General features: G+C 39.9%; 64 protein-coding genes, 2 long non-coding RNA genes, 1 other non-coding gene and 6 pseudogenes across 96 annotated transcripts; 33 read left to right on the top strand and 40 right to left on the bottom strand.

The window, feature by feature from the left end:
* Positions 1 to 50868: 50868 nt before the first annotated feature.
* On the top strand, positions 50869 to 52769 carry LOC116197177. Its single transcript, XR_004154999.1, has 3 exons — positions 50869 to 51311; positions 51421 to 51475; positions 52476 to 52769. It is a non-coding gene; the product is annotated as an uncharacterized LOC116197177 (long non-coding RNA).
* Positions 52770 to 73936: 21167 nt separating this feature from the next.
* On the top strand, positions 73937 to 78603 carry LOC116193471. 2 transcript variants are annotated; one of them, XM_031522180.1, is made up of 5 exons: positions 73937 to 74075; positions 76632 to 77117; positions 77270 to 77493; positions 78092 to 78133; positions 78254 to 78603. In XM_031522180.1, the coding sequence occupies exons 1-5, from the start codon at positions 74020 to 74022 to the stop codon at positions 78379 to 78381; spliced, it is 936 nt and encodes a 311-aa protein (XP_031378040.1). In that variant the 5' UTR covers positions 73937 to 74019; the 3' UTR covers positions 78382 to 78603. The 2 variants fall into 2 exon arrangements, with proteins under 2 accessions (XP_031378040.1, XP_031378039.1); XM_031522179.1 differs by lacking the exon at positions 73937 to 74075 and having other exon boundaries at positions 74375 to 77117.
* Positions 78604 to 78700: 97 nt separating this feature from the next.
* Positions 78701 to 81607, bottom strand: LOC116193472 (annotated as a pseudogene).
* Positions 81608 to 119512: 37905 nt separating this feature from the next.
* On the bottom strand, positions 119513 to 122224 carry LOC116196353 (annotated as a pseudogene).
* Positions 119568 to 125035, bottom strand: LOC116196354. Its single transcript, XM_031526028.1, has 6 exons — positions 124740 to 125035; positions 124133 to 124211; positions 123769 to 123879; positions 123428 to 123484; positions 123232 to 123285; positions 119568 to 122849 (listed from the first exon to the last, which is right to left on the bottom strand). Exons 2-6 carry the CDS (start codon positions 124205 to 124207, stop codon positions 122820 to 122822), a joined length of 327 nt encoding a protein of 108 aa, XP_031381888.1. The 5' UTR covers positions 124208 to 124211; positions 124740 to 125035; the 3' UTR covers positions 119568 to 122819.
* Positions 119759 to 120439, top strand: LOC116193937 (putative clathrin assembly protein At1g03050). Its single transcript, XM_031522677.1, has one exon. It carries the CDS (start codon positions 119759 to 119761, stop codon positions 120437 to 120439), a length of 681 nt encoding a protein of 226 aa, XP_031378537.1.
* A 40170-nt stretch (positions 125036 to 165205) lies between the features above and the next one.
* Positions 165206 to 167893, top strand: LOC116196352 (putative clathrin assembly protein At1g03050). Its single transcript, XM_031526026.1, has 3 exons — positions 165206 to 165856; positions 166248 to 166802; positions 167126 to 167893. Exons 1-3 carry the CDS (start codon positions 165223 to 165225, stop codon positions 167686 to 167688), a joined length of 1752 nt encoding a protein of 583 aa, XP_031381886.1. The 5' UTR covers positions 165206 to 165222; the 3' UTR covers positions 167689 to 167893.
* Positions 167894 to 174591: 6698 nt separating this feature from the next.
* Positions 174592 to 176308, bottom strand: LOC116194533 (NAC domain-containing protein 104). Its single transcript, XM_031523352.1, has 3 exons — positions 175784 to 176308; positions 175059 to 175345; positions 174592 to 174933 (listed from the first exon to the last, which is right to left on the bottom strand). Exons 1-3 carry the CDS (start codon positions 175944 to 175946, stop codon positions 174796 to 174798), a joined length of 588 nt encoding a protein of 195 aa, XP_031379212.1. The 5' UTR covers positions 175947 to 176308; the 3' UTR covers positions 174592 to 174795.
* Positions 176309 to 180942: 4634 nt separating this feature from the next.
* LOC116197173 (dynamin-like protein ARC5) lies at positions 180943 to 186728 on the bottom strand. Of its 2 annotated transcripts, XM_031527231.1 has the most exons (18): positions 186324 to 186728; positions 186062 to 186226; positions 185853 to 185975; positions 185443 to 185664; positions 184888 to 185021; positions 184693 to 184785; positions 184474 to 184537; positions 184220 to 184268; positions 183928 to 184010; positions 183535 to 183692; positions 183374 to 183434; positions 183190 to 183252; positions 182691 to 182791; positions 182518 to 182575; positions 182029 to 182358; positions 181522 to 181686; positions 181351 to 181380; positions 180943 to 181191 (listed from the first exon to the last, which is right to left on the bottom strand). In XM_031527231.1, the coding sequence occupies exons 1-18, from the start codon at positions 186663 to 186665 to the stop codon at positions 181174 to 181176; spliced, it is 2259 nt and encodes a 752-aa protein (XP_031383091.1). In that variant the 5' UTR covers positions 186666 to 186728; the 3' UTR covers positions 180943 to 181173. The 2 variants fall into 2 exon arrangements, with proteins under 2 accessions (XP_031383091.1, XP_031383090.1); XM_031527230.1 differs by having other exon boundaries at positions 180943 to 181380; positions 186324 to 186727.
* A 3158-nt stretch (positions 186729 to 189886) lies between these two features.
* LOC116193755 (15-cis-phytoene desaturase, chloroplastic/chromoplastic) lies at positions 189887 to 192110 on the bottom strand. The gene is made up of 2 exons (XM_031522503.1): positions 191970 to 192110; positions 189887 to 191872 (listed from the first exon to the last, which is right to left on the bottom strand). Exon 2 carries the CDS (start codon positions 191409 to 191411, stop codon positions 189972 to 189974), a length of 1440 nt encoding a protein of 479 aa, XP_031378363.1. The 5' UTR covers positions 191412 to 191872; positions 191970 to 192110; the 3' UTR covers positions 189887 to 189971.
* Positions 192111 to 192283: 173 nt separating this feature from the next.
* On the bottom strand, positions 192284 to 195365 carry LOC116193756. Its single transcript, XM_031522504.1, has 5 exons — positions 195098 to 195365; positions 194925 to 194981; positions 193731 to 194127; positions 192882 to 192947; positions 192284 to 192565 (listed from the first exon to the last, which is right to left on the bottom strand). The coding sequence occupies exons 3-5, from the start codon at positions 194118 to 194120 to the stop codon at positions 192314 to 192316; spliced, it is 708 nt and encodes a 235-aa protein (XP_031378364.1). The 5' UTR covers positions 194121 to 194127; positions 194925 to 194981; positions 195098 to 195365; the 3' UTR covers positions 192284 to 192313.
* Positions 195366 to 196216: 851 nt separating this feature from the next.
* LOC116195692 lies at positions 196217 to 200155 on the bottom strand (annotated as a pseudogene).
* A 15152-nt stretch (positions 200156 to 215307) lies between these two features.
* LOC116194965 (BRASSINOSTEROID INSENSITIVE 1-associated receptor kinase 1) lies at positions 215308 to 220423 on the top strand. Of its 2 annotated transcripts, none has more exons than XM_031523902.1 (11): positions 215308 to 215852; positions 216248 to 216380; positions 216510 to 216581; positions 216701 to 216844; positions 216982 to 217053; positions 217164 to 217235; positions 217323 to 217402; positions 217528 to 217653; positions 218183 to 218524; positions 218952 to 219346; positions 219594 to 220423. In XM_031523902.1, exons 1-11 carry the CDS (start codon positions 215765 to 215767, stop codon positions 219915 to 219917), a joined length of 1848 nt encoding a protein of 615 aa, XP_031379762.1. In that variant the 5' UTR covers positions 215308 to 215764; the 3' UTR covers positions 219918 to 220423. The 2 variants fall into 2 exon arrangements, with proteins under 2 accessions (XP_031379762.1, XP_031379761.1); XM_031523901.1 differs by having other exon boundaries at positions 215309 to 215852; positions 217525 to 217653.
* Positions 220424 to 220549: 126 nt separating this feature from the next.
* On the bottom strand, positions 220550 to 225255 carry LOC116194966 (protein RAE1-like). Its single transcript, XM_031523903.1, has 11 exons — positions 224883 to 225255; positions 224594 to 224680; positions 224212 to 224289; positions 223648 to 223841; positions 223303 to 223444; positions 222675 to 222755; positions 222207 to 222335; positions 222012 to 222089; positions 221549 to 221620; positions 221059 to 221139; positions 220550 to 220951 (listed from the first exon to the last, which is right to left on the bottom strand). The coding sequence occupies exons 1-11, from the start codon at positions 224940 to 224942 to the stop codon at positions 220901 to 220903; spliced, it is 1053 nt and encodes a 350-aa protein (XP_031379763.1). The 5' UTR covers positions 224943 to 225255; the 3' UTR covers positions 220550 to 220900.
* Positions 225256 to 226383: 1128 nt separating this feature from the next.
* Positions 226384 to 230177, bottom strand: LOC116193936 (annotated as a pseudogene).
* Positions 230178 to 230398: 221 nt separating this feature from the next.
* Positions 230399 to 235014, bottom strand: LOC116194964 (sulfate transporter 1.3-like). Its single transcript, XM_031523899.1, has 13 exons — positions 234732 to 235014; positions 233435 to 233813; positions 233125 to 233332; positions 232698 to 232872; positions 232546 to 232611; positions 232335 to 232448; positions 232110 to 232226; positions 231890 to 232016; positions 231484 to 231770; positions 231195 to 231385; positions 231013 to 231098; positions 230855 to 230931; positions 230399 to 230762 (listed from the first exon to the last, which is right to left on the bottom strand). The coding sequence occupies exons 2-13, from the start codon at positions 233784 to 233786 to the stop codon at positions 230622 to 230624; spliced, it is 1941 nt and encodes a 646-aa protein (XP_031379759.1). The 5' UTR covers positions 233787 to 233813; positions 234732 to 235014; the 3' UTR covers positions 230399 to 230621.
* Positions 235015 to 236073: 1059 nt separating this feature from the next.
* Positions 236074 to 241028, bottom strand: LOC116194963 (heavy metal-associated isoprenylated plant protein 30-like). 3 transcript variants are annotated; one of them, XM_031523897.1, is made up of 6 exons: positions 240378 to 241028; positions 239801 to 239879; positions 239018 to 239080; positions 237532 to 237877; positions 237208 to 237283; positions 236074 to 236616 (listed from the first exon to the last, which is right to left on the bottom strand). In XM_031523897.1, the coding sequence occupies exons 4-6, from the start codon at positions 237853 to 237855 to the stop codon at positions 236495 to 236497; spliced, it is 522 nt and encodes a 173-aa protein (XP_031379757.1). In that variant the 5' UTR covers positions 237856 to 237877; positions 239018 to 239080; positions 239801 to 239879; positions 240378 to 241028; the 3' UTR covers positions 236074 to 236494. The 3 variants fall into 3 exon arrangements, with proteins under 3 accessions (XP_031379757.1, XP_031379758.1, XP_031379756.1); XM_031523898.1 differs by lacking the exon at positions 239018 to 239080; XM_031523896.1 differs by having other exon boundaries at positions 237532 to 239879; positions 240378 to 240537; positions 240651 to 241027.
* A 2129-nt stretch (positions 241029 to 243157) lies between these two features.
* LOC116194961 (sulfate transporter 1.2-like) lies at positions 243158 to 247092 on the top strand. The gene is made up of 12 exons (XM_031523894.1): positions 243158 to 243634; positions 243761 to 243968; positions 244107 to 244281; positions 244385 to 244450; positions 244552 to 244665; positions 244756 to 244872; positions 244977 to 245103; positions 245232 to 245518; positions 245601 to 245791; positions 245872 to 245957; positions 246113 to 246189; positions 246276 to 247092. The coding sequence occupies exons 1-12, from the start codon at positions 243292 to 243294 to the stop codon at positions 246414 to 246416; spliced, it is 1932 nt and encodes a 643-aa protein (XP_031379754.1). The 5' UTR covers positions 243158 to 243291; the 3' UTR covers positions 246417 to 247092.
* Positions 247093 to 247300: 208 nt separating this feature from the next.
* LOC116194962 (non-specific lipid-transfer protein-like protein At5g64080) lies at positions 247301 to 249522 on the bottom strand. The gene is made up of 3 exons (XM_031523895.1): positions 249030 to 249522; positions 248288 to 248314; positions 247301 to 247637 (listed from the first exon to the last, which is right to left on the bottom strand). The coding sequence occupies exons 1-3, from the start codon at positions 249379 to 249381 to the stop codon at positions 247474 to 247476; spliced, it is 543 nt and encodes a 180-aa protein (XP_031379755.1). The 5' UTR covers positions 249382 to 249522; the 3' UTR covers positions 247301 to 247473.
* Positions 249523 to 251900: 2378 nt separating this feature from the next.
* Positions 251901 to 257950, bottom strand: LOC116194960 (probable protein phosphatase 2C 71). Its single transcript, XM_031523893.1, has 9 exons — positions 257499 to 257950; positions 256097 to 257289; positions 255271 to 255395; positions 253957 to 254023; positions 253558 to 253645; positions 253019 to 253176; positions 252612 to 252755; positions 252395 to 252523; positions 251901 to 252277 (listed from the first exon to the last, which is right to left on the bottom strand). The coding sequence occupies exons 1-9, from the start codon at positions 257725 to 257727 to the stop codon at positions 252101 to 252103; spliced, it is 2310 nt and encodes a 769-aa protein (XP_031379753.1). The 5' UTR covers positions 257728 to 257950; the 3' UTR covers positions 251901 to 252100.
* A 2748-nt stretch (positions 257951 to 260698) lies between these two features.
* Positions 260699 to 261792, top strand: LOC116193935 (coumaroyl-CoA:anthocyanidin 3-O-glucoside-6''-O-coumaroyltransferase 2-like). Its single transcript, XM_031522676.1, has 4 exons — positions 260699 to 260731; positions 260850 to 261086; positions 261281 to 261531; positions 261564 to 261792. The coding sequence occupies exons 1-4, from the start codon at positions 260699 to 260701 to the stop codon at positions 261790 to 261792; spliced, it is 750 nt and encodes a 249-aa protein (XP_031378536.1).
* Positions 261793 to 261802: 10 nt separating this feature from the next.
* On the bottom strand, positions 261803 to 264489 carry LOC116193497 (3-hydroxyacyl-[acyl-carrier-protein] dehydratase FabZ-like). The gene is made up of 4 exons (XM_031522219.1): positions 264046 to 264489; positions 263875 to 263935; positions 263198 to 263342; positions 261803 to 262301 (listed from the first exon to the last, which is right to left on the bottom strand). The coding sequence occupies exons 1-4, from the start codon at positions 264248 to 264250 to the stop codon at positions 262050 to 262052; spliced, it is 663 nt and encodes a 220-aa protein (XP_031378079.1). The 5' UTR covers positions 264251 to 264489; the 3' UTR covers positions 261803 to 262049.
* Positions 264490 to 266252: 1763 nt separating this feature from the next.
* Positions 266253 to 267840, bottom strand: LOC116197312. Its single transcript, XM_031527408.1, has one exon. It carries the CDS (start codon positions 267737 to 267739, stop codon positions 266477 to 266479), a length of 1263 nt encoding a protein of 420 aa, XP_031383268.1. The 5' UTR covers positions 267740 to 267840; the 3' UTR covers positions 266253 to 266476.
* A 1845-nt stretch (positions 267841 to 269685) lies between these two features.
* LOC116197206 (uncharacterized CRM domain-containing protein At3g25440, chloroplastic) lies at positions 269686 to 272912 on the top strand. The gene is made up of 5 exons (XM_031527258.1): positions 269686 to 269923; positions 270304 to 270769; positions 271245 to 271646; positions 271882 to 272036; positions 272539 to 272912. The coding sequence occupies exons 1-4, from the start codon at positions 269853 to 269855 to the stop codon at positions 272032 to 272034; spliced, it is 1092 nt and encodes a 363-aa protein (XP_031383118.1). The 5' UTR covers positions 269686 to 269852; the 3' UTR covers positions 272035 to 272036; positions 272539 to 272912.
* A 155-nt stretch (positions 272913 to 273067) lies between these two features.
* Positions 273068 to 275483, top strand: LOC116197207 (annexin D2-like). Its single transcript, XM_031527260.1, has 5 exons — positions 273068 to 273395; positions 273473 to 273587; positions 273874 to 274025; positions 274117 to 274335; positions 274777 to 275483. Exons 2-5 carry the CDS (start codon positions 273515 to 273517, stop codon positions 275299 to 275301), a joined length of 969 nt encoding a protein of 322 aa, XP_031383120.1. The 5' UTR covers positions 273068 to 273395; positions 273473 to 273514; the 3' UTR covers positions 275302 to 275483.
* Positions 275484 to 276458: 975 nt separating this feature from the next.
* On the top strand, positions 276459 to 278905 carry LOC116194235. The gene is made up of 4 exons (XM_031522996.1): positions 276459 to 276697; positions 277603 to 277729; positions 278144 to 278312; positions 278409 to 278905. The coding sequence occupies exons 1-4, from the start codon at positions 276500 to 276502 to the stop codon at positions 278626 to 278628; spliced, it is 714 nt and encodes a 237-aa protein (XP_031378856.1). The 5' UTR covers positions 276459 to 276499; the 3' UTR covers positions 278629 to 278905.
* A 328-nt stretch (positions 278906 to 279233) lies between these two features.
* On the top strand, positions 279234 to 281429 carry LOC116194236. 2 transcript variants are annotated; one of them, XM_031522998.1, is made up of 3 exons: positions 279234 to 279466; positions 280690 to 280846; positions 281070 to 281429. In XM_031522998.1, the coding sequence occupies exons 1-3, from the start codon at positions 279239 to 279241 to the stop codon at positions 281192 to 281194; spliced, it is 510 nt and encodes a 169-aa protein (XP_031378858.1). In that variant the 5' UTR covers positions 279234 to 279238; the 3' UTR covers positions 281195 to 281429. The 2 variants fall into 2 exon arrangements, with proteins under 2 accessions (XP_031378858.1, XP_031378859.1); XM_031522999.1 differs by having other exon boundaries at positions 279238 to 279486.
* Positions 281430 to 281801: 372 nt separating this feature from the next.
* Positions 281802 to 286417, top strand: LOC116194234 (CD2 antigen cytoplasmic tail-binding protein 2). 3 transcript variants are annotated; one of them, XM_031522994.1, is made up of 10 exons: positions 281802 to 282128; positions 282593 to 282815; positions 283230 to 283355; positions 283445 to 283597; positions 284033 to 284162; positions 284261 to 284302; positions 285244 to 285507; positions 285606 to 285648; positions 285731 to 285808; positions 286037 to 286417. In XM_031522994.1, the coding sequence occupies exons 1-10, from the start codon at positions 282040 to 282042 to the stop codon at positions 286107 to 286109; spliced, it is 1221 nt and encodes a 406-aa protein (XP_031378854.1). In that variant the 5' UTR covers positions 281802 to 282039; the 3' UTR covers positions 286110 to 286417. The 3 variants fall into 3 exon arrangements, with proteins under 3 accessions (XP_031378854.1, XP_031378853.1, XP_031378855.1); XM_031522993.1 differs by having other exon boundaries at positions 281803 to 282128; positions 285244 to 285513; XM_031522995.1 differs by having other exon boundaries at positions 281990 to 282128; positions 282491 to 282815; positions 285244 to 285513.
* Positions 286418 to 286496: 79 nt separating this feature from the next.
* On the bottom strand, positions 286497 to 289604 carry LOC116194233 (MDIS1-interacting receptor like kinase 2-like). The gene is made up of 2 exons (XM_031522991.1): positions 287117 to 289604; positions 286497 to 287043 (listed from the first exon to the last, which is right to left on the bottom strand). Exons 1-2 carry the CDS (start codon positions 289575 to 289577, stop codon positions 286628 to 286630), a joined length of 2877 nt encoding a protein of 958 aa, XP_031378851.1. The 5' UTR covers positions 289578 to 289604; the 3' UTR covers positions 286497 to 286627.
* A 4476-nt stretch (positions 289605 to 294080) lies between these two features.
* Positions 294081 to 300401, top strand: LOC116194246 (potassium transporter 7). Its single transcript, XM_031523007.1, has 10 exons — positions 294081 to 294844; positions 295249 to 295477; positions 295642 to 295890; positions 296019 to 296069; positions 296562 to 296822; positions 297406 to 297458; positions 297611 to 297725; positions 297915 to 298169; positions 298735 to 299257; positions 299370 to 300401. Exons 1-10 carry the CDS (start codon positions 294587 to 294589, stop codon positions 299911 to 299913), a joined length of 2538 nt encoding a protein of 845 aa, XP_031378867.1. The 5' UTR covers positions 294081 to 294586; the 3' UTR covers positions 299914 to 300401.
* A 9-nt stretch (positions 300402 to 300410) lies between these two features.
* LOC116194247 (ubiquinol oxidase, mitochondrial) lies at positions 300411 to 302296 on the bottom strand. The gene is made up of 4 exons (XM_031523008.1): positions 301799 to 302296; positions 301398 to 301526; positions 300805 to 301293; positions 300411 to 300715 (listed from the first exon to the last, which is right to left on the bottom strand). The coding sequence occupies exons 1-4, from the start codon at positions 302168 to 302170 to the stop codon at positions 300656 to 300658; spliced, it is 1050 nt and encodes a 349-aa protein (XP_031378868.1). The 5' UTR covers positions 302171 to 302296; the 3' UTR covers positions 300411 to 300655.
* Positions 302297 to 306460: 4164 nt separating this feature from the next.
* Positions 306461 to 315406, top strand: LOC116195378 (calmodulin-binding transcription activator 2-like). The gene is made up of 13 exons (XM_031524526.1): positions 306461 to 306695; positions 307862 to 307981; positions 308655 to 308770; positions 308968 to 309056; positions 309521 to 309560; positions 310319 to 310493; positions 310576 to 310698; positions 310821 to 311131; positions 311273 to 311806; positions 312178 to 312866; positions 313309 to 313885; positions 314300 to 314623; positions 315001 to 315406. The coding sequence occupies exons 1-13, from the start codon at positions 306656 to 306658 to the stop codon at positions 315112 to 315114; spliced, it is 3252 nt and encodes a 1083-aa protein (XP_031380386.1). The 5' UTR covers positions 306461 to 306655; the 3' UTR covers positions 315115 to 315406.
* Positions 315407 to 316747: 1341 nt separating this feature from the next.
* Positions 316748 to 321932, top strand: LOC116198199 (outer envelope protein 64, mitochondrial). 2 transcript variants are annotated; one of them, XM_031528553.1, is made up of 13 exons: positions 316748 to 317153; positions 317361 to 317513; positions 317619 to 317743; positions 318029 to 318154; positions 318322 to 318504; positions 318622 to 318766; positions 319125 to 319293; positions 319727 to 319861; positions 319950 to 320150; positions 320531 to 320658; positions 320747 to 320798; positions 321180 to 321263; positions 321376 to 321516. In XM_031528553.1, the coding sequence occupies exons 1-12, from the start codon at positions 316897 to 316899 to the stop codon at positions 321261 to 321263; spliced, it is 1758 nt and encodes a 585-aa protein (XP_031384413.1). In that variant the 5' UTR covers positions 316748 to 316896; the 3' UTR covers positions 321376 to 321516. The 2 variants fall into 2 exon arrangements, with proteins under 2 accessions (XP_031384413.1, XP_031384412.1); XM_031528552.1 differs by having other exon boundaries at positions 316751 to 317153; positions 321180 to 321249; positions 321376 to 321932.
* Positions 321933 to 322373: 441 nt separating this feature from the next.
* On the top strand, positions 322374 to 325156 carry LOC116193934. Its single transcript, XM_031522675.1, has 2 exons — positions 322374 to 323186; positions 324956 to 325156. Exons 1-2 carry the CDS (start codon positions 322374 to 322376, stop codon positions 325154 to 325156), a joined length of 1014 nt encoding a protein of 337 aa, XP_031378535.1.
* A 3488-nt stretch (positions 325157 to 328644) lies between these two features.
* LOC116198200 lies at positions 328645 to 332212 on the top strand. The gene is made up of 2 exons (XM_031528554.1): positions 328645 to 329589; positions 331515 to 332212. The coding sequence occupies exons 1-2, from the start codon at positions 328746 to 328748 to the stop codon at positions 331871 to 331873; spliced, it is 1203 nt and encodes a 400-aa protein (XP_031384414.1). The 5' UTR covers positions 328645 to 328745; the 3' UTR covers positions 331874 to 332212.
* Positions 332213 to 332969: 757 nt separating this feature from the next.
* Positions 332970 to 337768, top strand: LOC116198085. 5 transcript variants are annotated; one of them, XR_004155149.1, is made up of 5 exons: positions 332970 to 333961; positions 334458 to 334596; positions 334691 to 335803; positions 336487 to 336949; positions 337514 to 337768. XR_004155149.1 is itself a non-coding variant. In XM_031528412.1 (4 exons), exons 1-4 carry the CDS (start codon positions 333090 to 333092, stop codon positions 336895 to 336897), a joined length of 2481 nt encoding a protein of 826 aa, XP_031384272.1. In that variant the 5' UTR covers positions 332970 to 333089; the 3' UTR covers positions 336898 to 337276. The 5 variants fall into 5 exon arrangements, 4 of the variants coding, with proteins under 4 accessions (XP_031384272.1, XP_031384271.1, XP_031384270.1 ...); XM_031528412.1 differs by lacking the exon at positions 337514 to 337768 and having other exon boundaries at positions 334509 to 334596; positions 334694 to 335803; positions 336487 to 337276; XM_031528411.1 differs by lacking the exon at positions 337514 to 337768 and having other exon boundaries at positions 334509 to 334596; positions 336487 to 337276.
* Positions 337769 to 338080: 312 nt separating this feature from the next.
* LOC116198087 (metacaspase-1-like) lies at positions 338081 to 341306 on the top strand. 3 transcript variants are annotated; one of them, XM_031528417.1, is made up of 6 exons: positions 338081 to 339005; positions 339087 to 339280; positions 339783 to 340116; positions 340243 to 340354; positions 340630 to 340830; positions 340917 to 341306. In XM_031528417.1, exons 1-6 carry the CDS (start codon positions 338800 to 338802, stop codon positions 340974 to 340976), a joined length of 1107 nt encoding a protein of 368 aa, XP_031384277.1. In that variant the 5' UTR covers positions 338081 to 338799; the 3' UTR covers positions 340977 to 341306. The 3 variants fall into 3 exon arrangements, with proteins under 3 accessions (XP_031384277.1, XP_031384276.1, XP_031384275.1); XM_031528416.1 differs by having other exon boundaries at positions 339084 to 339280; XM_031528415.1 differs by having other exon boundaries at positions 338083 to 339280.
* A 373-nt stretch (positions 341307 to 341679) lies between these two features.
* LOC116198089 (metacaspase-1-like) lies at positions 341680 to 347354 on the top strand. 3 transcript variants are annotated; one of them, XM_031528418.1, is made up of 6 exons: positions 341680 to 341937; positions 344583 to 345344; positions 345842 to 346175; positions 346302 to 346413; positions 346744 to 346877; positions 346964 to 347354. In XM_031528418.1, exons 2-5 carry the CDS (start codon positions 345284 to 345286, stop codon positions 346744 to 346746), a joined length of 510 nt encoding a protein of 169 aa, XP_031384278.1. In that variant the 5' UTR covers positions 341680 to 341937; positions 344583 to 345283; the 3' UTR covers positions 346747 to 346877; positions 346964 to 347354. The 3 variants fall into 3 exon arrangements, with proteins under 3 accessions (XP_031384278.1, XP_031384280.1, XP_031384279.1); XM_031528420.1 differs by lacking the exon at positions 341680 to 341937 and adding an exon at positions 343900 to 344514; XM_031528419.1 differs by lacking the exon at positions 341680 to 341937 and having other exon boundaries at positions 343900 to 345344.
* A 262-nt stretch (positions 347355 to 347616) lies between these two features.
* Positions 347617 to 350519, top strand: LOC116198086 (metacaspase-3-like). 2 transcript variants are annotated; one of them, XM_031528414.1, is made up of 9 exons: positions 347617 to 347756; positions 347909 to 348064; positions 348165 to 348533; positions 348680 to 348823; positions 348925 to 349255; positions 349372 to 349492; positions 349703 to 349876; positions 350157 to 350249; positions 350324 to 350519. In XM_031528414.1, exons 2-8 carry the CDS (start codon positions 348061 to 348063, stop codon positions 350214 to 350216), a joined length of 1203 nt encoding a protein of 400 aa, XP_031384274.1. In that variant the 5' UTR covers positions 347617 to 347756; positions 347909 to 348060; the 3' UTR covers positions 350217 to 350249; positions 350324 to 350519. The 2 variants fall into 2 exon arrangements, with proteins under 2 accessions (XP_031384274.1, XP_031384273.1); XM_031528413.1 differs by having other exon boundaries at positions 347619 to 347756; positions 350157 to 350502.
* A 217-nt stretch (positions 350520 to 350736) lies between these two features.
* Positions 350737 to 350826, bottom strand: TRNAY-GUA. Its single transcript is given in 2 exon segments — positions 350737 to 350772; positions 350790 to 350826. It is a non-coding gene; the product is annotated as a tRNA-Tyr (tRNA).
* Positions 350827 to 351724: 898 nt separating this feature from the next.
* LOC116197331 (7-deoxyloganetin glucosyltransferase-like) lies at positions 351725 to 353341 on the top strand. The gene is made up of 2 exons (XM_031527441.1): positions 351725 to 352293; positions 352385 to 353341. The coding sequence occupies exons 1-2, from the start codon at positions 351783 to 351785 to the stop codon at positions 353320 to 353322; spliced, it is 1449 nt and encodes a 482-aa protein (XP_031383301.1). The 5' UTR covers positions 351725 to 351782; the 3' UTR covers positions 353323 to 353341.
* A 740-nt stretch (positions 353342 to 354081) lies between these two features.
* LOC116197158 (septin and tuftelin-interacting protein 1 homolog 1) lies at positions 354082 to 357127 on the top strand. Its single transcript, XM_031527208.1, has 2 exons — positions 354082 to 354224; positions 354345 to 357127. Exon 2 carries the CDS (start codon positions 354421 to 354423, stop codon positions 356959 to 356961), a length of 2541 nt encoding a protein of 846 aa, XP_031383068.1. The 5' UTR covers positions 354082 to 354224; positions 354345 to 354420; the 3' UTR covers positions 356962 to 357127.
* A 197-nt stretch (positions 357128 to 357324) lies between these two features.
* LOC116197159 (putative pentatricopeptide repeat-containing protein At3g49142) lies at positions 357325 to 359808 on the top strand. Its single transcript, XM_031527209.1, has one exon. The coding sequence runs from the start codon at positions 357433 to 357435 to the stop codon at positions 359473 to 359475; it is 2043 nt and encodes a 680-aa protein (XP_031383069.1). The 5' UTR covers positions 357325 to 357432; the 3' UTR covers positions 359476 to 359808.
* Positions 359809 to 360058: 250 nt separating this feature from the next.
* LOC116197160 (7-deoxyloganetin glucosyltransferase-like) lies at positions 360059 to 362041 on the bottom strand. Of its 3 annotated transcripts, XM_031527212.1 has the most exons (3): positions 361423 to 362039; positions 361191 to 361333; positions 360059 to 361070 (listed from the first exon to the last, which is right to left on the bottom strand). In XM_031527212.1, the coding sequence occupies exons 1-3, from the start codon at positions 361946 to 361948 to the stop codon at positions 360396 to 360398; spliced, it is 1344 nt and encodes a 447-aa protein (XP_031383072.1). In that variant the 5' UTR covers positions 361949 to 362039; the 3' UTR covers positions 360059 to 360395. The 3 variants fall into 3 exon arrangements, with proteins under 3 accessions (XP_031383072.1, XP_031383071.1, XP_031383070.1); XM_031527211.1 differs by having other exon boundaries at positions 360059 to 361291; positions 361423 to 362041; XM_031527210.1 differs by having other exon boundaries at positions 360059 to 361333.
* A 2778-nt stretch (positions 362042 to 364819) lies between these two features.
* Positions 364820 to 368111, bottom strand: LOC116197161 (polyadenylate-binding protein 2-like). Its single transcript, XM_031527213.1, has 6 exons — positions 367947 to 368111; positions 367631 to 367733; positions 366880 to 366947; positions 365589 to 365780; positions 365348 to 365463; positions 364820 to 365225 (listed from the first exon to the last, which is right to left on the bottom strand). The coding sequence occupies exons 1-6, from the start codon at positions 367992 to 367994 to the stop codon at positions 365177 to 365179; spliced, it is 576 nt and encodes a 191-aa protein (XP_031383073.1). The 5' UTR covers positions 367995 to 368111; the 3' UTR covers positions 364820 to 365176.
* Positions 368112 to 370624: 2513 nt separating this feature from the next.
* On the bottom strand, positions 370625 to 373276 carry LOC116193933 (annotated as a pseudogene).
* Positions 373277 to 373985: 709 nt separating this feature from the next.
* On the bottom strand, positions 373986 to 376635 carry LOC116194568. The gene is made up of 2 exons (XM_031523418.1): positions 375968 to 376635; positions 373986 to 374352 (listed from the first exon to the last, which is right to left on the bottom strand). Exons 1-2 carry the CDS (start codon positions 376064 to 376066, stop codon positions 374125 to 374127), a joined length of 327 nt encoding a protein of 108 aa, XP_031379278.1. The 5' UTR covers positions 376067 to 376635; the 3' UTR covers positions 373986 to 374124.
* Positions 375046 to 376696, top strand: LOC116194569. The gene is made up of 2 exons (XR_004154459.1): positions 375046 to 375151; positions 375354 to 376696. It is a non-coding gene; the product is annotated as an uncharacterized LOC116194569 (long non-coding RNA).
* Positions 376697 to 380328: 3632 nt separating this feature from the next.
* On the bottom strand, positions 380329 to 384259 carry LOC116194567 (ABC transporter G family member 11-like). The gene is made up of 9 exons (XM_031523417.1): positions 383788 to 384259; positions 383416 to 383495; positions 383084 to 383276; positions 382683 to 382972; positions 382291 to 382377; positions 382087 to 382206; positions 381623 to 381832; positions 381327 to 381413; positions 380329 to 381196 (listed from the first exon to the last, which is right to left on the bottom strand). Exons 1-9 carry the CDS (start codon positions 384080 to 384082, stop codon positions 380492 to 380494), a joined length of 2067 nt encoding a protein of 688 aa, XP_031379277.1. The 5' UTR covers positions 384083 to 384259; the 3' UTR covers positions 380329 to 380491.
* Positions 384260 to 401183: 16924 nt separating this feature from the next.
* Positions 401184 to 404900, bottom strand: LOC116195523. 6 transcript variants are annotated; one of them, XR_004154679.1, is made up of 5 exons: positions 404584 to 404857; positions 404170 to 404218; positions 403374 to 403437; positions 402204 to 402480; positions 401184 to 402034 (listed from the first exon to the last, which is right to left on the bottom strand). XR_004154679.1 is itself a non-coding variant. In XM_031524768.1 (5 exons), the coding sequence occupies exons 1-5, from the start codon at positions 404887 to 404889 to the stop codon at positions 402027 to 402029; spliced, it is 519 nt and encodes a 172-aa protein (XP_031380628.1). In that variant the 5' UTR covers positions 404890 to 404900; the 3' UTR covers positions 401184 to 402026. The 6 variants fall into 6 exon arrangements, 4 of the variants coding, with proteins under 4 accessions (XP_031380628.1, XP_031380629.1, XP_031380627.1 ...); XM_031524768.1 differs by lacking the exon at positions 404170 to 404218 and having other exon boundaries at positions 402204 to 402275; positions 402412 to 402480; positions 404584 to 404900; XR_004154678.1 differs by lacking the exon at positions 401184 to 402034 and having other exon boundaries at positions 402054 to 402275; positions 402412 to 402480; positions 404584 to 404846.
* A 272-nt stretch (positions 404901 to 405172) lies between these two features.
* On the top strand, positions 405173 to 409516 carry LOC116195522 (ABC transporter G family member 11-like). The gene is made up of 9 exons (XM_031524766.1): positions 405173 to 405560; positions 405904 to 405983; positions 406171 to 406363; positions 406742 to 407031; positions 407451 to 407537; positions 407620 to 407739; positions 408150 to 408359; positions 408443 to 408529; positions 408684 to 409516. Exons 1-9 carry the CDS (start codon positions 405239 to 405241, stop codon positions 409344 to 409346), a joined length of 2052 nt encoding a protein of 683 aa, XP_031380626.1. The 5' UTR covers positions 405173 to 405238; the 3' UTR covers positions 409347 to 409516.
* A 682-nt stretch (positions 409517 to 410198) lies between these two features.
* LOC116195222 (ABC transporter G family member 11-like) lies at positions 410199 to 413673 on the bottom strand. Its single transcript, XM_031524221.1, has 9 exons — positions 413305 to 413673; positions 412648 to 412727; positions 412100 to 412564; positions 411884 to 411970; positions 411655 to 411783; positions 411304 to 411495; positions 411128 to 411214; positions 410749 to 411021; positions 410199 to 410631 (listed from the first exon to the last, which is right to left on the bottom strand). Exons 1-9 carry the CDS (start codon positions 413621 to 413623, stop codon positions 410254 to 410256), a joined length of 2010 nt encoding a protein of 669 aa, XP_031380081.1. The 5' UTR covers positions 413624 to 413673; the 3' UTR covers positions 410199 to 410253.
* A 5332-nt stretch (positions 413674 to 419005) lies between these two features.
* Positions 419006 to 435590, bottom strand: LOC116193932 (ABC transporter G family member 11-like). Its single transcript, XM_031522673.1, has 6 exons — positions 435342 to 435590; positions 420878 to 420939; positions 420310 to 420433; positions 420071 to 420157; positions 419919 to 419923; positions 419006 to 419420 (listed from the first exon to the last, which is right to left on the bottom strand). The coding sequence occupies exons 1-6, from the start codon at positions 435588 to 435590 to the stop codon at positions 419006 to 419008; spliced, it is 942 nt and encodes a 313-aa protein (XP_031378533.1).
* A 5312-nt stretch (positions 435591 to 440902) lies between these two features.
* LOC116196994 (ABC transporter G family member 11-like) lies at positions 440903 to 445667 on the top strand. Its single transcript, XM_031526975.1, has 9 exons — positions 440903 to 441341; positions 441694 to 441773; positions 441961 to 442153; positions 442913 to 443202; positions 443621 to 443707; positions 443791 to 443910; positions 444321 to 444530; positions 444614 to 444700; positions 444855 to 445667. Exons 1-9 carry the CDS (start codon positions 440939 to 440941, stop codon positions 445515 to 445517), a joined length of 2133 nt encoding a protein of 710 aa, XP_031382835.1. The 5' UTR covers positions 440903 to 440938; the 3' UTR covers positions 445518 to 445667.
* Positions 445668 to 449410: 3743 nt separating this feature from the next.
* LOC116196995 (ABC transporter G family member 11-like) lies at positions 449411 to 452986 on the bottom strand. The gene is made up of 9 exons (XM_031526976.1): positions 452618 to 452986; positions 451961 to 452040; positions 451392 to 451856; positions 451157 to 451262; positions 450947 to 451059; positions 450596 to 450787; positions 450420 to 450506; positions 450041 to 450313; positions 449411 to 449923 (listed from the first exon to the last, which is right to left on the bottom strand). The coding sequence occupies exons 1-9, from the start codon at positions 452934 to 452936 to the stop codon at positions 449546 to 449548; spliced, it is 2013 nt and encodes a 670-aa protein (XP_031382836.1). The 5' UTR covers positions 452937 to 452986; the 3' UTR covers positions 449411 to 449545.
* A 7140-nt stretch (positions 452987 to 460126) lies between these two features.
* LOC116193947 (ABC transporter G family member 11-like) lies at positions 460127 to 464100 on the bottom strand. Of its 2 annotated transcripts, XM_031522684.1 has the most exons (9): positions 463713 to 464100; positions 463534 to 463613; positions 462928 to 463416; positions 462743 to 462829; positions 462533 to 462658; positions 462032 to 462232; positions 461792 to 461878; positions 460772 to 461487; positions 460127 to 460487 (listed from the first exon to the last, which is right to left on the bottom strand). In XM_031522684.1, the coding sequence occupies exons 1-8, from the start codon at positions 464032 to 464034 to the stop codon at positions 460816 to 460818; spliced, it is 2064 nt and encodes a 687-aa protein (XP_031378544.1). In that variant the 5' UTR covers positions 464035 to 464100; the 3' UTR covers positions 460127 to 460487; positions 460772 to 460815. The 2 variants fall into 2 exon arrangements, with proteins under 2 accessions (XP_031378544.1, XP_031378543.1); XM_031522683.1 differs by lacking the exon at positions 460127 to 460487 and having other exon boundaries at positions 460601 to 461487; positions 463713 to 464098.
* A 4179-nt stretch (positions 464101 to 468279) lies between these two features.
* On the bottom strand, positions 468280 to 472345 carry LOC116194860 (ABC transporter G family member 11-like). Of its 2 annotated transcripts, XM_031523765.1 has the most exons (10): positions 471989 to 472345; positions 470960 to 471039; positions 470401 to 470865; positions 470082 to 470168; positions 469848 to 469976; positions 469506 to 469697; positions 469342 to 469428; positions 468967 to 469239; positions 468792 to 468856; positions 468280 to 468704 (listed from the first exon to the last, which is right to left on the bottom strand). In XM_031523765.1, exons 1-10 carry the CDS (start codon positions 472254 to 472256, stop codon positions 468380 to 468382), a joined length of 1971 nt encoding a protein of 656 aa, XP_031379625.1. In that variant the 5' UTR covers positions 472257 to 472345; the 3' UTR covers positions 468280 to 468379. The 2 variants fall into 2 exon arrangements, with proteins under 2 accessions (XP_031379625.1, XP_031379624.1); XM_031523764.1 differs by having other exon boundaries at positions 468280 to 468856.
* Positions 472346 to 476021: 3676 nt separating this feature from the next.
* LOC116196989 (beta-ureidopropionase) lies at positions 476022 to 479315 on the top strand. Its single transcript, XM_031526969.1, has 6 exons — positions 476022 to 476289; positions 477206 to 477313; positions 477719 to 477907; positions 478006 to 478233; positions 478343 to 478567; positions 478767 to 479315. The coding sequence occupies exons 1-6, from the start codon at positions 476152 to 476154 to the stop codon at positions 479127 to 479129; spliced, it is 1251 nt and encodes a 416-aa protein (XP_031382829.1). The 5' UTR covers positions 476022 to 476151; the 3' UTR covers positions 479130 to 479315.
* Positions 479316 to 479821: 506 nt separating this feature from the next.
* LOC116193931 (phytosulfokine receptor 1-like) lies at positions 479822 to 481015 on the bottom strand. Its single transcript, XM_031522672.1, has 2 exons — positions 480859 to 481015; positions 479822 to 480684 (listed from the first exon to the last, which is right to left on the bottom strand). Exons 1-2 carry the CDS (start codon positions 481013 to 481015, stop codon positions 479822 to 479824), a joined length of 1020 nt encoding a protein of 339 aa, XP_031378532.1.
* Positions 481016 to 484431: 3416 nt separating this feature from the next.
* LOC116195816 (splicing factor 3B subunit 1) lies at positions 484432 to 488772 on the bottom strand. Its single transcript, XM_031525184.1, has 2 exons — positions 488620 to 488772; positions 484432 to 488507 (listed from the first exon to the last, which is right to left on the bottom strand). The coding sequence occupies exon 2, from the start codon at positions 488476 to 488478 to the stop codon at positions 484669 to 484671; it is 3810 nt and encodes a 1269-aa protein (XP_031381044.1). The 5' UTR covers positions 488479 to 488507; positions 488620 to 488772; the 3' UTR covers positions 484432 to 484668.
* Positions 488773 to 488958: 186 nt separating this feature from the next.
* On the top strand, positions 488959 to 494801 carry LOC116195818 (probable DNA helicase MCM9). Of its 3 annotated transcripts, none has more exons than XM_031525185.1 (20): positions 488959 to 489143; positions 489212 to 489314; positions 489439 to 489538; positions 489649 to 489787; positions 490403 to 490469; positions 490602 to 490776; positions 491136 to 491235; positions 491400 to 491497; positions 491603 to 491668; positions 491814 to 491906; positions 492028 to 492144; positions 492347 to 492419; positions 492750 to 492816; positions 493074 to 493155; positions 493406 to 493527; positions 493609 to 493676; positions 493769 to 493878; positions 493971 to 494018; positions 494127 to 494279; positions 494523 to 494801. In XM_031525185.1, the coding sequence occupies exons 1-20, from the start codon at positions 488998 to 489000 to the stop codon at positions 494558 to 494560; spliced, it is 1965 nt and encodes a 654-aa protein (XP_031381045.1). In that variant the 5' UTR covers positions 488959 to 488997; the 3' UTR covers positions 494561 to 494801. The 3 variants fall into 3 exon arrangements, with proteins under 3 accessions (XP_031381045.1, XP_031381046.1, XP_031381048.1); XM_031525186.1 differs by having other exon boundaries at positions 494488 to 494801; XM_031525188.1 differs by having other exon boundaries at positions 494443 to 494801.
* A 206-nt stretch (positions 494802 to 495007) lies between these two features.
* On the bottom strand, positions 495008 to 501827 carry LOC116195817 (annotated as a pseudogene).
* Positions 501828 to 504022: 2195 nt separating this feature from the next.
* LOC116193551 lies at positions 504023 to 507616 on the bottom strand. Its single transcript, XM_031522296.1, has 12 exons — positions 507509 to 507616; positions 507273 to 507418; positions 507106 to 507154; positions 506867 to 507013; positions 506668 to 506783; positions 506483 to 506552; positions 506206 to 506366; positions 505992 to 506087; positions 505617 to 505716; positions 505438 to 505524; positions 505189 to 505271; positions 504023 to 505092 (listed from the first exon to the last, which is right to left on the bottom strand). The coding sequence occupies exons 1-12, from the start codon at positions 507555 to 507557 to the stop codon at positions 504943 to 504945; spliced, it is 1254 nt and encodes a 417-aa protein (XP_031378156.1). The 5' UTR covers positions 507558 to 507616; the 3' UTR covers positions 504023 to 504942.
* A 1376-nt stretch (positions 507617 to 508992) lies between these two features.
* On the bottom strand, positions 508993 to 510540 carry LOC116194757. Its single transcript, XM_031523646.1, has 5 exons — positions 510173 to 510540; positions 509960 to 510043; positions 509782 to 509867; positions 509462 to 509667; positions 508993 to 509324 (listed from the first exon to the last, which is right to left on the bottom strand). The coding sequence occupies exons 1-5, from the start codon at positions 510430 to 510432 to the stop codon at positions 509229 to 509231; spliced, it is 732 nt and encodes a 243-aa protein (XP_031379506.1). The 5' UTR covers positions 510433 to 510540; the 3' UTR covers positions 508993 to 509228.
* A 4923-nt stretch (positions 510541 to 515463) lies between these two features.
* On the top strand, positions 515464 to 518069 carry LOC116195243. The gene is made up of 3 exons (XM_031524254.1): positions 515464 to 516191; positions 516277 to 516981; positions 517106 to 518069. Exons 1-3 carry the CDS (start codon positions 515547 to 515549, stop codon positions 517505 to 517507), a joined length of 1752 nt encoding a protein of 583 aa, XP_031380114.1. The 5' UTR covers positions 515464 to 515546; the 3' UTR covers positions 517508 to 518069.
* Positions 517881 to 519829, bottom strand: LOC116195244 (peptidyl-prolyl cis-trans isomerase FKBP12). Its single transcript, XM_031524255.1, has 5 exons — positions 519608 to 519829; positions 518979 to 519012; positions 518800 to 518861; positions 518509 to 518561; positions 517881 to 518215 (listed from the first exon to the last, which is right to left on the bottom strand). Exons 1-5 carry the CDS (start codon positions 519693 to 519695, stop codon positions 518114 to 518116), a joined length of 339 nt encoding a protein of 112 aa, XP_031380115.1. The 5' UTR covers positions 519696 to 519829; the 3' UTR covers positions 517881 to 518113.
* Positions 519830 to 520730: 901 nt separating this feature from the next.
* Positions 520731 to 521915, top strand: LOC116193930. Its single transcript, XM_031522671.1, has one exon. It carries the CDS (start codon positions 520731 to 520733, stop codon positions 521913 to 521915), a length of 1185 nt encoding a protein of 394 aa, XP_031378531.1.
* A 967-nt stretch (positions 521916 to 522882) lies between these two features.
* Positions 522883 to 523365, bottom strand: LOC116193929 (vegetative cell wall protein gp1-like). Its single transcript, XM_031522670.1, has one exon. The coding sequence runs from the start codon at positions 523363 to 523365 to the stop codon at positions 522883 to 522885; it is 483 nt and encodes a 160-aa protein (XP_031378530.1).
* A 10743-nt stretch (positions 523366 to 534108) lies between these two features.
* On the bottom strand, positions 534109 to 538246 carry LOC116193928 (TMV resistance protein N-like). The gene is made up of 5 exons (XM_031522669.1): positions 537158 to 538246; positions 536771 to 537064; positions 535523 to 536682; positions 534828 to 535362; positions 534109 to 534315 (listed from the first exon to the last, which is right to left on the bottom strand). The coding sequence occupies exons 1-5, from the start codon at positions 538106 to 538108 to the stop codon at positions 534109 to 534111; spliced, it is 3147 nt and encodes a 1048-aa protein (XP_031378529.1). The 5' UTR covers positions 538109 to 538246.
* Positions 538247 to 538516: 270 nt separating this feature from the next.
* On the bottom strand, positions 538517 to 539247 carry LOC116193927 (TMV resistance protein N-like). The gene is made up of 2 exons (XM_031522668.1): positions 539140 to 539247; positions 538517 to 539047 (listed from the first exon to the last, which is right to left on the bottom strand). The coding sequence occupies exons 1-2, from the start codon at positions 539245 to 539247 to the stop codon at positions 538517 to 538519; spliced, it is 639 nt and encodes a 212-aa protein (XP_031378528.1).
* A 1959-nt stretch (positions 539248 to 541206) lies between these two features.
* Positions 541207 to 542057, bottom strand: LOC116198010 (RING-H2 finger protein ATL22-like). Its single transcript, XM_031528311.1, has one exon. The coding sequence runs from the start codon at positions 542011 to 542013 to the stop codon at positions 541276 to 541278; it is 738 nt and encodes a 245-aa protein (XP_031384171.1). The 5' UTR covers positions 542014 to 542057; the 3' UTR covers positions 541207 to 541275.
* Positions 542058 to 545692: 3635 nt separating this feature from the next.
* On the top strand, positions 545693 to 546205 carry LOC116193926 (vegetative cell wall protein gp1-like). Its single transcript, XM_031522666.1, has one exon. It carries the CDS (start codon positions 545693 to 545695, stop codon positions 546203 to 546205), a length of 513 nt encoding a protein of 170 aa, XP_031378526.1.
* An 11394-nt stretch (positions 546206 to 557599) lies between these two features.
* LOC116193925 (protein PELPK1-like) lies at positions 557600 to 558112 on the top strand. The gene has a single exon (XM_031522665.1). The coding sequence runs from the start codon at positions 557600 to 557602 to the stop codon at positions 558110 to 558112; it is 513 nt and encodes a 170-aa protein (XP_031378525.1).
* Positions 558113 to 562270: the final 4158 nt, after the last annotated feature.

The following is a 562270-nucleotide window of genomic DNA, read 5'->3' as shown; positions in this document are numbered from 1 at the left end:
CATCAGAAAGAAAGAAAAAAGACATCCCCATTCAATTTCAATTCAATTCAAGTGTCAAAGAAAAACAAAGATCCTAAACTATATAACAAGTAACTCCTACCCCAATAAAAAGGGAGAGAAACTTCACATGAACTCGTCGTAACATACCAAAAGTTCGGACATATTATCATTTATTACTGTCAAACTCTTTATGATCAGTTCCTTGCCACAAAAATTGATCCTCTCATGAGTGCTCCAGTTCCTCTAGAGCTTCCCCGGTCAACGAGTCTACCTATGCTGGAGTTCATTGTCTACAATTAAACAAGGAACCGTAAAACAGTTGGCAACATGAACAAGGACAGAGAACTTACCCTGGATAAGATGTCACGATCATGTAATTTTGATGCAGACAATCACAACTACAAGCAGGCGCCAAAAATACATCTTCTAGAATCAGTCGTAGTAATAAATGAAACAACTGAAGTAAGAAAAAAGAATGGAGTGAGTAGAGCTAGACTTACAATAATAGATGCATAATTCAATGTTTACGTGGGAAACAGTACATCCTTCCTTTATTTGAGTCGAAACTGGAAAGTGTATTAGGAAGGGCTAACAGCATATTGAAAACGAAGGAGAAGAGAGAATAAAATATGTATATGTATATACATATTTATACATATATATAAATATGTAGATACATAAATATGTATATACATAAATAATTTTAGTTTTACACTGGAGCAACGCCCACTACAATACCACACACACTTTAGCCTTAGATATCCCTTGTCCTTGGCTGGCCGCAGCTCGCAAGGCTTTTGCTTTGTTGCCGAGTTGGTTCCCCCCGCTATTGCCGGTGCTTCCCAGTGAGAACTACACTCGGAGGATGTGGATGGTGATAGTATGTGGCCACCGCCACCTTCCTCCCAATCGGCATTGTCGGCGAGATCTTGGAGAAGTCTCCAGTGATCCAGTCTCTAGTTCGGCTCATCGCTGCTGGGCGGTTGTTGATCGCCATCAGTTTCGCCTCTAGTTGGATTTACGACCGTCGCGCAATCTATTGAACTAAGCTGTTATGGATCAAACTATCTTTGGACCAGATTGTAAAAAAGAAGGAATACTGGGGGAAAGTGTGAGAAATAGATAACTAGTTGGAGTACTTTTAATTGTTCAGACTTAGCTAGTTACGCAATTTTTTTTCCCTTCGTCATGGATATATACTAAAAATTCTGATTTTTTGATATTGATTTGCGATAAAGTACATGAAAATATCATTTTTTTTTTAAATTTGGTTTAACCGCTAAAGCATAAATTTTATTGATCTTCTTATCCAAACGGAGAGAAGCTGTGGTGGAGGGGAGCAACTCAAAAAAGCTCCGAGAGGCTAGTTACTGGGCCATAAGGGGTGCCTTGACAATGGCTTCCATAATAGTTGGTCTCGGGGCCACAGTTGCTAATTGGAAGCCGATGGCGACCACTAGCTTCTCTGGATTCATTGGAGCACTTTTGGGTTCTACCGTGGGAGAGCTTCTGACGAGGTGGTATGACAAAAAACCACAGAAGCTCTCCTAAAGCTTGCTAGGGTGGGCCAAGAAGCCACGGAAGAAACGGTGGAATCAGGGCAAGTTCCTCCGGTACCAGTAGCTGCAGATATCACCCGCCCTTGGTTGGTTTCAGCTCTCAAGGGCGTTTGCTTTGCTGCCAGGTCGGTCCCCCCGCTGTTGCCGACACTTTTCAGCGAGAACTACGCCCTGAGGATGTGGATGGCCACCACCATCTTCTTCCTGATCGGCATAGTTGGCGGGATCTTTGAGAAGGCTTCAGTGGTTCAGTCTCCAGTTCGGGTTGTTGTTGCTGGGTGGTTGTCGATCGCCATTAGTTTCGGCTGCAACAGGATTTACGACCGTCTCGTAATCAAATGAGCTATGTTGTTATAGATCAAACTATTTGGGGACCAAATTGTAAATAAAGAAAGAATATTGGGGGAAAGAGTGAGAAATAGATAACTAGTGGGATAACAGCAGAATATCATGCCAGGTGAACATTCAGCCGATCGTGCCATACTCGCCAATGAATGAAAGCAACATCAGAAAGAAAGAAAAAAGACATCCCCATTCAATTTCAATTCAATTCATGTGTCAAAGAAAAACAAAGATCCTAAACTATATAACAAGTAACTCCTACCGCAATAAAATGGGAGAGAAACTTCACATGAACTCGTCGTAACATACCAAAAGTTCGGACATATTATCATTTATTACTGTCAAACTCTTTATGATCAGTTCCTTGCCACAAAAATTGATCCTCTCATGAGTGCTCCAGTTCCTCTAGAGCTTCCCCGGTCAACGAGTCTACCTATGCTGGAGTTCATTGTCTACAATTAAGCAAGGAACCGTAAAACAGTTGGCAACATGAACAAGGACAGAGAACTTACCCTCTATAAGATGTCACGATCACGTAATTTTGATGCAGACAATGACAACTACAAGCAGGCGCCAAAAATACATGTTCTAGAATCAGTCGTAGTAATAAATGAAACAACTGAAGTAAGAAAAAAGAATGGAGTGAGTAGAGCTAGACTTACAATAATAGATGCATAATTCAATGTTTACGTGGGAAACAGTACATCCTTCCTTTATTTGAGTCGAAACTCGAAAGTGTATTAGGAAGGGCAAACAGCATATTGAAAACGAAGGAAAAGAGAGAATAAAATATGTATATGTATATACATATTTATACATATATATAAATATGTAGATACATAAATATGTATATACATAAACAATTTGAGTTTTACACTGGAGCAACGCCCACTACAATACCACACACACTTTAGCCTTAGATATCCCTTGTCCTTGGCTGGCCGCAGCTCGCAAGGCTTTTGCTTAGTTGTCGAGTTGGTTCCCCCCGCTATTGCCGGTGCTTCCCAGCGAGAACTACACTCGGAGGATGTGGATGGTGATAGTATGTGGCCACCGCCACCTTCCTCCCAATCGGCATTGTCGGCGAGATCTTGGAGAAGTCTCCAGTTATCCAGTCTCTAGTTCGGCTCATCGCTGCTGGGCGGTTGTTGATCGCCATCAGTTTCGCCTCTAGTTGGATTTACGACCGTCGCGTAATCTATTGAACTAAGCTGTTATGGATCAAACTATCTTGGGACCAGAATGTAATAAAGAAGGAATACTGGGGGAAAGTGTGAGAAATAGATAACTAGTTGGAGTACTTTTAATTGTTCAGACTTAGCAAGTTACGCAATTTTTTTTCCCTTCGTCATGGATATATACTAAAAATTCTGATTTTTTTATATTGATTTGCGATAAAGTACATGAAAATAGAATTTTTTTATAAATTTAGTTTAACCGCTAAAGCATAAATTTTATTGATCTTCTTATCCAAACAGAGAGAAGCTGTGGTGGAGGGGAGCTACTCAAAAAAGCTTCGAGAGGCTAGTTACTGGGCCATAAGGGGCGCCATGACAATGGCTTCCATAATAGTTGGTCTCGGGGCCACAGTTGCTAATTGGAAACCGATGGCGACCACTGGCTTCTCCGGATTCATTGGAGCAGTTTTGGGCTCTGCCGTGGGAGAGCTTCTAAGGAGGTGGTATGAAAAAAAACCACAGAAGCTCTCCTAAAGCTTGCTAGGGCAGGGCAAGAAGCCACGGAAGAAACGGTGGAATCAGGGCAAGTTCCTCCGGTACCAGTAGCTGCAGATATCACCCGCCTTTGGTTGGTTGCAGCTCTCAAGGGCGTTTAGTTTGCTGCCAGGTCGGTCCCCCCGCTGTTGCAGACACTTTTCAGCGAGAACTACGCCCTGAGGATGTGGATGGCCACCACCATCTTCTTCCTGATCGGCATAATTGGCGGGATCTTGGAGAAGGCTTCAATGGTCCAGTCTCCAGTTCGGGTTGTTGTTGCTAGGTGGTTGTCGATCGCCATTAGTTTCGGCTGCAACAGGATTTACGACCGTCTCGCAATCAAATGAGCTATGTTGTTATAGATCAAACTATTTGGGGGCCAAATTGTAAATAAAGAAAGAATATTGGGGGAAAGAGTGAGAAATAGATAACTAGTGGGATAATAGCAGAATATCATGCCAGGTGAACATTAAGCCGATCGTGCCATACTCGCCAATGAATGAAAGCAACATCAGAAAGAAAGAAAAAAGACATCCCCATTCAATTTCAATTCAATTCATGTGTCAAAGAAAAACAAAGATCCTAAACTATATAACAAGTAACTCCTACCCCAATAAAAAGGGAGAGAAACTTCACATGAACTCGTCGTAACATACCAAAAGTTCGGATATATTATCATTTATTACTGTCAAACTCTTTATGATCAGTTCCTTGCCACAAAAATTGATCCTCTCATGAGTGCTCCAGTTCCTCTAGAGCTTCTCCGGTCAACGAGTCTACCTATGCTGGAGTTCATTGTCTGCAATTAAACAAGGAACCGTAAAACAGTTGGCAACATGAACAAGGACAGAGAACTTACCCTCGATAAGATGTCACGATCACGTAATTTTGATGCAGACAATGACAACTACATGCAGGCACCAAAAATACATCTTCTAGAATCAGTCATAGTAATGAAAGAAACAATTGAAGTAAGAAAAAAGAATGGTGTGAGTAGCGCTAGACTTACAATAATAGATGCATAATTCAATGTTTACGTGGGAAACAGTACATCCTTCCTTTATTTGAGTCGAAACTCGAAAGTGTATTAGGAAGGGCTAACAGTATATTGAAAACGAAGGAGAAGAGAGAATAAAATATGTATATGTATATACATATTTATACATATATATAAATATGTATATACATAAATATGTATGTACATAAACAATTTTAGTTTTACACTGGAGCAACGCCCACTACAATACCACACACACTTTAGCCTTAGGTATCCCTTGTCCTTGGCTGGCCGCGGCTCGCAAGGCTTTTGCTTTGTTGCCGAGTTGGTTCCCCTCGCTATTGCCGGTGCTTCCCAGCGAGAACTACACTCGGAGGATGTGGATTATGATAGTATGTGGCCACCGCCACCTTCCTCCCAACCGGCATTGTCGGCGAGATCTTGGAGAAGTCTCTAGTGATCCAGTCTCTAGTTCGGCTCGTCGCTGCTGGGCGGTTGTTGATCGCCATCAGTTTCGCCTCTAGTTGGATTTACGACCGTCGTGCAATCTATTGAACTAAGCTATTATGGATCAAACTATCTTTGGACCAGATTGTAAAAAAGAAGGAATACTGGGGGAAAGTGTGAGAAATAGATAACTAGTTGGAGTACTTTTAATTGTTCAGACTTAGCTAGTTACGCAATTTTTTTTCCCTTCGTCATGGATATATACTAAAAATTCTGATTTTTTGATATTGATTTGCGATAAAGTACATGAAAATATCATTTTTTTTTTAAATTTGGTTTAACCGCTAAAGCATAAATTTTATTGATCTTCTTATCCAAACGGAGAGAAGCTGTGGTGGAGGGGAGCAACTCAAAAAAGCTCCGAGAGGCTAGTTACTGGGCCATAAGGGGTGCCTTGACAATGGCTTCCATAATAGTTGGTCTCGGGGCCACAGTTGCTAATTGGAAGCCGATGGCGACCACTAGCTTCTCTGGATTCATTGGAGCACTTTTGGGTTCTACCGTGGGAGAGCTTCTGACGAGGTGGTATGACAAAAAACCACAGAAGCTCTCCTAAAGCTTGCTAGGGTGGGCCAAGAAGCCACGGAAGAAACGGTGGAATCAGGGCAAGTTCCTCCGGTACCAGTAGCTGCAGATATCACCCGCCCTTGGTTGGTTTCAGCTCTCAAGGGCGTTTGCTTTGCTGCCAGGTCGGTCCCCCCGCTGTTGCCGACACTTTTCAGCGAGAACTACGCCCTGAGGATGTGGATGGCCACCACCATCTTCTTCCTGATCGGCATAGTTGGCGGGATCTTTGAGAAGGCTTCAGTGGTTCAGTCTCCAGTTCGGGTTGTTGTTGCTGGGTGGTTGTCGATCGCCATTAGTTTCGGCTGCAACAGGATTTACGACCGTCTCGTAATCAAATGAGCTATGTTGTTATAGATCAAACTATTTGGGGACCAAATTGTAAATAAAGAAAGAATATTGGGGGAAAGAGTGAGAAATAGATAACTAGTGGGATAACAGCAGAATATCATGCCAGGTGAACATTCAGCCGATCGTGCCATACTCGCCAATGAATGAAAGCAACATCAGAAAGAAAGAAAAAAGACATCCCCATTCAATTTCAATTCAATTCATGTGTCAAAGAAAAACAAAGATCCTAAACTATATAACAAGTAACTCCTACCGCAATAAAATGGGAGAGAAACTTCACATGAACTCGTCGTAACATACCAAAAGTTCGGACATATTATCATTTATTACTGTCAAACTCTTTATGATCAGTTCCTTGCCACAAAAATTGATCCTCTCATGAGTGCTCCAGTTCCTCTAGAGCTTCCCCGGTCAACGAGTCTACCTATGCTGGAGTTCATTGTCTAAAATTAAACAAGGAACCGTAAAACAATACATGAAAATAGAATTTTTTTATAAATTTGGTTTAACCGCTAAAGCATAAATTTTATTGATCTTCTTATCCAAACAGAGAGAAGCTGTGGTGGAGGTGAGCTACTCAAAAAAGCTCCGAGAGGCTAGTTACTGGGCCTTAAGGGGCGCCATGACAATGGCTTCCATAATAGTTGGTCTCGGGGCCACAGTTGCTAATTGGAAGCCGATGGCGACCACTAGCTTCTCCGGATTCATTGGAGCAGTTTTGGGCTCTGCCGTGGGAGAGCTTCTGATGAGGTGCTATGGAAAAAAACCACAGAAGCTCTCCTAAAGCTTGCTAGGGCAGGCCAAGAAGCCACGGAAGAAACGGTGGAATCAGGGCAAGTTCCTCCGGTACCAGTAGCTGCAGATATCACCCGCCCTTGGTTGGTTGCCGCTCTCAAGGGCGTTTGCTTTGCTGCCAAGTCGGTCCCCCCGCTGTTGCCGACACTTTTCAGCGAGAACTACGCCCTGAGGATGTGGATGGCCACCACCATCTTCTTCCTGATCGGCATAGTTGGCGGGATCTTGGAGAAGGCTTCAGTGGTCCAGTCTCCAGTTCGGGTTGTTGTTGCTGGGTGGTTGTCGATCGCCATTAGTTTCGGCTGCAACAGGATTTAGGACCGTCTCGTAATCAAATGAGCTATGTTGTTATAGATCAAACTATTTGGGGGCCAAATTGTAAATATTGAAAGAATATTGGGGGAAAGAGGGGGAAATAGATAACTAGTGGGATAACAGCAGAATATCATGGCAGGTGAACATTCAGCCGATCGTGCCATACTCGCCAATGAATGAAAGCAACATCAGAAAGAAAGAAAAAAGACATCCCCATTCAATTTCAATTCAATTCAAGTGTCAAAGAAAAACAAAGATCCTAAACTATATAACAAGTAACTCCTACCCCAATAAAAAGGGAGAGAAACTTCACATGAACTCGTCGTAACATACCAAAAGTTCGGACATATTATCATTTATTACTGTCAAACTCTTTATGATCAGTTCCTAGCCACAAAAATTGATCCTCTCATGAGTGCTCCAGTTCCTCTAGAGCTTCCCCGGTCAACGAGTCTACCTATGCTGGAGTTCATTGTCTACAATTAAACAAGGAACCGTAAAACAGTTGGCAACATGAACAAGGACAGAGAACTTACCCTGGATAAGATGTCACGATCACGTAATTTTGATGCAGACAATGACAACTACAAGCAGGCGCCAAAAATACATCTTCTAGAATCAGTCGTAGTAATAAATGAAACAACTGAAGTAAGAAAAAAGAATGGAGTGAGTAGAGCTAGACTTACAATAATAGATGCATAATTCAATGTTTACGTGGGAAACAGTACATCCTTCCTTTATTTGAGTCGAAACTCGAAAGTGTATTAGGAAGGGCTAACAGCATATTGAAAACGAAGGAGAAGGAGAATAAAATATGTATATGTATATACATATTTATATATATGTATATACATATACATAAATATGTATATACATAAACAATTTTAGTTTTACACTGGAGCAACGGCCACTGCAATACCACACACACTTTAGCCTTAGATATCCCTTGTCCTTGGTTGGCCGCGGCTCGCAAGGCTTTTGCTTTGTTGCCGAGTTGGTTCCCCCCGCTATTGCCGGTGCTTCCCAGCGAGAACTACACTCGGAGGATGTGGATTGTGATAGTATGTGGCCACCGCCACCTTCCTCCCAATCGGCATTGTCGTCGAGATCTTGGAGAAGTCTCCAGTGATCCAGTCTCTAGTTCGGCTCGTCGCTGCTGGGCGGTTGTTGATCGCCATCAGTTTCGCCTCTAGTTGGATTTACGACCGTCGTGCAATCTATTGAACTAAGCTGTTATGGATCAAACTATCTTGGGACCATATTGTAATAAAGAAGGAATACTGGAGGAAAGTGTGAGAAATAGATAACTAGTTGGAGTACTTTTAATTGTTTAGACTTAGTTAGTTACGCAAGTGGTGGTGATTGTGCGATGGTATCATCAGCCCACACATAAAAGGGCTTCTGATGTAAGAGGCAGATATCCATAAATGAGAAAACTCTGAAAATTAATTATTGTCCTTGGTCTCTTTCTCTCGCTCTCTATTTGAGATTTCTCCTCCTATTTCCCTACCTCTTTGGATATGCCTACCCCCTTTTCAGTTTATTTCATAACAAGTTGCAGCACAAAAGGTTGATCTAATGATTAGATGAGGTCGAGACGGATCTTGAGGGAGTAGCAATAAGAATTACACTTAGAATTTCCAGTGGAATAGACTACTTGATCAATCATGCTTTCATTCTTCACCGTTAGTTTCAACTCAGCCACGCAGTATTGTTCTCCATTAGCCTCAAGTCAGCCACGCAGTATATTGATATTAGTCAAGTGTCAATCCAGTTTATCCATCATGTGTGTTGCAGGGAGTTCATGGAACCGAGGGGATAAGTCGGGCTAAATCTAAATATAACTCGATAGCCAAAAGAAAAGAAAAAAAAAGCAACAACATGTCGAACCACACGAGATTGGCCTCATTAGGCTACATCAAGTCCTCCTGAGGCCTTATGTGGATGGCCCCCTGATTGCTTCTTTTCTAATGCTCAACCTTATCACTGATGAAAGAGTAGCTTGGTGATTGCCTGATCAACAACTAGATCATTCTAGCAATTTAGATGAACTCGGGAGACATATTCTAAATTTAGGCGCGGGATAGACTAGCCTAAGATTAATTCGATTTGGAAAACATAATTAATTTGTGAGAGGATTATGAATAATCAATTGTCTTAGGTAGCCAATTAGGGTTCAATTATAAATGGTCCTCATAAAAAAAATAGTGAAGTCACAATTCCATATATATATATATATATATGTTGAAAATTGAAATTCTTTGACGTTCATTAATAAAAATATAAATCAATTGTTTGAATTAAAAGTGAGCGTGTCATAATTTATGTACTCTGTTTTTTTTTCTTTTTGTCCATGCTATAGATGCACAGGTTCACATTCATATGGTAAGCACGATCGGATGGAAAGTACTAATGATAAATGTACCCATGCTTATAATAAAATAATAAAAGAAAAAGACAAATGTACACGATACATAGCTATAGGCTACATATTGCTATATGTAATATAAGCATGAATTGTGCGTTGCACTTGGTAAACTGTCCTCCGTGTAGGCAGAGTTTCCCCACAAATCAAGGATACTAAAATCCCATTGTGACAATGGTAAGTTGAAATCCAGAACAAGAATGATTCTCATGCTAAGACTGAAAACATCTTAAGTTTCTCACCTATATGTAATCCCGTACTTTATTAGGTAATTGAGAAGGACCAAAACAAAGAGAATGATTGGAAATGGATTAATCACGTAAAAAGACACGATCTTTGTACTTTTTTCTCAATATAGCACGACATTTAAAAAATAGTACGGAATGATACGGTCTTTTACACTTTTTTTCTAAATATAGCACGACCTTTGAAGAATAGGAAAGAAATGCACGACATTTGTAATTTTCCTAACACTATGTTTGGATAAGTTTGAGTAAGGGGTTAGGAGGGTTTCAAAGCGGGAGGGATTTAGAGGGTTATGGAGATTTAGGAGGGGAAGGATTTGTAATACGTAAATTTAATTAGCCTTAATAAGTCACAAAATTGAACGATAATTCAAATAGCTATTCGGACAAATAGAATACTATCAAATTAACTTAATTTCATTAGTATAGGAACTTGGAAATTCAAACCGAAACAAAGGCGAAACCGAAAGATACGAGAGAGAGCCGAGTCCTGTGTTAGACACAAACCCCTTGAAACAGAATTGTCCCCTCCTGGGTGCTTGAGGTTACGTGGACAATCGTTTCCCAGGATAAAACGGCAACAAGCGAAGCAGCAGCACAAACAGCAACGCTTCAGCGAACTCGAAGAGAAGCGTGAACACTTTTGAGGTCGAATTTTCTTCTTGTTTTTCAATCGGCTATAGGAAGCAATGGAAGGCAGGAGACTTTTTCTCTTGTTCTCTTTCCTTTTTGCCGTGTGCCCCTTTTATAGACTATGGGTTCCATCCGTTATATGACTCTTCCTATTCTCCATTTATGGGGAATAATTCACATATATTCAATATACATGTTAATGACATTTGATTATTCATGAATGCAATCCATTCATTTCTTGTAACCGCCAAGAAAATCAAGAGTCATTAGCTCGTGAGCAATTTCCTCATTCACCCATTAGCCATAATTTCCAACAATCCCCCACATGAATGGAAATTGTTTTGTTTCGACTCGTAAATAGTGTTCACCAGTTGAACCTGTATAGGATAGGTAGGTGTCACCACCCTTGAACCTTCCCTTGTGAAAATGCATGTACTTTACTAGCAGTCCAATAGACACGATGTCCTTGAATTGTTCTGCTGTTTTGTGTAAAGATATTACACACCTCACACAAGATTCAACTGACTTCCTTCGGTTCTCATAGTTGTGTCCTTTTTTTTTGCCATGGAACACCGTTCTGGTTCTGCGAGAGTTTCTGAAGAATTAAGTCCATAAAAATTCTCCTCTAAAGCGGCCTCACTTTTCTCTCACATAGGTGATTTCACATATCATTAAAGCAATTTAGATTGCTAGCCTTATCCGTTTATCACTGTTTCATCAAGGAATGGTCCAGGGATTTTCTCCCCTACAGTGATTTGATTCGGTTCTATAACTTGGTTGTCCCATTGAACCTAGATCTTGGGATCTCCAGTCAGCTAGGTTGGGTGTCCGCTATAAAACCTTTCCTCTAATGGACTTTAGACCCATTCCCTTTGACAACTTCTCAAACTGCTCTTTACTTAACCCTTTGGTTAGCGGATCCGATATATTATCCTTTGACCGCACGTAGTCAATAGATATAATTCCAGTTGAGATCAGTTGTCTAATGGTGTTGTGTCTACGACGTATATGTCTAGACTTACCATTATACATATTACTTTGTGCCCTTCCAATTGCTGTTTGACTGTCACAGTGGATACAAATTGGTGGCACAGGTTTTTCCCATTGAGGAATGCCCTCTAGAAAATGGCGTAGCCATTCAGCTTCTTCTCCACATTTATCCAGAGCAATAAACTCAGATTCCATTGTGGACCTAGCGATAATAGTTTGTTTCGAGGACTTCCATGAAACTGCTGCACCTGCTAGTGTGAACACATATCCACTAGTGGATTTTGAATCCGTTATATCAGATATCCAATTCGCATCACTGTATCCCTCTAGGACAGCTGGATATCTAGTATAGTGCAGCCCGTAATCTCGAGTGTATCTAAGGTATTTGAGTACCCTGACAATTGCCTTCCAATGGTCTCCACTCGGATTACTCGTATATCTACTGAGTCTACTAACCGAGTATGCAATATCAGGCCTAGTACAACTCATCAGATACATCAGACTTCCAATGACCCGCGAGTATTCTAACTGAGAAATACTCTCTTTTCTATTCTTTGATAGATGAAGATTATTGTCTATTGGAGTCTTTGAAATTCCAGAATCATTTTTGGTAAATTTTTCCAGAATTTTATCTATGTAGTGTGACTGACTCAAAATTAGTCCATCTGATGTTCTCATGATTTTAATTCCTAAAATCACATCAGCGAGTCCCATATCTTTCATATCAAATCTTGAATTCAACATATTCTTCATAGATTTGATCATTCTGTCATCATTACCAACAATGAGTATGTCATCCGCGTAGAGACATAAAATGACGTAACCATTTTCTGTTTCTTTAATGTATACACATTTATCACACTCATTGATTTTAAATCCTTTGGAAATCATTGCATTATCGAATTTTTCGTGCCACTGTTTTGGCGCTTGTTTTAACCCATACAATGATTTGACCAATTTACAGACTTTCCTTTCTTTTCCTGGAGCCACGAACCCCTCGGGTTGTTCCATATAGATTTCTTCATCTAAATCTCCATTTAGGAAAGCTGTTTTCACATCCATTTGATGAACTTCCAAATTACGCAATGCCGCAACTGCAAGTATCATCCTAATGGAATTTATTCTTGTCACAGGAGAATAAGTATCAAAATAGTCCAAGCCTTCCTTTTGCTTGTATCCCTTAATTACAAGCCTGGCCTTGTACTTATCAATGGATCCATCTGCTTTCATTTTCCTTTTAAAGATCCATTTGGATCCTAAGGGTTTACAACTAGTGGGGAGATCCACTAATTCCCAAGTGTGATTTCGCAGAATCGAATCAATTTCACTTTTGATTGCCTCCTTCCAAAGAGGTCCCTCAGAGGAATTTACTGCTTCAGCATAGCTTTGTGGTTCATTTTCTAACAAATATGTCAGAAAATCATTCCCGAATGATTTTTCAATTCTAGCTCTTTTGCTGCGTCTAGGTTCAATCTCTTCATCCGAACCCTGCCTTTCATGATCTACGTCATGAAGTCCATCATTCATAGTGCACGAGGTTCGTTTTGATGAACTCGATACCTCATTCAATTTACATGGAAATACATCTTCAAAGAACGATGCATTCCTTGATTCCATTATCGTGTTCTTGTGTATATCGGGAATCTTAGATTCATGCACAAGAAATCGATAAGCACTACTGTTATGTGCATAACCAATAAAGATGCAGTCCACCGTCTTAGGACCGATCTTTACTTTCTTTGGTGCCGGAACGACTACTTTTGCCAAACACCCACACACTCGCAAGTGGTCGTAGGATGATCTCCTACCTCTGAATAATTCATAAGGTGTCTTTTCCCTTTTCTTTCGAGGCACCTTATTTAATAGGTAATTGCTTGACAATATTGCTTCACCCCACATATTTTGAGGTAATCCTGAACTTAATATCATCGCATTCATCATGTCTTTCAATGTGCGATTTTTGCGTTCAGCAACACCATTCGATTGAGGTGAATAGGGTGCAGTCACTTCGTGTATAATTCCGTATTGTGCACAGAATTCCCCGAAAGGCGTTACATATTCGCCTCCTCTGTCACTCCTCAATCTCTTGATTTTCTTGTTGAGTTGATTCTCAACTTCATTTTTTATAGAGAACAAATTTCTCTATGGCCTCATCTTTGCTTTTCAACAAATATACGTAACAGTATTTTGTACTATCATCGATAAAGGTAATAAAATAATTATTACCACCTCTTGTTGTTGCGAACTTTAAATCGCATACATCACTATGAATTAGATCTAGTGGCTCGGTGTTCCTTTCAATCGTTTGAAAGGGTGATCTTGTCAATTTTGCCTCAACACAAATTTCACATTTGTGCCGTGAATCAATTTGGAATGTAGGTATGTGATTCAAGTTAATTAATCTACGCAAAGTATTATAATTAACATGACCTAGTCTTCCATGCCACAAATCAGGAGACTCAATCAAATACGCAGAAGAACCAGAATTCTTATTGATTATGGTCATTACATTGAGCTTAAAAAGCCCGTCACATACATATCCCTTTCCTACGTACATTCCAGACTTGGACAGAATAACTTTGTCCGACTCAAAAACCATCCTGAACCCATGTTTGTTCAGCAATGACCCGGAGACTAAATTCTTCCGAATCTCAGGTACGTACAATACATTGTTCAGAGTCAACTCCTTTCCTGAAGTCATCTTTAAGACTACCTTTCCTTGACCTTCAACAGCAGAATGGGCAGAGTTTCCCATATAGATCCTTTCCCCAGTGACCGGTTCGAGCATAGAGAACAGGTCTCTATTTGAGCACACATGTCTGGTGGCACCGGTATCAAGCCACCATTCCTTTGGGTTGGACCCAATGAGGTTCACCTCTGAAACCACAGCAGATAGGTTGATGTCTGCCACATCTCGAGCCATTTCATTGACCACGTTTGCTTCATGATCCTTTTTCCTTTTTGGGAGCCTGCAGTCAGCAGATCTGTGACCTTTCTTGTCACAGTTGAAGCATTTCCCCTGAAACTTGGGCTTGAAGACTCCTCCATTCGTACCCAGCTTCTTCTTGCCTTTTTTGTTCTTAGAGCTTTGCCCTTGCTCCATGACATTTACCTTAGCAGCAGGGAGGATGAGATCCTTTCCGGAGTTTTTATTGTCTTCTTCAATTCGAAGCTTGACAACAAGATCTTCCATTGTCATCTCCTTTCGCTTATGCTTCAGATAATTCTTGAAATCCTTCCAACCAGAAGGCAGTTTCTCAATGACAACAGCCACTTGGAAGGATTCACTTAGAGCCATTCCCTCAGCCTGAATCTCATGTAAGAGCACTTGCAATTCCTGCACTTGACTCATTACGGTCCTTGAATCCACCATTTTAAAATCGAGGAATCGTCCGACGAGAAATTTCTTCGCACCGGCATCCTCTGATTTATATTTACGGTCCAAGGATTCCCATAGTTCCTTTGCCGTCTTAAACCCCTGATAGACACTATACAGGGAATCATGAAGACTATTCATGATATAATTCCGACAGAGATAGTCGGAGTGCTTCCAAGCGTCAACCGCACTGAGAGCCTGCACATCTGACTCCCCCACAGATAGGGTTGGAGCATTTTCAGTCAAAAATCTTGCAAGGTTCAGAGTTGTGAGGTAGAATAGCATCTTTTGCTGCCACCTCTTGAAGTTCAACCCATTGAACTTCTCGGGCTTCTCGACATGGTTCACAGGGACCATCGAGGGAGCAGCCACGTTTTGGCTAACCAAATGGTTAGGCAAGATAGGAGCAGGGCCGGAGCCAGTAGTCTGGCTTCCGTTGGTCGTATCTCCATCGTTCCCCGACGCCATTCGAATCGTTCAAATAACAAAATCTGTTTCAAGATTGTAATACGTAAATTTAATTAGCCTTAATAAGTCACAAAATTGAACGATAATTCAAATAGCTATTCGGACAAATAGAATACTATCAAATTAACTTAATTTCATTAGTATAGGAACTTGGAAATTCAAACCGAAACAAAGGCGAAACCGAAAGATACGAGAGAGAGCCGAGTCCTGTGTTAGACACAAACCCCTTGAAACAGAATTGTCCCCTCCTGGGTGCTTGAGGTTACGTGGACAATCGTTTCCCAGGATAAAACGGCAACAAGCGAAGCAGCAGCACAAACAGCAACGCTTCAGCGAACTCGAAGAGAAGCGTGAACACTTTTGAGGTCGAATTTTCTTCTTGTTTTTCAATCGGCTATAGGAAGCAATGGAAGGCAGGAGACTTTTTCTCTTGTTCTCTTTCCTTTTTGCCGTGTGCCCCTTTTATAGACTATGGGTTCCATCCGTTATATGACTCTTCCTATTCTCCATTTATGGGGAATAATTCACATATATTCAATATACATGTTAATGACATTTGATTATTCATGAATGCAATCCATTCATTTCTTGTAACCGCCAAGAAAATCAAGAGTCATTAGCTCGTGAGCAATTTCCTCATTCACCCATTAGCCATAATTTCCAACAGGATTTGGAGGTTTTTTAAAAGGGTTTAAAAAATCTTGTTTGGTTAAAGGGTTTGGAGGGTTTTGGAGTTTTTCTATAATTTTATATGTAGACTATTGTGCCCTCATGATCAATCAAAGACAAAAGAAAGAAAAACTACAGTTATATGCAACCAAGCTATGTACCGGATTTTTTTTTGGCTGAGTATGCTACGTACCAGACAAATATTATAATTGGATCATTGTATAATTGGACCCTTCTAATTAATAACTAAATTTTATAGGCATATACTTATGAAGAAAATGAACTTTTTCACCAGTAAAAAATAAAAAATAAAACAAAACGGTTGGAAATAAAAACACTCATAATAATAATAATAATAATAACAATAACCATAATAACCAATTAATAATGTATGCGCACACAATTTAAAATAAAGAACTGAATCATGGAAGCAAATACACAGGTCAGAGTAGCCCGTACATATGCGAATACTTATTAAAAATAGAAGTTTTCAATCCTTCAATATTATTAAGGATAGTATCCATGGATAATAGGCATCTTGTAACATATATAGTAATCATAGATATTAGTCATAAAGGAATAATTAGTTTCCTTTTCATGCAAAGGCTCTCGGTTTATTTATTGATTCGATCATCATCAATGAAATTAAGTTGGATTGTTCCAAATTTCTCATGGTATCAGAGCGCCTACGCTCCGGGACCGATTGAAATTTTTCAATTGCAAAATATCGGACGTCAGTGATGAAGAGAAGAGCTCAAGACAGGGCAGTAACTCATCCAAAGACAAGAAGGCAGGGGATGGCTCACTGAGGATCACAGACGTCCCGCCGGTTTACCGACTAGCTTTATCAAACAGTACAGGAGCTCAGGTAATTGCATGCACCCTCAACGGTGATAATTACCTGACATGGTCACGGGCCATGATTATCGCGCTTCGGGCAAGAAACAAGCTTGCCTTTATCGATGGCTCTCTTGAGAAACCGGGAGATGAAGAACCCCTCAAAGAACAAAGGGAAAGATGCAACTCCACAGTTTTGGCGTGGCTCTTTAACACCATGGAGGGAAGCCTTCAGTCCACGGTGGCCTATGCAGTGGACACCAAGAACTTATGGGACGACCTGAAGGAAAGGTTTTCGAAAGGGAATCAGTCTAGGGTTTTCCAAATCAAGACCGAAATTTGTCTTCTCAGACAAGAGGGATTGAGTGTACGGGAATATTTCGGCAAATTGAAGCTCCTATGGGATGAGCTAGGTTTTTACCTTGAGCATCCAGGCTGTAGTTGCGGGGCGAGTGCCACCATCGCAGCACAGAGAGAAGCGAAAAAAGTGCTATCAGTTCTTCATGGGACTGACCTTGGATTTTAACACGATCCGATCCACAATTCTCAGCATAGAGCCGCTGCCGAATTTGAACAAGGTGTACAAAATGCTGGTGAACGAGGAACGGCAGAAGTTGGTGACGAGATCTCGAGAAGTCATGCCTGAATCGGCCGTCTTCCTCACCAAAGAAGACGCAGAGCTCGGGCGGACTGGAGGAAGCAGATGGCAGAGCTCCGCGGAAGGGAAGCGTACCTACAGCTACTATGGGAAGATGGGCCACACGAAAAATACGTGTTGGGCCCTAATCGGATACCCATCTTGGCATTCTAAGTCCAAGGTGAGTGCAGAGAGAAGGCCTGGACCGATACTAGGCAAGCAGGGCAGTGGGCTGCGAGGAAAGGCCCAGACTCAGCGAGGCCCAGACCGGGCAAATGTAGCCCAGGCGGTACAGACATCAAGTTCACGGGCTGAACGACTAGAGGCCCTGCCCGATGAACAGTTCCAGCGTCTATTATCCATGTTGTCACAAAACACCATCGACCCAAACCGACTCGTTGGTAATGAGTTTAATTTTGTTTATTTGCAAAATGAATGGATTTTGGACATAGGAACATCGAGGCACATGACGGGATGCCTCGAAAATTTTTCAAGAACGGTTCCAATCAAGGGCGGAGCACCGGTGTATATTCCTAACGGGGGCATGGTACAGGCCACCCGAACGGAAAATGCAAACATTGCAGGCGTGATGGAAATTAGGGACGTACTTTATGTGCCGACTTTCAATTGCAATTTAATTTCCATTGCGCAATTATCGAAAGAGATGAACTATTACGTGACATTTTATGGCAATCTATGCGTTATACAAGACCGCACCTCGAGGAGGATGATTGAATGGTATTAATTGAGATTTCGGTGAAAGAAGTAATAAGGAGTGTGATGTATGCCTTAGAGGGAAACAAACACGCTCACAATTTCAATTGAGCATGAATAAAGCTGAGTGCCCATTTCAGTTAATACACTGTGATTTGTGGGGGCCATATAGAGTTAAGGCCAGTTGTGGAGCCAATTATTTCTTAACCATTGTGGATGATTTTAGTCAAGGTGTATGGGTATATCTGTTGCGAGAAAAATCTGAAGCTCGACGATTTATCATTGATTTCTATAATTTGGTCAAGAATCAATTTAATTGCACGATTAAGGTTCTAAGAAGTGATAATGGGATGGAGTTTTTGTTGAGGGAGATACAAGACTTTTTCTCTGCACATGGCATCGTGCATCAGGCGTCTTGTACAGATACACCTCAGCAAAATGGTAGAGTAGAAAGGAAGTATCGGCACATTCTCAACGTTGCGAGGGCACTCATGTTCCAAGGCTCATTACCGACACGGTTCTGGGGGGAGTGTGTCTCGATAGCTGTCCACTTGATTAATATCACTCCGATGCCATTGCTCGACAACAAAAATCCACATGAGGTATTTTTTGGTAAATCACCTAATTACTCGAATTTACGGGTTTTTGGGTCATTATGTTATGCACATAAGCGAACCAAGGATAAGTTTGAACCTAGGTCTCGCAAATGTGTTTATAGCGAGGGATGTTCGGTTTTGCGAGACAATTTTTCCTTTTGCCACGGAAAATGAGGAATCGAGGCAACAAGGAAAAGGGAGCCCATTATTTCTAGGTGAAGCTGGGCCCACGAGTCCACAGAGGCAGACTGAAGAATCCGGGCCCAACTCCGCAGATGGGTCAGCAGGGAGGCAATCCAACTGGGAGGAACAGCCCTACCCAACTCGGCAACTAAAGCCAAGCCCAAAGGTAAAGGAGAGGCCCATAGATGGAGATGGGTACAGTTTAGCTCAACAGGCTATGGAAAAAGATCATGCGATGGGCCGAGAAGCAAAGGAGAGTAAGGGGCCCACGCAGTTTTTTGAACCGGGCCGAACAAGGGATAATGCGGACCGAACTCTGGAGGAAAGAGAGAATATTTCTGGGCCGAATGAAGACAGCAGCCGAAATCTGGAAGGAAGGGGGAGTGATTCTGAACTGAGCCGAATTGAATTTCAAGGGGGGCGAATTTTTTTGGAAAAAGGGATTGTTAATTTGGAGACAATTGAAGAAGATAAAAGTAATGAGATGGTTTTGCGGCGATCTGAACGGGTTTCTAATCGTCTCAAACACTTCAATGACTACATTGTTCATACTACTCGCCATAAGACCCCCTTCCCTGACTCACCCACTTCCTCGGACTCCTCAGATATGTCTTATCCCATTGAGAGGTTTATTGATTATTCCAATATTTCTAATCATCACAAGGCATATCTAGCTGCAATTGACTCTGATACAGAGCAAACATCTTATCGAGAAGCTATCCGAGATCAGAGATGGAGGAAAGCAATGGCAGAAGAAATTCATGCCGTAGAGGTATATAAGACCTGGACGATTGAACAACTTCCCACTGGTAAACACCCTATTGGTTGCAAATGGGTGTTTAAGGTAAAGCGCCGAGCGGATGGAAGTGTAGAGCGCTATAAGGCTCGGCTGGTTGCGAAGGGCTTCACCCAAGTCGAGGGGATTGATTTTCATGAAACTTTTGCATCGGTGGTGTCAGCACCCAATTTCGGTCCATCGGCTCCGGGGGGGGGCAAAATTGTCATTTTCCAATTTATCACTTTTTTAAAAAAAAAATTTAAATTAATTCATTAATTAATTAATAATATTATTAAAAAAAAAGTCATCGGGTAGGCCGGGCAGCGTTGACCGGCTGCCCGTGACCCGCCGACCCTTTTTAAAAAAAAAAAAAAAGATTCGGGCAGGGGCCGGGCAGGCCGGGCAGCGCTCGCCGACTGCCCGCGATCCCCAGGCCCGGAACCGCCCCCAAATCGGCCGAAATCTTAACGGAAAAGGGGAAGAAATTGCAATTAAATAAACAGAAATGGAATTCGGATGGGGAGGAACAAGACCCATTGAGAGAAATCGGAAAATTTTCTCCCCTTTTAAGGAATTTGGAGATCGGAGAACTCGGAAAACTCTCGCCGGAAAATCCCAAAATTCTCCCCGATTCCGACTGTTTAAACGCCGGTGAGGCCCCGATCGACCACGGCAAATCCCAAGCGGTGCTAAGAGCCATCTCCCGCGTCCATTCCGGCCCTCATCGCGGCGTCCAGGGGCTAGAACCGCCGCCCGCAACTCCGTGGCCGTCGCTGACCGCTCGATCCCGACCGCCCTTGGCTAACGGGCCTCGGCCCAGTTCGTTCTTTTGCAGGCCCAGCCCGGAAGCTTGGCCCATTCAGGCCCAACGCCCAGTCCAGCCCAGTATCTCCTCCGGGTGGTTTCTCCTTCGGGCGGGAGCTCCGATCCGACCCGACCCGATTGTCCGGCGATTTTTTTTATTTACAGAGAAGCCCCTCAACTTTCCGGATTAGATAAATCCTCGACTTAGTGGCATGATTAGGACTCATTTCCTGAATATTATTGCTTGCTTGATGGATATAATGTGAATTGAGTGTTCTTGGGTCGCGTGGGTGATCGGATTTGTCCCGAACTCAATTTTATGAACTTTCCATTTTGTTACATTTCTGTCCGGAGGACTCATTTTATTTTTTTCAGATATGCCCCGAACCCTAAAATTTATTTTCAACCAAGTCCCGGTCATTTTACTATTTTCCAATCAGTCCTTGGATTTTTCAGAATTTCTCAAGCGTCCCAAAGGACTTTCCAAGTTGTTTCAGTTTAGTCCCTGGGCCATTTTTCACCCTTTTCAAATCTGCCCCGAATTTCAAAATTTCTTTTCAATCAAGTCCCAGTCATTTTACTATTTCCCAATCAGTCCTGGAATTCCCAGAATTTTTCAAGCATCCCAAAGAACTTTCCAAGTTGTTTCAGTTTAGTCCTGGGGCCATTTTTTTATTTTCAGATCAGTCTCGATTTTCAAATCCATTTCAAATAAGTCCTAGGACATTTTCAGTAATTTTTTGCAAAGTCCCCATTTTTTTAGAATTTTCAAATCAGTCCCCAATCTTTTAGAATTTTCAGATCAGTCCCTAATTTTTTTTAGAATTTTCAAATTAGTCCCTGCTCTTTTAAAATATTTCAATTCAGTCCCTGGATATTTTCTAAAATATACGACCCTTTGCTACTTGGATCACCCACCGACAATGTATGTGCCCATTTAAATATTTTATTTTTGTAATTATATGTGACCATGTCGAAAATTAGAGTTTATCGGGCAATCAATTAATGGCTATCTCGACGGCTCGAAATCCGTAGACTAAAGCATTCGGCAAATTTCTAATTAACCCAAAAATTCTACATACGGGATAATCGAGACGTTAAATTTGGTTAAATTAAATCACTTGACACTTTTAAACGAATTGCACAAACCGATTTAATAACCTGTAATCGCATCGACAGTTCAAGAACTGTTAATCAGGCCCTTTTCAAAATTCACAATTTCAAAAGCACCGAGATACGTATAACGTAATCTTGATTTTCATGCATACACATATTTACCGATTCAAGGGCATGATTACCGGTTCTTGTCTTGCCATCACTCTAGTGTAGGTTCGTGTTTAGAACGGGTTAAAACATGGGAAAACGGATTAATTTCAAATTCGGCTTAAATCAAACATGGGCAATAGTCAAATAGAGGGTTATGTCTTTTGGGTTTTAGGTGAAAATACTCTTAATCTGTAAAAATCATATTGTCACGATATAAAATAATCTAAAAATAACCCACACATTCGAGACTTGACTACAAACATCATGTCTGTCGAGTCCGTTAAAATAATGCCGAATGCCACATACCCTATTCATCATCCCTTTTGTTTGTTTAGGGTAGGATTTGTATGCCAAGATATCTCGGCTAATAATCAGGTAATTCACGTAAATTCGGCGATAACAAAAAAAACCCCATTGTTTGTTTATTTGAGCCTGCTTGTTACATTTTTGAACCTATTTGTTATGCGGATCAAGCCCGATTCCTTAGGACTCGATTCACACTGGGTCCAACGCCTAGAACCGTCGATCACGGGGTCTAGGGCCCCCATACACTGAGTGCGCATTTAATTTAATTTTCGGTCTTTTCCAAAAATATACAGTGAGCAGGAGTGAAATCATGACCGAATGCGAACCGACCGGGATTTAGTCATTGTAGCTTATCTTTTATTTATTTGAGAGAACAAAGTGAGATTTTATATTATACATACATTCATGTAAAATCCCGGTCGGAGAGTGGACGATCAGAGTGCTTCTTCGAATTTACGGTGTCAAAACGCATAAGATGAGCGGAACTTAATTAAGCAGTAATTAAATTAAAATGGCAAGCCTAGACAAGTTAGAGTACCGAAAGGGCGTATGGGATATAGGCCCACACGTAATAGAACCCCCGAATTCGGAATTTTCGGTTCCGTACAGACCATTGCCTTAGCATTTTAGGTGTACCCCGTACCCCTAAACCTGGGTAACTCGTCGACCCTCGACTTTCGAGTCATAAAATGGCAAGTGGCGACTCCTTCTCACGTGTGTCCGTCGCACGTCCCCGGGAAGGTGGACACTCCCAAGCCGCGTTGTATTTAGGCGCGCGCATGCGTGCCCCAACGAGACGAAATTCAGGTGCGCACAGGTGGCCAAGTTGGTAACCGTGCGATGCCTTTTGACGGTTGCAGTGGCGAGAGGATGGATCATTCATCAGATGGACGTGAACAACGCCTTTTTGTACGGAGACTTAGAAGAGGAAGTATACATGGAATTACCTTCGGGTTTCTCTGCTTCAAAGAGTGTGTCAGCACCCCATTTTGGCTCACCGATTTAAATTACATCATCAGCAATGATCCAAGCCATGACTTGAGCAGAATACAGAAAAACGACTTAACAGAGCAGAAAATCACTATTCATCCTCAAGTCAGCAAAATCGAGCAAATGACACATGCATTTGACAGAAGGACTCCAGGGGTCACCAAAGGGTAATAGAGTGACTAGAGAGCTCAGCAATATCCAAAACCGGCATTTTCAGTATATCACATGGACAGTTCTATTTTCCGATAGTTCACTCGATCATCGGAAGATAGCCAATATTGGACTCCAAAAATCCACTCCAATGCCAAACAGATGAAAAGTGTCCCCAAAGGCATTTTGCAAATCATCTGCTTTATACAGAACAACTTCCTGTATACAGACAACTTTTCAGTGGAAGTCCAAAAATGTCGGTTTCTTGGAGAAAAGTTAATTCCAAATATCAGATGCGGCCACGCCCCACAATCATACAGAGCACGTGCAGAGCTTCAGATTGTCTTTTGGAAGCCATACAAACACCCTAATGACTTCCGAGCGACAAAACGGGCATACCCTTCTTCGGAAGAGCGTAACCGGAGACTAGTCTGATGGAATTACGGTAAACGAAGTTCACACTACATTGCCCTGAAAACTCCAGCGGACATTCGCAATTGGGCAAAACAGACAGCAAAACCCTTCACGGTTTCCCGAGTAACCTCCGAGGAGCACAAAAGGCCATTTTCAGTGAAGATCCATATCCGGAGGTCCTCTTTGGGGAAACTTGACGCCGGATGCTTACCTTACACAATGCTAGCCTTCTCAAGGCTCAATGTGGAATTGTCGGAATGAATCACACAACTCATCTAGACCCCTCGAGCAGTGCTTTAAGGGTCTCAGATGCACTTTTCATATCCTTAGAGGCCCAATCTCAGCAAACAGAGATTACAATAATCTCCGGAGTGCCCAAACAACTCAGAAATCATCCTGAGAAATCCAGTTTCGGCCTCCTAGGACGTCTCCGGCCCCACGTTAGCATTACCGGCTTAAGGGATAATTGTTCACGTTGTCTGACAATTTATGTCAAAATGACCGACGTGGGATGCAGACACAAGATATGCTGTCAAAAGCGAACAACTTCGCTCTGATCATCTGCAATGAGCAAAACCGGCTTCCGAGCCTCATATGCTTCCGGGGCATTTCTCCATGAAAAATGCCAATCTCAGGCTCATTAAACCCGTTTTCTCGCGCATATCGACAATTCAACGTTCAATTCGAACCACGAACTTCGAATACGCGACCAATCGAGACCCGAGCTTCCTCCCGGATTCTTCTCTTAGGCCGTGGGACCCACGGATCAGGCCTAGCCCCCCCATCCTTGCCCTAGGTGTCCTCTTCTTTGTCTTCTTCATCTCCATGAAGATAAGAAGACAACTTGCACACTTATCCCCTAAAATATCTAAGTGTTTCATTCTTGCACTCCAACTCCCCATCAATGCTTATTAATGTTTTATCTCTTCTCCATCAATGCCACTTGCAAGAATATCTTCTTCCTTCATTAAACAAATTCGGATCTCCTAATCCATGCCCCTTAATTGCACTTTTCTTCACTTAATTGCACTTAAGCATAGCCTATATATACTTTCTAAGTCATTAACTTAAGGAGACCTTCAAGCACTCTCTCTCTAGCATTTCTCACTCAAACAAATGCTCTCAACCTCCCAAGAACTTCAGCAAAATCGCAGCAAGCAAGAACCACCCAAAAACCAAGCAAAACACTCAAGACTTAAGTCGGAATCCATCCCGACTTAAATCCAAACTTCACCAAACTTCATATCGCATAGGTTTTCGAGCCCCTCTATCCATTTCTGAACTTAGATTTTAAGTTTGAAGCCTCTAAGCCATAGAACCAGCCTTGAACAAAATCTGGACAGATTTGGTCCTTCTCGGGTAAAAAATGTCAAACCGGGTTTCAAGCCTTTCCAAGTCGGTTTGAGCTACCAAAACCAATCAAACACCTCCCCACACAACCCTAGGGTGTCAAGGAGTCAAGAAATCCAAGAAAAACCCGTCGGTTTAACCCCAGGAAGAAGAAACAGCCCGACTGCCCAGTCGGGTCGAAATTTCTGACTGTTTGTGCGGTTTTCTTGCAGATCGGGTCGATCCGAGACTCTTTTCAGAAAACGACCACCACAGCCACCTCCGAGGGTCAGTTAGGAGTCAGGAGCCGCTGACCTTGCCTCAAAATTCCATCGGGAGCCTCTGTGGCGACGTCCGACCCGACTTGTGCCAGTCGGGTCTGTCCACCCTTCCATTCGGGTCTGTTTGGTGCCATTCGGGTCTGTTCAACGGAAAACAGCCCAAACCCGACCCATCAATGGTCCAACCCGACTCTTGAAGGTACCATCCCGCATCTCGGGACTAGGTATGACCATTCCCGACTTAGAGGAGCTAGGACTTTTACATTATTGTTGTGTTTATGGAGTTTTGAGGGGTTTCAAGCATGATTTTAATTCCGAACTTTAATATTATGCAATTTCCTTATTACACCATGCATGTTTATCATCGTTTAACTTGCTAGTATGTCGGGAAATATTTAAATCGAAGTCGAGGAAACTATCCCGACCCGGAAAAGCCGAGATCATTCGGGTTAACCTCTCCATGAGGTAACCTAGAGCTTTCTTGACCTTTTTGGGTCAAGACCGGATTCCTTTGCCCCGATTTAAATTGTTTCCTTAGTTTTATTGTTTTTCTCACATCCATGAAGTCGGTATTGTTTTATCGATTCCTTAAATAATATGTTTGTGCATGTTTGCATGTTTGAATGTGTTATTTAAATCATGATAATACCGACTTTCGTTTAATCGTGTTATTTAACATGTTTGATGTTTGAGCATGCGAGAAACGATTCAAAACAAGACGGGAAAAACTCGTGAAACCAAATACAAGCCATGAGACCTCTCGGCTTTCTCCAAGGAGAATAGGCCGAGAGTCTCATGGAGTTATTCGGGTTCCATGAGACTTCCTCTTCCCGTTTTAAATCCGTTCTCGGATTTCGTGTAATTTGCAAGTTCAATTACATCGAGAATTTCACATGAAATGTCTTTCCAAACCAAAATATGCATGGATTCGCAATTCGGAGACCCTTTCGGGCCTATTAGGACCAAAGGGCGTTTCAGCCATCGTTGGCCGAATCTTCCTCGGTCTTTCTTGACCCGTCTTGGTCGCCGAGTCACGAATCGTTTTTACAATTAATGCATTCGGCACAACCCTTAAGCATTAATTCCACAAACGGGTTAATCGGGACGCTTACATGATTAAACCCACTTCACACTGATAAGGTTTACACGAATTGGCCATTAACTGATAACTCGCGTCGATGAGTTGTCAAATGACGTTGGTGCACTTTTCAAACTTATCAATTTCAAAACCCGAAACGCGCGGTCCGATGTAGCATGGACGTCTGAAAAGGGCTTCTGTGTCTCAACTTGAGTTTTTACCTGATTCCAGGTAGCTCAGGTCAGGATACAGAAGATCTTTCTAGATCACTTCCGGGCAGATCGACCGGTTCTTTGGCTTTTTCGGGGTTCTTGCACAACCTTGGACGATCCAGGGATTTGGTTGACACCGGCTACAGGTCGAGGTGGCCCGGACTGCGATGTTTCCCCTTTTCTGAAAACAATTTTCAAATAAAGGGCAAAATCGTCTTTTCACAATTCAGCGACACCCTTAGGGTTAGCATGACAGAAACACTACAGTACGGGATAAGAATGGGCTACCTGTTCAGGTGCAGGTTCATCTGCATAGCCTTTTCTTATCTAACTGATGAGTTTCTGTTATCCTAACATAGACTCGGGTAACTAGAACGGTTATCTCTGTCAGAAAACATGCGAAATGCTGATTAACCTTTCACTCGACCTAACCAAACACTAGATAATGGTTAGGAGGAATTCTAGATTCCAAATCTAGAGTCAAAACACGAGTTTGGCTAATTCAGTGAAAATTCAATGTCACAATACAGAACAACTGTAAAAGCAATCCACACAAATGAGATTTGACTATCTTTGTCAAGTTCTCAAAACAAAGCCGAATGCTAAAACATTGGCACGTGCTTGTTTGTCTAGGGTAGGATTTGCATGCCAAAATACCCCAGATTAACAACTTGTTAAAACACGTACACTCGATAATAACAAACACCTTGTTTGTTATTTACCTGCTGCGTGTTATCTTTCCGCACCTGTTTGCCATGCGGGTCGAGCCTGATCCCTAAGCCGAATAATATTAGGGTTCAACGCCCTAATCATCGAGCACAGGGTTCAACACCCTAATCAACACTCACAGGGTCCAACGCCCTATTCAGTGAGAGCGTCCATTGAATTTCAGTTCTTCGGTCTTTTCCCTAAACTCACGGTGAGTTAGAGTGGAATAATAACCGAACGCGAAACGACTGGAATTCGACCCTTTTGTAATTTGTATTTATTGTTTTTGAGAGCATTGTAAGGATTTTATTTTGTACATTTATTCTGTAAGAATTCCAGTCAGTGAGCGAACGGTCCGAGAGTCGAATTAATCGAATCGGTCTAATGCTTGCCCAGACACAAGTAAATCCAAGATCTCGCGGTTTTGGTTCACGCAGGGATTCAACCTCCATGGTTCGACGAACTGTAACGCAAGATTGTGAACCAACTCACCGACATACGGGTTTACTTCTCTCTCGGCTTCTCCACCGACATCGTTTAATTCATCGAAGTTACGGTGTCAAAACGTGTGAGTCGAGTGCACCCTAATTCATGCGATAAATAAAACAAAAATGCAAGCCTAGCAAACCAGAGTACCGAAAGGGCGTGCGGGATATAGGCCCGCACGTAACATGAACACCCGAACACGGACTTTCCGGTTCCGCACAGACCAATGCCTTAACAACAAACTAGGTGTTCCATACCCCTAGACCCCGGGTAACTTATCCGCCCTCGACCTTCGGGTCGTAAAATGATAAGTGGCGACTCCTTCTCTCACGCGTGTCCGTCACGCGTCCCCACGGGAAGGTGGACACCCCCAAGCCGCGCGATCCAAAAGCGCGCAATGCGGGCCCCGACGAGAGTCCACATTCGGGTCCGTACAGAGTGGAGATGTATGCAGACTTCGCAAATCTCTGTATGGATTTCGTCAGGCATCAAGGAATTGGTTCTCAAAATTCGCTGATGCTCTTCGGCAGTATGGGTTCACTCAATCAAGTGCAAATCATTCCCTTTTTACCCTCCATCAAGATAACATTTTTCTTGGAGTATTGGTGTATGTTGACGATCTGATCATAGTAGGCAATAGCTCTAGCCACTGTGATTCATTTAAGGGATATCTGGATAAATGTTTCCGTATTAAGGACTTGGGACCTCTGAAGTACTTCCTTGGTATTGAAGTTACTAGAATGAATTATGGTCTTTTCCTCAGTCAGCGTAAATATGTAATCAATATCTTAACCGAATGTGGAATGTTGGCATCACGACCATCATCTTTCCCCATGGAGCAGCGTCATCGACTTTCCACGAGTTCTAGTGATTTACTATCGGATCCTGGCAAGTACAAAGGCTAATTGGGAGACTTATCTATCTGACCATTACAAGGCCAGAAATTAGCTATTCTCTACACATCTTGGCTCAGTTTATGCAGGAGCCTCGCCATGATCATTGAGATGCTTCTATGCGGGTTCTTCATTACTTGAAGCAATCTCTCGGTCAAGGGATCTTTCTATGGCCTACATGTCTCGAACTTGAAGTTTTCTGTGATTCGGTCTGGGCGAGTTGCCCCTTGACTCGTCGTTCTATCACGTGATATTTTATTACGCTAGGAGGGTGCCCGGTTTCATGGAAGACGAAGAAACAAACGACAGTCTCTCGTTCATTTGCAGAAGCAGAGTATCGAGCAATGGCAGCAGCTGTCAGCGAGATCGTCTGGTTACGAAGTCTTCTATCTTCTATTGGGGTACAGATGGCGACACCGACTCACCTATTTTGTGATAATCAAGCTACACTACACATTGTAGCCAATCCTGTTTTTCATGAACGGACAAAGCACATTGAGATCGACTGTCACTTTGTTCGTGAGCACATCAAGAAGGAACTGGTGACTACCGACCATCTGCCCACGCGACTTCAATTGGCAGATATCTTCACCAGGGCGTTGGGTCGAGATCGCTTCCGTTTTATTCTTTCCAAGTTGGGCATTCGTAATCCACATGCTCCAACTTGAGGGGGAGTATTAAGGATAGTATCCATTTATAATAGACATCTTGTAACATATATAGTAATCATAGATATTAGTCATATAGGAATAATTAGTTTCCTTTTCATGTAAAGGCTCTCGGCTTATTTATTGATTCGATCATCATCAATGAAATTAAGTTGGATTGTTCCAAACTTCTCAAATATGACTAGAAATAAGGAGATCGAGCATATTTAGTGACCGGAAGGCCAAGGACTGAACACCATTTCCATGACCACTTTCCTTTGCTTCTCCAATGGACAACAAAGTACTGCCCTCAACATCTTAGGATGCTTGAGAAGGTAAATATAAGCTTGACTAATACATTCAGCTCCAATTCCTATCTTCTCCAAAAGAAAGTAAACTTCATCCACCTTAACATGCAGACGTTTAGCATCCTTTAGAACCTCATTCCCCTCTCGTATAGCCACATTCCCATCTCTTATTGCCTCAGCAACATTGTCTATTACTTCTCCAATGACTATGCACTACAAGAAGTTTTGTATGTTGTGACAAATTCTCTTATTACAAAAGAAATTTAGTCATAAGAGAAGTATATTGTGATAAAAAGGTAATGACGTCTTATAATGCATATACTTTATATGTATGTAGGTACATATATATCTATATGTATATACATATTTTTGATATTGGGTAAGTGCCACAAACCAAGTGTTTACACAATAACTAACCTTATGTATATACATATTTTCATATATTGGGACACAAGGACTGTTACAATTAACCTTATATAATGTGACAATTATATTTTATCATGAAAATATGTTTGTCACCATAAATTATAAGATATCGTGACCAAACGTTATCTTGTCACGATATACTTATTCGGACGAGCTTATTTTGACAAAACTCGTAAGAAGTTATTCGATATTTTCGTGTTATGAAATCTTATTTGTTATTGTGATGACTTCCTTATCCTCTTTGGTTTTACTATTTGCACCGTGTGGAGTACGAGAGTGCATTTCTTGTTCTGAAAAATCCGCATTCGCATCCACCATATTCTCAAGAGGGTCAATTGTCACTTCCTTTTCAGCTACCAAGCGATCGATTCCCTTGATAGTATCCTCGAACACTTCTTCGGTCATGGAGGATTGACACTTTTTCATCTCTTTTGTTATTTTGGCATGCTCTTCAGTTTCACCATCTTATTATAGTTTGGGATAGGCTTGGTCATCCATTTTTTAGCGTGAGGGCGTGCCTACCACAATAAGAAGAAAAAGATTAAGAATAACAGATTATATATGCTTTTTTAAAAAAAATTATTGACAAAGTAGAAACAACCTACCTCTATTAATTTCTCCCAAACTTCAGGCTTTGCAGTCCACATATTGGTGTTGGGATCCCAAGCAAATCCACTTAATCCATTCTTCAAAAATTCATAGCACTTGGCAAAATTTGCTTTTAGGATCTTCGAGCGATTCTTTATATTTTCTTTTGCTAAATTCTTGTTGACCTTAGAATTTAGCTCTTTCATTATATTATAATATGCGAATGTCGTGAAAGTTCCATTCACTCTATTTCCTATATAATGTTGATGCAAAAATGCATCAATCAACATGTCATCCATTACAGGAGTCCAAGACTCTTGACCTTCTTTCTTTGGATTGTCCCCGGCGTTCTTCCTTTTTGACATGGTTGACCTAAACACATTCACAAGGTAACAAATTGAATGCACTTTCTATATCATAATGAAAACATGCAACTGCAGCAACATTTTTAATATCATAAAGATTATAAGCTGCACAAGGTGACACAGATCACAATAATAAATGAAATCATATAAGCAAGTGAACCCATTCTTACAAAATCATATGCTAAAGAGTTTCGTGCCTAAATATATGAAATAAATGAAATAACATGTCAGTAATATTTCTTCATATTCAATCACAACACATAATCATTCCACATGTTGGCAATGGCAGCTATGGCATCTCTTATAAGCTCTCCTTCGATTTCATCTTCACGATCATTCCTTGTACCACGACACTCATTTTGATGCTGACTTTGATTTTCAAGTTCCGCGTCCAACTCAGGAATAAGTTCATCTGGATCCACGCCCATTAGATAGTTATGCAAAATACAACAAGCTAGCACTATGATTTTTTTGTGCTTGAACTCTATAAGTTGGTTCCGTTGTACTTGCAATGATCGCAAACCTTTTCTTTGAAACTCCAAATGCCCGTTCAACTGCATTGCGCAAAGATGCATGTCGTAGATTGAAAAACTCTCTAGCTGTCTGTGGTGGACCTCTTGAATATTCTTTCAAGTGAAAATGCAACCCTCTATAAGGTGCGATTAACCCGATGAAAATGGCGACTTGCAGTTTCACTGGACCTCCGAAACCAAAATTGGAGCTCGCGGTTCCTAACATTGTGCGTTAATATATAAAGTGTTCTCAGAACTTCCTCTTCTACCGTTGCTCTTCGTGTTGGTTTTAAGCCACCATCCCTTTCCAACATGTAGCATAAGTCTAGAAATGTTTTAGACCCCATTCATATTATTTTGCGGCCTTCATTACTTTCAATAACTTTAGCCATGATCTCCTCACGTATCCTTTCCCTTTCAAAACTCATATTACTATCAATAAGTCACCTCCTTGAGCGCATTCTGGTAAAAAACCAATTCCTAACTAAACATATAATTTGCACCACCGCTCTTATACACGATTCTCTCCATGCCATTACTCTTCTTTTAAATTTAACGACCTCAATTTCTAGTTTTTGAGCATCCATCTATCATTGAATACAAGCAAGCAATTCAAGAGGGCATCGAACAATAATGAAGTATGACTAAGCAAGAAGTGCAAAAATCAAGTACTAAATTGAACTCAATGAGGATCAATCCACTACTACGAAAATTACATGAACAAACGAGAGAAAATCAGCCACAAATGATCAAACCTTATCACATACTGAGGTTTTGAATAAAATAAAATCCAATCAAGACAATTCTCAACCAGACAATTATCTTATACAGTAATTTCTAGCATTCTCATTGCAAAACAATCGAAAAGGTTGGATTGCAATCAAAAGGGATGCATACCTCTTCAATTTGAGTGCACTGCAATCAAAATGTAATTTTGATTTGATTTTTTTTTCTCCCATTGTCAAGTTCTATGGGGCATGTAAAGTGGTTCGCTCGACTATAGTATTGATTATGTGTCACGTTGAGATTCCAGGGGAGGGACAGCGCAAAGGAAAAAAAACAATTAAATAAATTAGTAAAAAGCAAAAACTGAACAAATCTAATGATCAGTTCAATTCGACATAAAAGCAAATGCAAAATGCAGTGCACAAAGTTTAGAGACTAATGATAACTAACTAACTAATTAAGCCGATGACGCTAGCTAATGTGAATCCAAAGCTACAACTGATTTTCGGAAGAATGGCCAACAATTTCGAACTACTAGAAGAAAAATGGAAAAGAAACACCTTTAATTAATTGACCTTTCTTTTCAAGGGAGGTCTATAAGTTTGGATGTGTTGATCACCGGGCGAGGGCTTGCATCACAACATTGTATCCTCTTTGATTGGTTAAATATATTGACTTCGATATCCAATAGTTAGGTACTTATCGGAGTTCCAGTGCTTAAAAAAATCATTTTACGGATCAAAGTTAACAAAGAAGCAGAATTTGAGGGTTTTGAGACGAAAATGGGCCATATGGGCCTACGGAAGAAGAATTGCAGGCCGGCCCAGAAATAATGTATATGGGCCTTCAAGATCAGTTTTGGTTTAGCTTTCCCATGCTCAATTAATTCTCCCGGGAAAATAATAAAAAAATTATGAAGCGCAATAATAATTATTCAGAGATGGAGAAGATCAAATTTGTAGATTGTGGCGGGACGTCGAGCTCGATTAGCTTCGTGTACAAAGTTGCATAGTGAATGTTCATATATGTTGTTGGCCAGTTTGTAGAGATTGAATATTGAAATAATCAGCAGATTTCGCATGACAATAAAAAAGGTATTCAATAATGTATTCACTAAATATCATTGAGGAGGCCTCCAAAATTATTTAATTATGAAATAATATTCCGTCTAATAGAAATATTATTATATTATCTTAAAATCTATTGTAATTACCATGTAAAAACAGTTCATCTCTAAAGTAACACACATGCATTACGTCCTTGTCACTTGTGTGAATGGAGAAAAAATGCCACAATGATATTTGGGTCCGAAGTCACAAATTGCGAAGGAGTCACTCTTAAAATTCAAATGAAAAATAATAAAGGAAAAAAGGAAAAAGGAAAAAAAAAGAGGAGAAATTCAGTCTAATGGAGACAAATTTGGACTCCATTTTGTCTTAATTCCCAAATTGCAGCAGCTATATATATCTATTTGTGTGGCTTCTTCAGGTTTGACATTTGTCATGTGATCCTCTTTGGAATAAACTAATGCAGAACATACTAATTTTTAATTTGCCTAAAATGACACAAAAATATTTGAAAATAAATAAATAAAAATTACTAAAGCAACAGTTAACTATCCAGAGAACTTTAACTTTGTTATCATGTGAGAGACCCTCGATACATATATGACACATCTAATAATGGCAAATTTACTGTTTTTGTGCAATTTGGAATATCTTATATTATTATTTAAGTGGGAGTTCAATTTTGTAATTATCTCTTAATTAATATGATAATTAAAAAATCAAAAAATCATTTATTATTAGTTTAAATATTATACAATTAAAAATAAAAGAGATAAATAGAAGGACTCTAGTAAAGGACCCTAGAATCTATTTAACTTGTTCTTCTCTCTCTTTCAATTCGCAAGTAACTCATTCTCTCCTTATTTTCTCTCTCTACTCTCAAACTCTTAATCCAACGTCCCAAAATGTTACTTTTTTTTCCTAAAATTTTATCTTCAATTCTTACTTTTATTTTCTTATCATTATTTTTTCTTTCACGGTTGTCGCACGGTATGCTCAGGTAGATTCTAGTATAATTAAGAAGCTTACAATACATGAGTATGGCATATATAATTAGTCCTACAATGTTTTAATGTGTTCCCGTCATGAATGTGTACCCAGCTTGTTCTACCGTCATGAGCGGGTACACAACTTGTTCAATTAATTGCAATATTATGTTTTCCAATGGACTTCTTACATCTAGATCTTGTATTTTACTAGAGTAAACTAACAAATTAGTCCTAGGGAGATGAATTGCACATCAATTTCATCCTCAAGCCATTTTTTACATCACTCTCGACCCTGACCGCCTAAATGGAGCCTTCTATCTGTCAACGTCAAAAAATAAACAGAAAATGCATATGTGACATATTTTCCGATTATAAAGAAGGTCAAAAGCCTTATATGATGAAAGAAAAATCTTAATTATTAATAATTAATAAATGGATATGTGTAATGTTACTAGGTATTGAAATTTGCAAAATCTATATCAACAGGCGAAGACGTGCGTTACTACGCTACACCTTCTTTATGTGGCATATTTTATTATTTACTGCCTTTTTTATTCTTCCTTTCTCTCTTCAATGTTTTTATATTATTTCCTTCTTTTCTTTTTAATTCTCTCTTTATCTCCCTTCCTTTTATTTTATTATGTTCTTTTTAAAAATTCGTTCCAGCATCATCCCATTTCGAGCCCCTTGCCCTCTCACCACGCATCTATGGGAGGTCATTGGTCATCCTGGGAGCTCTGGTGATCTCTCTAGAATTAAATAGCGCCACTTCCCTCTCCTCGGCTCCCCTCTGTCCCGACTTTCTTTCATTACCTCTCTACGCCACCATCGAAGACTTTGTTGCCACTTGTGATCTCCCGAGCCCACCTCTCCACTTCCAACAGAAGTATACTCAGAAAAGACTGAAATTTGATGATGATGAACTCAGATATTCAAAATCAGCAAAAGAAAATATATGAAAAAGATGAAGTTTCTTCTTTTATACATTTAAAAGGAAGGAAGAAAAAAAAATGCAAGTGATTCCACCTTGCCTCCTCTTGCTGAATACCACCTTGCCTCCTCTTGTACTTTTCTTCTAGAGGCCGGACTATAAAGGGAGTTGTCTCTTAATCACTCCAATACATACGAGCCTAATTAGCCATCTCGAGGTTTCCATACTTGTACGGATGAAACCTCTCATATGTATTTGCCTGGAAGAACATAAGCAAAACTGATTGGTCTCGCGCATATTTGGCATTGGTTTTTCTTCTTATAGTCATTGGCATCACGATTGCTCAATAGCCAAATGATGAACGAAGCTGAGTGAAGAATGAAATGAAATTCGAACATCGAGTGACCATTACGAATGAACTGACAATCCCTAATGCATTGAGTTCTAGAAAACTTCTCAATTTGCTTAGTTAGAACTCGAATTAGATTCTATGTTTTATCTGTTTGATTATGCCAACAGTTCAGATGTCTACAAGAAGTTGGAATTGGTATGCAAGCATTGGGATGGCCTCAAAGGCAGATACAGAAGCAAGGGGCCATATGCGCCTTGCCCAAAGCTTTGATGCCTTCCACAATAACAAATCTATCATATAGAGATGGAAAATTCCATCTCAGTATGATGCAAATCCAGCTTAATATTTAAAATCAGAATGCAATTGAGACGAAATAGTGTACATCTCAAAAACCTTTGCTCCAATAGATAAAGATGTAAATTCCGTCATGAAATTTGGAATGGATAATCTTGTCGCAAGTTCTATCTTACTTTTTTGGACGGAATATTCCATCTCTCACTCTGCACGGCACTTTCCATCTAATACTGGGATGGAATAGGGGACGGAATTTTCCGTCTCAATACAGAGAGGGATGGATACTTTCGTCCCCCTTCCATCCATGTTAAAAAATAATAAATAAGAAAAAAATTGTGTTACAAACTCCGTATCTAATCCTGCCCTCAACAATCCATACAACGGATTTGTTGTATGTTCACATGGTAATGTCACTGATACTCGAATCATAACCATACATCTGATGGTATCCATTTTGCTGCAATGGTGATATTAATGAATAATTCCAAGCTATTCCATAGTTATAGATCAATAAACTTGAGCCGTGTACTAGCATGGGATTCATGGGTCCAAAGGAACCACTTCTTTGATTTTCACGGTAAGTTCTGTAGGTTTCTCGGTTGAACGATCGACCATAATTGCGATATATCTAGAACGATATGAAAGGAACTGACTATAGTTTTTTCTATTATTGCCAATCGGCCAGGTTAGTCTGCTCAAGCTGAAGCATAGTCGCGAATCTGAACAAGCTGGAGCAAAATAGGTTCAACTCTTTGTACGGACCCGAATGTGCTCTCGTCGGGGCCCGCATGCGCGCTACCTGAAATCGTGCGGCTTGACGGATTGTTCCACCTTCCCGGAGGGGACGCGTGACGGACACGCATGAGAAAGAGTCGCCACTTACTATTTTATGACCTGAAGGTCGAGGGCTGGTAAGTTACCTCGGGTCTAGGGGTAATGGTACACCTAGTTTGCTAAGGCATTGGTCTATTCGGAACCTGAAAGTCCGAATTCGGGGGTTCACATTATGTGCGGGTTTATATCATGCACGCCCTTTTGGTACTCTGGTTTGTCATGCTTGCATTTTTTATTTTATTTACCGTATGAATTAAGGTGCACTCAATTCGCACATTTTGACACCGTAAATTCGATGAGTTAAACGATGTCGATTGAGAAGCCGAGAGAAAAGTAAGCATGTCGAGGAATAGGTTCATTATCTTTCGTTACAGTTCATTGAACCATAACGGTTGACCCCCTGCGTGAACCGAAACAACGAGCTTTTGGGGTTTACTTTCCTATGAGCAAACGTTGAATCGATTCGATTAATTCGACTCTCGAACCGTTCGCTCACTGAATGGGATTCTTACAATTATGAATGTACAAATAAATCCTTACGATGTGCTCTCATAATTAATATAATAAATTACAAATTACAAATGATTGAATTCCATTCGGTTCGCTTTCGGTTAATATTCCGCTCGACTCACCGTGAGTTTAGGAAATAACCAAAACATGCAATTCGATGGGCTCTTAGTGAATAGGGCGTTGAACCCTGTGAGTGATGATTAGGGCGTTGGACCCTGTGATTGGTGATTAAGGCGTTGAACCCTAATATTATTCGGTCTAGGGATCAAGCTCGACCCGCAAGACAAACAAGTGCAGAAGATAACACGTAACATGTTAATAACAGACAAGGTGTTTGTTATTGCAAAGTGTACGTGTTTTAACAAATTGTTGATCCGGGGTATTTTGGCATGCAAATCCTACCCTAGACAAACAAACACTTGCCAATGTTTTAATATTCGGCTTGGGTTTGAAAACCTAACATATCGGGTGTCCGTAGTCAAGTTTCGTGTGTATGGATTACTTTTACAGTGATTCGGTGTTGTGACACTAAAGTTATACTGAATTCATCCAAACTTGTGTTTTGACTCTATATTTGGAACCTAGAGTTCCACCTAACCATTTTCTAGCATTTGGTTAGGTCGAGTGAAATGATTAGTCAGGTGATCGTATTTTGATACAGAATACTCGACTAGCGCCCTAAACTATACCAGGATAACAGAAACTCATCAGTGAGAATAAGAAGGGCTATGCAGATGAACCTGCGCCTGAACAGGTAGCCCGTTCCTATTCCGATACCGTCGTGTTTCTGTCAAACTAGCCTTAGGATGTCGCCAAATCAGAAAATGATGTTCTTGCCATTGACTTGAAAATGTATTTTCAGAAAAGGGAAACAACGCAATACGGACCACCTCGGCCTGTAACCGGTGTTGACCAATTCTTTGGATCTTTCAGGGTTATGCAAGAACCTCGTAAAAGCCAAAGATTTGGTTGATCTATCCGGAAGTAGTCTAAAAGGAACTTATGTATTCTGACATGAATTACCTGAAGTCAGGTGAAACTCAAGCCAAAACACACAAATTTTTCCTAGATGTCCATGTTACTTCGTATTGCATGTCTCGGGTTTAGAAGTATGCGCATTTTGAAAATGACATTAACACCGTTTTGTAATTCGTCGACGCGAGTTACAGATTAATATCCAATTCGTGCCAAGTTGTTAAAGTTAAATGAATTAATCGTGTGAGCGTCCCGATTAACCCATTCATGGAATTAATGCTTAAGGTTACCGCCGAATGCATTAATTATGAAAACGATTCGTGATTCGGAAACCAAAACGATTCCATAAGGATCAAGGATAATTCGGTCAAATGACCGACAATAACCTCATAACCTAATGGACCTGAATGAGTCATCGATACACGAATCCATGCATGTTTGCTTGAAAAATAAAGTTTTAAACGATGTTTTGACGTGGGATTTGTAAAGATATTGAAAATGCTATTTCACACAATCCGAGAAACGAACCAACTCGAGATAAGGAAACCACTTTTGACTCGAGAAAGGCCAAGAGGCTCTCGGCCTCACCCTCTCAAGGACGGCCGAAAGCTCTCATAGCTCAACTCAAGTCTCTTGTGGTTTCCTTGCCTCGGTTTTGATTGTTTTTCATATGCTTATGCATCAAACACAATGAATAACACGTTTTTTGACAAAAGCCGGTATTCCCATGATTTGAATAACGCATTCAAACATGCAAACAGGCATAAACATGTTAATTAAGGAATCGATAAAACAATACTGGCTCCATGGATGCGGGAAAACATAAAGATTCGGGAATCAACTCAAATCGGGGCAAGGAAACCGGTTATAACCCGAAAAACCAACAAATGGGTCACAATTACCTTTCCTCAAAGGAAACCCGTGAGCTTCTTTGGTCGTTTGGGTTTAAATCGGTCTCCTCGACTTCGATTTAAACGTTTCCCGACATGTTAGCACATTAAACGATGATAAACACGCATGATATAACATTAAAATTGCATAAAATTAAAACTTGAGAGTAAAACATGCATAAAACCACTTATAACCCCCATAAACACAACAATAATTTAAAAGTCCTAGCTCCTCTAAGTCGGGAATGATCATACCTAGTCCCGAGATGTGGGATGGGATTGTAAAAATTCGGGTTGGACCTTTGTTGGGTCGAGTTTGGGCTGTTTTTCGTTGAACAGACCCGAAATTGACAAAAAGACCCGGCTGGAACACTGAATAGACCCGACTGGCACAAGTTGGGTCGGACGTCACCACGGAAGCTCCCGATGGAATTTTGAGGCAAGGTCAGCGGCTCCTGACTCCTAACTGACCCCCGGAGGTGACTGTGGTGGTCTTTTGGTCCCAGAGTTATCGGGTCGACCCATACATCCCTGCAAAGTTAAGGAAAACAGAGCACGTTTGGAATTTCGGACCCGTCTGGTACGAGTCTGGTCGAACATCGCCACTGATGGCAGTAAGGAGAGAAGAGAGGACCAAGCCCCCAAAACAACGAGCGAACGACCCGAAGAACCTTAGGAATCCACCTAAGTTATTCGAAATCAGAGAATAACAACTCAAAGAATGAGTTACTCTAGAATATAAATTGATTACTTCAAAAATGACTTGCCCATATCCTTACACAATCATCCTATTTATAGAACAAGGACACAAGGACTTTTTACCTTTCCAAGACACCCCATTAACTCTAATTCTATCTTCTCAGATTTTTCTGGACACAATTCACGAAAATAACAATAACTTTTCCTAGACAATTCCAAATTACGAACAGTTTGATTCATTGGAAACTAGACTTCTAGGGCTTTCCAATGACATCTTATTTGGCCCTATTTAGTGCAGAAACAACTCAAAAAAGTAAGCACGAAATGACTCCTTGGTTTCAGTCCAACAGCCTTTAATTATATTCTAGAACCATCATATGGTCTTCTCGTTTTCTCCATCATTCTCCCCTGGTTGGAAGAGACTTGTCCCCAAGTCGGACCCTTCGTCTTCTCCAGCATAGGGCAATAGGTCAGAGACATTGAAAGTCGCAGAAACTCCATAGTCTCTCGGTAGGTCAACCTTATATGTGTTTTCACCCACTCTCTTCAAAATGCGAAAAGGTCCATCAACTCTAGGCTTGAGCTTACCAAAGCGACCTTGGGGAAACCGCTCTTTGCAAAGATGAATCCATACCAAGTCTCCTTCCTTGAAAGTTGCCGGCTTCCTGAACTTGTCGGCTTGCTCCTTGTACTTCTCATTTTGCCGGATGAACTTCTTGCAACCTCTTCATGCATACTTCGAATTTGCTTCACTCTTTCTTCGGCATCACTACTGAAAGAGTGATTAATTGGAAGAGGGACCAAATCCAACGGACCAATAAGATTAGATTCATAAACAACCTAGAATGGCCTCTTACCGGTAGACTTGCTTTGAGACTGGTTATAAGCAAACTCCGCTTGAGGCAGCACCATGTCCCATTGACAAATATTTCCTTTCACCAAGGACCTTAGCAAGCTTCTCAAACTTCGATTAACCACCTCCGTTTGGCCATTGGTTTGAGGATGATGGGAGGAACTAAATTGAAGAGTAGTTCCAAGCTTTCTCCAAAGCGTACGCCAAAAGTGACTCATAAACTTCGTATCACGATCGGAATTGATGGTCCTCGGAATGCCATGAAGCTTGACAATCTCTCTGAAGTAAAGATCCGCAACATGAGACGCATCCAAGGTCTTAAGGCACGAAACAAAGTGTGCCATCTTAGAGAATCGATCCACCACCACCATGACCGAGTCTTTGCTCCTTTGTGTCCTTGGTAATCCCACCACGAAATCGATGCTCACATCTTCCCAAGGTGCATTGGGGATCGAAAGTGGAGTGTAAAGGCCCGTATTTTGAGAATGAGCCTTAGCAATGTGACATGTTTTGCAGCGCTCCACATGTCTCGATACGTCTCGAATCATATTCGGCCAATAGAATTGCGCATCAATAAGAGCAAGCATTTTATCTCGCCCAAAGTGACCTCCAAGTCCTCCCTCATGAGCTTCTTTGATGATGGCCTCCTTCAAAGAACATTGAGGAATGCACAACTTATTGGACTTGAAAAGATAGCCATCATGTACGAGAAAGTCCTTTCAAGGGCCTTTGGAACATTCACGCCATGTCTTGGAGAAATCAACATCCTCCTCATAAAGCTCCTTGATGATCTCGAGCCCCAACACTCTTACTTGCATAGATGAAAGCAATCTACACCTCCGACTCAAAGCATCAGCGACTTGGTTTTGAGTGCCGCTCTTATGCTTGATCACGAACGTGTAGGCTTGTAGGAACTCCACCCACTTGGCATGGCGATTGTTGAGCTTATGCTGGCCATTAATGTACTTCAACGCCTCATGGTCCGAGAAGAGCACAAATTCCTTTGAAATAAGATAATGCCTCCAATTGGCCAAAGCTCGAACAATGGCACAAAATTCCTTGTCGTACTTCGAATAATTCCTCCTCGGTCCATTCAACTTCTCACTAAAGAAAGCAAGTGGTTTGCCTTCTTGAGAAAGAAAGGCTCCAATTCCCACATTCGAAGCATTGCAACATACCTCGAAGACTTTCTCAAAGTTAGACAAGTCAAGAAGTGGTGCCTCGGTCATCTTCTTCTTTATTAGCTCGAAACTCTTTTGAGCCGCCTCGTCCCACTTGAATACACCTCCTTTCAAGCACTCCGTGATAGGAGCGACAAGAGTGATAAACCCCGCAATGAACCTCCCATAGAAAGAAGCTAGCCCATGGAAACTCCGGACCTCTTGGAGAGATCTTGGAGTCGGCCAATTTACGTTCGCCTCCACTTTACTTGGATCCATGCGAATGCCTTCTTGAGAGACAATATAACCTAAGAAATTGACACTATTTGTGAGGAAGTGACACTTCTTAAGGTTGGCATATAGGCGTTGCTCTCGAAGCACGTTAAAGAGCTCTTGAAGATGCTCCAAGTGCTCCTCCACGCTGGTACTATAGATCAAAATATCGTCAAAGTAGATGACCAAGAACTTGCCGATGAAAGCTTTCAACACATGGTTCATGAGGCGCATGAAAGTACTCGGGGCATTAGAGAGGCCAAATGGCATAACTAGCCACTCGTAGAGACCATCTCTCGTCTTGAATGTCGTCTTCCACTCGTCTCCGAGACGCATTCGAATTTGATGATATCCGCTCCTAAGGTCGATTTTGGAAAAGACCGAAGCTCCATGAAGTTGATCAAGCAAATCATCAAGTTGCAGTATTGGAAAGCGATACTTGATGGTGATCTTATTCATAGCCCGACTATCAATGCACATCCTCCAAGATCCATCCTTCTTTGGCACGAGAAGAGCGGGAACCGTACAAGGGCTCAAACTTTCTCGAATCAACCCCTTATGCAAAAGTTCGTCGACTTGGCGTTGAAGCTCCTCATGTCCCTTTGGACTCATTCGATACGCCACTTTACTTGGGATAGCAGCCCCGGGCACCAAATCAATATGATGTTGGATATCCCGCATGGGAGGAAGTCCCGACGGAATCTCATCGGGCACCACATCCCGAAATTCTTCGAGCAAAGACTTCACTACGGGTGGAATATCCCCTCGTTCTTCATTCTCTTCCAAGAGCACGAGTGCATAAGCCTTCGAAGAACGATCCATGACTTGGAGAAATTGAGATTTGGAGAGATAAGAGCTCCCTTCTCCCATGACGGCCTTAGACTTGTCCTCCATTCTACAAGGTGCTAGAATAATCTTGACACCTTCCTTGACAAAGGAGTAGGTGTTCTTAAAGCCATCATAAATCACCCTTCGATCATATAACCAAGGCTGTCCAAGAAGTAAATGACACGCATCCATGGGAACCACATCGCACATAATCTCATCCTTATAATGCGTGCCAATAGAGAATTGCACCAAGCAACGTTTATTGACATGAACGTCGTTACCTTTCTTGAGCCAAGAGAGCTTGTACGGATCCGGATGAGGCTCCACCTTGAGGTGCAACTTTTCCACCATGGTAGTGGAAATGACATTCTCACAACTCCCACTATCGATAATGACCGTGCACACTTTGCCATGAGAAGTGCATCGGGTGTGGAAGATGTTATGCTGCAACCATTTATCATCCTCAACATGTGCGGACTTCAAGATGCGTTGAACGACGAGAGCCTTCCCTTGATCACCATAAGTGACCTCTTCTTGCTCAACCTCATTCTCCTCGTCGTCGTAAGTGTCGTACACCGGCTCATCATTAGCTTCCTCCACTAAGGAAATAATCTTCCGATTCGGGTACTCAGAAGTGATGTGACCCAATCCTCGACACTTAAAGCATTGTTTTGATATCGTGCTTGAAGTGTTGCGAGAAGTGCCACCTTGTGCGGGTGTAGCCTTGGAAGAAGAAGCCTTACCAGTCGATGATGACTTCGGAGTCGGAGCACTCCCTCGGTTAGAGACCCCGTCTCTTCTCAAGGTCTTATGAGTACTCTTCTCCTTAGATTGCTTCTCCACACGAACGGTCAGCTTGCAAACATCCTCGAAAGTCCAATAAGGTTGCAATTGGACCACGTTATGAATCTCGGATCGAAGACCGCCAAGGTATCGAGCAATGGTTTGTTCCTGGGGCTCCACGAGATCGCACTTCATCGTGAGATGCTCAAACTCCGCGGTGTATTCCTTTACGGTCAACTTCATCTTGCTTGTAGCTTGCGGGAAGAAACTTCTTCTTGAGCTCTCGTTTCATCTTTTCCCACGTCACAATCCTCCGTTTTCCTTCACGTTCTCGACGCCTCTTCAAGTTCTCCCACCAAACTGAAGCATGTTTTTTCAATTTGATGGCGACTAACTTCACCTTCTTTTCTTTGGAAATGTTCTTGAAGTCGAAAACTCGTTCAACGGTAGTCAACCAATCAATGAAATCTTCTGGGTGCATTTGACCTTCAAAGTCGGGAATGTCGACTTTGACACCATAATCCTCAAAACGATTCCTCCGGCCAAGTCGAGGAGAAGCTCTTTCGGTAGACGAATCAGAATCTTCATCATGGAAAGGGTTAACCTCCCCAACCTCGCCAACATCCAAACCATGACGTGTCTTGTCACGGTTTCTAGCTTGGAGATGCTCAAGTTGCTGTTGGAGTTGTTGCACTTGCCTCCTCAGCTCATCCATCTCGACATCACAAAGGTCACGCTCCGTGGGAGCCACGTTGACGTTAGGTACTCTACGTTGACGGTTCATCATGGAAAGAACCGTGGCTCTGATACCAATCTGATGGCGGTAAGAAGAGAAGAGAGGACCAAGCCCCTAAAACAACGAGCGAACGACCCGAAGAATCTTAGGAATTCACCTAAGTTATTCGAAGTCAGAGAATAACAACTCAAAGAATGAGTTACTCTAGAATATAAATTGATTACTTCAAAGATGACTTGCCTATATCCTTACACGATCATCCTATTTATAGAACAAGGACACAAGGACTTTTTAGCTTTTCAAGACACCCCATTAACTCTAATTCTATCTTCTCGGATTTTTTTGGACACAATTCACGAAAATAAGAATAACTTTTCCTAGACAATTCCAAATTACTAACAGTTTGATTCATTGGAAACTACACTTCTAGGGCTTTCCAATGACATCTTATTGGCCCCATTTAGTGCAGAAATGACTCAGAAAACTAAGCACGAAATGACTTTTCGATTTCAGTCCAACAGCCTTTAATTATATTCTAGAACCATCATATGGTCTTCTCGTTTTCCCCATCAGCCACGGTGTCTCCCGATAGAATTTTGAGGCAAGTCAACGGCTCCTGACTCCTAACTGACCCCCGGAGGTGACTGTGATGGTCGTTTTGTGAAAGGAGTCTCGGATCGACCCAATCTGAAAGAAAACCGCAAGAGCAGTCAGAAAAATCGACCCGACTGGGCAGTCGGGCTGTTTCTTCGTGCTAGGTTAAAATCGACGGGTTTTTCTTGGATTTCTTGACTCCTTGACACCCTGGGTTGTGTGGGGAGGTGTTTGATTGGTTTTGGCTACTCAAACCGATCCGAAAGGCCTTGAAACTCGGGTTGCCATTTTTGAACCAAGAAGACCGTTTTTTGGGTTCCGTTCTGTGGTGGCTGTTCCGATGGGTTGGAGGCTTCAAACTTAAAATCTAATCCCAGAAATGGATAGAGGGGGTCGAAAACATGTGGGATATGAAGTTTGGTGAAGTTTGGATTTAAGCCGGGATGGTAAATACCATTATTCCGACTTAAGTCTTTGGTGTTTTGCTTGGTTTTTGCTTGCTGGAAATGGCTGAAGCTTGTTGCGGTTTGCTATGGAGTTTGAGAGCTTTTGAAGAGTGATAAATGCTAGAGAGATGGCATGAAGTGAGTGTGATTAAGTTAATGACTTAGAAAGTATATATAGGCTATGCTTAAGTGCAATTAGTGAAAGAAAAGTGCAATTAAGGGGCATAGATTAGGAGATCCGAATTTATGAAGGAAATATCAAGCCCAATCCTCATCCATTGCATTAATGGAGAAGAGATGGAAGCATTGATGAAGATGGAGTGTGATCTTGGTTGATTGAAAGATATTTGAAGAGAAAGACAAATGCAAGATATTTGAAGAGGAAGACAAATGCAAGTTGCCTTACCCCTTTGGAGAATTCGGCCATGAAGGGAAAGAGGAGACTAGGGTTGATCCGGGGGTCCCTAGGGTCATGAGGGAAGTTTGGGACAAAGTTCGGGTCTCACTTAGTCGTGCTTTCGAAGCTCGTAGTTCAAATTGAACGTTGAATTGGCGATATGCGCGCTAAAACGGTTCCAATGAGCCCAAGATTGTCAATTTTCGTGGAAGAATGCCTCGGGTGCATACGAGGCTCGGAAGCCGGTTTTGCCCGTTCTGGGCGACCAAAGCGAAGTTAACCGCTTTCGACAGCATATCTTGTATCTGCATCTCACGTTGGTCATTTTGACATGAATTGTCAGACAACGTGAACAACTGACCCTTAAGCCGGTAATGCAAATGTGAAGCCGGAGACGTCCTAGGAGTCCGAAGTTGGATTTCTCATATTATTTTCTGAGTTTCTTGGGCGCTCCGGAAATCACTGTAATCTCCGTTTGTCGAGATTTGATCTATAAGTACTTGAAAAGTGCATCTTAGACCTTTCATTCTAGTAACTTCAATACCAATGAAGTACTTCAGAGGTCCCAAGTCCTTAACACGGAAATATTTATCCAGATATCCCTTAAATGAATGACAGTGGCTAGAGTTATTGCCTACTATGATCAGATCATCAACATAGACCAATACTCCAAGAAAAATGTTATCTTGATGGACGATAAAAAGGGAATCATCTGCACCTGATTGAGTGAAGCCATACTGTCGAAGAGCATCAGCGAATTTTGAGAACCAATTCCTTAATGCCTGACGAAGTCCATATAGAGATTTGCGAAGTCTGCATACATCTTCACTCTTCGAAGCATAGAAAACCGGAGGTAATTCCATGTATACTTCCTATTCTAAGTCTCCGTACAAAAAGGTGTTGTTCACTTCCATCTGATGAATGATCCATCCTCTCGCAACTGCAACCATCAAAAGGCATTGCACGATTACCAACTTGGCCACCGGTGCAAAAGTTTCATGAAAATCAATCCCCTCGACCTGGGTGAAGCCCTGCGCAACCAGCTGAGCCTTATAGCACTCCACACTTCCATCCGCTCGGCGTTTTACCTTAAACACCCATTTGCAACCAATAGGGCGTTTACCAGTGGGAAGTTGTTCAATCGTCCAGGTTTTATTTACCTCGAGGGCATGAATTTCATCTGCCATTGCCTTCCTCCATCTCTGATCTCAGATAGCTTCTCGATAAGATGTAGGCTCTGTATCATAGTCAATTACAACTAGATATGCCTTGTGATGATTAAAAATATTGGAATAATCAATAAACCTCTCAATGGGATAAGACATACCTGAGGAGTCCGAGGAAGTGGGTGAGTCAGGGAAGGGGTTCTTATAGCAAGCAATATGAACAATGTAGTCCTTGAAGTGTTTAGAACGACTAGAAACCCATTCAGATCGCTGCAAAACCATCTCATTACTTTTATCTTCTTCAATTGTCTCCAAATTAAAATTCCCTTTTTCCAAAAAAATTTGGCCCCCCTGAAATTCAATTCAGCCCGGTTCAGAATCACTCCCCTTTACTTCTAGATTTCGGCCCCTGTCTTCATTCGGCCCAGAAATATTCTCTCTTTCCTCCAGAGTTTGGCCCGGTTCAGAAAATTGCGTGGGCCCCTTACTCTCCTTTGCTTATCGGCCTACCGCATGATCTTTTCCCGAGCCTGTTGGGCTGAACTGGACCCATCTCCATCTCTGGGCCTCTCTTTTGCCTTCGGGCTTGGCTTTAGTTGCCGAGTTGGGTCGGGCTGTTCCTCCCAGTTGGATTGCCTCTTTGCTGACCCATCTCCGGAGTTGGGCTCGGATTCTTCAGTCTGCCTCCGTGGACTCATGGGCCCAGCACCACCCAGAAATAATGGGCTCCCTTTTCCTTGTTGCCTTGATTCCTCATTTTCCGTGGCAAAAGGAAAAATTGTCTCGCAAAATCAAACATCGCTCAATACCAACATTTGCCTATTCTTCAGATCATAAAGTCTCCATCCCTTCTTCCCGTGAGGATATCCGATAAAAACACAATTGCGAGACCTAGGTTCAAACTTATCCTCGGTTCGTGTATGTGCATAACATAATGACCCAAAAGCCCGTAAATTCGAGTAATTAGGTGATTTACCAAAAAGTACCTAATGTGGACTTTTGTTGTCGAGCAATGGCGTCGCAGTGATATTAATCAAGTGGACAGCTGTCAAGACACAATCCCCCAAAACCGTGTCGGTAATGAGCCTCGGAATATGAGTGCCCTTGCAACGTTGAGAATGTGCCGATGCTTCCAATTCTCCTCTACCATTCTGCTGAGGTCTATCTGTACAAGACGTCTGATGCACGATGCCATGTGCAGAGAAAAAGTCTTGTATCTCCCTTGACAAGAACTCCATCCCATTATCACTTCTTAGAACCTTAATCGTGCAATTAAATTGATTCTTGATCAAATTATAAAAATCAATGATAAATCGCCGAGCTTCAGATTTTTCTCGCAGCAGATATACCCACACACCTCGACTAAAATCATCCACAATGGTTAAGAAATAATTGGCTCCATAATTGGCCTTAACTCTATATGGCCCCCACAAATCACAGTGTATTAACTAAAATGGGCACTCAGCTTTATTCATGCTCAATTGAAATTGTGATCGTGTCTGTTTCGCTCTAAGGCATACATCAAACTCCTTATTACTTCTTTCACCAAAATCTAAATTAATACCATTCAATTTCATCAGATGAGATGGATGACCGAGCCTATGATGCCATAGATCCGCAAATTCCTCTACGACTGCCTGGCATGTCTGCGGTGCAGTAGCCACTCGCCTTAGATAATAGACCCCCCTTGAAGCTCACCCACTCCAATTGTCCTCCTTGAGGTGTGGTCTTGTATAACGCATAGACTGCCGTAAATGTCACGTAACAGTTCGCCTCTTTCAATAATTGGGCAATGGAAATTAAATTGCAATTGAAAGTCGGCACATAAAGTACGTTTGTAATTTCCATCACGCCTGCAATTTTTGCATTTCCCGTTCGGGTGGCCTGTACTATGCCTCCGTTAGGAATATACACCGATGCTCCGCCCTTGATTGGAACCGTTCTCGAAAAATTTTCGAGGCATCCCGTCATGTGCCTCAATGCTCCTGTGTCCAAAATCCATTCATTTTGCAAATAAACAAAATTAAACTCATTACCAACGAGTCGGTTTGGGTCGATGGTGTTTTGTGACAACATGGATAATAGACGCTGGAACTGTTCATCGGGTAGGGCCTCTAATCGTTCAACTCGTGAGCTTGATGTCTGTATCGCCTGGGCTACATTTGCTCGGTATAGGCCTCGCTGAGTTTGGGCCTTTCCTCGCAGCCCACTGCCCTGCTTGCCCAGTATCGGTCCGGGCCTTCTCTCTGCACTTACCTTGGACTTAGAATGCCAAGATGGGCATCCGATTAGGGCCCAACACGTATTTTTTGTGTGGCCCATCTTCCTACAGTAGAAGCAGGTACCCTTCCCTTTCGTAGAAGTCTGCCATCTGCTTCCTCCAGTCCACCGGAGCTCTACGTCTTCTTTGGCGAGGAAGACAGCCGATTTGGGCATGACTTCTCGAGACCTCGTCACCATCTTCTGCCGTTCCTCGTTCACCACCATTTTATACACCTTGTTCAAATTTGGCAGCGGCTCTATGCTGAGAATTGTGGATCGGATCGTGTTAAAATCCGAGGTCAGTCCCATGAGGAACTGATAGCACTTTTCCGCTTCTCTCTGTGCTGCAATGGTGGCGCTCGCCCCACAACTACAGCCCGGATGCTCAAGGTAAAAGCCTAGCTCATCCCATAGGAGCTTCAATTTGCCGAAATATTCCCGTACACTCAATCCCTCTTGTCTGAGAAGACAAATTTCGGTCTTGATTTGGAAAATCCTAGACTGATTCCTTTCCGAAAACCTTTCCTTCAGGTCATCCCATAAGTTCTTGGCGTCCACCGTGTACGCCATCGTGGACTGAAGGCTTCTCTCCATGGTGTTAAAGAGCCATGCCAAAACTGTGGAGTTGCATCTTTCCCACCGTTCTTTGAGGGGTTTATCATCTCCCGGTTTCTCAAGAGATCCATCGATAAAGGCAAGCTTGTTTCTTGCCCGAAGCGCGATAATCATGGCCCATGACCATGTCAGGTAATTATCACCATTGAGGGTGCATGCAATTACCTGAGCTCCTGTACTGTCTGATGAAGCCAGTCGGTAAACCGGCGGGACGTCTGTGATCCTCACTGAGCCATCCCCTGCCTTCTTGTCTTTGGATGAGTTATTGCCCTGTCTTGAGCTCTTCTCTTCATCACTAACGCCCGACATTTTGCAATTGAAATTTTTCAATCGGTCCCGGAGCGTAGGCGCTCTGATACCATGAGAAGTTTGGAACAATCCAACTTAATTTTATTGATGATGATCGAATCAATAAATAAGCCGAGAGCCTTTACATGAAAAGGAAACTAATTATTCCAATATGACTAATATCTATGATTACTATATATGTTACAAGATGCCTATTATCCATGGATACTATCCTTAATAATATTGAAGGATTGAAAACTTCTATTTTTAATAAGTATTCGCATATGTACGAGCTACTCTGACCTGTGTATTTGCTTTCATGATTCAGTTCTTTATTTTAAATTGTGTGCGCATACATTATTAATTGGTTATTATGGTTATTGTTATTGTTATTATTATTAGTATTATTATTATTATTATTATTATTATTATTATTATTATTATTATTATGAGTGTTTTTATTTCCAACCGTTTTGTTTTATTTTTTATTTTTTACTGGTGAAAAAGTTCATTTTCTTCATAAGTATATGCTTATAAAATTTAGTTATAAATTAAAAGGGTCCAATTATACAATGATCCAATTATAATATTTGTCTAGTTAGGGGTGTGCACGGATACCAAGTATACCCAGAATCGGTTGGAACCTACATGGTAGGGTAGGGTCCGGGTAGCTCGTATTGAAAATAGAGTAGGATCCGGGTAGCTCGTATTGAAAATAGGGTAGGGTCCAGGTATCAAAATAAGGAACCAGTGAAATTCGGTTCCGGTTCCGGTTCCAACCTATAGGGTACCCAGAACTGGAACCGGAACCGGTATCCGGAACCGGATGGTAATTACTAAAACAAAAAAGAAAAGAAGGTAAAGTTATTCTCAGTCTCAGTCGGGAAGACAGGAAGGAAGGAATGCTGCTCAGCTTTCGTCTCCGCTGTAACCTAAATCGGCTTTCGTCTTCAAATCTCCACTCCAACTCATCTCCGTCGTCAGTCGCCTCAAGTCTTCGACTCTCCACTCCAGCTACTTTCTGTCGCTCGCCAGCCTCGCCTCTTGTCTCCGAGTGTGCTCATAATCCCATTTCCCGATGAGCTTCTGTTCTGCCTCCTCTCCGTCGCTCTCGTTTTCGACTCTCGACTTCGGCCTCTCTCCGTCGCTCTCGTCTCCGACTCTCCTTCAAGCTCTCTTTCCCGGTGAGATTCTCCTCTGGACTCCTCTGCTCACCCAATTTGTATAAATCGCCTCTCAGCCGCTGTTAGTCTGTTCTATTAAAACCCTAAATCGGCTCTGTACTCCCTGCAGCTCCTCTCCGTCGCTTGCCTCTCGTCTCCGACTCTCCTTGAAGCCCTCTTTCCCGGTGAGATTCTGCCTCCTCTCTTGTCTCCGACTCTCTCTGGAATATTTGAGGAATATGAGGAATATCTCCAACCATTAATGGATAGTATAATTTGGTTACCGATATATATGAGGAATATCTTTCTTTGGCATTCCTTCATGTAAAAGAAAAGCTATTAATCAAATGTCTTTCTTTGGCATTTCTCTGGATTGCACCCACACAATGTTTCGTCCCTGAGATTAAGAAGAAAAGCTAACTTTTCTTCTCTTTATTACGATACGTGAATATATATTTACTTGTCTTTGCTTTTGTCTGGGTTAATTCTGGTTAAGATCAGCTTCATGTGACTGTTCTCATGAGTCATGAGTTACGAGACAAACGCTTCACAATGGACTGGATATTTCCTGGTGTGATCAGTATCTCGTTTTTAATATCTATACACAATTAGAAAATGCTTTTATCCGATAAGATAAAAGCTCATGTTTCTCCTATTTATTACCAACACAGTATATATATCCTTCTGTTTGGGTTAATTTTGGTCCTGACGTGTTCCTGTTCTCACAAATTAAGAGGCTAAACACTAAAATAAATTGGATGGTAGACAAGGGTGAATCAATATCTCGTTTTTAATATCTACATCCTTTTCGGATGTTCTTCTGGGGCAATTGGCTTCTGGGGTGTGGTCCAGTCGTCTTCCAGTGGCTTATCTGGTGGTCTATTTTCATGGATGATCAAATCATGTTTGTCACTTTATATCAGGGAATCTAATAAAATTATTTAGCTCCATTTCAAAACTTGATCAGGTCGGTTCTACTTCTTAACAAACTTTAGGTTAATTCTTTGTTCGCCTTTATGTATTTGCTCTATTTTTTGGGCTCCTGCTTCGAAGAAGTAGTCTCCATCCTCGTGTTCTAGATCAATCTAAGGTTCTGTTGTGAGGAAACAAAACTTTTTGTTGAGCAGAGTCATATCTACATTGTGATAGACATTCTGAATGTGGCAATTTCCTCCATTGGTGCAGCAACGAGGGATATTGATGAATTCGACAATCCAGTAGACAAAGTTGGTCAGGGACTTCACAATTCCCTTCCCCTGCCTATCATATTAGATCCTCTAAGTTATCTTTTTTTAGTCCTGTATTTTTTCTTAAGATTAAAGTGTGATTTGTCTGCTTTTGGATAGATAAACTTTTTAGTTCATGGACCGTATTAGTCCATGATGGACGTATTGTGAGGAAATATTACATTTTGTTGTGTGAGATCGTATTATGGATATTTAGTTTTGTGGATGGATTAATGAGACATATTACTTTTTATTGTTGTGGATTAATCTAAATCTTTGTCGATATTATATTTGCCGTGATTACTGATTATGGGTGAGATATTTTCAGTTTTATTTAGCGAGAGAAAAAAATTTACAGGTTCCAACAGGGTAACCGGAACATGTGGTATAATATAGGTTCCGGGTAGGTTTCAGTTCCAGGATTCAACAGGGTAGGGTTCAATTTCAAAATCTTGGAATCGGTCCCTTACTGGATAGGGTCCGGATATCATGAAAAAAATAGGGTACCCGAAATCGATTATCCCTATGTCTGGTACGTAGCTTACTCAGCCAAAAAAAAAAGGTCCGGTATGTAGCTTGGTTGCATATAACAGTTGTTTTTCTTTCTTTTGTCTTTGATTGATCATGAGGGCACAATAGTCTACATAAAAAATTATAGAAAAACTCCAAAACCCTCCAAACCCTTTAACCAAACAAGATTTTTTAAACCCTTTTAAAAAACCTCCAAATCCTTCCCCTCCTAAATCTCCGTAACCCTCTAAATCCCTCCCACTCTGAAACCCTCCTAACCCTTTACTCAAACCTATCCAAACATAGTGATAGGAAAATTGCAAATGTCGTGCATTTCTTTCCTATTCTTTAAAGGTCATGTTATATTTAGAAAAAAAAAGTGTAAAAGACCGTGTCGTTCCGTACTATTTTTTAAATGTCGTGCTATATTGAGAAAAAAGTACAAAGATCATGTCTTTTTACGTGATTAATCCATTTCCAATCATTCTCTTTGTTTTGGTCCTTCTCAATTACCTAATAAAGTACAGGATAACATGTAGGTGAGAACCTTAAGATGTTTTCAGTCTTAGCATGAGAATCATTCTTGTTCTAGATTTCAACTTACCATTGTCACAATGGGATTTTAATATCCTTGATTTGTGGGGACACTCTGCCTACACGGAGGACAGTTTACCAAGTGCAACACACAATTCATGCTTATATTACATATAGCAATATATAGCCTATAGCTATGTATCGTGTACATTTGTCTTTTTCTTTTATTATTTTATTATAAGCATGTGTACATTTATCATTAGTACTTTACATCCGATCGTGCTTACCATATGAATGCGAACCTGTGCATCTATAGCATGGACAAAAAGAAAAAAAAAACAAAGTACATAAATTATGACACGCTCACTTTTAATTCAAACAATTGATTTATATTTTTATTAATGAACATCAAAGAATTTCAATTTTCAACATATATATATATATATATATGGAATTGTGACTTCACTATCTTTTTTTTATGTATAGTGACTTTACAAAATAGCCAAAGAAATTAGGGAAGCAAGCGCACGTACACAATATCAAGAATCTCAAGAATTACTAGGATCGCCATATACAAAAAGGAACAAGCTATGCTAGCATTGGTACTTGCATCCATGGAAAATAATACACATCCAGCGGTCAATCCAAATTTTCATTCATTCTAATAAATAAATGACCTTAATTAAAGATGGATTTAAATGAAACAAATCAAAAAGTTAAGGGACTGGAAATAGTTTTTGAGGAGAACTATTGTGAGAATTAATTTGGAAAAGATGACTATTCCGGTCCTAAGCCATGATGTGTATACTATATGTATGTGCATATATATATATATATATATATGAATATATTTAGATGGCCGATTAATTATGCAAGCTAGTTACTTCTCATGGAATCAGATATTGACGAATTCTCACAAGACTACTTAGAGCAAGCTTAACTGAGGCATATAATTACATACATCAAAAATTGATTATGACAAAAAGCTAAATTGTGTGCAGCCTTGTAGTGGGCATTGCGGCAGTATGTAACTAAAATTGTTCATGAAGATACATATTTATGTATATGTATATACATGTATGTACTCACATATTTGCATATTTGTTATTGTTACGGTGTACATGTTATTGCATATTTGTTATTGTATATACATATATGTATCTCGCACGACTTCCGATAGCTACGAGAACGTATCCCCATGTATCAAATCGACTATACTATTCCTAAGCAACCGACTAGTGGGGACCATTTATAATTGAATCCTAATTGGCTACCTAAGGTAATTGATTATTCCTAATCCTCTCACAAATTAATCATGTTTTCCAAATCGAATTAATCTTAGGTTAGTCTATCCCGTGCCTAAATTTAGAATATGTCTCTCGAGTTCATCTAAATTGCTAGAATGATCTAGTTGTTGATCAGACAATCACCAAGCTACCCTTTCATCAGTGATAAGGTTGAGCATTAGAAAAGAAGCAATCAGGGGACCATCCACATTAGGCCTCAGTAGGACTTGATGTAGCCTAATGAGGCCAATCTTGTGTGGTTCGACATGTTGTCGCTTTTTTTCTTTTCTTTTGGTTATCAAGTTATATCTAGATTTAGCCAGACTTATTCCCTCGGATCCATCCCTGCAACGCACAGGATGGGTAAACCAGACTGACACTTGACTAATATCAATATAATGCGTGGCTGACTTGAGGATAATGGAGAACAATACTGCGTGGCTGAGTTGAAACTAACGGTGAAGAATGAAAGCATGATTGATCAAGTAGTCTATTCCACTGGAAATTCTAAGTGTAATTCTTACTGCTACTCCCTCAAGATCCGTCTCGACCTCGTCTAATCATTAGATCAACCTTTTGTGCTGCAACTAGTTATGAACTAAACTGAAAAGGGGGTAGGCATATCCAGAGAGGTAGGGAAATAGGAGGAGAAATCTCAAATAGAGGGCGAGAGAAAGAGACCAAGGACAATAATTAATTTTCAGAGTTTTCTCATATATGGATATCTGCCTCTTATATCATAAGCCCTTTTATGTGTGGGCTGATGATACCATCGCACAATCACCTCCACTTGCGTAACTAACTAAGTCTGAACAATTAAAAGTACTCCAACTAGTTATCTATTTCTCACACTTTCCCCCAGTATTCCTTCTTTATTACAATCAGGTCCCAAGATAGTTTGATCCATAACAGCTTAGTTTTGTAGATTGCACGACGGTCATAAATCCAACTCGAGGCGAAATTGATGGCGATTAATAACCGCCCAGTAGCGACGAGCCGAACTAGAGACTGGATCACTGGAGCCTTCTTCAAGACCTTGCCGACAATGCCCATTGGGAGGAAGGTGGCGGTGGCCACATACTATCACCATCCACATCCTCCGAGTGTAGTTCTCGCTAGGAAGCACCGGCAATAGTGGGGGGAACCAACTCGGCAACAAAGCACAAGCCCTTGCGAGGCTCGGCCAGCCAAGGACAAGGGATATCAGAGGCTAAAGTGTGTGCGGCATTGCAGTGGGCGTTGCTTCAGTGTAAAACTAAAATTGTTTATGTATATACATATTATGTGTATATATATATACATATACATATTTTTTCTCTCTTCTCCTTCGTTTTCAATTTCAGTTGAGCAGCTTGATTTTTTATTGAACGTCAAAGGCTGATAAGAAATTAAATTAAAAGCTGCTTGGCTTTTTCCCTTTTTCTTCTTCCTCTCATAAAACCATATAAATCCCTCTGTTGGATTAATGATGGAGAACAATTCCCGTCTATGAAAACGAGTTCACGTGCTTTCGTGTATGCACATTTTCAACTTTCTCTATGTAGGTCTGCTATAATTTGCAGTATGCAACTTTTCATGCAAAACCGTATGCTGTAATTATCAAAAACCACGCGTGGACGTAAATACTAAATATGGCAACCAGCAAAGACAGGCAGTTTTGTGGCGGGCCCCGGTGATGCTAACGCCTGCCAGTTCGGTTCGGTTAAGCTAACTATTATTGGTTAGCCATTAAATAAATGGCTGCCGTGCATGATAATGACTTTCGCGTATTATCACGAAACTCAATACAAGTTGTATCTTCCATTTCCCTTGTATATATCTCTATTTGAGAAGTGTCATCCTATAAATCATATAATTCAATTAACATTTTTGAAAATATAATTCCTACCTTATATATATATATATATATATATATATCACACATTTACCTTTGGTATACTAAGGAAAGACTGTCAAATTTCTTATGAGGCAAGGAAACTAATGCCGAGAATAATTTGACTTTTTTTTTAGGTAGATTAAAGGTAGGAATCTCTAATCTAGCAGGAACTTTAAAAATTTTCTAAAAAAACACAAAGTTTCAAAATCTTCCCTAATCTAACATGCCGTCTCCTTCCGTCCATTCTCTGTAGAGTCCGAATACAAAAAACTCAAATAGAAACAGTTGAGTTTTGTCTTTTGCTTAATATGTGTTAGCCCTTCCTAATACACTTTCGAGTTTTGACTCAAATAAAGGAAGGATGTACTGTTTCCCACGTAAACATTGAATTTTGCATCTATTATTATAAGTCTAGCTCTACTCACTCCATTCTTTTTGCTTACTTCAGTTGTTTCATTTATTACTACGACTGATACTAGTAGATGTATTTTTGGCGCCTGCTTGCAGTTGTCATTGTCTGCATCAAAATTTCGTGATCGTGACATCTTATCCAGGGTAAGTTCTCTGTCCTTGTTCATGTCGCCAATTGTTTTACTGTTCCTTGTTTAATTGTAGACAATGAAGATAGTTTGGTCTGTTATCAACCACTCATCAAACAACTTTGGTTTGTATATTTAATTAATTATAAGTATGTAGTGTTCACTGTTCAGATTCGCAACTATGCTTCAGCTTGGGCAGGCTAACCTGACCGATTGGCAATAGGAAAAACTATAGTCGGTTCCTTTCATGTTGTTCTAGATATATCGCAATTATGGTCGATTGTTCAACCGAGAGAGCACCTACACAACTTACCATGAAAATCAAAGAAGTGGTTCCTTTGGACCCATGAATCCCATGCGGAGAGGGAGAGCTTATAGTGGATGGAGCTGACCCGAACGCGGATGAGGCGGACGCGGAAGCAGAAGTGGAAGCGGGTGCACCAAACGGAGATGGTCTAGAAGCAGCAGACAATGACGTCCCTTGAAGGGAAGTGGTGGTGCTAGCGGCAGAGGATGCCATCCCAAACAAGGGCGAGCAGGAAGCCGAAGCTGTACCGAACGAAGCAGAAACACTTAGGTTTTGTCTTTTGCTGAATATGCTATTAGCCCTTCCTAATACACTTTCGAGTTTCGACTCAAATAAAGGAAGGATGTACTGTTTCCCACGTAAACATTGAATTCTGCATCTATTATTATAAGTCTAGCTCGACTCACTCCATTCTTTTTGCTTACTTCAGTTGTTTCATTTATTACTACTACTGATACTAGTAGATGTATTTTTGGCGCCTGCTTGCAGTTGTCATTGTCTGTATCAAAATTCCGTGATCGTGACATCTTATCCAGGGTAAGTTCTTTGTCCTTGTTCATGTTGTCAACTGTTTTACTGTTCCTTGTTTAATTGTAGATAATGAAGAGTGTCAGCACCCCATTTTGGTTTATCAAAGAAACAAGGTTCATTGACAGCATACAATGCCATGACTCGAGTGTGGATGCAGTTGAAAGGCCCAACAGAGCAAGAAAATTACTATTCACCTCAAGTCAACAAAATCGAGCAGATGACATATGCCCACGACAGAAGAACGGCCTTGGTCATCAGAAGCCAACAGAGTGACCAGAGAGCCCAACAATATCCAAAACTGGCATTTCCAGAGTTCACACGAATAGTGCTATTTTTCGATAGTTCGCTCGACTGTCAGAAAATAGTCAATATTGGACTCCAAAAATCCGCATCATTGCCAAACAGATGAAAAGTGTTTATAAGCGCATTTCGCAAATCATCTGCTCTATACAGAATAATTTTCTGTATACATACAACTTTTCAGTGGAAGTTCAAAAATGTCGGTTTCTCAGAGAAAAGTTAATTCCAAATGTCAGATTTGGCCATGTCTCACAAGCATACAGAGCATGAGCATTGCTTCAGATTGTCCCCTGGAAGTCACGCAGACACTTCAAATGACTTCCGAATGGCAAAACGGGCATACCCTTCTTCGGAAAAGCATAACCGAAGACTAGTCTCACAGAACTACGGCGAGCGAAGTTGACACTGTATTGCCCCAAAAACTCCAGCGGACAGACGCAATTGGGCAAAATACACAGCAAAATCCTTTTCAGTTTCCCGAGTAACCTCCGAGGAGTAGAAAAAACCGTTTTCGATGAAAATCTATATCCGGAGGTCTTTTTTACGGAAACTTGACGTCAGATGCCTGCGCTACATAGTGGTACACACTCCAAGGCTTAATGTGAAATCGTCGGACTGAACTGCACAACGCGTCTAGGCCTCCTGAGCATTGCTGGAATGTTGGCATCGCGACCATCATCTTTCCCCATGGAGCAGCGTCATCGACTTTCCACGAGTTCTAGTGATTTACTATCGGATCCTAGCAAGTACAGACGGCTGATTGGGAGACTTATCTATCTGACCATTACAAGGCCAGAAATCATCTATTCTCTACACATCTTGGCTCAGTTTATGAATGAGCCTCACCAGGATCATTGGGATGCTGCTATGCGAGTTCTTCATTACTTGAAGCAATCTCTCGGTCAAGGGATCTTTCTACGGGCTACATGTCTCGAACTTGAAGTTTTATGTGATTCGAACTGGGCGAGTTGTCCCTTGACTCGTCGTTCTATCAAGGGATATTTTATTACGCTAGGAGGGTGCTCGGTTTCATGGAAGACGAAGAAACAAACAGCAGTCTCTCGTTCATTTGCAGAAGCAGAGTATCGAGCAATGATGGCAGTTGTTAGCAAGATCGTCTAGTTACAAAGTCTTCTATCTTCTATTGGGATATAGGTGGCGACACCGACTCACCTATTTTGTGATAATCAAGCTGCACTACACATTGCAGCCAATTCTGTTTTTCAAGAACGAAGAAAGCACATTGAGATCAACTGTCACTTTGTTCGTGAGCACATCAAGAAGGGACTTGTGACTACCGACCATCTGCCCACGCGACTTCAATTGGCAGATATCTTCACCAAGGCATTGGGTTGAGATCGCTTTCGTTTTATTATTTCCAAGTTGGGCATTCGTAATCCACATGCTCCAACTTGAGGGGGAGTATTAAGGATAGTATCCATGTATAATAGGCATCTTGTAACATATATAGTAATCATAGATATTAGTCACATAGGAATAATTAGTTTCCTTTTCATGTAAAGGCTCTTCGCTTATTTATTGATTCGATCATCATCAATGAAATTAAGTTGGATTGTTCCAAACTTCTCAAATATGACTAGAAATAAGGAGATCAAGCATATTTAGTGACCGGGAGGCCAAGGATTGAACACCATTTCCATGACCACTTTCCTTTGCTTCTCCAATGGACAACAAAGTACTACCCTCAACATCTCCGGATGCTTGAGAAGGTAAATATAAGCTTGAGTAATACATTCAGCTCCAATTCCTATCTTCTCCAAAAGAAAGTAAACTTCATCCTCCTTAACAGACAGACGTTTAGCATCCTTTAGAAACCTCATTCCCCTCTCGTATAGCCACATTCCCACTCTTATTGCCTCAGCAACATTGTCTATTGCTTCTCCAATGACTATGCACTACAAGAAGTTTTGTATGTTGTGACAAATTCTCTTATTACAAAAGAAATTTAGTCATAAGAGAAGTATATTGTGATAAAAAGGTAATGAAATCTCATAATGCATATACTTTATATGTATATAGATACATATATATCTATATGTATATACATATTTTTGATATTAGGTAAGTGCCACAAACCAAGTGTTCACACAATAACTAACATTATATATATACATATTTTCATATATTGTGACACAAGGACTGTTACAATTAACCTTATATAATGTGACAATTATATTTTATCATGAAAATATGTTTGTCACCCTAAATTATAAGATATTATGACCAAACGTTATTTTGTCACGATATACTTATTAGGACGAGCTTATTTTGACAAAACTAGTAAGAAGTTATTCGATATTTTCGTGTTATGAAATCTTATTTGTTATTGTGATGACTTCCTTATCCTCTTTGGTTTTCTTAGCTTTCTTTGTCTTTGAACTATTTGCACCGTGTGGAGTACGAGAGTGCATTTCTTGTTCTTGTTCAAGAGGGTCAATTGTCACTTCCTTTTCAGCAACCAAGCTATCGATTCCCTTGATAGTATCCTCGAACACTTCTTCAGTCATGGAGGATTGGCACTTTTTCATCTCTTTTGTTGTTTTGGCATGCTCTTCAGTCTCACCATCTTATTATAGTTTGGGATAGGCTTGGTCATCCATTCTTTAGCGTGATGGCGTGCCTACCACAATAAGAAGAAAAAGATTAAGAACAGATTATATATGCATTTTTATTTTTATTTTATTGATAAAATAGAAACAATCTACCTCTATTAATTTCTCCCAAACTTCAGGCTTTGCAGTCCACATATTGGTGTTGGGATCCCAAGTATATCCGCTTAATCCATTCTTAACAAGGTCATAGCACTTGGCAAAATTTGCTTTTAGGATCTCCCAGCGAATTTTTATATTTTCTTTTGCTAAATTCTTGTTAACCTTAGAATTTAGCTCTTTCATTATATCATCATATGCGAATGTCGTGAAAGTTCCATTCACTCTATTTCCTATATAATGTTGATGCAAAAATGCGTCAATCAACATGTCATCCATTACAGGAGTCCAAGACTCTCGACCTTCTTTCTTTGGATTGTCCCCGGCGTTCTTCCTTTTTGACATGGTTGACCTAAACACATTCACAAGGTAACAAATTAAATGCACTTTCTATATCAAACTGAAAACATGCAACTGCAACAACATTTTTAATATCATAAAGATTATAAGCTGCACAAGGTCACACAGATCACAATAATAAATAAAATCATAAAAGCAAGTGAACCCATTCTTACAAAATCATATGCTAAAGAGTTTCGTGCCTAAATATATGAAATAAATGAAATAACATGTCAGTAATATTTCTTCATATTCAATCACAACACATAATCATTCCACATGTTGGCAATGGCAGCAATGGCAGCAATGGCAGCTATGGCATCTCTTATAAGCTCTCCTTCGATTTCATCTTCACGATCATTCCTTGTACCACGACACTCATTTTGATGCTGACTTTGATTTTCAAGTTCCGCGTCCAACTCAGGAATAAGTTCATCTGGATCCACGCCCATTAGATAGTTATGCAAAATACAAAAAGCTAGCACTATGATTTTTTGTGCTTGAACTCTATAAGTTGGTTCCGTTGTACTTGCAATGATCGCAAACCTTTTCTTTGAAACTCTAAATGCCCGTTCAACTGCATTGCGCAAAGATGCATGTCGTAGATTGAACAACTCTCTAGCTGTCTGTGGTGGATATCCAATAGTTAGGTATTTATCGGAGTTCCAGTGCTTAAAAAAATCATTTTACGGATCAAAGTTAACAAAGAAGCAGAATTTGAGAGTTTTGAGACGAAAATGGGCCGTATGGGCCTACGGAAGAAGAATTGCAGGCTGGCCCAGAAATAATGTATATGGGCCTTCAAGATAGTTTTGGTTTAGCTTTCCCTTGCTCAATTAATTCTCCGGGAAAATAATAAAAAAAATTATGAAGCGCAATAATAATTATTCAGCGATGGAGAAGATCAAATTTGTAGATTGTGGCAGGACGTAGAGCTCGATTAGCTTCGTGTGCAAAGTTGCATAGTGAATGTTCATATATGTTGTTGGCCAGTTTGTAGAGATTGGATATTGAAGTAATCAACACATTTCGCATGACAATAAAAAGGTATTCAATAAGGTATTCACTAAATATCATTGAGGAGGCGTCCAAAATTATTTAATTATAAAATAATATGCCGTCTAATAGAAATATTATTATATTATCTTAAAATCTATTGTAATTACCATGTAAAAACCGTTCATCTCTAAAGTAACACACATGTATTATGTCCTTGTCACTTGTGTGAATGGAGAAAAAATGCCGCAATGATATTTGGGTCCGAAGTCACAAATTGCGAAGGAGTCACTCTTAAAATTCAAATAAAAAATAATAAAGGAAAAAAGGAAAAAAAAAAGAGAGGAGAAATTCAGTCTAATGGAGACAAATTTGGACTCCATTTTGTCTTAATTCCCAAATTGCAGCATCTATATATATCTATTTATGTGGCTTCTTCAGGTTTGACATTCGTCATGTGATCCTCTTTGGAATAAACTAATGCAGAACATACTAATTTTTAATTTGCCTAAAATGACACAAAAATATTTGAAAATAAATAAATAAAAATTACTAAAGTAACAGTTAACTATCCAGAGAACTTCAACTCTATTACCATGTGAGAGACCCTCGATGCATATATGACACATCTGATAATGGCAAATTTACTGTTTTTGTGCAATTTGGAATATCTTATACTATTATTTAAGTGGGAGTTCAATTTTGTAATTATCTCTTAATTAATATGATAATTAAAAAATCAAAAAATCATTTATTATTAGTTTAAATATTATACAATTAAAAATAAAAGAGATAAATTGAAGGACTCTAGTAAAGGACCCTAGAATCTATTTAACTTGTTCTTCTCTCTCTTTCAATTCGCAAGTAACTCATTCTCTCCTTATTTTCTCTCTCTACTCTCAAACTCTTAATCCAACGTCCCAAAATTTTACTTTTTTTTTCCTAAAATTTTATCTCCAATTCTTACTTTTATTTTCTTATCATTATTTTTTCTTTCACAGTTGCCGCACGGTATGCTCAGGTAGATTCTAGTATAATTAAGAAGCTTACAATACGTGAGTATGGCATATATAATTAGTCCTACAATGTTTTAATGTGTTACCGTCATGAATGTGTACCTTGCTTGTTCTACCGTCATGTGCGGCTACACAGCTTGTTCAATTAATTGCAATATTATGTTTTCCAATGGACTTCTTACATCTAGATCTTGTATTTTACTAGAGTAAACTAACAAATTAGTCCTAGGGAGATGAATTGCACATCAATTTCATCCTCAAGCCATTTTTTACATCACTCTCGACCTTGACCGCCTAAATGGAGCCTTCTATCTGTCGACGGTCAAAAAATAAACAGAAAATGCATATGTGACATATTTTCCGATTATAAAGAAGGTCAAAAGTCTAATATGATGAAAGAAAAATCCTAATTATTAATAATTAATAAAGGGATACGTGTAATGTTACTAGGTATTGAATCTGCAAAATCTATATCAACAGGCGATGATGTGCGCTACTACGCTACACCTTCTTTATGTGGCATATTTTATTATTTCCTGCCTTTCTTATTCTTCCTTTCTCTCTTCAATTTTTTTTATATTATTTCCTTCTTTTCTTTTTAGTTCTCTCTTTCTCTCCCTTCCTTTTATTTTATTATGTTCTTTTTAAAAATTCGTTACAGCATCATCCCATTTCGAGCCCCTTGCCCTCTCACCACGCATATGTGGGAGGTCATTGGTCATCCTGGGAGCTCCGGTGAGCTCTCTAGAATTAAATAGCGCTACTTCCCTCTCCTTGGCCCCCCTCTCCCCCGACTTTCTTTCATTACCTCTCTACGCCACCATCAAAGACTTGGTTGCCACCTGTGATCTCCCGAGCCCACCTCTCCACTTCCAACAGAAGTATACTAAAAAAAGACTGAAGTTTGATGATGATGAACTCAGATATTCAAAATCAGCAAAAGAAAATACATGAAAAATATGAAGTTTCTTCTTTTATATATATAAAAGGAAGGGGGGAAAAAAAAAAGCAAGTGATTCGACCTTGCGTCCTCTTGAACTTTTCTTCTAGAGGCCGGACTATAAAGGGAGTTGTCTCTCAATCACTCCAATACATAGGGACCTAATTAGCCATCGCGAGGTTTCCATACTTGTACGGATGAAACCTCTCATATGTGTTTGCCTAGAAGAACATAAGCAAAACTGATTAGTCTCGCGCATATTTGGCATAGCTTTTTCTGCTTATAGTCATTGGCATCACGATTGGTCAATAGCCAAATGATGAACGAAGCTGAGGGAAGAATGGAATGAAATTTGAACATCGAGTGATCATATGTAAGAACTGAAGATCCCTAATGCATTGAGTTCTAGAAAACTTCTCAATTTGCTTAGTTAGAACTCGAATTAGATTCTATTTTTTATCTGTTTGATTATGCCAACAGTTCAGATGTCTACAAGAAGTTGGAATTGGTATGCAAGCATTGGGATGGCCTCGAAGGCAGATACAGAAGCAAGGGGTCATATGCGCCTTGCCCGAAGCTTTTGATGCCTTCCACTGTAACAAATATATCATATAGAGATGGAAAATTCCATCTCAATATGATGCAAAACCAGCTTAATATTTAAAATCAGAATGCAGTTGAGACGAAATAGTGTAGATCTCAAAAACCTTCGTTCCAATAGATAAAGACGGAAATTCCGTCATGAAATTTGGAATGGATAATCCTGTCGCAAGTTCTCTCCTACTTTTTTGGATGGAACATTTCATCTCTCACTCTGCACAGCACTTTCCATCTAATACTGGGATGGAATAAGGGACAGAATTTTCCGTCTCAATATATCGAGGGACGGATACTTTCGTCTCCTTCCAACCATGTTATAAAATAATAAATAAGAAAAAAATTGTGTTACAAACTCAGTATCTAATCCTGCACTCAACAATCCATACAACAGATTTTTGTAGTGTTCACATGGTAATGTCACTGATACTCGAATCATAACAATACATCTGATGGTATCCATTTTGCTGCAATGGTGATATTAATGAATAATTCCAAGCTATTCCATAGTTATAGATCAATAAACTCGAGCCCTGTAGAGCCCTGTACTAGCATGGGATTCATGGGTCCAAAGGAACCACCTCTTTGATTTTCACGGTAAGTTGTGTAGGTGATCTCTTGGTTGAACAATCGACCATAATTGCGATATATCTAGAACGACATGAAAGGAACCGGCTATAGTTTTTTCTATTTCCAATCGGCGAGGTTAGCCTGCCCAAGCTGAAGCATAGTTGCGAATCTGAACAGTGAACACTACATACTTATAATTAATTAAATATACAAACCAAAGTTGTTTGATGAGCGGTTGATAACAGACCAAACTATCTTTCCAGACTAATCATGTGTCTTGGCGGGGCACTCCTTAAGACCAGTTTGGATGATTTTGATTTTTCCTTTAATCAATCACCTACCAAATATACACATGTACTGAAATCTAGTAAGCCATGCTGAAGTAGCCACGACTTACATTCCCCAGAAATGTAAAATTGGTACACAAGAAAGTATTATTGTAAAGAGTCTCAACTCTTTGCCGTAGACCCTCTCCTTAAGGTTACTTTATAGATGTATTAAGCTTTCCAGTCCGTCTCGTTTATTTTCAAATATCAATGTCAAATATTAAAAATCTCACAAATACTAACCAAACTAGTTGATCGACATGATTTAATTTTGAATATTTAATTATCTAATATGATAAAATATCAATCTCCAATACACAACTTATACCTTCGGGGACCTCGAGTCAGATTGCTTCCTGATGTCTACGCAATTCATGCCATGCATAAATGAGTCGGGGAAAACTAGGAGAACCTTGTTATCCAATAAAACTTGTCTGCTATATATATATATATATATATATATATATATATTATACACGTTCACATAAATATATACTCATATATATAATATAAAGTCAACAAACTTAGGGTCATTCTTAGATGTTACTTTCAACTTTGGTATTCATCAATAGTCTGGTTCCTTTTCTAGCTAATTTTCTTGATATTTCTGTTATCAAGTGTGAACCCCAAAGCAAGAAACTGAAAAGTAATTGAAGGTTATTCATCAGAGAAAGAAAAGTAATTGAAGGGTTTGGTATTTCTTGCCATTGGACCGTCAAAGTTAAATGACAATCGGACTTTTCAGGGGTCGCTTAGGCAAATGATAGTTTGACTTCAATTGCATTTATTAAAAACTTTCTGCACTGAAAAGATGCAGTTCCCACACGAGTTATATACTAGATATATATATATATATATTCGTCACGAGGGAGAACCACCAACCGATTGCAGGGTTGGTACGGTGACTTTGCGGTGATAGCACATTTAGTCCAATAAAATCATAACCGCATTATAGTATGAAAACCACTATATACATATTCGACACTATATCTACATATGATGATATTTTAAAGTAATAACTATATCCGCGCCACGGATAATCCGCAAGTTAATTGCACTGCACTGACTTGTGATTGGCTTTAAACTATAATATATAAATAAGTATCAACAAAAAAAAATCTACATCTGATATCCCAAAAGAGAAGTTTATATAAGGGAATAAAAGGATGATAAAGGGGCACTCGAGACCGAAAAGTGAAAATTAAATTTTACTTTTCGGTTTCTAGTAGAAAACGAGCACCGGCATCTATACTAAACCTCATTTCTTAAAAAAATTATTTTTCAACTCTCTTCAATATAAAAACATCATAAGAGACTGATTTTATGAAAATTGAAATCTCGTACTTGATTCGCAAAATTCATACTGCATTGAAATCAATAAATACATAAATAAATACATTAAATATCCAACTGAAAATAATTAAATTGCATAGAAGTTCAAATGTAAATGCTTCATTTCTAATTTTCTTAACTTTAAAGTAATTATATGCGAGAGGCCACTATCGGGTCATTCAAGAAGCCTACTAGGAGAAACACTTACTATTCAAGTTAGAGAAAAATGCAATGTAAATAGCACAAAAATGTAGTAAGTAGAGTGTAGAGGAATTTGTGAACCAAACTAGTAAAGGAGCTCAAAGCGATACATTGACGACAAAATTCTAATTGGATTATCTAATTTCTAGTTAGGATAAATTACACTGTTGGTCAAAAAAGTTTTACAAATATTTCAATATGGTACCATTTTTTTTTATTAGTAGATGGTACAAAATGTTTCAAAGTTGTTTTTAGTATAGTACAAACCGTCATCTCGCCATTAACGCCGTCAAGCCGATGCTGATAGTATAAAACCGATTTTTGTGGGATGTTACATGATGGTGCAAAATGTTTTGAAATTGTAACTTAATAGTACAAAATGTTTTACGTAAGTTACATGATGGTGTAAAATTTACAGTCTTGTAAATGACGACTTGACGGCGTCAATGGCGATATGACATTTTGTACTATACTAAAACAACTTTGAAACATTTTGTACCATCAAGTAGCAAAAAAACTTTTTGTACCATATTGAAATATTTGTAAAACTTTTTAGACCACCAGTGCAATTTACCCTTCTAGTTATATATGTTAGTTACGACCCTATATTTTAATTCTTTTTCTTGTCACAAGTGAAGCTGATAAACCTAGTACAGAATACAAAGAAAAGTAACGGACACAGAAAATTCTAGTGATGAAATAGTTCAATTTAGACTCTATTGGTTATAAGCCAAAATTTATACCAGTACACGCATATAATCTTAGAAAAAAAAAACTCAAGTATATAAGTTGATTTTTTATTATTTTTTCTTTTTAGAGATACGAAGTATATAAGATGATTGACTTTGCCGTCATACCAAATTAAAGTTTTGGATTAAACATGGCTCGACCCTTTGATCCAGTAGAGATCTTAAAGAGCGATGCCCAGTAAATCGTATCTTCATCGTCCTCAGCTGCCTTCGCTTCAGAATGACAAGCTGTGTTATGATTCAAGCCTAACGAAGTATAGGCCATTAATATTGAAGCTCGGTGATCATCATAGCAACGTCCTAAGGTATCTTATAATGGATCGATACATTAATTGATTAATTGTACAACGAAGGAAACCACTTAAGGAGCCCAAGCCCAAAGTTTTCTCAAGCCTTCACAGTCCCATTATTCAACATCTCTCACAGTATATCAGCAAGCCACTGTTCATTGCAGTCCGCACGCAGCCAAGACGCCAATGATTGATTCGTGTCCCATTTAGTTTGCTGCAATCGGAATATGGTTACGTTATTATTGTGCATGTAGTTCTAATTATTTTGTTTGTTTTTCAACCTTAATTGTAATCACATGATTATTGGGCCAATCAGCACGCCACCTATGTATTCTTTAGTACTGCCACCCTATCCGCCTTTGCAGTTGCTGTCGGAGTCCGCTTTTGGCAAAAGTAGCCATTTTTCTCGGCTGCTCTCGAGCTGGCGAAGTTAGATCTAGCCTCATCATGGTCAAGTCTGGTCTTGCTAGCCGGATCTGGATCAAGGGCTCATAGAGGATCGCAAGCCTTACAACTAGCTTGCGATGTCAAGATCAAAATTTGGCGAGAAGAAGATACCTCGTTTCATTCATCTAAAAGGTATATATACAACCAAGTTCGATAAATAAAAGGAAAGCAAATATCTATGGCTTAACTTGGATATCCTAAGAATGGCATACAAGGATATATACATAAGTTACAATGGAAGGTAAATCTTTCCATAATACTCCCCCCTCAAGTTGGAGAATGAGGATTTCGAATTCCCAACTTGCTGAGGAGAAAATAAAACTGATCACGCCCAAGTGTCTTAGTAAAGATGCATACCAGTTGAAAGCACGAAGACACGTGGGATGTTGCTACAACTCCAGAGCGCAAATGATGCCTAATGAAATGGCAATCTATTTCAATGTGCTTGATGCGGTCATGGAAAACTGGATTAGAGGCGATATGAAGAGCTGCTTGGTTGTCACAGAATAGATGCATTGGACCTGCACGATAGACATCAAGAGAGTTGAGGAGAGGTCGGAGCCATAAGAGTTCACTAACAATCGTGGTCATGGCCCGGTATTCAGCTTCAGCGGAGGACTTCGAGACTGTCGTTTGCTTTTTGGTCTTCCAAGAGATAGGACTGCCTTCTAAAGTGATGAAATATCCAGTCAAAGACCATCGAGTCATTGGGCAACTAGCCCAATCTGCATCACAGTAAGCTGTTAAAGATAGAGAAGTTGGCCGAAGAAAAATTCCTTGGCCAGGAGATTGCTTGAGATATCGAAGCACCCGTATAGCGGTATCCCAGTGGCCCTAACGAGGATCTTGGAGGAACTGTGAAAGGACATGAATAGGGTAGCGAAGCTCTGGTCTAGTGATGGTGAGATACAGGAGACGACCAATGAGGTGACGGTACTAACTCGGATCAGAGATATGATCACCACTATCATTGGATAACTGATGTTGTTGCTCCATAGGGAAATAAGCAGGACGAGAACCTAGCATACTAGACTCTGTGAGAATGTCGAGAGTATACTTACGTTGATTGAGAAAGAGACCAGAACTGCTGCGAATGAATTCTATTCCCAAGAAATAGGATAAAGGACCAAGATCCTTAATGTGGAAGCATTTGTGGAGATAATTCTTAAAATGAGTGCAGGAGAGAGAGTCGGTAGCCACAAGAATCATATCGTCCACATAAACGAGAACGGCAAGGAAAACGCCATCATGAGAAAAAGTGAACAGAGAATGATCAACCTCTACCTGTTGAAAACCATATTGAATAAGAGCTGTGGCAAATTTTGAATACTAGTTACGAGAAGCTTGACGAAGACCATATAGAGACTTCCGTAATCGGCAGACTTAGTTAGGATGAGCGGAACGAAAACCAGGAGGAAGAGACATGTAAACCTCATCATCCAAGTCCCCATGGAGAAAAGCATTGTTGACATCCAGCTGATGCAGCTCCCATTGCTTAGCAACAACAATAGTTAACAAACAACGTACCGTAACTAGTTTTGCCACAGGAGCAAAAGTCTCATGAAAATTGACTCCTTCAATCTGTGTGAAACCCTTGGCTACGAGTCGAGCCGTGTAACGTTCCACAGTGCCATCCGCCCATTTTTTAATCTTAAAAACCCATTTACATCCTATGGGTTTCTTCCCAGAAGGTAGTGATTGAATAATCCACGTACCGTTATCCTCAAGAGCTTGAATTTCATCTGCTATGGCAAGGCGCCACCGGTGATCCTTGGCAGCATGGGAATAAGTCATTGGCTCTGTTTCTAAATTAATTGCGGTAAGGAACGACAATTGTGTGGCATCTATATCAGAATAATTGAGATAATGCTCTAGGGGATGAGACGTACCTAAAGAGTGCGATGGAGTGGGTGGGAGGATGGGGAGTGGGGGGAAGCCCAATCAACGAGCAGTGTGAGAGACATAGGCATGAAGCCAACTTGGTTTCCGAATATTGCGCGGAGCCTTAGAAAGCGCTATACTATATGTTGGAGGTTTGGGCAGAGCAGTTGGGTCGGCTGGAGAAGGAGAGACCGGATCAGGTGCAGTGGAGATGGGTGAAGCGGGTGGACTGTGTGAAGTGGGCAGACTGGGCTGAGTCGAATCAGTTTTGGACCAGATGAGACCCATTTTTTGGTGCAGGACTCAGCCGAATTTGGCTCAGCGGAATTGGGCCCAACTGAAATAGGCTCTGTTGGACTGGGCGAAGGATGGGCCGATCTGGGCTCCGCTGGACAGGACGGTGGATGGGCTGAGTTGGCATATGTTGAACCGGACGATAGAAAGGGCTGAACTGGCCTCTGTTGGATTGAATGTCTCCCCCTGAAAACCTAGGCTTGAATTATCTAAAAATCTGACAGCCGTGTGAACTGAGCTAGATGGAGACATATTGTTGAATGGAAACTCGGTTTCACAGAAGCGTACATCTCAAGAAACAGAAGTCTCACGATTCTCCAAGTCATATACTTTCCAACCCTTCTTTCCAAATGTATATCTAATGAAAATGCACCGTCGTGATCGTGGTCCAAATTTATCCTTGAGATGAGGATTAAGATGTGCATAACAGAGACATTCGAAAACACGAATATGTCGATAATATGGTTTCTTACGAAAAAGAAGTTCAAACGGTGTCTTGCCTGACAAAATGTTTGAAGGTGTGAGATTAATGAGATGTGGCACCGCGGAAACACATTCTCCCTAAAAATCTATAGGAAGTGAAGCTTGAAACATCAGAGCCCAAGCTACATTGAGAATGCGACGGTGCTTGCACTCAACCCTTCCATTTTGTTGAGGGGTGTCATTGCACGAAGTTCGATGGAAGATGCCGTTATCAGAGAAATATTCTTGAACAACTCGGCTCATGAATTCTGACCCATTATCGCTTCTCACTGTTTTCACCGTCCGATCAAACTGATTCCTGACCAGCTTGCAAAAATTGATCAGGAAACCTTGTGCCTCCGATTTGTCCCGTAAAAGATAAACTCATACAGCACGACTATAATCATCTACAATTGTTAAGAAGTATCAGGCACCAGAAATAGATGAGACCTTATAAGGTCCCCATATGTCACAATGAACCAGTTGAAACGGGAAAGAAGCTTTGTTTGAACTAATTGGAAAACTAGAACGTGTTTGTTTCGCTCGGCAACACACGTCACATAGTTTATTGTCTGAACCATAAATAGAAATAGCATCATTCTCAAACTTAATGCTTGTGCCAAAGATCTTCACTATCTGCTCTCATTGCCCGTAGTCTCTGAATGGATGAAGATACTCGTCGTAGAAGCCAGACCACCCCGTGAAACTCACCCACTCCAATCGTTCTCCCCGATGTGCAGTCTCGAATCAAATAAAGACCAGAGATGTAGTGTATACTACAATTAAGTTCCCGAACTAATTGAGCCACAAATAGTAAATTACAAGTAAAATCTAGCACATAAAGGACATTCTGAAGAATCAAATTGGCTCCAAATGAAACTTTGCCCATAAAGGTAGCTTTCGTTGTCCCATTCGGGATATGAGTAGTGGGACCATCATTAATAGGAATGACATCAAAAAGACTAGCCAAGCTACCAGTCATTTGTCGTAAAGCTCCCGAATCAATAATTCAATTAAATTCTGAAGAAACGGGCACAAAATTCTCACCACTTAATCGATTTATCTCACTATCATCGCGAGAAACCATGGAAACAAGCTGCTGTAACTGAGCCTCGGATAAATGGGCCAGGTTATTTAAATCCGCGGGCTGCTCTATATGGGCCTGGGCTGCAGTGTAATTCCCTGGGCCAGGATTAAAAAACTGGTGAGAAGATTGATTGGGCTTCCATTGCCCACGATTGAATTGGGCTGATCTCGTCTGGGATGGGCCGACTGTGTATGGGCCTCCAGATTGAGATTGACTGAAGCTTCCCCCACGCTGCTGCGGAGGGAACGATGACAGCGAACTCCTTCCTCCTCCCTGCCGAAACTGCCCCGATGAGCTGCCCTTCGAGTTCCTCTGGTTCGTCTGCTCAGAGTTTGGGTATACATGTAGCTGATAGCAGGTGGCCCGATAATGGCCGTTTCGCCCACAGAAGTCGCAGAAAGGACGGCCCCGAGGCTTGAAATCGCCTCTGTTGAAGCCGAAATTAGGGTTAGCGCTGCCCCCAGTTTCAGTACTGATTTTGGCCGCAAAACCGATCGCCTCCGTGTTAGAATTTCTGCCCTGGGTGATAAGGCGCTGAGCTTCATCATGTGCGGCCATGGAGTGGGCTCTATTTGCATTCGGTAAGGGGTCCATGCTTAGAATCTGTGAACGAATTGTCGAGAACTCGCCCGATGAGGAACTGATGTGTTTTCTCTCTTTCTTTGTGAGCAGCGAGTTGAATTCCGGCATTACAAGTACAAGCCGGCAAATCAAGGTATAAGTCTAATTCGTCCCAAAGAGACTTTAATTTCGAAAATTACTCAGAGACTGTCCTCTTTTCTTGTCTGAGTAGGTAATTATCTGTCTTCAATTGATGAATCCTTATTTCATTGCCCTGAGAAAAACGGATCGTCCCAGAGCACTTTTGCGTTCCTTGCCCCTGCAACTGAGTTTCGCAAATCTTCATCATCCAAGTGATTAAAAATCCACGAGACTAACATTGAATTACATGTCACCCACTGCTCATGATAGGCTTCTCCTTCTGCCGGTTGTGCTATTTTGCCTTCGATGAAACTGAGCTTGTTCTTAGCCTGAAGTGTCGTTTGAATTGCTTGAGACCAAGTATTGTAATTCCTGCCATTGAGTTTGCAGGAAATAAGTTGAGTACCAGGGCCATCAGAAGGAGTGAAGACATAGACGAGCGGTACGCCTCCACCCGAAGTATTCTGGTCTGCAGCTTTCAACATGATGATAACTCAGAGAGAACGTGGAAAAATGAGAGGAAAAAAAAAGAAGAGAAATTTATGGGATAGATCAGAAACGTGAAGGATGACTCCCAGCAAGAGTCTCTTGCAGATGAAGCTCGACTATACTAGCCGACAAAGAGATGAGTCGGCTGGCCTCAAGACCACTGCTCTGATACCATGTCAAGATCGGAATTTGGCGAGAAGAAGATACCTCGTTTCATTCATCTAAAAGGGTATGTATACAACCAAGTTCGATAAATAAAAGGAAAGCAAATATCTATGGCTAAACTTGGATATCCTAAGAATGGCATACAGGGATATATACATAAGTTACAATGGAAGGTACATCTTTCCATAATATGCGGTCATGAGCCCTACAACTAGCTCACGGCCCCGAGTGCTCAGGACCGTGAGCCCTAATTCCCCAGCAAGCTCTCTCTCTCTCTATATATATATTTTGTGTGTGTGTGTGTGTATAATTATGACAAAAATGCTAAATCATCTTGATTGGTGTGCATAAAAATCCTCCTAATTTAAAATCCTATCTACATCTATTGAATAGTCCTTGAATATTGTATAGTTGCAACTCATGTTATTATGAGTGGAATTTTGAATTAAGGAAGGATTTTTTTTTTTGAGTAATAGGAGGACTTTTAGATTAATTTATTAAGAGGATATAACAACACTCTTATTTTCAATATTAGTATAGGACCGACATTTTGGTATTTAGAATAGTTGTGGTTTTAATGCATCCATAGTTTATTCCGATCAAATTGAAAAAGTTTCATCAATATTTTAATTCGATTTCCTATCAATCCTCATTAATTACTGTCTGTTGGATATACCTTCCAGTACTAATTGCTTTCCAATAATCCAGATGTAATGTCGGTACATGTTACATTGAAGATCTGGTAGAAAATATCTTCATATTTTATTTTTCGAAATTAATCTGCATGAAGAGGTAATTTGTCATTTATTTCAAGCTAGTTATAGCTGCGATATATGGAAAATAATGATTTGCTAGCAAGCAAACTCTGACTGAACATTCGAGTTTTTCACATAGAGATTCCAAACTAGATTACCCGAAAAGATAAAGAACCAAGAAAAGCCATTCAAACTGCAAAGTTCTCTTCTTATATACTCAACACTCTTAAGGAAGAGCACAAAATACAACCAGAATAAAGCAGATAAAAGCTAGAACAAACATTATTGCAGAAGGAAAAAGCAAAAAGGACACTACTCAGAGATTCTTTATTTCTCATTAATGTCAGTACATTTTACATTGAAGATCTGGTAGAAAATATCTTCATATTTTATTTTTCGAAATTAATCTGCATGAAGAGGTAATTTGTCATTTATTTCAAGCAAGTTATAGCTGCGATATATGGAAAATAACGATTTGCTAGCAAGCAAACTCTGACTGAACAATCGAGTTTTTCACATAGAGATTCCAAACTAGATTACCCGAAAAGATAAAGAACCAAGAAAAGCCATTCAAACTACAAATTTCTCTTCTTATATACTCAACACTCGAAAGGAAGAGCACAAAATATAACCAGAATAAAGCAGATAAAAGCTAGAAGAAACATTATTGCACAAGGAAAAAGCGAAAAGGACACTACTTAGAGATTCTTTATTTCTCATTAAGACTTATTCCACATTATTTTTTCCCCTCGATTACTGACAAAGGTACATGGTGTTATAAAGAGATATATTGGAATGCAAATATAAAAGAGTACGGGAAGTATTAGTGGGAATAAACCTAAATCTTCTGTTGATAGGTCGAGAGCGATGTTAATGCACCAAACCACCTTTCTCTTCAATAGTCTTTTTCTGTTTCCCACTTCTTTTCAATTTTCAGACATACATTGATAATTTTTCTTTTTCTTTTTCTTTTTCTTTTTTTTGGGGTTAGAACAGGGGTCCATTAGCCTAGAAGGAGATACTAGATAGTGAGATATGGAAATAAAGGGTATGGATGGCATACTAGTGAAAATTGGATGTTAGGCTAAGGAAATTGGTTAGTTTAAATGATTTGATACTTATTCTTCTTAAGTAAAATCTTAAGTTTGAATCTTACGAATAGAAAAAAATCCTTAATCGGCAAAGTTTTATTCCTTAATGGGCCAACCAAACTCGGAAATTGAATATGAGACGAAATGGAATATGCTGCAATCAAAGGCACTATACAATCAAAATAAATTACTACAATTCCTAGTACATTACTTAAATTTGTAGTAAATTACTACTAGAATAAGTAAGTTCCACTCATAAAAAAGAAAGAGAAAGTAAGTTGCATAAATTTCGAAGCAAATTACACAAATTTCGAATTGAACTATTCAAATTTTGAAATAAAATGCCCAAATTTTGAAGAACTTTACTTAGTTCTTTAGTAAAATACTTATAATTTTCACTTATACTTTTAGTAATTTACTTGATGATATAACAAAATCAAATTTATTGATTGCGCTATAAAATTCCCCGCGTGAGACCTTTTGATTTTAAGTAAAGGAAGATGCCACTACACCAACCCTTTTTTAATAATATTCACTTTTAATCACCACATTTGCTTTTGTTTGGGATCGGAGTATACAAATTTAATGTTCCATAAGAAAAATCGTGAGCCTAACTTAAACCACATCCCTGATGGATTCTTTCCTCACCTACACATCATCAACATCAAGAACTACACCTCCTTCAACTGCATCATATTCTTCACTCATTTCAGTGATAATCCTCTCTTGCTATCTCTTTGTCGTCCCGATTGTATCTCAGAAAACGCATTGCAGAACTGCCTGTGGCGATATACCCATCAACTATCCCTTTGGGATCGATGACGGTTGTGGAAGCCCGTACTACCGCCGCCTCCTCATATGCTCAGAGACGGGCACTCTCGAGCTGCGCACCCCATCAGGGCGGTATCCGGTCCATAACATAAGCTATGCGGACCCGCACCTCCTTGTGACCGACCCATACATGTGGAACTGCCAGGACATGGACCATTTCCGGCCCACCCGAGCCTTCAGCCTTGACACGAGCACACACCTCTCCCTCTCCCCTCAGAATGACTACTTATTTTTCAATTGTAGTGAGAAGGATGTGATCATAGAGCCGAAGCCCATATTCTGCGAGCGCTTCCCTGATCGGTGCGACTCCTCATGTGACAGCTCGAGTTATCTATGCAGGCACCTGCCTGAATGTTCATCAGCATTACGGGAGAGCTCCTGCTGCTCTTATTATCCGAAAGCAACAGAATCCTTAAGGATGATGCTCAGGTAATGTTGTCATCTACAGTTGAGTTCTTCGTAACACAGAGAGTCGAGATATATGTTTTTATGTTACGGACATTGCAGTAACATATAATATCCTGGATGACTACTTATAAAATAAGAATTTGTGTAATTTTCTGCGCATATAAATTTCCAAGGCACTGCACAAGTTACACGAGTGTGTACTGGAGGAATGTCGGGACGAGCGAGTATGATCAGGTGGCTGAGTATGGCATTCGGGTCGATTTTGATATTCCGGTGACTACGCATTGCCTTCAGTGTCAGGATACTCTAAAGGGAGGTGGAACCTGCGGTTTTGATCCCCAAACTGAGAATTTCCTCTGCCTCTGTGGTGAGAAGAATGTCACTTCTTATTGCAAAGGTATGTTTTGTTGATTCTGATTAAAATGTAAGCATTTATGTAGCTGACTTATGGGACCGCATTGCCCGATTTTGGTTCCTTCCCAAGTACTTGTATATGCAAAACAGATTTGATAACATTCTTAAGTCCGACCCTTGGTTTCCCAATCAAAAAACGGTTAATAAGAGTAGTTCCATCTCGAGTCAAAGATTTTTAATCCTTTACTGATAGCTCTCAATGTCGGTTGAAATGAGATGAAGCTACGATTGCACAATGTTTGAGACCATTTAGAACAGGTGCAGTTGTTCTTTGTCTAAAAATTTGACATTGCATCGAAGTCTTTATTTTGGCCAGACACTGTGTCAAAGTTGGGTTTCAGTCCCTACTATCCATGCACAGCCTCTGTCCGATCAGTTCCATGCATCGAGTGCTTGTCAGTTACCCAACAAACATTCCTCAAGCAAGGTTGATCTCTTGATACGATTTAGACGGTGCCGCAACTGTAAAACTTTCACGACAACACGTTTCACATAACTAACACATCCCAAGTTGTTAACTTGTGTAACTGTGTCAAGAGGCAAATGCTTTCTTCCTAATCGGTTCAGACAATTCTCTGCAGATTACGGAACTTCCGGGCACAGCAGTGCTGGAGTCATTGCAGGTAAACAAAGGAATTAATTTGTATCAGAATGAGGTTTTCAATATGATATGTGGATCTTCATCATCTGCAATTTGATCTGTTTTGGTTGGTTAATTGTTTGTTTGGGTGGGCGCACTGCAGGGACAGTGACCGGGGTGACAGCAGCAGCAGCGATAGGAGTTGGGGCTGGGATTTGGTTCTTCAAGAAAGTGAGGGCTAAAGCACCTGTCACCTGTGGGGTCCAAACCAATGAGAATCGCCTCTTTTAAAAGGAGAAAAAAAAAGTTCGAACAACTCATTTATTTTAACCAAAAAAAAAAAAAAAAAAAGATGCCTTGTAGTAAGTGCATCATTTCTTTGATATGCTTTTCTTGGCTGTAGGGTTGGCCTTTTCTCTGCTTTAATTTGAAGCTGATTTTGATAATTTGTTTGGTTATCCATAATTATTTTATATATAATACAAGATAGAGAACCTCACAATTTTACTTTTACAGTGGCCTGTCAATTTTTCTCTTTGCCGCCAATGATGGGAGGCGTTTGTAGAGAGAACAGGACTATATAAAATAGTAAAATTCATTAGACATCGCATCCCATCCAATCCCATCCCGATCAATAATGCTATCATATCCTGATTCATGTACACCTAGAGTAGAATTTACTTCCAAAATAAATGTAAAGTAGAATTCATTTGGTGCGGCCTAACGTTACAGTAGAGTTCTATTTTCGAGACAAATGTAAATGGAAAGCAGCTCTCTTATTGAACAAATTACACCCGGTACAGGTATGGGCTCGAGCAACCGAAACCAAAAGGAGGGAGTATCAAGGCTTGCCTTCCTCTTAACGTTGGATAGGTTTATGCCGATTCATTCAACGACAAAACCGAGTTTAAAAGATGTCAGTGATGGGCTCTAGCAAGAACCTCTCCATTTGCTTAGCCCTAGTCTTGATGGACATGTCGAAAACCTTCTGTGAGAATTCCACCACAAGCCCACCAAGGATGCTGGGATCAATCTGTTAAGAGATAGAGACTACTAGATTCACCAGCATTCACAACAAGCGGAAACTGAATCCTTTGACATTGAAACTGATACAAAGCGAGTGCCAGGCAGCGTACCTTCTGCTGGATCTTTACTTTCTTCCCTTTCCCAATTATATCTTGGAGTGTCTTCTTCAGCTCTTTCTCCTCTTCAGGTGGCAGGTGCTATAAAGAGACGAACAATCAGAAAAGAACATAAGAAAGGCTTCATTCAAAGGCTTTCTGCACTGAGGATCACCTCAAAGAAAGATGAATTTGTTTCTTTGACCACAAATAGAAAGATGTATTAATAAGTAGAGGTGGAACTTAATTGCATTTGTCGACATGTCATGCTTCTGAAACTTTTTCTGTGCATTTTGTGGCGCCATATCAATGAAACTCTCTTATTTATTATTAAAAAGGTAAAAGAGAATTAAGAAATCAATACGTGACAGGCCCCAAAAAATGCTATACAATAACAATGAAGGTCAATTCATAATCTGCAAACGTCTTACGCAGATGCATCATATCATGATCTATTTGTCATTTTTCATTAGAAACATTTGAATCAAACATAAATATTAAACATCCTGTTCTAATCTGAAATTAGGAGCATCCCAAGCAAGGAGGAAAAACTCACAATGACACTAGTCATAGTGACATTGACTTCTCCTTTATGTGCCATGGTCAACTAGATGAACCTCTTTGTGATGCTCTCTATGTTTCTGAGCCTCCCATTCTCAGCCAATACAACTAGAAAAATGAATAAAGATCAGGGACTAAGCACAAACAGTACTTGATTTAAGCTGAAAAATAAATCAGGGGAGTTGAAATAGTCAGCCTGATAACTAACAGACTAGCTAGAATCAAAGATGCAACACGTAACATCTGGACAATAGTGATAGACAAGCCAAAAAAGACATATCAAAAGAGAAGCAGCATATCATACCCAAGAAATTCCTAGTGATGTCTGAAAGTTTAGCTTCATCACAAATGGCATTGATGGCCTTCAATCTGACTTCTTTGGGCACCGACAAGTCTTTCATAAACTGTCCAAAGGTAGTACTTCTTTTGGAAGCCTCGACAAGGTCAAGAAGCTCTGACTCAACCTTGTCGAAAGCATTGGCTTTGACTGCTGAAAGTTACAATGCAGAAGCATAATTTCCAGTGCCACCAAATAGAGCTAGAGGTACCTGTAAATGTAATACTCAACAGATTACAAAAATGGAGAATCTCAAATTTTCAATCACTTATTTCTGTCCTTCACACAAGAAGATTACCATTTGATGGTTTTCAGGATAGAGAGTGTGTCTAGTAGCACAGAGCACATTACAACATTGTTTCATCAGAAAACTATGTGCGATAATGTATTAGCATTAGCACCTAAACAATGTACGCTTCCTCACTCCATGGAAGTTTCAACTGAGTCAGGCATTGTTCAATCAAGTATAGCCTTTATCTTGAAGTCAGCCATTGTTCAATCAAGTATGGCCTTTATCTTGAACATCGAAGACACCCCTTTCTTTTCCATTATGTTCTCACTTAACCATTCCGACATAATAAGTTTGATACCCTTCTTCAGGATAAATCCTTAGGAGACCAAATGCATAATTTTGCTAGCAGATACAAATCGAGACACTCAATTTCAGCTTTAACAATTTGGAGGATGCCGAATCATATTACCTTTACATTTTCAGCCTTTGAGGTTGATGATGAAGTAGCATAATTTCTTGAACACTGCAAAATTCAAACAACAAGATAGCATGTCAACTTACCAAAAAAGGCGGAAAATCACATGGCTACACGACAAGTATTTCGGCATAAAGGTGCAAACATTTGATTAAGCTAGTCGACTAAGCTCATCAATTGTATCTAGTTCTAAACCCTTTGCAATGCCCCATTGCATCAGAAGTCAAGCTCTGAGAATTGAGAAATGAAACCGATTAAGAGTCAATCTTATGATCATGGCACCAGTGCAGTAGTTACCTCAGATGCGGAGAAGGCAGGGCAGAGCAGCGACTGCTGGACTATTGTGGACCTTTGAGCGGACAGAGGATCGGCTGTGGCGATAAACCGTTTGAGGAGGGGAAGTCTCGATCTGATGCGCCCTGCCATTGCCTAGTCTCTCAGCGGTGGAGCAGGAGGTTAGAACAGCAGCCGGTCGCGTTGGGCTTGGAGCAGAAGCTGGTCGCGGTGGCGCCGGAAGGAGCAGCACGTCGCGCCGGTAAAGGAAGGGCTGGCCAGAGAGTGACGACGGCGAGAAGTGAGAGATGACAGGAAAAGAGTCGGGTGGAGGGGAGGAAGAGTTGAACCGGTTCCAATTCCGATCTTGGTATCCCGTACCATTAAATCCGAACCGGAATCCGGACCGGATCTGAACCAAATTAAACCGATTCATCGATATCCTACCCGGACTAGGGATGACACTTGGTAGAGTCTGGTACCGCAATATTCTTATACCCATTTCCGTTAATTAAAGTTAATCTCAAAATTTTCCGAACTCATTAAGATTTTAAAGAAAAATTCTAAAACCCGTCAAAACTAATTTAATGAGTGCCCACTGAAAAATGTTTTTCACTTGTTAATATGTTTGACTAAATAAAGTCCCTATAAACTTATCATTTTATCTGTAAAAATACAATAAATAATCCAAGATAACAAAAATATACAAATATTAAGATATAAATGCCATGCGAGTAACTGTTCTAGAAAAATAAACAATACTTACATAAGTTAATAGTATGAACGTGAAAAATTACAACACTTAAAATTCATGACATGTTCGAGAAAATTAGACCATAACACTTCGAAGTGAGTAACGTTAAAGAAGCTTATTTTGTAAATGTCGGTAATATGAAGCGCAATGAACTAACTTCACATTTAGCAGGTTCGGGGGTTTTGAGATAAAATGTTAAATCCATCCTAAACCTTACGGGGTTTTGATATCAAATTTCAAACCCTTTCTGTGACCGAGTAAATTTCGTTAATCATCTATCAGGATATGAGATGGGTGGAATACCCGTTTACAAAATCCTGCCATCCCTAACCTAGATCTATCCGATTTTTGATATGATTACTACTCGAAACCTACCGTAACGGTAGGTTTCAATTGATTCTAGATCTATCAATTAATGGTGCATTAAACGTAAATAAATCAAAACGAAGACGGCCAAGGCACTGCACATTTTCCGTATATGTGATTTTTAATCTCATGTGACGAAGTAATAATTTAAAAAGATGTTAATGAAAATGAGTTTTGAAATTGAGAACACTACTTAGCTGAACAGTTCAGCTGGTTTGATCATCTCTATTGAACGGCATTTTGAACCTATTTTCTCTTGCCGTGGCCGAAAATTTACTTAGAATTGGGCTCCTCTCTCCTCTGGCTATTGGTCTCTCTCTTCTCCCCCTTAGCAAAATATTGGTCGCTGAATTGCACCCTTAAAAGGAAATTCCTAAATTTATAGAACTGCATGAATCGATCTGTAATTTATCCGGACCCATGAAGGGAGGTGGCCTGTTTAGCAGCCTAAAGCCGAACAACAGCTCTCATTGAGAGCCTACTAGCGTTTAACGAGCACCGATTGGAGCTAGTCTCCACCCAATCAGCAATCCCGTCTTCTTTGGTCAAACCTCAGAGAGACTCCAAAACAACTTCCTCTTCAGATTCGGCCGGTAGGGTGTGGGTGGATTTGAAATTTAATCATTACTTAATTACCATTATATATATATATATATATACACACACGCACGCGCAATATAATAAGATATTGTGTATATTATATATATATATGAATAGTCTGAAATGACAAACCAAACTCTCTCCTCTCATTCCTTCAATAAAGAGGAGAGAGAGAGAAAAAGAGTTGAGTTTTATAGAAATTTGTACTAGGATGTCACCCGCGTAATGCCGTGGATAGAAAAAAAATAATTTTAATTTTCAATAATTTAATTGGAAAATCACTACCACATGATATATTTTAAGGCTGCTACAGACGTACACGCTTGTTGGTTTTGCTAATTATTAATGACCAAAGTCAGCAATTGGATGCATTTATAAAGGTCAAATTATTGTTGTTATAATCGAAATCCACTTTCTGACATAGCTTCATCTCCTTGTCTTTCTGTTTCTGACAAAAATAGATATATTTAGTAAAGTCTTATCATATCGGCATGTTCATTTAATCAGTTTGGATGCATAATAATAAAGTCAAATCGAGATATATACAAGGGAAATGGAAGATACCACTTGTATTGAGTTTCGTGATAATAAGCGAAGGTCATTATCATGCACGACAGCCATATATTTAATGGCTGACCAACAATAGTTAGCTTAACCGAACCGAATTGGCAGGCGGTAGCATTACCGGGGCCCGCCACAAAACTGCCTCTGTCTTTGCTGGTTGCCATATTTAGTATTTACGTCCATTTGTGGTTTTTGATAATTACAGCATACGGTTTTGCATGAAAAGTTGCATACTGCAAATTATAGCAGACCTACATAGGGGAAGTTGAAAATGTGCATACACGGAAGCATGTGAACCCGTTTTCGTAGACGGGAATTGTTATCCATCATTAATCCACCAGAGGGATTTATATGGTTTTATGAGATGAAGAAGAAAAAGGGAAAAAGCCAAGCAGCTTTTAATTTAATTTCTTATCAGCCTTTTACGTTCAATAAAAAATCAAGCTGCTGAGCTGAAATTGAAAACGAAGGAGAAGAGAGAATAAAATATGTATATGTATATACATATACATAAATATGTATCTTCATAAATAATTTTAATTTTATACTGGAGCAACACCCACTGTAATACCGCACACACTTTAGCCTCATATATTCCTTGTCCTTGGCTGGCCGCGGCTCGCAAGGGCTTTTGCTTTGTTGCTGAGTTGGTTCCCCCCGCTATTGTCAGTGCTTCCCAGCGAGAACTACACTCGGAGGATGTGGATGGTGATAGTATGTGGCCACCGCCACCTTCCTCCCAATCGGCATTCTCGGCGAGGTCTTGGAGAAGGCTCCAATGATCCAATCTCTAGTTCGGCTCGTCGCTACTGGGCGGTTGTTGATATTCATCAGTTTCACCTCTAGTTGGATTTACGATCGTCGTGCAATCTACTGCACTTAAGTTGTTATGGATCAAACTATCTTGGGACCAGATTGTAATAAAGAAGGAATACTGGGGGAAAGTGTGAGAAATAGATAACTAGTTGGAGTACTTTTAATTGTTCAGACTTAGTTAGTTACGCAAGTGGAGGTGATTGTGCGATGGTATCATCAGCCCACACATAAAAGGGCTTCTGATGTAAGAGGCAGATATCCATATATGAGAAAACTCTGAAAATTAATTATTGTCCTTGGTCTCTTTCTCTCGCCCTCTATTTGAGATTTCTCCTCCTATTTCCCTACCTCTCTGGATATGCCTACCCTCTTTTCAGTTTAGTTCATAACAATTTGCAGCACAAAAGGTTGATCTAATGATTAAACGAGGTCGAGACGGATCTCAAGGGAGTAGCAGTAAGAATTACACTCAGAATTTCCAGCGGAATAGACTACTTGATCAATCATGCTTTCATTCTTCACCATTAGTTTCAACTCAGCCACGCAGTATTGTTCTCCATTAGCCTCAAGTCAGCCATGCAATATATTGATATTAGTCAAGTGTCAGTCCAGTTTACCCATCATGTGCATTACAAGGAGTTCATGGAACTGAGGGGATAAGTCGAGCTAAATCTAGATATAACTCGATAGCCAAAAGAAAAGAAAAAAAGCGACAACATGTCGAACCACACAAGATTGGCCTCATTAGGCTACATCAAGTCCTACTGAGGCCTTATGTGGATGGCCCCCTGATTGCTTCTTTTCTAATGCTCAACCTTATCACTAATGAAAGAGTAGCTTGGTGATTGCCTGATCAACAACTAGATCATTCTAGCAATTTAGATGAACTCGGGAGTCACATTCTAAATTTAGGCACGGGATAGACTAGCCTAAGATTAATTCGATTTGGAAAACATGATTAATTTGTGAGAGGATTAGGAATAATCAGTTGCCTTAGGTAGCCAATTAGGGTTCAATTATAAATGGTCCTCACTAGTCGGTTGCTTAGGAATAGTATAGTCGATTTGATACATGGGGATACGTTCTCGTAACTATCAGAAGACGTGCAAGATACATATATATATATACAATAACAAATATGCAATAACATGTACACCGTAACAATAACAAATATGCAAATATGTGAGTACATACATGTATATACATATACATAAATATGTATCTTCATGAACAATTTTAGTTACATACTGCTGCAATGCCCACTACTAGGCTGCACACAATTTAGCTTATTGTCATAATCAATTTTTGATGTATGTAATTGTATGCCTCAGTTAAGCTTGCTCTAAGTAGTCTTGTAAGAATTCGTCAATATATGATTCCATGACAAGTAACTACCCTGCATCAATTAATCGGCCATCTAAATGTATTCATATATATATATATGTATATGTATGCACATACATATAGTATACAAATCATGGCATAGGACCGGAATAGTCATCTTTTCCAAATTAATTCTCACAATAGTTCTCCTCAAAAACTATTTCCAGTCCCTTAACTTTTTGATTTGTTTCATTTAAATCCATCTTTAATTAAGGTCCTTTATTTATTAGAATGAATGAAAATTTGGATTGACCGCTATAGCATAAACTTTATTAGATCGATTATTTAATTCTTAATTTGATGTGTATTATTTTCCATGGATGCAAGTACCAATGCTAGCATGGCTTGTTCCTTTTTGTAAACATGGCGATCCTAGTAATTCTTGAGATTCTTGAGATTTGTGTACGTGCGCTTGCTTCCCTAATTTCTTTGGCTATTTTGTAAAGTCACTATTCATAAAAAAAATAGTGAAGTCACAATTATATATATATATGTTGAAAATTGAAATTCTTTGACGTTCATTAATAAAAATATAAATCAATTGTTCGAAATAAAAGTGAGCGTACTCTGTTTTTTTTCTTTTTGTCCATGCTATAGATGCACAGGTTCACATTCATATGGTAAGCACGATCGGATGTGAAGTACTAATGATAAATGTACACATGCTTATAATAAAATAATAAAAGAAAAAGACAAATGTACACGATACATAGCTATAGGCTATATATTGCTATATGTAATATAAGCATGAATTGTGCGTTGCACTTGGTAAACTTCCTCCGTGTAGGCAGAGTTTCCCCACAAATCAAGGATACTAAAATCCCATTGTGACAATGGTAAGTTGAAATCCAGAACAAGAATGATTCTGATGGTAAGACTGAAAACATCTTAAGTTTCTCACCTATATGTAATCCCGTACTTTATTAGGTAATTGAGAAGGACCAAAACAAAGAGAATGATTAGAAATGGATTAATCATGTAAAAAGACACGATCTTTGTACTTTTTTCTTAATATAGCACGACATTTAAAAAATAGTACGGAATAACACGGTCTTTTTACAACTTTTTTCTAGATATAGTATGATCTTTGAAGAATAGGAAAGAAATGCACGACATTTACAATTTTCCTAACACTATGTTTGAATAAGTTTGAGGAAGGGGTTAGGAAGGTTTCGAAGCGGGAGGGATTTAGAGGATTACGGAGATTTAGGAGGGGAAGGATTTGGAGGTTTTTTAAAAGGGTTTAAAAAATCTTGTTTGGTAAAAGGGTTTGGAGGGTTTTGGAGTTTTTCTATAATTTTATATGTAGACTATTGTGCCCTCATGATCAATCAAAGACAAAAGAAAGAAATACTAATGTTATATGCAACCAAGCTACGTACCGGATTTATTTATTTTTGGCTGAGTAAGCTACGTACCAGACAAATATTATAATTGGATCATTGTATAATTGGACCATTCTAATTAATAACTAAATTTTATAAGCATATACTTATGAAGAAAATGAACTTTTTCACCAGTAAAAAATAAAAAATAAAACAAAACGGTTGGAAATAAAAACACTCATAATAATAATAATAATAATAATAATAATAACAATAACCATAATAACCAATTAATAATGTACGCGCACACAATTTAAAATAAAGAACTGAATCATGAAAGTACACTGGTCAGAGTAGCCCGTACATATGCGAATACTTATTAAAAATAGAAGTTTTCAATCCTTCAATATTATTATGGATAGTATCCATAGATAATAGGCATCTTGTAACATATATAGTAATCATAGATATTAGTCATATAGGAATAATTAATTTCCTTTTCATGTAAAGGCTCTCGGCTTATTTATTGATTCGATCATCATCAATGAAATTAAGTTGGATTGTTCCAAACTTCTCATGGTATCAGAGCGCCTACGCTCCGAGACCGATTGAATATTTTCAATTGCAAAATGTCGGACGTCAGTGATGAAGAGAAGAGCTCAAGACAGGGCAGTAACTCATCCAAAGACAAAAAGGCAGGGGATGGCTCAGTGAGGATCACAGACGTCCCGCTGGTTTACCGACTAGCTTCATCAAACAGTACAGGAGCTCAGGTAATTGCATGCACCCTCAACGGTGATAATTACCTGACATGGTCACGGGCCATGGTTATCGTGCTTCGGGTAAGAAACAAGCTTGCCTTTATCGATGGCTCTCTCAAGAAATCGGGAGATGAAGAACCCTCAGAGAATGGTGGGAAAGATGCAACTCCACAGTTTTGGCGTGGCTCTTTAACACCATAGTCCACGGTGGCCTACGCAGTGGACGCCAAGAACTTATGGGACGACTTGAAGGAAAAGTTTTCGGAAGGGAATCAGTCTAGGGTTTTCCAAATCAAGATCGAAATTTGTCTTCTCAGACAAGAGGGATTGAGTGTACGGGAATATTTCGGCAAATTGAAGCTCCTATGGGATGAGCTAGGTTTTTACCTGGAGCATCCGGGCTGTAGTCGCGAGGCAAGCGCCACCATTACAGCACAAAGAGAAGCGGAAAAGTGCTATCAGTTCCTCATGGGACTGACCTCGGATTTTAACACGATCCGATTCACAATTCTCAACATAGAGTCGCTGCCGAATTTGAACAAGGTGTATAAAATGGTGGCGAACGAGGAACGGTAGAAGATGGTGATGAGGTTTCTAGAAGTCATGCCTGAATCGGCCATCTGTCTCGCCAAAGAAGATGCAGAGCTCGGGTGGACTGGAGGAAGCAGATGGCAGAGCTCTGCGGAAGGGAAGGGTACCTGCAGCTACTGTGGGAAGATGGGCCAAACGAAAAATACGTGTTGTGCCCTAATCGGATACCCATCTTAGCATTCTAAGTCCAAGGTGAGTGCAGAGAGAAGGCCCAGACTGATACTAGGCAAGCAGGGCAGTGGGCCACGAGGAAAGGCCCAGATTCAGCGAGGCCTAGACCGGGCAAATGTAGCCTAAGCGGTACATACATCAAGTTCACGGACTGAATGACTAGAGGCCCTGCCCGATCAACAGTTCCAACATCTATTATCCATGTTGTCACAAAACACCATCAACCCAAACCAACTCATTGGTAATGAGTTTAATTTTGTTTATTTGCAAAATGAATGGATTTTGGACACAGGTGCATCGAGGCACATGACGGGATGCCTCGAAAATTTTTCGAGAACGATTCCAATCAAAGGCGGAGCACCGGTGTATATTCCTAACGAGGGCATGGTACAGGCCACCCGAACGGGAAATGCAAAAATTGCAGGCGTGATGGAAATTACAGACGTACTTTATGTGTCGACTTTCAATTGCAATTTAATTTCCATTGCACAATTATCGAAAGAGATGAACTGTTACGTGACATTTACGGCAATCTATGCGTTATACAGGACCGCACCTCGAGGAGGACGATTGGAATGGGTGAGCTTCAAGGGGGGTCTATTATCTAAGGCGAGTGGCTACAGCACAGCAGACATGCCAGGCAGTCATAGAGGAATTTGTGGATCTATGGCATCATAGGCTTGGTCATCCATCTCGTCTGATGAAATTGAATGGTATTAATTTAGATTTCGGTGAAAGAAGTAATAAGGAGTGTGATGTATGACTTAGAGCGAAACATATATGCTCACAATTTCAATTGAGCATGAATAAAGCTGAGTGCTCATTTCAGTTAACACACTGTGATTTATGGAGGCCATATAGAGTTAAGGCCAGTTATGGAGCCCATTATTTCTTAACTATTGTGGATGATTTTAGTCGAGGTGTGCGGGTATATCTGCTGAAAGAAAAATCTGAAACTCGGCGATTTATCATTGATTTCTATAATTTTATCAAGAATCAATTAAATTGCATGATTAAGGTTCTAAGAAGTGATAATGGGATGGAGTTCTTGTCGAAGGAGATACAAGACTTTTTCTATGCACATGGCATCGTGCATCAGACGTCTTGTACAGATACACCTCAGCAAAATGGTAGAGTAGAAAGGAAGCATCGGCACATTCTCAACGTTGCAGGGGCACTCATATTCCAAGGCTCATTACCGACACGGTTCTGGGGGGAGTTTGTCTCGACAGCTGTTCACTTGATTAATATCACTCCGACGCTATTGCTCGATAACAAAAGTCCACATGAGGTACTTTTTGGTAAATCATCTAATTACTCGAATTTACGAGTTTTTGGGTCGTTATGTTATGCACATACGCGAACCAAGGATAAGTTTGAACCTAGGTCTCGCAAATGTGTTTTTATCGGATATCCTCACGGGAAGAAGGGATGGAGACTTTATGATCTGAATAATAGGCAAATGTTGGTATCGAGGGATGTTCAGTTTTGCCAGACAATTTTTCCTTTTGCCACGGAAAATGAGGAATCGAGACAACAAGGAAAATGGAGCCCATTATTTCTGGTTGGAGCTTAGCCCATGAGTCCACGGAGGCAGACTGAAGAATCCGGGCCCAACTCCTGAGATGGGTCAGCAAGGAGGCAATCCAACTTGGAGGAATAGCCCAACCCAACTCGGCAACTAAAGCCAAGCCCGAAGGCAAAGGAGAGGCCCAGAGATGGAGATGGGTCCAGTTCAGCTCAACAGGCTCTAGAAAAATATCATGCGGTAGGCCGATAAGCAAAGGAGAGTAAGGGGCCCACGTAGTTTTCTTAACCGGGCCGAACAAGGGATAATGCGGGCCGAACTCTAGAGGAAAGAGAGAATATTTCTGGGTCGAATGAAGACAGGGGTCGAAATCTAGAAGTAAAGGGGAGTGATTCTGAACTGGGCCGCATTTTTTTGGAAAAAATGAATGTTAATTTGGAGACAATTGAAGAAGATAAAAGTAATGAGATGGTTTTGCGGCGATCTGAATGGGTTTCTAATCGTTCCAAACACTTCAAGGACTACATTGTTCATACTGCTCGCGATAAGACCCCTTTCCTCGGACTCCTCAAGTATGTCTTATCCCATTGAGAGGTATATTGATTATTCCAATATTTCTAATCATCACAAGGCATATCTAGTTGCAATTGACTCTGATACAGAGCCTACATCTTATCGAGAAGCTATCTGAGATCAGAGACGGAGGAAGGCAATTGCAGAAGAAATTCATGCCCTCGAGGTAAATAAGACCTGAACAATTGAACAACTTCCTACTGGTAAACGCCCTATTGGTTGCAAATGGGTGTTTAGGTAAAGCGCCGAGCGGATGGAAGTGTGGAGTGCTATAAGGCTTGGCTGGTTGCGAAGGGCTTCACCCAGGTCGAGGGGATTGATTTTCATGAAACTTTTGCACCGGTGGCCAGGTTGGTAACCGTGCAATGCCTTTTGACGGTTGCAATGGCAAGAGGATGGATCATTCATCAAATGGACGTGAACAACGCTTTTTCGTATGAAGACTTAGAAGAGGAAGTATGCATGGAATTACCTCCGGGTTTCTCTGCTTCAAAGAGTGGAGATGTATGAAGACTTAGCAAATCTCTATATGGACTTCGTCAGGCATCGAGGAATTGGTTCTTAAAATTCGCTGATGCTTTTCGATAGTATGGGTTCACTCAATCAGGTGCAAATCATTTCTTTTTTACCCTCCATCAAGATAACATTTTTCTTGGAGTATTGGTCTATGTTGATGATCTGATCATAGTAGGCAATAACTCTAACCATTGTAATTCATTTAAGGAATATCTGGATAAATGTTTCCGTATTAAGGACTTGGGACCTCTAAAGTACTTCCTTGGTATTTAAGTTACTAGAATAAATTCTGGTCTTTTCCTCAGTCAACGGAAATATGTAATCGATATCTTAACTGAAGGTGGAATGTTGGCATCGCGACCATCATCTTTCCCCATGGAGCAGCGTCATCGACTTTCCACGAGTTCTAGTGATTTACTATCGAATCCTGGCATATACAGATGGCTGATTGGGAGACTTATCTATCTGACCATTACAAGGCCAGAAATTAGCTATTCTTTACCATCTTGGCTCAATTTATGAAGGAGTCTCGCCAGGATCATTGGGATGCTGCTATGCAGGTTCTTCGTTACTTGAAGCAATCTCTCGGTCAAGGGATCTTTCTACAGCCTACATGTCTCGAACTTGAAGTTTTCTGTGATTCGGACTGGGCGAGTTGCCCCTTGACTCGTCGTTCTATCACATGATATTTTATTACGCTAGGGGGGTGCCCGGTTTCATGGAAGACGAAGAAACAAACGACAATCTCTCGTTCATCTGCAGAAGCAGAGTATCGAGCAATGTCGGCAGCTGCCAGTGAGATCGTCTGATTACGAAGTCTTCTATCTTCTATTGGGGTACAGATGGCGACACCGACTCACCTATTTTGTGATAATCAAGTTGCACTACACATTGCAGTCAATCCTATTTTTAATGAACGGACAAAGCACATTGAGATCGATTGTCACTTTATTCGGGAGCACATCAAGAAGGGACTTGTGACTACCGACCATCTACTCACGTGACTTCAATTGGCAGATATCTTCACCAAGGCGTTGGGTCGAGATCGCTTCCGTTTTATTCTTTCCAAGTTGGGCATTCATAATCCATATGCTCCAACTTGAGGGGGAGTATTAAGGATAGTATCCAAGTATAATAGGCATCTTGTAATATATATAGTAATCATAGATATTAGTCATATAGGAATAATTAGTTTCCTTTTCATGTAAAAGCTCTCAGCTTATTTATTGATTTGATCACCATCAATGAAATTAAGTTGGATTGTTCCAAACTTCTCAAATATGACTAGAAATAAGGAGATCGAGCATATTTAGTGACCGGAAGGCCAAGGACTGAACACCATTTCCATGACCACTTTCCTTTGCTTCTCCAGTGGACAACAAAGTACTGCCCTCAACATCTCAGGATGCTTGAGAAGGTAAATATAAGCTTGAGTAATACATTCAGCTCCAATTCCTATCTTCTCCAAAAGAAAGTAAACCTCATCCTCCTTAACAGGCAGACGTTTAGCATCCTTTAGAACCTCATTCCTCTCTCGTATAGCCACATTCTCATCTCTTATTACCTCAGCAACATTGCCTATTGCTTCTCCAATGACTATGCACTACAAGAAGTTTTGTATGTTGTGACAAATTATCTTATTACAAAAGAAATTTAGTCATAAGAGAAGTATATTGTGATAAAAAGGTAATGAAGTCTCATAATGCATATACTTTATATGTATATAAATTTTTGATATTGGGTAAGTGCCACAAACCAAGTGTTCACACAATAACTAACATTATGTATATACATATTTTCATATATTGTGACACAAGGACTATTACAATTAACCTTATATAATGTGACAATTATATTTTATCATGAAAATATGTTTGTCACCATAAATTATAAGATATCGTGACCAAACATTATCTTGTCACAATATACTTATTAAGACGAGCTTATTTTGACAAAACTCGTAATAAGTTATTCGATATTTTCGTGTTATGAAATCTTATTTGTTATTGTGATGACTTCCTTATCCTCTTTGGTTTTCTTAGCTTTCTTTGTCTTTGAACTATTTGCACCCTGTAGAGTACGAGAGTGCATCTCTTGTTCTAAAAAATCCGCATTCGCATCCACCATATTCTTAAGAGGGTCAATTGTCACTTCCTTTTCAGCAACCAAGCTATCAATTCCCTCGATAGTATCCTCGAACACTTCTTCGGTCATGGAAGATTGGCACTTTTTCATCTCTTTTGTTGTTTCGGCATGCTCTTTAGTTTCACCATCTTATTATAGTTTGGGATAGGCTTGGTCATCCATTCTTTAGCACGAGGGCGTGCCTACCACAATAAGAAGAAAAAGGTTAAGAATAACAGATTATATATGCTTTTTAAAAAAAACTTATTGACAAAATAGAAACAATCTACCTCTATTAATTTCTCCCAAACTTCAGGCTTTGTAGTCCATATAATGGTGTTGGGATCCCAAGCAAATCCACTTAATCCATTCTTAAAAAAATTCATAGCACTTGGCAAAATTTGCTTTTAGGATCTTCGAGCGATTCTTTACATTTTCTTTTGCTAAATTCTTGTTAACCTTAGAATTTATCTCTTTCATTATATTATCATATGCGAATGTCGTGAAAGTTCCATTCACTCTATTTCCTATATAATGTTAATGCAAAAATGCGTCAATCAACATGTCATCCATTACAGGAGTCCAAGACTCTCGACCTTCTTTCTTTGGATTGTCCCCGGCGCTCTTCCTTTTTGACATGGTTGACCTAAACACATTCATAAGGTAACAAATTAAATGCACTTTCTATATCATACTGAAAACATGCAACTGCAACAACATTTTTAATATCAAAAGATTATAAGCTGCACAAGGTGACACAGATCACAATAATAAATGAAATCATAAGAGCAAGTGAACCCATTCTTACAAAATCATATGCTAAAGAGTTTCGTGCCTAAATAAATGAAATAACATGTCAGTAATATTTCTTCATATTCAATCACAACACATAATCATTCCACACGTTGGCAGCTATGGCATCTCTTATAAGCTCTCCTTCAATTTCATCTTCACGATCATTCCTTGTACCACGACACTCATTTTGGTGCTGACTTTGATTTTCAAGTTCCGCGTCCAACTCAGGAATAAGTTCATCTGGATCCACGCCCATTAGATAGTTATGCAAAATACAAAAGGCTAGCACTATGATTTTTTGTGCTTGAACTCTATAAGTTGGTTCGGTTGTACTTGCAATGATCGCAAACCTTTTCTTTGAAACTCTAAATGCCCGTTCAACTGCGTTGCGCAAAGATGCATGTCGTAGAATGAACAACTCTTTAGCTGTCTGTGGTGGACCTCTTGAATATTCTTTCAAGTGAAAACGCACCCCTCTATAAGGTGCGATTAACCCAGAAGATAGTTGGAATATCCAGCATCGACAAGATAAAATTTACCTATCCAAAAATATCATCACATGTTACTATTAAGTATTTAATGAGATTTAAGATTAATGATAGTCAATATTATTTTATTACCTTCAGGAATATTAAGGCTGTCTTCCCTAGTTACTGCATCTTTCAGTATCCTCGAGTCTGATGCAGTTCCTTCCCAACCGGGAAGGACATAAGTAAACTTCAAGTCAAAATCGCATGCAGCGAAGACATTAAGGGTAGGCCAATCTTCCATGATATTTAGGTGCATCTTCAATAGATATTTTTACACGTACATGTGTTCCATCAATAGCTCCCACAATCCTGAGATAAGAGTTATATGTTAATATTTATATAGTTCAGTTTTAATTATATAATTAATAATATGGTGTATAGCTAGATTTACCTTAAAATATGGGTAGAATCAATTATTGTTGAGAAGTTGTGGTGATACTTGTGAACCATCCGGTTGTTTGAGAAGCTTGTCTTCGAGTTCAATTATTGATTTCAATACCCGATGAAAATGGCGACTTGCATTGGAGCTCGCGGTTCCTAACATTGTGCGTTAATATATAAAGTGTTCTCAGAACTTCCTCTTCTACCGTTGCTCTTCGTGTTGGTTTTAAGCCACCATCCCTTTCCAACATGTAGCATAAGTCTAGAAATGTTTTAGACCCCATTCATATTATTTTGCGGCCTTCATTACTTTCAATAACTTTAGCCATGATCTCCTCACGTATCCTTTCTCTTTCAAAACTCATAGTGCTATCAATAAGTCGCCTCCTTGAGCGCATTCTGGTAAAAAACCAATTCGTAACTAAACATATAATTTGCACCACCGCTCTTATACACGATTCTCTCCATGCCATTACCCTTCTTTTAAATGCAACGACCTCAATTTCTAGTTTTTGAGCATCCATCTATCATTGAATACAAGCAAGCAATTCAAGAGAGCATCAAACAAGAATGAAGTATGACTAAGCAAGAAGTGCAAAAATCGAGTACTAAATTGAACTCAATGATGATCAATCCACTACTACGAAAATTACATGAACAAACGAGAGAAGATCAGCCACAAATGATCAAACCTTATCACATACTGAGTTTTTGAATAAAATAAAATCCAATCAAGACAATTCTCAACCAGACAATTATCTTATACAGTAATTTATAGCATTCTCATCGCAAAACAATCGAAAAGGTTGGATTGCAATCAAAAGGGATGCATACCTCTTCAATTTGAGTGCACTGCAATCAAAATGTAATTTTGATTTGATTTTTTTTTCTCCCATTGTCCAGATCTATGGGGCATGTAAAGTGGTTCGCTCGACTATAGTATTGATTATGTGTCACGTCGAGATTCCAGGGGAGGGACAACGCTAAGGAAAAACAACAATTAAATAAATCAGTAAAAAGTAAAAACTGAACAAATCTAATGATCAGTTCAATTCGACATAAAAGAAAATGCAAAATGCAGTGCACAAAGTTTAGAGACTAATAATAACTAACTAACTAATTAAGCCGATGACGCTAGCTAATGTGAATCCAAAGCTACAACTGATTTTCAGAAGAATGGCCAACAATTTCGATGGAAAAGAAACACCTTTAATTAATTGACCTTTCTTTTCAAGGGAGGTCTATAAGTTTGGATGTGTTGGTTACCAAGCGAGGGTTTGCGCCACAACATTGTATCCTCTTTGATTGGTTAAATATATTGACTTCGATATCCAATAGTTAGGTACTTATCGGAGTTCCAGTGCTTAAAAAAATCATTTTACGGATCAAAGTTAACAAAGAAGCGGAATTTGAGGGTTTTGAGACGAAAATGGGCCATATGGGCCTACGGAAGAAGAATTGCAGGCCGGCCCAGAAATAATGTATATGGGCCTTCAAGATCAGTTTTGGTTTAGCTTTCCCTTGCTCAATTAATTCTCCCGGGAAAATAATAAAAAAATTATGAAGTGCAATAATAATTATTCAGAGATGGAGAAGATCAAATTTGTAGATTGTGGCAGGACGTAGAGCTCGATTAGCTTCGTGTACAAAGTGGCATAGTGAATGTCCATATATGTTGTTGGCCAGTTTGTAGAGATTGGATATTGAAGTAATCAGCAGATTTCGCATGACAATAAAAAGGTATTCAATAAGGTATTCACTAAATATCATTGAGGAGGTGTCCAAAATTATTTAATTATGAAATAATATGCCGTCTAATAGAAATATTACTATATTATCTTAAAATTTATTGTAATTACCTTGTAAAAACAGTTCATCTCTAAAGTGACACACATGCATTACGTCCTTGTCACTTGTGTGAATGGAGAAAAAATGCCGCAATGATATTTGGGTCCGAAATCACAAATTGCGAAGGAGTCACTCTTAAAATTCAAATAAAAAATAAGAAAGGAAAAAAGAAAAAAAAAAGAGGAGAAATTCAGTCTAATGGAGACAAATTTGTACTTCATTTTGTCTTAATTCCCAAATTGCAGCAGCTATATATATATTTATGTGGCTTCTTCAGGTTTGACATTTGTCATGTGATCCTCTTTGGAATAAGCTGATACAGAACATACTAATTTTTAATTTGCCTGAAATGACACAAAAGTATTTGAAAATAAATAAATAAAAATTACTAAAACAACAATGAACTATCCAAAAAACTTCAACTCTATTATAATGTGAAAGACTCTCAATACATATATGACACATCTGATAATGGCAAATTTACTGTTTTTGTGCAATGTGGAATACCTTATACTATTATTTAATGGGGAGTTCAATTTTATAATTATCTCTTAATTAGTATGATAATTAAAAAATCAAAATATCATTTATTATTAGTTTAAATATTATACAATTAAAAATAAAAGAGATAAATTGAAGGACTCTAGTAAAGGACCCTAGAATCTATTTAATTTGTTCTTCTCTCTCTCTTTCAATTCGCAAATAAGTCATTCTCTCCTTATTTTCTCTCTCTACTCTCAAACTCTTAATCCAATGTCCTACCATATTACTTTTTTTCCCCTAAAATTTTATCTCCAATTCTTACTTTTATTTTCTTATCATTATTTTTTCTTTTACGGTTGCCACGCGGTACGCTTGGGTAGATTCTAGTATAATTAAGAAGCTTACAATATGTGAGTATGGCATATATAATTTGTCCTGCAATAGTTTTAATGTGGTACCGTCATGAACGTGTACACAACTTGTTCTACCGTCATGAACGGGTACACAGCTTGTTCAATTAATTGCAATATTATATTGTCCAATGGACTTCTTACATCTAGATCTTGTATTTTATTAGAGTAAATTAACAAATTAGTCATAGAGAGATGAATTGTATATCTGTTTCATCCTCAAGTCATTTTTTACATCACTCTCGCCCCTGATCGCCTAAATGGAGCCTTCTGTCTATCGACTATCAAAAAATAAACAGAAAATGCATATGTGACATATTTTCCGATTACAAAAGAGGTCAAAAGCATAATATAATAAAAGAAAAATTCTAATACTAAATAACTAATAAAGGGACACGAGTAATCTTACTAGGTATTAAATCTGCGACATCTAGATCAACAGGCGAGAACGTACACTACTACTCTGCACCTTCTTTATGCGACATGTTTTATTATTTCCTGCCTTTTTTATTCTTCCTTTCTCTCTTCAATTTTTTTTATATTATTTCATTCTTTTCTTTTTAATTCTCTCTTTCTCTTCCTTCCTTTTATTTTATTCTGTTCTTTTTAAAAATTCGTTCCAGCATCATCCAATTTTCGAGGCCGTTGCCCTCTCACTACGCATCTATGGGAGGTCATTGGTGATCTTGGGAGCTCCGGTGAGCTCTCTAGAATTAAATAGCGCCACTTCCCTCTCCTCGGCCTCCCTCTCCCTCGACTTTCTTTCATTACTTCTCTACGCCACCATCGAAGACTTCGCTGCTACCTGTGACCTCCTGAGCCCACCTCTTCACTTCCAACAGAAGTATACTTAGAAAAGACTGAAGTCTGGTGATGATGAAATCAGATATTCAAAATCAGCAAAAGAAAATATGAAGAAGATGAGGTTTCTTCTTTTATAAATATAAAAGGAAGGAAAAAAAAAGCAAGTGAAAATTCATCAAGTATGTATTTGTATGCCTCAATTAAGCTTGCTCTAAGTAGTCTTGTGAAAATTCATCAATATCTGATTCCATGAGACCTACTTGCTTGCATCAATTAATCGGTCACCAAAATATGTTCACATACATATATATATATATATATGTATGCACACACAGATAGTATGCACATCACGACTTTCGACCAAAATAGTCTTCTTTTCAAAATTAATTCCCACAATAGTTGACGCAGCGGAACCTAAATTGCGATCGGTTGATTCGCGCACAAGTATCAAACAACAACCTTCTATCACCTATTGATTCTACGAATACCAAGAATAGGCATCAAACTCAAAAACAAATCCGAGATTGGAAGAAAGAGCACGGTAGCTCCACAACTTTATTGATAAATCCGAAATTCAAAATCCCCTCAACCCTAGGGTTGTACAAAGCTTAAATAGGTCTTAAAAAAGCTTAAATTGCACATAAAACATAAACTTTTCCTAAAATTGTAAAAACGTCATAAATAACATAAATTGCTTATTTGATGCCCTAAACGATGAAATTTGCTTTAAATATAAAAAAATAACGGCAAAGCGTGAGTTTTGCTCCGGAAGCCATTTCCTTCGAAATAGAGTCGTTATAACCTATTTTTCTCCATGTGCCGACTTGCCGCCTCTTCTACCGCATCATTCTTCCTTGGATAGAGAGAATTCGCCCTCGAATTGTTCTCGTCCGAGCTGTCACCCGTGTAAGGAATCATGTGCTTCACATTAAACACATCAGCAGTACGAATGTGGTTAGGAATCTTAAGCCGATATGCATTCGAATTGATCTTCTCTATAACCTCTACCGGCCCAATCTTCCTTGCTGAAAGCTTGTTGTACTCCCCAGCTGGATATCGATCCTTAGTAAGAATTACCCACACATAATCACCCACTTCAAATTCCACCAAACGACGCTTCTTATCCGCAACTTGCTTATACTTGGCATTAGCTGCTGTCAAATGTTCAAACACTGCTTGATGAATCTCTCGCAAGCTATCCACAAAATCTGCTGCCTTACCATGAACTTTAGATCTGTTAGGTAAAGGAATTAAACCTAGAGGACCCTCGGGAACAGCAGCATACACAACCTGGAAACGGCTAAAACCCGTGCTACGATTGATTGCATGATTATGGGCAAACTCAGCTTGGCACAACTTGAAAGGGCTAAAACCAAACTTCGCAGCAAGTTACCTAACGACCGATTCACGACCTCAGTTTGCCCATCGATTTGGGGATGATAAGCACTGCTGAATTGCAGCTGTGTATCCACCATCTTCCATAAACTACGTCAAAAGTGGCTAAGGAACCGGGTGTCTCGATCAGAAACAATGGACTTTGGTAATCCATGAAGACGATACACTTCACGAAAGTACAGCTGAGCCACTCGAATAGCATATGTCGTCTTCTTACAAGGAATAAAATGCACCATCTTAGAGAATCGATCAACAACAACATAGATGGAATCATTACCACGCTGTGTTCGCGGTAGACCCAGCACAAAATCCATGCTGACATCCTCCCAAGGTCGCGATGGAACCGGTAATGGCATATATAACTCGGCATTGGTAGCTGTCCCTTTGGACACGTTGTAGACCCGACACCTCTACACGTACTTTTCCACCTACTTGCGAATGGTTGGCCAAAAATACGAGCCTTGCACTAGCTGTAACGTCCGATCTCGCCCAACATGCCCTTCTCCATGCAACTCCTTAATAATTTGCAAACGGAGGCTGCAATCTGGAATACACAACTGGTTGCCCTTGAACAGAAACCCATCATGCAGCAAAAATTCTGACTTCTCCCCGGCACGAACTTTCCCCAAAACATTAGAGAAATATGGATCAATCTCAAGCAAATCACAAAGACAGTCAAAGCCAGGTACCTCAATACGCAGATTAACCAATAGATTGTTCCTGCAGCTCAACGCATCAGCCACCCGATTCGTCACCCCTGACTTGTGTTTCACCACGAAGGTAAAACGCTGCAAATAAGCAATCCACAAGGCATGTCGTGGGGACACCTTATCTTGGCGGTGAAGGTGTTTTAATGCCTCATGATCAGTATAAAGCACGAACTCCCGATGAAACAAATAATGCTGCCAATGTTTGACTGCTTGTACTACCGCATAGAACTCCACATCATAGGTGATGTACTTTAACTTAGCCCCAGACACCTTTTCACTGAAATATGCAATAGGCCTGTTGTTCTGTCTCAAAACTGCACCAATGCCCACTTTAGAAGCATCACAATGTAACTCAAAGGGCTGAACAAAATCAGGCAGGACTAATATTGAGGCAGTCGTAAGACACATCTTGATAAGCTGAAATGCCTTCTCCGCTTCTTCTATCCACGCAAACTTTCCACCCTTTATGCAATCTGTTAAAGGCACCATAATTGTACTAAAGTAAAGGATGAAACGTCTATAAAAGGACACAAGTCCATGGAAGCTGCGAACTTCAGTAAGTGTCCTCGGCTGCGGCCATTGTCTCACCACTTCGATCTTGGACTCATCTACTTTCAGTCCTTCCTCGGAGACCACATACCCAAGGAATAAAGGTGGTGTTTGGTTTCATAGTAGGATTTTAGAATTGTGATTTTGATTTTGATTTTGATTTTGAGTGGTATAAATGGGGCCCACCCTTTGACTTTGTAAGAGTTATGTTGTTTTGTTGTGGGAAAAAGTAATATAAATGAGACCCACTCTTTGACTTTGTATGAGTTATTTTGTTTTGTAGTGGGTAGAATTAAGTTAGAATTGTGATTCTAAAATACAACTCTCAAAACCAAACAGAGCCAAAACCTTCGATGCCATGAATACACACTTCTTCACGGCAGCATAAAATTTCTCCCTGCGAAGCACACACAAAACTGCCCGCAAGTGCTGGAGATGCTCTGTTTGGTTAGCACTATAAATTAGAATATCATCGAAATAAACAACAACGCACTTGTCAATGAATGGTCGCAAGGCCTGATTCATCACACGCATAAAGGTGCTCGGTGCATTAAACAGCCCAAAAGGCATCACCATCCACTCATACAATCCCTCGCGTGTTTTGAAAGCTGTTTTTCACTCGTCGCCGGGCCTTATGCGAATCTGATAGTATCCACTCTTCAAATCCAGCTTCGTAAACACTGTTGCACCGCTGACTTGAGCAAGCAAATCATCCAATCGAAGAATTAGAAATTTGTATCGCACCGTAATTCTATTAATGGCTCGACTATCCACACACATGCGCCATGAGCCATCCTTCTTGGGTGTAAGCAAGGCTGGAACTGCACAGGGACTCAAGCTTTCACGGATATATCCCCTAGCCGGCAACTCCTCAACCTGCCTCCGTAACTCCTCATGTTCCCCAGGACTCAACCTGTAGTGAGGTCTATTTGGCAGTGTCGCTCCTGGCTCCAAGTCAATTTGGTGCTAAATATCCCGCAAGGGTGGCAAACCATCGAGAAGCTCATCAGGAAAGACATCCACATACTCAGCCACTACAGGTGCAGCTGCAATTGGAATTGACGCCTCACCGGCCACTTCTTTTCCGATTAGCACATAAATTAACTGCGATTCGTCCACCTCTTCTTCAAACCTCGCCAATGACAAAAGCTTCGTTTCTCCACCCATAGAGGTTGGTTTCTTCGTCTCTCTACTGGGCACTAACACAATCTTCACATTTTCAAACATAAAACTGTATGAGTTAGTCCGCCCCTCATGAATCACACGACGGTCATATTGCCACGGCCTACCCAACAGTAAATGACATGCATCCATTGCCACCACATCACACCACACAGCATCTTTGTATTTCAGGCCAATGGAAAAAGAAACCAATGCACGTTCTGACACATTAACCCCGCCTCCCTTTTTCAACCAAGTCAGATTATAAGGCTTATGATGTTTCTCTGTCTTGAGGCCCAATTTCTTCACTATCTTCGCAGAGACAATAATCTCACAACTGCCAGCGTCGGTAACAAAACGACACACCTTACCAAGAACAGTGCATGTGGACTGAAAAATATTATGCCTCAGCCAATTATTGTCTGCAACCTTAAGCGTCAAGCATGAACGCCTAACAACCAGTGCCGTTCCTGTGTCTTCAGTCACGACTTCTTCTTCGACGACCTCCTCACTATCAAACTCAGGATATTCGACTTCCTCTACATCCTCATTTTCGCCCTCCTCCGTGTCAATGAAGAATGTCTTTTTGCCAGTGGTCTTCCGGCACTCAGATTGCCTGTGGCCAACCTCGCCACATCCGAAGCACTTCACCCCAGTACCTGTTAGTCTATTTGGCTGGTTTGTGTTGGTAGTATTTCTGTTGGCTCCTCCTCCAGGGCGGTTCACCCCGCTACTACCACCATCACTACTACCAGGACGACTCGCACCACTACTGCTTCCTATATTGGAGGAATTCCTAAAATTACTGTTGTGTCGGGACTGTTTTTTAATTTGTACAGCCTTTTGATGTACTGCCGAGACACTAGGTGGATCAAACATATTGACAGTGTTTTGAATCTGCACTCGCAATCCTCCGATATACCTCACCACTAATTGATCTTCAGTTTCGTGTACCTCATTCCGAACTATAAGTTGGAAAAAATCGGTGGTATATTCATCCACCATTTGAGTTCCTTGCCGTAAATTCTGCAATTGTTGATACATCAATCTCTGAAAATTATATGGCAGAAAACTGGCTCGCAATTGTTTCTTCATCTTCTCCCACGTCACAACTTTTGGCTTCCCCAATCTGCTTCTGGTCAATTTGGGCTACTGCCACCAAGTTGTGGCTCTGTCTCGCAACGTGATTGCCACCAAAGGTACACGTTTGTCTTCGGGAACTCCTTTAAATTCCAAAATCTCCTCAACTGTAGCCAGCCAATCAAGAAACTCCTCAGGTTTAAGGCTGCCATGAAATTCTGGAATTTTAGTCCGCATCCCCGACTCCCAATGCCTCCTGTCTTCCTCGAATGGTCGCCTCATGTCATGCTCGACAGCGCCCCTTTGCTGTCTTCGTGGAATATCAGCAAAATAGTTCTCTCCTTCCGACTCCTCTTCGGTTTCCTCTCGATCAGGGTCAGAATTCGGATTAGGGTTTCTCCGATTCTGGTTCTCCATAAGTGCAGCCATCTGCTGTGTGAATTGCTTCATCATACGTTCCATCCTCTGATTCACGACTTGCTCCATCCGTTCCATCCTCTGTTCTAGTTGTCGCAGGTTGTCACGTTCAAGAACATCGTCCACACAATCCCTTCTCCTGGGCGGCATGGCTATTCCAGATCAAACCTTGCGATCTGTTGATTCGCGCACGAATACCAGACAACAACCTTCTATCGCCTGTTGATTCTACGAATACTAGGAATATGCATCAAACTCGAAAACAAATTTGAAATTTGAAGAAAGAGCACAGTAGCTCCACAACTATATTGATAAATTCGAAATTCGAAAACCCCTCAACCCTAGGGCTATACAAAGCTTAAATAGGTCTTAAAAATGCTTAAATTGCACAAAAAACATAAACATTTCTTAAAGTTGTAAAAACGTCCTAAATAACATAAATTGCCTGTTTGAGACCCTAAACGATGAAATTTGCCTTAAATATCGAAAAATCACGACAAAGCGTGAGTTTTGCTCCGAAGGCCATTTCCTTCGAAATAGGGTCATCAAAACCTATTTTTCTCTAGGTACTGACTTGCCGCATCTTCTACCGCATCAATAAAGTTATGGAGCTACCGTGCTCTTTCTTCCAATCTCGGATTTCTTTTCGAGTTTGATGCCTATTCCTGGTATTCGTAAAATCAACAGGTGATAGAAGGTTGTTGTCTGGTATTCATGCGCGAATAGATCGCAATTTAGGTTCCGCTGCGTCAGTTGGTACTTTTCCCCAAAAACTATTTCTAGTCCCTTAACTTTTTGATTTGTTTCATTTAAATCCATCTTGAATTAAGCTCCTCTATTTATTAGAATGAATGAATTAAATTTGGATGGACCGCTAATGCAATAAAATTTATTCGTTTTCTTACCCAAACGGAGAGAAGCTGTAGTGGAGGGGAGCTTCTCGAAGAAGCTTCAAGAGGCCGTTTACTAGGCCAACATCGGTGTTGTGGCAATGGTTTCGATAATAATGGGTCTCGGGGCCACAGTTACTAATGGGAAGGAGATGTCGACTGCCAGCTTCTCCGGGTTCATCGGAGGGTCTTTGGCCTCTGCCATAGGAGAGCTGCTAACGATGTGGTCTGACAAGCTCTACCAAAGCTTACTCGGGTAGGCCAAGAAGCTATGACGGAAATTAGAGATACAATAACTTATACATGGAATCTCATCAGGTAATTGGAGATACAATAAAATAACATGTACACCGTAACAATAACAAATAGGCAAATATGTGAGATACATATATGTATATACATATACATAAATATGTATCTTCATAAACAATTTTAGTTATACCCTGGAGCAACGCCCACTGCAATGCCGCACACACTTTAACCTCAAATTTCCCTTGTCCTTGGTTAGCCGAGGCTCGCAAGGGCTTTTGCTTTGTTGCCAGGTCGGTTCCCGCCGCTGTTGCTGGTGCTTCCTAGTGAGAACTACACTCGAAAGATGTGGATGGTGGTAGTATGTGGCCACAGCCACCTTTCTCCCGATCGGCATTATCGGCAAGGTCTTTGGAGAAGGCTCTAGTAGTCCAGTCTCTAGTTCGAGTCGTTGATGCTGAGTGGTTATCGACCGCCATTAGTTTCGCCTCTATCTGGATTTACGACCGTCGTGCAATCTACTGAGCTAAGTTGTTACGGATCAAACTATCTAGGGACCATATTATAATAAAGAAGGAATATTGGGGGAAAGTGTGAGAATTAGATAACTAGTTGGAGTACTTTTAATTGTTCTCACTTAGTTAGTTACACAAGTTGATGTGATTGTGCTATAGTATCATCAACCCACTCATAAAAGGGCTTCTGATGAAGAGGCAGATATCCATATATGAGAAAACTCTGAAAATTAACTGTTCTCCTTCGTCTCTCTCTCTATTTGAGATTTCTTCTCCTTCTTCCCTACCTCTTTACCCCCTTTTCAGTTCAGGTCATAACATGTTACGGCACAAAAGGTGGATCTAATGACCAGACAAGGTCGAGATGGATCCTGAGGGAGTAGTAGTAAGAATTACACTAAGAATTTCCAGTGGAATAGACTACCTGATCAATCATGCCTCCATTCTTCACCATTAGCCTCAACTCAGCCACGCAATATTGTTCACCATTAGCCTCAACTCAGCCATGCAGTATATTGATATTAGACAAGTGTCAGTCCAGTTTACCCATCCTATGCATTGCAGGGAGTTCATGCAACCGAGGGGACAAGTCTGGCTAAATCTAGATACAACACATAGCCAAAAGAAAAGAAAAAAATCGAAACATATTGAACCACACAAGATTGGCCTCATTAGGCTACATCAAGTCTCGCTGAGGCCTTATGTGGATGGCCCTTGGATTGCTTCTTTTCCAATGCCCAACATTATCATCGATAAAATGGTTGCTTGGTTATTGCCTGATCAATAATTAGATCATTCTAGCAATTTAGATGAACTCGAGACACATATTCTAAATTTAGGCGATGGATAGAATAGCCTAAGATTAATTCGAGTTGGAAAACATGATTAATTTGTAAGAGGATTAGGAATAAACAATTGTCCTAGGAAGCCAATTAGGGTTCAATCATAATGGGTCATCACTAGTCGAATGCTTAGGAATAGTATAGTCGATTTGATACATAGGGATACGTTCTCGTAGTTATCGGAAGACGTGCGAGATACATATATGTATATACAATAACAAATATGCAATAACATGTATGCTGTAACAATAACAAATATGCAAATATGTGTGTACATATATGTATATACATATACATAAATATGTATCTTCATGAACAATTTTGGTTACATACTAGCGCAACGTTCATTGCAAGGCCGCCCACACTTTAGGTCATTGTCATATTCAAATTTAGATGTATGTAATTGTATGCCTCAGTTAAGCTTGTTCTAAGTAGTCTTGTGAGAATTCATCATTATCTGATTCCATGAGAAGTAACTAGCTTGCATCAATTAATCGGTCATCACAGCTTTAGACCGGAATAGTCTTCTTTTCAAAATTAATTCCCACAATGGTTTTCTCCAAAAACTGTTTCTAGTCTCTTAACTTTTTGATTTGTTTCATTTAAATCCATCTTGAATTAAGCTCCTCTATTTATTAGAATGAATGAATTAAATTTGGATTGACCACTAATGCAATAAACTTTTTTCATTTTCTTATCCAAATAGAGAGAAGTTGTAGTGGAGGGGAGCTTCTAGAAGAAGCTTCAAGAGGCCGTTTACTGGTTCAATAGTGGCGTCATGGCAATGGTTTCAATAATGGGTCTCGGTGCCACAGTTACTGACTGGAAGGCGATGTCGATCGCTAACTTCTCCGAGTTCATCGGAGGGGCTTTGGCCTCTACCAAAGAAGAGCTGCTAACGAAGTGGTTTGACAGAAAGACCAAGGAGGCTCTACTAAAGCTCTTGTTGCTGCTTCCAATAGTAGGGCAACTTCAAGTGTAAGAACACCTTCTGCTGCACCAAAAATGCCATCTGAAATCACTGGGAAGACAATTGAGGAGATCATCAAGGAGTGGAACGCGGAACTACAAGAGCGAATAGGGAAATTTTGGAAGCAAGCCAGTGTAATAGCTAAATGGGATAAGAGGATTTTGCAAAATCGTGATTTTCTTCTTAGGCTTGAGATTGAAGTGGCAAAAGTGGTTGAGACGCAAGCTAGTTTGGAAAGACAGCTGGAGCTAATTGAAAGTCATCATCAAGAGGTTAACAAGGCTTTGTAGAGCATTGAAGAAAAAGCTATAAGGACGAACGTGTAATACTCCTTGATGACGAAGCTGCATCTACAAGAGACGGAATGTATGAGCAGGCTAAGTTTATAGAAAGGGAACTGGAGCAAATGACCGAATAGATCAAATCAATCATTCATAACCTAAACTCCAATCAGGGTAGAGAGCTTGCGGCGGTTGATGGGATGACACCAGTGGATGTTGTTGTCCAGATATTGAATAATCAGCTGAGCTCCTTAATGTGGATTGATGATAAGGTTGAGGAGTTCTCCTCCCGTATTCAGAAGCTCGTTGGGCAAGGCTCTGCTGTTGAACATGGTTGTCCTGAGTTAAGATACTCTGTCCCGTTCCTTGCATCATTTTACTCTTCAACACAGCTCGACAACTCCAGCTCCAGTTCAGCAGCAGTTTCGGCGTTTCGCAGTAGCTCTGATTCCACACTCCACAGTAGCTCCAGTGCTACAGAAGGAGGACGAGAAGACGGGACTCCACTCTCAAGGGAGGATTATAATCAGAGAAGCTTAATCCAAACTTCAACTAGCCCAACAGCCAAAGTAGAAAAATTACAAATGAGTAGAGAGCTCGAGCTCGAGACCAGTCTCATAGTAGCAGAGCAGAAGAATGTTGAGCTTGAAGAGCAAATTAGTTCCCTTGAAGGGTTAATGGAAGCGAACATGAAGCTTACTGAGGAACTAGCATCTTATGAGTCGAAGTTCAATGATTTACAAGCAAATATTTTTACTGCTAAGCAGGTGAGGCAAAGGCCCTTATTTTATTTAATATCCAATCATAGAATATTTTTTTCTCTTCGTCATGGATATATACTAAAGTTCTGATAATTTATATTGATTTGCGATAAAGTACGTGAAAATTGCATATTTCTTAAACTTGGATTGACCGCTAATGCATAAATTTTATTCGTTTTCTTACCAAATAGAGAGAAGCTGTGGTGGAGGGGAGCTTCTCAAAGAAGCTACGAGAGGCTAGTTACTGTGCCTTAAGCGGCGCCATGACAATGTCTTCGATCATAATTGGTCTCAAGGCCACAGTTGCTGAATGGAACGCGATGGCGGAAGCCAGCTTCTCCGAGTTCATCGGAGCGGTCTTGGCCTTTGCCATAGGAGAGCTGCTAATGGCATGGTCTGAAAAAAAGACCACGGAAGCTCTCTTAAAGCTTGCTAAGGCAAGCCGAGAAGCTACGGAGGAAATGGTGGAATCATGGTGAGTTCCTCTGATACCGGTAGCTGCATATATCCCTCGCCCTTGGTTGTTTGTGGCTCTCAAGGGCGTTTGCTTCGCTGCTGGGTCGGTTCCCCCGCTATTATCGATGGTTCCCAATGAGAACTATACCCTAAGGATGTGGATGGTGGTGGTTGTGGCCACCACCATCTTCCTCCTGATAGGCGTAGTTGGCAGGGTCTTAAAGAAGGCTTCAGTGGTTTAGTCTCCAGTTCGGGTCGTCGTTGCTAGGTGTTTGTCGATCGGCATCAGTTTTGCCTCCAGCTGGATTTACGATTGTATTGAAATGAAATAAGCTAAGCTGTTATGGATCAAACTATCTGGGGACCAGATTGTAATAAAGAAAGAATATTGAGGGGAAAGAGTGAGAAATAGATAACTAAATGGGAGTACTTTTAATTGTCCTGACTTAGTTAGTTGCAGGAATGGAGGTGATTGTGCGATGGTATCATCAGCCCATGCATAAAAGGGCTTTTGATGTAAGAGGCAGATATCCATATATGAGAAAACTCTAAAAATTAATTGTTCTACTTCATCTCTCTCTCTCTCTCTCTTTCTCTCTATTTGAGATTTCTTCTCCTTCTTTCCTACCTCTCTGGATCAATTTACCCGTTTCTCAGTTCAGTTCATAAGAAGTTGCGGCACAAAAGGTTGATCTAATGATTAGACGAGGTCGAGACGGATCCTGAGGGAGTAGTAGTAAGAATTACACTCCGAATTTTCATTGGAATAGACTACCTTATCAATCATGCCTTCATTCTTCACCATTAGCTTCAACTCAACCACACAGTATTGTTCAACATTAGCCTCAATTTAGCTATGCGGTATACTGATATTAGACAAGTGTCAGTCCAGTTTACCCATCTTGTGCGTTGCAGGGAGTTCATGGAACCGAGGTGACAAGTCAAGCTAAATCTGGATATAACTCGATAGCCAAAAGAAAAGAAAAAAAGCGACAACATGTCGAACCACACAAGATTGGCCTCATTAGGTTACATCAAGTCTCCTAAGGCCTTATGTGGATGGCCCTTGGATTGCTTCTTTTCCAATTCCCAACCTTATCACCGATAAAATAGTAGCTTGGTGATTGCCTGATCAACAATTAGATCATTCTGGCAATTTAGATGAACTCGGGAGACATATTCTAAATTTAGGCACGGGATAGAATAGCCTAAGTCTAATTCGAGTTGAAAAACGTGAATAATTTGTGAGAGGATTCGGTATAATCAATTGCCTTAGGTAGCCAATTAGGGTTCAATCATAATGGGTCCTCACTAGTCGGTTGCTTTGGAATAGGATAGTCGATTTGATACATGGGGATACATTCTTGTAGCTATCGGAAGATGTACAAGAAGATACAAAATTCTAGGTTAATAGTAGAATCAATCAGTTAATATATTAGCTGAGAAATTTGAAACTACAATTGTATAAGTAATTCTCGTAGGAGCTGCATGTAGTGATCATATCATGTTCAACCCTCCATTTTTCTAGCTTAATTGGAGATTAGCCCATTATATATTTATGCTCCTGCATTTTTAGGGATATAAACATTTTTTATTTTGAAATTGAATGAATGATTGGTGGAGGCTTGGAAAGAACGGGGCAATGAAATTCTATTCAGAACATGACTTGAAATTGCTAGGGGCAGGCGATGTTTAGCTCAGCACGGCATGGACAACCATTCACAACTGCATTTGCTAATCCTTTTGACATGATCTCTTTTACACTAAATTCTAAAACCATTATATGCCACACTACTTTTTAAGGACACATACAATCAACACTAGTAATAACAGAGATGTCAATATCAAACATGTAATTTCTAACATTTTTATCTCGTATTCATACTTCAAAATTTTCTTTCTTCAACTTGCCAATAACCACTTTATCTGCTGCATTTAGGGGCCCTCTTCATTAGCATCCATCACAGGAGTAGGCACATCACCCAGCTCATCCAACCATTGAAAGTATCCATAAGATATGCGTTTATTCTAACAAAAGAAAAAAAACACAATGAAAGCAATTATTAGCAAACCCATTCAAACCAAAAAAAATTCTACCCAAAAAGCGAGAAAATCCCCCTCTCTTTCCTCAAATTCTTAAAATTTCAGAATCACATCGAAGAAATTTTCTGCCATAGTTTGTTGCAGGCCTCGAAGTGAAAATTGCAGCGTTCCTCCCGCAACTGCAATGAATCATGAACTATCTCTCTCTATCCGTTCATGCTAGTTCCTTGCCTCTGATGTCCGTATGTCCTTGAATCAGCCTTCATTGGTCTCGACTAGGTTTAGATGAAAGGAGTAGAGGTGTAGAAAGGAGGAGTGTAGTAGAGAATGGGGGTAGCAGAGAATGAGATAATGAGGGAACGAGAGGTTGAAGGATAGTAAGACAAAGGGATGGATCTGGGGTTGGGGATGATTTAACCATTTAACGTCGTCAACCTCTCATTTAATGTAAGGACCTACTTAATGTAACAAATAGACTTAACTGATGTAGCAAAAAAGGATCGAACAGATTTGTCATAAACTTTAGAGATTTCACTGATGTAGCAAATGACTTAACTGATGCAACAAAGGACCAATATGATGTAACAAAGGATAAACTTGATGTAGCAAAAGGACCTACGTAATGTAAAAAGGACCTAACTAATGCGAATTTCATAATTAAACAATCCAAGTAATGAAAAAATAACTCAGGAACCCAAGTAATATGAACAAATAACTAAGGGATCGAATTGTTAGTTTACTCAACAAATATATTGTTAGTTGACAAGTTCCAAAGTCCAGTCCATAGTCATACGTGACTATATATATGTATATTATATATATATGGTTCCATCATCATCATTGTTATTGTTGTTGTTATTATTATTATTACAGGGTGAAAGAGGAGCAAGGTCATTATAATAATGAGAGGGAGATGAAGAGGCAGGCCAGCTATGCTTCTTTTTTTCCCCTCGAAAATCAATGAATGTCCATCGATTATAAAAACGGGTACAAGGGAAAAATCTTCAAGAGAGCAAATTACAGAGATAGAAATATGGCAAATCCACCTAGACCACTACGAAGGGAATAACATGTGACAAGAGCACATCGAATAAGTCTAGGCACAATTACAAATTTGCAAAGATCCTTCTTGTTACTGTATTTCATTCTCAACCTCTTGAGATTAAACTCTATAAGGATCCTAGTAAAAATTGAAAAGCAGAGTATAGCACAATCCCTGTAAAGACTATTTTTACTGTAGAAACAAAGAAGCAGAGTCAAAAAGAGTATTGAACTAGTACCCGGCATAGAAATCCTTCACAGATCTTACCTCTAGACTAATACAATCAACCAATTCCTAAACGGCCTAATCCCTAAATATTCAAATCAAATCTACTAGATTTTTATGATCGGTTCAAACCAGTAATAGCCTAACTAACTAGTGGCTGGCCATGCAATAAGGAAAATGGCAAATCCAACAGCTTTTTAGGTTCAATGAAAAATCAAGCTGCTGAACTGAAATTGAAAACAACTCGACCTGATATGTTGTCGGAACTCGCATACCCAAAAACTTCTCCCCCTCCCTTCCCCTAGGGCCCTCCTATCCGACCCTGCATATATTCATCTCCTATCTCTCTTTTAAATACAAAATATCAATCCAAATTTTTTTTTCCATTTACGAAAGAGTCTCAAAAATCTAGTATAAAAAAAGGCCAAGAAATAAAAAAAAAATGTACATATTATTCATAAAATTTGAAGTCGAAGTGGGAATCTATTTATTCTGGACAAGAGTTTGTGACCCTCCAATTCTATTTCTCTTAATTGTTCAATATATTTGATTTGTTTTTGGCAGCGGGGTAGATCTCTCTCGTCCTCTTCTTCTCTGTTTGTCTATGTCTGCTTTTTTTTTTCCCTTTCTTTTTTTCTTGTTCTTGGCTGAAAAGTGATATTAATGAAACAGAAATCAAGTCGCGGGCGATACCTTTTTTTTTCAGCATTCATCTCTGTTTGTTTCAATTTCAGAGTGGCGTGCAGGGGAGCAACGTGAGGACAACGAAGGAGAAGAGAGAGTAACTGTACTAATCGCGGATGCCTCAGCTAAACTTACTCTAAATATCCGATTCCATGACCGAGCGAGCTCGCATCAATCGTCTAGTGACTATGCTTTCGGCTAAACATATGTACTATCATTCACGAGTTAGGTTCTGACCAATCACGGCATGAAAGTCATCCTCATTATATTCTTCGATAATAACTATGCAACGGCATTCTTGGTGCAAGAATTACTATATATATATATATATATATATTTTTTTTTTGTATATATTTGGCTGACTGCAAAATAGCTATGGGTATATTTAGTCCAGTACGAGCACGTAGTCAACTTCGAACAATAGTGGGTCGATTAATTAATCTGTTTATAAATGAAACATCGATCATTGAATTCTTAATTTGATGTGCATTATTTTCCATGGATGCAAGTACCAGTGCTAACATAGCTCGTTCCTGTTTGTAAACATGGCGATCCTAGTAATTCTTTAGATTCTGGAGATTTATGTACGTACGCTTGCTTTCCTAATTTTTTTGGCTATTTTGTAAAGTCACTATTCATAAAAAAATAGTGAAGTCACAATTCCATACATATATATATATATATGTGTTGAAAATTAAAATTCTTTGACGTTCATTAATAAAAATATAAATGAATTGTTTGAATTAAAAGTGAGCGTGTCATAATTTATGTACTCTTTTTTTTTCTTTTTTCTTTTTGTCCATGCTATATATGCACAGGTTCACATTCGTATGCTAAGCACGATCGGATGTAAAGTACTAATGATAAATGGACACATGCTTATAATAAAATAATGAAAGAAAAAGTCAAATGTACATGATACATAGCTATAGGCTATATATAGGTATATGTAATATAAGAATGAATTGTGCGTTGCACTTGGTAAACTGTCCTCCGTGTAAGCAGAGTTTTCCCGCAAATCAAGGATACTAAAATCCACTTTTTCCCATTGTGGCAATGGTAAGTTGAAACCCAGAACAAGAATTATTCTCATGCTATGACTGAAAACATCTTAAGTTTCTCACCTATATGTAATCCCATACTTTATTAGGTCCTTGAGAAGGACCAAAACAAAGAGAATGATTGGAAATGGATTAATCACGTAAAAAGACACGATCTTTGTACTTTTTTTTCAATATAGCACGATATTTAAAAAATAGTACGGAATGATACGATCTTTTACACTTTTTTTCTAAATATAGTACGACCTTTGAAGAATAGGAAAGAAATGCACGACATTTGTAATTTTCTTACCACTATGTTTGGATAAGTTTAAGTAAGGGGTTAGGAGGGTTTCGGAGCGGGAGGGATTTAGAAGGTTACGGAGATTTAGGAGGGGAAGGATTTGGAGGTTTTTTAAAAGGGTTTAAAAAATCTTGTTTGGTTAAAGGGTTTGGAGGGTTTTGGAGTTTTTCTATAATTTTATATGTAGACTATTGTGCCCTCATGATCAATCAAAGACAAAAGAAAGAAAAACTACTGTTATATGCAACCAAGCTACGTGCCGCATTTTTTTTTTTTGCTGAATAAGCTACGTACCAGACAAATGTTATAATGAGATCATTGTATAATTGGACCCTTCTAATTAATAACTAAATTTTATAGGCATATACTTATGAAGAAAATGAACTTTTTCACCAGTAAAAAATTAAAATAAAACAAAACGATTGGAAATAAAAATACTCCTAATAATAATGATAATAATAATAATAATAATAATAATAATAACCAATTAATAATGTATGCGCACACAATTTAAAATAAAGAATTGAATCATGAAAGCAAATACACAGGTCAGAGTAGCCCGTACATATGCGAATACTTATTAAAAATAGAAGTTTTTAATCCTTCAATATGAATAGAAAGAAGGAGATCAAGCATATTTAGTGACCGGAAGGCCAAGGACCGAACACCATTTCCATGACCACTTTCTTTTGCTTCTCCAATGGACAACCAAGTACTGCCCAACATCTCAGGATGCTTGAGAAGGTAAATATAAGCTTCAGTAATACATTCAGCTCCAATTCCTATCTTCTCCAAAAGAGAGTAAACTTCATCCTCCTTAACAAGCAGCTCCAATTTCTATCTTCTCCAAAAGAGAGTAAACTTCATCCTCCTTGACAGGCAGACGTTTGTAAGCATCCTTTAGAACCTCATTCCCCTCTCGTATAGCCACATTCCCATCTCTTATTGCCTGAATAACACTATCTATTGCTTCTCCAATGACTATGTACTACAAGAAGTTTTGCATGTTGTGACAAGTTCTCTTATTACAAAAGAAATTTTGTCATAAGAGAAGTATACTCTGATAAAAAGGTAATGAAGTCTCATAATGCATATACTTTATATGTATGTAGATATATATATATATATATATATATCTATATGTATATACATATCTTTGATATTGCGTAAGTGCCACAAACCAAGTATTCATGCAATAACTAACATTATGTATAAGTATATTTTCATATATTGTGACACAAAGACTGTTACAATTAACTTTATATAATGTGACAATTATATTTTATCATGAAAATATGTTTGTCACCATAAGTTATAAGATATCGTGACCAAACGCTATTTTGTCACAATATACTTATTAGGACGAGTTTATTTTGACAAAACTCGTAAGATGTTATTCGATATTTTCGTGTTATGAAATCTTATTTGTCATTGTGATGATTTCCTTATCCTCTTTGGTTTTCTTAGCTTTCTTTGTCTTTGAACTATTTTCACCTTGTGGAGTACAAGAGTGCATCTCTTATTCTGAAAAATCTACATTCGCATCCACCATATTCTCAAGGGGGTCAATTGTCACTTCCGTTTCAGCAACCAAGCGATCAATTCCCTCAATAGTATCCTCGAACACTTCTTCAGTCATGGAGGATTGGCACTTTTTCATCTCTTTTGTTGTTTCGGCATCCTCTTCAGTTTCACCATCTTATTATAGTTTGGGATAGGCTTGGTCATCCATTCTTTAGCGTGAGGGCGTGCCTACCACAATAAGAAGAAAAAGATTAAGAACAACAGATTATATATGCATTTTTTTATTTTATTGATAAAATAGAAACAATCTACCTCTATTAATTTCTCCCAAACTTCAGGCTTTGCAGTCCACATATTGGTGTTGGGATCCCAAGCAAATCCACTTAATCCATTCTTAAAAAAAGTCATAGCACTTGGCAAAAATTGCTTTTAGGATCTCCCAACGATTTTTTATATTTTCTTTTGCTAAATTCTTGTTAACCTTAGAATTTACTTCATTCATTATATTATCATATGCGAATGTCGTGAAAGTTCCATTCACTCTGTTTCCTATATAATGTTGATGCAAAAATGCATCAATCAACATGTCATCCATTACAGGAGTCCAAGACTCTCGACCTTCTTTCTTAGGATTGCCCCCGGCGTTCTTCCATTTTGACATGGTTGACCTAAACACATTCACAAGGTAACAAATTAAATGCACTTTCTCTATCATACTGAAAACATGCAACTGCAACAACATTTTTAATATCATAAAGATTATAAGCTGCACAAGGTCACACAGATCACAATAATAAATGAAATCATAAAAGCAAGTGAACCCATTCTTACAAAATCATATGCTAAAGAGTTTCGTGCCTAAATATATGAAATAACATGTCAGTAATATTTCTTCATATTCAATCACAACACATAATCATTCCACATGTTGGCAGCTATGGCATCACTTATAAGCTCTCCTTCAATTTCATCTTCACGATCATTCCTTGTACCACGACACTCATTTTGATGCTGACTTTGATTTTCAAGTTCCGCGTCCAACTCGTGAATAAGTTCATCTGGATCCACGCCCATTAGATAGTTATGCAAAATACAAAAAGCTAACACTATGATTTTTTGTGCCTGAACTCTATAAGTTGGTTCCGTTGTACTTGCAATGATCGCAAACCTTTTCTTTGAAACTCTAAATGCCCGTTCAACTGCATTGCGCAAAGATGCATGTCGTAGATTGAACAACTCTCTAGCTGTCTGTGTTGGACCTCTTGAATATTCTTTCAAGTGAAAACGCACCCCTCTATAAGGTGCGATTAACCCAGAAGATAGTTGGAATCCAGCATCGACAAGATAAAATTTACCTACCCAAAAATATCATCACACGTTACTATTAATTATTTAATGAGATTTAAGATTAATGATGGTCAATATTATTTTATTACCTTCAGGAATATTAAGGCTATCTTCCCTAGTTAATGCATCTTTCAGCATCCTCAAGTCTGATGCAATTCCTTCCCAACCTGGAAGGACATAAGGAAACGTCAAGTCGAAAACGCATCTTCCATGATATTTAGGTGCATCTTCAATAGATAATTTTACACGTACATGTGTTCCATCAATAGCTCCTACACAATCCTAATATAAGAGTTATATGTTAATATTTATATAGTTCAGTTTTAATTATGTAATTAATAATATGGTGTATAGCTAGGTTTACCTTAAAATATGGGTAGAATCAATTATTGTTGAGAATTTGTGGTGATACTTGGGGACCATCCGGTTGTTTGAGAAGCTTTTCTTCTAGTTCAATTATTGATTTCAATACCCTGTGAAAATGGCGACTTGCAGGTTCACTGGACCTCCGAAACCAAAATTAGAGCTCGCGGTACCAAACATTGTGCGTTAATATATGAAGTGTTTTCAGAACTTGTTCTTCTACCGTTGCTCTTCGTGTTGGTTTTAAGCCACCATCCCTTTCCAACATGTAGCATAAGTCTAGAAATGTTTTAGACCGAATTCGTATTATTTTGCAGCCTTCATTACTTTCAATAACTTTAGCGATGATCTCCTCGCGTATCGTTTCCCTTTCGAAACTCATATTACTATCAATCAGTCGCCTCCTTGAGCGCATTCTGATAAAAAACCACTTCGTAACTAAACATATAATTTGCACCACCGCTCTTATACACGATTCTCTCCATGCCATTACTCTTCTTTTAAATGCAATGACCTCGATTTCTAGTTTTTGAGCATCCATCCATCATTGAATACAAGCAAGCAATTCAAGAGGCAATCAAACAAGAATGAAGTATGACTAAACAAGAAGTACGAAAATCAAGCACGCAATTGAACTCAATGACGATCAATCCACCACTACGAAAATTACATGAACAAACGAGAGAAAATCAGCCACAGATGATCAAACCTTACGACAGACTGAGGTTTTGAATAAGATAAAATCCAATCGAGACAATTCTCAACCAGACAATTATCTTATACAGTAATTTCTAGCATTGTCATCGCAAAACAATCGAAAAGGTTGGATTGCTATCAAAAGGGATGCATACCTCTTCAATTTGAGTGTACTGCAATCAATTTGAGAGAGAAGAAGACAAAGTGTTGCGTGGAGGAGAATATGTAGGTGACGGTGCTTAATCTTTAATTTATTTTTCAATTTCATCCTAATTCATAATCTTTTTAATATTGTTTCAAGGTGACATAGTTAGTCCACGTTTGGTCATATTATTTAAATCATCATTGAATTTGTTGACATGAAATTTTTTTGTTGATGAAAAAAGTTTGGAACTAAGAAAATACATAATAAAAAAAAGAAAAATAATGCTTGTAACTGCTCTGTTCGAGATCATCCGTGATCATTAAGGTTTTCGGTTACCTATGTTGGAGTACTTGCCGTAGTTTGTCGTGGCATCAACATCCATCGAGCTTCACGGTGGGCAACAAAGAAGGAAGAGAGCTTGATGGGAGCCTTCACTGGTAGCATCTAATGAAAATCCGGTCATTGTTCTCTTTCTTCTTAGTGTGGGATGTCACTGCGTCCAATGGGTTGTGCATGATCTGGCTTGAAGCGTTCGCTCAAGCAAACTACTATGGTTAGTGTTTGAGGTGGCCTGAAGGATTTCTTTCGAGATTTAGTGATCTAGGGGTTCCGTTGCGATTACTCTCTAGCATATGTTTCCCTGGTATCGAGATTCCAGGAGCTTCAAAGCTGCCGGCTTTTTTGCACATAATATTTTGCGCAGCTCAAAAAGGGATTTCTGTGTTTTTTTTTTCTCGGATTCTAGTATCTATTTTCTTCCTTCAACTATTATTGTAGCCAATATTCTTCATTGCCTTTGCTCATCAAGTATTTTACTAAGTTGCTATTTAGAGATTGAAAATTCTGCCAATCTATTTTATTGTATGTGCTTCAACAAAGGGTGGAGGAGACCTTAGAAAGAGAGCTTGATGCTGCTTGCCAATCTGTTCTATAAAGGGTGCCTCAACAAAGGGTGGAGACATTACAAAGGGTGGAGAAATGGTCGCGGTGCTCGTGCGAGGAGGTTCAAGAAAGATTTGCCGTTGAGGGAGAAAGCGGATGCATATTGAACAACTGTTGCTTTTTCATTCTTAGTTTCGGTGTTTCATTTTGGAGTTAAAAGGACGAGGATATGATGGATTCTAGATATGATATTACCAAATTACAAATGGTAAAATAGGAAAAACTCGAAACTGAAGGGGACTAACTCGAAGGAGGGAAAAACTACAGGGGCAGATTGACAAACAGTTAACCCTTTAGTCCCTCCTCTCTTCAAATTCTGTTCCGTCTTGTAGAACTGAATTAACACCAATCAAATTCCCACCGCTTTCTCAGGCTAAACTTGAGGCCATTCTACGGCTCGCTCGAAATCAGGACCCTGACTGACACCCTGTCCGGTCGAGAACTAAGGAAGGATGCCCCAAAAAAAATCTAGAACGAAAGAAAAAATAATAATAATACGAAAACGATCGATTTTAGACAAGATAGAAGAAACAGAGGAGAAACTAAATTTCATTGACCGTTAATGGCCGGTTCTTTTCCCTTTCCCCTAAATCACGTCAACGCCACCTTCTTAGTCTGACCAGCTCTCCTTATTACGTTTTAATTTCTTCTCCTTCCTCCTCTTCTGCTAAACATCGTCACGTTCGGTAAGAAAAGCTAAAACAAAACGAAAGAAATGGCTCCGAGCAAATTGCGAAAAGCCATCGGGGCTGTCAAGGACCAGACCAGCATCAGCCTTGCAAAAGTCGGGAACAGCAGTTCCCTCTCGGACCTTGACGTGGCCATCGTCAAGGCGACTCGTCACGAGGAGTTCCCAGCGGACGAGAGGCACATCCGTGAGATCCTGAGCTTGACGTGCTACTCCCGTGCCCACATAAGCGCCTGCGTCAACACTCTCTCTAGGCGCCTCAGTAAGACCAAGAATTGGGTGGTGGCGCTCAAGTCCCTCGTGTTGATCCATCGGTTGCTGGCCGATGGCGACCCTGCGTATGAGGAGGAAATCTTTTTCTCGACGAGGCGAGGGACCCGCCTCCTCAACATGTCTGATTTCCGAGACACTTCGAGGTCCGACGCCTGGGACTACTCAGCATTCGTCCGCACATTCGCCCTGTATCTCGATGAGAGGCTGGACTACAGGATGCAGGGAAGGAGAGGGAAGAGGAGTACGTTCGGACTCGATGACGAAGAAGAAGAGGCTCACCAACCCTCCCACAAGGCCACGCCAGTCCGTGAAATGAAAGTCGAGCAAATGTTCTCCAAGATGCATCATCTGCAACAGATCCTAGACCGTTTCCTCGCATGCAAGCCAACAGGTTGGTGTAGCATCTTACACCCATTATCATCAATAGGAAGCTAGAGACTCACCGGAAGAACGCTCTTCGAGTACCATTATCATCGCTCCTTAATTTGAATAACGTCATGATGACAAGAACATGCAAAACAAAAGAATGCAGCACGTCAGCTACATTAAAAAAATGTCAAATTTTGGCAATCCTCTTTCGGGTTTAGCATTACAGCATCCTCAGCACCTGCGACAGCTGCCTCCAGAGCCCCAGCCACAAAATCCACATCTTTCTCATTCGCTTCTTCCCCTGCCTCTAGCTTCTCAACGGTTACCACCACCACGAGTGCATCAACACCAGCAGCTGGTACCTCTGCTTTAGTCGCGTCTTTTGCATCATTGGTAGCGAGTTCATCATCAGAAGCTTTGGCTGCTACTACTGGCTCATTTACCGCTTTTGGTGTGGTTTCCTCTACTGCTTCTTCAGGGACCACCAGCTCTGTTCCAAGCTTCTCTTTGTCAACTGAGGTTACAACTCCGGCTTCGTCACATACCCCCTCGACCACTCCTGCCCCTGCATTTGGTATTACCTCTACTACTGCTGAAACAACCACCGTTACCTCTACCAGTACAGCTGCTAGAGTGCTCGAGCTCAAGACCGTTCTCGTAGCAGCAGAGCACAAGAATGCTGAGCTTGAAGAGCGGATCAGTTCCCTTGAGAGGCAATTGCAGAACAGAGTGAGGCATAGGCCCTTATTTTCCGTAAAAATAGATCTCTCTCAATCTTCCTGAAAACCCTTTTTACTGAATCTCATATCGAGGTTGCTCCGATTAGACAAGAGAGACTAGGTCTCGTTATAATCCCCATTGGCTCTTCTTCGAGATTCCAAGTCTAGAACATTACCCAGAGCCAAAGAATCCGCCACAGGGTAGTACACGAGCATGCATATGTACACAGCCACACAACTCTTAAAAGAATATGCTCTGGCTTGGACAGCACAGACACACTGAGCAAGAGAACCCTTAAGGGTAGGAAACTCAACGCTGAGACTATCAGTGTCTTTACCCTTTTCCACAAACCCTTATTAAGAACCAATTTCAGAGTCTGCCTCCCCAACCAAAACAAATAAGCGGTGAGGACAACAGCAAAAAGACCAAGGAAGATGGTACTCAGCAAAGGACAGGTGCAGAGACTGATATGGTCAGACCTATTCATAGCACTGGTGAAATAGTGCGGCAAGTCTTGCCCAGAACTCTTTACTTAGCTCAGCTGTGGTCCAACTAGAATAATAAAGAGCTGAAGAGCAAACACTGGGAAGCAGAATCGTATTATATAACATGCTGTTCTGGCATTCCACTTTCGGCTCAAAATTCCCAAGTCCAACTTCTCTAAAAGTGCCCGAAGGAGGAAGACCAGAGTAAGGATAAGCATGGTTCCGTAAACCCCAGATATGAGACAATGTAGCCCTTGCAGACGGCCTCCTGCCATTTGAAATTGAGAGCATCCAAAACTTTCCCCTCACGTCTTGACAAGCTTAACCTAATAATCTCACCCCAACCCCACCAGATGGCAAACAAGATAAATGTGATCCGTATGATCCAAGTACCACTAAAATAGTTAAGCTGGATGTACCCCCGACTATGAATACGGAGCGCGGAAGTAAAATGAGTAAAGAATGCAGAGTAGCCGACCGGTATCAATAGAGCAACCAGGCAGCTGGTGACCACACCACTGAAAACGTTAGTAGCAACTCTTGTCAGGGGAATTACCCGAATCACAGATTCCACACATGCTCTCTGCCAGCATCGATACAGAAAAATCTTCAGGCAGCAACTATTCTTCCCTATCCTATGGAAGAATTACTAGAGCAGTATCCAAGTAATCATAATCCAAGTCACATCTAATATGTCAGAACATGAACTCTTTCAGGGCCCACCAAAATCTAAGTCACAATCCTGTGGATATCATCTTATAATCTGTTCCAGCTCTGAACCCGATGGTTGCACAGCTGCAAGCAATGTTAAAAGCTGCGTCTTCTTTAGCACAAATACCAATATTTACAGCAGAGACACCACCAATGCATCACAAAACTTCTTCTGATACTTCTGGAACTGAAAGTTTTGAGGGCGGTAAGCATCATGATCAGTGCTCGGCTCGGCTAAATGCTCATTTGAATACATAAATATGCAAAAACTCTGATGGCAACTATTCTTCCCTATCCTATGGAAGAATTACTAGAGCAGTCTCCAAGTAATCATAATCCAAGTCACATCTAATATGTCAGAACATGAACTCTTTCAGGGCCCACCAAAATCTAAGTCACAATCCTGTGGATATCATCTTATAATCTGTTCCAGCTCTGAACCCGATGGTTGCACAGCTGCAAGCAATGTTAAAAGCTGCGTCTTCTTTAGCACAAATACCAATATTTACAGCAGAGACACCACCAATGCATCACCAAAACTTTTTCTGATACTTCTGGAACTGAAAGTTTTGAAGGCGGTAAGCATCATGATCAGTGCTCGGCTCGGCTAAATGCTCTTTGAATACATAAATATGCAAAAACTCTGATGGCAGAAAATATCCAACAGGTGGAATTGCTATAAGATAGAACTTAAATTCTCGTTTCATCCAAATAACTGAATGCTTAAGATTATCTTCATATTTCATACAATTTGCTCCCCTATTTGTAAAGGTACAAGACATGACATGAGTTGTTTTAGCCTAGAGCACCTCAATTCATGTGTTACTATAATTCATATATAGTTATGTCTAGCCGTCTTGATTCTCCATATTGCAATAGGTTTTGTGCTTAGTTATGTGTGCTCTACATAATATACTGGTGAAAGGAAAAGAATTAACCCACCCAATCCAACCAAGAGGAACAGCATGAGAGGAAGCCAGGGTTGATGAAAACCCCCTGCATATCGAAAATGTAAAATGCAAGAAAATGTCAAGTAAAATTGTAGAAACTGGGATTTTTCTCTATTTCCTATTCCTATTTCCTTTTCCAGTATTCAACCCTTTTCCATGATAATAGTTGAAACGATTGAAAATATTACCTTCCCCTTGGCAGCTTCCGCTCGGACATAATGCCATAGCCGGAAACCAATTGGAGCCTACCAAAGACAAGTAATATATGGTTAACCACTATTACAGAGTAATGTAGCTTCAGAAGAAAAGTTGAAAAAAAAAATGTGAAGGCACTGATATCGAAGTGCTTTCTAATATCAATTACCATAAAAATAGAGGGCACTCAGCATTCTAGATCATCCCTTGATAGACGAAATTATTATAAGGAGTCCTTCATGAACTCATTTATCAATACCAAATACACCTGCACTAAAATCTTCCCAAGGCAGTTTTTCTACTCCAAGAAATTCATCCGGCTCTCAGCACTTACCAAATGCATTTTTTCTTGAAACGTCAGATTGAACTCCAAGGAGGGACTGCATTCGCTGTTTATCTTTCTTTGCCGAGTTAGTGTAGCTGGCTTCCTGGAGTCAACCTTAATCTAGAGATGAAAATACAAATTTTTATAAGAGGGTCATCCTATCTTATATATTATCATGCCAACATATTCAAAACACAGAAGAGGCATAACTTTAGTCAAGTGCACAGTTAACAACCGATCAGTCAAAGCTATGATGAAGATACAACACAAAGCTAGACGAAAAGCACATAGGCACTGCATAAATGTACAAAACAAACAGAAAGAGGATACACATCCTAAAATCAAAAAAGAAATCAAGGTTAGCAACGCCTACCTCGTCATCGTGGGTATTATCAAGTTTTCTTTCCCCATGATTGGCACCGTTCCCAAATATCTTCTCCTCAAACATCTTCCTGAAATTAAAAAGTTGAAAGGCACATAAAAAAAATATATCCATTTGAAAATTAAGCGCTTTAACTTTTTTCAGATGTCAATCTTCGCCTATTTCTCATAACGACTAGATGTTAAATTTAAACTTTAGACGACCACTTCAATCCTAAATGCAATTACACAAAGCTCGAAACTTTCTTTTCAAGATTAGAAATTAAAGGTCGTCAAAGGCTAGCAGTATTCGACTTGGAAAAATTACATCTAAACTTGGGAAAACTTCACTTTTAAGTCACCACACGAGCTCTGTCCGAGCCAGTTGCAAGTCGCTTGACGATAATAATTAGACAATAAGTGTGAACTCAAAATATCCCCGCAACCACCCAGCAGCCGCTGATAAAGACAACCTTAAATAAGTTGCAGAACACCGGGGAATCAATATCAAACATTTAAGAAAAACCAAAGCAAACCGCGAAATGGATCGATTTCCAGCAGGTGCTGCATGGGAGAGAGATTTCCACAGTAACCGACAGTAGGAAGCATGGCGAACTTACGTAGACGTGAACCGACGCAGGGAATCTACGGTCGGACCAGCCGGATTGAACAGAAACAGGGAAGCAGCGAAAATGCGAAGCGGCTCAGCTGACGGAATCTCTCCCGCCAGAAGCAGCGGACACCGGAGGACTGGATTCCGCGGAGAGGGGGATGAGGGAATGGAGAAGCCGACGAGCTGAGACTGGAAAGAGAGCGATGTCGTCTTCTCTTCTCTGCTCTTCTCCTCTTCTCCGGTCGATTGAGGTATTTGGGTGGTTTGATAATTGGGTGATTTAAGATGGAATGTTAAATTGGGTTTGACAAATATTAATTCCGGCCGTTAAATCACACTAACTTTTAATTCTAGCCTTTATTATTTACATATTTTATCCCTATTATTTTAGCTCTTTTATAATTTTTACATAAAATATTATTCCACTGGTAATTTGATGAACATGAATTCTTTTCTTTAAGTACCAAGTTGCTTTGAAATTTTTTTAACTCCACTTCACTCAACTCAACTCCACTTATATTCAATTCAACAATACAATTATTACTTAATCAATACAATTCATTATTTTTTACACTTTTTCTCATAATTTAACAGTACAATCATTACTTAATTATTAGTTTATCTCAACTATTTATTATATTTTCATATTTTTTTATAATTCAACAATACAATCATTACAAACTAATTAAGTCAAAACTCAACTCAATTCAACTTTAAATCCAAACACATTCCTAATGATGCGTCCTTCCAGAACCACTGCAAATCGAGGGATTATGACCTCGGGTTGAATCTCATCGAGCCAGGCCGAAGGTATCCGCTCTCAATCGCCCCTTACTTCTTTGACACGACGTTATTCTTTTGCAAGGTGTCATGGGTTGGCGGGCATGTCATGTTTGACTTCTACGAGGCCATGGGAGATGATGGCTATAGATGCACGGACGACTGCATGGGAGTGGGGAGAAAGGATGCTAATCGTGGGATTCAGGGAAGATAGTCCAGACCCTGATATTGTTTCTCCTTGGAAGAACGAAGTAATGTCGACGAGCGGGAATATTATAATAAAGTTGTGGTTTGTTTGGATTTAATGTTTTTAGGTGTTGAAATTTTGTTATATTTATTCTTTATTTTAACTGGAACATTTACGGTACGCTCACATTCTTTATATTAAATAACTCAAAATGAATCGGTCATTAAAATTTTCATGGATATATGAGAATGTTACCCTAAGCACGTCTCTATTCCTTTTTATAGTATTACCAGGTAAGACAGACACATGCGTTTCACGTGAGAATATTCTCAAAAGGTTTTAGATCTAACCTCCATCAACTTCACGAATCTCTAAGTGCATTAGTGTATGTGCTGATTGTAAACCTTTTGTCTTCTTTTTAATTAGTTAAATTTGCCGTTACAAGAGGTCGGAGAAGTACAAATTGTTCTTTGAATCCGCGTCTTTCTAGGAAAGATTCTTTTTCGACTTTTAGACTTGATTCTTGTTTTCTTCATGAACTGATGGAGATAAAAAAAAATTTCTGGCCTTCTTGGAAAGATTTTGGCATTCAAATCTCAAGGATTTAATAGAGAGACATAGTGGAGAGTTTTTGTGGTGGTTGATTTCAGTAGGTGGTGCTTTGTCGGTGACCACCACCCCCTCATGTGGGCGTCGTTGACCCCATATGAGGGTGTGGTGACTACCAACAAGAACCAACCACTCTATCTTCACCTTTGATTTTCTTTAAAAAAAAAAAGAAAAGAAAAACCTAGCCCTTTCTCCAACCGGGTGGTTGTCGAGGATAGGGGCTTGGTCAGTGAGCCCTATCCCCAGGATGGGGTTGCCGACAGCTAGAAACCTCATCCCAGGGGTAGGCAAGGTCTCAGCCAAAAACCACCTAGCTCGAGAGGGGGGTTAGTTTTTTTTTTTCCCTTTTTTCCTTTTTTTTCTTTTTTTTCCTATAATTTTTAAATTTCTCAAATAAGAAATCACCACATGGACAATTTGCTGCCAACTAGGATGGATTTAATGGTGCTAAGTTCATATCATGGCTGGTTATGGAATGGACTAAAACTGTCACATTTTTAAATGATTTAGGACTGATTTTTGCAAGTAAAACTTATGAGACTCAAGTTCAAAAATAACAAACTTTTAAAATGGTACGTTGAATTTAAATAAAATTAAAATTTTGTATATCCCATTTGTGATATTTCGTACTATGCTCTTTTACAAAGTTTCGTGTAATTTATAAAAATATTTTGAAAGATTTTTGAATAGTTTTTAAATCACCACCACAAATGATATTATTTAATATTATATATTTGCAATTTAATAATATTTCTTAAAATTTCTAGATATAATATTGTAGTGAGGCGTAAAATTTATTATTATTTTTTTCCATATATTCGAATCAATTTATATCATCTTCCATTATTATGTCTCGTGAAATGAGCAAATTCTCCTTTACTTATGTATTAATTAGCTAGACATTATGCCCGCGAGTTGCACGAAAATATTATTAGTAAAAGAAAATAATAGAATATATGGTTTAACAAAAAAGTAATAATCTATAAGTTATTTCTGTTTTAAAAATTTTTGAATCTCTTATTCAATTTCTATGCTCAAGTTATTTATTAGAGATACGTTTTTCTTTAGTTTCTTTCAGTATATGAATATCACTAGTTCCTTTAAGATTGTAAAATCTAACCCTTAATTATATTTTGTGAGTGAAGCAAAGTAAAGTGGAAGACATATATTTGAATCAAAATTATCGTAGTCAATTGTCAGGGTCTGGACGGTTTTGCCTGAATCCCAGGATGCCATCCTTTGTCACTTGCCACCTGCAGTAGTTCTTGCACCTGCTCATGTTATCCCTTTTGGTCCTGTAGATGTCAAACACCTTATGTCCACCAGCCCATGACATTCCTCAAAAGAACAACGTCGTTCCCATAAGTAAAGCGCGAATCTCAACTGGTACTTCTGGTTCGGCCCCATCACATGCAATCCAACGTCATCATCTCCCGATTTGCAGTGGACATTGAAGCTCGCACCATTAGGCAAGTCGAAAAACACAACGACCGTGACTTCACGAGGTTTAAACCACCAATTGAGGTGTGCTTCCGCTGCTACAGCCATTGCTTCCTGTGAAACCACCAGACATAGGATATGTATTAAAATAACAGGATTCATATTCGTCAAACTCAATGCTGGCTCGATTCTGTACTCTCTGGCCCCTCTGTGTTAATTGATTCTCCATCCAAGACAAATAGGAGTTGCTTATATAGCACGTCCCGAAACTTTGCCCAGCATGCACTTCCGTATTTAGATTTAATCATTATAGTCCCAATAAAAATTGTACTTAACATATCAGAATTTACATCCTTTTTTGACTTGGAATAAGGATTTACGTCTGCATGTCAAAAAAATAAGATGTCTGGATTTACCTAAATATGACTATATGTGAAATGAAAGTATATAAATTTGTTACAATCTAATCATTGTTATTAAACCAGACCGGATCAGAAGTGGCACCATTACTAGTCCGGTTTTGCATCTGGACCGAATGTGCATTATTGGACCACTAACCCATAAAACCGGTTGATTTTTAAGGTCATTGAACTGGCTGGTTTATGAGTTTTACGGTTTGCTAGAGATTTTAAAAAATTATTTGTTGGTGGATGAATTTGATCTCTAACCCTCTCACTCCCCAAAATCTTATAACGCATCTCACTAACCAAATGGGCTTCCTAGCTTTTTTCTCTTACATAGTACGACATTTATTGCTGTTATCTGGTAAATATTATGAGTTTATTGCAATTTATCTATTTTTCATAATAATATAAACATATAATTTAAATTAATTAAACGTGTGGTCCGACTCATCAAATTTCCGATTGAACCCGTAAATCCATCAACCCATACCCTAGCCAACTCGATGTTCGGTCCAGTTTTAATAACGCTACATCTAATGGATGGAAACATAAACATCACTGTGACTACTTGGGCAACTAATGATTCTCTTTTCGGTGAAAGGCAGCTAATGATTTGGATTTGGATTAATGCAACTTACTTTGTAAAGCCTATTGAAACTTTTCCCAGCATACACTAATATATTTAGATTTAATTATTATAGTCCCGATAAAAATTGTACCTAATATATAAATAAGGATTTACATATTTTTTCTTCTTTTTTTGGGCTTGGAATCAGGATTTACATCTACCGAACAAAAAGACAATTATGGATATACAACTTGGAGAATTTTTGGCTTGAATGTCCACGGTGTTATCTTGAAAGTGCAGCGCTTTTTATCTTGAAATTCTCAATTTGTTGGCTGAGGATCAGATCGTGCTTTCATTAAGCAACTCCTTGGTTTCTAAAATTTTTATTTGCCTGTGGAAAACTGTGTGCGTCGAGTAAATTTGTTATATAACGTATGTGATGTAATTTATGCCCAATTGTATCGTATCATGTCGATACAGGAGTCTGAGTATGACATTACGAGATCGCGGGCCTGTCCAAGTGTCCATTTAGGTCCACTCCACTGAGGTGGCTGCATCATGGGCCCAGCTAGGGCAACATCTCAGGCCCGCCCAGATAATGATCTTGAAATGATCGAAATATATGTCTATATATATATATATATATAAAATAAAAAGGAATAATATAAAGAATTGATCGAAATAAAGAAGAGCAAAAATTGATCATGAAAAGTACGTATGAGATAAAATGAGCAAATTGCCTTTTTTAAAATTAGGGAAAACATCCAAATTTCACGTCAGTTCCTTCAATCCATTTGTCAATCCATCAAACAAGCACGATATATTAATCATGAGTATAGATGTGAAACTGATAATGTCGATCATGAGAGATCAATGTACACATGAGTTGAGCAAATTGGCGATTCTCCAGGTTACCCGTACCATGCCCTATGAATTCCTACCACACCTATATAGTCTTGGTCCCTTCTGAATTAGTCTCACTTCCGATGGCTACGCAATGCGTAAGTGTATACCAGGGATACATGGAGGACTAATTAAATGAGTAAGAGTAAGCCCCTTGTTCTTGAGAGTTATCTTTTCATTCAGCCGATGTCCTGCATAGTAGGAAAAACGACTTATGCATAGCGTAGCCATGTACTTCGGCTTTTATTGTTTCAACTTCCCGATGATTACCACATCTTACTTGTTAGTGTTAGAAGGGCGAATTGGACGAATTTGTAACCCGATGGAGTATGGACTGGGGCACGTAGGTTTTTTTTTTTTAACTTTTGTCTAGTTAATGAAAATGGCAAATATACTGTAGTAGAAAGATCAGTTCTTACGGGAAATCACGTTTCAAGGAAGTAAAAAGTAACGAATGAATTGGAGTTTCTCTGCGAAACCTTTGAACGATTCCAAATGCAGAGCCGCTTGAAATTTTTTTTTAGTGATCATCTTAGTCATTCTAAGACTAACAATACACAAACACGAGCAATAGTTCCTTAAAAAGGTAGAGATGCATTATCACGAGATCTAATTATGATTTTTATTAAGAGTTGGAAAAGTTGAAAATTTGAAGAGAGACAACGACCACCTAACTTAGAATGTGACCCGTGAAAGGTACTTGACTGAGAAGAACCTTCTCAGATATGCAGCACAAGATAGAGTTGAAATAAATTAATGCAAGCAAACACCATGAACAACCAAATTGAATGCATACACATACCCACTTTTTTCCTACTCGAGATATTTATTATCAGGAAAAAATATATTTTTAGTCTTATAACTTTGACATTTAATTAATTTTAACCTTATAAGATTTAAAATTATCAAATCAGTTTTATACTTTTTGCTCCGTAAGACAATTTTAGTGTTATAAATTTTTAAAAATATATTTTTAGTCTTATAAGTTAATTTTCAATTAAAATATGATTCCATAAGTTTTGAAAAAGAAAGACGTTTTTGGTCTTATAAGTCTCGAAATGGGCAAATATTGCCTTACGAAGCAAACATATAAGACTAATTCGGCACTTTTAAAACTTAGAGAATTAAAATTGACTGAAAACTAAGGAATTTAGAGAACTAAAATTTTCTTTTTCCCTTTATTATTACTAATGCTCTCCGTTGAGTCATCATCTCAGTTAGAACGACCCTTATTTCAATTTGAGATATTTACCTTATGAATATTTGATAAGCAATACCTTAGGTTCCTCGACAAGTAATTATGTAATAAAGACTGGATGTGAGTTAGACCCGAATGTTATAGCCGTCTTCATCAAAATATATGAGAGACCTTATACGCATTTTCCGACGATTTGTTGTTACTCGTAGAGGAGGACCAATTTTTCCTCACATTTGACTGCGAATTTGGAATTTCGGACTATTGATTTGCACTAAGCCCTCTCCACATTTCTCGTCATAGATCTGTCAACTCTTCTACATCATCTCACCGCTTCAATATCAAAGGGGAAAAAGAACAAAACACATCATGTTCCTTAAACTTTGGTCCTCCCATATTTCCATTCTCATCAATATTCTATTCCTTCCCACTTCTCATGCCTTCTCAACTCAAGACCAAACAAAGGAAGTTGAAGCTCTCCTGAAATGGAAAAACAGCCTCAGCCTCGATACCGGACCGTCGAGCTACGGAGCCCTTTTTTCGTGGACCCTCTCCCCAGATAACGGCACCAGCCCATGTTCTTGGGAAGGGATCTGATACGACTTCTCGGGACGGGTCGCACGTGTTAACCTTACCAATATTGGCCTTCGAGGTACGCTGAACGAATTCGACTTCTCTTCACGACAACGAACTCGCTGGCGAAATCCCTCCTAGGATTTTCCAACTCGACTTCTCTTCCCTGCCCGCCCTGTCCTCTCTCTATCTTCATAACAACGAACTCTCCGACGAAATCCCTCCTAGGATTTTCACCAGCCTCCCCAACCTCACCGTCAGCTTGGGTTTCAATCAGTTCAGTGGATACACTCCTCCAGAAGTGGGGAATTCGAGGACACTCAATGTGTTGAGCCTATCCAACACTCTCCTTGTTCGTTCCATTCCTTCTAGTGTTGGAAATTTAACCAACCTCTCTCCTTTACCTAGCCAATAATCAATTTGAGGGTCCATTCCGCCGGAAATCGGAAGCTTAAATAAATCCATTGTCGAGCTTCGGTTGAACTTGAACAACCTCAACTTGACGGGCCTAAAGGTCCTGTCCCCCTCCGGTGACCAACTTTCCGGTCCATTGCCTCGAGAGATTAACCTGACAAATTTGACCAGGGGCGGATCTATGTGAGTGGGGTCATTTGACCCCACTTAATTTTGAAAATTTTCCTAATTGTTTTCTATTAGTTGCATATATTTTCAGTTTAGTCCTACTGTTGTCCAAAAAAGATCAAAGAATTGTGGTGCAAAATATGAAATGAACCCGCTTACATCTCTCCCTCTCTTAGACATGTAAAAAGAAATTAAATTCCGGGATCAATTGTAGAATAATATCCCACGAGTCTTTCTCTTCAAGAGAAAACCGCATTTTTTTTCTTCTCCAGATCTTTTTTTTTTATGGTAGGACTCCAAATCAATTTTTTTCCATACTAAGAGAATTGATAGTTAGCTCGTGCATTTTGCGGATAAGTATCATTCCAAACATATATTAATTTGAATTGATATTTATTATTGTTGTGATGTCCATCTAAAATGAACATACAATTATTACCTCAAAGAGGGCAATTGTAGGATTTTTTTAATATATTATGATTTATAGTTATTTTTAAGTTTATAGTTATAATATAATTCTATATTTTTCTATGCTACAATTTTAAGTCTATACTTTCTTTCGATGATATAATTATCAAATACGTCTATTATTAATTATTTGGCATAAATATTATGTCCCTTTTAAGATATGGCATTATTTGCGAGAGATATTACATTAGACATAGTTTTTTCCATCTATTTGTGTTGTAATTGTCGTGCTTATGAAATATAATAGAATATAATCATTTTCTTGGACTTGTTTTGTACTGAAGTAGTCTGTGATAATTAATGTCGTGTTGTACAAGTTATTTTGATGTCGTGTGCATTTATAGTTTGTTACTGGAAAATCAAAATCTTGAGCCTTTCTTTAGGTTCCGAAAAACCCGAACAATTAATTGCTGAATTTTTCTCACTTCTAATTGTTTTCGGGTGTTTTTTCAAGGTTTGAAAAAGGAAAAAAAATCAATCTTGGGAAAAGTTGGCACAAAAAATCTTTTTAAAAAGCATGGCATCTTAACTATTTCCACAGTGCTAAAATCACAGAATGACCTACATAAGTAAGAAACCTACTGTGTTAAAAGAAATGATTTTAGAATCACGGAAAATTGGCTTGTTGTAAAGACTTTCGAGGCTTCTATCAGAAATGTGGTTGTTCTTTCTAAAATTATGTTGTGTTTGATTTTAGAGTTGAGTTTAATTTTAATTGGGTTGTAATGATTATATTGTTGAATTATGCAAAAAAATGTAAAAAATTAATGAATAGTTGAGAGAAAGTAATGATTAGTTACTCTAACTAATCATTACTTTCTCTCAACTATTCATTAATTTTTCATATTTTTTCTCATAATTCAACAACATAATCATTACAGTCCAATTAAAATAAAAATATAACTTTACTTAATTTTAAAATCAAACACACATGAGAGTTTTAAGACAAAAATAGGCCTTATGGGCCTACGGAAGAAGAATTGCAGCCGGCCCAAAAATAATTTATATGGGCCTTCAAGATCAGTTTTGGTTTAGCTTCCCTTGCTCAATTAATTATCCCAATATATATATATATATATATATATATATATATATATGAAACGCAATAATAATGGAGAAGATCAAATTTGTAGATTGTGGCAGGACATAGAGCTCGATTAGCTTGGTGTACAGAGTTGCATTGTGAATGTTCATATATGTTGTTGGCCAGTATATAGAGATTGGATATTTTAGTAATCAGCAGATTTAGCAAAATAAGAAAATGTATTCAATAAAATATTCACCAAATATCATTGAGAAGGTGTCCAAAATTATTTAATTATGTAATAATATGCCGTCTAATAGAAATATTACTATATTATCTTAAAATTTCTTGTAATTGCCTTGTAAAAATAGTTTATCTCTAAATTAATACAAATGCATTACGTTCTTGTCACTTGTGTGGATGGAGAAAAAATGCCGCAGTGATATTTGGGTCCAAACTCACAAATTGCGAAAAAATCACTCTTAAAATTCAAATAAAAAATTAAGAAAGGAAAAGAGAAAGAGAGAGAGGAGAAATTCAGTCTAATCGAGACAAATTTGGACTCCATTTTGTCTTAATTCCCAAATTGCAGCAGCTATACATATACTTATGCGGCTTCTTCAGGTTTGACATTTGTCATGTGATCCTCTTTGGAATAAGCTGATACAGACGATACTAATTTTTAATTTGCCTAAAATGACACAAAAAAATCTGAAAATAAATAAATACAAATTACTAAAATAACAGTGGACTATTCATGGAACTTCAACTCTATTATAATGTGAGAGACCCTGGATACATATATGACACATCTGATAATGGCAAATTTGCTATTTTTGCACAATTTGTAATATCTTATACTATTATTTAAGCGAGAGTTCACTTCTTAATTAATATGATAGTTAAAAAGTCAAAATATCATTTTATTATTAGTTTAAATATTATACAATTAAAAATAAAATAAATAAATTGAAGGACTGTAGTGTCTATTTAATGTTATTCTTCTCTCTTTCAATTCACAAGCAAGTCATTCTCTCCTTATTTTCTCTCCATACTATCAAACTCTTAATCCAAAGTCCTATCATACTACTTTTTTCTTTTCTAAAATTTTATCTCCAATTCTTACTTTTATTTTCTCATCATTATTTTTTTTCATGGTTGCCGCACGGTACGCGTGGGTAGATTCTAGTATGATTAAGAAACTTACAATATGTAGGTATGGCATGTATAATTAGTCCTACAATAGTTTTAATTGTGTTACCTTCATGAATGTTTACACAGCTTGTTCAATTAATGGCATTGTTAAGTTGTCCAATGGACTTCTTACATCTAGATGTTGTATTTTATTAGAGTAAATTAACGAATTGGTTCTCGAGAGATGAATTGTACATCAATTCAAGCCATTTTTACATCACTATCGCCCCTAACAGGCTAAATGGGGCCTTCTGTCTGTCCACCGTTAAAAGATAAACAGAAATACCTATGTGACATATTTTCAAATTATAAAAGAGGTCAAAAGCCTAATATAATGAAAGAAAAAATTATAATCCTAAATAACTAAAAAAAGGATATGGGTAATAGGGGTGATCGGTTCCGAGTACCCTGTATTTTTCACGATACTCGAACCCTATCTTGTAAGGAACATATTCCAAGATTTTGGAATCGGACTCTACCATGTTGAATCCTGGAACCGAAACCTACCCGGAACCTGTATTATACCATGGAACTTGTAAATTTTTTCTCTAGATAAATAAAATCGAAAGTTTCACATACATAATCAGTAATCACGCCAAATATAATATCAACAAAAATTTAGATTAATCTATAACAATAAAAAAAATAATGTCTCATCAATCCATCAACAAAATTAAACATCCATAATACGATTTCATATAATAAAATGCCTATGTTCCGATTTATTAGAAGAGACAGTAAGTTTACTTTTTTCTCTTGTTTTTAATAAATAATCAGTTCCGGGTACCCTGTAAGCAAGAACCAGAACCAAAATCGATTTTCACCGGTTCCTAATTTTAATACTCGGAACCTATCATATTTTCAATACGATCTACTTAGACCCTATCCTAACGGGTAGGTTCCGACTGGTTCCGATTATACCCGATACTCGTGCACACCCGTAATGAATAATCTATTAGGTATTGCACCTGCGATATCTAGATTAATAGGCGATGGCGTGCATTATTACGCAACACTTTCTTTTGATAGACATGACATATTTTATTATTTCCTGTCTTTTTTATTCTTCCTTTCTCTCTTCAATTTCTCTATATTATTTCCTTCTTTTCTTTTTAATTCTCTCTCTTTCCCTTCCTTTTATTTTATTTTGTTCTTTTTAAAAATTCATTCCGACATCATCCCATTTCGAGGCAATTGTCCTCCCACCACGCATCCATGGGAGGCCATCGGTGATCCTGGGAGCTCCAGTGAGCTCTCCAGAATTAAATAGCTCTCCCCCCTAGAATTCGAACATCAAGCGGTCATACGTAAGAACTGAAGATCCCTAATGCATTGAGTTCCAGAAAACTTCTCAATTTGTCTAGTTAGAACTCGAATTATATTCTATATTTTATCTGTTTGATTATGCCAACAGTTCAGATGCCTAGAAGAAGTTGGAATTGGTATGCAAGCATTGGAATGGCCTCGAAGGCAGGTACAGAAGCAAGGGGCCATATGCGCCTTGCCGAAAGCTTTGATGCCTTCCACTGTAACAAATCTGTCGTATAGAGAGGGAAAATTCCATCTCAATAAGATGCAAATCCAGCTCAACATTTAAAATCAGAACGCAATTGAGACGGAATAGTGTACATCTCAAAAACCTTCGTTCCAATATGTTCCAATATATAAAGATGGAAATTCCGTCGTGAAATTTGAAATGAATAATTCTATCGCAAGTTTTATCCTACTGTTTTTGGACGGAATATCCCCTCTCTCGTTGACTTTCCTTCCAATACTAGGATGGAATAAGGGACGAAATTTTCCGTCTCAACATATAGAGGGACGGATATTTTCATCCCCTTCCATACATGTTAAAAAATAAAAAATAATAAAAATTGTGTTACAAACTCCGTATCTAATCCTGCCCTCAAGAATCCATACAACAGATTTGTTGTAGTGTACACATGGTAATGTCACTGATACTCGAATCATAACCATACATCTGATGGTATCCATTTTGCTGCAATGGTGATATTAATGAATAATTCCTAGCTATTCCATAGTTATAAGATCAAGACACTCGAGCCCTGCCCTAGCGTGGGATTCATGGGTCCAAAGGAACCACTATTTTCACGGTAAGCTGTGTATGTGATTTCTTGGCTGAACAATCGACCATAGTTGCGATATATCTAGAACGATATGAAAGGAACCTGACTATAGTTTTTTCTATTGCCAGGCCGGGCCAGGTTAGTCTGCCCAAGCTGAAACACAGTTGCGAATCTGAACAGTGAACACTACATATTTATAATTAATTAAATATACAAACCAAAGTTGTTTGATGAGTGGTTGATAACAGATCAAAATATCTTTCCTTACAAAATTATTTAATCAGTCGGAAGACTGATCATGTGTCTTGGCGGGGCACTCCTTATGACCAGTTTGGATGATTTTGATTTTTCCTTTAATCAATCACCTACCAAATATACACATGCACTGAAATCTAGTTAGCCATGCTGAAGTAGCCATGACTTACATTCCCCAGAAATGTGAAATTGGTACACAAGAAAGTATTATTGTAAAGAGTCTCAACTTCTTTGCCATAGACCCTCTCCTTAAGATTTTACAATCTTAAATAGCTTCCTCTCCTTGTCTTTCTGTTTCTGACAAAATAGATATATCTGCTAAAACCGTATCATATCGGCATGTTCATATAATTAGTTTGGATGCATAATAATAAAGTCAAATTATTCTCAGCATAAGTCTCCCTGCCTCTTAAGAAATTTGACAGTCTTTCCTTAGTATACCAAAGGTAAATGTGTTATATATAGATAAAGGTAGGAATTATATTTTCAAAAATGTTAATTGAATTATATGATTTATAGGATGACACTAGTCAAATCGAGATGTATACAAGGGAAATGGAAGATACAGCTTGTATTGAGTTTTGTGATAATACGCAAACGTCATTATCATGCACGGCAGTCACGGAGGACAACATTTACAATTACTTTGTTTCATTAATTTCTTATTTCTAGTAATAACCAACAATAGTTAACTTAATTTCTAGGAGTAGCTTCCTAATGAGCTGAGCGGACCATTTAGTTAATTATATAATATATAAATAAAGTGGTGAGAGAAAATGTAAAGGAGGAAAAGTTAAGTTGACAGGTTTTATATAAATCAATAAAAAGCAAAAATTGAACAAAATCTAATGATCAGTTTAATTTGACATAAAAGCAAATGAAAAATGCAAGGCATAAGGTTCAGAGATTAATGATAACTAACTAACTAATTAAGCCGATGACGCTCGCTAATGTGAATCCAAAGTTAGAAATGATTTTTGGAAGAATGGCCGACAATATCAAACTACTAGAAGAAAAATGGAAAAGGAACACCTTTAAAAATTGACCTTTTTTTTCAAGGGAGGTCTATAAGTTTGGACGTGTTGGTCACCAGGCGACTTGTGCCATTGGATTGTATCCTCTTTAATTGATTAAATATATTGACTTTGATATCCAATAGTTAAGTACTTATCGGAGTTCCAGTGCTTAAAAAAAATCATTTTACGGATCAAAGTTAACATAGACACTAATTTGAGGGTTTTGAGACAAAAATGGGCCGTAGGAAGAAGAATTGCAGGCCGGCCCAGAAATAATGTATATGGGCCTTCAAGATCAGTTTTGGTTTAGCTTTCCCTTGCTCAATTAATTCTCCCGGGAAAATTTGGCACGCTAGGACAGGATAGTCATCTGCCATCATGATTCCTAGCAATTCCAGCGACACAAGCTCGGGTACAGCTCCAGGGGCTGTCAGTTTGGATTGGAATTACATCTGCATCAGGTGGCTTCGGAAGGACTGTTGATGCTTGATTAGGGTAGGGCAAGCAATGTGGGAATTAATGTGCTTTCTTAATTCTGTGTTCGCCAACAACCAGTTTTTCCGGAAGGAAAATAAATATATATTTATGATATGAAGAAAGCTGTTCTCTTTCACTCTTTCAGTCGTTCGTCTTCTTCGATCGTGTAACATTGAGAGTTAAATCCCACATGAAAAACTGTAATTTTGATTTGATTTTTTTTTCTCCCATTGTCAAGACCAACACATCCAAACTTATAGACCTCCCTTGAAAAGAAAGGTCAATTAATTAAAGGTGTTTCTTTTCCATTTTTCTTCTAGTAGTTCGAAATTGTTGGCCATTCTTCCGAAAATCAGTTGTAGCTTTGGATTCATATTAGCTAGCGTCATCGGCTTAATTAGTAGTTAGTTATCATTAGTCTCTAAACTTTGTGCACTGCATTTTGCATTTGCTTTTATGTCGAATTGAACTGATCATTAGATTTGTTCAGTTTTTGCTTTTTACTGATTTATTTAATTTTTTTTTCCTTTGCGTTGTCCCTCCCTTGGAATCTCGACGTGACACATAATCAATACTATAGTCGAGCAAACCACTTTACATGCCCCATAGAACTTGACAATGGGTGAAAAAAAAAATCAAATCAAAATTACATTTTGATTGCAGTGCACTCAAATTGAAGAGGTATGCATCCCTTTTGATTGCAATCCAATCTTGTCGATTGTTTTGCGATGAGAATGCTAGAAGTTACTGTATAAGATAATTGTCTGGTCGAGAATTGTCTTGATTGGATTTTATTTTATTCAAAAACTCAGTATGTGATAAGGTTTGATCATTTGTGGCTGATTTTCTCTCGTTTGTTCATGTAATTTTCGTAGTAGTGGATTGATCCTCATTGAGTTCAATTTAGTACTTGATTTTTGCACTTCTTGCTTAGTCATACTTCATTCTTGTTTGCTGCCCTCTTGAATTGTTTGCTTGTATTCAATGATAGATGGATGCTCAAAAACTAGAAATTGAGGTCGTTGCATTTAAAAGAAGAGCAATGGCATGGAGAGAATCGTGTATAAGAGCGGTTGTGCAAATTATATGTTTAGTTACGAATTGGTTTTTTACCAGAATGCGCTCAAGGAGGTGACTTATTGATAGTAATATGAGTTTTGAAAGGGAAAGGATACGTGAGGAGATCATGGCTAAAGTTATTGAAAGTATTGAAGGCCGCAAAATAATATGAATGGGGTCTAAAACATTTCTAGACTTATGCTACATGTTGGAAAGGGATGGTGGCTTAAAACCAACACGAAGAGCAACGGTAGAAGAGGAAGTTCTGAGAATACTTTATATATTAACGCACAATGTTAGGAACCGCGAGCTCCAATTTGGGTTTCGGAGGTCCAGTGAAACTGCAAGTCACCATTTTCATCGGGTTAATCGTACCTTATAGAGGGTTGAATTTTCACCTGAAAGAATATTCAGGAGGTCCACCACAGACAGATAGAGAGTTTTTCAATCTACGACATGCATCTTTGCGCAATGCAGTTGAACGGGCATTTGGAGTTTCAAAGAAAAGGTTTGCGATCATTGCAAGTACAACGGAACCAACTTATAGAGTTCAAGCACAAAAAAATCATAGTGCTAGCTTGTTGTATTTTGCATACCTATCTAATGGGCGCGGATCCAGATGAACTTATTCCTGAGTTGGACGCGGAACTAGAAAATCAAAGTCAGCATCAAAATGAGTGTCGTGGTACAAGGAATGATCGTGAAGATGAAATTGAAGGAGAGCTTATAAGAGATGCCATAGCTGCCAACATGTGGAATGATTATGTGTTGTGATTGAATATGAAGAAATATTACTGACATGTTATTTCATTTATTTCATATATTTAGGCACGAAACTCTTTAGCATATGATTTTATAAGAATGGGTTGACTTGCTTTTATGATTTCATTTATTATTGTGATCTGTGTGACCTTGTGCAGCTTATAATCTTTATGATATTAAAAATGTTGTTGCAGTTGCATGTTTTCAGTATGATATAGAAAGTGCATTCAATTTGTTAGTGAATGTGTTTAGGTCAACCATGTCAAAAAGGAAGAACGCCGGGGACAATCCAAAGAAAGAAGGTCGAGAGTCTTGGACTCCTGTAATGGATGAAATGTTGATTGATGCATTTTTGCATCAACATTATATAGGAAATAGAGTGAATGGAACTTTCACAACATTCGCGTATGATAATTTAATGAAAGAGCTAAATTCTAAGGTTAACAAGAATTTAGCAAAAGAAAATATAAAGAATCACTTGAAGATCCTAAAAGCAAATTTTGCCAAGTGCTATGAATTTTTGAAGAATGGATTAAGTGGATTTGCTTGGGATCCCAACACCAATATGTGGACTGCAAAGCCTGAAGTTTGGGAGAAATTAACAGAGGTAGGTTGTTTCTATTTTGTCAATAATTTTTTTTTAAAAAAGTGTATATAATCTGTTATTCTTAATCTTTTTCTTCTTATTGTGGTAGGCATGCCCTCACGCTAAAAGATGGATGACCAAGCCTATCCCAAACTATAATAAGATGGTGAAACTGAAGAGCATGTCAAAACAACAAAAGAGATGAAAAAGTGCCAATCCTCCATGACCGAAGAAGTGTTCGAGGATACTATCAAGGGAATCGATCGCTTGGTTGCTGAAAAGGAAGTGACAATTGACCCTCTTGAGAATATGGTGGATGCAAATGCGGATTTTTCAGAACAAGAAATGCACTCTCGTACTCCACACGGTGCAAATAGTTCAAAGACAAAGAAAGCTAAGAAAACCAAAGAGGATAAGGAAGTCATCACAATAACAAATAAGATTTCATAACACGAAAATATCAAATAACTTCTTACGAGTTTTGTCAAAATAAGCTCGTCCTAATAAGTATATTGTGACAAAATAATGTTTGGTTACGATATCTTATAATTTATGGTGACAAACATATTTTCATGATAAAATATAATTGTCACATTATATAAGGTTAATTGTAACAATCTTTGTGTTACGATATATGAAAATATGTATATACATAAGGTTAGTTATTGTGTGAACACTTGGTTTGTGGCACTTACCCAATATCAAAAATATGTATATACATATAGATATATATATATATATATATATATATGTACATACATACATATAAAGTATATCAAAAATATGTATATACATATAGATATATATGTACCTACATACATATAAAGTATATGCATTATGAGACTTCATTACCTTTTTATCACAATATACTTCTCTTATGACTAAATTTCTTTTGTAATAATAGAATTTGTCACAGCATACAAAACTTCTTGTAGTGCATAGTCATTGGAGAAGCAATAGATAATGTTTCTGAGGCAATAAGAGATGGGAATGTGGCTATACGAGAGGGGAATGAGGTTCTAAAGGATGCTAAACGTCTACCTGTTAAGGTGGATGGAGTTTACTTTCTTTTGGAGAAGATAGGAATTGGAGTTGAATGTATTAGTCAAGCTTATATTTACCTTCTCAAGCATCCTGAGATGTTGAGGGGAGTACTTTTTTGTCCATTGGAGAAGTAAAGGAAAGTGGTCATGGAAATGGTGTTCAGTCCTTGGCCTTCCAATCACTAAATATGTTCGATCTCCTTATTTCTAGTCATATTTGAGAAGTTTGGAACAATCCAACTTAATTTTATTGATGATGATCAAATCAATAAATAAGCCGAGAGCCTTTACATGAAAAGGAAACTAATTATTTCTATATGACTAATATTTATGATTACCATATATGTTACAAGATGCCTATTATACATGGATAATATCCTTAATACTCCCCCTCAAGTTGGACCATGTGAATTACGAATGCCCAACTTGGAAAGAATAAAACGGAAGCGATCTCGACCCAACGCCCTGATGAAGATATCTGCCAATTGAAGTCGCGTAGGCAGATGGTCGGTAGTCACCATCTGTACCCCAATAGAAGATAGAAGACTTCGTAACCAGACGATCTCGCTGACAGCTGTTACCATTGCTCAATACTCTACTTCTGCAAATGAACGAGAGACCGTCGTTTGTTTCTTCGTCTTCCATGAAACCAGGCACCCTCCTAGCGTAATAAAATATCCCGTGATAGAACGACGAGTCAAGGGGCAACTCGCCCAGACCGAATCACATAAAACTTCAAGTTTGAGACATGTAGGCCGTAGAAAGATCCCTTGACCGGGAGATTGCTTCAAGTAACAAAGAACCCGCATAGCAGCATCCCAATGATCATGGCGAGACTCCTGCATAAACTGAGCCAAGATGTGTAGAGAATAGCTAATTTCTGGCCTTATAATGGTCAGATAGATAAGTCTCCCAATCAGCCGTTTGTACTTGACAGGATCCGATAGTAAATCACTAGAACTCGTGGAAAGTCGATGATGCTGCTCCATGGGGAAAGATGATGGCCGCGATGCCAACATTCCACATTCGGTTAAGATATCGATTACATATTTCCGTTGACTGAGGAAAAGACCATAATTCATTCTAGTAACTTCAATACCAAGGAAGTACTTCAGAGGTCCCAAGTCCTTAATACGGAAACATTTATCCAGATATCCCTTAAATGAATCACAGTGGCTAGAGCTATTGCCTACTATGATCAGATCATCAACGTAGACCAATACTCCAAGAAAAATGTTATCTTGATGGAGGGTAAAAAGGGAATGATTTGCACTTGATTGAGTGAACCCATACTACCGAAGAGCATCAGCGAATTTTGAGAACCAATTCCCCGATGCCTGACGAAGTCCATACAGAGATTTGCGAAGTCTGCATACATCTCCACTCTTCAAAATAGAGAAACCCGAAGGTAATTCCATGTATACTTCTTCTTCTAAGTCTCCATACAAAAAGGCGTTGTTCACGTCCATCTGATGAATGATCCATCTTCTCGCCACTGCAACCGTCAAAAGACATCGCACGATTACCAACTTGGCCACCGGTGCAAAAGTTTCATGAAAATCAAACCCCTCGACCAGGGTGAAGCCTTTCGCAACCAGCCGAGCCTTATAGTGCTCCATACTTCCATCCGCTCGGCTCTTTACCTTAAACACTCATTTACAACCAATAGGGTGTTTACCAATGGGAAGTTGTTCAATCGTCTAGGTCTTATTTACCTCTACCGCATGAATTTCTTTTGCCATTGCTTTCCTCCATCTTTGATCTCGGATAGCTTCTCGATAAGATGTAGGCTCTGTATCAGAGTCAATTGCAGCTAGATATGCCTTGTGATGATTAGAAATATTAGAATAATCAATAAACCTCACAATGGGATAAGACATACCTGAGGAGTCCGAGGAAGTGGGTGAGTTAGGGAAGGGTGTCTTATGGCGAGCAGTATGAATAATGTAGTCCTTGAAGTGTTTGAGACGACTAGAAACCCGTTTAGATCGCCGCAAAACCATCTCATTACTTTTATCTTCTTCAATTGTCTCCAAATTAACATTCCCTTTTTCCAAAAAAATTCGACCCCCTTGAAATTCAATTCGGCCCGGTTCAGAATCACTCCCCCTTACTTCCAGATTTCGACCCCTATCTTCATTCGACCCAGAAATATTCTCTCTTTCCTCCAGAGTTCGGTCCGCATTATCCCTTGTTCGGCCCGATTCAGAAAACTGCGTGGGCCCTTTACTCTCCTTTGCTTCTCGGCCCATCACATGATCTTTTTCCATAGTCTGTTGAGCTGAACTAGACCCATCTTCATCTATGGGCCTCTTCTTTGCCTTTGGGCTTGGCTTTAGTTGCCAAGTTGGGTCGGGCTATTCCTCCCAGTTGGATTGCCTCCCCGCTGACCCATCTCCAGAGTTGGGCCCGGATTCTTCAGTCTGCCTCCGTGGACTCATGGGCCCAACTCCACCCATAAATAATGGGCTCCCTTTTCCTGGTTGCCTCGATTCTTCATTTTCGTGGCAAAAGGAAAAATTGTCTTGCAAAATCGAACATCCCTTGCTATAAACACATTTGCGAGACCTAGGTTCAAACTTATCCTTGGTTCGCGTATGTGCATAACATAACGACCCAAAAACCAGTAAATTCGAGTAATTATGTGATTTACCAAAAAATAACTCATGTGAACTTTTGTTGTCGAGCAATGGCGTCGAAGTGATATTAATCAAGTGGACAACTATTGAGACACACTCCCCCCAAAACTGTGTCGGTAATGAGCCTTGGAACATGAGTGCCCTCGCGACGTTGAGAATGTGCCGATGCTTCCTTTCTACTCTACCATTTTGCTGAGGTGTATCTATACAAGACGTCTGATGCACGATGCCATGTGCAAAGAAAAAGTCTTGTATCTCCCTCGACAAGAACTCCATCCCATTATCACTTCTTGGAACCTTAATCGTGCAATTAAATTGATTCTTGATCAAATTATAGAAATCAATGATAAATCGCCGAGCTTCAAATTTTTCTCGTAATAGATATACCTACACACCTCGACTAAAATCATCCTCAATGGTTAAGAAATAATTGGCTCCACAACTGGCCTTAACTCTATATGGCCCACACAAATCACAGTGTATTAACTGAAATGGGCACTCAGCTTTATTCATGCTCAATTGAAATTGTGAGCGTGTTTGTTTCGCTCTAAGGCATACATCACACTCCTTATTACTTCTTTCACCGAAATCTAAATTAATACCATTCAATTTCATCATACGAGATGGATGACCGAGCCTCAGATGCCATAGATCTGCAAATTCCTCCAAGACTGCCTGGCATGTCTGCGGTGCAGTAGCCACTCGCCTTAGATAATAGACCCCCCTTAAAGCTCACCTACTCCAATCGTCCTCCTCGAGGCGCGGTCCTATATAAAGCATAGATTGCCGTAAAATGTCACATAATAGTTCATCTCTTTCGATAATTGCGTAATGGAATTTAAATTGCAATTGAAAATCGGCACATAAAGTACGTCCGTAATTTCCATCACGCCTGCAATTTTTGCATTTTTCGTTCAGGTGGCCTGTACCAGGCCCCCCGTTAGGAATATACACCGGTGCTCCGCCCTTGATTGGAACCGTTCTCGAAAAATTTTCGAGGCATCCCGTCATGTGCCTCGATGTTCCTGTGTCCAAAATCCATTCATTTTGCAAATAAACAAAATTAAACTCATTACCAACGAGTCGGTTTGGGTCGATGGTGTTTTGTGACAACATGGATAATAGACACTGGAACTGCTCATCGAGCAGGGCCTCTAGTCGTTCAGCCCGTGAACTTGATGTCTATACCGCCTGGGCTACATTTGCCCGGTCTGGGCCTCGCTGAGTCGGGGCCTTTCCTCGCAGCCCACTGCCCTGCTTGTCCAGTATCGGTTCGAGCCTTCTCTCTACACGTATTTTTCATGTGGCCCATCTTCCCACAGTAGCTGTAGGTACCCTTCCCTTCCGCAGAGCTCTGCCATCTGCTTCCTCCAGTCTGCCCGAGCTCTGCATCTTCTTTGGCGAGGACCTCTTCACCATCTTCTGCCATTCCTCGTTCGTCGGCATTCTGTACACCTTGTTCAAATTTGGCAGCGGCTCTATGCTAAGAATTGTGGATCAGATCGTGTTAAAATCCGAGGTCAGTCCCATGAAGAACTGATAGCACTTTTTTCGCTTCTCTCTATGCTGCGATGGTGGCGCTCGCCCCGCAACTACAACCCAGATGCTCCAAGTAAAAATCTAGCTCATCCCATAGGAGCTTCAATTTGCCGAATATTCCCGTACACTCAATCCCTCTTGTCTGAGAAGACAAATTTCGGTCTTGATTTGGAAAACCCTAGACTGATTCCCTTCTGAAAACCTTTCCTTTAGGTCGTCCCATAAGTTCTTGGTGTCCACTGCGTAGTCCACCGTGGACTGAAGGCTTCCCTCCATGGTGTTAAAGAGCCACGCCAAAACTGTGGAGTTGCATCTTTCCCTTCGTTCTCTGAGGGGTTCATCTCCCGGTTTCTCGAGAGAGCCATCGATAAAGGCAGGCTTGTTTCTTGCCCAAAGCACGATAATCATGGCCCGTGACATTGTCAGGTAATTATCACCGTTGAGGGTGCATGTAATTACCTGAGCTCTTGTATTGTCTGATGAAGCTAGTCAGTAAACCGGCGGGACGTCTGTGATCCTCATTGAGCCATCCCCTGCCTTCTTGTCTTTGGATGAGTTATTGCCTTGTCTTGAGCTCTTCTCTTCATCACTAACGTCTGAAATTTTGCAATTGTAAATTTTCAATTGGTCCTGAAGCGTAGGCGCTCTAATACCATGAGAAGTTTGGAACAATCCAACTTAATTTCATTGATGATGATCGAATCAATAAATACGCTGAGAGCCTTTACATGAAAAAGGAAACTAATTATTCCTATATGACTAATATCTATGATTACTATATATGTTACAAGATGCCTATTATCCATGGATACTATCCTTAATAATATTGAAGGATTGAAAACTTCTATTTTTAATAAGTATTTGCATATGTACGGGCTACTCTGACCTGTGTATTTGCTTTCATGATTCAGTTCTTTATTTTAAATTGTGTGCGCATACATTATTAATTGGTTATTATGGTTATTGTTGTTGTTATTATTATTATTATGAGTGTTTTTATTTCCATCCGTTTTGTTTTATTTTTTATTTTTTACTAGTGAAAAAGTTCATTTTCTTCATAAGTATATGCCTATAAAATATAGGTATTAATTAGAAGGGTCCAATTATACAGTGATCCAATTATAATATTTGTCTGGTACGTAGCTTACTCAGCCAAAAAAAAATCTGGTACGTAGCTTGGTTGCATATAACAATAGTTTTTCTTTCTTTTGTCTTTGATTGATCATGAGGGCACAATAGTCTACATATAAAATTATAGAAAAACTCCAAAACCCTTCACACCCTTTAACCAAACAAGATTTTTCAAACCCTTTTAAAAAACCTCCAAATCCTTCCCCTCCTAAATCTCCGTAACCCTCTAAATCCCTCCCGCTCCGAAACCCTCCTAAACCCTTACTCAAACTTATCCAAACATAGTGTTAGGAAAATTACAATGTCGTGCATTTCTTTCCTATTCTTCAAAGGTCATGCTATATTGAGAAAAAAAAGTGTAAAAGACCATGTCATTCCGTACTATTTTTTAATTATCATGTTATATTGAGAAAAAAGTACAAAGATCGTGTCTTTTTACGTGATTAATCCATTTCGAATCATTCTCTTTGTTTTGGTCCTTCCCAATTACCTAATAAAGTATGAGATTACATATAGGTGAGAAACTTAAGATATTTTCAGTCTTAGCATGAGAATCATTCTTGTTCTAGATTTCAACTTACCATTGTCACAATGGGATTTTAGTATCCTTGATTTGTAGGGAAACTCTGCCTACACGCAGGACAGTTTACCAAGTGCAACGCACAATTCATGCTTATATTACATATAGCAATATGTAGCCTATAGCTAGGTATCATGTACATTTGTCTTTTTCTTTTATTATTTTATTATAAGCATGTGTACATTTATCATTAGTACTTTACATCCAATTGTGCTTACCATATGAATGTGAACCTGTGCATCTGTAGCATGGACAAAAAGAAAAAAAAACAGAGTACATAAATTATGACACGCTCACTTTTAATTCAAACAATTGATTTATATTTTTATTAATGAACGTCAAAGAATTTCAATTTTCAACATATCTATATATATATATATATATATATACGGAATTGTGAATTCAATATTTTTTTTTATGAATATTGACTTTACAGAATGGCCAAAGAAATTAGGAAAGCAAGCGCACATACACAAATCTCAAGAATCTCAAGAATTACTAGGATCGCCATGTTTACAAAAAGGAACGAGCTATGCTAGCATTGGTACTTGCATCCATGGAAAATACTACACATCAAATTAAGAATTCAATGATCAATCTAATAAAGTTTACACATTAGCGGTCAATCCAAATTTTCATTCATTCTAATAAATAAAGGACCTTAATTAAAGATGGATTTAAATGAAACAAATCAAAAAGTTAAGGGACTGAAAATAGTTTTTGAGGAGAACTATTGTGAGAATTAATTTGGAAAAGATGACTATTCCGGTCCTAAGCCATGATGTGTATACTATATGTATGTGCATACATACATATACATATACATATACATATATATATATGAATATATTTAGATGACCGATTAATTGATGCAAGTTAGTTACTTCTCATGGAATTAGATACTGACGAATTCTCACAAGGCTACTTAGAGCGAGGTTAACTGAGGCATACAATTACATACATCAAAAATTGATTATGACAATAAGCTAAATTTTGTGCAGCCTTGTAGTGGGCATTGCGGCAGTATGTAACTAAAATTGTTCATGAAGATACATATTTATGTATATGTATATACATGTATGTACTCACATATTTGCATATTTGTTATTGTTACGGTGTACATGTTATTGCCTATTTGTTATTGTATATACATATATGTATCTCGCACGTCTTCAGATAGATACGAGAACGTATCCCCGATTCCCCATGTATCAAATCGACTATACTATTTCTAAGCAACCGACTAGTGAGGACCATTTATAATTGAACCCTAATTGGCTACCTAAGGCAATTGATTATTTATAATCCTCTCACAAATTAATCATGTTTTCCAAATCGAATTAATCTTAAGCTAGTCTATCCCGCGCCGAAATTTAGAATATGTCCCCCGAGTTCATCTAAATTGCTAGAATGATTTAGTTGTTGATCAGGCAATCACCAAGCTACTCTTTCATCAGTGATAAGGTTGAGCATTAGAAAAGAAGTAATCAAGGGGCCATCCACATAAGGCCTCAGTAGGACTTGATGTAGCCTAATGAGGCCAATCTTGTGTGGTTCGACATGTTGTCGCTTTTTTTCTTTTCTTTTGGCTATCGAGTTATATCTAGATTTAGCCCGACTTATCCCCTCAGTTCCATGAACTCCCTGCAACGCACGTGATGGGTAAACTGGACTGACACTTGACTAATATCAATATACTGCGTGGCTGACTTGAGGCTAATGGAGAACAATACTGCGTGACTGAGTTGAAACTAACGGTGAAGAATGAAAGCATGACTGATCAAGTAGTCTATTCCACTGGAAATTCTGAGTGTAATTCTTACTCCTACTCCCTCAAGATCCGTCTCAACCTCGTCTAATCATTAGATCAACATTTTGTGCTGCAACTTGTTATGAAATAAACTGAAAAAGGGGGTAGGCATATCCAGAGAGGTAGGGAAATAGGAGGAGAAATCTCAAATTGGAGGCGAGAGAAAGAGACCAAGGAAAATAATTAATTTTCAGAGTTTTCTCATTTATGAATATCTGTCTCTTACATCAGAAGCCATTTTATGTGTGGGCTGATGATACCATCGCACGATCACCTCCACTTGCGTAACTAACTAAGTCTGAACAATTAAAAGTACTCCAACTAGTTACCTATTTCTCACACTTTCCCCCAGTATTCCTTCTTTATTACAATATGATCCCAAGATAGTTTGATCCATAACAGCTTAGTTTAATAGATTGCACGACGGTCGTAAATCCAACTAGAGGCGAAACTAATGGCGATCAACAACCGCCCAGCAGCGACGAGTCGAACTAGAGACTGGATCACTGGAGCCTTCTCCAAGACCTCGTCGGCAATGCCGATTGGGAGGAAGGTGGCGGTGGCCACATACTATCACCATCCACATCCTCCAAGTGTAGTTCTCGCTGGGAAGCACCGGCAATAGCGGGGGGAACCAACTCGGCAACAAAGCAAAAGCCCTTGCGAGCCGCAGCCAGCCAAAGACAAGGGATATCTAAGGCTAAAGTGTGTGTAGTATTGCAATGGGCGTTGCTCCAGTGTAAAACTAAAATTGTGTATGTATATACATATTTATGTATATGTATATACATATACATATTTTATTCTCTCTTCTCCTTCGTTTTCAATATGCTGTTAGCCCTTCCTAATACACTTTCGAGTTTCGACTCAAATAAAGGAAGGATGTACTGTTTCCCACGTAAACATTGAATTCTGCATCTATTATTGTAAGTCAAGCTCTACTCACTCCATTCTTTTTGCTTACTTCAGTTGTTTCATTTATTACTACGACTGATAGTAGAAGATGTATTTTTGGCGCATGCTTGCAGTTGTCATTGTCTGCATTAAAATTACGTGATCGTGACATCTTATCCAGGGTAAGTTCTCTGTCCTTGTTCATGTTGCCAACTGTTTTACAGTTCCTTGTTTAATTGTAGACAATGAAGACTAGCATAGGTAGACTCGTTGACTGGGGAAGCTCTGGAGGAACTGGAGCACTCATGAGAGGATCAATTTTGGTGGGAAGGAACTGATCATAAAGAGTTTGACAGTAATAAATGATAATATCTCCGAACTTTTGGTATGTTACGATGAGTTCATGTGAAGTTTCTTTCCTTTTTTTTTGGGGTAGGAGTTACTTGTTATATAGTTTAGGATCTTTGTTTTTTTTTAACACATGAATGAATTGAAATTGAATGATGATGTCTTTTTTTCTTTCTTTCTGATGTTGCTTTCATTCATTGGCGAGTATGGCACGATCGGCTGAATGTTCACCTGGCATGATATTCTGCTGTTATCCCACTAGTTATCTATTTCTCACTCTTTCCCCCTAATATTCTTTCTTTATTTACAATTTGGTCCCCAAATAGTTTGATCTATAACAACATAGCTCATTTGATTACAAGACGGTGGTAAATCCTGTTGCAGTCGAAACTAATGGCGATCGACAACCACTCAGCAACAACAACCCGAACTGGAGACTAGACCACTGAAGCCTTCTCTGAGATCCCGCCAACTATGCCGATCAGGAAGAAGATGGTGGTGGCCATCCACATTCTCAGGGCGTAGTTCTCGCTAAAAGTGCCGGCAACAGTGGGGGGACCAACCCGGCAGTAAAGCAAACGCCCTTGAGAGCTGCAACCAACCAAGGGCGGGGGATATCTACAGCTACTGGTACTGGTACTGGAGGAACTTGCCCTGATTCCATCGTTTCTTCCGTGGCTTCTTGGCCTGCCCTAGCAAGCTTTAGGAGAGCTTCTGTGGTCTTTTTGTCAAACCACCTCGTCAGAAACTCTCCCACGGCAGAGCCCAAAACCGCTCCAATGAATCCGGAGAAGCTAGCGGTCGCCATCGGCTTCCAATTAGCAACTGTGGCCCCGAGACCAACTATTATGAAAGCCATTGTCATGGCGCCGCTTATGGCCCAGTAACTAGCCTCTCGGAGCTTTTTTGAGTAGCTCCCCTCCACCACAGCTTCTCTCTGTTTGGATAAGAAGAGCAATAAAATTTATGCTTTAGCGGTTAAACCAAATAAAAAAATGCTATTTTCACGTACTTTATCGCAAATCAATATAAAAAATCAGAATTTTTAGTATATATCCATAACGAAGGGAAAAAAAATTGGAAAAAAAAATCATTTTTAGTCCTCAACTTTTCGCTGCCTTTTCATTTCTGCCCTAAACCTTTATTTTGATTCAATATCATCCTGAACCTTACTCGATTTGTTCACTTTAGTCCTACCGTTAAGTTTTCCATCCAAAATGCAGATGTGATTTCCTTCCCAATGAGTGGATGCCACGTGTCGAATGATTAACCTTAATAAATCGACTCATCAAATCTGTTGATTCGGCATCTTGTCACAACAAAATCGATTTGCTCACAAACCAAATAGATTTTAACTGAAAAAAAAAAGGAAAAGAAGAAAGTCCTTTCGGACTTCTGTTCTTCTATCAATTCAATAGACGATGATATGACAGAGTTTGTTTCAAATTTCAATGAACGAAGGGATTAAACAAATCTATTGAAGCTCAAATCCAAAGAAACTGAAGCATAGCTTTCAAACCGATATGAGATTCGATAATAAGGGTTTTCAGGAAGATTGAGAGAGATCGATTTCTACAGAAAATAAGGGCCTCTGCCGCACCCTGGTTCTGCAATTGCCTCTCAAGGGAACTGATCCGCTCTTCAAGCTCATCATTCTTGTGCTCTGCCGCTAAGAGAAGGGTCTCGAGCAGAGCACTCTAGCGGCTGTACTGGTAGAGGTAACAATGGTTGTTGTAGCAGTAGTAGAGGTAATACCAAATGAAGGGGCAGGAGTGGTCGAACGGGCATGTGACGAAGCCGGAGTTGTAACCTCAGTTGCAGAAAAAAAGCGACAACATGTCGAACCACACAAGATTGGCCTCATTAGGCTACATCAAGTCCTACTGAGGCCTTATGTGGATGGCCCCTTGATTGCTTCTTTTCTAATGCTCAACCTTATCACTGATGAAAGAGTAGCTTGGTGATTGCCTGATCAACAACTAAATCATTCTAGCAATTTAGATGAACTCGGGGGACATATTCTAAATTTCGGCGCGGGATAGACTAGCTTAAGATTAATTCGATTTGGAAAACATGATTAATTTGTGAGAGGATTATAAATAATCAATTGCCTTAGGTAGCCAATTAGGGTTCAATTATAAATGGTCCTCACTAGTCGGTTGCTTAGAAATAGTATAGTCGATTTGATACATGGGGAATCGGGGATACGTTCTCGTATCTATCTGAAGACGTGCGAGATACATATATGTATATACAATAACAAATAGGCAATAACATGTACACCGTAACAATAACAAATATGCAAATATGTGAGTACATACATGTATATACATATACATAAATATGTATCTTCATGAACAATTTTAGTTACATACTGCCGCAATGCCCACTACAAGGCTGCACAAAATTTAGCTTATTGTCATAATCAATTTTTGATGTATGTAATTGTATGCCTCAGTTAACCTCGCTCTAAGTAGCCTTGTGAGAATTCGTCAGTATCTAATTCCATGAGAAGTAACTAACTTGCATCAATTAATCGGTCATCTAAATATATTCATATATATATATGTATATGTATATGTATATGTATGTATGCACATACATATAGTATACACATCATGGCTTAGGACCGGAATAGTCATCTTTTCCAAATTAATTCTCACAATAGTTCTCCTCAAAAACTATTTCCAGTCCCTTAACTTTTTGATTTGTTTCATTTAAATCCATCTTTAATTAAGGTCCTTTATTTATTAGAATGAATGAAAATTTGGACTGACCGCTAATGTGTAAACTTTATTAGATCGATCATTGAATTCTTAATTTGATGTGTATTATTTTCCATGGATGCAAGTACCAATGCTAGCATAGCTCGTTCCTTTTTGTAAACATAGCGATCCTAGTAATTCTTGAGATTCTTAAGATTTGTGTATGTGCGCTTGCTTTCCTAATTTCTTTGGCCATTTTGTAAAGTCACTATTCATAAAAAAAATATTGAATTCACAATTCCGTATATATATATATATAGATATGTTGAAAATTGAAATTCTTTGACGTTCATTAATAAAAATATAAATCAATTGTTTGAATTAAAAGTGAGCGTGTCATAATTTATGTACTCTGTTTTTTTTTCTTTTTGTCCATGCTATAGATGCACAGGTTCACATTCATATGGTAAGCACAATTGGATGTAAAGTACTAATGATAAATGTACACATGCTTATAATAAAATAATAAAAGAAAAAGACAAATGTACACGATACCTAGCTATAGGCTACATATTGCTATATGTAATATAAGCATGAATTGTGCGTTGCACTTGGTAAACTGTCCTCCGTGTAGGCAGAGTTTCCCTACAAATCAAGGATACTAAAATCCCATTGTGACAATGGCAAGTTGAAATCTAGAACAAGAATGATTCTCATGCTAAGACTGAAAACATCTTAAGTTTCTCACCTATATGTAATCTTGTACTTTATTAGGTAATTGGGAAGGACCAAAACAAAGAGAATGATTGGAAATGGATTAATCACGTAAAAAGACACGATCTTTGTACTTTTTTCTCAATATAGCATGACAATTAAAAAATAGTACGGAATGACATGGTCTTTTACACTTTTTTTTCTAAATATAGCATGACCTTTGAAGAATAGGAAAGAAATGCACGACATTGTAATTTTCCTAACACTATGTTTGGATAAGTTTGAGTAAGGGGTTAGGAGGGTTTCGGAGCGGGAGGGATTTAGAGGGTTACGGAGATTTAGGAGGGGAAGGATTTGGAGGTTTTTTAAAAGGGTTTAAAAAATCTTGTTTGGTTAAAGGCTGTGGAGGGTTTTGGAGTTTTTCTATAATTTTATATGTAGACTATTGTGCCCTCATGATCAATCAAAGACAAAAGAAAGAAAAACTATTGTTATATGCAACCAAGCTACGTGCTAGATTTTTTTTTGGCTGAGTAAGCTACGTACCAGACAAATATTATAATTGGATCATTGTATAATTGGACCCTTCTAATTAATACCTATATTTTATAGGCATATACTTATGAAGAAAATGAACATTTTCACTAGTAAAAAATAAAAAATAAAACAAAACGGATGGAAATAAAAACACTCATAATAATAATAATAACAACAACAATAACCATAATAACCAATTAATAATGTATGCACACACAATTTAAAAATACAGAACTGAATCATGAAAGCAAATACACAGGTCAGAGTAGCCCGTACATATGCAAATACTTATTAAAAATAGAAGTTTTTAATCCTTCAATATTATTAAGGATAGTATCCATGGATAATAGGCATCTTGTAACATATATAGTAATCATAGATATTAGTCATATAGGAATAATTAGTTTCCTTTTTCATGTAAAGGCTCTCAGCGTATTTATTGATTCGATCATCATCAATGAAATTAAGTTGGATTGTTCCAAACTTCTCATGGTATTAGAGCGCCTACGCTTCAGGACCAATTGAAAATTTACAATTGCAAAATGTCGGACGTTAGTGATGAAGAGAAGAGCTCAAGACAAGGCAATAACTCATCCAAAGACAAGAAGGCAGGGGATGGCTCAATGAGGATCACAGACGTCCCGCCGGTTTACCGACTAGCTTCATCAGACAATACAAGAGCTCAGGTAATTGCATGCACCCTCAACGGTGATAATTACCTGACAATGTCACAGGCCATGATTATCGTGCTTTGGGCAAGAAACAAGCTTGCCTTTATCGATGGCTCTCTCGAGAAACTGGGAGATGAAGAACCCCTCAGAGAACGAAGGGAAAGATGCAACTGCACAGTTTTGGCGTGGCTCTTTAACACCATGGAGGAAAGCCTTCAGTCCACGGTGGACTATGCAGTGGACACCAAGAACTTATGGGACGACCTGAAGGAAAGGTTTTCAGAAGGGAATCAGTCTAGGGTTTTCCAAATCAAGACCGAAATTTGTCTTCTCAGACAAGAGGGATTGAGTGTACGGGAATATTTCGGCAAATTGAAGCTCCTATGGGATGAGCTAGATTTTTACCTGGAGCATCTGGGTTGTAATTGCGGGGCGAGCGCCACCATCGCAGCATAGAGAGAAGCGAAAAAAGTGCTATCAGTTCTTCATGGGATTGACCTCGGATTTTAACACGATCTGATCCACAATTCTTAGCATAGAGCCGCTGCCGAATTTGAACAAGGTGTACAGAATGCCGATGAACGAGGAATGGCAGAAGATGGTGACGAGGTCTCGAGAAGTCATGCCCGAATCGGCCATCTTCCTCGCCAAAGAAGATGCAGAGCTCGGGCAGACTGGAGGAAGCAGATGGCAGAGCTCTGCGGAAGGGAAGGGTACCTACAGCTACTATGGGAAGATGGGCCACATGAAAAATACGTGTTGGGCCCTAATCGGATACCCATCTTGGCATTCTAAGTCCAAGGTGAGTGTAGAGAGAAGGCTCGAACCGATACTGGACAAGCAGGGTAGTGGGCTGCGAGGAAAGGCCCAGACCGAGCAAATGTAGCCCAGGCGGTATAGACATCAAGTTCACGGGCTGAACGACTAGAGGCCCTGCTCGATGAGCAGTTCCAGTGTCTATTATCCATGTTGTCACAAAACACCATTGACCCAAACCGACTCATTGGTAATGAGTTTAATTTTGTTTATTTGCAAAATGAATGGATTTTGGACACAGGAACATCGAGGCACATGACGGGATGCCTCGAAAATTTTTCGAGAACGGTTCCAATCAAGGGCGGAGCACCGGTGTATATTCCTAACGGGGGGCCTGGTACAGGCCACCTGAACGAAAAATGCAAAAATTGCAGGCGTGATGGAAATTACGGACGTACTTTATGTGCCGACTTTCAATTGCAATTTAAATTCCATTACGCAATTATCGAAAGAGATGAACTGTTATGTGACATTTTACGGCAATCTATGCTTTATATAGGACCGCGCCTCGAGGAGGACAATTGGAGTAGGTGAGCTTCAAGGGGGGTCTATTATCTAAGGCGAGTGGCTATTGCACCGCAGACATGCCTGGCAGTCTTGGAGGAATTTGCAGATCTATGGCATCTGAGGCTCGGTCATCCATCTCGTATGATGAAATTGAATGGTATTAAGGAGTGTGATGTAAGCCTTGGAGCGAAACAAACACGCTCACAATTTCAATTGAGCATGAATAAAGCTGAGTGCCCATTTCAGTTAATACACTGTGATTTGTGGGGGCCATATAGAGTTAAGGCCAGTTGTGGAGCCAATTATTTCTTAACCATTGTGGATGATTTTAGTCGAGGTGTGTAGGTATATCTATTACGAGAAAAATTTGAAGCTCGGCGATTTATCATTGATTTCTATAATTTGATCAAGAATCAATTTAATTGCACGATTAAGGTTCCAAGAAGTGATAATGGGATGGAGTTCTTGTCGAGGGAGATACAAGACTTTTTCTCTGCACATGGCATCGTGCATCAGACGTCTTGTACAGATACACCTCAGCAAAATGGTAGAGTAGAAAGGAAGTATCGGCACATTCTCAACGTCGCGAGGGCACTCATGTTCCAAGGCTCATTACCGACACAGTTTTGGGGGGAGTGTGTCTCAATAGCTGTCCACTTGATTAATATCACTCCAACCCCATTGCTCGACAACAAAAGTCCACATGAGGTAGTTTTTGGTAAATCACCTAATTTACTGGTTTTTGGATCGTTATGTTATGCACATACGCGAACCAAGGATAAGTTTGAACCTAGGTCTCGCAAATGTGTTTATAGCGAGGGATGTTCGGTTTTGCGAGACAATTTTTCCTTTTGCCACGAAAAATGAAGAATCGAGGCAACAAGGAAAAGGGAGCCCATTATTTATGGGTGGAGTTGGGCCCATGAGTCCACGGAGGCAGACTGAAGAATCCGGGCCCAACTCCGGAGATGGGTCAGCGGGGAGGCAATCCAACTGGGAGGAATAGCCCGACCCAACTTGGCAACTAAAGCCAAGCCCAAAGGCAAAGAAGAGGCCCATAGATGGAGATGGGTCTAGTTCAGCTCAACAGACTATGGAAAAAGATCATGTGATGGGCCGAGAAGCAAAGGAGAGTAAGGGGCCCACGCAGTTTTCTGAATCGGGCCGAACAAGGGATAATGCGGACCGAACTCTGGAGGAAAGAGAGAATATTTCTGGGTCGAATGAAGATAGGGGTCGAAATCTGGAAGTAAGGAGGAGTGATTCTGAACCGGGCCGAATTGAATTTCAAGGGGGTCGAATTTTTTTGGAAAAAGGGAATGTTAATTTGGAGACAATTGAAGAAGATAAAAGTAATGAGATGGTTTTGCGGCGATCTGAACGGGTTTCTAGTCGTCTCAAACACTTCAAGGACTACATTATTCATACTGCTCGCCATAAGACACCCTTCCCTAACTCACCCACTTCCTCGGACTCCTCAAGTATGTCTTATCCCATTGAGAGGTTTATTGATTATTCTAATATTTCTAATCATCACAAGGCATATCTAGCTGCAATTGACTCTGATACAGAGCCTACATCTTATCGAGAAGCTATCCGAGATCAAAGATGGAGGAAAGCAATGGCAAAAGAAATTCATGCCGTAGAGGTAAATAAGACCTAGACGATTGAACAACTTCCCATTGGTAAACACCCTATTGGTTGCAAATGAGTGTTTAAGGTAAAGAGCTGAGCGGATGAAAGTATGGAGCACTATAAGGCTCGGCTGGTTGCGAAAGGCTTCACGCTGGTCGAGGGGTTTGATTTTCATGAAACTTTTGCACCGGTGGCCAAGTTGGTAACCGTGCGATGCCTTTTGACGGTTGCAGTGGCGAGAAGATGGATCATTCATCAGATAGACGTGAACAACGCCTTTTTGTACGAAGACTTAGAAGAGGAAGTATACATGGAATTACCTTCGGGTTTCTCTATTTTGAAGAGTGGAGATGTATGCAGACTTCACAAATCTCTGTATGGACTTCGTCAGGCATCGGGGAATTGGTTCTCAAAATTCGCTGATGCTCTTCGGTAGTATGGGTTCACTCAATCAAGTGCAAATCATTCCCTTCTTACCCTCCATCAAGATAACATTTTTCTTGGAATATTGGTCTATGTTGATGATCTAATCATAGTAGGCAATAGCTCTAGCCACTGTGATTCATTTAAGGGATATCTGGATAAATGTTTCCGTATTAAGGACTTGGGACCTCTGAAGTACTTCCTTGGTATTGAAGTTACTAGAATGAATTATGGTCTTTTCCTCAGTCAACGGAAATATGTAATCGATATCTTAACCGAATGTGGAATGTTGGCATCGCGACCATCATCTTTCCCCATGGAGCAGCATCATCGACTTTCCACGAGTTCTAGTGATTTACTATCGGATCCTGGCAAGTACAGACGGCTGATTGGGAGACTTATCTATCTGACCATTATAAGGCCAGAAATTAGCTATTCTCTACACATCTTGGCTCAGTTTATGCAGGAGTCTCGCCATGATCATTGGGATGCTGCTATGCGGGTTCTTTGTTACTTGAAGCAATCTCCCGATCAAGGGATCTTTCTACGGCCTACATGTCTCGAACTTGAAGTTTTATGTGATTCGGTCTGGGCGAGTTGCCCCTTGACTCGTCTTTCTATCACGGGATATTTTATTACGCTAGGAGGGTGCCTGGTTTCATGGAAGACGAAGAAACAAACAACGGTCTCTCGTTCATTTGCAAAAGCAGAGTATTGAGCAATGGTAGCAGCTGTCAGCGAGATCGTCTGGTTACGAAGTCTTCTATCTTCTATTGGGGTACAGATGGCAACACCGACTCACCTATTTTGTGATAATCAAGCTGCACTACACATTGCAGCCAATCTTGTTTTTCATGAACGGACAAAGCACATTGAGATCGACTGTCACTTTGTTCGTGAGCACATCAAGAAGGAACTGGTGACTACAGACCATCTGCCTACGCGACTTCAATTGGCAGATATCTTCATCAGGGCGTTGGGTCGAGATCGCTTCCGTTTTATTCTTTCCAAGTTGGACATTCGTAATTCACATGGTCCAACTTGAGGGGGAGTATTAAGGATATTATCCATGTATAATAGGCATCTTGTAACATATATGGTAATCATAAATATTAGTCATATAGAAATAATTAGTTTCCTTTTCATGTAAAGGCTCTCGGCTTATTTATTGATTCGATCATCATCAATAAAATTAAGTTGGATTGTTCCAAACTTCTCAAATATGGCTAGAAATAAGGAGATCGAACATATTTAGTGACCGGAAGGCCAAGGACTGAACACCTTTTCCATGACCACTTTCCTTTGCTTCTCCAATGGACAAAAAAGTACTCCCCTCAACATCTCAGGATGCTTGAGAAGGTAAATATAAGCTTGACTAATACATTCAGCTCCAATTCCTATCTTCTCCAAAAGAAAGTAAACTCCATCCACCTTAACAGGCAGACGTTTAGCATCCTTTAGAACCTCATTCCCCTCTCGTATAGCCACATTCCCATCTCTTATTGCCTCAGCAACATTGTCTATTGCTTCTCCAATGACTATGCACTACAAGAAGTTTTGTATGCTGTGACAAATTCTATTATTACAAAAGAAATTTAGTCATAAGAGAAGTATACTGTGATAAAAAGGTAATGAAGTCTCATAATGCATATACTTTATATGTATGTAGGTACATATATATCTATATGTATATACATATTTTTGATATACTTTATATGTATGTATGTACATATATATATATATATATATCTATATCTATATACATATTTTTGATATTGGGTAAGTGCCACAAACCAAGTGTTCACACAATAACTAACCTTATGTATATACATATTTTCATATATCGTAACACAAGGATTGTTACAATTAACCTTATATAATGTGACAATTATATTTTATCATGAAAATATGTTTGTCACCATAAATTATAAGATATCGTGACCAAACATTATTTTGTCACAATATACTTATTAGGACGAGCTTATTTTGACAAAACTCGTAAGAAGTTATTTGATATTTTCGTGTTATGAAATCTTATTTGTTATTGTGATGACTTCCTTATCCTCTTTGGTTTTCTTAGCTTTCTTTGTCTTTGAACTATTTGCACCGTGTGGAGTACGAGAGTGCATTTCTTGTTCTGAAAAATCCGCATTTGCATCCACCATATTCTCAAGAGGGTCAATTGTCACTTCCTTTTCAGCAACCAAGCGATCGATTCCCTTGATAGTATCCTCGAACACTTTTTTGGTCATGGAGGATTGGCACTTTTTCATCTCTTTTGTTGTTTTGACATGCTCTTCAGTTTCACCATCTTATTATAGTTTGGGATAGGCTTGGTCATCCATTTTTTAGCGTGAGGGCGTGCCTACCACAATAAGAAGAAAAAGATTAAGAATAACAGATTATATACGCTTTTTTTAAAAAAAATTATTGACAAAATAGAAACAACCTACCTCTGTTAATTTCTCCCAAATTTCAGGCTTTGCAGTCCACATATTGGTGTTGGGATCCCAAGCAAATCCACTTGATCCATTCTTAACAAAAGTCATAGCACTTGGCAAAATTTACTTTTAGGATCTCCCATCGATTTTTTATATTTTCTTTTGCTAAATTATTGTTAACCTTAGAATTTACCTCTTTCTTTATATTATCATATGCGAATGTCGTCAAAGTTCCATTCACTCTATTTCCTATGTAGTGTTGATGCAAAAATGCATCAATCAACATGTCATCCATTATAGGAGTCCAAGACTCTCGACCTTCTTTCTTTGGATTGCCCCCGGCGTTCTTCCATTTTGACATGGTTGACCTAAACACATTCACAAGGTAACAAATTAAATGCACTTTCTATATCATACTGAAAACATGCAACTGCAACAACATTTTTAATATCATAAAGATTATAAGCTGCACAAGGTCACACAAATCACAATAATAAATGAAATCATAAAAGCAAGTCAACCCATTCTTACAAAATCATATGCTAAAGAGTTTCGTGTCTAAATATATGAAATAACATGTTAGTAATATTTCTTCATATTCAATCACAACACATAATCATTCCACATGTTGGCAGCTATGGCATCACTTATAAGCTCTCCTTCAATTTCATCTTCATGATCATTCCTTGTACCACGACACTCATTTTGATGCTGACTTTGATTTTCAAGTTCCGCGTCCAACTCATGAATAAGTTCATCTGGATCCACGCCCATTAGATAGTTATGCAAAATACAAAAAGCTAACACTATGATTTTTTGTGCCTGTGTACTTGCAATGATCGCAAACCTTTTCTTTGAAACTCTAAATGCCCGTTCAACTGCATTGCGCAAAGATGCATGCCGTAGATTGAACAACTCTCTAGCTGTCTGTGTTGGACCTCTTGAATATTCTTTCAAGTGAAAACGCACCCCTCTATAAGGTGCGATTAACCCAGAAGATAGTTGGAATCCAGCATTGACAAGATAAAATTTACCTACCCAAAAATATCATCACACGTTACTATTAATTATTTAATGAGATTTAAGATTAATGATGGTCAATATTATTTTATTACCTTCAGGAATATTAAGGCTATCTTCCCTAGTTAATGCATCTTTCAGCATCCTCAAGTCTGATGCAATTCCTTCCCAACCTGGAAGGACATAAGGAAACGTCAAGTCAAAAACGCATCTTCCATGATATTTAGGTGCATCTTCAATAGATAATTTTACAAGGACATGTGTTCAATCAATAGCTCCTACACAATCCTGATATAAGAGTTATATGTTAATATTTATATAGTTCAGTTTTAATTATGTAATTAATAATATGGTGTATAGCTAGGTTTACCTTAAAATATGGGTAGAATCAATTATTGTTGAGAATTTGTGGTGATACTTGTGGACCATCCGGTTGTTTGAGAAGCTTTTCTTCTAGTTCAATTATTGATTTCAATACCCTGTGAAAATGGCGACTTGCAGGTTCACTGGACCTCCGAAACCAAAATTAGAGCTCGCGGTACCTAACATTGTGCGTTAATATATGAAGTGTTTTCAGAACTTGTTCTTCTACCGTTGCTCTTCGTGTTGGTTTTAAGCCACCATCCCTTTCCAACATGTAGCATAAGTCTAGAAATGTTTTAGACCGAATTCGTATTATTTTGCAGCCTTCATTACTTTCAATAACTTTAGCGATGATCTCCTCGCGTATCGTTTCCCTTTCGAAACTCATATTACTATCAATCAGTCGCCTCCTTGAGCGCATTCTGATAAAAAACCACTTCGTAACTAAACATATAATTTGCACCACCGCTCTTATACACGATTCTCTCCATGCCATTACTCTTCTTTTAAATGCAATGACCTCGATTTCTAGTTTTTGAGCATCCATCCATCATTGAATACAAGCAAGCAATTCAAGAGGCAATCAAACAAGAATGAAGTATGACTAAACAAGAAGTACGAAAATCAAGCACGCAATTGAACTCAATGACGATCAATCCACCACTACGAAAATTACATGAACAAACGAGAGAAAATCAGCCACAGATGATCAAACCTTACGACAGACTGAGGTTTTGAATAAGATAAAATCCAATCGAGACAATTCTCAACCAGACAATTATCTTATACAGTAATTTCTAGCATTGTCATCGCAAAACAATCGAAAAGGTTGGATTGCTATCAAAAGGGATGCATACCTCTTCAATTTGAGTGTACTGCAATCAATTTGAGAGAGAAGAAGACAAAGTGTTGCGTGGAGGAGAATATGTAGGTGACGGTGCTTAATCTTTAATTTATTTTTCAATTTCATCCTAATTCATAATCTTTTTAATATTGTTTCAAGGTGACATAGTTAGTCCACGTTTGGTCATATTATTTAAATCATCATTGAATTTGTTGACATGAAATTTTTTTGTTGATGAAAAAAGTTTGGAACTAAGAAAATACATAATAAAAAAAAGAAAAATAATGCTTGTAACTGTTCTGTTCGAGATCATCCGTGATCATTAAGGTTTTCGGTTACCTATGTTGGAGTACTTGCCGTAGTTTGTCGTGGCATCAACATCCATCGAGCTTCACGGTGGGCAACAAAGAAGGAAGAGAGCTTGATGGGAGCCTTCACTGGTAGCATCTAATGAAAATCCGGTCATTGTTCTCTTTCTTCTTAGTGTGGGATGTCACTGCGTCCAATGGGTTGTGCATGATCTGGCTTGAAGCGTTCGCTCAAGCAAACTACTATGGTTAGTGTTTGAGGTGGCCTGAAGGATTTCTTTCGAGATTTAGTGATCTAGGGGTTCCGTTGCGATTACTCTCTAGCATATGTTTCCCTGGTATCGAGATTCCAGGAGCTTCAAAGCTGCCGGCTTTTTTGCACATAATATTTTGCGCAGCTCAAAAAGGGATTTCTGTGTTTTTTTTTTTCTCGGATTCTAGTATCTATTTTCTTCCTTCAACTATTATTGTAGCCAATATTCTTCATTGCCTTTGCTCATCAAGTATTTTACTAAGTTGCTATTTAGAGATTGAAAATTCTGCCAATCTATTTTATTGTATGTGCTTCAACAAAGGGTGGAGGAGACCTTAGAAAGAGAGCTTGATGCTGCTTGCCAATCTGTTCTATAAAGGGTGCCTCAACAAAGGGTGGAGACATTACAAAGGGTGGAGAAATGGTCGCGGTGCTCGTGCGAGGAGGTTCAAGAAAGATTTGCCGTTGAGGGAGAAAGCGGATGCATATTGAACAACTGTTGCTTTTTCATTCTTAGTTTCGGTTTTTCATTTTGGAGTTAAAAGGACGAGGATATGATGGATTCTAGATATGATATTACCAAATTACAAATGGTAAAATAGGAAAAACTCGAAACTGAAGGGGACTAACTCGAAGGAGGGAAAAACTACAGGGGCAGATTGACAAACAGTTAACCCTTTAGTCCCTCCTCTCTTCAAATTCTGTTCCGTCTTGTAGAACTAAATTAACACCAATCAAATTCCCACCGCTTTCTCAGGCTAAACTTGAGGCCATTCTACGGCTCGCTCGAAATCAGGACCCTGACTGACACCCTGTCCGGTCGAGAACTAAGGAAGGATGCCCCAAAAAAAATCTAGAACGAAAGAAAAAATAATAATAATACGAAAACGATCGATTTTAGACAAGATAGAAGAAACAGAGGAGAAACTAAATTTCATTGACCGTTAATGGCCGGTTCTTTTCCCTTTCCCCTAAATCACGTCAACGCCACCTTCTTAGTCTGACCAGCTCTCCTTATTACGTTTTAATTTCTTCTCCTTCCTCCTCTTCTGCTAAACATCGTCACGTTCGGTAAGAAAAGCTAAAACAAAACGAAAGAAATGGCTCCGAGCAAATTGCGAAAAGCCATCGGGGCTGTCAAGGACCAGACCAGCATCAGCCTAGCAAAAGTCGGGAACAGCAGTTCCCTCTCGGACCTTGACGTGGCCATCGTCAAGGCGACTCGTCACGAGGAGTTCCCAGCGGACGAGAGGCACATCCGTGAGATCCTGAGCTTGACGTGCTACTCCCGTGCCCACATAAGCGCCTGCGTCAACACTCTCTCTAGGCGCCTCAGTAAGACCAAGAATTGGGTGGTGGCGCTCAAGTCCCTCGTGTTGATCCACCGGTTGCTGGCCGATGGCGACCCTGCGTATGAGGAGGAAATCTTTTTCTCGACAAGGCGAGGGACCCGCCTCCTCAACATGTCTGATTTCCGAGACACTTCGAGGTCCAACGCCTGGGACTACTCAGCATTCGTCCGCACGTTCGCCCTGTATCTCGATGAAAGGCTGGACTACAGGATGCAGGGAAGGAGAGGGAAGAGGAGTACGTTCGGACTCGATGAAGAAGAAGAAGAGGCTCACCAACCCCACAAGGCCACGCCAGTCCGTGAAATGAAAGTCGAGCAAATGTTCTCCAAGATGCATCATCTGCAACAGATCCTAGACCGTTTCCTCGCATGCAAGCCAACAGGTTGGTGTAGCATCTTACACCCATTATCATCAATAGGAAGCTAGAGACTCACCGGAAGAACGCTCTTCGAGTACCATTATCATCACTCCTTAATTTGAATAACGTCATGATGACAAGAAGAACATGCGAAACAAAAGAATGCAGCACGTCAGCTACATTAAAAAAATGTCAAATTTTGGCATATATTCCTCTAAATCCAGATTGCATGAAGAACCTTTCACGCATTATATTCACTGTAGAATAAACATCAAGCAATCGTGGCCGTAAATCTGGTAGCATAATTACACCCAGAGTTCAATTGAGAAAATAACAATGTAGGTTCGAAAATTATGAATTGCTCAATTGGTAGTTACTGACAGGCTTTTTACACTCCCTTCTCGGATCGGATCAGGTGGAGCTAAGAACAACAGGATTGTCTTTTTGGCTCTTTATTCAGTGGTGAAAGAAAGTTTCCAGATCTACCACGAGATAGTCGAACTCATGGCTATCTTTGTTGATAGATTCATGGAAATGGATATTCCTGAAAGCGTGAAGGTCTATGAGATGTTTACTCGGATAGGCAAGCAATTTGATGAGCTAGATTCATTCTACGCCTGGTCCAAGGACTTCGGCATCGCCCGGCCTTCTGATTACCCAGAAGTTGAAAAGATCACGCAAAAGAGGCTAGACATCATGGACGAATTGATCCGTGATAAGACAGCACTTGCAGAAGGCAAGAAAGAAAAGAAAAAAGGCAACCAAACGGCAGAGAAGGTAAACACTTCAGATCAACTGAATAATGAACCGGAAGCAGAGCAAGAGGAAGACCCGAACGCTACTAAAGCGCTGCCGGCCCCTGTGGATGCTAATACCAATGAGGCTCCAGAGGAAAAGCCTGACAAGGAAGAAGAACCAAAGGAAGAGGACAAGGAGACTGTCCAACAAGAAGCGGATCTACTAAACTTAGGTAAGAAAGGAAATTGTTTAGAGGCTAATGGGAAGCTTGTGCTTTTATTTTTGAGCGAAGAAAGTTTTTCAAACTATTCATAAATTTAAACAATTTCGTAACGCCGAATTTTACTTAATTTAACAAACATAAAATTTTCCTCTGGTATACGTCATGATAGCCGCATTTTGCTTAGCTAAACCTCAATTACCATTCCTGTGAAAGTATAGCACAAGTATAAGTCATTTATAAAATAGAAACAGTAGCTAGAATAAAGACGAACCTACGTACTCGAGCTTGAAAGAGTGATGTGGTATGTTTCTGAAATGTTTCTCCTTCTTTAGGTGATGATGCCGTTACAAGCGAAGAGCATGCAGACAAGTTGGCCCTGGCTTTATTTGATGGTGATGGTGCACCCACAGCAAGCTCGGGACCAAGTCCGCTGGCCTGGGAAGCATTTCCTAGTGGTTCAGCAGATTGGGAAAACGCACTCGTACAATCAGCCAGCAACTTACAAAATCAGAATGCAGCGCTAGGCGGTGGATTCGATATGACCCTGCTCGATGGGATGTACCAACAAGGGGCTATAGCACAAGCGGGTGCGAATTATGGAGGTAGCGGAAGCGCCAGCAGCGTTGCACTGGGGTCCGCAGGAAGGCCTGCCATGCTCGCTTTGCCTGCACCACCAGCACAGAATGGTGGCACCACAACCCCTGGGGGAGATCCATTTGCAGCCTCTCTAGCAGTGGCGCCACCGGCTTACGTGCAAATGTCTGAGATGGAGAAAAAGCAAAAGCTTTTGATGGATGAGCAGTTAATGTGGCAGCAATATGCTGGGCTGGGGAGGCAAGGGCAGATTGGAGCGGGACATCCATACAACGCGGGAGTTTATACGAGACAGTACTAAATCCATAGCTTCTCGCAGGTAGGGAAGATCTTTTAATCCGTATCAATTCCACGTGGCTGGATCATAAAAATTCTGTAATTAGGGAAGCCTATGGCTGAGTTCACGGGCAAATTGGATTAGTTTCATTTCACGTGAGCAAATTGTGGTCATGTTAATGTACTGATTACCGATACTTTGTTAGCAAACTAATTGAAACATAATTGTGACCGACAGAAATTCACCATATCTTAGATGCATAGTTCGGGCCATATCTCATTGTTTCATGAACAAGTAAGAAACTGCAGAACATGACTAGACACAAACATTAACTTAGCAGGGATCATCAGACGGGAAACCCAGACCAATGTGTATGAATGAGGTTTCAGGCTTTCAGCACATTTATAACAGAACAACTGCAATATGATCGCCTTCGATTGCGTTTCCTTGATCGACTCTTGGCTGTCCCAAAACCCAAGAGTTCCGGCAAGTCAGAGCAGCTACACTGCATCGAAGAGCACAATCCAGGGAAAATAATCATGAAATTGCAATAGGAGGAGAAGAAGAAGAGAGAACGGGAGTGATCATTGTATGCCGTCTGATCAGTTCTTGGCGGGTGATCTGAGATTTAAAATACGAGCCTGAATTGGGTAAAGTATCTAGGGACAACGTTGTACCACATCAGTAGTGACAGGTGGTGACATAAAACCAATAGCAATCTAACACGTGTCCCGACATGCTTCGTCAGCAGCTTTCGCGGGCAATTAACGGCAACTCCCATCCACTTTAACGTCGTCAGTTGAGACGAAGAATTTGCCAACTCCCGCCTTGACAACAGAGAAAGCTGCAGCTGGAGAGAGAAAGCGTCGTCTCTCTCTCTCTCTCTCTCTCGCTCCATTGTTTCTTCTTCTTCTTTTTTCAGCCATTGCAGACGGTAGAGATGGAAAATCCTTGGTGCATGTAACCAGTCTGACTTGTCAGAGCTCAACTCCAGTGGAGTCCATGGGGAGCTCAGGCGAGGACTCTAACGAGGGAAACTATCTTCGCCTCGCCAGTCTGAGGAAGAAGCTCTCTCTACACTATCGGGTGATCTCAACAATGTCGACTACGAGAAGTGCAAGGCTTGAGGGTCCCTTTATTTGGAATCGATCTCTTCTATCGTAAAAGAATAATGTATTTTTGTGTTCTGATATGTGAGAGGATGTTTTGGATTCAGGGGTGATTCGGCTCTCTGATTAGCCGAAATTGGCCCACCGTGGAGTCGGTCGGCGATGGTTGTGATCCCCAGGAGGCTGTTGCCCGTCTGGTGAGCACGTATGTGCTCAGTACTCTGCGAGGCCACCGGTAAAGTGCCCCCGATGAGAATGAGCGAGGGAGGATTTGCAACCCAGTGGACCCAGTCGAAGAACAGCCTAATCGAATCGAACCAATTCTGATGGTTCGGTGCAAGCTCCCATTAGATTGAGATGGAAAACCCATTTTTAAGACTGTTAATTTTAGTGATTTAACAGCATGCTAATACCACTAGTCACGGATCAGGTTGAGGTGGAAGACAAATTTTGAAGACCCATTTTGAAGTCTATTGGTTGGACTACCAATTTTAGTTCCATGGCTGTATATAGCATTTTATTCACAAGAAGCTCCCAATTAGAGGGTTATATGTAATTCTACTCATCCCTAGCAGGTTTATCACCTGTGTTATTAGGCATATTCATATTCAAATTTTTGCTTGATTGAGATTAGATTACTAAACTTTGTAAGAAGACTTTCCCAAGAAAAAAAACCTTGCTGCAATAAAGAACAATTGTACGATATGATACGTTCTTGCCCTATTATCTTTATTCATTATTGAGGTTTTCGATTTTCTAGCTTTGCTTTGCTTTGTAGTTTAAAGTATTCTTATACTTTCAATCGTGTTAGTTCCCGCTCAACTATGTAGTGAAAATCCATAGCCGGCGTCGTTCATGTTCATTAGTGTAGGTGATTCGATACATGATCAATCCCACGTGACGTTTCTGGGACCGGCTTAAAAGTCATTCAAGGTAATTCAAATTCTTATCGGGTGAACTAATGTCGAGTTAGTTATTTCGATCATGTTTCATGACAAGGATCATATACATAATGCAATCATTCAAAGAGCTCCGCAGATCTATATTTATGAATCTGCAATTATAAATCTGCTCGAGATTGGTAGAGTTACATACAACCTGCTGCGAATTGCGAATCACATGCGAAGCCATGAAACTAGAATTAATTGATCGTCCAATAAGCTTAGTTCTTCAAAATTTGTCTTCCATCTCAACAGAAATTGGTCTGTCAATCTAATGGGAGGCATGCACTAAGTCACTGGAGTTGCGGATTCTTCAAAGTCCACATGCTGCAAAAGTCAAGCTGAGGTTGCTATTTCACTTTGTCACTTAAAACAAAGACGAAGCATGTCGGACACGTGTTAAATTGTGATGGTTAGTGTCACCACCTGTCACTGCTGATGTGGTACAACGGTTTCACTAGATACTTTCTCCCTGAAGAGAATTGGGCCGATCGCGTAATTGTATTAGGCTTTTGAAATATTTGGGCTTCGTATTAATCACATAACGAATTTAGCTTTTTCGTTTTATTTTCCTGTTACAAAGGGAAACACATAAGTTTAGTATAATTAAATAGACTTTCTGAGACACATTCACTGAAAAAAAAAAAGATCATCCTCCTAATACCAAATCAACAAGCTTCCCGATACATGCGGTATTATACTACACTCTTTTTTTTTCCTTTATTATTATTATTATCTATTTTATCAAAAATTACGAGCGACGCAGTGAGGCCACTTCCTTCGATTTGAAGGCAAGGATTCAACTCACCAATGGCTCGTAAGGTAGCTAAAAATAGCACCGGTTGCAACACCGAGTCGGATCACACCAGAGCTTCGGCCGCTTGCCGGTCTCGCTGCCGCGAGTAGATGATTTTAAAGGGTTTTACCAATGAAAAGTCCTTTTGCTTACTTTTTTTTTTAAAAAAAAAATTGGGGCAACCATAGTGCTTAAATTGAAACCGTGAGTTTCCAAACTAATGATTAGCTTCCATCTCAATTGTCAACTCAAATGTGGTGTGCGGAATATTCAATTTTGACACAAAGATTGAGCCGAAATCATTTTGCACTAATATGGAAGCCGTGGACTGCACACAATCTTCTCTATCATAAGCTTTTTCAAAATGAAAGGGGGCACCATGTTCTCACCTTACGAATAATAACAGAAAGCGATGCATCTTATGCATCTTTAATTAGCTTTTGCTGTCAAGCATGCCAAGTTCCGGTAATACGTCATCCCCTGCATATCGTGCCATGTTCTCGGGAGCATTGAAATTTTCTTTTTTCTGATGAGCAAAAGGAGTCAAGGGAGGGAAAATTGCGTACCAACCCCCACATGATGTAATCATAGTAGCCTGAACCCTGCTGCAAAGTGTTCAATTTGAGCCATAATTACATAAGGATCCAAAGGTTTGTGCTCGTTATTGCGACCCCAATGAGACTTGGTAGAAGCAACTACAATCAAAGTAGTAGTGCTGCAATCGGACTGCGCAATAAATAGAGGGACTTTCTCCCTAATTGCTCTCAAGTCTCCAAGTAGCTAGTAGGAGTATAAGAAAAAACCCAAAAAAACCGAAAACCCGAACATACCCGACCTTTTAACTTTGGGTTTCTCTCCACCTATATGATTTTAGGGTAGTTTTTAGAGCCAAACAAGATCGAACCGAAAATAAGAGGCCCTGACCAAAATACACCAGTACCGATCCACCCGAAATTTAATATATTACTTATACATACATTTTACTCTATTTTTAAGGCTTTATTCTGTATCTCATACTTAGTTATGTTTTCTGAAAAAAAATTTGGGCGTAAAAGTTTCTTTTTTCATATTCGGGACCTGAGAAAATCATCTGAAAAAATCGAACCGTGAGTGGTCGGTTTTTATTCTCAAAAGATTTTCAAGTGGTTTTTATGCCTAGAAAAACCGGTCCAAGAAATTGGAATCAAAATTTTTTAAAAATCCGAACATACCCATGCATCCAGTTTCACTCCTAATAGCTAGACTTGAACCTGAAATCTTGAATATCATGGCATTATCAATTGAGCTACCAACTCATGGCTTAAGGAACAGTAATTTTTACATCGGTCTTTTTATTCGTAGACAAATATAGATAAGAAACAAAAAGAAAAAAAAAATGCACGATGAGAAGAAACAAAAAAGAAGTATTTCTTTTGCAATCGATAGTGGTCCACCCATTGGAGTGGGGAAGATAGTAGGGGCTCGTGCGAGTGGTGCACTTGGTGGGGCGAGTGATTGCATCACACATGACTCTATGCTGCCCTAAGCAACCACCTTTGCTGTATATAAGCATTTGGTGACCCCAAAAACTTTTATAATTAAATAAATAAATCCAAATATAATAAAGTACAAAAGGTATAAAGGGCATTTGCATGTTGTTGCTCTCAATGTGCCTATTGTACACATAGATGCGATTGAGCTGACATTGCTCCATCGGGTCCACTTTTTTGAATTACATCATCACGTCTGAGCATATATCATCTCCCGCAAAATTTATGCGGATCCTATCAGTACCGTACGTTAAACCTCATCTAAATTGAAATCGGGGATCTTATCTCATCTGCTAAACAAAACAGGCTTTCAATGATAAGAATTACACGTACCGTATACTTTGTAGTTCCGACTAATATCAAGAGAGGTGGTATCTGGATTCAATGACAAGCACGGGCTTGGGACATACTTTCTTTGGAAGTCAATCGCTGGAGGTTTCCTTCTTACGGTTATTGACCAACATTTCAATCTCATAACCATTGCGATTAGTAATTGTTAGACATCAAGTTTTGGACTTGACACTTGATGGACCATGAGATCCTCTAAAACCCACTAAGGGACAAAGCTCCGTTGGACTCAGCAGAACTCGGCAAGGGCCCAGCAAAGCATGCTATTTGCCTGGGTCAATGTGGAGCCCAAGTATCTTTCCAAATTAAAGAAGATACGATATACGTGCGATATATCGAGAATCCTATTGGATAAGGTATCGAATATCTTCATAATCATATATAAATATCTAGGTACATCCATTGTCTATGGGGGGAGTATTATTGCTCTCGTGAGTACCCCGATTGACTTGAACATCGGAGAGGAAAATCAAGTCACCACCCCGATCTCCCTTTTGCAGGTTATTCGAGAGCACAATGATCGCATGTGGATTCCGCCCGAATCACAAGTCCGTAACATTGGTGCCCTCTATGGAAATCGTGCGAAAAGTTTAAGTTTTTACCGGTTCTTGTTCGTGTTTGGACACTTCAAGGCTAGAACGATACTTGTGACCAGAAGTCAAGCAAATTCGAGAGTGAACCCTGGAGATAGCAGGGCCGATCGGCATTCGAATCACCCTTCAAATGATGTGCAACTCCCCAGGATTGCTCCAGGCACAGCCGGTAGGGTCCCACCTCCTCAAGCCCATGATCAGGATGAGCAGGTAATCAACAGCCTTCCCAAGGCTCTTAGGGCATAAGTCCACGCCATAATCAAGCGTCGGGAGAATGCTTTCTCCAAGATGATCATGCATGAGATGACAGGATCGGAGGAAGACGTAACCAATCGTCTTGTAAGTTCGGTCCACTCGGAGTCTCCTGAGAAATAGAAGAAGGTGTTGAAGGAGAATAGTGCTTCCCAGCCTGCGGAGCTGCTTCCGACCATAGTGACACCTCTGACCCTGCTGACACCAAAGGAGGTCAACAAGATGATCGAGGAACGCTTCACGGAGATGGAGAGGAGGATGATGGGGATCCCTATGTTTAACTCCAATATCGCCATCCCTCTATCCGTGAAGATCCAGAATATTCAATTGCCTCAATGACAGCCCTCACAAACTCATCCCGAGAGATCTAATTGACCTCGAAGACCTTCCTACCTTCGGCCCTAGACGAGAAGGTCCTTACAGTATCGGTGTTGGTGGGAGCATCACCAATAGTCTTGGAAGGGTTGTTTCTGGCCATTTGAGCAAGTGATGGAGGGAGGTTTAAGGAAGAAAGTGATGGTCTCTGAAGAAGTAGTGAGAGAAAGAAAATTAAAATAGCTTCAACTTTTGATTGCAAGTGAGGATGGAAGGCTAAAGGCAGTGGTATTTATAGGCCTCGAAAGCCGGAGGGTTCGCTTGGCTAAGGCGATGTAAGGGTAGCAATTTTATCGTTACTGCTACAAGCTGCGAAGCCAAAACGCCGTGTGATCCAACGGTTGAGGGTTTCTGTCCCAGCTTTGATCTAACGGCTAGGGTGCATCTATGTTCATGAATGTGGAGCGATCCTCGACCGGACAATGAGATGAACTCGATCTGATAGTTGGGGTATGGTGGCATTGTGTTTGTTATGGGTTATCGTGAACCAAATAGCGACGAGTGGCGGTCTTATCCTAGAGCATGCGACGAGCACGTGCCCAAGTAGGGAGGCAATGTTGGGGACAGAGTTTTGGGCCCGACACTTGATGGGCCATTGAGGACCTCTAAAACCCATTAAGGGACAAAGCTCCACTGACCTCAGCGAAGCCCAACGAAGCACGAGACTTGCCAGGGTCAGTGTGGAGCCCGAGTATCTTCCCTGATTTAAGAAGATACAATATTCGTGCGATATATCGAGAATCCTATTAAATAAGGTAACGAATATTTTCATGATCATGTATAAATATCAACGTACGCCCACTGTCTAGGGGGGACGTATTACTGCTCTCGTGAGTACCTTGGTTGACTTGAATGACGGAGAGGAAAATCAGACCACCACCTCAATCTTTCTCTTTTGCAGGTTGTTCGCAAGTGGGAGGATCGCGCATGAATTCAACCCGAATCACAATTCCGTAACAATAATGAACATGAAAACTGGCCGACTATGAATAAAGATTTTGCATTAATTAGGAATTCTAGCTTGTTTTATGAGATTGTTGCTACAAGAATTCACCAATCAACATACCATAATTCTAATTTGAGTACATTTGCAAATGAATGTAGAGACTATAGAGAGAGAAGGAAGGGGGGAGAGAGAGAGAGACCTTGGCTAGCCTCGCTATCAGCTTTTCTTTCCTACTTATCTCCTTAATTTGTTATCTCGTCAAGGTCGTCCAACGATAAGAAAACTTCGTCTAGGCACGAGAGATCTGTCCCATCGCCGTCGCCAGCATCGCCATCGCCATCACGTTCGTGGACCCGGCACAAAACCCATTTGCTATAATCCTATGAAAAACATTCAAAAGCGTCAATTACAACAGTAACATAATTAGTGAAAATTTTAAAACATGAGAATTAAGCTATTATGCAACTGTATAATTATCAAAAAGGGGTTTGGCATAGATACAGACCGTCCTCGTATTCCCTTTTCTTTTAGATGATGAACGACCACCACTGCTGGTGCTCGGGCCACCACCGCTGAAGAGGCGGTACTCATGCATGATCCAGTTGGTCTTCATACCTCCCGGAGCCTCCCCAACGTAGAAAACAAAGTACTTCTTCATTCCAACTCTCTCGTTTGCGCTAGTGACAATTGGCTCGTCGACTCCTAATGGCTTCCAATACCCGTTATCGGTTACCCGGTCTTGTGTCCTCCGGCTAAAGTAGTACCACTTGTTGCCCTCAGCCAAAGCTTTTCCTGAGAGTATCAATAAAGTTCCATGTAGACAAACTCGTGAGACTTAAGTTTTCTCTTAATCTTTATTCATGCACGAATACATATACATGTATAGTTAATGTAATTATTCATCAAAAAATATATAGAGTTAATTTCAACATTCTAGGAATTAATGTGACACATTCGTGCAAGCTCGAATATGAATCGGGAAGTCCGAATAGAGTGATTCATAACGCGTCGTAATTCCAAACATGCATGTATATTGAAATTTCAAGTTTGAAACTTATCCATTCGAGAAATGATAACACCGAGCATATATATAGAGCTAAACAGACGCCTCAACAAATAACAAGATGCAATACTTTCAAAGCAGTCCATGCAAAAGATTGCAAGCTTACAACACATGCAGGCGCCTTCGCAACAAATCGAGGGAAAGCTCAAAAGTGATTGTAGATGTACCTTCGAGTTCCCATGGATCATATGGATACAAATCGAGATCCGGGATGACATCGGGATGGCAGGGCAAGAGGGCGGCCTTGCGATGGAGGAAGTGGACAACAAGCTCTTCATCAGTTGGGTAGAACCGGAAACCGGGAGGCAAGTTCACATTGTTATCTCCCATACTTATAAAACTCTATTGGAAGAACTCTAACTGGGGTATTCCAACAAGGCAACCACACATCTGTATAATGTCCAAATAGAATGTGTATATATCAAGACGTACTGAATTGAAATGATCGAGGGAGGTGGGATCGATGGAGGGTATATGGAAGAATAGATATAGTGATCTAGAAGTAACGTTATATGGTAATTTATAGTGTGGGAGAGGGAGAAGGAAGAGACGTGAGGTGGAAGGTGGTGGGAGTTGATCACATCATACGATTGATTGGGGGAAAGGAAGGAAGGATTGTTTGTTGAGGAGTTCTTATTTTTTTGAGTGCTTTGATTGTGTAAGGGGTGGTGTGTGCATGTGAGAGAGAAAGAGGTGGGGAGAGAGAGAGAGAGAGTTGGGTGCAGCTTCCATGGCGGCGGCTAAACGAAATCGTTTTGATGCTTCCGATTAACGGGATCTATTAGCATTGGAGGGAGATTCAAAGGTTTCCTTTTTATCCCATTTATTTCCTTTTTTTTATATATGTGCTCTTTACCTTGTGATATCTCGATATGATATATGAATTAATGTATTTTTTTCTTCGCGATCTAAACTAATCATTTACAGTTGTACGACTGTTCGGACTGTACATATTTCACACATTAAATTATGTACATATTGCAGATCTGAGTGAATTACTTATAGTTGGAATTCAACCTCATATGCTAGAAAAATGAACAACTCCTTATTTCCATGGTAATCAAGCAAACCTATATGCATGCTTACTTCACACATACATATGGCATATGTCCTCATCCTTTGTTCATTATGATATATGATATAATTGATCCATGAAAATGCTCCTTCTTTTTTTTTTTCCCTTTTAGTAAGTGTTCCAAGAATTAGTACTTTCACAAGTTGCTGCCAAACCTCATGTAAATGCTGAGAGAGATATATACACCAAGTTAACCAAATCATTCATGAAACTCTCAGTACCAGAATTTACTAATGAATTTATTATTGAATATTAATCATATGTAGCGCTTTCTTTTTTGTTTTATACCAATGCAAAATCTCTCGAAGTTACTTCTAAAAAAAATAGTAGTATGCACGTATATTTGTAGTTTGGATGGGCTGGGAAGGAGAAAGATCTGATTAATGAGCTGATGATGTCAATTAGCATTATAACTAGTAACCTTATTCATGAGTAATAATCAAAAGGGGAGGGGGGGTAAAACAAATTGGATGAATAGCATACTTCATGCTTATATCATCCACATGCTATGCATCCACGTGGCAAGAAACATGGAAATGGGTTTGGTCGTGGACCATATTTCAACTTGGGGGTGACGTGGGGCCCCTACATCCTTGGAGTGTGCCTAAAACACTTAATAGCATAGCAAAAAAAAATTATCATGATGATGATTTGTGTTTTCTCCCTCTCTATATTATTATATGGCCGCACATCCTCACAAAATTTGATGATCTACTACTCTTCCTTCCTTCCTTCCTTCCCTATATGCATCTTATAATGTCAACCCCCCCTGTCACTGCAATCAATGGTTTTTGACTGTTGAAAGCTATTCATATAGGTAGCTAGTTCTCTTTCTTTCTTTCTTTATTTTTAACACACATTTTTATCGCTAAAATAAGGTTTAAAAATAGACATTGCACCAATATAATTAGGTCTAATTGAAATGCCGCAACCGGTCGCTATAAGAATTACGATCCAAGATCCTCTAGGCTTTATTGCTCATTACATGCGGAAGATATGATCGAGCTCAACAGTTACAAATAATAATATGATCACCGGCATTCATTGATGAGTTTTTACCTGTTAGATAGCTATTTAGCGAATTGAAGATAAATTTTACGTTCTTTGACAACTACTCGTGTATATTCCTTAGGAGGTTATTTCACCAGTATTGAAACGAGAAGTAATTCTAAGTTTCATCTGAAATGTTCGGTTCGGTTGTATGTATCTCAAATAAATAATATGAACATCTAGAAAGATTTTTGTTAGTATTGAAACATAGAAAATAAGTTGTTCATGTCATGGAGATTTATATATGTGTGGTTTTTTTTATTTTTAAGAAAAAAAAGACACATTATTATGATGAATAGTGTTAGTTTAAGTTAATGGATCGAGAGGAGTTCATGCAATGAAAGAATATAGAGACGAGTCGTGTAGGATTGAGCAAGTTGTATATGCGCAATCTGCTCCCGAAGATAATAATTAGGTTTACTAATGACATGATTAATTAGTGTTTATCCATTATAATTATCCACTTGCATCCACATATCAACTTGAACAAATTGTTCTATTTGCATTGAATAATAGATTCGAGAGCAGCTTAACTAAATTGACCGGCCCCATTCCCATGGAATCGAGATCTTTTCTTGAAAAGGAAATCTCTCCCAATGTATCTGTCGATTCCAATTTTGGCGGCGGATAAACTGAACCAATCACAGCACAAGGAAAAGGAAAAGGAAAAGTTAATTGTATCTGATTTAAAATCCATATTCATATCAAAGAGGGTATAGCGCAGTAGTACACGCATTCACATGTTGACATAGATGTCACAGGTTCGATACTTAGTGGGACTACTCATGCAACTTTATTAGTTATTTAGGATTTATCTTTCATTATACTAGGCATTTGGCCTCCCTTATAATCGAAAAAAAATTCATATTCCGGCCAAATGGCCTCAGAACGCTCGGTTTTGAGTGAAATTTTCTCAATTTTTTGAGTTTTTAAAATTTTAAATTAGTTATAAAATAATCAAAAATCTTCAGAAGTTAGTTTTGTTTATAATATTCAATTTAAAAAAAAACTGAAAATATGTTAAAATATTTTGGATACTACAGTGATTTCTAATTGAAGGTTATAAATCTTTATTAAAAAAAATTGAATATTACGGTGATCTCCTATTGAAACCAATAAACATTAAAATAAGTGTATATATATATATATACACGAATAACTATATAATTTTTCTGATTGTAAATTACGATTTATATGAATATCAATATATTTTTATTTACTTTAATGTTTAAAATAAGCACATATATATAATCCAGTTGACCAAATGAACAAAAAAAAAACACGTTTTATCTAGTGTAACGCACAAGTTTCACGTAACATGTGAAGATTAGATGGGCTTAAGCAATTTAATATTAATAATTTTTGTTTCCCTTTTTTAGTCTTTATAGAGAAATTATGATTTTAGGATATTCAAGTTGACGTGGGCTTGAAGTGGCTTATAGAAGTGGGATGAGATATTTGTCAGTCACTGCCCAAAGTGATGTGATGAGTTGAGATGATCCAATTGAGGATTTAAATTGGAATTTGATGATCACGAAGACGACGGAGTGTCCGATCCGATCGATCCCAGGCTTCTCTTACGAACCAATCGCAGCCACTAATTCCACATTTTCGTAAAGGATAAGATTTCCGGTTTTTACCATTAAAAGTCATATGGATGATCCATTTGTCATTCGTGTTTTTCCGTATTTTTCCTTTTTCTGGAAAAACGCACTCTGACAAACATAGTTGGGGTAAGGGAATTATGATAAAGCTTCTCGACGTTGACACTAATCCGCGACACATTCACAACACGAATAGATTCCAATTGCAGTAGAAGCGGTACGAGACATTACTCATCACACGACAAGTTTCTATGTATATACATAAATGTTTGTCCCTCAAAGTCGATATTTGACATAGATCAGAAAATCATAACTTAAAAAGATCATTTTCATCATTGTGAGGTAAAAAAACTGAACATTTCTCATCATATAAGTGCCAAGAGATGAGACAAACAACGTGAAATTGCACTTCCAACTTATCCATGGCAAATGTTTATAAGCTGACATATACATATATATATATATATATATGTATGTATGTATTTGTGTAATAGGGTTGAAGTGGGGAAAGGGTCATTGGATTGGATGGACCCAATGGTGGTGGGATGGGGATGCTTTCTGAAGCCATTTGACTGCACAAAAACTCACCTTTGTCTCCCCACTGTTGCCCTAACTTTTTACCTAACGACATGTGGAAATAACAACAAATAGGAAAAAGGAGGAAGAAGAAGTGTGGAGTGGATGAATCTATATCTCTATAGCCTAGGGAAAGCAACAGCATCCAAAGTCCAATAATAGAAATCGAGCAAGCCCGACAAAGTGAAAAACTAGAGAGAGAGAGAGAGAGAGAGAGAGAGAGAGAGAGATCATCGAAATGACGGGGAAAGCATGCTTTGCGACACTCCAATCCCGGTGTTTGGTTCACTCTCTGTGGACCAAATTTAAGCAGAGCAGTGTTCGCCGAAGCATGTGACCTTTCGGATTTCATGAGGGCATAAGAGTGACGAGTTCAAATCAAATGAGACAAAAGCCTTCATCGATTTTCTAGAGCAAGAGCAAATCACATGGATCTTATCTATTGTAATCGAAGCTACACCTTTCAGTTTCCAAAGCATAATGGTTCTTTAAGCAAACTTTCTTCTCTTCGGGGCAGGAAGCTCGATGTTATTTGTTTGAAACTTCCGTGGACTCACTATATATACTGTATATAGCGTGGGAGGAACGCAAGGATTTATTAAATGCAAAGCTTATCTCCAGCGGCTATAACTCGGAAGATTTTTGCAGATGTGAAGGCGAAACTCTATGTTTACCCCTGATTCTCTCACAAAATTATAAATGCTATCATAGTCAGTCACATGTTTAACCCTCCTGATATTGCCCATAGCTAATTAGTTTTTGGTAGTTTTGTTAACGTTGTGTTGGGTAAATGGCCTCTTGATGTATATACATTTTGATCAATGAAAGTCTCTACCATTTATCCAAAAAAAACAAACTTTCACTTCTCAAAGCATAACGATGCATTGTGCCAACCCTAATTATCATTCTCTCCAGTTCTAATATGACTATACGCACTAATGATTCATTGCTATCCTTGACAATAAGGATAAGATCAAAACCTGATAGGATTAAGGGGATCGGGATTTTCTTCGGTCGAGGATCCCTGTAAACGATGTCATTAGCAGGCATCACTATAGATACTGTCATTCATAAAAGCGTAATACCTAGTAGTGAAGCATGATGCTTCGGTTTCAATCTTTCTACATCGAGACTCCCAACATGCAACGGCTGCCAAACAAAAAGACAAAAACAGACGAGCAACAGGACAAGCAACAAAAAATGAAGCCAAAAACAGGGGCCCTGATCGTGCTCCACGAGTGATTTCATTATCTCAGGATGATGTATCAACCTACAAAGGACAATGGAAAGGTACACATGATATACAGTACATAGACTTATCTGGTCAGAGTACATAGGCTTATCTGGTCCATAAGATAGCGTTCTTTCCATGTGGTGTGGCTTAGGCAGAGCTCGGAATCATTGGTTTCAGACAAAGCTGATTGTGTACCTGTCTGAATTTCTCTTTCAGCCTCTTAATCTGCATATTGAAGAGCAAGTGAGATAAACAGAAAAAATACATTATGCTTCACGTAAAGTTCGATTTACTTCTTCTCCTTTCCCCTTTCACTTTCCCTTTGGTTTCTCTCCCTCAGAGATGAAAATGAAAGAAATGATTTACCCGCTTCAGCTCGACTTCTGTATCACGTTTTTTCTGCCCCAATGAATGCCGCAGGTTAGTGATATCGAAGACAGTGTCCAAGTCATCTTCAAATGCAGACTCTAGGTCTTCTCGAAGTAGCGTTGGAAGCTTGTCTATTACAGGCATTAGCAGAAAGCAGTTGAACTGCAAACACAGAGCCGCAACTACTATAAAACTTGAAAGGCAACAAAGAGCAAAACTATACTGTTATATAACGAATTTCTTGACAAGGGAGTTTTATTTGCTGTGACATGTACAGGGATTTTGAAAATAGCCTATGTGCATGCAAAGGATAAAACTTAAAAGAAAAGAAAAAAAAAATTGCCTTTTTAGCCCGAAGAAATTGTATAAATTTTTTTGAGGAAACTCATATCAGCTCATTTCCCTACTCCTTAGGGTCAATGCAAAGATTAAATATAAGCTAAATACTGAATTGAGTAACTATTATTAGTCCGGGAAATCCAATTTAGTAGTGTAGATACAAACCTTCAACTCCGCAGAAGTCAAGAAATACTCCCTTATGCCATGAAATATCTGTTGCACCAGGGCATACACGATTCTTTCTGAAGAAGGGGCAAGCCTCCGATTCCAAAGGGTATTATCTAGAAGGTCAGCAAGCCTTGTTTCTGTCGTATGAATAAAGGTATTCGAGTCATTGCTTGAAGCCAAATGGCTAAGTTTGACATCTCCCCTGGGCTTCACTTCTGGCTTCTCATTAGGAACTGACCCTACTGTTGTGGACTCCAGAGGACCACTCCCAGGAGATTGTTCTGTTCCACCAAACGAGTCCAAGAATTGCCTCAGCCCAGCCCGATTCTGAAATGAGATTTCAAGATTCCGTAGTTACAGCCGGGTAGTCAATTCAGTAAAATCACAGTTCATTTGTCGTATTTTACCAAAGCTAAGCACACAGAGAAGCAACTTGCATAATACTTTAGCATAAAATCAACTAGATTTATCAGATTTATAATTTACCTTATTGTGGAGAGACCAGGTCACGTAACGGGTAGTACTGACTAGGTCTTCCATACATCTGACAGAAAAAATCACAGGTAGAAAAATAATTATTTAAATGAGCAAAAGAAAAAATCTGAGAAGCATGGACAATGAACAGCTTCAAGTGAACTGAGAGAGTGAAAAATTTTTACTTTTCTCGACAAGCTCTTTCAGTAGATTCTGCAAAATTGTTGTAAGCCGAAGCAACACGCCTGAGGAATACCTCGTGACCACTTAAGTATTCACCATCTTTCTGTCCAAGCCAAGGCCAAGAGACCCAAAAGCAAATTTAAAATAAGGTAAGACAAATTAATAGCTTGTTTCGTTTTAGAATAAAAATTTTACCCTAGTCAACTCAACTCTATTCTTCCACAAATTCAACATTACAATCATTACTGTTTTGTCTTTTTCTTTCTTTTAACAATAATATCTCACTCATATTTTTTTAACCATTTTTATAATCAATTTTTAATAATAAATTTTCTATCTACTTTACATTTATATATACATATATATATATATATATATATATGCTCACACATCCATATACTTTTCAACATTTGTAATAATTATTTTTTTTGTCTTTTCTTATTCCCCGAGGGAGTATAGATCAAAGGAACCTTTGCTTTGAATAGCCATTCAAGTGTATACCTGCAGCAGATAGACTGAGATTGGAAGGAGCCTCTTCAGAATGTATAACAGCCTGGAACCTAACTGCACAAGCAAAAGAGAAGTGAACTGTCTGATTAAGATTAAAAACTGAAGTCGGTTGAACTATATCTCCTTTCAGTTTCTGCAGATCAGCATACAAACAATCCAGAACTCAACCAATTACCTGGTGAAGAAATGGTTCAAATGTATCACGAGCCTTTGCAACAGCAATTACACAAGCAGTTCTGATTCAGCAGACGAACAAATCTATTTTGAGTCACAGAGGAAACCATAGAGTACAAATCTGTCATAAGAGATGGATCATGCTAGAGAAACACTCGCTACCTTGAGTAATTGGTACCATCATGAATGTCTTCAACTCCGCAAGCATTGACAATTTCTTCTCGACTAATTGGTGGGCATTTCATCCCTCCAACGACAAAACGAAATTCAGCCATTGCCCGATGATACTGTGCTCCCCCATAGAGACGCATCCCAGCATTCTGAGCACAGGCAGAAGCACTTCTACTGTTTCAATTATGCTTTCTATATATCTTTATGTCTACATCGTTTATCTTCTTTTTTATCTTAATAAATGCAATTGTTTGAGATAGATTTAAGAATAAGTCAGCGATAACTTAGCGGAACTGATTTCCATTAGAATCATTACTAAAAAAGTTAGTCAAAGTTTAAATTTGTTCAGATTGGAAGACATAATAAGAACCTTTCGAAGCTTACAGGGATTAACTTTTGGGGAAACTGCAGACCATCAATACCAACAAATGCTCCACCATTAGTTCTCTCCTCTTGTAGAGTTTCACCTGCAACGATAACCAAAAGACCATAACAAGTTAACACAATTTGTGCAGCTGAAAAATATACATGTTCATAGTGAGTGAATGAAGCGATTGGATGTAGTACTCTTTCCACATGACCCAACAGATTGACAAAGATACTGATAGAAAACGACACGATCAATTACAATATATCCACATGCAATCATTTTTCAAGGCACAAGTATGGAACTAACCAAATTTATCTGGAGGAGCAACAACTGTTCCTTTAAGCAGAAGCGATAACTGAAAAATGGAAAAGGATAAAGTAAGAGAAAGAGAGTACACACAGGGTACTGCAGGCATGAACAATCAGTAGTTGAAACACTGAAAGAAGCAGTTCTAGAGCTTGACAATGTTTTCTTTTCTCTCTTGCTGAAGAACTCTTTCTAATAGATTGAAATTAAATTAGAACATCGGCTTCAGCAATTGGCCGAGTTCATACAAGCACCTTGGTCAAGAACAGATCATCAAAGGTTCTTCCTTTCTCTTTCAACTTCGCCTCATCCAGAGTACTGCAACATAGTAAAACACATTACAAAAACTGAAATCGATATGAAGTACATAAAAATGACCATAAGATATATTGCCGCTATGTCTGCTCAATTTATGCCTCTTTCACAGAGAGTTGAACGAACCATGGTTTCAAAAAGTGGAACTAAATACTTGCCTGAGTTCCTGATTGATTTCATTCAACTTTCTTGTCGCAGAACGATGCTCCTTTTCAAGTAGTGGAATTATCAACGGAACATTGTCCATGTACCTACCAAGTGCCAAGCATATATATCCTAAATTAGTTCCATGCACAACGTCTTGTCAAGCAAACAAAGGTTGCTAGTGCTTTTAGGTTTTGGTTTAGGTTTACCTCTTCTGAAGCAACTCTTCCAAAAATAATCTTAACTTGCTCACCCCTATACGACTTCTTTCTTGTTTGGTGAGTTTACGCCCCAATTTCTCCTCCAGAGAGGCTATATCTTCCATCTCTCTCAATGATATAGCCTAAAATTAATAATTGAAGTATCAGCTAGTGGACATAAATACATTTTTTTAACAAGCAGGCCTTGCTGACGTCTATATCTGTCATGCAAAACTCATTTATTATTACTAAAATGCCTATTTCAATAAGGGTATTCAATCCGGCTGCTACTGCTACCAAAATATACAGAGACTTGCCAGTTTAGTCAAACCAAAAGCAATTATTTCTTGGTTTGGTGCTGAAAACATTTAGAGGCTCATGGATTTCCTTCACTGAAGCAAGTTAATGGTGTATATATGGCTGCACAACTACATCGCATCAACTTTTCTATTCTGCCCTACTTAGGCGATCAACCTTTTCTATTCTTCTCAGTCATCGTCTCTTTTGCTTGGAACATAAACAATGAAAAGGAAAGACCAACAGGAGTTAGTAAGCAAGATAAACCTTTTTAAACTCATCGTTGGACTGGTAGACTGATTCATGTCCAGGACCAACTCTCCCTGAAGGAACAGAGGTGAAGAAGGGAGAGTCACCCAATATGAAGCCGTCAAGAGTACAGGCCGGTGGCGAGAGAAAAACTTCAACATCTGATGACCTTGCAAACTGGGGTATTTTTGTATCTAGCTTAGTTGAAACAACAACAGTCCTTGAAAGCTCGGGATCAATCTGCACATCAGCAGACTCAATTAAAGATTGATATGTATTCATGAACATAAGTATCTGTCTGTTAGCGCATTTTCAGCAAATTGGGGAACCGGCAAAAATCCCTAGAACAAAATATAAGTATAAATCAAATGGTAAAGCCAAAGGTAAGCAAATCACATGCGATACAATGAGGGTTAACATTGACATACTTGCATTACCACCCTTCTCGTGGTAGCATTGCTCCAGTCACTGCAGTCTTCGAGGCACAGAATGATGAACTCTTTGTGCTGCATTTTAGCCCGAACCAGAGATTCAACAGCACGAGCTTGGCTCTACCAAAATGAGACATCACATATCAACCAGACATGCTGTACAATGGCAGTGATGAAATGAGGTCTTGCAAGCAAGTGGTCTTCACCTGCAAGGCTCGATTTTTTCGACCAGGAGCCGGAGCAATGAGCCCCGGAGTGTCGATTATCGTCAAGTTGGGGCAGTACTTGTACTCCACTTTGACGATGATTTCCTTAGCTGAGAACTGACAAGGCTCACGCTCCAACCTCATATTCTCAGCTTCAATGTACGCCTACAGAAGAGAAGCATGGCTTATAGTGATCACATTTACAGCAATCAGGAGAGATCAGATCAGGGGATAGATAAGGGAAACTGATCGGGGAAGTGACCTGAATTTCCTGAAGGGACATGAGACGCGCAAGGGAGGAGGGGTCGGACTCGGAGAGGAGGGAGCAGAGGGGGAGCTCGCAATTGGGGTCGTACTTCATGTGGAGGGTGATGGGCCGGCGGGTCTTGGTCCCGCCCCCGACGTGGTTGAACTGGAAGCCCATGAGGGCCTCCACGAGGGCGCTCTTGCCGTCGGTCTGGTGGCCCACCACCAGCACCGCCGGCGCGTCGAACGGCGTCTCGAACTCCTGAGCCAGCCCGTGCAGCTCGTTGTACGCCTCGTACAGCCGCCACTGCTCCGCCCTGCCGTAGTCTTCGTCCTCCATTGCAGCACCAGCTGCCATCAGTGAACTGTGCACAAGCGTGAGACTGCGAGAGGCTTTTCCCTCCCTTTCCCCTATTATCTATCGACTATCGTTATTTTTCTTTTTTTCTTTTTTTTTTTAAATTTTTGTCCCGGTTCCTTTTTTTGACGTGGGCCGTGTGAATTGAACCGGTTGAAAATGGATCCCACGCGTAATCTAATGGCCATCGTGGGCTCCTATGCGGATAATATATGGTGACGGACTATATGGGCAGGAGTTGATATACATCATGTGCGCGCATGTCACCGTTTCCGGAGTGCGAAAATCTGAATCATCGGCTTTGCTTATCGCAAACATAGATGATTCTCGTCATTTGGGCCTGTTGATTTCTGAGCGAAAGCGTTCCAATACTATTTTAGCAACCAATTCACGTCGAGTTATTCGATGCAAGGACGTGAGCGTATCGTAATTATTATGAGAAGAAAAATAAATAAAATAATATAATTTCGATACATAAGAGCTTTGAATTTTCAATGCTTATTCCAACAAATAATTTTTTTTCGTAAGGGACAAGTAATTTTACATAATTAGCCCATGTTGGAGAAGTTTATTAGCCCTGTTGGATTGAACAAAACCAACGTTGACTGGAATACGGAACTCTACTGGGTCTTCTCTCTCCGTGGAAAGAAACTTGACGTTATTTGTCTCAAACTTCTCTGTACTCACTACATCTATTGCATTTGTAAGGAGAAGAACGCCAGGATCCACCGAAAGCAAGTCTCGTCTTCAACAGTTATCATACGAAGGATCCTCTCGGATGTGCAAACAAAGTTATCCGTTCTTCCCCAATTCTCATGCAAAATCGTACACTCTACCATTGTGAGGCGTATGTTTCACCATTTTGATACTACGCTTAGCTGATTTGAGGGTAACTTTTGGGTATTTTCAGTTTTACTGCTCTGTACAGGGGTAAATGGTATTGATCTCTGATATAAATTCCTTTTGTTATCAATGAAGTTTCACCATTTACCCAAAAAATAATTTTACATAATCAATTAAAAAGAATTTTCACATATTTATACTTAAAATTTCAGCAATTAAAAATAATTACTGATATTTTAAGTTTAAACAAAGACAACCTTATTATAACATTCCGGTTCCTCGACATTACTTATTCCAAGGAATAACAATGTCAGCGTTCGGACCGTCTTCCCTGAATCCAATGACGGCATCCTTTGTTACGTGCCACCTGCAATAGTGCTTGCACCTGTCCATGTTGTCCCTTCTGTCCCTGTAAATGTCAAATACGAAGTGCCCGCCAGACCATGACACCCCGCAAAAGAACAACGTCCTCCCCCATATGTTAGGCGTGAATGAGAGCTCGTACTTTTGGCCTGGCCCGATCACGTGCACCCCAAGGTCATTATTCTTCGATTTACAGTGGATCTGGAAGGTTGCACCATTAGGCAAATAGTTAAAAATATCGACCTTAGCCTTACGCCTTGTGAAGGAAAAACCCGTCGCTTCCGGCCAAACCACCAGACACCCTACAAGTACTAAAAGGAAAGAATTCATATTCATCAAACTCATGCTTGCCAGATTCCGTCTCTTTGGCCACCCTCTCTCTTTTTTGCAGTGTTATCAGAACCGGACCGGATGATGAACCGGAAGGGGTACGGGGTCATGGGTTTATGGGTCCAACCGGGGGTTCGATGGGTCGGACCGCTCGTTTATTTAAAATAAAATAAATATTCATATTATTAAAAAAATTATGATAATTAAGATAAAAGTATGATGATTTTAAAGAAATATAACAATAGTATAAGAAAGTATCTATATTTAATATTTCTTACTTCAAAATAAATATTTTATTTTAATAAGTACTTAAAAGTAGAGTTAAAAGAACAAAAAAGTGGTGGTGGCTTGGTTGGTAGTATGCTAATATGAAAAGCAAGAGGTCATGAGTTCAAATCCTTACACAACCAACCAATTTTTACATTAAATAGGAAACCCATAAAAACCCATAGAACCGGCCGGTTTAATGAAATTTTGCTTAAAACCGGCCGGTTCAATGGGTCCGGCGGTTCAAAGCTGCCATTTCGGTTTTTAGGCGAACCGGACCGGACTTGGTGCCGGTTCCCGGTCCGACCGGTCGAACCGGCCGGTCCGGTCCGGTTCTGATAACAATGCTTTTTTGTTCTTTTTTCTTTTTTTAATACAAATCGGAGCCAAAGCTCAAGAATCTGGCCACTCCCTCTTTGATTGATTCTCCAAAGAAAATAGGAGTTTGCTTAAATGGTACCTCTCGAAACTACATATTTAGATTTTTCCAAATAACTATTGTACTTGATCTATAAATCCGGATTTACCATATTTAGATCTTACATTTTTCTAATGGATTGGAACATACATATACAAGTCATTACGACTACTTCGGCAGCTAATGGTTTGGATTTGGATGAAGATACCAACTTATTCGTTAAACCCTCTTGAAACTTTGCCAGCATGCATTACTTATTTAGATTTTACCAGCTTTTTTCTATTTTTAGTGAATAGTATGAGTTTCATTCATAACCACTATAAACATCTACCATCAAACATAACAAAAGAATGAAAATTAAGATTCGATCTAAAACTTTTAAGTTGTCCTAGATCATGTGGTTTGACGGTTACGATCACGAGGGATTCAAGTACATTTCCATTCCATGAAATAATTAGAGAGGAGCTTAATAATGTCGGGGAAAAAAACGATAGTCCTAATTTCCTAAGGGGCAGTGTTTTAGTTGTTCCAATCCTTTTTCGACACCAACTTTGTTTAGGGCTGAAACGTAAGGCCAAAAGTACAGCAGCTGCTTCTGCGACTAAGGATTGGGCAGTACTTACACTCCACTTTGATGATGATTTCCTTGGCTGAGATCTGACAGGGCTCACGCTCTTCTGATCTCAGATTCTCAGCTTCAATGTATGCCTACAGAGGCGTGGCCTGCAGCGATTGCATTTACAGCAATGATGAGAGATCAGGGGATGGGGAAACCAACTGGGAAGCCACTTGAATTTCCTCGAGGGACATGAGTCGAGCGGAGGAGGGGCTCGATATATCTATTGCATGCTGTATGTAAACTGTTCCCGGAGTGACTATATCTGAATCACCAATCTTGTTTATTGCAAGCATAGATGAATCTCGTCATTCAGCCTGCTGGTTTCTGGGTCCGATTCATCTCGAGTTGTATGATAGAATGGACACGAGCGTACCGCAAACGTCGTTAAAGAAGGCCAAGCATTTCATTTCTGGGAATTATTGTACATATTATATGGAGAAGGATTAGTCAGAAGGACAAAGTAACATCAAATCCGGGAAATGGCTTTGTCTTTGAGCAAAGCCTCGACAGCCATCCTTCCCGAAACCAAAGCCCCGTCGAAAGTAGCAGAAGTCATATAATCACCGCAAACATAGACACCCGGCCTGTCCCTCGGGTTCTTCATCAGGTCGGTGGGCGGACACTGATTTGGCTGAGCGAACCCAATCCGGTAAGTCCTGAGGTGCTTCCAAGACCTCACAATCTTCTCCCCGAACCATCCTGATAGCTCCCGTAAAACCTGACCCGTGAGATCGTTGTCGGAGAGATCCTCAAACAGCCCGATCAGTGACACTGATATGAGCGCCTTATTGGGCGGGCCATAGGATGAGGCTACATTGGTTGCACAGAACATGTTGTTGACAATCCCCTTGCCTGATCCGTTTAGGAGTAGGACTGGGTCTTGAATCGGGATCTGGCCCCGGTCCGCCGAGAAGTACAGGCAGACTGTGCTTCGAACCGGCTTTCTCGGGGCTGCCTCGGGTTTATCCTTTCCTGCCAAGAGCTTAAAAGATTCAGGTTCCTCAACTGCAACTATCACCCCAAACTTGCTTCTCAGTAATTCTCCATTTTCTAATCTCACTCCTGGCAAACCCGATTCTTCGGACTCAATCGACACTACTCTCTTGTTGAATACAATCGAATTGGGAGAAAGTTTCTGTGCCAGTTGCTCAGGAATTGCGCTAATTCCTCTAGCAGGAAGAGTATTATCACCTAGTGCAAGACACTTGAAGATGAAATTGAATAATCTCGAGGTTGTCCCGAGTTCCCGGTCGAAGAAAATCCCTCCAAAGAATGGCCTAAAGAACCGATCCACTATTGCATCCGAAAACCCGAGTTTCATCAACATATCAATGGTGGGCTCCTCACTCGCACTCAAAATTTCCTCATCAGACTTGCCAAGGACCTGAAGCCGGGTCAAGCCAATCCGCAGCTTATCAGGAATAGACCCGATCTGGTTAGTTAGGGAACCAAGAGAGTCCCAGAAGTGGCGAACAGGGTCAGCCACAGTGTGGAACTGGCCATCATAGTAAACGAGCGCACCAGAGTAGAATTTTTGCAGGTCTAGGGAGCTGTAGTCCAGGAGTTTTCGAGCTTCAGGGTAGGCAGTGATGAATATCTGGAAGCCTCGGTCGAGGAGGAACCCATCAATAAGGTCGGTCTTAACCCGCCCGCCAACAGAGTCGGATGCTTCGAGCAGCAGAAATGGGATCCTCTCGGAGGTTAGGCGGGTCGCCGCTGCTAACCCAGCCAGGCCCGCCCCAATGACAATGACTCCAGGATTCGGGTCTGATGAGGATTGTGGGGCTGTCACGGTAACCTGCGGGGCTGTTTGGGCTCTGATTTGGAATGCGAAATGGCGGGTGGATGACTGATGGGGAGAAAAGCAAGAAGGGTTCAAAAAGTGAGGGGAGCGTATGAATGTCATCGAAACGAAGCTTCGAAGTGCTACACTGACTAAAAGGAAACTCAGTGAGCACTGGATATCGGACTAAATTGCCAGAGGAACCAAATGGAATGCACAGATCATCGGCTCCGGCTTCGCAAGCAGTGGGAGCTCAATCAGAGCCATAAATTCATGTTAGAAGAACAGAGCAGAGCCCATAGGAGAAGGATCCAAATCCAATCGAGAAGGTGACTCCACATGGAAAGTGAATGTTTGGAAGATACAAAGAAGGAAATTCCGGGTTTCTACGAAAATGAATTGATATTCCGATACCAAAAAGAAAACAAATTTGAGGATAAATCCTAGAAAATTTCTCTCATTGCCTGATTGCTGTAAGAGGCTCTGTCCCTTCGCAGGTTGATAATAGGCTTATCCATATATGCTGGAAGGATAACGCCTCATCATGTGCCACGTCAGCTATGGACTCTACTGACTTCTCTTTCCTGCAGATAAATCCAGCGACTATAAACCATGAAGAATGCTGCATCTGCAAGTTTGGCGCATAGAAACAGACTTGAATCATCTGAAAGACTAACGTACCTTTGTATTCGAAGGGGAAAACAAATCTGTCTAGCAAAAAGAAGATTCTGTCTTTTCCGGCGTCATAAAATTCTCGAGCACATAAAACTGTAGAATAAACCTCCCGTCCACCAAAAAAAAAAAAAAAAACAAGAAGAAGAAGAAGGTCGCTACCTACATGGCTCGTGTTATTATACATGGAAGAGGAGAACCCGGGTTTTAAATTGTCATATCCTACATACGTAAGGAGCAGTAACAGAGGCTGGAATGTCAATGCTCAAACAGAGAGGGATGGGGAAGAGGTTCAAAGGAAAACTCGGAAGAATTGCAGCGGACCAATGAGGTCTATTCGAGCCAAGAGGCTTCTATTGGCGGGTTATCTCAGTGAAGACAGGTAACCTCCTAATGGATCTTGGCTCATGCATGAAGCGGTGAATGTACGGATGGATGTCTTCCTGGGATCGGGAAGGTGAGTCAACCACTATTCCATCATCCAGAGGTGACCAATCCCGGGTGGGAACTTTTATGTTAGGTGACTTGTGAGTTTGTGCTGGTCTTGAAGGTGGAGCTGCCACAGTTTTTGGTGCTTCTAGCTCAGCAGCTGCGCGTAAGACTGCCTGGGAAATAAAAGCCAGTAAACACTGATGTTGAGACGATAATATCATACATTTAGTTCTTGATTCAGCCGGAAAGTAGTCTTCCAAATATGCAGAATTTCAGTGGGGTCAAACTTGCCCCTTTACTTCACTAAAATTACAGAGAATGCAAGTGTATGATTCGGCAGATTTGTCGGAAGACATGAATGCTCACTATCATATTATACGTACATCTGCTTAATAGCATCTTAATGCAATTATATAGTTATAGAGAAATCTTTCCGAAATGGTACTGTACAATGACAAGCATGGACTAATATGTTGACTGCTTAACTACCTCAGGAGAGTTATTCTTGACAGATAGACGAGAGGGATGCTGCTGCTCTTCTTTTCCACGAATCAACTGCAGCATAGATTTCAGTTTAGTTTTAAAAAACCACGATATATGGCACCGGCTCTATATAAATTGATCCAGAATCTATATATATCAGTCCTCTCAGCTTTGACAGATATAAAAAATTCCAATGCTAAGGCACGGCTTAAAGGAGACATCCGTTTGAAGTTCACTCTCTCACAATGTATGGAGAAGAAAATTGCTTTCCTGAGTTTACCGCATGCAGGACAATGCCCTGCCCCTCGTGCTTAAGACCTAAACAGCCCTTTAGCTGGTAAATCTAGCCCTTTAGAAGGCAAGAGAAAAGCCAATGGATCCCTCAGCTCATTTTCCTCTATAGCTATGATAAGCAACTCCACCATAAGCAGTCCGAACAACCAAACAGCTTCTCTCGCTCTTCTAAGAAAACTCTCATCTCTCTTAGATCTTATGTATAGAAAGAACAATCCACATAAAACTATTACTTTTCTCTGTATGAAAGCTGCCAGTTTAGCAACAGATGGTTAGAACCTTCACAGAGAATAGGCCCTATTAACCTTCAGATTGAGGATCTGCTCCAACAATATTCATTTATATGGTTGAGGCATCTTTCAAAGTAGAAAATAATGAAGATTATCTTGTAAGAATTCAAAAATTTTGGTGAACTCAATGCAAAAGGAGATGAATTCATAGAAGCAAATTTTACAACCATAAAACACTGAATGATGAGGAATTTTATCCTCACAGCAAAGAATGATATCACTGTTTGGTGAGAAAAATGCCAGAAATCATGAGAATGAGATAGACACTCACGCGAGGTTTAGTAACTGGGAAGCTGCATATATTGTCTTCCACAGCTCGATACACTGGTCTTCTACTGTGACTGTTGCCCGAAGATGATCCTCCGCTGCTTGATTCTACTGGAATACCATCCATTACCAAAGTGTCCTCCTCCATGTTAAGCTTCAGTGGTGTCATGGGACCAATATTATCCAACACCGAGGAAGGTGACTTGGATTGCAGCAACTTCATCAGGTTGCCGTACCTTGATGAATATGGATCACAAGTCGGAGTCTTTGCAAAAGATTTATGGCGGCCTCTCTCAGTTGACGGATGACTATACACCGCTGTACTCATGGGCATATTTCCCGGTAAAGCGATCACCTTTCCGAATCTGGGGCTGTTGCCGTAAAGGTTGTCCATCCTGCTCCTGTGTTTGCACAAATGAAGAGAAAGTTCCAAATTATTACGCGTGATCAACTTCCGAAATTTTTTTTGCATAAATTAAAGCTGAAATTAGAGAGAGAGACTACATTCAGAATTCTTAAATCTAAGGAACGGGAAATGCAAATCCTTGGAAGAAGGTGATCGATATCCCACTTAGAAAGTGATACACATGCAAGCAAGGCCACGTTTATGGCCATTTCAAGATTATTCACGTAGATTCTCGCAAAAGGCCAAATATATGAACAACCTTAGAGATGATCTCTTCTGCCAGCTGCCAGTATGAATCAGAGATGCATGAGTCAATCCAATTACATCTTTTCCCATTCTTTGATATCAAACAAAAAGGTAATGGGATAAAAGAAAGATCTTTAGCTCTGTTTTGGGAAGCAATATACAAAACCTGCGTTCTTTGCTTTTCCTGTTTGATAATAAGAGAGATGAGAGAGACATAATTTCCATTAACTTCATGCTGCTTCATCGTCCATGGTATCAATACTCGCGACGTTAACAAATTAATTGCCAGCAGTTAATGTGCATAACATACAGAGAGTCAATGCCATTTAATAATCACAATTAATCCATTCAAGAGAAAGACAATCAATGAAACCGATACAATCAATCAGGATATATGTATCGTACAAAGAATACAGCTTTAAGATTCAACATTGAAGCACCAGACGCCGAAATTGCTGGAATTTACTGCACAGCCATGCACGGACTCGATCACTCTCAAGCAACTCCACTCAAATTAGCTTTGACCAAACTCGCGTCACCGTTTACCTAAATCCTCGGGGAGAACAAGTTGAATTCCGAAGTTCCCGCCGGATTTTGAGCACTCTGCCATTGCAAGCGAGGGAACGAGCAAAATCGAAGAGTTCGATCAGAACTGGCCCTAGAAAGCATGGCATTGACCATAAAAGAGAAATCTGTGGAGATTTTCCGGGCGATCATACCTGGAATGAGACGAGAACGTGCTGATCACTGCTATGGCGGACGTACGATATGCAGCAGGAATCACGAAGCTAACTCAGAGAGAGATAGAGATAGGACTTTCGAAATTTGGCGCGAGAAAGAAAATGTAGCAGAGAGAGAGAGAGAGAGAGAGAGAGAGAGACGAGTGAAGTGAAGTCGGTGAGTAGAGAGGAACCTCCGGTCTCCATCGCTCCCCTGCTTCTCGCCTTTTTATATTTTGCGTCCGCAAGCGGAAGGAGGGAAGGAGACGACGAGGGGAGATATGAAAATTTATTTTCTTTTTCGATTTTTTTCCCTTTTCTTTAAATTTTTTTCTCTTTTGTATAATTTTTTTAATCTCATTAAAAAGAAGGAAAATCTATTTTGATTTGATTGTGAGCCTATATTGTAGTCGAGATCAAATCAATACCTCATTTACAAGATACTAAAATCAGAGTGTATAATGATATCGTCAAGTATCAAATAGAAAATGTAAAAAGAGCGTCGAGATGAGAAAGAAATATGTCGGTATTTCAAGATATCCTTACTCTATTTACAAGGATGGGCGGCGAGGCGGTTGTCGAACTTATGTAAAAGAAAAGTTACAGAGGTTTGGATTAGCTTTCGAATAAGGTGCTCAAACAACATACGAGAACTGACGTTTTCGAGCACCCTCCGCAGGTTTTGTATTTGTTGCTTCTTAATGATGTAGCAGGATTTGTGTTGCCATCTATGTATTTCACAATCATTTATTTATTATTAGTTTATTCCTTCTTAAATATAAGATTTTATGCTGATGTTCGATAGGTTAGAATGAAATGGAATAAAATAGATTACATAGAGTGAAATATAATGATATTAAAATGGTGATTTCTATTTCAGCTTCATAATATGAAGAAGTCTAATTTAAAGAATTAACATTATTTACTCATATGCCATCCTCTATATATTGTTAGATATATAAATTAAAAGAAAAAAAATGATATTCACACAAAAAAAAGAGCAAATATATGATAATTGTATAAAATATGAAATGGAGGAATGAGCCTTACATAACTATTTTGAAGGAATATAAATGAATGAAAAAAGAAAATACAAAAGTTTCATCAAATAAGGAGATGTGGTAGAATGATGAAATATTCATTCGATTTCATTCCATTGCGTTCATGCCTACCAGAGGTATCCTTACAGAATGCTTGAAGCAGAAAAAATGTGTCCATTCTGGTCGCGCACTCTCTAAACATGACGAAATGAACTATTTACAAGGAAAGCCTGAGGAAATCACATGGTACCATCCCAAGAATGCAGCCACCTGCTCTTATTCGGCGGGTCCCGGCTTCGCTCGGGTGCTTAAATATTCACCAGATATAACCAATCACATACAAGAACACAGCAGCACAACAACAAACCATACGCGAGTCTCCTGCTAACTCGTACAGACCACTACACAGTGAACACAGAAAACATGGAACAGATGAACATTTGTATACAATCTGAGGTGAGGAACACAACGCAGAGTGAATGTAAGCCTTCTGGCAGCTCGGGCCTTCTACGTTCCGCCAATCGCGTTCTCAAGATTTCCTCCAAGGAGAGACATGAGGCCTCCACCATGGACCCTCCCCTCAGGGATCATGGAGTCGAAGCCCTTGATCAAGGAGGGGCTTCGTTCCCCTGACTTCTCAGTACCGTGGAAAGCAGAGAAGGATGAAGAGGACTTCATCGAGAGAGGGACCAAGACCTGTGGAGGAATGAGATGCTGCCTCTCGAGAGGCCTCTTGAGCGACTCAATGCAGTCGGAAGCAATGCTGACTCCTGAGGATGACCGGTTGTTGTCAAAACTCGTGGAAGAAGCAGAGACAAGTCCATGAAAGAGACCAGGCCCGATGAGCCCTGATCGGTTGGTCTCCCGCCCTGGGCCATGCTGCAGTGCGCAGCACAGAGGCCACTCTTTCCCCTGGCAAATTTCTCACACTTGCCCTCAGGCCAAATGCACCTCTTTCCGCCACCATGTGCCTTGCAGAAGTCAGTGCTTCCCTGTGCGCTTTTCCCGCATCCCACATACTTGCACCGCTTCCCTCCCCCATGCCTGACACAGCAGTCAGTTCGGCCCCGCGCACTCTTTGTGCAACCTGGCACAGCACAACGCTTCCCTCCACCGTGGGCACACAGAAGTTTGTCCCTCCATGGACACTCTTAGGACATATACCCCCACCATCAAAGAGGCACCGCTTCCCTCCACCATGCCCCTTGCATAGTGGCGTACTCCCTTCTGCTCCCTTGGTGCATCCTGCAAATATACACCTCTTCCCACCGCCATGGGACTTGCAATACATTGTGCTCCCCTGAGCACCTTTCTTGCAGTCTGGGAACTGGCAACGGCGGCCCCCGCCGTGAGATATGCAGAGGCCTGCTTGTCCTTCGGCACTCCGGGTGCAGCCCTCCATCTTACACCGTTTCCCCCCACCGTGCCTTATACAGAGGCCTGACTTTCCCCGGGCAGCCTTCTTGCATCCGCCTGGGTGCCCACATCGCCTTCCCCCACCATGCGCAATGCAATAATCCGTCTTTCCCTCAGCACTTTTCGTGCACCCTAGATGCTGGCATCTCCTTCCCCCACCATGTGCTTTGCAATAGGCCGTTCGACTCTCTGCGCCCTTGTTGCAACCGGGCTTCTGGCACCTCTGCCCGCCCCCATGGCCAATGCACAAGCCTGATGCGCCCCTCGCTCCCTTTGAGCATCCTATAAACTTGCATTTCTTTGAGCTGCCCGTCCTATGGTCTGAAGATGTGATGGTGGTCGTTTGCTCGGAGACAGCACCCATCGAAATCTCTGTCGAGGCAGACAGGTCACAGCTCATTTGCGATTGTAAAGGACAGTGTGGTCTTGTCCCAAACTCCAGTAGTTCCTGTGTGTGCAGCAACTTGCCGCCATCGATTCTCGGCGCTAAGAGAAGAGATGGCATGTACCCACCTGATTTCTTTGCCGAGGTGGAACCCTCATCAATGACAGGGATCAACAACCTATCACCATCTTTGTGGTTGTTTGGAGATGTGTTGCAGTTATTCTCTGCAGTGACAGAACCCTCCAGCAGGCCGGCAGCTTCCCTTGTCACTCCAGAGAGCCCAAGCTTCAGTATCGAATCACCCTCAGAAGCTAAATTCTGTGATGACAATGCACCCAATCCTTTTACCTTATTACTAACACTGAAACCATCATAAAACGCGCTCGCTGTGGGACCTAATCCAAGAACCAACCCACACCCATCGTCGGATAAGTCCGAGAACTTAGCCCGAGGACAGTCGGGATTATTGCCAAGTCTTGATGTGTTGACGCCTCCATAACCAAGGCAGTTCAAACGCAGAGTTGTGTCCCCAAAGTAGTCCATTTGTACCATCTCGTGGCAAAACAGCGCACTCTTCTTGTTAAGATCCATCTTTTATTTGCTATACAAGTATGGCAGAGCACAGGAAATAAAAAATGTCCAAGAGGCAGAGAAGTCGCTATTACCCTGTGCTAGTGGTTCTATACACCAAAGCAAGAGGGCGAACAAATAGCATCATTCCGGCAACCACCACTTACAAAGCCCGAAGTGTCTGACCTATCCATCTTAGTAATTTGCACTGCACTAGATCCTGAAGTTCAGCAAACTTATATTCCAGGGATATCTTATCACGTTTCTAGGATAGAAGCCTTTTATTAGGACAGTTTGGATGGGCGAAAAATCTTCACAACTTCTTGTGCTCCCTACTGATTTTTTGTCCAGCTTCATCAAATCTGAAAAACAAAATACGAACAATGAATATTCAGTTTTTAAACTATACAAAACAGAAGGTAATGAGGAACATCAATTTCAAAACTATAGATCTTATCTGCCTAATCAAACAGCCAATAAAGGTAGAATTTAAACACATATGGTAAGATCTTCAAAAGTGTGGTGCAGATGTTTACAAACCTTATTGAACTCACATAGTAAAAATCATATGAAGCATTTAAAAACCTGAAATATTGGATAATTTCAGCTCCTGAGGCTTTATGGTAATAGGCCAAATACGAGAGGCCGGAACATTCAGCTGGGTTCAACTCTGGTTTACTTTCAGTTTCATCAGTAATCTCTAAAACATATAACAACTCAGACATAATTTTTCAAAAATAATTGTCTCTTCCGATGCCCCCGATAAAAATGTAATGACAAAGAGAAGATTTGTCCGGCACAAGCGCAAGGATCCAGGCAGGAGCTCAAAAAAGGACCAGAAATTTCATTGACCAGCCAGAAAGGATTCACCTTTTTGACCTCCCTTCAGAAACTACGATAAACAAGGGCCAAATCATATTACCATTCCCGTGTTTACAAGTTCATGTAGTTTTTTGCTATACCACAGAATGACAATCTGAATAAGAATCTAATATCGGATCTGTAGTTTTTGATAGAATTTTTCTTGGACAAAGTAGGATGCAAGCTGACAAGCAAAAACCAGACCAAGAAAGATACAGCATCAGAACCCACACCTATCTTCGCATATAAGATTCAATGCACAAATCGGCCAAAAACGTCCAAGAAAACAAGAAACAAACCAAACCCACCTCAGGAACAGCAATTCATGAATGTCCCTCCACAAAATTTAAACCCAAACAAACAAGTTAAAAGAGTTGAAAATTCAACAAGGGCGCGAGATATTATCAAACGAATTACGGAACCCGAATCCGTCGACACACGAATTCAGCTCAAAAACCTTGATTGACATTTGACACGGACCCTGCCCTGTTTTCACAGGGCATGAATCTCGGATACGGAAGGGATAGAGGAGGGAGATTGGTGATGTCATAGCTGGGTGAAGCGAAGTAAGCGGTGTACTTGTCCATGTGAGGACAGTCCAGGGAGAGAAGGGTGAAGGGAGAATCACCTTGAATACGGACTCAGGAGATCTGAGGAGCAATACATCCCGCCGAGGAAGAACATCCACCAAACACATGACAGAGAAAATGGAGAACGGAGACGGAACCAAGTGGAAGGAAAATGCTTACATGGAGAGAGAGAGAGAGAGTAATTAGGGAAATAATAATTTATAATAATAAAAAAGAATAAATAAATGGGAAACTGTTTAATTTGGGGAGCTCTGATTTCTGAGATGGCCAAAAATGTCTCATTGAATTGAGTATTTTGATCGTGAATGCCAGAAATGCCCCCGCAGTATTCTTCTCCAATATCAATGCCTCTGCCTGGCTTCCCCACCTGGGCATCATCGCCTACTTTTCGCGGAAAGCGACGGCCCTACGAAATGTCCGAAATGCCCACGTAAGCGTCGGCTTGCGGGAGCGGCTCGACGGTAGCTGAGGTGATACTGCCCGAGTCTAGACTGCGGAACGACCAGATGGATCCCATGTTTGTTTAACTTATTGAGGTCATAACAAGAATGATAATTGACTAATAAGTATGCCTTCTCATATGTGGAAATTTTGATTCCGGTGACTTGATATCCATTAGTCTTATGCTCGGCACTCAAGTGAGTTTAGCGTTTAGGATTATTTAGCAACACTAGTCAAAAGGCATCATGGAAAAAGAAGATGGCCCCCCGAATAAGTCAGTGCTCCACTCGCCTTATCAGTCGATCCATCAAGATTCAGTTCTTTTTTGATGTTATCTTATTACTAGGGTATTGAGTTCAGTCCTACTCAGAAAGGACATAGTAATTAGCTGGAACATCATAACTAAGGTGAACGAGTTCAGAATGATGTCAGAAGGAGTCCATTTTAAGCACTACTTTCAATCGTATGTGCAGATCCCTCGGCTTTTCATAGCGTAAGAAGATGAAATCAAGCAAATCTAAAGAGAATGTTACTCTACATCGAGAACTCGGAAGATTTAACATTATTTTGTAGTAAATGGCACTGGAAATAAATATCAAAAACACGAGACCACTGTGTAATTCGGGCCCACCGGAGGCAGCGGACTTGACATCAGCTACCTTCCTTGTGCCAGGCACAGCCCCGCGCAGTCCGTTTTCTGTGGAAGGGGACGGGATGTGCCAAAAGTCAGAAATGCCCCCGGCGGAGTCAGCCCAACGCGGGGGCATCTCCGTCCTTTCGCCGTGGATAATAATAAAAGCGTTCATTTCCGTGGCGAAAGGGGACGCTGGGCCTGTGGGGGCTGCGGAGGAAACAACAACAATAATAATAATAATAATAATAAGTGGAGGAGAGGATTTTGTCGCATACTCCATCTACCAGATGGTCGCTTCCCCCATTATCTCTCTCTCTCTCTCATCTTTAACGATATTTTTGTTCGGTCGGGGGGGTCTTCTGCCGAGCTGTCGCGTGACGTCATCCTCCAGTGATCTGATTGGCTCAAGACGCACTCGGTGCTCCCGGATCATGCTCCCTCTGTCTGGCTCGCTTCTGTGGGGCCCACACCTGCATCGGAGCATGTGAGGTGTTCGATGGAAGATCTGAAGAGTTTCGAGTACGGCTTGAATGCCGGCTCGGCTGGGCTGTGAGCTAGCTGGGAGGTTGAGGAGCAACTTGCTTTCGCAGCACACACACATACGACAGCGAACAACCGAAACTCGCCGCCCAGCCGGTAAAGGTTAAATTATATATATATATATTGTACGTCGGAATCTATAGGATACCCACGTGGCACGCTCCGATACGCTGTCCGACAATTATTGGATCCATTTCATCCGCGGAATCCGAGGCTGGATTCATCCCTAAATTCCCAATTCCCTCCTGGATTATCCCGTAGTGGGGGTGGCGGCGGCGCCATTTCGTTCCCGGCTTCGGTGGACAATTACCCACTTAAAATCATAGAAGTTATTAAATAACCGCCACGGTTATTTGATCATTAAATTTATATAGTACCATGTTAATTTTACTCCATTGAATACTTACGATTATACTTTTCATTTTTTCAATTATAAGATAAATTCATGAGTCTAATATTTTCATTTAAATTCCTAAGCGAGCATGTGTCGATATACTTACATCTCCTTTGTCCGCGACATGTATTTTAATGGAATTGTATTGTATATACTGACAGAATCAAAAAGTTTGGACAGCTTATTTCGAACACCTTGGAGATGGCTCTTCTTAGTTTTGACATTTGCGATTTGGAGTCATTCTAACCGAATCGATAATAATAAAATAATAGAAAATTAAGACAAATGGGTAGGGAGAGGTAAAGAATTGAAAGCGTTTGGTTTGGCTCTTTGCCACGCGCATGATGGGGAAGGGAAAACGACGTGTGCTTACGTAACGGACCCCCATTGGTTGGCCTCCTTAACAATAAATATTGTAAAATCATTTCAAAAATAATAATAATAATAAATTTGTGCGACGCCTAAACAACGCGACGGACCCCACGATTTAATTGCCCTTTAGAATCTCTTCCTCTCGTTGAGTCGTTGGTATAATTCCTTTCTTTCTTTTTCTTTTTTTCTTTTTTGTGCGGGATAGATAGATAGATGGTAACTTTTATTTCACGTCTTTCAAAATTCGAGCTAGTTCATCGGAACATAAAATTTTATGGTTAATGGAGCTCTCCCAGCACAGCAGTTAGCATAACTTTCATAATGGAAGTGCAGAACAATTGATATAGAATCGGATCCCGTCATTATCTTATTAGATCATTCGCGGTTATTGTCGAAATAAGTGGTTTAATTTGCGACTTAAGAGATGATGGAAAGTCAAACCCATTGAATATAAGCAGTGATGAATGGTAAATAATTGAACGGATGGAAATTGTCGTGAATGTTTGTCATTTTCAACTGCTCATAAGCCGATCAACTTTACACGCATCAAATTATTTGAATTATTATCACGCAATATAGCTATAAAAAGTAAAAACTACTTGTGTTTTTCAATTATATTTCATAATCGACATGGGTCATGCTTATCATAATTGATAGATTTGCGAGAGCCATTCGCATGTACAATAACAATACATACTTAAACTAGGGCCTAGCCCGCACTTCGTTGCGGTAGTCCACTTACAAAGTGGGAGTATTATATATTAGAATTATTATTTCTAGTATTATTATATTATTTTATTTTATTTTTGTGAAATACCATTATATTTTATTAAGCACGAAATACTAAATCTCCCTGAAATCAAAACCTAGTTTAACACTTTCAGTTAGTTTTAAGTATGATACTTTAGTTTATTGAATAAAACTTCCAATAATTGGATTTTACATGAAGTATTAAAGTTTTAAATATATCTATATATATTAACTAAATTTGAATACAAAAATATTAAAATTTGTATTTTAAGTATTGGGGTAGAAATCTATTTAAATAAGCAAATTTAATTTCTTAGGTTGCTTTATATATTAAGAGGTAGAATGATTTAAATAGAGAAAATAAGTTAGAAAAAAGGGCAGAGAGAAGAAAGGAACTATGTACCTATATATATGTAATACTATTAACATTATAATCTTATCATCTTTTTTTCTAGTTGCAAACATTTTGTATTAAATATTTATATCGTTACTTCTTGAATTACAATACCATACTACAATGTTTTTGCAAAACATCTATGCCGTTCTATGTAATACCAAATGTAAAATATGGAACCAAAATTTTTTTCGACAATATTAATTCAAAATATATAGATGCTTGAGTTCATCAATTTAATGAAATTAACCAATTTTATAACATTTTCGTTTTTGTAAGGTTTGATTAGTTGAGATCTTATATATTTGTTATTATCTTGTTACTTTAAAAATATATATGTAGAGAGAAGGATTTAATGATAATAAATTTTTCTTAAAAAAATAAAAATAAAAATGGAAGAAAGAATTGCAAGATCAGTTAGAACCCGATACATCATAATGAAAAATATTATAATACTCTAATAGCACCAAATTCGTTGTTTCTTCTCCACTAATTTTATTTAAACAAAAGTTATGCATAGCATTATTTTGAGGGAAATAAATATACATGTGAGTATTAAAATGATATTCTACTCTACTTTTGCAGGAATGTGATGTGTTTAGTTAAATCTATATGTGGCTAAGCTATGCTAACTTTGAAATACTTTTGAAGGATATGTTAAGAAATCAAGAGGAGGGACAAAAATGAGAAGCATTTAAAGTTTGTACGAAAATATTAAAAATGAAATAAAAATGATAAATATAAGAAAAAAGGGGATAAGATATGTTAAGTTTGAAATATTTTTGGAGAATGCGATTATGTGAGAAGAATTCAAAAGAAGGGATAAAGATGAAAAACATTTAAAATTTATTGAAATAATGTCCAAAATGGAAAAAGAAAAGGGTTAATATAGAAAAAAAAAATGAAGGACAGGTGTCCTCATTCCGTAGCAATGGACCCGATAACAGTTTTAGACTTTTAGTTATATGTAAGATACATGTGATTTACCAACTTGAATTTTTTTGCTATCATATAAATTTTATTTTAAAATTTCCGACAATTATTGATCATTCTTAAAGGGGTGAAAATTTGAAATGAGCTGCAAGTCAATGTGAAACCACATCCTCACTTATTGCCAAACTCAATCATTTGATTTGTTCCATAGACATTTATATAACATCCCTTCATGCATGAAACAGTTCCTTGATCGAGTTCGCTTGCAATTCATTTCTTTTGTTTCCGCTTTCCCAATTTTCTTATCATCGAGGGAATGCATTGAGAATGTGGAGGCGATTGAATCATTTCATGAACTATTGGTTGATATATACAGATCTTTGATTTACTATAACATGTCTAATTAAGAAAAGCTAGTGTGACGATATTTTCCTTAATTTGCAAGTGCAAGGAGGAACTAAATAAATAATTATTTAATTAAAAGGTAATTATCAGGAAAATGACATATGCCTAGAAAAGAAATAATAAAATGATCTTACCTTAATAATAATAATAATATTATTATTATTATTAATTAGGTGATCCTCTGGGTAGTCCTGTTTAATTTATTGACACCCATCTATATATATAATATATAAAAGCGGAATAGCAGAATTGTGGGAGCATCATTTGAGAACTCTCAGTTTCTGGTAAGATGTTTTCGAATCACTCCATTTAATAACATCGGTTCCACTTGAATTAACCTTTCATTTTCAGTTAAAATGAACTTATACTATATTTTATTGATGTTATATTCAACGAATGTTAAAAATTATTCTAGATTATTTGCATAATTATCTTTGACAATTTAAAGTTTCTTCAATAATCGAAAAGAACTCATTGAAGTACATGATATGCTTCAAGTTCAATGTGTTAAATTCTTTATAAATACCCGACAAAACTCATCTTATTCATCGTCTTTCTATTCATTATATTTTTTTTCTAAACACTTATACATATTACAAGATCATTATCTTTTTATAAGCATATATTATCGGCTTTATATGTCTAGTGTACGTGTTTGTTTTTGTGATCACGGTTTTACTTATGTGGCCACCTTTTATATATTCATCTATATTTATTTGTAAATTACATGTGTTGATGATTTATTTTATAAAAAATTATGAAGTTTAGTACTTAATTATTAACAAAATTAATCATCAATTTATTTTATAAAAAAAATTATTGAGTAAAATTGACCAAACTTTTGGCGGTCATGTTTAATTTTCTTTTAAAAAATGGAAATCCTTGCGTAGGTTCCTTTGGAATCTTAATTACATAATTTGCAAAAAAAAAAAGTTCAAATACTTTCACTTTTGTTCAACATTTATCCCTCATCAGTCATCAAAAGTCATCTTTGCTTCAACTCCTATCCGTTTCAGCCGCGCGATAGATGTTCTAATTAGCAGAGGGACTAAGTAGTTATACACGACAACCAAGTAATAATTCGGACCGATCATGATCGAGAAGATGGAATCAAGCTCTATTATTATTGATTAATTGCAAGAAAAGGGACAGGCTTGACGAGGAATCTAAAGGAAGGGTACTTTCGTCAATTGAGTCCATAAAAAATCAGCCAAGCCATTGCCATCCCTCCGCGTTACAACGGTTATTTATTATCAATCTATTATTAATTGTGTAATTAAATCATTAATTAAAAGATCAATGCTGAATAATTATTCTGATTGGCAGCTCCCTACCAACTTTCAACATAGGAATGAGGTATGCTGACGCAGACAGAACAAGTTGATGGTTTTGTTTGACAATAAGAACGGAGGGCTCATAATTAATTCCATCAAATAATCTTCTTCTTTTTTTTGGTTTTGTCAATTTATTATTGTAATTATTGCACTAAATAGTTAATGGAGGAAACCCTAGCTAAGTATGTGTTGGCTTGTGCCTGTCACTGTCCTGCCCAACTCATTGCATCTGATTAGCCACTAATCTTATTTTAATCCAAAAATAATTTTAGGAGAATTTCCTCCTCTCATTTTGTTCTTTTAAAATAGTCGATGCACACGATTCATTTAGACAATTAGAGATTATCATCTTGTGAGTCTCGTCGGAGTTTTAGCCTCGCCCTCCTATGAAGAAGGCGAAGTGCAATATTGCTCGATCGGAATCCAAAAGAGACGTATGTTAGATTTCTTAGTTTAGTTAATGGTTGGAATTTTCTAGAAGCACTGTAGATTCTACTATAATTAAGTTTCTCACAAAAGCTCGAATATGTGTAATCGATTAATCTCTATTCTTGGAGTGTCTTACATAAGGTCATGAAATTGGGTAGTTCAAATTTGCATATCTTGAGAGATGGTAGGGACGGGACAAAATTTGGGGGCTCTTCCGAACACAACTCACAACTTCCATCGTACTGTATTTCCCAAAGAGCAACATCTCTAGGGGCGGGACTACGTTTTGGAGGGGGGTGGGTTTAATGATGCATTTGTTATTAATGCCCTCACAACTATCATGAAAATGCCCTTCTTGCCCTGCTTATATTTGAAAACTTTCTAATTTTGCTCTTCAATATACATAACTATCCACATGTTATTCTCTTCCCATCCTTTGGTATATAGTAAATTTGGGAGCTCTTTCCTTTGGTGTAGGTAAAAGGAGAAGAGTGATTATTCCGGCTGTTTTTGATGTATTAGAAAATTTCAAAATTATATTACAATAGATTCGATGAGTTTCGTATCTCTCTCTTTTTCTTAATCTCTTTTTAAAAAAGTAAATAAAAGATAGCAATAATGCGAATTCTCATGAGACAATTAATTCCCTACGGACTCCATGGGAAAAAATTTCGACGAAAGTTTTTTCTAGGAAACATTTTCATTGAAAATCTGTGAGAAATCAACTTTTCTCGGCAGATTTTTAACTAATTTGTCCTTTGGAAATTTCTTGTAGTAATATGTCTATCGACTATTCCCCCCCCCCCCATAGATATTCCTAGCTTTGTCCCTGGAGAGATGACTCGATAAGTAAGTTCAATCCTAATGAGTGGGAAACTAGAAATATTCGCGAAATGTTTCGAAGTAATAAATTGAACTTACTCATTACGAAACTATTAGACTAGGAAGCCAGAGGCCATGGCTTTCTTGGTGTGATGTGATGACACGAATAGAATGATATCAGATAGTGATGACACAAATCAAATGAAATCGAATGATATCGGATACTAATAAAATGTGAGCACGCCCCTAGTATACAATAATATGGAACACCTTAGCAGCCAATCACCAACCATGATTGGTTGATTCCTTGGCATTGTCAAGGTCTCTTTTATTACGGATGAGGACTTAAAAGGGAATAGATTAGGGATGGTAAATATAAAGATACGGGAAGTTGATCATCCGGGGGGGGAGGAGGGGAACCAGTTATGAGAATCACACTCAAGCTTTGATGATCTTAATTCGAAGTTAATGCCACATTATCAAATCCAGCTTTTCTCATTTTTCGTTGTCAATATATTTTTGGTGTCATTATTATTAAAAGAGGGTATCGCATAGTGGTACACGCTATCGCCTGATAACCAAGATATTTTAGGTTCGATACCTAATTGGATTACTCGTACTTCTTTATTAGTTATTAAGATTTTTTTATTTCATTGTATTAGGCGCTTCGCCTCCCTATTAATCGAAAAAGGAAGGATGAGCACTCTCGTGCGTCCACTTCATTTGGGCCATAAGCCCGGTAAGTTTGGGCCTAGTACTCTCGTGCGTCCCCTCATTTGGGCTACTTCATTATCCATTATGGGTCATCTTCAGATAGTATGGCCCAATAATTGGCTCGCGTTATATCGCTGCATTTCACTTCACATCAGGCTCTGAATGGCTCTTTAGGCAACACATTTACTTGCTACCTCAATAATCTAACCATCAATACATCTGAAACGAGCCGATAGATGATAACTTGAATTTGACACCCCACTTATACAAAAAAATAAATTAAAAAAATACGTACTCGTGAAGGCAATCTGTTCGCATAAACTCGTCTATACGTATGATAGGAGATATCATATAATCTGAACCCATAATAGTAGTTTGGCGAAAGATTGTTACACCACAGTCTGAGTCAACTTTGATGGTTTTACCTGTACGTGTAATTTTCTCCGCTAGATCCATACGTGATTATGAAAATTATTTATACTTATTCTATATTCAATTATATACAAATCATCCATTTTAACTTCAACAATTTTTATTTTTTTTAACTTCAATAATTTAAAGATAGTGCATCGCAAACACTTTTTTGGTGAATCACGAGATAGCCTTCGTTTATTAGCTAAAACTAATTCATGTTCATGCATCGACATATCCTAACCACAATATACTTTCAGTGAATTTCAAACCGTTGCACTACAAATAATGTCTCCCAAATACTTTAACTTATCATATTAATAAATAAAATTCAACAAATTATTCCATTCTAAAGAGAAAAAATTCCTCTGCACAGACACAATATTTTTAATGTAAATTATATCTATTAATTTAAATTATATTAAATTTGAATATATTTTAACTTTTTTTAAATATGCCATGCATGATTATTCCTAAAATAAATTTCACCAATATTATGTGGTATAATTCAAATCGTCTCATTCATGTGAACATCATGGTGGTAGATGGGAATTAAATAATGCTTGACGAATAAAAAAAATAAAAAATAAATGGTAATTTTTTTTAAAAATGGAAATGTTAACATTTAAATTAATATATCTTCTCTACGTATATATATAATGTGGGCGAACAATAATTTCTTTTGCTGATATATACATGTATGTATGTATATATATATATATATACACACTAGCCTTTTTACACTTGCGACCTATGAGTCATTGGTTAGGGTAGTTACTTTTAAATGGATTTTTAAAAATTTCGACATTACAATTAAAATGTTCATTAAGTTATATATATTATTAAATTGAAACCACTCAAATATTAGTGCATACAATGACAAATTAATGATAATTGAAAATGAACTATAATACCAAATATGAATGAAGAACATGATATTATTTAGAAAAGATATTATAGTTTCTTAAATATCAAATTCTAAAAAATTCTAATAAATGACTTCCACGTGTTTCTATAAATATGTTATTTTAAGAAATTATATTTTTCTCAATAAATTTTAAGATTATATTTTTAAAATCAAGAATGTGCTTGTTTAATATAATTATTGAGCATTTAATGATTTATTTTATATGCATTTTGACTAATTTAATTCTACTTATATATTACATTTGCAATTGTTTATTTAGACATTTATCTTTATGCCCTTATACTATATATAAAATTACCTTTATAATCCTATTTATTAGGTGAGAATAATATATATACAGATATGTCGATGACTTATTTATTGTGTGGGATTTTTTATTCTAAGATTATGCTTTTACTGAGCAGTTACATATAGTATTAATTTGGTATTAATATAACTTTGATTTCTATAACTGCAATTTAAATAAAAGATATAGGAATAAATTAGAAAATTAATTTGTATTTGTTCTTTTACTCATTTATAATGGAGGAATAGTTTAATATATATTCCTTATTTTCTAATGTATTTTATTCTGGAAATGTTTAGCATGAAATAGATTTTAATAAAATTCTTTATCTAGCCTATTTATCATAGTGGAGTCAGTTTATATATTGTATAGAATATGTGTGTGTGTGTGTGATTTGTTTTTGCCCATTTGTCGCGCGAAATTCAATTCATAGATATTGCCTTTTGCAACCTTTCTACATTTCAAAGACGTTTAACAATATTTACATCATAATTAGTTCTGTTTGTATCCGCAGAATTTCCTAAATTATATGTACGGCAAAATGTTACATTATCTACTATTTCCTATCATAGGGAAAATGTTACAGACCCTTAACGATATGTTTTAAACTAACAAAATATAGAATGAGAATCCTATAATGTGTGTAGTTCCTTTCTTGCAATTTCTATATTTCCATAAGTTTAATATATCTCCTAGGAATGAATATTTAAGTTAAAAACTACAGGCCAAGAGCCAAAATCTTGATATATCTTAGAATATTAGGCCAAAAATACTAAATGATGTTAAGAAGTAACCATATGCGGAGATTAAAATAATTTTAGTTTTTGATATGATAAACTAAAATTAATTACCATAACTTTTTAAGACAGAATAATGAAACGAAAAATGTGCCATTTTACGAAGCAGAAATGTAGCAAAACTATATATTATTATTGTAACAATATAATTTTGAAGATTTTTCTTAATAATATATTTTACTTTCATTCCACCGAGGAGATTATAATGAATCTCCTTGCCAATTCTTTCATTCATGATAATTTCGTGAAATATAAACAAAATACGTTATAAATAAACGGAAGCCGCATTTACAAAGCAACAATATGCAGAAATACACAGAAATTACCAAATGATAGTCGACGTCTACAGTCTCTTTCTTCTTTTTTCTTGGGCTTTTGCTTCCTCGTGAAATATAAACAAAATACAAAGCTAGAAAATAGATGGAGCCACGATTATAAAGCAACAATTTAAGGAAATAAGCAGAAGTTACCTAGTGACCAATCGATATCTGCAGTCTCTTCTCTCTTTTTGCTTGGGCTCATGCTTCCTCGTTGCATTACTCAAGTAGAACGTGAATATCAACAATTGAAATTAGCAAAATGGAGAAAAGAACATGAAATATTAGAAAGCTGGAATGTATTATTATATTCTTTATTTGGAGTGTGGTGGAATGTTTGTTTTTAATTCTCTAGGAGCTATTAAAATTGTGTGGCGTTATAAATTGTCTTGCCATTTTGTAACTGAACTCACAACAGTCAATTTACGAATTAAACTCTATTAATTAGCTGGGAACCAATATTATATAGAATAAATTATAAATTGTCTTGCCATTTTGTAAAATGGACATGTTCCGATACATATTTATAATGTTCTAAGCGACCTTTAGTTACTTTTTACAGTATATATATTTAAATCTATCGATTATGTAAGTGCTACATCAATTTTGTTCATATATATATGATGAATTTATCTATTATACTTTATACATCAGTTTGTTCATATATTGATATATGGTGAACTTTTGTCTTTAAAGATATATTATATTGACTATTATCAGAATTTAAAAAAAAAAGCTAATCAAAGGTTAAGTGTCTTAAATTATTAGTCGGCGGAAAAATAGTAGTAAAATAATATAAGATTTTTTATGGTAGTTAAATAACATAAGTTTTAAATTTGGCAAAATAATATAAGGTTATCTATATATATATATATATGGATATTACCTTTACCTTGCAAGCCTTATATGATTTAAATATTTACTTTTATAACCTTGTACTATTTAATAAATTATCTTTCTAACTCTATTTATTGTGAAAGAAGTCAATAAATTTATCTTTATGGCCTTATGCCATTTAAAAAATTATTATTCTGACTCTATTTATTATACAGGCTACAACTTTATATATATATATATATATATAGATTCTTAATAATTATGATGATTCTTACTTTTGCTTTATTCGAGACATTTAATTAGTGCTATACATATAGAAAGATAAATCCAAGTAGTTTTAGCGCACTGAAAGACATCGTCACTTGCCAAATTCCCGCTTAAAATTTTCTTTTTTTCTTTTTAGTTTGGTGAGAACATAAAACTTCGAGCCAATGTCCCAAAAAAACTTCGGATTAGTCGTTACGATGAAATACTTCCAGTGAGTTTCATTTTACCTGCACAAAATTTAGATTGACAACTGTATCGTATTATATAGTTGAATCTAAAACATATAACTCATGGAATTCTATTGTGTAAATAATTTTAAAATAATCTCACCTTAAGCCTTACCAAAATTGTCACGGTAATTTCTGTGGTGCAGTCGTTGTTAGCTGTCACGCAGCTGAATCGTTCGCGCGTTCTCTGACAATCATTCGTGCCCATCACATGATTAATTCATCTCGTTCTGAAAGCCCATTAAAGGCCCACGTGATGTCCAAGCCCATAAATAAACTGAATTTACGGCATTTTAGAAGCCCAGCCCGTTATTATTTGGGCCAAAAAGGTTAGGCCAGATTGGCGAGTAGAAAAGTCCGGTACTCGCGCCACAAACACAGGTGAAGAACCCAAGCGAGGTCAACCTTCAATTATGGAGTACAATCAATCGATTTAAAACTAGCCTTGTGCCCGGCTTGTTGCATGGACGTGTGCGTATTTTGCAGTAAATATTCTTACATTGTTTTCTCCTTTCAATTTTACGAAAGTTTTTAGGCGTTTCTATTTCTTATTTGAAATGTTTTTCATGTTTCCTTCAATAGAGAATGAATTTCAAGTGGTTCTCGTCAATAATATTGTCTTTGATCGAGGAATTGGAGTGAATTGAGGAGTCGCGATGAGGAGTTCTTTGAGGTTTTAATTTTTTTTTTATAAGTGATGAATTTCACCGGACCACTCGTGAAACAACAAAAGTGTTTCTACAATATCAGAATGGGAAACTAAGAGAACCATCGATAAATATGAGCAAATCATCAAGAAAACGCAAATGAGTTAATTCTTTCTACCGCAGATTTGTCCAACAACCGAGATAGCACTTCCATCCCCCATTACAAAGAGATACGGAGAAAGAGGATATCCCTGCTTTCATCCTTTCTTCCCTGGAAAATACCCACCCAAAGATCCGAAGATTTAGTAGAAGTTTGAGGTTTTATTCAACGATTTGTTATTGAAAATTGCAAGACTAAAATTAATAGAATAATTGTGAAAATTCATATCTAGATTAATAACGAAGACTCGAAGATTTAGTTGACGAGAATGTCCAAAAAAAATTATGTGAAAGGCTCTCATAAATTGAATGAAGGGCTACTGTAAATTCATTGAAAAAAGTTTTAAAAACTTTAAATTCATTTTTGGAAATTACAAAGAGTTATCGAGGGAGGAGAATGCATAAAAAATAGAAAAATATTTTACAAAAAAAAAAAGAAGAAGTAGAAAACCTAAATTCATTTATTTGGGTGATATTAAATGACTTTTAATCACGGGCTGAGGATTCACGGAAAAAAACTTATGTAAAAGTTTTTTCAGAATAAAAATCAAAGGTTCTCGTGTGAGTATTTTAAATTTATAATATTGATATATAGATAGTTGAATTATACAATCGAAATAAATTATTTTAAATTTGTAGTATTTTATTTAAAAGCAAATTAGTAAGAAATGAGATAAAATAAACAAATTTCAAGATAAATTACACAAATTTCGAAATAAATTACACAAATTCTGAAGCAACTTATATCGATTTTGAGGAATTTCAGTTAATTTCTTAGTAAAGTACTTAAATTTTTAAGTACTATCTGATTGCATGGTGCAAGCATTTTTGTAGATTGCACGATAGAATCTCCTAATAGCGTACCAATCAAACATCTTACTATATTATTTTACTGTAAATAAAGAAAAAAACTTTGTATTTATTGGTTATTGTTTTCGATCGGATGGGTCCGCGATGGTAATTACTGGGATTGTTTGTGTTAAAGAAATCAACAATTGTTAATTATGAAGATTGAGACTTGGTGTCTTGTCAAAATGACAACCACACGTGACCTTAATGATGTTTTGAACCCTTCATTTTCCTACTATTGGTTGATGTGAGGCTTCCAGATAGAACTTCGCATTTTTACAGTTTCTTGTTCATATTCACTCTCTTGTTTAGCAATATTATTTAAAACAGCTGTATCAATCCGACTGCAAGTTAAACTTCATATTATGCACGAGTGAAAGGAAAATTTCCGCAGTAATTTCATATTTGTTTCTTATTTCTAGAGTTAATTATTTCCATTCATTTACATCTCGACAGTATTATCAGTGACAGGTAAAATATATCGTTATAGTTTAATATGTTCGATGTCTTATCGATTAATTAGTTGAATAAAAGTTATACGATGGCGTAGTGTATCGGAAATTCCCGATCATTTATCGTGGATGGGAACTATTGAAGGAGCTCTAAGAGTTGACTTTAAGTAGTGGTGGGTATTATTGGTGCTTAGAGTGGAATCCTCACCGAATGCCGATTAAGATATGCGTGTTATTCATCTCATGTATTTTATTTTTTTATTTATTTTTGGAATCAATATTTAATAATTATTATTTATCATCAGTTTTGGCATTCAATTGTCCCAATTTCCTCCTCAGTTCCTTTGAATGCAATAGTGCAGTGGGGACAGTTGGGCGTGCACAATTTGACCCTATTACTGCTCTTCCACTCTCATTTAGATATTATCTTTATTTTTATTTTTTTATTAAATTCATAAAAGAAAATTAATAATTCCAACGAATATAGGGAACTTCAAAAATTAATTAATATATATCGAAAAGGTGAATGCTTTGCAAATAGTTTAAAGGAAAACACTTTAAATCACATCAATATCAATATTATAATATCATATCCTTAACTTTTTTTTTTTGATGCAATATCCTTAGCTTTTCTAATTCAAAAGGAAGAAAAAGAAAAAAAGAGGAGAAAATGATCACCATTAACCCTCGATGATATTACACCTTACCTTAACTCTATTTATTCGCTCATGAGGTATCCTCGATCAATTAATCGAGACTAATCATCAGTCGAATGTCGACTCGACTCTTGCCACGAAGCATGGAATTTTAGCTTTAAGAATTTGTTTATTGGAAACTTAAGCAAACAAGCAAGGTTGGGAATAATCACCTTTGAAAGGAAAAATAATAAATATTATAAATGTAATAAAAACAATAATAATAATAATAATTTAGAAATATGAGATTTTATAATAATAAATAAAAGGGAAGAAAATTCAATGACAGATGTTTTGGACTGACTAATGTGCCCTTTCTTTGACTAAAGCTTTTCCCCAACCTTCTTCCCCCAAGCAACGACCCATACATACAGGCAATACATACAATCGGGTCCCAAAAATAGAACTTTGCACTCGGATTTTCCATTAATCAGCTGCAGTGATTTGATACTGCCGGTGCTCTGCTCTCTCCTCCCTCCAGTTTCGAGCTCAGTGTCATCCATTGGTGCTCAGGAGAGCAGACCCAGCTCCAGTTCTTGGATCTCGGTCCCCTCGGATTCGCCCATCTGCTCCTTCTCTCAAGAATCCATCTGGGTGCCTTTTGCTCTTCTGGGTTGCTGTCGATTCGGTCAACGGGCGGAATGGTCCAAGATTCTTCTTGATGGGTCATCAGTTTGGGGGGTGCTGAGGTTGAATAGGGTTCCTCCGCTCTGGGTTGTGGGCGTCGAAGCTAATGCTCAGGCCGGCGAGATTGTGAAGTTTGGAGCTGTGATGGATATAATTGAGAGGGTGATCTCTGCTTTTCTCTGGTTAATTTTAGTATCTCGTGTACTACCGAAAGTTGCTGGGAATGCTGAAGGTTGGTTTTTTTTTTTTTTTAATTACATGTCTTGCTTTTATGAAAATTTGTTATTTTTAGGAGGTTTTGTCCTGTTTCTCTCCTTTGTAATTGCTACAATCGAACAAACTTGCTATGGTTTCTGGAATTGCTAATTTGGGCACTTGTCTTTTGATTCTGATCGGTATTGGAAGCTGAATATCTGAAAAGGGCAAGAGCTGAAAGCTTTGGGATGAATTAATAGTGATTGGACATGTCATATTGAGTCAACTGTTGCAATCTGTGGTTTCATTTGCACATTTGGGTGTTGACCTGATTAGTTCGGTTTGTTGCAATTCACTGACCCTTTACAGTATGATAACATTAATCCCCACAACAGCGGCTGAATATTTGCCTAATCTGTGTAAATCTTTCAGGTGATGCTCTGAATGCGCTGAAGAACAATTTAGCTGACCCAAATAATGTTCTGCAAAGTTGGGATCCTACCCTTGTCAATCCTTGCACTTGGTTCCATGTAACATGCAATAGCGATAACAGCGTGACTCGAGTGTAAGTACATTAAATGCTTCTTCTGCGTCATCTGCTGCTTAATGCATTTGTGGGAATTCATGGACATGTGTGCATATATAGTACTAATAGCAGTGTTTTCTGATACTTTGAGTTTTGAATTTTCGTTAGTGATCTTGGAAATGCGAATCTATCTGGTCAGTTGGTTATACAGCTTGGCCAGCTTACGAATCTGCAGTACTTGTAAGTATGATGATTCTCCACATGCATTTGAAGTTGGACTTGATCACTTTATGTGTGAGGTGTGATTTGAGATTGTGGCCTATATTTACTGACTTCAACTATAATCTCTGTTTTGACAGGGAACTTTATAGTAATAACATAACTGGGAGGATCCCAGAAGAGCTTGGGAATTTGACAAACTTGGTCAGTTTGGATCTTTACTTGAACAATCTGACTGGCCCTATTCCTGTCACGTTGGGAAAACTCCAAAAGCTCCGTTTCTTGTACGTAGCATCCTTCTTGCATTCTCCAATCAGTTTCTCTTGTTTAATATGCGATCAATGTGCATCTCTTCTGAGCATGTAGGAGTTTTCTGGAAAAAATCTTTATTTCTTTATAAAATTTGTGTTATGTGAAACAGGCGTCTCAACAACAACAGCCTCACAGAAACAATTCCCATATCTTTGACGACTGTGACTACATTGCAAGTCCTGTGAGTAGTCTGCTTATTCTCAGTCGATTTATAGATTTTCCTTTTCTCCTGCTGAATCCTTTAAATTACTAACATGACATGCGACTTTTTCTATTTTAATGAAAATTCAGTGATCTTTCGAACAACAAACTTACGGGTGACGTCCCAGTGAATGGATCCTTCTCTCTGTTTACACCTATCAGGTATACATAATGCAAGTGAAGATCTCCTACGATATTAAGTCCAATTCAGCTAAGGGATTGTACTCTAACTGCTGCATTTTACTTTAGTTTTGGTGGTAACAACCTCAATGCTCTGCCAGTGACACCTCCACCTCCTATTTCTCCAACACCCCCAGCTTCTGCTTCAGGTCTGCTGCTATTCCATCACTAAACAATCAGCTTGATTGATAATATATGCATCGATATATAAATATTTATTTGATTTAGTTGAAGCAGGCATATTAATATTCGTTGTTTGTTATCCAAACAGCAGCTAGTGCTACTGGCGCTATCGCTGGAGGAGTTGCAGCTGGTGCTGCTCTGCTGTTTGCTGCCCCTGCAATCGCTCTTGCTTGGTGGAGGAGAAGGAAACCTCAGGACCATTTCTTCGATGTACCAGGTCGGCCTCTCATGGAAGAACTGCTTAAATTTTTTATGTTATTTCATTTTCTGATTTTACTCTAGATTACATTGTTCAAAAGCGTACAAAGCATCGCGAGACTTATCTGATGGAATGTGATATTCGGAATTGGAAATAGATTCTGGAAGGGAAAAATGTAGAATTGAGTTCATGAGGGATCTCTGTCTCTGCCATTCGGTGAGGCAAGATAACATCTTTGGAATATAATGAAAATGATTGATTCCCGACCATTTGAGCACCAGGGAAGCACGTAAACCCATCAGAACTTACATATCTAAGTATGAGCCTGGGAGCGTCTTTAAAGAAGAACAGTTGCTTGCGCCTAGCTTTTCAAATTTCTGACAAGAAACATATATCTATTTTCTATTAACTTCTGTTTAATTATTATTAATTTCGGAATCTCTTAGTCCGCACCACTTTCTCTCAATCAGTCACCCCGTTTCAGAAATTCTGATGCTCTCTTTTGATTCTTCATCATGCATTTTGACCTGTGTGCCATGTCTTGCAGCGGAGGAGGATCCTGAAGTCCATTTGGGACAAATTAAGAGATTCTCGCTACGTGAACTGCAAGTTGCGACGGATAACTTCGGCCACAAAAATATTCTTGGTAGGGGAGGATTTGGTAAGGTCTACAAAGGACGATTGGCAGATGGGTCACTTGTGGCCGTGAAAAGATTGAAAGAAGAACGCACACAAGGAGGAGAATTGCAGTTCCAAACAGAAGTGGAACTGATAAGTATGGCTGTTCATCGGAACTTGCTCCGTTTGCGTGGCTTTTGCATGACTCCAACTGAACGTTTGTTGGTATATCCCTACATGGCTAATGGCAGTGTAGCTTCCTGTTTAAGAGGTAAAAATGCTTAGCGTTCTCCTGTACTTGTTTTGTTGCAGTGTTCTGTTATCCTCGTTTTAGTTGTCTCAGATCAGAAGTTGAATGCCAAAGCATTGGATTTATTAATTGGCTTGAATCAGTGGATTGCATCTGTATTTAAATTGAATTTTGCTTCCCTTAATACGTCTGAGTTTCCATTGTTTGATGTGAAGCAACAGCACAATTTTAGGGTGAAATCACACTATGAAACTATATTCTTTGTGTGCTGATCTTATTCCATACATTGTCCATTCAACATCAAATGTTGGTCTTATCTCCTAGCATTTAGAGTAAACCAAGTCGCATTTAATCAATTTAATGTATGTCATGCATTGCATTTCTGATTCTTTTCCAATATTTTTGTGTTATTTTCATTTTTTCTCATTATTGTTTGATGATTCTATAGAGCGCGCTGATGCACAACCCCCCCTTAGCTGGCCCAATCGGAAGCGAATTGCATTGGGAGCAGCAAGGGGGCTTGCATACTTGCATGACCACTGTGACCCGAAGATTATTCACCGAGATGTGAAAGCCGCGAACATATTGTTGGATGAGGAGTTTGAGGCTGTGGTCGGAGATTTCGGTTTAGCCAAACTCATGGACTATAAGGATACTCACGTTACTACTGCTGTTCGTGGAACAATTGGGCACATAGCCCCAGAATACCTTTCAACAGGGAAGTCTTCTGAGAAGACGGATGTTTTTGGGTACGGGGTGATGCTTCTTGAGCTCATAACAGGGCAGAGGGCGTTTGATCTCGCTCGGCTTGCAAACGATGATGATGTCATGCTACTTGACTGGGTATGTTGGCCCCTTGTCTTATAAGCATATAAGATCTTCTAAGTCTCTTCTCTTAGGTTATTATGTTGTCTGTCCAGTAAATATATCACGTATAGTTTGCTGTGTCTACATATCGTGGCTTGAGGAAATCTGCCATTACTTTGAATTATGGTGGGATTCAGAAATATGCCAATGCTTTGAAAGCTTAACCATAACCCAACTGTTCATTCCTTTTGAGAGCAATTTTCTTCTTCCTCGAAACTCTCAGGTGAAAGGGCTTCTGAAAGAAAAGAAGCTTGAGACCCTGGTTGACGCTGATCTCCAAGGGAACTACATCGAAGACGAGGTCGAGCAGCTGATCCAGGTAGCCCTGCTGTGCACACAGAGCAACCCGATGGAGAGGCCCAGGATGTCTGAAGTAGTCAGGATGCTTGAAGGAGACGGCCTAGCGGAGAGATGGGAGGAGTGGCAGAAGGAGGAGATGTTCCGACGAGACTTCAACCACACCCACCACCCACACGCGGATTGGATCGTGGGGGTGCCTGACTCCACCTCCCATCTCCGGCCAGATGAGTTGTCGGGCCCAAGATGATCCTGCTAAATGGGGCCCCAAAGAGTCAAACCGAGAATGGTAATTCTTACCCAGATCCAGTCTATCCAAATTGTAACCAGTAGATCATCGGGATCTTCAAGGAAATACAACAGATTTGTGCCTCAGACTAAGTCTAGGTTGGAATTCGTGCCGGCGGTGGCCGTGTTGTAGCTTACCGGGACTATAACATTTGTGCATATGATTTTTCTTTTTCCTTCTTTTCCTTTTTTATTTATTTTTTATTCCTGCCTATATGTCGTATTTGGATTGGCTCTAGTGGGTTTTTTGTTTTCCTCTTAATAGGATCTTTTTTTTTTCCCCCTATTTTTCCTGTCATTGAAAAACATTCGAGGGGTTAGACTCAAGAAACAGAAGAGGGCTGTGGGAAGCAACTAATTTTCCTTTGTCATGTATGTTGTTATGCGTCCGTTAGTCATTTTTATGTATCCAAAAGGTTTACTTGAGATAATGTAAGACAAATAATATTGTTCCCGGTGATGTTAAAACCGAACCGAACCTTACCTTCAGCTCCCAGTTTCGGCCATATATGGGAATGTGATTCTCATTCTAGCTTGCTAAATGAAGATGAAGCACGGCAGGATCGTGAAGAACATCACATACAGATCAGGATCTGCTGATGCGAATTCTTTCTGAACTTGAACAAAAGCTTGATCCATAAATGGATCGTAATCAACACATGAAGTTTTCACTGATCTTCACAATCAGGAGCTGACCTAAATCTTCAAATTCACAGTTGAACATATATGCAGGATTTTACAGACACATTCTTCCCCGACCCGATAATTACTCGTCAGTTAAAAAAGTGCAGAGCAGTACAAAAGAAAGGTCCGTGGCAAAGGTGGATGAAAAAATCCAGAAGATCATGTAAAGATAGGATAGAATTACAACTCTCTGATTTATGCACAAAATATCCATCTATGATGTTTCTCTGGGGATGCATCGCTGCTGATCCAATCGCTCCTTCACTTTCGACCAGTGGTCCCGAGCCGTGGCTTTCCTTTAACCTCGGCCTCCTGCAACACACAACATTATTGACGTTCCATAACATTAGAGGAGTGCTATTCAAACTTGTAACGTTACAGCTGCAGTTCGACCTTCATTATTGTATTAGAGTATATACCTGTGGAAGGTGCAGGAATATGTAGGTCTTTGCTGTTGCAGGATTATGATTTTCAGCGCCCTTGCTCCAGTCGTAGCACACCTGTTGCACAAAAAGTGGCTCGATTATTTGTAAAGGTAACATAGAATTAATTTACCAGGGCCTGAAGAATCCAGATAGTCTCGCAACTAAACCAATATCTCTTTAGTTTCATTAGCAAGATACCATACTACACGCAAATCCAGATTTAAAACTGTGTAGAGTAGACGGGTGATGTTTGATAGGCAAAAAATCTGCCCAACTAGGAGATAACAATCAAAAGTAATTAACAGATAAAAAACAACATTGTGATTGTAAAAGCAGTTTCTTTCCTGGACTCCTAAGAGTCCCTTTTTTTTTTTCCTCTGTTTTAACAATTAAAGATGTGGAAGGAAAAGATCGATTGCATAGTCTTTTAACAGAAAAGAAAAAAAAGCATAACATGCATAAATCATGTCAAAGTGAAGCATACCGAGTATGCGAATAAGGATCCATCATTGTTGAAGGTACTGCATGGTATAGGTTGGCTACACCTTGCCATTGCCTGAAATCAGACAAGTAATCAAATTGAGGGTCATCGAGAGTATCAAGCCAAAGACAATTAATTAGGATCTTTATTGGCGTAAGTGTGGAGCAACAGAATGACCATACGGAATAAAAGGGGGGAAAATAAAGAAAAGTACAAAAAGATATTACTTAGTTCAGATGAGGCATTCTACAAGACTAGTAAGGGAACATGGGGTCAACATGACCTCATGACACCATAAGGACCTTTTAGTAATTCATTCATCAGAAGCACATAGATTGGCCCAGGGCCCCCTATGGTGACTCGTTGATCACGAGAAAATACACATTTACACAGATATGATGAAATACACCAAAGCCACCAAGAAAAAGATTAGTCCAAGCCAAAGAAGTTTGAAAATAGTAAGAACCTTCAGTCGCTGTTTACTATCTTTGTCCCAAAAATTGAAGGCACCATCAGAACCAGCAGTCGCAAACGTGTGATGCACCTGAAACAACCCTCACTTTAGTTTAGTTCTGGAATCTAGTTTAGCAGTCATCTAATACTCGAGATCTGCCCAAAATATAAAAATACAAAGTAACCGCTCCTGCAGAAGAACTCTTACAGGATGAAAGTTCAGAGAGTTGACTGAATATATATCATTTCCATCTCTGTGGCATTTGAATGTGAAGTTTTTACTCTGTTGTGACTCATCTAGATGATGTACACCAACCCGTCCTTCTATTGAACCAACCTACAAGGACCAACTAGCACAGTCAAAGCATCATCAATGAGAAAAGAGAACATTTCACTTAACAACTTAGTCCATCATGCAGTTGAATGAGAGAAATTGGAGGTCCTGTAGGATGATAAAGTATAACCAAGAAAGCAATTCCAAAACCTAACCTGACAATACCAATGATTGAGTGAATATTAAATTGTATGATATCCAAATAAACTATATCTTCCTCTCTGTTGAATCAGAAAGATTCTCCATTGAAGAGATGGGAGAAAGATGGTGAACCAAAATCAGGGCACAACAATGCAAGCCATAGAGGTAAAATACTGAGGCAAACCAACCAGGATCTCTTACCAGAAATCCTTGTTGGTCAGGGAAGGCAGCAAGACATCTTGTCTGATACTTCAGAGGTGAAGTGATTCTCTTGAACTCAGTCTGTTGAAAGCATAGTACATGTATAAGCAGGACAGATATAAAGTAAATGAAAGCACAATGGAGCAATTTAAAATTGAAGAAAGAGAAAACTAAAATTTTAGACAAGGGAGAATGGGAAAGAAAGTAGATATAGAACATGTAGTGCTTTAGAATATCATTTCACATGGTCATCAATATGACATCATAACAAGTCGAAGTTTCTTACAAAATATATTATAAGCTAATATCACGTCAAATTTATCTTCTCATAGCTTATACACGAAATTTATACTACTGTGAGTTGCATTCTCGGGGGGGGGGGGGGGGGGGGGGGGGGGGGGGGGTGGAGGGGGGGGGTGGTCTCTTGTGGTGCATGCACATTATAGTATAGTCCAAGACACAAACTGCTAGTTGGCCTCCTGCCATAAGTGAGCTTCAGTAGTTTATAGGGCTAATCTATATAATATAGGAGCAAGAATTACAAAGAGGCAAGACAGCACAAAGAAGCCTAAGAATTCACTCGACTTCTTCTATCGTAAGAAAAATGTTGAAAAGAAGAGAAGAAGACCTGTGGGTTCTGTAGGTTGAAAACAATCAGATTTCTGTCAGCAGTTCCAACAACCATTAGTGGATATCTCACTGTCAGAGCGTAGCAGCGCTCAGGAAGTGCCTGGCTATGCACAGGATTAGGTTGCCTTGTATCCCAATACCTGGAAATTTGCCGAGCAAGTGATCAAACCACATGAATGAGGAAGCAGAACTGATAAGAGCCTCTGAGAAAATAGGCAGTCCCACAACCATAAAACATGTCGAATATATGTCAAATAACAGTAACAGTATCATTTCTTCTCCAATATGCTCTCAGAAGGTATTTTCTTGATAATCTATGTAATTCCAAAGGTGGACTCATTACCTAAGTGTCTTGTCCCAGCTTCCAGTAACTAAAACATTCATCTCAGGGATCCAAGCAATTTCCTTAATTGGTGCATCATGCATGGCCAGAGTCATTGGTTGGCCGCCGGACGACAAAGGCCACATTTTCACTTGCTTGTCACAGCCGCCAGAAAATACAGTAGTTCCATCGTCCTTCCAGGTTGAGCACAAAACCTGCGCAAGATGGAATACATTATTTAATTGTATGAGAGAAAGCCAGTTGAAAAAGAGACAGAACTAATGCTGGGGTAAATAGGAATTCAAAGTGGTTCGATATAGCAAAGAAGAAGACATTGCAAGAAGGGAATGCAGCTTCCTCCCAAGCATGCGTGAAACTCCTGTTCCACATTTTGCAAATGAAAGGAACATGCTTGAAGTTCCCACGAGAAAAGATGGAAGATAGTGTCCGCCTATGAAGGTCTCATTTATTATTTTCCCAGACACTTCTTAAAATGGTTTAAGTTGAGAATGACACAAATGGGTTTTATTTAACAGCTAATTTCAAAATATGCGCAAAAGCAGATGCAGAATATGAATCTATTACCGGCTGGTCATGAGATATAGAAGCCTTGGGCATACTACCCACATTTGCAGCGTTTCGAACTATTTCCCAACATCTCACCTGCAAAGATTTAACGAAAAAAGCTTCATCCTTGCTACATATTTCACACGACATCCACCAAAATCCATATACTCATCAAGAGTTTCTCATACTCGTTATCCCAACTCAATTAACGGAGAAAGTTATTATTCACAACATCAAATATAAAAGAACACCCCCCAACGCGTAGTCTCATGTCCCCTTTAGCAAAACATATTCACTCGCGATAATAGAATTGCATTGTACTGAGTATTCTAGTGAAAGAGAAGTACAATCTAGCTATATCTGACTATCTACGTTTCAAGAAGAAGGTGCAGAGGCAGACCTGGTTATCCCATGAAGTGGCCACCAAGAAATTCGCCTTGGGGCTGAAGCTTAGACTGGAGACAGAATCACTCGGAGGTTGAATAACCTACAGTTCATCAGAAGCCACAACACATCACATTACAACCGCGTCAGCCAAAGTTACTAACTTAGCATCACGCGAATCATCCCCCAACATCACCGCAACAGAGGAAAAGCACCAGACCAGACTTCAACAAATTACAAGATAGTCACAAGAACAACATCCCAACAGCAGAGAACGCGACCGGAGGCGAGGAATCTCCGAATACCTCGTACGACTTGTTGGGGTTGGGATTCGACAGGGAGGAGCTGGTCAGGAAATTCGACATCGGAGAAGACAAACTACTCTCCCAGCATGCAGAACACGGTAGCCACTGCGACGAAGATCTCCGCCCCGACGGTCGCGGTGGATCAACGCCGACGAGATATTCCAAGCCTCGAGAGGCTCTTGCTCGTGAGCTCCCCAGAAGCTCTGAAATGTCAGCTCCGTCAAAGAGAGAGAGCAGTGAACAGCTGGAGAGAGACGAAGACAGAAGGTTCGGATGATTCCATGCGGCCGGGTGTACAGTAACCTAACCCTCGTGGACTCAAAACGAATGATAGGTCCCCCGACTCGAAACGTTAGGTCCTTCCACCATCCGACATCCATTAAGTTGGGACAGTTTGAGACCGTTAAGTATTAGATGGAGACCAATTTGAGTAAACAGTCAATTTGATTCTATATATTCTCATTTTCAAATCGACCATATCCTAACCTAATATGTTTTATATGATCTTTCGATGAAGAAGTTGGGGTCGCAACAGCCCACCCGACTAAGTCAGTGGAGCCCCCTAACTGATTTGTTTGTTTACAAAAAATAAACTTTACTTAATTTAATTCTACTGTACTTTTATCTCAATTCAACAATACAATCATTACTTTTTATCTTTTTTTTAAAACTCTCTCTCAATCTATTATTATAAATAATATTTTAATATTAAATTCTCTCAACTATTTAATATTTTTTTTAAATTCAATATTTTTTTTCAATTTAAAAACATAATCATTATTTTTTTATATTCCGTTTCAAATTCTTTCACATATTTTTTTTCAACTAATTTTGTCTTTATCTCATCGAATCAAATTAAATCAAACTTAATTTCGTTGCCAAACGTTATGTAAATTATTCTAATTCTATGGGCAATGGACCAAAAGTAAAAATGATTTGAATTTTGACTCCTAACGAAAAGGAAAATTTGTCATTTCATATTCCGTTTTGCCCATATTCCTATTCTGTTCCTAAACTCTCAACAGAACAGGCCCTAAACTTTTCTATGAAGTAAGTAATTTAAAAAAGATCTTGTCGTACAAAATTGTCATTAATTATATGATGCTTTTAATTTCAGCAGACTTGAAAATGCTTTTGCCAAACAATTTAGTAAATTCTAAAATCATCAATTCTTTTATAGCACTTATAGATAAGTAGCAACGCTCTTAAACCAAGCTTAACCCCATTGTTATTACATTATCGATGTTTCCATTCTCTTTTACATTATGTACTAGCCTTTGCTCGTGCAATTTTTTGCTAATTTTACTTTTAATTTTTACTTAAATTTGTAGTTTTATTATATTTCTTTTATATCTTTGAAATTCTAAGTGAAGCAAATTTATTTAAAATAATTCATATTCAAGTATCTATGCTAATAAATAAAAGACTATTACAGATAAATATTTATATACATACACATTTACATAAGATGATTTTTATCTACTTATTTGCAAGAATAATCTTACACGACAGTCTGAAGAGATTGGAAGCATTTCTCCCTTTGAACCTAAGCTTGTTCAAGCTTTGTTCCTCAAGTGAGAACAGCATCGGTCACGGTCAGGAATATCTTGTCCTCCCGTATGGATGCGTGGAGCTCGTCCATCACAATCGGCTCGGGATTAGCCAGAACGAGCTGCATAATATGGATGCAGCCATCATAAGGTTATACTAGCTAGACAGAGGTGCACCGCCTTGCTGATGAAGTTAACAGTATCTCCTTAAATTCTAAAAGGGAAGCTAACCCAAATATTTTTCTTTTCAGGAGCTCGGTGTGCAGCTCTTCTAAGGCGTGGATCCCGCTCGTGTCTATGTCCATAACAGCTGCAACAATCTCAAGTTTAAAGGTATTTTGATTCAAACAGCAGCAGAAGGACAATGGAAAATCTCCGAATTAAAAACCGCTTACATGACGTTTCAATGATCAAGAACTCGATCTTTGACTGATTTTTCTCTTTCAGGGACTCCTCCTCATTGGCCAGCCACCTCAGGATCCTGAAAAACTTGACCATTCCATCGTCACTCAAGATGGCCCGACCAAAATACTGGAAGCACGATGGTATTAATGACTGATTTTTATTATTTCTTTACCTCTCCTTGACATAGTTGGAATTTGAGAAATAGATTGCTGCATTCCACCCTGATGATCAGAACTCTAGGAATTTTAGATGCTGCGGGATATTGTTGGATATTCTGGTAAATACTTGTCCTCGGCAATTTTCCTAGTATGGCGGTCCTAAGCCTCGTCACTTGAAAAAAGATCTTTGCAAATGAAATCGAAACCTGACATTTATCAATTCATAATAAATGAAGTTATATTATTACTCATAAGTTCAATAAATTCGCCAAAAGAGGCCATCTGCTAAATCTCACTGCGATCAGCAGACCGATTGCCACGGAGGCAAAAACAACACCGAGAAAGGCTCCAAGACAGGCTAGGAAATCGAACTTGTCGATCTTCCAGATCAGGATCATAGCATTTATGTCGACTGGCCCAACAACTGCCGAGATTATGATTGAAGCAAGGATGGTGTTCGGTGTGTACTTGAAAAGCGGGGTGATTAAAATGAGAGTGTCAGTAAAACAATAGTTGACGTAACAATGTTTGAGACCGCTGTTTAGCAACCCGACATATAGTTCACAGTTGATCGGGAGAAAGATCCTGTATGAAAAATGTGTAATTACAATGTGCATGTAAAAATGAAAGATCGGTTTGCAATCATTCAACATTCAATTGGGCCAGTGGTAAAGGAAATGATGCATATATATGCGAGAATGGTAGCAATAGGACAATCATATAATAGATACCTGTTACCCACATCTGTTAGTTAAAGAGTTCCATACTCGAGAAATTTTCTTGCCTGTTGTGATATAGCATGAAGTGAGTGAACCAATCATGTTCATGGAACCGAGTGCGACCATTTCCTTGTTTCTGGCTATCTGATAGTCTTTCATTGCAACAAATGTTCGTGCAATAGCAGCAGCTTCCTAAAGATGTGGAAGAAGAAGAAGACCTTATAATTCGTATAAAACCAATTGATAAGAGCTGGACTGTAAAAACTATGTTCAAAGATCTTGCTTTACCGTCAATGTGACCATCCCCAATGCCACACCAATCTTGAATCCCTTGGCAAGATAATCCCCCGGAAAGAATATTTCCTTGGCTGATGACGGGTTAAACCCTTTCTTTATGTGTTTCACCTTCAGGAAGGGTGATTTGCGGATTTCACTTACAAAATTGGTCTGAGATATAAGATCAAATGTATAAGAAGAGCGAAAAAGCACCAGAAAATGCAAAACAGATCTTACTATAGCAACTCCATGCTCGTCGGCCCGGGTAATATAAACAAGAAAGGTGGAGATGATAACAGATAGTAATGGAGCTATGGCAGGCACCCAAAATATTTCAGGTTCTTCTTAGCCTGCCAAAACAGTCGGAAGATATATAACTACAGGAGTTGGTCGAGAAAGGATCATTAATTCAGGTTTGACAGTGCCAAGAAGAATCGAGCTTTGTAGAATATGCTTGGAAAGCAGAAGGATTGCTAGGAAGGACACTCCTATGAGTATGGTTTGCCAATTCCACCGAAAAATTGAAATTTAAAAACTCTTTACAATGGTCCATAGGAGCAGACCCCGTGATGCCCTGCGCTCCATACAGATTTCATGACTGAATGATGTCAGTGCTTTGAGTCAATTGTTTGATTCTGAGCAGACCCTTAAGTTGTTGAAGAGCGATAGTCACTGCAGCACCCGCCATAAATCCTACAATTGTAGCTTGTGATAGGAAGTCGATCAAGAAACTGAGCCTGCATTCATTTAAGCATAGACAGAACCTTCAAGTTGTTAGGCTTTTAGGAGAATCAGCCAGTCCACATCCTTGGAACGCTTCTTTTGAACAGTTAAAGTCTCTAAAAGCTTCTACATGAATCTCGGTCACTTAACAATACTAAATAATTTTCATATAAATCATGAAATACAAGAAGTAATTAAATCAATCTAAAAAATCCTAGGCTACAAGAAAACAAACCTAAAGAATCCGAGAGTGGCTTGAGTGGTTCCAGCAAAGAATGTTGCAGTGAATGAGAAGCCATGAAAGCATATATGAGCGGCGGAGCAAAGCTACTATCTGAAAACACCAAGTAACATATAAAGCTGTCAAAAGTCGAGGAGCTTCCCATTGGATAAGAGAGAACAACTTGGAGTGATCAATAATGAGAAGAACTTACCCAGACCATACTGAGGATCGAGTTTTGCAAGCTTTGCATATGCGACATCTTGAGGGATACTGAGGCTGGCAATGGTGAGTCCCCCTACTATGTCCCCTTTGAATTTTTGGAGGTTGTAGTGCCTTCCCAGTCAAGAATTGGGAACACAGACTGGATCCCAAGCAAGAATTTCCTCAACCTCGGCCGGTCCTTGACCTGCTGGAGTGGGTCGTCTACGAAGAAAGTCTCCTTCACCCCCAATTTGAACTCCTTAAGGAGTTCCTCCTTTGGAGGTATTCCCACTTTGTGGACGTAAGGCACGGTATCTGAAGGTTCATGTGATGGAGGCCCATTAGCTGCTGGTTCAATCATTGTATGCTTCCGGGAAACAGAGGTGTCCTGCACTTCCCAATAGAAGAAGCTACAGAAAAATACGGAAGACACAAACAATCTTCTTCTATCGGTAAGAATGGTCAATGAGATTCCCAGTGTAAGTTTCCAGTCGAAAGCACATTTACATCAGGATCTATGACTACGTAGTTGTCACGGCCAGCTAGTTTTCTCCAGGAGACAGGGAGAAGGGACAATTTCAATACCACTTATGTAGGAAGGTCCTTAATTATCTTCAGTTAATATAAGTTCATCCACAACAACCCCATAAACAAATATATATAAATCACATTATTGCAGTGGTTGCCCATGTTCTAGGACCACCCGAAAGTTCATTCCACAGTGATGATTCTAACCATATATATTTCGTACGTTCATGTGTACAACTAATGAAGTGATGGTTACTGCTTCTTGTTGGGTATTACATCGTATCAGGTTTGGATTGAGGTAAACTATATTTGCTACCAGTGAGCTCTATGTAAACTTGTTTTGGAGATGCTCACTGCACCTTGAGAAGGAATGCCGAACTAACTCGCTGTTATCGAGTCTAATCAGATCATCAACAATCATTGCTTCAGTTTAAAAAATAGAAGTTGTATAGTTAGAGAATACTGACCCTTGACACTTCAAGACACAAAAGGATCTCAAACAAACCTGACATGACTAGTTCTGAAACTCGGATGTCCCCTGGTGATCGATTCACATTTCTAGTGGAAAACAGTTCAGATGTCAGATGTGGAATTGTTTTCTCACCTTCCCTTTCCTCCCCCTATCTGGAAAATGGTTGATTTGGAAGGGCATAGCAGAAACAACAAGCAACTTGCAGAAGAAGGGTCATATTCAAGAATGTCATAACCAGCAATGGCATAAACAGGACATACAGAAAAGGAGAAACAATTTCTTGTTAAAAATAACATGGGTGGTCTACCCATTATTCAAGCAGGCAATATCTACATCTTTTGGGCCTCCATAATCTCGAGAAAAAAATGCATTTCTATTTATCAACCACTGGGTTTTCTTTTTACAAGAGTAATCTTACACGACAGGCTTTGTGTCTACCAGCAGGGAACATGTAAAGCTATTGGAAGCATTTCAGTCTTTAAACCTAAGCTTGTTCGAGTTTCGGTGCGCAAGTGAGAACTGCATCAGTCACGGTCAGGAAGATCTTGTCCTCCCCAATCAAGTTCACAAACTGTGATGCGTGCAGCTTGTCCATCACAATCGCCCCAGGATTTGCCAGAACCAGCTGCATAATATGCACAAAATCATCATAAGGTAAAATTATACAAAGGTTCACTGTTTCGCTAATGAAGTTAACAGTCAGTTCTTGACGCTAACCCGAATATCTTTTTTCTCGAGAGCTCGGTGTAGCTCTTCTAAGGCATGGATCCCACTCGTGTCTATGTCGGTAACAGCTGCAACAATCTCGCTTTTATGAGTACTTCAATCTGAACAGCAGTCAATGGACAATGGAAATTCTCCAAGAAACAGCTTACGTGACATTTCAACGATCAAGAACTCGATCCTCGACTGATTGTTCTCTTTCAGGTACTCCTCCTCATCAGCCAGCCACCTCAGGATCCTGAAAAAATTGACCATTCCATCCTCACTCAAGTGGCCCAACTGAAAAAATGGAAACTCAAAAGTACTAATGACTGATTCTTTATCGGTTTTTTACCTCTCCTTGACATAGTTTGAGTTAGAGAAATAGATCGCTGAATCCACCCTAATGATCAGAACTCCGGGGATTTTCAATGCTTCGGGATATTGCTGGATGTTCCGATAAACACTCGTCCTCGGCAGTTTTCCTAGTATTGCAGTCCTAGGCCTCGTTACCTGTAAGAGGATCTTTGCAAATGAAATGGAAACCTGCCATCCACAAAAAGTTTTATCAGAACATAAGAAAGAAAACCATAACACGTGAAATTCAATAAATTCACCAAGAGAGGTCCTGTGCCAAATCTCACCGCGATCAGCAGACCGATCTCCACGGAGACAAAAACAACGCCGAAAAAGGCTCCAAGACAGGCTAGGAAATCGAATTTGTCAATCTTCCAGATCAGGATCATAGCATTTATGTCAAATAGCCCGACAACTGCTGAGATTATGATTGAAGCGAGGATCGCGTTCGGTGTATACTTGAATAGTGGAGTGATGAATAAGAGTGTTAGTAATACCACAATCGACATAACAATGTTCGAGACTGCTGTATTGCAACCTGACATATAGTTGACAGCCGATCGGGAGAAGGATCCTGTATAAGACAATGTGTAATTACAATGAGCAAGTAAAAACACAAGATTTATTGCGGATCATTGGATAATCTCAAAACCCAGTCAGTTTGGAAGTTTGATACTCGACAAATTCTCTTGCCTGTTGCAATATAGCATGAAGTGAGTGAACCAATCATGTTCATTGTACCAAGGGCGACCATTTCCTTATTTCCATCTATCTGATAGTCTTTCATAGTAGCAAATGTCCGCGCAATCGCAACTGCTTCCTAGAGACGTGGAAGAAGAAGACCTTGTTATTCATGTTAAACTGATCAATAAGTGCTGGACTGCAAAAACTGTGTTCGGAGATCTTGCTGTACCGTCAATGCGACCATGCCTGATACTACACCAATCTTGAATCCCTTTCCGAGATAATCCCCTGTAAAGAATATTTCTTTGGCTGATGATGGGTTAACCCCTTTCTTTATGTGTTTCACCTTCAAAAGGGGTTGATGTGGGAATGTCAATTACAACATCGGTCTCAGCACGGAATAAATTGAATAAAAAAAGAGCCAAAAAAACACCGGAAAATAAAAAATACTTACTATCGCAACACCATGATTGTCAGCACGAGTAATATAAACGAGGAAGGTTGCGATGATAACGGATAGCAATGGAGTGATAGCAGGCACCCAGAAATACTTTGGGTTCTTCTTAGCCTGGCAAAAGAGTAGGAGGATATATAACTACAGCAGTTGATGGAGAAAGAAATGTAAATTTAGTTTTGACAGTACCGAGAAGATTCGAGGTACATACAATATGCTTGGCTAGCAGAAGGATTGCTAGGAAGGACACTCCTATGAGTATAGTTTGCCAATTCCACTGCAAAATCAAAATTTAAAAACTATCTCAACTGATCTGTAAGAGTGGCCTGTAAATGCAGAAATCGGAGTTTGTTATTGTCTTACCCCATGATGCACCGTGCCCCATACAGATTTCATGACCGAGACAATGTCGGTGTTCTGGGTGAATTTTTTTATGCCGAGCAGACCCTTAAGTTGTTGAAGAGCAATAGTCACAGCAGCACCTGCCATAAATCCTACTATTGCAGCATGCGATAGGAAGTCGATCAAGAACCCGAGCCTGCATTTTTTTTAAGAATAGACATAATCTTTAGTTTACGTGACTGGAAATTGAATTTGTTAGGCCTTTAGGAGAATCAACCAGTTCACGTGCTTGGAATGCATCTTTCGACCAGTTAAAAGTCTACAAGCTTTCTTTATGAATGTTGTTCGCTTAAGAGTACTAAAGAATTTTCATATAGATCACGGAACTGAGAAGCAATCATATTGAATGATCTAAATATTAAAAATCCATTGATAAAAGAAAACGAACCTAAAGAATCCAAGAGTGGCTTGGGTGACGCCAGCAAAGAATGTTGCAGTGAACGCGAGACGGCGATAATCTGTAGGATTCTCAGTCGGGTCGATCTCTTCCTGAAGGAGACTTCCCAGCAACAGAGAAACTACAGCTACAGGCCCTATTGCGATATCTCTAGAGCTTCCCATGAACGCATATATAAGCGGCGGAACAAAGCTACTATCTGAAAACACCAATAAAAAACATATAAAGCAGTTGAAAATCGAGGAATGTTCCATTGGATAAGAGAAAACAGCCTGAAGTGATCGAAATGAGAAGAACTTACATAGACCGTACTGAGGATCAAGTTTCGCTAGCTTCGCATACCCAATGTCTTGAGGGATACAGAGGCTAGCAATGGTGAGTCCGGCGATTATGTCCCCTTTGAACTTTTGGAGGCTGTAGTGCCTTCCCCAGTCAAGAATCGGGAACACAGACTGGATCACCAGCATGAGCTTCCTGGACCTTGGCTGGTCCTTGAACTGCCGCAGAGGGTCATCTGCGAAGAAAGTCTCCTTCACACCCGATTTGAACTCCTTGAGGATGTCTTGCTTTGGAGGTATTCCCACTTTGTGAACATAAGGCATGGTCTCTGAAGGTGCACGCGACGGAGGCCTGTTCACTACTGGTTCAGTCATTGTATGTTTCTGGGAAACAAAGGCGCCCTGCAATTCCACGATAGAAGAAGTTGTAGAAAAACTGAGGCGGCTTCGCAAACAATCTTCCTCTTTCAGTAAAATGGTCCATAAGATTCTCAGACAAAGTTTCCAGTAGTCGATCAAAAGGCACATTCACATCATAATCAAGAACAAGTATCAAATCAAATCCTGTTTCGCATGTCGAACATATGCAGATACATATGGACCCCTATTCAATTCATACATAGAACTTTCAATGAACTGATGACAGCAGAGGTTCTTGAAAAGCACCGGCAATATTTTACGAAAATCCATATATATATATATATATGAAAATATTCGAACAGCCTAAATGGTCAGCCCTGAATGAAGGAAAGATCATAGAGCTTCATCTCCCAAGTTTGACAATCGAGCAGGGAAAAGAGGCGGACGATGGTGTTTTCAACCTTAACGAAATGAAAACTAAAAAGCAAAAACAAGGAGAATCAACAAATGCATGATAAAAGCTGGTCCTGGAGCTGACTCTCTAACATGTTCTTCCATTCTTTCTGTACGAGGAACCATTCCAAGTCGGTCTCTCGGACCACTGCCACATAAAGTGGCTTATTCCATCAGTACTACCAATGGAAGACCAACGCGTATTCTTCCATCATATTTCCGGGACAACCATCGATTTCGCGAATAGGGTGAGAGAGCTTGAAAATTCATGTAAGCTGGAAATTCTTTCTGAAAACTCAGAGCAAGCAAAGAAAAATTTCGTCATGTACCAATCTAAGCGCGACATTGCGTTTGCCTAGCATTTCCTAACTGAACTCGGAGGACCCGGAATTACTCGGGTCCGTCCCGGATGTCCATTTTCCAGGAAAAAGCTGCAGCTCCAGAACACATTGACATTATTCTCGGATCAAACGGACGAATAAGGAAACAACAAAGACAGAGACTCACCCTTCAACTCTGGGTTCTGTCTGCACTCAGGGGAGGACGCCTTTCGATTTGCTCTGCTTGCCGGGACTCAATATAGGCGAGAATGAAGCTGAAATTACATCCCGGTACATTTGCTGAAATCAAATCCAGGTACATTGAACCTCCATTTTTACACAGCTTTGAATTTCTTTCTACCCTCACCTCTCTGAGCAACAGCTGGCCGTTTATGTTTCCATTTTTAGAACTTCACAGAGGAAACAGACTGAAGAATTGACCATAACCTGGATCGATGATCCGCCAATGACATGATTCCATGAAATGTACGATCTTTGCTATATTTATGCATGTGGGAGATCATACAAAATCATGAACACGAAGTCGGACATATAACATCATTGTCACTGGCCGATAGTCTTAGTCTATATTCTGATATTGGAACATAGCGAAAGGCGTCATTTCGAAATGACTCAGCTCAATGGATAAATTAAGGAAACCAATAATTTTGGCCTAATATTCAAGAGCAGACTGTTATCGGCTGGATGACATCCCACGAGCTAGTTGATGTTGTCAACGTGAATTTCCAAAAATTCGTATCTTATTTTCCAAGAAACAAAAGAACGATATAAGAAATTTCGACGTCGTTATCGTAGCCGGCTAGTTGTCTCTAGGAGACAGGGAGATGGGACAATTTCTACTCTTGAAGGCGAACGTACTGTAGTATTTCATGGAAATCAAATCCGGGGGGGCATTGTTTACGCATTGGTTATCCGTATCCCCACTAATCTTTTTTCCCCCCCTCAATTTCACCCCTAAAGTTTTGATTATATACGATTCCCGCAAATAATCAAAAACATATTCATGTGTGCGCCAACACCATCTATATACAACAGCATCATAAAACATACTGCCCGTGTTCGAAGAGCACCCAAAAGTTTTTCATCGTAAGATGATGGTTCTTTCAGTACATATCCTGTCCACATGTAGAATTCATAAAATGATCGTTACTACCTGTCGTTGGGTAGTGCACAGTATCGGGTTTGGACGGGGAGAGACTCACCAGGCCTCAAAAAAGGAACGCGGAACTAACTCTCTGTTGTTCTAATCAGCTTACAGATATTTATCGATTCAGCACAAGCAATAGAAAGGGTGTAACTAGAGGACACCGGTTGTTGACACTTCCAGGCACAAAAGGACGAAACATGCCCGATATAGCTAGTTCTAATGATCGTAAACTCGGATGCCCTGTTCTGATCAGTTCGCATACTAGAAAACGACCCTGATGCCCAATTGTTTTTGTCACCTTCCTTATCCTCCTATTAGAAAATGGTTGGTTTGGATAGGCATAGCACAAACAACAGACAACTTGCACAAGAAGGGAAGTCTTCCAGATTGCAAAACCAGCAACAAGGTTAACAAGACATAGAGAGAGGAAACAATTCCTTGTCAAGAAAACATAAAGTCTTTCTTAACACATCACTGTCAAGTGCCAATGCCCTTTCCAAACAAACCCCAAAAAGAAAGGAAGGAAAAAAAAAATGGAAATCAACATCAACCTCTCTTGGGTTAACATCCCATGGTCAAATTTCTCCAGATCCCTTTCCTCTACCCATTTTTCACAGCAGGACATACCTAAACACTTGAACATTTCCTAAAGGGGAGCTAAAAGACACTCTTCCAAGTCTAACAATATATATATATATATATATATATATATATTATCCAAGGCCTAAGAGCCATAATCACCTTTTCTTTTTTAAGTGGTTAACATAGCAGAGGGAGAAACCTTAATTAGTCCAAAACTCAGCTCTCTTGATCTTTGAAATGCTCTCAAGGACTCCATCAGGGGATACATGTCCCATCACAGTCACCCTCTTGGACTCCAGATCTATGCTGTATGATGTCACCCCTGCGACCAATTTGAGAACATTTTCTGATATTAGTGACGCTGCTAAAAAATAAGAATGCTTCTTGTTAAAGTTCATATGTCATAAATTGAATATATCACACCAACACGGTTTAAAATTTATTTTACCAGAAGATGTTATCACGAGTTCTACCCATAATAAAATTGTACTATCTTATTTACTGAGATGGCCCTTTGCATATTGTGGTGTGAGAGAGACTACCCGGACCCCATAAAACTATAGAGCCAGGACTTTTTCTCGATTACATTATGTGAGAACCTCAGACAAAATATCGGTACAGCACTCTGCATGCTATTAGCACCAGAATCGTATCAAGGTTTCATAAATCCGACCTCGTTACAATCGATTACAGATTTCTACAGTAGAAATGCATCTTGACTTAAAAACTCTGGACTCCCAATGAAGGATGAGCATAAACTCGGTAAAATTTGAGCAAAAATTAGTAACGCCACAGGCCATTGTGCTATTTATGTTGGTTAAAAGTAAAACTTCTTCAATAGATGAATAAGACATGGAGAAGATATTGCACAAAGAGAATTTGTTTCGAATATTGTGGTTAAGAAGAAGAGTACCTTCCATTTTGGATATATGCTTCTTGACTTTACCTGCACAACCTTGGCAATGAAGAGAGACCCGCATAACTACTACCTGCAGAATATGCATCCCGATAATCGCTTCTAGTTACATATTGTACAATCACTGCAGTAAATCTACATCCACTAGAATTTTTTATACAGATGGCAACTAAGTTAACAGATTGACTCTTGACTAGGATCTAGTATAAACGTGTATCTGCATTCACAAAATTTGCTCGTTTATATACTATTCACTCCGAGAATGTATAAAAATATAAGAGAAGATGACAGAAAAAATTGCATGACAGACGTGTCCCTAACCTGGAAGACATTGTCAGATGACGAGGAGCCCAATGTAAGCTGCTTGATGGGATCACAACGACCAGAAGAATGGTTATTCTGCCTGTAATCTTCTCTTTTAAAGGATGGCACAAGAACTGATGGTGATCTCCTGTATCTAGCTTCAGGATTAAACCGCTTGTTATGAGTCCACTCAGCAAGTTGAGAGTACCGGTGGACACTGCTCAGCAACCTGTTGTTCTCAACTAGGGTTTTGTCAGGTTTTCTGGGTACTATAACTGATCGGGGATCGGCAATGGTGCAAACTGAAGTTGCTTCCACTGACTGGCACATGAAACCCCTCATCTCCTCTATTTCTCCTCCCTCTCTGTGATCAATTGGCAGGGATAGTCAACTCTCAGAAAGAGTGACAGTATTTTCGAATAGAACAGCTAGTAACAGGAGTTATATATACACAAATATGTAAGGCCAATTGCTTGAAAGTGTTAGGTGAAAGTGCTTTTTGTGGTCATGTGACTTCACCCCAATACAGAGTAAATGATATTTTGCTTTCATGGTTGTGGGACCGGGCTGAGTTTTTTTGTTAAAGGGCCTCTCCCTGTATTGTTTTTCAAGAGATTCATTGAAATCTTCACATTGTTCACTCTGCATACACAATAGCAAAAAGTACGCCACCTCATGACAAAGAACAATCTTGATTCTATACGTTTGTTATACTAAAAGCTAATAATAATTGCTTGAGGAGGATAATTGCAGTCTTAAGTTCATGGATATATCCCGATTACACTAGACCATAAATTTAGTTAATAGGACTGACAAGAAAACTTTGTGAAAAAGGTGCTCTATTTATTTATTCGTTTATTTATAGTTATTTTCTTCTTCTGAGAAACAAGCATATATGCATATGGTATCTTAATGGCAGAGCTAAGAGGATATTGGCTGGCAATGTCAGAAATATCAGTACTGAAATGCCCTACAGTTTTGAATACAACCATCCAGTCCCTATCACTTGTTAATGTTCAGAACGAAGTTGTTCACTCTTTCCAACTACTGAACACTCTCAGATGATGCGTCAACACTCTGTACTGTCCTTCTGTATAAACTGGGAAATTGCAGGAAAAAGAATTTGATTACACGATCAAACATTTGACTACACATTCTATGTGCTAGTTTTCCATTGATTGGGGTCTCACACACAACCACAAGGACAAAGGAGAAAATCACCGTCAAGGGGAGAGATTATTCTGTTTTCAAATGGAGATCCAAGGAACGATGATGCTTATGCTAGTTCTTTTATCTGTTGAAATTTTTTGGGATGAATACAGGTCATCCCATATGAAATGGGTGTTCTCCACTTAAATCTGAGGACTTATTGGGGCCTTATAGGCAGTTGACTTCATTTTGGGGAAGAAAAGGAATATTATGCACCATTATTTTGGGTAAGAACATTATTTCTAATTACAATGAATCACCAAGGAAAAGAAAGGGTAGTTAACAAGGGATTTACGATGGTAAAAGAGAACTCAGCAGAAAGAGGCAAGCAGTTCACTGACCAGTAGAGACAAAACAACTGAGCATAGTAAAAGAAGTAGCAGAGTCAGTGCATTTAATGAATTTTAAGGAAAAGAATATTTTTAATTGCTCATAAGCATTAAAAACCCCTTATTGTCAGCTCTCTCCCATGCTCTGACCTAATTTCACTCTTCCACGTCCTTCCATCTCCGAGGATACGCCCCACATCAGTCGTTTGACAAATTAGTAACAGGCCAATAAATCAGCTTTTCGTTCACAGCAATTAAATGGTTATATTGCTCAGTGAACATAGTCCAATATCAAAAGTAGTTACTGCATGGCGTTAACTGCCGAAATTTATTGTTGCTACTAATCAAAGGTTGCTTCCAATCAGAGGCTTATTAATGGCCAGAATCCACACAGGCTTACTAGACCATGCAATCATGTGGAAGCATTGTAGTATTGTACCCCCAGTTCAGCTTTAATCATTCCCCACATGAAAAGATATACATAGACTGTGCCTCATCTAGAACAGGAGTCAATTTATCTTTACCTATTGGTAATAAAGTGAGAGGGGGAAGATGCTACGGAGTCAAGAGCACAATGTGACTTTCAATAATAGCACGATCATCTACTTGTTATACTTATATCAATTGGAAAGTAGAGACAAAACGAGCAAAGAAACTACCCCAGAGAATACTACTTATCATTATTTAGAAAAGGTAAGCATGAAATTTGATGGGTACTAGAAGAAGGGAATAGTTCGATAAAAATGAACCAAGGTGGTGCTTTCCAAATGATGAGCCCATGAGTAAGATGGGACCATAGGAGGAGGACCACTCTCCTTTTGGCCTTCCCTGCATGTAAGTAAATCAGCATGTTAGGTCGTGGGTCGATAGCAGCAAAAGGCGGTCAAGAAAGTAGGAGAAAAGGAGCAAATGCTCAGTTAACTAGAAGTTGCAGGTGCAATAAATGAGTGGGAAGGAGGACCCTCGTCACAGAACTATCAAGCATTTATTTGGTAGGGACAGAAGCAATACGAAATTCCCATCCTCAGTCGAACTCTACTCAGTGAAATATTCATTCTAGCAAAGCAAACTCAAGGCCACTCCCTCATTGTTGTATTAGGGAGCTGATCGAATCCACGTTAAGGACAAAAGAATCACTAGAAATTAGAACAATGCGATCTCATTTCAATTATAATTCAACAACAGAAGTGACGTTCTCGTAATCATGCTACTAAGATCGTTAAGATTTATGATAAAAAATTTATGCACAGTTCGATCAGTTTATCGACGTCTCTGTAACTTATCCTATTTCTGCATCGAAACTTAAAAACTTTATTGATCATATACCTGAAAAATGTGAACTTCAGCAAGGATCTTCTCTCTTTCTTTCAGTTTCTTCTTTCCCCTTCTCTTTCGGAGGGAATAAAGAGGGGCTTACTACAATGAAGCACCTATTTTCCGAGCACAAGCCTTCGACAACCGTCCCAATGCAACGGATTTTGGCACCCTGAAAGTTTTACGTCGAAAATCGTGCCAATGCACCTATTTCAAACTCTCGCAAAGCGATTCCATGTCATAATTGCTTAAATTTAGTTCCCTTTGAGGCAATACGTCGAGCACCTTGACAGGCCATTCGGCGTCTCCAATGTAAGAGACCAGAGACTAGAGAGTCCAGACGAACCCCAAAAGAGCCTGCTACAGAAATCGCCCTCCGACCCTTCATCTACGTCAAGTTCTAGCTAAACCTTCACTAGCCCTTTCTGATCCAAACTCCTGCCCTTGTATGAAACAGCATCATCATGCTTAATCATTTCAAGGACCCAGCTTCCCTCGGAAGAAGGGGAACCTCCACCACCGACGAGAATCATTCTCCAACGTCCACGTACTCCTCTGTGGATTCCGGCTCTCCGGCGGTGGAAGGGGGAGATCGCTCCAACCTTCTTCCTCCATAGTTCTTCCAATTCAATTGCGTAGGAGCCGTTTACGCGCGAGCCGGAATCGGGTCGGTTTGTTGATGGAATTGGTCAACGCCAACGGACAACCCAAAAAAGGGAAAATTTCATTTTCCTCCCATATCTTTTCCTCAGATCATTTTAGTCCTTTAAGTTTGTGACCAAAACAACAAGGTCCTATTAAGTTGCATGAATCTAGAGAGTCTTGAAGAAACGACGTTAGGCAGTTAGGCTCCAGCTGAGCACTTGAAGCCACGGGTCACACATCGGCGACACTTATATGGAGCTACCCGGATTGATTACACAACTCTAATTCGATCTCGATCTCTTTTTGGCCATTTAGATTATGAATTGATCCTATTAGATCATAGACACATGGGATGAGTGATCTTTTCAGCGCCCATCACTAGCTAAAGCTTATATGAACGGTAACGTGTCAAGTAGTTGTTTTTAGATTCTTTAGGTGATATTGAAAAAGATTAAGGCGAGAATGTTTAATAAGTGTAATGGGAATGAAACATGATATCATGTAATTACTAAACTTTGTAAAATATACATGTAGGAGCAGATTAAGCATTGTGTATGACATCACAATAGAAATTTTTTTATTATATTAATCATTATATATTATTAACAACTATGTACTTCATTGATGAATTTAACCCAAAAGGCGCAAATAATTCATAGATGAAAGGCTATATATTAAGGAGAGAGAGTCTTCTATGTGGTGACTCCATTATATGAAAGACTTTCTCATATGTTATTTAATCATGATGGTAAAGATTTAATCTAGTATCAAAAAACGGTATAACGCAGTGGCGCACTCTCTCATCCGTTGACTTAGAGGTCGCAAGTTCGATATCTAATGGGACTATCCGTGCCCCTTTATTAGTTAAGATTTCTCTTTCATTTCATGATAATCGGCTATGACCCTTAACTGGACGGAGTAATTTACGCATGAATGTGTAAGGCTGAGTATTTATGGCTTGTTTGAGTCGACGAGGGGGAGATGATATGGTAGATTTGGGGGTAAAAGCAAGATCATCTAGCTATGAGTCTAAATAGTAACAGCTTGAGAGAGTACCACGCAAGTGTAAAAAAGTGACAGGCATCGCATGCAGAGATAGCAGACCCAATAATGTTATTAATTTTATTTGGTCAGCTGTGATCCATTTTTTAATTAAGTTGATTACAATATAATTTTTTATGAGTTTGAAGAAGTCACACACAAACAAGCTGGAGATTGGATGACCCTTTTTCATTCTGAAGGGTTACATAACATTTTTATTGAATTCGCAAGTATATATTCCTATTTTACAGTGATATAGTGAAAGAACTCATAAAATCGCTACAATTAATAGAAGATCTATGGCAAATTATCTGCGTGCTCAACGTTGTTCCGTATATTTACCCTTGCAACCATATTAGTATTTTTTTCATATCATGTGAATTTTTTTTCTAAAATAGCTCTCAATTATCTTATTTTAATTTATTTCGAATTACAAGAGAAACTCATGAGTTTTGTACAATGAAATATAAATTCTAATAACTAATAAAGAAACATATATAATTTCACTGTAACTATTGAATTTAAAATCTGATTACCAAATTAATAAATGTGCATTGCACTACATCCTTTTTGAATATCAATAACACAACAACTATAAAGTCAACTTCATTATCGATAAAAGGTCGTCTAAGGGCTTAATTAATAACAAAATATCTCTTTAAAAAAAAAAGAGCCCCGCAGTCTATTGTTTTTTAAATCTTCTGTGTAAGATGCTCTCATATCCCTACATGGCTGTCTGTTGGAATATGTACTTGGACTGAAAAGAGATCACTATGCATCATCCCGCCAATGAGAGAGTTCATTCTTTAGCCGTTTGACTTGGGATCTGCGTACTCTAGAAACTTTATTATTACATAAAAATAAAGCAATTCTGTCTCAACGACAAATTGAATTTTTAAGGTGTCAACTTTATTTATAATGTAAGAGTTTAAAATATATTAGAAGCATTTTGTGATTCGGGTCAAGTAGACATTCGAATAGGGAGTACTGGAAGTTAATTGATAGAATGAAGACATATAGTGAATAAAAGAGTTCTTACTGCATGAAAGTCTACGTTTCTCTCTCGTCCTCTTCCCTCTTCCCTATAAATTGAGATAAGCTAAAGCTAAACTCTCACTTTGTTCCATCATCTGAAGTCATCTCAGTCCTATCCGCTTCAGATAGATGTATACTTCCTAAGACTCTTATCGCCATTTCGATCGAGGCTGATCTGCATTCTCGTACATAATCCCCGATAAGGATGAGCAACCGGATTTCGCAGGATATCGACCCCTCGGAGGCTCCTCCCTTCGTCCACAAGGTCGGGAAGCCCCCGAAGCAGAAGCTTTTGAAGGAGTTCACGTCCACCGTGAAGGAGACTCTCTTCCCGGATGACCCGCTCCGGCAGTTCAAGGACCAGCCGAGGTCGAGGAAGTTAGTCCTAGGGATCCAGTCCGTGTTCCCGATCCTCGACTGGGGAAGGAACTACAGCCTTCAAAAGTTCAAGGGGGACCTCATCGCGGGGCTCACCATTGCGAGCCTTTGCATCCCTCAGGACATAGCGTATGCGAAGCTCGCCAATCTCGAACCTCAGTATGGCCTATGTGAGTTCTCGGCCTCGTCATCAGTATCCCTGAATTTATTCTCGATCTCTTTTATTTCGTTCATTTGATTTGATATTTATTTCTCAGTTTTCTTATTATTGTGTTGTTTAATGATGTTTAATTTAGACAGTAGCTTCGTTCCGCCCCTTGTATATGCCTTCATGGGCAGCTCGAGAGATATCGCGATAGGGCCGGTAGCTGTTGTGTCTCTACTGCTCGGGACTCTTCTTAGGGAAGAGATCGACCCGAACGAGAATCCTCATGACTACCAGCGTCTCGCCCTCACTGCGACTTTCTTCGCAGGCATCACCCAGTTTAGTCTCGGGTTTCTCAGGTATTTATATTTTCGTTCTTTCTTCTAGCATATTGCTTAAAGAAGGTGATATATATAGGATTGCACTGCCCAATCTTATGAAAAAAATTGGAACATAACATAATCTTAATGAACTGAACGTATGTTATTTTACTGCAGGCTCGGGTTTTTGATAGACTTCCTGTCCCACGCTGCGATAGTCGGCTTTATGGCAGGTGCTTCCGTGACTATTGCTCTTCAGCAGTTGAAGGGTATGCTTGGCATAAAAGACTTCACGAAGAAGACCGATATCATCTCGGTCTTGAGATCAGTTTTTAAGGCAGCGCATCACGGGGTAATTTAACCATAACAATATCAAATTCCTTCCTTGTTTGAGAATGCTCGAAGCCAATATATATCATACGTACTGACTGCTCCATCTGGAACTGTTTTTGCAGTGGAATTGGCAGACGATACTTATCGGGGTGACATTCCTAGCCTTCCTTCTGATTGCTAAGTACATCGTACGAACTAACTCATACCTCAAAGATATCGTTAGCTCTCATTCGTTATATCTCGATTGACTTTTGCTGATCCGTATATTTTTCGCGTTATTCTTCGACAGGGTAAGAAAAACAAGAAGTTATTCTGGGTCGCTGCAATTTCTCCATTGACATCTGTTATCATCTCCACCTTCTTCGTTTACATCACCCGAGCCGATAAGCAAGGAGTGGCAATAGTAAGAATTGAGTTTTCGGTGTAGTTGCTTCTCTTTGCTATATAAATGAACTATGCGGTTTAGCTTACCAGTTCCATGTATTTATGAAAGGTGAAACATATCAATAAGGGCGTGAACCCTCCGTCGGTGAATGAGATCTACTTCACTGGCCATTATCTCTCCAAGGGCTTTAGAATCGGAATCGTGGCAGGCATGGTCGCACTAACAGTAAGAAAAACAGATCCTTTCTGCTTGAGCTTTCGATTAATTCTCGTCTTTGATGACGGTGATTTGTTTGTCTTATGATTGGTTATATTTACACATACGAATAGGAAGCGGTGGCCATTGCACGAACATTCGCTGCCATTAAAGACTACCAGATAGACGGAAACAAAGAAATGGTTGCGCTCGGGACGATGAACGTGATCGGTTCGTTGACTTCATGCTACGTAGCTACAGGTTTGGAAACACTGCTTTAAGGAAATTCAGTCACTTATCAGAATAATATTATCTTTCTTAAATAACTTGTCGCGCCGTAAGTAGTTTCCTGTTGTAGTTATCCGAAATTTCTTAAATTGCTCGAGCAGGATCGTTCTCCCGATCGGCGGTTAATTTCATGGCCGGGTGCAATACAGCGGTATCCAACATCGTGATGTCCGGTGTTGTCTTGCTAACACTTGAAGTAATTACCCCCTTATTTAAGTACACCCCTAATGCTATTCTGGCCGCCATCATTATATCTGCTGTCGTGGGCCTCTTCGACATAGATGCTGCGATTTTGATATGGAAGATCGACAAGTTGGACTTCATTGCTTGCGTGGGAGCCTTCTTTGGTGTGACCTTCATCTCTGTCGAGATCGGCCTCTTAATCGCCGTAAGATCCTTCACACGATACAATAACTATTATTTGATATTCATCGCTTGCTGATTGGTATTTGAACTGATTAATGTACTAGGTCACCATCTCCTTTGCAAAAATCCTCTTACAAGTGACGAGGCCTCGAACAGCTATCCTAGGGAAATTACCAAGGACGACGGTCTATAGAAATATTCTGCAATACCCGGAAGCATCGAAGGTTCCTGGAGTATTAATCGTGAGGGTCGACTCTGCCATTTATTTCTCAAACTCCAACTATATAAGGGAGAGGTATGACAATAAAAGCAATCTGCATATAACTCTCGGAACTTTGGGCTTTGAGATATACGCATCTTACATACTTCTTGCAGGATCTTGCGATGGCTTACCGATGAAGAGGAGCATCTGAAGGAAAATCATCAGCCAAGAATCCAGTTCTTGATCATCGAGATGTCGCGTAAGCTGTCCTTTACAAAAATTCCCCAGAACTCAGAAAGTGTGTGCTAGGACCGAACTATACTTGCGAGAACCGGAAGGCTTATTATATATAGTGTTCTTTTTTCTCTTCATGAATAAAACTAAAACTTATTGGGAACTCATGTTCGACTGCAGCTGTTACGGACATTGACACGAGCGGAATTCACGCATTCGAAGAGTTGTACCGAGGTCTCCAAAAGAGAGATGTTCAGGTATGGTCCTCTTCCCTTTTTATCATTTATACCGTATGAGTTCAAACCCGCAGGATAATCCTTTTTGGTTCTTCTCAACCCTTCAGCTCATTCTGGCGAACCCTGGGCCCAACGTGATCGACAAGCTCCACACTTCGAAGTTTACGGATATGATAGGAGAAGATCACATCTTCCTCACAGTAGCTGATGCTGTCACGGCTTGTGCTCCGAAGTATCAGGAAGCCTAGATGGCCTTCTGCACAAGTTTTCTGTTCGAACAATAAGGGTTTGCGCTCCAAGAAACTATAGCTCCGTACACCTTGAAACCGCGAACTACTTGCTCTTATTAGTATACGAGTTGGATAGATGGGCTCGTAAAAGCTTGTTGGCGGTCCATGGCGTGTTTGAGCCACGAAATGAACGAGATTCATTTCGAGGCAATCGTCTGTACGCTAGAATATCAATCTTAATTTGCAGTGTATGTTATCATTCTCCGTCTCCTAATGTAACGATATGTTTCTAATGCAAAGAAAAGTATCAAGACGGACAACTGCTCCATTTGTCTTCCCATATAGCCATGCCGATGAACTTGTGGGACTCGAGAACGTCTTTATCAAGGAAATAGTGCCCTAAAGCCATGCTATTGAACTTGTGAGACGCGAGAACTGTTCTTATCAAGGAAATAGTGCCATAAAGCCATGCTGATGAACTTGCGGGACTCGAGAACGTCCTTTCTAAGGAAATAAAAGAGCACGTCAATGAAGAGAGAAAATAACATAATAGTGCACATCTCGCCTAGTGATCAAAAAATCTCAAATTTGATACCTAATGAAACTACTCGTGCCTCTTTATTAGATATTTTAGATTTCCATTTCAATATACTAAACCCATCAGCCTTCCTTATAACCGGAAAAAAAAAAAAAACACATCAATCTCACTCTCACAGGTGAGAACTAAATCCAGGAATTCTTGAGCTGGGCCCGACCAGGAAATCGATACCTGATTGTATTAGAGGCTGGGCCACCCTTTCAAATGAACTGGGCCCAATAGTGCATGGGCCCGCCAATCACTATGCACCAGCAGAAGGAAGAACAAGATCAAGAACAAGAACCAAGGAACGAGAAACAAAAGATCTCGGAAACCTTCTGAAAATCGGCCATCAATGAGATATATGGAAATGGTCCAGTCCAATGGTCTCAGTACATAAGTCTCCGGTTTCATTACATCATATCATCATCAACCTAATAGCGACATGCATCTCCCTCTGCTCTAATTCACTTTGGCAGCAAAATGCTGACAGCGAGCTCACATCTTGTCCACAGTCAGGATCAGCCCGAGGGCGATGCCCGAGATCAACCAGCCTAGTGATATGGCGCGACCGACAGGGGCGGCATTCCCGGGAGTCGGGACAGGCGCCATCATGTTCCCCCCGGTTGGGGATAGCGCCCCTCCGGCTGTTGGAGATGGACCTGCAAGGAGAAGCACAACATGAGAAAAAATGCATGCGTGTGTTTGAAGAAAACATGACTCATCCTAGACAGAGATTACAGATCATGCTTGATGCTCTTCAAACATGATACGAGCTTGATACGAACGGCGGAAATTCCAGGGTCCGTATCTTTTAAGGAAATGACTATCCACAATCGAAAGCCTCAGGGTCGGTGAATGTGATAATCATCTCCAGTGATCCGAGAAAGTCGGCCATAACTCATCGAAGACCGAACAAAACCAATCTTATCCAAACACATAGCAACACAAGAAAAAGGAAAGTTCTGTTTTCTCAAGATCAGTCAAAGACAACCAATTTTTCGATGATTTAAATGGGCGAACTTTTCCAGGCACGATTAGGAAAACAGTCGATGGTAGTGATATCTCAATTAGTCACTTTCTTCACCAAACTAAAGCACCCCCACAGACTTTTTAAAAGCCATCTGAGAACAGTGAGAGGAGTGTGGGTCTGAGCACTCTAGGAGGAAAGTCATGTGCCCCCACAAGCCGAAGGCTGAGCCCACAGATTTCCATCAACTGTCCCACAACTTTAAGACTACTACGCCATTAAAGACGAAAGGCACTGTTGGATCAGAGGACAACCAATGCAGACCAGAAACAGAGCAATTACCTGGAGCGGCAGCTGGGCTCTGTGACACTGCAAGAAAAAGGGACCGAAATTCAAGTCAAACAACAGTCTGGCTATATGAAATCCAAAGGGGAAATAAGGAACGGACATCAACAGATAACATTGAATAAATCGTACAGAGGTTGGGCCTTTTTTTTTTTGGCCAATTATTATTTCCGTGAAATCAGAGACATAGCAGATGGTATGATCAGCAGAACTTGACCAGAGAAATTGGTCGTTTCACTAAGGTTTGATATATATTTTTTTTGGGTGATAACTAAGGTTTGATATTGAAACCAGAAAATTAACGATTTTATTTCCAAAATTACATCTTTCGGCAATAACTTTCTTCCGGATCAGTCCACAGCTTGTCAAGGTAAAGGCCAACAAGCAACACAACTGCAGCAAACATCATTCTAATGTACAGCTTTTAATAAATAAAAAATCACAAAGATAACGACAAAGATAATAAAAGGAAATTAATAAGGGGGAAAAAAGAGGAAGAAGACGGACATCAAATTAAGCCCATAAATCCAAACGTAGCCGGAGAAAAATGCAAAAGAAAATCTTCTCACCCAAAAATATGCCCAAAAAAAAACATTTTTTTGTGTTAATAAATTTCATTTTGGTAATAAATTGCAAAAAATATATACATATATTTCCGGCAAGGTGAGATAAAAGAAGAAGCTATAAAAGAAATACGAAATGGAAGGGAGGAAAAAGAAATGGTGAAATGGGGACTGACTGGCGCAGGTAGCGACGGAAGGGGCGGAGAGCTTGCACGCGGAGGGGAGGGTGAGGGCCTTGGAGACGTTGAGGACGAACCCCAGCTGGGCGCTGCTCTTGAAGGCCTCGCAGAGGCACTCGGCTTGGGTCCTGAGGACGGTCTTGAGCCCGGAGCAGCAGGTCCCCTCCGGCTTGGTGGAGGTGCTCCCGTTGCTAACGAAGGACAGGCAGTCGGCCATGTTCAGGATGAGGGACGAGCAGTCCACCGCAGGCGCCGGGGCAGGCTCGTGGTGGTGGGCAGCTGCTGACGGGGCGGGGCCGTGTGCGGCGGCGAGGAGGGACGCAATGGCGAGGAAGAGAAAGAGCTTCATCGTGGGCGTGTTCGAGCAGAGACCAAAACGAGAGTGAAGCAGAGTCAGGAAGACGAAGGGTTTTAGAGAGAGAGAGTGAGTGTGGGTGGTGTTGGGAATTTCAAGGAGGAGAAGGGGGAAGGGGACATGTGGGGGAAGTGATTGAGTGGCCAACGCAGGTAGGTGTGGGCGTACGTGTCCCCATGCTTGCTTCTCTCTCTCTCTCTCTCTCTCTCTCTATTCACTGGCACTGGTTTCCCTTTCACCTTCGAAATAATTTTTTTTCCATATATTCTTACTTTTAAAATTACTGATAATGTTATAAAACTATAAAACATAAATGATGGCTCACATTATTGTTAGTTTATGTTTTATTAATAATGATGGATAATTATGTAAAGTATTGAGAATATATTTAAAGTTAGTATAAAACTTATAATAATTATATATAATATTTTTGTACACTAAAAAGTATATACAATTTTTTTACATAATAATATTTTTATATAACTAAAAAGTATCGAGTTTTTGGCTTTCCAAGTATGTGCATAGCCTATTGTCTCCTCTCATTATTCCAACGTTTCACACAAAATCTCACGCTCTCGAAACTCTGATATCTAAATTATATGAAAAATAATAACAAATAATTAAATTAATCATTTTGATGTAATTTTTTAAACTAAAGTTATAATTACTTCTCAACTCAAAATGTCGAGAATTCAAATACGCAATCGCCAACGACTGCATCATCGCTTGCCTCTTTGTGATCGCCTCCATCTTCTCTTGCCGCTAGAAATCTATCCCTCCGAGAGCTCTGTTGCTTGAAGTAAATAGAAAATAGTAAGTAATATTTAAATTAACATTTAAATAAAATTTTTATTTTTAATAAAAATTATAGATATTTCTAAGTTCAAAATGACAGGAATTTCAATGTGTCTTTACCAACGACCGTCGCCGACGAGGTATACAAAGGAATTGAATGTGATAAATTATTTTGATTAAATAGAGAGTCAATAATCTATTTCAACCAAATATGGTAATCTTGACTCAGGAAATTTAAAATCAAATTTTCAATAACCTACCAAAAAACAAGAATACCTACAAAAAAAATCAAATTTTCAATAATTCACATGGATTAATTCGTACTAAATGCTCTCTTAATAAAGAGAGAGAAAATGTATCAAATTGACCTCCCAATAACTCAAATTTTATCTAAAAAACTGTTTGAAGCTCCCGAACTTGCTATATCTTTTACTTTTTCAAGAAGAATAGAAGGGGGGAATTCTAACTGGAATTTCGTGTATATTAGAAAAACCCGGTAAAAAGTTGTCAGCTCCTCATTTTTTGGCCGGTGAAAGGGAGAGAATTTTTTCTTTTCTTTTCATTTTATTTTTATCAGTCTTAAAGGAAGTGGCAGCTGGCCTGGAACTGGAATTGGCAGAGAAGATGAAAGCGTGGGAATCGCATTCTTCCTCTGCCGAGTGGGAATAACCCAACTTTAGCAAAGAACAACTTTGAAATTTGGCATCCATTCCACTCAAAGAAATCCACCCCTCTCCACTAAAATATTTTTAGTGATTGTGAAGACGACCACACGTCAAAATTTTGAACAATAGAACTGTATTTTTTTTTTCTCTACCTTGGATAGCTTCTAGAAAGCGGTAGAAAGACAAGACAACCCTTTCATTTATTACACTAGTGTGACCGACCTTCGCGATGCATAAATATAAAATTTTAAAACTATAATTTCTCTATCATCTATATGTTTCTTTGAAGTTCATATTACTATCAATTTGATCCTTCAAAAATTTTGATGGCAATATGATGTTTCGATGACCAAATTGATAATTTTCTCTTAAAACATAAAATAATTTTTCATTATATGGATCTTATATGAAAATACTTCTTTATATATATATATATATATATATATGTATGTATGTATGTGTGTGTATGTGAATTGATAAGCATCATTGTCAGACCTAAATGAGCATACATAATACATATGGAGCCACAAAAATATTAAAAATGAAATAATTATGAACAAATTCCATATTTCTCACTATAAAAATTGCAAAAATAATTTTATTGTTTAAAGAGTGACAAATATACATTTTTTAAAATTGTATTTATATTCCCATTGAAATGTATGTTGGTTATGTAAGTATTATTTCTAGGACAAAGATTAATAATTTATTAATTGTGCTTTTTCAGCGGGCATGTATTCATCAAATGTAAATTGATATTATAAAGAGTGTTCATATTAACATATCATAGAACCTATTTTGAACTTTGTATATTGCCTAGGAATTACTTTATAAAATGAAAGTACAAAAAAAAAGTTGCACTAACCTTTCTATCCATTAATTTATTATTTAAAGCTACAAAAAAAAGTCAAATTTTAGCATCACAGATTTTATATATTAATGAAAATAAAATATATTTTCTTTTGGAATTTCACATAGTGATATGTGGTAAATTAAGAAGAGTCCTTTGACACTTTCCTTTTAACTTAATATATAGATGTTCTATCACATTAATTATCGGTCACGTTAATGGGTACGAGACTTGTACTTATTTCGTGTCGCTTTCGAATGTGATGTATGATATGGGTGGGTGGTTTGTTCAGTACGGCTCAATATGCGGACATGTACGTGTGTAGTGGTTTCGAGTTCACAAAACGGTACGAGATGGGAGCATCTGCGAACGAAAAAGCTACAATGAAGAGGTGATAAAGACTCTACGGGCGAGATGAGGAGCTCTTCTGCACCAGCGAGACGATAACAGTAACATCATCGAGCTTTCCCCCGGTATACCCGACATAGCCGGCTGCTTGTGCTGCATCGGCAAATGGAGATCGAGCAGAAGTGGACCAACCCACCTCCTGTGCTCTGGTGGCTAGCAGTTCGGCTATATCCTATAACATTCGTAGAAGAGGAATCAATCAAAGAGGGTGAAATGAGAAATTGTCAGTGCAAACATCGAAAGGATCGCGTGCATCGGTCTCATAAAGTTGAGCATAACTTATATGTACCTGAGGGCCCAAGCCAGCTTGGAGCGACTTGAGAACAATCGAAGCTATTTCTTGCTCATATAGATTGTCAAATAGGCCATCGGTAGCGGCAATAATAACATCGTCCTCGTCTAACCGTACTCTGTAAAGCTGAACCCGAACATTTTATTAGCTAGATATAGTGGTGTAAGTTTTTTTGTCAATTCACAGAAGCTTTAGCGGATTCAGCATGGCATACCTCTGCTAGTTTTGTTGGATCGTCGCCTCTTTCTATCTGCACAGGGAAGCTGAACTCATGGAACATCAGAGAAGACCTTTCGATAATGATCCCATTCCTGATCACGATAAATCTTGAGTCTCCAATAGTCGCCACATGAAGAACCTGTGGCTCATCAGCCCGTAGATGGACACAATAAATATCCATGGATTTCCAAAAACATCTAGTTGGACAAAGGATCGACGTGCTTTATATGAAGATAATGAAGCAACAGAGTTTCCCAACGTAGAGCACAACCATGAAGGAGGAAACTAAGAATAAGATTCTCAAAGAACTCCTTGATGAACCATAGCATGCATCCTCAACAAGGTAGTTTGCAGAAAACTGAAAAAGGAAAAAAGAACTATCTTGTTTGTGGAAAACCATACCTGTTCTTCGAAGCGAGCTACCAAAACTGTAGATGATCCGAGAGATTCCGTCTCCGCAGAACTTCTTTTAAGAACATCAAGAGGATCGGTCGAAGAACTGCTTGCGATAGCTTTGCAGTTCTCCATCAGCTCTTTCGCATATAATCCGGTATTAGTTCCTGAAATAGAAATAAAGTGCACCAATAACTTTCTGGTTTCATCAAGAGGCATATGCCCTGCCCATTATTTACATGCTGAGATGATTGAAATTAGAACAGCGATGGACTGGTAAGAGATGTCGGATGGATCTCTGTGGAAGCACTGCGACGCAATGCATCATTTCTCGCATGGTAAAAGTTCATTTGAAATAGTTTTATTTCTATGATGGTGGTAATTTTGGAACTGCAACTATATCATACGACCTTTTAGCTTTCGAAGCTGTAGCTTCTCAATGTTAGTTCAGGACTCCTGTTTCGATTCGGGGCATTGCATAAATATGCAAATAACGCAGATTCATAAGTTTCTCCTCGCAAAAAACCAATCTAATCGAGAAGTTTTACCTTCCATTGACCACTGACCGGCTCCATCAGCAACACCGAGCCAGTTCTTACCAGCAATGAAATAGGCATCTTCTCCACCTGTCAATGCCTGGCAGCTATTATTCATTCAATCACGCTGAGTACTTATAATTCATGCTGTTTATGGAAAGAAAAATGTAAATCTGTTTAAACATGCAAAGATCCACAGTACTCCTTTTTTTTTTTTTTTCAAATTAATACATTTCATTTTCCTCTTTGTATGATATGCCATATCTGGACAAGTCTCTCATCAAATACATCTCATTAATTTAAACAACGAAAATGAATCCTGGAATTTCCTGAAAGCACTACCGCAACAAGAAATTTTTTCCAACATAACAGAAGACAAGTGAATAATCTACAGCTACAGTACAGAGTTACCTTAGAGGGATGTGGCAGTGAAGTGGCACCAGAAGCCAGGCAAAATGCCGTTGTCAAGATCTCCTCTCTGTCACAGCCAACATAAGGAAATGCATGAAGAGCAGAGGTGGCATATTTTTTGACCTAACGATTCCTCAACTTAAAATGACTGAGCCTATTTTTTCTTCATGGAGAACGCAATAAGTATCGCCACATTGTTTGCTTATTAGTTGATTCGCATGTAAAACTAGCCTTTTCTTCGACAACATCCGACCAGATGATGATATGAGGCCATCCTATGAGACTATGCACAGCATAAAACAATGTCGTAACACACTAATTTGGTTTCGGATTAGAATTATTACTCTACTCTACTCCACGAGATGAAGACAAAATGGTTGGAAAATTTTATTATCAAAAAATTAATTGTAATAATTGTCAAAAAAGTATGTGAGATAAATTATTATAAACTTAGAGAAAAAGATAAAAAAAATAATGAATAGTTGAAAAAATTTAATATTAAAAAATTAGTTATAATAATTGTTAAGAAAAGACATGTAAGAAAAATTATTATTAAATTAGATTAAATTTTTTTAAAAAAAATAATAATTGTGTTTCTGAATTAGAGGAAGAATAGAGTAGATGGAGTAGAGTAAAATAATGATATTCAAAACCAAACAAAGCAGAATCCTTTTGGATCATTTACTGCAATAAAAACCTCCATAATAATTATTATTACATAATAGATGGTCAGTTCATCCATCTCTCTTCCTGTCAACTAACTGAGATTGTCATAGCACCAATTGTAATTATACTCATCTCCAACACCCAATTAAATAAGGCCAATCAGTTATCTGATAGAATACTTCACCTTAGTCTAGTAAATTTTTAATAATATTTGGTTACACAAAAGCAACCTCTTACAAGGAGCTGAGATGTCACAGGTATATGCTCTGTTTGATTTCGCAATCGAATTTTAAAATTTTAACTTAAACTTTAACTCTACTCACTACACGATAAAAATCAACTCTTCAAAGTAAAAAATGTAGGGCCCATACATGAATTCACATATACCTCCATTATACTCAATTCAATTTTTAATACTAAATTCTCTCAACTATTCATTATTTTTTCACAATTTTTCTCATAATTCAATAACACAATCATTACAACTCAATTAAAATCAAAACTCATCTCAACCTACCTCTAAAATCAAACACAGTGTAATCTTCCCGAGGCCTACAATATGAATGACTGCAGCTATGCACTCGAGTTGACCTTTATGGTACCTCTTTACACAAACATATACACAACAGATGGAGGCTATTAGATTACCTCTTATGATTAAACTTGACAGATTCCAATTCGTCATCACTGATAGCTGACATTTCCATAATCTTACTGCACTCTTCACCATCAACAGATTCTTTTGAAGTTGAGAATTGACCACCATCGTCCAACTACAAACATCAATTTGATAGATGAACTAAGCTCCTCAGATAAAAAAAAATTTTATCATCTCAACTAGTCAAAAAGTCCAAACGTGTACGTACAGAAAATAAGTTCTCAAAAGTCGAGAAAAGCAAACCAGCTTGAATTAAATATTATTGCGTCGTGAAAAGTCAGTCCCAACGGCCGTCTGTCACAATACTGTGGCTTCCTTTTATTTCTTCAGAACATTTTAAAAGCTCTAATCTAATATAGTATGAGTTTTTATTTTTTCAATTACAAAAGAATCCCAAAAATCTTTTATTTTCCCAAAAGTCCGACCAAAATTAAACCCAACTTAAAAGCTCAAATCTAATTGACAGAAATTTGACCAATGTTAGCTTCAATTGTTTCATCAGAGATGAAGGGCCTGTTTGGTTTCGCGATTCTATTTTAGAATCACAATTCTAACTTAATTCTACCCATTACAAAATAAAATAACTCATACAAAGTCAAAGAGTGGGTCCCATTTATATCACTTTTTCCCACAACAAAACAACATAACTCATACAAAGTCAAATGGTGGGCTCCATTTATACCACTCAAAATCAAAATTAAAATCTGATTTTAAAATCCTACTATAAAACCAAACGCAACCGAAAAACCCATAGAGAAACATTATAAGAATAGCAACACTGAATCGTTTATTTACTTCCTTGTCATGAGAACCAACCTCGGACGAAGCGGGTACATGCAATGACGCAACCTCCTTGGTGTCTTGACTGGTAGTAACCTCCTTGGTGTCTTGACTGGTTGTAACCTCCTCGGTGTCTTCACTGGTTAAATTCTCATTCAAATTATCCAACATGGGTTCATCAGCAACCAAAACTGGAGAAAGGCCTGAATGTTCCAGCTCTATATTCTCCTCATGATTTTCTTGGCTGTGATAATCACTAGAGGCTGCAACTTCAACACTGGAGCCGGAGGAAGCTGAAGTAGTATCTTCCTCCTCCGTCTTTATTGGTAATATTTCCTCTTTCTTGACAGCCTTTATATCATCATGTGGGGCAATGGCCTTTGGTAACTCTTCCAGATCTGCATTATCATGATCTTCATCTGGAGTCTCTTCCCGTGATTCTTCCTCTAGGCTCACAGCCCTTTCAGATTCAGAGGAAGCTGCAAAGATATCTGCTTCTGGAAACTTAGCCTGCGGTGATTCCTTTAGATCGCTAGCCTCTTTGCTAATGAAAGTAGCACTGCTATTTTGAGGAGGAGTTGAAGAAGTATAGACCTCAGCCCCAACAACACCGCCATTGTTTTGCAAATTCACTGCATAATCGAGCTCAGGCTCGGCGACAGGACTAGGAGACGTTTTGTGAATGTTATTGAGAGGAACTTTCTCAGTTTGTGCATGGGCTTCAGGACCAACATATATTCCTGAACCCAAATGGGTGTCCTCAGAAGTATTATGCAATTCGCGAGTTTCAACTGACACCCGATGATCACTTGGTCCTCTTGCAATACTGTCAGAACTGACTATTTTTGGTGGGTCAACAGTGGACTCAGCCACGGAATGGGACCCAGCTGTCCGTTCTAGTATCAAAGTATGACTAGAGTCGCGGTGTCCAATTTCACTTGCTTGATCATTATCAAGAACCCCAAGCGCAACAACACTTCTCGTATCGTCACTCAACAATCTTTCTGGACCAACTTCATCGACACTACCATCACCAAGTTTGGCTTCTTGTTGATTTTCATGTAGCATCCCTACTGCAGCATTACTTGTGCTGTTTTCGCTAGACGAACTTCCAGAAGCAGCTTCATCAGCACTATCACTATTCAGCTCGACTTCCTCCGACTGAACAGCGTTTTCTTCCGCTTCGGTCACCTCCCCAAACCGAAAGACAATACTGCCGTCAGAGCACTCTGCCCAATTCGACAAACAGAACCATGAGAACGACGGCAGAATTGCGGATACAATCAATACGTAACGGAAAAAAATCACATCTTTCGGCCAGAATTACCCAAGCAATCGGGTGCGTAATGAAAAGCTCCATCTAGTTAGCGAGCTCTGCATCATCATCTACGCGATCAAATGCTGACGCTTAAACAGAATTACAGGAACCGAAGCGTACCTGAGGTGGAAATGATGTCGAAAGACGTCCTACTAGAAGAAGCTGCTGGCGATGATGAATCCGAAGGAGTCCAGGTCGAGTTCTTGTTAGAGAGAAGGCAACCGATGGACTTCCTCTTGGAAGAGACGCAGACTCGATTGCAGGGTCTCTGAAACTTCAACAGGTCCCATGGGACGGAAATGCCCAGCAACGGCCGAGCTTCAACAGAGGCCCAGAAGAGCTCCGCCATTTAAGTAAGTACTCGAGGGGCGGTTCGGGCGAAAACCTTCGGTAGCTAATAAACAGAGGACACCACCATAGCAGAGCGAGCTTGAGCTGGAGCAGAAGCTAGCAACGGTATGACCGAACGATCGATTGCGCGAGAAGAGAGGGAGAGAGAAAGAGGGGTGGCAGTGAGTAGTTTTCACGGGGTTTGGATCGGCTCCGATGGCGGGTCCTACGGCTAGTCACCAAGCCAATACTGGAAGGATAAGGCGCCAGACGTCTTCTCCACGCGCTGCATTGCAATGAAACTATATATATACATATGTATATTACATATATTATATATTGATATTTTTAAAAAAAATCTTTGATGGTTATTTTTTTTTCTCCTATGAGCGAGGTAACAGCCCATTTGATTTTACAACCAACCTTTTAAAATTTTAATTCTAACTTTAATTTTATTTATTATAGAACAAAAATTAACAATACAATTATCATTTTTCTCTTTTTGTTCAATTTTTAATACTAAATTCTCTCAACTATCCGTTACTTTTTTCACAATTCAACAACACAATTTTACTTTTTCTCAACTATTCATTACTTTTTTACATTTTTTCTCATAATTTAACAATACAATCATTACAACTTAATTAAAATCAAAACTTAACTCTAAAACCAAACACATAGTTATTAATTCTCATTTTGCAATCAAGTGAATTAATTTTCCATACTCAATTTCTTTAGTTCTATCCTTCCATTCTTTTAATTTAGATTTAATACGTATATATGATTTTTTTATTAGCCATAAGAATTCAAAAATGTCAACTAAATTTTTCGGTAAGATGTCATTAGCAAAAATATGCCCATTTCTCTCTTGAACATAATAATTTAACAATATATTTCATTATTTTGTTTCATTTTAAATGTCTTCTTTTTTACTATCTTAAATGCTTAATAGTAATATTCATGACTAATCCTCTTTCCTTATATATTTTTAATATTCTTGAGAAGAGTTAATTCGTATATTATTGATAAAATACAAATATAACAATCAGAATTTTCTAATACTCGTTTAAATGTGATTTATTAGTAATTATTTTTAATTTGCGAATACTTAATTAAAATTACATATAAAATTTAATAAAACAAAATATATTATCTATGTCAAATAGTAGACCATGAGCAATCATCCTGTTATTATTGATCGAAATTAAACTAGGCAGGAAAACTTAATTTTAACCTAAATAGTATCATAATACGATAGATTTTATATCACCACAAAAAGATAATTAGATTTTATTTCATACGTAAGTAAAAGATTATCTATCAATCATGATAAATGATGACATATGTTGAAGATTTAGTTAAAATTTTAGCACATATCTTTCATAATTTAATTAATGAGATTTTGTATTCTAGAGACAATAATAAAAAAAAAATTTACCTGCCAATGAGTGTGAGCCCTTCCATTAGTAAATAATATATTTAGAATCATCCACCATGAAGCATGGATTTTTCAACCTTATCTTCTTCTATTATCTAAATAAATATTCTATTTTTTAACTGCAAATTCATTTATAGATTCTAATTAAAAAGTTGAGGTTATCTCTTACTTTTAAATATGACATGATTTAAAATAAAAGAGGACAATATTATCCGCTTAATATTATTCTCCCATCCATTTCCTCCGATGTATCACTCTTTTTTTATTTGGCTCTATCATTTTCCAGTTTCAACCTCTCAATCTGCCTTCTATCACATTATTTTTATTTTCTTTTTTCAAATTCTATCTCCAACTCTTACTTTTTATTTTTCTTACACTTAATTAATCAATCCATGAGCATATTAAAAAAGAATCATTGTAGTTACACGCAGATTATGTCATGTTATGCACGGATAAGTTTCTAAGCATATATTAATTAAAACTCACAAGAAGAAAGAGAGAGAGAGAGAAAAAAATCCTCCTAACTTCCTAAGAAGCATGGTCTCCCCCTCCAAACTAATTTTATTTTGTGAGAGTATTTAAATAGGCACATGGCAAATATTACAAAAACTAAAAAGTAAAAAAAAAAAATAGTCAACATAAAGCTTCTCTATTTGTCTCTCTCATGCATGCCATGTTGTCAAGAAGCGTCCTCAACGATCAAGGGGGCGTTTGGTTTCAGAGTTAAAGTAATTTTGATTTTGATTTTGATTTTGATTGTGGAAAAAGACAAATGAGATGGTATTATAAATTTGACTTGGGAAACGTGTGTTTTTGTTGTGTAGTGGGTAGAGTTAAAATCAAAATTATGATTCTAAAATAATTTTATCAAACCAAACAGGCCCCAAACAACTCAACTAGCCAGAGAACCGACCATTAGAGATTAGACTCGGCGACCAATGACCGGAGCTCGATTGAGATCATGTAACGGATTCAAGTTTCTCCAACGCCACCCTCACTGAACTCCTCCTCGTACCCATCCACAACCACTTTCCCACTCGCCTTCTCCAACATTCCGTGGCTCTTCTGACACCACATGCATGGTATTTTGTTCTTTGATTCCGACCACCACCCTCCGATTGGGATTGCGAGCGCCCTCACTCCCAATTGAGGTCGTCAGAGCCTCAATAGCGTTGATTTCATACAAATTAACAAAAAATTTGATACTGTATTAGAATCGTTATCAAATTGAAAGTTTATGTATTTTTAAATTAATAAAAAAATTCGTATTAAAATTATTAAAATGTGAAAAGATAAATTTTTTAATTAATATAATAGTACATGGGTCTCATAAGAGATTAATGGTGCGTTTGGTTTCAAAGTTAAAGTAACTTTGATTTTGATCGTGGAAAATGACAAATGATTGTATAGTGTATTGAGTTAAAGTTAAAAGATAAAAATTTTGACTTGAAAAATATGTATTTTTGTTATGTAGTGTGTTAAGTTAAAATTAAAATTAAATTTTTTTATAATTTTAAGTGCGAAACCAAACTGAACGTAAAAAAGAATACGTATGACCGAAGTGTTAAATCTCTCTTTTCATTATGTATGTCTGGCGATAGTGTGGCAGTGGTGGCCGACTTCAGACATCAAATGAGAGACTGATTGGACATAGTCGTAACACTTCTTGACATAATCTGATGACGTAGTGTTTTGCTTTGCAGGCGACGTCGGGGGTCTACATCGGGATCCAATATCTCCACGTGGCAGCTGATGGGAGGGCCTTCGCCCATTTCATGAGGACGTGGGCCTCACTCAGTAGAGCAGAACTACAGGGGGACCCCACCTGCATTGAGAAGTCAAAGGCATTCCTGGACAGGACCGTGATCAAAGACCCATATGATCTTGAGCCTATCTTCTTGAAGGACTGGAGGAACGCGAAGCAAAGAGCCCGGGCACAGGTCCGAGCCGTGGTACCGGTCCTTGCCCATATTCGAACAAACTGCGAGTAATGTTCACTTTGAGCTGGGACCAGATCGACCGGTTGAAGAGCCGGGTCTCCAATTGGCCCAGTGCTGGACTGGAGGAGCCAATGCACGTATCCACCTTTGTGGTCACTTGTGCTTACGCATGAGTTTGCCTGGTCCAATCAAAGGAAATGGCGAAAAGCGAAGTTGGGGATGACAAAGAAGCAGCACATCACTTTTGTTTCATGGGAGACTGCAGGAACCATCTCGAGTATCCGGTACCGGACGCATACTTCGGCAACTGCATTGCTATGTGTTTTGTCACGATTAGGAAGGACTTGCTGGTGGGATCGCACGGGATGGAGTCAGCTGCAAGGGCAATAGGAGCGAAGATCAAGGAACTGGAATCCAATGGCGGCCCGCTGAGAGGATCAGAGAGGTGGATTTCGAACTTTCTGTTCGCAGGGACAGGGAATCTCGTACCAATGAGTGGATTCCCGGGGCAGAGTCTTATGATACCGTTTTTGGGAGGGGCAGGCTGTGGAAGAAGCGGGCGGTCCATATCGATGCAGCGGAAACCATTGGACTCACAGAGAGTCGGGACGGGAAAGGCGGGGTGGAGATTGGATTGGCTTTGCATAGGATTCGGATGTATGCATTCTCATTGTTGCTTGAAGAGAGAGCAAAATCGTTGTCATAATTCATAGAAAGGTAAAATCCATGTTCAAGCTGGACATCAAATCAACCCTTGCACACATGAAAGTTCATTGTCTTATGATAACCATGCTCCTGAATCCCATGTTAAATTAAGTCGGAATGATGTTAAAGATCCCCAATAGAAAGAAACCTCATCATACTTCTTGAGCACAATCAAAATCAAACAAAGAGAAGAGATTAAAGAGAAATGGCAAAAGCCACTACTACTGGGAGAACTCATCAATGCTGCAAGGGGGCAAATTATTCGCTACCAGTAGCCATCAAGAACTCACCCTCGCAGACCACCTCGCCTCCTATGTAAGCCTTTCCTTCCATCTTCGCTATCCCGAAGCGTTTCTGCAGCTTCGTGAGCGTCATCCTCATCACCAAGGTGTCACCTGCGATGACTGGCTTTCGGAATCTCACTTTGTCGACCCCAGCAAAGAAGAAGTTCTCCCGAGATCCTCCAACTTCGGGTTGTAGCATAACTATGCCCCCAACTTGAGCCATTGCCTGGACCAACAAAGGATATGTTCATTGTTACTTTTATGCAAAATATCTGCGAGTCAATCTCTAGTGGATCTATGACTGGCAATACTTCAAGTTGGTTGCAGGGTCACAGACCAATCGCAGACATCAATTAACTGTCATTTAAGGATTGAACAAAATCGTGAATATGCCATTCTCGAATGAAATGTTCCACTCCACAATAAATTTCTATAAACAATGTCAGTCTGCAGGCGAATAGAGTGGGGCACCTAAAGAGACCATCTGGTCTGGTTCCAACCTAATGGCATGGCCATGGGAAAAAAGAAAAAATGAATGTTCTGAATGGAATAGATAGGCCTTGAGTCAGCTTTAACATGCCAATTAAAGTCAATTACAATTGGGAGGTTAAAAAGCAAATAAGCTCAGCTATAGGCGAAAAACATAATGAGAGAGATCGGACGATTTGGTTTCTGCAAAATAGAGACCAAAGAACAAACAAAATATCTGCAATGGGAAAATCATAGTATGAAATTCTCAGAACATAATGAACATTACTCTAATCGACCTGCCAAATGATACCAGTGCCTCAACTATTATCCAACGTTACGAGTTCAACAATCACTGGCCCTATGGAGTACAGACTTAAAATACATGTCCAATATCAAAGAGAGTATGCAGTTCTTAGTATGTAATAAAACTAGTTAAATTACGGAGCAATGGATCTGGTGCGAAATGTTTCGCCTCCTGTCAAGGTTTCCACCAGCCATAAGCAAGAGAACATGTTTAAAGAAATAGTAAGAGCAACAAAACAAATGGCATCGTCTTAGAGCTAGGATAATTTTGTAAAACAGTCAATTAGCCAATAAACAGTGAACATCGAGGAATTAGAATAGTAACTATAAGGGAATCAACGAATTCACCTCGACCATGAGGACACCAGGCATAATTGGTCTCTCGGGAAAATGCCCAGGAAAGAAGTTATCGTTGATTGTCACATTCTTAATAGCAACAGCTGAAACTCCAGGATTGTACTCGATCACTCTATCCACTAGTAGAAAGGGGAACCTGAAGCATTGCAGTGACGAGGAAGATACCAATTAGCAGATTGTTCCTTTTCGATTTTTAACTGAAAGAAGAGTCGGCAAGAAAATTCCCAATCCACAAATTCAAAAAACCAAGAAACATGCACAACCAAACATGGTTTATTTCTCCTGACCGTCGAGGAAAAGAGCGAGAGAACAGATTGAAACCGCAATGTGCATCTACCGAAGAAACCTCTAGCTCGCTTGCCCAGATCACGCCAAACAAGCATATATGGATTAGCATGTGAATCTTCCCCCTTCTACGGTTTACCAGTAATCTTTGATCAATCGATCACAAAATTATGAACTGACGCAGCAAAACAATGCAACATCTCTGTTAACTTACGGACTCATTGCAATCTCTTGGCAACGTTGCATTCCCTAAAAACAGTCCAAGTAAGGTTTGAATGACCGCAAACAAACATGTGCAACTGATCTGAATAGCTCGGAGCTAATCAGATGGAGGCATGTCGAGAAATCTAACGTCACTGGGATGATGAGGGAAGTTCCCTCACCTATGAGGCAGAATGTCGCGAATCTGATTGATGTCAAGAACACTGGGGAATGCTGCATACTCTGCGGAGCCAAAGCAAGAGGGACAGACACGGAAGAACATTGATCAGTCCACTGATTCCCCAACAGGTGACAGCTACAGACAACAACAGAGGAGAAGAGAAACTCCGTACTCAGTTCGATGGGCGTGTCGTCCTTGGGGTCTTTTGAAGCATCGAGAGAGCACCTCGCAATGAGACGGCGCGCGCCAAATCTCGGGCGGAGCTTGACGGAGGCGGGAGAAGAGAGCTGCGGCGTGCCCGGCCGGTGTGAGAGCGGAGACCGATGGCCCAGGGAAGACGACGAAGAAGAGGAAGAGAGCAGAGAATTCGTCGCCATTGGGGTGACTGTGGGGGATATCTCCGAGGCACAACGCGAGGAGCTGAGGGTTGGAGGAGGAGATTTTAAGGTTGGTGGGGAAGGCTTCAATGGCGGGCGAGATTGACGATGCTTGCCGATCACTACAAAGGAGAAGGAAGCAGGCAGCTTATCGGGTGCATGGGACAGTGGAGAGATGTGAAATGTGGGAGGAGGTAGGGGAGGGACGGAGAGTTCTATGTTGCGACTGACTGACTAGGCTACGTTGTTGTCACCTGTTTCACCGTTGGTTGGATTGGACCGTTCAACTGCCATTGATTAGGGGTTTAAAACTCGGGTCCCACCTCATCTGCCAATTACTTCGACACGCACTTTTGGATTTTACGCGGAATATTTATGATGCGTTTGGTTTCAGAGTCAAACTAACTTTGATTTTGATTGTGGAAGATAACAAATGATTGTGTAGCGTGTTGAGTTAAAGTTAAAATTAAAATTTTTAACTTGGGAAATGTATATTTTTGTTGTATAGTATGTTGAGTTAAAATTAAAATTTTTGTGATTTTAACTGCGAAAACAAACGGAGCATAAGATCTTGACTTTAGTGCTTCTGCAAGATCTTTTCGATGACCTATGTTGTTGTGTTGAAGGGATATCTATATGATCCGAGGTGATTCTAGTTTATCACTTGACATGAAAAAGCTTCTACGTAATTGCTATTAGTGTAACACGATAGTTTGTTCAAAATAGGGAACGAGTCGAGTCACTTGTGCATCGCATATATCTCTCACCCCCAATTTAGATCCAATTGACCTCTCTTATCCTATAATATCTAAGCATGATATGCTCCTATTACATTAATCTAATACGGGAAACAACTGAGGATTCATAGTCTTTCTTATTATGAGCTTTCACCAAATCCATGGCTTCAACTTCAACTCCCTTCTACCAATTGAGGAAGAAGAAAAGATCAGTCCATGGTGGGCCTAACTATATGGTGGGCCCATGAATGAATGTTCTTTGAGGATTGACACCAGCTATTTGTCTTTCAAACTGAACCTCTTTCCCCAATACAACATACCACATAGAAGCTGATTATCACCACAAAGCAGAAACCAAAACAAGAAAAACAACTAAATCCATCCAAGAAATCGAAACTCAAAAGTTCACCGACTACTCATGTTGCCTTACGACATAGCAAAGGCAGCCCCCCAGTTGAATGAAGGTCCAGGTGCCGATTATAGTTATGAAGGCAGCCAATAATGATCAGGATTACAACAAATAATACGTCGTGGAGATAACTATATGACTTGCATATAGTTGACTAGGCAATGCCAGAACTGTTAACAGTATCAAGAGCAATCAAAACCAATGCACGTACAAGCTTATGTATAGAGGCAGAGCCTTCACTGAGATTGACGAATCCATTAGCATCCCATTAACTTGGGCTGCTAGTGCTACTGCATTGAGGTGACCAGACAAAGCATAGCTAAAACGAGATATACATGTCCAAAGCCCATAGGCGGAAACCGGTTTCATCAAATCTTGAAACAAGGCTTGACATAGCTAGGACACTCGGTTTTTGCAGTATATGGTCACTCTTTCAACGCTTCCCCAACCGCCTTCCACACAAGGAAACCGATCGATGCCACATGCCAAAATCAATACCCCACAAGTTACCTGCTAATGCAGCAAGCAATTGCCTTTCCAATAACAATACGAGTAGTTTGAAAAGCGGATAAGCAAAGGGGAGCACAGAGGTTCAAACTACTGCACATTTAGGCAGCACGAGAGCAAGTATGCACCCTCACAATTACAATTCCCGAAAGAAAAAGTGCAGCGCTAAAGCAATACACAGGTAAGAATCACAAGCTCATAGGTCATGAACCAATTTAGAATATATCAGTACAAAGATGGCATGACATTATGAGTTCCGCAAGCTCATGGATAACAAAAGCAGCTGAAATTAGCAACATGAGTGGAAAAGGATGCAGCATACGAAATTGGAAGCTCAAGGCAATGCAAGAAATCAACCATAGGGTCAGCAACTATGCTGACGGCACGGATACTTAAATCAAGCATGGCCATATTATAGACCTATCATGGACAAAATACAACTAGGCTGTAATTCCTCAAAGGCGCTTCTGATCTCTTAAAGAATACAAGCACATCGACATGGGAGTGTACACAAATCACTTCTCGCAACTGCTTAAAATTCTATCTATGCAACACTCATTACCTACAAAACGATCACTTCGAAACCAAAAGAATCTCCGGCTTCTTTGCCTTCGTCGGGGTGTTGGTGTTCGAGGATGCATTACCAGAAGCAGTAGCTGCCTCGGCAGCTTTCGAATCAGCACGGGCCCTCTTATCAAGCTGAATGAGACTCCTGGTGGCCAAGATTGCCTGTGGGATCAACTCATGTGAAGCCCTACCGTACAAGCTCCTCACTGCAATTGAAGCAGCGTCTTTGACTTCCTGGGAGTTCAACGGAGCTAGCAGACAATGCCCTAGAATTCTCAGCACGGGCTGTAGGAGCTCCCATGGTAGCGGAATTCGAGCTCCTTTCAGGTTTTCAGACCCACCGTTTTCATAGATTTTCAAATGGCCAAACTCTTCCACGACATCCTCGGCATCGTGCTCGATTTCGTGCTGTAGATCGGCTATGCTTTGAGACTCATCTTCGGTTTCGTTGTCATTATCAAATTCTCTCCTGCAGGGGCAGTCCTGACCTGCCCAAGCTGCGGTGAACCTGCAGAGATCGAGCTTGGACCAAGCTGGCATTTGAGATATCTGACGATAATAACAGTCCAGGGCGATCCCGACAATCGTGGCACGCTTTGTGGACTTCACGGCCAATTGTGGCTCGAGCGGAGGGCAGAGGACACCCACAGAGGGCTGAGACGACCGGTTTGGTCCGAGAGATTGGGGTTTGTTCCGCGGTGTGTGGTAGAGGGATGGCTGAGAGAGATCGACAATCGAAATCGTGATCGGCTTGCCGGATCTAGCTTTGACTTCAGCAGAGTAGATTGCAAGGAGGACGGCCTCAAATCCTGCTAGGGACGGAGATGGATCGGAGTGTATGCGGGTGAGGTAGAGGCCGGTGAGTACGGGGAGGTAAGAGAGGACGACGAGGCGGAGCTGATGATCCGAGGTGAGGTACGTGTCGTAGAGCCACTGGCAGAGGGGATCGGAGCCGGAGCCCGAGAGGGCGGCGGAAAAGGCGGAGGAGACGGCGGAGTATGTCTCTTGGGAGGAAAGGAGGGAGAGCGCCGGGCGGTCGGAATCTGCCAGGGAGAAGAGGGAGAGGGAGTCGGAGGGAGGTAGAACGGTGGAGAGGGCGTGGATGCGGGACCGGGCCTTGGAGATGGACTCCCACCACGAGTGCATCGGATCGTCGGAGGCCCCCGAGGCGGCGCCGGCGGCGGGGTGCGGGGTGGTGGAGGCGGTGGAGGAGGAGGAGGACGGGGAGGTGTTCGACACGAGGTAATTGTTGTTGCGATGGAGATCCATGGCGGTGGACTGCTTGAAGGCTGACGAAGAAGAGACGAATCGCTATCTGCTCTGCTTCCTCTCTGTGAGACCAGAGGACTGAGAAGGAGCAGGAGATGATGTACGGACATGGACGAGAGAAGTTCGGAGGGAGAGGGAGAGAAGGTTCTTGGGCCTAGAATTTGGACCCATAGGCCCAAATCAGGCGGGTTTGAGAATGGGCCGACAAGTTAGTAACTGGCCCATGCAATAATTAGTAGAAAATTTGGAAATCATCTTTGGACCGTTTGGCGTATCAGAATGGAAATACAACGAGAATTGATTGATTTGGTTTGATCATTGAAATACACGCATAGTTACGTGTAGAAGAAGAGGAAGAAATAATGATAAAATCCGATATCATAATTCAAAATCATGTGATATATATATATATATATATGCATCTATAGAAATGATATTTGTATCATACACCGCTTGTGGAAATTGATTTTCCACAAACGACTCCTGTAATAATTGCGACAAGTGTCTTATTTAACTTTAAATACTAACACTGTTAAGTTTTCACTAGAAATTATAGCTTTGTAATTAAAATTAGAAGATCTAATAAATTAAACCTCATCCGTCCTTCCTACATAGCAAGTAGGAAGGATTTTTATACTTTTAATTTTTGCCTTTTTTATTATGATATATGTGATTTCTTTTTTTCTTTTTTTAATTTCTTCCTCTTTAAGGAATTCTTGCAATAATTCTGAACCTTATCTTTTCAAAAAAGTGCATACACTACTTTTGTGTTTACGATTCAGGGTTTTAACACAAGAAAGTCGAAATATATTCGATATAAACTCTTTCCATTTTCTCATTGAACGAATGGTACAAAAATAACTCATATTAATTTTTCGATCAAAGGTATTATGTGAGTAAAATCTTCAATTTATTGTTCAAACAATTAAATTTTTTCTTTCTTTTTCCAGATATTGTACGGAATAAAAAAATTGGAGAAAAAAACTTTAGAATTTTTTTGATTTATTATTTCATAATTTTTTAAAATATTATTAATTTAGGATTCAATATTTATCCTTTCACCGAGAAATATTGTATATTATTTTTACAAGGAGCTCTACATTCATTTAAAAAATTATACTATTTATTATACTATTTTCAGAGACATATGATCAATATAATAAGGCAAAAACTTTTAAAATACTGCGCATACCATGAGTATGTAATCTAATACCTATTTATATCTTTTCTTTACTATTATAATGTCTGAAGGCCTCTTTCATTTTGCTTTTGTCTTCCAAAATTGCCCATGTCAAATTATATTTAAGAAATTACAACTATAGAATTTAGGATAAAATTGTAATTTTAATCAAATAATTACCACCCATTCACCTTTTTCTCTCAATTTTTTTCTCCTTATCCTCGCTCACAATTCTAAGTTTCTAACTTTTTACCATTTTAATTATTTCCTATTTTGCATTAATTGATTGAATTAATTTCTATTCAAATTGAAAATTTTAAATTCGGAAATATGGGATTCGGGAGCATAAAAAAATTATACTAAGTACCAATAAATTCCTTTTTTATGTACCGACATCCGAAAGTCTAATGGACTCCGACTAATCCAGTTTAAGTATTGATCTACTAATCGGTAAAACTCTCCCAATTATATTCACTAGATTTGAAACCGAGACTTTATTTAAGAGGAAGAAACGTTGAACCGTTCGAAGTAATCCACGTTGGTGTATCAATAAAATTTATATGAAGATCTACGAAAAAAACTCATAAGTTTGTAGACAACTTTTATTTAGTAAATCTCATACGTAACGTGGGTCTATTTCTAGTATGTATAGATTGCCAGGGCGTGTTTTAGCTCGGAGTTGAGCTGGATATGAAGAGTGGCCCAAACTCGAATGGTCCAGCCCGGCCCATGAGCTCTCAGTTGAAAAATAAACGTACTCAAACGGGCTCCGTCTCCGCTCCGGACGTTGCCGCGCATCGGCGGGAAACCCTCTCCGGCTGACGGACTGGCTTTACCACTGTCGCGATCGGAGTGATGTTCGTTCACTTCTGAGCTGCAGAAAGCTTGCTGAAATTCTTCAGGAGCGTGATTTCGTCGTGAACTGAGCTAATCATGTTAGCGGCTGCTTCTTCTTCTTCAATCAGAGCCAGTGCTCGTAAACTCTCTCGATTGATTACACAGAGGTACCTCATCTTCATCATCTCGACCCTGCCTGAGGTCAACATACGTTTCCTCTTGCTCTGGTTTCATTTCAATCCTCACATGGTTTGGCTGCCCAGAAAATGCCGGATTTGTTCAGAGTAACTCTCATGCTCATTTCATTTTTCTCAATTTGTGCGGTAGGAAGTTGCAATTTTTGGAATTTTCCCATATGCATTACACAATGGTCAAGCTCTTCCTAGTTGGACGCTCAGAAGCGCTCGCAAACGATGTTTTCTTTTTAGTAAAACGATGTTTTCTTTGTGGCATTATGTTTTTCTGCTACTGTTTCATGCATAGCGTAGACCTTTCGTTCTTGGGATTTCTGCTGAGTTTGTGATAATGATGATCGTCATGCATGCAGGGATTGTATTATTTGGTCTTGTTTTGGTACAAATGAATCATGTCTGTCCACATCGCCCGTGGCTTATATGTTTCTGGAGGTGCACGGTCAGGAAATTCCAGTGGAGAGGAGGGGTTACAGGGCAGTGAGGCTTCATCAAGAGCCACATCTCTCTTCTGTGTCGAAAGATCCTGCACTAGTGCAGAGATTAAATAGTTTTGCTCCTTGTGGTGCCGCTGTGAAATGGCTTCAGGCGAGACAAATGAGCATTGCATCGATCGCCCTCAAAGCTGACGACGATGTCGTCAGGTTTTCTATTGGTAAACCCCCTGATGGACGCGGCTCCTCAAGAAAAGAGAAGAAGATGAGATGGGCTAAGAAGTCGAGAAAGGCCAAATTGAATGAACTCAGATTATATCGGTTAAAGGCCAAGAAGAAGATTAATTCTCCAAATCCTGAAGTTAGGATAAGATATAAGCTAGAAAAGGTTCGAAAGCCTGTCTTATACGTTTTCTTTAGGGTGTATGATATGCTTTGGAGAATTCAGTTTTATTGATCACACCACTCCAATGGGCTGAATTAAAGCATGCAGATAATGTGTGAAATTACTAGGACACACACGGGCATTAGTTATTCAGAAGTGTACTTGTGTTTCTGTTTGGAATTCACTTAAATCTATATTAGCTTGTAACTGAGTTTTAGTCAGTTAGTTTTACGTTTCGCTTGGAAATCCTTTTCTGAAAGACTAGAAATCATTTTGTCCCAGATTTCTTGGTTTTAGTGTTCTGATGTACTTACTTTAGTAGGTTGTACCAGGAATTTTCCTTTAATGATAAAGTGTCCTTCATTTATTCAATTTGATATCTTTTTTTTCCCCCACTTTTTCTTATTAGGAAAATAAAGGATGACATATGTACGTCTAACTAGGATACTTCAACACTGTTTTCTGGTCTTTTCACTAGGCCAAGAGAAAGGAGGCCTGGTTAATTGAGAAGCTGAGGAAATATGATGTTCCGAAAGCACCAGTTGAAACCTATGATCCAGAAATTCTAACTGAGGAAGAGAAGCACTACTTAAAGCGCACCGGTGAGAAGAAAAGGAATTATGTTCCCGTTGGAAGGCGAGGAGTATTTGGTGGGGTGGTTCTGAACATGCACCTCCATTGGAAGAAGCATGAAACTGTGAAGGTCATATGCAAACCTTGTAAGCCCGGACAGATCCATGAATATGCTGAAGAGCTTGCTCGACTTAGCAGAGGAATTGTGATTGACATAAAGCCCAATAATACTATAATTTTCTATCGTGGAAAAAACTATGTACAACCAGAAGTAATGTCCCCACCTGATACCTTATCTAAAGCTAAGGTAATTTCAAGAACTTAAATCATCCTCTGATTATGGTCCTTCTTAAAAGCATAATAAAGTATGTGATCACTCAGTGTCAGTGGGACATTCACATTGGATGACTCGGTAGATATTAGGTTCTCTATCTTGTGCCAGGGGACATTCTTTCTCAACTTTGAGTTTCATCTATTTAGTATAGTTGTTCGTTTTGAATTTCAGCCCATAAGTTTTCTTTGTTGCATCTGGGAAACTGCAGGCCCTGGAGAAGTACAGATATGAGCAGTCCCTTGAACATACGAGTCAGTTCATTGAAAAGTTGGAGAAAGAATTGGAAGAGTACCATGAACACCTCGCTCGGTATAGGAAAGAGAAAGAACAGGCCGCTCCTGTTTCTGGGGTTAATAGTTGATGGTATATATTCTCCATTTTACCAATTTTTTGTCTCTCTCTATAACTGACTATTTGGTGAATTTACTCATTACATCAATTTTTTCTTCATATCACTTCTTTTTGCCCTTCCTAGTGTCTAAAAGGTCAACTTTCTTATCAACATTGCTCATTTGTAGCTGTAGGTACTATAGCATTCTACTGCGTACTTCCTGGTGTATGATATGTATAGACCTCCTCAATGGAAGTAGCTGTTATATCATTCCCTTTTTTCTCTCTTTCTTGGATTTTTTTTTATTTGATCGGAGCTTGAATTATCGGGTAAAACATCTTGCGTTCTCATGGCTCCTTTTGGTTGGTAACCATAGTGCTATGTTATAGATGAATATAGTGCTTGCCATTTCTTGGTCTTCAGTATTAGATTTGAATTTCGTTATTGCATGAGTAAATCTTCTGTAGATGTATTTTATGGACTTGAGTTGAGTGCTAGTGATTAATTCCGTGTCGTTTGGCTTCTCGTCTGCAGCATAACCGCCATGGTTGCAAGTTTCATCAGATTAATAGTTTGGGATAGATGGTTTCCTATGAATTCAACACTAATGACTCTGGGGGCAGATTCGCTTGGAATCAGACAGATTTCAGAGGTTTCAGCTGGAGCGCAATGTACATAGCCTTTTTGCAGCATCATCATTGCGAGCATCCAGCATCATGAAGTGTCCTACACACTGGAGCTTCTCCATGCCCATTTTTTGATGCTCCAATAGTAATGTCATATCAGACAGACGTCGATCTTCTTCCCCACTGCAGAACTTGTATTTACATCTCTGGACAATGTTATTTCAACTTGCAGATAATTGAAACTCTGCAATTTAAAGCAAAAATGCACGTGATTGATAAAAATTCTGTCCCAATTATGTGTTTCTTACTGTTCGCAATTAAAATTGCTGACTTTTGCTCATCTGATGGAGAATCTAAACTCTCGGTCACCCACTATGAAAGTGTGGCCCGAGGTTGATAAGTGCCATTAGTGTCACACTCAAACACAGCTGCATTGTTACCTTTAGTGACATTTGAGAAGTTACTGAAGGAAGCTTTTTTAGGAAGCTTTTTTAGGAAGCCTGTTTGACTTTTGAAATGATGATTGCCATATTTAGCGATGGGTTAACATCATTAGAGAGGAATTTGATGCTCTTGTACTTGTTCACGGTCACAAATGTTAATGAGTAAGTCAGAGGAAAAGGAAGCTGGGACAACGGAAGCGAAAAGGTACTGTTGAAATTGGAATAGAGAATATGCTGCTCTCTTGATGTTCTTCCACTTTGGACGTAGCTGTTTCTTCCTTCTGCCCCACTTCTCTCTGTGCTGGGCAAAAGTGACACAAAGGTAATACATTCCTCATGGGGACAAATCATTAGATCTCTGCACTATAAATTGGTTTCTCAGTATTTGTTCTTTTGCAGCACAACAAAGGAAAGAGAGGATCTCCGAATAGGACCAAGAAAATGAGCAGCTGCTCTATGCAAAGCTCAAAGCAGCACGTGCTAGTATGTGAATATATGCATTGTTATTTTTCAGGTAATTATCCTCATTTTGTATTTGATATGCCGTTCACCTTAAGAACTTTCGACTGATTGCATTAGTAATCACTGAACTGAAGATCTGGGATGGTTCTGCATGGCTGAAGTTAATAATCAAATTTAAGATACTTTCAGTGCTGACCTTGAAGTCTTTCCAGAAATGGCCTACCTCATTGGTAGTGGTGAATCGAGGAGATATATGTTTGTGTATTACAATGTTCTCATTATATGTTTCTCTCTTCCATTTGAAATAGTTCTCTTAGCTTATTGTTTGCTAATGTCAGGAAATTGTGAGATCAACCAGCAAAAGCTTGTGGAGATACTTGCTAAAAAGAGTTCGCAAGAGCTCGAGATGATACATAAAACCTATACTGCTCTATTCGGTCGTGACCTCCTCCACGTAATCTCTGGCAACCAAAGAAGCAACACATTATGCGTAAGTACAGAAACAGACAACTTTAACTTGTTCAGCATGAATTATGTACGTTGTTGTTTCTAACACTAAAATATGATGGTAATTACAAAAGCGAGTCGCTTACCTGCGCCTGGTTGAGCCAAAGACCCGAGATGCCGAGATTCTTCGGAGCTCTCTTTTTGGAGGGAGTTTAAATCTCAACACGGTCATTGAGATAATATGCACGCGTTCTTCCTCCGAGCTTCATGGCATCAAGCAGCGTTACCGTGTTCGATACCAGTCTGATCTCGAAAAAGATGTAGCCACAAAAATCAGTGGCAGCTTCTCGGAGGTGTGTTACTTCTTACCAATGAAAATTGCAGTTACATTCATCCTTATATCCACCTTTAAGAATAACCTTATGAAGACTTTCTTCTGTTAATGGATTACCCTAAACCATTAGAAATTGGAAAGCTTAGCAGCTTACGGCATAACTATTTTCCGAAGGTTGATGATAAAGTTCCTTACCTTACATGCTGCATTTTTCTTCTTTTCTTTTTTAATAAATGATCGAAATGCCCTTCAATTTTATCTATTATGCATTTCTTGTTAGTAGAATAACATGATGGTAAAGCGGAAATGTTGAAAGAATTTGAATTTACCTTCTTCCCACCTCTAAAAGGAAGCATCGCCCCGTCATCTATGATGATTTCGTTCCATTCATCTTCTGTTTCTTAATATCAAATGTTATCATAGACCAAGTCTTTTGCCAATTATGTCTTTTGGTTTTCAGATTTTGGTCGCAGTTTGCAAGTCGAGCCACTGCCACAACTACAAGGCGGACACAGGTATGGCACTGTGCGATGCTAAGACTCTCTACGAAGCTGTCGAGAGCGGGAAGACCCTAGACAAGAGGACTATCACGACACTCTTGAGCAGAAGGAATACTGCTCAGATCAAAGCGATCCTCCTCTCCTACAAGCAGCTGTACGGGCACGAGTTCTCCAAGTCGATCAAGAACCCGAGCAAGTGCGGGCAGTTTGGGTGGGAACTGAGGGTTGTTATCCGGTGCATTCAGTATCCGGAGAAGTTCTTTGCGAAGCAGCTGAGGATGAAGAATGCCGATGCTCGGGAGATGCTTATACGGGTGGTGATCACTCGGTCGGGACTAGACATCCGAGGCATAAACAGGGCTCTTGCTGCGAAGAGGGCCGGGTCACTCGAGAACCTCGTGAGGAGGGAGTTCAACGGCAGTGCTAAAGGTAGTTTGGTCAATGAAGTTGTAGCAGCCATTCTGCTTGAGCTGGTTAAAGCTTGAGGTTGCATATCCGATCGAGTTCATCATTCAAAAAAAAAAGAAAAAAAGAAAAAAAGAAAAAAGAGAGATTGTAATAATAATAAAAAGAAAATGAAAGCTCCCAATATTTTCTTGTAATAAAAAATTACTGATAGTGCCTATTGGTTATAATAAATGTGCGAATATTTTTCTGATTTTCTCCACATTTTTTTTGTTATATATTTTACTCCTTCTACACGTCCCATTTCTTTTTTTTATGGTAATACGACTCGAAGTCTCAAAAGAAATTAACAGAATCTAAACAATACAACAGTGGAATAATGAAGTCCATCATATATCTTTTAAATGAAGAGAAATTAATCAGAAGCATGATTCGCAATATCGACATCCAACCGAACATATGGAGGACTTTGTAACACATGAATAGCCGCACATATTGTCTTCTTGATAAGCCTGCACAATGATCACTTGCAACCTGGATGAACTAAAACTTGCTTAGGAAGAAAAATGGAAGAAATCGATCGACTAAAACTTACATAGTAGGAACAATGGAAGAAATGGTTTGAGCGCCCTTTCCGGCCGCGTTTCTTTACTTCGTTTAACTTATGATAATAGCTAGACAGTTTTTCAAGTAAAAAATATTTTATTTTACTTTACTCAATTATAATTTCCCTCAAATTCAACGCTGTAATCGTTACTGTTTTATTTTTTCCATTTAATAACAATTTTTCATTCATACTTTTTTCTAATTAATTTTTTAATAATAAATTCTCAACCTACTTTCATATATATATATATATTATCGCACATTTATGTATCTATTAACACTTACAATCATTACGTAGAATCAAGTTGAGTTATATCATATTCACGCAAGCATATGTATTTTTATTATTCTGATGATTTAGTAATAAATAAATAAAAATAAATTTTCGATATAAACTTTAATATTCAGAAATCAATAGGTTCCGATTAATTCAATGATCACCCCACGAAAGAATAATGCTCTTTACTGGAAAAAAAAAAGAAAAAGAAAGAAAAAGGTAACCTTAAATTGGGCCACAGTTAAATTGGCCCATGTGAGGACCCTCTTCATATTTGATAAAATCCTAGCCGTTCATTACTCTGTGTTCGTGTGGGGCCCATTTTAGACGATCGTGATAAATATGCCATACGCCGTTTCACTCCGAAGCAGGGAAACTACGCTACACTCACCGGCATGAGCTTGTCTCTTCTTCAGGGCTACTCCTCGGCGGAAGAAGAGGCGGAAGACGACGCCGGTCAGCTCCGCAATTCTTCCGACGACGAAGACGGTGACGAATCCGGCCGCCCGGTCAGGTCCTACTCCTCTCTCCCGGAGGCTACCCGGCCGTCCCGTGAGTCGGGGCTTCCCTCCGCGTTCGATGCATTCTCCGAGGTAACTATAGCCACAGTTCATGTAGCACCCTCGTCCACTCCCAATTTCGATTCAATTCGAATAGATTACTATAGAACTTGACTGGGAAATGGAGATTCAGCCTTGCTTTGGTTGAGTTGCTTCCAAAATACTGGAGGTTGCCGTTGCAGAAGCTTAGTGATTTGCAAATGAGGATTTCAGCTGAGAGTAGAATGTGTATAGATTCATGCAGCGAACTGAATTTGCTGGAAATTATTTATATTCATAGTAGAATTAATGTTGGTTAGCAGGGAATAATGTTGGAAAACTAGGATTTATGTGAAAATGCATATTGGTCTGATAAAAATATGTAAGTTGTGAATCACTCGGGAAGCTTTGACTTAATTCTGCTTGTTCAATTCACTTGACGAAAATTTTGCATCCATTGTGATTTGAGTGGAACGTTACCAAAATTGAGCCTTGGGTGCTCGTTGCCCCATAATCAGAATTTAAGTTGACCTGTCACGGGGATTCGATGGAGTGATTTTGCTGCATCTTCTCCAGAGGAAGTATGACGGTTTTGTTTCTCAGCTCTTGGGTATGCATGGAGTTTGTTCCTGGTGGAAAAGATGCCTGATTTGCAACCTGGAAGACTACCGAGAGATGTCATATTAGGTGAATGAGTTGAGTGAATTCAAGCGTTCCTATTAGATTGGTCATTAGACCCTTGACGGGGTTGAATTGCCAGTCAGATAAGATTAACCTGGGTTGAAGAAGTGTTGAGCGTCAACTGAACATTTCTATTTGTTGCATTTTAGTGTAAACAGTTATTGACTGTTTGAGACAGCAAGATTAGAAGGTTGCCTCTGTTCTTTTCTTTTCGGATGAGTAAGAGTCGACTGATATTATTGTTTTCCCCATGTGGTCTTCTCTTGTGGTCTTTGGAGATTTCAGGACCACCGGAATTCCTAAACAATTCTGTTCAAGAACAGCCATCTGGTGCAGATGGCGACCAACAGATGTGGAGGCATGGGCGTCGCAGGAACCGTAGAGACAAGAAAGATCTGCCTTCTGGTAAGATTTCAAACAGAAGACTGTCAGTTTACATGTGGTTTTAAGAATGCATTCAGCTAGTCAAAATAATTTCAATCAGATAGGAATGGAATCACAAAAAAGTTGTGGGCTTGACAGTAATCCCTGGTAAATTTGCAAATATTATAACTGAGATAATCCCAGCATTTGGTATGAAAAGATATTGAGGCCATTAATCGGTTGGTTGACTGGGATCCTGTGTCCTTCATCAACCGATTCGACCTGTGTAATTTGGCCTTTTATGTCTGAAATTGCTGAGCTACTTTTGTCACGTTTACTTCGATGGTCCTTAAACCTCCTTATTCTGCTGCCGAGGTTTCCACCTTTCTCTGCACTTCTAATTATATGATAACGTAAGTCTCTGATCTTTTTCAATGGTTGCTGTCCAATTGGCAGGTGCTGTCATGGAGGCAAAACCCCAGCTAGTCGGTATTCACGAACGTGTAAGAAGTGATGTAGATGGTGGTACTGGTACTCAACTACCAACCCCATCGATCCCAAAAGAAGGTAAACGTGTGGCAACTGCAACCAACCCGAATGCAGAAGATGCTGCAGAATTGCTGAGGTGAGTGTCACTGGCTCCACTTGATCTTTGGTTTCCATAAATATTAGATTGATGACATTATCTATTTTCTCATTGTCCTCGCCTGTTGCCTTAAAGGATGTGCTTACAATGTGGGATACCCAAAACCTACTCCAATGCACGGGGAATGGTGTGCCCCATGTGTGGTGATCGTCCTAAAACCGATACTAGCTCGGAGCCCAAGAAGAAAGGATCAACCATCAAAGACAAGGAGAAAAGCAAGAGAATGAAGGGCCAATCTTCTCATGCTAATTGGAAGAGTGAAACCGAGATGCAACTCCGCCAACAGTTTGATTAGCCAACGGCAATGAAGAGCCTCCCCCTTCCTCTGTAGGTTAAGTCACTTTGGGCATAGAGAGCAAGTTGTCTCCTTATGTTGTACATTGTCAGTATTATTTAAGCGTAGCAATAGTCGTGTGTTTCATTCAAGATGCCTGCTCTTGTTACTTCGGAATGATCGTATGTCTTAGATGTGTTTTAACTTTAGAGATGTCTAGTGCTCTTTTTTGATATGTCCAAGAACTCCGACATTTTGAGAGTGGTTTCATATAGAAAATTGTTTCCTGGCAGTTCAATATGGATGTGATAGATCCCGAACAGTCTAATACTCGATACATCCACAGGAATCTATTGCAGTTGCCAAACACGGGCAACCACGATTGTTGGACATTTTCGTATGTATTGCCAGCGGTCTCGATTCCCAGCCGGACATCCCCTGAACATTCTAACATGTTGAGAGGACTCTGTGCAGATGTCCCCTGATTCCCTCGATGCTTCGATCAAGCCCGCTCAAGTTTGGGCCGGGCCGAATGTACCGCCCAGCCCATTTTCAGCCCATCAGTTGCTTGTCCAGTCCCTACAGCGGCGGGCCCCACTGCGAGCTGTCAAAAAACAATGGAAGATCTTCGATGGCTGAGGGAAGGGAAGGAGGAAGGAGGAAGGAGAAGAAGACGACGACAATGGAGGAGGAGAAGGGGAAAGGGAACGAGAGATGGACAGGAGCCATCACGAATCTGACGGAGATGTCCTCCAACTTGGAGTCCCTCCAGAAGATCCTACTCAAGAAAGCCGTCTTCGTCGACGAGGAGACCTTCGCAAGAGCCTCCCTCACGGCCGAACAGGCCCGCACCATCAAGGTTCCTCCTCTCAATCCCAAGTCAGTTCTTTTGAACTTCTGATCGATTCTTTCGCTGTCGATTGATGGGAACTCTCATCCGGGTTCCATTTCCGTGTCACTTATTAGTTGATGAATAAGGACTGTTCAGTCGTTCCATTGACTATGGCCTCTGTGCTTCGATCAATGTTATACTGCGAAACAAGAGCTATGAATTTGGTCTGCTGATGGCGAATCGAGCTTCTTTCCTTTCTTGATTTTCTATTTTGGGCAGTTTCTTGTTGAATCGGACTGCAGAATGGTGGGTGAGTCTGAATTTTGCTGGGTTGACTTAGAAATCAATCTGCATCGAACCTATAATCTGCCGGGTCGATTTAATTCACTGAAATAAGGCTTCTTTCTTGATTTTTGTATCCCTTTTAAGTTCGATAAGTGGCATCGGTGGATTCTTGAATGATGGTTGGCCGGAAAAAAGCCTGGAGTCACTAACTGTAAATTGAGTTCGCAGTCGGAATTAGGAAGAAGCTCAGCCCCAAAAAGTTACTGAAAATTTCGATGAGTCTTTTGCAGTGATTCGCTTATTAATTATATAATCTTGTGTTGACTACTTCAACTGAAGTTCCCGTTCTTTCTTCATTTCGGTTTCCTGTTTCTCATGGAGATCAATGTGTAGTATATAGTAAAGTTTCTTTTACCAAGCTAAGAAACAGAGTACGGTTCAATGCAGGGGAAGAAATTCGTAGTTAGCGAGTTGGTGATAGAGAATGAGTGAACCTCATAGGTATCTATTCGACTGTGGCTTGTTGGGAGCATTCATTGGTAGCATTTAATGAAAATCCGCGCATTGTTCTCTTTTTTCTCGGTGTGGGATGTCACTGTGTCAAATGGGTTGTGCATGATTGGGCTTGAAGAATTCACCCAAGCAAATTATGGTTAGTGTTTGATGTGGCTCGAAGGATTTCTTTCAAGATTTAGTGGTCTAGGAGTTTACTCTAGATTACTCTCTAGCATATGTTTCCCTGGTATCGAGATTCCGGGAGCTTCAAAGCTATCAGCTTTTGCTGAAAATGTTTTATACAGCTCAATAAGGGATGTCAGGGTTTTTCCCTTGGATTCTGGCATCCATTTTCTTCCTTTAACCATTATTACGGCCAGTATTCTTCACTGCCTTTGCTCTTAGAGAGAGTAAGTTGCTATTTAGCATATGGAGGGAGATTGAAAATTCTGCCAATCTATTCTATGTAGGTGCTTCAACAAAGGGTGGAGACCTTAGAAAGAGAACTTGATGCTGCCATTACAGCTGCTGCCCATGCTCGATCAGAGAAACGTCAGGCTGAGGCAGCTCAGAAGGCTGCAGAATTGCGTGCCCAAGATGTCACGAAGGAGCTTGAGAACACCACTAGTAAGTCTAATTTGTGGGTCAGTTACACTTTTTTCCTCTTTTTGGTTCCGCTGCCATGTTAGATGAGGAAGATCTAGATCATAAGATAGATGGTGCTTTAAGGGATCCTTATGGCAACAGATGTTCGGGCAGGCAGATCATGTCTCTGTAAAGTTTAGTCTGTGTAAAAGGAAGTCGGTGTTTGATATAGTAATTCATAATATCATTTGTTTATTCGGTGCAGAGGTATTTGAATTGCACATGGAAGAGCTGCGAGCAAAGCAAGAAGAGATCGCTAAAAGGGATAACGATATCAAACTCCTCGAAGCTATAATTCAGACTCTCGGCGGTAAAGAATCACAGTCATGACAGCATTCGAGACATGACATTGGTTTTGCATTTTCATGTCTCTCAAAGAGAGTTGTATAAAAAGAAGTAGCTGATAGTCTTATTCAGCCTGTGGCAAAGACCGAGTATAGCAGAGGAACTGGTGTAGTATTTCGTTTCGGGTTTCACAGGAATTTCCAATTTCCTCTTGGAAATTGTTGTCGTCGGGCAATTCTTCCTATAATATGTTTTTGTTATTGGATTTTTTTTTCTGCAATATCTCATTTCTTGCACTGGAAGAGGAAAATAAGAATATCTCATATGCAACAAAATTTGCATAATTATGATGCTTTTTTAGTTGCAAGCTTGTTCCCATCCTGGCATTGTGGATTAAAAATAAAAATAAAAAGGGGAAAATTTAAGGGGTAAATTGTCAAAAGTTATACTTCAGAGAGCACTCTGCCCATAGACGTAAGGCTCGGGGTATTTATGCAATTAACCGGAACTTGATGGTGCCGACGGCCCAGTTGGTCGGGAACTACCAATAAGGACGCTCCACGTCAGGACCTCCATGGACATCTTTTGGGCTGCGGAGCACCGTATCTCCTTCGCTCTCTCTCCCCTCCCTAGCTGTGGCCCGATTCTCGCCCCACTCTCTCTCCCTCTCTCTCCTCCTCAGTCGGCGACCCGAGGCGGCGGCGACGCCAAGGCAACGCTCGGCCTTCTCTCCGCCGCGACTCTCTCTCTCTCTCTCCCTCTCTTTCTCTCTTCCCAGCTTCTTCCGCCTCGAGTTCTCCTCCCGCTGTGTCATCTCTCAATCCGACGAGACTTCTCTCTCAGTCCGACTCTCTTCCCCCTCTGCGTCTCTCCCTTCCCTGCACTCGTCTATGGAGGGAAGCCAGTCGCGTACGAGGAGCTCGCGTAAGCGTTCCTTCTTAGAAGAGGATGACGATTCTCACTCCAATAAACCTCCTGCGTAAGTAATTCTCGTATGAGCTCCATGTATTGATCATTTTCTGTTCATCTCACCGTTATCTAGCTTAATTTGGAGATTAGCCCATCAGTATTATGCTCCTACTGTTTAGGGATGAAAATTTTGATTTGAAATTGATTGAATGAATGGTTACTTGAGAAAGAACAGGGCAATGCAATTATTCAGAACATGACTTGAAATTACTAGGGGCAGACTATGTTTAGTTAGGGATGGCATGGAGTCGCTTGCAACATGAATTGATAACACTTTATTAACCGCGAGGCATCAGTTTGATTGGTGTGTTCATCGCTAATTCGACATGAATAAGCTAGCACTGACTCAGTTTGACCCGAATAAAAACACAGATAAGGAGCTCTGGACTCGAATTCTTGCGTTGCTGGTACTTGATATACGGTGCTGGTTCTGTGGGTTGCATCAGCTTAGGATGTTTATGCTTTCATGGACAGGCCAAAAAGGGTCAGGTTTCCAAAAGGCAAGAAGGTGAAGCCAGTAGATGAAGGGGCGAGCAAAAACCTCGCGCCTGAAGAAGCGGGCCCAGTTGATCTCACGAACCCTCGGTTCGCTTCTAAAGAGCGTGCAAAACGCCGGACCCAGATAACTGCAGACCTCTTAAGTGAAGAAAGCAGAGGTGCCCTCAATGACATTTCAGCTGCTGAAGTTACTTATGAGGTTTGTTCTACTTATGTTTTTATGTGTTTTGTATGTTTTTATGGCTTTGGACATTGGTTTGCTTCTTGTTTATCATATAGATGAGAGTCGAGTCTCTGCACAACACTACAAATAATTAAAAAGAATTAGTCACACCTATTCTCTCTCGGAGCGGAAAAATTTAAAATGAAGGGAAGTGTATCCTCTTCCAACTTCTCATTGTACGTCGGGTAGGTGGTGATCAAAATTTTCGCACTATCAATTAATTGGGTACGTTTTTAAAGATTGATGCAGTTACTAGGGAAATATTTTCTGTTATGTACTATTTTCCTTTCTTTTATTTTTCCTTTGGATGGCAGCTTTTCTTTAGCAGCTGGCATCATCGGTAAATGCGTCGAGGAGAGCTGAGACCAACTTTTGATGATTTTTTGGCAGGACAATGAGAACTTTGTTGATGATGGGATCCAATTAGAACCTTTCAATTTGGATAAAGAGAGGCAAGAAGGTTACTTTGATGCGCAGGGAAATTTTGTGGAATATGTCAGTGAAAAGGAAATTAAGGTAAAAGATATTGATTTTCAGTTTCTGGGGCAACAGGTTCTTTGAACATGTATTGCAGTTCTATACTGTAATTATATGAATTCCTGCAGGATGCATGGCTTGATAGTATTGAAGTTGATACGAAGTTGGCCTCCAAGATCCCTGTTTCGACAGTGACTGAAGATGATAAGCCTGAGCTTTCATCTGATGATATTGGGAGGATTAAAAGGCGGATTGCTGACTCTCTTCTGCCAGGAGAAACTGTCAGTTCTCTGTTTCTTCTTTGTTGTTGTATTTAAATTTGTAGGACCTTGTTCTTTGGATAAAAAATGTGCAAACTTCACTGATCATTTAGATAAACGCCAGGAAAGCATAGAAGTGATATTGGTCTGTAATAGTTCCATAGATAGGTTGTTTGAGAAATTTTATCTTGACGCAATGATTTTTGCCTCGTTTAGTTGTGAATTTTGGTCATGCAGTTATTATGAAACATCATAAGAATCATTAGTAACCCTCTCAATGCCTCTAAGATCAGTTGGTGGTGGGTGGGGGGAAGAGTTCCATGACCATTCTTCCTTGTTATCAGCTCACGTAATATCAGTAGAACACAATGACCATGATGTCCCTCCCCCACCCCTAATTATGTCTAGGTTTTGATGTCTATACTAAAACATGATATTATTCGGTTACTCATTTAGGTTTTGCAAGCCTTAAGACGGTTGAAGGGGAACTCAAATAATAGGAAGGAGAAGATGTCGGCTGAGACGAAACATCTGTTTGACCAACTGACAGAAGATGCAGCAATGCTCATGGAGCATGGAGAATACAGTAAATTCATTAGCTTTGGCTTGAAGATACTCCATAGAAATTTTAGGAACATAAGCTATTGCATAGGTTACCTTACTTTTCCTTTTTTTGTTTTGCAGATGTTTATCATGAACAGCAGGAAGTTTTTGAGCGTGAGGCAGGTAATCGTAATGATTCCTGCAATGTTAATGTTTTCTTTTTCTTTATTGATGGTTTATAGAAGATTTAGCAAATAGTAAGTTTTCTGTTAAGCTTACCGGATTAGTTTGTGCTTTAGATATGCAAGTACCTTTTCTTGTTAAAAGTTTGATGAATCAAGTAAGACAGGCACATTAGTTGTCTTAGATAAGGCTTAATTCTTATTTATATGCTGTTTTAGATTCTAAGTTAGACAGTTAAAAGCAATAGATGTTGTTGGAGAAGTTAAACCTGAAATAGGCAAATATTTAAGACAAGTCTATGCCAGATTCTGGTCAGAGACCCGAAAAATGGATGTGGGTCTGAGTCCACCTTCCATGGTTGTGTTGTCACAATTATTGCACTTCTTCTTCTTCTTCTTCTTCTTCTTCATGAATGTATCGAGTTATTTTAAGAAATTAAGCTAGACCTTGTTATGGCTGTTTGTTTTCATGGTCGGACTCTCTTTTTCTAAGTTAACTAGATTTTTATAATGATGAGCTGCTGCTTGTGATAATTCAAAACCAGCTCCCATCGTTCAAAAAAGGAAAGGCCAGATGTGTGATGGCTCCGCTTTTGTTGCCTCTGTCAATGCATGAGATATATGATGAATCTCTGAGCAAAAAAGAAAGAGATATACGATTACTCATTGAACACTTAAACCTGCAAGGTTTCTTAGTAGACTTTGGAAGAGGATCGTATCTTTCTTCATGACAGGAGCTTAATCTGTTCTTATGGTACTTTCCAGTTTCACTGTCGTACTTTGGTTAGACATTGTGGTGGAATACGTTTTTCACTTCTCAAAGATGGTTCTTCTAAAATGAGATAGTTGTAATTTGAGTGTAAAATCCAGCTTTGATTTGCTGTTTGCTGATACACATGCATGTGCTTTAACAACTGTTTCCATTGATTATAAATTTTCCAGAAGGATATGAAAGATTAGCTAGAGCAAGAGCTGGGGAGACAGATGTTATCGCAGACGGCACTAAACCTGCAGGAACAAATGGCGGGTTGTCGTCTTCTATCCTAGATGATACGGCAGTGGAACCCTCAAACCCTAGTGTATCTACAGCACAGATATCAACTGATGGTGCTGATGAATACGATATGTTTGCCGAAGATGAAAATACTGCTACAAGGCCATCCTCAGAAGGGAGTAATCCAGTCCCTCGTGATACTGGTGCAGTTGGTGAGAGTAAGTTCTTTTAGTACATCATATACACTGGCATTGAAGAATTGCTCTACTTTCGAAACCTTTTACTTATTTGCATTTACACCGATCTGCAGGTGGAGATTCGCAGGGTGATTATGTGTATGATGAGGCTTCAGGGTAACATCTCTATTCCCCCTCCTCTCTCCTTCTTATTTTATAAGTATTTTTTGCTTAAGACGGTTCTTGTTAAATTCCACAGGTACTACTACAGCAGTAGTCTGGGCTATTACTATGACCCGTCGACTGGGCTCTATTGTTCTGCAGCTACTGGACAGTGGTAATTAGCTTTCTTGGATATCTCGTCTTTGGAATTACTCATCGGACACTTTCACAACTCGCTTTCCTTCTGAATGGTCTACTTAACTCTAATGTTCGAACTTTAAAAGCTCTCTTGAGAGCCAGCACACTGGAGTGCTCATTCACAATAGTTAGCTCATGTCAGATAATTACCCAAAACATTCAGTCAATGGTTCACTTGACTTTGACTCCCCATGCCGTCTTGTAGGTACTCATTTAACGAAGAAACGGGCACTTATGAAGAAATCCCGGCCGAGCCAGTGGCATCTAATGTAACCTGATGCAAGAGGGACTTCCAAGCTTCAGAGGAAGGACAGACAGCGAGTGGTTGCAACTCATTGCAGTGCAGGAGTAGGCCTTACATGTAGGTGACTTATATCTGTTGCTGACCAAAAGCCTACTTGCCCGCCCGAAATCAACTTTCGTGTTATGTTATCTATATATCCCCTGTTTATGGGTAATATAGGCTCCTCCTATTGTAAAAATATCAAACTTTTGTTCTCGTCAATTTTTCCTTGGAACAATAGCTTTTGTGTCGATCTTTGTGCTTAAACCTGTTCTGAAGATAGTTCGGTATGCAGTTCGCCAAGATTTGTCCTCTCTGTCACTGGTGTGAGTGATTATTGTGTCGATTATGTTACACAAGGACTGATCAACGATAGGAAGGATGGGGACTTGTTCATTTTATTCATAACTCAGTATCAGGCAAAGTTGAAAGCAAAAGATGATCCTTTTGAAGCTCGGCGTCTTTCGGGATTTCATCGGATTCAACTATCAACTAGTGCTGAATGATTGCAAGTTAACGGCTGAAATCATCCTCTTCTAGCTGTTCGGTTCTTTCTAGTGACTTTGAGCGAGAGATCTTATGAGTTGACAACTCCCGTGAAACTTGCTGCATGGTTGGTCTGAGCTGTGGATTTGAATTCAAGCACGCGAAAGCCAGTCTCACTATTGTTGCTATTTCTTCGATCGTTTCTGGACGAGGAGCTGGGAGGCGCTCGTCTAGCATGTCTTCTAATGGCATATGCTCGGTGTACTCTTGCAACAAAGACAGCATGGCTGATGATGAAGAAGGGGATGATTGGGGCCCTGGCGATGAAGACGCGATAGAGCACATCATTTCTGCGGGATGTCGGCCCATTAGCGTTTCTAGTGCCACCACTCCGAAGCTGTATACGTCGCACTTTTCCGTGACCTTCATTGTGTAGGCAAGTTCTGCGATCACAGGAGCGGAATGAGAATGGAATTGCAAAATGAAAAACGGAAGAAGAGACGGTATCTGAACTACCTGGAGCAATGTAGCCATAAGTCCCAGCAACACCAGTCCAAGTCCACGAATCAAACTTCAAGAGCCGAGCGGTCCCGAAATCAGAGACATGAGCCTCGAAGTCACTGTCCAGCAAGACGTTGCTCGACGAGATGTCTCTGTGAATCACAGGAGGCGAGCAATCATAATGCATGTAATGGATGGCATTAGCAACTCCTTTGATCACATTAACCCTCTTGTCCCAGTCAAGCTCCATTGCCTCCGCCTTGTTCCTCAGGATATTCCCTAGGCTCCCCCTGGACAGATACTCGTAGACTAGGATCGACTTTTCCTCTCGTGCGCAGAAGCCAAGGAGCTTCACGATATTCCGGTGCAGTGTCTTGTTCAGGACTTGGATCTCACTCTCGAACGTCCTTCTGTCCCTGCATTGGTAGAAACTGTGGAGCCTCTTGACCGCCACTACTTGGCCTGTCGACAGCTCTGCCTTGTACACGCTGCCACTACCTCCAGTTCCGATGCAGTACTTGGAGTCGAACCCTTCCGTCGCTTCATTGATGTCCCCATAGACCAGCTTCCCATCGTAGCTCCAGATGTCAAAGAGGTTATTCCCATTTTGACTCGAATCGCCTGACGCCCTCCTGGCCCCAGTTATAGCCTTTTCATGGCAACATGCATACAGAACCCCTACCAGTATGGCCAGAATGACCGAAGCCCCGGCGATGGGGACCATGACCAGAAGTATGCGACCCCGTTTGCTGTCTTCACCATTTTTTATTGCAACCGGGCAAATCGTTAAGCCGGCAGGAGTATGGTCATTTGTGCAAAGGCCCTTGTTGCCTTCAAAGGATTGGATTGGCATTTCCTGGAAGGCTTTGTTGTTCGGTAAAGGACCCTCCAAGCTGTTGTGGGACACATCAACCGATCTAAGGCTGTCCAAATTATCAAATGTGGAAGGGATTGGACCGACCAAATGATTATAGGAAATGTTCAAGACTTCCAATTTAATGAGGTTCCCAATTTGACTTGGAATTTCCCCTGACAGTGAGTTCTTGCTGAGATCCAATCCCATTTGTAGGGACAGCAACTTGCCAAACTCTTCAGGAATACTTCCGTCAAGATTGTTTCGGCTCAGGTTCAAGTACAGCATCTTCAAGCAATCCCCGAGCGTCCTGGGTATTGGGCCGGTGAGGCTGTTTCCTGCCAAGTCAAGGTAGGCCAAGTCCGGCAAGGTGCCTATTGCCTGCGGGATTTCGCCCGAAAGATTGTTGTGACTTAGAGTCAAGTTGAACAGTGACCTCAGGTTTCCCAACTCACTCTTAATCCTACCCTCGAGGAGGTTCGAGGAAAGGTCGAGAAAATGCAGAAGAGATGATTGCGCAATCTCTTCGGGTATTTCACCGGTAATGTAATTATTCGAGATCTTCAAGCTCGTGAGGACCCTGCACTTTCCCCAGTCCGGGGAAATCTCGCCCCGGAAATTGTTGTAGCTCAGGTCAACATAGTCGAGGTTAGGATATATCCCAAAATCCTCGGATATGTTCCCCACAAGGTTGTTCCTATCCAGTCGGAGCCGTGTTAGGCTGGTGCAATTCTTCAGTCCCTTCGGAACAGTGCCCGTGAAGCGATTATTGCTGGCACAAAAATCTTCAAGGATACCTCCCTGGCAAATATTTTTGGGAAGGAAACCGGAAATGGTGTTGTTGGACAGGAAGAACAAGGTCAAGTTCGTGAGGTTATTAATCTCTCGAGGCAATGGACCGGAAAGCTGGTTACCATAGAGAGACAAGACCTTTAGGCCAGTCAAGTTGCCTATGGAAGCAGGTATCCAGCCCGTGAGATTGTTCAGGTTCAACCGCAGCTCGACGAGGGACTTAAGATTTCCAATTTCCGGCGGGATGGACCCCGAAAAATGATTACTGGCTAGGTGAAGGAGAGAGAGGTTGGTCAAGTTTCCAACACTAGGAGGAATGGAACCAACGAGGAGATTGTTGGATAGGCTCAACACATTGAGTTTACTCAATTTCCCCACTGCCTGAGGAATGTATCCGCTGAACTGATTGAAACCCAAGTTGAGGAGGGTGAGGTTGGGTAGGCTGGTGAAAATCCGAGGAGGGATTTCACCGGAGAGTTCGTTGTCGTGAAGATCAAGAGAGGACATGGCGGGCAAGGAAGAGAAGTTGAATTCGTGCAGTGTACCTCTAAGGCCGATATTGGTGAGGTTAATGGATGCGACCCGTCCCGAGTAGTTGCACCCGATCCCTTCCCAAGAACATGGGGTGGTGCCATTATCAGCGGAGAGGGCCCACGAAGAGAGGGCTCCGTAACTCGACGGACCGGTATCCAGGCTGAGGCTGTTTTTCCATTTCAGGAGAGCTTCAGCTTCCTGTGTTTGGTATTGGTTGGAGAAGATGGCAGAAGAAGTGGAATTGAATAGAATGTTGATGAGAAGGAAAAAATGGAAGTACCAAAGCTTTAGGAACATGATTTGCTTCTTTTTTTTTTTTCTCCCTTCGAACTGATGCAGTGAGATGATGGAGAAAAATTGATACATTATATGTTAATTTATAGGGACAGACTTGGGGTAGGGCTCGGTGCAAATCCTTTGTCTAATTATTCCGAATTAGCAGTCAAATTCGAGGAAAATTGGCCCGCCTCTCCGAAAGTCATTTACGAAATAACAACAAATCGTTGAAAATTTTTATAAGGTCTCTAATATATTCGACGAAGACAGCTCTAACATATCGGGTCTTAACTGGCATCTTCCCTTTAGTCCTCAGCGGAATTCCGTCTAGTATCGATCCGATCCTCTCGTTATATAGTTAGTCGTTGCAGACTGTAATGCCCCGATTTTCTTTTATGGCAATTTACTTAGGGATTTTAATTAATGTAATTTTGGTAAAGTTTGCTTGTTAGCTTGACCCGCCAAATGCTCCCGAGTTTTGGAAATAATCATCGCCTTAATGAGAATTCGATTGATTTCATTTATGTTGAATGTATTCTTGTGGATATTTGTTTTTCATAAAACCTCCGCGTAACTTCCCAAATCCCTCTAAATGGGTTAGTTTTTATTTCTATTCTAGTGGAATTCGTCTTCTCTGGACATTTCCATAAGTTTTCAAAAGGTGATTGTTTTTTTTGGGATGGACCCTAGTATTTAGAATCTCAATTAGATTCCGACTAATTTAGTTGAACTGGGTCTGCCCACTAAAGGATAAAACTCTCATAGCGTGAATTTTCTGCATTCACAAAAACTTAAACTTGAAACCTTACTTAAGCGAAACAAGCGTCGAATCGTTTAAACTAATCAAGATTGATTTTCAAAGGTGATTTTTATTGTCTTCAATGATCCTCTCCCTGTAAACGTCCTTTACTCGTCTCCTTTTAAATGGATGGCTCACCGATTATTTTAATCAGAGGAAGCAAATAGAATTCAGAAGAGTGGAAGAGAGATCCAGAAAGAGAGAGGGGAAATTAGAGAGGGGGAAACTAGAGCGAAATCAATAGAAAGTAGGATGTTATCTTATTGGATATTCGGATATGTTGTCAAGATGAGTAATTTATTCTAAATTAGTGATTTCGAAATGTATGTATATGTCTTCTAAGATTCGTTGTCATGGCCATACATTGTTCGAGTCACGCATGTATTCTTGATATTATGTGAATTGATTTTGGATATTATGATTATGATATGTGATGTGTTTTCCAACGAGTTTCGAGTGATTAGTGGATCCCGTCGCCTTGGGTTAGTATTGAAATTTTTGGATTTTTCAATGCTCGGAAACCGGGACGTTACACAGACCCTTTGTTCGAAATTGAGGGATATGAGGTGTTGCTTATTGAATATTCATAAGGTAAATATCTCAAGGATGGAAAGGAGGCTGGCCTTGGGGGTATCATCAGCTTGGAACCATTAAGAAAAACAAATATCTCAATTGGGAAAAAAAAAAAGAAGGAAAAATCCGAAAAAAAAAGGTGTGTGCAATCAATTGGTTGTTGATGGAGTTTGATTATTGCATTTATTTCAACTCAATCTTTGTGCTGCATCTGAGAAGGTTCTTCCCAGTCATGTTCCTTTCTCTGGTCACATTCCAAGTCAAGTGGTCGTTGTCTCTCTTCGGTTTTTCAACTTTTCCGACTCTTTGTTAAATATTAAAGAGATATCGAGATAAATATTACCCTTTCCTTTTAAGGAATCGTTCCTCGTGCTGGTACATTGTTAGTCTTCGAATGACTAAAACGATTGCTAAAGTTTTTTCTCAAATGGCCCTGCATTCGGAATCGAACAAAGATTACGTGGAGAAACTCCAATTCCTTCTTGACTTTTCACTTCATTGAACCGTGATTTGCGATCAGAAGAACTGATCCTTCTACTGCAATATATTTGACCTTTTCATCAACTAGACAAAAGTTAAAAAGAAGTACAAAAAAAAAAAAAAAAACACCGCGTGCCCTATATTTCCGAGGAAGAGGGAATCAATAACGAGAGGTACAAGTTCGTCCATTTCGCGCTTCTAACACTAACGAGCGGTAATCATCGTAAAGTCGAAACAATAGAACCCGGAGTCGTCTTTCCTTCCGTGCAGTACATCAGCTTAATGGAAAGGTAACTCTCCAGGAAGAGGGACTTAACAGATGCAATTAGTCCTCCCTGGTATACACGGCATATTGCATCGGGTAGCCATCGGTGTAGTGCGACTTATTCAGAAGGGACCGGGACTGTATAGGTGTGGTCGGAATTCCAAGTCCGTGGGTACCGGTGAACGGGAGAATAATGAAACGCTAGCTTTAGTGGGAGCAAAACATTACACAAGTAAATGATAGGCGCTGGAAAGATACGATGCCGGATGGCGACGATGTTTAGGCAGAGGATGAGTCTCTGACAAGACAAGTTGTGGCCAAAGCCTAGTCCGTCAATGGTCCATCTAAGTTGCGCGAATGGCACTAAATACGTGCACATTGTTGCAGATTTGACACGACCTCCATTGTAACGGACATAATGATAAGTATACATTTAGTCGTATATATGCAATTTAATTGAAGATTTTTATTTTTGGGAAATTGGGAGTTATTTCACGCCCGAATTAACAAATGGGAGTGGTCTCAAAAAGCATAATTGTGAAGGAAGATCTCGTTCTTCAGTTGATTTTCGAAGTCTTCTAAGCTGCAGTCAACAAATTTGGCTGAGATGAGATGTGTGTGGCCTCAATAGTTCCCTCCACTTCTCAATTTTCCATGAGACATTTGCTCGGTCGGGTGAGGGCATCGATTGATATCGACATCTCAATGGTGCAGCTCAAAGTCAAGCACACCGCGCATATACTCGTAGGGACAGTTTAGGACCTACTTCATCGTGGTCCTCGGATATTCGAGGGGTTCTAGATTAATGATGGGCTGATTTATTTTGAGCCAAATTGTGGGCCGATCCAACTTTAAGTTGGGCTTCAATTGGGCTGCTAGAAGTGGGCCGAAATATATTAAATGGGCCGAAATCGGTACTGAAAATTTCGTCTTGGCAGTTTCCGTTACACCTCAGTTTATTTATACCATTGCCTAAGTTAAATAAATTAATCCAAATTGTTCACCATTAACTTGATTAACTTCAAGTTTGCTCCCTAAAGGTTGCTTTTCATGTCAATTTATGCCGGGTAGTTTCGTTTGCATCCATCATTGGCTCTTTGGACTGCCAGTTATGGGGTAAAAGCTCTTGATAACACAACTCTCCACGCACCCAATCGGCAACACATCAAAGGGCATGTTTGGTTGACCGGAATAGTAATTCATTCTAGATTTATTTCGTGAGGAATGACATTTCCCTCATTTGGTTGCATCCATAATAGGAATAGCTATTCCGGATGAACTCTCTTATCCTCCATAAGGGGGGCATGACCATTACCCACTCCACCGTTCTTCAAAGCAACTCCCATTAGGAATGGAGATCAAATCTCCATCTTGTCCTCAACTCAGCCCATTCACTGCCACCGTTCAACTGTTGTTGCTCAAGCTCCACCGTCACCGCTGGCGGCTTGCCACAGATCCGATCTTCGCGAGGCTCGAAGTCTGGGGTGGATTTGAGCAGCCGCGGCTTGCTCGAGCAAAGCTCCGGCTGCGGGTTGTTCTCTAAGACAGGGAACTTCTCGAGCCTAATCGCGTCTGCCGTCGAGTCGTTGCTCTCTAAGACAGGGAACTTCTCAAGCCTAATCGTGTCTGCCGTCGAGCCGTTGCTGTTCGGGTTCAGCGGCGTCTTAGATCAAAACAACCAGTGGAGTAGTAGTCAACAGGTGCAAGAACAGGAGCAGAAACTTCAACAAAAAGATGAACAATGCATTTTTTTTAAATTCTATTTAATATAATATTTTAATATATTTTAAAAGATGGATATTTATGTCTTTTTATCTTATTTACGTTGTATTCCTGGTTTTCACCATTTTTCTATTCCGTCCAACCAAATAAAATAAATTTCATCAGAATTTCTATTCTATTCTCTGTCATGTCTAATCTCTGTCCATTATATTCTATATAAATCCCATTCTAGCAAACCATATACAGCTTGAGAGAGTAGATCAGACAACCATCATGATGCATGACTTTTTTGACAAAAAAGGAAATACCCATTTCCCCAAATTTCTTGCATGTCTATGAAAAAGATGGAACTCGGAATAGTTTTTAGATTTCGGTGATTCCAATAATAACGATACTAAAAAATTAATTATATTATTATAGTTAGAAAGGAGATCTCATGCGTCTTAGATCATTGCATTATCAATTAACGTTAGAAGTACGGATCCGATTGCGACGTTTTACGGGATCCCGAGGGGTCTGTCTAGCCGAGTCATCACAGCCAACGGGGTCTGTCTAGCCGAGTCATCACAGCCAACGATTGTTCACCACAGGGACTGCTGTGAGGTTTCACCAAAACTAGAGGGGCCAAAGATGGATTTTCATAAAATGAGGGGTATTACGCGCTGCTGAGCAAAACTAGCAAAAGGCGGGTGGCTTTGGTGCCCGCTTTTTCCATTTCCTATGGCGGATTTCGTCTCACCGGTTCTCTCAACCTCCGGCGATCTTCTCTCCGATTTCCCTCTTCGCAGAAACCCTAGGACCCGTGCTCCAGCTTCCACCATTGCTACTCCGATCAATTGTCCGGAATCCACCCTCGGTATTGCCTCCCAGCGCTCTTGATCCATTTGCTGCGTTCGTGTCGATTAATGGCAGCTCCTGAGACCAGCCGGAGAGGCTCGGCTGTTGGCATTTCTCCTCTTGTCCTTCCTTTCCTCCCCGTGCAGCTTTCAATGCGTTAATGCTGTATTCGTATCGATTGGGTTGGATGACGGTTTCGTGAAGCTCGAGGGTCGCGATAGAGAATCATTTCGTCAATGTCGTTTGTGTCGTGTGCCGATGGAATTTGAGACCTTAAAGGATAGGCGGAGCTGAATTTTGAAGGCGAGAGATCCTTAAATTTGTGGCTCGACAGATATATATACGAACAGAGAGATGGCGGAGGATGGAGGATCTGAGCGAGGGGATACAATGCATGCTACAGTGTCCATGGACTCCACTGAGTCGCGCTGGGTGTTTCAGGAGGACGAGTCTGATATTGAGGATGACGAAGGCGAAGGCTATGATGATTCGCCCGCCTTGGATTCCGACGATGACAATGCCGAGCATCGGTTGATTCGGACGGGCCCTCGCGTTGATTCTTTCGATGTGGAAGCCCTAGAGGTCCCTGGGACCCAAAGAAATGAGTACGAGGTGAAGCTAGTTTTTTGATAATTGGCTTTCTTGTGATGTGACATCGAATAATATTATTCCGGCACTTGATTTGGTGACAATGCAAAATGGTAATTTAACATTGATATGTGTGCTTTCCCGGTATCGGCCTGCGAATAATGTGTAGCGAGCGGGAAAAATGGCAGAATTCTGAATGTTATGCAGTTCTCTCTAGAAATAGGACAAAAACGGATATATTTGAGAGTTTGGTCGTGTTTTTGTTATAGTTAGTTGGAAATTGTGGTTGGTTAGCCTTGAAACAATTTCAGTGGTCGCTTCCATGAATGAGAAAGTCCGATAATGCAGTGAATATAGACTGGAGCTCTTTGTGATCGGTTTCAATCTATTCTGTATATGCTACCTCACTTTGTTAAATTTTGCTGCAGGGTTACAGTCTGGGAAGAAGATTTGTGATTGCATTTCAGATCCTTAGCGTTGTATTTGGTGATGTTGGAACCAGTCCATTGTATACTTTCAGTGTGATGTTCACCAAGACACCTATCAATGGAGATGAAGATGTTCTTGGAGCATTATCTCTTGTCCTCTACACGTTGATTTTAATCCCTTTGATCAAGTATGTCCTTATTGTTCTTTGGGCCAATGATGATGGTGAAGGTATCATTTGCTTCTCTCTCTCTCTCTCTCTCTCTCTCTCTCTCTCTCTCTCTCTCTCTCTCTCTCTCTCTCTCTCTCTCTCTGAGCACATAGACATGGTACCTTCTCCAGTTCTCTTGTTTGGTCCTTGAAGAAACTTTTCCTAATAACTTCAACTTTTGCAGGTGGTACCTTTGCCTTGTACTCATTGATCTGCAGGAATGCCAAAGTCAGTCTTCTGCCTAATCAGCTTCCATCAGATACTCGTATATCATCCTTTAGGCTTAAGGTGCCATCTGCTGAACTTGAGAGATCGTTAAGGATCAAGGAAAGACTCGAGACATCACTGACTATGAAAAGGCTTCTTCTGATATTAGTACTTGCTGGAACTTCCATGGTGATTGCTGATGGGGTTGTTACTCCTGCAATGTCAGGTTCTTATTTCTTGTTTTGATCCTTGCCTTCATGCAAAGTCATATGCAAAACTTGTTGTTTATATCTTCATCGTTTTACCATGTTAAACTGTCTCATTATGGTTTTTCTTGTCATTTCCATTTTGCAGTAGTGTCAGCTGTTGGTGGTTTAAAAGTTGGTTTGGCTGCGATTAATGAAGGTGATTTGAACTCTACGACTCTTATCTTTGCTCTTCTGGACAGAAAAGATTTGCTTCCTTCTATAAATATGTGTGTGCGAGTAAATTTTTATCTGGATGTGGGTTGTTGACTCGTAATCCTTTCTGTCAGTGGAAGTTGTGATTTCTTGGAATCAGCCAAACCCATTTGCGAACTATGAGCTGTATCAGCTGTTTAGTGTAAACGACTTGAGTTAATGAAACTCACAAAAAAAAAAGAAGAAAAAAGAAGAAGAAAGAAAGATGATGCATGAAAGAGGCAAATAGATCAATGGATCTGGCTGGGGAATTTGTATTGTTGACTTCTAATAAATTCATTTTATTCATGCTTTTATCTTATTGGGTACATGTTCAGGTAGTAGATATGGCGTCAAGCTGTCTTGTGCTCCCAGCTGTGCTGGGATTCTGGCCATTTTTTGATGGTGTAGTTGTCATATGACTGAGCTAACACTTTCTATTTTGGTGCATGTACAGACGAAGTGGTGATGATTGCAGTTGCCTTTCTCGTAGTTTTATTTAGTGTTCAGAAGTTCGGAACGAGTAAGGTTGGGCTTGCAGTGGGCCCTGCTTTATTTATATGGTTCTGTTCTCTTGCTGGAGTTGGGATTTACAATATAATTAAATATGACACTAGCGTCTTCAAGGCTTTCAATCCGATCCACATCTATTACTTTTTCAAGAGAAATACAAGCAAGGCCTGGTATGCCCTCGGTGGTTGTCTCCTATGTGCAACAGGTGAGATAATTTTGACCTGCCTTGATGATGTACGCCGTGCTAGTTCATTCAAATGCTAAGAGCATGTCATGGAACCAGAGCTATAAAAACAGTTTACGTGTCTGAACTTTTAACTTCTGCATTTTCCTGGATTCGAAGGAATTCATGTATGTCGTTTATTGATATTGTTACTTCACCATAATTGAAATCAGAATAAGAATAATTACAACTTTCACCCCTTTTCTTGAATTATGATTAGTATAATTTGCTGGGAACCTATGGGTTAATTTTGTTTTCTGACTGAGCTGAAGAGGCATGACTGATCAGAAATAGAGGTGAAAATTTTTGTCTTACTGTCTGAAATGTGCATTGTATTCGTGCAAAAGTTTGTTTTGGAAAATACTGAATGATGAATAGCTTATCCTGCCAAGCCAGAGTGCTTCTCACCTACCCTTAGTACCCTATTCGTAGTTCTTTCCTGAAGAGTAAAAGTAATTTCTGCTTGTTATTCTGGTAGCTTGACTTGGAAACAACAGCACAGTCTCTACAGTTCTTTTAAAATTCCTTATCCACCTTATCAGAATGGTTGTGGACAACATTGCAGGTTCAGAGGCCATGTTTGCAGATCTTTGCTATTTTTCTGTGCGGTCGGTGCAGGTATGAAGCAAAAATAATATCCCCTAGTTTATATTGATTGCATCCTTTACTGATGGTACTGTAGTTTCTCGCTAACACCTTCTCTTCTCTTGTGGATGGTGGTCTTCCAACTAAAGTATTCCTAAACTGATCTTGTTGATGATATTTTGCAGCTTACTTTTGTTTTTCTTGTTCTCCCTTGCCTTCTTCTGGGATACCTGGGTCAAGCTGCCTACCTTATGGAAAACCATGCAGATTATGAGACAGTATTTTTCTCATCTATTCCAAGTAAGGAAGAACCAGTGATCTATCTATCACAATCCTGAACTACTGGCTAGTGTGTGGAAAAATGATGTATTTATTGGAAGAGGGCGTGCAAGCTGATGCCTATAACACCAAAATGTAACATACAAATTTCATACCATATTTCTGGGGTAACATTTCTCGGTTGGTGATAAATCTGTGCATAATTTGCAGGTGGAGCATTCTGGCCAGTCTTAGTTATTGCTAATGTTGCTGCCCTGATTGCCAGCAGAACAATGACCACAGCAACATTTTCTTGCATAAAACAGTCAACAGCACTTGGTTGTTTTCCACGTCTGAAAATCATCCATACGTCTCGGAAGTTCATGGGACAGATATATATACCGGCCATAAATTGGTTTCTGATGGTTGCTTGCGTGATCCTAGTCTGTGCTGTTTCAAGCATTACTGAAATTGGAAATGCATATGGTAACACTTGCTCCTTTGCTTACTTTTATTATTACGTTCCCAACTTTGAGCTTGCGCTAGATTATTTTTGAAGGACTTGGGGATACTTAATTTAAGATAATCTTTCTGGGGTATGCGTTTGATGTAAAAGATTTTGCTGCCTTTCTTTGTTAACAATAGATTTTAGCGAGAAGATATACTATCAACTAAGTAGACAATTTGATTAGTGTTGGTCTGCTGTTGGAGGTGAAGAGTTGTAAGTTACCACCTTGATGTCCATGCTGAATTTTGGAAATTTGCACAATCATCAAGCGCTACATCCAGATTCAACCTTTTGATAATCTTATAATGAATTGGGCTTATAGGGGATATGTAGTATTTTATGCCACTTGTTGCTAAAGAAAATATGCATTTCTTGATAAAATGGACCAAAGATGATGAGGTTGGATGAGGATTGTTGCATTTCTTCTATTCATAACGGTTAATATCTTCTCAGATATTTCTCTAGTTTTATTGATCATATAGTGCTCCATATGCAGATGATTCTACGAGCTTTTGATCTTCTCTGATGTGTACTGTTAAACAGGCATTGCTGAGCTGGGAGTGATGATGATGACAACTGTCCTAACGACCATCGTAATGCTCCTCATATGGCAGATAAATATCATCGTGGTGCTGAGTTTCGCCATCATATTCTTGGGGATCGAACTAACTTTCTTCTCATCAGTCCTCTGGAGTGTGGGAGATGGCAGTTGGATAATATTGGTATTTGCGGTAGTGATGTTTCTTGTGATGTACATATGGAACTATGGAAGTAAGCTGAAATATGAGACTGAAGTCAAGCAGAAGATGTCCATGGATTTGCTCCGAGATTTGGGTCACAACCTCGGGACAGTCAGAGCTCCTGGGATTGGGTTGCTCTACAATGAGCTGGTAAAAGGCATACCAGCTATTTTCGGCCATTTCTTGACCACTCTCCCTGCGATCCACTCCATGATAATATTTGTCTGCATTAAGTATGTCCCAGTCTCTGTTGTGCCTCAGAGTGAGAGGTTTCTCTTCCGACGTGTCTGCCCCAAGAACTACCACATATTCCGTTGCATTGCCAGGTAAAATCTCTGGTTCTTTTTGCAGCTTCTGAATTTGCTATTCCTTGGCAAGATAGTACTAGAGTGGTATCTTTTAGTATAATCAAGTATATTTGTCCTCGCAATTTTACAGGTATGGATATAAGGATGTTCGGAAAGAGAACCACCAGGTCTTCGAGCAGCTGCTGATTGAAAGCCTGGAAAAGTTTATTCGCCGGGATGCCCAGGAACGGTCACTGGAGAGTGATGGGAATGAAGATGATAATGATTCTGAGGAAGAGTCCACTTTTTCAAAGGTTGTGATAGCTCCTAATGGTAGTATGTACTCTCTTGGGGTCCCGCTCCTCTCAGAGTACATGGAAACTAATACTAACTCAATATCTGAGGCCGGCACATCTGAAGAGATAAGACCCGCTCCTCCTGCAGAAGACTCGAGCTCTGATGCTGAGCACAGCCTCGAGAGGGAGCTATCGTTCATTCGCAAGGCCAAGGAGTCCGGGGTTGTCTATCTTCTTGGTCACGGTGACATTAGGGCGAGAAAGGACTCATGGTTCATAAAGAAGCTGGTCATAAATTACTTCTATGCATTCCTGAGGAAGAACTGCAGAAGGGGGACCGCTAATCTTAGTGTGCCCCACACACATCTTATGCAGGTCGGAATGACTTACATGGTCTGATGGCTTACATCATTTGCCATGAGTTTTGAGTGCACAAGTGATGAATCCCGATGGAACCCCGGGCTGCCATCTTCTCTTGTTGCTGCTGATCTTACGGCCACTCAAACTTAACAGAAATATCTCCGATATTTATTCCATGGATATGGGATTGGGGTCCAGTTGTTGACGGGAATAACTTTTGATCTCGACAGCCAAATTGTGTTTGTCCTTGTATTTAATCAAGCTCCAACTGCCCGATGGAGAATGGATTATGCTCTCTCCAGTTGGTGAGTATAATGGCAGAACACCGGGTTTCCGGGTTTTCCCATGCTTGGGGGTTGAGAGGGAATTTGGGAGTCTAATTTGATGAGCAATGACATGAAACTCCGGAAAACTTATGTCATTGAATTTGATGCTTGGCTTTACGTAGCTCCTTTGTTTATTTTCCTCCATGTGTAGATCGTCTGCGACTGAGTATACGAATATGAGAAAACTATATACAGCTTTCAGTGGACGTATTCTTTATGGAATTCGATTTGTTGGCAATGACAAAAGGTACAGATATAGGGCGAATTTCGATATCCGTCATACCTGGACTTTGATTGTATGTACATACCACATGACACAAGACTCTTCTATACCGGACTCGACACTGCTCATCATTACAAGAATATTGCTCATTACGACTATGTTCTCAATCAATCATATGTGGTATTAGCATTCGTCAGGGGTCTTCTCCTTGGGAACTTCTCAACAGGACGGTTCAATGGTAACCAAGCGGAGCCGGCGACTCCTTCAGCTCCTTACCCTGAAAATGAATGTCCTGCACCGAGCAATGGAAACCGACTTTCAGCAAACAGTTTGGCAATGAACATAGATTGAGATGCTTGTTAGGACGAAGGAAATACTCACCGAGGCAAAGTGGTTGACGTCACGATGGTGGGCTTCATCGGCACGAATGACAGTTATGACGTCCTTCAGAGTCGCGTCCTTCGGTAACCTCCAGTAGTCGATCGCAATAGCAGGAGCAGGTGCATTCTCGATAGCACCGCTGTCGATGTCCTTCAAGTACTCTGTGTAGGAGTGGATGGCCTCCTCCTCCAAGTACCCGACGACCCTATGTGCCAGCTTCGGGGACAGCAAGTAGAGCACGAAGTAGGCGTTGAAGAACACTCCCTGAACAGCAAGAACCAGCAGCCTCTCGTACCACTTCGGTTTCACGAGCTCCACCATTGTCATCAGGTGCATCCTCTCATTCTCTGCTTCCTCGAGAAGCGCTTTGATCCATCCTCCGCTCTGTTCAAACTTGCGCAGGGACCTTAGGTGGAGCAGCATCCCTCCCACCATTCCCGGAACCGCTGCTACTGTCTCGAGCATCATTGCACGGCACCCATAACGCCTCTGCAGCACGGTTTCAAGATTCCAAGTATAAACCAATCGGTTTCCGCTTCAAGCAAAGTTAAGCCCAAACAAGAAACAACACTGATTCGGGAGAGATTACACACCTGGAAGAAGATGTCGGTGGGAATCCTCAGAAGCTTCACAGTACGATACGCGACTTTATCAGCGAACGTCTTTGGCACGTGATGCTTCTTCAAGTCAATCGATAGATCTGCTCGGTAAGTTTCCCACGGCTACACGAGGCGACCATACACGAAGTCAGCCAGATCCCAAACAAGCAAGAATAAAGATCAAAGCATGAAGTAGAAGCAGAACATTTGGGGTAAGACTGCATTCAGTGCACCGCCGAGCTGAATCATTGAAGCATCTAAGCTCTGATCTACATTCCACGCACGCACACAGAGCTACAGGACAAGTATGATCATGGAATCCGACGTGATCGGTGAAAATTAAGCAAAATCGGGCATGAGGAGAACAAATCAAGCAAGCGGGAGAGAGAATTTACCATGAAGCAGTTCCATGGCCACTCGGTGCCGTCCTCTTTAGTAATCTTCGGCCTGGTGACCCCCCAATAACTGGACACCTCCACTTGGCTGCCGCTCTCCTTCTCCTTCTTCTCCTTCGCCTCCTGCAGCGCCTTCTCCACCGTCCCGTTCTCCTTTTCCTTCACTGCAGCGCCGGCGGCGCCGCTGCTCATCGTCCTCACCCAGTGCTGAACCACTCCGCCGCCCGAAGCCCCGCTCTGCCTCCACAGCTCAGTCACGGACGGCCTCGCCAGGGATGAGGAGGAAGAGTACCACAAAATTTGGTGGCGGTTGCCGCCGCCATTTCTGATCAGGCACCGAACCAAGGACCTTGCCGCCACAGCTCGGTTCATCGTAGTAGACCGTAGTTGGATGCGGGCAAGATGTTGATAGCTGAAGTAGGAGCGCTAAGTACTGATGCTGTCTCTCTGTATCAATGGGGGTTTTGCGAAGAAGGAATGAGCATAACAATGGCGTCTAGCGCGGGGGAGTGGGAGGGGCTTTTATGTCTTTCCGTTGCGTGGGAAGAAAGTAAGGAAGTTTCAACGGTCGGGATTGAGCGGTTAAGTTAGAGCCACATCCGGTACACGATAGGTGGCGAAGTAGAGGATCGCTGCCCGTGATCCAACTTCCCTGGAGTTTGGCTTCTGTAGTTGATGTGGGGGGGGGAGTTATCCGGTGCGGCACGGAAATATCAGGAACGTCATGTGGACCCTTGAGTCGGGTTGTTGACTATTCAATCTTCTGATTGGACGGTTGGTCAGGAGGAGCAACACTGGCTCCGGGAACACCGGAAAACGGGCAACCGCGTGAGCTGTTGACGTGTCGGGTCTTTTACGGGACGCGTATCGCGCGTGCATGACACATGCTCTCACATATCTCCGTCCTTCCAGCAGCTTCCAATCAGCTGCCGCCGCCGCCTCTTTTTTTCATTATCTCCTTTTGATTTGATTTTTCGGATCTTTTATAACCATATCTTTTATGACCCAAACTGAATGAGTCAATTAATATTAATCAATTAAAGTGGAGATTATGATTGGATTTTCAATCATTCACTAATTACGTTTGATTACAACTTATAAAAGCATGCACAATTCTATTGACATGAATTGATTCAAGCGGTTCGGTATTTGTTCTCCTTAAATAAGGTATTAAGTTCGAGTTTTGTGAATGAAAAAATCCACGCTGTGAGAGATTTACTCCTTAATGGGCCGACATAGCTCGATTGAATTAGTCGATGCCCATTGAGTTTTCGGATATCAAGGTTCACACAGAACAAAAAATGTACAATTCTCACTAGAAATTTCTAGTGGACATTGGAAAATTTTCGATATAAAAATAGAACTCAATTATTGTTTTGTGGTAATAATTGGATCTGTGTATTCGTTTGTAATGTTGGAATTGCGTCTTTTATTGTTATTGAACCGTGTAGAGTTCAGTCGGGTCACCATATTGGCTAGCTTTTTAGTTTTAGGATGGTTGAGGCTGAGATTGATTATGAGGTGGTATGGAGAAATTGCTCATAGGACATTTTTTGTACTCTTTTCCGTGGACTTGCAAGGTGATGCATCATAATTATTGGGAGGCTATGCTAACTACTCATTTGGGTGCTTCTTTTCTTAGTTCTGTTCCTAACAAGCTACGACATTTCTTATTAGGAGACATAGTTTTCATACCCTGACTTTATATTGTTTAATTTTGTTGGCTTCAGCCCGATTACCATCGAAAAGAAAGAAAGTTCGAATTGTTCATCAGACGATGGGGTCCAGAACATGGATGAGTAATATTTATGTGATGAAGATAAAAAATTTTCATTTCCTTCTGGCTGTGAAAGGATTACCTATTCATTCTTGAATTTTAGACTCATCTTTCCCCCCAATGAGCTTGATGAGAACAACAGGTCTCGATGCCTCAGTAATAAGCATCACGTGCGCTTTGGCAAGTCAACTTGCAAATGCAAGGGAATTCGATGAGAGATTTTATATGGTGCGTTTGGTTTCAGAGTTAAAGTAATTTTGATTTTGATTGTGGAAAATGACAAATGAGATGTGATTATAAATTTGACTTGGGAAACGTGTGTTTTTGTTGTGTAGTGTGTTGAGTTAAAGTTAAAGTTAAAATTTTTGACTTGGAAAATGTGTGTTTTTGTTGTGTAGTGTATTAAGTTAAAGTTAAAGTTAAAGTTAAAATTTTTTTATTGGGAATCCAAACAGGGCAATATATATCTCGCTTTCCGATACTCAAATTAGTGAATGCCACAATCTATAAGTTAAAGGAGAGTTTTTTTTTAATAATGAAAAGTTAATGTGTTTGGATTTAGAATTGAGTTGAGTTGAGTTTTTATTTTAATTGGTTTGTAATGATTGTGTTTTTTAATTATGAGAAAAAGTGTGAAATAGTAATAAATAATTGAGATAAAGTAATAATTAAGTAATGATTGTGTCGTTGAATTATAAGAAAAAGTGTGAAAAAAATAATGAATAGTTGAGATAAAGTAATGATTAAATAATAATTGTGTTTTAAATTGAAGATAAGTGGAGTTGAATTGAGTTGAGTTAAAAAAATTTTAAAATCCAAACACACCCTAAACGAGGTCTTTTAGTTGTCTAGTGATCCAATTAGAATATCTCTTCTAATTTTTTATATTAATTATCTTAATCTTTTGCATATTGATTTTCAAATTCGACTCATCTTATTCTAATTCTCATAATTTCTCTTACATCTATTGTTGGTCTTCCATTGTCTCTATGATGGAAATTAGGAGTGAAACTTTGGCTGATGAACATACAAAGAATAACGATATCCTTGGAGACATTTTTATTGAAATAGTTTTAATTTTTAAAATTTAATTTGTATAATTCTTTGTCCACATAACTAACCATCTTTTATGTTTCTAAGATAAAGGAGTCATTACTACAATGTAATATATATAAAAAAATGCTAACAATGATATCACAAATATACTAAAATGTAATACAGTTTCTCAATGAATATAATTAATATGTATTGAAATAAATTGATTTAACCTAAATAAACACTAACAAATTATAAATTAACATAATCCAACAAATTTTTTTTAATAAATCATAATATTTGTGAGAATCATATTAAGGTAAATCCCTAATAAAGTTATTTTATTTATTATTGTTTATTAATTGATGATTTACTAATTAATTTCTATATAATATTTGAATAAAAAGTCTATTTCCATAAATTCAATATTATATTTTTTTAATAATTTATAGATTGAGTATGATGTGATATAAGTATGACATAACTAAAAATACGTAAAAAAAAAACTGAAAGTGGCTAATCGCGAAAAAAAAAACAAAGAAATCATAACATGTTTGAATTTTACTGCCATCTAATTGTAAACTCAAGCTTTGATTCTTTTCAAATTAATTAGATGAAGACCCATGTGCTGCACGGACGATTATAAAGAAATTTAAAGATAAAAATATTGAACTATAAAAAATTATCCTCATTGCTTAGAAATGTAAATATTGATCTTAATATATATATATATATACACACATAATTAATTGGATTTTATGTAAAATGAGGAATTCAGGGAAAAAAAATTCTAAAATTATAGAAATTAATTTTGTATTTTTTATCAGATGCTTTGGGAGTGGAAGTGCCTTGTTCTGTAAAAGACTTTGATGGTGGTTTATCTTGAATAAGAACTTAATATTTTGTTTCATAAATGTCTACTAAAAACAATTATCAATAAATATGTAGACAAAATAGGTCTATGCAATATCTCAATCCAGTTAAAACGCATCTTCTTAGATAGATAAAATTAGAAAAAGAAAAGGAAAGTTATAAGTGTTAGAAAATTGAATTTACTGAAATACCAAGATCTCACATGCCGATAACGTCGAATCAATTAATTAATCGGAAGCGTACCTTAATTAATTACGGAAACCAGGGGCGAGCAAGAGACAGGTAATGTGATCTTTCAAGTCTATACTTCAAGACGTGGGCTGTTTCTCTATCTAAGTAATGGGGCCTCAAAAGAGCGTCTATTTATAACGTACGGTTCATGAACCATAACCCCTAAATTGCATCTGAGTGCATGAGGTTATTGTAATTTATCATTCTGCTCATCATCAAATAAAAAATTACCTTATGGTATCTGCACATTAAATCCCAAACTATACCGAGATATTATTAAGGCCCATATCTTAAACTTTAGTAGATCACTTAAATTCGCTGCAATGTGCTGGTCAGTTTCCCTAGTAAGCTTATATAGAAGGTGACGGCTGCGATGACATCATAGCGTCGGGTCTGGTTGTCCCGAGGTAATCCTACTAGGCCCATGTTACCGACGTCGCATTACACTGACGTGGGCTTGGGCTAATGTGGACAAACTGGAAGAATCAACTCGTCCAAGTTAAAGCCCATGGGCCTTCTTTCGGCCCAAATGATCTGTCAAGAGTTCGGCCCAGGATAGAATAAATGCAAGGCGATGACAAAAGAGCAGCCGGACGATGCGGTGCAGGCAGGATGTGAGAAATAGTATTGTATATAGTTTTGTACAGCACCGTGGACACGTGTCAATCCTCCATTGGCCCAACTGGGTTCCCACTTCTCACTTCTTCACGACGACTTTTCAATCGCCAGAAATAACGAAGAAAAATCAGAGCACTGAAATCAGACTCTCTGTTTCTTTTCGCCTTCCGTTTTCACATTCGATTCGAACTCTCTTCCTCTCTTTCTCTCTCTATATCGAAGAAGATCGAAGGCGAGGCTCGGCGTGTTTGACCGTTCGAATTGGCCCAGTCTGATCGGTTTGCCGTCTCTTTCTGGCGGGATTCGCCTTCAGCTGCTCTCCAATGGCGCTGCGGGGATCGTACGGTCTCAGTCCTCAATTAGGTCAGCTCTCTGTCCCCCCCCCCCCCCCCCCCCCCTCTCTCTCGCAGGCTTTATGCTTTGTGAGCTGAATGATTCGTCTCCTTGCCCGATTGGAAGTGTGGGGCTGCTCCAGCGGGCGGTCTTTGAGTGATTTTGAGTAGCTTTTCATGGGACGGGTGGATATCGGATTACTCGAAGAGTGAGAAGGAGTCGTATATTCAGTTCGCATATGCTTCTTCATGTGTGCATGCTTGCATGGTTGTATGAATATGAATATATGAAAAGTTAAAGTCCTTTGCTCATGTGGATCTGAGAGCTGAGAGTAGTTTGGAGTTACTTAACGGTCAGTTTTAGGTCTGCTGCACTTTTGGGTATAGAAGTAGAGCTGGGCTCTTGATGGGTAAATCCGGGTGGTTTCAGCTGCTCTCAGCTGAATGGGACAGACTTGCCTTTACAATTACTCTGTTGTTTGATGATCGCATATTGAAGTGAAGCGAATGACTGAGTGCTTCTGTGGGACATATGTCCCACTGGATCAGGGCTCGAGCCATTAGAAAGCTAACTATTGTCTGGGCACTCTGTTTGGTTTGATGGCCATTCTAGACGAAAGATCTAATAAAGTTTGGCGGACAGAAGCCATCATGTACTTGCCACCATATGTTATGTGTGTCTAAAAGAGGTTGAAGAAAGGAGTGATATGCAAATTGCTCAAGTCTCTTAGCATACACAAGTAACACAATAATGACAAGAAATTGCCTCAATATCCCCAAACTCCTTCCTCTAGGGCACATGGATGGGGTATAGAGCAAGAGGGATTTCTTAGTCCAATTTCACAAGGAAAATAGTAGAGATTCTGCTTTTCTTACATACTATCTCTTGGGGTGCATACTTTGACCACTCATCATTGTTTTCTACTTTTTTCTGTCAATAATTAAGTTGAGAAGGTCTTAAATTTTTGGGTTTGTTTGCTTCTTTGATGGAACTTCATTCTTTAACTCTTTGTTCTTATCCATAGAAGGTAGAGTTCATACAGAAAAGAATAAAAAAATTTCTCGTTGATACGACGCAATGAATTCACTAGTTGAATTTATACTGTTCTGTTTCTAGTCAACCAAATGCATATTGCACTTTCTTTGCATTATCTCAGAATGCTGACACTACCTGTTATTCTTTTTATTTCTTAACAGATATTGAGCAACTACAACTGGAAGCCCAACATCGGTGGCTTCGGCCTGCTGAAATCTGTGAAATTCTTCGCAATTATCAGAAATTTCAGATCTCGTCCGAACCCCCAAATAGGCCACCAAGTAGGATAAATGGATCCTTTGCCAACGAATTTTCTTCTTTTGTCAATTGCTCATATATAATTTGTCTTTGTTGTTTGTTTAAACAACTTTTGAGCTCTGATTATGATACACAACATGAAAACTTTCTTGAATTACATAGTTTTTATCGCCAGCGCTGAATGAGCAATCTTCCTGGGTTAGACCAAGATTTGTTTGAAATATAATGTAGTCGGCTTCTTATATAGGGATCTTGGTTTTGCATTTTTACTAGAAAGCAAAGCAGGCATTAGCAAGTAATTTGAAATCTGCAACCTCAGAGGATAATATCTTTTGTAATCTTATTTATTTTCCTTAATATCTTATGCCAGTGAAAGTAAGACCAAATTATTTACATTTATATAATTTATGTCTATTTGCAAAGCTACTTGAATGACCTTTTGCAAGCTAGTGAAGTAATCAAGTGTACTGAAGGAGGTATTAAGGTTTAGGAATATAAGAACTTGAAGATTTATGATATCTATCTTCCAGTTTGCATTTAGAAGAACTTGATGGTTCAGGAATGAGTTTTATTCTTATCTTCCAGTTTGCATTTAAATGGGATGCATTATTATGCCACATAAGATATTTGTTGATTTCTTTTCTGCTAAAACAATTGGTACAGGATCCTAGTTTGATCAATTATTTTCCATTTCAGGTGGTTCCCTATTTCTGTTTGACCGGAAGGTTCTGAGATACTTTAGGAAAGATGGGCATAATTGGAGGAAGAAAAAAGATGGCAAAACTGTGAAGGAAGCACATGAGAAGCTAAAGGTATGTAAATAGGTTCCAGTTTGCTTTGTGCAGTTCATAGCATCTCAGAATCTCTGCAACAAGTCTTGTGCTAAGCACGAGTTTGCATGTCATACTTCAAGACCATGATTTCTATTTGCTATATAATGGAAAAGCTAGTTGCAGCATTCATGCAATTTAATCACAGTCTCATAGGTGAATGTTTCAAGCACTTTTAGGTTGGAAGTGTTGATGTGCTGCACTGCTACTATGCTCATGGTGAAGACAATGAGAATTTTCAAAGACGTAGTTATTGGATGCTTGAACAGTAAGTTTTCTCTGATATTTCCTGTCTACTAATTTAGCTTTTCTTTGCTTGCTTTAACAGTTGGTTATTCTTTTTGTTGATAAGGTAATTATCCCAAAAATTATCCAGAAACCATCACGGGAAAGATTTTAAAAGTAATATAAATGCCATCCTAAAACTCATGATTTTTTGGTCCATGGATCATATATATTATTCAGCACGAGCCATCCCCAGAAAAGTTTATTGACTGAACATATTCTAGAGCGTGGCTTATGCCCTTAGATGGAAGCTTACTCCATCAAGGCCTATTTCCTAAATTTGATAGGCATTCTAAATGAATTATGTTAGACATTTCATACTTAATTGGCTGATTCTTTTCACTATTAACTTCCATAATGCACTTATGATGTAGCATATGACGATGCATATCATTCTAAGTCTTTATTACGTTTTATCAGTTTATATTAATTTGTGATGAATTGCAGGGATCAGCACATTGTTTTCGTCCACTACTTGGAAGTTAAGGTATTCTCTGCATTTTTCATCCTCAATTCCCACTTTAATTCTTCTTCCCTTTTTATTTTTTTTTCCTTTCCTTTGTGGGGGTTTTTTTTTTTGGGGGGGGGGGGGGGGGGGGGGGGATGGGGTGGGGGTTGACTATGTTGGACTTGGTATTGTTCATTGTCTTCCTCTCGTGCTGTGGGTTTCGAGTTTTCACGGACTCATAGGAGTCGAAGGATTCCCGATGAGAGATTGGAAGCCCTGCTGCATGTTATTCCGAGGAGCTGCCAATTGGATTTTAATGGTTCTTGAGTTTGCATGTGTTTGACCTGATCGTACCTTTAACATCAGTGAAGTTTTTTAAAGTGTACTCAAATATGGGATATTTTGGGTAGCCTTATCTTGGTTTGGTTGAAGCTTCATAAATGAGGTCATCAGCTTCCCTCAGAGTCATGTCATTTTTGAAAGTTGGGTAAAATGTAAATCACCTCTTACAGCATGTTAGTTAGTATATCAAGGATCTGTGCCCAATCTTTGTTGGTTTTTGTCTCTTTTACATGCTAGCTTACTCTTGTTTTCCTATCTCTAGCTTCTACAAGTGCATGTTTGAAGGATGCATTTTCTCTCTTTCTCGCTTATGTGCTTTTCAGATGATATTTTGCTTCTCTTAAGGTATTGGGGTAGATGAAGATTTTCCACGGAGTGCTGCATTGAGATTTGTGTTGTGCTTTTAGGATGATATGCTAACTTAATTCTCTATTTCTGTTTCCCTTTCACATCAGGGAAATAGAGCAAATGTTGATAGCATCAGGGAGCATGATGATGTCTCCAGTTTAAATCAGGGCAGTCCGTTGTCCTTCAGCTTTACTGCAAACCACAGTGCAACACCATCAGGAAACACTGACTCCACAAGCCCTACCAGTACTCTGACGCAATTATGTGAAGATGCTGATTCTGGTATTAATTCCTGTCATTCAAATGAGTAATCTTCTGAGCATCATTTAGTGCATGCTTCGTCATTTTGGGCGACTTCATGCAGGAGACATCCGTCAAATGAGTTCTGGTTTCCATTTGATTGAGTCAATGCACCAGCAGAGAGCTCCTGGGATTGATAAGGTGGATGCTGCAGCTTTGAATAACCATCTCTCATATTCTCCTCCAGGTAATCGTTTGTCATCACATTCTTTAATTTATTATTGATTCAGCTTATTTTCTGCATACTTTAATTCGTTATGCATGTCGTGTATGGCACTGTACCTGATGATGTGATTTAATATTAACCAGGCAATCTTGAAGACCAGCGCACAAATCCTGGTGTACAATTTAATTCAAGTGTGGACATTAATGGACCAAGAAGTAGTGTTGGTGGCATTTCAATTCAGAAGTCACTTGGTTTGGCATCATGGGAAGATATTCTGAGACAATCCTTGGCAGGATCTGATGGCCTACCTTCTAATGCATCAACATCCTCTAGCCAAGCAGCAACCTCAGGAGTCCTTGTGCAAGAAAATTCGATCTTAAGTGACCTTTTAGGAGGAGATACTTCCATTAAACAAACGTTTGTTTCCTCTGCACAATTCCAGCCAAATTGGCAGGTACTTTAATAGTTCCGATTTGCTTATATGGATTCGGTCTTTTCTGCTATTAAATTCATTGAGGGCGCGTGACTGTTCAGAAAGCTTTTTGTCTTTAGTTGTTCGATTAGATTGGTGTACTAAACTAGTGGTTTTATCCAGAACAATGGTGAAGGCAATTCTCTTCACACATCTGGATGGTCCGTGGACCATCCATTGGAGTTGGACTTGGCTTATGAACCACACTCTAGGTTACTTGAGCAAATAAAACATGATATGGATTCTCAAATAGGGTTTGAGCAGCCAGAGTCAGTTTATTGTCAACCTAACCAGCAATGGGAGCAGCACGGATTGGGTAACTTTTCAAACACTGAAAATCCCGATATATTGAACTCGAATTCAGGGAGAGATGTTCCTACAGATGGAGATGCCAACTATTCTTTTGCTGCGAGACGGCTACTAAAAGATGGAGAAGAGAGCCTGAAGAAAGTAGACAGCTTCTCTAGGTGGGTTTCTAAAGAACTGGGAGAAGTCGAAAGTTTGCAGATGCAGTCTTCATCAGGGTTATCCTGGAGCACTGTCGAATGTGAAAATGCGGTTGATGAATCCTCATTGAGCCCCTCCATTTCCCAGGACCAGCTTTTCAGCATTGCTGACTTTTCTCCCAAGTGGGCTTACACTGACTCTAAAATTGAGGTTAGAATCCTTGGTCAAGGAAATCATGATTTCACTACAACAGTTTTTTGAACTGTTCTTTCATGCTATTTTCTTGATTCTGCAAAATACTGATACATGTTAGGTGTTTAGCATAATCTATATTTGGTTGAGCATGATGGGAGTTTCATGGATACAGTAAAAATTAACTGAATTCTGCGGTTACCTATTTGATTTATTGGTGAGATTTTCAATATGGTAGAATACTAAATTGATCAACTTTTCCAATGATTGTCGCAAAAGCAGAGCACCTTTTCTGTATGTTTTTTTGTGTTTATTCATGCGCGCATATATAGTTGATTGGTTTGTTTTCTCATATCTAACATGCAGTTATCTTAATTTCTGCAAAACAGGTACTGATCGTAGGAGCATTCTTGAAGAATCAAAGAGAGGTGGCACAGTGTAACTGGTCATGTATGTTTGGGGAAGTGGAGGTTCCAACACGAGTTTTAGGCGATGGGCTTCTTTCTTGCCTAGCTCCAAGCCACAGTGTTGGACAAGTCCCTTTTTATGTTACGTGTTCCAATAGGTTGGCTTGTAGTGAAGTTCGTGAATTTGATTATCGAGCAGGCTCTGCGAATGTGGATGTGAGAGATGTGTACAGTTTTTACATGAATGAGATACACTTTCATACGCAACTAGAGAAGCTCTTGTCATTGAGTTCTATCAGAAATCTGGACATTTCTTATGAGGGCCTTATGGAGAAACGGAAAATTATTAACAAGATCATAGCATTGAAGGAGGAAGATGAGAACGTGCAGGTGTTAGAGGCTGCATCTGAGAGTTCCTTTCAGAGCCAGACGAAGGAACGGGCTCTTCAGACAATTACAAAAGAGAAGCTGTACTCATGGCTCCTTCATAAAGTTGTTGAAGGTGGTAAGGGACCTTGTCTATTAGATGAACAAGGGCAAGGTGTACTACATTTAGCTGTTGCTCTTGGTTATGATTGGGCCATTAGACCAATTTTAGCTGCTGGAGTTAGTATCAATTTCCGTGATGCTAATGGATGGACAGCACTTCATTGGGCTGCATTCTGTGGCAGGCAAGGATCCTCCAGCTCTCTCTCTTCTTTTCCCCTCCCTTATGCACACGCACCTTATCCGGATATTTTGTCGGGAGAGCTTGTTATTGCCCATTGCTGCTATTGTTCTATGATTTTATGCTATTGCTGAGCATTTCATCTTTTTATAGTTCATAATCGTATAATGCATCATGTAGTCTATTCCATTTCATGTCCAAGTGAGGCATGCTTTTTAGCTTCAATAGCAATTTATTGGGAAGACAGACTCTGAGTCATCAATTTATATGTTTCAAGTTTTTACGATATGCCTCTCTTGCACTTTTGCTATTGGAAGTTTCAGGCTTTTAAATATGTTATTATTTCTGTTCATTGTTTTTGTATTGGTTTCTTATTGAATACGTAGCCTTAAAAATAAGCAAACCATTTGTTAATTTTAACATTGAGCCTTATCTTGTTTATGCAGGGAGCAGACAGTTGCTGCTCTTGTCTCCCATGGCGCTTCTCCTGGTGTTCTTTCAGACCCATCCCCAGAATTTCCCTTGGGCCGAACGCCTGCTGACCTTGCTTCAGTCAATGGGCACAAAGGAATTTCAGGCTTTCTTGCAGAGTCTTCTTTGACCAGCTATCTCAAGGAACTCACAGTGACCGAACCGAATGAAGATGCTGCCTCAGAAGTTACTGGACCAAAGGCTTTCCACACTCTCTCCGAGCGGTCAGCGACTCCTTTCAGTCATGGTGATGTGCCAGAGGCCCTCTCACTGAAGGACTCCTTGACAGCTGTCTGTAATGCGACGCAAGCCGCTGATCGTATACATCAGATGTTCAGGATACAGTCTTTCCAGAGGAAACAGCTGGAGTTTGGTGTTGATGAGTCTGAATTAGATGAACAAGCTCTTTCTCTTACAGCTGCTAGGAACCGCAGGGCTTTGGCGAGTAATGGGCTTGCTCATACTGCCGCAATACAAATACAGAAGAAGTTCCGGGGTTGGAAGAAGAGAAAAGAGTTCCTAATCATTCGGCAAAGAATTGTTAAAATCCAGGTATCTCGTTACTGTCCCCTACGATTCTTGGGATTAAGTTATTAGTACCATTCTGTTCCAAATTAGATTTGTGTATGTAAGTGCATATGGGTCAGGTGAGGTGAGGAGGGAGGGACTGAGAGATTAGGAGTGTAATTTCTCTTAATGAATTAAGTTAAAAAAAAAGGGTTTTGGTCCTTTATAATTCTCAGGTTTCAGACCTAGGGTGAAAACAACTGATCGTGTTTGTTGTTTACTTGGAATAGCTTTCTCTTTCCCTTATTTGGTATTTCATCTCCTTAAATTTCTTGTCATCCAAGAGTCACCTTTTCTACCATGTGAAGAATCTGGCCCAAAAAAAAAAAAAAGCATGAGAAGAATAAGCTTTTCATGATGCTGCTTATGAATGCTGACGAGTAAATTTATTTTGTGAAGGCTCAATGGAGAGGACATCAGGTGAGGAAACAGTATAGAACCATCATCTGGTCCGTAGGGATCCTTGAGAAGATTATATTAAGGTGGAGGCGCAAAGGCAGTGGCTTGCGGGGATATAAGTCTGAGACCGTCAGTAAGGATCCGATTCAACAGGTCGTGCCCCAGAAAGAGGACGATTACGACTTTCTCAAGGAAGGACGTAAGCAGACTGAGGAGCGGTTGCAAAAGGCTCTTACTAGGGTTAAGTCTATGGTTCAATATCCTGAGGCTAGGGCTCAGTACCGCAGGATACTGACTGTTTGCGAAGGTTTCCGTGAAAAGAAGGTAACCTTCCTCTTTCTTCTCTTTTCCCCAGAGTTAGTATCTTGCATTGCTTGATTGGCAGTCCCCCCCTCCTTCCCCCCTAATATAATAATTATTATCTCAAATCTTGAGACCGAGATTGGAAGAGACGGGATGGCACCTGAAACGTCTCTTTTAGCACTTGAGGACAACTTTTACAGCCATATCCATTTGGCTCAGAAATGATAGATAGTTCTTTCGTTGCTGCCGATACTTTTAGAAGATTCCTCTATTTCTTTTAGGTTTTTCTCGTTGATACTGTTAAGTCAGGAGATTCCTCTACTTCAGATCAGTTGCAACAATTGTCAATTGGTTGGTGTAGAATCCATCATGATTACGTGATTACTTTGGTTCTGTAGGGATGTGAGATGGTTCTGAACAGCACCAAGGAAGCAGTCGAAGGGGAAGATGACATGGTCGACATCGACTCTCTGTTGGATGACGATGCTCTCATGTCCATGACATTTGAATGAGGAGCATTTGACTCGCAAAAAGAGATGAAATTTCTAATTTAATTACCTTCACCTCACCTGTACATAAATTCTGCCAGTGGTTTGCTGCAGCAGTGTAGGGTGTCTTATTAATTAGAATGCACTTACACATATATAAACAAATATCTGTTCGTATATGTTCTTACCATTTCACCGGTATAGTAAATTGTCTTTGAGTAGCCTGAACAGGTATGAGATAGATACTGTCGGGTGAATATTGTTCGTTTGAACAGGTTGATCCTGGTGATATGCAATGGATCTCGAATTAACTTAATTGACTCGAGTAATTTTGTGCTGTCAAGCATTAGTGACAATTGACATTGTGTTTGCTGACTTATTAAAAAAAGAAAAGAAAAGAAAAAGAAAAATGACAATATGTATGCTTCAATTGCATTAGAAGAATGTATCGCATAGCTCTAGATAGAAACAAGCAAAGTTGGAGCTCGAACTTTTTGGGCTGGAGTACCGTTTATTGCTGGAGTGACCTTGAGATCGAGCTGAACGAGGTGGAAATCAGTAACTACTTGAGATATCTCAAGCTTGTGCGTTTTGAGTAGGAATCTTTGGATGATCGAGTTGAATTTTAGCTTTCATCGAGCCAACTTTTCGACAAAAATGTGAAAGTTTTCTCTACTCGGGCTGTCCTTGGCCCTTGTATCGACTACTATTAGGTCGTCAATGCAGCTCGGGAGACATAAAAGATCATTCATCTCCTGAAAGATATTCATATAGATACATTACTCACTATGCATGAAAGACGGTTCGACTAATGGATCCATCGAATTAATCTATCAGTAGAAGGAAAAAAATTGATGGCACGGAATCCTTCCCATCGTACTAATTGTACAGACTGAAAAGAATATTTGGCGGCTATAGCGCCAGTGCGAGTAAGGCTGGTAATATTTCACACGACACGATAACACGACACGGATACGACACGAAGTTAAACGGGTTTGGGTTGGATATTTTTGATAATCGGTCTAAACAGGTCCAACCCGTTTAAACACGATTAATAAGCGTGTCTTATCGGGTTGAACCTGTGTAACCCGATTATACACGATTAAACCTGTTTATTTAAACATGTTTAATCGTGTTACTATAATCATGTAACCCGTTCGTTTATGTATTTGGATTTACCAAAATATCCTCATGTAATCCTAACTTCCTAAGTCCCTAACCTAATTTATTTTCCTTTCTTTCATCCAATCCAACACATGTCGTGTTAACGTGTAAACATGCCATGTTAACGTGTTCGGATAAACGAGTTAATCGGATAAACATGTCTTGTTAATGTATCTGGGTAACTGAGTTGATCGGATAAACAAGTTGTGTTAACGTGTCCTGATAACGTTTATAATCGAGTCGTATATACGTGTACCTATTATGACACGTTTCGATAAACGGGTTTAAACGTGTCTAAACGGGTTGACACGGATATAAACGTGTCGTGTATGGGTTTCCAAAACCTAACCCGTTTAATAATCGTGTCGTGTACGGGTTATGACTTTGATAACACGAAACACGACACGTATAAACACGACACGACACGAATTGCCACCCCTAAGTGCGAGTACAGTAAATCTACCTACTCGCCCTGTGTCATCAGCATCGTTCTTCGTTTCCCCTAGTCGATCGTTCCAAAACCCTCCTAAAGCCCTCCCTCTCTCTCTTCCCCTCACCCCCCCCCTCTCTCTCTCTCTCTCTCTCTCTCTCTCTCTCTGTCTGCGAAACATCGATTGATTGAGGGCCGATATTGGCGCGATCATGTCGAAGCCGGTACAGGCCGTGAAAGCTAGCATGTCGAACCCGAAGGCCTGGGTGGTCATCGGGCTAACAGTTGCGGGGATCGTGATCCTCGCGGAGACTCACCGGAGGAGGAGGAAAGGGAAGCGGAGAGCGAATGCTATCAGAGAGGACTTCGGGGCTTTTGTGGAGAAGTTCGAGCTGCTTCCCTTCCCGCAGCCGCCTCCCCCCGCTCTTAAACAGCCCCTCGCCGGTCTGAGTTTCGCCATCAAAGACATGTCAGTGCCGTTTCTCTCTTGCTTAACTTCTCCATTTCTGTAGCTTAGCTCGGTATTGGTAGTTGGGACCATTGATTTGATCAAAGTCGTAAGCTTTTGCTATGTGAATGTGAGATGGAGTGAGGAGAGTCCCTTTTTTCCTTTTTTTTTTGGGTGAGGCTATTTGTGGTTTTGGTTTGTTAATACAGGGTAGACAATTTCTTGCAGATTTGATGTGAAGGGATATGTGGCCGGGTTTGGGAGTTCTGGGTGGGCTGAAACGCATGAGGCAGCTGGGAAGACGGCAGTTGTGGTGACAGCACTCTTGAAGAATGGCGCCAAGTGCGTTGGCAAGACTGTCATGGACGAATTGGCTTTCGGGTCGGACTTCACTTTATTATCTGTGTGAATGTGTTTCCTTAGCTTAGTGTTAATCGTGTTAAAAAATCAGTTCGCGTGATTTTAGTAATTGTGTTGTTATTTCAGGATGACTGGAGAGAATACTGAGTATGGAACCCCTGTAAACCCGAAGATGCCTTCGCATATCCCTGGGGGTTCTTCTAGTGGTTCAGCTGTTGCAGTTGCAGCTGAGCTAGTTGACTTTGCTCTTGGTATGGCCTCTAGCCCGACTGATTCTGTTTTGATTGCCGAATGGTCTGGGTCATGGTTAATTTCAAGTTCCTTTTTTCTGATCTGGAGTGCAATGTTCAATCTATAGCATTTTTATCGAGCGGATATGTGTCGTGGCATTATTGATCGCCTGTATTGAAAATATATGCTGGATATGATTGCTCTATCGAAAACTATTCGCTTCTCAAACTTTATATTGCTGTAGGTTTGCAGTTACAGTGCAGCTACTTAGTTGTAAGTGTATTAAAGTCTAGTCATTATGGCAGGGACTGATACGACTGGTTGTGTGAGAATTCCGGCATCATTTTGTGGTATCCTTGGATACCGGCCATCACATGGAGCTGTTTCTACAGTTGGGGTTTTGCCAAATTCACCAAGCTTAGATACTGTTGGTATGTGATACAATTGCAGAGAAGACAACTATATCCACCTTCGTACTTATTTTGGCTTGTATTACCTATATGAAAAAATGAATGTAATTTATAGTTTCTTTGTTACATTGTTTGAAACTTCCTTTCGTGCTATTGGTATATTTCACAAATTTGAGGAGCTTTTGTAGGATGGTTTGCCCGTGATCCATCAATATTTTGTCGAGTTGGGCATGTCCTCCTCCAGCTGAAAACAATAGAACCAAGAAGGACAAGAAGAATTCTTTTTGCTGATGATCTTTTTCAGCTTTCTAAAGTTCCCGTGCCAAAGTTTAAATATATTGTTACTAAAACTGTTGAGAAATTATCTGGATGTAAGTTATCTTTTTCCTTTTTTTTTTTTTGGCTCTATGCTGATATTTGGATTAGTTTTAGAGAGCTAGTTGATCTGATTTTCCACTGATTCTGTCTACTTCTTAATGATTTCGCAGATCAGCCTCCAAAGCATATTAATTTTGGCCAACATATTGCTTCAAGTGTACCCAGCCTTAAAGGATTTAGAGAACAATCAACTAGTCATCAGAATGGGATATCAGCTTTGAAAGCTCTGTCTTCTGCAATGCTTTCATTACAAAGGTGATCTCAAATTTGATGTATCTTGGCCATATTTTTCACTGTGAATCAATTCATTTATAATGGTGGACTTATAATAATATATAAAACTCTGATTTCATCCTCCTGATTTGTCTTGCATATAAGTTTGTATATCTCAAGTTTTCACATATAAATAAATGACACTCAGATCTGACCTTGAGTCACTAAAGCTAGACTTACCCAGGCTATTGATTACAAGCTATATTAGTAGAACCTGTCTCTTCATTTTCCTAACCATGTTGATGATCTGTCATTCTCTCTCCTTCTTTCTCTCTTGTTTAATGTAGATATTAATCATACTCTGGCTTCATCACGTGTAATTAGTGCAACTCCTTTTCAGATGTGAATTTAAAACCAATTATGAAGATTGGGTGGATTCAGTCAAACCTAGGTTCAGACCCCATACTACTGCTTGTGTTCAGACAGCTATCAGTACTTCAACTGAAAACATCAAAACCTTGTATAAAATACGGAGTGAGATGCGAGCAGCCCTTCATGATCTCTTGAAGGTATGCATGACCCTTTTTCTTGGCCTCTGCATAATTCTTGAAGGTTGTCATATTTGATTTACATTTATAAAACAAAGCTGAGTTTTTGTAGCGAGTTATGATCTATTTGATATAGGAAACCTTTTTTTTTTTTTGTGGGTGTATTTCCAGTGGAAAGTGTGTATGAGTTGATTATTATTTTACTTTCTCAGTACTGCAGGTCCTCATCTCTTTAATTATTCCCCCTTTTATTTATTGTAGTTTCTTAGTTAAAGAGACGTTCCGGGAATTTAATGAACTTTTGTCTCGATTTTAAGAGAAGAATCTGGAGAAAATTTTTCCCATATAAATTAGTAGTTAGCTACTATAAAGCTCTTATTTGTCTCCGTGTGTGCCTATATTGTGGATGATTGTGCTTATTACGATTCGGTGTCCTTATTTTTTGTTCTTCCAGGAAGATGGAATATTAGTGATTCCCACAATTGCGGATCCCCCGCTTGCCCTTAACATGAAGAAAAGATCATTTGCTGAGTTTTATGACAGAGCACTTACGCTACTAAGTATTTCAAGCTTGTCTGGGTGCTGTCAGGTAATGTTCATGATATTTGGCGACCTTTTTTCTTCACTTGTTGGTAGCTTTTTCCATGGGATGACTTGATTCTTTAATTATTTTCCAGGCTACTATTCCATTGGGAAATCACGATGATTTTCCCATCTCTATTTCATTTATTGCATTTCATGGGGCCGATAAATTTCTTCTTGATACTGTCTCGGATATGTATTCATCTCTCCAAGAGCAAGCCAGCATAGTTTCAAGTTCGTTGCCCTTACCTGATACAAATGGCGACATGGATGCTTCTGAACTATTAAAGGAAAAGGTCGGGAGGGATTTTTGCCCTTTTTAATGTGCTTTTAGATTTATTATTGTCCTGCATAAAACTTTTTTCCTCCAATTCTGCTGTTCATGGAAATTATTCTCCATTATCAGCAACAATTTGGTTTTGGCACCATTTGCTGAGATCCATTGCAAATTTGGACATATGAATCCTTTTTTTTTTTTGGATAAGTGGAGCATTTGATTAATAGAAACGAAACGTAAATGTACAATGAATGACTATCCAATAACAAAATCAAAACTGCTGGGCAATAGAATACCCCTATACATTGAAGCTAGACGAAATTGCAAAGAAACCAGCTAACTTCGAATCTTATTACCTTCGAACTGCTATTAAGTTTGAAATTTTGAATCTTATTACAGGGAAATGCTGCATATAAGGGAAGACAGTGGAATAAGGCGGTGAATTATTATAGTGAAGCTATTAAGTTAAATGAGACAAATGCAACTTACTACTGCAACCGAGCTGCTGCCTACTTGGAATTGGGATGGTATGATTCTTCTGTGACTCATCATTATCTAAAAGTATGTACTTTCACGCCAATGATCCTTATTCCTCTAATTGACTACTCTGTTTAGCTTTCGCCAAGCTGAAGAGGATTGCAGCAGAGCGATCTCACTGGATAAGAAGGTATGGTAACTCTGTCAATATAGTTTGCTTTTTTCCTTGGGCATTCCTTCAGTGTTCTTGTAAGAGTTTGTTGATAGGGTTTAGACAGCATGTCGAACTAGGGAACCAAAAATCTGTTGTATTTGAAAAGAGAAACCTCAAATTTTATGCCAGAAAGATGGGGGAGAAAACGGGGGGGAGGAAAAGGGTACTAGGAAAAACATGCTGATAAATGGGTGAAAAGAAGGTTCTACTTCTCAACTGTAAACGATGCCATGAATTTGAGCAGTCTCAGTCTCAGATTTTACAAGCTGTCTTAGCAGTAGATTTATGATTCTTTTTTGACAATATATGCATTCGCTAATTCCACACTAAACCTTGTACAAAAACTTGCGCTTGCAGAATGTGAAGGCATATCTGAGACGTGGAGCAGCTAGAGAGTCGCTCCTCTGTTACAAAGAGGCTCTTCAAGGTGAGCACCTTTAGGTACTGGAAACAGAGACGGCGTTTTATTCCTGATAGCGAGAAGTGAATACTTGCTGTATTAAACTTCAATATCGAACTCTTCTCTAACATTATATTTCCATTGTACGCGCAGATTTCAAGCATGCTCTTGTTCTGGAGCCCCAGAACAAATATGCTAGCACTGCCGAGAATCGACTCAGAAAATTGTTGAGTTGAGAGGAATTCAAGTTGTCAACACCCTTTGCCCAAGATGAATATACCGATGAACCACCGGCGGCTTTGCAGATATACCGCGGGTTCCCTGTTCACACCACCTTTTGGCCTTTGAGCTTTCTTGGGTTCCGAATTGCTAAGGGAACGCATCAGAGTAACTTACCCCTGTAACCTTCTCGTTACCTTCAAGTATTGTTCTTTCCCGGTCGGTGTGTGCCGGGGGTCCCTGTCATAAGCTTGGACAGAGCAATTCTTTGTAACATGACTCATGAGGTAAATCGAACGTGTATCTATCCATTGTTGGCCCTCTTATATGAAAAAAATGGAAGAGCTCTTCCCCGTGATTGTGAACATCCTGGCGAGTCATATCCGGCTTGCCATTGGCATCTTATTATGATTGATGGTGCGTTTAGTTTGTAAGTAACATTTTAAAATTAGATTTTGATTTTGAAAAAGAGTGGTATAAATGGTTATGTATGGGATTCACAATTTGATTTTGTATGAGTTATGTTATTTTGATTTTGAAAAAGAGTGGTATAAATGGGATTCACCATTTGACTTTGTATGGATTATTTTGTTTTGTTGTAAGTAAAATTAAGTTAAAATAAGATTTTAAAATCTCAAACATGGATTTCTCAGTACTTCCTATCCAAGAATATCCCAGCGGATTAATTTTTTTTTGGCACAAGAATTTTCTTAATTTTTTTAATTTTAATTTTCGGCGGTCCAAAATCAGGACAATAGAGGAAGTCGTTATTTTGTTTGCATTCACAGATTAAACCCCCCCCCCCCCGGACGAACAGCTTACCATCCTCTCCTCTCCTCAAACGTCTTCTTCACGGATCCTTCGTATCTTCCTCCCATCTCCCCGACCCAACCCCAATTCTATCCATTTCCGTTTGCAGACGAAAATCCACCATGGGAGCCTCCCCCACCTCCATGGCCCCGCTTCTCCTCCGCAACCTCGTCACCTCCCTCTTCCTCTTCGCCGACAGGCCCTTCATCAACCTCGCCGAGCGCTACAAAATCCTCGACCTCCTTCACACCTTCGTCGTCAGCTGCTTCCTCTTCTTCCTCCGCCTGCTACCCGTCGTCGTCCCTCCAGTCAACCCTTTCAGTTCCGGCAGCGGCAGGTTCCCTCCCGAGCACAAGGGTAAGAAGCCTGACTTCCTCCCGCAGTCGCCCGGAGGAGTCGGCGACTCTGGCATCGCCCGGGCTCTCTCCCAGCTGCTGGCCATCGTCAACACCGTCCCCGTGAGCTCCCGCAAGTACGAGGCCGTGCGGTCCTTGGCTGAGCGGCTCATCGACGAGAACCAACAGGAGGGCACGAAGGCGCTGCGCGAGGTGAATCGAAAGGTTCTCTCGGCCGCGTTCTCGAGGACTCTTACCCAGCTCGAAGCCGCGATGGTGGACCGGGAGCGCGCTCGTGGATTCAGCAGCGGCCCCGTGGGGTCAGGCGCCGTGCCGGCCGAGCACTTCTATCTGAACGGTGTCCTGAGGGTGGTCAAGGCACTTGGGGGTGTGGCCTGGAGCCTAGCCGGGACGCCGAGGGATGAGTTGGGCCCGGAGGGTAGCTCGGCAGAGAAGCTCGCGGCCGAGCTGGTCTGGCTGGCCCAGAAGCTCGCGGCTTGCGGGTGCGCCGAGGAAGCCGTCTGCCTGTGGGCCTCAGCTTCAAACCTAGCTTGGCTTGCTGTCTCCGCCGAGACCCGCCTGCAAGAAATTCTTTTCAAGGTTTCAGGTAATTAAAGCTCGATTTATTATTATTATTATTATTATTATTATTATCCTTTTTATTCATTAGTAATCCATAATTTGCAATTTTTAATATATTAAAGCCTCTATTTCAGCACGCATAAATTCGTTTTTCTACCATTAATTTTATTGCATGGTTTATTTCTAGCGGAATTGAATGAGCTGATGGGCGTTGGTAGATGTGTCCTGCTTTTGAACAATAAATATTCATTAATGGTTGACTTGAAATGGTTTAGAGATTAAATTATTATCAATAAATGCCGATAAAAGAGTAAATTGATTGCTTTTGGTAATGCCGTGGAGTTAAACTCAATTCCATTTGAAATATAAATATATATATATATTTAAATGGAGTTGTAATTATGATTAGAAAAAAGTACGTGTAGGAATTTATTATTAAATAAGAGGAATAGATGAAAAAATAATGATAATATTGTTGAATTGATTGAAGAATTGAGTGGAGATAGGGCGTTTATTACTAAAAAATAATTATATGATGATGAGAAAAAAATATGTATGAGCATTTATTATTAAATAGGAGAAAATGAAAAAATAGTAATAATTATATTGTTGAATTTTAAAAAAATAAAGTGTAGTGAAATTGAAATAGAGTTTAACTCCATTCTCAAACAAAGTTGATCGGTTAATTATAATCTATTTTGAAAAATGTAATTCACGGGAATATTTTGACCTTTTTTTATGGTTGGAAAATTATAATTTGACTTTGGTCAATTTATTTGCTATCTATCAAACTCCCTTAATTTACACTAAATTATTTTTAATTAATTCTTTGATGTAAATTAGTCCATTAAAGAAAACGTTCTATTAGTTAATTAATTTGTCAATATATTAATAATTCAAATTGGTTTTGAATTTGTGTTTAAAAAAATTGCTTTATTTGAGAATGGAGTTTAACTCCATCATTATTCTACTCCACTCAATTTTTTTTCTCAAATTTAACAACATAATCATTATTATTTTATATATATTTTTATATTTAATAATAAATTCTCCCGCATATTTCTTTCTTACCATTATTACAATCAATTTTTTAATAATAAATTCCCCCACTATTCTTTGTTCTTTCATCAATTCAATAATAAATTCTCATATATTTTTTTCCTAATAATCATTACAATCCCATTTAAATATACACATTAATATTAGAAATGAAATGTCCATTACCAAACACAATGCAATTAAAGTCCACCATTGAGCAAAGAGTATGGAATATTGGAGTCTCATAACATCATCATACTCTCGAGGAGTCCTTCGAAACTTAATTGATTTGTAATTGAAGGAATTTGGAGGACATTATTATTATATAATAGATTTTCGTGTATAATGTATATATTTATGAGGTTTATAAAGAAATATAAAAAAAAGACGTGAAAATCAAATAAGCCAATGGAGAGTATGACAACCAGGTGAATGCGGTTGAAGATGTTGCTTCGTCAAATTTGTGGCGTAAAAGGCTAGCTCACAGCAGTGAGAAACGATTACAAATTTTGGCAAGGAAATCCTTTATTCCATTTGCCAAAGGATCGTCACTCGACTTTTGTGACGATTGCCTATTTGGGTACTAACACAGAGTTTCTTTTCGTACTCAATCCCAACAGTAGAAAATAAATTGGAGCTAATCCATTCCGACATTTTTGAACTCATGGAGGTGGAGTCTATGTGGCAATGAGTATTTTGTCACTTTCATTGATTATGCATTAAGAAAAGCCTAAGTTTATCTGTTGCAGTCCAAGGACGAAGTGTTCCAATGTTTCTATAAGTTTCATGTTATGGTGGAGAGACAGGCAGAGAAATTTTTGAAGTGTCTGCGAACTAGCGGGGAATATACCTTGAAAGAATTCAAGGATTACTTGCGCTATAGAATTGGACACGAGAGGACTGAACTAGGTAGTCTACAACATAATGGTGTAGTCGAGAGGATTAACTAAACCATCGTAGAAAAAGTCAGGTGCATTATTAGAATGATAAAATTTCCCAAGCCATTCTGCGGTGAAGCGGTCAACACCGCTTGCCAATTGATAAATCGATCTTTACAGGTTCCTTTAAAATACGACATCTCGAAGAGTGCGTGGACGAGTAAGAATGTATCTTACTCTCATTTGAAGATATTTGACTGTAAAGCTTTCATGCACGTGTTGACGGAATAAAGATCAAAGTTGGACGACAAACTCAAGGAGTGCGTCTACAGATTATGGTATCTGAAGAAAAAAACAAGGTCGTTAGAAGCAAGGACGCGGGTTCTCAACGAGCAGGAAACTATGGAAAATGAAAAGCAGGCACGAGCTCCGGATCGTGTTCCTACTGTAACACTAATTCCCACTCCAGAAGAAGATGCCACAGACGGAGTAGACTGTCACGAAGCAAAACTAGGGATGATGATGAGCCAGCTACTACCGTGAATGGTGTAGTGGGACCAAACAATGAAGATGTTGAGCAGGGGGAGCCAATCCCGGTACCTCAGGTCAAGAGATCTAAGAGATAGCACTGACCATCCACAAGGTATCCTGATTCTGAGTGTATTTTTGAATACTGATGATAAGGAAGTGTAGGACTTCCATGTTGTGCAGAAGCACGAGGATAAAGAGTTGGATTCGAGCAATGCAAGAAGAGATGAGCTCCTTACAGAGGAACAACACTTATGAATTGGTCGAGCTACCAAAAGGTAGCAAAGCATTGCGGAACAAGTGGTTGTTCAAGTTGAAGAAAGACGGTGACAAGCTAGTGAAGTACAATGCTTGATTGATGGTCAAAGACTTTGCATAAATACAAGGCATTGACTTTGAATAGATTTTCTCTCCGGTCAAGAAGATGAGTTCAATCAGAGTTGCACTTAGCTTGGCTAGCTTGATCTTGGAGCTTGAACAACCTGATGTGTAGACTACATTCCTACATGGTGATTTGCATGAGGAGATCTACACGAAAAAACCAGAACGATTTGAAGTGAAAGGGAATGAACACATGGTTTGTAAGTTGAAAAACATGTATGGGCTAAAACAAGCTCAACGACAATTGTACAAGAGTTTGATTCATTCATGATCAAGCATAATTATAATCGTGGAGACAAATTCATGTGTATAAGTGAAACAGTTTCCCGACAACTCCATTATCTTGTTGATGTATGTAGATGACATGCCAATCGTTGGACAAGATGATGATTCGTCATGCTGAAAGAGGAGCTGTCCAAGTAATTTGACATGAAGGTTTTGGGTCCTGCGAGATAAATTTTGAGATGGAGATTTTCCGCTACAGGAAAGTTGTGTATCATAAGAGAAAAATGTTGAATGAGTGCTTGAGAGGTTCAATATCAAGCAACTTGAGAGGTTCAATATAAAGCAGGCGAAGCTGGTTGTCTCACTTCTTATTAAACCACTTCAAGCTGAATAGACGATATAGAAGATGAAAAAGAGGCCATGGAGGATATCCCTTTTTTCTCCACACTCTAACTAATGTATGTCATGGTGTGCATGCGATTAGATATTGATCATAGATTTAGTATTGTGAGTAGGTATCTCTCGAACCCTGTGAAGATACACTAGGGAGCGGTGAAGTAGATCTTGAGGATATCTGAGAGTCACTTCAAGGTCGTGCCTATGTTTTGGCAATGAGAAGCTTATTCTTGAAGGATTTGCAGATGCGAATATGGCGGATGACCGCGACAGTATAAAGTCTACTTCGAGGTCTTTGTTTACTTTTTTGTTGTTGGGGGAGCTGTCTCGTGACAGTCTAAATTGCAGAAATGTGTTGGCCTATCCGCGAAAGAGGTTGAGTATATTACGGACAATGAAGTAGGAAAAGAAATGCTTTGGAAGAAGATATTTCTTCAAGAATTGGAACTGAAATAGGACGAATATGTGGTGTTTTACGACAATCAAAGTTGCATTAGACTAGAGCAGAAATTCCATGTACCATGCTAGAGTGAAACACATTGATGTCATATACCATCGGTTGAGGTCGGTGATAGAGGAGCAGTAGAGGCAGTAGCAAAAGATCTACACGAATAAGAACACCGCAAATATGCAGGAGAAGATCATTTCGAGAGAGAAATTGGAGGTTTGCTCGAAGTATGCCTGGATGGACTCCAAGTAAGGAAACGGGCAAAGATCTTGTGGGGCCAGAAGGGAAGATTATTTAAGTGGGCTCCGGCCCCATGTAAATTATAAAAATTAAAAGGGAAATCTAAAGGGTGAAAGGAGAAGCAACTCGCACACCCAAAGCTTTCATCCACTTGCAAGATTCAATCTTGATGCATTGACCGAGGATGAGATTTGATGTGAAAAAATCTTGGTGAGGATCGGGCACATCAAGATGGCTAATGCATAAGCTTGCATGATTTGCATGTGCCAAGTGAATCAATTACACGAGCGAGGGCAAAACGGACCCAACAAGCTATGAAAAGCTTAATTATCACTTATGGAGATAATGGTTTAAAAGGCTCGAGCGAGATGGACTTTTTGGGTCAAGAAATTTATAACTCAATTGGGCCTTCGAAAGGTTCAATTTATTAGAGTTAATCGACAACTCGACTTAAATACAAATAGACACATAAGGAAGGCCAATAAGAGTTGAGGTTGGAGTGAATTTTAATGCCAATAAACTCTAGGTGACATGTTTTTAATTTCATTTCCTGCTTTTCATTTTTAAAGAAATTAGAATTAGCTTGTTTCTCAATTTTATTTATTTTCAATTTCATTATCTTTATATAAGGAGATTAAAAAGTTGATTAGATGACTGGATATTTTGGTTAAGGATTTCTTTTCTGTTATTCATTGAACTCTCCATTGAACGATCAAGTGTAATACTTGTGAAGCTCAAACACAATCTCATATTATTGATTCTTATTTTTTTTTTATAAATGACGGGTCAATAAATCTTTCTATCTAAATATGAATTTAGCGATCGGAAAATTGATTCACTTTTGTTGGGTTTCACAATGTTTAGTGAGGTCCGTCGCAAATCTGATCCCAATTTAAGGGTAAGGGATGAGATTCATTAATTGCCCCCAAGTTGCCCATATATTTTATTGATTTCTTTCTCCTATAAAAGGAGCCCTCCCCTCTAGCAAGACATACAATCATAAGAAGCAAAAGCTCCATTCGAGAGAGCAAGTAAGAGTGAGAGTGTGGGAGGAGAGAGGGAAGAGTTGATGTGAGAGATTGTGTACTCTATGGGACAAGATTATACGGTACTAATGGATATTTTTTGAGGTAATGCAGTATGTTAATTATAAAAAAATTAATATATCGAAGATAGAGAGAATAGTAGGTTCCTAATTAGATAGTTTTGTATTCGGTTCAGTTACTGTCTATAGGGAAATCGAGATCTGCATAATGAGTTGATTACATAGTAGAATCTTTGCCGGTTGGCATTGTGATCTAAAGGGTTTTAAAGGTCATATTTCGGTATCCTTCGTTACCCTTTATTTTATTATTCTGTCTCAATTCTGTTGTCCGATATACAGTGGCGATTATTATTTACCAAATTATAACTCGATAGATAGACATACATACATATATATATATGTATGTAAGAAGTGCTTGGGATCCCGAACAATCGGTATTGGAGCTCATGGGTCGCAACACCACCTCCATGGCCCCACTTCTCCTCCGTAGCCTCTTCACATCCCTCTTCCTCTTCGCTGAAAAGCCCTTCATCAACCTCTCTGAGCGCTACAAAATCCTCGACCTCCTCCACACCTTCATCGTCAGCAGCTTCCTCTTCTTCCTCCGCCTCCTTTCCGCCGTCGTCCCTCTCGTCGACCTTTTTAGTTCCGGCGGCCACAGGTTCCCTTTTGTGCCCAAGGGTAAGAAGCCCGACTTCCTGCTGCAGTTGCCCGGCGGAGTCGGCGACTACGCCATCGCCCGGGCACTCTCGCAGCTGCTGGCCATAGTTAACACCTTGCCCGTGAGCTCCCGCAAGTACGAGGCCGCGCGGTCCTTGGCTGAGCGGCTCATCGACGAGAACCAACAGGAGGGCACCGAGGCGCTGCGCGAGGTTAATCGAAAGGTTCTCTCGGCTGCGTTTTCGAGGACTCTTACCCAGCTCGAAGCCGCAATGGTGGACGGGGGCCCCGCAAGGTCGGGCGTTGTGCCGGCCGAGTACTTCTATCTGAACCGTGGTCTGAGGGTGGTTAAGTCGCTTGGGCATGTGGTCTGGAGCCTAGCCGGGACACCGAGGGATGAATTGGTCCAGGAGGGTAGCTCGGCGGAGAAGCTCGCGGCTGAGCTGGTCTGGCTGGCTCAGAAACTCGCGGCTTGCGGGTGCGCTGAGGAAGCTGTCTGCCTGTGGGCCTTAGCTTCAAAACTATCTTGGCTTTCTGTCTCCGGCGAGCCCCGCCTGCAAGGCTTGCTTGTCAAGGTTTCAGGTAAAGCTCGAATTTTTTAATCCCTTTCCTTTCGATTTTCTTATCCTCGTGATAAATTGAACTAATTTTCTGCAAAATCACTACCGTGACTGTGTTCATCTGTTCTTTCTCCTCCGACCCTTGATTTGTTTGTGCCCGTAGAGTGAACCCAAGATTGCAGAAATTCATTACTAATCCATTCTCGCATTACGAATTTGCTATTTTTATCATGGACCCAGCTGATATATTAAGGCTTCTGTTGTAGTATGACTGTAGGAGAATCCCCTGTTTTGTTCCTTGTATGGAAAGGATACCCATTTCAGCAAGCGTATTTCTCCATGGACAGTAAGCGTGAATTCGTTTTTCTACCGTTAATTTTAACGGCATGGTTTCTTTCTAGCCGAATTGAATGAGCTGACAGGCGTTGGTAGACGTGTCCTACTCATTACTAGCGTGTTATGTACTTTGTAGGAGAAAATTAAAAATTGCAGTGCGGTTAGCTCTGTTTCTCTATCAACTAGTGAATGTCATAGGCTAGCAAATTTAATTGCATTTAGTGTTGGGATCGTACCTCGTATCAGCGTGGGATCTGTGGGAGGAGGGGCTGATGGTCCCTGTTAGAATAATATGCTCACCCGTGCATGGCTCGAGAAAGAGATACCGAGAGATTTGAGTTGCGGGACTATTAGTTCCCTTTCATCTTCATTGACTAAGGGATGGACGTGTAGATTAGAATAATCTGCCGAAGTCCTTTTCATTCATCATGTTTACCCTGCATATTATGGTATATGCAGCTTGATAAGGTTTCTCAATATCTAAATTCTTGATGTCATCTTCCATAATTGGCTCTTTCAATATCTTTAGTCTTCTCATTTGACATCACATCGCTCACAATGCGTTCTGTCAAAGTTTTGAGCTTGTTAGATGAAGTAGTGAGATGATTGAAGAAGTTTTCCTGTCATTATGACAGCATTCTTCTAGTTTTCCCCTTGCTTGAACCCGAAGCCATGATCAATGTTGCCATCCACTTTCCCTAAAAGTCTGCTGGATATTCAAATTTGACTTTTCCTTTCTTTGGCATGCCAGATGCTTCCTTGATGATTGGTCTTCTTGCTCCTATTCTGAAGTCATTCAATTCACTGTCTGTACATGGGATTTCATTAATTGCAACAAAGGGGCGCTGTCTAATTCACTGCCCAATCCGACTAACCTGTATGCCGATGAAAGCCTTAGAAACGGAGCATTTAATTTGTGATCCCATGGCATCTTTACTCCGAAGTAAAAATTGAGCTTCCCAATCCAATACTTCGAGTGGCTCCTAGAAGGAGAACAAATTTTCAACAAAACTAGCTACTTTCGACTTAAACGCACAATAAAGTTCCTTTTCTAGGACTGACCGTAAAGATCAAGGGAGAATCATGTTTACGTTCTTCTGATCGAATTAGATCTCTGTCGCCCATACTTCAGGTGTAAATTGAGCTGTTTATTTCCTGGCTTCGAGAGAAGCTGTGCATCAACTAGAACCTTGCCATTTTCTTTCTCATGTTTAATGTTTGTGTTGCAAAGAAACTAGTCTCAATAGCTTGTATGCATTCACTTTTAATTCTTTTGAGAAAGAACCTTGTTCAGAAACAGAACCCATCTTGTCCTTGGAATGGTCTGTGAAAATGTTTGCGTGCTTCTACTGGTGCCGACATCGGTTACTGCTGGAAGATCATCATGAAAATAAAGGAAAAGAAATATCAGAATTTGGTCTATTTAAGAACCTCTGACCTTCTGGTTTGACCTAATTTCTTAAGGCTGCTGCCTTCCATGTGCACGACACTCCATTGCTTTTCCTCTGATCAATAGACAGATAACTGTTTCTGTTTGTTGGGTCTGAATATTTATTTCCTTCCATGCTTGAACAAGTAATCTCGATATTTGGCTTATTTATTCGTATGCAGCATTCTTGTTCAAGCAAGCCAAGGACATGAGAGTAGACCCAGCCAATGGGACGGAAAAGGAACAGCAGAGGCAGACAAAGATGAAGATGCTGATGTCGTGGCTCCCGCTGCTTTGCAGAGCAAGCAATGGCACCGATGCCCCAGTCCTAAGCCTTGGAGAAAGAGCCGAGCTCGAGAGGGTGTTGGAGGAGACCATAGAAATGCTGGACCAAGAAGAGGAACAAGAGCAGGTCCTGTCTCAGTGGCTCCACCACTTCATGTACTGCCCATCCTCGGACTGGCCTAATCTTCATTCCTCCTACACCCGCTGGTGCACCGCTTCTCGTAAGCTCTTGCCTCTGCCGGTGAATGCCAACTGAAGATTGGCCGGACTTCCAGTGACCTGGAGTAGATCTGGGGACTCTCTTCCTCATAGTAGAAGCATAACTGTTATTAGTGTCTAGTAATTAATCGAACCGACTCGCCAGGTTGATGACTGTTTATCGTATCATAAATTAATGAACAGCATTCGACCTGGTATTGGATCAGCTCATCCTGCCCGAGAGAGAGCAGCACCTCGGGAATCCAAGACGTGCTAGCAAAGGAAATTATATCAATTATGTGTGTATATATATAGAAGAAAGGGTTCATACATTATCCTTCAGATGAAAATATACACCATGGTATATTTTTGGTATAATAACTGTACGAATTACTTAGGGTGTGTTTATTTTTCAAAAAATTTTCAACTCAACTCCACTTATTTTCAATTCAACAATACAATTATTATTTTTTTTAAAATTTTTTAATTTTTTTAATCATTCAATTCAATTTTTAATATTAAATTCTCTCAACTATTCATTACTTTTTCACAATTCAACAACACAATCATTATTTAATCATTACTTTCTATCAACTATTCATTACTTTTTTACACTTTTTCTCATAATTCAACAATACAATCATTACAAACTAATTAAAATTAAAACTCAACTCAACTCAACTTTAAATCCAAATGCAGACTTCGTTTGTTTTCAGAGTTTGATTTTAAGATTTTAACTATAATTTTATCTTTATTCACTACACAATAAAAATCAACTCTTTAAAGTAAAAAAGGTGGGCCCATATATAAACTCACATACAACTCAATTATACTCAATTCAATTTTTAATATTAAATTCTCCAAACTATGCATTACTTTTTCTCATAATTCAACACCACAATCATTAAAACCCAATTAAAATCAAAATCAACCAATTAAAATCAAAATCCAACTCTCAAACCAAATGCAGCATTATAGTCTCCTTCGTGTCGTTGAAAAGGATTTGCCCAAACTCCAGGGACCAAATTCAGGACATTTGAAAAGATTGTGGTCAATCGAGACAATTAGGAAAGTTCAGGAGCTAAGTTGAAATAAACATGCAAAAGCGGGACCCCGAGGAAAAATGAAACAGTCGTCTCCCTCTCTTTTCTCTCGTAAAACGGCCTGAAGGCTGAAGCTCAAACCAGCACCTCCGTCAACTCCCTCCTGAACTCGTCAGTCCCTTGATTTCCACTGGGCCGCCGTCGCCGGCATCGCTGCAACCGCCGTCGCCAATGGTAACCGTCTCTGCCGCCACCCTTGGCCCGGAGCCTGAGAACGTCACTCTCGTGGACATGTCCAAGCTGTCTCAGTCGGAGCTCCAGGCCCTCTCCCTCCGGTCGTCGTCCTCCTCCCTCCACCGCCAGCTGGCCTTCTCCGATCAACTCTTCCTCCCCAAGATCGACCGCTCCGTCTTCAATGAGAGCGCCGGGTCCCGCCAACAGACCTACTCCCGCCCCGATTCCGCCTTCTCCTCCTCCTCCTCCTCCTCCGTCGCAGCCGCCGGTCACCATCACCGCAACCGGATAGCAGGCCTCTTTCCTGTCCCTAAGCTCCCTGCCCTCCCCTTGGACGATGATCCGGAGCGCCGAGAAAACGTCGCTATTATTAGAACCTTAAAACACTATATCAGCCAAAACCCTAGCCCAAGCTTCACCCACATTGATCTGATCCCTCCATCACTCCCTGCACCTGTTGGCGTCAGCTCTGATGGTCTGGCGAGTTTCGAGGGGGAGCGGAAAAGAAAGCGGGGTAGGAAGCCGAAAGTGAAAATGAATTTGAATGTTGAGCAAAAGATTGAAATTGAGCCAATGGGTGCCTTGGAGATGAAAAACAAAAATGGTGTTGTCATTGATGTTGATTCATTGGTTGGGTTGGAGGATCCTTATGGAGAGGAGTTGAGGAAGAGGACTGAGGGATTACAGAGTGAGGAGGAGTTGCTAGCTTTTATGAGGGATTTGGGAGGGGAATGGGGGAGTCGGAGGAAGAGGAGGAAGATTGTGGATGCTGGTATTTTCGGGGATTTCTTGCCAATTGGGTGGAAGCTATTGCTTGGCCTTCGTAGAAAGGAGGGTCGTGCTTCGGTTTTTTGTCGGCGATACGTGAGGTTGGTTCTCGAGTTTCTCCTATAATCGGAAGCATACCCAGTTCTTCATGGTTTCATGTTGGTTTTGTTTCTCAAGGTAATAAGGATAAAAAAATGTATTTTTAGCAACTTTAGTAAGATAATCTCGACGGTTGCTGCATTGGATTCTTTCTAATTTGTTGTCTTTGCTTTCCAATAGTCATCTTAGTTCTTTGTGTTGGATGAAATTATCGCGAGACCTGCTTCAAGTTAAGCTCTGTTCTCTGTCAATTGAAATTAAATATTGTCCTATGCATGTAGATGTTGTTGGCCATTTGTATTTCCTTCTCTTCTTATTTTGCCGGTGATATGTTTACTAAGTGTTTCGGTTGATTGAAATTCGTTTCTTGCCAATGGTTGTCTTATGATCACCATGTTTGTTAAGAGTCATGGACCTAACATTAAGCAATCCTCCCACTAGCCGCTCTTAACCTCTTCAATCTGAGGAACTTACATTTTATCATGAATACACTGTCAGCCCTAGTGGACAACAATTCATTTCGTGCAAGGAAATCGCATCGTATTTCAGGTCCTACTTGGGGCTCCCAGCTGCATCAGAGTCATTGATCCAGAGCGCAAATGATAACCAACAGGACTGCAGAGTGGATATTATGCACGTAAGCTCTACTCTAATCTGCTATCATATCTGTTCAAAAAGCCTGTGTCTTGATGGTTCCTTGAGTGTGACATAAGGTTTACTGTCTTATGCAGCAGTGTGCAGGTCAGGTAGTCAAAGATGACAGCCATAGCCTCCATATTCTTAGCAGTCCAACTGCTCCGACTCATTCTTTACAAAATGCACTTGATAAGAAAGCGAATTCTATTGGTGCTGAAAATCTAGCAGAGGTTCAGGTAAATGACCTCTTTGAATGCTACAAGTGCAACACAACTTTCAGCGAGAAGGACTCGTATCTGCAACATCTTGTTTCGTTCCACCAAAGGACTATGAGGAGGTATCGGATTGGTTCATCTGTTGGGGATGGCGTAATAATGAAAGATGGGAAATTCGAGTGTCAGTTTTGCCACAAGGTGTTCGAGGAAAGGCGTCGGTATAGTGGTCATGTTGGGATCCATGTGAGGAACTATGTGAGAAGGAAGGAAGAATTATCTGGACAGGGAAGTACTCTGAACAAAATGGAGTCATCGAGTGGGAATGAATTGCCTTCTCGAATATCTAAAATGGATGCTCTGATTGAAATTGCACAGAGTTCAATAATGGAGAACTCAACTGCTGGAAACCACCATAAACTCAGTGGTATATACCCCAATTGTAGACCAAATGAATCTATTGCAGGTTTTGCTTCAAAAGCCAATGCTCACAGTGACATGAAAGTTGATTCTTCTATTAGTGATTTGAGAATGGAAAATACAGATAGCGAGCAGACTCTCGATGAAGAGTTGACCGACAATGAGGATGAATGTGTAATTACTGATGTAAAGGGAAAGTTGAAGGAAGATTCTGATGATTCTTCCGATGTTAATATGGACATGGATTGTGAGAAGAGAGTTGCAGAGTCAGTGGATGGGCAAAATGATAATACCAATGTAAAGTGTAGTGGAGATGATTGTCAAACGGAGGCATTTTTTGATCTTCCTAAAACTGGGGCTGCTGATGGAAAAGATTCTGAAAGTTCTCTTATTCTGTTGAATGGTAATTTGGCTTCCATACGTCCCCCGGAATACCTAGAGAGTGATGGTAAGATGCTAGAGACTACAGATGGGAACACGAGACATGCAGAATTGGACACTGGTGTGATGCAGTCCCCTCAACAAAATCCTGACAGTAACATACAGCAAAGTGGTACCCCTGATAGAGTCTCAAAGGTGCAGTGGCTGCTTTGTCTCATCTTCTTCCTGATAAAGTAATTGTTGATAAATGCAGCATCCACGTGGTTGTTTCCGTAAATTTACAGTATTCCTCGAGCATGGGTTTGATGAGAGGACAAAAACGAGAAATCCTCATTTTGACTGTAAATCTCCTGCTTGTCACCCCCATCTAGCCCTCTTTTTTTTTTTTTTCTTCCCCTCCCCACCCCCCCTTCAATGCATTGGTGCTTAAGTCAGCGTCTTGTATGTTGGATTGGCAGTAATACTATCTAAACCTAACTTTCCTGAACCTAGGTTTTAGATAATGTTAGGGGGATGCACCCTGTATTATACGCCTTCCAGTCGATCAAGAGATCTGCACCTCATTTCCCTTCATGCTAGCCAAGTTTTATTTACTTTTGATGAAGTTTTATGTATATATAATTTTTGGACTGTGGCCTTGACTTGTATAGCCTTGAGCATAACGTCTTTCTATTATAAGTTGTTGGCCAATGCTGTCCACAAATTAAGTTTTAGCTGCGAAACTTAGCTTTCTAAACTCCAGTTGCTAATTGCTCTCTGACACTATTTTGCTTTGTTTTTCTTTTTTCTCTGTACTGCCAGTAGTTCTACGGTATATGCTTATATATCTGCTACATATTACACTTCTTGGTCTCTTATAAGCTGCAGTATGTGTTCAGGGGGAGGATAAGATTTGCAGCATTGACCAGAGGGAGGACAATTTAGCACCGTTTGAGGAGCTCAGATATGATGGGATAGAACCTCTGGAGTTTCAATTTGTGACAATGGAAGAAGAGTCTCATCCCATGCCTGAAGAACCCATAGATATGACGACAACTTCAGCCATGGAAGGACAGTATGATTCCTCTATTCCATTTGGATCTGAAGAATTAACATTAGACCAAATGACCACGGGGCATCAGCGTGCATCGTCCTGTGTGTGGTGCGGAGTAGAGTTCAGTCATGAAGCTACCGACTCTGATGTGCAATCAGATTCGGTCGGTTTTATGTGCCCAGCCTGCAAAGTAAAAATTTCTGGCCAGCTAAATGCATTTGGAAATGGTTCACCTGCAGATTCCAACTGCCTTTAGTAAGGGTTATGCCTTTAATTGGGCTTTTTGCGTGAGCTTCCATTAACATAGGGTATGTTCCCTTCGTTGCTACTACTAAATTTTTTTACTGGAATAAGACTCGTTACTTGAGTGGTCTGGGGGCTCAGGCCATTCTCGTGGGTTTGTGAGGCAAGGATGGTCCAAATTGCCTTGCTTCCATATTCATCATTTCCGCAAAAGATACCCGGAATATATATAGGAAAGAATTTCTGTGAACTGTTTGGTATGATAGAATGACAAGGAACAGGGAGGAATATTTCACAAATTATGACGTCATCGTATTGAATTTGCTTTCCGAATTCCTGTTTTCTCTTTTTAGAAGATGAATAACATGAGAGAAAAAGTTTTAGATTGGGCAGCACGAGATGTCACCTTTCCCACTTCAACCAGACCGACTCTTGCTCAATGGATATTTATCTTGTTTTAAGTTTAGTTTGAGTCTAACATAGAGAAAAAAAAAACAAGCCTAAAAGTAGGGGACTAGTTGATGATGATGATGATGATATATATATATATATATGTATATATTTGTTTTGAGACCCTTCTTTCTGAGGATTGAAGCATGGCATCTCCTTTCTCTCCTCTCTTCAATCAGGTGAGGCATAGCACGTGCTTTGACCATTTAACCACAGAGGTGGCTCTGCGGGCAGATTTTTGTAGTAGGGTTTCTTTTCGCTTCAAGTAGATTAACGGTGAGGTGTACATATCGGTTTTCAAGTTTTCTCGTAGCTTTCTTGTTTCCCTTGTGAAAAGAAAGGAACCATGTGAACTTTCTACCTTGTAAAAAGAAACTAGAAGCTGAAAGGTCAGAATTATTATCAATGGAGTTGTCTACATATGGTACATTTCACTTTGGTGCCATAGCTTTTCAACCGACTTTAAATGACCGCATCAGTACTACATACATATTCTCATGAGAATTGAACATGAAAATTATTTTGACGACTGCTGCGTAGAATCTTTGTTTTGGGGGATGCATTTGCGAGTTACTCTGGATTTTGGTTTAGTGTTGGGTGACTGTGCTTTAAGAATTTTCGGTATTGGTTGGGGAATCACACTCTGGAAAACAGTTTCTACTTTCTACTTTTCTTCTCCACTACTATTCTTGGAATACTGTGTTTTTAGGTTCTCTCTCCCAACGGCTGCTCAAAGCTTTGATGATGTACTCAAAAACTTTCCAGAGAACCGAATGATGAAGGCCGCAAGTCAGAGCCCTCGAGTGGGTCAAATCTCGGGCACAACTGTCCTAATCTGAGCTTTCGACTTTTTCGTCGGAGAAAATCTGGGATTCTAGAAAAACAAACAATTCCAATATAAGTACATGGCGATGGATGCGCATCAGGTTCTCACTTTGAAAAAGCAGTCGGCTGATCTTGTGTGTGCGCCCATGGTTAAGATTAAAACTCCAGCACGAATCATCCTGAAAATCGAGCAAGCTTATATAGGAAGCGGCACACGGTTTTCCTCTTACTTTTCTCTTCCGTATCAAGCATCGTAAACGCGGTTTTCATCTTACCTTCCTAGAAAATGCGGTTATCTTACTACTGTTCACCGCGGTATCAAACATGATCTACTGTAAAGGAAAAAACAATGAAAAAGGAGAAAAGCAAAACATTTCCGCAGTCCCACTTAAGCCAATTAGTCCCGTTTTTGTTGTGAAAAGAGTTTTTAAACTGGAAAAGTCTTTGAAGCAAATATTCCCGGGGCACTGCCTCCGATCACTCCTTCACCCATCAGCTCTAAATAGCAGCGAAGTGGAGGTGATTATCCAACCAAGTGCAATCCCCAGAATCCTGTTGTTCGAGGCCTCGAGCAGCTTTCTCGGTGCCGAGAGCCTGGATAATCCCAAGGCTTTGAGCGCCAAGCAGAGTTGAGAAGAACATGTCGTCTGCAGGGAAGCCTGACTACAAGATTAGATGCGGCCAGTGCGAGCAGCAGATTAGGCCCATCTGGACAATGCAGGCAATCCGCTGCCCCTGTTGCCATAACATCATACCGATCACGAGGATGCAGCCCGCAAACCAGGACAACTCGCCAACAGGTGCCGGCTCCCTAAGTGGCAGTGCTGGGAACAGACAGTCCCTCAGGTTCGAGAGTTTCTACAATAGGGTCAGGGTGAAAATCTCGGGGGCGGGTAGTTACTGCTCCGATTTGTCTTCTCATAGTAGGTCATCATCGAAAGGCCTGAGTGGAGACATGAAGATGCCCGAGTCCCGGCTGAGGAAGCGGGCCGTGCTCTGTGGGGTGACTTACAGGAAGAGGAAGTACAAACTTAAGGGGACCCTCAACGATGTGAAGGCCATGAAACAGTTGCTGATGGAAAGATTTGGGTTTGTGGAGGAGAGCATCCGCATCCTCACAGGTAAAGACATCTATACCGTCGAGTCTCGTCAAACTTGGAAATACATTTCCTTATCATTCTGTTATCCAAGACGATGATTCTGTTATATATCCGGAAAACCTGGAAACCCGACCCAAAACCCGTTCTCTTAGCCTGTTTTCCATTTTCTTGAAGAATCTTGAAAACAAAAAATCTCCCATCAGCTCTACTTGGATTCCTAGCTTTGGATTTACGGGAAGAACATGCTAGTTCCCTGACGTAGATGGACATTAGGAGTTCATTATGTCTGAAGAAGTTGTTCTTCAGCTTCCGAAAATTCCTATTGGCCTGTCAAAGTGTAAAACCGCGTGCTTTTCAGTATGCGTGATTCATCGCATTACACTCGCGACATCACATTGATAAGATAAACGGGGCAAATATTTGAATATTCTAACAAGTAACAGGCCCCGGCATGCGCTTTTGATCATACACAAACTATGCCCTGTACTCACATTGCGTTGTATTCTCCGTGCATTGGCCGCAGAAGAGGAGAAAGACCAGCGGAGAATCCCGACCAAGAAGAACATCCAGGAGGCACTGGACTGGCTTGTACAGGACAGCTGGTCCGGTGACTCGCTCGTCTTCTACTTCTCAGGTCATGGTCTACGGGTGCCAGAAAATACGGAGGGTGACGAACTCGACGGGTTCGACGAGACCATCTGCCCGGTCGACTTCACCAAGGAAGGCATGATCCTTGACGACGAGATAAACTCCAGGATCGTCCGGCCTCTCAAGGAAGGCGTCACCCTCCATGCCATTGTTGATTCCTGTCACAGTGGGACCATCCTAGACCTGCCCAATGTTTATGACTATAAATTGTGAGTGATTTCTCGATTTTCCATATTTATTTATATGCATAGTAACAATAAATCTATTTTCCATAATTTTAAAATAAATATAAATATTTTTCTGACTATTTATTTATAATTATGGGGAAAAAAAAGGGGAAAGTGGTCGGACAATAGACCTCCCTCAGGTGCCACGAAAGGGACAATGGGTGGACTTGCCATCAGCTTAAGTGCTTGTGCTGATGCAGAAATTGCTGCAGATACCTCTGTAAGAATAAAACGCAATTCCTGTCCTCATTTCCTTTAATTTTTCCGTGATACTGCGAGATGTATTTAGTCTAGTGGTCGAGTCTAATTCTTGCTCAGGCATCGGCTCAGTCCTAGAGGTTTTAAACCTGTACACTGAAGGTAAAATTCGCTCACATGAAGCGTGATTTGTCAACTGTACCACATCTAGTGATTTCGCCTTCTCATTTCTTAATTAGTATGGTATTTTTTATCATACTTATTTATAAAGTGATGATTATTTTGATGGAATTGCAGGCTTTGACGGGGAAGATTGTGAGTGGGGCCATGAGTGGGGCCATGACATACAGCTTTGTGGATGCAGTAAGAAAGAACCCTGCAGGCCTCACATATGGTAAATTGGTCAGGTCAATGCACGAAGTCATTGAGGAAGCTAACAAGTCAAACTGTTTGAACTCTTCCTTTCTCTCAAGGATCTTCCATGCCAAACTCTTACAGGTAACTAATACGGATTTCAATTCGATTTCTCGGTTGTGCGTGTTAATCTTCATCCTTTGATTATGTCAAATGGTTTTTGCACTCAGGAACCCGTCCTGTCTTCCTCGGAGATATTCGATGTTAACTCGAAGAAGTTTGAGCTCTAGAATCTAGAATGCACCAGTGATTCCAGAAGACCATGGAGGAATTGCCAAGCGATCCGCATAAAATTACAATTTATGGTCAACCAGAAAATAAAGAATAAGGCAATTGTGAATCTGCAGAATATTTGCAGCCTTCCTTTCCATTTCGGGTTCCATACTGCCGAAGTTTATCAGCTTTTCCATGACCGCAATTCAGGCGTGAAATTCATCTGCCGACTGTTGTACCCAGTAGGGAAATCTCCGGTTGTAATTCTGAGTTTCAGCTTTCTGCTTGTTTTTATCTTCGTTATGGAATGATCTTTTGAGTTAGTCCATGGAATTCGTTTCAATCCATGCCCTTTATTGGTTCTGGAATCACCTTTAGAAAGCCTACGTTCCTTTTCCTTTTCCCTTCCTCCCTTGACGTCCTGGAATGGTTGCTTGTTCCTTTTGGATTTGGTCCAACTAGCACAACGGCAGCATCCGAATCCACTCGCTGAAAAGAAATTAGAATCTGATTCCACCCTCAAATGTCTTCTCAGAATCAATCTACAGGACTAATCAGGTCGAAGGAGACGACATGAAATTCAAGAAATTTTCAGCTCTGACATGTAAGAAACGGGATTTTTCAAACATGCATATCTATATATATACTTACACATGCTTATATAAATATATAAATATATATATATATATATCTTATACATATATGCGGCTGGAGAATTTTTTTTTAAAAAAAAGAGGGCTAGGGTCCACGTGGCCTCATTTTCCCTGCAAATCCATTTCCACCGCCATACATTTTTGCCTTTTTCTTTTGTCCCTTCCTTTCGTTTTGCTCTGTTTTTCGGGGGCTAGAGGAAACAGAAAAACAGAGAGAAGAACAGAGGAGGTGAGAGAGAGAGAGAGAACAAAGGAAGAAACGAAGGAGGAGAAGGCCGAGCTTCGGGATCGATCGTTATGTTGGTATTCTACAGTCTTAGCATAGGTATTTACTGAATTAAGTGGAGTCTAAGTCTCTTACTTTCTTATTCGATTGAATTTAGTTTCACTTTGAGTTGAAAGAGTTAGAGTGGATGAATTTACTTAAGCTTATAGGGATTAATGGAGGATTTAGTTCGTGTGTTGATTTTATGTTTAACTATCTTATCTTGATGTGTTGATTTGGATTGAAGATAGATGTATCTATATGTTTGGCTTAGTTTAATTTGTCTTGAGGAAGAAGTTAGACTAAATGAGATTATTATGCTTTATAGGGGCCAATGGAAGATTAAGTTTATATGTTAAATTGTTATTTGAAGATCCTAACTGACGTAATTGGTTGGGTAAAAGATAGATATATCTATGGATTTAGCTCTACTTAATTTGTCTTGAGTTGAAGGAATTAGATTAGATGAGAGTATTGATGCTTTCGACATAGATTATTGAGTTTACAGTTTTGAGACACCATTTTATTCAATTGTGTCTTTTCCTTGGTGAATTGAAGAGTGTGGTACAATTGAATTGCTAAATTGAGGAAATTAAAAGTGGAATTCAAATCGGAACTAATTTGAGTGATTGACATACGTAAACTATTATAAATGTTTATGTAAGTGAAGGGAATTGATAAAAGATTGAGAAGACAATAAGGGAAGAGATTAAGTTTATAATCAATGATATGCTTGAGTGTAAGATGTTGAGTTTAAATTGATTGAGCTTCTTTTAGTTTTAACCTTGCTTTTCTTGGTTGAGTTGAGAAGCTGTTTGTTTTCATGGAGTTCCACCATTGAAATCAATTCTTTTATTAATATAAGTATCTTGTTAATAACCGAAATGAATACTTTTATTCATTTATTGCTTAAGCAAAGTGTGAAGGTTAAAAATCATTAAATGGTGATTTTAGAAGATGTAAAGGATGATAATGAGGTAAATTAATGGTGTTACATGATTAAGCTACACGTCGATAGGGATTGATGGGTAATATAGGATAAGATAGAGATGGGATTGATTATGGAAGTATCGGAGTGGTTTTATCGTATCAAGAAGGAGACTTACCAGCATCGATATGCATTGTCATATTATTATATTGTTCATAATTTAACTTTATGTTTCAAATGATAGTCAACATAGGAGATCAAAATCATGCACTCGAAAGGCTTGACTCATTAAAATAGTTTTGACGAGTTCGGTGAGTACTTCATTCCATTGTGAAATGATATATATATATATATATATATTATGTGAGTACCCTATTCCTTTGTAAAATGGTGTATTATAGTTATATAAATTATTTTAAAAAAATATTGTGATAGTTAAAGATTAAGAAATTAATCCTGCTATGATGTGTGAATTGACTTGAGGGATATTGTCCTTTTATATTTCAATTTGATTTGAGATATACAGTTTGATTGTGTATGCTGATTGTGTATTAGATATGTGATGATAACATGTTGCCATTGTAATGTGAATGAGATTGTGGTTGTGTATGATGGTGTATGAGGTGAGGTGGCATGATTGCAATTGATTATGTTTGTGATTGTTACTTGACTATAGCCATGGGACCTGATCGGCCGCTGGACCCGGCGAAATATAAATATGGGCAAGATCGGCCGCTGGATCCGGCGGAATATAAATAGGGGCATAATCGACCGCTGAACCCAGTGGAATATAAATAGGGGCATGATCGGCCGCTGAATCCGGTGGAATATAAATATGGGCCAAATCAGCCGCTGAACCCGACGGAATATAAATGGGGGCCAGATCGGCCGCTGAACTCGGCGGAATATAAATAGGGGCCTGATCGGCCGCTGGACCCGGCGGAATAGAAAAAGGGGCCTGATCGGCCGCTTGACCAGCGGAATATAAATTGAGGTCAACTCTTACCGCTAGAGGTTAATAGGCGGCCCCCGCTTATGAGAGACATGGATATTGGGAGTTGAGGATGATATGAATGAGATGTGCGGGATCACGGTACCGTCATAACTCTGTTGCGAGGAAATGCAACCCTATGGCTATATTGATTGGTTGTGTTGTATATTGTTTGTCTGGTATGATTGTTGGAGATGTGATGATTGTTGAGATTGCTGGAGATGTGATGAATGTTGAGATTGTCTGAAGTTGTTCTGTGAAAGCCGTGTTGTATGCTAGAACTTTTTCTGTCAAGTGACTCTCGGAGAATGTATATATATATACATATATATATATATATAGATATGTGAGAGCTAGCTAGATTGGTTATATGTTGTTGAGAGTTATGAAAAGCAGGTTTTATATGAATAGTTTATGTGATAATGGATATCGAGGGAATATAGAGGAAATTCAGCTGAAATTTCGAGTCGTGACATGACATTATTGGGGTCACTCAGAAATTCGAATTCGAAAAAGAAAAAAAAATTGCCGATGTTCCGTGAGCAGTTCCGGATCAGTATGGCGTAGAAAAACATCATAAAGATATACTTTTATCGTAACAACTACAGCACGAGGGAGCATAGTTTTTTGATGCAGGTACATAACCTAGAAGGGTAACGTTTCCCGGCCTCTTCTCGTGAAGCGTATTTCATGATATGCATATGGCTCTCCGATTAAGGTCGATTCTCTTATTATTATTATCTCAGTAAGCAAATGTTTAAGTGGATGTTACTCGTCATTTGTCAGGAGAACTCCACATTAAAAAGAGTTTTAGCAAGTTAGCGGGACCCGCGTGGATCGATACTGCTCATCACCACATGTTGCTGAATAACATCGACTGAGTCGAAATGAGATTCGAGATTAGAACGGTGAATCTAAAGTAATACTGATTTCATGAGATGTGGCAGTCCTGGCAGCCCGCAAGCCAGGACAACTCGCCAACAGGCGCCGGCTCCCTAAGTGGCAGTGCTGGGAACAGACAGTCCCTTGGGTTCGAGAGTTTGTACAATACGGTCACGGTGAAGAACATGTCATCTGCAGGGAAGCCTGACTCCAAGATTAGATGCGGCCAGTGCGAGCAGCAGATTAGGCCCATCTGGACAAGGCAGGCAATCCGCTGCCCCTTTTGCTATAACATCATGCCGATCACGATGATGCAGCCCGCAAACCAGGACAACTCGCCAACAGGCGCCGGCTCCCTAAGTGGCAGTGCTGGGAACAGACAGTCCCTCGGGTTCGAGAGTTCCTACAATAGGGTCACGGTGAAAATCTCGGGGGCGCGTAGTTACTGCTCCGATTTGTCTTCTTATAGTAGGTCATCATCGAAAGGCCTGAGTGGAGACATGATGATGCCCAAGTAACGGCTGAGGAAGCGGGCCGTGCTCTGTGGGGTGACTTACAGGGAGAGGAAGTACAAACTTAAGGGGACCCTCAACGATGTGAAGAGCATGAAACAGTTGCTGATGGAAAGATTTGGGTTTGTGGAGGAGAGCATCCGCATCCTCACAGGTAAAGACATCTATACCGTCGAGTCTCGTCAAACTTGGAAATACATTTCCTTATCATTCTGTTATCCAAGACGATGATTCTGTTATATATCCGGAAAATCTGGAAACCCGACCCAAACCCCGTTCTCTTAGCCTGTTTTCCATTTTCTTGAAGAATCTTGAAAACAAAAAATCTCCCATCAGCTTTACTTGGATTTACGGGATTTACGGGAAGAACATGCTCGTTCCCTGACGTAGATGGACATTAGGAGTTCATTATGTCTGAAGAAGTTGTTCTTCAGCTTCCGAAAATTCCTATTGGCCTGTCAAAGTGTAAAACCGCGTGTTTTTCCGTATGCTCGATTCCTCGCATTACACTCACGACATCACATTGATAAGATAAACGGGGCAAATATATGAATATTCTAACAAGTAACAGGCCCCGGCATGCGCTTTTGATCATACACAAACTATGCCCTGTACTCACATTGCGTTGTATTCTCCGTGCATTGGCCGCAGAAGAGGAGAAAGACCAGCGGAGAATCCCGACCAAGAAGAACATCCAGGAGGCACTGGACTGGCTTGTACAGGACAGCCGGTCCGGGGACTCGCTCGTCTTCTACTTCTCAGGTCATGGTCTACGGGTGCTAGAAAATATAGAGGGTGACGAACTTGACGGCTTCGACGAGAGCATCTGCCCGGTCGACTTCACCAAGGAAGGCACGATCCTCGACGACGAGATAAACTCCAGGATCATCCGGCCTCTCAAGGAAGGCGTCACCCTCCATGCCATTGTTGATTCCTGTCACAGTGGGACCATCCTAGACCTGCCCAATGTTTATGACTATAAATTGTGAGTGATTTCTCGATTTTCCATATTTATTTATATGCATAGTAACAATAAATCTATTTTCCATAATTTTAAAATAAATATAAATATTTTTCTGACTATTTATTTATAATTATGGGGAAAAAAAAGGGGAAAGTGGTCGGACAATAGACCTCCCTCAGGTGCCACGAAAGGGACAATGGGTGGACTTGCCATCAGCTTAAGTGCTTGTGCTGATGCAGAAATTGCTGCAGATACCTCTGTAAGAATAACACGCAATTCCTGTCCTCATTTCCTTTAATTTTTCCGTGATACTGCGAGATGTATTTAGTCTAGTGGTCGAGTCTAATTCTTGCTCAGGCATCGGCTCAGTCCTAGAGGTTTTAAACCTGTACACTGAAGGTAAAATTCGCTCACATGAAGCGTGATTTGTCAACTGTACCACGTCTAGTGATTTCGCCTTCTAATTTCTTAATTAGTATGGTATTTTTTATCATATTTATTTATAAAGTGATGATTATTTTGATGGAATTGCCGGCTTTGACGGGGAAGATTATGAGTGGGGCCATGACATTCAGCTTTGTGCATGCAGTAAGCAAGAACCCTGCAGGCCTCACATATGGTAAATTGGTCAGGTCAATGCACGAAGTCATTGAGGAAGCTAACAAGTCAAACTGTTTGAACTCTTCCTTTCTCTCAAGGATCTTCCATGCCAAACTCTTCCAGGTAACTAATACGGATTTCAATTCGATTTCTCGGTTGTGCGTGTTAATCTTCATCCTTTGATTATGTCAAATGGTTTTTGCACTCAGAAACCCGTCCTGTCTTCCTCGGAGATATTCGATGTTAACTGGAAGCAGTTTGAGCTCTAGAATCTAGAATGCACTAGTGATTCCAGAAGATCATGGAGGAATTGCCAAGCGATCCGCATAAAATTACAATTTATGGTCAACCAGAAAATAAAGAATAAGGCAATTGTGAATCTGCAGAATATTTGCAGCCTTCCTTTCCATTTCGGGTCCCATACTGCCGAAGTTTATCAGCTTTTCCATGACCGCAATTCAAGCGTGAAATTCATCTGCCGACTGTTGTACCCAGTAGGGAAATCTTCGGTTGTAATTCTGAGTTTCAGCTTTCTGCTTCTTTTTATCTTCGTTATGGAATGATCTTTTGAGTTAGTCCATGGAATTCGATTCGATCCAAGCACTTTATTGGTTCTGGAATCACCTTTAGAAAGCCGACGTAAATCGACTTTTCCTTTTCCTTTCCTCCCTTGACGTCCTGGAATGGTTGCTTGTTCCTTTTGGATTTGGTCCAACTAGCACAACGGCAGCATCCGAATCCACTCGCTGAAAAGAAATTAGAATCTGATTCCACCCTTAAATGTCTTCTCAGAATCAATCTACAGGACTAATCAGGTCGAAGGAGCCGACATGAAATTCAAGAAATTTTCAGCTCTGACCTTATCGGGGTCGGTCAGAAATTCGAATTCGAAAAGAAAAAAAAATGCCGATGTGCCGTGAGCAGTTCCGGAACAGTATGGCGTAGAAAAACATCATAAAGATATACTACTACAGCACGAGGGAGCATAGTTTTTTGATGCAGGTACATAACCTAGAAGGGTATCGTTTCCCGGCCTCTTCTCGTGAAGCGTATTTCATGATATGCATATGGCTCCCCGATTAAGGTCGATTTTCTTATTATTATATTATCTCAGTAAGCAAATGTTTAAGTGGATGTCACTCGTCATTTGTCAGGAGAACTCCACATTAAAAAGAGTTTTAGCAAGTTCGCGGGACCCGCGTGGATCGATACTGCTCATCACCACATGTTGCTGAATAACATCGACTGAGTCGAAATGAGATTCGAGATTAGAACGGTGAATCTAAAGTAATACTGATTTCATGAGATGTGTAAGTATATAAATATAAAGACTAATCTTAGAAATCTGAGGAGCTAGGAAGTGTCTTGAGTATACAAATCAATCAATCGCGCTCTCTTCTCTCATCGCAGCACCAATGGCAACTCGAAGAGACAGATATTGCAGCTATTGCGGACGCCAACTCCTCGCTCACCCAGACGCAAATTCAGTTAAGTGCACATGCGGATTTGTAACTCGACTCCGCCCCCGGATTCCGATTCCTCGGCGGAACGGAGTCCAGCAGGCAGCTGCCAATTTGGCCTTGGGCTTGCTCGGCCGGGTCACAAGTGCTCTCAACACCTTGAATGCTAATCAACAACCCAGGCCGACCATGCCGAACCCAGACCCCCCAAGTGTGGACACTCCTAAGCCGGACCCACAGAACCCGGACCAGCCAAACCGGAGCTATAACTTTGGGCCTCCAGCACCGCCGCAGCCTCTGTCGCCTCCCCCAGCACATGGTACATGGAACAAGAATCTGACGTGATCTACAGCTACTATTGACAAAAATCAATCGCAGCATCTCACCTTCATTTCCATTTCATGCCTCCAGGACATGGATATTTGTTGGTATGATTTTTTCCGGTGTCGTTTAATTGACCGGCAGGTAGGAAGCGTGCAGTGCTATGCGGAGTAAGCTACCGGGGGAAGCAGCACATGCTAAAAGGAAGCGTGAACGATGTCAAGAACATGAGGTTCTTCCTCACAAACCGTATGGGATTCCCTAGCGGTTCTATACTTGTCCTTACCGGTAACCGAGAGACCGACGCTCATAATAACATATCTTAATGACTTCTCGGTTCATAGTGCATCTAGATCATTCGTTCTTTGTATCTCTTTTATGATGAGCAGAAGAAGAGTTAGACCCATCCCGAATCCCGACAAAGCACAACATCCTGATGGCTCTGAGGTGGCTGGTTCATGGTGTCCGAGCAGGGGACTCGCTTGTGTTCCACTTCTCAGGGCATGGATCGAAACAGATGGACATGGACATGGACGAGCTAGACGGCTATGATGAGACCATCTGCCCTGTTGACCATGAGATCTCAGGGAAGATAGTAGACGATGAGATAAACTCGATCATCGTGAGGCCCCTGCCTCGAGAGGCTCGACTTCATGCAATCATTGATTCTTGCTACAGCGGGACCGTGCTGGACCTGCCCTTCCTCTGTAGGATCAAAAAGTAAGTGTGACCATCGACTGATCGAAGTACACATTAGTAATCTTTTAAATTCATATATTCTCCATAATTTACTAAAATCACGATGATTGTTTCATATTTAATGCTTTTGTTTCAAGGGACGGATTCTATAGATGGGAAGATCATCAACTTCCATCAGCCGCTTACAGAGGAACCAATGGCGGCGTCGCAATCTGTATCAGCGCCTGCGATGATCATGAAACCTCCGCCGACACTTCGGTGACAACAGCAACACTAAATCATCATGACGAGCCGAAACATTTCCCTTCCAGTTTTTGTTTGACAAATAACGACCGAAATTCCTGTAGTTAGACATGTCGCAAAGGAAATATTTCCAGAATAAATGGTCCACATGGAAAGCAAAATCACGAACACCTACTGAGTTATATGATATGGGGATGATATATCGAGTGCTTCTTATAAACGCAGGCTTTCTTGGTGGACACTGTGACTGGGGCGATGACCTTTAGCTTCATTCAAGCGATGGCAAATTATTCATCGGGTCATCCAACATACGGTCACCTGCTCAACGCGATGCGCACAGCTATTCGACAGGCCAAAGCAGGGGATGGCTACAGAGAACCCGCTGCCGGATCTATGCAGGTATCTATGTGCATATTGGTCACATTTCGTACATCTGATTGATTATGTAAGGGCTATGTCCAATTGATGGAGCAGCGTCCTAGAGGGGCCAGCCGGGATGGGTCTCCGTCAGGGACGGGATGTATAAGCTTCCATGTAATATACCTCATGAACATAAAATTAGTTCAATACAGGGGCCTTTGAGTCCATGACCTGTAATTTATTTCAAGGTACTCATAATTCAATGGACAACATTTTATAATTTCTCACTTCTTAATCTAATTTTCTCTTTGTTTTGCAGGAACCTCAACTGTCATCTTCCGAGAAGTTCGAGATCTACTCGGCAAAAATCGCACTCTGATGTGTACTCATTCATGGATAAATAAACAATCCGGTAGCTATAAATCCCACTACAGTACTACTGCATTTATGGTAAATAAGTTTAGTCGTTAATCGAATATAGCACAGGTAGCACATTGTGAACGCCGTGCAGCAGGACCGTGTAAGAGAATTACTCCCGATTCTCTGATTGCTTCGAGTCCGACAATAAGGATGACGACTTCGTTATAATATGAACAAATGAGGCATTTCAAATTAAAGTAATGTATGTCTTATATGTGATCATTAACGTTTCGACTCCCGATAAACGTTCTTGTTGCATTAATTTGTGGACTTTAAGATAAGCTCTTGACTACAGTCCATGTGCTGTGCATATACGGTCTTCGATCAACCTATATAATAGGTTTAGGTTTTTGTTTTTGTTTTTGTTTTTTTTCCTTTCCTTTTCTAATGAGAGAAATAAACCCGAAATGTCAAATCGTGAAGAATGGAAAAACTCATAGAAATTTAAAAAAGAATAGGAGAAAAAAGAAAAAGAGAAGTCCGACCTGCCGGAATCGAACCAGCGACCTAAGGATTACTTTGGGTTTGCCCACTACAGTCCTCCGCTCTACCAACTGAGCTAAGGTCGGTTCGTGTCAAGCTTCGCCAAATAAGTATTACATTGGCAAATATAATCTATTCCTACAAAACCTCATAACCAACCAATCAGTTTTACTTGTATATACATGTATCTCTAGTATCCCTTGAAGGCAAATTTCATTGTTTCATAGTTACTGGACGGTATTATCTATGGTGTGGCATGCACAAAGTGCAGCACCGGATGACTCCTTTCTTTCGCGAGCTATAATGTGATATCTTATTCTCTCCGAGGAGCACTCTAAAAGTTCCTAGCTTGTTTTAAATTTAATGTTCCGTGACTATATATATATATATATAACACGCGACTCATCACTTGTAATTATTTCTATTGAATCGCTCAGAATTTTAGTCCAACCGACTAATTGGACTTTGAGCTTCATTACTTCTCGAAAATCCTCTGACCCCGAAAAGTAAGTAGTTGATATCTTGGACAAGGTTAATCGGTGAGAAGCATATAGTAAAAAGGAAAGAGCCATTCGAGAATATTTTGGTCGACCTAAATCTCTTAGCCAATTTGATTTTCACCTGGAATATTAGAGAGATCTGATCCGGTGATCACCTATTTCATAATTTTTTAATGAACCAAAACTTTTGAAAGAACCATATATTCCTCCCACAGTAGAAGACAACCCCCTTTCTCCACACATATCATTCGATATTATTCATCTAATTTCACCCAGAGTAGAAGTTCAGTGCAACGATAACACTCATCCCTCAAAGTAAACAGTCACAAAAAGTCAAACTAAAGATATGTTCATATCCACTCAATATAGAATAATTTTTTTTTTAAAAACCCTACCCGAACAAAAAAAAGAATGAATTAGAAAAAAAAAGTCAATAGTCCAGTAAGATATTATATGGAAATTAATGTCTTATTTTATCTTCTGTCCCATGAAATTGAATAAATAGCCATGCATTTCACTTAATACGTGTGCTAGCCAGTGACATGGATAAGTGCTCAATGAAGCCCCATGTCCTATGCATTCCTCATCCAGCCCAAGGCCATATCAATCCTATGCTTAAACTGGCAAAGCTCCTTCACTTCAAAGGCTTCTACGTCACCTTCGTTCACACGGAATTCAACTACAACCGCCTCGCCAAGTCCGATGGGCGATGCTTCCTCCCAGGCTCAACCGACTTCCGGTATGAAGTGATCTCCGATGGACTCCCCCCAACAAACCCTAGAGGCATACTCGACCTCCCATCCCTGAGTCTGACCCTGCCGGTTGAGGGACTACGCTCGTTCAGGGAGCTGGTGAAGAGGTTGATCATCAGTTCGGATGACGGTGCGCCGCCGTTAAGTTGCATAGTTTCCGACGGGGTCATGAGTTTTACCATCGAAGTAGCCCGGGAATCCGGGATTCCGGAAATGATTCTTTTCACTCCGAGTGGTTGTGGGATGTTAGGGTACCTTCAATTTGAGAGACTAATGGAAAACCATGTAATTCCACTTAAAGGTAATTAATGTCATAAGGAGAATTGAGCTTTCATAACCATTTGGTATTAATATCACTGACTACTTTGCTTTTCTTTTTCATTTACATTCAGATGAGAGCTGCTTGAGCAATGGCTATCTTGACACTACGATTGATTGGGTGGCTCCGATGGGCAAAATCCGATTGTGGGATCTTCCGACCTTCATCCGGACCACAAACCCAGATGACATAATGTTAAACTACAACTTGGAGTCGATTAACAATACCTCGAAAGCCGACGGTGTCATCCTCAACACCTTTGACGACCTCGAGCACGAGGTGCTAGAAGCCATAAGAACCAAATTCCCAAACCTTTACACAATCGGCCCACTCCCGATGCTTCATCAGGAGCTCTCATCATCAAACTTGTCGTCGTTCAAGTCAAACTTGTGGAAGGAAGACACGCGGTGCTTGGACTGGCTCGAGGGGAGAGAGCCCGGGAGCGTCGTGTACGTGAACTTTGGGAGTCTAATCATCATGACAAGTGACCAGTTGAATGAGTTTGCTTGGGGACTTGCCAATAGCAAGTACCATTTCCTATGGGTCATTAGGCCCGACCTAGTGGACGGTGGGGATGAAGCAATTTCAAAAGCCTACTTGGATGAGATAACCGATAGGGGCTTGCTGGTGGAATGGTGCCCACAGGAGAGAGTCCTCGCCCACCCGTCAGTCGGGGTGTTCCTGACTCATTGCGGGTGGAACTCCACGCTGGAGAGCATCTCCGGGGGCGTGCCGATTATCTGCTGGCCATTTTTCGCCGAGCAGCAGACGAATTGCCTGTACAGCTGCACCGAGTGGGGGGTCGGCTTGGAGATAGACAGCGATGCGAAGAGAGGGAAGGTCGAGGGGATAGTGCGGGAGATGATGGAAGGCGAGACGGGGAAGAGAATGAAGGAAAGTGCTCTTAGGTGGAGGATGAGAGGCCTAAGTGCCGTAAGGCAAGGGGGTAGTTCTTATACTAACTTCGTGAGGTTAGTCGAGTGCCTAAAAGGAGGAGTTTCGAGTGACTGATCTTATATAGAGTTCGATCTGTATCTCCGGAAATATCGACTTAGAAATGGAGTTTTTGCTTTTCTTATATAATCGATCAATTTTCGATCTAAATTCAATACTGAATACTTCCTTTAACATTCGCATTCACGTCTGATATGGATGTTTAATCTAAATATAAGAAGCCGATGTGCTAGTTAAAGCCGTACATCCGACAAGAGATATAGCTAAGAGTAAGATGATCTCTTGCTATTTTTGGCACATTTGGAACTCATTGGTGATGAAATATGCAACAATAAGGTAAAAAGATAACATATTACTACCTCGTACCAACTTAATCATTCTTTTTTCAACTCATAAAAAGTGAAAGCTTTTGAAATTGGATGAAGCGAAAAACGAAATCGAGGGAGATTGCCTATGTCGATGGAGATTGAGAGTGCCACAATCCAAAACTCGACGTGGCCATGGCCCATGGCCATGTGCTGAATATCAAACAACATATTCGGTTTGGTTCCGGTCCGGCAATACCATATGATTTCGATCAGTTTCCGGTTCTTTGCTAGATCCCGATTAACCGGACCGATGAGCGGTTTAGAAGCCCATAATACACCCTTTCCCTGAGCCTGCTTCGGATTTTCCTCAACTCTTTCAACATGTTCAAGGCCCAGCCCCTTTCTTCGCCCAAAATTTTTTTTTAAAAAAAAATCCGTTAAAATTAAAAAAAAAAAACCCAAAATTTATATTTAATTTATTGATTAATTTTTTAATTGATTATTAATAAAAATAAATCTGTTGCCCGTACCTGGCCTTGCCTTCTTCCGGCTGCTTCTCTACCTTCTCACTGTCACCGATCTCTGCTCTACTGCTGCAACTTCCTCCTCCTCTGCCGCCGCGGAGTTCCTGCCCGACCGACGTGAACAAAGGTACCAATTTCAATACTAGGGTTCTTCCATTTCTTGGTTCCTGGAAATCGAAGCATTTAGGGTTCGGCAAGTTGTCCGCATTGCAGCCTGCATTTATTGAATTTCCCGTTGCTGCTGTAGGTCTTTGGAGCTTGTTCTGCTGATACATAGGAAGCTTTCTGCTGGGGTATAAAGTTGGTGTTTTTGATTTGTTAAGATGGACGAGGACCAAGAGATGGAAAGATTCGGGATGGATAATGATTACGAGGGAGGGGAATGGATTAATGGCGAGTTCTACTATCGGAAGAAGCGAGAGAAGCGGACCCAGACAAAGGAGGACGTGCTCTATGGCGTTTTTGCTGATTCTGACTCTGATTACGATGATTACTCCTCTAAGAAGCGGAAGAACCGGGAATCTAGGAAGGCAGATCTTACAAAGCCTGTCAACTTTGTTTCCACCGGTACTGTCATGCCTAACCAAGAGATTGATGATAACTCGAGACGACAAAATGATGGGGAGGATGATATGGATGAGGAGAGGCCTGGTGTCGGGACTAGTGGTGTTGGTGCTGGTCTAGGTTTTAAGAAGCAGGATGATGAGGATGATAGGGCAGATGATTTCTTGCCGAGTGCTTTCGGGAGGAAGATTGTGGAGGGAGCTGAGAGAAGGAAAGAGAAGTCGAAGATGGAGAAGAAAGCTCAGCTGCAGAGTCAAGGGAAGAGGGATTCGGTCATTGCTGGCAGTGTGGGAAGTTTTGAGAAACACACCAAGGGATTTGGGTTGAAGATGCTCGAGAAGATGGGTTACAAGGGAGGAGGGCTTGGGAAGAACGAGCAGGGGATTGTTACGCCCATTGAAGCGAAGTTGCGGCCCAAGAATATGGGTATGGGGTTCAATGACTATAAAGAGTCCGCCCCCAAGTTGGGTCCTGGCTTGCAACAGCCGGAGGACAATAAACCTTTGCCAGCTATTCCGAGTTCCATCGAGAGGCTCTGGTCAAAACGAGCACAAAAGAAGAAGAAGAAGGAGAGTTATGTCACGGTGGAGGAGCTATTGGCTAAGAAGCAAGAACAGGGTGTGGAGGTTGTTCAGAAGGTGCTCGACATGCGTGGGCCCCAGGTCAGGGTCTTGGCAAATTTGGATGATCTAAACGCTGAAGAAAAAGCGAGGGAAAGTGATGTTCCGATGCCTGAACTTCAGCACAATGTCAAGTTAATAGTTGACTTGGCGGAGCTCGATATTCAGAAGATCGATCAAGACCTCAGGAATGAAAAGGAAACTGCTCTAAGCTTACAGAAGGAGAAGGAGAAATTGCAAGATGAGGTGGAGCGCCAGATGAAGCAGCTTGATGCTGTGGATGAAATAGCTGCTCTATTGGGTCAACTTGAAGAAGCGAAGACAGTGGGGACCCTGACACTGGATTCACTTGCTGAATGCTTCAGCGACTTGCAGAGGAGATTTCCCGAGGAGTATAAGATCTTTAACCTGTCGTGCATTGCTTGCTCTCATGCACTTCCGTTATTTATCAGAATGTTTCAAGGGTGGGACCCTCTTCAGAATCCTTCACATGGGTTGGAGTTGGTTTCTGTGTGGAAGACTCTGTTGCAAGGGGAGGAGTCTCTGGACATATGGGATGTGGGAACTCCTTACACTCAGCTGATGGCAGAAGTCGTGTTGCCCGCTGTGAGAATATCTGGGATAAACACTTGGGAACCGAGGGATCCTGAACCTATGCTCCGATTCTTGGAAACATGGGAGAAGTTACTGCCTTCCTCAGTGCTTCAATCTATTCTGAATATTGTCGTGATGCCGAAATTATCGAGTGCAGTGGACTCTTGGGACCCACACCGAGAGACCGTTCCGATTCACAGGTGGATGCATCCTTGGCTACCTCTTTTGGGGCAGAAGATGGAGGGAATGCACGAGATGATTCGGTACAAGCTGAGTAGTGTCCTTCATGCTTGGCACCCTAGTGATGCCTCTGCTTTTACGATACTCAACCCGTGGAAGACTGTCTTTGATTCCGCGAGTTGGGAGGATCTCATGCGTCGATTTATTGTCCCGAAGTTGCAACTCGTCCTTCAAGAGTTCCACATAAACCCAGCAGACCAGAACCTCAGTCAGTTTGATTGGGTGATTCGTTGGGCGTATGCAATCCCAGCCCATTTAATGGTTGACTTGATGGAGAGATTCTTCTTTGCTAAGTGGCTTCAGGTGCTATACCACTGGCTTTGTTCAAACCCGGATTTTAATGAGGTGATGAAGTGGTATCAGGGTTGGAGAGACCTTCTCCCTGAGGCACTGCGGTCAAACGAGAGTATCAGATATCAGCTACGAGTGGGCCTCGATATGATGGATAAGGCTGCAGAAGGGTTGGAGCTCGTACAACCTGGGCTGAGAGAGAACATAAGCTATCACCGGGTCCTTGAGCAGAGGCAATTTGAGTCTCAGCAGAGAGCAGCAGCTGCCACTCGTGCTGCTGCAGCCGTGGGAGCCACGGCTCAGGTGCCGGACAGCGGGCCTGACATGAAGCTGAAGGAAGTAATTGAGGCTTACGCTCAAGAGCACGAGGTGCTCTTTAAGCCCAAACCTGGAAGGATGCACAATGGCCTGCAGATATATGGGTTTGGGAATGTGAGCGTGATAATCGATTCGATTAATCAGAAAGTGTTAGCCCAAACGGAGGAAACGTGGTCGTCCGTATCCCTTGGCGACTTGTTGAAGTTGCATAACCGGTCACTGATGAGGAGACGCTGAAAATATACAAAACAGGAGGTCATGGACTGTCGCTAGGGTCAATAGCAGTAGAACATTGGATCTAGTTTCCAATTTTCCTTTGATTTAACTTTGTACGGAAGAAGGATTCTTTCCATTTGCCTTTCAAGTTTAGGAGTAATCAATTTCTTATCCTTGTATAGTGAAACCCTTTTATTTTTTTGGTGATGCAAGTCATCAGAATGCGTACTCGTAACCTATCTGGTTCGACGGATTACTGAAAAGTCGAGCATCGAGCCCATGACAGCTCCATATTGAACAGACTTCCAAGCGCAAAAATCCTTTCGTGAAATACGGGGCAAATGGGTCTGACTTTGAACTTAATTATTTGGGACAAGGTCAGCCAACTGTCGAGAATTTCCCACTTCTTTGCTTCATGGAATGAAGCTTCTGTCATGTCCTGCTTCCTAGTTATGGAGCCGTAGAACTGTTCCTTGAACAAACAGCAATCCCATGAAAACCATTACCTCATTTTCCCGCCATTTCTCATCATTGAAGCAGCTCCAACTCCCACTTCGATCCATCCCAGAATCCCATTTTTCTACCTGCCTTCGTTGCTCAGCTCTCACCGAGGAGCTCTGCAGCAAGTTGCTAGACCAATGCCCAGATCTTAACACCCTCAAAAAACTCCACTTTCGGATCATAACCAACCCCACCTTGAGCCTCAATCCTTCCCTTGCCATAAAGCTTATGCGTGCCTATGCGGCCCGAGGGCACCCTGGATCCGCCCGCCATGTGTTTGATCAAGTGCCTCAGAGGAATGTTGTTTTCTATAACGTCATGATCAGGGGCTACACGAACAATCACTTGTACGGTGATGCTATGCTCGTTTACAAGATGATGTCCTGTGACGGGATTCGTTGTGATAATTACACTTACCCGTGTGTCTTGAAGGCGTGTTCAGGTTCGATTAATTTGGCAGTCGGTGTTCAAACGCATGCTGAGGTTGTAAAAGTTGGACTTGTCTCCAACTTGTTTGTTGGGAATGGTCTTGTGGCGATGTACGGGAAATGCGGGTGTTTGATTGATGCACATAGAGCTCTTGATGAGATTCCTCGCAGGGATGTGGTTTCTTGGAACTCAATGGTTGCTGGGTATGCCCAGAATGGATTTTTTGATGACGCGTTATCAGTTTGTCGGGAAATGGAACTGTCAAACCTAAAAGCTGATGCAGGCACAATGGCTAGCCTATTGCCTGCTGTCACAGACACGTCCCCGAACAATGTTTCATTCGTGGAGGAGATGTTCAATAGGTTGACTATTAAGAGTTTGGTCTCCTGGAATGTGATGATCGCAGTATACACAAATAATTCGATGCCTGAAAAAGCTGTTGATCTCTTCTTGAAAATGGAAGCGCAGGGTCTTGAGCCAGATGCGATCACTTTAGCGAGTGTCCTTCCTGCTTGTGGAGATCTCTCAGCATTGTCTTTGGGGAGGAGAATTCATGAATTTGTGAAGAACAAGAGACTCTGTCCGAATTTATCTCTTGAGAATGCATTGATTGACATGTACGCAAAGTGCGGTTGTTTGTCTGACGCAAGGGAAGTTTTTGACCAGTTGAAGTTTCGTGATATTGTTTCATGGACTTCAATGATCTCTGCTCATGGCATAAGTGGGCTCGGTCATGATGCAGTAGCGCTCTTCTCAAAGATGCGAGATTCAGGTCTTAGCCCTGATTCCATTGCCTTTGTTTCAGTTCTCTCTGCTTGCAGTCACTCAGGACTTTTAGATGAAGGGCGGAACTACTTCAAGTCAATGGTCGAAGAATACGGAATTGAGCCACGATTAGAACACTTTGCTTGCATGGTCGATCTGTTAGGACGTGCTGGAAGAGTGGACGAAGCTTATGGATTTATCAAGAAGATGCCAGTGGAGCCTAATGAAAGGGTCTGGGGAGCTCTCTTGAGTGCCTGCCGGGTCCACTCAAACACGGACATCGGTGTCAAAGCTGCGGATAATCTCTTCCAATTGGTGCCCGAACAGTCAGGTTACTACGTGCTTCTGTCCAATATCTATGCGAAAGCGGGTCGATGGCGAGAAGTAACAAATATCAGATCTCTCATGAAGAGAAAAGGGATCAAGAAAACACCTGGCATTAGCAATGTTGAGCTTGGAAATAAAGTCCACACTTTCCTGGCAGGCGACCAATTTCATTCCGAGTCGAAGAGAATATACCAAGAACTGGACGTGCTCATGGGGAAGATGAGGGAATTGGGTTATACCCCTGAGACTGACTCCACCCTCCACGACGTGGAAGACGAAGACAAAGAGGGACATTTGGCAGTTCACAGCGAGAAGCTTGCAGTAGTGTTTGCTATCCTCAATACCGAGACCCGGACGGCTATAAGGGTCACAAAGAATCTACGAATCTGTGGTGATTGCCATGTTGCTATAAAGCTAATTTCTAAGATCACGCAGCGTGGCATCACTGTAAGGGATACTAATCGGTTTCACCATTTCGCAAATGGAGATTGCTCCTGTGGGGATTATTGGTGAATGATTTTGCTTTCTAAATTGCTGTTGCCGTTAAATTTGTTGGGCTATATGATGCATCGATCTCATAGTGATGCTCTCGTCGGTAGCTTCATCTCTTCTGCAGGAACCCTGATTTAAGGCCTTACTTTCTGTTGATTCAATGGGTTCTTGACAACTTACATTGCAGCTGATATTACGAAGATCTTTTGATTTAAAAGACAGTTATCAACCTATCTGGTGAACCCTGCCTTGAGGAAGTGTTGGAATCATTCGTGCCTAACATAGTCTGTTGTCGAACACAAATTCCTGACATACAGCTTCGCTTATTTAATTTTATTTATTTCATGTTCTAAACCGTTTGTTGACTGTCGAATTCATGTTCCTGCCCGTACGTGAACGAATACATTCGGTTCTACTTTCCTTTGTGTGATGGAGGTTTTTTTGACGCTGTCTGGTTATTATATTGATGAGACAAAGGGATGCCACAGTCATCCTGTTCCCACAAATGAAATAAAGAAGTCAGCTAGGTTCATGATCTGAATAGCTCTAACTTCTGATTAGTGATCAAAATTGTGCATTGTGAATCTACAGATTCTGTTTGCGATTTCGGGAAAAAGAAAAAAAAGAGTCAAATTTCTGCGGAAATTATTTAGAAAAACAACAGAAGCTGAAAATAGATTGTCATCTTGCGGAATAAGTGTGATTTCTATCAGCACAGATTATTCCTGCTGCTAAATTTGTGAACTAAAAATTACATAACAGTGAAATAATATGCTGTTAGAGTAGGGAGTTCGCCTAACAGCTGTGGATCGGTCATTCAGGGCCAGTTCTTCAAGCAGAAAAACACACGGATGTTAATTCTGCACAAGATATCACATTGTCGCAATATGCTGGTTGTTTGCCGATTGTTTTGATCATTTAATGCCTTTTGTGGTTAAATCCTATTTCTTCAGGAGAACTTCGGCCAGCAAATTTTCCAAGTTCTGATAGGATGAGCCGCCGGGGCTGACGGCCTCCTCGGCCATTCTCTTCCACTCAGCCGCCTTCTTCCTCATCTCGCTACCTTTCTCTCCTTCCATCAGTTCCTTCACGAGTTTCTCCACTTCATCCCTCTTCACATCCCCATCTATCTCGAGCCCAATCCCCCAGTCCGTCCTACAGTAGAGGCAGTTTGTCTGCTGCTCGGCAAAGAACGGCCAACAGATGACTGGTATTCCTCCGCATAAGCTCTCCAAAATGGAGTTCCACCCGCAGTGCGTTAAGAACCCTCCTATCGCAGGGTGGTTCAGAACCTTATCTTGTGGGACCCACCCTGCCAACATCCCTCTCTCCTGTGTTTCTTCCATAAATTCTGGTGGCAGCAGAGCTGAATTGCCATAGACGAGATCAGACCTTACTACCCACAAGAACGGCCTTTGACTGTTTGCCAGTCCCCAAGCGAACTCGACCACCTGTTCGGTGGTCAGCATAGCAATGCTCCCGAAATTCACATAAAGGACTGAGCCAGGTTCTCTCAGTTCAAGCCATTCTAAACATTCCGTTTCCTCCTTCCACAGGTTCAAGCTTGTGGGATTATTCAGTTTGCTGCCTATGTTTTTCATCTGATCTTTTAGCAGCTGGAGTGGACCGATAGTGTAAAGACGTGGAAACATGGAAGAGAGAGCTTTCAGGACGTCCTTCTCAAGGGAATCAAATGTATTAAAGATGAGAGCCGAAGCCCGGAATGTTCTACGAACCTCCCGAATTATGTAGTTGACCATGATGTCATTGGCATTTGTTGTTCTAATGAAGCTTGGTAGATCCTGGAAACGGATACTCTTCATTCCTGGGATCCAATCTATTGTCGTGTCCAAGTACCCGTTAGTTAGATAACTTGTATCTGTCAATGCGCAAATAAAAACAGGATGTTAAGATTATCCCAGTTTTAACTTGATCTAACGATTGCCAGTGTCAGAAAGTCTAGTTTACCTTTTAGTGGAGCTAAACCTTTTTCGAAGAGTTTATGATACTGCGTGTAGCACACAAACCCACAAGCACTGGGAGTCCACAAGACGGCGCAAGGCACTCCAAACTTCTCGGCCGCATCGATAGTAAAGGACATCGCACCATCCGACACAATACAGGTGACTGGCGGAACATCCGAAGTTGAAGTGTCATTGAGCTTGGACAGGAGTTCCATGAAAGGGCCCAAGCAGTTCTTTGAAGTGGAATCACTCAGAGATGGAATGTCTTGGGTTGAGTCCACATCCTCAGATTGAGGAAGGCCGTCAGGAATGGCGTCGAAGTGAAAGTCTGGTATGCCGTCGAGAGAGTCAGGGCCCAGAGATTTAAGCAGGCGCCTGTGGTTGTACTCCGAGTGGACAAAAGTTATGTGGAAGCCTCCCAGGTGGAGGATTTTGGCAAGGTTAAGCATCGGGTTTATGTGGCCCTGAGCCGGGTATGGGATGCATACTGCATGGGGCTTGTGCTTGCTGATCACCTGAACGGATTCCATATCCCAGGCCTCGGTCTTCTCCCTTTGTAAGAGCTTCTACCTTTTTAATCTTTTTTCCCTCCTACATATACTTTACCTTGGTTAACTTCAGCCTGCATAGACCAGACTTCTTATAGCCGCTAAATTCAAGGCTCGGGAAAGAAGAATTAAGTTGGGATGTCAACATCAATGGTTATGCATACAATTTATTACGACCGGAATCCTCAACCTCAAGCCCGTGTCGGTTTATTTGCTAAACCGACCTGTCTTGTTTGCACATGTCTGTAACTTTCTGGCCTGGAATTTTCCATTCCGTCCTATTTGACTGCAGGACCACCGAATTTTGTTTCACTGCTGGACCATTAACAACGAATAATGTTTCATTGAATGTCATGGAAACCGAACTGTTTTGCTGATGTTCAGCTTCCCTAGTCTCAGGTAGTTTTTTACACGCTTTGCCAAGAAATTTCACTCGCTGCAAATGGAGAATCGGGCCCTTCCACATTTCATCTTATTTGAAGTGCTGTGGTTTCTAATCCGTAAGTTCTCTAGCTTGGCTCTGAGGAAACATGGTATAGGCTGCTGAGGTCACTCCTCCGAGAATCGATTGGATGGATGAAGATTGGGACTGGTTCCGGGGATATCCACCAAGAGCTCAATATTGTGCAGAGGTTTTCCGAGGGCTTATCCTCCTGCTGCCCCTGCCCGTGATCGCTGTCACGGGTTAGTGTCACTTGCAGATGTGTTTGAGAGAAGTCGTGCGGCACATTATGACAGACACAAAATAGAACTGAAATAAGTTCGATGTCGGTATTCGTCTCCGGCATGGTGGCTCTGACAAACAAACAAAGATATCGTTGTCTAAGATATAGCCTTTGGATTCAAGTGTAGAAAGCAAAGACAAGGTTTAGGCTGCTGGCCTGATTGTAATTTGATGGTGAGGCATTCTGGTAATTATCTTCCCATATGAAATTGGTAAAAAGCATATGAAAGCAATTTTGTGGCTCATTATTCTGTACTATTTTATATTATGCATATTTCTGTATTATTATCAATCTATTATTATGATATTGGAGGAAAAAGACACTTTTATTTAACTCTCACTTTCCAATATTACCCTTACTATATATAGCTTTGGGTTTGTGAGAATTAATAAATTTAAGATGCATTTGTAAAACGTCAGATATAACAATTCACTAACCGTTTTCTCCCATCACAACTCCAGTTTTTTTTCCCCTCTCCTCTCTCTCTCACTCTCTCTCTCTCGAACGTTCATTTTCTTCCGAACGTTATAGGTCAAATCTTTTTGTTCTCAGTAGTTAATTCATTATTGCGATTATCTTTTTGTTTTGACTGTCTTTTCGTAAAAAATTGCCACTTAATAGAGGTAATTCAGTATTCTCCAAACAAATTAGCCGAAATCTTATTTATTAAATTACTCCGCACGTAATGTGGGTCTATGTTTTATTATTATTATTATTATTATTATATGAAGCCAAAAGAGAGGGTTTGGTCTCTTTTATTTCCCAAAGTCATCCTTATTATATATTATTCAATTAATTAGGGTCATTATATTAAGAGCAGAAAAGTAAAAGTATAAGAATATTAAGAACCAACGTGTATAAGTTTAAGTGATTCGACACTTATTCCCCTTAAATAGAGTCTTCAGCTTGAGTTTTGTGAATGGAAAAAATCAACGCTGGGAGTGCTTTACCAGCTAATGAATCGATCCAATTTGACTGAATTATTTGGAGGTCCATTGAATTTTTTAATATTAGGTTCACGTCCAAAAAAAAAAAAAGGAAAAAAAGGAAAAAGTGAAAAGAAGAAACCAGTCGCCCCTCGCTACAAGCCCACACCTCCCTCTGTCATCTTCCCATCACTATCTTTTTTGTTCTCAACAAAAAAGGAAAAATGTCATTGGTTTCTTTTTTTCTCATGACCCCATCTTTTTTCACCTCTCTTTTGGCCCCACAATTTTCATTTATTTGAATTGAATTCGTGAAAGGACAATACTGATTTCTCGTCTGATTATATTTGGTGGAACTATTTCATCAGATAGTTCCTCAGCTGCAAAAAGAAAGATCCCAAGATTACCAGAAATGTGTGAAGGTTTAGAATTAGGACAGATAATATCCTAATAGAATGTTTGGTGGATGTGAAAAGGTTAGATTATGACATAGACGTGAGAGTATCCTCAAATTTAATAGATTTTAAAAAATAATAATTATTTTAAAAACTAAATTAATATATAAAAATAAAAAGATAACGAACTGGTGGTGAAGTCCCAATGCCATCCACCACCTCTCCAGCAAGGATGCCGATGACCTCGTTGAGGGGCTAGTGGCCAAGGTCAGGCTTCCAATGCCCCTGATCTGTGTCCCCCCCTATCTACTCAACGAGAGAGAGAGAGAGGAGAGACTGGGGGGGTCGATTGGCTGATGCCGGCCACTACTACTCCAATCACTCTCCCCCCCTCGACAAAGAGAGAGGGGGGTCGATTTCGGGTGATGCAGGCCCTTCATTAGTCACCATCGCCCAATCGAGGTTGCCAGCCATTTCTGGGACCGCCAGCGACCTTGACTTGGCCATGGTGGCCGATGAAGGGCCCACACCGCCCCTTTCGGTTCTCTCTTCCACGTTTGGAAAACTTGATACATGCATAAGCAATTTGGTCATCACAAGAAATTAAATGCTAATCCGACTGTGGCCCACTCGCTGGCTAATCTTTAATAATTATATCCAGATGAATCCTCATCCCATATCGCTATCCCGACCCCACCAAATATCAAATTTGAACTTCAGCAATCCTATCATCATCTTTTTCTGGTCCATTGATCCGTGCCGCTAGGGTGATCTTTTTGTTGAGGAGTGGTCCCGCTACACTTGCAGTGACGTAAACTGAACAATCAACATTCAAGAATACTCTGCTCTGTCATTCTCACCGAATCATGGCAAGACTGAGTTTCGAGCGAAAGGTTCCTACCTTAACCAGAAAGGGTTGCTGAGTTTTATGGAAACTAAGTACCAAACAGTGCATAAAAAGTAATATCCAACAGTTCGCAAACATCTCAGTCGAATTAAATGGCGTCATCACAAACTAAAATACTCATCCCATCCTCGTACATATATCACGGGAATCTTCACGCTGAATCATCATCCCATCATCACGCGCGAGAAGATACAGGCCAAAACAGGGCATTCCTCCAGAGAGCATCCCACCATCTACAAGCCCGAGACAATTTGATATCAGTAATAGGGACTGTACCGCATCGGCATTCTAAATCTCGGGAATTTCCTGCAGAGAACAGGGCTGCTGTTAAGGCTTGTAGCAAAGCAGAGAAAAACACTATGAAGGTGGAAAGTTACGAAATCGAACAGGGAGTTCAAAACAAAATGGACTAATTCGGAGGGGCATACCCATATCCATATGGAGAGTAGTAAGGGGGCATATAAGGGCCCCTGAACATGTAAGGATTAGGTCGACGAGGCCGGAACTGCTTCATCCCAGGTATGTTGGTTCGCTTAGCAGTGACCTGAAGTTAAAATGAAGAAAGTGAATCTGCGTGGCCTAATGTGATAAACACGCTGAAGAATTATTAACAGCCATGCAAACCTGAAGAAGAAATTATGAGAAAAACGAATCGCGGGACATTCTCACCTTCAATTGACGACCATGGAGTTCAGATTCATTAAGCAGAAGAGCTTCTTGGACTGCCTCTGGCTCCAGGAACTCAACATAGGCGTAGCCCTTTGGCTGCCCATATTTGTCAGTACGGATCGTGACTCTGTTTACAGTTCCACAGGATTGAAAATGCTGCTGCACTTCCTCCGGGGTACAAGCATAATCCACCTACATAGAAGAATCAAAGAAATAGTCAATATCAGTTCTAAGTAGTTAATATACAACTACAGTATGGAATATATCAGTGGATTGAAGATAAGAGCTCTGTCAGTAAGCTTTGGTGATTGGACCACCCAACCTGAAGTATTTCACGTGTTTCAGGCATAGAAGACAATGCTGTTCTTCATCCTTCACAAGAAGGATAAGTGAAATCCTCGGCAAATCTTTGGAAAACATCCCATCAGTACAACAATTAAGCATAATAAAATATAATATTTATCCCTGAAATAGCTATTGCCAAGTATCAATCCTAGAATAGCAAATGTTCTTCCTTTTGGTTTCATTAAAGTTCAATCTTCCAGCACATTAGGCATAAACCACAAATCCCACTCCAACCTTTTTCCAGTAGTAAGTCCTACTCCAACTTCAATTAAAAAGATTAGCGCATCCACGAGAGGCTAGAAAGTCAAAAGGAACATATTCCAAACAAATCACGCTAATGAAGAGAACAGTTGAACAGTGCAGAAGACAAGTTTAGCTTATCAGTGTTCTCCATCTACCCTTAAATTTCTGTTTTATCCTAACCCTATTAGAAGGGCATGATGAGAGTGAAATAGAAACATCAAAATCCTAGAATTCACAATCTGCTACCTACCTCGCTCCTAATTGTGATTTGATGGAGCAGATCTGCCACCTGCTTTTCTTTTTTGAAATAATTGCATTTTCTGTTAAATTTGGAATAGATTATGTATTGTCCATTCAGTACATGACAAGTAAAAGAGCGACCAGATGGCACCAAGACCTCACGGAACAATCTATGGAAATCCTGAATATAAGATATAAATACAATTGAATCTTTTCATAGTTACTAATATCAAGATGCCTATGACTTGGCCCAGCAACTAATATAGCAAGAAGTTCTGGTTAATATGGAGGCTTCTTTTCTAAAATTTTCCAAACCCTAAAAGGCTTTAAAGCAGAGAGAAATCAAAGACTAAACCACTTCAGCTGTATCATTTTAAATTACTCCAGCTCAGAGTCTCAGACACAAACATAATTCTGCTGAGGGAAACAGAAAATGAAGACCAGATGGGAACAAAGAGCTTACATTACCAACAAAGATGGATCGCGAGTCTACTTCTTCTCTATTTGCTTGAGATGCAACAGCATTAGCATCTACGTGCAAAGTAAACAAATAAGAAAAAACAAAAAGAGAATACTGTGATCAATCAAAGGAGAATCATATGACCATTTACAGAACGATAAAGAACCCAAAAAACATATCTATTTTCATCAGGCATTTGAAATAACAAAAAATCCCATAAAAAAACTGATGCTAGCACAAGGCAACAGTTCTTAGCATATCAACTCAATCAGAGCAACAGAAAAATCTGACAAAATAAATTACCCTACAAGCAAATAACCTCAAATTATTCGAGCTGAATATCACCAGATGTACATTCCCGATTTTAGCCATTTTAGCAATATTTGTAATTCTCCGATCATATCATGCAGGTGCCACTTATTCTTTATAACAACTTAAATATTGGGGGGAAAAAATCCCTCCTTTTGCAAGGTATACAAGCCTCAATTGTAGAACCTAAACATCCTCGAGGAATCAGGCGCTGCAAAGGCTTCAGTTATCATTAGATAGGTTGAACCATCAAATGTGTTAGGGCAACTGGGCATAAAATAAACCAGCTGACAATAGCTATCTGATGGTTCCGAACCGTAACCATTAAAAAAGATGAGAAGTTTCTGCAACTAGACACATCGAAATTGGCATTCCCATTGATATTCATTCGAGTTGGAAAGCAATTAGGGACACAGAACCAAGCTGAAGAAAGAAGCGTAGAGACCTTGTCCAGAGCCCATCTCCCTCTCGACCTTGGCCTGCATCTCGCGGAGAGCAGCTGCCTCGTCCTCCATCTCCTTGAGCCGCTTCTTCATGTCGTTCAGCTCCTGCAATGTCCCATTTAATCCGCAGAAATCAGCCAACAGACAGCTAAATGACACGCCGAATCATGGTTCTCAACATGTAACGGAACCGATCGCAGGAGCAAACCAGCCAACCAATGAATCGATCGACCAATCGAGCAAAACTAATCGTTAATGTCGAGCAGTGACAAGAAGATAGAGAGGGAGGGGGAGGGGGAGGAGGAGAAGAGCATTTACTGTCTCGGTGGTCTCCGTCGCGTCCATGTCCATGTCTCCGGCGTCCATCTCCGGCGTCTCTCTTCTCGGGTATCGCACGGAGAAAAGCTGTCGGAGAGGATTCAGTGTTGTTTGGGGCACCCGTCCGGTGCTTCTCAGCAGATGGAGGAGGAGGAGATATTCGGATTCCCCATCGGTTACTTTTATTCCCCCGACCCGACCCAAATGCATTTATTGATAGGGGCCCCGTTTGGCTTCAAGAATTTTTTTTTTTGATCTCCGTCGACGTCCAAAAAAATTCAGAAATCCTTTGGACATTAATAGAAGTTCAAGTCGAGTCGGCTCAATACAAAATAAATGCAAACCTCTTCCAACTGTAAATTTTCTCAATTCATATATAATTTGAACCTAAAACTTTAATTAAAAGAAAAAGGTAACAAATTATTTGAACCAAATCAGATTGGTTCAAAAATTTAATTTTTTACTCTTATCTAGCTGTGTCTTTAAATTTTTTTTGGTTGAAAATTTGTAAAGGAGAAAAATAGCATAAGCTCTTACTCTAATTTTTGAAGGCAAAGAAGTTAAAAAAAAAAGAAGAAGATAGAATTATATTTATGATGTCAATATAAAACTTACAAAATCGATTCCCGAAAGGCAGGACATACACAATGTTGTTCTCTGTTATATAATATTCGTTGAGTATTTTCCTTAGCTAGATAATCGTTCGAGTATTAAAATTTAAAAGCTGATACAAGATATATAACTTTTCAATACTACTGATTTTTCTTTTGAGAAAACTTGATAATCCATTTTCTTGTGAGACAATAAATTATTTAAGAGTTCCTTACTTTTGCCCAACTCCACGTCCGTTTTTAAAAGAAAAATTAGCTCATCATATGCCGTTTTGATCTACGATGCACATGTTTGAAAATGACACTTTGCACGCGTCATCAATTTGAGATGAGTACAAGATATTCCGTAAAATAGTTGTAAAACATGCCATACAGAAACAATGCAATCCTTCGGAAAACAAAGAGCGCATGAATTTAATTGAAAACAGAACACGTGAAGTATATGTATTTTTTTGGCAACGCATGTAATGACATGAATAAGTGAAAAATGCCACGAATTCCACGTAGTTGAGCCTAGTATGGACATATCAAACTAAAGCGCCAAGCTCATAAACGGAATAACATGTCGTAATGCTTTGGCTTGAAGAGAGCAATTTATTTTTAATGCTCAGTGCCATCATAATCACAATAAATTGTAAAATCCACGAAATAGAAATATTAGGGGAAAAAAAAGGAAAAAGAAAAACCATAAGCCATAAAGGCCATGGGCTTTGGATCGACTATGGGCTGGCTGCTATCTGCCCATGGGCTCAGCCTTTGAGGCAACTAAGCTATTTTGGGCTTTAAGAATTACATAGGGCCTTGATCGTAAACTGCGACCTCACCTAAGGCTTGGCGAAGGGAGTCCCCTCCTCCGATTCCCCCCCCCCCCCCATTCTCTCTCTCTCTTTATTTTTTATTTTTTTAAACGTGGCGTGTCTACGCGTGCAAGGAGGGCCCACCTTTAAAGGCCAAATCAGCCCACTGTTAGTCTTTTTGATAGAATTTAAATAGTGTGTTACATTTGAAAGGTGAATGATGTTTGTGCTATAGTGTGCCGATTTCAAAAGCGTGTTAGGAGGTGGAAATGACTTGAAGTTCCATCTAAGGAGGTGCTATTTTCCCTTATGGATATTAATCATTCAGCTTAGTGTGTGTTGATTTCAACTTAAAATTAAGTGTTGAAATTTTAAGTGCTAAATGAAATAAGTGCTTAATTAATTAAGTTAATTTTGTTTGGTGAAATAAGTGTGGAGAATTTCATATTATTTGAGATCTTATTCAAATAAGACCACAAAACTTTATTTGTTTCAACTTTTGACATTTTTAAACCTTTTTTAGGATTTCAAAAAACAATCGAAAATAATAATAATATTTAAAAGAAGCAGATCTAGACACTTGGATTAAGGGAAAGGAGATGGTGGTGGCCTTTATCTCAGCCCCCACTGTCTCGGGCGAGGTCGTAGGTCACCAATGACCTCACTTGGGCGATGGTGATCGGGATCAGGGCCATCATCGCTCTTAATTGTCTCTCTCTCTTTGATACGAGAAGCAATCGGTGTGGTGGGGGCTCTGTTGTCAGCCCCCATCGGCATAAAGGAGGTCGCTAGCAACATCTACGGTCGCCAGCTATCTCCTTTGTGTCAGTGGGGGTCCGCGATGAAGCCCCCATCACTCTAATTTTGTGTCCCTCTCTCTCTCTTTCTTCGAAATCAAAGAGGGAGAAGACTAAGGGTGGTGGTGGCCTCGATCTTGGCTAACACCATCTACGTGAGGTTGTCGGTGACCTCTGATATCGCCAGCGACCTCGCTTGAGACGGTGGTTGCCCACATTCCCACCCATTGCCTTATCCCCCCATCTCTTTCTCTTCTTTTATCCCAAAATCGAGTGGGGTTGATTTGCAAATCAAGTAAAAGTTGAAAGGCTTTGCTGCAAATATGCTAAAAAGAGCCCCAACTGAGTGAGTCAGAAAAAAAATGGTCCACATTTCCTTGATCATTAAGTACATTTTTGACTGAATCAAATTTTCTTTTGTTATTATTAAATAAGTTGAATCCAATTAAGTACTAAAAGTTTAATTTTAACAATTAGTTCGAGTAACTAAACACACTCCCAGTGGAATTAAATGAAGTTGCAGGACTCGACTTAACCTGAGTGGCTTGCTTTGGCGTCACTACCATTAGAGCAGCGATTTTGGGCTTTACGATTTCGTCGAACTTGATCGAGGCAAAGAACAAGAGCCTGTAGAATACAACCATCCCTAGTATCACCCACAGATCACCCCACTTCGAATAATTCGGGTCGATCTAGAAATGATCTCATAAAACTTTCTCGCCGCGTACAATCTGTTGCCCCCCATTGGAATATTGGGCCTTAAATTCGAGTCCCACGTACTTGTTCTTGCAGAAACCTAGGTAGGCGCACCTATGGAGGGCGATATAGTATACCGGCTACCTCCAGAATGGTTTCAGGATTTCTTTTTGTAATCTAAAGAAACCCGTTCCTAAGATCATCAGGCCCTGGACTTCGGTTGCAACGGTGATATGTATCAGGAAGTTCGGGCCAATGCTGGCAATAACCATCATGCCCTCGACCGCCATCATACTGGTGACAACAGCTAGAGAAAGTAGAGAAACCATCCGATGCCTCCATGCATTCCGGGAAGGTAGTATATTATTGCTCCCGGAGGAATGGTAAGCAACAGAATGTATGGAAAGGAAGAGATTGCATTGGCCACAACAAATGCACTGCTTCCATAGTATCCATTTAATCGCTCTCTGATAAACACCTAATATCAGCGAGAACAACATGCACAAGGTAATATGACAACTGTATAAGATCGAATTGATAATTGAAGAATTAGTGTGAAATCATGCACTACAAAGGAATTGTGATTGAAGTTATGGAACGGTATGGTACCTTCATGTCCTCCATGAAAGAAGGGAAACCGCCGTCAGACTTGTAAGTAAAGAATGCTGATATGAACATGATCAACGATCCTCTTGCCTGGCAATGCACATGATAAACCATCAATCGTTAGTTTCTAGTTAGTCAGACATATGTCATGATTTCTCATTCTCCTCAATACAGACATATTATTTTAATCCATATACAATCAGTTGTGCCTCGTATTTCATCCGGAAAATATCTTGTGCAATTGGTATTGAACGATCTATAATTAGGGAAGTTATCTGCAGGCAAGATGGCGGACCTGAATCGACCTGTAAGTATTTCCAACATCATATTATATGGTGCCCATGCTCAGAGCAGTCCCAAAATAGATGGCCAGGCGAAACCAGAAGTAGCCTTTGCCCCTGTACATGTTCACCGAAGATCTTCTCGTCAGGTCGCTGCACTGAGTGAAGAAGCTCGCGTTGCTCCTTTGCTCCACTTTTAGCCTTGCAGGACCGTCAATAATGCCCCAAACAAATAATTGTTTATGGATTCATAGATACCAAAACTAAGACACTTAATGGTATGTCACTTCGAAACATCACCAATCAGCCCCTTAAAATTTCAAGATAAAAACTACATACCCATGCGTCTGCACATTCAGGTGGATCCAAATTCATATTATCATCTATAAAATGATCAAATTAACTATTAAGGATCATAAGGAAAATATCTGTTATTAGTTACCTGCTTACAGATCTTGGCAACTTGTTGGATAACCTCGAGGTAGTGTGCATATGACTTATACAATGTGGTGAGAGCGTGAATAGCTTCCTCCACGGATACTAGCAGGCCGTCCTCGACATCCCAATTAACATAAATTTGGAAAAATTACATCCAGTTTCATAAATGATGTATGTAAGAATTAATACATGACTTGTTGATCCTACCATTGCAAAATCCTTATTTATTATTTTCAGGAAATGATCGGATGGATTTTGAAGAATCGGACAGGGGTATCCAGCCGAAGCGAAAAACTGTCCAAACCAAAATATGTAAGCAGGATACGTTAATATCCTAAGCTTATTATGTGACACATAAAACAAGAGTTTCATGCGTCTAATTAACTAAATATACAAGAATATGCTTGCGCTAGTAATGGATGAATCATACACAGTCTATTATAAACCAAACCATATACGCGAGTTAGTTTGATCCTCCTGGTGTAGGATCCAACATTAGACAGAGCTACGTGGCTACGAGCACATTCATTCAAAGACAAATATTGAACGGTATCCGGTTAATCTCGCAATTCCCTAATATTCAGATGCAAAATGATTAGCTCATTTGCTGTAGAGGTAGGGCCAAAGTAAACTGCTTTCCCGCAAGAAAGAAGGCAGAGGCTATCAAAGAGTTGGAACACTTCACTGCTAGGCTGGTGAATGGAAGCAATGGTCGTCCTTATCGTCCCATCCTTCTTTTGATTCATCTGGGCGATCCTTTTCATGACATAATACGATGCTGCACTGTCGAGTCCAGTGGGTGGCTCGTTGAGGAACAACAGCTTCGGGTGGGTCAAGATTTCTAAGCAAATGCTGACCCTTCAACCCAAACATAGTAGATAAAGGCATGCCACAGAAGCTTTAGAAGCACAGTTTGAATTGCCTTTCCTTCTAAGTTCGAGGAAGGCCACTGGAGTTCATTTTGCCAATTTCCTGCATCTCTAGAGATTCCAGAGTTCTGCAGTACACTTCCCCAAATTCTTTTAGAGAAAGAGCATGAGAAGAAAATGTGATCTCTATCTACTCTCTTCATATCATGTTCCCTACAGAATCTACAGGAGGCATCCCCGCCTAATGCCCATTTGGCCACTCTATCAAATGTGTCCAGTTTATTTGGCCACTCAGATGATGACGATTTGAGAGCGAATTTTCTCTACCTAATGATGCGGTAGAAGTCTTGGCAAATCGGTACCTGGACAAAAACAGGTTCTGACGACACTGTTTCAAAAGAAACGGCCTCAAAATGACGAGATTTAAGGCAAATTCCATCGTTTAGGGTCTCAAAGGGCATTTTAATGTTATTTGAGCGTTTTTGCAATTTTAGGAATAGTTTATATCTTTCGTATAATTTAGGCGTTTTAAATCCTATTTAAGCATTGTAAAACCCTAGGTTAAAAAGTTGTCTTTTGATTAATTAATAAAAATTGGAGCTTTCGTGCTCTTTGCCCATGCTCAGATTTGTTCAATGGCATGTACATTGCGTCACTTACCATTTTCAAAACCTCCTGAATCTTTTGCCTTCCCTTTTCTCTGCACCGCCTTCTTATCCAAGAGTACTATTCAAAACTTCATCAACAGTTGCATAGAGAGGAATGCTGCCATGTCTTCTTTTATTTTGATCTTTTAGTAGAGGGCTGTCATCACACCAGTTGTCTAACCAGAAGTGAGTAGCTTTCCTATTTCTGATGTTATGTTTTAGAAAAGGGTAAGCCTTTCTTCTGATCTGCAGCAGCTTCCTCCATGCATACGAGCAAAAAGTCGGGACATTGACATCACAGAAACTTCGACTTTTGAACATATATTGTTTTCTTAAAGAGTAACTATAACTTCAACATCAGATATTAAACCAAAATGTAACAACATCCATGATGTTGATTCGGTTTTAAACCAAAATGTAACAGCATCCATGATGTTCAGCATCTTGAGAACCACATTTTTTGACCCCTCAAGCTCAAGCTTCTCCATTCGACCTCCTTCTTTTTTCGGCTTTCCAAGCTGCTTTGACTTCCTTCAATCTCTTGTTCAGCTTCTTGAGAGCCACCTTTTTCTAGACCAATCAAGCTCAGCCTTCTCGATCGGACCTTCTCCTTCTGAATTTCCTTCAAGAGATAATCGTACTCCCATTCTTTTGGTAAATGGAGCTGTCACGAAAGAAAGAAAGAAAGAAAGAAGGCAGTTACTGAAATACCCTTGTGATCAATAAAGACATTGTGGTCAGCTCCTACTTAGGGTCCACTGTAGAATTTCTTCCCCCTCTATTTTCGGATCACTGTCCAAGTCTCACAAATGTTATTCAGCAAAAGCCAAGTACAAAAGCTCATTTAAGTTTTTCAAATCAAATTATAAATCTCATGGCAGACGAAATCAAATAAGCTGGAACTTTTCAAAGTGATCAATCATCTCGACCAAATAAGCGTTGAGCTATCGTCAAAAGAGTGTCTTGCAGTTGGAGCCTCTTTTGAGCAACTTCTTTCTCTATGGCCCTTCTTCTCTGGTTAGAAGGGGAGTGATTCTTTGACAACTCCAAGGCTGCTAGCTCATTGATCTAATGTTCAAGTTCCTTATATTTTGCTAAGATATGATATGAAGCGGTGTTAGGGCCCAATGCAACGTCCTCCAGGCGAAAAGCAGCATGCTCACGGCCAAGATCAGCATCCCTTCGACCAAAAGAAGCAAACAATGCTGGGCAATTTTTGGCAAGCGGCAAGGCTGAGGACCTTCAGCTTTTCTTCCTTGTCCTGTGGCTCTAAGAGAGATTATATTGCAAAAGAAAGCTCTCCCTTCTCTTCCTGTGGTTCTTCTATGGCTCTCTTCCTCCCTCCCCTGTTCTTCACCATGTTTCCCTCGGCCCCTGTTCTTCAAATTCCCCACCTCAACCTTCACAACCCTCACCTGCTTAAGCTTCACAACCGTCCCATGATGGTGAGCCTTTCTTCACAGGTTTGTACTTTGCAATATACATGTTTATTTGTATATCTTCCAGGATTTCCACCGTCTAGTAAATTTCCAGTGCTATGCCTTTATGCTTCTCCCCCCCCAAAAAAATAGTATTAAAAGCAGTGGAAAAAAAATGCAAAGCATGCTTGTAGAAGGGTAGACAAGTTTAGACTAGCTGGTCACCCTCTTTGTCCTCTGGGGACAGGGGTGAGAACCTGTGCATCAAAGAAATCAGGGAACAAGAGAGAAAGAGAATCCGGAGAAGTCTCAAGAGAATCTGGAGAAGTCTCAGAACTCAATGAAGGAAGCTTAAACAACATCCAAATAAACTTCAAACTACAGACCATGTTGGTAAGTCCTTCTCACCCAATCCTCACTTGAAGTAGTTTAAGACAGGAGGGACAATAGCTTGGCAAACGAAAGTTGTCATCTCTTCCATTATGTTGATGTATAAATACATATATTAAGACACATACTCACTAAAGAAATATATTATGCATATCAGCAAGATCACCACAAAATCACAAGATATCAGTCTATGGCACAGCACTAGACTCGAACAAGATTGTTTCGTTCAATATCCTCCTTCCTTCCTGTTTTGGAAGGCACACTACATCCCAGCTAGTCTTTGCTCCCCTAGCATGAGCTTGTTTACCCTTCCACAAGTATGTTTGCATTTTTTTTTTCACTGCTTTTAATACTTTTTTTTTGGGAAGCATAAAGGCAGAGCACCAGAAATTTACAAGAGAGTGGAAATCCCGGAAGATATACAAATAAACCTGTAAAGTGTAAAGTACAAACCTGTGAAGAAAGACTTACCATCATGTGACGGTTGTGAAGCTTAAAAAGGTGAGGATTGTGAAGGTTGAGGCGGGGAATGTGAAGAACACGGTGAAGAACAGTGGCTGAGGGAAACATGGTGAAGAACGGGGGAGGGAGGAAGAGAGCCGTAGAAGAACCACGGGCAGAGAAGGGATAGCTTTCTTTTGCAGTATAATCCCTCTCTCAGAGCCACTGGACAAGGAAGAAGAGCTGAAGGTTCTCAGCCTTGCCGCTTGCCAAAAATTGCCCAGCATTGTTGTTTCTTTTGGTCAGAGGGATGCTGATATTGGCCGTGAGCATGCTGATTTTCGCCTGGAGGATGTTGCATTGGGCCATAACACCGCTTCATATCATATCTTAGCAAAATATGAGGAACTTGAACACAAGATCAATGAGCTAGTTAACCTTGGAGTTATCAAAGAATCACTTTCCTTCTAACCAGAGAAGAAGGGTCACGGAGAAAGAAGTTGCTCAAAAGGGACTCCAACTGCAAGACACTCTTTTTGACGATAGCTCAACTAAAGCTTATTTGGGTCGGGTCGATTGATCGCTTTGAAAAGTTCCAGCTTCATGGATTCAGAGTGGCGGTTTATGATTCGGGTGACCGTGAATCAGTCATGGCTCTCATCAGGGAGAGCAATGTAATGTTTTGGCCAATCCCAATGAGGCAGAGGAATGGGCCAGTTATTTTTTTTTTTACTGAATAAAATACTTCATTAATAATAAGAGGCGTCAACTACATCTACGATTGGATTTAGGTCCGGATATCCATTGTAAGTACAAAGTGAATGAAAATTTGACATTGAGTCGAATTGACCCAAGTCATAGACGGGGGGTATTGTCTAACCTAGGAATCCAGGAATATAACCATTCTGAAAAGAGATTGAGAATAGAAATGATGTCCTAGAGTATATTCCTAATCTCCCAAGGAGAGCTATGCGGGTGCAAAATGACTTCTACTAATAACAAAGTATCGCAACGTAGCCAAATCTTTGTCAATCCTCGTTCTGCAGCTATGGATAGGGCTAGGAGGGCTACTCGGGCCTTTGCCTGGAGTGGTTTGTCTTCGTGCGAGATCTGGAACCATGATAATATTAGAGGGCTATTCGGGTTCTGAATAACTCTCGAGAGGCATGATCGGCTACTGTTCCAAGTTGTATCAGTACTGATGATACTCCATTCCGGTCCTATAGGTTCCTGTGATGCCGTAAGTTGCAAAGGAGGTGTGTGTGAGCTTTCTTTTTGTTGTCCCGAATTGCGTCCACTCATGTTGTACTCCCTGAAAGACCTTTTGATTTTTTAATAGTTTCGTGGAGGTCTGTTAGTTTACCTGCATGCAAAATATCATTTCGTGAGTTCAATAATTGATAAACAATGATTGCTGCATATAGAGAAAACCTGATGGAGTGTTTGATAAAAACGTATATGAAGGGCAAGCAACAAAATTAATCAAGTCATTCACACTAGTACTCGGAATAACGCTTAATTGAACATCTCAGGGTGACTTCCTCTGGGCAACGAGAAATTAAGGAAGACAGTCACTGAAATTTGTACGATAACGTACTAATCTGATGGTTGAGTGGTGCCCGGTCAGGTGGAAGGACTTGACTGGTTGAATTATCTATTTCCAAGCAAAAAAAAAAAAGGAAAAAAAAGATTGACTGGTTGGTGGCCCTTCTGCCCAGAAAAGAAAAATATAATAAATGAAAGATATGTCGTCTACTATATCTATATCTAGCTATATATTATTTAATTTCATCCTCTCCAACGACGATAGCTCAGGAGCTTTCCTTTCGATTGATGTGGGGCTGCATGCGATTTATAACCGTCAGCTCCTAAATTCAGTCTCCAACTTAATAAATTCATCTCATTAATTTTCATAAATTCATTCTCCCAACTTCTTCAATAATAGTGGGTTTAACCATATCCGATCAAATTGATCTCATTAATTAATAGGGGGTCTAACCAGGTTCATCTCATTAATTTTCATAAATTCATTCTCCAACTTATTAAATAAACATTGAAAATGCAGGTTCCCGCCCCTTGGACTAATTCTAAATAATTCTTCCTGACCAACAGTCGGTCCGTGACCCCAGGATGCCAAAGGCGTCCCTGGGATGATCTCGTAGTTCCTACAGGGTGGAGACGATGGGGGCGGTACATGGATTTTCCTTCCTTTCGTCGCATTTCGCTCAAAAGGTTGAAGGGAGATAGTGCATGCAATAGCTAACTTGATCCTCTTCCTCAGAGATCCCAAATGAGGAACCCTAGAAGAGTCGCCGGCTCCGACTAATGTCCATGTGATATATTTATTATCGTATATGAGTCAGTAAATGTGCTCACTAGCACATGAACTTTTGGCGTTTCATCACCTCCCAGCATCAGGAAACGCTCTGAACAGTCTTGACCCAAAAAAAAAAAAGGCTTTGAACAATGGCAATGGGAGCTGGTATGGGTCCAAAAATTAGGGCCCGTACAAATGTTAATATGAAAGGGAGAGGACAGATAGAAATGACGCCCACAAAAATCGGTGTCGACGATGGTAACTGGAAGACGGTGATCAGGATCATTTTATGTCATGTGAACTCAGTTTTCTTTGTTCTTGAGAAAAACCACAAATTCGTCCCTGAGATAGTCGAATTACATCAATCGGGTCCTGCTCACCAAATTTACATCACTTGGGTCCTTTGTTACATCAATTTGGTCCTCTGTCACATCAATTGGGTCATTTGCTATATCAATTGGGTCCTTTTAGGTCTGACATCAAATAAGTCCTAATATTTGATCATAAGAGAAATCTTGAAGTAAGAAGTATAGTTGTTATACATAAATAGTTGATCGAGATTTATATCGGAAAAATAATTTAAAACTAAAAACTAATTTCGTGTTGTTTCTTTGAATTTCAATTTGTATCAGAATAATCTAAAAATTTCATGAAAATTAACCTAATATAAAAAAAAGTTTCTATAAATTATTATTCTTATATATATATATATATATATAGGTTTTTTGGCCGAGAGAATTCTTTTATAATGTGATAAATCATTATAACGCCTCAAAATCTGTAATATTATACATTAAAAAAGATAAGTAAATGAAAAGTACAAAAATTCAAGTATGTCAAACGTGAACATGATTTAAGTCTTTCTTAGGCTCATAATCTATCAGATTTAACGGGAAGGGGAGGTCATAGTTACCTTTGCTTGTATTATCCTTCAAATTATAATAGAACCTGATATGGTCAACTACCTAGGGCCTTGCCTTTTGCGAGAAGAAAAATCTCCCTTTGCCTGTTCAACTCGTTCAGTAGATTATATATATATATATGTATGTATATAGAAACGGCATAACATAAACGACAATATAAACAAATAATATTATATAAACGACAATTTGATTGTGGTTAATGGTATAAGAATATATTTGCCGATAATGCAAATGGCAACTCTATAAACATTATAAACCCTCGTTAATATTGGTTTCCAACTTTATATTTTGCTACAATATTTATGAACAACAATTCGATTGCCCTAATATAAAATATTTCCTAAATAGTAGCTAATGTATACAGTATATATTATGTTGGGTTATATACAAATAATATATATTCTATTGCATAATTAATGATAAAAAATTTCCCAAATACATAAGTGATAAGTGATGACTTGGCAAAGCGAGGGAGTTTCGTTTCTTATTTTTGATGATACGGCGGCGTGAGAATTCGGCTTCGATTTTGTTTTCATATATATATATATATAGATACAAAATAGATGTCGACGGCATAAGAGTTACCATAAGAAACTCCATATTGATATATATAAATATATATATACATTAACGTCCAAATAAAATGGAAAAGTGAAGTCCTAGTAGGGATATTAACTGTTCAGATTAGTGTGTGTTTGTTTCAACTTAAAATAAAGTGTTGAAAATAAAGTTTTAAAATTTTAAATGTTAAATAACATAAGTGCTTAAATAATCAAGTTAATTTTGTTTGATGAAATACGTGGAGAGAATTTCATATTATTTGAGATTTTATTTAAACAACGCCACATAACATTATTTGCTTAAATTTTTGCCACTTTTTTTTTTAACGTTTTATAGTATTTCAAAAAAATATAACAAATAAAAGAAGTGAATCTAGGCTATTAGATTGAGAAGTGAGAAGGGAAGGGAGACAGTGATGGCCCCGATCTCGGGCCCTAACACTCAATGTCTAGGCGTGGTCACTGGCTACACCTGACATCGTTGGCAACCTCGCCTGAGATGGTGGTGCTCAACGTCGAGGGCCACCTGCTCCCTTCCCCCTCCCACTTTCTATCCCAAAGTCGAGTGAACTGATTTGCTAATCAGGTAAAAGTTGAGGAACTTCACTACAAATATGCTAGAAAGAGCTTTAAAACAAAAAAGGTAGGTCCCACTTACTTAAACTTTAAGCACTTTTTTAACAAAATCATTAAGCCAAATTTTCTTTTGTATTATCAAACAAGCCGAACTCAGCTAAAAATTAAATTTTAACAATTAATTCGAGTAACCAAACACACTCTCAGTGGAATTAAATGAAGTTGCAGGACTCGACTTAACCTGAGTGGCTTGCTTTGGCGTCACTACCATTAGAGCAGCGATTTTGGGCTTTACGATTTCGTTGAACTTGATCGAGGCAAAGAACAAGAGCCTGTAGAATACAACCATCCCTAGTATCACCCACAGATCACCCCACTTCGAATAATTCGGGTCAATCTGGAAGTAATCTCGTAAAACTTGCTCGCCTCTTACAATCTGTTGCCCCCCATTGGAATATTGGGCCTGAAATTCTAGTCCCACGTACTCGTTCTTGCAGAAACCTTGGTAGGCATACCTATGGAGGGCGATGTAGTATACCGGGTACCTCCAGAATGGTTTCGGGATGTCCTTTTGTAATCTAAAGATACCCGCACCTAAAATCATCAGTCCTTGGACTCCGGTTGCTACGATGATACCTATCAGGAAGTTCGGGACAATGCTGGCAATAACCATCATCATTCCCTCGACTGCCATTGTAATGGAGAACAACAGCAAGAGAAAGTAGAGAAAGCATCCGATGCCTCCATGCATTCCGGGAAGGTAGTATATTATTCCTCCTGGAAGAATGGTAAGCAACAAAATGTATGGAAAGGAAGAGATTGCATTGGCCACAACAAATGCACTGCTTCCATAGTGTCCATTTAATCGCTCTCTGATAAACACCTAATATCAACGAGAACAATATGAACAAGTTTTATGACGACTCTATCAGATCGAATTGATAATCGAAGAATTAGTGCGAAATCATGCTATACAAAGGCATTGTGATTGAAGTTATGGAACGGTATGGTACCTTCATGTCCTCTGCGAAAGAGGGGAAACCGCCAACAGACATGTAAGTAAAGAATGCTGATATGAACATGATCAACGATCCTCTTGCCTGGCAAATGCACATAATAAACATCGATAGTTAGTTTATATTTAGTCAGATATATGTTATGATTTTCTCATTCTCGTCGATACAGCAGACACAATATTTTAATCCATATACAATCACGTATGCCTCGTATTTCATTCAGAAAATATCTTGTCCACTTGGTATTGAACGATCTATTATTAAGGAAATTATCGGCAGGCAAGATGGCAGACCTGAATGGACTCGTAAGTATTTCCGACATCATAATATATGGTGCCCATGCTCAGAGCTATCCCAAAATAAATGACCAGGCGAAACCAGAAGTAGCCTTTGTCCCTGTACATGTTCACCGAAGATCTTCTCGTCAGGACACTGCACTGAGGGAAGAAGCTCACGTTGCTCCTTTGCTCCACTTTTAGCCTTGCATGACCATCAACAATGCCCTAAACAAAGAATGTGTTTATGGATAAATATATAGCAAAACTAAGACATTTAATTTATGGTATCAAACTTCGAAACATTACCAATTGGCCCCTTAAAATTTCGAGATGAAAATACGTACCCATGCGCGTCTGATCATTCAAGTGGATCCAAATTTATAATATCATCTATAAATGATCGAATTAACTAATAAGGGATCATAAGGAAAAGGTATAGCTAGTTTTCTCAAAATTATAACCTATATGTTATCAGTTACCTGCTTACAGATCTTGGCAACTTGTTGGATAACTTCTAGGTAGTATGCAGATGACTCATACAATGTGGTGAGAGTGTCGATAGCTTCCTCCACAGGTACTGACAGCCCATCCTCCACATCCTAATTAAGATAAATTTGGAAAACTTACATCCAGTTTCATAAAATGATGTATGTAAGAATTAATACATGACTTGTTGATCGTACCATTGCAAAATCCTTATTTATTATTTTCAGGAAATGATCGGAAGGATTCTGAAGAATCGGACAGGGGTATCCAACCGAAGCAAAAAACTGTCCAAACCAAAACATGTAAGCAGGATACGTTAATATCCTAAGCTTATTATGTGACACATAAAACAAGAGTTTCATGCGTCTAATTAACTAAATATACAAGAATATGCTTGTGCGAGTAATGAATGAATCATACACAGTCTATTATAAACCAAACCATGTACGCGAGTTAGTTTGATCCTCCTGGTGTAGGATCCAACATTGGACAGAGCTACGTGGCTATGAGCACATTGATTCAAAGACAAATATTGAACGATATCCGGTTAATCTCGCAATTCCCTAATATTCCGATGCAAAATGATTACCTCGTTTGCTGTAGAGGTAGGGCCAAAGTAAACTGTTTTACCACAAGAAAGAAGGCAGAGGCTATCAAAGAGCTGGAATACTTCACTGCTAGGCTGGTGAATGGAAGCAACGACTGTCCTTCTCGCCCCATCCTTCTTTTGATTCAACCCAGCGATCCTTTTCATGACATAATATGATGCTGCACTGTCGAGTCCACTGGTTGGCTCGTCGAGGAACAACAGCTTCGGGTGGGTCAAGATCTCTAAGCAAATGCTGACCCTTCTCTTTTGCCCGCTGCTTAGGCTGCTACCTGTATGTAAATAATATATAGCAAAAGTACTTATTACAACCTGTATATGTGAATTCTTCTTTTCTAATCACTAATGCCCCTAAGATATTTTATCTATTGCTCGATTTCTACCTACAGGTCCCCACGAGCTGCCGATTACGGTGTCCATGGCGTCTTGTAGGCCCATTTCTCGGATGGTCTCATCAGCTCTCTCTCTCTTCTCCGTGTTGGACATGGAGGCTGGGAGCTGGAGCTGTGCCGAATAGTGAACTGCTTCTCTAACAGTTAGGGTTGTGACTAACGTTTCGTCCTGCGTCACATAGGCCTGAGCACATGGCAATATGTATGTTAGGCAAGTATTGAACCCGACATCTCTTAATTTTGGGTGACAGTTTGTGCCGGTGCACCGCAACCCACAAATTATTAGTTAGTGAGTTATATATAATTGCACATATTTATCTCACCGAAGTTCCATAAGCCAAAGCTTGCTTTTGGCCATTTATAAGAATATCTCCTGTCTTCCTTACGTTCGTGCTTAATCTTCCTGAAATAGATCATCCCAAATAAATTAGGACTATCAATGCAATAGAACCAAAACTTAATTTGTTTAAGCCGCCGTTACATACTGAAGATCGGTTTGGAATCACTATGTATAAACCTATGCTGTGTTCACAGATAAATAAGTTCCCACCAGGTTATTAGGCCAATCTTCAACCTAAATAATCGATCTGATTGGCTGTGGTACCCAATTCTAGAGCTGTGGGATACAATCACTCTCAAGATAGACCGATCTTTCAAGCAAAAACATATTGACCTATTAAAGGCATTTAATATACCTGCCAAAGCATTAAGAAGAGTGGTCTTCCCACACCCGGAAGGACCCATGACGGCCAAGAGCTCGCCAGTCCGGGCATAACCCGTTAGCCCTTGAAGTATAGACTTATTAGCAGCGTCCCTTATGTTTGACACAGTAACTCGCAGGTCCTCCCAAGTTACGTTCACGCCATTCCTGGTATTTAGATCTTCACCATGTCCTGAATATTGTTTGCTTTCACCTTCATGATCGCTCCCGATCTTCGGGCTGGACCAGGATAATGAGCTTTGTTTCATAAGATTGAATACGGAGACCATTTAGGAAAATGTACAGAGAGACAGGAAGGATTGAAGCGTGTGTTCAAGGTGAAGCCTGCCCGTATATATATCTGCTTGTTACAGAAGATATTATATGTATATATATAAGCTAGATTTATTGTGCGTGTTGAAATCCAATGAATTCATTATAAGTATTAAAAGACAATGTGGGTAGTTCGCCGAAAAAAAGAAAAAAAAGACGATGTTAGAGCGATACCTTTCGGTCTAGAACATAGAGGTTATTATGAGTTCGATTATCATCAGTAAAATTTACTTATCTCTTTATTTTTCCTTCTCCATATATCTCCTTCTATATATACTCATGAAGTTTTTTTGTAACCAAAAAAAGACGCACCGAAAACAAAAATACAGGGTAAAATCAACAGGATAATGAGAGATTAATTACATATACTCCTTTTGAGATTAATTAATTCTATTGGAACTTGTGATTCACGACAACTTCCATTCAAATGACAAGATAATGACGCCTCGTTGCTGGCAGCTTGGATTCGCCGCCCAGCTGCCTTCCTTAGAAACACCGATATACAGCCACGGTACGTTTTCCTTCCCGACAAGGAAAAAGTTGTCATAACCCGTAAAGCTCTTCTAAGTTTTAAACATGTCCACTTCGGTGTTCGAGGGAGGTTGATGAGCTTAATTAGTACGTAGATGAGATCAAGAGTTCGTTTGGGAGTGCAATGAAATGTTTCATAATCACTTTTTCTTATAATCTTAAGCAGATTTGGTGTTTGGTGAGAGTTTTTGAAAAATGATTTGGGTCAAAATTGTAGTTGCAAACGTGATTTTCTCAAGCAAGTTTATAAGTGCTTATAAAACCTGCTTCTGCTTATTTTGTTTCAAATATTAATAATTGCCCCTTTGACTTTTAGCAGTTTTCAATTATTACCTCCTAAATACTCTTGTTTATTCGAAAATCAGCACTTATTTTGTAGCAAGTATACTTCAACATTTATATTTCAGCAACAACACTCCCAAATCAAGCCTAAGAAAATATAAAGGGGGACGCCATGAATTCCACTAGTGAAAACTAATGAAGCTCAATGAAACCTCTTGATTTAAGACAAAAGTAAGCGTCATTGGATTACTCCATTTCTCTCGTGTTCTTTTTTTGTTACCTAGGAAACTCAGGAGATAGATTTACATGGGAAATTCTTTGACAGGTTCCCTTAGTTTTGTTTACATGGGATCATCTCTCTAATTATGACAATCTCTGAGAATTAACCCTGATCCTGAATAATCAGCTCAACATATATACACATGTTCTTTGTCCTATTTGATTAAATTCACCCATCATCAATCAATAGAGACGACGTGCACACAATTACAGCGTGCTCCAAGATTCGCCTTACAATTAAATCCAAAATTTTTGGAATGTACGTTCTAAATTTGCAAACCCCGTGATCTTACTACATGTATAGACACACACACACATATATGTACCACCGTGGTCGATATGCCTATCAGTAAAGGGGCAGAACAAGGTCGGTCTAAAAAGTCGAGTGGAACATGACATTACGGACTCATCATCTTTTCACTTGTTGGCACTATGACAGGTCAGGTGATTGAAAAGAGGATCGAGGGACGGTGGTGATATGGCGGTTACCGACAACCGTGGTGGTTACGGAGGTTTAGCCGTTTTATGGTGAAGGGAAGAAAGAAAGAGAGGGAAAGTCCGAGCTTCGTGAGAAGAGGGGATGATTATTAGGAATTTATCGGTTAGCTGGGCTTGCTCATTTGTGAGGACCTATTTATATTAAAAGTTTGATGCAGCTCGATACTTATTAGTTCCTGTTTTTAGGCCTGTGTCCATATCGACAGGTACCCTCGTGCGTGACACGGCTTTGTTGAATGGGTGGTTGTTCTTCGAGCCACACGCAGGTTAGCAAAAATTCCATTATCAATATTTATACAGTACCCTGCCATTGCAAATTACTGAACATAATATATCTTCGATGTCGAAAGTCCTTTCCTAGTTTTATGAAATTAACACGGGTAATGTGGACTTCTGGTCGAAGATCATTGTGAAAACATGTTCGAAATTAATGTCTCAGACACTTTTGACAGCTATTCTTTTCATTGTTATTAATTTGTCCTCCGACCTTTAAGGGGGTGATTCAATTCCAACCCGTTTTCAGATATTTTCAATTGATAAACAATGAAGGAAGGGAAAAAAGAAAAACTTTGTCTTCTGCCTTAAATTCTGCTCCTTAGGGGCATCAACCCAAAATTTACGGCCCATCCTTCGTTTTTGGAGCGGAAAAGACTAATTTTTCTTAACAGTTGTCCCCATTATCGTGTTTTCGATTAGTCTGCACCGCCTTGTCAGATACCCCTTCTTTCACTAAAATTAGTTGATACTCGCGCGTTATGTGGTAACATTTTATATGACCAAAATTATATAATTAATATATATGATGTACAAATAAATATATCTATAAAGAAATTGTATGTAAGAAATTTCGTATTTCATCATATAGACATTATAAATAATACAAATAGTGAAAGAACAAATGATTATGACGATGTTAAACAAATATATTTTCTACCATATAATAATGCAAACGACATATGAATATGGAGTTAATAATCTTGTAATATTAATCGAATAAGGTTGGTCAGTGTGCCCAAACAATCCGCCTTATAGACTTGCAGGGATTTCATATGGGTTGCTGATATTAGTCGGGTAAAATCCAAATACCGCTCGTTAAGAAAAAATATATCGTAATATGTGCATCGGCGCTTGGTGAAATGAAAAACGATAAATATCGTTTCGTGAGTTACAATATGAAAAAAATTATAGTGAATAAAAAGACAACGTGAAAAAATGATTTTTCGTTTGGTATTTATAGGGAGTTTGACTGAACTTAAAAGAATGTTACTTATTTCAATGATTTCTTTCAAATTATAAGAAATTTCTTAATTTTTCAAGAAAATAATTATACATCCTTGGTACAATCAATATAAACGAATAGTAATATAATACTTCGAATGTGGCATAAATTAATATTACTAAATTCATTGAACTAGATTGAAAATTCAATTCAATATGAAACTGAAGGTTTTGTAATTTGGGTACTTGGCGCTTCTTCCTCGCACTGTCTGGCTTTATATATTATAAATACTATTATATTAAAAATAAATGTGTCACCACCTGAAAATTCGATGAAATTTTCCTAAAAGCCTTAATAATCTCAAACTTGATAAATGATTTATTTTCTAGAATATTAACCTGATAAACAATGCTATAAAACTCCCAAACTCAACTGCTTCAGCCATCTCAATAAAAAAACATCTCAAGGAAGTATAAAGATACTTCTAACACTATATCTCAACCGTCCATCATCATCGATCAACCAAAATTTCCAGCTATTCCTCGCGTAAATCCAAACGAACTAAACAAAATCTTCCAGACGTAATGTATTTACAAGAATTCTATACAACATTTTAAACCTCTAAGATAAAAAGTCTAACTAGAAAGTTCTCCAAACTTATTCCGGATGTCAAAAAGTGATTCTCCTATGCAGCTAGATTAATTCCAAACTCATATGAAAAGTAATATGTAGAGTGTGAGCTGTATCTCAGCAAGCAGAAATTCTAAGACAAAAAATGAATTGTATAATATATATGGATTATAAAAATTCAAACATATGTAAATCATCCAACAACAACATTTAAGAAATAATTTAAGATAACATTATTAATATATTAATATAAATATTATTTTATGTGCTAATACTTTCCAAACTCAATTCATACCACAAACACAACCACATTTCAAATTCAACTCTTGCAACCACTCAGTACCATAATAACTCATGATAGATAAAGAACCATAGGGCAATATCACGTCCATCAACACACACATTTCCAGATCACAACGAATTAAACGACCTCAATAATCATTAAGATAACTTCATTGGACAACCTCGATGCAGACAAGTAACATAGTCATAGGGTCGCATTTTCTCGTGACAGAGTTAAGATGGTACTGGGACCCCTCGCATCTCATCAATCTCAATTCCTCATATCAATTCTCATAAGCGGGGGCTGCCAATTATCCTCCAGCAATAGGAGTCTAGGCATCCTTTTTTATATCCCTTCGGATCAGCGGTCTAGGCGTCTGTTTTATATTTAGCTGGATTAGTAGTCTAAATATCATTTTTTATATCGCGTCGAATCAGCGGTCTAAGCGTTCGTTTTATATTCCGCCAGATCAACGACCGATCATACCCTTATTTCTATTCCGCTGACTCTAGCGGTCCTATGGCTATATATATATATTTATATATAAAAAGCAACATCAGCAAGATATCAATCTCATTACAACCATACCCACCCTTTAATATCACAATAACTCCAAACATATACCATCATATGCTTATACTACTGCATCAAAGTCCATCACTTACCTTATTTGCATATAACTAATTCATACACTTCATACACTTATTTACCAGATAAAGCTCTTAAATTAATGACATGCCTCTTAAAAAATCACATACCTCCAAGCAAACAAATTATAACACAAGAAGCAATATCTCCAAATCTTGTTAGTCTTCCAATTCCGATTAATTGAATCATCTCCACAATTCTTTTAATAAATATATATATATATATATACATATACATACATATATTTATTGACTTATGTACGTCATTCCACAATGGAATAAAATACTCACCGACGATTCCCAAAAATATATAGTTCACCGAATTGGCCTTTAGAATGCATAGTTTCGATCTCCTCTATCCCTATCGATTTCAAGCATGACTGAACGAGTTATATATCATCGTTACCATTCACATGACAAGCCATACTCCAAATTGACCTTAAAAATAAAAAAATATAATCATTTAGACCCGAATGGACAGTAAGTTATATATGCAATTGAACATTTTCAAGTATCACTCATACAACTAAAATAATTTATATACGGTAGGAGCCACATTCTTCTTCACAAGATAACCAGTCTCATTTCGTAACATGATACACCTAAAATCCTATAAATTTACCTAAGCTAAAATAATAATAATAATAATCCAAGGTTTAATAGCGCAACTAAAACTGCTCTAAAGAAATGCTTTTCTTCTTTCTTCCACACTCCCCCGCTCTTCCTCCAATGGTCTCCAATCTCTCTCTCTCTCCCCCTCCCTCCCTCTCTCTCTCTCTCTCTCTTTTATCCCGATCAGCTCAGCAAAATCAGCCCCCAATTTGAGCAAAAACATATTATATTCAATGCAGGAGGCGGTGGAACTTATGGGCTGAAGGAAAATTTGATTAAGGGCCTTGTGGGCTAAGAGGTCTTCTCCCAAACTAAATTAATAAGCCCGCGTATGTACATATAAATACTCTTATATGCATGTGTATCCATTATGTCGGGTTTCACAAAAAACTAAAATCCATGTACTGGCTGTTTCGTGGGGTGCTGGCGTTTGTTATTTAAGATGCTCGAATAATGATTGATGAGCAGACGACTGATCGGCTCGGTCTTTGGCCTGCCCCAGAGTTTTGGCTTCTTCTTGGAGGTTCGAAACCGGGCCAGGACAGTTATCATCATAAGATAGAACATTAAAAAAATTTCAAATAAAAATTTAATTAGAGATCGAATTCCAATTATACGTTAACATGAGAATGGAAGTCTACCAATTTCAAGGGAGATGATAGAAAACGACTTTGTTCTCTTTTCTAATGGCATAGGACTTAGGAGGTATAGCAATTACGTTAACAACTCAGGAGGACAGGGCCTTGCAGGAAAACTAAAGTCTCTTGATGCCCAGAGAAGATGATAAGTTTCGGTTCTTTATCCGATTTGCGCTAGCTCCTTTGGAGCTTCACCAATCTTCAGGAAAAAAGAAGCCACTTCTTTGAGTATATAATCCGTGACGTTTCCCTCCTCCTAGACTATCTTTAATCTGAGTACATGTCATAAGTTAATAACATGGATAATGTAATCGTAAAAAACGTAGACAAACACACATGCTTCGTGGATGTCCTCCTTCGCCGTCTCAGTCTCTCGAAATTAATGATATCGATGCCGTGGTAGGTGGGAGACTCGAGAGAGTGATGAACTAAGCCATATTCCAATCCTGGTGAAAGATGACCAACTGCCAACTTTCCGAACCCCCCAGAGATGTAATTTCTTCCTGCTACTAATTGATACCGGGGCGTCGTGCTCCATCCGTGGATCCAATATCTTTTGCTACTAAAGACCTAACAGATTCACGTTTTGCGGATCTAAATCAATTATCAGTTCCCATAGTACAACTAATAGAGAATTCAATACTGAGATCTACTAGCTAGCTAGCATACTTCTTCCTTCTTATAGAGATCGATGGATATCATCCTTAATCACTATGCCCAGACAAATGTATCTCTTCTGCAGTGGTCTATATCTAGTGGTAGCCTCAACCAAGAATTTCAAATGGAGCAAAACCTGCTAATTAAGTATTATCTCATGCCAAGATTTGCTACAGATTGCCCCAGTCAAGATATTGGCATAACGTGTTGTCCAGATATATGTGCTCTAGCGACCGAATCAATCTCTAGAAGGGCAGAGTACGAATACAAATCAAGTTCTTTAAGAACAAATCAAGTTCTTTACACCAATGACAAGCTTTTCTTGCACATGAACTTAAAAATTGGATATAACTTTCCTGATTATAATTTAGGATGTGGAGGGAGGTCAAGAAGTATCGATGGAGGAACCTATCGACACGCTTACGAGATTGTATAAGTCATCTACATACTACCTGGAAGTCATCCAACAAGTTGTCGAGATCTGTGAGCTGGTAGTATATATATAGGTTAATAAAACTAAACGTTTTCTTTCCAGGCTTAGAGATTAACTTAGTAACTTATAGATAATAATAGGGAAAAATATATTTTTTGGTCCTATAAGTTTGACGTTCAGTCAATTTTGGTCCTATAAGATTTAAAACTACTGAATTAGTCCTACACGTTTGTCCGTGAGACAATATCGATCCTATAAGTTTTGAAAAAGATATTTTTGATCCTATAAAATGACTTTCAATTAAAATGTGGTCCTATAAGTTTTGAAAAAAAAAGGCATGTTTGGTCTTATAAGTCACGAAATGGACCAAAATTGCCTTACGAAATAAACGTATAGGATTAATTCGGCACTTTTAAAACTTGGAGGATCAAATTGACCGAATGCTAAACTTATAGGACCAAAACTGTCTTTTTCCGGTAATAATAATAATAGTCCACAATTTTGATCCACCTCACGGAGCAGACACCTCTCTTTTCTCAGAAAGTTGAATGGGCAATACGAAACATTTCAGAGGGCCAAGCCGAACATGCGACCTAGGATTAGTCACAGCTAATACCTGAGAACATTGGGGGTATCATTGAGAAAAGAAAGTTTCAAAATTCCGTATGGGTATGGGACAAGTATCTAAGGGATCAGATAATTCTCAAAAGTAAGAAGATATATATAACGTAATTGACGACAAAAATTCATTACACATTCTGATTGTTTGTATAGGGAATCGAGGGTCATGGAAGACTATAAGTGGAGCAAAGGTGCAAGGTGAGCATCTTAACTCAGTGTTCTGTCCTGACAAGAAGATCTTCACAGGGATAAAGGCTACTACTTGTTTCACCTGGCGATCCAACTCGCGGTAGCTCTGAGCACAGGCACCCAATATTATGATCTTGGATACACTTCTGAGTCGATTTAGGTCCGCCCTGTTTCATGCAGAGGATTCCTTTCATTGAAGCCGGGAAGTATAAATAATATATATACCAACCAATAACGTAATGAGGTGACTATAGGAATGAAATTAATTATCTCTGTTTTCACAAGAAGTTCTTAATTGGGTCATGATTTTATCAGATATGGCAGGTCATTATACAACACCAAGTTTCATTCAGTCTGCAGTTAATCTATATATTCTCCGTCAGATAATATATATGTATGATTTTTATGTTCTCCCACTGAAGTCATTGAGTCATGTTATCTCAGGCAAGAGGATCATTGATCATGTTCATATCCGCATTCCTAAATTACATGGCAGTAGGAGGTCTCCCTTCTTTTGTGGAGGACATGAAGGTACCATATGATTTGATTTTCACTCGATCAAAGACGACTCCAGGAAATCGTACTTAGAGAGCGATCGTTCATACTTCAATTTCCCTAATTTTTCGAAGTTTAGTTTTACAATTGGCGTACCTTGTTCTTACTTATTTTAAATCGGGTGTTCATTACTGAGCGATTGAATGGACACTGGAACCAGCGCATTTGTTGTGGCCAATGCAATCTCTTCCATTCCATACCTTTGTTGCTTATAGTTGCTCCAGCCGCGATAATGTATTACCTTCCCGGAATGCACAGAGGCATCGGATGCTTCCTGTACTTTCTCTTGTTACTGTTTGCCAGCATGATTGTGGTCAAGGGCCAGATGATGGTTGTAGCCAGCATTGCCCCGAACTTTTTGATGGGTATTATCATTGGCTCTGGAGTCCAAGGCTCGATGATTGTAGAAGGAGGCATCCAAAGGACATCCCGAAACCATTTTTGAAGTATCCAATATATTACATCGCCCTCCATAGGTACACCTATCAAGGGTTCTGCAAGAATGAGTTCAAGGGACTAGAATTTGAGGTCCGGCTCAATGGCGGGCAACAAATGGTGGGTGGCAAACAAGTTTTACGAGATTATTTCCAGATCGACAAGAGCTATTCGAAGTGGGTCGATCTATGCATACTGCTAGGGTGATTGTTTTGTATAGGCTCTTGTTCTTTGCCATTGTCAAGTTGAACAAATTGCGAAGCCCAAAATTGTTGCTGTTATGGCAGTGACACCAAACCAAGCCATTCAGGTTATGGAGATTCCAGCAGCCTAATTTAATTCCACTAAGCTGAATGATACATTAATATAATATCCATAACAGGACTTATATATGTTAAGCTCATCCCATTTTTCATTTGGATTTACATCTGTAATAGGGACTGATACAGCTAGCAATTGCTTTCGGTAACTTTCATGACAAACTTTATAATTAATATCTTTTCTCTATCAATATACACCTATCGTCATAATCTTGTACCTCGAATCGACAGAAAATCTTATTTTGATTGTTTTCTTTTTTGGTGGAACTCATTTTGATTTAATGGCTTTTGCCTTTCATAAGTCGAGAGGGTATACTAGGACCCACATCCACTCCTGTACGATCAGATAGTTATGAATATTATTAGAATTATGGTCCAACGTGCAAATGATGGAATGCTTTCACTTCTTGCCATCTGTGACTAGTCCACAATAGACAGGACGATTCATTAACTGAGATCGGACGCAAAGCGCCACTGCACTAAACTTATACCAATGTGAGACCCGGCATTGGTTTTACTGAACATGCATATATATATATATATATATACATACACATACATACATACCTACCTAAACTTATATACGCATACTAGATACCACATATTTATGTGGCTGAGCATTACACAATTAAAAAAAAAAAGAAAGAAATTGGCATGGACCCCACGTGGTCCAACCTTCTTCCCCCACAGCAATTTTTTTTCACCGCCATTGACTTGTTCCTTTTCTTTTCTTATTCTATTTCTGCTGGAATGCTCGAAAAAAAAGAAATAGAGAAGAAACAGAGCATTAGAGAACAATAGAGAACAGAGAGAAAGAGAGAGGGAGAACCTGCCATTGACGACCTTCTCGAGCTCCGTCGAGCTTGTTCGTGTTTCTCTTTTTTACCTCGTGAGCTTCTAATTGATTCCCTAACTTCTGGCCATTGCTGATTGGATGTTTTCTTGCTTGTTCTTGCTGGTTTGACCTTGTTTTGATGACGAAGAGCAATTAGGTGATGGAAAATATATATATATATATATATATATATAATAGAACTCGGTTCCATGATTCCTTTGTATTGAGTTTATGATGATTTCTCATCTTAATTCTCCTCCTTTAGTCTTCTTTGAACTCCTTCAACATCAAACAATTAAAGATTTCCGTTTATAGAAACTGTTTCTATGAGAAGTGATGCAAAAATTAATGTTTTTGTGATTTCTAAAACTGATATTCAGCCTAGTAAGTGAGTCATAGATGTTAAATGGGAACAAGACAGCAAAGGGAGGTGAGAATACGTAGCAAGAGGAAGTGAAAGAGTGCTTTGTTGGTTTCGGCTCTAGATGAATAGTAATAGTGGATGAATTGTCTTCTTATTCTTTTTCGGTAATCAGTTCTTTAATTTATTTCTTCTCCTCAGCCAATTCTCGTGGGAAATTAGCTGATTCTGGGCTTGAGAAAATCCAGCTTCTGTTTGTTTTTATTCCTTTATGGTTAGCCACATTTAAGATTGAAATTGAGCTTGAATCCAGTTAGTTATTGATGTGTTGGGTGGTTATGCGGACAGGCATATGAGAGCTAGTGATTGGGGGTTGGGATAGTTGTTAATTTCCTCTTGATGTGATAATTGAGCATGACTTGATAGGAGTTACGCTTAGATATCATATGGAATTAAGATGCTGTTTAGATTATGAAGTGAAGAATTAAAATTGTTTTCTAATCGTCCATTTCAGTTGTTGGGGTAATAAATATTCTTAGCCACCTGAAGTCTCATTTCTATGCTTTATTATGCTTTCATCGAGTGATTTCGATGTATTATTTGATATGGACAGATTTAGATTGAGATAAATGAGTATATACATATACATATTCATACTTGATTTTTCTAACCGTGTTTATAATTTATAGGAACCGAAGAGACCGAGAGTATACACCCGGAAGGCTCGACTTGGTGAGTTATCATTTTGGGGGTTTTTGTGAGTATTTTTATTCCACTATAGAATGAAACTAAATCTTAAACTAATTATATAAATGCTTGCTTGATTGAAATAAGTTGAATGAGGATAGTATCAGGATTTCAAGGAGTTATTATAAATGAATTCGGTTGATTGCGATGTGGTGAAATTATTGTTTGTAGCCATGGGACCGCTGATCCGGCGGGATATAAAAATGGACGCCTAGACCGCTGATCCGGCGGGATATAAAAATGGACGCCTAGACCGCTGATCCGGTGGGATACAAAATGGACGCCTAGACTCTTACTGCCGGAGGATAATAGGCAGCCCCCGCTTATGAGAAATGAAATGAGGAGTTTGTGGATATGAGTGTGGGGTCACGGTACCGTGGAACTCTGTCGCAAGGATTGCGACCCTATGGCTACTATTGCTTGTTGCTTAGAATGATTGTTTGAATTAGGTGATATTGAATTGGTCGATAAGTGAAGGTTTCAGGCTGGAAATTTGATACATATACCACTAACAGTTTTAAAATATATGATATTACTATAACGGTATTGTGAATGCATAAATAAGTCTGATACTTCGTTCTATTGTGGAATTTAATATTCATTGAGATGCAGCTCACCCCCTGCATATATTTTTCCAGATGAGCTAGGAGCCAGACTAACTGCACAAGATATCTTTTTGGACAACGGGGATCAGTGCGGAGGATCTTTTTGCAGTAGGGCCCACTCCTAGTATAAGTAGTAAGTTCTTGTAGAATGTTATGATTAAGTTACGACTTGAACTTTTGTTTAGTTGGGTTAGTGATGTGGTTGAGGAAAGAAAACATGCTCGAGAGATGTATATGTTTATTAGAACCTACTGAATTGGTCATTTGTTTTTGGAAGATGTGGAAAGCAGGTTTCATATAAAAAGTTTATGTGATATTGGATATTGAGGGTATACAGAGGAAACTCTGCTGAATTTTCAGGTCGTGACATTTTTGGTATCAGAGCAAAGGTTATAGGATTCTGTAGACTTAGTGTGCCTGATCCCCGTTCTTTTTATTAGTTACGGTCCCAAGACAGGATATATCTTATAATTGTGTCTGTTAAATGCTTGATTAACTTGTGTTTTGCTTAGGAAAATTAGCAATGGGACCCAAGCGTGTGGGTCGGGGTCGCCATGGGTACCGTACAGTCGAGGATTTAGCTGATCCGAATGCACTACAGCCCATGACAGAAGATCAAGTATCTCAAGCTCCTCAAGAGGCCGCTACAGCTCCCATTGAACAAGATCCACCGATCCACCAAACACTAGCAGCAATGACTCGTCTAGTTGAGCAGCAAGCGCAGTTAATTAAGCAACAAATGGCTTTCTTCTAGAGGCAAGCAGCACAACCGGGTATGTCTACATCTCAGATGGAGCTACAATTGACGTCATATGAAAGGTTCAGGAAGTATGGTCCATCTAATTTTTCGGGAAGTGTTGATCCCATAGAAGCGGAGAATTGGATAACTGGAATGGAGAGGATTTTCTCAATCATGGAGGTTTCAGACACCTAACATGTGGCACTTGCGTCTTTTATGCTAGAAGGGGATGTTCGGTACTGGTGGGAGGCCACCCAGAGGCGACTAGACCCGAACTCCTTACATGCTATCACTTGGTTCGAGTTCACACAAGCATTTTATAACAAGTACTTTACAGCCTCTTTTCGGCGTACCAAGGAGCGGAAATTTTTGAATTTGAAGTAGGGGGAACTTGGTGTAGCCAAATATGAATTGAAATTTACCAAGTTGTCACGTTTCGCCCCTACCTTGGTAAGTGATGAGACCTCCAAATGCAATAGGTTCTTGGATGGATTGAATCTCAACATTAGGTTGCGCCTTTCAGTTTTGGAAATCCCGACATTTTCTGACCTGTATAATAAAGCTATTATCACTGAAGAGGATTTACGAGAGGAGGTGGCTCAGAGGGAACAATGTAGTAACCAGCCCAGTAGCTCGGGATTAGTGAAATCCTACCGACCACCAAAAAGTGGTGGATTCACTCAGAGCTTCTTTGAGAGCAAGAAAACTTCTCAAAGGGGTCCATCATCATCTTATTGTTCAGGAGGTGCATTTAGTTAGACTGAACAGAAACGTGGTCGAGCTAATATCACAAGAAGCCAGAATTGTCAGGTTTGTGGGCGTGTTCACTCTGGTGTTTGTCGTGTCCAATCTGGAGAATGTTATTATTGCGGACAACTTGGTCACTTAAGAAACAACTGTCCTGAGCTCCAGAGTGGAATAACAACTTGTTTTCGATGCGGTATGAGAGGACATATGGCACGAAATTGTACGCAGCCCTTCCTATCAGTAGTTAGCAGTTCTAGTGTGGGCAATAGGCCATCTCAAGTGAGAGGACCTGGACAGGTGAGCAGTAATCAAAGTCTATAAAGCCGAGGGGGTGGATCAATGGTGAGCTCAGCGGGCCAGGCTAATAGACCAATGACGCAGGGTAAAGTGTTCACCTTAACGAAGCGAGATGCAGATGCTAATCCTACCGTAGTGATGGGTACGTTAAATCTCTTTAATAGACCTACACATGTACTTATAGATCTTGGTTCTATTCATTCATACATCTCATTGTCATATATTATGCATTCTGATAGACCACCAGAATCATTCGATAGTAGTATGTCTATAGCTACACCAACTAGGGAGAGTGTAATGGTAGATGAGTTATATCGGGGATGTATGTTACAGTTAGGAGATAGGGAGATGTTAGTAGACTTAATACCCTTAAGTATTCAGGATTTTGATGTTATCCTCAGGATGGATTGGCTTGCCTCTCACCAAGCTTATGTGGAATGTTACAAGAAAGAGGTAGTTTTCCGATTGCTAGATGAGCTTGAATTCAATTTTTGTGGAGATCAGTGGAGTGTTCCGTCTAAGTTCATATCCTTCCTCAAGGCAAGTAAACTACTGAAAAAGGGGTGTGAAGCGTACTTGGCACATGTAGTTGCTACTGAAGTTGACTCATCGAAGCTTAGCGAAATTCCAGTGGTCTGTGAGTTTCCGGATGTCTTCCCTAACGAATTGCCTGGTCTCCCTTCGGATAGAGAGTTTGAATTTACTATAGAGTTAGAGCCCGGTATTGCCCCGATTTCTCGCGCACCATATCGTATGGCCCCGTCAGAGCTCAAGGAATTGAAAGTTCAGCTGCAAGAATTATTAGAAAAGGGATTTATCAGGCCTAGTGTATCTCCCTGGGGTGCTCCAGTTTTGTTTGTGAAGAAGAAGGATGGTTCGCTTAGATTGTGTATAGATTATCGGCAGTTGAATAGGGTCATAGTGCGCAATAAATATCCTTTGCCCCGAATAGATGACTTGTTTGATTAGCTCCGAGGTGCCACTGTCTTCTCGAAGATCGACCTTAGATCGGGATACCACCAGTTGAAGATAAAGGATTCTGATGTGCCCAAGACTGCATTTCGCACTCAGCATGGACATTATGAATTTCTTATGATGCCTTTTTGGGTTAACAAATGCTCCTGCAGCTTTTATGGATTTAATGAAAAGAGTCTTCCAACCATATCTTGATCAGTTTGTGGTAGTTTTTATCGATGATATATTGGTATACTCAAGAAACAGGGATGAGCATGAAGAACATCTTCGAGTCGTGTTGCAGATTTTGAGGCAGAGAAAACTTTATGCCATGTCTGGTAAATGCGAGTTTTTGTTAGATCAAGTGGGATTCCTCGGGCATGTGACTTCAGGTGATGGTGTATCAGTGGATCCTACGAAGATTGAAGTTATTTTGAATTGGAGTCATCCTACAAGTGTAACAGATGTGAGGAGTTTTTTTGGATTAGTTGGTTATTATCGAAGATTTGTGGAAGGATTTTCCCTTATTACTGCCCCTTTGACTCGGTTAACGCGGAAGAGTGTGAAGTTTGAGTGGACAGATAAGTGTGAGCAAAGTGTCCAGGAGTTGAAGAAAAGATGGACTACTGCCCCAGTGCTTGTTATTCCGTCTATTGATGAGGGGTTTGTGATCTATAGTGATGCATTAAATCAAGGCTTAGGCTGCGTATTAATGCAAAAACGACATAGTGGTGGCATATCGGTTGGCTCTACCCCTGAACTATCATGTATTCATAACGTGTTTCATGTCTCAATGTTGCACAAGTATATGCCAGACCCGTCCCATGTTCTGCGTTATCAACAGGTGGAGCTAAATGAAGACTTGACATATGAAGAAGAGCCAGTGGAGATTTTAGATAGGAAAGAGCAGGTTTTTCGAACGAAGAGAATTCCATTAGTGAAGGTGTTGGTTGTGGAGGAGTCATTTGAGAGAAGAAGCCACTCGGGAACCTGAGGATTCCATGAGAGTTAAATATCCATTTCTTTTTCCAATATCAGGTAAACAATTTCGATGAAGCAATTTTTATTTGTGGGGGAGGTTGTGAGACCCGGCATTGATTTTACTAAACATGCATATATATATATATATACATACATACATACATACCTACCTAAACTTATATACGCATACTAGATACCACATATTTATGTGGCTGAGCATTACACAATAAAAAAAAAAAAGAAAGAAATTGGCATGGACCCCTCGTGGTCCAACCTTCTTCCCCCACAGCAATTTTTTTTTCACCGCCATTGACTTGTTCCTTTTCTTTTCTTATTCTATTTCTGCTGGAATGCTCGAAAAAAAAGAAATAGAGAAGAAACAGAGCATTCGTCGTGGCCAATGCAATCTCTTCCATTCCATACATTCTGTTTCTTTCAGTTGTTTCAGGAACGATAATATACTACCTCACCGGGATGCATGAGGGCATCGGATGCTTTCTGTACTTTCTCGGGCTGCTGTTTACCAGCATGATGGCGGTCGAGGGCATGATGATGGTTATTGCCAGCATTGTCCCGAACTTCCTGATGGGTATCATCGCTGCAACCGGAGTCCAAGGCCTGATGATTTTAGGAGCTGGCATCTATAGATTGCCAAAGGACATCCCGAAACCATTCTGGAAGTATCCGATATACTACATCGCCCTCCATAGGTACGCCTACCAAGGGTTATGCAAGAATGAGTTTGAGGGTCTAGAAATTTCAGATCCAACTCGATGGCACAGGGCAACACATGGTAGGCGGCAAGCAGATTCTACGAGATTACTTCCAGATTGAGAGTTATTCGAAGTGGGTAGATCTGTGGGTACTGTTGGGAATGCTTGTTTTTTACAGGCTCTTGTTCTTTGCAATTATCAAGTTGAACGAAATTGTAAAGCCCAAAATGGCTGCTCTTATGGCAGTGAGACCAAAGCAAGCTACTCAAGTTATGGAGAGTCCTGCACCCTAATTTGATTCCTGTAAGCTGAAAGATAAGTTAATATCAATAACAGGACTTAATTGTAATTCTATTTTTTAGTTGCATTAAGATCTTTTATATAGTTCGATGGCATTGCTTACTGTAACTTAATCTCACGTCGAATGTAACTAATAATTACTTTTTGTCAATTCTCCATCAATATGCGCTTATCAACTTGCTTCTAGAAAGGCTTATATCAACATAATTCCGGAGCATGATTTGACACAAAATCATATATTGACTCAACGGATTTTCCCGGGGAACCTACATTCTCAAGGCGGGGCCTGATCATGCGTGCTCACTCTACCATGTATATACGTTGTATATCATGGGAAGGATTGATGTGATATGAGAAATTGAATTCGCTGTAATAGGAAAGGGCATAAATTCCTTCCATTATATTTTCAGTCATTCTCGAAATACAACCAATAAGTTCTCGCCTATCATCATTTTTCAGGAACGGGGAAAATTCAAAATCCTTCTAGCTAGCCAATGATGCAATTAATATTTCATTTTAAAATTATTTTTATTAATTATTTTTAATTTTTGGAGGAAATGGAGCCGAAGCCCAACTAAATTTAATTATATATAATTAAATATAAATTTAATTATGGGTTTCTTCCTCTCTCGTCGCCGGGGAGCTAGCAGCAACTCGGCTTCTATATAAAACATCACCGAGAACAGGGCCATACCGTGCCTCGGGGACATTGAGTCAGTTGTCGGCGCCTGCATCGACTGCATCTTATTTACATTTTGTGAAACCCGACATTATGGATACACAAGCCTATACGAGTATTTATATGTTCAGTTACGTCTCCTACGATCAAGAACAGTTTAAATATATTCTTACAGAACCACTCCGTCACTCATATTCTTATTCTTTAAGAATGAAGCATTCAAAATATTTTATGAACTTTATTCTAATAAATATAGACAATATATGAATAATAGAATAAACTTCATTGTCATAAAAGGAATTATCCAAAATACATAAACCGGCTCTAGGATATATCACTAACACTAACATCAATTAATAGCAGGAAGAAGTTACATCTCTGGGGGTTTGGGAAAGTGGCAGTTGGTCATCTCTCACCAGATAGGGATATGGCTTAGTTCATCACTCTCTCTCACCTACCACAGCATCGAAATCATTAATGTCGAGAGACTGAGACGGTGAAGGAGGACATCCACGAAGAACATCGTGTTATTAACTTATGAGATGTACTCAGATTAAAGAGAATCTAGGAGGAGGGAAACGTCACGGATTATATACTCAAAGAAGTGGCTTCTTTTTTCCTGAAGATTGGTGAAGCTCCAAGAAGAAGCCGAAACTCTGGGGCAGGCCAAAGACCGAGCCGATCAGTCGTCTGCTCCAAGAATTAATATTGCTACAGTAAAGCAGTCACAACGCCTTTTTTCTTTTTAATAACATAACGCTAGTAACTGAAGGATACTGTATAGCATGCAAATCATGCTATAATTGATAAATTTATGACGTACATATACCGTCCTAATATGCCTTTGGTAGATATTCATGAATGAATAGTTTGGAGCTTTTGTCGTCGGAAAGAGTATATAATGCGATTCTAAATCACATATATTTGGAAAAGGTAGACAAACACACAAGCTTCGATGATGAGGTCTCTCTTCTTCTTCTCCATCTCAGTCACATAGCACGTTAATAATTTTGATGGGTTGATAGGTTTGGGAGAGTAATGAAAGAAGGCTAGCTTTACTCCTAGCCTTTGCGAAATGGTTGAGCTCTCCTCGTGCTTCATCCGCAAATCCTGACTAATTTGCTGCAAAAGACCGTAAGAATTAATATTTCACATTCCGTGGACCCCAACCAGCTTTTATTTCTCATAGTACGGTTCTCGGGACAATTCAGTGATCTACTGCCTATTGTATTTCTTAGTAGGTAGGTCGTTTAATGTATGCATTGATGCTTAGCATCCCTCATCAATATACCTGGACAAGGGTACATCTCTTCGGCGCATATGTCACGACCCGATATTTCAGCAGAATTTTTCCTAAACTGCCCTATATATATATATATATACACACACATTCCAAGAGAGCCACATCACTAAACCAACTAAACAAAAGTTTCAGATCATAACGTATTCAAATACAATCTATACAAAAAGAACTAGTACCAAATAACTAACGTCCCTACCTAGTCCTCCGAGCTGATCCCTGATGTGCAAGAAGTTCTCCTGTGCTGCTAGTCTAACTCCTAGCTCATCTGAAAAATATATGCAAGGTGTGAGCTGCATCTCAGTGAATACTATATTACAAAGTAAAATGAATTAATATTCATTAATAAATATATTTTTAAACGACTAAATGTTCATATAGATAATACTAGTATACCCAAATCTGTCATTTAATTCACCGACACTGCATGATATACATTATCCACAAATACTTACTATCTTGATTCTTAAACAATCAATCATATTTATAACCATATAATAATAGTAGAATTATCCATTAACTCAGCACCACTTAACATACATACACTGACTATATCCAGTTCTAACAAGCAACACGGCTTTCACAGAACTTCTTTAGACAACCTCAACAATCATCACATCTATAGTAATCAGACTAGACAAACAATATACAACACAATCAATCAATATAGCCATAGGGTTGCATTTCCTCGCAACAGAATTGTGACGGTACCGCGACCCTGCACATCAAATAATTTATTTGCATGTCCTCATAAACATATCTCATAAGCGGGGACTACCCATTATCCTTCGGCAATAGGAGTCTAGGCGTCCATTTTGTATCCGGCCGGATCAGCGGTCTAGGCATCCTATTTATATACCGCCGGATAAATAGTAATATCACAAGCATAATCAATTGCAACCATGTCATCTCACCTCATATATTCATACCAAATTCTTATTCCTAAATTATCACAATATCATCACATATCTCATACACAATTAATATACACAATCACACCACATATCTCAAGTCAACATGAAACATAAGAGGGCAATATCTCTCAAATCATTTCACACAACATGGAAAGACCGATTTTTTAATCTCTATCTGGCACAATATTCTTCTTAAATAATTTATATATCTGTAATACATCCTTTCACAAGGGAATAAAGTGCTCACCGAATACCAAAAAATATTTCATTGGGTCGATTCTTCGAGGTGCAAAGCTCAGTCTCTGTAACCCCTATTAATTATAAGCATAAAAATCAGATAGCACAAAATGCAATAGCTTAAATATACATATTGGTAATATTAGATTTTTCATTCCAAAAGAGAACCAACATTAACACTTCCTTACTTGAGTCTAGCTCTATTCGCCCTCTGGTCATCAATCAACGTGAATTAATGAAACATAACCTCCTTGACCTCCCAAGAGCTTTACAAAACACTTTACATAAAATCCTAGGGAAAACCATTCACTAGCCTCAATATTTTAACTTACGCATTCATCCTATCATCATTTATCATTTAAGAAGTTCCTCACTTCCAATTAAATTCACGTGTCGTGCATATATAAAAACCAACGGCTAGCAATACTAGAGAATCAGAAATAATGCCCAACATCATCATCTTTTTCCAGCACCATTAACACTTGATTCAAAGTTCTGATTTAAATTCCCCTTTTAATTTCCCCCAATTTAACAATTCAACTATGCCGTGCTCCTCAATTCACCAAGGAAAAGACACAATTGAATAAAATGTGTCCTCAAAACTCAAAACTCAATAACCTATACCCAATGCGTCAATAATCAAAATGGGTATATCATAAATCCGCCATATGTTCTGAAATCTTGACCCAAACCACTCATCCTTCAATAAACCAATTCATACGAATATCAATTGAGCTCAGCTATACCTACACATATCACAGTAGCATAATGGTCTAAATTTTAACAGAACTCAGACTACCACATACCTCTACCTGGAACCATTGTCACTGTACCCTCTCTCTCACAAAACTTGCACTACAAAACGGTAAAGGGCATGCACAGTAATTAGTAACACCACAATTCATTGCTACTACAGTTATCGTAAACTAAGTCAAAACCTTAACACTGAAATGAACAGAATCAAAAGATAATACAGTCTGAGCAGACCTCCTTCCCTTACTATTTTTTTCATCACCACTAAAATAATCCTAATGACATTGATAAGAACCTTCACACTGGACATATGTACAGAAAATTGAAAGCTTAGTAGCCAAATATTAAGAATAGAAGCACAAACCTCATGGAGCAGAATCTTATACTATCCCAGAGGTTTATTTGAGAAGACAATAGCAACAATTGCAACTAATCCTTATAAAACAGAAATCCACTTAAATTTTTACCCGAAAATTTAGCTCCTCCTCCGTTTTCTTTGCTCCGACAAGAACCTTCCTTCTCTCCCATAAACCCCAACCCGAGCTCTCAATCGAGCACACGTTCTTCCTTTGTTCTACTCCATATTCTTCCGATTCCCTCTGCTCCATCTCGGTTTCATAGTCCCCCCCTCTCTCTCTCTCGTGCTCTGTTTCCCTTCGACTTTCCCAGTTCAAAACAGAGAAGAGAATGAAAAAGAAAATAGAGAAAGAACGGGTGAGATGAAATGAAAGGCGGTGGAAATGGGGGAAGAATTTGGGCCACGTGGAGCCCATGCCTCCATCCCTTTTTTTGTTTTGTTTTTTTATATATAACATATGTGTGTATATATATATATATAAAAGTATGTGAGTGTATGTGTATGTGTGCTATTTGACATTAAAAAAAAAACAAAATATATCAGGTCTCACAGCATAGGTGGTCCAGCAAGCGGTAGCTTGACAGCAGAACCTATGCCAAAAATCTCAACAGGACAAAGACCCAATCGAGATATTGTCGTATGGGTATCGGACAGATACACGTGCTTTATATGTGCAGGCTGCAGCCTCATAATTTGGAGCTCATTCTTCAAGCCTCATATATCTCTATATATCCTTCTCCCTCTCCCTCTATACATCCATCCAAATGGCTTCTCTCCTCAATCTGATGAACCAAGACTCATCGAGGTTAAGTCTAAGGAGAAGTGAACCGAGTTCATGCCTTGAAATCGAGAGCTTTCCAGAAGCCCAAAGAAAAGAATATCCAGGGCATGACGATCATGATCTGAATATTAGGAATGGGGTGTACATAACATGGGAGGACCTGTGGGTGACGGTGCCAAATATAGGGGGCGCGAGTGATAAGCCTATACTTCAAGGGCTGACGGGCTATGCCCGACCTGGTGAGCTCTTGGCCATCATGGGTCCTTCCGGTTGTGGGAAAACCACTCTTCTTGATGCTCTGGCAGGTATATAAATGCATACAAAAGATATATACATGTAGTGTTGTAGGTCATGACGTAAATTGTTTCATTCGACTCTATATATATCGAGTAGAATCCAAATCCATAAAAGGAAGCCTCTCATAACCCAGTAGCAGTCTCTAACTGGAGTATAAAGTCACAGATTTAACTTGCACTTGTCACAATGGATCTCCAGTTGATACTACTCCACCACTGTGGCTTAACTAACTAAGTTGATTTTTTCAAAAGGAGAAACAATAAATTGCTTGTCTTTCTTCCCTATTCAAGCTCAATCTTCAGTTTAACATTGCCTTCATGATCCTAATTAAGTTGGGGATCTACTGCGCAGGAAGATTAAGCATGAAGATAAACAAGACGGGAGATATCCTCATCAATGGCCAAAAGCAGGCTTTGGCATACGGAACTTCGGTAAGAAAATATTTGGCGATATAAAATTCACTAATTAGCAATTATTAAAGGGAAAGAAACTAGTTATTTTTGCTGATCATTACCATGAGACTTTTCAGTAAAACACCGATCATTCATTATAGTTATTTTCTGGTCCCTTGATCTCATTATCTTCACTTCTCTGATGGTAAATCTGTCATATGCCCAGGCCTATGTGACACAGGATGAGACACTAGTCACGACCCTGACTGTGCGAGAAGCAGTTCATTATTCGGCACAGCTCCAGCTCCCGGAATCCATGTCCAATGCAGAGAAGAGAGAGAGGGCCGATGGCACCATCCGAGAAATGGGCCTAAAAGACACCATGGACACCGTAATTGGCAGCTCGTGGGGTCCAGTAGGTAGAAATCCGGTGACAGATTTTCTTAGAGGCATCAATAATTTGAAATTGTTGGAGAAAAAGTGGTGATGGGAGAAAGGACAATTTGTCCTTCACCGGCTGGGAAAAGAAAATTGGGGCTCTTAATATAAAATAAGGGCTCGGTAAATTATTAATTTAAGTTTTTGAATTACATATGGGTTCAACTACGAATTAGACTCATTTTATTTGAAAATTTATTCAACTGGTATCATATTTTTTTAGAGGCATCAATAATTTGATGATAAAGATGCTTCATTTGAAATGATCCATCTAGCTAAAGACTATAAGTTTGGAACGTAAACGGAAGAGACGTCCTTCTTTTCATTAACCTAAATGGATGGACTTCTTTCATTTACAGGTAAGGGATTAAGCAGCGGGCAAAAGCGAAGAGTCAGCATTTGCTTAGAATTATTGACCCACCCGAAGCTGTTGTTCCTCGATGAGCCGACCAGTGGACTAGACAGTGCAGCCTCGTATTATGTCATGAAAAGGATTGCAGCCTTGAATCACAAGAGTGATGGAATCAGAAGGACGATCATTGCTTCCATTCATCAGCCTAGCACTGAAGTTTTCCAACTCTTTGATTACCTCTGCCTTCTGTCTTGTGGTAAAGCCATTTACTTCGGTCCAGCATCTTCAGCAAACCAGGTGATTATTTTGCACCTGGAGATCGGTGAAATTGAATTCTGCTAGAATTTCTACTGGATCCTCCTTTTGCGAAAACTGAACTTGCCTCTACCGCCGGTAACGTTTTCAAGATTAACCAGATTCTATATTGCATCAACCCTGCTCATGGCTTGGTAGGTCAATCTAGTTCCACCGTAGATCTGTCGACCAGATCCAATCTACCACAATGTCAGACAACCATAGTAGTCGGTTCCTAGTTTAGATGGGGTCAAACCCAACTGGCATGGTTCAGTTTTGAAAGATATATGTCGTATAATCCATTCATTTCCTTTTTCTAGCTAGCATGTGAATTCATATATCTCAGCTATATAGTCGACATTCTTGTCTTAAGATATCTCAAACTTTTCATGACATCTTGCTTAAATGTTTGGTATCCACAGTTTTTTGCTTCTGCTGGGTTCCCTTGTCCGATTCTTCAGAATCCATCGGACCATTTCCTCGAAACCATAAATAAGGATTTTGCAACGGTAAGACACCAACAACAGAGCTTTTCTTATATATGCATGAATTCAAAAAATGGATATAACTTTACCATTTTTACTTAATTAGGATGTCGAAGAGGGTCTAGAAGTGTCTGTGGAGGAAGCTATCGAGACCCTCAGAAGATTGTACAGGTCATCTCCGTACTACCTGGAAGTCGTCGGCCAAGTTGCCGAGATTTGTAAGCAGGTAATTTACATAAAGGTTAATGAAAATAAACCTTTTTTCTTTCCTTGCTTATAGATTAACCTTGTAATTTATTTAACCCCTACCCTGATAAAACAGGGGCACCTTCTGACCATAACTGCCCATCCTACCTCCTCTACATTCTTGAAAGCTCGTCTTTGTCTCAGCTCAGTAGAGACTTTCAATGCCATGTTTCATGAAGAGAAAAGAAAGCCATTCCAATTGCCGGAAATACTAGGCCTAGCACCCACTCCAGTAGAAATTTCTCGATTTCAAAATGTATTGAAGCCTGGAGTGATAAAAAAAGTGGGGATGTTGTATTTCCATTAGTGAGCCTAATTCACCGATAATAATGATAAAGTTTTGATCCTTGCATCGATTCGTCCATGAAAGCGTTTTGATTCATTGATTAGGGTGCTGAGGGTCATGGAAGACTAAAAGTGGAGGAGCAAGGGAGCAAGGCAAGCTTCTTAACTCAGTGTTCTGTCTTGACAAGGAGATCTTCGGTGAATATGTACAGAGACAAAGGCTACTACATGTTTCGCGTGGTCATCTACCTCGCGATAGCTCTGAGCATGGGCACCCAATATTATAAAGTTGGATTTGCTTATGAGTCGATTCAGGTCTGCCCTCTTCATTACAGATATGATTAATCTCTGTAATCAATATATTGCTTAATCGATATTGTTTCTGAAAATATTGATAGGCAAGAGGATCGTTGATCATGTTCATATCTGCATTCTTAAATTACATGGCAGTTGGTGGTTTCCCTTCTTTTGTGGAGGACATGAAGGTACGTAGTGTAGTGTACGCTTTCGTATTCGCTTGATCAATCAAAGTCGTCCCTTCGCAAATGCTTGGATTTCACCCTAATTCTTCAATCATCGGTTAGTTTGGTGTTGCGATTGTCATGCCTACCTTGTTTGAACTGTTCTCGTTGGACTCAGGTGTATATCAGAGAGCGATTGAACGGACACTACGGAACCAGTGCATTCGTCGTGGCAAATGCAATCTCTTCCATTCCATACATTCTGTTTCTTTCAGTTGTTTCAGGAACGATAATATACTACCTCCCCGGGATGCATGAGGGCATCGGATGCTTTCTGTACTTTCTCGGGCTGCTGTTCACCAGCATGATGGCGGTCGAGAGCATGATGATGGTTATTGCAAGCATTGTCCCGAACTTCCTGATGGGTATCATCGCTGCAACCGGAGTCCAAGGCCTGATGATTTTAGGAGCTGGCATCTATAGATTGCCAAAGGACATCCCGAAACCATTCTGGAAGTATCCGATATACTACATCGCCCTCCATAGGTACGCCTACCAAGGGTTATGCAAGAATGAGTTTGAGGGTCTAGAATTTCAGATCCAACTCGATGGCACAGGGCAACACATGGTAGGCGGCAAGCAGATTCTACGAGATTACTTCCAGATTGAGAGTTATTCGAAGTGGGTAGATCTGTGGGTACTGCTGGGAATGCTTGTTTTTTACAGGCTCTTGTTCTTTGCAATTATCAAGTTGAACGAAATTGTAAAGCCCAAAATGGCTGCTCTTATGGCAGTGAGACCAAAGCAAGCTACTCAAGTTATGGAGAGTCCTGCACCCTAATTTTTTTTTCGGTTGCAAGAGAGGCTCATAATCTGTGATGGAGAGTCCTGCACCCTATTTTGATTCCAGTAAGCTTAATGATTAGTTAATATCCATAACTGGAGTTAATTGTAATTCTATTTTTTAGTTGCATAAAGATCTTTTATATAGTTCGATGGCATTGCTTACTGTAACTTAATCTCACATCGGATATAACTAATAATTACTTTTTTTTGTCAATTCTCCATCAATATACACTATGTTGATATAAGCTTCTAGAAAGGCTTATATCAACATAATTCTGGAGCGTGATTTGACACAAAATCTTATATTGGCTCAACGGTTTTTTCCTGGGGCCTGATCATTCGTGCTTAATAATGTAGTTTGGGAGAAGACCTCTTAACCCACAAGGCCCTTAATGAAATTTTCCTTCAGCCCATAAGTTCCACCGCCTCTTGCATTGAATATAATATGTTTTTGGTCAAATTGGGGGCTGATTTTGCTAAGCTGATCGGGACAGGGGGGAGAGAGAGAGAGAGAGAGAGATTGGAGACCATTGGAGGCAGAGCGGGTGAGTGTGGTACAAAGAAGAAAAGGTTGGAGGAAGATGGGAGCAAAACCTGACAGCTAGTTGACTCAGGTGTGAGGAATTTCTCTATGTACGTGAAATTCCCATTTCAAATTTCTTTCTGTTGTTGGAATTCTAGTGTATTCTTCACTTGATGAGCTAACTCAGCTAAGAGTTATGATTAGTTGGGTTATTAGATTGAAGGAATTTTGGGTGATAGCTCAATCTAGCTGTTTTAAGAATATAGGAATCTGAGAAAGCAATGATTGAAGGAAACATTGCAAGCTAATTAGAGGGGAGAAATATTTAAAGTGGCAGTAAGTTATCTTTAGGGGAGAAATACTTGCATTAAGGCAATTACTAGTGTTCTCTCTGCCTGGCAATGCAGGCGCACCTGATTTCCCGGAGTATGGGCTTGAATTTCTCGGTCAGCTTGAGAACCCCAAAGAAGATGGCTCGATAAATGACAACCATCCCGAAGAGAATGCTGAGGTTGGTCCACTTTGAGTAACCCATTTCGACTTGCCAAACTTCTCTCAGTATCTCTTCTCCGCTAACAAAGCCTTGCCCGATTAAAGGAATGTTCCCAGCCGGAAGCATTAGCCCCCTGAATTCGTTCTTGTACAAACCTTGGTACGCATACTTGTGGAAGGCAATGTAGTATAGGGGGTACCTCCAGAAGATCCTTGGGAGATCATTCGGTAGCCGGAAGAATCCTCCGCTGAGCATCATCAGTCCCTGGAGTGGAATTAGCAGGTTTGTTAAAGAACTGTAACTCATTAAGATTAAAGGAGAAATATGTCTTATGGTAGTAACTACTGGATCAGATTGGCATCGGTCCATCAATGATTGCACCTGAATCCCGGCACCGGCAATGAGACCCATGAGGAAGTTCGGCATCAAACTCGCAATTATCATCATGAGGCTCTCAGCCAGCATCATACAAGCAAACAGGGTCAAGGCAAAGTAGGTGAAATGCCCGATATTATGCTGAAGCCCGGCAAGGAAGTAAGTGATGGCACCAGGAATTAGGGAAATGACAAGTAGGAATGGCACGGATGATAGTGTGTTGCCAAGAATAAAGGCAGCAGATCCGTAATGTCCATTCAATCGTTCCCTCTCAAACACCTATTAAACCGCATATGCAATAAGATGCATATATAGGCAAGTTGAATACAATAAATTAATTACCGAGTGCTAAAAGTCGACGGAAATTTATAAATCTTCGCCATACCTTCATGTCCTCGACAAAAGAAGGGAAGCCTCCAATTGCCAAGATCGTCAAGAAAGACGCTACAAACATTAGCAGCGATCCTCTCCCCTAAGAGATCGACAAATATTGATTAATCATGCATGTTAATAAGGTCTACGTCTACGTTGAGCATTAATAGAGTATAACTTGACGAATACCTGGATTGAACTATTAGCCGATCCAATGTCATAGAAGACAGTGCCTAAGCCAAAACCCAATGCAATGTATATGACAAGACGCAGCCAGTAGTAGCCCGGGTCACGGTACATGTTCACAAAGGACCTTCTTGTGAGTATGCCACACTGTGTGAAGAAGCCTGCTTGGTTCCCTTTCTCAAGTGCATCTCCTCCCTTCAGCATATGTGTAGCATATAACAAGCATCAACTCGTGATAACTAATAAGAAAACTGGATTTGATTTGTATGATTGTAAGATTATATACGAGACATGAGAACTGGATATTGGATACCGAATTGATGCAGTTTTAACCAATCCATTAGATTTACGAACCCGTCCTTTTATCTCTGATATTTGTTTTTGAACTTCAGTGTAAAAGTCTGAAGACTTGTATGATCTTATAAGGACTCTAACCACGTCCTCTGTTGAACAAATCTGTCCTCCATCTCTGCGGTCTGTTTCCTGATGATTGCACAAAAATCTTCCATATAATCGAAACACTCGAGCCTTGTATCTATATTAGGTCTAAATTTATGGAACGACCGGGAAAAGAAAGCGGCACCTCGTCAAAATCTGTATTTATGGTCCAAAGGTAATGATCTGATGGATTTTGATGACTAGGACATGGGAAACCATTCCCTGAGAAGAACTACAAAAGAAAATCGAGGACAATTTTGTAAATAATGAAATAAACCGACTTAAATTATGGATTGGTTAATTTACGATCTTCCCCTTAAATTTCTGGAGTTGTGACAATTTTACCCTACACATGAGTTACCTCTCTTGCTCCAGTTGATGGACCAAAGTATACCATGCTCCCTAGTGAGAGCAGGCACAAGTCCTCGAAGAGCTGGAACACCTCGCTGTTGGGCTGATGTACAGAGGCTATAACCACCATGTTGTTGTGTTTGGCTAGGTCAACGATTCTCTTCATGACATAGTACGAGGCAGCGCTGTCGAGCCCGCTTGTGGGCTCATCGAGGAATAGTAGCCTTGGGCGGGTCAGGATCTCCATGCAGATGCTGACCCTCCTCTTCTGCCCATTGCTGAGGCCCTTCTTGCCCCAACCCCCAATTCGGGTATCAACCGCATCATGCAAGCCCATCTCCTTTATCGTCGCCTCTGCTCTTTCCCTTTTCTCGGAGAGAGGAATAGAGTCAGGGAGTTGGAGCTCGGCTGACCAGTACACGGCTTCTCTGACCGTGAGGGTCCACGTCAGAACATCTTCTTGGGTCACATAGGCCTGATTGATAAGGATTGATTAACGAACCAAACACACTGCACAAGATATATATAACGTCTTATAACTATAAAGGAGATAGTCACCGATGTGCCGTATGCCAGGGGCTGTTTCCGACCATTGAAGAGGATTTCTCCTGTTTGCCTTGCCTTTGAATTTAGGCGCCCTGCACTCACAGTATGGCATCATGATCATGTATAGTACAACTCATTCTTTAGGGATATTTGGATTTAGTCCAATTAATCTCAGTGTCCAAGTGATTATGGAAGGTTTAAATTTTAAAAAAGTTACCCATGAGAAACTCCAATGAACACAACGTGTATTTTACAATGAAATCTAGCACAATTGCTGGCTTGATATATCCGATTTTTTTTGTCACAATTACGTCAAAAAAACAAAAAGAACCACCAAAATCCTAATCAAAATGTAAAATTAACTAAGACGTTCCAGAAAATTTCTAGGATGAATAATTAAGTGTATGCATAATTTCAGTACGTATTCCATATCCAGCTAGAATAAAATATCATTAAGGTGTTCATTTATTTACTCTACTTGATTAAATGCTATATAAACCAATTCCAAATCTTTTCCAAGATAGTATTTTTAAGTACACAAATTCAATTCAAATTCGTTTTTATGCATTTGGTATTTTAAGCACAAAATTCATTTCAACTTCGTTTCAGGTCATGACCTACAACACAATATGTGCATAAATCTTTTTTATGCGTCCTATATATAAGTACCTGCCAAAGCATCAAGAAGAGTGGTTTTCCCACACCCGGAAGGACCCATGATGGCCAAGAGCTTGCCAGGCCGGGCATGGCCCGTTAGCCCCTGAAGTATAGGCTTATTACTCGAGTCCATTGCATTTGATACCGTCACCCACAGGTCCTCCCATGTTATACACACCCCTTTCCTGATCTCCACATCATGAGCATACCCCGGATATTCTTTTCTTTCGGCTTCTCGAAAGCTCTCAATTTCCAGGCACAAACTCGGATCCCGACTCCTCAGACTGAACCTCCATGAGCTTTGGTTCATTAGAGTGAGGAGAGAAGCCATTTGGATAGATGTATAGAGGAAGAGGGAGGAGGATAGAGATCAGGCTTGAAGTTACGATTTCCGAATTAGGAGGTTACACATATAGAGAGCACATATATCCATTCAACACGATATGTCAATATCTCGATCGTCCGTCTATTGAAACTCTGACAAAAGGTTTCGCTCAATTTAATTTTTTGGTCAAGGTTACCGGCTGCTATAGCTATGCAAGGACGCTACAGTAACGCGTCAGTGAAATTAACAATATAGCTACAAAGATGTATGCAGGCCTGGTTCTTCATTACTCTCCAAAACCTACCACGGCATCAATATCATTAATGTCGAGAGGCAGCTTATTTCAGAGAAGAAGGGCATCATCGTCGAAGCATGTTTATTTGTCTACCTTTCCCGAAACATAAGTAGACTATGTTACCCTGAACATATAAGGACAGACTTGGTAGGAGGACGAAGCATCACGTGATACATATGCAAAGAAGAGGCGCGCATCTTATTCTCGGAGATTGGTGAAGATGAAAAGGAGCTGGTGCAAACCGAAAGAACTGAAGCTTATCATCTCAATTTGGTGCAAACCGATGTGGGTTAGTTCAAGCAGTTCGGCACTTATTTCCCTTAAATAAAGTCTCAAGTTTGAGTCTTGTGAATGAAGAAAATCAATGTTGTGAGAGCTTTATCATTTAGTGGATCGATTCGGTTCGACTAGATTAGTCAGAATTCAATTGGGCTTCCGATACCAGGTTTCACCCCGAAAAAAGATTCAAGAGACTTCTTTGGCAGCTGTCCGATATCTGGGGTTGCATATCGGCCCATTCCGGCCTTTGTATAGTGGTAGCGAGTGTGTGCCATAGCGATCAAGGTGTATTCTGATAGATTCGGCTTTCGTCTGTATATTTTCGATCTGCTTTATGGGTTGTTTTAGTCTTATCCAAGCCTGCGAAGTGCAAATTGAGAGGCTTCAGTTTGCCCTCCTATATATATGTTGTGGCGCATTATTGCGTTTCCTTTTTCGTTAAAATGCAAACCATGAGACTACGTGGTTTATTTATCATAACGTACAAATTTTAAGCGCGAGAGAGAAAATGGGTGTAGTGCAATGGCTAACATGCTCACCTGATAACTTAGGGTTTCAGGTTCGATTATCATCAGTGGGACTACCCGTGTCCCTTTATTTAGATTTCATTTTCATTTTCTTATATTAGGCCATGAGCCTTCTATTGTAACCGAAAAAATTTTAAGCGTTGATGTGTCAACTAATATATATATATATATATATATATATGATTGAGTATTTTGATCCTTGTCTACCACTTGTTGCACACTATTAAGCGCGAGAGAGAAAATGGGTGTAGTACAATAGCTAACATCCTCACCTGGTAACTTAGAGGTTTCAGGTTCGATTATCATCAGTGGGACTACTCGTGTCCTTTTATTTAGATTTCATTTCCATTTTCTTGTATTAGGCCATGAGCCTTCTATTGTAACCGAAAAAATTTTAAGCGTTGATGTGTCAACTAATATATGTATATATATATATATGATTGAGTATTTTGATCCTTGTCTACCACGAGTTGCACACTATTTTATATATATATATATATTTATATATAACATGTATACTTCTATAACGTGTACCTTCACTCGAGTGAGTCCCAATAATAGGTATGGCCGCTATATTAATGCTATGTTCTTTTAGCGGATACAAGTCATGTCCATGGCCCTATAAAGGGATAAAAGAAATAAAATAAATGGGTCAAGAAAATACCACGAACCAGAATCGAAAACTGAACTTCTCGGATATATTTTTCTATGCTATTACATGTAGATAAGATGTTTTCCCAAATGTAGGTGGACGCTTTTCCAGTCTGTGAGAGGAAGAGATGCTTTGGTTCTGGAAAAAAATATTGATTGAGTATTACTCATTTATATTAAATGAATAACAATCAATCAAAATACTTATAAGTAGGAATCTGTGGTGTGCGACGGGTTTTGAAAATGGCCTCACTCACAACGACACATCTACAGTGACAGCATCACTGCTCCAGGCTCCTTTTCATGGCTGACCCTCTCCTTTGTGCCGACACTCCACTCTCTTTACTCACAATTCAAGTGAATTATGTTGAATGAAAGTAAATTATTTGAGATCAATTAATTTATTCGAAATTTTTCAATAATTTACTTGAAGGTGTCGTCCCTTCAATGTTCAAACTGACAATACTGTTGATCAATCTGTTCTGCCGGCCCTTTGTGTCCATAGGCTTAATATAAGAAAATAGAAGACATAAGGAAAATAAATAGTTTCACAATGGGAGTCGAATCTAAAATATTTTTGTCATGATGATTTGTTGCGTCTATGATCTCAATTAATGAATGGTCCCGTCTTTGTGATGGTTTAGTAGGATATGTCAACGTGCGAATCTTTGTAGTATTTGGTCGGTTACAATTCTAGCATTGTTTATTATTATACCTTAATGGAGCCCAGAGTAAAGGGACATCACATAGACTGACAATAAATCAAATCAGAAGTACGCTCTGTTTTGTTCATGCATTAATGGAAATGCAAAGCGAGTTTGTTTTGCTCGAAAACGTAACAAGGATAACTGTCCTCTCAAAATATCCTTACCAAAATAATATAATTGATCGAGGATCATTTAACCACTGAAAATTAGGGGATAATGTAATCATTTCAAATCTTTATTTAACAATCAACACCAATTACTCACTTCTCTTACTCTCTCGTCTTCCTTCTTTCTCTCTCCTCTCCTCCTCTCTCTCTCTCATACTTTCTTTTTATTAATTTTATAATTCAATATTACAATTAATAAACATTCTGCTAATTTGTATAAAATACTCAATATATATCTATACATAAAACTATTGTATTATTGGCAAAAAAGTTTAAAATAACAAAAGATACCGGTCTTGTATATATGTTGCGTTAGTCTTCCCCTTCTATGGTTTTATTTAGGATGACAAGTTGGGCTCTCCATGGGTGAGTTGCTTGCTCTGGGGCTGCGGCCATTCTGGGCCGAACTACTTTTTTTTCGATGAATAATTCAAGATATTAATAATAATGAAGGAGTGAGTCTACAGGAGACCTGAGGTCAAGATACCCTTCAAAAATACATAGAGACTGAAAATTAGATCTCGAGCCAAGTTGGCCCATATCATGAGCAAGGGTATTATCCGACCTAGGAATCCAAGAACATAACCAAACAGAGAAAATTTTAAACACCGAGAGAATATCAGAGACTATGTTCCTAATCTCCCACGGACAGGAGCTAGGGTTCAAAATGGCTTCAGAAAGAAGAAGAGCGTCGCAACGTAGCCAGATCTCCTTAACTCCACTTTCAGCTGCTATGTTGAGGGCCAGGAGTGCTGCTTTAGCTTACGCTTGGAGAGGTGTGTCTTCATGCGAGATCTGAAACCACGACAGTTCTGGGGGTTTGTTCGGCTGGTGCAGGATATCGGCAAGACATGATCTATAGCTGTTCCAAGCTGCGTCCGAGCTGATGATGCTCCAGTCAGGTCCAGAAGGTGTTTTTGATGAATCAAGCTGAAGAGCTGCTTCAAGAGAAATCTCTTCTTGACACCCCAAGTCTCGACCTCCCTTGGAATGTTCTGCAAAGTGATCCTTGATGCTCTTGATGGTTTCATGAAGATCGGCTTGTTTCCCTGCGTGCACAACATTGTTACGTGAGATCCACAATTGGTATAGAGTAATAGCAGCATACAAGGAAAAGCTAGCCCTATCATTTGCATTCATTAGCAAAGAATGTGGAGGACAAGCAACAAAGTTTATTAGATCCTTCATAGTGGAAGCTGGAATGCAGTTTGCGATGATTTTAGAGATGACTTTGTAGCAAACATTGCAAAGGCTGATGGGCCTGAAGTCCTTGAAGGTAGATGCTCCTTGACATTTTGGAATGAGGCTGATGAAGGTGTTGTTCCATTCCTTTAGGATGAAGCCTGAGATAAAAAAGTTTTTTAGCGCTGATATGAGTAAAGACTTCACCGTATCTCCATAATGTTTATAGAACAGAGATGGCATTCCGTCAGGACCAGAGCTTTGAGATTTGGGATTGAGTTGAGTGCCTCTAGGATTTCCTGATCATCTGGGATTAGGATTAACCTATCATTTTCTGGTTCAGTGATGATATGGTTGATAAGGCCTTCCATGTCTTCTGGGAGATCTGGGTGGTGTGAGGAGTTGAAGAGCTCTTGGAAGTTCCTAAGGAAGTATTGTCCAATTCCATCATGATCTTGGCACCAGTCTTCATTTTCATCCTTAATGGTTGAAATGTGATTTGCTCGTCGATGAATGATCGTAGAGAGATGGAAGAACTTAGAGTTCCTATCGCCTTCTTTCAACCATAGTTCCCTTGATTTCTGCTTCCAAATAAGATCCTTTCGCAAAAGGTTTTCCTAAAGCTCTGCTCTAAGCAATTCTTCTTCCTTTTTGGATTCAAGAGTAGGGGATTTTCCTTGGATTTCTCCATGATCCCTGCGATGTTAGTATCACAAAATCCAAATATCTCTCTGTTCCATTTTCTGAGATCTTTCGTAACAGCCCTAATTTTGGAAGAAAGTTGGAATGCTCTACTTCCGTTAAAGCTTCTATTCCAGGCGTTTTTTACTATGGCCTTACTAGTATGATCACGGGTCCATGCTGCCTCAAAACGAAATGGTTTTGGTTTGCTCAATGACTCCATCCACAGTTTAACTAAAATGGGGTTATGATTTGAACGAATTTGTGGAAGGTGGAGAACCCCTGCTTTAGGAAAGATAGTTCTCCATTCGTCATTTGCAATAGCCCTATCAAGACGTTGTTTAATAGAGGCAAGGCCTAATCTCTTATTTCTCCATGTAAAAGGATTACCCGTAAAACCAAGATCAACGCATCCAGAGTGATAGAGAAAAGTATCCAAATATGATCTAGAGGAAGAAGCAAAATTACGACCACCTTGTTTATCAGAAGCAGCAAAAATTTCATTGAAATCTCCCACAATCAACCAAGGTTTGTCAATACTAATGGCAATATCAGATAATTCGGACCAAAAGATATTTTTTGCATGTCTGTACGGGGGCCCATATATAGCAGTAAGAATCCAAGGGGCAGGAAAAATATGGTGTTCAATAACAGCATGAATATAATAAGGAGAGGATTTTTCGACAATTACCTTTAATTCAGAATTCCAAAGGAGACAAAGGCCCCCCGCTGGGCCGAACTACTTCATTAGTCTTGATAATGCCCTAGAGAATGAGCCTATAAGCAACAATCATCCCTAGCAATACCCCGAGATCGACCCACTTCGAGTGGCCCATATTGACCTCCCATATATCCCTCAGAATTTGATCACCGTTGATCGTCCCCCCTCGACATCCAGGTTAGCTCGGGATCACCAATCCATCGAACTCGTTCTTGAACACGCCCTGGTATGCGTATCTATGGAAGGAGATGTAGTATAGTGGATACCTCCAGAAGGGTCCTAGGAGGTCATCAGGCAATCTGAAGAAGCCTTCGCCCATTATCATCAGTCCTTGAGTTCCTGCTCCCACGATTATACCCATCAAGTAGTTCGGGACGAGGCTTGCCACGATCATCATTAGGCTCTCGACGAGCATCATGCACGCGAACAGCACTAACATGTAGCACACGTAGTGGTCGAGTCCCTTTTGAAGTCCTAGAAGGTAGCACGAGATGACTCCTGGAATGAGCGAAATCAAAAATAGATATGGCGCGGATGCAAATGTGTTGCTCACGACGAATGCACTGGCTCCGTAGTGACCATTCAATCTTTCCCTTCCAAAAACTTGATTTAAATATGTATTCAGAGAATATAAGAATTGACAGTGAGATATACATAAAATTCTAAAAATGCAAAAATTATAGCAATGGTCCTAAAATTTTACTGATTTTTGAAGGTGAGTCATAAAAAGTTTTAACTTTACAAAACCGAGCCCTAAATGTTTTTGCTAAATGCCTTTTGGTTCAATCCATAATTGTCGCTATGGATTTGTATATGTAGACTTTACGCCATTAGTTTTGTTCTAATTGACCATTGATTAACCCATGATAATTTTCAATCAAATTTTCCTTTTTTTTTAAAAAAAAAAAGTAGTTTAATGGAACGACCACTAGCTCTTTGTCGAGCTAGGTGGTTGCCGAGGGTCGAGCCCTGCCAGGGACTCCCCTACTCACGGCAACCACTTAACCCAACAAGGGATAATTTTTTGGGGAAGGAAAATTGAGGTAAGGAGGGGACTGTAGGGCCTTATCGATGGCCACAACCACACCTACCAAAACTATATCGTATAACAAACATTTAAGACTCGTTATCGTTAAATTACTTTTAGAACTCCCTTTAAAAAAAAAAAGAGTAAATTTTATGGACACATGTTGTAATTTTCTCATTTTGAAATTGATGGTTGAAATGAATTGAAGGGGCGTACATTCATGTCCTCCACAAAAGATGGGAATCCACCGATTGACATGAAAGTGAGGAATGAAGCTACGAACATGATTAGTGCTCCTCTCGCCTGCAATTTTATATGTCCAAAAAATTTGATTAACACTACCAGTGTAACTTAAAAGTGAATATTTCTTATTAAGAAATTAACAAAAAAAAAAAAGGATTTTCCTTGTTGGGTCTAAGCAGCATTGTATAAACCCAACATGCATCTACACCTACCTGAATCGAACCATAAGTAGATCCAATGTCATAAAATAGGGAACCGAGACCCGCAGTTAGGGTCATATAAATAGCCAGGCGCAACCAGTAGTAGCCCTTGTCTCGGTACATATTCAAACAAGACCTTCTCGTAAGGATGGAACATTGAGTCAAGAAGTCTGCAAGTCTTCACTCCTCCGGCATTCCCCGATCCTCAGCTTGCTATACACTGCCATGCCGTCCATGTTAATCGGAAGTCCTCAAATAAAATTGGTGCATTTCACTGATCGATATATATGTAATTAGCGGAAGATAGAGTTTCTTATTTCACAAATTCAATCAGATCCACGTGCATAATCACGAACAGGTTCGAATCACGGGCTCCCCGGGCAACATGATTATGAGGATTGCTGTGGGAGTAATGGTATATTCTGGTACGTTGCGTGGTAAATAGTGAAGGATTCAATAACTGAAGGGGCATGGAATTGTACGTCATTTTCGAGTTCTGTCTTAAAATTTAATCACCTGCTTCAAAATTTCCGCTACTTTTCTTTGAACTGCTTGGAGGTGTGCCGATGTTTGATATGACCTTGTTAGGGTGTTGATAGCTTCATCGGCGGATATGTATGATCCCAGACCTTTCTCGATATCCTGACAAAAGAAAAATAGTATGAAATGACAGCTCTAAAGCCAATTCTATTAGGAAAATTCGAGTAATCCACTGCAAAAACTTACCATATCGAAGTCCCTGTTTGTGCGCACCCGAATTTCATCTCGTCGGGGCACGCGTGCGCGCGCCTATGCAACGCGGCTTGGGAGTGTCCACCTTCCCGGGGACGCGCGACGGACGCACGTGAGAAGGAGTCGCCACTTGCCATTTTACGACCCGAAAGTCGAGGGCCGGCAAGTTACCCGGGTCTAGGGGTACGGGGTACACCTAATTGCTAAGGCATATGGTCTGCGAAACCTGAGGTTCCGAATTCGGGGGTTCTGTTACATGCGAGCCTATATCTCGCATGCCCTATCGGTACTCTAGCTTGTCTAGGCTTACCATTTTTTATTTAATTACCGCTTAATTAAGTTCCGCTCATCTTACGCGTTTTGACACCGTAAATTCGAAGAAACACTCCAACCGTCCACTCTCCGACCGGGATTCTTACATGAATAAATGTACAACATAAATCCTTACATTGTCCTCTCAAATAAATAAAATACAAATTACAGCAACTGAATCCCGGTCGAATCGCGTTCGGTTATTATTCCACTCGTGCTCACCGTGTGGTTTGAAAAGACCGGAATTGAAATTAAGATGCGCTCAGTGTTGGGGGGGTAGACCCCGTGATCTACGGTGGGGCGTTGGATCCCCTATGGGTCGCATCCTAAGGGATCGAGCTCGATCCGCATAACAAAACAAGTGCAAGAATGTAACAAAACGGGCATGAATAAGCAAACAACGGGATTTTGTTATTGCCGAATTTACATGAATTAACCGATTATTAACCGGGGTATCTTGGCATACAAATCCTACCCTAAAACAAACAAAGTAGGTACAAGGTGTGAATCGATCAAGGATCGCCTCGGGAAGGTATTTCGCATTTGGCATTATTTTATGAGGACCTGACGTACGTGACGTCTGTTGTCAAGCCTTGTGTTTGTGAGTTATTTTTAGGGTTGTTCTATGTTGTGACACTACGGTTGTTACAGGTTATTACCAAACATTGATTCCGCCTGTACATCCTAAAACCTAGTGCCTATCCCACTATTGCCCATTTTGTCTTAGCCGAGTATGCAATTAATTCGGTATTCGTATTTTGAGCTAATCCACCCGAACTAACTACCCGAGACTATGCTAGAATAACAAAAACTCATCGGTCGGATAGGGCGGGCTATGCAGATGAACCTGCGCCTAGATAGGTAGCCCATCCCTACCCTGATACCGCATGTTTCTCTTATTCTAACCCTAGGGGGGTGTCGCTAGGTTGCAAATAGACGATTTTGCCCTTAAGATAAAAATTGTTTTCGGGAAAGAGAGATTACGCGGTGCGGGCCACCTCGGCCTGTGACCGGCGCTAACCGATCCCCTGGACCTTCCAAGGTTGTCAAGAATCCTAAAAGAGCCAAAAGATCGGTTAATCTATCCGGAAGTGATCTAAGAAGAACTTCCACGTCCAGACCTGAGTTTCCTGAAATCAGGTGAGGCCTCGAGTCAAGACGCGCAAGTCCTTCCTAGACATCCATGTCACATCGAACTACGTGTCTCGAGTTTTATAAAATTTGCAAGTTTTGAGAAGGGCACCAACGCATGTTTGCAACCTATCGACGCGTGTTACCGGTTTATTACCAATTCGTACAAAATTATTAGGGCCAAGTGAATTAATTAATCGTGTGAACGTCCAATTACCCCGTTAGTGAAATTATTGATTAAATTAATTAATGTTTTGCCAAATGCTCTAAATATTCGGGTTTCGGACCGTCGAGCCGATCATTGATGGACCGTCCGATGCGAATCCTAATTCCCGATCGCCTTAGGATTTAAAAATTAATTTTAGGTCGAGTTTGCATGATTAACCCGATTCACGTGAGGTTTCTTTAAACGTTAAAGCATTTTAAGTACAGATCAAGAGCATATCACCACATCAAGCACGGCGAACATACAAATTTACATAACCGGTGCCGCCATGATCATGATAAACACATACAAACATACACGCAAACACGATATCAACGAAATCGATAAAACGGCACCGATTCATGGAAAGCGAAAAATCATGCAAAGCACACACGTTGTCATGCCGTATACATATAATTACAAGAATGAAATATTTAAACATGGCACACACGCTGTCGGTCGGTGATCCAAGTAGGAAAGGGCTGGATGTCTTTGGAAAATGTTCAGGATTGATTTGAAAATTCCGAAAAGTTAAAGGACTGGTCTGAAAATTCCGAAAAGCTCAGGGACTGATGTGAAAATTAGAAAAGTTCAGGGACTAATGTGAAAATTCCGAAAAATTCAGGGACTGATTTGAAAATTGCAAAAAGTTTAGGGACTGATTTAAAAATTCCGAAAGGTTCAGGACTGATCTGGAGATTCCGAAAAGTTCAGGGACTGATTTAAAATTTTCGAAAAGTTCAGGGACTGATTTGAAGATATTAAAATGACCGGGACTTGAACCGAAATAATTCAAAATTCAGGGCTGATCTGAAAAAAGGCGAAAATGACCCCGGGACTAAATTGAAACAACTTGAAAAGTTCCTTGGAGTGCTTGAAAAATTCGAAAAATTCCAGGACTGAATGGGAAATGGTACAAATGACTGGGACTTGGCTGAAAGGAATTTTAAAATTTGGGACAGATCTAGAAAAATAAAAATGCGTCCTCTGGATTGAAATGAGACAAAATGAAAAGTTCGTAAAATCGAGTTCGCAACAAATCCGATCACCCACACGACCCAATAACGCTCATTTCACATCATATTCGTCCAAGCAAGCATTAATATTCAGAATCGGAGCCCTAAACATGCCACTAAGTCGGAGATTTACCTAGTTCCGGAAGTTGAGGGGTGATTCTGTAAATAAAAAAAATAAAAAAAAAAATAAGAATTCGCCGGGGAGTTGGGCTGCTGAGGGAGAATTGGGCCGGACTGGGCCCTTGAGATTTGGACTGGGCCGATTGGGTTGTTGGGTGCTGGACTGGGCCGTCGGTGGGTCGGGCCGTGCCGAACGGGATTGTTGCTGGGCCGGGCTGGACGGCTACCGCTGGGTCGGACCGAATGGCTGGGCTGCTGGGCGGTTGGGTGGCTACCTGTGCTGGCCCGGAGAGGAGGAGCCGACGGTTAGCAAAATAATGAAACGAAGGAGAAGAAGGGAGGCGGTTCGGGGCGGCTCGGGTGGCAGCTCGGGTGAGCTGAGGGCCGAACGGGGAGCTGAGGGAGCCGAGGTGAGGGAAAGCCGGAGAATGTGCGGAGGGAGGCGTGAGAACCGGGATCCGAATTGCGGGGGTTCGAGATCGGGAGCTGCGAGCGTCCGGACCGAACGGGCTCCGGGTTTCCGCGAAAAATCGAGCTGCGGGCCGTGAGCTATGGGAGACCGCGTGTGAGTTGAGGGATTTTTTTCGTGAACTCCCGGCCGAACTGTGAGCTGCCGAGAGAGCGAGAGAGCCTGGCTGAGGGGTTCGTGTCCGGGAGCTGAGGGCGGATCGTCCGAACGAGCTGAGGGAGAGAATCGGTGAGCTGAGAGTTTCCGGGTGTTGTTCGTCTGTGAGCTCTCCCCAAATTTTTTTGTGAGCTTCGGTTTTTTCCCGAAAAAACCGAGAGAGAGAGAGAGAGAGAGAGCGAGAGAGAGTTGGCGTTCGCGTGTCGGAATTCGTTGGCGTGTGCAGAGAAGTCGCGTGCGCAGAGGAGTTGGCAGGCTTGGGTTCAATCGGCACAGAGGTCACGGGTCGGGAGACGTCCCTGCAAGGAAGAAGAAGAAGAAGAAAAGAAAAGAAAATGAAAATGAAGAAAAGAGGAAGAAGAAGAACAGGAAATGAAATGATGAAGGAGAAGCAGCGGTCAGAAGTCACTGACTTCTGACCGTGACCATCTTTTTTTTTTTTTTTTTTCGAAATTGACGCGTGTACAAATTGAAGATTCCGTCTTCTCGATCGAACGTCGGAAAAATAATTCGAGACCGCCATCACGTTCAGAAAAATTCAATGATCGATATCATGCGATGAAATTATTTTCAATCTCGAATTTTGTCTCGAATTTTGAAAATTGAAGTCAACGTACGCGAAATTCGAAAACGTCCCAAATAGCATTATTTTTGAAAAAATCATAAAATTGGGGTTAAAATAAGAAAATTTGCTATTTGCAAAAGGTGGTGAATACTCGAGTAATTAATCGAAAATACTTCCCTCACGGGTGGCAAAATGACGAATTTGCCCCTCTGGAGCCGGTGGACCAAAATTGGGTGCTGACAGCTTGCCCCTCTTTGGTTGCGTGCTCGGATAGAGGGTGCAGCCAAAGACTATGAGAAGCACCCCGTTCGGTCCCGGCGACTGTCTTGACTCCCTCCTAGTAGCCACTTGTTCTCTTGTTTTGGATGTGCGTGAAGGAATTATGCAAGTGCATGGACCCTGCAGAATAGTAATGATGGGACTCGGCCCTGTAGAAAAGTGAAGACGGGACTCGGCCCTGCATAAAAATGTCGATGGAGCTCGACCCTGCATAAAAGTAATGATGAGACTCGGAGTCCGAAACGCAGTAAAAATGGACATGAAGTCCTGGACGCGAAGTCCGGACAGCAGTAAAGATGGACACGAAGTCCTGGACGCGAAGTCCGGAAAGCAGTAAAGGTGGACACGAAGTCCTGGATGCGAAGTCCGAAAAACAGTAAAGGTGGACACGGAGTCCGAAAAGCAGTAAAGGTGGACACGGAGTCCGAAAAGCAGTAAAGATGGACACGAAGTCCTGGACGCGAAGTCCGGAAAGCAGTAAAGATGGACACGAAGTCTTGGACGGGAGTCCGAAAAGCTGTAAAGATGGACGCGGAGTCCTGGACACGGAGTCCGAAAAGCTGTAAAGATGGACGCGGAGTCCTGGACACGGAGTCCGAAAAGCGGTAAAGATGGACGCGGAGTCCTGGACACGGAGTCCGAAAAGCTGTAAAGATGGACGCGGAGTCCTGGACACGTAGTCCGAAAAGCTGTAAAGATGGACGCGGAGTCCTGGACACGGAGTCCGAAAAGCTGTAAAGATGGACGCGGGGTCCGAAAAGCAGTAAAGATGGACACGGAGTCCTGGACGCGGAGTCCGAAAAGCAGTAAAGATGGACGCGTAGTCCGAAAAGCAGTAAAGATGGACACGGAGTCCTGGACGCGGAGTCCGAAAAGCAGTAAAGATGGACGTGGAGTCCGAAAAGCAGTAAAGATGGACACAGAGTCCTGGACGCGGAGTCCGAAAAGCAATAAAGATGGACACGGAGTCCTGGACGCGGAGTCCGAAAAGTAGTAAAGATGGACACGGAGTCCTAGACGCGGAATCCGAAAAGCAGTAAAGATGGACACGGAGTCCTGGACGCGGAGTCCGAAAAGCAGTAAAGATGGACGCGGAGTCCGAAAAGCAATAAAGATGGACACGGAGTCCGAAAAAGCAGTAAAGATGGACACGGAGTCCTGGACGCGGAGTCCGAAAAGCAGTAAAGATGGACACGGAGTCCTGGACGCGGAGTCCGGAAGGCAATAAAGATGGACACGGAGTCCTGGACGCGGAGTCCGAAAAGCAGTAAAGATGGACACGGAGTCCTGGACACGAAGTCCGGAAAGCAGTAAAGATGGGCATGATGCGAAAATGCAGGGAATGCAAAAGCAACGACTAGTGTCAAGGAATGGCGCGGGACGCCGAAAAGGGGCGCTTGGCATTGGGTCATGGCTTTGTTGGGATGGTGCAGTGGTAGGGGTGGCTTGCAGTTTGTCACGTGATTGGACGCGTGCTGGGTGACTTGTGTCACGTTCTTGGCAGGAATGGTCTGATCACTGTATTCATCGGGGATGCTGTTGCTTGTGAATGTTGCCATAGTGAAGCAGGGCTGTGGGTTGGACTAACTCTCGGGACCAAGACGCATCTTGTCTCGGTGGAGAGTAAGGATTGCACGTGGCACTCCCGCAGAGATGAGCACCACTTTCTATTAGTAGTGTGAACGGTGGTGTACGCTGAATGTGCAGGGCTAATGCTACCCCAAATGTGCTGATCTGCCGGAGGCCGGCCTCGCCACTAGGGCGGTTGCTCGTTGCTCTGCCGGGTGCCGGCTCTGTCGCAGGGGCGATTGTAATTTGCTGGGGATGCCCCGGTCTTGCGATGAAGGGCTCAAGTTCTAGACGAAGTGCCCACGTACCTCGAGGGATGGGGAATCAGAGTCCGTCGTGGTTTCCGCATTTGTTTTACCTGTAATCCTGTCATCATTAGTAAGTCATGGGATTACTAGCGATTTGTAAACACAGGTAAAAAGATGTGCTCGTGACGCATGTTCTTTAGTTTCGGGTCGCCTGGGCGACCCGTAGAGAATTTTTGCTTTGGCGATGCGAATGAGATCCCATTTTCGAAGGCATCAATGCGAGGCCTCCAAGGCTCCTGTTGGCCATGCACGAGCATATCGAGACATTCTCAATGATGCCCTAGCGGCTCTGTCTATTATTCGACGCGCCCGTCGGCTTAGGACCCTTCTCGTCAGGGTACCGTAGGGCGGCTGCGTTTGTGACCCGCCTGGGGATTTATGTGCAAATTTGGTTAGACCTCAATCTATTCATTTCCAAAGTGTTTATGACTTGACTCCCGGAGATGAGTGTCTAGGATTTTGGCTTCGTGGTAGCCGGTTGTAGGGTGGCTATGACCCGTTTGGAGTTATGCAATGACAAAGAGAAAAGAGAAAGCTTAGGAAGCACGCTGTCCCGAGCCAAAAGGATACATGGGTTCACGCCCTGCAGCGACATGTACCCCCTTTCTCTTCCGTCCTTCGGTTGGTGTTGGCTGTCTTGAACTGCTTGGATTGCGTGCTTGGTCGCCCGCTGTGCTTGAGAAAGAATCCGCCTTTGACACTTGAGTCGTGTAGGAGAGCCGATCGGGGATCATGTTGGAGTAGATAACCTGGTCATTTTCCTTGGGGATCCCTGGTCTGCGCAGTTTGCGAGAGCCTAGGGTGACTGTTTTGTTTATCTCTCATTTTACTCTCCTTTTGTTACGGTTACCCACCTCGGGGCCGTACCTCTCAACCTAAAGGGGATTCGCTCTCCTTTTGCCACGACTGCCCGCCTCGGGATTTTCAGCCGCGCCTCTCTTTGCCCTAGCTTTTGCCTAGGTCGCCCCGAAGGGTTTTCGACCTAGTGGGCTTGATTATTTTGTTTCTCGAGTTTGCAAGGACGAAAGGTTTGAAAGATTCGACCTCCGAGTGCATTGTGTTATGTCTTCGTCGAGGAGTTACGTCTGCTGCTCCCCTTTTTGTCGGAGTTTGTTGATTTCTTCTTCGAATTGGCAGTGCCGCAGTTTTATATCTCGGCGGTGCTTTGTTTTGTTCATTGGCGGGTTTTTTCCGCGTCTTTTCTCTCTATCTTCATTGGCGGGTTTTTCCCGCTTCTTTTCGCTCTGTTTTTCTTGCAGTTGGGGTTTGTTTTGTGCCCCGTGTATTTGTTGGAAACTCCTCGACTTTACATTGCGTGGTCGCTTTGGTGTGCCTTGCCCTATTTCGTGATGTCTGGCCTTTCATAGAGGTTTGGCTCCTGGATATTCGAAAGCCGAACTTCGTGCTGCTCGTCCTTGCAAACTTTACAAATGATTTCCCCTGTCCTCTAAAAGGAAAACAAGATTTGCCCTGGGGTACAGGTGACCAAGGTTGCCCCGGCATGAGTGTTGACCGCGGATGCCCTGGTCTTCGTGGTCTGCGTCGAACGCCGCTCCTGACCGAGTTTTGTCGTTCCTGTGGAGGGTACCCCTAGGAGGATAAGTGCTCTTGAAGTCGGCGTACGTGCTTTGCTTCGAGGGCCATGCTTGCTATCGACTGAGATGGTTGGGTTGATAGCATGTGGCTCACCCAGTCGTTTTTGTCTTCGACCTTGTTAAAAAGGGGGTACTTCCTCATCAAGCCTCTTTCCTGTCGGAGTATAAGGAGAGAGACCCGATAGGAGTTCTCGCGGAGGTGTGAACCCGTGTATCGCTCTTCGCTTGTAGCCGTCGTGCCCCTGTAAATGATGACAAAGAAGATGATGTATTAGGTGATTATACGGTGAAATATGTGGTAAGAAATGTAAGGTGGACCCATGAGAAATTCCCTCATCCAGCGCACGACCCATGGGGTGCCGCGCGTGGGGGACACTCAATTTCGGGAGTCTGGTCATCGCCACGCTGGAGCAGTTAGACTGTGACTGGGAATCGCATAGTTGTACTTTCCCTGATTGCGGATTGGTCTGCGCAGCCGTCCTAGGGAAAACTCGAGGAGCCGAGTCCCATTGGGACATGCGAGTCGAACAGGTCCGACAGAACTAATAGGGCGTCTTCGAGATTCTTCAAGTGCCCCTTGAATGGTTCGTTCATGCCGAGAGCTTGTTTGGAAATGCGAATAAATGTAAAAGAGCTTGAAGGAGAATGTGTGTTACCCCAGTAGCAAGTCGATGGCCATAGCGGAGGGTGGGTTGGGCCCAATCTTCGATCGGCAATGTGAATGGGTTAGAAGCCCCGTGGCGGGTGGGCTGGGACATGCTATGTTCGTTGGAGCTGTCGCCTGTGGTCTTTCGTGGAGGGATGGTCGTTCTTCAGTGTTTGGAGTTCACGGAAGTAGCAGAGAAGTGCTTCCTGTCTCGATTGTGGTCGTTCGGGATTCAGATTGCCTTCTTGTCGGTTATTTCCTGCAATGGGAAAGGGGAACGAGGAAGGAGCAAACTATGTTCGCAATTTTATCGCAAGAGTACAGGGGATCGAACTAGCCTGATAGGCGTCGTGCGAGCGTGCTGGGGTGTGTGCATGGGTAAGGTGGAGGCATGCTCGCACGACGCGAAAGGACGCACTCGATTGTGTTGGTAGATGTGCTTAGTTACGCGAAGAGACGTGTTTGCAATCACGCGATGACGCTTAGTTGCGCGGGGTTAGTGAGAAGCTAGCTTTGCCAAGGAAGGTGGATCGGTCCTCGGGCCACGGCTTGCCTTGCCGTGAAAGTCGTGATTGGTCTACCTGCGAAGAAGGACTTCACTCACTTGCATGGTGAGATGTTAGTTGTTATGCAAAACGGTAAATAAGTAGGGTGCGTGCGATGCGTGAATTTTCCAAAACTAATGCCATCATTCACATTGTCTCAAAAGGTTCAAAGTACAATGTAAATTTTGTAAAATAAAGCCCTAAGTCGATCTTCCACCACATTCGAAGTTCGAGCGAGCGCGGCATTGAATTTGTGTAGTGGGTCTCAGCGAGCTCCCTCTAAGGTCGTGGTTGGTCGACCAGTTCCTCATCTTTCTCAGCAGCTTATCGGCGAAGGTAATCGATCATGTGGTTGGTGAGGTCGACTATGGTGGTTGTGCCTGAAGTGGGGGATGTCCTGGCAAGTGTGCCGGTCTTGGTTTGCGGAGATTCAGTGGGACCCTCGTGTGTTGACGGACTTTGTCGAGGCACGAACAAGAGGCCGAGCAAGGCGTCTCTTACTAAGACGAAAGGAAGACCGACTTAGGATTCGTCCATATGAATGACACCCTAATTTTGTAAAACGAATGATGCATGTGTGCGAAGAAAGTAAATGCCCACGGCTTAGTACAATTACAAGGTACATCACTCTTGAAATAGAAAAGACTCAAGTGGCACGCAGGCCGACATGGTGGAATGTTTGTCGGAGCTGGGTTGGAGTATGGCATGGAGCTCCTGCAGAATGCATGGTTTTAGTACTACGGGGACCGTGCTACGTAGGGATGGGGGCTCCCGACTCAAGGGTGTCAATTCCTTGAAACCGAGCGAGATTCTTTTCAAGGCCTAAGCGGCAGTCGAACTGCGCGCCGTACCCCTACTTCGAACCCCTATCTAACCTATGCTCCTATTACCGGTCGTGGGACGCGACCCATAGGTACCTAGAAGCTAGTATGATATGCAATGCGTGTGCGGAAAATAAAAGTGCATCAAGTAGATAAGCGAAAAATTGCGGAAAGCGGTAAATAAACAAGCAAACAAAGCAAGCAGGAACGAGCCCGAACCCTCTAAGCATCCCCAGGGGAGTCGCCAAGCTGTGCGCACCCGAATTTCATCTCGTCGGGGCACGCGTGCGCGCGCCTATGCAACGCGGCTTGGGAGTGTCCACCTTCCCGGGGACGCGCGACGAACGCACGTGAGAAGGAGTCGCCACTTGCCATTTTACGACCCGAAGGTCGAGGGTCGGCAAGTTACCCGGGTCTAGGGGTACGGGGTACACCTAATTGCTAAGGCATATGGTCTGCGAAACCTGAGGTTCCGAATTCGGGGGTTCTGTTACATGCGAGCCTATATCTCGCATGCCCTATCGGTACTCTAGCTTGTCTAGGCTTGCCATTTTTTATTTAATTACCGCTTAATTAAGTTCCGCTCATCTTACGCGTTTTGACACCGTAAATTCGAAGAAACACTCCAACCGTCCACTCTCCGACCGGGATTCTTACATGAATAAATGTACAACATAAATCCTTACATTGTCCTCTCAAATAAATAAAATACAAATTACAGCAACTGAATCCCGGTCGAATCGCGTTCGGTTATTATTCCACTCGTGCTCACCGTGTGGTTTGAAAAGACCGGAATTGAAATTAAGATGCGCTCAGTGTTAGGGGGGGTAGACCCCGTGATCTACGGTGGGGCGTTGGATCCCCTATGGGTCGCATCCTAAGGGATCGAGCTCGATCCGCATAACAAAACAAGTGCAAGAATGTAACAAAACGGGCATGAATAAGCAAACAACGGGATTTTGTTATTGCCGAATTTACATGAATTAACCGATTATTAACCGGGGTATCTTGGCATACAAATCCTACCCTAAAACAAACAAAGTAGGTACAAGGTGTGAATCGATCAAGGATCGCCTCGGGAAGGTATTTCGCATTTGGCATTATTTTATGAGGACCTGACGTACGTGACGTCTGTTGTCAAGCCTTGTGTTTGTGGGTTATTTTTAGGGTTGTTCTATGTTGTGACACTACGGTTGTTACAGGTTATTACCAAACATTGATTCCGCCTGTACATCCTAAAACCTAGTGCCTATCCCACTATTGCCCATTTTGTCTTAGCCGAGTATGCAATTAATTCGGTATTCGTATTTTGAGCTAATCCACCCGAACTAACTACCCGAGACTATGCTAGAATAACAAAAACTCATCGGTCGGATAGGGCGGGCTATGCAGATGAACCTGCGCCTAGATAGGTAGCCCATCCCTACCCTGATACCGCATGTTTCTCTTATTCTAACCCTAGGGGGGTGTCGCTAGGTTGCAAATAGACGATTTTGCCCTTAAGATAAAAATTGTTTTCGGGAAAGAGAGATTACGCGGTGCGGGCCACCTCGGCCTGTGACCGGCGCTAACCGATCCCCTGGACCTTCCAGGGTTGTCAAGAACCCTAAAAGAGCCAAAAGATCGGTTAATCTATCCGGAAGTGATCTAAGAAGAACTTCCACGTCCAGACCTGAGTTTCCTGAAATCAGGTGAGGCCTCGAGTCAAGACGCGCAAGTCCTTCCTAGACATCCATGTCACATCGAACTACGTGTCTCGAGTTTTATAAATTTTGCAAGTTTTGAGAAGGGCACCAACGCATGTTTGCAACCTATCGACGCGTGTTACCGGTTTATTACCAATTCGTACAAAATTATTAGGGCCAAGTGAATTAATTAATCGTGTGAACGTCCAATTACCCCGTTAGTGAAATTATTGATTAAATTAATTAATGTTTTGCCAAATGCTCTAAATATTCGGGTTTCGGACCGTCGAGCCGATCATTGATGAACCGTCCGATGCGAATCCTAATTCCCGATCGCCTTAGGATTTAAAAATTAATTTTAGGTCGAGTTTGCATGATTAACCCGATTCACGTGAGGTTTCTTTAAACGATAAAGCATTTTAAGCACAGATCAAGAGCATATCACCACATCAAGCACGGCGAACATACAAATTTACATAACCGGTGCCGCCATGATCATGATAAACACATACAAACATACACGCAAACACGATATTAACGAAATCGATAAAACGGCACCGATTCATGGAAAGCGAAAAATCATGCAAAGCGCACACGTTGTCATGCCGTATACATATAATTACAAGAATGAAATATTTAAACATGGCACACACGCTGTCGGTCGGTGATCCAAGTAGGAAAGGGCTGGATGTCTTTGGAAAATGTTCAGGACTGATTTGAAAATTCCGAAAAGTTAAAGGACTGGTCTGCAAATTCCGAAAAGCTCAGGGACTGAAGTGAAAATTCGAAAAGTTCAGGGACTAATGTGAAAATTCCGAAAAATTCAGGGACTGATTTGAAAATTGCAAAACGTTTAGGGACTGATTTAAAAATTCCGAAAGGTTCAGGACTGATCTGGAGATTCCGAAAAGTTCAGGGACTGATTTAAAATTTTCGAAAAGTTCAGGGACTGATTTGAAGATATTAAAATGACCGGGACTTGAACCGAAATAATTCAAAATTCAGGGCTGATCTGAAAAAAGGCGAAAATGACCCCGGGACTAAATTGAAACAACTTGAAAAGTTCCTTGGAGTGCTTGAAAAATTCGAAAAATTCCAGGACTGAATGGGAAATGGTACAAATGACTGGGACTTGGCTGAAAGGAATTTTAAAATTTGGGACAGATCTAGAAAAATAAAAATGCGTCCTCTGGACTGAAATGAGACAAAATGAAAAGTTCGTAAAATCGAGTTCGCAACAAATCCGATCACCCACACGACCCAATAACGCTCATTTCACATCATATTCGTCCAAGCAAGCATTAATATTCAGAATCGGAGCCCTAAACATGCCACTAAGTCGGAGATTTACCTAGTTCGGGAAGTTGAGGGGTGATTCTGTAAATAAAAAAAATAAAAAAAAATTAAGAATTCGCCGGGGAGTTGGGCTGCTGAGGGAGAATTGGGCCGGACTGGGCCCTTGAGATTTGGACTGGGCCGATTGGGTTGTTGGGTGCTGGACTGGGCCGTCGGTGGGTCGGGCCGTGCCGAACGGGATTGTTGCTGGGCCGGGCTGGACGGCTACCGCTGGGTCGGACCGAATGGCTGGGCTGCTGGGCGGTTGGGTGGCTACCTGTGCTGGCCCGGAGAGGAGGAGCCGACGGTTAGCAAAAATAATGAAACGAAGGAGAAGAAGGGAGGCGGTTCGGGGCGGCTCGGGTGGCAGCTCGGGTGAGTTGAGGGCCGAACGGGTAGCTGAGGGAGCCGAGGTGAGGGAAAGCCGGAGAATGTGCGGAGGGAGGCGTGAGAACCGGGATCCGAATTGCGGGGGTTCGAGATCGGGAGCTGCGAGCGTCCGGACCGAACGGGCTCCGGGTTTCCGCGAAAAATCGAGCTGCGGGCCTTGAGCTATGGGAGACCGCGTGTGAGTTGAGGGATTTTTTTCGTGAACTCCCGGCCGAACTGTGAGCTGCCGAGAGAGCGAGAGAGCCTGGCTGAGGGGTCCGTGTCCGGGAGCTAAGGGCGGATTGTCCGAACGAGCTGAGGGAGAGAATCGGTGAGCTGAGAGTTTCCGGGTGTTGTTCGTCTGTGAGCTCTCCCCAAATTTTTTTGTGAGCTTCGGTTTTTTCCCGAAAAAACCGAGAGAGAGAGAGAGAGAGAGCGAGAGAGAGTTGGCGTTCGCGTGTCGGAAATCGTTGGCGTGTGCAGAGAAGTCGCGTGCGCAGAGGAGTTGGCAGGCTTGGGTTCAATCGGCACAGAGGTCACGGGTCGGGAGACGTCCCTGCAAGGAAGAAGAAGAAGAAGAAAAGAAAAGAAAATGAAAATGAAGAAAAGAGGAAGAAGAAGAACAGGAAAAGAAATGATGAAGGAGAAGCAGCGGTCAGAAGTCACTGACTTCTGACCGTGACCATCTTTTTTTTTTTTTTTTTCGAAATTGACGCGTGTACAAATTGAAGATTCCATCTTCTCGATCGAACGTCGGAAAAATAATTCGAGACCGCCATCACGTTCAGAAAAATTCAATGATCGACATCATGCGATGAAATTATTTTCAATCTCGAATTTTGTCCCGAATTTTGAAAATTGACGTCAACGTACGCGAAATTCGAAAACGTCCCAAATAGCATTATTTTTGAAAAAATCATAAAATTGGGGTTAAAATAAGAAAATTTGCTATTTGCAAAAGGTGGTGAATACTCGAGTAATTAATCGAAAATACTTCCCTCACGGGTGGCAAAATGACGAATTTGCCCCTCTGGAGCCGGTGGACCAAAATTGGGTGCTGACACTGTTAATGGTTTAGCGTTCCTGTTAGATATTACACTGGTTACATAAGTAACATTATCAAATAACAATCTGCGACGTACAAAATTATTATTTGTATTAGATTGAATGCATGCAATCAACTTGCCAAAGCATCCAGAAGAGTTGATTTGCCGCATCCTGATGGACCCATTATGGCCAAGAGCTCACCCGGTCGGGCATAACCTGTTAATCCTTGAAGTATGGGTTTGGACCCCTTTCTTCCATTCGATACAGTCACCCCCAGGTCCTCCCAAGTTATGTACACCCCACCACTCTCGTTCTCTACATCACCCGAGCCCCTACTAATTATTCCACTCGTGTCTAGCTCTCGGGAGCTCTCGATTTCTAACCGCATACTTCGGACTCGACTGCTGAGGTTAAATCTCGACGAGCTCAGGTTCATAAGACTGAGAAGAGAAGCCATGAGATATAACTAGCTAGCTTGGGGAAGTGAATCTAGGTTGTATTTTAAATGGACTATCACTTATTTATATGCGAAATTAACATCAGTGGACATGAAAGACCCAATGTACCCGCACCACGCATGCCAATAACCCGTGAGAAACGTGACGATCGACATTCTCCAAATAGACAAAATTCACAATTTGATCCCTAAAAGATACACCTCGCTACAAATCGGTCCCTAAAGGGACGAGTTTGAGGGTCTAGAATTTCAGATCCAACACGATGGCGCAGGGCAACACATGGTAGGCGGTGAGCAGATTCTACGAGATTATTTCCAGATGGAGAGATATTCGAAGTGGGTAGATCTGTGGGTACTGCTGGGAATGCTTGTTTTTTAAAGGCTCTTGTTCTTTGCAATTATCAAGTTGAACGAAATTGTAAAGCCCAAAATGGCTGCTCTTATGGCAGTGACACCAAAGCAAGCTATTCAAGTTATGGAGAGTCCTGCAGCCTAATTTTATTCCAGTAAGCTGAATGATAAGTTAATATCCATAACAGGACTTGATTGTAATTCTATTTTTTAGTTGCATTAAGATCTTTTATATAGTTCGATGGCATTGCTTACTGTAACTTCATCTCACGTCAGATATAACTAATAATTACTTTTTTGTCAATTCTACATCAATATACACTTATCGACAAACTTCAAGTAAGGCTTATATCAACATGATTCTGGAGCGTGATTTGACACAAAATCATATATTGGCTCAACGGATTTTTCCTGGGACACCTACATTCTCAAGCCGGGGCCTGATCATGCGTGCTTACTCTACCATGTATATACGTTGTATACCATAGGAAGGATTGATGTGATATGAGAAATTGAATTCGCGGTAGTAGGAAAAGGCATAAATTCCTTCCATTATATTTTCAGTCATTCTCGAAATACAACCAATAAGTTCTCGCCTATCATCATTTTTCAGGAACGGGGAAAATTCAAAATCCATCTAGCTAGCCAATGATGCATTTGGTGTTTCATTTTAAAATTATTATTTTTTAATTATTTTAAATTTTTGGAGGAAATGGAGCTAGCCAACTAAATTTAATTATGGGTTTCTTCCTCTCTGGTCGCCGGGGAGCTAGCGGCACTTGGCATCTATATTAAACAACACCAAGAACAGGGCCATACCGTGCCTCAGGGACATTGAGTCAGCTGCGGACGCCTTCACCGACTGCATCTTATTTACATTTTGTGAAACCCGACATTATGGATACACATGCCTATACGAGTTTTTGTATGTCCAGTTAAATCTCTTACGATCGTGAACAGTTTAAATATATTCTTACTGAATCACTTTGTCACTCATATTTTTAACTCATGAAGCATTCAAAATACCATAAAGACTTTATTCTAATAAATATAGACAATATATGAATAATAGAATAAATTTCATTGCCATAAAAGGAATTATCCAAAATACATAAATCGGCTCCAGGACATATCACTGACACCGATATCAATTAATCGCAGGAAGAAATCAGATCTGTGGAGGGTTCGGAAAGTGGCAGTTGGTCATCTTTCACCAGGATAAGAATATGGCTTAGTTCATCACTCTCTCCCACCTACCACAGCAAAGGTATCATTAATGTCGAGAGACTAAGACGGTGAAAGATGCATGTGTGTTTGTCTACCTTTTCTAGGATTACACTATCCACGTTATTAACTTGTGACATGTACTCAGATTAAAGATAGTCTAGGAGGAGGGAAACGTCACGGATTATATACTCAAAGAAGTGGCTTCTTTTTTTCCTGAAGATTGGTGAAGCTCCAAGAAGAAGCCAAAACTCTGGGGCAGGCCAAAGACCGAGCCGATCAGTCGTCTGCTCATCAATCATTATTCGAGCATCTTATATAATAAACGCCAGCACCCCACGAAATAGTGATGCAGTGTACACACAAACAAACCTGTCACAACCTGTTGATTCCGCAGATTACCAAAACTATGACCTTCAATCCCTATTGATTCTTTGAATTCCTAGGAAATTAGCATCCAACTCAAATCGAATCCGAGAATGGGCAAATAGCACGAAAGCTCTGAACTTTATTGAATGATGCGGCAGAAGACGTGAAAAATTGGTATCTCGAGAAAAACAGTTTCTGACAACCTTGTTTCGAGAAAAACGATCTCCGGAGCACAACTCACAGCCTTTGGCTGTGAAAGACGAGATTTAGACCGAATTCTATCATTTAGGGTCTCAAACAGGCATTTTTATATTATTTAGACATTTTTGTAATTTTAGGAAAAGTTTATGTCTTTCGTATAATTTAGGCGTTTTAATTCCTTTTTAAGCTTTGTAAAGCCCTAGGGTTAAGACAGTTGTTGTTTTGAATAAAATTTCGAGAGAATATTTCTCAATTTTCCCAAATTCGTCATTGATTGAATTAGCAAATTTGATGCCTATTCCCTGGTATTCGAAGAATCAATAAGGATTGAAGGTCGTACTTCCGGTATTCTGCGTAATCAACAGTTCTGTGACATGTTTTGTGCGTGAAGCTGCATCAGTTGGTCAAAGCCAGGTTTGTTCTTGGATCAGTGATGCCATCTCGAAGAGCGATTAATCAACGTCGTGCTGCGGAGGAGGACGAATTGGATTGGAGGATCGAGCAGATCATGGATACCCGGCTAGGGGTGGCGTTGGAGCGTAGGCTGGACGTGGTTGTGGATGGCCTAGTCGAGAGGATGGGAGCGCTAATGGAGGCCCGACAGGAGGTCAACCCGAGGCACGGCCGAGTCCCTAATCCGACTGCGGACTTGGAGGATGATGAGTATGATTCATATTCTGAAGGGGAAGAGACTGAGTATGCTGGAATGGATTGTAGGAGAGATCGGTTGCCGACCGCAAAAATAGACCAGAAACGATGGGAGACGGGCCTTAGGAATACTATTCCCGAATTTCAAGGGGACTTGCAGTCGGAGGAGTTTCTAGATTGGCTAGCAACGGTGGACGAGGATTCGTCTGATGACTTAGTTTTTGTAGCGGGAGGCGATGGAGAGCCCGAGTTCGATGAGGAGGAAGAGATTGTGACAGGAGATGAGGTGCCCAATCTGGCGTGGCTGAAGAAAGGAGATGAAGAGGAATTAGATTATATTATAAGATAGGGGTGGAAGGAGCTATTTCCTGATGAAAATGATGAAGCTAGAAAATCCCATCAAATACACTACGATGAGGCTGCTATAGATCGACTAGTTGACCGGGACCATGCACGCCCGGAAGAAACAAAAGTTGATGATGACGAGGATGAGAGTTTTTTGAAGGCTTTCAAGGAGGCTAATTTTGAACATATTGACGAAGTTGAGGCCGCAGCCGAAGAAGAAGCACAGAAGGCAGCTGAGGAGAGCAAATCTACCCCAGCCAATACAAATAGAACAAGTTATTGGGAAGAGTTGTTGAAAGAAGATACGAAGAGCATAAAACTGAGGAGTTTAATGCTCTAGATAAAGGAAAGAGGAGCCGAAAACAGATGGTCTCTGTCGAAGATGACGACCTCACTGGCCTTGAAGACGTGAGTTCAAACAATGAGGACGATGACTATGAGGCTGAGTTATCTGATGGTAAAGCTGCTGCACCTGGTCCTCAACCTGGAAAGAGGCCTTACAGGAAGAGAGCTTGAGTTGAAAGTGGAGAGCCGCCCCCTCTGATGGAAGGCGAAGGACGATCCTTCCGAGTACTAGGCTTTAATCAGAATCAGAGGGCAGCCTTTGTACAAATTCTGATGAGATTTGAGGTTGAGGATTATGACTGGAAGGAGTTTGTTCCTCGCCTAAAGCATAAGACCTATGAAGAAATAAGAAATTATGGGGTATTCTTGTTGACCCACATCTCAGAGGATTTGACCGACTCCCCTAACTTCTTAGATGTTGTGCCAAAAGAAGGCCTCAGAATTCAGGACGTTCTTGTCCGAATTGCAACCCTAATGCTGATTAGGGATAAAGTGAAGTGGGCAACAGAGAATACCCAGGTCCCACTTTTCACTAAGGACATAGTGTTCCGCCACTTGAGACTGAAGTGTGGCAGATGATGGAAGGATGAACACGACAAAATATTGCTTTGTGTTGTGCTAAAACATGAGGAGAATGATGAGGGTGATAGTTCAGACGATATGAAACATCTGATTCCTTACGCAGGTGATAGCTCAGATGATGACGATTCGAGGACGAATTCTCTCCGCCCAGGGGAGAATGATACGGCAGAAGACGTGACAAATCGGTACCTTGAGAAAGACAGGTTCTAACAACCCTGTTTTGAGGGAAACGGTTTCCGGAGCACAACTCACAGCCTTTGGCTGTGAAAAGATGAGATTTAGACCGAATTCTATCATTTAGGGTCTCAAACGGGCATTTTTATATTATTTGAGCATTTTTGTAATTTTAGAAAAAATTTATGTTTTTCGTGTAATTTAGGCGTTTTAATTCCTATTTAAGTTTTGTAAAACCCTAGGGTTAAGACAATTGTTGTTTTGAATAAAATTTCGAGAAAATATTTTCTCTAATTTTCCAAATTCGGCATTGATTGAATCAATGAATTTGATACATATTCCTTGGTATTCGAAGAATCAATAGGGATTGAAGGTCGTAGTTCCGGTATTTTGCGGAATCAACGGTTCTGTGATAGGTTCTGTACGTATATGTTGCGTCGAACAGCCAGCACATGGATTTTAGTTTTTTGTGGAACCCGACATTATGGATACACATGCATATAAGAGTATGTATATGTACATAACCGGGCTATATAGTTTGGGAGAAGACCTCTTAACCCACAAGGCCCTTAATCAATTTTTCCTTCAGCCCATAAGTTACACGGCCCCTTGCATCGAATATAATATGTTTTTGGTCAAATTGGGGGCTGATTTTGCTGAGCTGATCGGGATAGAAGAGAGAGAGAGAGAGAGATTGGAGACCACTGGAGGAAGAGCGGGTCAGGGTGGTAGAAAGAAGAAAAGGTTGGAGGAAGATGGGAGCAAAACCTGACAGCTAGTTGACTCACGTGTGAGGAACAAGTGAGATGAAATGAAAGGCGGTGGAAATGGGGGAAGAATTTGGGGCATGTGGAACCCATGCCTCCATCCTTTTTTTATTTTTTTTTGCTTCAGCAATAAATATATATATATAAATAAATAAGTATGTCAGTGTAGGTGTATGTATGCTATTTGACATTAAAAAAAAACAAAATATATCAGATCTCACAGCATAGGTGGTCCAGCAAGTGGTAGCTTGACACCAGATACATGTCCTTTGTATGTGCAGACTGCAGTCTCGTAATTTGGAGCTCATACTTCAAGCCTCATATATCTCCCTCTCCCTCTATACATCCATCCAAATGGCTTCTCTCCTCAATCTGATGAACCAAGACTCATCGAGGTTAAGTCTAAGGAGAAGTGAACCGAGTTCATGCCTTGAAATCGAGAGCTTTCCAGAAGCCCAAAGAAAAGAATATCCAGGGCATGACGATCATGATCTGAATATTAGGAATGGGGTGTACATAACATGGGAGGACCTGTGGGTGACGGTGCCAAATGTAGGGGGCGCGAGTGATAAGCCTATACTTCAAGGGCTGACGGGCTATGCCCGACCTGGTGAGCTCTTGGCCATCATGGGTCCTTCCGGTTGTGGGAAAACCACTCTTCTTGATGCTTTGGCAGGTATATAAATGCATACAAAAGATATTTGTACATGTTGTGTTGTAGGTCATGACGTAAATTGTAAGTTGTTTCATTCGACTCTATATATATCGAGTAGAATCCAAATCCATAAAAGGAAGCCTCTCATAACCCCGTAGCAGTCTATAACTGGAGTATAAAGTCACAGATTTAACTTGCACTTGTCACAATGGATTTCCAGTTGATACTACTCCACCACTGTGGCTTAACAAAGTAAGTTGATTTTTTCAAAAGGAGAAACAATAAATTGCTTGTCTTTCTTCCCTATTCAAGCTCAATCTTCAGTTTAATATTGCCTTCATAATCCTAATTAAGTTGGGGATCTACTGCGCAGGAAGATTAAGCATGAAGATAAACAAGACGGGAGATATCCTCATCAATGGCCAAAAGCAGGCTTTGGCATACGGAACTTCGGTGAGAAAATATTTGGCGATATAAAATTCACTAATTAACAATTATTAAAGGGAAAGAAACTAGTTATTTTTGCTGATCATTACCATGAGACTTTTCCGTAAAACACCGATCATTCATTATAGTTATTTTCTGGTCCCTTGATCTCATTGTCTTCACTTCTCTGATGGTAAATCTGCAATATGCCCAGGCCTATGTGACACAGGATGAGACACTAGTCACAACCCTGACTGTGCGAGAAGCAATTCATTATTCGGCACAGCTCCAGCTCCCGGCGTCCATGTCCAATGCAGAGAAGAGAGAGAGGGCCGATGGCACCATCCGAGAAATGGGGCTAAAAGACGCCATGGACACCATAATTGGCAGCTCGTGGGGTCCTGTAGGTAGAAATCCGGTGACAGATTTTCTTAGAGGCATCAATAATTTGATGATAAAGGTGCTTCATTTGAAATTATTGGAGAAAAAGTGGTGATGGGAGAAAGGACAATTTGTCCTACACCGGCTGGGAAAAGAAAATTGGGACTCTTAATATAAGATAAGGACTCAGTAAATTATTGATTTAAGTTTTTGGATTACATATAGGCTCAATTACGAATTAGACTCATTTTATTTGAAAATTTATCCAATTGGTATCAGAACCCATGGTTACAATCCTGGGCGTGTAGGGCGCCTTCGTGTCGTGAAGTGCACATAACGTGCGCGTATGCGGGTGTCCATGTGACCCTTAGGTTCGAGTGTAAGCGAAACGTGCGCCTCGAGCAGGCACCCGTTGTGTCCGATGTCGGGACTTCGAAGTGAGGGTAGGTGTGATTAAGTCGTGTGGTCCCGTCGATTGGTTTAGGTCACGTGGCTTGTGTAAGACGACACGACACCACGTGAGGGCGGGATGTTGGAGAAAAAGTGGTGATGGGAGAAAGGACAATTTGGCCCGCGCCAGCTGGGAAAAGAAAATTGGGGTTCTTAATATAAGATAAAGGCCCAGTAACCCATTGGATTACATATGTGCTTAACTACGAATTAGATTCATTTTATTTGAAAATTTATCCAACAAAATTTATCCAACGATCCATCTAGCTAAAGGCTATAAGTTTGGAACGTGAACGGAAGAGACGTCCTTCTTTTCATTAATCTTTCATTTACAGGTAAGGGATTAAGCAGCGGGCAAAAGCGAAGAGTCAGCATTTGCTTAGAAATCTTGACCCATCCGAAGCTGTTGTTCCTCGACGAGTCGACCAGTGGACTAGACAGTGCAGCCTCGTATTATGTCATGAAAAGGATTGCAGCCTTGAATCACAAGAGTGATGGAATCAGAAGGACGATCATTGCTTCCATTCATCAGCCTAGCACTGAAGTTTTCCAACTCTTTGATTACCTCTGCCTTCTGTCCTGTGGTAAAGCCATTTACTTCGGTCCAGCATCTTCAGCAAACGAGGTGATTATTTTGCACCTGGAGATCGGCGAAATTGAATTCTGCTAGAATTTCTACTGCATCCTCCTTTTGCGAAAACTGAACTTCCCTCTACAGCTGGTACCGTTTTCAAGATTAACCAGATATTATGTTGCATCAACCCTGCTCATGGCTTGGTAGATCAATCTAGTTCCACCATAGATCTGTCGACCAGATCCAATCTACCACACTGTCAGACAACCATAGTAGTCGGTTCCTAGTTTAGATGGGGTCAACCCAACTGGCATGGTTCGGTTTTGAAAGATATATGTCGTATAATCCATTCATTTCCTTTTTCTAGCTAGCATGTGAATTCACATATCTCAGCTATATAGTCGACATTCTTGTCTTAAGATATCTCAAACTTCTCATGACATCTTGCTTAAATGTTTGGTATCCACAGTTTTTCGCTTCTGCTGGGTTCCCTTGTCCGATTCTTCAGAATCCATCCGACCATTTCCTCAAAACCATAAATAAGGATTTTGCAATGGTAAGACACCAACAACAGAGCTTTTCTTATATATGCTTGAATTCAAAAAATGGATATAACTTTACCATTTTTTACTTAATTAGGATGTCGAAGAGGGTCTAGAAGTGTCCGTGGAGGAAGCTATTGAGACCCTCAGAAGATTGTACAGGTCATCTCCGTACTACCTGGAAGTTGTCCGCCAAGTTGCCGAGATTTGTAAGCAGGTAATTGACATAAAGGTTAATGAAACTAAACCTTATTTCTTTCCATGCTTATAGATTAACCTTGTAATTTATTTAACCCCTACCCTGATAAAACAGGGGCACCTTCTGACTATAACTGCCCATCCTACCTCCTCTACATTCTTGAAAGCCCGTCTTTGTCTCAGCTCAGTAGAGACTTTCAATGCCATGTTTCATGAAGAGAAAAGAAAGCCATTCCAATTGCCGGAAATACTAGGCCTAGCACCCGCTCCAGTAGAAATTTCTCGATTTCAAAATGTATTGAAGCCTGGAGTATTAAGAAAAGTGGGGATGTTGGATTTCCATTCGTGAGCCTAATTCACGGATAATAATGACAAAGTTTTGATCCTTGCATCGATTCGTCCATGAACACGTTTTGATTCATTGATTAGGGTGCTAAGGGTCATGGAAGACTAAAAGTGGAGGAGCAAGGGAGCAAGGCAAGCTTCTTAACTCAGTGTTCTGTCTTGACAAGGAGATCTTCGGTGAACATGTACAGGGACAAAGGCTACTACATGTTTCGCGGGGTCATCTACCTCGCGATAGCTCTGAGCATGGGCACCCAATATTATAAAGTTGGATTTGCTTATGAGTCGATTCAGGTCTGCCCTCTTCATTATAGATATGATTAATCTCTGTAATCAATATATTGCTTAATCGATATTGTTTCTGAAAATATTGATAGGCAAGAGGATCGTTGATCATGTTCATATCTGCATTCTTAAATTACATGGCAGTTGGTGGTTTCCCTTCTTTTGTGGAGGACATGAAGGTACGTAGTGTAGTGTACGCTTTCGTATTCGCTTGATCAATCAAAGTCGTCCCTTCGCAAATGCTTGGATTTCACCCTAATTCTTCAATCATCGGTTAGTTTGGTGTTACGATTGTCATGCCTACCTTGTTCGAACTGTTCTCGTTGGACTCAGGTGTATATCGGAGAGCGATTGAACGGACACTACAGAACCAGTGCATTCGTCGTGGCCAATGCAATCTCTTCCATTCCATACATTTTGTTTCTTTCAGTTGTTTCAGGAACGATAATATACTACCTCACCGGGATGCATGAGGGCATCGGATGCTTTCTGTACTTTCTTTGGCTGCTGTTTACCAGCATGATGGCGGTCGAGGGCATGATGATGGTTATTGCCAGCATTGTCCCGAACTTCTTGATGGGTATCATTGCTGCAACCGGAGTCCAAGGCCTGATGATTTTGGGAGCTGGCATCTATAGATTGCCAAAGGACATCCCGAAACCACTCTGGAAGTATCCGATATACTACATCGCCCTCCATAGGTATGCCTACCAGGGGTTATGCAAGAACGAGTTTGAGGGTCTAGAATTTCAGATCCAACTCGATGGCGCAGGGCAACACATGGTAGGCGGCAAGCAGATTCTACAAGATTACTTCCAGATTGAGAGTTATTCGAAGTGGGTAGATCTGTGGGTACTGCTGGGAATGCTTGTTTTTTACAGGCTCTTGTTCTTTGCAATAATCAAGTTGAACGAAATTGTAAAGCTCAAAATGGCTGCTCTTATGGCAGGGACACCAAAGCAAGCTACTCAAGTTATGGAGAGTCCTGCAGCCTAATGTTTTTTCGATTGCAAAGAGATCATAATCTGTGATGGAGAGTCTTGCAGCCTAATTTGATTCCAGTAAGCTGAATGATAAGTTAATATCCATAACTGGACTTAATTGTAATTCTATTTTTTAGTTGCATTAAGATCTTTTATACACTCATCGACATGCTTCTAGAAAGGCTTATATCAGCATAATTCTAGAGCGATTTTGACAAAAAATCATATATTTTCTCAACGGATTTTTCCTGGGGCACCTACATTCTCGAGCCGGGGTCTGATCATGCGTGCTTACTCTACCATATATATATACGTTGTATATCATGGGAAGGATTGATGTGATATGAGAAATTGAATTCGCTGTAGTAGGAAAGGGCATTAATTCCTTTCATTATATTTTCAGTCATTCTCGAAATACAACCAATAAGTTCTCGCCTATCATCATTTTTCAGGAACGGGGTAAATTCAAAATCCATCTAGCTAGCCAATGATGCATTTAGCATTTCATTTTAAAATTATTATTTTTAGTTATTTTTAATTTTTGGAGGAAATGGAGCCGAAGCCCAACTAAATTTAATTATGGGTTTCTTCCTCTCTGGTCGCCGGGGAGCTAGCGGCACTCGGCATCTAATATTAAACAACACCAAGAACAGGGCCATACCGACTGCCGGCACTCGGCATCTAATATTAAATTTGGGAGCTGTCGGCGCCTGCACCGACTGCATCTTATTGACATTTTGTGAAACCCGACATTATGGATACACATGCCTAAACGAGTATTTATATGTCCAGTTAAGTCTCCTACAATCGTGAACAGTTTAAATATATTTTTACCGAACCACTCCATCACTCATATTCTTAACTCTTTAAATTCAAAATACCATTAGGACTTTATTCTAATAAATATAGACAATATATGAATAATAGAATAAATTTTATTACCATAAAAGGAATTATTCAAAATACATAAACCGACTCTAGCACATATCACTAACACCGATATCAATTAATAGCAGGAAGAAATTACATCTCTGGGGGTTTCGGAAAGTGGCAGTTGGTCATCTTTCGCCAGGATAAGAATATGGCTTAGTTCATCACTCTCTCCCACCTACCACAGCAAAGGTATCATTAATGTCGAGAGACTGAGACGGTGGAGGAGGACATCCACGATGCTTGTGTGTTTGTCTACCTTTTCTAGGATTACACTATCCACGTTATTAACTTGTGACATGCACTCAGATTAAAGATAGTCTAGGAGGAGGGAAACGTCACGGATTATATACTCAAAGAAGTGGCTTCTTTTTTCCTGAAGATTGGTGAAGCTCCAAGAAGAAGCCAAAACTCTGGGGCAGGCCGAAGACCGAGCCGATCAGTCGTCTGCTCATCAATCATTATTCGAGCATCTTAAATAATAAACGCCAGCACCCCACGAAACAGCCAGTACATGGATTTTAGTTTTTTCGTGAGACCCGACATAATGGATACACATGCATATACGAGTATTTATATGTACATACGCGGGCTTATTAATTTAGTTTAAGAGAAGACCTCTTAGCCCACAAGGGCCCTTAATCAAATTTTCCTTCAGCCCGTAAGTTCCACCGCCTCTTGCATTGAATATAATATGTTTTGGTCAAATTGGGGGGCTGATTTTGCTGAGCTGATCGGGATAGAAGAGAGAGAGAGAGAGGGCGTAAGAGTGAGACCGAAAGGGAAAGAGCGAGGGGGAGATAGAGCGTGACAGAGAGAGAGAGAGAGAGAGAGAGAGATTGAATATCATTGGTGGAAGAGCGGGTGAGTGTGGAAGAAAGCAGAAAAGGTTCGAGGAAGATGGGAACAAAACCTGACAGCTAGCTAATTGGCTCAGGTGTGAGGAACTAGGGAACCCAATTTAGTCGTGGGCATCTCTATGTACGTGAAATTCCTTTTTTCAAGTTTCTCTCTGTTGTTTGGTTATTAGATTGAAGGAATTTTGGGGGATATTTTAAGAATATAGGAATCTGAGAAAGCAATGATTGAAGGAAACATTGCAAGCTAATTAGAGGGGAGAAATATTTAAAGTGGCAGTAAGTTATCTTTAGGGGAGAAATACTTGCATTAAGGGAATTCCTGTAGGGCATTTGATGCAGCGTACACGCAAGCAACGGTCACAGATCTGCTGATTTCGCATAATACCATAACTACGACCTTCAATCTCCTATTAATTCTTCGAATTCCTAGGAAACCTGTATCAAACTCGAATTGAATCTGAGAATGGGCGAAAGAGCACGGTAGCTCTAAAACTTTATTGATAATCCAAAAAATTGTCTTAGAACAATTGTAATCTGTTGATTCGCGCACGAATGAATCTTCTATAACTCGTTGATTCTACGAATACCAGGAAATAAACATCAAATTCGTTGATTCTATCAATGCCGAATTTGGGAAAATAGAGAAAATATTCCCTCAAAATTTTATTCATTAAAAAAAAAACTACCGTCTTTAGCTCTAGGGCTTACAATGCTTAAATATGCTTAAATGAAATTATAATGAAGAAAACAAAATTATAACGAAGGAAATAAACTATTCCCTAAAATAAATTATTTCCTAAAAATTGCAAAAACGCCCAAATAGTATAAAATTGCTCTTTTTCTAATGCATCATTCTCCCCTGGAGGGAGAGAATTCGCCCTCGAATCGTCATCGTCCGAACTATCACCTTGATCTTCACGAATAGAGAGATTAATACGCTTCTGCTGCTTTCTCACTTGCCACTTGAATGCCTTCTTCTCTTTGCGAACTATTTCTCTTAATTCTTCGTACATAAAATTCCGTACCCCTCTTAGCCAATAAATACTTTCACTGAATCTTTGCTCTCTTGATCGAGTCGCGTGCACTTCGACCAACTTTAGCAACTGAGTAACCTCTGAAATCGGCACCGGAATCATCCATGCCTCTTTATTTGCATTGGAAATTTCTTCATCTAGAATATCCTCAATCTTAGCACAATAATAAAAAAATTTATCACCCCCAATATCCTTTAATACGGATTTGTTGATAACGAACGTTGATTTTCCTTTATCATCAAATACAAATTCTGTAACTTCTTCTTGATCTTCATTTGGATATATATCGAAAACTGGATTTGTTTCATCATATGATATGTCTTCGATCCTCCGATCCAATTTGTCCGCCTCCATAGCACAACGTTGATTAGCCATTCTTCGGGGCGACATCGATGATCCAAGAGCGAACGCGGCTTTGATACCAACTGACGCAGCATACACGCGAGCAACTGTCACAAATCCTTTGATTCCGCAAAATATCGGAACTACGACCTTCAATCTCCTATTGATTCTTCGAATTCCTAGGAAACCGGCATCAAACTCGAATCGAATCCGAGAATGGGCGAAAGAGCTCGGTAGCTCCAAAACTTTATTGATAATCCAAAAAACTGCTTAGAACAATTTTAATTTGTTGATTCACGCACGAATGCCAGAAAACAATATTCTATAATCCGTTGATTCTACGAATACCAGGGAATAGGCATTAAATTCGTTGATTCAATTAATGCCAAATTTAGAAAAATAGAGAAAATATTCTCTCGAAATTTATTCATACAAAAAAATACCGTCTTTAGCTCTAGGACATACAACGCTTAAATAGGCTTAAACGAAATTATAACGAAGGAAACGAAATTATAACAAAGGAAATAAACTATTTCATAAAATAAACTAGTCCCTAAAATAAACTATTCCCTAAAAATTACAAAAACGTCCAAATAACATAAAATTGTAAAAACGCCCAAATAGCATAAAATTGCTCGTTTTCTGCCGCATCAACATCCCTAAGAACGAATCAGTTAAGAGCTGTGATCTTGAATCAAAGGTTGATAATGACAGAAGTCAATGTAAAGATAAGATAAAACTGAGACGCAATGATGATTTTGATAAAAGCGGAAATAAGAATAATTTATCGGTTCATTAAGTAGTTTCTCATGAAACAACTATATCTTTAATCACGAATAAATATCTCAGTTAAAACAATTGTACCGCATAAATTACTAGTGTTCTCTCTGCCTGGCAATGCAGGCGCACCTGATTTCCCGGAGTATGGGCTTGAATTTCTCGGTCAGCTTGAGAACCCCAAAGAAGATGGCTCGATAAATGACAACCATCCCGAAGAGAATGCTGAGGTTGGTCCACTTTGAGTAACCCATTTCGACTTGCCAAACTTCTCTCAGTATCTCTTCTCCGCTAACAAAGCCTTGCCCGATTAAAGGAATGTTCCCAGCCGGAAGCATTAGCCCCCTGAATTCGTTCTTGTACAAACCTTGGTACGCATACTTGTGGAAGGCAATGTAGTATAGAGGGTACCTCCAGAAGATCCTTGGGAGATCATTCGGTAGCCGGAAGAATCCTCCGCTGAGCATCATCAGTCCCTGGAGTGGAATTAGCAGGTTTGTTAAAGAACTGTAACTCATTAAGATTAAAGGAGAAATATGTCTTATGGTAGTAACTACTGGATCAGATTGGCATCGGTCCATCAATGATTGCACCTGAATCCCGGCACCGGCAATGAGACCCATGAGGAAGTTCGGCATCAAACTCGCAATTATCATCATGAGGCTCTCAGCCAGCATCATACAAGCAAACAGGGTCAAGGCAAAGTAGGTGAAATGCCCGATATTATGCTGAAGCCCGGCAAGGAAGTAAGTGATGGCACCGGGAATTAGGGAAATGACAAGTAGGAATGGCACGGATGATAGTGTGTTGCCAAGAATAAAGGCAGCAGATCCGTAATGTCCATTCAATCGTTCCCTCTCGAACACCTATTAAACCGCATATGCAATAAGATGCATATATAGGCAAGTTGAATACAATAAATTAATTACCGAGTGCTAAAAGTCAACGGAAATTTGTAAATCTTCGCCATACCTTCATGTCCTCGACAAAAGAAGGGAAGCCTCCAATTGCCAAGATCGTCAAGAAAGACGCTACAAACATTAGCAGCGATCCTCTCCCCTAAGAGATCAACAAATATTGATTAATCATGCATGTTAATAAGGTCTACGTCTACGTTGAGCATTAATAAAGTATAACTTGACGAATACCTGGATTGAACTATTAGCCGATCCAATGTCATAGAAGACAGTGCCTAAGCCAAAACCCAATGCAATGTATATGACAAGACGCAGCCAGTAGTAGCCCGGGTCACGGTACATGTTCACAAAGGACCTTCTTGTGAGTATGCCACACTGTGTGAAGAAGCCTGCTCGGTTCCCTTTCTCAAGTGCATCTCCTCCCTTCCGCATATGTGTGGCATATAACAAGCATCAACTCGTGATAACTAATAAGAAAACTGGATTTTATTTGTATGATTGTAAGATTATATAATAGACATGAGAACTGGATATTAGATACCGAATTGATGCAGTTTTAACCAGTCCATTAGATTTACGAACCCGTCCTTTTATCTCTGATATTTGTTTTTGAACTTCAGTGTAAAAGTCTGAAGACTTGTATGATCTTACAAGGACTCTAACCACGTCCTCTGTTGAACAAATCTGTCCTCCATCTCTGTGGTCTGTTTCCTGATGATTGCACGAAAATCTTCCATATAATCGAAACACTCGAGCCTTGTATCTATATTAGGTCTAAATTTATGGAACGACCGGGAAAAGAAAGCTGCACCTCGTCAAAATCTGTGTTTATGGTCCAAAGGTAATGATCTGATGGATTCTGATGACTAGGACATGGGAAACCATTCCCTGAGAAGAACTACAAAAGAAAATCGAGGACAATTTTGTAAATAATGAAATAAACCGACTTAAATTATGGATTGGTTAATTTACGATCTTCCCCTTAAATTTCTGGAGTTGTGACAATTTTACCCTACACATGAGTTACCTCTCTTGCTCCAGTTGATGGACCAAAGTATACCATGCTCCCTAGTGAGAGCAGGCACAAGTCCTCGAAGAGCCGGAACACCTCGCCGTTGGGCTGATGTACAGAGGCTATAATCACCATGTTGTTGTGTTTGGCTAGGTCAACGATTCTCTTCATGACATAGTACGAGGCAGCGCTGTCGAGCCCGCTTGTGGGCTCATCGAGGAATAGTAGCCTTGGGCGGGTCAGGATCTCCATGCAGATGCTGACCCTCCTCTTCTGCCCATTGCTGAGGCCCTTCTTGCCCCAACCCCCAATTCGGGTATCAACCGCATCATGCAAGCCCATCTCCTTTATCGTCGCCTCTGCTCTTTCCCTTTTCTCGGAGAGAGGAATAGAGTCAGGGAGTTGGAGCTCGGCCGACCAGTACACGGCTTCTCTGACCGTGAGGGTCCACGTCAGAACATCTTCTTGGGTCACATAGGCCTGAACATATATACACACGCGATAGAAGGCTAGGATTGATTAAGGAACCAAACACACTGCACAAGATATATATAATGTCTTATAACTATAAAGGAGATAGTCACCGATGTGCCGTATGCCAGGGGCTGTTTCCGACCATTGAAGAGGATTTCTCCTGTTTGCCTTGCCTTTGAATTTAGGCGCCCTGCACTCACAGTATGGCATCATGATCATGTATAGTACAACTCATTCTTTAGGGATATTTGGATTTAGTCCAATTAATCTCAGTGTCCAAGTGATTATGGTAGGTTTAAATCTAAAAAAAGTTACCCATGAGAAACTCCAATGAACACAACGTGTATTTTACAATGAAATCTAGCACAATTGCTGGCTTGATATATCCGATTTTTTTGTCACAATTACGTCAAAAAAACAAAAAGAACCACCAAAATCCTAATCAAAATGTAAAATTAACTAAGACGTTCCAGAAAATTTCTAGGATGAATAATTAAGTGTATGCATAATTTCAGTACGTATTCCATATCCAGCTAGAATAAAATATCATTAAGGTGTTCATTTATTTACTCTACTTGATTAAATGCTATATAAACCAATTCCAAATCTTTTCCAAGATAGTATTTTTAAGTACACAAATTCAATTCAAATTCGTTTTTATGCATTTGGTATTTTAAGCACAAAAATTCATTTCAACTTCGTTTCAGGTCATGACCTACAACACAATATGTGCATAAATCTTTTTTATGCGTCCTATATATAAGTACCTGCCAAAGCATCAAGAAGAGTGGTTTTCCCACACCCGGAAGGACCCATGATGGCCAAGAGCTTGCCAGGCCGGGCATGGCCCGTTAGCCCCTGAAGTATAGGCTTATTACTCGAGTCCATTGCATTTGATACCGTCACCCACAGGTCCTCCCATGTTATACACACCCCTTTCCTGATCTCCACATCATGAGCATACCCCGGATATTCTTTTCTTTCGGCTTCTCGAAAGCTCTCAATTTCCAGGCACAAACTCGGATCCCGACTCCTCAGACTGAACCTCCATGAGCTTTGGTTCATTAGAGTGAGGAGAGAAGCCATTTGGATAGATGTATAGAGGAAGAGGGAGGAGGATAGAGATCAGGCTTGAAGTTACGATTTCCGAATTAGGAGGTTACACATATAGAGAGCACATATATCCATTCAACACGATATGTCAATATCTCGATCGTTCGTCTATTGAAACTCTGACAAAAGGTTTCGCTCAATTTAATTTTTTGGTCAAGGTTACCGGCTGCTATAGCTATGCAAGGACGCTACAGTAACGCGTCAGTGAAATTAACAATATAGCTACAAAGATGTATGCAGGCCTGGTTCTTCATTACTCTCCAAAACCTACCACGGCATCAATATCATTAATGTCGAGAGGCAGCTTATTTCAGAGAAGAAGGGCATCATCGTCGAAGCATGTTTATTTGTCTACCTTTCCCGAAACATAAGTAGACTATGTTACCCTGAACATATAAGGACAGACTTGGTAGGAGGACGAAGCATCACGTGATACATACGCAAAGAAGAGGCGCGCATCTTATTCCCGGAGATTGGTGAAGATGAAAAGGAGCTGGTGCAAACCGAAAGAACCGAAGCTTATCATCTCAATTTGGTGCAAACCAATATGGGTTGGTTCAAGCGATTCGGCGCTCATTTCCCTTAAGTAAGGTCTCGAGTTCGAGTTTTGTGACTAGAGAAAATCAACACTGTGAGAGCTTTATTCTTTAATGGGTCGACCCAGTTCGACTAGATTCGTCAGAATCCAATTAGGCTTCTGATACTAGGTTTCACACCGAAAAAAGATTCAAGAGACTTCTTTGGTAGCTGTCCGATATCTGGGGTTGCATATCGGCCCATTCTGGCCTTTGTATAGCGGTAGCGAGTGTGTGCCATGGCGATCAAGGTTGTATTCTGATAGTTCCGGCTTTAGTCTGTATATTTTCGATTGCTTTATGGCTTGTTTTAGTCTTATCCAAGTGTGCGAAGTGCAAATTGAGAGGCTTCAGTTTGCCCTCCTATATATATATGTTGTGGCGCATTATTGTGTTTCCTTTTTCGTTAAAATGCAAAACGTGAGACTACGTGGTTTATTTATCATAACGTACAAATTCTAAGCGCAAGATGTTGATGTGTCAACTAATATATGCATATATATATATATATATATATATATGATTGAGTATTTTGGTCCTTGTCTACCACGAGTTGCACACTATTATATATATATATATATATATATATATATACGTATAACGTGTATCCTTCGCTCGAGTGTGTCACAATAATAGGTATGGACGCTATATTAATGCTTTGTTCTTTTAGCGGACACAAGTCATGTCCATGGCCCCACAAAGGGATAAAAGAAATAAAATAAATAGGTCAAGAAAATACCATGAACTATAATCGAATCCTAAACTTCTCTTATATATTTTTCTATGCTATTAGGCTTCCATGGAGATAAGATGTTTTCCCATATGTAGTGTCGGCACCCCCATTTTGGTCCATCGGCTCTAAGACAGGACATCAACAAGGCTCTCGACTCAAGATTCCAGAACTCTAACAAAAATGCCGAGGGCAACAAATTAGATTTTGCGGCACACACAATTGATCCCGAAGAGTAAGACACGAATTATCAACATTCAAACCAAAGGCATTGGAAAAAGAGAAACTCACAACTCTGTATCATTTTTTTCGGTGAGAACGACTATCTTCATGGATCCTAGAGCCAAGTTCGGTATTTTTAGATTAAGGTTTGGTGAGTTGGGGACATTTAAACACAAAAATCACGTTGAGAGCCCATTCGAACAAAGAGATAAAATTCGTTGGAGTTGGGGTGCCCAAACAGTGAATACAGCAGCTCGAGCATGGGATTCGATACATCATATCACGATCAATCTTGAACCTAAAGGAAGACTCTCATATGCTTGACCTAGAAAATCGAGTTAGGTTCGATTTGACTGGTCACTCATCCCAAGATTCAATACGGAGAGAGAGTTATGAATTTTTGAGCACACCATGCACAAAACAGTTAAATCGGGACAGATTCTGCCAGTCGAGAGAGAAAATTCATATAAAATTCAATTCTTCATATTTTCAAGCACAGCCGACGTCTTCGGATTCCCAATTCACTTAAGATTCAGAAAATCAAGAAAAAGGGGATGCGTTTTAGGCCAGATTAGTACATAATTAAAGGTTTCCCCACAGATCAGGACCAAATTTCCCTGTTTTGGCCAGCTATTGAAGAAAAATTGTTTTGGGCACTTCCCGAGGTCAAACGAACTTCAAATTGTACGAGAATGTGCCTAACTCGTGTAGGGATCAAGGAAAAATATCAGACAGGCTGAAAGGTTCATGAGCAGCTCAGAACAATTTCGGATGCTCAGGTCATCCCATGAGCTGCTGATCACAGCGCAGTTCCCTCTGCTTTCCCGTTTCATCTCTCCTCTTCTTCTGCAGCTTGCCTGTCCTTTTCTGCTCTCTGCCGAACCTGACCTTCCTCTTTTCCTCTTTTCCGTTTTCGGCTTCCATTCTTCTGCAACAAGCAGCGGCTGCCCACCCCCAGGCACCCCTGCTAGAAAGGGTCAGAACAGACGAAAAAAGACAGAACAGACGTTGGGGGGATCCTCAGCTCGTTGGCCCCACTCATCCTTCCCCTCAGCTCAGAAAGACTCGCCCTCAGCTCACGAGACCGGCCCTCAGCTCAGCCCAAAACCCTCAGCGGACTCTCAGCTCGACACCCTCAACCGCCCTCAAACTCCCTCTGAGCTTAGAAAAAATGGAACCCTCAGCTGACTCCGGTTTCTTCAGTGGACTCCCCTCCTGTAGGCCCTCAGCTCACAAGCCTTGCTCTCAGCTCATTCTCATTTCCTCACCCAGCTCATATCGCTCACTCTCATTCTCCTCAACTCTCAGCTCACTCCCTCTTAACTCTCAGCTGGTCCATGGACAGACAGACATAGCGATCTTCCTCATCCCCTCTCATTCACTGACTTTGTTGCCCTCGATCCTCCTCGAGTCTCCTTCTCCGGTCCCATCTATTCTCCTTCCCTGGACATGCTTCTCGTTCCAACACTGTCATCATCTCCACAGTTTCTCTTTTCTTCTTCCTGCTGTGGTCTGACCTTCCTTTGGGCTCCCTCGGCTGCTCCACGACCAGATCGACTCATCTCCTTCTCACTCGGACCTGGAACCTCTCTACTCACTCATATCTTTCTCTATCTTTCTCTCGATTTCTCCCTCCTTGGATACCTCCAAAAAAAAAAAATCACCAACGTCTCCATAAATCTGATTTTCCTTTTTGTTCTTCTATCTCCTGACAACTCGGTTGGGGGGGATGAGAACAGTCGAGAGGACCTGAGCCTCAACCAGCAGCTTCCACCATCCAACATCATCACCACATTTGCTATAACCGAAACAGAGGTCGACAACTCTAGATGTGCAAAAGGGCGGGGCTCTTCACTGACATCGGCAAGAAAGCCAGAGATACATTGACGGCTAACTATGCCGACGATCAGAAGTTCTCGATCAACACTTGCAGCGAAAATGGAGTGATCCTCGTGTCAAAAGCATTTAAGAAAGGAGGATTATCAACAGAGATTATTCCTTGATCATTCGTCGCCCCTGAAGCTAAGTTTCCCTTTGCTCTCCCTTCTTTCCCTTTAATTTATTGCACCTCTAATTTGCATTTTATTTTTTTTCACCCGTTTCAGCTTGGGATTGAAGGAATACCTAAGCTTCTGGAGTTCCTCCTGACTTCGATTTGGAAGAAGTACGAAATCCCGGTTTAGTGACGTGATTAGGACTCCCTCGCGTTGATTAATTCAATGATCATGATGATATTATGAAATTCTTGTTTGATTAAAACAGCATGAATTGGGTTGTTAATCAAATTTGACACTTAAAACTGAAACATGCAATTTAAACCGACTTGAAATCAAATTTGAATGTTTAGCCTGGTTGTTTGAAGCGAGAATCAACCCACACGAATTAATTTCATACTCACTCGGCTTTAAATGAATAAAATTGATTAAATTCACCAAAATCGGTGTAATTGATCAATTGGATTTAAAATCAACAAATTAAATTTATTGTGATCATGTTTTGTGCTTAGGAATGTTTAAATATATCTTTAATTAAAACCACACACAAATCAGTTTAATCACGTAAAGTCGATTAAAAATTGGAGTTAATTTCAAAACGGTGTGAAATTAGAGTTTTATTAGGCGGTTCACCAATGGCCATTCCGATGGCTCGAAACTCGTGAACTAACGCATTCGACAAAATTTTAATTAATTCAAAAATTACAAGCCCATGGTAATAAGGACGTTCCATTTGGCTAATTAATCCACTTGGCTTTTTAATTTTGCATGAATCGGTAATTAACCGATAATATGCATTGATAAGTTGCAAACATGTGTTAGTGCCCTTTTCGAAACTCATAATTTTACAAAACCAGAGGCGCGCGGTTCGATGTGGCATTGACGTCTAGGAAGGACTTGCGTGTTCTGACTCAAGGTCTCACTTGATTTCAGGTAACTCGAGTCGGGGCTCGAAAGTTCTTTTTAGATCACTTCCGGATAGATTGACCGGTTCTTTGGCTCTTTCGGGGTTCTTGCACAACCCTGGAAGATCCAAGGAATTGATCAGCACCGGTCACAGGCCGAGGTAGCCCGTATCGCGTAATCTCTCTTTTTTGAAACAATTTTCACTACAAGGGCAAAATCGTCTATTTGTAATTTAACGACACCCCTAGGGTTAGGATAAGGGAAACACTACGGTATTAGGGTAAGGACAGGCTACCTGTCCAGGCGTAGGTTCATATGCATGGCCCTCCCTATTCGACATATGAGTTTCTGTTATCCTAGCGTAATTTTGGGTGTTTAGGTCGGGTATTTTGACTCAAAATACAAATATCGGACTAATCGTGCACTCGGCTTAAGACAAAATAGGCAATAGTGGGTTAGGCACTAGGTTCTAGGGTTTTCGGGCAAAATACATCTTCTGTAATAACCTATAACAATCATAGTATCACAATACTGAACAATCTTAAAAACAACCTACAAACACGAGACTTGACTACAAATATCATGTCTGTCAGGTCCTCTAAAACACCGCCGAGTGCTACATACCATCTCCGTCATCCTGTTTATCTGTTTAGGGTAGGAATTTGCTTGCCAAACAACCCCGGTACATAACCTGATAAATCACGTAAATACAGCTTTTAAAACACAACTTTTCTGTATTCATCTGTTTTCATATACTTTTGTCTGTTTTTCTCTATTTCCTTGCGAATCGAGTCCGATCCTTTAGGATACGATTCACACGAGGTCCAACGCCCCTAGCCGTCGATCACGGGGTCCAATATCCTCATACACCGAGTGCGCATCTTAATTTAATTTTCAATCTTTTCCAAACCACATAGTGAGCACGAGTGGAATAATGACTTAACGCAAACCGATCGGGATTTAGTCGTTATAATTTGTATTTTTATTTATTTGAGAGAACAATGTAAGAATTTATTCTGTACATTTATTCATGTAAAAGTCCCGGTTGGAGAGTGAACGGTCCAAGTGCTGAATCGGTCAAGTCGATTTACGTACCTAGGGACGAGTAAACTCAATGCTTCGTGGTTTCGGTTTGCGAGGAACGTAGACCATCACGGTCCAATGAACCGTTGCGTGAGGATAGCGAACCGATTCCTCGATGTACGAGCCTACTCCTTTCTCGGGTTTTTAGTCTGAATCGACCATTTTTTTTCGAATTTACGGTGTCTAAACGGGTAAGATGAGCGGAATCTAATTAAGCGGTAATTAAACTAAAAATGGCAAGTCTAGACAAGCTAGAGTACCGATAGGGCGTGCGGAATATAGGCCTGCACGTAATAGAACCCCCGAATTCGGAACATCGGGTTCCGCAGACCATATGCTTAGCAATTAGGTGTACCCAGTACCCCTAGACACGGGTAACTACCGACCCTTGATTTTTGGGTCGTAAAATGGTAGGTAGCGGCTCCTCACGCGTATCTGTCATTCGTCCCTTGGAAGGTGGACACTCCCAAGCCATGCGCATGATTGTACGCATGCGGGCCCCAACAAGAAGAAATTTGGGTCCGTACAAGTAGGTGAATGTTTTTCCAGTCTGTGAGAGGATGAGATGCTTTGGTTCTGGAAAAAATATTGGTTGAGTATTACTCATTTATATTGAACGAATAGCAACCAATCAGAATACTTATAAGTAGGAATTTAATGGGCCGTCGTGAGTCCATTTTGATTGATCAATTATTATTTGCTATTATAAATATGACCCAAGTCTTCGGCCAAATTATAGTTTGAACTTAGATCTCCAATAGTCGGCAATGGATTCATCCAAGTGGTGAACGCCGGGTTTGAAAATGGCCTCAATCACACCGACACATCCACAGTGACAGCGTCACTGCACCAGGCTCCTTTTCATGGCTGACCCTCTCCTCTGTGCCGACACTCTACTCTCTTTACTCACAATTCAAGTGAATTATGTTGAATGAAAGTATATTATTTAAGATCAATTAATTTATTCGAAATTTTTCAATAATTTACTTGACGGTGTCGTCCCTTTAATGTTCAAACTGACAATGGTGTTGGGGGGAGGTATCTTTCAGTTCCATCTTATTGAAAGTACTGACACTTCCATATATATTCTCATGTTAAGGTACATCAGTTCGAGCATCCGTTCATATATATCTTGAAAACTGTCATGGTAGGGTTCGAACCTCGAAGAAGAAGTGAAACTCTGGGGCAGTCCAAGGACCTAGCTAATCCGTCGTTTGCTCAACATTTGAGCACGTGTCGAATAATAAGTGCGAGTATCAAGCAAAAACATCCAGTACGGACGTGTATGGATTTTTTCAGTTGCTTTCCTGGTAAAGCCAGCACGCTCGTGTAAGAACAACGCCACTTACCATGAATTGGCAAGTTCTATGGAAAGATGACAACCAGCCAACTGACATTTATCTTCTCCTTTAGATCATGTCCGCGGCGCACTCTCAATTAATAACACCGGAGGAACGATCTTCTGAAAACTACAGCCAGCACGGAGAATGTATCTTTGCAGGTCGTACACGGAATTCATACCTTCACATATAGGACCACTGATGGATTTGCAAACCAAACATAGTCAAATTCTGAAGTTCGGTGCCTTTCTATTGCCGATGTGTTCATGTGATTAAGTTGTCGGATTCAGCACTTCGAGGAGGTTTATGGTCGAGTAGGCAATAGAATTAAGTCTCTTTATCTAATTAGTGATTCGGAGAAGTATTTGTTAGTTAGATACAAGATTTAGTACCACCATATGTGTGAGTTTGAGAAGCTGGAATGGATAAAGAGATTAATTAACCCAAGCCATGGGTATATGCGTGACCGAATTTGCGTCTAACAGATCAAACCCGAGCCACGGGTACATGCATGGCCGATTTTGTAGATGGAATTGAACCCACGCCGCAGGGTACACGCTTGGCCAATTTTGTGTATGATATTGAACCCGAGCTGCGGGGTGTATGCGTGGCCGATTTTGTATATGACATTGAATCCATGCTTCGGGGTACATGCATATCCAGCTCTCAGGTAACTGCATGGTCAATTATGAATTGAAATGTAATAGTTGTGGGAGGAATTATTTAGGTGAGATTATGAATGTAAATTTCGCGAACGAAATTTTGTGAAGGTGGAGAGATTGTAATATTCATGGTTTTTTTAATTAATTTTGTAATTCAATATTAAAATTAACAAACATTCTGCTAATTTGTATAAAATACTCAATATATATATATAATTATTGTATTATTGCAAAGAAGTTTATAATAACAAAAAGAAAGAAAGAAAATCAGATGAAGGAGCACGTAACGTGGATACCGGTCTTGTATTATATGTTGCGTTAGTCTTCCCCTTCTATGGTTTTATTTAGGAGGACAAGTTGGGCTCTCCATGGCGTGAGTTGCTTGCTCTGGGGCTGCGGCCATAAGGGTGGCCATTCTGGGCCGAACTACTTCATTAGTCTTGATAATGCCCAAGAAAATGAGCCTATAAACAACAATCATCCCTAGCAATACCCCGAGATCGACCCACTTCGAGTGGCCCATATCGACCTCCCATATATCCCTCAGAATTTGATCGCCGTTGATCGTCCCCCCTCGACATCCAGGTTGGCTCGGGAACACCAATCCTTCAAACTCATTCTTGAACATGCCCTGGTACGCGTATCTGTGGAAGGAGATGTAGTACAGTGGATACCTCCAGAAAGGTCCTGGGAGGTCATCAGGCAATCTGAAGAAGCCTCCACCCAGCATCATTAGTCCTTGAATTCCTGCTCCCACGATTATACCCATCAGGTAGTTCGGGACTAGGCTTGCCACGATCATCATCAGGCTCTCGACGAGCATCATGCACGCGAACAGCACTAACATGTAGCACACGTAGTGGTCGAGTCCCTTTTGAAGTCCTGGAAGGTAGTACGAGATGACTCCTGGAATGAGCGAAATCAAAAGTAGATATGGCGCGGATGCAAATGTGTTGCTCACGACGAATGCACTGGCTCCGTAGTGACCATTCAATCTTTCCCTTCCGAAAACCTGATTTCAATATGTATCCAGAGACTATTAGAATTAACAGTAAGATATACATAAAATTCTAAAAATGCAAAAATTATAGCAATGGTCCTAAAATTTTATTGATTTTTGAAGGTGTCATAAAAAGTTTTAACTTTACAAAACCGAGCCCTAAATGTTTTGCTAAATGCCTTTTGCAAACATTTAGGACTCGTTATTGTAAAATTAAACTATTATAACTCACTTTAAAAAAAAGTAAATTTTTTGGACACATGTTGTAATTTTCTCATTTTAAAATTGATGGTTGAAATGAATTGAAGGGGCTTACATTCATGTCCTCCACAAAAGATGGGAATCCACCGATTGACATGAAAGTGAGGAATGAAGCTACGAACATGATTAGTGCTCCTCTTGCCTGTAAATTTATATGTCCAAAAAATTTGATTAGTTTCTACTAGTGTAACTTACAAGTGAATATTTTTTATTAAGAAATTAACAAAAAAAAAAAAGGATTTTCCTTGTTGGGTCTAAGCAGCATGGTATATACCCAACACGCATCTAAATCTACCTGAATCGAACCATAAGTAGATCCAATGTCATAAAATAGGGTACCGAGACCCGCTGTTAGGGTGATATAAATAGCCAGGCGCAACCAGTAGTAGCCCTTGTCTCGGTACATATTCAAACAAGACCTTCTTGTAAGGACGGAACATTGAGTCAAGAAGCCCGCATGTTTTCTCTCCGCCGGTATTCCCTGATCCTTGGCTTCCTGTAGATCGCCATGCCATCCATGTTAATCGGAAGTCCTCAAATAAAATTTGTGCGTTGTGCTGATCAATATATATGTAACTAGCGGAAGATAAAGTTTCTTATTTCACAAATTCGATCAGATCCATGTGCATATTCATGAACAGGTTCGAATCACGGGCTCCCCGACAGCATGATTATGAGGATTGTTGTGGGAGTAATGGTATATACTACGTTGTGCGGTAAATAGTGAAGGATTCAGTAACTGAAGGTGCATGGAATTGTACGCCAATTTCGAGTTCTGTCATAAAATTTAATCAACCTGCTTCAAAATTTCCGCTACTTTTCTTTGAACTGCTTGGAAGTGTGCTGATTTCTGATATGACCTTGTTAGGGTGTTGATAGCTTCATCGGAGGATATGTGTGATCCCGGACCTTTCTCAATATCCTGACAAAAGAAAAATAGTTTGAAATGACAGCTCTAAAGCCAATTCTATTAGGAAAATTCGAGTAATCCACTGTGAAAACTTACCATATCGAAGTCCCTGTTAATGGTTTTCAGGAAGTGATCGGACGGGTTCTGTAGCGTCGGGCATGGGAACCCGTTCAGAGCGAAAAACTGTACCAAATTTCCACGAAAAAGAGATAATTTTCAGTAGCCAATTTCCAGCCACATGTTAATGGAAAGTGCAAAGATCGTACGAGAAAATTAATCACCTCATTTGCCGCGGAAGTGGGCCCAAAGTAAACTGTCCTGCCTGAAGATAGCAGGCACAGATTATCAAAGAGTTGGAACACTTCACTGCTAGGTTGATGGATACAAACGACCACGGTCCTTCCAATTCCGCCACCGATCTCACTGTCCTTGGTCAGACGAGCTATCCGGCTCATGACGTAGTAAGATGCTGCACTATCGAGCCCACTAGTTGGCTCATCGAGGAAGAGGAGCTTTGGGTGAGTTAGCATTTCCAGGCAGATGCTGACCCTCCTCTTCTGCCCACCGCTTAGGCCCTTGTCCGAACCCCATGTGCCACCAATTCTAGTGTCAGCGGCCTCATGAAGGCCCATCTCTAGGATGGTGGCCTCAGCCCTCTCCCTCTTTTCGGCCTTGGACATGGAGGACGGAAGCTGGAGCTGTGCCGAGTAGTGAATGGCTTCTCGGACCGTCAGGGTCGCGATCAGTGAGTCATGTTGCATCACGTAAGCCTTGGGTTCATGGAAATGATAACTATAAATTAGCTATGTATGCCATTTATCGCTAGGTTAACGACCTCGTTAACTTTCACATAATTTGCAAAATGTCACACATGATTTATAACTTACAGAAGTTCCATAAGCCAAAGCCTTCCTCTGGCCGTTGATTAGAATGTCCCCAGCTTTTCTCGTATTTGAGTTTAGCCTTCCTGTTTGATATTACACTGGTTACATGAGTAACATTATCAAATAACAATCTGCGACGTACAAAATTATTATTTGTAATAGATTGAATGGATGCAATCAACCTGCCAAGGCATCCAGAAGAGTGGATTTGCCGCATCCTGAAGGACCCATTATGGCCAAGAGCTCACCGGGTCGGGCATAACCGGTTAACCCTCGAAGGATGGGTTTGGACCCCTTTCTTCGATTTGATACAGTCACCCACAGGTCCTCCCAAGTTATGTACACCCCACCACTCTCGTTCTTTACATTGCCCGAGCCCCTGCTAATTATTCCACTCATGTCTAGCTCTCGGGAGCTCTCGATTTCTAACCGCATGCTTGGGACTCGATTGCTGAGGTTAAATCTCGAAGAACCTAGGTTCATAAGATTGAGAAGAGAAGCCATGAGAGATATAGCTAGCTAGCTTGGGGAAGTGAGTCTGGGTAGTATCTTCCACGGGCTATCACTTACTTATATGCGAAATTGATATCACTGGACATTAAAGACCCAATGTACCCATACCACGCGTGCCAATAACCCGTGAGAAATTGACTATCGACATTCGCAAATATGAAAATTCTTAAGCAGTTGTCGCATGCCAAGATATTTGGGGCAACTACCAATAAAAAGATAAATAGAACCGCCTATTATACAGTTGATTTTGATGGGCGCTATCTGGAGAACGACATACCAAATTATAGTTGTAAAATTGTCAGAAATAGCCAAAATACATGCATGAATCATTCCGGCCGCCTAGACTAGATGTAGTAAAAACAAAATTAAGCGTAATGACGTGTGACCATTGGTCATCATGGAGCAAACGTGTTTCTTGCATGGTCCAAATTAAAGTCATCAGCTTATGGTCACAATGTTGACTAGGAACATGTCAGAGACACCTCATACTATTATATGTTTGCGTCACGTTTTAAATGATTTTGTTCACTGAGAAATGGGTGTAATATAGTAACGCAAGTTTCCTACCAAGACCGAGAATTTTCAATCTCAACAAATTCTAGTTAAGAATAAAAATTCTAATATCCCTTTATTTGCTTCCTTTTCTCTTTCCATTTTTCCATTAATAAGCTCATATAAATCTTCCTTATAATCGAGAAAATAATTTTATGTAGTCAAAAATTAAATTCAGTCATACTGACATCCATCAATCAATTTCAATTTAAAGCTCATTAAAAATATGTTGTATATAAAAACAAAAGTTCCGCCTTAAGTTCCAATTTATGGCCTCTCATGAAACACATAATAAATCCACTGTTAGGATATCCCGGTTGATTCGAGGGATGAGGCCGCCAATTAGCGGCCCTGCACCCATCCTCGAGGTTTTTCGGCATCCTCCGTGGGTATCGGCTACCTCGGTGGTGGGATCGAGATCGCCGATTGGCGTCCCTAGCACCTTTCCCTTTTTTTTTCAAATTTTAGGATCAAACTGTAAAAAGTTAAAAGTTTGAGGGTAATTATGATAAAAAGAAAAATTTGAGGATCAAAAGTGATAAAAAAACTAACGATAAGCTCCCTTATTTCTCACGAAATAAATTACAGGTGTTAATTGTCGCTCGAAAAATCAAAAGGTCCAATTTATTTTAAACTCAAACTATAAGGAAATTTTTGTACTTTTCCCAGATATTTAAAAGTTGAAGCAGGCGGTGGGAACTTATCTGGAAGAAACGGGAGTAAATTTATTGACTGTACTCTGCCCAACTAATTCAAATAAATTTATTGACTGTACTCTGCCCAACTAATTCAAATAGGCCCATATAAATGCATATATATAATCATATAATATAAGAGTGGGATATGCATAATCAGTATTCAACATTTTCTTAGTTACCAAGCGAATGCGTGCCATTAACGTTAGACCTTATTTTGATGAGACAATTATATTTTAAAGAGATTTTATTTCATATATCTCATGATTTTACTGTTTTTTCAAATTTATCATATACTCTTAAAAATTTTAAAAATATATCATGGTTTATATTTTTTTTAAATCTATCTCGGTATTATATTTTCCTTTAATAAAACGTAAGTAGGCTGCAAATTTATACCATGGTTTTAATTTTTTTCTTAAATCTATCATATGATTTTAACTTTTTTTCTCAAATCTATCACATGGTTTTAATTTTTTTCTCAAATCTATTTTGAATAAAGGGACACACTAGTAAGCCGTTAAATGTTGACGGAAGATATAACGGCGAGATATATTTGAAAAATAAATGTAAATCATGAGATATTTTTGATAATTTTAAAAGTATAGGATAAATTTGAAGAAACGGTGAAATCATAATATATATTGCGTAATTTGTCCTATTTTAAATCACAAATCGATCTCCCCCGCCACATATCCTACCGAAAAATTTGTGCCACATAAATTAAGCATGTATATCTACACTTTCTTTCTTTTTTTGTTGCCAAATATGTCTACACGTAAGTTTTGTCATGACATCAGATGAGATTAATCTTTTAAAGACCAGACGATTGCATGTAATTATCTCTTAATTGTAATTAATCATCTCTCTAACTTTATATGACAAGTTAGCCAAAACTTTGAATTATATCGCGAAGCTGATTTATTTTGATTACATTTGTATCTGCGTGGTGTGGGCACTGATGTCAGCTATTCCCAAATAATTGTGATCAACTCCTAATCTTTCTTTCAATAATCTCTGGTTTTCGATGGTATTAAAGTCAAGGAGTCGGTTGTATGTCACTAAACTTTAGTCATGGCGGTCATGGGTCATGTATCGGTATTTCCATATTGATATATAGACTCATAAGCAACGAAGATAATACAACAAAGAGATAAAGTTGCACGCAAAAAATACATGTTAAAATTCTCAAATACATAAGAAAGTATTTACGAACAAAGGAGATTTGGCAATGACTTCTTATTGAATAGCAAATGAAGTGTAAAAAAAATGGAAGCAATTAGACACAAAAAAAAAAAGGAACATCTAACATTTAAAGGCTTCTTAAACTCACAGAAAATACTCTCTCTCAACGTAAAAATTTCTATTATATCTCCTTTTATAATATCTTAAAATACAATATTCTCATGATATAACGTTTCTTCCCAAAAGATAGACTTGAATTTCGAATAATAGGAGCTGAAAATCGAGTGAAAATTAAAGACACGCGTAACAAATCTTCACCTTATCTTGAATTCTCCAAAGCTCCAAAAGGAATACAACCTGCTGCCCAGCTCAATCTAGGACATTCACCGAGACAACCGAATTATTCTTTAGGTCTATAGTTGATTTTTTCTGAAAAGCCGTAAATTGAATCTTGTGATGCCCTCAAACATCTCAATGTTGAACTTCATTCTAATCCTTTAATTGAGTCGATTGTTGAAAACCATAACATTGGCTCTTATACAAATTTGATGGGATCAACTCAATAAACAACAAGGAAAAGCGGAAGATAGAGGAAATGGCACACAAAATATACATCGCAAAATCCTCAAACGCAGAGTGAAACCTGCACCCAAAAAAAAAAAAAGAGAATCAATAGTGACTTCTTATTAAGCAACGACAATGAAAGAATACAAAATGAGAGGGGCCCTCTGAAGGCGCAAAGGGCAAATCCAAAGAAGCAAAACTTAACTATATATTGACCCCAAAAAAAAAATCAAGACTTAACTCTTGAAGGCCCTCTCAAACTCATAGAAATACTCTCACTCATTAAGCGCTCCCACCACTGCCGAATTGAGTTGAGCGGTGTTTCGTAGTGCTCTCGAAATTTAGGAGAATTCAACACTTGGAGATTTGACGAGTGAGACTTGAATTTTGACTCAATTTTGTATTGGATGGTGTCTTATTACTCTTGAAATTTTGGAAAATTCAACACTTGGAGATTTGTCGAATGAGACTGAAATTTTGACTCAATTTTATTTTCTGTTTATTCTAAAATCAGATCTCCATCTGTCACAAAGATTATAATTATATCTTGACAATATATATTTTAAGATATTATAGATAGAAATAAAGTAAGGATTTTTATGTTGAAAGAGAACCAAGATTCTACATAATACATGTCGAGAGCTTTGACTAGGTGCGGTGAGATCACCTAATGTGTTTTTTTTTAATGGTTTTAGAGACCCTTTGAATATTAGAGTGTGCTTGTTTCTACTTATAATTAAGTGTTTAATAGTTAGTTACAAATTAATTATAAAGGAAAATGAATAGGAGAAAAGAGAGAAAGATGAGAGATGAATGTATCATTAAATCAAAAACTAATGGAATAAGTCATTTTATATTTATTGGTGCCTTTGACTCCTCAAAACACACCTCCTTGTCCTTATCAATCCTCTCATCTTCTTATACACTTCTTTTTTTAACTAATTATCTAACGTGACCTTAGAGTTTTGTTCGTATGATTTAGGTTTTCATACATTGAAATACCTCCTTTTTTGTACTCTTTATTATCATTACTCAATGAGAAGCACCACCAAAACCTCATTTGTCCATAGATGATTTTCTCTATATTAGAGAATTTTACCATGTATATTAGAGGATTTTACTCTTTTCCGTAAAATTCGATGGTGCCCTCAAATTGTCCTTGTCGATTACTTTTTTCGATCTGCATCCTGGTGTGCATTGAATTGTCCCAGCGAGACAGAAAAGTGGGAGAGTGGGCGATAATCATGAAAGTTTTGAATTTTCCACATTTAATTAAGTTCTGTACAATTATGTACAACGTTTATATGATGCTTTTGTGTAGGCTACACAGCATCTTGATGTCAGATCTCCGAGGCCAAAACCCTTCTATCTGCTTTTGTTATAAAATCCTGGACTCCGCTGCTGTCTGAGCCTTGCAAAAGTCTCGAATACGGATTTATCGGTGACCTCTCTGCTCGATGATGCGAAATGGACATGATTTCCTGGATCACGGGCTTGAATTTCTCCTTCAGCTGGAGAACCCCAATGAAGATGACTCGATAAATAACGACCATCCCAAACAGAATGCCGAGGTTGGTCCACTTGGAGTAGCCCATTTCTACTTGCCAAACATCTCTCAGTATCTCTTCTTCGCTAGAATAGCCTTGCCTCGTTGAAGGAATGTTCCTGGCTAGCAGCATTAGCCCCTCGAATTCATTCTTATACAGACCTTGGTATGCATACTTGTGGAAGGCAATGTAGTATAGAGGGTACCTCCAGAGGATCCTTGGAAGGTCGTTCGGTAGCCGGAAGAATCCTCCACTGAGTATCATCAGTCCCTGGTGGAAATTTAGCCGATCTGTTTAAGAACTAACTTAACTTCTTCTGACCGATGAAAATCTTATGATCAAAACTAAGATTGATCAGCACCAGTGTGTTAATGTTATACCTGGATCCCAGCACCGGTAATGAGAGCCATGAGGAAGTTTGGCATCAGACTCGCGACTATCATCATCAAGCTCTCGACCAACATCATACACGCAAACAGGGTCAAGGCAAAGTACATGAAATGCCCAATATTCTGCTGGAGCCCGACGAGGAAGTATGTGATGGCACTGGGAATTAGGGAAATGACGAGTAGGAACGGCATGGATGATAGGGTGTTGCCAAGAACAAAGGCAGCAGATCCATAGTGTCCATTCAATCTTTCCCTCTCAAACACCTATCAAATCGCATATCCAATAAGTATATATGGGCAAGTTGAATTCGATAAATCAATAATTAAGTGCCAAAGCCGAGGGAAATTTATGAATCTTCGTTATACCTTCATGTCCTCAACAAAAGAAGGGAAGCCTCCAATGGCCAAGATCGTTAAAAAAGATGCTACGAACATGAGCATCGAACCTCTTGCCTGAGATGGACGCACATTAAACAACCACGTGCATAAAAGGGGATTTCAAGCATTGATAAAGTCTAATTAACGAATACCTGAATCGAACTATAGTCGGATCCAATGTCGTAGAAGACAGTGCCTAAACCCAAACCCAGAGCAATGTATATAACAAGGCGCAACCAGTAGTAGCCTGGGTCACGACACATGTTCACAAAGGACCTTCTCATGATTATGCCACACTGCGTGTAGAAGCCTGCTTGATTACCTTTCTCTAGCGGATCTCCTCCCTTCAACACAACAAACAGTAGCATACAACAAGCTTCACTTCATGTGAAAATCGGATATGATATATATGTCTGTAAAAGCATATAGGAGACATGAAACCCGGATATATGATACTAAACTGACGATGAGTTCAAGCGAGCAGTTTTACCAACCCGTCTTTTTATCTCTGATATCTGTCTTCGAACTTCAGTGTAAGACACTGAAGACTTGTAAGATCTTATAAGTACTGTAATTACTTCCTCTGTCGAACAAAACTGTCCTCCGAATCTGCTGTCTATGTCCTGATGATAACACAAAAATCTTCCACTTATTCAAAACGCTTAGAATATTCAACCGATAACTAATCCGAGTTTAAAGAAAGACGAGGAAAAGAATTAAAATTGTACCTCATCAAAATCTGTGTTGATGGTCCTGAGGTAATGATCCAATGGATTTTGATGACTGGGACATGGGAAACCATTTCCTGAGAAAAACTAATGTAGCAAGGGATATAAATAAGTCAGCTATTCCTATGGAAAAAATCAACCATAAATGTTTGGACTAAAACGTACAAAAAGAAAATTCCGGGGCAATTTTATAAACGTATAGACCCCGTTAAAAAAAATACGGATTACATTTTCACCCCAAAGAAGTACGAATTACATTACGATCTTCCCCTTAAACTTGTGGAGTTGTGACAATTTTACCCCCGAATAGATAAGTTACCTCTCTTGCTTCACTTGATGGACCAAAGTACACCATGCTCCCTAGTGAGAGCAGGCACAAGTCCTCGAAGAGCCCGAACACGTCGCTGTTGGGCTGATGTACAGACGCAATTACCACCATGTTGTTGTGTTTGGCTAGGTCGACGATTCTCTTCATGACATAGTACGAGGCAGCGCTGTCAAGCCCGCTCGTGGGCTCATCAAGCAACAGTAGCCTCGGGCGGGTCAGGATCTCCATGCATATGCTGACCCTCCTCTTCTGCCCGTTGCTGAGGCCCTTTGTGCCCCAACCCCCAATTCGGGTGTCCATCGCATCATGCAAGCCCATCTCCTTTATCGTCGCCTCCGCTCTCTCCCTTTTCTCGGAGAGAGGGATAGAGTCGGGGAGTTGGAGCTCGGCTGAACAGTACACGGCTTCTCTGACCGTAAGTGTCCACGTCAAAACATCTTCCTGGGTCACGTAAGCCTGATATATATAGCACAAAATTAGGATCAATAAAAAAATTATTCACACTACACAAAATATGAGGAATATCTTATTATAAATAAGATGGGGTCACCGATGTGCCATATGCCAGGGGCTGTTTCCGACCGTTGACAAGGATTTGGCCGGTTTGCCTGGCCTTTGAGTCTAGGCGCCCTGCAACAAATGTAATGTGTACATCATGTATTGTGCAACTTCTTCCTAACTTCATCTAGGTTTTGTCCAAACTAATCCCAAATGGCCCACGTAATTATGGTAGTTTTTTTTTTTTTGGTAGAGAACAGGATAAAATCCAAAAGAAATTAAACGACAAAAAAGCGGGGCGTGAAGACCCCTATAAGATTACTATAGAAAGAAGGGATAGAATATCTTTCAGAGGAAAATGAAAAATATGAAAACTCCAAGAGGGATCTAATAAGTTCCGAGCAATTCAATCTCTAAATGTCTGGATGACATTCACCTCTCCCGAAATTAATAGAAACTTCAATGTGGATTTTTAACTCTATTACGTACCCTGTGGAGTTACCCATGAGAAAATTCAGTGTGGATTTTTGCAATAAAATTTAGCATAATGCCGTCTTTTTGTCACAATTATAAAAAATACAAAAAGAACCACCGAAATCCTACTCGGACAAAAACATAAAACACCAGATTGACTAAGACGAAAGGCTTCAACTTCGAGAAGGGATATATTTTTATTTGATAATTTAAAGGATCTAATTCGATTTTATAGTAGTACTATCCATGCTACATTATATATTTTGATTTTCTTATATATATATATATATATACACCTATGAATCTCCGATTGTAACTGAATAAAAAGGGTCCAACTTCGAGAATTTATGCAATTTTGTAAAATAACTAAAGAAGTGTGGGCATAGTTTCAATCAAATGCAAAGTATTTATACCTAGCTAGAATGACAAACAAAAAATGTTCATTGAGCTCCTCATATCATTTACTGTTTGATTACATGACTATAGCAAATCTTTTTCCAAGCTTTATAAGGCACTTCAAATGCTTAAATATATATATATAATGGACATCAGTTCGATGTGCAGGAAAATCTGATCGATAAGAATTGTTTGTTATGAAGGAAATGACCTGCAAGTGCATCGAGAAGGGTGGATTTGCCACTTCCGGAGGGACCCATGATTGCCAAGACCTGACCGGGCTTTGCATAACCAGTTAACCCTCGAAGGATCGATCTCGACTTACTCTTCTTGTCCGGAACCTTGACCCAGAGATCCTCCCAACTTATGAAAACAGATCTGCCTTCCAGCCCTTCGCGGGGTCCTCGTGCCGAACCTGCCTCAACGTTCTGGTCCTTATCAGCTCCACTGCTAATGTTCTTCTCCTCTAGGGAAGACATGGGATCAGTGGCTCCGAATGACAAGTTCACAAGCGTTGCAGGTGGTTATGGTGGCAGGCTTGTGCAAGAGTTAGAGAGAGAGAAGAATTTAGAGGTCATGGAGATTCGAAATATGAATGTCTTATATATATATATATAATATATATAAAGTCCCACTGGGGGATCAGAAGTCTTCACGGATATCTAAGAGACAGAGACCCCTCATGCATCGCATTGCATTCTAATCTGCTCATATAAGAGCAAAGGTTACTATTATTAGGTGAACATTGTCTTGATTCAATTGAATTTCTTTGATATAAATACCAATTAGCCATTGACCAACATGACTTGATTCAAGTGGTTTGACAATTATTTTCCTTAAATAAGATTTCAATTTCGCATTAACTGTGAATGGAGAAAATTCAAGATTTGAAGAATTTTACCCATTAGTAGATCGATATAGCTTAAATTGATCAATTGGTCAAATCTAAATTGGTAGAATCCAATGAATTTGTAGATAAGTAAAAGAATGAAGTAAAGTAGTTTAATGCAAGAGGAATGAATTAAAGTAATTAAATGCATTTTGATCCACTCTTACCTTTCGTCGTCCATTTATAGTTGAATTAATATAATCCGATATTGCACAGAACACGTGAACTCTATATATAATCGCAATGTATCGTGCAATTAGCAGGCCGCTGTCATGGAAGGTAGTGCGGGATCTATTTACCTGCTTTAACATGTCACGAACTATCGAAGGACCGTCTAACCATGGAACATAGATTATTACCGAGATCAGCAGTGATTGCTATCTAATCAAATTAACTTATATGTCTTTACCACCTATTTTTAGCACATAGGACGTTCATATATCTCTATTCTCGAGTGTCTGCAGGAACAGCGACTTGTAAGATGCTAATTCCTCTTAATCATATTTTCTAGGTAATACACCGTACCTTAAAACATATTATGAGTGCAGAATCATCGCAGTGCGGGTGTGTATGAAAATATATTACGAGCGAATGATCATCGCAGTGCGGGAGTCGGGTTGTTCGACCGAAAAGTACAATAGTTATTCAATCCAAAACGACAGTGATCAGAACCAATTTAATCCAACTTATACATATTTATTCATGTGAAGGGGGACGAACTAGGGCAATATAAATCCAAAAATAGGAACCAGACTTGTATCAGACAAAGACAGTCATGTGATCATCCACATGCATTGACCACTCGGTTTATCACACATGTGAAATAATGTAAAACAATGTCTTGTTCTTCCAGAAGACAAAAATTGGAAAAATCTTTTGAACAAATCAACTTGCATTTTTAATTCCTCCATTCATTTTATGAGGGCGGTTAGTTCGAGGAGCAGGATCTAATCTGAATTCTGACTATGCATGTAAATATTTTCTGTGCATAATTTTCTTTATTATTTTTTTTAATGCAGCTAGACCCACAGTATTCCTTCATGATGGTTGATTTTTTTTTCCTCATTAAAAATGATGTCAGGAAAATAGAAAGGAAAGCTAATTAAAGGAGTACAAATAATCCCGCTGATAAAAAATAAAACTTGAAACCTTTAAATTATTAAAGGCAATTATTGGGTTCATCATTTGAATATTTAACCAGAGCCCTATACGAAACGCTATTCTCCTTGTATGAAATGTTATTATTCAAGTACAAAAATATTTCGTATTGGACTCGAGAATTTTTTAATTATTAAGCGATGGCGTGTGCTATTTCACTGCATCATCTTTCTCATGGTGGATACTTTTTAATTGAATGTTCTGTTGTGAGGATGCATATATATACATATATGTAAGAAATAGGTGTTTGTTCTTATATTAGATACTTAGACATTAAAAAAGATATAGTGCAATGGCGCATATCATCGTCTAATAAAGAAGATGGTCTAAGTTTGATACTCATAAGACTATCCCTACCTCTTGCTAAGTATCCTGATATCTGGTAACTCAATGGATCCCGACTAGTCCAGTTCGAATTAGGTGACCCACTAAGGGGTGAAGCTCTAGCTCCCAGTGTGGGCTTTTTCTATTTACAATACTCGAATTTGAGACCTTGTTTAAGGTTGAATCACTTGAACCAACTCACGTTGGTAATATAATAGTGCAACATTTTTGTATATCATAAATAATTGTCAAGTAAAAGAGGAAAATTGATTTTCTTCCCATATTATTTGAGCACACTGAAAATTTAGAATATTAATTAATTTATGATATTTTATAGTTAGGAATAATGTGTACATACTAACTTTTGATATTAGAAGAACTAAATTAATATAATTTGAACACTTAATTTAGTATTTTGGATGTACAATATGTTAATACTAATCTTCATAAATGAAAGTACTAATATCTAAATAATTAGAGTACATAGTTGGCACATGAAGTACTGGCTATTTTTTTATTATTATTATTTCAATTTGGACGTTCAGTATTGCTTGAAATACATGTAAATTCAGATACTAATCCTCCTTAAAAATTTCAGTAACACAACTAATAATGTGTTTTTTTTTATAGGTCGAATTAATAGTGACTACATGGAACATATTTGATACTTTTAGTTCAAGTGCTTAACATATACTTTAGTTCAAATTTTTAGTACTTTGTGCTCTTCATCACCGAATAGTGAAAGTATTAAATACTTAAACTGAAATACTAAATTATTAAACAATTGAACTGAAGTAGTAAACACTTGAACTGAAAAATACTAAATGCGTTCTCTGTGATTCATTATCATGTTAGACGGACCCAAAACTGTATTTTAGTTAGCGGAAATGTTAATATCCAAATACATGTATATAGTAATGGAATAATTAATAAGTAAGAGTACCGGTATTTTTATATATCTAGTGTTCATATTACTTCATTTACTATTGAAATAGTGAAATTAGATTAATTATAGTGCTTTTAGTTATTAACTTTAGTATTTACATTTTCTTTGTTATATATTAGTGTACTCAACGACATCATTTTGAGATGAAATTATATACACTTCCTTTATTTCTTGCATATATATATATATATATATATATGTATGTATGACCTATTTGTTTCGAAAAGATAAAGAGATATTTAGTACTCTGTAAAAAGAAATAAATGTATGTAGATGAAATAACATATCCTACTTTGATATTTGATTATTTTTTCTTTATTCTACTTATACATCTTAATATATTTACTTTGAAAATCATACTTTTATTGGAAGTTGATAAATATCGTGCAATATTTATATAATAAAATCATTAGTATCATAATTGGCATATAAAATTAATATATAAGTACTATTTTTTTATTTCATTCATATTACGACACATATAATTTTTTTTTCATATATTTCCCTTTTTTTCCTCAGAATGATTAGAGATTATTCTATTTTACCCATAAATGTTCATTCTATATGCCGTCCGATGTGATTAATTATTTTATTCGAATAATTTATGCATATTTAATATGAATGATTATAGTAATTATTAAAAAAATATGTAACATAGTGGTGCACGTCCTCGTCCGATATCCGAGATATTCGAAGTCCGATACTTAATAAAACCTCTCTTGTATATTTAATTTCTGCCTAGTTAACTTGATGTTCACGCTCCAGTTTCCATGCAACGGAGGGATTAACAACACCTAGTTGGTGGAAGTCCAAAAAATTCAATGCCCTTCAAGACCCGCAATAGCTCGAGCAATCAGGACGACGTGCATTTTTCGATGGCTGACTGATCGGTGACCTATTAGCTGTCCAAATCATTGCAATTTAAAAATATTCTGAAATTGTGGAATCTTATCGCGCATGCACTGAACTGCTCTGCTGGTCAGCTGCGTGCTCGACTCCGCTACTTTTCTCATCCTAATCTCCATCTGCCCCGCGCCGAAACCAATCAGCATCGCAAATGGAGAAGACCCAGTCGGCTGAGACTCCTGAAATTGGCGGAATTCGAGAGCGACCCAAGAAGGGCGACGGCTCGATTTGTGGGTACGAGTCACTCCACCGGCTCCTCGGCGATAATCTCAAACCCGAAATCTTTCAGGTGGGTGATTGATTCCCGCAGCTCATCTTGCTTTCCTGATTGTTTGTGTTGATTCCGTGCGTGAAGTTTTAAGCTTTTTGACGTTTGCTGAAATGGGCTGCTGTTGATTGTGTGCGTCAGTTTTGATTGAGAGACTTCAGTGTGTTTCGGCTTCCGTTTGTGTCGGTTTGATTGGCTCTGTCGATTTGCTACTGCTGATCTTGTCACTCTGTCTGTTGAATCCGATCTGTCGGATTTTGTTTGAATCATGAAAATGCGTATATGACCACGAAATCCTCAGCCCCTGAGTTAATATCAATCTGGGAAGGCCATTTTCTAATCCATCGGAAAGCTTCGGCGCTCCTGCTTGTCTCAGGAGTATATTTTCCAGCTCCTTGCATAATTGATTTGTGGAGTTCAGAGTATGGATTTTGAACATTTCTACCCGGTAATGCTGCTATTCTCTGCTAATATGTAAGAATTAGTTGCAGTCCTCGTGTAAAGCTTAGGCTTTGGGTGTTAATAATCTAGATGCGTAGCGAAATAATGTTAAATATGGTACTACTCTTTAGCTTGAAGTTGGCGAAGTTAAAAGAGTCTATAGAGTCTTTAAAGTTGTTCTAGCATCAATCAATGACTGAATAAAGAAATAGGTACTGGTTGCAAACTGATTCAACAATCATTCCAGCTAAAACAGTTCTGGCCTCCTAGTGTTGCACATGCGTCTTCTTTTCCCAGAACTAGGTTAATGGTCATTTGGTTCCTACTGAAAGGTTTGCTTTATTTGCTTCAGGTAAGGCTTGTGTCTCCATTTTATGCTGATTAAGCTCTCCCTGAACTTCACAAGACTTGTCGATTCGTTCCACTTTCCGAAGTATGATATCGCTTGCTTGCATTCTGGAATGAGCTTTTACATCAATACGGAACTGTGTTGCAGGAAGTCAGCCGATTACTCCAGGGGCTAAATGGAGGCAAAGCACTCGAATCTATTGATCTCCCTGAACCAGCTATAGCTGTTTCCTTAAAGCATGACTTTGACCTTCAGGTATACCAATTCTTTTATGTTATGTTCAAGCAAAGGTGATTCTTTTTTCTTTTTTTCTTTTTTTGACTAAATTGTCGAGACTTGTTTTCTGTTATGCTGTGTCATGAAACTAGACTAATAAGGCTAGTTTAGCAGATGACCGTTACATAAACTGAAATTCTCACCCTAGTGATGATAACTTTTTGTAGAAAAATATGACAATAGTTACCAAAAGAGAAGGGGAAAAAAGTTAAGTGAGATATCAAACGTTTTTGGATATCGAAATTCTAGATAGGGCCTTTCCTAACAGTTTGCCCTTATTTAGACTTCTGCTAGTACCTTTCTCCATTTGAATTTATGGTCTTCATGTGATAGGCTAAGAAACTAAATACCAGGTGGCAAACTTCTTGTGTGTATATCTTTCAGGCTTTCCACTTTAGTGCTGACAAAGAGCTGCTGAGAGAACCTCGAATTGTCAGGGTTGGTCTAATCCAAAACTCTATCTCTCTTCCAACAACTGCCCCTTTTCTCGACCAGAAGAGAGCAATTTACAAGAAATTAGAGCCGATGCTTGATGCTGCAGGGGCTTCAGGAGTCAATATACTATGTTTGCAGGTATTTATGGTTCCATCAGTCAGAAAAAAAAGGATGAAAATTAAAATATTCATGTTTTTTCTTTGTCATTGATGTCCTTCTACTAGTGACTTTTCAAGGAAGCATGGATGATGCCATTTGCCTTCTGTACACGGGAAAAGAGGTGGTGCGAGTTTGCAGAACCCATAAATGGAGAATCAACACAATTTCTTCAAGAATTTGCTAAAAAGTATAATATGGTCATTGTGAATCCAATCCTTGAGAGAGATATTAATCATGGAGAGACTATCTGGAACACTGCAGTCGTGATTGGACATAATGGAAATATTATTGGGAAGCATCGGAAGGTACGTACTGCTTATGGGTATACTGATCTCCAGTTATATGCTACTCCCAGTCCTGCTAATTATAATAATATATGTGGGATTAATATCTTATCCCCTTCTTCTTGGGCAGAACCATATACCAAGAGTTGGAGATTTTAATGAGAGTACGTATTATATGGAAGGGAATACAGGGCATCCTGTGTTTGAGACGGCTTTTGGGAAGATAGGGGTTAATGTATGCTACGGGAGGCATCACCCCCTGAATTGGATGGCTTTTGGGTTAAATGGTGCAGAGATTGTTTTCAATCCTTCTGCAACCGTTGGTGAATTGAGTGAACCAATGTGGCCTATTGAGGTACAGAATTTATATTCCATCCACTTATCGCTTAATCAAATCTTGTGGGTTTCTCGAAGCTCATGTGCAAACTTTTCTTATTTGAGTGTAACAGCATCCCATGTTTGAATCAAGTCACGGAATCTGACTGATCATGCTAGATATTATCATGTTTGAACCACTTTCTGAGTACATTTTCATCTATCGATTAATCTTACAGGCACGAAATGCTGCAATTGCAAACAGCTACTTTGTTGGGTCCATAAATCGGGTCGGAACAGAGACCTTCCCGTACCCATTCACTTCAGGCGATGGGAAGCCACAGCATTCTGACTTTGGGCACTTCTACGGGTCAAGCTACTTCTCAGCACCCGATGCTTCGTGCACTTCATCTCTTTCACGACACAGAGACGGGCTCTTGATCTCAGACATGGACCTTAACCTCTGCAGACAGCTTAAGGACAAGTGGGGTTTCCGGATGACTGCTCGATACGAGCTGTACAATGAGTTGCTAGGTCGGTATCTAAGGCCCGACTTTGAGCCCCAAGTCATCTCTGATCCTTTGCTGCACAAGAAATGTTGAAGTAATCATGGAAGGAACATGTGTGGCTTGTGTGATGAACAAACCGTGGGATGAATAATTAATGGCGGAAATAAGTCTCTCTTGTAATAGCAGGCTTTTGCGTACCATCTCAATATATAAAATTAGCATCATGTATTCGGACGTTTCGAATGGGACCTGGACTGATAGGATAGTTCATTCCTCTAATACTATGATGCACAGCAATGTTAGTGCAAGAAAATGGATTTCATTGTCAATATTGATGAAAATAACAATCAGAACTGAGGAAATATGACAGGACCACAACAGACAACCAAAGACAGGATTGAACCCTGAAAAACTGCCTTGTTCTTATCAAATGCAATTTTATGATATAAATTCTTTCCAGTGCATATAGTCGATAAAACTCATAAGAACACACCAATGTAGCTCGAGTGCTCAGTGCTGCAAATCACATGTTTCAATATCTATCTTGTTCGAAGTGTTTACATCTTCCAGCGCCACAGCGCAACTGTTTCTGTCTTTCCAAACACCCAACCTGACAGAAAGCAAATCCATATACTGAGGACGAAACCTGTTGCTGCACCGATCTCAAAAGGAAGTATATATTGCTTGATTCCTTGTGTTGGAGATCGTGACTCTGTTGCCGGAGATTCCGGTGGGCTCAACTTCTGCTCACACGGCCACAATGGGCGGCCGCAGAGGTCATTCCCTTAGTAACTTGAACTTGTGAATGTATCTAATTGGCCTCCCTGAGGAACTTTTCCAGATAGTTTGTTATAAGAAACATTGAATATCGACAAGAGATGGAGTTCTTTCAAAGACTCGGGTATATCGCCAGATAAATTGCTGTAGGACAAATCCAGTACCCACAAGCGTGACAGCCTCGAGATAGACCTGGGAATAGATCCCGAGAGGCTATTGTTTCTCATCCTCAAGATAGACAGCTCAGTCAGGTTCCCGAAACTAGGCCAAATCGGTCCTGTGAGCTCATTGTTGCTCAAATCCAACGTGGGTACTGAAATTCCCTGAAGGGAGTACACTGTCAAGGATCTTTCACTCAGTTTAGTGAGAAAAGACGAAAAATCCGCAGAAGTGAGATCTCTTAGACTCCGCAGTTCTGTTAAGCTTTGAGGCACAACCCCAGTAAATGAGTTATTTGACAGATCCAAGTAATGGAGGAGAGGAAACTCACCTATCCAGCTAGGAATTGTTCCGCTCAATCGGTTCCCTGACAGATCCAGGACCCGCAAGTTTGGGAAGCCACTACTTAACCACGATTTAATCGAACCTTTTAGGTGGCTGTTTGAGATTAATAATGCCATTAGGCTTTCAAACTGAAGATCAATATTCCCCGGCATTACTTCGTCCTTAAAACTTGCACTGAGGAATAGTGTGTGTAAGTTGTTGCAGTGCTGTAGGGTCACGAGTGCTGAAGGCAGATTATTGAGGCTCGTTCCCGAGAGCGATAACCCTTTCAGTGCCTGAAGGCTCTTAAAGCTCGATGGAAGCTCGCCGGTGAAATTATTGTAGCCAAGATCTAAAAGAACCAGTCCACGGCAAGTGAGTAAACTCTCTGGGATCGAAAGATGAAGGAATCGTCAATGTTTTTAATAAGGAAAATAATCAATTTGTGGTCTTGCACGGCGCCTTTGGCAACTTGGAACCAGATGCAGGTCATAGCATGATCAGTAGGAAGTGTTCTAATGTCGGTCCAGTATGGATCGGCTTCTAAGCCAAATTCGATTACTGAATCCTTCCATCTCTACTCTCTGAGTGAATTTTCCAACAGACGGGAGCAAGGAGAGGTTAGACTTTCCCTTCGGGGTCGTCGGAAGAATCGACAGACATACAGGACGGTTGCACTCCGTTGGTTGGGGGCTGTGCTGCCCCGTCTTTCGATACATTGGGGCACATGGAAGAGTAATTCTATGCAGGGTTTGGCTTACTTTAAGCTTGGGCTTGCTTCGCCTTCAAAGAATGCTTTCAAGCTGCAAGAATAGCTTTATTTGACAGTTAGCTGAGTTATGCGTATTCAACATAAATGAAGGCCCTTCGTATGAATTATTATACTTTATTTTATAGTTCAGTTATATATATATATATACACACACACACTAATCCTCGTCAGTGGAAAGATGAGTAGGACATGTGTCCTTTTTCCACTTTCTCTGTTTCACCCTTTCTTTTTTCATTTCTTAAATTCACCTACAAATTTTGGTTGGTTGTTATTTTCATCCTTTTTTATTTTTTCTTACGTCCTTCAAAAAATTTCAAAATTACAGTCTTAACTATCTATACATACATACATACATTAATTAAAACAAGTCACTTCCTACAAAAGTAGAGCAACTTATCATTTTCACACTCACATGCATTTCTATTTATGATGATACCCCGAGCAATTTTCATTTTGAAGTGGATGCTATTGAAATGTTAGAATATTTCTTTATTATGATGTCTCTGATTCTAACTGATCTCTCAACTCTTTCTTCTATCTTCTTTTCTCTTTTTTTAATCAAAAAATTTTATTACTATAAAATCATTATCTATTATATATATATAATAACAGCATGAGTCAAAAATAATAAATTTATGAGATCTCATTAATCAATCTTAGAAAATATCTATATATATATATATATATATGAAAGTAAGATACGATATGGGCTCGGCTAGATGGCCTTAGAACACTTCGTTTCTAAATGAAATTTTTTCGATTTTTTAGTTTTAAAATTTAAAATATTTTTTTATTATAAAATTAGTAATAAAATCTGGCGAAATTATTTTTCCAATACAATATTCCATTTTGAAAAGATCGAAAGTACCATTAAATCTTTTGAATATCACGGCAATCTCCAAATGAAGTAATATGAATTTTCCAAAAGTAATCTCCTTAGTTTTTTATATTTATTATTTTCTGAATTATTTTTTAGAAAAATTATCGATTTTTTAATTTGAAATTATTTACTTTTTTATTTTCGTAATTATATTTAATAAAAAAAACTTCTCGATTTTTTGAATTTTTAAATTTTAAATTATCTTTTATTATGAAATTAGCAACAAAATCTTCTGGAATTATTTTCCGTTATAATATTCCATTTAAAAAAGACTAAAAATATCAAAAAAATCTTTTGGATGCTATGGTGATGACCAATTGAAATCAATATGAATTCTCTGAATGGAATTTTTTAGGTTTTTATTTTTTTATTTTCAAAATTATTTTTAATAAAAAATATTAAAAGATATCTCATCATAAAATTTGATTTTTAAAAAAGACCGAAATATATTATATAATCTTTTGAATACTATGGTGATCTCCAATTGAAGGCAATATGAATTTCTAAATGTAATTTTCTAGGTTTTTATTTTTTTATTTTCGGAATTATTTTTTATAAAAAATATTTTTTAAAGATATCATCATAAAATCAGATTTCTTGATTTGGTTAATTTTTATATATATATATATATATATAATAACATAATGTATTTGAAATAAATGAGAGGATTTCATAATATATGTATAGGTGTTGTTTACTAATTTTGAATTTTTAAAATAAAAATTAATATTTCATCACCTAAATTTTAACTTCAAAATAAGTATATATTCATACATATATACATATATTAATAGATTACCTTAGAACGCCCGGTTTGTGAGTGGAATTTAATAAGTATATGTTAGTACATATTTTCTGAAAGGAATTTTCTGAGTTTTTATTTATTTATTCGAAATTATTTTTAATAAAGTATTTTTTAAAGATATTTCATCATAAAATCTTATTTTTTTTTTTTTTAATTTTTATAATATATATAACATAACGCATTTGAAATAAATGAGAGGATTTTATTATATTTATATATTTTCTAATAATCTTGAATTTTTTAAAATTAAAATTAATATTTCATCACATCAATATTAATATCAAAATAAGTGTGTATTAATATATATTTTCTTAAAGGAATTTTCTAGATTTTTATTTATTTATATTTTCGAAATTATTTTTAATAGAAAATATTTTTTATATATATCTTATCATAAAATCTTACTTCTTCATTCTTCATTTTTTATAATTTATATAATATAGTTTATTTAAAATAATGAGAAGATTTTATTATATGTATACATAATATAAATATATTAAATATGGTTACGTGAACAACCTTTAGTGTATATATATGAAGAAAATATATATATATATATATATATATTATATGTTTTATAGACATCTATTTTTAAAAATGGATTAGATAAAATTTTATAGATATATATGAATTATATTTTCTTTTCAAAAAACAAATCAAATTTGTTCAACAAAAAAGGAAAACAAATCAAATTATATTTTATCTAAATTCTATACGATAGTTATAAATAAGAATTATTATTTACATACGCATTAGCTCTCAAATAATATGTCTATAACTGAACTCTCGAAACGCATGTCTATCCCTATATATAAGTGAGTTAATTAAATTTATACTTTGATTTTTTCTCTCATTTTTATCATATTTTTTCATTTTTTTATTTTTTATCTAATATTCTTTCTCAAGATTGATGATGTAATGGAACGGCTACCCTATATGCAACCTCTCAGAAAGTAAGTTCGTTTACCACTAAATGTGAATGTTATTTGTTTATTTTATTATGTTTATTTCATTTTTTACTCTAGAAGGAATTTTTCTTTTTAATTTTTATTTATAATGCTTTTTAGATTGATGTACTATCACGTCGAACGCACGGGCTCCACGATTAGTAAGATATGATAAAATCAATTAATTTCATTAAATTTGTTCCTGAAATGCATTATTATGCATGAAAGATCCCTCAAGTTGTGAAAATTTATTCATTTTATGATTTTATAATCCATAACCAGATTTTATTATATAACTCATATAGTCGCATGATTTTAAAATTGCCATCTCTAATTATCAATCACAACGCCTTTAGCAACCCGCAACATTACGTAGATATTACTGACGTGAATTGAATCAAATGATTTTCGCTTTATAAATACCAAAAATTCATGATAAGAGAGTTTAGTGGACCAATCCGACTCAACTGAATTAGTGAGGATTCAATTGGCTTTATAAATACCAAAAATTCACATTAAGAGAGTTTAGTGGACCAATCCGACTCAACTGGATTAGTGAGGATTCAATTGGACTTCCGTGTACCAAAATTTACACATCATTTAATTATACTCTAAGTCCGGACTGTAGGGATTCGGAATTATCCACTTATACCGTGTCGATGCAGAAGGCAAGACCAACATAAGTCGAAAGTGAGACAAGACGAGGATATATATAGGATAGAAATAACATAGATTATTATGAAATAACATTTGATTATTATCTCAAAACACATCTCAGTCAACATTCGACATGGCAGCGTAATCTTTTCCGAGAACATGGAACCATTGATCATACATCGAATTCCGGTTCCGAAAACATTCATCTAGAACAGAAGATTGTATACGTTAAGTATCTAAAAACATGCTAGCTGAATACCGACTCCATCTATTCTAACTCCGAATGCTACAGTGAGACGGTAAAAACAGGCTCAGACGAACATCATCAGCTCAGGCCTGCTGTATACATTGTTCTGCTCATCTTCCAGTATTGGATATGCCGCCACGAGCGCGTCCTGTGCCCCAATGTACAGTGAGTTGTAAATCTTCCAGTACACTTCCCGGACCTTGCGAGCTGGGTGGAACAGCCCCTGGAGGCAGTAGTTGAGTACGACGGCGGGTCCCAAGGCCACCCTCATCCCCTCAATCGCCTCCATCACTGCGTTTATGACATGAGGTGAGGTCTCAAAGATGTTGGGCCACACGTAGTTCAGCAGGTGGATTAGGGCATCCTCGCATCCTAGTCCTGCAACTCCAAGAGCCATGTGTTTCACTGCAGAGGCTGCCGTCTGCCTGTGGACCAAGTCCCTGTCCATCAGGGCATCCTCGAGCAGCGGAGTCACTGCGTAGATGTAGTCTTTCCCCATTTCTCCAATGTACTCGAAGAGGAAGGACAGTGACTTGAGGACACCATTCTGCACATTAAGCTCTGGGACACGGTACTCATTCATGAGAGCCGGGAGGACCGTGAAAGGAGAGCAGGTTTCCGCGACAATCGCAATGGCCACAGTTGTGCAGACACGGTTCTGTCGCTCCTGGACCTTGAGGTTGTTCAAGAGGGTTGCAAGCACATCCTGTGGCCCAATGGCTTTGGCGATGTAACCAAAAGTATTCACCGTGGCTCTCCGAATGCCCTTCTTGTGAGCTTTGAGCATCTCTAGCAGCTCAAAGCAGATCCTCATCCACTCCCTAGCGGGAACAAACTCAGCACCACGATCGGCAATACGACCCACTAGGTCAATGCAGTTCTCCTGGACCTTCTCGTGCCTGTTCTTCAGGATCGGTGTCAACCTAGGAAGCAAGTCCTTTATCGGGGGAGTCATCTTTGTCATACCAATCACATTGACAATAGCTTTCAACGCACCGAGGATGGAACCCAAGACTTCCGGGTATTCTTCTCCCAAGTACTCATACAGGACAACACCGAGATGGCCCATGAGCTGCTCCTCATGGCACTGCTTCATCACAACAGCAATCCTGGAAATAAGATCAGCTGCCTGTTGTCTCACCTTCGCACTCTTGTTATTCAAGCGCCACTTGATAGTACCACAGATCTGAGGAAGATAAGGCTTCACTCTCTGCCCAAGAGCATTCACAACAGCTCCAAAACCATTCAGCATCACATTTGCATCGTCGCTGGTCTGCTCTTGGAAGGCATAAAGGATACCATCAATGAGGAGCTCTTCCAGCCGAGAATCAATATCAGAGGCTCCCAAGTTCGCGACCACCTTCTCAATTGTCTCCATAACCATTCTTCTGTAAGGCTCACTCTCATCCTTAAGATCTTCAACAATTCTCCCAACAATATCAGCTACACCGACTTTGTTTGCTATCTCAACGGTGGTTTCCACCAACTGCTTATAATTTCTCCTGTCAAGAGCCATTCTCCTCACCCAAAAGTTCCTGAAGAATTCAGGAAGGATGTCATTTCGAATGTAATCAGCCTCAACACCCTCCGTACTCACACACTGCTTCACCACTTTAAGCACAATCTTTTTCATCTCTTCATCAGGCGATTGGAACTCACGGATTAGGATCACCATCACTTCCTTTGTATAGTAGCTCGCATACAGGGCATCCATTAAAGGAATAATGAACCCAATAGCCTTTAAGAATGCAGCCAAGACCTTTCCCCTGTGTGACCTGATACCCTTCCACAATGGTTTTAGCACTGAATCGAAGCTCTCAATACCATAAGGAGCAGAAGCCTCGGCAAGAGCAGCCAATGAAAGTGCAGTAATAGTTCGCACCTTCTGATTCTCATCATTAAGTCCATGTTCTATAATTTCCACAAGAGACCTCAAGTGTGGAAGAACAGCACAACCAATCAGAATAGCAATCTGCTGTACTATCTTGATCCCGGTGTGACGAGCCTGCCAAGATCTCTTGCTCTGACAGACAGCTTTCAAAAATGGCAGCAGTGCTGGGATACCCAGGGCAGAAGCCACAACACTGAATGCCCTAGCAGTTGTGTTTCTTACATACTCATCGATATTATCAATATCAGGCCGCATGGCAGCAATCATAGTAGCCAAACCCGCAGCTTTACTCAGATTGGAAATAATTTCTCTCCCCTCGACTCGGGCATAGTAGTCTTCATCAATCAATAATGGTTCAATCACGACAAGAATCTTATGAACATATGGACGAACCAATTCATCCAATTTGTAAAGCACCCTATCAATTACCTTCACCAAAAGATGCCGTTCCTGGTCTTCTAGGGTGGGCTGCATAAGCAAGGGGAGGATACGGTTGAATAGAGGACCTGCACCAAACTCCCGAGCCTTATCAGTAAGCTGCCTTAGAGCAGTCTTCCTCTGTGGGGGAGTCCCATTTTTCACCTTAAGGAGCAGCTTCATGATCTTACGCTCCTTCTGCTCCTCAGGAGACAACTCCTCCTCATTTTCCTCATTCAACAACGAGCCAAAGTACTGGTAATCCTCAGGCTTCATGAATGGCAACCCACCAGGTCCTTCCTTCGGGACATCAAACTGCTGTCCACGATTCTCCTCAGGGATCTTATACCCTGGAGTACCCATGGGAGTTGGGGTTGCAAGCAGCTTCCTCGCAGGGGTCCTAATTGGAACATAGGATGCGGGTGGCTCCAAAATCTTGTACCCCTCCTGAGGAAACATAGCATCCAGCTCCTCATCTGTCAACGGTCTGTTCCTCTCCTCTATATCCCTCTCCCACCTCAACAAGTTATACTGCTCAGGCGTCATAGCTCCACGAAGATTAATAGCCCCAGGCGTGGGGGTAGCGAGATCAACTCCTCCCAGAGGGGTAACCCCAGGGGTCATGGCCGCTGCAGGTGTGGCCCCTGGTAAAGGAGTTGCACTGACCATGCTTGCAGGGGTCTCGTCCCACCTCGAACGCTGCCTTTTAGGGGTTGGCGTTGCCATACCTGCTAGCTTTGGGGTGGCATCCCAACTCATTCCCGCAGGGGTGGCCCCAGGAGTGGCTGCACCTGGTGTGGCATCAGAATCAGCAACCCGACCAGGAGTGGGAGTCTCATCCCAGCGGTTTCTCCGACCCATGGAAGGGGTCGCATCACTTACCCTCCCTGGGGTCGGGCTCGCATCCCATCGACCAATACCAGGAGTTGAGTCAGGCAGGTCCCAGTCTGAGTCCGTTTTCGCCTTCTTAGCAGCAGCTCCTCCATCATCCTGTGCCTGGTCCCACCTATTCCTCCTCTTTGGAGCTGCCGCAGCTGCCACCTCCTTATCCTTTTCTTGCCCCTTGGCAGCCTCTTCCTCCTCCTTCTTCTTCTTTGCAATCGCCCTCAAAGTCTCCTCCTTCTCCCTCTTCAGGGCCTCCTCCCTCATAACATCAGCATATGTCCTCACCGAAACATCCGGAGTCTTATCCCCGGCAGCAAACGCATCATGCCTATCAGGCGAAATGACCCGGTTCAACCTCCTCCTCCTGTAATCATCTTCCCGATCAATAATCCTCTGCGGCTTCTTAAACCCCATATCGTCATCCTCCTCGCCAGAACGAGGCATCTCCTTGAGGAGCGACTTCGGGGCGGTATATGACGCAAGCTTCCTCGCCACCTCCGAGTCCATCGCGTCCATGGCATCTTCGTCCTCGTTGACGGGGATCGAGCTCACATAAGCATCCCGATCAGTGCCACCGTAGAGGTCGGTGTCGTACACGACGGAGTTGAGGGATGCAAGCTGCTGCTCCATCTTCTTCTTCTCCTCCTGAACCCTAGCTATCTCCTGGTCCAGCGACGCCATGCTCGACTCAATTTATGGCGCAGAAAACCCTAGAAATCGCCAGAAAACGCAGAATTAGCTCCTCCCGATAATACTCCCGCGATGATTGATACACCGTGCGGCTGAAATCGAAGCAGAAGAAACCCTAGACGAGGAACTGACCTGCAACCCAGATAGAGCCGAAGATGCGAGACCGCCTCAGACTTCAGTAGCTGCGACCGACGAGAAATGGAAAGATAGAGAGAGAGAGAGAGAGAGAGAGAGAGAGAGAGAGAGGGGGGTTTCGGTATGATGAAGTGCGAGAAAACAGCGAGCCGACCCTCTTATATACTGCGGGTCCTTAAGCTCTCCGAACCGACTAAAAGTTGGGCCTTTTAACGGATTTTGGGCTTCGGCCCAGGTAGAGTTGGGCTTCGGGCCGGGCTGGATGGGCTGACCGAGCCCATCTGTTGCCCGCGAAAAAGGTATAGGGAAAAGGCGCCATTTTGTGCACTTGTGACTCTCTCTCTCTCTCTCTCTGGGCCGTTGTGGCTTCCGGCGATGGGTTTCAATGAGACGGACACCGGCGCGAGCTCCGGTCGTCAAGTGGAGGCACTGGCGGCGTTTCTTCTCCGCCGTTACGCGGAGGAGCTCCAGTCCATCTGCCTCGCCTCCGACCCCAATCTCCATTACCCTCTCTGCATCGAGTAAGTGGGTGAATGCTCCTTCACCAGTAGCTATTTCGGAGGCTTACTCCGTTTCTGTTGTCTGTCAGCTTTGCGGAGCTTGTGGACTACGATCCTCCTCTTGCCCACCTCGTCTTCTCTGAACCAGCTCAGCATTTGCCCCTCTTCGATGATGCTGCTGTTTGGGCTCATGTATGGCTTCGTTCTATAGCTCCTTTCTTTGTTTGCCTTTACCTGCGTCGATAGAAAAATGTTCGAAGGACGAGTCGTGGTTACTGCTTCGAGTCTCTGCTGACTGGCTTGTTAGTATGTGCAGAAAGTTGTACTCGGGGATATGAAAGGAAAAGGCTGTGGGGTTAAGAAGGATTGCATTCATGTCCGCATTAATATCTGCGGCTCACCGCTGGAATGTCCCGGTTTGCTTCTTCTCCTGCTTTATTGTGTGATAACGAATATGCAAGTGGGCACCCTTTTATTTCTTTTCTCGGGGTCACTAATCAAAGTTATATATTTCGGGTGTGGATAGAGACTTTTCCCAGCATTGGTCAGTTAAGAGTGAAGCACCGCGGGATTCTTCTGACCCTGAAGGGAACTGTAATTAGGTCCGGAGCAGTGAAGATGTATGAAGGAAAGAGGTGGTATAGGTGTCGAAGATGTAATTACAGGTAATATTCCTCTCTTGACATACATGGAATTATCTTCTCCATTGCATTAGTGCATTGTCAAGACTTTATCTACTTGATGTTCAGGAACAGTGAATCGACGGTCATTATTTGTCTGGGTTATACAAAATAGTATTCAGTCTGAATTCTGGCATACTCTGCTTGAACTTCCAGTCAGGACAGTTATGATCCTCAAGGGACAACAACTAGAATATGTTTGAAGTCTCACTCATGTTGAGGACTCTCTTTCGGTAAAAGAAAATATGGTAATAGAATGAAATTGGACAGAAAGCCCTGTGACTGTTAGTTTGCTGGGGGAGATGCAAGTAGTCAAGTATTTACTTTAATTAGCCTGAGCAGACCTTAGAGAGACTTATCTTGACATCGTGAAAATGGAAAGCATTTGATTGTGATGTGGAACTGTGTAATGAGTCAAATGGTGTTTCTCGTCTTATTCACCTTTTCACTTTGATGAGTGCGCTTTCTCAACGCACAAGTCTTAGACCTTTTATATAGAACTTCAAATACTAATTCTTTTAGAGTTTCAAGTGATAATGCCAACAATATTGTCAGGAGTATCTTGTTGTCTTATATTGAATTGACTGTTTTCTGATATAGCTTCCCGGTGTATCCTGAGCTGGAAACGAGAAATTCCATAGTTCTGCCGTCAAGTTGCCCATCGCAGGTTTCATGTCTACTAAGCGTTTGTGTCTTAGCTCTAGCACAGCTAAAGTCGGGAGGATCAAATCTTGCTTAGAAGCAATGCAACTCTCTTCTTGGATGCAGCTGCTAATTTGTTACTAACTTCCGTTAACAGGGGTCAAATTCTTGTGAAGGCACAAACTTCCAGTTTATAGAAAACAGCATAATTTGCCATGATTATCAAGAGATAAAAATCCAAGAAAGTACTCAGCTATTGGGTGTTGGGACAATTCCTCGTTCCATTCATGTTATTCTGAGGGATGATCTTGTTGACACTGTCAAAGCTGGAGGTTACTCTTTTCACCACATCATACTTTAGTTGTTTTGCTTATTTATCCAAATCATTGCTAAGTTTGCTGAATTTTTTCTTCCAGCATCATAAACTTAGTCTTTGTTAGCAAAACTAAAATCATTTGGTGGATGGATGCAAAGCTGTCTGCACCTTCAATTGAATTTGTTGTATCCATGCAACTTATTGATATAAGCTTAGGTCTAAAGAGCATTAGGTGTACTTACCAAAAATTGACCTGTTTGATTAGTGAGTTTGATGCTATATTTTGTTGAGAGTTGTTGTTTGCCTTGGAATTCCTTGCTTCGATTTGGTTTATCAAAAGTGTGTTCGTTCTTACTGTGAGTACTTATTCTACAGATGATGTAATTGTTACTGGCATTGTAACGTCTCGGTGGTCTCCTGATTTAAAGGATGTACGCTGTGACCTTGACCCCATGTTAATTGCTAATCACATAAGGTATAAAGATTTGCTTCCAGATCTTATTTGTAAATTTTTGTTTGTTAGAATTATTATTTGTAAAATTTATTTATCTTATTTGTGCATTTCTTTGGAACAGATATTGAAATGATGCTATTATGTTTTGTTTATTCTGAATGCAATTCTTTTCCTCTCATCCGTAGGAGAACCAATGGGATGAAGTCAGATGTCGACATTCCTGATGATTTAATTATGAAATTCGAGAAATTTTGGTCTTGCTTCCAGGACACCCCCCTGAAGGGTAACCGTAGATGGTGATTCGTATGCATTCATTTTCACCTCAATTATGTCATGAACTCATTGTTAGCACATAATTTGTATGTTAACAATTCTCATGTTAACGCAGGGAGAAATGCTATTCTTCGTGGTATATGTCCTCAAATTTTTGGACTCTTCACTGTGAAGCTTTCAGGTAAGTTTGATTCTTGATGACAGTATGTCATGTATCCACATTTGGGTCGGACACAATCCTAAGAAAAGTTATCCTTTTCAATTATTTCTAAATGAAACTAATGCTTCTAAATCGGCTTCCTTTTCTGTTGATTACTTCCGTTCAGTTGCTTTAACTCTTATTGGAGGAGTGCAACATATTGCGGCAACGGGGACAAAGGTTCGAGGAGAATCTCATTTGCTTCTTGTGGGTGATCCTGGTAATTATCTATATTTTAGGAGTTTCATGAATTTATTTTCATCCCTCTGTTTCTGATATGTTGGCGAATAATTGATAATTTGGTCCAAATGAAAACTCATCAACATTTGTACCCATTACAGGAACTGGCAAGTCACAGTTTTTGAAATTCGCTGCAAAATTGAGCAATAGATCTGTTATAACTACTGGGCTGGGAAGCACTAGTGCTGGGTTAACTGTCACTGCAGTGAAGGATGGAGGTACGATCAGCACTTCTCAATTGCCCAATGGCCTTGTGGAAAAATAATCCACAATGGCCTTTACTTTAAGGCACTTTACTATTGGGGCTTTTCCATAATTAGTCGAGGGATCTATTATTTGGTTCTTAGAGAAATATCTCGAACACTATTGTTGAAGGAAGTACTGGACGATACAGACTCAACCTCTTCTGGAATGTAACAGGTGAATGGATGCTAGAAGCAGGAGCTCTCGTTTTGGCTGATGGAGGGCTTTGCTGTATTGACGAGTTTGACAGGTCGTATAGATAATCACAACAGGTGCTTTTTACGAGTTGCTTAGCAAATTGTTATATGCATCTGTCTATTTATGCTCACAATGCATCCTCGTTCTGCGTGATATGCTCATTTTCTGTTGCATCACTGCCTTAGTGATCTTGCCGAAACTTACTAATATAACATAGTAGACTGCAGTTGCTAGACTGAAATTGTTTTGGTAAATAGATTGTCACGAGTGTCAGTTAGCTGACAGATTTTTGAAGCTTAGGTTTTCTGTTGTGCTATTATAAAGTTGTTCTCCTGCCTTTGGGCATTTGACACTGAACTAAATACAACTGTCAAAATGGCAGCATGAGGGAGCACGACAGGGCCACAATACATGAGGCGATGGAGCAACAGACCATAAGTATTGCAAAGGTGATCATGTTGATCTAGTACCATGTTTGCTGTTAATTTAGGTGATTACTCCTCTTAATTGACAGCTATTTGAATCATTGGCTAACTCAACTTCATTGTCAAGTTAGCTTTCAAAATATTTTTATTTCCTTGTGCCGGGCACCGATATCACTTTCATCATCGAAAATTATAATTTCCATCATCAGTTAGCTAGTATTATGTCTTATTGGATGTTACATGAAAAAAAATCCTTTCTTTGATCTGTATCTGTTTTACAGGCAGGTCTTGTGACAACTCTCAGCACAAGAACAATAGTCTTTGGTGCAACAAATCCTAAAGGGCAGTACGATCCTGAGCAACGTATCCTATCTATTTAAAACCTTAAATCTGTTAGATTCATTGTTTCTGCAAGCAGAATGTTCCTCATTAGGTACGATTACTAATCATTTAGCTGTCAAATCATGATTTCATATGACAGATATCTTAGACCTTGACCCAAGAGGCCAAAAGGAAAAGATCTTGATCCAAAAATGTTGATTGTGAAGGCATTCACTGATTCAGATTGAGTATATTGTGCATTTCATGCTGGATCTTTCTTGACTTGAGCTAGCACTGTCTGTCAACACAACACTCTCCGGTCCCCTATTGAGCAGATTTGATATAGTCCTAGTACTTCTTGATACAAAGAATCCCGAATGGGATGCAGTTGTTTCTTCTCACATTCTAGCTGAGGTATTTCCTCAATCATCTAGTTGGTTTCTTATTGTGATTACTTTTTTTCGAAAGAAACCTTGTATAAGAAATATATTATAGGGCGAACAAGATAACAGCAGGAGTGGTGAAGATCTGTCTAGTGTCTGGCCGCTTGATATGCTACGAAGGTAAATCATTGTCCAACTATATAGTGAGTATTGAGTGAGGGAGGGGGGAGAGAGAGAGATGACCTTTTACAACCTCTGATTATGTGTTGTAGGTACATTCATTTCGTGAAAGGACATTTCCGACCTGTCCTTACAAAGGAGGCTGAACGAGTCATATCAAGCTATTATCAACTTCAACGAAGATCAGCTTCTCAGAATGCAGGTTCAATATAGTGAAGCTCCTTCTGTTGACTTGATTCCGAAAAAATTATTTATTTTCATTACATTTATTTCTTGTAATTCTTAATCCTGCAGCAAGGACAACCGTGCGCATGTTGGAAAGCTTGATTCGCCTCGCTCAAGGTTCGTTCAACCCCATTGTTTACTTCCCGTTAGGACGCTACTATTTTTCTTTTTCCCCATAATGAGAGAAACTTATTTCTATCACCTTCTTTTGACCTGTTTGGGTAGCACATGCGAGATTGATGTTCAGGAATGAGGTGACTCGACTGGACGCTATTACGGCCATTTTGTGCATCGAGTCCTCCATGACTACATCCGCCATAGTTGACACAGCTGGCAATGCCCTTCACTCCAACTTCAGTGAAAATCCCGACGAAGAATGTATCCTTGGAGATTTCTTGCTTGAGCTTTGCAGTGATCCATCAGATTTTCCCTGTGCCATTGGAGATGATACACTTGCTTGAGCTAATTGTTAATTCTATCATGCTAATCTTCCTTAAGCTTTAACCATTTGCTTTCTGAATCACTGCTCGTATAAGAACAGAACGATGGATTTGTATTGATTGTGCCTTGATTGACTCAACTCCAGTTTGCAAATCACCACCTTGACGGCAAAAACCATAGATGCCAAGCAGGAAAAGTTGATACTGGAGAAACTCTGAAGGGCTTTCTGATGGTTGCTGTGAAACCTGAGCTCGAGGTTCGACAAGTTTCAGCCTATATATGGTTCAGCTCTGAAAGGGTTTCTAACGGATGCTGTGAAGCCCGAGCTCGAGGTCCGACGAGCAGTTCGATCTTGTATATGTCAATGCACTGTTGGACTTAATCTTGTCTTATTTAATGAAGTCTGAACATGAATGTGAAATAATGTTCATCAAATTTGCCATCCTGTTTTCTGATAGACATCTTCAGATTAATTTAGGCCCTCGTCAGTTCAAGGCCGAGGGCAAGCTTGCCTGGCCCGAAGATCGCAGCTATGTAGTGCCTGTCTAAGCTCGAGCGGGCCTGCCATCAAAGTGCCAAGAAATCAAACAGCCAAAAAAATCAAAATGGGAAGACAATTGAAGCTATGCAGTTGCATTTCCAGCTAATAATTGAATACACTGACGTTAAGTAAAAGAAATCATAATTGAATTAGTAGGGCAGTAATAAGTACGTCACCTATTCCAAAATTGGGAATTAAAACTACTTTGATTACAGCATGTAAACTATAAAAGAAATTCCAATGTACAAATGAACTAAGCCCCCAGCTCTGAAGTGCCATCTCCCACCACTCCTAATATTACTATGAAGCTAAAGAACTTATACACGTATAATTAACAAAACTGTGTTAGACATCAAAGATAGGTACAGATGAAGAGAAAGACCATATACAGCTAATTGTAGCCCTTAGTTCTGCTCAGCTCAGCCTCTCGATGATTTGCTATGATGCCGAGTCCCGTCATTATCCATCTGTTCAGTAAAGAAACATTCATAACCAAATGATAAGTAACAGAACTAGATATGATCCAACTGTATCAACTTTCCCACGTAGAGAACATTGTCGTTATGGGAAAGGGAATTTAGAACAGTAGTCACAGTGATTTTGGAGTATGAGCATCACCTTGCAGCTATCAAATTTCGAGACCATCCTCATATACTGTCCGCGGGCTCTCGGGTCACGAACCATGGACTTGACTCTTGCAAGAGCCCTTTCCACACCATCAAACTTCTGTTTCCGGCCAATTCGTAAGAAATCATACTCGTCGGTTTTCTCGGTCTCTACCTGTGCACCATCCTTTGAGTTATCCAGTCGAAATGCTCGCAAGCCAACCCTTTTCCTCCTCCACCGCAGTATAGCCTTTTCCACTATACTTACTGACCAAACAACCTTCTTGTATTGCTTACGAACCTGATGCCCCCTCACATGAGCCTACAGGAACAAAAATAATTTACTCAACCTAATATGATGTATTACTGAAGAAAGGCCAAATTAGAGGTCTAAGAAACATGATGGGTCGGATTACCTGAACTTTCACAATCCGGTTTCTTATCTTTAAGAATTCTTTCCTTCCCTTCCACCCACGATACTTTTGCTGGATCCTTATAGCGGCAGAATGCAAATAATCTTCAAAGTGACCCACCTTCTGAACTTTGTTTAAAGAGCCGAGGGCTATTAGATCTGTCAAGACTTCAGATACTACATTAGGACCTTTTGTTAACTGCCTCTGGCGAAACGAACGGGCCCGAAAGGAAGCTTGAATCAAAGCCGCTGCATGGGCTGATTTCCTAACTGCAGCTAGCGAACCTTTTAAGGACAGCTCCTCATCACGGGTCCCACTCGAAGAAAAACTTGAGAGGCGGTCTCAATGACTTTTTCTGAAGCCAAGTTTACAGCATCCATCACATTATAACTCACATTCAATTTAGAAAGACGGCTTGTTAGATCTGCTTCAGCTAAATAACCAGCAATGCCCTTATGCCCTCTGCTTGATGCTAAATCTGCTGCTGTTTGACCAGCTGGGAATGCTGGCGTTGGGTCATCAACCAAACCAGGATCTGCCCCAAGTTCGATGAGGGCAATGACAGTCTCCTCCCTATTTATTAAGAAAAAAAGAAAGAAATTTTAAAAAGAATAAGAATAAGAAGTCCATCATACAGAAGCATTCTCTCCAATTGATTGTTGAGAAGAGGAATATTATCCTCTTGATATTGTGAAAATTCAAGATTGTCCCCAGCAAAGGTCCAAGTGGCTATAAATTTATGATAATTGCATTTCAGAAAATGTTGTTCTTGGTTTAAAAAAAAATGAAAAAAGTCTTCATTTTCTCAATAGAAAATTTAAGATAAATAAGGAAGGAGACATTCCCTAATACCAACAAAGCAAAGTCTCACCCCCAAGGGGTTTCGCCTAGTGATTAAGAAGGAGCTCATGTATCCACTTGATCTCAGCTTCAAAACCCCTTGGGGCCACTAGAGCGCCTTTGGCGTGAATTAACTACTCTGTGCACCGCCGGGGTTTCATGGAGCCCTAGGGGATTAGTTGGGTGAAGCCTGGGCGGGGGGAGTCTCGCATTGTATGTTTTCCATAATTTTTCATAGACTTTATGCATCATTATCCAATTATTTCTCCACAAAAATCTGCTATCATCTTATTGCGTTGCTGTGTCACAGTCCATATAGAGTCATACAAATAAATTCCTACGGTGTTGCCAACAGACATGGAAACTGCATACTAATAATCATAGTGGAGAAACTACGAAGCTTGACTTGATTCTATGAGAATGAGATAGCATATATCACAAAAAAATCTTTTAGAAATGTATTCTATGGGCTTACCTCCCAAAATATGATGCCCAGTGCAGCCCCGTTCTTCCACGTGCATCTCTAAAATTTGGGGTTACTCCGGCAGCAATTATTGGGCCTATGGCCCATTCATAACCTAGAGCAGCTGCCAAATGAATGACTCCTTGACCTTCTTCATCCAAAACATGCAGTGCTTTGCCTCCTTCATGAACTTTACAGAGCAGCCATTGACCAAGTCTATCCCTGAACAAGCTTTGAAGAGCAGCATCTATGGGGTACCCATGGTCCAGTTTACAGACTTCTCTACCAGTATCACCTTCCCCAATTACTTTCATTGGATAGATGGCCTTTTTCAACTCGCATTTATCACATTTCTCAGCAGGGCAGTCAAATGGCTGATCCTCCTCACTTAAATGTAACAACTTCGCCAGACGAATTTGAAGGCGGGATTCCTCGTATGGATCAATAGGAATAGCTGTAGATGGCCTTTCACGATATTCAAATTCTCGCACCTCACTGCAAGCCAGCCTATTGCTGCAGGTTATATAAAATGGAACACGCCCTGGAGCATGTGATGGGGCTATACATCGCATTGAAGTGTCAGTCAAAATCTCAGCAGGAACCTCGATTTCACCGAACATGCAGCCCCACTTAGGTTTAACTGTAAGATCCTTGCTCGGCAGAAAGGTACCCACAATCAAGACTTTCGTTTCAATGCCAGAGTAGGCCCAATCAGGAGAGAAGTCGGAGATGCTAAACAGCTGCTCTTGAGAAAGAGATGGAGCCAGAGAATCTGTATCCAGCTGCATGTGACGCGATAGACTAGATACCTCCTTGTCGTCATTCTCATCGGTAAGAGCATTCCAATAATTCCCAGAATCTGAAGCCATCAGGGAATCATCACAATCCCGACCTATTTCTTTATCCATCCATCTCCCAAAACTATCGAGCTTCCTCAGACTTCCAAGTTCCTCATTATTCCCATCTCCTACGTTTGATTTGCTCTCAACTTGGGCTCCGGAAGAGGCTACAACTGGAGCACGATTTTGCATGGGACCATTTCCCAAGGCCACCTGCAAATTGCACAAACTTCACAAGTGAACCATGACTTCATGAACCATTTATAAAACGATGGAGGACAAGGTGCTAGAAACGACGAGCTCAAGTAATAGCTCGACTTTATAGGAACCAGGGCCACTTGAAATTCTTGAGGCATCTAACCCCTATACAGATTATTTCCTGCTCTGTTTAGAAAAAAAAGCTACATAAACCGGAGAATCACTGAGCAGATAATATATTTATGTGTCACTTGTCATGAATTTATGGATTTGGCATATCTAGCTAAAATTTAAAAAGCCACTAACCCAATATAATCAATTCGGAGAGCAAGCAGCAAAAACAGATAGGGAAGCCTAAAAATCATGAACCAGGTCACAATTTATTGAGAACTCCTTACTCCATGTGAAGCTGCTTCTACTACTTGGAGGTCTGAATCAGTGAACAACCTATTTCCACCAGCTATCTCTAAGGCTGTACAATCAGCTTCCAATCCTGCACCTGCTAGCTTATTATTGAGGAAATCTGCTGCACTAGTCTCTCCAGCATAAAACTTGTGGCCCACATAAAATTCTTGATCATGTGTATCATTTGCATCTGATCTGTGAACCTCAGCCAAGACGGGTCCAGCACTAACTTTATCACTGCCCCCAGCAAACCATGGCTGAGTTGGATTCCTTGGTGCTGGAAACCCTGAAAACCAGCCAAAATGCCTATCACATGTTTATAGCCTAAAAGATTGAACCAAAGTATAACCAACTAATCTCCCAGCCAGGACTAAGGGAGCCCAGAGAGTGTGGAGAAAGAGGAAAGGGAGGGCACAGCTTCATAAAGGCAATAACAGAACTTCAGTGCACCTTACCAGCATTTTCACTCGCAAGGAAAGAAGCACGTTGTGATGGATGGTAAACTGGGGTTGCAAGAGTAAAAGGGCCCAATGTTCCCACTGAATCTACATCCTCAATTTTTGCCGAGACTGTTTGTCCACTCTGTTCAGGTTTATTTGCAGTCGAGTAGGATGTCTGAGGAGTGGAAACAGGATAGTTTGCCAGAGGGAAGCAAGTAACTGAACTAGTTTGAGGACCTCCATCCTGCGATCCTCGATCTGCCAGAAAGCGGGATATGCTAGATTTGTAACCCTGCATTGCATGCAATAAACTCCAAATCCATATCATGCTGGATCCATAATCCGAAACCATCAATAAACTGTCCAACCATGGCAAAACATGTTCCTACAAGTCTTCACAGAAATGTAATGCTCATGCAAAAGATAAAACAATAAGAAGTACCTATGTTGCTAAAGTAATGGTTTGAGAGGATTATGCTAAACAGACCTTCAAACAGGAGACCCAATAGAAGGAAAAGCAATTACCTCTTTCACTTCCCTATAATGAACCAGAACAATATGCTCCAACTGCCTGGATACAGGAAAAGGAAAATAAAGACAAAGAAAGAATAGAATGAATATCTCTAGTAGAAAGCAATTTTCACTAAGAGGAGTTTTCATAGTCTTAGCATTCTTTTTTCTTTTTCCCTCATTGTCTGGAAGATGATCTATCCAATTTAGGTGCTCTCAAAGTTGCAGATTGCAATTTTTCAAGTGCAGTGCTGCAGGTAGGCAAAGCACTGGATTGCTTTTAACTAACCAGACTGCATAATATCATCTCAAAGATTTCAAGTCTCTCGACGCTGTACTATGTTTATAAACCTGCTATCAGTAAACACTTTAAGGGTCCTCATTTTATTTCTGCTTTCTTCCCTTTTGAGAAAACTCAGATTATTAATCAAGATGAGTGTCGACTTACCCATCCAGCATCCAGTAACTTCTTCGCTGGAAACACTCATTGTCCTCCCCATGGGCATAATAGCAATGAAGAACATCCACACTACCAGCCTACACAAAGTAGTTCAGCATTTATCAACCAAGCAACCCACCAAAACATTTTAAATGTACGATATGACAATGAAAAGTTCATCAATTTCAAAATCAAACATTTGAATTGCTTCAATAATTCATTTTATACAGTAATTGCAATGCGAAAACGGTAGAGTTCCATTTCTCTGGTCTTCTATTCAATCTGCAAACAGACGCACAATGCAACCTTGTAATACATCTTCTCTGCTTCCATAGCTAGGCAACATCGGGATAATGAATGAGCATGGCCAGACACAATCTATAAAAACTACTTCCCATAGCCAAGAGCAAGCGGCTCAGTACCTCATACCTAGACTTCCTACAAGCATCTATTGACTGAAACATCCGAACAGTGTGCTATGTAAAAAAGAAATCACAAAGTACCTTCAACTTTTCATGAGCTTCTTTAACAGTTTTCCCATCCTTCTTCTTCCTCCATCTATGACCATCTTTACGGAAATAACGGAGTGCTTTACGATCAAATAGGAACAAAGAACCAGCTGAAGAAAGAAAAGCATATAGTTAAGCAAGGCCATCTCTGAGGGAGGAAAAGTAGCGAATTGCTGATACTCAATCCAATAACCAGAAAAGCAGAAGGAAGTCAAATCAAATAATTGCCCATGTCACCAAAAAGAGTCACATTTTCTTTCTTTATTATTATCAGGACCGTGCAGTGCTACACTAACAACAGAGACGCTATTTTTAATTAGTTAAACAAAAAATTGAGCAGTAAAAGATACAGAAGAATCTACTCGGGTGAGAAAGTGCTGCAAGAGTTCGATTTATGCAAGAATACAGCGGAAAACATATAAGCATAGTTTCTTTATTTGATTAAAAAAAAAGCACTTAATTTTACTCGATATATCGAATAAGATTACGATGAAGAGAAAACACAAGACTATGACAAAGACAAACATCATGCCACGGCAATAGATTCGAAACGGAGAAAAAACCTGGAGGCCTAGTGGGCGGCTCGGGGGTCAAGCTAAACTTCTGGTAGTTCCGCAGGATTTCACAAATTTCAGCCGGACGGAGCCACCTGCACTGTGCTTCTTGCAATATCTGAGCAAGGTCTGCCCAAATTTTCAAAATACTTAGTCAAAAGTCAATCTCGGATTTCCTCAAACAAAAGAAGAAACATATACAGGACAACTCAAGTATCAAGCAATGCAAAACCACTCAAGAGCAGGAACTCTCATTGAACGTCAAGCGATCAAATGCATATGACAAAACTCTGCCCCAAGGAACAAACTTTGGCCGAACGGGTAGCTCGGAAAACAAATTCGTCGCCAATCGTGATCCACGGACGACCGGAACATGATTGAACGAAAACAAGAACGAAAGCTTGAAGAAAAGCTAACCCAAGTTTTGCGCGGGAAGGTATCTTCTAGTCTCAGCCATACGAGCCCAGCAGCAATTTCATCATGCAAGAAGCTTTTATTGCAATTCTGCAGAACTGGCAAGATTCAACCCAAAATCCACCACGAAAAGCCGATTTATCAGACGCCTTATCGAGCCGGGATTGACACGAACAATGCGGTAGGTTGGGACGGGAGAGGAGAGAACGTGCAGAGATTGAAGATTTTCGAGGAGAGAAAAACCCTAGCGGGAATTCAATTGAATTCTTGAATTTCTTCTTTGATTCCTTCGACAACAGACAGAGAATCAAAAAGCGCGTCAAATCGACCCAATTGAAAAAAGAGAAAGCCAACTTGTCTGATTAAATCGTTAATCTTGCTTTGCTCCTTAAACTTTCGATCCCTTTCGGTTGAACCCCAATACTTTGTGCAAAGTCTTCTTATGGTTGCCTAAACTTCATGACCAACCATAACTCTGGGGGATTCTATGGTTAAGTATATTACTAAAAACATATTGAAAATGTTTGTGTAAAAGTTAAGTATAATACTAAAAATTTAAGTAAAATTCTTTGAATTTTGTGTATTTTTTATTTCAAAATTTTAATATTTTATTTGAAACTATGTGTAATTTGCTCTGAAATTTACTCTCTCTATTAGTAATTTACTAGAAGCCCAAGTAATTTACTAGAACTTTTAGTAAGGGTAAAATACACCCCTCCTTTGAGGTTTTGCACAATGACACTCCACCCCAATCGTAATCAAAATAGACACTCTACCTCCATTCTTAATAATAAAATTGATAATCCACCCAGTTATTCATGTTGACCTAACTGAAAAAAAAAATCTTTTGGCCCTTAATCTTTAGCTTATTTTTCAATTTTATCATAATTCATACTATTTTTCAACATTGTTTCAAGGTGACACAGTTAGTCCACGTTTGGGTCATATTATTTAAATCATCAATAATTCTGTTTACATGCAATTTTTTTTGTGAATAAGAAGTTTGAAAATAAAAAAGTACGTAAAAAAGAAAAAATAATACTTGTAACTACTATGTTTGAAATTATCGGCATTCGTTAAGTTGTTCGATTACCTATGGTGAAGTATTTGCCATTGGCGAGGCTCTATTTGTAACATTGACATTTTAGATTAGAACCTCTAAAAGCTCAGTATTAGGCCGATGTTATAAACCGTCAAAATAGTCGTCCTTAACTCCGTGGGAGTGTTGGTTGCATTTACTGCGAAGCACAAGTATTCAGTATGGGCATGATCTCTTAGTGTCAAATGTAGTGATTCTGAATATCGATCTCGAAGATTGAATGTTTGATTGTCGGATCTCCTTGCTTTATTTTTCTAATGATTGGACACCTTTATTTTAGACCGTTGAGAACTCCAATAGTTGTTGATGAATTGTTCTCTTCTCGTTTCTATTTCAAAATCGTTTTCATTTTTTAAAATATTACACATTAATAAGTTTATCAAAAATTCAAACGGTATAACCAAAATAAATAAACCGTGTAATGTCGAAGATTAGAATAATTCGAAGAATAAAGATAAGATGAAAGTGAAAAGAAAATAAAGTTTAAGGGTCAAAAGAAACTTATCATATTAAGTCAACAAAATCAATGGATGAAGTGTCTATTTTAGTTAAAAATGGGGCAGAGTGTTATTGCCTAAAATCTCATGGGAGAGAAGTGCATGTTACCCTTTTAGTAATTTATTTTGATATTTTGATTGTATAGTGCAATCGATTGCACCATAGACCTTCTCTATAAACCCACATACACTATTAAAGAACAAACTCAACTCAATGTTCTCCAAAATTTGGGTCCTTAAACTTTTGAGTCCTTACGGTTGGACTCCCTACTATGTTAAAGTTTTTTCTTTTTCTAAGGTTGCATAAACTATTAGACCATCCATAACTACACAATACACATATAATCGACGTGGCACAAAGAAACTCACCTCGAATTGCTCCAACATTCAAAGTTCATATTCTTTTCATCTTTATGATCTCGACTTGTTAAAATTTACAATGATAGAAATCCTTCATTACATATAATCTTGCACAACTATTGAACCTGAAACCTTATGGTTATCAGGAAAAAGCGTGCATCAATGCACTATTTCTCACACTCTCTGTGTTATGTATGATTCTTTAAATTTTGATGAAACGCTATATATTTCCTCTTCCCCCTATTTCGAAAAGAATTTCTTCCTATTTGCCCTGTCAAGGACTTCGCTCCCTCTTAATTCGAATTTTGCATTCGTCCCTGATCAGCAGCGAGCTAACCTGTCAGCTTTAGCCTACGTGATGATGGGAATCTAGCAAGTTGGACGGTACCACACCACCACGGCCATGTATTTGACCGGAGGGGGTGAAATGAGGCGCTCTTCTAGCTGCAGGGACTAGATTGGGATAAGCAGAAACCATATGGGTGAAATGGGTTGAGACTAAAAATTAGGGGCCATGCGGGGAGAGAGAGGGTGAGAGGGTCAAACACTCAAAGTCATGGGGGGGCCGGGGGCGTAGATTGAGGCCGCGGCTTCTGAGAGTACGCGTACGTACTTTTGAGTTTGTCAATTACGACGTGGCAGGGAATATCTTTCCTTTCGAGTTAAGGCAGAAAAAAAAAAAAAAAACAACATTAATATTCTTTTTTCCCCTCCTTTTTGGGCTGCTAGGATCGTCTGTGCTCGCGTGCAGCCCGGGCTCCCCTGCTCAACGGCTCGGCCTCGCCTGTGATCTTCACTGCCCGCTTCAAGTTAATCTTCTCCTAATGATAATTTTGTATACGCAAGGCACCAATCTTTCGAACGAATGCAAAGACATGTACCATTGGTATTGGAAAGAAACGTCGGTTATCTGCCACTGATATGCGACACTACAGCAGCAAAGTCCCGAGAAATCGGTCAGTCATGGGTCATGACTATCGTCACTATTTTGGCACATGCTTTTATTTCCTCCCGTTGCGATAAACTGTCTTGCAAGAAATCCCAGCATTGTCGACTCCACAAAGAGCAATCTTACTGCTTTGGAGTGGCACAACTGGACGAGGCTTCTGATGTTATATACAAGTCTTTACTGCTTTAGCGGCAAAGGCTATGAAAGTTATGACAAGGGATTCGGTGAATCTCACATGTCATCAGTTCCTTAGGCATCCATTGACCGGATGCTGGATTACGCACAATCTTGCTGGTCACGTCTAGCCACTTGGGAGGTTTTGCTCCGAGCTATGGCAAAGGCCTGTTCAGATCTGCAGCTACCAGTACCACCTAGATATAGCCCCTCATGTAGCCTAGTGAAAACATGAGAATCTAGACACATGACCGCCGAAGATAGCTTCTGGATTTTGGGGACGAGCTGAGCTTATTCATAACAGGCAAAATAGCCTGCGATGAGCAGGTTCTTTCTATGAGATGGGTTCGTTCACTTCCAATCCAGAATGACGTCATAACCTTTGACAGTTCCAACTAAACCGATCGCCTGTACAATTGCTTCCAAGAGATGCTCAGGGTAATCCTCTATACGACTTAGGCCATGCTGCGACTGCACTGAAGTTAGGATCCTCCCAACAATCTGTCAGAAGTACAGTATAACTAATTAAAAAAAAATCCCAATTCATCAGCCAAAAGTATATTCAATATGACCGAAATCAAAGGCGAAGGATCCAACCTTCCGTGCATAGCCTCCATAAGCCACGCCTCCAATCAATGCTTGCAATAAGCTATATTTTGGCTCTTCATTGTTTGAGCTCTCTGGGGCAAATACCACATGAATGCAAATTCATACTAAGAAGGCTACAGAAAAAGCTATTAAACCCCTGGCTGATGCATCCTAATGTTCATGCTGATAGAAAAGTTGCTGCCATTAAGAAATAAGCAAATCCTAAAAATATAATGAATGGACGATATGAGGCACTACCAGCAAAAGATCTTGTTCGGAACAACCCATGTTTCTTCAATCCATTGACTGTATGAGCATTTGTACCACCAGCCAATTGAAGAAATCCTACCATGAGGAGAAACAAATTCGAAATAATCAACCTCCTTAGTGTTGGTGTAGGTATCAATAAGCATCAATGAGTTTTAAGTGTTACAAACCGTTTGGCCTGTCTCTTATAGCAGCTAAACGGACAGCAAATGCAACTGATTCTCGTGTGGCACCACGTCCAATATCCCCACTCATCGGTCTACCATCCAACTTCATGCCAGGGGCAATACCAGTAAAAGAAAATTTTAGGTAGGGAATTTAAATGCATTTCTACATAAAAGTGCCAAAAGACAAAAGCCCCGCAAAAAAAATAAAATAAATAAAATAATAACAAGAGCAAAAGAGGTGTTCCCCACAAAAACATGAAAGTGCAAAAGGAATCTAAAGGCATTTTAACATGAGAAAACAATGAATTGAAGATGTTCTCCAAACCAAAGAGAATCCTAGGCAATAATATTAGACTGTTAAGATAAGGAATTGCACACCTGCCATAAGTTTAAGCATTGAAGGCGAGGCTCCATGATGGAGTACATTGCGTCCATAGAAGACAATGTTGAATCACCCAGGTCAGGTAAGCTGACCTGGAAACATTGGAAAAGGTCATGATTGCTCAGCGTCTTCATATTCTCAACATACCTTCAATAAGTAAGTTGGCGCAATTAGAACAGGAAACTAACTATTGAGGTCCATTGTGCTTACCGCTACCAGTTTCAAGTGTCTAACTGAGTCTTCCAACCCTTCCCAGAGCGATTTAAACTGGGAAATATTCCTCCCACTTGTATGAATCTCTATAGCTTCAACATTATTTTTGTGAATCAATTCGGCAGTAGCAGCAGCATCTCTTACGTAGGTGGCCACCCCTGCACCGATTCAGAGAAGGTATGAAACCTAGTATCAGATCAAAGCCTGTTCCAGAAAACGATGAGTGATTCTGGAAGTTAGACGAATAAAGCCTGAGACAGAGAGCAATGCCCACTTATTTTATCATATGGGCAGACCGGGAAGCATCGCCCACAGCCATAGCATCGCTCCGTTATTACACCGACCTTGCAATTTTTATTTTTTATTTTCAAAATCAGTCTACTTAAATAAGTACTTTAAATCTTCAGCAAAAGCTTTGCAACTACTACTCATTCATATTTGGTGAGTCGTGCGGACTACATTATTGTTTGAGCGCTCCACTGCTGATTTTTCGCTATGCCATGATATTGCACTAGCTGGACAGACGCTCTCACAGGGCCTCAAACAGTCGGTCGGGCATTCCTCTGGATCAAACTCTGTCAACCAAATCAAACACGAAATGACCAATGACTATAAGCTTTTTACATCTTCTGAAAACCAAGAAAGCAAATCAATATACCGGCTTTACGGAAGTGGAGGTCCTCGTCATCATTAACACTGATCATCACCCAAGGCCTTCGAACAGGCAGGATCTCTCGGGCCACCTCAATCCCTTCATGAACTGCTCCCACGACCGACTCATCGGCAGCACAGTCAATGCAATCAACTGCAAACACCACTTAATAAAGTTCACCGAATCAAGGATACTTAAAAATTGCTGTAGACAAACCAGTTGGGTCCAGAAGGAGCTGTTCAGACCTCCAGCAAGAGTGTAAACCAGAGAGAGGTTCCTGATATCAACCACATCCTAGCATAAGAAACTAACATTATTGGATTTGAAATAAAGCAAAACACGAAAAAACCGAAACGGGAAGATAGTCATTCAGCCCAATGAACTCGGCAATCAAAATGGAAGTTGCTAGTACCTCAAAACTTGCGCCACAGATGAGCTTGACCCAGTTGCCACTCCTGAGGGAGTCGACCGGAGAAGAAGTCACGGAATGAATCCCGAGAGACTTGACCAAGCTCTTCACTTCTTGAAGGCATTTCTTCCCGGAGAGCTTCGAGTTTACTGCAACACCAAGAAGAGAAGTTGACCGAGAAGAAGATACAGAAGAGAGAGGTTGTTCACGAGTGGCTTGACATGGAAGAAAGGAGAGACCTCGCTGGAGAGGAGGGACCGAAGCGGTGCAGCAGAAGCTCAGCGCCATGGTTAATGGCCTCCCGCTCCCGAAAGCGAAAACAGTGGAAATGAAGGCGATAAGAGGATGCTTTTCGCAAGTAATTACGGGCCGGCCCTATTTGGGCCAGATGTTTATGGTACATGTAGAGGCCGGAGGGTCATGCTGTCCTGATAAGCAAGGCCCTCTAAGCCCGTTAGTCTTATTAGAAAATCAATTATGATCTGTTAGGAGAATGTCTCTTTTCTTTGGTGGAGAAACGAGACATGACCAGAGATCGAAAGAAAATTAAGAAATACAAAGACGGGAGTTAGCCAACAATATTGTCGAACAACAGCAGTCCAAGATCTGTAGGTAGAAAAATCATAGAAGTGAGTTATCAGTGGTAATTCAAGCAGTCGCGCCAATCAATCAGCGCAAGTATTCCCTTTTCGATTGTTATAAGTCACTTGTTGATTGTGGTCTTGCAACAGCAGCTCACTTATCAAATCCTTCACCACAGCATGGTGCGGTGCATAGTGAGCACGATCAGTAAAGTGTAATCGAACAACATCGGGGTTCACCTCAAGAACAGGCCGTCTCAACCTGAGATCACATGCATATTCTAGCTAGTATCTGAACTTTCATAAATCATTTATGAACAAACTTGCCAGCATTGTGCATAGCTAGAGGGTGGTTGTCCTCGATATCACTGCCAAGGTCAGGACTCGGGAGAGACCTGCTGCATATAATCCAAGTTGAGTTCTCTTTTCCCCCTCCCTATTATGTACAAAGAAGGTCCATAGGTCTAATACGAGAAAATGGAAATAAAAACTACATAAATGTGCACATATAATTCCACCATGAAAATTGGGTTCGAAATCTCTAAATTATCAGGTGAAGGTATGAGCTTTTGATCCATGCAAAGTAGCAATCAGTTTAGGACCTTAGGTGATTGCACAGTCTCGGTTGAAGAATACTCATCAGAATACTCATCCGGTCACTATCCCGCCACCAGTCTCCGCGCCAACTCCAATATTTCCAGCTATCACCCCACCACCGGTCTCTGCGACGGCTCCATCGCAGTCTGCCAAGTCCCCCTCTCCTTCATCCTTCAGCTCCCAGCCTGCCCCTCCTCCACAGCCACTGTCTCCTTCAGCATTGCCTACCTCGTCTTTAGAAGGAGCGCCGGGTACTTCCCCTGAGGATAACAGCGCTGTTTTCAACCGGTTCACTGCATCCGAGTCTCTCACTGTCGGGGGTTCTTGTTGCAGTTTTGATCATGTGAGAGTCGCGTTCGAGTTCTAAGTCATCGATTCAATTGTATCCTAATTATATACTATGCCATATTTGCTTGGTTGATTGGTTTCTTATGTCATTGTATTGATGAACGAGAAATGTGGGATAGAGACATTTGGATGTGCCGAATATATGTGAAAGCAAATGGCAGAGGTACCCAATCCATTATCATCGTTCTTGATGGAGGTGATGAAGGACTCAAATAGGGTCACCTTGATATCATTATATAATTGTAAGATTACAAGGAAATATCGAAAGACACCAATGTATACACGATCACATTGAATGTGTTTTCCAAGCGTGTTCTACTCGCCAATAATATACGATATTATTTCCTAATAATATATTCGCAAATTAAAATTAATACAAAGTCGTTGCATTGTTGATGAATTGGTCGATGCACATTACTGATTATGCCAACTTCTATTGCTTTCCTTTGGGTCCTCCTTCAATGATCTTTCCAATAATGGGCTCAACCACTGTCTCGAAATCATTCATGTCATGCTCCAACGCATCAACCTGGATTTGGTGATTAAGTTCTCGCGATGATCAGCGTCAATCGGAATATATATCAGCTAAGTATATCGTATACAGTCCTTGTGAGCATACTTAAGGAGCATTATTCAAAGTATTGTTTGTAAATCAGTAAATTATACCTTATGAATGATGTCTTGGGTCAATTGGGCATCATGAGCAGTTGCCTTCGATACTCTCTCGACCCACACAGCCGCCTCCTTCAGCTTGCTGTTGTCCGAGGAAATACCCTCAGCCACCTCCTCAGAGACCTTCTCGGCCACGGTAGCCACCTTCTTCACCACCTCTGCCACCTTCTCCACTTCTTCCATCACCACTTCCGCCTCTCCTAATCAAGCTTTAAGAGATCACTTAATTTTTCTATAATTGCCGAGTTCGAAATGGATCAATTCCTAACAAAATTTCATTTCTAAGGCAATATCGTGCTAGATAATTAATAGACCTTCGATCCTCTGTAGTTTAGTCCCCCATTTGAGCTTCAAAAATGGCAGCAAGATGGTCAACAGAGAGCCCATCAACCACCTTGCCCTGCACTAATCATATACGTACGTTCTTCAACTTGCCCTTGGTAATTTTATGGAGGACAAAGGTGTGTTGTGTTGGGAACTTTGGTTTATTACCAGGACGGAAAGCCGAAGCCGGACTTATTAGGAGGATATGGCGCTTGCGGTAGCATCTCGTCCTTCTTCTCATCATCGATTTCCCTGATGATAAGAACATATATCAAAGAAGAAATAGGATCAAGAAGATCATACGAACATTTATATATAGCTTATCGAACACGAGCGAGAGCATGTACATGCTTTATAAGATCCAGTATATAGCAAAGTTACCTGTTTGAATGTTCAGCTCTTTTTCCAGCCAGTCCGCTGCTGGCCCGAACAATCTGGAGCCCCTGAGGAACCAACCTGGATGATCCGTGCTCGAACTTCATCACCAGAACATTAGCGAGGTAATCTGTTTGACTCGAAGTAATAACGGGTGAAGCTTGTGATCTATATTGACCGAAGAGCTGAGCTAGGATTCTTAGGTTGAAAGCTGACCAGCTCGAACCCGAGAAAATGTTGACTTTGAGTTTGAGCAATTTCTCCATTGCTTAAGATCAGATGAGAAAATCAAAATGAAATGGGCAAAATGTAACGATTTTTTTTTCTCAATTTTGATGTTATATACATATACATATACATACACACACGCGCGCCCACATATATTAACATGAACAGCTTATCCTTCTTGCTGTTGCAGTTAAGGGAAAAGGAAGCATTGACAAGCCAAGTAATAGGATGATATTCATCGTGAAGGGTACGTGTAGCTTACATCAAGCAAAAGCAAGCACGACAAGGAATGAGCTATTCTGGTAATCTAGTAATAATTAGTAATTATCCATTGTCAAGTCTAGCTAATCCCATAACTAATTAGTCAAATTGCGTTGCGCAGAACATCTACGACATCTAGCCTTATAGCTAATTGATATTGTACGTGTTATTCTGAGCATTTGATCACGACGAATATGAGCCTGGTGATTTTCCCTAATTAGCTAGCCTTGAGCAACCATTGCACCGGCACTCGTGTATATTGTCCAAACTATACATTATCCATCAAATGTGCATGTGAATTAAATAGTTCACGACGTGTTTTACATGAATTCGGATTAGATCGGTTATGAGGAAATACGATTACTTGGGGCTTAAATTACTCAATCTTAAATCTCTCAAATGCAGGGGTGGGCTTGAATGTTCCTTGCAAGCTAAAAGCTCACAAGACTTCAAAGCTATCCCTTCATTGTTGGTTGCTTGTGGATCTCTCCCTTGCATGCTTTATTTGCTTGGTGAGACTGCACAGTGAGCAAAACTACGGAGAATTTGTGGGACTACATAATGGGCCTGGTAATGGGCCCAAGCCCATTGTGTGAAGCTGATCGTCTAATCAATTTGTTCGTGGGCCTTCTTTTCATATATCCATTTCCTTTTATCCTGCCCTTTTTCTTTTCATTTATACAATTACTAGCCGTGGAGCATGTGTATTGCACATAATATTTCTACCAACCTAAAATATATATATATATAATAAAAAATTAAAAAGAAAAACTCATTGGAGAATCATAAGTGAAATAGGAAGAATAAAATAAACAACCACCTTCATGTTCAGGACTAATAATACCTTTAAAGAGATGAAAAAATTTAATCAATTAACTTTCATTTACGGATAGACATACTTTTTCAGGGGCTCCCTTTTAGTTGTGTATGATAATTTCTACTTATAACTATCGTATGTAATTGGATAAAACATAGTCTGATTTATTTTCCTTTTTCTAGTGAACAGATCTAATTTGTTTTGAAAAGTAAACATTATTTATATATCTATAAAATATTATATAATCTATTTTTAAAAATAGATATCTATAACAACATATGATTTATATATACTTTTTCTTTCTATACATATATTAAAGGTTGTACTCGTAACCATATATTATGTATGAATATATACTAATATAACTTATTTTGATGTTAATATTAATGTGATGAATTGTTACTTTTTATTTAAAAATTCAAGATCATTAAATAATATCTATATTATTAATAAAATTTTCTCATTTATTTTAAATACATTCCCGTTATATAAATTATAAAAGTTAAAGAAATCAAGAAATCAGGTTTTATGATGAGATATTTTTTTTAAAAAAATAAAAAATCCTAAAAAACTTCGTTCAGAATATATATGCTAATATATACTTATTTTGATATTAATATTTATGTGATGAAATATTAATTTTATTTTAAAAAATTCAAGATTATTAAATAATATCTATATTTATATATATAATAAAATCGTCTCATTTATTTTAAATACATTATATTATATAAATTATAAAAATAAAGACATCAAGAAATCGGATTTTATGATGACATATCTTTAAAAAATATTTTTTAGTAAAAATAATTCCGAAAATAAAAAAACAAAAAAAATTCCATTCAAAAAAGTTATATTGCCTTCAATTAGAGATAACCATAGTATTCAAAAGATTTTGTGATGTTCTCAGTCTTTTGTAAATGGGATATTATAATTGAAAATTATTCCAGAAAATATTGTAGTTAATTTTATAATAAAATATCATTTAAAATTTTAAAAAATTAAAAAAATTGAGAAAATTCCATTCAAAAACGGATATGTGATCAAATATTAATTTTCATTTATAAAATTTTAGATTATTAAATAACATTTATATATAATAAAATCTTTTTATTTATTTCAAATACATTATGTTATATAAATTATAAAAATTAAAGACATCAAGATATCAGATTTTATGATGAGATATCTTTTAAAATTTTTACTAAAAATAAGTACAAAAATAAAAAAATAAAAACCTAAAAGAATTCCATTTAGAAAATTCATATTGCCTTCAATTAGAGATAACTATAGTATCCAAAAGATTTTTGATATTATTGGTCTTTTTTAAATGGGATATTATAATCGAAAATTATTTCGAAAGATTTTGTTGTTAATTTTATAATAAAAGATAATTTCAAATTGTAAAAACTAAAAAAACCGAGAAAATTTTATTCAGAAACGGAGCATTCGGAGGTCATCTGACCGGGACCATCGCGTATCTTACTTTCATATATAATAATAATAATAATAATAATAATAGGTGACATCACGAGTCCGCTTTCGAGCATCATACGAAAATATTCGACCTCTCGAATTATCAAGCAAAATTAGGCTCTATATGCCTCAGTTGTGGGAGTTACAGGGAAATTCCTTGCAATCTTTCGGATGGAAATCATCAAGCAATCGTATTCTTATTGCTAAGCTAATCCCGGCCCTGACGGGGATCATTGTGAGATAATCTTACACTAATGCCACGTCTCTCGGATTGCAAGACTCTCCTCTGGAGATTCAACAACTTCAAGTTTCTCCACCGTTAGGAACCAGAAAATTGGCCCGATCCGGTTCAGCATGACATATCATTATGAGTTCATATTGACACTCCAGATTAGGTAACTAAATCATATTGAATATATCACATTATCTATATCTCCTACTATCTCTAACTACATATATGGCAAGTATATCCGCTTGTTATTTGTTATTAAATATTATGTATATATTACGATATCCCGATACAAATTGCTAATCTTTTGTTAGCAGGCGTTGCGGGTGTCTCCTATACACGTGTCTTACTTAGTTGTGATCATGACCCTTAGGTTGTTGCTGGTGTTTCTAATTCCCAACTCACTAATTGTATCCGAGACTATCCGGATGCTTTTGATTAGTTAATATACGCTTCTCTCTTCGTTAAAAAAATAGAAAAGAGATTACATTACACACAATTAATTTTAGGTGCTTCATTAGATGAATCATCCGTTCGAGTCGAGTTTTGAGACATTGAGTTAGTACCTTGAACACCATCTACATACATATGGCCTCGATTGAGAGTGTGGTATAGTTTTTATCAAGACAAGAGGATTTTGGTGAATTATTATACGCTACTGTAATCTTAAAAGAAGTTAACTTGTTGAGAGTTGGATTATTACCTTATTAAACTAGTAAGTGATCCGCTTTTGGAGCATCGTGAGGCAACTAGTTGCTCCTAACCTACGATCTTGTTAGATTGCATACCGCATCCTAACAGCTTCGACATCGGCAGAAAGTCACCCGCAGGTGGACTTCCGCCGGACTGCTAGGCGAAGCAGTGGTGGAAAAAATGTTGCCCCCTAGCTAGATTCAGAGTCCTGCGGCCGAAAGCATCATCGAATTCAGGGTCTTCCCTTTACCTAAGTTGCAAGGCAGATTTTAGATATCTGTTTCTGATTAGATATAGAGTCTCTTTTGCTTAGACTTGAAAACAAAAGTTGTCTGTTTAGATCCCAATGCACAAAGCCCGTTAATAAATTACTTCATCCACAAGTCACTGATGAGAGAAACTAAAGATAAGTGAGATGTGTTTATGGTTGACTCAGGCGGTTTCAGTACTTATTTCTCTTCAACAAAGTTTTGGATTCGATCAACAAGGTCTTGAGTTCGACTCTTGTGAATATAGAGAAAATCTTCGATTGGTAGATGTTTTACTCCTTAAGTTGGCCGACTCGACTCAAGCATGGATTAATCAGGACCGATTGAAATTCCGTATAACAAGTGTCGCACCCTGAAAAATATGAGATAACTTTATGCAGATATATATCAACCAAAATATTTTTTATCTGGTGGCGATCCATCGAATACATAGCTCGAAAATGGCTCAAATTCAAGACGTTTTGAAATGAAACCTCTGGCACGGCCTCAAACTATTAGCTAATTGAGTTACTTATTTCTTGATATGTTCGATGAACTGTGACTGTATCAAACATCTAATTCGTGGAAAAAGAATACATGAGATACAAATGCTTAAGGTTCTATGTCGAAAACTACCATCCAGCTGGTAATTAGAACGGTCTGTCACGAAGCTTCACATCTCAGCTTCATGAGTTTCGCCATGAATGGAGGCTTCGGGAACAAGTGACCTGCAAGTCACTCAAATTCATGAGTTATTTATTTATTTGTAATTTATGAGTTTCTCAATTTATATTCTTTGAGATTTTCATTAATAAATCTGAAAGACTTTTAAATTAATTGAGCCCGAAAAAAGGGAAAAAAAAAACTATGTTAAAATTTACAGATTCGCATTGTTATGTTAGCACTGTGATAAAAAATGAGACAACAAATTACAAATTAAAGAGACAGAACCGTGCCAATTTATCTTAGAAATTCTAATAAACACGGTGATGGGTCTACGAGGGTTGGCTTAGAAGAAAAAATCGAGGACATAATAAGTTCTCACATGCCTAAATTTTCTCTTTTGAAGTCAAATTTGGTTTGTTTATGGGTAAACATTTGACCATATATATTATTATTGAATGTCCACCGAAGACCAACGCTGGCATCAACCACACTGATGGTGGACTCTCATCCAATTCGGAGGTGATCCTCATGATTCAAAGTGGATCATAACCTAAAATTTGATCGGCCCAGCTATGATATAACGATAAATTCGACCCCGTATTGCACGCTGTCTATCAAAGAATTCATCATCCGGATGCAAACAACTAGGCATAACAAAATGATCGATTCGATAAACTAAAGTAAATGGATACTTTGTGCTAAATAATAAGATTTTGGGACTCGACATAACACAAGAAATTTGTGGACTAGAAGAATGAATCTATGCCTAAAAGCTTTTGTCTTCTGTCATGTGAAACCGTCACAATGCAAAAAGTCATATCTCATATAAATCATCTTTCCTTAACACATTTTCCTTGCTTCCACCTCCCCAGAACAAATTTCCTGATATCTCAGCACCCACAGCATCCTCTCTTCCCCCAATCCATCATGGCCAAGGCACCACTGGACCTAGACCGGCCCGCCACCCGAACTGCCGTCCGGGCTCACTCCTCTGCCTCCAAGTCCAATCATCGAGCTGCCGCCGGCGTCACGTGCTCTCACTACTCCCCCATGCTCTCCCTCTGCCTACTTACTGCATGTGCCATCCTCTTCATCCTCTTCAACATCCAGAACCTCAAAGTCCCGCCCTCTTCCCTCCGGTCGCCTACGTCTCCGCTGCCGTGGACATCCCTCTCCCTCCAGTGGCAGAAGCTCGTCAACAGCACCCCCGCCTGCCTTGGCAAATCTAATGACAGCAAGGACAGCGTCCAGGCCATCAGGGACAGGCTCGAGCTCAAGGCCATGAAAGAGAAGCTCCGTCATTCGGTCACTTTCCTCCCACTCAAGGACCTCCGTTATGCAGACAAGGCCCTCGTAGGCCACACGTGGTTCATGAGCTCGATGTATGACACACACGAGGAAGAAGAGGTTCTAACCTAGTCAAGTGCCATGTCTTTGATATGATTTCAGACAGAATCTTGACATTGATCTGCTACGCACTATAATGTAACAGGTACAGTATCAACAGTTCCCCTCAGATTTGTCCCTTGGGAGGGTGTTGTGCCTCAAGGGACGAGACAACCACGACGGGTCATGGAACTCATATGCACTAGCATGGCCTGAGACCCTGCCCTACAACGCCACCTACATGCCGGGCCTCACGTTTGTGTCGTACAACCACTACAACTACGATAACATCTGGCACGGCTTATCAGCTATTTTTCCCTTTGTGGCATGGCACCAGATGAACCGGTGCCAGCCCAGCCCTGACAGGTGGGTGCTCTACCACTGGGGGGAGCTCCGGTCCGGGATGGGACCATGGCTGAGGAATGTGACGCAGGCGACCTTTGATCAGCCGCCCTACATAGAGGTCTTCGATGGGCTGGAGGATGACTCGACCCCAGTGTGCTTCGAGAAGGCAGTGGTGATGAGGCACAACGAGGGTGGGATGTCGAGGCAGAGGAGGATGGAGGCTTACGATCTGATGAGGTGCAAGGCCAGAGCATACTGCGGGTTAGGTCCTGTCCGAGACTTTGGACTGGGAAACGAAAGCCATCCAGGAGTCTTGGATATCGGGATGACCATGTACATGAGGACCGGTCCAAGGTCATTTAGGAACGAAACGGCAGTGATTAAGATCTTTCAAAGGGAGTGTGCAAAGGTCGAAGGATGTCGCTTGATGGTAGCTCATTCCAACAACCTCAGCTTCTGTGAACAGGTGAGTCAGTCAGTATCTGCTTCAATTTAATTCCATCATTTTGTTGACATTTCCGGAAAATGCTACTTTCGATAATCCCGACCGAACCTCCAGCATAGTGACAACGAAAATCATCGCCATGCAGGTAAAGTTGATGAGCTTGACAGATATCCTAGTCTCGCCCCACGGTGCACAGCTGACAAACATGTTCCTGATGGACCGCAACAGCAGCGTGATGGAGTTCTTTCCCAAGGGCTGGCTCCAGCTTGCTGGCGTGGGCCAGTATGTCTACCACTGGATAGCCAGCTGGTCCGGGATGAGGCACATGGGTGCATGGCGTGACCCTGACGGGGAGCACTGCACTTACCCTGAGAATGACCGGCGCTGCATGAGCACATACAAGAGCGGATTGATTGGGCATAATGAGACCCACTTCTCTGAATGGGCCCGAACAGTCCTCGCCCAAGCGAAGGCAAGGAAGACCGAAGAGGCTCTCAAGAACAACTCTAGCAGCCCATCTTCTGGTTCGTGCACTTGCAGACCATGACGAGTTCAAACAAAACTGCACAAAATTACGACGATCACAATTGCACTTGGCCCGCATCACAAGAACTCAGGAAAACACCTCTTTCACTGTTTTCTCTTTACATCAAAAATCCAGAAAGGTCTCCTGCCGGCAATTTAGTTTAATTGACAACGCATGATACTGCAAAGCAAATGGTCGGGAATGACCAAAGCAATCTGTTCGGCCAAGTTCCCATCAGCAAGATAGTTGTAACTTTTGAAGATAGAAGAGATGCCATCAGCTCAAGGTTGTTAGCACTGTAATTTACTGGGAAAATGTCTACTGAATTTTCACATGCCGTCAAGTTAGTTCATTACTACAATGTTTTGATCAGGAACAGTATAGATCAAGCCAATAAAACAGTGATTAATCCTCAATATATTTCATTATCATCACTCCAACAGCTGGTCTGATATCAGATGTTTTCGAGCAATATACTGAAACAGTCTAAAGACACCCTTACATCCTCATCAAGAGGACAAATATAACATCTCTATATATCCACTAAGCAGAGGCATTAGGCTACTAGAGTGCCTTGCGACAAGAAGACACTTTTATTGGTAGTTTCAGTAAAGTCATAGAGAGGGATCACTGGGCGCCAAGGACTTCAATCTCAAACACCAAGACCGAGTTGGGTTGAATCCCCCATGCTGGGAATCCACCAGCTCCATAGGCATAATCAGGAGAGCACTGTAAAAACACCGAAATATATCATTAGGGCTATCTCTAAGTAGGTCCCAAGAGAATTTCAATGTTTTTTTTCACTTCGGAGGAGACAAAATGGTTTACGGAAGTGAAGCTGAGAACCAGATCTGCTCATGGCAAAAGTGGCATAGAATCTGAACTGTCTAGCTCTGGTCAAAATCAGTGCTGCTTGATTTTAGTGGAATTAGAATCGGGTGGCTTCTGATTGGGGGAGTTAACGTGTGATTCTAAAAGCATTGCGAGGCCCGAATACAGACAAGAAAGAAAAAGAGAATTACCCGAAGGAGAGCAACCTCTCCCACCTGCATTTGCAGCACTCCTTCATCCCATCCTACAAACAGACAAAACAAACAATCTTTAAAAAGATATCCCATCCAAAAGGTATAATTGTAGGAACACTCCAGCCTGACTTATTCAGAAATTGAATCTTCTATATCGATGCATACTAATAATAAAGATCACAGCTGCTCATTAATCTGTGCGCCCAATTCTAAAGTTGCATCCAGCTAGAAACACAAGTATGAAATGTATAAACGCCAAAGGTGATCCTGGAGACGGCAATTAATTACCTTTTATAACAGAACCTTGGCCAATTTTGAATGCAAATGGCTTCTGCCCAGGATCCTTTGTACTGTAATGCAAACAGTACGCCAGTATCAATGAAAATGAAATGGCAAACCAACATCAGCTGGAAAAATGCCGAAAGAAAGGGATGAAAAAGAAGGGGAAAGATGGAGGATTGCATTACCTCCAGAACTTCTGAGAGAGATCACCATTTTTCCCTGCATAAGAACACGACTAATTAATCACAGTTGTATGCCTCAGAGATTGTCAATAACATTTCTATGCAATCTAGTGTCTAAGTTCAAGTGTGTTTTTAAGACTCGTACTTAAGCAAATTATGATTTGACCAACTTTGGAAAATTTCACTTTTCCTCAGAAATCATCGGTTCTCATCAGCACGTCCACTTCACATGCCGAATCACGGCCACATATCAGGTCAGACTAGACCCAGATATAATCTTTCAGGGGGGAATTAACGGAACAAAACATCAAAGAGATTCATATATGACTAAAAATTGCAAGAACGCCACTCTGACAAGCCCAACAAAGCATCGCAAGTTCTTTCCCACAAAGATGTCAGAAGCATTGCCAGCACAAACCCCGTCACAGAGAGCAGAATCAATGCCCCAAATACATACTTGAAGAAGTTCACGAGCTCAAAATCTCACATCCCCATTAAAATGGTTTCCGCGATGTGAAGATTAAAGAACTATCCCTTATCATAGCATGAAGAAATTTCAACATCGCTCAAGGCATAATATGGGAATAATAAGGATTGAGCTGATCAAGAAAAGCAAGAGACAAAGAGCTAACCATAGCCAGTGCAGTGAACGGCGACGGTCTGGCCTGGAGTTGGCCTGGGGCCGGTACCAGGCCTCACAACTTCTCGTTCTACTCCCATTTCTCACTGTCTGGGCAATCCTCACCTTCTGTCCTTCCTCGTCCGTCCACGTCTAGGTTTCTAGATGTTGCCGGGATATATTCTTCACCTTCAGTCCTCCTTCCACGTATAGGTTTCTAGATGTTGCCAGATATATCTGTCCGCAAGAAAGCGGCTTTGTCTTGTCGGCCACTTTCCTTCGTTTCCCGGTTCTTCTCTTCCATGCAGCTCGGCCCATCTTCCATCAGAATCCATACTGCGAAGGCCCAGTTGTGTCCATCTGGTTTGTCGTCTATCCATCCATCACCATTTTTCTTAACATAAGATAAGATCCGACATAAGGCCCAGTATGTACTGCAAGATGGATTTGTTATGGAACATCCACGGCTCCTAGTAAAAAGGTAAGACCTTTTCTGTTTCCCCGCCACTGTAATTGCCCAAAAACGAACACAGAAACACTGCACCCACACGGCATGCGCGAAGAAGGGCTGGCTGTGAAAACCATTACATTACCAACATCCTTAAAATAGGACACTGCCCCCAGCTCATCTCTCGTTCCCTTCTCCCATGCAGACAGCCCCTGTTTTGTTCCCACTATATAATCTCGTCTCTTCGTCTTCCTCTGTGCTCCCATCTCACACCCCAATCGAAAGAAGCTCAGAATTTCCCCTCCCCCCCAATCAAATCAATCCCATTCCTCCCCTTCTTTACGAACTCCTCAAGTTTCCTTCAATATAAATTGGGTCTTTTGTCACTCATTCATTGGCGGTTTTATGAGGGTACAGGGCTGTTCCTGAAGATGGAGGCAGAGAGGATGAGGCAGTTGATGCTCCTCTGGTGCAGAATACGAAGTATCTGTGTGATCCTCGTGGGTGGAAACCACACCGCCTCTAGATTTTGCACTCGCTAAGATTGCCCCCTCTGTGTTGATTCATTGCTTTGAAGCTCAGTTTTTGAGCATCGATATCACGATTCTTGCTTCTGGGTCTCTCCCGGTTTTGCCGATCGAGCTGTTCTTGTCGTAAATTTGCAACCTTTCTGGCGGTTTGCTGCGAAATGGGTAAGACCCAGATGAAACAGTTGAGCAGACCAAACGTAGGGGCGATCCCCAATACCCATCTGGTGATAGATCTCCCGAATTCGGAGATTTTACGGGTCGTGTCGAGGTCGTTGTTCTTTGCCGCGGTCATCTTCACATTGCCTTGCATTGTGTCGATTCTGAGAGTGACTTCGAGACAAAATGTCGGTGAAATTGAGCTCGGTGCAGGACCCGGTACCATCAGCTTCGAGTTCATGGATATCCTGTTCAGGGATTTCGGGCGAGAGGGCCTTGTCAAGAAAGGCGATAAAGCCCTTATCGTGGGCTCCGAGATTGGCGGCGTCAGCGCTAACTTCCAGTTCTTGAACGACAATGAGATTGATTTCGCGATTGTGTCCGACACTGAAAGCCAGAGTTTGATCCATGATGGTACATTCGATTTCGTGCTCCTCTCGGGCTCCTCGGACGTTAAATTTGTGGACCGGGTCCTAAAAGTTGAGGGTGTCTTGGCAATTCAGCTGAAGGATGACCCTGTACATGTCTTGGAGGAGCCATTGAATTTCAGGGCCGTGTATATTAGGAGATATGTGTCCACCATTGTAGCCATGAGGAAGATTGCTTTGTCAAATGATGTTGCGATTTCATCAACGAAGAGAAAGCTCTGTAATGTGGGGCGGAAAGCAAGACAAGCAGCTTTGAAGGGTCTAGAGAACCCTTTGCTCGAGCCACCAAGACGGGCTCTAGGGGAATCGACATCATACCTGAAGAATATCAAATATCTTCCCGAGCTAATGGACGACACACTTGAAGGCTACAGTCGTCGAGCTTTCATCGCAGTCGGTTCAACAATTGACGACAACAGTGCGACAGTGGAATGGTTTTACCAGAACTATCCCACGAGGAATCAGAAATTTGAGGTGTACTATCTCTTGAGCTCATCCAATGGATACATCAGTGTTTCTGATTGGCTGAGGAAGAATGTCGAGGAAGGAGACTATGTCGTGATGAAGGCAAAAGCGGAAATTGTGGAAGAGATGATAAAAGGGGGGAGCATTCATTTGGTTGATGAGTTGTTTTTTGAGTGCAAGAATCAGTGGGGGTTAGGTCAAGAGAATAAGGGCGAGAGGGCTTATTGGGAGTGCCTTTCTTTGTATGGAAGGGTGAGGGATGAAGGAGTCGCAATTCATCAATGGTGGCGCTGAGTCTTTGAGAGCCGAGACATTATATTGTCAGGTTTCAATCTCTCTTCTGTTGTTGATTTGTTCAATAAGAGCTTTGCTTTTCTCATAGTTTGTGATCTGTGCCAAGGTAATCTTAAGTGTGTGAATCTAAGTGTGTGATTGAAGGTGAAAATGTCAGTCTCCTGTTCTTGACCATCTTGTAATGGTTTCTTACGAAATAAAAGGTGTCTTAAGACAATCTTTCTGCTGTTATGGGTGATCAATCGAAAATTTTATACCCAGTAAATGAAATGGCAAACCTTTGCGATACGATTGTAGGGAGCTTTTTCCTTACCCAGCCAGTTCGTCTTAAGTAAATCATTTAAGTTATTGTCGAATAAGAATCAGCTCGAGCTTTTCTAAAGATAGAGAATTTCAGCATTTGTTCAGTTGCAGGTCATTACATAATGAATTTATGTATTTGCCATAAAAGCTGAACGAATTCAGATGGTTCCAGAGCCATGATATTTTTAGTCACATGTCGTGTATTTAGATAGATATTAGTTCATGGTGGGATCCGAGAGTTCATATGATGGTGAATTCTCCGTAGGCATATATAGGTTGCGCCATGGGAAATGAAGTAATCTTGTAGTCCTTAAAGTCCACATTTAGATACTAACAGTGACTGGGATTTTGATCAGGAAAGGTATATATGGATCAAAAGAAATAGATAATGATGACGAGTAACTCAATCACATATAGATCTATTGAATGAAAACAGAACTAAGCACCAGTAAAGGAAGTACAAGAAGAAGGGCCAACTGCCCTGCTGAATGCCAAATGAATATGACAGGGAGGAAAAAAACCTATGAAAAATCAATCTTTCTAGAAATCAAAGGCACACACAGACAACATATGTTGAAATCAAACGACCAGTATATGAAACATCAGTAGTTCTGATATGAGCTCCATGGAGTAGGAGATCAGCCGGCGAGTACAGGTATATATCTCAAGGGCTGGTGGTTGCGGGTGGTGGAGAAAGGAAAGGGATGGATGGGATGGTGGTTGGAATAGATGGCATAGTTGGGAGTGGCGGAAGAGTGACCTTTGGGATGGTGGGCATGGTATTCGGCAGGTTCGGGAGTGGTGGAAGTGGTGTGGGTTTGGGCAGAGTCGGCTGGGCGGTGGGCAGGGTAGGAAGGGTGGGCTGTGGCAAGGTAGTTGGGATGGAAGGCAGGGGAGGCTGGGCAGTCGGCAAGGTAGGAAGGGTGGGTTGAGGCAGGGTCGTTGGGATCGAAGGCAGGGGAGCCCCTGCCAGCTTGGGGAGCGTCGGCATCGATGGCAGTGGTGGCAGAGCTGTGGGCAGAGTAGGCACCGCTGGAGCTGCTGGAGGGCTTGTATCTAGCAAGTGACGGGCTGCTGAGCTCAGGGTGGTGCTCGTGAAGAGCAGAGCGATGGCCAAAGTCAGAACGAAGCCCGTGCTAGATGCCATTTCGAGTCAAACAACACGGGGGGAGTGTATGCAGAATTTTACTTCACTGATGATGGAGAGATCAAAGTTTTCTTTTGCTTTGTGGATTGAGGCTGAGAGGCCAACACCACCGTATATATATATATACATGCACATGGCTTGGACGAGAAAAGAACAAGTGAGAGATGTAATCAATCTTCTATAGGTTGTTGGGAAAATGCAGGATAGCAAAAACTCATCTTGTTAGTTCACCTCCTTTTTCCAACTTTTTCAAGTACTCTAAGAGCTTGTTTGCGCTTCCGGCGACGCAGGATTACGGAGGAGTTGATTATGAAGGGAATGTTGATCCTCGTAGCTCACCCTGCCAACACTGGCCACCACCTAGCTGGCTTTGCCTAGGCCCACGCTACTGCCGCTCCCGAGCTTGCCCAAGATCCTTGCTAATGCCCCGAATATGCATCACGTCCTTTGTTAGATTATATTGACTTAGTGAATCTCAAGAATCCACTTGGCAAATTGGAACTCAACAATTTTGTGGCATTTTTCTTTGGAAGATGGAGTTGAGAAGGAGATCAACTACCAATGATCCAATTAGAGGGAATTAATTTGTATTTTTTTTTTATCTTAAAATTCTATGGCAAGTCACCTAACTAATGAGCAAAATACCCTATATAAAGCCCAAATCTCACAACTCAAAAACACACTAGAAAATCAATATCAACAAGCTCAAGTGGCTTCTTGCAAGAGCATCATCGTGACTTTCTGCATTGCCCTACTGCTCTTCTCGAGCATCGGCACAAGCTCGGCAGCCCGCCATCTACTTGACACAACTCCCATACCGGCTCCAACACTGGCCACCATTCCCACATTGCCCACGGGATCCCTGCCTCCACTTCCCAGCTCCATCCCCGCATTGCCGAAGATGCAGGGGGTGCCGCCATTGCCCTGGATCCCAACAACCTTGCCTCGGCCCATGCTACAAACACTGCCCATCACTGGCCAGCTGGGTCGTAATGGCTAGGCTTACCGACGCATCTTAAAAGTGCGTCGGCATAAACTAATCTTTTCCGACACAAAATGCATCAGATCAATTTCTCATTGTGCCGATGTACTTTGTGCGATGTCAAATACATGTTTTCTTTTTTAAAAGAAAACTTGTGTCCATGCGTTTGTGCAGTGAGGCATGCTTTTTTTTTAATTAAAAAAATTTAATCAATGCAACATTTTTTTTAATAAAAAGAAAATTTTGAATTTGCCTTCTCCTTTAGCTTCCAATTCCCGGATCAGCCGCTCCCTCTTTGACTTTCGGGGCAAAAAAAAAGGATAATAAAATATTTAAAAAGAAAGGGGAAGAACCATAGAAGAGTTTTGCTTGCTTTTCTTCCAATTTTCAAATGAGCACCTCCAGCCTCGATTTTGCTTCCCTTTTCTTTCGGATTAAATCTGCCGCTCTATATCCTTCTTCCCCTAAAAGAATCAGCTGCCACTCCAATCTCCTCCTCCTTCCCAAACCAAGCTTTGCTACTGCTGTTGCTCGCTCCTTTGCTCCCTCCGAGCTCTACTGCTGCTGGTCGTTCTTACTCCCAGCCCCACGAGTTGTGTTGCTGTTGCTTGCTCCTCCTCCAACTCGCTGTTGCTGCTGCTGCTACTCCTCCCACTCGCTGTTGCTGCTGCTGCTACTCCTCCCACCGAACTATGCCGCCTGCATGTTGTTGGTCGTTGCTGCTCCTCCTCCCAGCTCGGCTGCTCTCTTCGACTGTTCTGCTGCTTGGTGGAGAGAGATTGAGAAGAGACAGATGAGAGAGAGAGAGAAAGAGAGAGAGAGAGAGAGAGGAAGGGAGAGACAGATGAGATTGATTAAATTTTCAAAATTGACGATGGTGGAAGAGTCAAAGTGGGAAGTGATGATTTTAATCCGCTGTTTGGTTTTCAAATGTGATTTTAAAATCATAATTTTAATTTAATTTTATTAATAATAAAATAAAATAAGTCATACAAAATTAAATAGTAAATTTCATTTATATCAATTTTTTTCACAATAAAACAAAATAATTCATATAAAGTAAAGGGTGAATTCTATTTATATCACATTTTTTAAAATTAAAATTTAATTTTAAAATCCTACTTTGAAATCAAATACGACATAAATGTGTGGATCAAGTTCTTCAAAATGGATGAGCAGAGAATTTCTCAACTCCACTCAACTTTATTTATATTTAATTTAATAATATAATAATTATTATTATTTTTTTAAAATTTTTAATACTAAATTCTCTCAACTATTCATTACTTTTTTTATAATTCAATAATACAATCATTATTTTTTCTATAATCAATAATACAATCATTACTTTCTCTCAATTTTTTTTATTTTTTATAATAATTCAATAATAAAATCATTACAAATCAATTAAAATCAAAACTCAACTCTACTTTATTCTAAAACCAAATATAATCTTAATTATTTAAATTTCATTTTCCCACCTATCCTTTCCTTATGCAATTTGTGTCTGGACAGACATGCACATACGTCGATGCACAAAATTTGTGTCGTCTCGTGCCACATATATTGTTGACACTAAAAATAATTTTATCTCCAGACACAAATTGAGTCGGCATACGTGTCTTCCAAGGCCGACACACTATAATTCATTGCCAAAGACATTATTGCGTTGCCATATAAAAAATTTTCCCAACTCACTTTAAGTGCATCAGCTTAGCCCAATCTTTGCCGACACACTTTTTTTGTGTCAACATAGATCATTTTGTACAATCTTTTGCTGACGTACTTGAAGTCCGTTGGTAAAAAAGCGTTGGGTAGACGTATTTGCTTGTAGTGCTAGCTTTCCCACGATCCCGGCTAATGTTCCGAAGGTCACATTGCCTCCACTCCCAAGCATGCCGTCGATCCCCAACACCATGCCGTCCATTCCTTTTCTCTCTCCACCTCCCGCAACCCCCAGACCGTGAACATGCCACAAACATCCTTTAATTTGCGTTAGTTAGAACAGTACCGTGTTGGATTTGAGATTATTATTGTTATGTACATTATTGGTTTTTTTTTATTAGCAGAAGTTATTTCCGTAGAACGAAATTAGATCTCGTGTGGTATATGTTGACCGATCAGTTTGTTTGTGTGATAAAAGATTTGAGACATTGGTTGGTTCAGTTTATTACATGATATATTCTCGCATAATTTCCTTCCTCTATATATATATATATATATATACTAGTCTTAACTCTCGTGTGTTGCACAGTGTTTCCAAATAGATTATTTATTATTAGTTTTATATGTATCATATTAAAATTGTAATATTCAAGAAGGACTTTAAGAGAAATAGAATATCTAAATTTATTATTATACGGTGTTATTTCGCAATTAACATATTGGTCACAAAATATCTTTCTATTAATCTAATCAAATTTATAAAAGAAAGAATTTTACTTAACTAAACTTAAGCTTATTAATTTTTATTTATAACCATATAAATTAATTATTACAGCCAACATAATTAGTCTAACTAATAAAGATTGCATTATAATTATAAAATTATGTTTTCATACTTTTAGTTAGTAGATGAGATCATTTCTCATAATCACATGTTAGGTGCATTTTATTTGTCATCAAAGATGATTATAGAATGATCTTTAAGTAAGTATTAGTCCACTTGAAAGCCTAAACCTTTCTTAAAAAATGAATGTGTAAAGTGGGATATTATATTTTGTTTTATATTGTTGGTCCATAAAATTATGTCTCAATTGTCCAGTTCTAACTTTACATATGTATATCAATAAACACTGCATATGCAACACAGAAAGACGACGTAGGATCAGAGAATGATGCAAATAAAATTTGTACAAAAAAAAATTGGAGCCAAATCTATACTTTATGTCAAATATATGGAAAGACTTGACGGCTGAACATATGTGCGTCGGAATAGTAAAAGCGGCTGACGATGATGATGTGATAAGGGCAAGTTAAAGGACCCCTTTTTGATAATAAAAACGAACAACTAAGACATAGTCTATTTATAATGGTAAAACGAAAGAGATTGTTTAACTAGACTACGTCAAGTGTCATTATAAGATTGATAAGATATTGTCATGTGTCAGATTCCCAACTCCCTAGCCTTCATTCATATTTGAATTATCCATGAGAAATGACTTTATTAATTAAAAATATTTAATACACCACAATATTTCAAATAAACAAGGCCATGGTACATAGAATCACATTTCAACAATTAATTTTAAATTTTTTGTATTTATCTTAATCTTTTTCATTTACCGATTGGCCTTTTTGCCTTTAGGAGGAAGAGAGGCATTCCCGTGCTTTTAAATTCATCGCCCAATTTTCTTATCCTAGAATCCTAGACCATTAATTCAATTCCTCAAATTTCATAGCCCCAATCAAGAAATTAAATAACGAGATAACTTTGAGCAATGATATTCTCAAAATTATATATATGAAACACTATGGTTTTAACGACCAGTAACCACATCTAATCGATTAATTTTGAAAATCATAATAGAAATTAAATAACGAGACTATTTTCGACTAAGATGATATCCTCAAAATTATATATGCATCAATATGGTCTTAACAACACATCCCTAATCTATAAATTTTGAAATCATAAGAGTAATTAAATAACAAGATAATTTTCAACTATGATGATATTCTCAAAATTATATATATAAATCAATATAGTATTAACAACACATCTTTAATCTATTAATTTTGAAATAATAATATTTTTTTACAATAATAACTAATAATATTGATAGCTTTAAATATATGCAATTGTGTTTGTCTTATAACATCTTGTTTGGATTGAAGGTTATGGAGGATTATGAAAGGATGTGTTATGGAGGCATTATAATCACTCACGTTTGGCTTTTAAATTTTTAAGAGGGGAAGGGTTATGGAGGGATAACTAATCCCACCATAACGCCTCATAACTTTTATATTTTAATCCCACCAACTTGGGTGTTATGAAGGGATAAGAAGATCAACCATTGAGATAACATTATAAAAATAATCAAGAGTCAAAATCTTTTTCAAATTCTCACACCATCTCACCCCAACTTTTAATGAAGTCTATCCAAACACAAGTTATGGAGAATTAAAGAACTCCATAGCCCACCCCATCCCAACCCTCCATAACCTTTCATAACATGCTATCTAAACAAAGTATAAAGGCAACTGTTGAAGTGTTGGCTTTAAAAAAACACAATGAAGTTGTTTCTCAAGCTTTTACTTGTGCGAACTTATTATTACTTTCTACTTATTACTTAGAGATCTTTGGTTGAATAAGTAATATATAGTTGAGCTACAAACTTATTTTTCATATAATTTATAATGGCAAAACAAAATAGCATGTTTAATGAGACTGCACTAAGTGTCATTCTAAGATTGATAAGGTATTGCCATGTGTCAGATCCTTAACTCCCCATCCTTCATCCACCCTTGAATTATTAATGAGAGATGACTTCATTAATTAGAAATATTTAATACACCAAAATATCTAAAAAAATAAGACCATAGTACATGGAATCACGTTTCAGCAATTAATTTCTTATTCATCTTAATCTCTTTTATTTACCGACTGACCTTTCGTATTCAAGAGGAATAGTGCCATTCCTAAGCTTTTAAATTCATCGCTCAATTTTCTTCTTCTCAAATCCTAGACCATTAATTTCAATTCCTCAAATTTCATAGCCCCAATCAATAGATTAAATAACGGGACAATTATCAGCGATGATATTCTCAAAATTATATATATACAATATACAATAATATGGTGTTAACAACACATTTCAATCGATTAATTTGAAATCATAATAGAAATTAAATAATGAGACTATTTTCGGCTAGGATGATATCTTCAAAATTATATATACATCAATATGATTTTAAGCAACACATCTCTAATCTATTGATTTTGAAATAATATAATAATAATTAAATAACATGACAATTTTCGATTATGATGATACTCTCAAAATTATATATATACATCAATACGGTGTTAACAACACATCTCTAATCTATTAATTTTGAAATGATAATATTTTTTTTACAAAAATGATAAAGAATATTGGTAGCTTTTAATATGTGCAACGAACTATGTGTTTGTCTCTTAAAGCCAGTTGTTGAAGTTTTAGCCTAAAAAAACACAATGAAGTTTTTTGCCAAGTTTTTACTTGCACAATCTAAATATATTAGTTATTACTTATTACTTAGAGATCTTTGGTCAAATAGAGAGATATAGTTGAGCTATAAATTTATGTTTTGTATTTAATGATAGTTTTATTATATTGATACTGTATATTATGTATAAGTATTGTAAAAGTACATATTTTTATCGTAGAATTTATATTTATTCAAATTAATAGTTTAACTTCAATCACCTACGTTGTCTAAATAAATAATACTGGAATTGATACTTTTTAAATTATGTTCGTTGTGCATGTATAACTTTAATTAGTATATAGTAAAACGACTAACCATAATGAAATAACATAGAAATTTTAAAATTTATGCATAATATAAAAACAAATAGTTTGAAGAACTTATATATTTCATGGGAAGTAAATTACATATGAAATCATATTTTCAAAAATATAATAATGAAAAATTTTGAAATAATAAACATCTGAACATAATCATAAGTTTTTACTAATTAACCAACATTAATTTGATGGAAAAAATAAAAGTAATGTAGAACTTAATAATAAAACTATAAATGAAGCTTTCATAAAAAATGCATTAAGAAAAATATTAAGTTAACCAGAAAATGCATGGGATAAATTTATATTGTTATTATAACTAATTATCGATTACAACAGTTTTCTTCATTTCATTTAATTGTCAATTTGAGAATTATCCAAAACTTAATTATAAAATCGTAAGTTAATTTATATTTATAATGATCTAATTATATAGAAAATATATTATTTTTTCATGATAATAATCCCGTGCAACACGGGTTTCGTGCTAGTTAATCTAAACATAGAACAAATGTACCTGAATGGAGGCCTAACTCGTTTGAGATAAATGGGAGGCAACAAATGTTGAAAATGAGCGATGAATAGAAAGTAAGAGAATAAATAAATGTACTCAAAGTGTGTGACCAGAAGGCACAAGTCGAAAGCATGCGAGTAAAAGTCACGAAAGGATAAATGTATATTTTTTGAATAATAAAAATTGAAAAAAACTATGGAGGGAACGTACTTTTATACTGTATATACATTATATATACATATATATTGCTTTTGGATTTTGATTGGAATTTATATATGTCACCTCGGTATGTTAGTCTTATATAGGATTAGCGTTGGCAATTTCTAACGCCACATGATAACACGACATAGATACAATACGGAATTAAACGGGTCCGGATTGAGCTTTTTACTATTCGGTCTAAATGAGTTGAACCTGGATAACCCGATTATATACAATTAGACACGTTTATATAAACAAGTTTAATCGTGTTATTAAACCCGTCTCACTTGTTAATCCATTTATATGTGAAAATTACGATAATAATCCTTAACCCTAATGGTTGTGTAAGTATTTGGTAGACTATTATCGTGTTTAATTCATGTTAATGTGTTCATTTCAGTTAGTTGTGTCATATCCTATAAGGGTGTATACTTGTACCTATTATAACATGCTTAGATAAACGGGTTAAACGTATCGTATATGTATTAAACCGAAAATAAATGTGTCATCATCGTGTTTATGAAATGGGTTTTGTTTGGGTTAAAACTTTTGTGACACGAGACCGTTTAGATACAACGTGACACAAATTACCAGTCTAATACATTATCTTTTCACTTGGTCTCCATTTCATGATATATAAATCAAAATATTTTGTATATGACATCAGACCATTAAAAACTTGTTGGATGTGAACTAATTCTTTTAGAGGTCTAATTGCAATATAATAGCCTTATATGAGCTTAACTTTACTTGTAGTAGGGATCGAGAACATACCCATTAAAAGCATCTCGTAATTAGCATAATCTGTGCATTTAACTGAAAAATAATGACTTTTATAACATTACAAATTAAAAGAGATTATTTAAATTGGTGATAAATTGAAATAATATTTTACTGACTTGGATTGATTTTAGGTAATTCAATTGTTCCCCTAAATTAAGGTCTCGAGTGTTGGTCTTGTGCTTGTAAGAAATTCACGAGAACCTTATTCCTTACTGGCAAACCTCCCTAGAACTTAGATTACTCGGACGAGTTGAATTTCCAGGTACTAAAAAGGCTTGTAGGAGTAAATAAAATAAGAAAATATAAAAAAAACGACATTTATAACGACGCAAAAGAAAATGAGACTATTCAAATTAACAATAAATTTGGTATTTAACAAAAGTAGGTTGGTTTTAGGTGGTTTTAAATTATTACAGAGAAATTCGTTGGTCGTTAATGGCTAAAAAGAAAATTTTAACTGCTTCTAACATGAACATTGATCAATGTCGAAGATAGATCAGTTCATGTGGCATCCGGAAGCGACATATAGGGCATGCGTGATTCCTCCGTAGCCACCTCGTAATACAACCTCGGTGGTACGTATGTGAGCATGGCATGCGAACCATTCCCGACGATGACCCCCTGCCGAGGTACTCCTCTGTGCAGATCGCACACCAGTCGTCGATTTCTATGCGGTCTGCCGGCACAGTCTCCAGTTCCCCAAGGGATGAGAGGGTGGCCGGCTGGGACACCACCTTGGATGGATCTGCCTTTGAGAGCACGGTTATTCTCTCAAACAGATAATTGAGATCTGGACCGTCATCACCTTCCCTGCAGTCGACTAATGTCGAGGTTTTCAAGCCGAGCTTGACAAGCGGAGGAACCGGCTCTCCTGGGCTGCTCAACTGCTCTTTAAGATAGCGAGCCAGCACGGTCATCTCCTCAGACATCTCTAACCTCCAGACCTCCGGGACACCATCCAGGAAGGGGGCCATTGCACTCAACAGTGCATCCTCAGAACCGAGTTCACTTCGGGGCACATATATGCTCTTTAAATCATCGGTGCCTTTGATCTTTCTCTTCTGATAGGCGTTCCTCGGCCGTTTAGAGACCACAGCGTAAGTCCGCCTCTTCAGAAACATGTTGAATCGGACAGCATCTTCAGGTGAAGCTTCCCGCAGCGCATTCGATCCCACTAATCTCACACTCAACTCATAATAATGGATCGACATATTTACGGCCTAGCTCGAAGACACGCACTGAGAGAGGGGAGAGAGTTGATATAAGGAGGATAATTAAGTTAACATCCGAGGTTTGTATAAGTGAGGGGACGTATGGCTAATTTTGTATTCACAATTTAATATGGGATTAGATCTTTTTTCTTCTTTCGGATTCAAAACTCAAAACTAGGAGGTTTGATTAGACGGGGATCGATGTCTTAGAATGAATTAGATCAAGCATCTATGGGATATATATAGTGTAAAAGATATTCGATATTTTAGGACATAGAATATTTAAATAAGATTTTATTGATCAATTATGTTAAATGATATCTCAGAGATTTTTTAATATCTATTTTTGTTATTTTAAAATTATTTATTTCCTAATAAATTGTAGCCTTTAGATATATAGGCGAATTCTTTATGCAAATTCTAGAGCAGTGCATTAATCCAATTTCGTGGCTTAAGCCTATGACCACCATGTATCTCTAATATCTTCACTATCTCCGTAAATTATTAACATATACATCCTCGACTGCTTATCATTTATCGGCCGGGTTACTTTAGCGCTCTGCATCCGGATATCCATTATACTTCTAGATCGCCCAACTCCTCGAACTCCTGGAGCCTCTCTAATGTTCTTGCGATCTCTCGAGCCGGTGCAACTCCTGCACGCTTCTTTTCTCAGATCCCTTATTATTATTAACCTTGAGGTGATCCCTCGATAGATCTGGACCCGCTTATGTCGAATTCCTTCGGTGGCTCTACTTCTGCAGGCCCTACAGCCTCATCATTGGCATGATATTTTGATCATATTGACACGGAAGAAACGAACCAAGGCGAAATGTTATGGAACTAAAATAAAAAATGATTGGAGCAAGGTTCGAGGGGTCTCTTTAGCTATTTCTTATCGAATGAAGTTACACGTCGGGCCCTCTCTTATGACTGAAAAATTATGGGTAGCATATAGAAGAGGAATTTGACTTGCCTAGGCATACACATATTGATAAATTAATCCTTTTTTTTTTCGGTGTGCACTGTAATATTTCAAAGCCTAATCGACTCCAACTCATACGGTTTGAGCCAGCTCGGCAAATTAAGGGATAAAACTCTACTTGCGTGGATTTTCTCCATTCACAATACTCAAACATCAAGGGACAAATAGGGCATGCGTGATTCCTTCGTAGACACCCCCATAATACAATCACGGTGCTATGTATGCGAGCATAGCATGCGAACGACTTCCGATGACCCACCGCTGATGTAATCCTCCATGCAGATCGTGCACCAGTCATTGGTTTCTAACTGGTTTGTCGATACAATCTCCAGTGACCTGAGCGATGAGAGGGTGGCCGGATCATACCCTGTCTTGGATGATTCTGCCTTCTCGAGCATGGCCTGTTCTTCAAACAGAAGGTCCAGAAGATCGTCACCTTCCTTGCACTTGATCAAATGTCACGGTTTTCAAGCGGGCCTCGACCATAGGAGCAACTGGCTCTCCTAGGTTGCTCAGCTGCTCGTCAAGAGAGCGGGCCAGCGACTTCAGCTTCTCGGTCATCGCTGCTCTCCAGACCTCCAGACACTGTCAAGGAGGGTAGTCATCGCTCTCAGCACTGCATCCTCGGAACCGAGATCACTTCTGGGCACATATGTCCTCGCCAAAACAATGGCGCTTTCACTCTCGGCCAAGTTGATCATCGGCGATCCGGGGGCCACAGTGTAAGTACGCCTCTTGAGAAATATGTCGAACTGTGTAGCTCCCTGCAGCATGTTCAATCTCAATATTCTCTTCCGAAATGTACAATAATGAAGCGACATATTCAAGGCCTCGAACGCAATCACACCAAGAGAGGAGGGTTGATATATGCTGGAGAAATTAACCTGCGAGTTTTATATCACTGAGAGAGGCTTTTGTATTTAAACATTAGGTAGGAATAGATTTTCTTCATTAATAAGTCATATTTTCATATGAAACTCAAAAGTCGTACCCAAGATACGGTTATCCGATTATATAGAAGAAAGACCAAATTAAACAGGGCAAATCTATCTACAAGGACGATAGATTAAAATGATTTAGATATCTTTCTCAGGATACATATCAGATTAGGCATTCTATGGGATATATACCTCCCGATATACTAAATTTGCAATCAGACTTTATTTTATCGACTCAAGTAGCATATGTCCTCGGCTACTCATTCTATAGTTAGTACGCGCAGCAGTTTTGATAAATCGGGTAACTTTAGTGCTCTGCACCCGGAAATCCATAACACTTCCAGATCACTCAACTCGTCGAGTCCCAGAACCTCTCTAATGTTCTCGCAATCTCCCATGCTGAGAGACCTCAACAACTGAAGCTTTGACAGATCCGGTAGCTTTTCAATCGCTCTACATCCACTTATGTCCAATACATTGAGTGATTCCAATTCCTCGAGTCCCTCTAGCCGCAGTAACTTCTCGCACGCTTCCATTCTCAGCTCCCTTAACATTTGCAGCTTCGACAGAGTTGGCAGCACTTCGATTGCTTTGCAGCCACTGATGTCCAAGATCTGCAGTGACTTCAATTCTTGAAGGCCACCTAGACGGCGCAACTTGTCGCATCCTTCCATCCTCAGGACCCTTAGTCTTTGCAACCTTGATAGATTCGGCAGCTTTTCAATTGCTTTGCATCCATTCATGTTCAATAGTTCAAGTAATCCTAGTTCCCCGAGCCCATTAAGTCCTCGCAAATTGTCGCACCCTTCCAATATCAGATTCTTTAGCCTCTGTAACCTCGACAGATCAGGTATGCTCTCAATTGCTTTACACCTGCAAATGTTCAATTCCACCAACAACTCCAGGTCAGATAATTCAGGTAACCGCCCTAGGGATGTCCAGTTGGAGAAGTTTATGATTCGCAGCTTGTACGAATTGTTTAATGCCTGGGATCTCAAATAGCTTCCTATTGCCCGAAGCAAATGGTGGGTACAAGTTCTTTAACTTGGATAATTCTGGGAAGTCATGGATGCACAAAACTTGGAGTGAGACTAGATCCCCAAGGCCATCAATCTCCGTGACCATGGCGCAACAATCTATACGTAATTCCAATAAATTCTTCAAGTTTGAAAGACTTGGCAGCTTCTGCAGGGATGAACAGAGGCGAATTTTCAGCAGACACAGGCTCGAGGGAAGTACCGGAAGGCATTTAAGCTCTGTACAATGAGAAATATCAATTTCTTTCAGTCGAGAAAAGTCAACGATTTCTTCGGGTAAGCTGATGATGCTTACTGACTTCAAAACCAATTTCTCCAACTTAAACAATTTGGCCAGGCATTCTCCACTAAGCTTAAAATCCCCGCAGAGATACAATTCCTTTAAATTAATCAAGGCCGAGAGATCCGGGAAAGCCAGCCTTGTAGAACCTTCAACTTTTAGACTAATTAGGCTGGAGGGAAGCTCCGGGAGAGTCTGAAGACGTCCTTTCCGGTAATGAGTGCGGCGACGAGAAAGACTGCTAATACCTTCAGGAAGAATCTTAACCCGTCCGAAGCCTAACCGAGCACACCGTGAAATTCTCGCAACCATCTCAACTTCAGTGGGAATTTCTCCCTCCTGTGATGAGCAGCAACTGGTATCTAGCAATTCAAGCTTCTCTAAAGTTCCAAGACTTCGGGGTAAACTTGTTATTCCAGAATTCCCCAAGCGTAGCTCAACTAAGGAGTTTAACTGCCCGATGGAGTCCGGGAGTTCCTTTAGTCCACAACAGCCCTCCAGTGACAGCCGTTTCAGTTTCATGAGTGACCCAACAGACTCTGGGATTCGGTTAAGATTTTTACACTGGTTTGCGGATAGAAATTCAAGCTTCTTCATACCTGTTGAAATAGGTATCTCTTGTATAAATGTTCCGTCAATGATAAGCTCAGTTAATGCCTCCAAGGAACCCAACTGCTTTGGCAACTTCCTTAGGCTCTGACATTTCCTCATATCTAAGATGTTAAGAGCTTTGAGAAGCCCTATTGATGGATCGACTGAAACCAAATTCAAACAGAAATAGAGCATCAGTCTCTCCAGGTTTGGGAATGCCGAAAAATCAGGAATCCTTCTTAATTCTGGGCAATAGGAGAGCTTAAGGACTTTCAGCTTCACCATCTGAAGAACAGAAGAAACAACCAAGATGTGTTAAAAGCATACTTAGTTGCTATAAGATAAAACCGATAGGATTTAAATTGAGTGAGACCTTGAGTGAGCTCCAGCCGTTCCAATCCTCATCAATCCAGCTGCACGACAAATCAAGCACAACTAAATTGTTTCGATGTAGATAGGCGGGCAAAGACACATTACACCAGCTCCATCTCAACAATCTGAGCTCTGGCAGAAGATGCTGAAAGTTTCCATCAAGTCCAACACCGACTAGCTGAAGACACCTTAGCTTTGACAGCTTTTTGAAATGTTCGCTCCTGAGACAATCTCCCTTCACGATGAAACGAGATTCCTCCTGAAAAATTGCCATAGCTTCGACTTTTGAGGTACCCTGCTCCAAAATTAATTGTTTGATAAGATCATTTCAACAAACATTATATAAAATGAACCGATATTTATCCAATATTCATGGAAGCACTCCTACCTGTTGGTCTGCTAATACTTTAATTGCTTCTTTACTACGCCATAGCCTACTCCGTAGCTCCGGTTCTTTGTAGTTTTCTTGGTCCACAATATGTCTCCCGAGGTCAATGAGTTGATCGTGCATCCATATCTTGTTGCCATCCAAAATTTTGATTAGAGACTTTAGCTGAAGGATTTCGATTCCGACTGCAGGGAAGAACTTACAATCATCCCACGTGGGTATCACATCTCTGACATCTGTTCCAGTGAAAAAACATGCAATATCTAAAAATATTTCCTTTTGCTTATGATCTAAAGAGTCATAACTGATTTTCAACTTCTCTTTGACCTTCATATTCGGTTCCATGCGCAGTTGTTCTATTGTGCTCTCCCATATGTCCCTGCGTCCACGATGGACAAACAGAGATGAACCTATGACCTCGAGGGCTAGAGGAAGCTTTCCAGCAATCTCAACGATATCCAAGGACAAATCAACAAAATCAGTCGTTGGCAAGGCATCTCCAAATGCATGCTTAGAGAATAGCTCCAGAGCTTGATGTTCGTCCAATAGCTCGACCTGGTACGTATTACCTACTTGAAATTGATCCAGCACTATCTTTTCTCTAGTTGTGACGATGATCCTACTTTGTGGACAGAACCAACGAAGGTCTCCTGCAAGAGCCTTAAGTTGGCTGACATTGTCAACATCGTCAAGAAGGATGAGGGCCTTCTTACCACGAAGCCTACTCTGAAGTACAGCGATTCCTTCACTGATATTAGCAAATTCTTCGTGCTCGCGCCTTAAAATGTCTGAGGCTAGTTTTCTCTGCAAGGACGAAAGGCCCTTGGATTGGGATGTTTCTCGAATGTCATTGAGGAAGCAACAAGATTCATACTGATCCACAAGCTTGTTGTAGACGACTTTGGCAAGAGTCGTTTTTCCGATGCCACCCATGCCCCAGATACCAACCATGCAAACATCTTCTACACCAACGTCTAACAATTTCACGACTTCCTCTATGCGGTCATCAATTCCAACTAAGACCTCGTTCACGTCCAAGCAAGCTTTTTTCAATTCTCTGAGAACCCTTCCAATCAGAAACTTGATGAATTCTCCCTGGTTACTGCAGAAGCATATAGCGTAAGCAATTTGCGGTCATTTGATACAGATGAAGAAATTTTTCAGAGCAAATATAGATCAACACGGAAGAAAACTCTAGGCCAGAGCATAAGATTTTCTTTTTTTTTGGTTTTGGGGGGGGTGGGGTTTGGGTTGTGAATTACCGAAGCCCAGGCCGGCATAAGAATTTATTATGCAGGGGAATGAGTAGAGAGATACGTCTTTTCATAAGCAAGAATGTAAGCCTAGCAGGGTGCCCGCTTACCCGTTTGCTACTTTCACGAGTTCCAAACCCTTCAGTTTGACGATTCCTTTGAGAGCATCCCTCCACCCCTGCACTGTCTCAGGGTCATACTGCTCCTCGTACAAAGAGAACGCATCAGCGAAGCATCCTGTTTGGTGCTGTACCTCCTCAGGCGTGACGTCCAAGAACACCGGCATGATCAGGTGCTTATTAGCTTCCACCGTCATGCACTTCATCATTTCCGCCACCTCCTTGAGGCACCACTTGCTCCAAGCATACCCTTTGGAGAAGATGGGCATGCAGATCTTGGACTGTACAATCACTTCCATGAGCCTACGGTCAATCTCTTCCCCAACATGGAGCTCCTCACTGTCCCTAAAGACGCGGACCCCTGCATCTTTCAGGCTGTGGTAGAGGTAGTCGGAGAATGTCTTGCGATTGTCTGCTCCTCTGAAGTTCAGGAATCCATCAAACTCATGTGCCTGCTCAGCGCCGGCCAAGGAAAAGGATGAAGACAAAGTGTTGGTGTAACTTCCATCAGTATCCTGCTGTGCCATCGAATGATGAATGTAAGGTGACCATATTTCGTACAGGAGAAAATTCAGGATCACAACTTTATACTGAAGTACTAGCTAGCTACCTGATGGTACGATTCCCTCGAACAAGGATTATCATTTGCTCGTCTCTTCTTCATGGAGGAACGTTCTGCCATTGAATCAAAGGCAGGACCACGCTTTCCGGGAGCCATAATCGAAGTTCACAGCAGAGAATGATGCTATAATAGAGAATATAGCATTTTGTAAGTTGATCAGTTTCCTCCTTTAAAAAGAAACGCAGGTCGACCTTCTTTCGAGCGACAGGCATGGAACAGGCGGTTGATGTGCCAAATTTTTTAAACAAATCTAATGAATTTATTCAGACGCAGATTGTGAATAAATCATCATAATACAAGAAAGAAATTTTGTACATGCGCAACTATGCAGATTGTGAAGAGATCAGAGTACAATTAATTAAATTGTGGACATTCGCATGCCGTGTCCGTATTTCGAGCCCATTGACATGGAAGAAACAAGCCTATGGACATGTGCCTATGGACATGTCATGGAAAAAAGAAATCAATTAATTTCGACAAGGACAGGATCAAGGGGTCCCTCTAGTTCCTTAATCAAATTGTTGACTTTGTGGACCTATAGAATGTACGCTTGGAAAATTGACAACTGAACAATATTGGGGTAGCATTCTTTGTTTGGAAGGATTGAGAAAGAGCGGAACAAACATTATAAACCAATCAAGGAAAATTTGTAGCTTTTTGATAGTCAACTTCTGTATAGGGCAAGTCACCTACCTAACGTGCAAAATGACTGCTATATAATGCTCCACGTCCCAAAAAAAGTCTTATATGTAATTGATATACCACGTGACACTATATCACAAGACACCAGAAATTTATTTATTTTAAACATGTCATAAATTTGTAACCACTTGTATTGATGTGTTTAGCACCAATTGGTTTATGACACATGCCACGTGGTATACCCATTATTTACAAAACTTTCTCAAATAATCAATATCAACAAGTTCAAATGGCTTCTGGCAAGAGCATCATCGGCCTGCTGCTCTTCTTGAGCATCGGCACGAGCTCAGCGGCTTGCCACCTGCTTGATGCAACTCCACCACCGGCTCCGACATTACCCACCTTGCCCAGGGGCGCACTGCCTCCCAGCTCCATCCCCGTACTGCCAAAGATGCAGGGGTTACCGCCAATGCCCTCAATCCCAACAACGCTGCCTCAGCCCATGCTACCGACACTGCCCACGATCGACCAGCCGGGTCTTCTTAAGCCCACACTGCCATCGCTTCCAAGCTTTCCCACTATCCTTGCTGCTGTTCCTAAGGTCACATTGCCTCCACTCCCAAGCAAGCCCTCCATTCCCATACTGTTGGGATTTATACCTTAGAGCGGATGGTTCAGAGACAAAAATGGAACCGAATTCAAATTCGGATGAAATGAATTTCAAAGACGATCAAAGAAGGTGATGTTGATCAAATAAGCAAATATAGGTGGGTTTACATGAGATTGGGATATCATAATTTAACAACTTGAGTTTTTAAATTGGATATAGGCCTGAGCCCGTATTAGTCCAATTAAAATTTTAACATGATATTAGAGCCATGGTTACACGCATTCATGCGCGCTCGCACCACGCGGCAAAGAGAAGAGCCCGGCTTGAGGTAAGGTGTTATGAGCATGTGGCATGTGTAGAAGAGTGAGAAAGACCACGCGGTGTCACGTGAGATGACGAATTAATATTTATTAACTAGATATAATCTATTTTTGTCCAAGGAATGCTCCTTGAATCAAAGAGGGTGCACGAATCAAAAGAATGTATTAAAAATGGGAATTCAATGTGAAAAGTACGCATTAATGAGGAGGAGAAATTTGAAAAGTCAATCGTTAAGGAGTTGATGAACGACTCAAAATGCTTATGTGTCAAGCTCTGATCGACATGAGTCTAAATTAATTTATATAATTATATAGATATAGATGTCGTTGACATTCATATGGTATATGATCCATCATAGATATTTCTTGATTGTTATGGGAAAAAAGGAAAATCCTTAATTAACTGCTAATTCTAGCATGAACAAGACAGAGGTGCTGTAGAGATGTAGTTCAGAAGTTCATCCCATTGAAAAATTCGAGGCTGCTTAACAATACATATTTATAGATACATATATATGCTTGATTAGTCATCTATCAAGGAAAGATTAATAACTAACTTAATCGTAATTCTCTAATATATATTATCACTTCATGTGGCATCTGGAAGCGGCAGATTGGGCAGACGTGATTCCTCCGTAGCCACTCAATAATACAATGTCGATGGTACGCATGCGAGCATGGCATGCAGACGACTTCCGATGACCCACCGCTCACGTACTCCTCCGTGCAGATCGAGCACCTGTCATCAGTTTCAAACTGGTCTGCTGACACAGCCTCCAGTGCCTCCAGGGATGAGAGGGTAGCCGGCTCAGACAACGTCCTGTACGGATCAGCCTTTGCGAGAGCGGTTAATTTCTCAAACAGATGATCCAGAGGACCGTCACCTTCCCTGCACTTGACCACCGACAGGATTTTTGCACGGACCTCGACCACCAGAGAGACTGGCTTTCCGAGATGGCTTAACTGCCCGTTAAGAGAGCGGGCCAGCGATGTCAGCTCCTCAGTCATCTCTGCTCTCCAGGCCTCCGGGACACAGTTTAGAAAGGGAGTCATCGCACTCAACATTGCATCCTCAGAACCGAGTTCACTTCTGGGCACACGCATGCTCTTTACAGGAAGGGTGCCGCTTTCACCCATCATCTTCGAAAACTGGATTACCGGCGGTCCTAGGTTTACCATGACAATCTCCCACTTGAATAATATGTCGAACCGGACTACATCTTTAGATGTAGCTCGCTGCAGCATGTTTGATCTCATTCTCTTGGAGATCGAAAAATAATGGAGCGACATATTCAAGGCCTCGAACACAATCACTCCAAGAGGGGCCGGGGACAGAGTTGATGCAAGCTGCAGAAGATAATAATGCCTTGTATAAGTGAGGAGACTTGGCTTTTGTATTAAGCAAATCTAATCTAGGATTGGATTTTCTTCTTGTAGGGATAAGTGGTAATTTAATTCAAAACTCGAAACCGAGATAGAGATCCGAATACTAGATTTTGTGCACTCCTACAGAATAAGGTTTCACCTCATCTATATCCACTAGGATGGTAGATTTTATATGGGATCGATGGATATATATATATATATATATATATATATATCTGAATCAGATTATATGTTGGCTCTCTCTTTATCCAAATCTATCTGATACCTTTCATTAATGTATTAGGCCTACCTTAACCCCCACCCCACCACCCAAAAAAAAAAAATCTACCCGATACCACTCAATTGCAGGCGGTGTACGGTCCAAAAACGTCCATATGGCTACCCTTACTCGTTGTTAAATATTCTTAATTTAACACTAATTTGCTGAGTTCCGTTTAAGATGGAAGCAGAATATAATGGAATGGACTGTTGATTCTGTTTTCATAAGGAGAATTTTATTGCTCGCTTTATATGTTAAGTTTTTCGGCAAGAGTGAAATCAATTATTTGCGTGCTTGATATTTCGAATTATGGGTTCTCACACTCTATGAGATTTTGAATTTCCCATGATCGAGGCACGGAATAGGTATACAATTTTAGATTTTTGTTGTTACCGAGAAAAAATAGAAAGAGAATACGTAAGATAATTGAGTACATTATCCTATTAGTTTAGATTTTTTAGTTAAATATTGCTTGATGAAAATATTATATATGATATCAAAGTGGGCCTTCATGTCTATAACAACTCAGACTGCACTAGATTTATAATCTAAATGCCGAAAAAAATACGCATATATTGAACGTGGAAGTGCAGTGGGCATAAAGATATAGTGCAAGCAGAGGTTCCTTCATCAAATTATTCACTTTCTGAACCTGAATATATGCATATGAAAGTGGAACTGCAGTGGGTATGGCTTGATGGCCCTAAAAAAATATGGATTATTGAATGAAATTTTTTTTATTATTATTATTGTTATTGTTGTTGTTGTTATTACTACTCATCATCATTATCATCATTATTTACTAAAGAGGCCCATCACCTAATACAATGAAATAAAAATTCTAAATAGCCAATAACAATAATATATTTTAAAAAAATTGTTATTCGTTTTTAGTTAAAAATTTTAGAATTTTTAGATTTAGAATTTTCATAATATATTTAAAAATCAGAAAATTTTAAATTAATATTTTTGTCCTATTTTAGAATATTTTTGTTAGAATATTAATTTGGTACATCTTTGAAAAGTTTTAGTTTTCAATATATTGATTTTAAATGCTAATTAGATTTATCACCACATTATAAAAATAAAGTCAGAAACACTGCCACCATAAAACATGAAAATAAATTCGTTACTATAACTTCTTTTTTTTACTTTTCAAAATTGATAAAAAAATGTATCAATTTACTTATTAATTAATTTTTGTTATTTAATATTGCATGTCGTAGAACATGCTAAGAGAGGTAACACTCGACAACAATACATGGAATATAGATGTACTTGTGATCAAGTTATTGGGTACATGAACCCATAAATGTGTGATATTTCATGCTGAAGAGGTAAAAATTCATGACGAAGAGGTAGAAATTCACGTAACTTATTCTTTTTCTTAATGAATGAAGTAAATAAAATTCCAGAGTTATTCAATCAAATTTTCTTGAATTTTTTATTTTTTATAAATAAACTCTAGAATTTTTATTTTTAAATTTTTAATAGTATTTAATATTACAAAAGGCTATCACCCAGAGTCGTTCTGGCATTCTGCTTCCATATTTAATTACATTCATAAGACAAACAGCGATGTACAACCTTGGTACAATGGCAATCAATAGCTTTCAGATACTGTGAGATTTATCCGAGTGCGTTAATATAGGATTGTCTTTTACCAATGTCAATTGGCTCAAGTAGTTCGGCGATTATACTCTTTCAATAAGTTCTCTCATTTGAGTATTGTAAACGGAGAATATTCACACTAGGAGAATTTTTTCTCTTAATTGGCTGATCCGACTCAAACTAAATGTGCGTTTCATTGGACTTCTAGATTACGATGCATGCCGAAAAAATATGTGATTGCCCTTTTAAAAAGTTGTAGGAGAGAGTTTGGTTGCTCCTGCATATATATGAACTCTCCATTCTAAAGAGCAAATCCTAGCTAGATATAATGTTCGATCCGTTACATTAATGAATCCAAAAGCAACTTTCAATTTAGCGTGTTGATAGATGGGCAATTGTTTCTCGGATTTTGACTTGCTGTGTTATATAAGGGGTCCAAGTCGACCTTCGCACCCACTACTGGAATCACGACTATGTTTTGTTTCAGAGACTGTCCATGAGCCTAAAACAGTAGCGAGGAAGGTTGAACCCCAATCAACGAGCGTAAGCGAGGATGCTAGAGCTAAAAAAGTAAAGATGAGCCCTCGCATCATGTTATAAAGTAGAATTCGAATTTTATTGACTTTTAACTCTACTCTATTTTAACTTTGAATATATATAAATTAATTGGGTTGTTCAATTATGAGAAAAAAATGTAAAAATGTAATGAATAATTGAGATAATATAGTATTAAAAATTGAATTGAACGGTTAAAAAAATTGAAGAAAAATGGAAAAATAATAATTGCGTTGTTGAATTGAAAATAAGTGAAATTAAGTGGAATAAAGTTAAAAATAAGTTGTAAAACCAAACAAAGGGTAGAGTTTCCTAATATTCAATCGCAGTAGAAAGACCAAAACGCAATACACGAAGGAAAAGAGACTAAGCAAGAGAATTTTTCCTTTTTTTTTCAAGTTAGATCTTCACGAGGTGTCCATGAAGCTAATTATTGCGGTCTTGACCACGAGGCATGCAGTACGAGACATTGTTTTAAAATGTTATTGTGTAAGGTATACGTAATCATGTGGTGTGATGCTGTTGACAAATCACGTTACTGATGTGATGAATTTCACGTACAGTATTAGATTTCGATCTGGAAGCATGCTGACGCCAATATAACAAGTTAAGGATACCTTTTATTTCACCGAAAAGAGTATATATGTCACCTACCGAAAACAAAAACAAAAAAGTATATATGTCCATCTCATCTAGCCAGACAACAAGAGTATTACCAACTTTGTTTGTTTAGCAAGGAGCTTCCAATTAAATAGGCCGATCAATATAATTAATACATTTCTTTATCAGAATATGTATGGCCAATAAATCTTTTGGGAACTGCTTCGAACTCAACAGTTAGATAACCAACATCAACGCTGCATGATGAGAACTCTGAGGAGAGGTGAACTAACAATTAGAAATTCGGACCAATATCAGAAGTTTCTTCCAACATTTTCCCAACAAAAAATTGCTCGATTATTCAACATCCAATGGAACAAACAACATTTGACAATTGGACTTTGATTTTGACCCACATGTCTTCGTCCATTTAATTTCATCCCTCTCTATATTCCTTATAAATAGAGGGCCATTCTCTCATTCATCTCATCACAAACACACACAAAAGATATTAAGGATCACATCCAATTTCCTAGTAGATCTCTTAATTTTTCAGCAATGGCATCTTATCGGTTCATCGCCAGTGCCATAGCAATAGTTCTAGCCCTAAGCATCAACGGGAGCTTAGCAGCACGTCACTTGCTCGACACGACTCCGCCACCAGCCCCTGCCCTGCCTACCATTCCCAACCTGCCGACAGCTACCCTGCCGCCGCTTCCCTCAATGCCAACCCTGCCTAAGCCGACTGCACAGCCACCTCTCCCAAACACTGCCCCCACACTGCCTACTGCCACCCAACCGTCTCTTCCGAAGCCCGGATCTCTACCCCCACTCCCTAGCCTCCCCACGACCATGCCCAACCTCCCGAAGGCTACCGTTCCGCCACCACTCCCCAGCCTGCAGCAGCCCACTATCCCTAAGGCTGCATTGCCGCCACTCCCCAGCCTGCCTAACACCATGCCAGCTGTACCGAAGGCCACTCTTCCGCCTCTCCCGACCATGCCCTCAATCCCGACCACCATGCCGTCAATCCCATTCCTCGCTCCGCCGCCAGCAACCCCCAGTCCTTGAGGATATCTCTATTTTCTGTTTGGCACATATGTATTCTACATATATTGTTTCGTGATTTCTTACAGTTAATTGTTTTTGTATGTCACACCACTACATATATGTATATCATTTGATATTTCTTCACATCGTCTTCATGATTTCATCAGCTACTTTGTGTACTTCCATTCCCAATTCAAACAATGCGAGAGACGTTCCTTTTCGATGTAATAATCGGAGAGAGAGAGAGAGTTTGGCTTAAATGTGGGTTGGTCATACTACGTAAAAAATGATATGCCAATGATAATTGACTCTGAAATTTTGGCCAGTGATAATAATATATATGATCTATAACTACTATAAGCTAAGCTCCTAGAAAATTGAATAAGTGCCTGCAAAAGAGCCTACAAATTAGAAGCGTGAGCAGAATCACTAGTAGTTCCTACCAATGTATTTTCTTCGCATTGATGGCCTGTTTGAATCAGTCTGGAGAGATTAGGCTAGATAGAAGTTTAGTAAATACCTGACAAATTACAGTAAAAAAAAAAAGGAAAACTACACTTTTGATCGTTTACCTTTGCTTACTTTTCTATTTTCATCATTTTTCTATTTTCGTCATGTACCTTGCGTTGCTTTTCTGTTTTCATCCTGCTGTCAACTTTTTTTTTAAGTACGCTGAGTTGAACCCTCGTAAACAATCCACATCGTAAAAGGGAGCCACGTGGTTTAATTCTTTCCCATTTAACCAAACTGGTGACCCCTTTATTAGTTTTGTTCAAAATTCTCTCATTAAAATGAAAATATGCATCCTCCTCCCATTAGCTTAAATAATTTGTTAGAGAAAAAATAAATAAAACCTAAAGAATGAAAACAATCAATTGAACACAGGAGAAGACAATGAACATTAAACAATAGCGAGCACATCACAGAGGACCTCCTTCTTTTCTCCCATATAGAGATGCCAAACCAATTTGCTAAATTCAGAAAAGATCTAAGCAAAATTAATCCAAACAAACAGAATTCCCAACTTATCAAAAAAGTAGATTAATAATTTCTTTTTACCACTAATCAAAATTTTATTTTATTCAACCAGGATCAGTTATATCAAGAATGTATATCGATAAAAAAAAAATTCACTAAGCCATTATCGGGAACAATCATATGAATAAGAAGAGGTCTAATTGTGGAAAATCGCAGCTAAACAAAAATCACTCGACATGAGCAAATCTTGACTACAAATTTCAGAAATTAGGGTGGAGACTGCTAAAAATTGCGGCCAATCACAAAGTGCCACTTGTACCTTTGTTATAAATTAATAAAGAGCTAAATTATTATTACTAGAAAAATTAATTATTATGGTAATAATTCAATAAAATATTTCCCTAAAAATGACGGGGTAATATTTTGTACAAAATATGTCAAGATTTATGTATACATGTGAATCAAATAAGTCAAAAGGCCATGTATGGTAATCTTGGGCAACAAGAAGAATATTGCCTACAAATTTTGGAAATGTCTTCATACAAGCAATATTCGCGATCTAAATTAAGTAATAGATTTTGGATCGACCAATAGGACGCAAGCACGAGGATTGAAGGCTCCCTCCTCCACACCTATAAATAGGAGCCCACATTCTTCATTCCAGGACCTTTTGGAGAGCGGAAGTTGTGGAGAGACTAGAGGAGAAGAATAGCTGCTCTGCAAATCAACGGAGTGCATGAAGATCAAATCCCCTAAGGTCTCAACATCGCTTTGCATTAAAAGAAGAATGCGATGAACATGAAGAGCAGCGGATTAAGTCTCAAAGACCTCGGCAAGCTTCATAATCGATCGGATCAAGCAGACAAGCCCCGGTGATTTTTAAAGGTGTTTGTGTTGAAAGGAAAGTTGAAGCCATTAAACAGAGATTAATCGCAAAGTTACGAGATCAAGTCTTGCGGACTCTCTTAATGGCGTTTAGTCTAAGCAAAGATCCCTTCAACACAACATAGGTCATCGAAAGGATCTCGGAGACCTGCCAAAGCACGAAAGCCAGGATCTTTCAGAAAATGGATTCCTATTCGAAGAGTGCATAACCGCATGGATAAGCTCACACTAACCCGTCAATTTTGAATCCAATTCGGGATTTTCCTTGGGAGGTATCGGGAAGGAATTAGAATGGAATATTATCGATTCATACAGATAGAGAAGAAAAGGTTCTCTATTGATTCAAAGGTTGTACCTATGTGATAGGGAATCAGAGGATTCTTCCTCGTATTTATAGGAATTAAATTAGAGATTGTAAACCATTAATTCAAATTGAAAATTTGTCACGTAAATTTCTTGTCTTCTTTTGACTCGAAATTTGTTGTGTACATGGGGTTTCAATCCATAAACGTCAAAAAGTTTAAAATTTCGAAGTAAGGTCCCTTTCTTCGAGTGAACAACATCAGCAACCTCAATCAAGTGTCATTTCAACTTGGAAAGGAGAATAGTAATCAGGAAGAGGTGGGAAACCCGCTCGAATTTGGAGCTAGAAGAAGAATCCCCCATTGTTGTAGAGTCATTGGTCAATAACACTTGATTCCCCTGAGCTCAGCCTCATTGTGGATTGAAGGATTACAATTCCCCTGTGATGAGCCGTGTGGAGTTCTAATCAAAGGGAGTTGAGAAGAATGTGTTGGGAAATCAAGCAAGAATGAGGTCCATAGAAGATTTTTTTTTTTGAATTAATAAATAAAATCAATATTTTTTCTTAAAAGAATTGCAATTAAACCCAACGAAGAGGAAGATGTAGATGTGCACATGGATTGTCTACGGGGATCCAAGTCAGTATATTTAACGGAAAAGTTAACGGTAAGATGATAGAAAAGTAACATAAGATAAATGATGAAAATAGAAAAAGAATTTAAAAAGTATGAAAATAGAAAAATAAATAAATGTAAAGGACCAAAAGTGTAGTTTTTCCTATAAAAAAGGTAACAGAGATAGCACACTTATTATTATTATTATTATTATTATTATCATTATCATTGTTGTTGTTGTTGTTATTTTTTGTGAACGAGATAGCACACTTATTTATTTATCTAGAGTGCTGTAAATATGTCCCAAGAATATGCATCTAGTCATAGTCCATGATAAAATGAGACCCACACCTCGTTAATTAATTATCTCAACTTAAAACATGATCATAGGTGTGCGCACCCGAATTTCGTCTCGTCGGGGCACGCAATGCGCGCGCCTAAATGCAACGCGGCTTGGGAGTGTCCACCTTCCCGGGGACGCGCGGCGGACGCACGTGAGAAGGAGTCGCCACTTGCCATTTTACGACCCAAGAGTCGAGGGCCGGCAAGTTTCCCGGGTCTAGGGGTACGGGGTACACCTAATATGCTAAGGCAATGGTCTTGTACGGAACCGGAAATTCCGAATTCGGGGGTTCTATTACGTGTGGGCCTATATCCCACACGCCCTTTCGGTACTCTAGCTTGCTAGGCTTGCCCTTTTATTTATTTACCACATGATTAAGTTCCGCTCATCTTACGCGTTTTGACACCGTAAATTCGAAGGAACACTCCGACCGTCCACTTTCCGACCGTGATTATTACATGACTAAATATGCATCGTAAAACCCTTACATTGTTCTCTCAAATATAAATTACAATGACTGAATCCCGGTTGGTTCGTGTTCGGCCGTTATTTCACTCATGCTCACCGTATGGTTTGGAAAAGACCGAAATCGAAAATAATGCAACGCGGGCTCATGGAGCCGGTGGTCGGGTCCGACCGGACCGACGGATAACAGAAGAATCGTTTGATTCTTGAGACAGCCGTGGGACAGGTCGAGCTCCCGGGTCATGTCCTGACCACGACTCATTCATCCTATCCGAGTTGCCTTTCCACTTAGACATCACTAAGATTGGGACGTTGAGTCGAGGCAAGACCCGATGCCGCACTCGGGTTGCGCGCTCTCAATGTGCATGGGCGTTGGACCCCGTGATATCGTTTCCTATGAGTTCAGGCTTGAACCGCGATGAATACAACAAATAACAGAAAAGTACATGTTGCAAAGAGCACGTATTATCATGTTGCATACACATAATTACATAAACAAAATTATTTAAACGAGGCATGTGGTGGGGAATCCAAGTAGGAAAAGCGATTGGATATCTTTGGAAAATGTCCAGAGGACTGAATTGAACGATTTTAAAAGATGGGGGACCGATTTGGAAATTCCGAAAGTTTGGGGACTGATTTGCAAATTCTAATAGTTTGGGGACTAATTTGTAAATTCCAACAGATGGGGGACTGATTTGTAAATTTCAAAAGATGGGGGACTGATTTATAAATTCCGAAAGATTGGGGACTGATTTGCAAATCATAAATGATGGGGACTGATTTGTAAAAAAAACTACTGAAAATGCCCTAGGACTTATTTGAAATGAAATTGAAAATCAGGACTGATCTGAAAGATAAAAAAAGGCCCGAGGACTAAACTGAAATAACTCGGAAAGTTTCTTGGAATGCTAGAACAATTCTGGAAAATTCAAGGACTGATTGAAAAATGATAAAGTGACCGGGGCTTGATTGAAAATGATTTTGAAATTCGGGGCAGATCTTAAAAAATAAAATACGTCCTATGGACTGAAATGTGACGAAACAGAAAGTTCGTAAAATCGAGTTCGGGAAAAATCCGATCACCCACGCGACTCAAGAACATACACTGCACATCATATCCATCAAGCAAACAATAATATTCAGGAAATGAGCCCTAATCATGCCACTAAGTTGAGAATTTACCTAGTTCGGAAAGTTGAGGGGTGATTCTGTAAATAAAAAAAATAAAAAAAAGTCAAAGATATGCTGGGTGAGTTTGACCGGGCCGGTCTGAACAGTATCGGGCCGGTCTGAGCTGGATTGGGCCGAACTCCGATGGAATGGACTGGGCCGAATGGAAGATTGGGCTTCGGAAGGATGGATGGGCCGAAGTTGGCGGACTGGGCCGGACCTGCAACAGAGAAATAATGGGCTAGTCCCGAGATGCGGGATAGGGCCTTCAAGAGTCGGGCTGGACCGTTGCCGAGTCGGGTTTGGGCTGTTTTGGCTTGCACAGACCCGAATGGTAGCAACAGACCCGACTGGAAGGGTGGACAGGCCCGACTGGCACAAGTCGGGTCGGACGTCGCCACGGAGGCTCCCGATGGAATTTTGAGGCAACGTCGGCGGCATTGGACTCCTAACTGACTGAGGAGCACAGTGATAGGTGGCTCGTAGCGAGATTCAACCCGAGCTGACCTGTGCGTCCCTTCAAAGTTCGGATCAGAAAAGACGACCAGAGGAACAGGCCCGACTGGCACAAGTCGGGTCGGACGTCGTCACGGAGGCTCCCGATGGAATTTTGAGGCAAGGTCGGCGGCATTGGAATCCTAACTGACTGAGGAGCACAGTGATAGGTGGCTCGTAGCGAGATTCAACCCGAGCTGACCTGTGCGTCCCTTCAAAGTTCGGATCATAAAAGACGACCAGAGGAACAGGCCCGACTGGCACAAGTCGGGTCGGACGTCGCCACGGAGGCTCCCGATGGAATTTTGAGGCAAGGTCGGCGGCATTGGAATCCTAACTGACTGAGGATCGTGCCTGCAGTGGTTTCATGAAGATTAGACATGTCTATTTGCCTGAGAGATGCAAAGAAAACCGGTAAAAACTGGAAAAATCTGTAAAAGGAGAAAAGAGAGAAATGGCGGTGGTGCGCGGTTGAGCGGCTCTCGGCACGTGACCACCTCGTCACGGGGGAGAGTGAGGGTCATGAGGAACCCTTAGGAAATGATGGCACGACTTGCCATAGTCGTGAGGTGGTGGAAATGTCGAGGAAGCCCGGGAAAACCGTGAATATGTCCTCTGGACAGGGCGATTTTGGCAAGCTGGAAGCTTCAAATCACAAGACTAACATCGGAAATGGACTCAGGAGGTCGAATGCATGTGGGATATGAAGTTTGGTCAAGTTTGGATCGGGTTGGGTGGCGGTCGCCGGAAAACGGTGGAGTTTTCCGTTCTGGACAGTGTTGATTAGGCCATTTAGAAGCCTCAAATCGCAAAACTAACACCGGAAATGGACTCAGGAGGTCGAATGCATGTGGGAAATGAAGTTTGGTCAAGTTTGGATCGGGTTGGGTGGCGGTCGCCGGAAAACGGTGAAGTTTTTTCGGCGGTTGCGTTTTCTTTTTTTTTCTCTTTCCCCCCAAGATCCCGAGAATGAGCTGCCCCAAAACAAGGAGGATTCTCCTCCCTTTAATTGCCAATTTTGCCGGGATTTCCGCAGATTTCGGGGAGGAAATCGCGGAGATCCCGAATTTCCGGATCCGGTCGGCGGCTGCCCGGCCGGCCGGAACAGTAAATGTTTTTTTTTTTTTTAGAAAAGGTAATAAATTGGGAAATGATAATTTTGCCCCCCCTTGGAGCCGGTGGACCGAAATTAGGTGCTGACAATAGGTTTTTGCGAATTTGATAAATGCAGTCTTCCTCAAATTTATAAATTGTAAAAGGACTATTAGGTTGTTCTTTTTTCTTTTTTGGCCAGTATCATTTTGTACTTTAATTTGAACAAACAGTCTTCGTTTTCCTTTCGTAGAGTCTTCCTCGTTGTAGAGTATCCATTACAGAAAAGATTCTCGGTATATTCATTCCGTATGAGTGGCGTACGAAGCAAGTTCAGTGGGGTTGGTTTGCTCCACGGTTAGCATGTATTTACTAACATCAGCACACTACAACACAAATGAACTATTGAAACATCATTATGTGTCTCTGTAGACCATTTATTTGCCTCTAAAACTTTCAGAGACAGATAAATTAATTGACAATATTTCTACTGTTTCTATAGACATTTGGAGACAAATTCGAAACAAATTTTTATTTGTTTCTAACTAGTGCAATTAGAAACAAACTCTTTAGCTCTAAAAATAAGTAAAAGCATCATATGAAATTGCCTCTATATACTTTGCAGAAGCAAATGTAGTTGCCTCAAGATGCTTTTTAGTCCTAAATATAAAGTTCTATAAAAAAGTAAATATTTTTATGGAACCAAGTGGGAGCTATCAAATCAGGCAAACCAACTCAATTCAACATCCCAATTAATTTTGCAACAGAGAGATTCGAACCCTCAACCTCCACTTTAATATAACATCACCTTATCTGATGCGCCAATACTCCATACTTGTCGAAATTTGTAACTTTTGTTATTTATTTTACCTTAATGATAATATTTATATTCTAAATAAATTATTAGTTTTTTATATTTATACTTTTTTTAATTAACCTACAAAATAACAATATTAATTCCAATCAAATATTTTGTGAGGATTTACCTGTTTAAAGAAAAACTTCAAATAGATTGTCGTTTGTAATTATGCTGGAAATTTTTTGATATAATTTTTGTAAACAATGTGTTGGTCGAGCGGAAAGGCTAGAAATTCTTGTACTCATCGAATTTAAGTAGAGAATAAGAAGAGAGGTATGGTGGTGAGAAAAAAAAAGAATCAAGAAGATCATGTCAAAGCATGACAAGAGAAAATACTTACATTGAAGAGAAGATCGAATGAAGAATATATATATATATGAGAAATGGTTGTTAGCAGAAAAAGATGAAAGAGTGAAAAATTGAAAAAAAAAAAACAACGAATTACACGCTTATTTATTTTTAACTGGTGAAATTTTTTCATCGAAAAAGAATAGTTTAAAACTCAATTTAGCAACTCTATATTAGTCTCTACACATTGATACTTTAAGAGCATATAAATTAATCTCTCTTGCTCATACATTAACCATAATCTTTTTAAGTCAACATATTTTTTTATAATTAATTGTATAAGAGACAAATAATATATCATATAGAGTCACAATTTTATTTGTTTCTAAAAGTAAAGATTTAAGAACATATATATTAGTCTCTATAAGTTAAGAGCGTATAAATTAGTCTCTATTGCTCGTACATTAACCATACTCTTTTTAAGTAAATAATTTTTTATAATTAATTGAATTAGAGACAAATAATATATCATACAGAGACACAATTTTATTTGTTTTTGAAAGTAAAAATTTAGAGATAAATAACATCACATATTGAGACATATATCCTATTTGTTTTTAAAAGTGAAGATTTAGAAATAAAACAGTTAAATGTCTCTAATTTTTGTTTCTATAGATCATTTGTATTATAGTGCCATCTTATATGTCAACGCGGAATATTGTTGGAGGAATTTTATGGTGCAATCATTATATGATGCAGTAACATTTGTAACCTTTTGATGATTAATTATTTATTCTATGCTTGGATGTGATATGTTTGTTTTCTTTTTTCTATTCCTTAGGCCCCTTGTGTATTTTCCATCCGGTCCCTTTTCGTTTATTTCTCCTAGAGATCTGTTGGTGCCTTGTAATTTGTTGCAAGACCTCCTTTATTAATGTAACTTCCTATGAGCTATCAAAAAAATAAAAAAAAAACAATATTATAGTGCAAACAGTGATGAAAATATGCGCGTTGCGGGGGCGATTCCTAAAAAATTTAAGGAATCTTGAAATATCAAACTTATTCCTATTGTTAATTAATGTCAATTTTGATCTTAATATATATATATATAGATTGAAGGATTTCCAATGACTAAAAGAAATTATTAAAACAATCAGTATCGAAAAAATTAGTTTGAAAAAGAAATTAGTTTAAAAAAATTCATTCTACAAATCAAAATTTAACCAAATATATTGAACTCAATATTTATGGAGAAAAGATTTTCATTAAATTATGATATAAGAATAAAAAAGAAATATTCAAGGTATATAAATCAAGTCTTACCATTACTGAAGCGACGTACATAATGAAATCGAAATACAGATCCTATCAAATTCATTCAACAAATCAAAGTCCAAACAGAAAAAAGAAAAATTCGGAGAACATTATTAAAACAATTAGAACATTGAAGCAATTAGTTTAAAATTTGCACTAAAAATTTCATTTGACGAATTGAAACTCAACCAAGAAAAAGAAAATTTTGGAGAAGAAAGGAAAAAAGAAGTTTAGAATTCTATATAGAATATTGTTCTCTTTTAACCGACACTTGGCTAGGCAGATGACTATATATACACAGTTGTTGAATTTTCAGAAAACAACAATTATATATTTAATATATTCAATCTATTATACTTAATCTATATATACTAACCATTATAATCTATATATATTTAATATAAGCGGCATCTATATATCTATATGTTTTGGTGTGGTAACTATATCTTTTATGTTATATATATATATATATATACATATATATATATATACGTGGCAATACAAATTATTGTAATGCCCTTATTGATCTATATTATGTTATATATAATCTAAATATCGGGAGATGTATAAATAATCTATATATTCTATGACATATTTTGTTCCCTTGTATATATTTCGTTGTGCCTTATATCATATTTTATTCTCTTATATATGTTTCATTTTGCCTTATATATTTACTACATAATTAATTAATAAAATTTCCTTAATAGGAATATAAAAATTTTCTTAGTATAAATAATAATGTGGCAATGCGAGGGAGTTCTATTTTATTTTTTTAATGATGTGACGGCTTGAGAATTCGACTCTAAATTTCGATTTATTTTTTGATGATGTGGCGGTCTGAAAATTCGGTTTGAAACTTTGTTTTCATATATATGGATATATATATTTATATATATAGATTCTATATCAGAAGGCAAATTTTAAGATGAATCAATAGCTTTATTTATTGGCGAGTCTGTTGCGAGGTTTACACTTTGTTGACTATTAAAGCAGTGAATGCTTCTCTTAAACTCAAATTTGATCGATGTTGACGAAAAGATTAGGGTAAAATACTAAAAAAAATCACGAACTTTTAAATTTATTTTAAATATATCCTAATTATTCTTGTGCAACCTAAGAAATCACAAACTTTCACTTGTTAAAAAAAATAAGTTCTTCCCCTTTGTTTTACATCTATCATATATATTCCTTTTTTTTTTCTAATTTTTGTTTGATTTGCTGCTATAGCACGCTACATCAACTAAAATACTGAAGATTTAATCAATAACAAATTTGAATTTAGTAAAACAATTTTAAAAAAAAATGAAAAACACAGCCCAAACCCTCGGCATTGTTGTGGTGAGCCATTTGCAGGGGGTGGTGGTCTTGCCGGCGGTCACCACCCCATGGCTGAGGTTGCTGGTCACCTTATTGAACGTGCCGGTCACATCACAAGGTGTTCGTGGAGCTAATCGTCATGGTCCTAGCCATGAGGTAGTAGGAGAAATTTCTTTGAAGTATATGTAATCAATCAATAAGTGTTGATTTAAGTGATTTGGCGTCTAAATAGGTAATAAAATCCATGACTGCTCTTGCTTGCCGTATGGGACTTGCTGATATTGCTCCTGGCTGAACTGGCATGGTTTGTTGGCTGTTTGGTAGTAGTTTGCCGTATGGTTTGTTGTTATTATTATTATTATTATATTTTTTTTTATAAGTGCAGTCCGATTGCTATCTTTCTGCCTATGGTTAGGCTGTACTTGGATTAGCGGCTTCCTGATGTAATTTTTCTTTTTCTATATATTAATGAAAAAGTTCTGTCACTTATTTGAAAAAAAATCATGGTATAGATTTATTTTTTCAGGTGTCAATTGACTCAAATCTGAATTAATCAGGATTTATTAAATTTTCATATACTAGGTGATGCACACCGAAAAGAAAATACAAGTAGTTAAGTGTGATACTGTTGACAAATTACATCGCCAGTGTGATGAATTTTATCTGCAATACAAGGATTCGAAACTGATTAGAAATATCTCGTGATCAAGTAACGCCAACGCTCAAGCGAGGATTAATCTTAACCTTGGGAATACCTCGTATTTAAAAAAAAACAAAAACAAAAACAAAACAAGAACAGAAAAACGTCCATCTCGTCTAGCAAGACAACCAGAGATTTGTGGAACAATTAGTTTTACCAACTTTGTTGGTCCAGCTAGGAACTTTCCATTAAATAGGCTGATTAATAATCGATATATTTTCTTTTTCAGAATATATGGCCAATATATCTTTTTAGAACTGCCTCGAACTCACCAGTTAGATAACCCACAACACCAACATTGCATGAGAACTCTTTGAAGAGGTGAACTCCGAAGACAATTTTCTTCCGACATTTTCCCAACAAGAAATTGCTTGATTATTCAACGCCCAATGCAACAAACAACATTTGGCAATCGAACTTAATTTGATTTGACCCACATGTCTTCTTCTTCTTCCTCATAATTTCATCCCCCGCAATCAATATAAATAGAGGGCCATTGTTTCATTCATCTCATCACAAACACACATACACATAACATATTAAGGATCACATCCAATTTCCTTGGAGATCCCTCAATTTTTCAGCAATGGCATCTTATCGGTTCATAGCCAGTGCCCTAGCATTAGTTCTTGCCCTGAGCATCAATGGGGGCTTAGCAGCTCGTCACCTGCTCGACACGACACCGCCACCAGCTCCGGCCCTGCCTACCATTCCCAACCTGCCGACAGCTACCCTGCCACCGCTTCCCTCAATGCCAAACCTGCCTAAGCCGGCTGCACTGCCGCCTCTCCCCGTCACTGCCCCAACGCTGCCTACTGCCACCCAACCGTCTCTTCCTAAGCCCGGTTCTCTACCCCCGCTCCCTAGCCTACCTACGACCATGCCCAACCTCCCGAAGGCTACCATGCCACCACCACTCCCCAGCCTGCAGCAGCCCACCATCCCTAAGGCCGCATTGCCGCCACTCCCCAACATGCCTAACACCATGCCAGTCGTACCAAAGGCCACTCTGCCGCCTCTCCCAAGCATGCCATCGATCCCGGCCACCATGCCATCGATCCCATTCCTGTCTCCCCCACCGGCAACCTCGAGTCCTTGAACTGTGTCTCACATGCTACATATATTGTTTGTGATTTTCTTTTCCCCCATTTGTTATATTTTTATGTATGCCACACCACTGTATTTGTATATCTACTGATATTTTTTCACTTGTTTTAATGATTCCATCAGCTACTATAAATACGTCAATTTCGTTTCATTCTCCATTCGAACAGTACGAGAGACGTTCTTTTTCGATGTAAGATTGGAAAGAGAGTTTGGCTTAAATTATGTCAGTTGATCATATCCTACATAATGATGATCAACCAACTACCTGATTCGATTTTCTACACACAAAATATGCCAATAATATTTGACCCTGGAATTCTGGCGTGATATTAATATGATCTTTAATTAATCAAAGAGCCTGAGCATGACATCGGATTCATATGTAAAGCTGCAAAGAAATTGAATAGGTACCCGTGAACAAGCCTACAAATAAGATGCTTGAGCAGAATTTCTAGTAGTTTCCATCAATGTACTTGCAGGGCTTTGATGGCTGTAACTTGACGAAAGATTAGGCTAGCTAGAAGTTTAGCATACCTAATTACCCATTACAGTAATAACAAACGAAGAAAGGAAGAAAAGAACTGAGAGAACTCCAATCAAGATGCATTTAGCAATAGTTCGTGCATGATGAGATGAGAAGATCAATGCGATGCGACGCCACGATTAATCTCTCCAAAGGTTAAGCTCAACAACCCCCTCATTAGTTAATAACTGCAAGTTCAATTTGATGTAAACACACAGACACAGTGAAACATGATTTATCACAGTTGTTTGCAAAATTTGATAAAATTCAATCTTCCTCAAAATTTCTTGAACAATAGTAAGAGTCCGTTTCACTTCTGAATACTAAGATACAAATCGAAAAAATGATTCATTAGGTTGTACTTTGAACAGTCTTCCTTTCCTTAGTACAGTCCTCCTCGTTATAGAGTATCTGTTGCACTTGTCCCCTCCTTGATGTGAACGTACTATTGCTACATATATTGCAATATGTCGTAGTACGTACTTCCTGGACTTTCTTCACTTCTGCGTCTCAGCACCCAATTTTGATCCATCGACTCCAGAGGGGCAAACTCGTCATTTTTATCACCCGTGAGGAAAGTATTTTCAATTAATTACTCGAGTATTCACGACTTTTCGGAAATAGCACATTTTCCTAATTTAATACCAATTTTATGATTTTTTAAAAATAATACGATTTGGGACGTTTTTGAATTTCGCATATATCGACGTCAATTTTCAAAATCCGGGACAAAATTCGAGATTGAAAACAATTTTATCGCATAATATCGATCAACGAATTTTTTTGAGCACAATAACGGTCTCGAATTATTTTTTCCGAAGTTCGATCAAAAAGACGAAATTTTTAATTCATATGCGCGTCGAAAAAAAAAAACCCGGAGCTCGATTTGTTTTTATTCGGATCCTCTCTCTCTCTCTCTGGCTCTCTCGGCTTGTCCACAAGAACGAAGACGGCAGATCGATATTTTTTGGGGACGGAACATACACTCTCCCTCAGCTCACGAACGAAGAAAAGAAATCCCGGAGCTCGCTCAAAAAAAAAAAACTCTCAGCTCACACACTCTCGAAAACCTGGAGCTTGAACTCGAATCGGGTCCCCTCAGCTCACGACTCTCCCGGAGCTCGCGGTTTTCTCCCAAAAAAAAAAACGCAGCTCGAACTCTCGAGAAAACCGGAGCTCGTTCCCACCTCACAGCCGCGTCTCTCAGCTCGAATCCTCCCTTAGCTCGTTTATTCGCCGATTCTCTAAAAAAAGAAAAACGCTCAGCTCGCCGATTCGGTCCGAAAGAAAAAGAAATCTCTCAGTTGCCCATTCTCTCCGAAGAAAACTTCAGCTCAAGTTCTCGCGCCTGGAGCTCGTTCGAAAAAAAGTACGGAGACGACTCCCTCGGCTCGGCCCACACCTCGCGTTCCCTCAACTCCCAGCCCAGCCCGTAGCTCCTCCCACCGCTCGACTCCCCGGCTCACTCGCTCCCCGACACACACAGACGCAGCTCACTTCCGCCCCAGCCGCGCTCAGCGACCTCCCGGGGTCGGGTGCAACCGCATCGCCACCCGAACCGCGTCCCTTCTCTTCGGTTCCCCTTTCGGCGCTAACCGGGTCGGTTAATTTTTTTCCGGATCGCGCGGGTAACGCGGAACAGACACAAGCCGGCTCAGCCCGTGTCCAGCAGTCCAGTGGCCCAGCCCAGGCGGCGTCCAGCGGCCCAGCCCAGTCGGCGTCCATCGGCCCAACACAGTCCAAATTCCTGCGACCCATTCGGCCCAGTTGGAATACCAGCGGCCCAGTCAAGCTCAGCAGGCCCAATTCGGCCCGTCACGGCCTGGCCCAACTCGTCCAGCAGTTCTATTTTTATTTTATTTTTTTATTTACAGAATCACCCCTCAACTTCCCAAACTAGGTAAATTCCCGACTTAGTGGCATGTTTAGGGCTCCGTTTCTGAATATTAATGTTTGCTTGATGGATATGACGTGAAATGAGTGTTCTTGGGTTGCGTGGGTGATCGGATTTGTCCCGAACTTGATTTTACGAACTTTATGTTTTATCGCGTTTCAGTCCAGGGGACGCATTTTTATTTTTTCAGATCTGCCCCAAATTTTAAAATTCTTTTCAGTCAAATCCCAGTCATTTTTGTCATTTCCCCTTCAGTCCTTGAATTTTTCAGAATTGTTCAAGCATCCCAGGAACTTTTCCAGTTGTTTCAGTTTAGTCCCGAGACTATTTTCTACCCTTTTCAGATCTGCCCCAAATTTTAAAATCCGATTCAGTCGAGTCCCGGCCATTTTCAGCACGTTCCAATCAGTCCCTGAACTTTTCAGGATTTTAAGCCAGTCCCGAAAACTTTTAAAGTTGTTTCAGTTTGGTCCCTGGGGGTAATTTTTCACTTTTCAAATCAGCTCGAATTTTCGAATCCATTTCAAACAAGTCCGGGACATTTCAGTGATTTTCACAGTCCCAAATTTTTTCAGAATTTTCAAATCAGTCCCCGAAACTTTATTCGAATTTTCAAATCAGTGCCTACTCTTTTAAAATCGTTCAAATCAGTCCTTGGGCATTTTCTAAAAATATCCAACCCTTCCTTACTTGGATCCCCGACCAACAACGTATGTGCCCCGTTTAAATATTTTATTTCTGTAATTAGATGTATACAACATGACAATGTGCGTTCATTTATGTTTTCCCGCTTCCATGAATCGGTGCCGTTTTATCGATTTCATTGATATTATGTTCGTATGTGTTTATCATGATCATGGCGGCACTGATTGCGTAAATTTGTATGTTTGTCATACTTGACGTGATAATGTGCTCTTGATCCGTGTTTTAAATGCGTTATTTTCTCGTTTTAATCGAAACCTCACATGAATTGGTTTAATCATGCAAACTCGATTTAAAATTAATTTTTAAATCCCAAGGTGGTCAGGAATTAGGATTCGCATCGAACGTCCATCAATGATCGGCTCGACGGTCTGAAACCCGCATATTTAGAGCATTTAGCAAAACTTTAATTAATTTAATCAATAATTCCACTAACGGGGTAATTGAGAAGTTCATGCGATTAATTAACTCACTCGGTCCTAGTAATTTTGCACGAATTGGTAATAAACCGTAAAACACGCATCGATAGGTTGCAAACATGCGTTGGTGCCATTCTCAAAACTTGCAAATTTTATAAAACCCGAGACACGTGGCTCGATATGACATGAATGTCTAGGAAGAACTTGCGCGTCTTGACTCGAGTCCTCATCTGATTTCAGGAAGCTCAGGTCGGGGCGTGGAAGTTCTTCTTAGATCATTTCCGGATAGATTAATCGGTCCTTTAGCTTTTTAGGGTTCTTGACAACCCTGAAAGGTCCAGGGGATCTGTTAGCGCCGGTTACAGGCCGAGGTGGCCCGCACCACGTAATCCCTCTTTTCCAAAAATAATTTTCACCTCAATGGCAAAATCGTCTATTTGCAACTTAGCGATACCCTAGGGTTATAATAAGAGAAACACTACGGTATCATGTAGGGATGGGCTACCCGTCCAGGCGCAGATTCATCTGCATAGCCCGCTCTATCCGACCGATGAGTTTTTGTTATTCTAGCCTAGTCTCGAGTAATTAGTTTGGGTGGATTGGTTCAAAAAT

The sequence above is a fragment of the Punica granatum genome, chromosome 2 (assembly GCF_007655135.1).
Source record: "Punica granatum isolate Tunisia-2019 chromosome 2, ASM765513v2, whole genome shotgun sequence".
NCBI classification, from domain to species: domain Eukaryota; kingdom Viridiplantae; phylum Streptophyta; class Magnoliopsida; order Myrtales; family Lythraceae; genus Punica; species Punica granatum.
The sequence above is the reverse complement of the archived record's forward strand: the minus strand, read 5'-3'. Positions and strand labels throughout refer to the sequence as shown.

Coding starts and splice junctions, on each gene's coding strand:
- LOC116194246 (XM_031523007.1), top strand. CDS start 294,587: ATGGCGGAGGATGGAGGATCTGAGCGAGGGGATACAATGCATGCTACA. Junction 297,459..297,610: donor TTTCTGTGCGGTCGGTGCAG/GTATGAAGCAAA, acceptor GATATTTTGCAG/CTTACTTTTGTTTTTCTTGT. Junction 299,258..299,369: donor ATATTCCGTTGCATTGCCAG/GTAAAATCTCTG, acceptor GCAATTTTACAG/GTATGGATATAAGGATGTTC.
- LOC116198089 (XM_031528418.1), top strand. CDS start 345,284: ATGAAACAGTTGCTGATGGAAAGATTTGGGTTTGTGGAGGAGAGCATC. Junction 345,345..345,841: donor GAGCATCCGCATCCTCACAG/GTAAAGACATCT, acceptor CATTGGCCGCAG/AAGAGGAGAAAGACCAGCGG. Junction 346,176..346,301: donor AATGTTTATGACTATAAATT/GTGAGTGATTTC, acceptor GGGAAAAAAAAG/GGGAAAGTGGTCGGACAATA.
- LOC116198200 (XM_031528554.1), top strand. CDS start 328,746: ATGTATGTAAGAAGTGCTTGGGATCCCGAACAATCGGTATTGGAGCTC. Junction 329,590..331,514: donor CTTGCTTGTCAAGGTTTCAG/GTAAAGCTCGAA, acceptor ATTCGTATGCAG/CATTCTTGTTCAAGCAAGCC.
- LOC116198086 (XM_031528414.1), top strand. Junction 348,534..348,679: donor GTCGCCTCCCCCAGCACATG/GTACATGGAACA, acceptor ATTGACCGGCAG/GTAGGAAGCGTGCAGTGCTA. Junction 349,877..350,156: donor CCGCTGCCGGATCTATGCAG/GTATCTATGTGC, acceptor TTTGTTTTGCAG/GAACCTCAACTGTCATCTTC.
- LOC116193925 (XM_031522665.1), top strand. CDS start 557,600: ATGGCATCTTATCGGTTCATAGCCAGTGCCCTAGCATTAGTTCTTGCC.
- LOC116197158 (XM_031527208.1), top strand. CDS start 354,421: ATGGACGAGGACCAAGAGATGGAAAGATTCGGGATGGATAATGATTAC.
- LOC116196354 (XM_031526028.1), bottom strand. CDS start 124,207: ATGTTTGAGGAGAAGATATTTGGGAACGGTGCCAATCATGGGGAAAGA. Junction 123,880..124,132: donor ATAATACCCACGATGACGAG/GTAGGCGTTGCT, acceptor TTTCATCTCTAG/ATTAAGGTTGACTCCAGGAA. Junction 123,485..123,768: donor TTCAAGAAAAAATGCATTTG/GTAAGTGCTGAG, acceptor TGTCTTTGGTAG/GCTCCAATTGGTTTCCGGCT.
- LOC116193935 (XM_031522676.1), top strand. CDS start 260,699: ATGACCGAAGTGTTAAATCTCTCTTTTCATTAT. Junction 260,732..260,849: donor TAAATCTCTCTTTTCATTAT/GTATGTCTGGCG, acceptor TTTGCTTTGCAG/GCGACGTCGGGGGTCTACAT. Junction 261,532..261,563: donor CCGCTGAGAGGATCAGAGAG/GTGGATTTCGAA, acceptor TCGCAGGGACAG/GGAATCTCGTACCAATGAGT.
- LOC116197331 (XM_031527441.1), top strand. CDS start 351,783: ATGGATAAGTGCTCAATGAAGCCCCATGTCCTATGCATTCCTCATCCA. Junction 352,294..352,384: donor CCATGTAATTCCACTTAAAG/GTAATTAATGTC, acceptor ATTTACATTCAG/ATGAGAGCTGCTTGAGCAAT.
- LOC116194236 (XM_031522998.1), top strand. CDS start 279,239: ATGGCTGAGGGAAGGGAAGGAGGAAGGAGGAAGGAGAAGAAGACGACG. Junction 279,467..280,689: donor AACAGGCCCGCACCATCAAG/GTTCCTCCTCTC, acceptor TATTCTATGTAG/GTGCTTCAACAAAGGGTGGA. Junction 280,847..281,069: donor GGAGCTTGAGAACACCACTA/GTAAGTCTAATT, acceptor TATTCGGTGCAG/AGGTATTTGAATTGCACATG.
- LOC116194235 (XM_031522996.1), top strand. CDS start 276,500: ATGAGCTTGTCTCTTCTTCAGGGCTACTCCTCGGCGGAAGAAGAGGCG. Junction 276,698..277,602: donor CGTTCGATGCATTCTCCGAG/GTAACTATAGCC, acceptor TGGTCTTTGGAG/ATTTCAGGACCACCGGAATT. Junction 278,313..278,408: donor GATGCTGCAGAATTGCTGAG/GTGAGTGTCACT, acceptor GTTGCCTTAAAG/GATGTGCTTACAATGTGGGA.
- LOC116197173 (XM_031527230.1), bottom strand. CDS start 186,665: ATGGCAGCTGGTGCTGCAATGGAGGACGAAGACTACGGCAGGGCGGAG. Junction 182,792..183,189: donor TCTCAGTCTATCTGCTGCAG/GTATACACTTGA, acceptor TGGCTTGGACAG/AAAGATGGTGAATACTTAAG. Junction 182,359..182,517: donor CCTGGTCTCTCCACAATAAG/GTAAATTATAAA, acceptor ATCTCATTTCAG/AATCGGGCTGGGCTGAGGCA.
- LOC116193937 (XM_031522677.1), top strand. CDS start 119,759: ATGGCTCCGAGCAAATTGCGAAAAGCCATCGGGGCTGTCAAGGACCAG.
- LOC116197206 (XM_031527258.1), top strand. CDS start 269,853: ATGTTAGCGGCTGCTTCTTCTTCTTCAATCAGAGCCAGTGCTCGTAAA. Junction 269,924..270,303: donor TCTCGATTGATTACACAGAG/GTACCTCATCTT, acceptor TCATGCATGCAG/GGATTGTATTATTTGGTCTT. Junction 271,647..271,881: donor ATACCTTATCTAAAGCTAAG/GTAATTTCAAGA, acceptor GGGAAACTGCAG/GCCCTGGAGAAGTACAGATA.
- LOC116194964 (XM_031523899.1), bottom strand. CDS start 233,786: ATGACTGAACCAGTAGTGAACAGGCCTCCGTCGCGTGCACCTTCAGAG. Junction 233,333..233,434: donor TGATCCTCAGTACGGTCTAT/GTAAGTTCTTCT, acceptor TGGTGTTTTCAG/ATAGTAGCTTTGTTCCGCCG. Junction 232,873..233,124: donor GCCACTCTTGGATTCTTTAG/GTTCGTTTTCTT, acceptor AAAAAAATGCAG/GCTCGGGTTCTTGATCGACT.
- LOC116194567 (XM_031523417.1), bottom strand. CDS start 384,082: ATGGTCTCCGTATTCAATCTTATGAAACAAAGCTCATTATCCTGGTCC. Junction 383,496..383,787: donor TCTTCTTAATGCTTTGGCAG/GTATATTAAATG, acceptor GATCTATTTCAG/GAAGATTAAGCACGAACGTA. Junction 382,973..383,083: donor CAGCTCGTGGGGACCTGTAG/GTAGAAATCGAG, acceptor ATTTACATACAG/GTAGCAGCCTAAGCAGCGGG.
- LOC116195523 (XM_031524767.1), bottom strand. CDS start 404,889: ATGGGCTCCACGTGGCCCAAATTCTTCCCCCATTTCCACCGCCTTTCA. Junction 403,438..404,583: donor AGGAGGAGCTAAATTTTCGG/GTAAAAATTTAA, acceptor TATAATTAATAG/GGGTTACAGAGACTGAGCTT. Junction 402,276..402,411: donor GGATCAGCTCGGAGGACTAG/GTAGGGACGTTA, acceptor ATATATATATAG/GGCAGTTTAGGAAAAATTCT.
- LOC116193497 (XM_031522219.1), bottom strand. CDS start 264,250: ATGGCGACGAATTCTCTGCTCTCTTCCTCTTCTTCGTCGTCTTCCCTG. Junction 263,343..263,874: donor CGCGACATTCTGCCTCATAG/GTGAGGGAACTT, acceptor GCAATGCTTCAG/GTTCCCCTTTCTACTAGTGG. Junction 262,302..263,197: donor CTGGTGTCCTCATGGTCGAG/GTGAATTCGTTG, acceptor TTGTTGGTCCAG/GCAATGGCTCAAGTTGGGGG.
- LOC116194965 (XM_031523901.1), top strand. CDS start 215,765: ATGGATATAATTGAGAGGGTGATCTCTGCTTTTCTCTGGTTAATTTTA. Junction 216,845..216,981: donor CTCCAAAAGCTCCGTTTCTT/GTACGTAGCATC, acceptor TATGTGAAACAG/GCGTCTCAACAACAACAGCC. Junction 217,654..218,182: donor CCATTTCTTCGATGTACCAG/GTCGGCCTCTCA, acceptor CATGTCTTGCAG/CGGAGGAGGATCCTGAAGTC.
- LOC116196994 (XM_031526975.1), top strand. CDS start 440,939: ATGTGCAGACTGCAGTCTCGTAATTTGGAGCTCATACTTCAAGCCTCA. Junction 443,911..444,320: donor TTGCCGAGATTTGTAAGCAG/GTAATTGACATA, acceptor TTCATTGATTAG/GGTGCTAAGGGTCATGGAAG. Junction 444,701..444,854: donor CTTTTGTGGAGGACATGAAG/GTACGTAGTGTA, acceptor CGTTGGACTCAG/GTGTATATCGGAGAGCGATT.
- LOC116194233 (XM_031522991.1), bottom strand. CDS start 289,577: ATGTTCCTAAAGCTTTGGTACTTCCATTTTTTCCTTCTCATCAACATT. Junction 287,044..287,116: donor TTATGGCTACATTGCTCCAG/GTAGTTCAGATA, acceptor CTGTGATCGCAG/AACTTGCCTACACAATGAAG.
- LOC116195243 (XM_031524254.1), top strand. CDS start 515,547: ATGCCTAAAAGCTTTTGTCTTCTGTCATGTGAAACCGTCACAATGCAA. Junction 516,192..516,276: donor ACACACACGAGGAAGAAGAG/GTTCTAACCTAG, acceptor ATAATGTAACAG/GTACAGTATCAACAGTTCCC. Junction 516,982..517,105: donor ACCTCAGCTTCTGTGAACAG/GTGAGTCAGTCA, acceptor ATCGCCATGCAG/GTAAAGTTGATGAGCTTGAC.
- LOC116193947 (XM_031522684.1), bottom strand. CDS start 464,034: ATGGCTTCTCTTCTCAATCTTATGAACCTAGGTTCTTCGAGATTTAAC. Junction 462,659..462,742: donor TTAACAGGGACTTCGATATG/GTAAGTTTTCAC, acceptor TTCTTTTGTCAG/GATATTGAGAAAGGTCCGGG. Junction 461,879..462,031: donor CTACTTATGGTTCGATTCAG/GTAGATTTAGAT, acceptor ATAAATTTACAG/GCAAGAGGAGCACTAATCAT.
- LOC116193930 (XM_031522671.1), top strand. CDS start 520,731: ATGGGTAAGACCCAGATGAAACAGTTGAGCAGACCAAACGTAGGGGCG.
- LOC116198010 (XM_031528311.1), bottom strand. CDS start 542,013: ATGTCGCTCCATTATTTTTCGATCTCCAAGAGAATGAGATCAAACATG.
- LOC116194960 (XM_031523893.1), bottom strand. CDS start 257,727: ATGGCGGAGCTCTTCTGGGCCTCTGTTGAAGCTCGGCCGTTGCTGGGC. Junction 253,646..253,956: donor CACTGCCACATCCCTCTAAG/GTAACTCTGTAC, acceptor AATAGCTGCCAG/GCATTGACAGGTGGAGAAGA. Junction 252,278..252,394: donor AAGCTGGCTTGGGCCCTCAG/GTACATATAAGT, acceptor CGAATGTTATAG/GATATAGCCGAACTGCTAGC.
- LOC116195816 (XM_031525184.1), bottom strand. CDS start 488,478: ATGGCGTCGCTGGACCAGGAGATAGCTAGGGTTCAGGAGGAGAAGAAG.
- LOC116195818 (XM_031525185.1), top strand. CDS start 488,998: ATGGGTTTCAATGAGACGGACACCGGCGCGAGCTCCGGTCGTCAAGTG. Junction 493,528..493,608: donor CTTCTCACATTCTAGCTGAG/GTATTTCCTCAA, acceptor AATATATTATAG/GGCGAACAAGATAACAGCAG. Junction 494,019..494,126: donor CTTGATTCGCCTCGCTCAAG/GTTCGTTCAACC, acceptor CTGTTTGGGTAG/CACATGCGAGATTGATGTTC.
- LOC116194860 (XM_031523764.1), bottom strand. CDS start 472,256: ATGTCTTCCCTAGAGGAGAAGAACATTAGCAGTGGAGCTGATAAGGAC. Junction 469,429..469,505: donor CCGACTATAGTTCGATTCAG/GTATTCGTTAAT, acceptor CGTCCATCTCAG/GCAAGAGGTTCGATGCTCAT. Junction 468,857..468,966: donor TTACCGGTGCTGGGATCCAG/GTATAACATTAA, acceptor AATTTCCACCAG/GGACTGATGATACTCAGTGG.
- LOC116193471 (XM_031522179.1), top strand. CDS start 76,489: ATGGATTCTTTCCTCACCTACACATCATCAACATCAAGAACTACACCT. Junction 77,494..78,091: donor TGTCACTTCTTATTGCAAAG/GTATGTTTTGTT, acceptor AATTCTCTGCAG/ATTACGGAACTTCCGGGCAC. Junction 78,134..78,253: donor CAGTGCTGGAGTCATTGCAG/GTAAACAAAGGA, acceptor GGCGCACTGCAG/GGACAGTGACCGGGGTGACA.
- LOC116195244 (XM_031524255.1), bottom strand. CDS start 519,695: ATGGGAGTAGAACGAGAAGTTGTGAGGCCTGGTACCGGCCCCAGGCCA. Junction 519,013..519,607: donor CGTTCACTGCACTGGCTATG/GTTAGCTCTTTG, acceptor GTTCTTATGCAG/GGAAAAATGGTGATCTCTCT. Junction 518,562..518,799: donor CCAAGGTTCTGTTATAAAAG/GTAATTAATTGC, acceptor GTCTGTTTGTAG/GATGGGATGAAGGAGTGCTG.
- LOC116198087 (XM_031528415.1), top strand. CDS start 338,800: ATGTCGTCTGCAGGGAAGCCTGACTACAAGATTAGATGCGGCCAGTGC. Junction 339,281..339,782: donor GAGCATCCGCATCCTCACAG/GTAAAGACATCT, acceptor CATTGGCCGCAG/AAGAGGAGAAAGACCAGCGG. Junction 340,831..340,916: donor TCCATGCCAAACTCTTACAG/GTAACTAATACG, acceptor TTTTGCACTCAG/GAACCCGTCCTGTCTTCCTC.
- LOC116197161 (XM_031527213.1), bottom strand. CDS start 367,994: ATGGACGCCGGAGACATGGACATGGACGCGACGGAGACCACCGAGACA. Junction 365,781..366,879: donor GATCCATCTTTGTTGGTAAT/GTAAGCTCTTTG, acceptor TCTTCTATGTAG/GTGGATTATGCTTGTACCCC. Junction 365,226..365,347: donor TACTCTCCATATGGATATGG/GTATGCCCCTCC, acceptor TGTTCTCTGCAG/GAAATTCCCGAGATTTAGAA.
- LOC116193929 (XM_031522670.1), bottom strand. CDS start 523,365: ATGGCATCTAGCACGGGCTTCGTTCTGACTTTGGCCATCGCTCTGCTC.
- LOC116197207 (XM_031527260.1), top strand. CDS start 273,515: ATGAGCAGCTGCTCTATGCAAAGCTCAAAGCAGCACGTGCTAGTATGT. Junction 274,026..274,116: donor AAAGAAGCAACACATTATGC/GTAAGTACAGAA, acceptor TAATTACAAAAG/CGAGTCGCTTACCTGCGCCT. Junction 274,336..274,776: donor TCAGTGGCAGCTTCTCGGAG/GTGTGTTACTTC, acceptor TTTGGTTTTCAG/ATTTTGGTCGCAGTTTGCAA.
- LOC116194234 (XM_031522993.1), top strand. CDS start 282,040: ATGGAGGGAAGCCAGTCGCGTACGAGGAGCTCGCGTAAGCGTTCCTTC. Junction 283,598..284,032: donor CTCTTCTGCCAGGAGAAACT/GTCAGTTCTCTG, acceptor TTACTCATTTAG/GTTTTGCAAGCCTTAAGACG. Junction 285,649..285,730: donor GTGTATGATGAGGCTTCAGG/GTAACATCTCTA, acceptor TAAATTCCACAG/GTACTACTACAGCAGTAGTC.
- LOC116194962 (XM_031523895.1), bottom strand. CDS start 249,381: ATGAAGCTCTTTCTCTTCCTCGCCATTGCGTCCCTCCTCGCCGCCGCA. Junction 248,315..249,029: donor TTCCGTCGCTACCTGCGCCA/GTCAGTCCCCAT, acceptor TTTTTCTTGCAG/TGTCACAGAGCCCAGCTGCC. Junction 247,638..248,287: donor GAGCCCAGCTGCCGCTCCAG/GTAATTGCTCTG, acceptor TTCTCCTTGCAG/GTCCATCTCCAACAGCCGGA.
- LOC116196995 (XM_031526976.1), bottom strand. CDS start 452,936: ATGGCTTCTCTCCTCACTCTAATGAACCAAAGCTCATGGAGGTTCAGT. Junction 450,314..450,419: donor CTTTTGTCGAGGACATGAAG/GTATGGCGAAGA, acceptor GCGGTTTAATAG/GTGTTCGAGAGGGAACGATT. Junction 449,924..450,040: donor TTGCCGGTGCCGGGATTCAG/GTGCAATCATTG, acceptor ATTCCACTCCAG/GGACTGATGATGCTCAGCGG.
- LOC116197159 (XM_031527209.1), top strand. CDS start 357,433: ATGAAAACCATTACCTCATTTTCCCGCCATTTCTCATCATTGAAGCAG.
- LOC116194757 (XM_031523646.1), bottom strand. CDS start 510,432: ATGGAGAAATTGCTCAAACTCAAAGTCAACATTTTCTCGGGTTCGAGC. Junction 509,868..509,959: donor GGCTTCGGCTTTCCGTCCTG/GTAATAAACCAA, acceptor TGATTAGTGCAG/GGCAAGGTGGTTGATGGGCT. Junction 509,325..509,461: donor CCCAAGACATCATTCATAAG/GTATAATTTACT, acceptor CACCAAATCCAG/GTTGATGCGTTGGAGCATGA.
- LOC116193932 (XM_031522673.1), bottom strand. CDS start 435,590: ATGCGGTTAGAAATCGAGAGCTCCCGAGAGCTAGACACGAGTGGAATA. Junction 420,940..435,341: donor CAACTCTTCTGGATGCTTTG/GCAAGTTGATTG, acceptor TTCTTTTGTCAG/GATATCGAGAAAGGTCTGGG. Junction 420,158..420,309: donor CTACTTATGGTTCGATTCAG/GTAGGTGTAGAT, acceptor ATAAAATTGCAG/GCGAGAGGAGCACTAATCAT.
- LOC116198199 (XM_031528552.1), top strand. CDS start 316,897: ATGTCGAAGCCGGTACAGGCCGTGAAAGCTAGCATGTCGAACCCGAAG. Junction 318,767..319,124: donor GCAATGCTTTCATTACAAAG/GTGATCTCAAAT, acceptor ACTCCTTTTCAG/ATGTGAATTTAAAACCAATT. Junction 319,862..319,949: donor GCTTGTCTGGGTGCTGTCAG/GTAATGTTCATG, acceptor ATTATTTTCCAG/GCTACTATTCCATTGGGAAA.
- LOC116193756 (XM_031522504.1), bottom strand. CDS start 194,120: ATGGACAACCTTTACGGCAACAGCCCCAGATTCGGAAAGGTGATCGCT. Junction 192,948..193,730: donor TCCCAGTTACTAAACCTCGC/GTGAGTGTCTAT, acceptor TCTATGCTGCAG/TTGATTCGTGGAAAAGAAGA. Junction 192,566..192,881: donor TCAAGAATAACTCTCCTGAG/GTAGTTAAGCAG, acceptor TTTATTTCCCAG/GCAGTCTTACGCGCAGCTGC.
- LOC116195378 (XM_031524526.1), top strand. CDS start 306,656: ATGGCGCTGCGGGGATCGTACGGTCTCAGTCCTCAATTAG. Junction 309,561..310,318: donor TCCACTACTTGGAAGTTAAG/GTATTCTCTGCA, acceptor CTTTCACATCAG/GGAAATAGAGCAAATGTTGA. Junction 313,886..314,299: donor AAAGAATTGTTAAAATCCAG/GTATCTCGTTAC, acceptor TATTTTGTGAAG/GCTCAATGGAGAGGACATCA.
- LOC116194966 (XM_031523903.1), bottom strand. CDS start 224,942: ATGTCGAATTTCCTGACCAGCTCCTCCCTGTCGAATCCCAACCCCAAC. Junction 223,842..224,211: donor CTATATCTCATGACCAGCCG/GTAATAGATTCA, acceptor CATCTTGCGCAG/GTTTTGTGCTCAACCTGGAA. Junction 222,336..222,674: donor CTGACCAACAAGGATTTCTG/GTAAGAGATCCT, acceptor TGGTCCTTGTAG/GTTGGTTCAATAGAAGGACG.
- LOC116194533 (XM_031523352.1), bottom strand. CDS start 175,946: ATGGGAGATAACAATGTGAACTTGCCTCCCGGTTTCCGGTTCTACCCA. Junction 175,346..175,783: donor TGATCCATGGGAACTCGAAG/GTACATCTACAA, acceptor TGATACTCTCAG/GAAAAGCTTTGGCTGAGGGC. Junction 174,934..175,058: donor GAAAAGGGAATACGAGGACG/GTCTGTATCTAT, acceptor TGTTTTTCATAG/GATTATAGCAAATGGGTTTT.
- LOC116195522 (XM_031524766.1), top strand. CDS start 405,239: ATGGCTTCTCTCCTCAATCTGATGAACCAAGACTCATCGAGGTTAAGT. Junction 406,364..406,741: donor CAGCTCGTGGGGTCCAGTAG/GTAGAAATCCGG, acceptor TTTCATTTACAG/GTAAGGGATTAAGCAGCGGG. Junction 408,360..408,442: donor TTGCTTATGAGTCGATTCAG/GTCTGCCCTCTT, acceptor AAATATTGATAG/GCAAGAGGATCGTTGATCAT.
- LOC116196989 (XM_031526969.1), top strand. CDS start 476,152: ATGGAGAAGACCCAGTCGGCTGAGACTCCTGAAATTGGCGGAATTCGA. Junction 477,314..477,718: donor AGCATGACTTTGACCTTCAG/GTATACCAATTC, acceptor TATATCTTTCAG/GCTTTCCACTTTAGTGCTGA. Junction 478,568..478,766: donor AACCAATGTGGCCTATTGAG/GTACAGAATTTA, acceptor TTAATCTTACAG/GCACGAAATGCTGCAATTGC.
- LOC116193934 (XM_031522675.1), top strand. CDS start 322,374: ATGGGAGCCTCCCCCACCTCCATGGCCCCGCTTCTCCTCCGCAACCTC. Junction 323,187..324,955: donor TGCAAGAAATTCTTTTCAAG/GTTTCAGGTAAT, acceptor TATCTGTTGCAG/TCCAAGGACGAAGTGTTCCA.
- LOC116193926 (XM_031522666.1), top strand. CDS start 545,693: ATGGCATCTTATCGGTTCATCGCCAGTGCCATAGCAATAGTTCTAGCC.
- LOC116194961 (XM_031523894.1), top strand. CDS start 243,292: ATGAGCAACCGGATTTCGCAGGATATCGACCCCTCGGAGGCTCCTCCC. Junction 244,666..244,755: donor ATAAGCAAGGAGTGGCAATA/GTAAGAATTGAG, acceptor TATTTATGAAAG/GTGAAACATATCAATAAGGG. Junction 244,873..244,976: donor CAGGCATGGTCGCACTAACA/GTAAGAAAAACA, acceptor ACATACGAATAG/GAAGCGGTGGCCATTGCACG.
- LOC116197160 (XM_031527210.1), bottom strand. CDS start 361,948: ATGGAATCCGTTCAGGTGATCAGCAAGCACAAGCCCCATGCAGTATGC. Junction 361,334..361,422: donor AGGTTTAGCTCCACTAAAAG/GTAAACTAGACT, acceptor GCGCATTGACAG/ATACAAGTTATCTAACTAAC.
- LOC116193551 (XM_031522296.1), bottom strand. CDS start 507,557: ATGGCGCTGAGCTTCTGCTGCACCGCTTCGGTCCCTCCTCTCCAGCGA. Junction 507,014..507,105: donor GGTTTACACTCTTGCTGGAG/GTCTGAACAGCT, acceptor TGGTGTTTGCAG/TTGATTGCATTGACTGTGCT. Junction 505,093..505,188: donor ATGGAGGCTATGCACGGAAG/GTTGGATCCTTC, acceptor TACTTCTGACAG/ATTGTTGGGAGGATCCTAAC.
- LOC116197312 (XM_031527408.1), bottom strand. CDS start 267,739: ATGGATCTCCATCGCAACAACAATTACCTCGTGTCGAACACCTCCCCG.
- LOC116193755 (XM_031522503.1), bottom strand. CDS start 191,411: ATGACATTCATACGCTCCCCTCACTTTTTGAACCCTTCTTGCTTTTCT.
- LOC116194568 (XM_031523418.1), bottom strand. CDS start 376,066: ATGTTTCCCTCAGCCACTGTTCTTCACCGTGTTCTTCACATTCCCCGC. Junction 374,353..375,967: donor TTCACAACCGTCACATGATG/GTAAGTCTTTCT, acceptor CTTTCGTGACAG/CTCCATTTACCAAAAGAATG.
- LOC116193931 (XM_031522672.1), bottom strand. CDS start 481,015: ATGTATCGAAAGACGGGGCAGCACAGCCCCCAACCAACGGAGTGCAAC. Junction 480,685..480,858: donor AGTAGAGATGGAAGGATTCA/GTAATCGAATTT, acceptor TTTCGATCCCAG/AGAGTTTACTCACTTGCCGT.
- LOC116194247 (XM_031523008.1), bottom strand. CDS start 302,170: ATGAACCGAGCTGTGGCGGCAAGGTCCTTGGTTCGGTGCCTGATCAGA. Junction 301,294..301,397: donor CCACCGACATCTTCTTCCAG/GTGTGTAATCTC, acceptor ACCGTGCTGCAG/AGGCGTTATGGGTGCCGTGC. Junction 300,716..300,804: donor ACGTCAACCACTTTGCCTCG/GTGAGTATTTCC, acceptor TGCTCGGTGCAG/GACATTCATTTTCAGGGTAA.
- LOC116198085 (XM_031528409.1), top strand. CDS start 333,090: ATGGTAACCGTCTCTGCCGCCACCCTTGGCCCGGAGCCTGAGAACGTC. Junction 334,597..334,690: donor GCAGAGTGGATATTATGCAC/GTAAGCTCTACT, acceptor TGTCTTATGCAG/CAGTGTGCAGGTCAGGTAGT. Junction 335,804..336,486: donor CCCCTGATAGAGTCTCAAAG/GTGCAGTGGCTG, acceptor GTATGTGTTCAG/GGGGAGGATAAGATTTGCAG.
- LOC116193927 (XM_031522668.1), bottom strand. CDS start 539,247: ATGGCTCCCGGAAAGCGTGGTCCTGCCTTTGATTCAATGGCAGAACGT. Junction 539,048..539,139: donor CGAGGGAATCGTACCATCAG/GTAGCTAGCTAG, acceptor TCGATGGCACAG/CAGGATACTGATGGAAGTTA.
- LOC116196352 (XM_031526026.1), top strand. CDS start 165,223: ATGGCTCCGAGCAAATTGCGAAAAGCCATCGGGGCTGTCAAGGACCAG. Junction 165,857..166,247: donor CCTCGCATGCAAGCCAACAG/GTTGGTGTAGCA, acceptor GGATCGGATCAG/GTGGAGCTAAGAACAACAGG. Junction 166,803..167,125: donor AGCGGATCTACTAAACTTAG/GTAAGAAAGGAA, acceptor CTCCTTCTTTAG/GTGATGATGCCGTTACAAGC.
- LOC116194963 (XM_031523897.1), bottom strand. CDS start 237,855: ATGAGGGGTTTCATGTGCCAGTCAGTGGAAGCAACTTCAGTTTGCACC. Junction 237,284..237,531: donor CATCTGACAATGTCTTCCAG/GTTAGGGACACG, acceptor CATATTCTGCAG/GTAGTAGTTATGCGGGTCTC. Junction 236,617..237,207: donor GCATATATCCAAAATGGAAG/GTACTCTTCTTC, acceptor AATTGGTCGCAG/GGGTGACATCATACAGCATA.
- LOC116195222 (XM_031524221.1), bottom strand. CDS start 413,623: ATGGCTTCTCTCCTCACTCTAATGAACCAAAGCTCATGGAGGTTCAGT. Junction 412,728..413,304: donor TCTTCTTGATGCTTTGGCAG/GTACTTATATAT, acceptor CTGTGAGTGCAG/GGCGCCTAAATTCAAAGGCA. Junction 410,632..410,748: donor TTGCCGGTGCCGGGATTCAG/GTGCAATCATTG, acceptor ATTCCACTCCAG/GGACTGATGATGCTCAGCGG.
- LOC116193928 (XM_031522669.1), bottom strand. CDS start 538,108: ATGGTTGGTATCTGGGGCATGGGTGGCATCGGAAAAACGACTCTTGCC. Junction 536,683..536,770: donor ACGGCTGGAGCTCACTCAAG/GTCTCACTCAAT, acceptor TCTGTTCTTCAG/ATGGTGAAGCTGAAAGTCCT. Junction 535,363..535,522: donor TTATCCAAGTTAAAGAACTT/GTACCCACCATT, acceptor GAACATTTGCAG/GTGTAAAGCAATTGAGAGCA.